Source organism: Thermobia domestica, chromosome 13, assembly GCF_964235325.1.
Source record: "Thermobia domestica chromosome 13, izTheDome1.hap1.1, whole genome shotgun sequence".
In the NCBI taxonomy this organism is placed as follows: Eukaryota; Metazoa; Arthropoda; class Insecta; order Zygentoma; family Lepismatidae; genus Thermobia; species Thermobia domestica.
The window spans coordinates 30,211,064-30,736,703 of record NC_137466.1 but is presented as its reverse complement, the minus strand read 5'-3'; the positions used below and the strand labels follow the sequence as shown (position 1 = coordinate 30,736,703).

At 35.4% G+C, this 525,640-nt stretch overlaps 4 protein-coding genes across 4 annotated transcripts; 2 read left to right on the top strand and 2 right to left on the bottom strand.

Annotated features, from left to right (window-relative positions):
- Nucleotides 1-16,583: 16,583 nt before the first annotated feature.
- LOC145668072 (uncharacterized) lies at nt 16,584-31,597 on the bottom strand. The gene is made up of 3 exons (XM_081735580.1): nt 31,443-31,597; nt 28,291-28,444; nt 16,584-20,495 (listed from the first exon to the last, which is right to left on the bottom strand). Exons 1-3 carry the CDS (start codon nt 31,512-31,514, stop codon nt 20,122-20,124), a joined length of 600 nt encoding a protein of 199 aa, XP_081591706.1. The 5' UTR covers nt 31,515-31,597; the 3' UTR covers nt 16,584-20,121.
- An 84,199-nt stretch (nt 31,598-115,796) lies between these two features.
- On the top strand, nt 115,797-121,488 carry LOC145667539 (zinc finger MYM-type protein 1-like). Its single transcript, XM_081735013.1, has 4 exons — nt 115,797-116,003; nt 117,237-117,350; nt 119,242-120,071; nt 120,405-121,488. Exons 1-4 carry the CDS (start codon nt 115,797-115,799, stop codon nt 121,486-121,488), a joined length of 2,235 nt encoding a protein of 744 aa, XP_081591139.1.
- A 76,216-nt stretch (nt 121,489-197,704) lies between these two features.
- On the bottom strand, nt 197,705-207,382 carry LOC145669150 (uncharacterized). The gene is made up of 2 exons (XM_081737492.1): nt 206,812-207,382; nt 197,705-197,953 (listed from the first exon to the last, which is right to left on the bottom strand). Exons 1-2 carry the CDS (start codon nt 207,318-207,320, stop codon nt 197,773-197,775), a joined length of 690 nt encoding a protein of 229 aa, XP_081593618.1. The 5' UTR covers nt 207,321-207,382; the 3' UTR covers nt 197,705-197,772.
- A 60,766-nt stretch (nt 207,383-268,148) lies between these two features.
- LOC145669149 (putative ammonium transporter 2) lies at nt 268,149-524,862 on the top strand. Its single transcript, XM_081737491.1, has 12 exons — nt 268,149-268,276; nt 335,735-336,014; nt 426,464-426,737; nt 464,860-465,017; nt 468,537-468,678; nt 473,389-473,567; nt 491,792-491,923; nt 499,239-499,334; nt 501,592-501,680; nt 507,274-507,448; nt 515,521-515,608; nt 522,253-524,862. Exons 2-12 carry the CDS (start codon nt 335,849-335,851, stop codon nt 522,947-522,949), a joined length of 2,196 nt encoding a protein of 731 aa, XP_081593617.1. The 5' UTR covers nt 268,149-268,276; nt 335,735-335,848; the 3' UTR covers nt 522,950-524,862.
- The last annotated feature ends 778 nt before the right edge of the window (nt 524,863-525,640 follow it).

Sequence of the window (525,640 nt, the reverse complement as noted above, 5' to 3'; positions counted from 1 at the left end):
AACATTAAAACCTTACGTACTATGATAATGTCACTAATAATTCCACAACGCACATTACTGTCCGTAAAGTAGTTCATGTGCTTTAAACAAACACGGGAATCTATAAGTTTAGGAATGTAGAATATCTTTATTTACAGCTACAGAAAATATTAAAAATGTCACTGAATTACAAACGAGGAAAAGAGTAATCACAAAATTTATTCAATTAAAAGAAATATATGAAACAAAAATTTATTTTAAAAATACGTAATATGCTAAATTTAAACTCGTGCAGATAACACAAATATTTCTATACTTCATGAAAAATTATTTCTTAATTTATGTTAATCATATGTTTTCAAAAGTACGGTTATAATTAAAATATTAGTGTTAGCTTCATATACAGAAAAGAGTAAACATTATAGTATACTCATATTTGTGTGAGATTTTCCACTGTTGACACACAAAGAAGGGATCGTCTAAATGAAGAACACAGTCCTCGTTAAACCGCTGAAAATATTTTGTACATTTTACCAAATCAACGGAATTGTTTTGGCATAAAACAAACTTCGGCAGATAGCACAATAATTTTATATTTGAGTTTTCTGTGTTTTGCAACATTTTTATGTATCTGAACCTTATTTTATGTGCCACTACCTTTTAATTTTTCTATGTCACTATTGGGGGCCGCGGTGGCTTAGTGGTAGAGCTTTCACCTCTGGTGCTTGGGGTCCCGGGTTCGATCCCAGCTCCCGCCACGTGAACTTTGTTGTGGACAAACACCAGGTGCGTGGGTTTTCTCGGGATTCTCCCACTTTCTTCATTTTACTCATCATCATCGTCTCCTTTAGCCTAACCGGCATAACCGCGGGAATTAAAACTAAAAGATTTCATTTCATTTTCATTTATCTTATACATTTGGGTGAACCCATAAGCGTCTAACATAATTAACTTTTCTTCTAGTGCCTGCTCGTCTTCTTCAGCAAATGTCGTATGTTCACCAAAATGTTTCTTGCAGTTAACATTGAATAACATGTCACGTAACGAATCTGAGGAATTTCAAAACTCTTGCAGCAGTAGCAAGTAGCATTGCATTCTTTACGGAATCTATGGCTACTAACATTTTGTTCAAATTCCAGGAGCATCTCATCCAATGGAACAAGGATGCAGACTTTCTATTATCTATATGTTAATACTAATGTATTGACTTTGATATATCGTTATTAAAAATCACAATGAAAGGGAAAGAATGCACCAGTAGAAAGTGACCCAAATGTGAGTGTCGGAAGTACCCCTAATGCATGTGTTGAACTATATTTTATGCAAGTTAGAAACACTGCACTGATGATTTAGATTTAGATTTAGATTTTTTTTTTAAATTTAGATTTAGATTTTTTTTTAAATTTAGATTTAGATTTATTGACATATAACACAACAGGCACAGGCCTAATTACAGTGTTACATAGTATATCGTTATACAGATTATATAGGTTAATAAAGCTATTGGTAATAATTACATTTGTCTTACAAAATTAATAGACTTCTTAAAACTACTTACATCCATTGCCAGTACATCCAGGTTGAAATTTTCTTTAACTAACCTGTTGTAGGTTGCACTAACTCTCCATATAGGAGATCTGCTTAAAACGTTTGTTTTCGCTGTCATACAAAAAAATGTATTTTTCGAAGCAGTGCGCAATTTAATGGATGGTACTTGGATACATATTTTTTCGTTAAGATCAGGACAGTCTATTTTGCCATGAAAGAGTTTGTGTAAAAACAATAAATCAATATTTCTTCTCCTGAGTTCTAATGTTTCAAAATTAAAATTTTTCAACAAGGTTAATGTAGCTTTCAAATTTTGGATAGAATTTTGTTTTCTTAAGGGTAAGAAGTCTTAAAAACGTATTTTGAGTACGCTCAATCAAGGATGAGTATTTCTGTATATTAGGGTTCCATATATTACTACAATATTCTAATTTTGACTTGACGTATGCATAATACAGCACAATTAAAGTTTAATCATTTTGAAAATCTTTACTGACTCGATAAATATATCCAAGATTTTTGTAGGCTTCTTTGCAAATAGTTTCAATATGTTGAATAAAGGTTAATTTTGAGTCAAAAATAACTCCCAAATCCCTTATAAAATCAAGCTTTTTTAGTTTTTCCCCTAATATTGAATTATATTGAATATATTTTTCTTTTCTAGTGAATGTTAAATAACTGCATTTACGAACATTTAACTTAAATTTATTGTTTTTACACCAAATTTCAAGATTTTGTAAGTCACTCTGAAGTTCTAAACAGTCCTGAATTGTTTCAATTCTGTTGAATATTTTAAGGTCATCAGCAAAGAGTGGATTTTTAGAAAATTGAAAGCACTCAGGAAGATCATTTACCGCCAAAATGAAAAGTAGAGGTCCCAGATTCGAGCCTTGAGGGACTCCAGATGTTGCATGAAAGATTTGAGATTTATGATTACGATACAATACAGTTTGTTTACGATTTTGAAGGTAGGAAGCAAAATATTGCAGAGTTGATTTCGAGAAGTTAAAGGATGCCAGTTTGTTTAAGAGAATGTCATGGTCAATGACGTCAAATGCTTTAGAAAAATCAGTATATATGACATCTACTTGTCCTTGCTTGTCAAGTTCCTTCGAAATGTAGTCTGCTATTAGTGCTAGATTTGATACAGTAGATCTGCCCTTCAGAAATCCATGTTGACTGACAGATAATGCAGGTTTAACATGATCCATTATTCGCTTATGCAGTATATATTCATACACCTTGGCAAACGCAGATAAGATAGAAATTGGTCGGAACTGTTCGATGTTACTAGCTGAGTTTGTTTTGGGTATTGGACACACAACTGACTCCTTCCATTTTTCAGGAAAGGTACATGTTTTTATAGATAAATTAAATATAATATTCAGAGGTTGTAAGAATATATCTGAACAGCCTTTCACAATGTACGTTGGGATCATATCTGGGCCACTTGCTGTTTTCGATTTCAACTTCCATACTGCTTCTTTTATTTCTTTTTCAGATATGAGAGGTAGTGAAAATATATCAAGAAGAGCACTGGAACGATCATTTAGGGACATGCTCGATACGTCATAGTCCGCTCTTAAGGAGCCATAGACTGAACTAAAATGTTGCCCGAATGCTTTAGCTATGTCCCTATCATCAGTAGGGTCGTGACCATTGTACTGTATGCGATCAGAAGACAAGTGGCGCGATTTATTTTTAATGAAGGACCATAATAATTTCGGATCATTCTTCAATTTATCTTCTGTGCTGCTTAAAAACTCTTTATAAGCAGCAGTTATTTCTGCTTTAATTTCCCTACGCAGTTGACGAAATTGCTCTTCATGGTACCTAGTGTTGCCTACACTGAGACGACTTTTTTTTACGATGATAAGTTTTACATTTAATTTTATTAATAATATTCGGGGTAAACCATGTAGGGTAGATTTTATTAGTTGCTCTTTTACGGGGAATGCAATCATCAAATATTTGATACAATACTTCATAAAATAGATCGACAGCGTGATTGACATCCTTAATATTCTGCAGCATCCCCCAATCCACAGCTAATAGGTTTCGGTAAAGTTTTTCAAAATCTGCTTTCCTAAAATTATAACCTCTGTGTTAGGCACTTTTTAGTTTGGTTGAATACAATGCTGTAAACTGAATAAGGAGGGGAGGATGATGCTTATCTTCTATTACCAGTGGATCGCATTCTCTTTAAACTGTTACTTTTGAGAGATTTGTAAGAACAAGATCTAAGGTTCGGCCATTGCTATTAGGAATATTATTAATTGAAATCAAATTAAAGAGGGACATAAAATTGTCAAGACTTTTACATTTAGCTGATGACGTCATTAAATCGAAATTTGAACTAGTTATTTGTCGTAGATTCAGATCCCCTATACAAAGAATTGTGCAACCCACAGGACAATTTGATTCTACAAATTCAAAAAAACTGTTCATATATATGAAGTGGTGAATCAGGCTCTATGTAAACAGTACAAATATACACGGCAATTGAGTTCAAAACCAGTTTGACAATTACACTTTCAAAGTTAGTTTCCCAGCTATTTACTTTTTGAATATTATATTTTTTAAGCGCAGCAAACAATACTCCCCCACCCTTAGTCTTTTTTTGTAGTTCAATATTTCTGTCTTGTCTCCAGACCACATACCTATCATCAAAGAATTCTGAGTCAGAATAATTTGTCGTTAAAGAAGTTTCTACCAAGCTAATAAAGTCATAAGAGTTAGAGAAAACAGCATTATGAAAACAACTGGCTTTAGTACGCAGGCCATTGACATTTTGAAAGCACAAAGAAAATGTTTGGTTTTGATGTTTTGAATTTGATGGGTCACTGATTCTACCAAAAGAATAGTTACTTACTGGAAATGTTGGCTTCTGTTGTCTCTGATGGCAATTTTCCCGGACATTTATTTTGGCACTTGAACTGCACCCCTAGTGCGAGGGTCCTGTTGTTTCCCTGCCCCGCCTAACACTGCCTTCCTTTTGTACCCGAGGGGTCATCCACCTTCCGTGTTTTCCGCCTTTGGATTTCTCTTGAAAGCTGTTTTCAGTATTGCTAACCACACGCACTTTTTCTCTATCCACACTCTCGCCTTTATCTTCGTTACTGGTACACACCCCAGAATTATTAGAAACACTAGCACTAGCACTAAATTCACTTCTCTTGTTATTTTCATCACTGCTACGACTTTCGCGGAAAATTTTAAACACTGTGTTACTTGTTGTGTCAGCACGATAGATATCCCCTTCAATCTTCAGTTTATTAAACACTAACACTGCGTACCTTCCTTCCTTCCTTGCCTCTTGTAGTTTTTCAGACAATAATCGTCTTTCAGCAAGCACTTTTTCTGAAAACTGCTCATGAATATACACACGGGATCCCTGCAACTTGGATTTCGCTTCCAAAATTTCTGCTTTCTTTTTGTACCGCAGAAATTTCACAACTATATCCGACTGGTTACGCCCCCTAGCTAAGAGATGTGCACGTTCTATGTCGTCATGTTCTATGTTAATCCCCAACTTTTTTTCTATAATATCTTTCACAGCCGCCTCACAGTCTTTCCATGATGGTCGCAAGCCTTCACTTTTGACCTGCACATTTCGGAAGATAAGATTGTTTCTCTTGCTCTGATTTTCGTTATAGTCACACTTCATTTCAAGTTCATCAATTTTCTGTCGCAAATCACTGTTCTCGTCCTGCAAGTGAGCCACTTTTGCTTCTAGATCTTTCACTTCCTTTGAAAGGTCATCAAACTTCGACTGTAATTTGTCAATTTTTGCATCAATTAATCCAATCTTGTTCACGTTCGGTTCCATGCTGTTTAACTTTTGAAGGATGTCTTCTACTTTTTGTTCAAGAGCTTTGCTCACTGGCCCTGGATTTGTTTCAATGTTACCTATCAATAGCGCTATCAGCACAATTGCTAGGCAGATCGCCTTCCCACTTCTATATTTCTCCGTTGTTACAATTTCTTCCTTCGAAACTTTCATTTCGAATGCTGCACTGAACCTGCCTATAGCAGCGCGCCACTGCTGAATTGTAATGCCCATTGGGATGGAAACACTGATCACTCAGAGCTAATTTAAGACACGTCTGTTCTCTTCGACGGTTTAGCCACAATGATGCCTACTACCTCTGATTGCACAACTTTCAACTGTATGTTGTCGACCATAAGTACTGAAAAATACAACTTTTACTTTCAAACAAGAGCTTAACAAAACATACTCTTATTTTACAATGACCCTTAACTTGGCAGATATCTGTCACACCTTACCTTATAAAATTCGACTTTTCTGGTCAAATTATTCTACTTATTTTTAAACTTTTATAAATATACATTTCATATACCCCTCAGTTTCACTTAGTACTGATTTCGCTAACATATTCACTTCCATGTAGAAATAACAGTGTTGTAAGGTTAAGAAGTGTCGGTATTCCCCAACTGTCGATCTTCTCCTGAATGATTATGCATTTGTCATGAATGATGCAAACACTCAGTTCGTGTTTTATATCTACTTTAGAAATTAACTTTCGTTACGATTTATATGAACTTCCTTCGAATTATTGATATTAAATGGAAACATATGATCTACTTCTTGGCAAGATGTCAGAATAGAATGTAGTGATTTTCTAATAATTCATCCAATTTTATTTCTGTAACCTTTTTTTTTTATATGTATAATTTAAGAGGTTGATTTATTAAATTATTAGTAAAGACGTCAGTACTGAGGATATTTAACACTTCACGATACAAAGTTTAAAGCAAAGAAGGACTTGCAAGCTACAAACTACCAGAGAAAGATAAATGGAGAAACAAGTATTAAAAGGAATATGGTTAACCAAATCTCAGGAGTAGTTAATAATAATTCGGGGGGGGGGAATGAATAGCAACAGATAAAATAATCAGTAACAGCAGATATGATAATTAAGATAAGAATAAGTAAGAAAAGAGTAATTCGAAACCTTGAGCGATGAAGCACTAACAAATATGAATTTAATCAATAGAAGACTAAGTACTTTCCTAAATTGACCATTACCAACAAAAGCTTCAAAGCCATAAGGAAACGTTTATTACCAATTCACTACTAACATATTGCCATATATTATCTGGCGTCTTGTGTCCTTGAAATTCTCAAACTGAAATAACATGATGAATATTTATTGGGAAACTACATTTCTCAAACTACTAAAAGCCAATATAGTGATCTGAATAAAAGTTGGTCGCATAAGCGTACTTGATGCTAAAGAGCGCATTATACCTCCAGCTATTAAGCAAAGATGTTTGCTAGCTACTCAAAATTGTGTTCATCATTTGTACTTTATTTTCTTCCCACTGGTTTAGAACTCGCTCTCGCCTGAGATCACATTTCCTGTAGGAAATAACTATCCAGACTGGTGCAAAGGATAGGGTACTCGAACAAAATCCGTCACCAGGTAGCGTACTTAGATTTTACATCTGCCCTCGGCCTGGTATTCACACACACACTACATCCTAGCTGCATCACAGGAACTGACAATTATGATCACATGCTATGAAAAATCACAACAGTAAGCTGCAGAATACACGCCGAGAGAGATTTAAACGAACTTATGAAAGTCAGGTTATCAATAGTTTTTAAGTAAAGATTTACGTAATAAATGCAGTAGTGTCTGGTAGTCTACGTAACACGAATCTACAAATAGTGTCGTCTATTACTTTAATATTTTCGATAGAAACTTCCGTGGGAGCTCAGAAACCATGTTACTCGACGCTTGGACAATAAAGGAAGAAATTATTGTAAATATATTTGCTTATGTTTATATATCAGGTGTAGTAAAAAGTAATCCATTATTTTGGCATGACATTGAAGGCTTGACTTACCATAGAATGATCCGATTTAGGTCACATATGCGCCGTTTTGTTTGATAACGTGTTGCCATTTGGAATGTAGTATGATAATGCCTCTCTCATAGAAGCCCTTGTCCCTATGGCAAAAAAATTGAGACAGTCGATTTTCACAAGCCTCTCTTGAAGCGAATTTTTCACCAGCAAACGAGTTCACCATGGACAGGAACAGATGGTAATCACTCGTTGCCAGGTCCGAACTATAAGGTGGATCCATAGGAACCTGCCAACCAAGCTCCCGGAACTTCTGGCGAGTCACTATCGGTGTGTGTGGCCTGGCGTTGTCCTGGTGGAACGCAATGCCTTTCCTATTGGCCAAAGCTGGTCGCTTCTGGGCGATTGCTGCCTTCAGATGATCCAATTGTTGACAGTACAGTTCCGAGTTAAGCGTTTGGCCGTAGGGGAGCAGCTCATAGTAGATAATTCCCTATCGATCTCACCAAACACACAGCAAAACCTTCCTGGACGTCAATCCTGGCTTGGGCACCGTTTGCGTAGGCTCACCGCTTTTCGACCAGGACCGTTTTCGTGTGACGTTGTCGTAAGTGATCCACTTTTCATCGCCAGTCACCAACCGCTTCATAAATGGGTCGATTTTGTTGCGATTCAGCAGCGATTGGCAGATGGAAATTCGGTCCATTAGTTTTTTTTTTTTCTGCGTGTGTCCAGCCCTATGCAAATGGTTCCACACGGTTTTTTGTGCAATGTTTAGCTCTTGGGCAATCGTCACAGTGCTTACATGACGGTCGGACTCGACAATGTCCATGATTTTATCGACATTTTCGACAGTTGGCCTTCCAGTGCGTGGTGCATCTTTGACGTCAAAATTACCGGAATGGAATCGTAGAAACCAAAATTGCGCGTGATTGGCTGTTACAGTATCAGGACCATAAACACTATTCAAATTTGCAGCCGCCTGGCTTGCGTTTTGGTCTTTATCGAAGAAAAACTGTAAAATATAGCGTATTTCTCTTATCTAGTGTCAATTTTGACTCGCGCTCACACAACACTGAGTCAACTAATCACAACTATCTGAACAGTACTTGTAGTACGCAATCTCATCGTTTGAACACCATCTCGTTGAACCCGATCGGACTTATGCAACGCGAGATACGGATCACTGAAGCCATCTATTGGCAAAATAATGGATTACTTTTTACTACACCAGAATATTTAAAGTATTGTTCTGCAGAAGCGCCAAGAAATGTTTTCAATACCAAAATGTTAGTAACTAAGATGTTTTAAACGCAGAAGTGTACGAAATACTGAAATAACTATTAATTCTGATATCTAAGCACATACGTTGCAATAAAATTTCTCATGACGGAACCAAGGTTGCCAACTCTAAAAAATAAAATTACCGACATCCGCTCTTAATTGTGAAAAAAGATTAAGAGTAATTGTATTTTAAACCTTGACCCTGAAAAAAACAACGGTCTGCCGTTTTAATGACAGCAAGTTGTCAGGCGCAATTTATTGCTTGGCGTTAATTTACACCTGCTCTCTTTCATAAAAGAACTGAACAATTTTCATAAACAATGGAGGTTTCACAAGAATTCTCCCGAGTAATAAAAATGTATTATCATCTTGTAACAAAGATGGAGTGAAAGAGTAGAGTTCTGGTACATCTAAGTTGCAGAAGACACAGTATATTCACAAAGAAAATTTTTCTTCCTACTATATTTCGAACATCCACCAAATATTACAAGTAAATATATGACCGAGGCAAAATTTAAAAGATTTACTAAAAGTACTGTATCTCTACACTTCTTCCAAGATGACAATGAGATGCCACAAATAATTATATGGGGTACCCGAGAAGTTGCTGTACTACTAGGTTTGAATATCACAGAAGGCAGTGTCAGGGTAATTTAAATTTATTTATACGTACAGTACACTTGAATACTTACATATGAGAAGTGTGTGTCTTCTGATTCTACGTGCTCCATCGAGCTGTTACTCCTCCATGTTTTTCTTGGCAAATGACCTAATAACGAGCATCTGAGGACTTATCATTCAAAAGGCTTCGAATTTTCGCGCAATTCTTTATCTTTCTGTACCGACGATGAGAGACATGTGAATTGATTAATCCCTTCAATTCGAAATGCCGACGAAGGAAACGCCGATCGACGGTTTTCTGAAGAAATTTATTTATGCAATTGTGCCAAATTATTTGAAATACGTGTTTGGCACATCACATTTAAATAGGGTCATTTTGGTAGATGTTAACAACAACTATGCTTTATGCTTTAACTACGAATATGAAATTTAAAATGCACATGTTCCAATGCTATGTTTCCGCATGATTAAAGCCGACGATTTGAAAAAATGAAATGAAATCTTTGAGTTTTACGTCCCACGGTTATGCCGGTTAGGCTATAGGAGACGGTGATAATGAGAGACGAGTGAAATGTTGGAATGAAGAAAGTGGGAGGAAACGGGAGTACCCCGAGAAAACCCACGAGCACGGTGTTTGTCCACCACAAAGTTCACTTGGCGGGGGCTGGGATCGAACCCGGGACCCCAAGCACCAGAGGTGAACGCTCTACCACTGAGCCACCGCGCCCCCCCAGCCGACGATTTGGTGGCATACTGTTACGATGGTTTGAAGTTGGACGCAGACGAGAGCACAATACCGCTGTGCAATTCTCACTCTTCGTTTGTTGTCTTACACCACTTTTTCTTATGTGTGCACACACAACTTCTTTAATGTTTCAAGTTTTCTATCTCAACTTGGCAGTAAGTAATAAGCAAATCAATTAATATGGAAAACAATATGATAAAAGCCGGAAATTTCCATATTATAGAATGGTTTTATAGCCGCATAACTTATTTGCTACTGCCCTAAACAATAATCTATGGCAATGGACTTATAACAAATTTGACATTCTACTTTTACTCAATACTTGTTTCGCTACAACATACTATTATGAAGATACAATCGAAAAACTAAACTTTTTTTTTTTTTTTTTTTACAAATCTTTGTAACTTTTAATGCTGCGTAAATCTGTACATAATACATCAACAAAAATAATTTGCATAGAAAAGTTGTAACAAATGTAATGCTCTAAAACTTTAGATCATAATTTTCTCTCCAAGATGCATTGGTGAAAAGATATGACCGACAAACTTAAAAATGTAAGGAATTACAAAGGTAAATATTTTATGTGTGTGACGGTAAACGCACATGGATTGAGGTAAAAAAAAAAAAAAACTTGAATTCTGAATCATAAGACGAACCTATATGACCTATCAGAAAATTAGAGTATTTTGCCGTGCATGAATCTCTATTTCCTGCAATATTTGTCTTATGCCGTGTACCATCTTCTATGTGGCTCGGTTCTCTCCTCTAATTGATGAGGCTACGTACTTGGATTTCTTACAGCGTCGTAACTTTGGAAACACTTTGATTCTAGAGTTGAACAGTTCCTAAACCGCATTTTGGTAATAAGTGTACAAAATTAGATTCTCTAGAAGAATACTCTTTTCTTCTTATGTTTATCAGTTGTATTGATTCTTTTAATCCTGTTGTATTATTTTGATCACACATTTTGTTTAAACTTTGCATATTTCAAAAGTATTGAACACTAACTATCTTGCTATCTATCATTTGCTTTAAAAATGCTTAGTTCTTGGTTTTACTTTATATTTCTTAATAGTAGTGTTATTATTATAATTAATGTAACGATTTGATGTGTTCTAGTAAACACTCACTTTAAAGGTAGAGTGTTGGATTCAGAATCAAAAGGAAAAGTGTCCTGTGTTCGAATCCTGATGGAGAGGAACAAATGTTTTTTTCTGATATTTCCTCACTGAACCTGACTCGACCTGAACTGGAACCAATGTGTGGCTTGCGTTCGTTCCTTGTTTCCTTCTCTAATACCTTACATATTTGACGACTTACTTCACGTTCAGCTTACACGCATACAAAAAACGAGCTGTTTCGATATCTACAATTCTCTGTAGCATCAAACGGGCTATGGTTACTCTGTGTGCACAATGTGGCTGTGTTGGACCAGATTAATAGTCACACTAACTCCTACTGCTGCTTTTTCGGCGCGAAATTCATTTCCTTTCTCTATTTGAGCACCTTATCAATTGAGATTTGAAATAATGGGAAGAACTTTTCGGTTACCGTATATACTCCACAACAAGAATAAGACTAGGCAACTCTTTTAAGAAAATTTTCAAGTAAGTCACAGAAGCCACTCTACTTATATTCACGATGACTCAATAATAAGTTATCTTTCACAATTTGCCTCAACGATATCTTCGATTTAGTATTCTCATCCATTTTTTTCCAATTTGCAACATTGCACAACGTAGGATCATTGATAAGATCAGTCTATTTCTTAATGGGGAAGTAAATTCAATGATAATGCAGGTGAGCTGCCAGTTTTATAATGATAAGAAAGATGCCTCCAAGACAAGAATAAAAAAGAAAGATAAACAAATTGAGTATAATTTACCAGAAATCTGCCATGCGTAATCGGAAAATATAGACCCTTTCTTTCATTCATCTAGCTAACGAAGCAACGCGCACAGCACAAGAAAATGGTATATCCACTCTCATAAAGAAAAACCCTATACCACACACACAGAACAAGTAACTCTACAAGAGAAAACACATAACATTAAAAAAAAAACGACCAGCATGATAACATAAGTAACCGAACAAGTATAAACTAAAGACATCTGGAAGAATTTTCAACCATAAAATGTAACACTTCATAATGTTTCACGTAGCGTTTGCTCTGAGGTTCACAGCGACCATAAAAACTTTTTACAAGGGATCTCCAACAATCAACCTATCTTACGGGTGACCGAGCCACAGCATTATACCAAACAGAACTCTTGTCGTTCACCAAGTACGCGATCTTGGTGTAATAGCTGGAAGTACCGAGAAATGTACAAACAAAACAGTTTACTAATGCTGTAGAAAACGTGTCGTATTCTTTGCTAAAGTCTGGTTAACAAGTTTTTCTGCACAACCTGCATGATCACGGTCATAGCACGGAAGCACCTAACATCTCCAGTTGCCATCCCAAAAGCAGCACTGGATTCCTAACATAATCATGATGTAACTAAATACCAAAACTCGTAACGGCCCTTCAAATAGTGCTCTCAAACGGGTCAAGTTGACCCGACCCGACCCGTGACCAGGTCAGCTCGGGTCGGGTTTTTCGGGTCGGGTCATTCGGGTTCGTTCGGATCGGGTCAGCTCGGGCCGGGTTGTCAGGTCGGGTCACTCGGGTCAGTTCACTTTGGTCAACTGAGTTTAGGTTGAGCTTAAACTTGGCTGGAGTCGAAAGCTGCTGTTTTTCACTAGCTGCCTAATTAAAAATAGCAATTTTCAATTGATTTTATAGAAACCATAAATCGATTTTGAACACTTGCAGCTAGTGTTTTTATGGTAAATGCTTAATTTTGTGTACTTTAATTTTTAAATGTGGAAGATTGATTTTACCAATCGACTGTAATATTAATTAATATCTACGCCAATATGGAGTCTGGATTTAGAACAAAACTAGAAGTTGTTTAAGCAAGGTTAAAAGAAAGATTGGATATGGAAGATCAAGCTCAAGCGGGGCCGCGGTTGCTCAGTGGTAGAGAATTCACCTCTGGTGCGTAGTGTCCATGATTCGATCCCAGCTTGTGCTAAGTGGGCTTTGTGGTGGAGAAACGCCGTGTAATGGGTTTTCTCGGGGTTCTCCTGTTTCCTCCCACTTTCTTCATTCCACCATTTCATTCGTTTCTCATGGTCACCATATCCCTTAGTTTCGGTGCAGAATCGAGGAACTTTAAACTGAATATTTCATTTCATTTCACCAAGCCCAAGAACATCGATACAAAAACAAGAAAAAGATTGGATATGCAAGACTAAGTGCTTGGTCTTATTTTGGTAATCACCAAGTAGCGATAAGTATATTTTCTTGCTTTCCGTATAGCATGAAAGACCATAATCAAAATCACACTTGGTCTTCATTTGTACCGATGAGGCTATCATTCTTGGCTCGTGTAAAGCATGAAAGACCACCAAGACTACGAAATGCAGGACCAAGACTTGACTGTGCAAGACAAAGAATAAGACGCAGTATTGATGACCAAGACCCAGGGTGGGAATTGTTTGAATTTCATTTGTTGGGCTGAAAGTGATGAAATAAAATTAGTACTTTATAATTAATTATCATATTGTATTTTAAAATTTTAAATTTGAAAATTCATATTATGTATCTTCTTACTTGCAACTATATGTAAAGTACGTTTTAATTACTGAGAAAGAAAAATCAAAGTGGCGCGGGTCCCGGAATCATAAGAACCTATTTTGGAATGAAAGTTGAAGGGTTGGAAAAAATCACAGATGTTCTCCCGTTCCCTCAACCCTTATCATTGTAGTTAAATGATTTCCTTTTGTCGCCGCCAAGAAAAATGAAATGAAATCTTTGAGTTTTACGTCCCACGGTTAGACTAAAGGAGACGGTAATGATGAGTAATGAATGAAATGGTGGAATGAAGAAAGTGGGAGGAAACGGGAGAACCCCGAGAAAACCCAGGCACACGGTGTTTGTCCACCACAAAGTTCAATTGACGAGGGCTGGGATCGAACCCGGGACCCCAAGCACCAGAGGTGAACGCTCTATCACTGAGCCACCGCGGCCCCCACACGATCATATAGTATGTTGTGCTACTAGTGATACATCGTATTATACAGGGTGGTACGAAAGTAGGTATAGTAGCATCAATCAAGTATGACATTTTAATTTATTAAGATAATGAATTTATTTGCTTCGTTCTGTTCCGGGGTTAAGGCATAAGTGAAAAGAAATTAAGAATAAGTAATGAAAAAATAAGTTAATACTTGTATGGATAGTAATAAGTAAATGATATAAAATGCCATGAGGCGATCAGTGCAGGACTGTATACCTACTATATGGAGACCATAACATTGAGCTAATATGTCCTTGTAATTAATTACGCTTTTGGAATGATGTAACTTAGAATTTCGTAATATGAACACATTGTATTAAATCAACGTGTAGTTCCTTAACATGTCACATGGTAGGCAACATATATATGCTCTTCTTAATACTATGTACTATGTATGTATAGTTCATTATTATGTAAATGTGTTTAGAACAAATGAAATGAACTCTCTGGTTGTAATTTTAGTATTTTATTCATTCGAGCTAGGCAAAAGAATATTTAATCATAAATATTATAATTCAAAATTAGACAATAGTTTTTGTACTACCTGTAAATACTTAATATTAATCTTGTGTACCTCAGAAAAGAATAAAACATTTTAAACATTATTATAGTGATGGAGAGAGGCAATATTATACTCGGTAATAAGTGCAATCTTGGTTGAAGTTATCTGTCATTATCTTGGTTGAAATTATCTGCTCATTATCTGAGTTTAAGTTATCTGAGAATGTTTATCTTATACATCCTCCTTTCTTCGAATTTAATAAAAAAATGCAATTAGCTACGCAAAAGGATGATAAAAGCATATAGAGTTCACAAAGTCCAAATTTTCTTTCTGTAGCTAACACAAACCTGATTTAATTTATGCCTAATGGATTTATGCTCAACCTCATAGATTAGGAAACACATTTGAAACCGAATTTCCTATAGATTCAACTAGTTCCACGTTAGTGAAAAGAAGTCTTAAAACGAAGTACATAGTTAAAGTAGCTAAGTGGAACTAAACTTTTCTGCAATTATAAATTATTTTCACAGATTAAAGTACGTTTTAAGTCATTACGAGTTCTAGACAAAACTTCAAGTATTAATCATTTTAACAATCATATAGTGAACGATAGTCTTTACAATTTACATTTGCAGAAACAAGTGTAATTGACAGTAAAAATATTATTATGAAAAATCACTTCACATAATCTATCTCGTTACACAATTTATCATTCTCATAGGAGAAATACAGAATTACGTGTCAGACTTAGATTTGGGCCTAAATATATATATACAAGTTGTATGTTAAGTATATTAAGTTTATTAAGTTTTCACATGTATTATTTACTTACATCTACTCTCAACACAGAAAAATCACTCAATTTAAGGAAAGTGGTATCCAAACAGAAATTATCTGCAGAACTGCATGAATCCGAAGCTTCCATGTGCTGCGATTTACATAAAGTTATATCGAGTTTAATACGACATACCTTATAAAGTAAAAAATCAACCATAGGTTATTCTTCGCAAAGGAGAAAGTACGGAAATACATTTTACTAATGCGAAAACATGATTAATTCTCGGTTTAATGTGTCCACATTGAAAGCTTTGTATTAGTAAAAGAACGTGTTTCTTCATAAGTATAGCAACTCTCAGTTGCCTTACTAAATCAACACCATTACTTCTACAGGGAATTAAATAAAAAATATCTCTCCCGAAGTCATTATTTCCTTTGTTCTCATAAGTCCCTCTAGCTTTAGCACACTCTTTAATATCTTCTTATACAAGCACATTTAAAATTCGCAATTTATCTTATAAATTTTGTCATCTTGCTTGTACACTTTGAGCAGGAGGCTGCAGTTTAGAAGTTTAGGGATACTTATTAAAAAGACTACTGAATTTCCTCATTAAGAAATGGATTAAAGTGACAATAATTTCGAAATATAAGTACTCGTCTTCTTTCTGTTTCGCTATAAACTGATAAGTTCGAACATTTACAGTTCTCGGAAAAGAGTGGTCATCTATATTTCCATTGACAGTGTCTATCTCTGAAACCTGTTTATCATTTTTGATTAAAATATCATTAGAATTAAAACTTAGAAGAGGTACTTAATCAAAGCTCTCTTTTGGTGTCAATGAACCTTTACATAATAACACATAGCTAAATATTATTTAGTGTTCTATAAGTGGATATATTTAGTTTCAATATTTTACTAAATAGATACTTACATTTACTCGTATTTATTTATCTATTGATTATAAACTTTAAATACCATATTGTTATTTCACTGTCGCTACTGGCTTCTTCAATTTATTCAGCAAGTAAGCTAAATGATGCAAAAGGTCCTCGCTGTCATCTATCTATCTATCTATCTATCTATCTATCTATCTATCTATCTATCTATCTATCTATATATATATATATATATATATATATATATATATATATATATATATATATATGTGTGTGTGTGTGTGTGTGTGTGTGTGTGCGTGTTTTTTTGTGTGTATGTGTAATTGTGTTATTGTTTACACACACTTAGATATCAACATGTATTCAGGAGCTTGGTTCCAAACAACACTTACGTAATTTTTTGTGATTTTATCGAGAAGCGAAAAACTGATATTAGTATGGCTCCTACGTTAATGTAATATGCTGCATATGTTAGGTATGGTTATTATTGTTATACAGGGGCGTCATTAAGGGGGTAAAAGAGGGAAGCTCCCCAAATTTACCAATTTCTTGACAAGTTGGCAAATTAAAATACATAGTTGGCAATTTGATGAATGCCGTTTTGTTCAATTGACTTATTCGGTTTAACATTTTCTTAGGTACCCAGTTGCTGCAAATTATTATCAGTTCTCCTATAGACTTGGCATAAGTTTTGTGTAGTTTCCAATCATGAAATAAATTGATATATTCGTTTAAAGTTTCTTTACTTGTTGCAAGTGACTACACTTCACTTTTGTTCATTTGATATTCGTAAAAGTTTTGAAGAATCTTTAATGAAAATTAGGGAATTGTACCACTGACAAAAGCGGAATAGAGTTGGCATGCAAAGAGAGACAGAAGAGGCGTTTCGGTGGAAAGTAGAACATTGGACGCAAAAGCATTTGATACAAGAGCGTATACAAGGCAACAGGTAGTGACTGGAAGAATTGATATTAATAAAACAAGAACAAGGCAGTGACTGGTTAGTATTAAGCCTGCCATACGTCCCGTAAAAAACGGGACAGTCCCGATTTTGGGCCCGAGAATCCCGCGTCCCAATAAATTTAGTCGGGACATGCAAATGTTCCATATTTTAATACCATCCCATTTCTGCTATCAATAGAAGCTTATTCGAAAAGTAGTGAAGTGGCTGGGATAATGTGAATGAACAATAAAGTGTAGTATGTAACAGTTTTGAGCAAGTTATCACTATATCCTGTCCGACTTGATAGCGAGCGAAATTTGCAACACTGCTTTTTCCATTGTACCTGGTGGAAACTCGGACACTCTCCAACATTAAAAAAAGGCTTTAAGTGTTTCTACATGTACAAGCACAGGAAAGATGAGTGACTTTTTCTTCAGAGAGACATTAAATAAAATAAAAATTATATATATTTTTTTTGAGAGGTTATGGGCACAGAATTGTGCTTGGTCCAGGGCTTAGAAATATTTAAATCTGGTCCTGACAATTATACACGACCAGAGAGGGAGGGAGAAAAATCAACTTTTCATCAGATTAAACTGACAAACGTTGGCAAATTCTACCATATAAATAAATATTGCTAAACGCGCCAAGAATATTGAATGTAGATTGTATCACTGATTTAAACCGTTTGCATATTGTTTTTTCTGTAAAGCATTTTTATAAGACATTATCTTAAGTTTTTAAAGTGATTCTTTTGCAGATGGATTGTAAACATCTTCAGTCCGTAAAGTTAATTGCAGTGAAAGACAAGAGAAAAATAGAAGCAAATTATGGAATTTCCGCCTATTATATTGTTGAAAAAATAAATGTCGGCTAGGCTAAAGGAGACGCTGATGATGAGAAACGAATGAAATGGTGGAATGAAGAAAGTGGGAGGAAATGAGAGAACTCCGAGAAAACCCACGCACACGGTGTTTTTCCACTACAAAGCTCACTTGAAGCGAGCTGAGATCGAACCAAGGATCCCATGCAACCAGAAGTGAACGGTATACCACTGAGTCTCTGCGGCCTATTATACTGTTGTTCATAACCAGAGGTACAGTTTATTTTTTGAATTGTGTTGGAAAGTTTGCGGGGAAAGGGGATCTAAGGTTTCCCGTATTCTCATGAAGAAAATATGGCATGTTTATTAGTATAAACTTTTTACTATGTATAGTATGTAAATTTGACAACTTTAAGTTTTTTTTTCTAATAGTAAAATGTCAAAGGGAAGTAGATGTTGATACCAGAGTGAATATACTTTGTATTGTGTAACCGTGTATGCTTTGTGTGTGAATAAACTTTTCGCTTTGAAACAAAAGGCGATCATATTAATATAGAGGACAAGAATAGCTTATTTCAGGTCTGTTTTGCAGTAAGACTTTCTATTTACAAGGCTTTCCGAATAGGGAGAACTGAACAAAAGTGTGTTTGGGGAATGGTATCATCAGTGCCTTGCATAACGGGGGGGGGGGGCGATAGCCCCGGGCACCTTAGAAAGGGGGCACAAAATTGGAGAGAAAAATTTAAAAAAAAAGAATGAAAGATAAATAGAAAAAGAAAAAAATACTTGGAATATTACTAGTATGTACTTAAAGCCTATTTCTGCTTTAGGAAGTGGTCCTATAATGTTCTCATGTTAGGAAAATATATGTGCACATATATAAAATGGCAGGAAAAAAGTAATAAAAGTTGCTCAAAATCAAGGAAAAGCAGGGTTTATTTTTGAAAATTTTCTTACGCTTCACGCCAACCATGGTGGCGCTTCGCGGATGATCTGTCGCCCGACCTCATAGGTACGAGGCCGCCGTTGTATACTCTCTCTCTGGGTGCTGATTTTCCATGGCACGGCACAGGGGGAACAGTAGGTTCCTGGAAATGTTGTTCGATGGACGAAAGCTACAATGGATGAGTCAAGTCATTCTGTCGCTTCCGCTATGAGCCTAAGTTCATGATTCCAAAAGTCACACTTTGGGGCTCCAAACAATACGTCTGCTGGGTGAAAGCATAGACCGGTGTGTGTTTTACTTCATTTTCATACAAATGTGTTGCCTTTCCTACTTTATTTTTAATCACGTAGTTGCTTCTTTCGGAAAATAAAACAAAAATCGCAACTCTTCCTTTCTTTATAGTATTTATAAGTCAAAACATTACGTAACCATTGTGTTACTTATGTAGCTCATGGGGTGCAAGCGAGGCACGTGCCCTGGGCTTGTGGTTGGAGGAACGCCTAAAAGGGAGGTTATATATTAGTATATTTTATTAGTATTAGTTATTTTTTCTTGCCGGTATTTAATACTTTTCATCAGAATGCGAAATTATGAAATCGAAGTGGGAGGAGACTGGAGGACAGAAGAAAAAAATGCGCATTTCTGGTGATTGACTGGCGCAGATTATCTAAACTAACCATAAGTTGTCAAATTAACAGTTGTACATCGTGGGAGATGATAATTATTCTCAGTTGAGGTGTGAAATTTTACTCGAAACCGGGGGCTGTTCGTATTCGTATCTCAGATGGGGCACGGAATGGGACGAATATGAAAATGAGGTTGCCGTAAAGTTTTCCGCAGGGTTGGTAAAAGTGAGACTAAGTGAGACTAACACTTGCATTTCTTTTTACCAAGACTTGGCATTTTTTAAATCAAGACTTCGGTACGCCGCTGTCGTTATATAGATAATATAATGATGAAAAGGTGTTTAAAAAGTATCTAATGTTGGCCACAAAATACGTAGCACAAAAAGCGAAGTAATGGTTGGAGAAAAGCTACTAATTTACAATTACAAACTACATTATTTTAATCATAATGGAGCATGTAGCAGTCATACCATGTTAGTCAGAACTCTTACTAGTTTCCATGTTAGTTAATAGTACGGCAGATGCTAAAATTGTCTTTTGCATCTTTCTATCTTCAAGATATGTCAAAAAATATAGATTTGGTTGAGCTTCCAAAAGAATAAGATATCTCTGCTTCAATAGTCTCTCAAGGTCTTCAGAAACCAACTCAGCAAATTTTCTCAACCAATTCTGGCAGTTGTTGGTGAGTATATTATAAAGAGAATAGTTTAACGAATTATTCATCACACATTTCCAAATATGTTTAGGGGATAATTTTAAGTTCATTAATTCATATCCTGAAGCTTCCTCGCTGGGAACACCGTGAAAATATGTTGGAACAAGCTGCCCTGTTGTCACGTTGTATGTACCTGAAAAAAAAAGAATGAAATTGTTAAATGTCAGCAAAAAGTTAAAATTAATGTTCTTTTTTTTTCAGTTTACAAATATTGTATATTCTTTCAGCTCTGATGGTACCGGTATCTAATATGCTAATTAGCACTTCTATTTATGGTGAGACATCTGAGTATGTAAACATCCCTGTACGTATCTATATTATTATTATTATTATTATTATTATTATTATTATTATTATTATTATTATTATTATTATTATTATTATTATTATTATTATTATTATTATTCAGACTCACTCTGAGGCATATGTAAACCTAATGCTCAATCCAAATTCACAAGACTCCACTAACTTCTGTAATTAGACAAGTGGTTGAATTTCTACTTTGTATTCATATTGCTGTCAGATCCACCTCAATATTGTTTTCGCATTTGCGCTTAAGTCTTCGTAACGGTCATTCTACCGATTGGGTTTTTAGTTGATACTTTGAAAGAATTCCTACTTTCTTTCATTCTGGGCTACATGATCTGGACACCTGACTCACTGAATTTAACAATGTTACGGGACAGTATAAATTATGCAGTTCTTCGATATATAGTATCCGACATTTTCCATTCCTCTTCGGTCTGAATGTTTATGCAGGATTTCATTTTGAAGTACTTTCAGTATGGATTTTTATCGCAGAGTAAGCGGACACACTTCGCAATCATACAGTACAACATGCACTACTATCATCTTTTTATATTTTAAGATTTAAATTCTTCGATAGAATTCGCGAAAATAATAAAGTTTACACTGAATAATAACACGAATTCCTTGCTTTCAGTAGATTTAATTCCTTCGTAGATATGCTTTTTGCTCTTCTAATGCGATCCTAGATATTTGAAAGTATTCACTTTGATGAAAGTATTACTTGATATTTTAACGTATCTGTAATTTGATAACGTGTTACAGCCACAGCGAATTTTAATCTATTTAATTTTGTTGGCATTTGCTTCTAAAATATGTCCTTGTAGGCGTTTAATAACACCTGCATTTCTTGTGAACAAGTATTTTCCCACTCTGAGTTTACTTTCGATTTCATTTAAAGAACATCGTGACTAATCTAACTTGCAGTTTTAGAGAATTACCTTTGGTAAGAATGTAGTACAACGTTTGTCTCCTAATCGAGTCATGTCTTTCTGAAATCAATAAATAACTGATGTACCAAAGTTTTGTATTCACATTTCTTCTAAAGTATTTTAGAATGATAAATTTAAGATCGATCCATAGGTTATAGACTTTGTCAGAATCCGCATTGATGATCTCCAATAATTAATCTGCATGTGATGTGAATCTTCGTAACAAAATGTTCCAGAGGATTATAAAGGATCTTGACAAGGGATATACCTAGGTAATAATTACAATCAGTGTTGACACATTACTTATGAATTGAGACGATGGTTGATTATTTCCACTCTTGTGGCAGTTTCACTTTGTTCTCGGATAGAACAATGAATGCATGTATCTCGTTCTATATCTTTCCCCTCAAGCTGAAATTAATTCAGTGAAAATTTTGTCTTCACCCGGAGACTTGTGTTTCTTTAATTTCTTTAAGCAATTTCTATGTATGTTCAGAAAAGTCCTGAGATATACGATTCTGTTATAGCTATGCACTTCACTTTCTCCATGAATATTGGTTTTTGATGTATGTTGTGAAAATTGTCCAATAACCTACTTATTCAAAATACTATTAGCATCTGTGAAAATGTTCCATCGTTTAGTTTAATATATACGCGGAAGAATGATAAAGTTTCTTAAATTCGTTGATGCATTTATAAAAGTCGCGAATATTTTTGTTTTAAGCTTTCAAGAAAATCTTGTCCCTTTGTGCTAAAAGGTTTGGAGGTTCGCCTGACTTCAACAAAATTTAATGTAGTTCTATCGGATGGTGTAGTCAGCGCAGTTTTGCCTGGTTTCCGCTGGTTTAGTGTATTTTTGGTCAAACAACGGTTTGTTCTTATATATTACCCTGTGCTCCAGTTTTTGTTCTTAAATCTCAATGTTATCCCGAAGTTTAACCCAATAATCATCATATCTACTGCATACAGAACCTTCTATAACTGAGAATCTTTTCTACACTTATATATAATATTTCCCCCATATCTAACTCTCCCCATTTCTTTAAATAAAACTTTCCGTTATCATATGCTGATTATGCAGCATATTTTCAACGCGTTAATCTTTCTATTATAATCGCTGTTGCCAAGTAATGGTTAGTATTAAAGTGAACTCCTGAAAACGACCGAATATCAAACATGTTAAATTGTCTTCTTCTATCTACTAAAACATGGTCAATTTGATTAAGTGTTTTCAATCTGTTTAGGTTGAGGCATAGTTAACCCTTATCCGGGCAACCGGGACCTCCCAGGCCCAGTAGCTTCATTTTTCTAAAATTTCTCAATAACCATACATATTTCGAAGACATAAAATACTGAATTTTTCTATCTTTCGTCGAAGTTAAAATCATGAACATATCGAGTTGGTGAAGTTTTTTTTTTTTAATTTGAAAATCTTTTCCTGACGTAACCGGGGCCTAGGAGGCCCCGTAAAACTTTAGTGAAATTCCTGTCAAATATTAGATCAAATTGTCATATAATTATATATTGAACACGTGACTATTGTAACCTTTAGTCGGAACAGTATGCGGCAACAGACATTGAATTTTGAGTGTTCTGCACTTAAAATAAATACTGGGCCTGACAGGCCCCGGTTGCCCGTTTACGTTACAAAAATGTCTTGCCCGGATAAGGATTATGAATGTCACGATGCAGAATTCGTACCCTTCACAATAAGGTTTCTCATGTTGCAAAAAATCACAAATCTAACTCCGTTGTAGTTGCTTTCCTTATGAAGACTTGTGTTCCTAAAATCAGTCAGAAAATATTCTCTCGACCTACTTTCCTATTGGAAACAAGTGATGAAATTTTCATATGAAATTGCGGGGATTGTTCAACTACATGTTCTGCTTCTTCGCAGAACTGTCCTTCATAAGTTATATCATCATCCTTACCTTCTGTTGGGATATGCACATTTAAAATAATGATGTCGCACAACTTCCTGAACTGCTTCCAGATTATTAAAAAATTAATTAAGAAATTGTTAAATATACCATTTATGAATGCATTCTAAATATATAATAACAGTGAAAACAATATTTATATTGAAAATGGGAAATCAATACTTTTGATATTATTTAATACCTTATAATATATTTGCTATAATGTCCACACAGAATAAGTTAGAAAGTAGCAGCATTTGCACAATAAAAAAGTTAATTTTAAGATTTGTGACATATGCATTCTATTTAAACATCATTAATCATAATATATTGCTATACAATATTTAATCTACAGCGTCAACATAAGGATTGTGTTCTTGTATGTGTTATTCTACTAGCAGATAGAAAAGATGGCATACTATTCTCTAAGCTATAACATTCTCTATAAGACTATACGCCCACACACATTATACATTAAACATATATGTCTATCTCATTCGTTCTATTTGTAATTATAATCTGTAGCAATTGTGAACGTATACTCACAAGCCATTCTTCTATTCATTAACGATTTTATATTCTAAAAATTCTAGTAAATGTTCTGATTTTTTCCTGGTCTCTTTATCACATTAAAACTCTATACAAATGTAAATACTCATATTTTTTATATTTATTAATAACATTAGCATATGCTTATGACGCTTTGGTTAATCAATTTTAATTTCTTACTAGATTTCCCTGGTTGTTTAATGCTTAGCGTGCATATTTCTAGCGGCGATTCGATCCTAAATTGGCGTATTACAATTGTTATTAGGAATTAAGTCTCCGTCGCACGGTTTAACAAATTTCGAACGAGGATGTGTCAGTTCTTTAATTCTACTTTTCTTATATTCATCTGACAATGGTATGATAGGATTGGTTAATGAAAGTATATACTTAGTTCTAATCATGCAAATTTGCCATTGTACAATACTATACTTAGCTCTAGTTTTTGTTTAAAAATCATGTACAAAATTATCATTATAATTTTCAATGTAATTAGAATGGGTAAGGTTTGAAAACATTGAACTAAAATCTTTTCATATATATTTTTGTTTAAGTCCTTAAAACTTTATTCAGTGTAGGCAGAAGTTCAGATCCCTTGTACATGATAGACTCCTGTTGAGTCCCTTTTGAGCGTTTTCGCTTACCTTGTCTTTTCTAAGTTATATTTGGAGCATTCCTAGCAATGGTCCAACAGTAGTCTGCCAAGATTTTAGGACTTCAGTTTTCTTCATATCTTTTTTATATATCTATAATATATTGATGAAAACGCTCTCTATGTTTATTACTTTCTGGTCCACAATCCTCAGAATAAAGATCTAGATGTAAACAAAGAAAGTGGAGCTTTTGGGACATATTGAAACCACATTTTTCGTACCATGATAACTACTTAATCACACTTTCCTTGTAACTATAAACGAAAATTCTTAATTTTTTCCCACGCAGATTTCTCATTACCTTTTAGAAAACATATATTTCCCGAACTGTTGACTTCTGAATAACTGTCAAACTGTGTGCCTTAAAAATGTCTTCCCTAGCTTTGGAATTACTTAATCGCGTAAATTTTCCTCTTGAATTAACGAAATATTTCATTAGATCTAATTTAACATGAAGCGCCGGAAGCAAAATTCGATTAGGATCTACAAGTGGTTTATGCTGCTCGTTTTTCACGCCTGGCTAAAGAACTTTTCTTATGCCAGTCAATATTTTGTAGTAGTGACAGCCACGATCTTTACTCTCCTATTTACAAATAAAGCAATAATACTCTATATAACCTATCTGCATACGTAGCAACAGAGCTAATAATACTTCAAAGTCAGTGAAATGAACCACTGAAAGTCATAATATTTAACACATCGCAGTGAACTTTCAAGTTTTCATAAAATTCCTTCATATGAACCATGTGGCCAATCGGAAAGGAAGGAAGCTGCCAAATGTGAACAAACGCTCTATCAACTGATTTACAGTTGTTCGGCAGCCACGATCACAACTTCTACAGTGCATCAGTTTCATTCATTTTTATATAAATTCAAAATATCGTTATATCCGGCCGTTTTTTTTAAATGGCTCTGTAGTGGCCAAACGGTCAGTTATTGGTGGTTGTACCCATTCAGACTTTGTCTCATCACAATACTTACAACATATGACGGTTTCAAGGAACTCCACCGAAGCCCAATTTCCATAAAGGTGGTGTGGGGACCTTTGAACTTTTCACGGTGATTCGAATTTCGCTTTTAAGAGTAGGTCTACGTTTCATTATAGCCTTGGTAGAGAAAACAGGTGCTAAACCTGAATAAACCAATAACAACAAAAAACCAATAGCAGTACGTGCTGAAGTACCGTAATTATGTAAAGTAATAATTTTTAGTCGCCTCCTGAATAATTATATCATTACGCAGCAAGCTTATATATATATATATATATATATATTTGAGATAATGTGCCACGATTTTTAGTCTTATTCAGACTGTACTTTACTGAAGACTTATTCCCTGCTGTGGTCAATTGTTGTAAAGAGCAGACTCAACCGTCTTTTGTCTCTTTACTCTCTCTCTCTCCTCTTTACCCCTTTTTCTTAGTTATTTATCTTCATTAGACTTTTATCCTCTTTGCAGGAGAGGGGAGGCAATCTTTCCTGAGATGGTTCTTTAGTAATTAAATCATGCGCTTTTATTCCCATTTTGAAATTTATTAATTTACTTGTATATTTGTTTTTACAAAATACACGGCTATATAAAATACAAAAAAGAAAAAAACTAATCTACTAATTCTAATTTTATATTTGTTTACATGCATGTTTTTTTTATCCTATTGAGTTGATTTTTCTTCATTTTTCTTGATCTTCATGTGTCTTTATCTACTACCACCACACAACACCCAATTAAAATAAACATGTAGACAATATGATTCAGTTCTGTCTATTTCCTTTAGAATTTTTCTGTTTGTTAGTCTCGAATGTTTATTATTTTTTCTTATTTCATTATACTTTAATTTTGTCTTTGTTCTCTGTTCAATATGTTTCTTCTTTCCTTTCATCCCATCAGTATTTATAGTGAATGCTCTGTAATTGAATGAAATTTACGGTGGTTTTGTGCAGTACGGTTCAACATGCTATTCCATTCAAGAAACGATTACAACAATGATTTTTAAGAGTAGATGCATTTGATGACAGTAATAAAGGAAATATTCCCTTATAATCTTCCCAATCGTCACATTCCTGCGAACTTGATAATTCAAAATTTGCTTGAGAAATGCAGAACAACAAAACCGTTTGCTAATAGAACCAGAAACAGTTTTGCACCTGTACAGAGACTTTCATTGACTAAGTACATGAAACGATTACTAGAAATGCAAGAAAGTCAACTAAACGATTGGCCCAGTAAGTTGCTGTCTTCGACAGAAGGTCTCGATGTGAGCTGTGAGCTCCGCCAGTTGAACATTCGGGGTGTCGTGTGATCGGTACTTGAACGAAAGCGACCTTCCAAAGTAAAGCGTTTCTAATATAACAATTGGCTTAGTCAAATTATGGTGGACAGTCATCCGTATCTCCTTTTCTTCTTTATGAGTGATAAAACATGGTTTTACCTCTCCGGATACGTCAGGACCAGAATAAGTGATACAGGATTCAAGACAATCCAAATCTTCTTTGTCATGAACAGGGACGTAGGAGCTTACGCAGGGGGTGGGTCCTGGGGGCCCGGACCCCCAAATTGGGACTTTTTTTTGTAAATTTAGTCCAATTTTACGAGCAATTTTACAATTTTTAATATAATTTAGACTGGAATGCTGTTTGGATCTCCCGAAAAGCTTTGTACCCCTCCCGAAATAAATTCCTGCGTACATCCCTGGACATGAAATACTTTGGCACAAGGTGTGGTGTGGTGTGAAGTTTGTCCAACGAATTACGTATATCATTAGGTCTATATGCGTTATAAACATACAAAATTGTATTAAATAGAAAATTGTAATAATAATAAGAATGGTGAAATTAATATAGATTAAAATTACAACCAGGACAAATTGGGAAGAGAAAAGTTGACAATAATGGGATACATTAAACTAGGAAAAAAATATTCAAAATCAGGTGAAAGTTTTTGAAGTCAAAGAAAAATGAAATGAAACGAAATCTTTGAGTTTTACGTCCCACGGTTATGCCGGTTAGGCTAAAGGAGACGGTGATGATGAGTAATGAATGAAATGGTGGAATGAAGAAAGTGGGAGGAAACGGGAGAAACCCGAGAAAACCCACGCACACGGTGTTTGTCCACCACAAAGTTCACTTGGCGGGGGCTGGGATCGAACCAGGGGCACCAAGAAGTCAAAGAAAAGTATGCAGTTATATAACAAATTATAAAACAAGCAAAAACGTAACTTTTCAATTTATTTAGTTTTTAAACTTCAGAATAAACAAAACGGATAGTAAGTAATATCCAATTAAGATACAAAAATAGTGTATATAGAGTGTTCAGAGCACAAGAAAGTCAAGTCCAATTAACAGTCATAAAAAAAGAGTAGGGTACCTTTAATTACATGGAAAAGTTCACACTGGTTTTCAGATTACAAGAGTTATTTACAGGGCTATTAAGCTCTGAGAGAAGCTTTAGATAAAGATCTTAAAAATTAAATATGTCCAAAATGAACAGAAGATGGACATGATTCCCTTATGCACTAAATGCGACGTATGTTGGAATTTATATTAGGGAAACAATTGGTCAATTATTGTACCTACCTCCTACGGTTATCATACGTCCACCTTCAAATTCAAAGGTTAATCCATGATGTGAGTATTCAGTTTTGTCAGAGTAAACTCCTGGAACAGGAGATTTGAAGAAGATGACTTTAGTCATTCGTTCTACTTTATCATACTCCTTGATCACTGATTCCTACGGAATAAGAAACGCATTAACTGTAATTATTGGTTAGGTCTCAAGCTCTAATTTCTTTTTAAAAAAATGCTAAGCAATATATATATATATATATAAAAGCATAAGTACTTATTTATTAATTATCTTTTCAAATTTCGATGTTGTGTTCCTCTGTTTAACACACCCTCATGAAAATTCATATGAATAATAATATTGCTTCCAATTGCACTTACCAGTTAGATGTAAAATATGTTCTTGCAAAAAAAGCAACACATGATTGTTAAAGGGAAAAGTATATTAACTTTGACAGAAGATAGGATCAATTCAATTTTCTTCCTGAAACGTTCTCAGAGGAAGTATATTTTGAATTTGCTTTATTTAATTTGTCTTGATACTTCAATTTTATAGTGGATTGAATTCCTAGTATCTTAATAAATTTATCAAACATTCGTTGTTTTACCATTCCTTTGTGTTGTGAGAGTAGAAGGCTCATAAGTCGCATATAATTAGTCACAAATATTCTACAGTTAAAACAAATTACGATAATACATTGAATTAAGAATATTCTAAAATTGGGCAATTTTTTGTCTTAGGATACATCGTTTGTGTAAGTGATAATAATTGTATTTGAAAGCTGATTAATCTTTTTTATATTTTCTGAAGATATTCTCTAACCTATCTGCGTAAATAATATCTGGCTATTTTGCCATATCTAGATATACTAGACTGACATAATAAAAATATCCAAATGTAAGAGTTAACCCAGTTTGCCTTTCACTTCTTCAAGAAGCAATCTTTTAGAATTCAAGATTTAAAACGTTTCACTATATATTTTTATATTTTCTTCTTGAAATGATATAATCAGTTGAGTTACTTAATAAGTGCTTTTCCATTCTACTCAATATCTAAATAATTATATTATATGTTTTTGCTATAATGAAATTATTTTTACATTTTAAGAATTTCTTTAATGAATCATCTAATCATGTATGTAAACGGACGTAAATCCACCTCTATACATCACACCGCTTATAAAAAAAAAAATAAATGAAGAAAACCATAAACTTTCTTATAGTGATTTCTTATATTAAATTTCATTCACAAAATTCCTGAAAATATTGCTTAACATATTCTTTACGTTTGATGCAATGTGCTTTTAAAGAGAAATATACTTAATTACAATAAATGCGGAATAGTGAAAGGAAAATCAGGTTTATTACTCTGATTTCAGAATTTACATGAGATAACAGATAACCGTATATGAATGGCTTACGGAGAACTTCGTCAACGGGGTAGACTCAAGCTTCTAGACTCAAATAATTTCAGGTGTTTCTATACTTATCTCAATATGCTAAATGTTCATTTCTGCATTTCTTGCTCAAGGGCGGGGTTGAAATCTCGAAACTCCAGCTTACGTATGCCAGTAATTAGATCACCGCTGGCATAGCCTTAATACAAAAAATAATAATATGTTTGATTTGGTAAAATAAAAACAGGTATTTTCATTACTACATTTCATAAATATAAAGACAATATAGAATTAAATTGAAACAAACCTGACGATTCGACCTAGGTTTTTCCTCCTGTTAAAAGATCATGAAAGATATTTCGTAAGCCACCATAGCAGAGCTTCGTATTTCGAAGAATAAATCTTTAGGATCATACACATCTTTTCTAGTGTTTATCATATTTCTGGAATGGTTTCAAACAACAAAATGAGGTAAATGATCTAACGAATGTGTTATTTACTGGAAACTTTTGAGCATGGAACATGATGGAAGGGCATTGAGCGGGAAATATATATATTTTTTAATGTAGACAAATTGTATACTTGAACTCATGCGCCATATGAAGAAATTATATAGTCAACTATAACCTTGCAACATCGATAATCAAATAAGAAACTTCATACATATTAATGCTGTTACCAAATTCATATAAAAAATTTAATTTTAATTAGAAACATTAATGATTTAGTTAGTTTTTCAGATTTTCTGTTAAAGAAGGGATGAGAGAAACTAAACATTTGCAACAGAAACAGGGAACTTAAGATACATCTCCGCAACAAAAAATGAGAGAAAACATGAAAACATAATAAGAACAAACAAAAGGCCTCCTCATATATGATTAATGTTTAAATGACTTCATAACACTACACGTTTTCTAGTTAACTATGAGTAGGTTTGTGTATATTTGATGTATATTAGTTATTGTTTCCTGTTAATATGGAAATTACAGCACTATAATAATAAAATATAAAGTTGACTACCATGGTTGAGAGTTTTAAAACATTAGATTCTGCATCACAAGATATGTCTGCCGCGATTTGTATTATGAATATCAAAAGTGAATACTTAGGTATCATTATTCACTTTTCATTTTAATTTTATTATTAATTTCTCATCGTCACTCATAACTAAAGGACACAGCCACATTTCGGAAAGCTCTAGTAGAAATAAATAAATAAGATTGCCAAGACACAAGAATTTTCTAAAAAATTTGGTGCTAGATTAAAAAGAAAAAAAAAACGCTCCAGAAATAACATCGAACAACAACAGAGCAATAGTGTCCCTCGTTACTAATACGAGTGTCGTTAAATTAAGGTATTGGAAGTGGCCCCGTGTAACATAGTAGCTAAAAGTCTTTCCTTTGATGCGAGCTGTCTCGGGTCTAATTGCCATGGATACACTTGGTAGCAGAATGTAAAATTACTTTTCCATGTGAGCCATCCCAAGTGAGATTTCCCCACGCTTTCCTCATTCACACCAGCAAATATCGGGATGGTATCACATAATCGTTCCAGGCCACTTCATTCATTTCACATTCGTTTTATCCTCCTCAATTAAACGGGTAGTGTGACCGCCGAAAGACATCTCACTTCAAACATCAAGGACTAACATGGTCACAAATACTGAAAACCCAGAAATCTAATTCCTATTCGTAATCTCAAGTTATCGGAACCACATATTGATGATAACTGCGCCATTTGCAAATCTAAACAAATTATAAAACTTACCTGAAAAGTGCCCAAGAACAATGAACAAAACAATATATAAAATGTTAAATTTCGTCCTTTTGGGGCAGACATGATCCTAGTTAAAAAGGAAAATTTGAGTAAGACGAAGGCACTTGGAAAAAGACAGAGTTGATAATATGGCTACATCAGACGTATCCCGCGTTCTTAATGCTTTGACGTCAAGTGGTTTGTGACAATCTGGGAGAGATTATTTCTGAAAACAATATAATTTTACTTTAGTTTTAATTCCACTTATCAATTGCAAATCGAGATAAAGTGCATTGGTGACGTGTTTATTTCAGAAATCGTAAACACTCCAATTATGCATATAGATAAATGATACGCTGTTTTCAATCTAATATTCTTGAATAGATTTTAAAAAATCTTTCCTTACAGCGGGTACTTACACATCAACGCTAAAATTCCAATAGATTTTAAGATAGATTGAATATATACATTAACTGATAATAAGTTGGTAAAATGGTACGTAATTCTTTTGCAAATCTTCTTTCTATTTAATCCTAGAACAGATATTTCTTTAAATCTTTCTAAAGAAATGTACCTGTCTGAAACGTGGGCCTAGAATTTAAAATGTAGTCCGCATTATTATAATGTATTCAATGATTTTCCAACGAAAATCGAATTAGGGAACCCGTATTCCACAACCACGTATGCTAGCCATTAGCCAGCACGGCGCCTTCATAATAAATTAAAAGAAAAAAAAATATTAATCGACTTCAACAAAAGTGCTAGGAAGTAGAAAATATTAAAAGCGTTAGAAAGCAGAAAATAATAATAAGAGCTTAAAAGCAGAAAATAATTCATTACCATTATCAATAAACAATTTTAAAGTCTGTATCAAGCCAAACAAGTCAATGTCTCGTAAAATTACTACGCAAACTAATTTTATATTAGACATTAATTTGTTTGACTTGGTACAGTCTTTAAAATTCATTATTGATAATGGTAATGAACTATTTTCTGCTTTTAAAATGTCCTATGTCCTATAAAACGGATCGGCCTAAGAAATACGCATAACCGTGTGTATATAAATCGGTCTACGAGAGTCACCCTTATACAACAACTGCACGACATCCGATTGTACACTAATGGAATCTACGACAAAAATAATAGGCATTCCCTTCATTCACTTTTAACCAATTTCGACCCTTTATCGGATTTTGTTCTTGAACATAGCTGCTTTTCCATTGTTTCAAGAAATTTCGGGTGGTCATAACCCCGAGGCATTCCTACACCCAAGTCTCCCGACGTTCACTACATTAAGATATATATATATATAATAGAAAAATAAGGATTCTGCGCCACTGAGCTCGTACCCATTTCGTCAGTCCCGTCTGAAGCAGAGAACGACTTTCCAAGTATCGTCTGATACACGATGTCAGACAGCCAAGGTACGAGTCGAGAAATTCAGTCCTATGTTATAGGGGTGTATTCGTTCTGTTTTACGACCCTTTTTAGGGGGTGTATTCGTTCCCTTTTACTACCGATTTTTAGGGGTGTATTCGTTCCCTTTTATGAGCACTTTTCTCAACCCCTATTTTAGCATAGCAGAAATTACACAGAGACTACGAAAATCTATTTTCGCAACTCCTATATAACATAGCAGAGCTAATAAAAGAGTGACTTATCCTTCCACCCCTATTTCAATATAGCAACAATTACATAAGACTATGAGCACAAAACTATGTAACATAGCAGAAAGGCTACTAACATAATGGGGGTGTATTCGTTCCCTTTTACGACCACTTTTTAGGGGTGTACTCGTTCCCTTTTATGAACACTTTTCTCAACCCCTATTTTAACATAGCAGAAATTACACAGAGGCTACAAACATAGCAGATCACAACAATATATTTAACATAGCACATAGGTAACATAACAGAGCTAATAAAAGTGTATGGCTTATTTTGCAACCCTATTTTAACATAGCAGAAATTACACAGACAGTAAAAACGGAGCACTCCTATGTAACATAGCAAAGACTACCAACATAATAAGGGGTGTACTCCTTCCCTTTTATGAGCACTTTTTCAACCCCTATTTTAACATAGCACAAATTACACAGAGACTACGAACACCTATCTTCGCAACTCCTATACAACAGAGCAGAGCTAATAAAAGAGTATGACGTTTTTCCACCCCTATTTTAATATAGCAACAATTACATAAGACTATGAAAAAATGAAATGAAATCTTTGAGTTTTACGTCCCACGAGTATGTCGATTAGGCTAAAGGAAACGGTGATGATTAGTAATGAATGAAATGGTGGAATGAAGAAAGTGGGAGGAAACGGGAGAACCCCGAGAAAACCCACGCACACGGTGTTTGTCCACCACGAAGTTCACTTGGCGGGGGCTGGGATTGAACCCGGGACCCCAAGCACCAGAGATGAACGCTCTACCACTGAGCCACCGTGGCCCTACATAAGACTATGAGCACACAATTATGTAACATAGCAGAAAGGCTACTAACATAATGGGGGTATACTCGTTCCCTCTTACGACCCCTATTTTAATAGCAGAAATTACTTAAGATTATGAACACATTTTGCAACCCCTATTTTAACATAGCATAGAATACATAACACTATGAACACAGAGACTACGAACGCTTATTTTAACAGCACTCTTATATAACATAGCAAAGACTACGAACACATCTATGTCATACCGCAACCCTTATAAAACAGTAGATATTACACAAGAGAGGCTACATAACATTAGACTATGATCATATTTTCCAACCCTATTTAACATAGCAGAGATTTGACCAGGTATAGGAAACTGTTTTTATGACCCATTTTTAGGGGAGTAATCTTTTTTTTATGACCACTTTTTCAAACCCCTATCTTAACGTAGAAGAAATTACATAAGACAATGAACACATAATCCAATCCAAAATTACATAAGACTATGTAACATAGCAGAGCTAACAAAAGAGTATGGCCTATTTTTTTTACCCTGTATTTAACATAGCACAGATTAAAACCCCTGTTTAATAACGTAGAGAATATGAATCAATAGCCGGAGTGTACTCGTTCCCTTTTATCAACACCTATGTAACATAGCAGAAATTACACAAGCATTCATCTACTACTATATGTCCCAAAAGTACCGAACATCGAGGCCAAAGGTAAAATATTTAAACACGAATAACTCGTAAACGGAGCGAAGTATTGAGGTGGTGTTTCCACATTTTATAATACGTCATCGACTACTACATGCCCAAAAGTACTGACCATCGAGGTAAAAGGCCAAATATTTAAACCCGAATAACTCGTAAAGGGAGCCACATACTGAGGTGCTATTTCCACATTTAGTTATAGGTTATCAACTATTACATGTCCACAAAAGTGCTGACAATGGAGGTCAAAGGTGAAATATTTAAACTCGAATACCTCGTAAAGAGCAATGTATTGAGGTGCCGTTTCTACATTTAGTAATAAGTCACCAACTGCTACATGTCCCAAAAGTGCTGACCATGGAGGTCAAACGTCAAATATTTTAGTCTTATTAACTTGTAAACAGAGCGACGGATAAATTTGTGTGACCTATTCAGTTTTGTATGAAACATAAAAAAGTGAAGAAGGTCCATTTTAACTAGCTCAGAATTTCTACAGCTTTGGTATTCAAATAAACGAAGGAATAAATTTAGGTGGCGTATTTACTTTTGTACCAACAAGAAAAGAAACCGAAGATGGACTACTTTAACTAGCTGAGTGTTTTATATCACTTTATAACATTTAAATAAACAGAGGAATAAATTTGTACTAACCAAAAAAAGCGAAAAAGGACCATTTTAACAAACTCAGAATTTTGTACAGTTCGCGGCATAGAAATTGTTACAAAAATTCAAAGTCCAAAGTAATAACAAACTCTTGCCCCGTTTTCTTATGCATCCAGAAATACATGCATCAATCGATGAGTTGCTTCTAGTATTCAAGCAACTTCTCCCCTCTCCTCCACCTCTCCTTGGCTAAAGCAGTGAGTATGACGTAGTACACTCTTTCCATTCAGCTGAAAAAGAAATAGGAATCAAGTTTACAAGGTTATAGCTTTAAAACAGTCTTTTCCATTCGTTTGTTCTGAAATATTTTTAAGATCCTAAGTTAAAGAAAAATCACACAATGTTCCCAGAGCTTCATAAAGACCTTTAGTTTCATTCTTTCCCTTCTTTAAAGACTGCAAGCTACTAAGATGCTCCCTAAGAAATCTATGAAAATTGGCAATAACGGCAGTAGGTTTTGTGCCTCCTAATGTCTGTAATGCACGCGCAGGGCTCTAAAATATCTACTGACAGAAATGAGTGTTATTCAATGAATCATTTAATTTCTTTTCAGTAATTAGAAGCAAATGTTCCAGAGGGCTTATTTGGGCAGGACAGGAGGGTGTAATTCCCCCTCCCTTGAGCATTATAAACACGTATTGTTTGATCAAGTGTATAATAATAGACTAATGAAAAAGTGAAAGTCTTATGTTGGCGGAGAATCCCCCCCGAATAAAATATAAAACAATGCTTTTAGCAAAAAAAAAACTTATAGAGTTACGATAGCACATTGCTAGAGAGCTTACATTTGGTTTCAAAAGTCGAAGGTTTGATCTCAAGCCATATGAGTTCTGGGCGACATTGAGAGGGGAGAGAGAGAGAGAGAGAGAGATTCAAATACGGAGACAGAGGGGGATAATTTATATACACAGTTGAGGGAAAATGATCGCAATTGGTGAAAAATGATCGGACAACATTCGTATTATGACGAAAATTGTGATTTTGTGGAACAGAAGAAGTGGTTTCGAACTGCGAGGATCACATTAAGCAGTTGTCGAATTAAGGTGGAGAACTCTTTTTAGAGCATCAGATGATTACGAAGGCAGAGAAGGATCTTGAGAACTGACGAATTAAGAATTTAAAAAATATGGAACGTCCGAGACGGGTTTCGAACCGTGGATCTGGTAGTTATTGAAACCTGGCTGTATCCATTCTGCTACGGAGAACTCTTTGTACTCGTTACATACGTTTCCTTTAGCTACGTTGAAACCTAACTTAATGGGATATTCCAAAATTTGGCTCGGTGGATGCGTCGTTCAGATAGGACGTAAACCTCTTGTAACTTAGTTACAATGTATCGTGGCGGATATAAATCATTGATCAGGTAATGGCGAGTGCTTTGAAAAAAATGCAGAGTATGAGAATCAAATCAATCATAACTGTGGTTTTGTGTGGAGAAGAAACAAATTTGTCAACCAAAGATTTAAGAACAACTCAAGTTATTAATATAAACTTTGCCGAAGATTATTCACTTATATCATCATGAAAGGAATACGAGAGACGTTCTGAAACGAAGAAATACAACTTTGCAAGCGGAGGAAAAGAAACCTAAAGTAACGAGAATAAAGACGAATCATTTACCACGTAGTGATCGTGGTTCAGTGGTCGTCTCAAATACCGTCTCCCTTTGGAGATGAGAATCGAGACGAGAAGAAAAGTATCGTAAACATTTTTCGTCTTGTCTCGATTCTGGAAATAGTGCGTGACCATTCTTTAAGTAACAATTGCTCTGTAAACTGAAGCTTTTTGTTACTTTGTATTTCAGAGCTCATTGAATTATGGTCTTTCTAGATATTTTTGTAGCAAAGCTTTTATAATTACCTCTGCATATCCTAAAAATTAGTTTATTATATGCCTTAGTGTTGAGTGATATTCAGTTATTTTTATTACCGTTATTTTCCTTAAAGCATACAGTAGAACACTTTCTACACTAAACTTTAGTGGAAAGCTTTTGTTTAAAATGTGGGTAGTTGCAGAGGTGTGCCTTGAAGGTACGAAACCTCCTCTCCAAAATCCCTACGTTTAAGTAAGTTTTGTCAAATTTTAGGGCTACTTTAAAACTTTTAATACCATTATTTACTGTTATTATTATTATTATTATTATTATTATTATTATTATTATTACTGAAATGTTGTTAATTTAACGGTTCACCTTCTTCCACCCAGCTCGCGCCTAGTGGGCATTGTGCTGAACAAACACACTGAGTGTAGGTTTTCTCCGGGTTCCGCTTCCTCCCACTTTCTTTATTCCAATATTTCTTTCATTCTCATCATAGACGTCTTCTGTAGCTTAGCCGCCATAACCATTGCTTAAAAACAAATTTTCTTATGGCTCTTGTGAGTTCTGTATCCCTTCTTTCTACATGAAATTTACCTCGAAACTTTCCTTTATAACATTTAGCTAGTTGTAGGGACGTATGCAGAGGGTATGTCCTAATGGTCCTGACATTTCTCTCCAATCCCGGCTATTTTGTAGCTTTTACCTAACGCTACGGGTGATTTTACACATTTTAATACAATGTGTCCTCATACAGAATTTGTCTTCTATATTATTATTATTATTATTATTATTATTATTATTATTAGTAGTAGTAGTAGTAGTAGTAGTAGTAGTAGTAGTAGTAGTAGTATTGTGAGAAAAATAGACAAAATTTGTAATATAAATTTCTGTACGTTGGTTTACTGACCTTAAATTGGGACTTAAACATTTCATCCGTTTTCTCACTTAAAGTATCGATAATTCAACAAGGAAATAATTAGACCATGATAATTTAATTGCAATTCTTAGTAATTTTACCCATGATAAACACTTTACCATTTTATATCGTAAAGTTCAGATCCATCGTTATTGTAAGACCAGTGCTTGAGCGATTGAAGGTAGAAATTCAAACTCCGATTACTTAGAACTTCACAACCTGATTGCATTATAAGTGTAAACTCTTTAGTCGGTAAAGAGGCCGTGGATGATATCAGAGTTGACGACGATGCGTTTAAGTGAGTCAGTGGCTCATGGTAAATGGTGGGTCGGAGCCGGTCATAGTGGGTGGTGGGTGACGGTTGGTCATGGGTCAGGGTGGGGTGTCGGTCGTGGGTCAGAGGGTTGTGGGTCAAGGTTTCATTCACCCATGCCTTCTCTGGGTTTGGGTTCGGTTTAAACTTGAAACAGAATATGTCCGTTTATTTCAGGAAACGAACCCTAATTTGGTTCAGTTTTGTTTGAAAAAATAGACACTATATTGAAACTTTTCAGAATATCAGTATATATTTTGGAAAATTTCCAACCGAAATGTTCATTTTAGGTTAAAGTGTTATGAGTCTGCTGTTTCACTTTTGAATTGAATTAAAATTCCCCATGTTTTATTCTACATATTTTTTGTGAAAAACGTTAATGAGCAATAGAAAATACAACTGTTTTTCGATTCGGATTGGTTTGAGTTAACAGCTTTAAAATGAAATCTTTACGTTTAATGTACAACGATTATGCCTGTTAAGTTGAGGAGGACTATGAGTGAAGCAAGTGAATTATGATGGACGAAATTGTGGAATAAGAAAGTGGGAGTGTCCCGAGAAAACCCACGAACGCGATGTTGTCCGTCTCAAGCTTACTTGCCTTGGGAACGAACCAGGCACCCCACCCATCAGATAGTTCAGTAGGTGGGGTCTCAGTTTCGATTCACGGTGGGAGAGCCTTTGAAATATTAAATGTCCTCGATGTATCTGTGTTCGTGTTCCTGTCGTTCAAGGTTACTGGAAATACCTGCAAAACGAGAATAGCCGAATGTAATAGAGATAAGTTACGGGGATACTTTCGGTCTTTTTTTAAATTTAAACTTGAATTCTCTGGAGTATAGTATTTTATCATGACCGAAATCAGTGTTTCATCGTTAACAAAATATTGGAATCGTAAACGTTTACAACTTGCTACATAGACGAGTGTTTCTTGATTCTTACTTAAAAGGGAGATCTTAGGATAGTGGCTTGAGCATTCGTTTCGTGAGTTAGGGATCCGCGGTTTGCGTTCCTCCGAGGATATTCAGAAAATTTTTATAATTTAGAATGTTGATATTTCTGAAGTATAATAACATGTAAAATAATAAATTTCTATCGTTCTTACAAGTTAGAGTTGAAAAGACTTTCTCTACAGGGGAAAAACTAACATAACATCACAGTCTACAATCTCGATTCCTACTGTCTGAAAACTTCGCGTGTTTCGCAAACAATTCATGAATACAAACGGGTCATACTTCAGGCCTAGTATGAGTCATAAATTTGTCTAAAACGTGATTGTGGAATTCTTATTAAATTCTTCCACTCTAACTAGAAATAATAATAATAGTTTCGTTCGCCATTTTCAACACGTTCCATATATTCGTTCAACAAGAATTGGTAAATAGGTACTATTCTTTTTTATATTTGTTTCTATATTATGTTAAAATATCAACATAATGCATACATAATCCAATGTCTTTTACCAAAAGAAAGGGTGTTACTATGTATCGTGATGAAAACAAATCCTACTTAGTTTTTGTTAAAGCATCCGGACATAGATTTTCATATTGTCCAGTAGCTGACACCTTCTTTTTCCCCATCTTTTCTTTCCAAAGTATCTCTTATAAGGCAATTCATCTTTATAGTGGATACAAAACATTTATTTTTATTTTTCTTAACTTGAGTATGGTAATTTGCCTTGGAATAGGACGTAATATTGAGATCTCAAATATGCAATAATAATAATAATAATAATAATAATAATAATAATAATAATAATAATAATAATAATAATAATAATAATATAAAAGACAAATTCTGTATGAGGACACATTGTATTAAAATCTGTAAAATCGCCCGTAGCGTTAGGCAGAAGTTACAAAATAGCCGGGATTAGAGAGAAGGTCAGAACCATCAGGACATACCCTCTGCATTTGCCCGTACAACTATAGTGCGTCCAGTAAGAGAACGTCTCTGAGAGCTCGCAGTGACATTGCCACTACTCGCGTGTCAAGGTTTTTTTCGGTGCAACTGTAGTGGCAATTTAATTAATGGTATAAGACAGAGTGATCGTGGTTGGTAACACTGGTATCAAAGTAGGGGCTGCAATGTCCCACCGCATGTGGTAAGAAACGCCAGAGACCATCTGTTGTTGGCCGTGCTATAGCTAAATGACATAACGAAAGTTTCGAGGTAAATTTAATGTACAAAGTAGGGATACAGAACTCACAAGAGCCGTAAGTAAATTTGTTTTAAGTAATGGTTACGCCCGCTAAGCTACAGAAGACGTCGATGATGAGAATGAAAGAAATATTGGAATAAGGAAAGTGTGAGGAAGCGGAACCGAAAAAAACCTACACACAGGGTGTTTGTTCAGCACAATGCCCACTAGGCAGGAGCTGGGTGGAAGAGGGTGAACCATTAAATTAACAACTCTTCAGTAATAATAATAATAATAATAATAATAATAATAATAATAATAATAATAATAATAATAATAATAATAATAATAATAATAATAATAATAATAATAATAATAATAATAATAATAAATAATGGTATTAAAAGTTTTACAGTGCCCTAAAATTTGGCAAAACATATTGAAATACTTAAACGTAGGGATTTCGGAGAGGGGGTTCCGTACCTTCAAGACACACCTCTGCAACTACCCACACTTTAAACAAAAGCTTGCCACTAAAGTTTCATGTAGAAAGTATTCTACTGTATGTTTTAAGGAAAATAACGGTAATAAAAATAACTGAATATCACTCAACACTAAGGCATATAATAAACTGATATTTAGGATATGCAGAGGTAATTATAAAAGCTTTGCTACAAAAATATCTACACAGACAATAATTCAATGAGCTCTGAAATACAAAGTAACAAAAAGCATATAAGATTCAGTCTACAGAGCAATTGTTACTTAAAGAATGGACATAAATTATTTCGAGAATCGAGACAAGACGAGAAATGTTTACGATACTTTTCTTCTCGTCTCGATTCTCATCTCCAAAGCGAGACGGTAGTTTGAGTTAGCCTTGTCCCGTCTCGAATGTAAAACGTTAATTCTCATTTATATTGTTTGTTTTAGAAACGACATAGAAAATTCCTCCTCTCGTGGGCAACATTAAAAAAACACCAAAATATTTTTACCAAATGTCACGTTTCTGCTTGTAATGGTATGAACTGAGCGATAATTATCTCCTAGCTTTTAATCTTCTACGAGATAATAATAATTATTATTACTTTATTATTAATACTATTATTATTCATGAAGATTTGATAGTTCAAGTATTGAAACATTCAAGTAATCAAATATTTGAATACAATAAAACGCGTGTCATCGTCGATCAATCGCCATCAAAAATCCTAAAGTAAAAAAATGCCCGACTTGGATTCGAACCACGAATATCCAGATTACTGATCCAGCGCCTTGATCACTCAACCCGATCACTATGCCGTAAATGATTCGTCTTTAGTCTCGTTACTTTAGGTTTCTTTTCCTCCGCTAGCAAAGTTGTATTTCTTCGTTTCAGAACGTCTCTCGTATTCCTTTCATGATGATATAAGTGAATAATCTTCGGCAAAGTTTATATTAATAACTTGAGTTGTTCTTAAATCTTTGGTTGACAAATTTGTTTCTTCTCCACACAAAACCACAGTTATGATTGATTTGATTCTCATACTCTGCATTTTTTTCAAAGCACTCGCCATTACCTGATCAATGATTTATATCCGCCACGATACATTGTAACTAAGTTACAAGAGGTTTACGTCCTATCTGAACGGCGCATCCACCGAATCCACTTTTGGATTATCCCATTAAGTTAGGTTTCAACGTAGCTAAAGGAAACGTATGTAACGAGTACAAAGAGTTCTCCGTAGCAGAATGGGTACAGTCAGGTTTCGATAACTATCAGATTCACGGTTCGAAACCCGTCTCGGACGTTTCAGATTTTTAAATTCTTAATTCGTCAGTTCTCAAGATCCTTCTCTGCCTTCGTAATCATCTGGTGCTCTAAAAAGAGTTCTCCACCTTAATTCGACAACTGCCTAATATAATCCTCGCAGTTCGAAACCACTTCTTCTGTTTCACAAAATCACAATTTTCGTCACAATACAAATGTTGTCCGATCATTTTTCCCCAATTCTAAATCTGTGAATATAAATCATTCCCCCATGTCTCCGTATTTGAATCTCTCTCTCTCTCCCTCCCTCTCTCTCAATGTCGCCTAGGAACTCATATGGCTTGATATCAAACCTTCGACTCTTGAAACAAAATGTAAGCTCTCTAGCAATGTGCTATCTAACTCTATAGGTTTTTTTTGCTAAAAGCATTGTGTTTTATATTTTATTGGGGGGGATACTCCGCCAACATAAGATTTTCACTTTTTTATTAGTGTATTATTCCGGAAATTTTACGTTCTTTTACGGGGAAGGAAATAAAAATCACCAGTTAGGAACAGGGTTTTTCGTTCACAAACGAATATTACCAGCAATTAAACGGGTTGAATTTGTTACTGACAGACTTTCTTTTATTACGCTTAAGGGACGGTGGTGTGATATTATTGTTTTAAATGTACATGCTCCAACTGAAGATAAGGGTAACGATATAAAAGATAGTTTTTACGAAAAAGTGGAACGGATATTTCACCAACACCCGCGATACCATATGAAGATTCTATTAGGGGATTTCAATGCGAAGGTAGGACGAGAGGATATTTTCAAACCGATTATAGGGAACGAAAGTTTGCATAAGGAAAGTAATGACAACGGTGTTAGACTCGTGAACTTTGCAACATCCAAAAACCTAATCGTGAAGAGTACAAAATTCCCACATCGCGACGTTCATAAATACACTTGGACATCACCAGACGGAAAAACACATAATCAAATTGATCACGTTTTAGTAGATAGAAGAAGACAATCTAGCATAATTGACGTCCGGTCGTTTAGAGGGGCTGATTGTGACACTGATCACTACCTGGTAGTACAGATAATACGGGAGAGATTATCGTTGAATAAAGGTAATATTCAATGTCCGAAAACGGAGAGATTTAATTTAAAGAAATTAGAAGAGAGCCAGGTAAGAGAGGAATACCAGATTAAAGTTTCGAATAGATTCTCGGTCTTAGAAGACACGGAGTGCACTAGTGTTGAGGATACTTGGATTGAAATTAGAGATAGCATTAAAAGTTCAGCAATAGAAAAATTGGGACACGCGGAAATACGTAGGAACAAACCATGGTTCGACCAAGAATGCATTAAACTAGCAGAGAAGAGAAAACAGGCAAAATTACGGTGGCTACAAAATCCGAATGAAACAACTACACAAAATTTCGCAGATATCAGGCGGGAAACTTCCAAAACTTTTAGAACAAAGAAACGCGATTTTTTTAAAGCTAAAATTAAGAAACTTGAAGATAATAGTAAAAATAAAAATATTCGGGACTTGTATAAGGGGATCAACGAATTTAAGAAAGGCTATCAACCTCGTGCTTATATATTAAAGAAATCTGACGGAACAGTTCTCACCGATACGGATAGCCTCTTAAATAGATGGAAAGATTTCTTTGACGATTTGCTGAACACGCAGCCAAAAACTAATGTGCGTGGAGAAAAGGAGATACACACCGCAGAACCGTATATTCCAGAACCCAATCGAATAGAAGTGGAAGCCGCTATAAAGAAATTGAAGAAACACAAATCTCCGGGTGTATATGAAATTCCGGCTGAGTTAATTTTAGCGGGAGGCGAAAAATTGTGGAACAAGATACACAAACTCATTCTCCTTATCTAGAACAAGGAAGAATTGCCACAAGAGTGGAAAGAATCAATCATTGTTCCAATTCACAAGAAAGGCGACGAAACTGACTGTAATAATTATCGAGACATTTCTCTTCTGTCAACATCCTATTAAATCCTTTCAAATATTCTGTTAGCAAGATTGACCCCATACGCAGATGAAATTATTGGAGATTATCAGTGCGGATTTAGACAAAATCGATCAACTATCGACCAAATATTTACCATTCGCCAAATACTCGAAAAGAAGTGGGAATACAATACCCCGGTACATCGACTATTTATTGATTTTAGAAAGGCTTACGACTCGGTTAGGAAAGAAACATTATACAACGTTCTTACAGAACTTGGAATACCGAGAAAGCTAATTAGATTAATTAAGATATGTTTAAGTGAATTCCAAAGTAAAGTCCGGGTAGGAAAATTTTTGTCCACGAGCTTCCACGTCGAAAATGGCCTGAAACAAGGAGATGTGTTGTCGCCATTATTATTTAACTTTGTGCTGGAATACGCCATAAGGAAAATCAAAGATAGCAACCAGGGCCTAGAATTGAACGGCATTCACCAGGTTATGGCATATGCTGATGATGTAAATTTAATAGGGGATGATAGGAGAACAGTAGAAATAAATGCAGAGATCGTATTAAACGCTTGCAGGGACATGGGTTTAGAAGTAAATGCAGAGAAAACTAAATACATGGAAGTGCGTCGGGACCGTAATACGGCAAATTGTGGAGGCGTTAAAATATTAAATAATGCTTTTGATAAAGTGGATACTTTCAAATATTTAGGATGAATATTAACAGACGAAAATCATATTCACGAAGAAATTAAATGTCGACTAAAAGCAGGGAATTCGTGTTACTATTCGCTTCAAAATCTCTTGTCGTCGCGAATCCTGTCGAGGAATTTGAAGCTTAAAATATATAAAACGATAATCATGCCTGTTGTTCTGTATGGTTGTGAAACATGGTCGCTTACTCTGAGGGAAGAACATAGACTGAAAGTATTTGAGAACAGGATCCTGAGAAGACTATTCGGACCCAACAGGAACGAGAATGGGGAATGGCGGAAGCTTCATAACGAGGAACTACATAGATTATACGGTTTACCCAACATTGTTAGGGTCGTCAAGTCTAGGAAGCTTAGGTGGGCGGGTCATGTAGCTAGAATGGAAGAAGGTAGAAACGCTTTCAAAGTCTTGACTGGTAGACCCATAGGAAAACGACCATTAGGAAGACCTAGGCGCAGATGGGAGGACAATATTAAAATGGATCTCGCAGAGATAGGAATACAAAGTAGAAACTGGATGCAATTAGCTAAGGATAGAAGTCAGTGGAGAGCTTTTGTGAACGCGGCACTGAATCTTCGGGTTCCATAGGCCATAGAGTTAGTTAGTTAGTTAGTTAGTTAGTTATTAGTGTATTATTATACACTTGATCAAACAATACGTATTTATAAAGCTCAAGGGAGGGGGAATTACACCCTCCTGTCCTGCCCAAATGAGCCCTCTGGAACATTTGCTTGCAATTACTGAAAAGAAATTAAATGAACCATTGAGTAACACTCATTTCTGTCAGTAGATATTTTAGAGCTCTGTGAGTGCATTACAGACATTAGGAGGCACAAAACCTACTGCCATTATTGCCAATTTTCATAGATTTCTTAGGGAGCATCTTACTAGCTTGCAGTCTTTAAAGAAGGGAAAGAATGAAACTAAAGGTCTTTATGAAGCTCTGGGAACATTGTGTGATTTTTCTTTAATTTAGGATCTTAAAAATATTTCAGAACAAACGAATGGAAAAGACTGTTTTAAAGCTATAACGTTGTAAACTTGATTCCTATTTCTTTTTCAGCTGAATGGAAAGAGTGTACTACGTCATAGTCACTGCTTTAGCCAAGGAGAGGTGGAGGAGGGGAGGAGTTGTCTTGAATACTAGAAGCAACTAACCGATTGAGACATGTATTTCTGGATGCATAAGAAAACGGGGCAAGAGTTTGTTATTACTTTTGAGTTTGAATTTTTGTAACAATTTCTATGCCGCGAACATTACCATTTTGTGCTATTCAAATAAACGAAGGGTTAAATTTGAGAGACCTATTCAGTTTTGTACCAAGCAGAAAAAAGCGAAGAAAGAACATTTTAAATGGCTCAGTATTTATCTACATTTTGTACTACTCAAATAAACGAAGGAATAAATTTGTGTGACCTATTCAGTTTTGTAGCAAGCAGAAAAGGGAAGGAAGTACCATTTTGTATTAATCAAGTAAACGAAGGAATAAATTTGGGTAGGTCATTTACTTTTGTATCAACCACAAAAAGCGAAGAATGTATATTTTAACTAGCTCAATATTTCTGTACCATATTGTGCCACTCAAATAAACGAAGGAATAAATTTGGGTGGTCTATTTTAGTTTTGTACCAATCAGAAGATCCATTTTAACTAGCTCAACATTCTATACCTTTCTGGGCGATTCAAATTAACGAAAGAATATATTTGATTGGTATATTTAGCTGTGGTGCTAGACTTTGTATATTTTTATGTCACCCAGAGAAGGAGCCACTTTAAAGTAGCATTGCTAATTACATTTTAATTGCCTCTCCCGTCACTAAGTAAGAATCATAGTTATATGGTTAATGGACGTATTGTACTAAGTAAGACTCATACATTGAATTTTAACTTATTTCTGTAGAGCATACTACATAGCAATTAGCGTTATTACGAGATGAAGACGTACTAAAGAAGAAAGAAGAAACATCATGCTTGGCCATTTTGAATCACCGTGCTGATAGAGGAAAAAGTAGAAGGAAAACCAAAATAGAATAATTAGATGCAGTTACGACGAACAGATCATATCAAATTAAAAATCAGCTCACCTTGTTGCCACTCATCTATAAAAAGTGCTGAATTATTCAACTCTCATAACTATTATTCTTTCTGCTGCTGCAGATATTTAAGCTTCTCATTATTAATGCATTTTCAATAAAATACAACAAACGAACGGTACGAATGCGTTACCTAACATTTGCATTGTTGGTATAGTGAGGGTTGCGAATTTGTTTTTTATATAACATAGGGCGCCTTAAGTATGGAAGGCAAACGGCTATTAACATTACTTTTAGTGTAATTTCAATAGACAAAAGGTGCTTATGTAGTGCATGTTTTTACATGACGGGAGAGGCAATTAAAATTTATTTAGCAATGCTACTTTAAAGTGGACCTTTATCTGGGTGACACAAAAAAACAAAATCTAGCACCACAACTAAATAGACAACTCAAATTTATTCTTTCGTTTATTTGAATCGACCAGAAAAGTATAAAATGCTGAGCTAGTTAAAACGGGCCTTCTTTCCTTTTCTTCTGATTGGTACAAAAATAAAATAGACCAAATAAAGGACCAAATAATGTTTTATATTGTGACACGGACAGCATTATGTTTGTCCAAAGACGCGATGCTAAGACCAAGCTTACAACAGGATCCTACCTGGGGGAGCTAACTAATGAAGTTGCAAAAGGGTGGGAAATTTACATGTTTCTTGGATTAGGGGCTAAAAATTACGCGTATAGGATGAAAGAAATTGGGACGGGAAATTTTATTATGTATATAAAATTAGGGGGTCACTTTGAACAGTAGAACACGGGAAGAAATTAATTTTGAACATTTTTACGATTTACTTCGCGATAAAATTGAGAAAATAGAGTTAAAGTTCCCAGGGAGGATTGCGCGTAAAACCGGGTTTAGTATTATATCACGACCTGAAACAAAAACTCACCGTTAGGTAAATAACAAGAGACTGCGCTTAAACCCTAACAGTATTACCAACTACCGTAGTATACCATATAGTTATCGAAGCCAAAGTCCTGTCCTGTAATGCGTTGTGTGAGTGTATGTGCGTATGTATATAATTTATTATTTTCACATGTAAATATTAGTGTGAATGGTATGAAAACATCTAGGGTAATCATACATTTTCGTTATCCCTACCTGGATATAGCATATAAATATTCTAAACTATAAGATTCCTTTTACGCTCGCTAGTACTGATCATCCCTATATCACCCACACTGTACCGCACCCTCTTTTGTAAACAATATAGTATTTTGTAAATAAGAATTTGAGCTAGTTGTTATATATTGCAAATAGATTTTCACGTATTATTCTGATATTAAATTGTATATTGTAAATAGTATTTTGTTAATATTATAAATATGTAAATTGTAAATATGTAAATTATAAATATGTAAATATTCAAATATATAAATGGGGGGCGCGGTGGCTCAGTGGTAGAGCGTTCACCTCTGGTGTTTGGGGTCCCGGGTTCGATCCCAGCCTCTGCCAAGTGAACTTTGTGGTGGACGAACACCGTGCTCGTGGGTTTTCTCGGGGTTCTCCCGTTTCCTCCCACTTTCTTCATTCCACCATTTCACTCATCTCTCATAGTCACCGTCTCCTTTAGCCTAACCGGCATAATCGTGGGACGTAAAACTTAAAGATTTCATTTCATTTTTCATTTCAAATATATAAATGAAAACATCAATATTGAAAATATACAATTGAAAATATCAATATTGTAAATACGCAAGTAAAACAACAATTACAGGAAATATACAATTGAAAATATCGCAATTGTAAATACATAAATAAAAACTACAATCATTGAAAAGAAAATCATGTAAACCGAGCAAGGAGTATGGAGAGACAGCTCACAGTCCATAAGTTTATATGAAAAATTACGGCGTGAGTGCTGTATCCTACGTCAAGACAGTGACATAACGTGATAGGTTGGAGCCTTTGAAAGCAGAAGATTTAGTACTACCTTCAGAACATTATGGGAACAAAGTACCGAAGAATAGATATTTACTGTTTCATTTTAAATTTTCATTATAACAGTTTTTTAATAATCATTGTTATTTTAAAAATTTAAAAATGTATAACAATATATCAATATATATATATATTTGTTAAATATTATGCAATTGTATATTCCAACATAAATACAACAAACGTTGTTTTTTTCTGTTACAGTTTTATTGTATGTCTTATTTTTACAGTTGAAACAATTTATTTATTTTTTTAACAGTTGTTTAAAAAATATAATGAACCATATTGTCATTTAATTATATACCTGATAATAAATTTTATCATGTAAATATGTTTGAAAATATAAATAATGTAAAAAATATACCAATGAAGAAAACTAGAATTATTATTTTTTTAAAAAAAATTCAATATTTTATTTAAACAATGAACAACACAATAAATAATATCAATTTTAATATTGTATTTTATTTTTTTTGCACATACGTAAATTTTATTGTATGTCTTTTTTTTACAGTTGAAACAATTTATTTATTTTTTTAACAGTTGTTTAAAAAATATAATGAACCATTCATAATTGATTTACAAAATGGCAAAGCTTACGAAATAACATGAAAATTAATTCTATCACAGAAAGAGTTTTAGAGTACAGGCGAAAGACTTTTAGTACATTTATATGGGAAATATAAAACCCCAATGCCACAATGATATTATGAAGATACAGAGCAAGAAATTACAGATATGATAAAATATAAGCTATTTATGCATTATGATCTTATGAATCCGTTAAATAATGGATATTCTATACATGAAACAGTTTTCAAGAATGAGCCGCTAAAATGAATTATTTTTGAAAATTTATAAGGGAAAATTTATGTTTAATGAAGATAAAAGATTTCTTCTAACTTGTGTGAAGGGAAGGAGCTTAAGATACTAATCGCATTGCCTCTTTGTATAGCTAGGCTAATGCGTTGTACTAAAAATTGTTGGCTTCTGGCGTCGCCTGATTTAGTAATCAAATTGGAACCCAGTTCTTTCAAAAATTTGTGAGCTTCTTTGCTGAAAATCCCCATAGTTTCAGTTGCAAAAGCAACGAAAAGATGCTCTTCTTTCAGTTTAGAATATTTGGAGTGTTTTCTCTTGCAGGCCACTTCAGCTGCACTGCCTGCTTCGTTTTGTGTTCATGGCAAATAAGATGGTGCAAAGATATCCACGCATGTGACATCCCATATCAACCGATGACCCATTTTCCATGGAGTTAGGGTAATTCCATCTGGCCGCTTTCCATCTTCTCGAAACATTCCTGGTGGTTCCAAAATGCTTGGAAAATCAATGCTCGCCAGTGTTCGTTTTATTATGTTCTTCAATTCACCATGGCGTACTAATCTTCCTCCACTTTTAGTACAACTTAGTGCGTGTAACCCTTTTTCATCCATTCTGCTTTGGCATGTACAAGTAAATGTATGGCAGATATTTATTTTATTTTTATACATCTAATAATTGGCATCATATCAATAAGTATGAGTATTCTATATAAGATAACGGCAGATTACTTATACTGCGACATATCAAGTATTTATCGATCATACATATACTTTTTACGTGCTTTAATAATACTTTAAGAGACGCTCTTTCATTTTAATTAAGTATTATGCACATATGTTCATTAAACATCCAATAAGTATGTGTATTCAATGTAAGATAAAGGAAGATCATATTGGATAAAGGAAGAGCATTATCATATCAAATATTTGGCAATAATACATATACTTTTACCTCTTTTAATAATACGTAATGTAGCAGTCTTATAAAATTCTCTACAATAAATATTTCGGAATCCTGAAACCGGTTCCGGTATCACCGTTCTTCGTAAAGAATCGGAGCAATTCGTGTGTCATTATTCAATGTGATTCTCCAAAGAATGTAATGACGTCATCGGTAAGTAAATATTGTATTTATTTATTTATACATGTATTATAGTATCACAAAATATAATTAATACCCCGGTCAATGAAAATACTTAAATGATTATCAAAAATTAATATTAATCGCGATTCAGGTAATTTTGCATACATTAGCATGCTATAAATAATTAAAAATTTATGCTCCAATTGAAATGATATCAAAATGCCACGTCCACTTAAAATGCTCTAGTTTTCATGCATATATTAAAAATGATCTAGTTTTACCTAATTAATATGTAAAAACATTAAAAAGACCTAGTTTTCCATTATCATATTTTAAATATAGAATTTTTTTTATCAAACTATGATCATACGGGGCATCAAATATGGCTTAATTAATCCTTAATTTAAAAAAGTTCATTAAAATCCTCATCTATTCCCTCCACTCCTACTAGCCATCACGTCCCTTACTGATGCGAATGAATTAGAAGTAGTTCGTTTGAGCTAATGTGTTTGTCTGACGTCGGGGTGACCCTATTTCACTTTTGATTATTCAATTTGAACCCCATGGACCATAGCGTTAATGTGAATGAGTTAGAGATGCTTTGGTCTGGGATTGCATTACCTATTGAAATTTTGCTTATGTTTACTCAGGGGCCAGGGAATGCATAGGATCACTCAGGACACATATAATCACCTTGATCCACGTGACGAAAGGGGCCTCGTTTCCTTTGATGAGTATAAAAATATTAAAATATGAAAGTTTTTTAAAACTTATCCTACTATTTTGAAGAGACATTTTCGTTATATAATAGAGCACAATGGTTTACTTTTTAAATTTGGGAGTCATCGTTCCCTTTTACGAGTATTGATTTTGGAGCCTTATTACGTTATATGATTATATGGGGGCGTATTTAAAATTATTCCCTTAAATTTGATAAGTATTTTGTGATCCATTTTGTTCCGCTTCAGGGGTGAACATGGATACCTTAATGTGTTGATTACTACGTTATAGACATTGCAATCGTCCCGAGCTCGATTCTTGGTGCTAGTTTCAGAAAACTTTAAGTTTAACGTCCCCGCAAAAACGATGGTGATGAGAAATGGTAGGACGAAACAGGAGAAAACATCATAACCTTACTTGGTTGTGGATTGAAGCAGATACCATACACATCAGAGACAAGCGTTGAGCCACCGTACTCCATTGAAAAGTTTTAGTTTGTTGATTATTGGTCTAGAAATTAATTCGTGCGGTTGGTACGCACACATTGAAGCTGTAGTACAAACACAAAATACATAAATACCTTAAGAAAAATATTGTCCATCTCTAGCCACCACTTTCGCCCATCTGTCAGGCAATGTACGGATTCCGCGGCGAAAGAAGTCCTCATCCTTGGAAGCGATCCAGTCAGAGACCCATGTTTCGATATCTTCTGAAGAAGTAAACCGCTGTCCAATCAAATCGTTGTTCATGCAATCGAACAAGTAGTAGTCCGAAGGAGCAACGTCTGGTGAATACGGCGGGTGGGGTAAAACTTCCCATCCGACATTTTCTAAATAGGTTTTGACCGGTTTTGCGACATGTGGGCGAGCGTTATCATGTTGAACAATAAGTTTATCATGTCTGTTCTCCCATTCTGGTCGTGTTCTGACCAGAGCTTGCTTCAAACGCATTAATTGTCGTCGATAACGTTCTCCATTCATAGTTTCACCCGGTTGCAGCAGCTCATAGTACACCACACTTTTCATATCCCACCATATGCACAGCATAACCTTTGCACAGTGAATATCTCGTTTTGGTTGTGATGGACCTCGTTCACCTGGTTTCACCCAGGCCTTTTTTCGTTTAGGGTTCTCGTAATGGATCCACTTCTCATCACCCGTAATAATTCGATGCAGAAACCCCTTTCTGCTCTGTCGTTGAAGCAGCAATTCGCAAATGGTTTTTCGTCTTTCAACGTCTCTGTCTTTCAATTCATGTGGAACCCAATGTGACATCTTTTGAATCATTCCCATGGCTTTCAAGCGTTTGGAGACTGTTGTTTGATCAACGCCTAATGCTGCTGCAAGTTGTTCCTGCGTTTGACACGAATCCTGCTCGAGCAATGCTGTCAATTCTTCGTCTTGAAATTTTTTTGGCTGTCCAGCTCGCTCTTGGTCTGCCAAGCCGAAATCACCACTTCTAAACCGTGCAAACCACTTCTGATACGTTCGCTCAGCTAGAGCATGGTCACAATACACATCCACCAAAATACGATGACTTTCAGTCGCACTTTTCTGCATGTTAAAGTAATACAGCAGGACACCCCGCAAAAACACTTTATCAGGCACAAATTGCGCCATGTTCACTTAACTACAAACTGGTGTTGTTGACGCTTTAATCCACTGAACTATACTACGAACAATACGCGATGACAGGGGTTTGCAACACATGTGTGGATACACGGAACTGAGGGACGCTCCGTTCGTTGCGCCATCTCTTGTCCACCCGCACGACTTAATTCCTAGACCAATACGTTATAGACATTTCAATCGTCCGAGTTCGATTCTTGGTGCTAGTTTCAGGAAATGTTGAGTTGAACGCCCCCTCGAGGCTAAGGGAGACGACGATGATGAGAAATGATAGGACGAAACAGGCGAAAACATGAACTTGCTTGCGGATTGAAGCAGGGACCTCACACATTAGAGACAAGCGCTGAGCCACCGTGACCCATTCGGTGTGAGCAATTTAACGTATGAAAAGAACATGGATATGTTATGTTACATTACACATTTCTGCTCTTTGTTACACATACGAGTTTGTTGTGAAATTGCAGAATCTGCTTTTACGAAAAATATAATGTCAGTTCGTTTATTGAATATCTCTAAGAGATGTAAAGGAGGAACGATTCCGGACCTGGTTAATAACAACAATTTCTATCGTTTTTTGTTCGCAGATTAAATAAAAATGCTGCAAAAATTTTTAATAAGAAAAGCTTCTTCGTGCATTGGCTTATAATCGTATGTTTAGAAGTAAACGTCAGTTATATTGTGCTTTCGTATTCGTTGTCAGTATCATTGCATATTGAACATATACAGTAGTTAATTGTTAATGGTTTACTTTGAAAGGATATATTTATTCTTTGAGAAGGATAAAAGGGATGGGATTATGTGATTTTGCACCTAGTTAGTACCTCTCGTTTCCGTTCGTGGATTAAATAAAAAGATGACTCTTTGCTTAAATCTGATTAGTTCATTGTTCGAGTGATTTTTTTAAACGCTCAGCGTTTGTTGATCAGTAAGCACTTCATTGATGGAACCGATTTTGCCAGATTTTGAAAATCTGAACTGCTCCGATTCTTTTTCGAAACGATTCCACTGAGTTTAAGAATTTTCAAAACTAAAAAATTTTCGAATCAAAAAATTAAACTTTTCTAAACGGAAAAATTTTTGAACTAAAATTTACAAAACAAAAAAAATTCAAAGAAGATTTGAAACGAAAAAGTTTTAAACGAAATATTTCAAACAAGATTTGAAACGAGAAATTTTTTCAAACTAAATATTTCAAACAAAAAATTTTCAAACAAAAGTTTTAAACTTTCAAAGTAGAAAGAAAATTTAATCAAAAAATTTAAATCAAATTTTGTAAAGTTTAATTAATCTTTTTCGAATTAAACTTAAAACTTAAAAATTTTCAAACAAGATTTCAAACCGAATTTTGGAAACAAACTTTTCAAGTTGAAAAAATTTTCGAATCAAATTTCAAACAAATTTTAAAATCAAAAAATTGGAAAATTAAATTTCTTAAATTAAACTTTTTTCGAATTAAACTTATAAACTTATTTTCAAACTTTTCAAATCGAAAAAAATTCGAATCAAATTTTTCAAAAAATTTTCGAACTCAGAAAGTTTTAGCTTTTGATTTTACTTCTTGTGCAACAGCAAGAATCGGACCTATTGATTAACATAAATCCGAAACACATGAGCTCCGCCGGAATCGAACTCAGGTTTCCCACACCAAAGACACCGCAAGTTTACTTTTTTTATGTTTGATTAATTGTAACCATTTGGTTGGACATAAACTGCAAGTTCTCCAGGAATGAAAAAACTATCTTGTTAGCGAACATTAAGACGTGATTTAATAAATAAATATTAGCCACTTTATCACTTGAACTTGTATGAAACGGATAACAACTTACTGATAAAAGCACAGAACGAACAAAATGCTAAGGTGGACAGAATTTCATTCATGTGAGGTCAAGCACGAAATTATTTCCTTACCTCTCACTCCTCTCACTTGAAGGACAAGGTGGTAATCAGAATTTTCCAGGTTGAATGCATTACGATAAAAAATCTTTCCTTAAGCCCATTTGAGATTTCAGTGGCTAAGTCCAGGTTCGATTTTCGGCGTTATTATTATGGGTTTAAGTACACAACCCACAGAAGTACGTTCAAGTCTCATACAGCCTAAGGTCATAAACGTTTTCAATCTTATACGTAAAATAGAAACAAATATTTGGTGTTTATTGCTACATTTATGATTATTCGAATTTCACTTTGAACTGTAGGTCCGTGTCCTATACAGCCACGGTATTTTTGAGACAACATGAAACATTTATGGTGGTTCAGATTTTATCATTCATGTCTCTTGCAGTCTGGGAACACAAGATTTACGTCCTCGGTACTGTTAAGAGAACAGAAAACACTCGTGGTGGTTCAGATTCTATCGTTCAAGTCTTACACAGCTTAATGATACAAAACTTCAATTAATCATTTTCACACGTAAAAGAGAAGTGAAATTAAATCTTTCGTTGAAATTAATTAATTGAGTTTTACGTCTCACGCTTATGCTAACTAGGCTAAAGGAGACGATGATGAGAAATAAATGTAATGATGAATTAAATATAGTGGGGAGAACCCTGAGAAAATCCACGCACACGACGTTTTGTTCACTACAAAACAACTTGGTGTTAGCTAAGATCGAACCAGGGACCTTACACACCTCTGTCATTGAGTCATGACGACGTAAAACAGAAAATATTTGGTGGAGATAATTATATACTTAACATGAAACAAGGAAGGTCACTGAGTTGAGGAAGATCCTTTTGCAGGTCTCAGCTTTTCTCGGAGAGCAGATACCACAACAATTTAAAAACCATTCATGAAAAAGACTGTCGTTTAGACTAACATCACGCACACACGACACAAACACACACACACATATATACATACATACATACATACATACACGTACAGAATCAAGCAAAGTCGATCAGCTGACAGGATTAGTTTGCAAGTTTCAGCATATTCTTTAAGTTATTTCTGATTAGTCTTAAACATTAGGTCATTGTTGTGTAGCAGATTACTAGATTTAGAGAATCAAGTTCATAACTTCGTAATAGAAATAAACATTAGCATTTATAGTAAATCGTGATTTATTTATAAATAAACTGTATATTTTATAAATGAAACAAATAAAGATACCCACTTAAAATTCATTAAAAAACAGATTTAGAAAGCACTAACACACTACACTGTATTATAATACATTACACTATGTTTTAAGACACTTAATTTTCATTCAATTGTACATTATGAGTTTTTACTTCACAGTTTTGTACTAAAATCCTGAAGCAAATGGACGTTATTTAAAGTTTAGTCTATGAATGCCATTAACGAGGCCTTCGTAATATAGTGACACGTCACTGGCGTTAAAAAACTTTAATAACTCTTCCTGCTTTGACGTATCTTCCGGAAAGAATCGTTTAGGTAAAATCATGTTTACATTTCTTTCCATTGTAATAAGAAACGTTCTCCAAACTTCGTTTTAATCTTTTTACCTTACAAAATCATATATGGTATGTTTGTCTCCAGATTACCAATTTTCGTAAATTTTAATGTATTCTTGCTATTTAAAAGCTGTAAACATGAAGCCATTTTGATACTTATCTGTATGGTTATTGTGGAAGCAGTTGATGCTGCTGCTTTTGTAATGCTTCGAAATTGTTTGAAGTAAGTATTTATAATTAATCATAGGCATATTCATTTACTTAATTAATTGGATAAACTTAATTTCACAATGTATGACATCATTCTTGACCAATAAATCGTAAATTGACAAATATATTACTGACGCATTAATTTTATTTCCTCACAATGATGTAATATAAATTCTGAACTTTGATATGGATAATGTGACTGTTATTTATAACATCACTATAACTGATAAAAAATATTAAAATTTGTTTGTCAATACAATAAAAAATTACTTTTATATGATTAAATCAATAAATATGCAAACTTCCTAAGAAAATAACTCTTGTTTTATAGGTAATTATTAATGAAAATTTCGTTTTTCGTTTATTAAGAATTTTTAAGCATAGCATTCACATATTTTAATATGTCATAATTACAGTAATGTTAATTTACACATAAAGTAGTTGTAAGCACATATTTTGTTAGGACAGATAATGAGTTCTTTAATTATGAGCTATTTACTAAAATATGCAAATTTGTACGAAATGTATGCAATAAAGTGAAATATTGACAAATATTTCTTAATCTAATATTTGAGTGTTACTGTTAAACGAAACTTTAATTTCGTAAAGGTATAAATCAGTATTAACATATAAGAAACTTATACGATAATCATTATTCAACACATAGCTTAAAACTTCAAAAGGATGTTTTATATAAAATTTCAACGTTAATCAGCATTTAGATCTGCTCAATACACAGTTTATTAAATTAATACAAAGGAAATACAGGATCCAATTACATGATTATAGAAAGCAAATTAATCATAAGCAGTGAACATGTCATCTTATTTTCTGATTCCTAATTTCAAGAATGTCTGAATTTAGCATGATAGTGGAATAATCAGCTATTTGTTGTTTCATCTAAATTTCACATACGACACCGGATATTAGGTAAAATTAATTTTTAATTTAACTTTTAGTGTAATTTCATTCACAATACGTCGTGCAGTGTGTATTATACATGTTTTTCAATTCTAAAATCAAATTACTACGTGAGGGTAAAAAATTTAAGAAACATCAATTTTTCAACTTCGAAAATTTGTTACCTAAGTTTGAAAACAGAAACAAAATTGTGAATTAGTTACGACAGTGTATTAAAAAAACGAGGCCCTCTAAGAATCTTAATAGGAAATAACAATTGTTATTTTTTCACAAGTGATCATTACAGATCATTTAAAAAAACTGTACCCATTGAAACATTGCGCATTTTGCAACAGGAAACGTTATATGTTTCAGAAGTTCGAAAACGAAATTAGAAAATAAGTAAGTATTCTAATTAAAAGTTTTATTTTGTTTACTTCTAACACAACATTAGAAATCAAAAAAGTTATTTTGTTATGTTCTATGAGAATATGATCTACTTTTAAGATTTATTTTTTCATACAATGAATTGATTTAGATTAGTGCCTTAAGAATCAATCATTGGTTGCTAAACATATGTTAAACTCCTAAGTAGCTCAACCTTTTCCTCAAACTTATCTAAGAATCTACACATCTGTGAATTAATCCGTACACGATCCTGGTTTGGTTCGCAATAGGTAAATCATATGTTATGCTTGGTCTAATGATCAAGTTTCACGTCTTAATGTTCGCTAACCAGATAGTTTTTTTATTCCTGGAGAACTTGCAGTTTGTCCAACCAAATGGTTACGATTAATCAAACATAAAAAAGTAAACTTGCCATGTTTTCGGCGTGAAAAACCTGAGTTCGATTACGACGGAGCTCATGTGTTTCCGATTCTATGTTAATCAATAGGTCCTATTCTTGCTGTTGAACGAGAAGTTAAATCAAAATCTGAAACTTTCTGAGTTCGAAAAATTTGAAAAATTTGATTCGATTTTTTTATTTGAAAAGTTTGAAAATAAGTTTGTTTAATTCGAAAAAAGTTTAATTTAATAATTTTAATTTTCCAAAATTTTGATTTTAAAATTTGTTTGAAATTTGATTCGAAAATTTTTTCAACTTGAAAATTTGTTCCCAAAATTCGGTTTCAAATCTTGAGTTTGAAAATTTTTAATTTTATAAGTTTCATTCAAAAAGGTTAATTTAACTTTCCAAAATTTGATTTAAATTTTTTGGTTAAATTTTCTTTCTACTTTGAAAGTTTAAAACTTTTGTTTGAAAATATTTTGTTTGAAATTTTTAGTTTGGAATTTTTTTCGTTTCAAATCTTCTTTGAAATATTTAGTTTGAAACATTTTTTCGTTTCAAATCTTGTATGAAATTTTTTTTTGGTTTGAAAATTTTAGTTCAATTTTTTTTTTCGTTTAGAAAAGTAATTTTTTTGATTCGAAAAATTTTTAGTTTTTAAAATTCTTGCACTCAGCGGAACCGTTTCGAAAAAGAATCGGAGCAGTTTAGATTTTCAAAATCTGGCAAAATCGGTTCCATCAATGAAGCGCTTACTGATCAACAAACGCTAAGCGTTTAAAAAAATCACTCGAACAATGAACTAATCAGATTTAAGCAAAGAGTCATCTTGTTATTTAATCCACGAACGGAAACGAGAGGTGCTAACTAGGTGCAAAATCACATAATCCCATCCCTTTTATCCTTCTCAAAGAATAAATATATCCTTTCAAAGTAAACCATTAACAATTAACTACTGTATATGTTCAATATGCAATGATACTGACAACGAATACGAAAGCACAATATAACTGACGTTTACTTCTAAACATACGATTATAAGCCAATGCACGAAGAAGCTTTTCTTATTAAAAATTTTTGCAGCATTTTTATTTAATCTGCGAACAAAAAACGATAGAAATTGTTGTTATTAACCAGGTCCGGAATCGTTCCTCCTTTACATCTCTTAGAGATATTCAATAAACGAACTGACATTATATTTTTCGTAAAAGCAGATTCTGCAATTTCACAACAAACTCGTATGTGTAACAAAGAGCAGAAATGTGTAATGTAACATAACATATCCATGTTCTTTTCATACGTTAAATTGCTCACACCGAATGGGTCACGGTGGCTCAGCGCTTGTCTCTAATGTGTGAGATCCCTGCTTCAATCCGCAAGCAAGTTCATGTTTTCTCCTGTTTCGTTCTATCATTTCTCATCATCGTCGTCTCCCTTAGCTTCGAGGGGGCGTTCAACTCAACATTTCCTGAAACTAGCACCAAGAATCGAGCTCGGGACGATTGCAATGTCTATAACGTATTAATCAACACATGTAAGAGTAGAGAGGGAATGGGGATTCTGCAGACAAATTTATTATTAGCCCATTTTAAATATATGTCACCCTATCATCTCTAATAAGTTCTAATCTACCCCTAATAATTTCTAGCGCACTTCCTATCCCAAATAACTTCTATCACATCTCAAATAACTTCTAATGCATTCTATCACTAAATTTAGTTCAAAAAATCACTAAATCTGGTTACAAAAAATCACTAAATCTAGTTACAAAAACAAAAAATCACTAAATCTAGTTACAAAATCTGGTTATAACCGGTTTTGACTTCAAAAATCATTAAATTTGGTTACAAAAATCATTAAATCTAGTTACAAAAACCAAAAATCACTAAATCTAGTTACAAAATCACTAAATCTGGTTACAAAATTACAAATAAATCACTAAATCTAGTTACAAAAATCACTAAATTTAGTAAAATAAAATTACAAAAACACTTTTATGATTTTGCCATAAAAGTTAACTAAATTCTACATAATTACATAAAAGTTAATTAAATATGACCTAAAACTAAACTACACCACACATAAAAGTTAACTAAATTTTACCTAAAACTAAACTATACATAAAAGTTAATTAAATATGTCCTAAAAGTAAATTACACCGCACATAAAAGTTAATTAAATTATACCTAAAACTAAACTAATTAATAAAAGTTAATTAAATATGACTTAAAACTAAACTACACATAAATACATGTTAACTATATCTTATAATGCCCCCAAGCTAATGTACTTACACCACCCTCTAGTATATATCTTTTATCATCATTTGAATCTAATGCTAACTTATTTACAGCTATGGTATACACATCAAGCTTCAACTTCGAATTAGATTTATATTTTTATATGTTCTCACATCATTGAATAGGATTTGCTTATAATCATCAAATTGTAACTCTTTTGCTACTACACATTTTGTTATTCCTTTTGCTTTTTTCTCCTCTTTATTTTCAACTTTAAAGGTATACATCTTTGATCTTAACCCAATAAACTCCGTCATTATTTTACCTTTGTTTTCATCCTTCATCTTTCCTAATACTTTTTTGTTTACTAGTGGTATTCCATATTGATTATTCTTTCCATAATCACTTGTGTCAAATAGATCAACCATTTCCTTTAAGTCTTTGTAGAAGTCATCTGTATCAATTTCATATATAAAACTATCAGTATCCGTGTAACATAAGTCTATATCGATATCGTATTTAGGTTTCATAATATTGCAATGGAAGTCATACATTAATAGTTTTGACAAATCTAGCACACTCATACCAACATATATAGGTTTGTTGAAGGTCAATTTTTCTTTTTTCATATGTATCGCACACAAATCTTCAGTAAATATTGTTCTATAATCGAAGTTCGGTTTCGCTATTAACTTCTCCACCCTGGCTGGATCACATTCTAAGGTAATAGATGGTCTCTTTCTAATGTTTTCCATTGTTTTACCAAATACACTATTGTTCATTAACTTGTAAAAATCTTTCTCGAAATCATTCTTAGCTTTTGTTCTCATATTTGTATTTAGATCAATATATTCCTTTAACCAGTTTGATTGCTTGAACTCCAATATTCTATGAATTTTCTTTAATATCATCCCAAGTGACATATACAATTTTAAGTTTCTGTAGTGAATAACATATCTTTCTTTATTGTAAAGCGTTGTTAATAATTTTGAATGTTTCGATCCTGGTGGACACATATTTTCTGGAGTTAATGGCAGATCTGTATGTTTATCATGTAAGTATTCTGGATATTCTAAATCAACTAATATGTAGCCAGTTTCTGAATCATCTGGAATATTCATTATGTTTATGTAAGGTTGAACCCATTTAAAGTCTTTGTAAGGCATGTATTGACTCATAGCCCATCCATATAAATTATTTGCATCTAGATAAGCTAAATACTTTGAAGGTTCGTCTTTGTTATAATTTTTCATATATTTATTATTTGCTTTTACATATCTCTTACTACATTGTGAAATTCCACCTCTTATACCTTTTTCTATCATTAATATTTTGTCATAGTCAGTTAACATTTCTAGTTTGATCTTAGTCATCTTTAACATTGAATCCCACGATAAACCAGGAGCAGTGAAATACCAAGCAGGATCTAAACCATATGCTTTTAAACACACATCTCTAAAACTTTCAAATACATCAGCTAATATTAATACATCTGTCTTGTTATAAAGTTCTGTATATTCACCTAGATTTTTAATATTGAATGACTTCCAAACATTTTTCGCATGCTCATAATCTTCATCACTGATGTGGGTTTTAGTAAGTTTATTAAAGAACATTTCTTTTGAAGGTAGTTTTGTTTCTTCTAATCTTTCAATTGAGTCAATATAATAATATGGGTACACACCTTTTTTAATTACTAAATCTAATAAATCATTAGGGAAATACTTTGACGTTTCTCTATATTGTTCTTTTGTAAGGTTATTTGCTAGTTCTGCTAAACTCTTTGACATAAACCTAAATGAATCTAGAAATCGTAAATTAATCCCATTCTTTTTATCAACCTTCACATATTTTGAGTATGTTATATATTTTTCCTCATTATTTGCAATTAGTTTTATTTCATTCTTATCATAAGCAAGTTCTTTAACAAACAGGTGAGTATCATAACCATTTAAGTTGTGAATAAATACTGGAATAAAATTAGGATTTCGATAGCTTAAGTTACAATAACTGTGAGCTGCACCTCTAAACTTCCCAGTTAAATGATCATGATCTCTTACTTTTGCTTTATTTTTATTTATATCCTTTAAACATTTTCCTAATTCATGTTTCCATTCTTCTAACTTTTCAATCATGCTATCATTATCTTTAGCGAATTGTATTTTCTTATTTACATATTTATTTGTTTTTCAATTGCTGGTGGTAAATCATTCAAGTTTCTCTCACATATATGACAACTATTGGAATTATTATATATCTCGTTCTCATCTTTAGTTAGGTTATTCATTTCAACTTTTTTGTTATATATTTTCTTTATTTCTATTGCTTCTTGTTTTAACTTCTTCACAAACACCTTCGCAGCATCTAAACCAATATAACAAACAGGACTTTTATACGTACCATTTGAGTATTTGATGTAATAACAGAAACTCATTGGTAAATGCTTTTGATACTTCACAGTTTTAGAACAATTATGGTCTACTTCCATTTTACATAACAAACATTCAAAATCAGCATATATCGTAAATGGTACTCTTAATGATCTATTATAATTTTGGAATTGTATTTGATTGTTTTATGGTTTTGGAAGTTCTATTCTAACAGATTCATGCTCCTTACAATATAGCTCCTGTTGTTGTAATTGCTTCTCATTTCTAAAATGTCTTACCAAACATCTATTACAAAAGTACAATTTCTCCTTATGTTTCGTTATTTGAATTCTTATTAATCTCGATAAATCCTTTATCCAACAAAAATGACTATTATTTTCATCTTTTACATATAATAAATTGACGTGTTTGTCCTGCTTACTTTTTGTGATTTGAAGTGGGTATATATTATATTCATCATCATAACTATACACGTTAATGGATATGTTACTTCTCTTTTCAAACTTTACTATATCTTTTAATTGTACAGGAAATTCAATACCATTACAATATTTATCTTATAACTCATTCACAAGTTTTGTATAGTGTGAAGGTCGTTGATATTGAGAACATATATCAATAGGTTTTAAATAACTTGCAATTGAATATAAGAAACATTTATTATCTTGATTTTTAATATTGATTACTGCTTTCTTATCTTTAATTGGTTTAGGAAGGTCAATGTAGGAAGAAGCTCGTAATGGTACATATTTATTTAGTCTGATTTCTAAATGTTTAATTTGATGTAATGTCCATCCTGATCCTCTACCTTGAAATTCCTCCATCTCTCTGCATAGTTTTTGTTTAGCATAGGTTATATATTCATCTAAGTCAGTTGATTGTAATATTCTTTCATTCATAGTTTTAAAATTGCGTTCTTGTACTTCTTTATCTTTAATATAATCACAAATGAATACAAGGTTGACTTTTAATGGGTGGTGTTTTAATTCTTCCTTGATTTTGTTAATAACTACTTTCCCACTTATATTTAAAAACTTCACTGGATCTTTATATCCTCCTATGTTTTCAATTGTGATAGTTTGTAATCGTTTCTGTATTGCTGTTTCCTTTGTTTCTACTTTAATTGGTATTCGTTGTGGTTTCGATTCTTCTAAAACATCTTGTTTAAATGGAAATATGTTTCTAATTTGTGATCTGTTTTGTTCATCTTCATATTTTTTAATACGGTCAATAAGTTCAGCCTTTCTTAATTTAGAATAACCTTTTATTCCTTTCCTTTTACAATGTTTTTTTAATTCATCAACTTTCATTGTGATTATAACTTTCAATTCATCTGGTTCATTTTGATATTGTTCGATTTTTTTGATTAATTCACTCTTATTTAAAGAACTATAGTTACGAATTTTTTTGACTTTACATATTAGTTTTAGTTTTGTAATCGACATCTCCCTCATCTCCTCACCAGTAAAATTAACATTATTTATATTCATCTTATTGGAAAAAGTACTGTATCGTTTTTTAATATTTACCAAATTTTTTAGTTCATTTTCATAATATTTTTTCATGTTATATATACCAACATTAGCATACTTATTTTTCCTAACACAACTGCTAATACTTGTACACTCCTGCCATTGTCTACATATATTAGTGTGTTGTGTTAGTATAGGGCTTTTATGGGATCACCCCATCAAAGTCATTACTAATATGATAAAAACTGAATCATTTTCATAAACTCACTCATCATAATTATCATTCACCTTCTTATCCTATTTACCTTTAATGAAATAACTATAAAAGATAACATTTATAATATTATATTACTTTTATTTATTTAATTATTATGCAAATTATTAAACCCTAACCATTTAATAAACCCTAGTTATTTAACAAACACTTTATTATATTTATTTAATTATTATGCAAATTATTAAACCCTAACCATTTAATAAACCCTAATTATTTAACAAACACTTTATTACTTATATTTATTTAATTATTATGCAAATTATTAAACCCTAACCATTTAATAAACCCTAATTATTTAACAAACACTTTATTACCTTTTATGAAATAACCAAAAAATAACATTTATAATATTATATTACTTTTATTTATTAATTTATTATGCAATTATTAAACCGTAACCATTTAATAAATATTTATTACCTTTTATGAAAATATTCATAAAAAGTTAAACACATTAAATTTACACTACAACATTTCCCTTATCTTATCAAACTATTATGTGAATTATTAAACCATAAAATATAACATTTATAATATTACATTACTTTTATCTATCCAACTATTATGTGAATCATCAAACCCTAACCATTTAACAAACACTTTATTACCTTTCTTTCTCAATATTTTTTCAACCAAATACTCATCCTTATATTTAGTTTTCAATAATTCTGGTTCATAAAATCTTCCTCTAACTTCTTCATTGTTTAAATCTTTAATTTTATATGTTGGTGGATTAGATGGTATAACCTCATTAATAACAAACACTTCTGCTGACCAATTTGGTGTATAACCTTTTTCAAACAAACCTTTAATTTTACTTATACGAACATAATCACCAATCTTATACTTTAACTTAACAGGTTCATATTCCTTCTTATACACTTTTTTTCAATATCACATGCTCATTATTCTTATTCACTTCTACAGGTTTCACACCAATTATTCTATGTACTTTGTTATTATATTCATCAACCAAACCTTGCAATATTTTTAACCACTTTTAATTACCTTGAACAGTAAATTTCTTCCACATATTTTGTTTAAGTGTTTTGTTAAATCTTTCAACAACAGAAGCTCTTTTACCACTATAGGTTGAATAATGATTAATCCTATTTTCCTCCACCAACTTCTTAAATTCTTTATTGTAAAACTCTTTACCTTGATCAGTTTGTAAGTTACTAGGTTTTCTTACTTTTAACACTGATTCAAATGCTTCTGTAACATTCTTACCACTCTTATCTTTAACAGGAACAGCAAACGCATATTTTGAGAACACATCTATAATCGTTAGCAGATACTTATAGCCTTTATTTAATTTTGAAACACCTTTTAACATACCACTATCCATTTCAACAAGATCTGCTTGCCATAAATCATCTATACCTTTAACAATAACACTTAACCTAGGATAATTCTTTCTAGATGGTTTATGAATTTCTTCTATAATGTCTTCTCTAATACCTTCACCTTCATATAGTCAATCGGACTTTTTAATGAATTGGGATTTATTAGTACCACATACAACACATATACCTTTCTTAATATATCTTCCATTCTTTGTTTGTTCTATTCTAATGTTATCTATTTTTGTATCTGTTGATTTCTTACACTTAACACAATACATCATACTATTTATTATATGGAAAATTATTAACCTCAATCTATAATTCAAACACTATATCAACTAACAACATCATTTTAAAGATCGGCCTAATTCAAACTATAATTCAAGCATATGTTTGTTTGATGCTGTTGCCGATATTTGATGACTAATACTATAATTAACGGTGTCGGTATTTGATGATTAATACTATAATTAATGCTGTTGTTGATTAATACTATAATTAATGCTGTTGTTGGTATTTGTTGATTAATACTATAATTGATCATGAACTTCAATCTATAATTCAATCTATAATCAATCTATATAATAACATCTACAATTCAAACACTGTTCATCTATATAATTTAATCAATATAACATTCTATAACTTAGTCTATAATTCGAACAATAATTCAATCTATATAACAATTTATAATTCATCTGTATAATTCAATTTAGAATGTTGTTATATAGATTGAATTAAAATGTTGTTATATAGATTGAATTAGAATGTTGTTATATAGATTGAATATAGCAAATGGTTTTAGGAAAGCTCTCTTTCTATGTACATTACAACAAACAATAATTGACCTTCTTCCATAGGTGAATTTTTATTTGGTTTAATTGTAATTATATCGTTCTTGTTAAAGTTAAAAGGTAAATTTTCAATCAAAGTATCACCCAAATATATCTCTAGAAAGTATTTATCCAAACTTAATTCCATGTGCATTATTTTCCCATTATAGAGAAATTTGTAACCATTAGAGAGATTAAATATTCTAAAGATTGGTTCCTTAACATTTTTAGCTCTTAATCGATATAGTAGAGGTATGGTTTCCTTCTGCATAATCAATTTAGTAGTATCCATCCTAACCTTTTGAAAATCTTCTTTCTTTATATATGTGTCTTGTAATGTTTTTAATACATCTTCAAATTTGTTTCTATCACCTGCCAATTGACTATTAACATTACTATTTATTAAATCTAGCTGTTGTAAAGTTACTACATCATGTTGGTCAATTGCATCACCTACATTAACAAGTCTTTTGTTTTTGAAATCAACCCATGTTATATTATTTGATGTAAAAACTTCACTTACATGATTGAGGTTTGTAGTCCCCCTTTTAGTATTACCAAAAATATCCATATTTAATATATAATAATTTGAATTATTTAACAGCAAGTAAAACAATTATACGAGCTCCACCAAAATCAATCAAATCACCATTCTCATCTTTAATTGAAACTTTGAAATTATTAAATTTATTGTGATGTATTGGGAAAAATAACTTTTCATTAGGTTCATATATAATTGGTTCTCTAAACTCTGCATTTGTTCTAAATGTTGCAATTAAGTCTGTTTCGTTGTGTGTTGTATCATTGTGTTTTAAAATCATACCTTCTGCTAAATCACAGTGAATATTTATAGTATCAAACGGATGAAACTTTGGTGGCTTATCTCCAACATGTTCTATATTATTAGTTAACTTTTTCTCACTAAAACCTAATACAGTATTAATGGTATCTAAGGTTATATCACAAACCTCACTAAATATTTTAACTCTATTTCTCTTCCTGTCTTCTGTAATTTCAAAAGTATCTTTGAATTCATCAGTGTAGAATGGAAGGTTTGATTTAATATATTCTTCTAATTCTTTTAAACTATATTGACCAGGTTGAACTATGGCTTGTCTTGTAACTTCAGGTTCTTCACTGCAAAACGTTAATTTATTATTTTTTTCTGTAATATTTGGAGTTAAGTATGTTGTGTAAAATCCTGCAACAGCTACTTCTAAATCGTTTTCAAATGGGTAGTGCAAAGACATGTTTAATACAGATGAATAACCATTTAAATTAAATACTTTCATTTACTATATAATAAATAATTAAAACGGATAATTGGGATATTAAAGTAAGGTTAACAGAAGAAACAGCGAAGAGAAAGAGGAATGGTGAGTTGTTACCTGATGATATAAGATGTTTAATAGTTGGGTCTAGTGGATGTGGTAAAACAACGTTAATGATTGATAATTTTTTGTTGGCACCTAAATGGTTAAAATATGCAAATGTTTATATCTATTCTAAAAGTCTAAATCAACCTAAATACCAACACTTAATACAACTTTTTCGAGATATAGAACGTAATATTAAAGATACAGTAGCAATAATAAAAGGAAACAATGAAGAGATTATTCCATTAGATGAATGTGAGGACCATTCTGTGGTAGTATTTGATGATTTCATATTAGAACAAAATCACGTTAGAGAATATTTTACTCGAGGTCGTCATAAGGGTTTGAACTGTTTCTATCTTGGACAAACATATTCTAAGTGTGAAGGCTCTTAATATCACTCTTGTGAATCTTGTGAATTGATTTATTGTAATATAGAGAAAGATAGGATTACATTAAGTAAGCATAATAATCTTTACTATTTCAAAGTAGTTAAGAATCTATACGAGAAATATGAGAAATCTATTAAAATGCATATTTGAAAGGAAGTAAAACAAAAAATGCAGACCACCACCCTTGATTTTCTCACTCGGATTTATTAAATTAAATCAAATCATGCTGCAGTTTTTACTAATATATATATATATATATATATATATATATATATATATATATATATATATATAAATTGAAAATCACTATATTTGTGATTCTAAATCTCCTAAACCGCCCGACCAATCTCGATCAAATTTGTAACATGGATGAGGTTCGAGGTTGGACTGGTTTTAGGATATTCACTATGATGATTGAACTGAGAGGTGGGGGAGGGGGAAGGGGTGTAAAAAATAAATAAAACTTAATAACTGCTGAACCACTAGACCGAGCTTGATAAAATTTTCAACATAGATGAGGTCGAGGCCTGGGGTCGTTTTCATTATTTAAATTTCATGCAGCAACGTAGGGGAGGAGAAGGAGGGGGAGATATATAAAAATCAATTTGTATAAGACTGGAAGTGACTATTTTTGTAACTTAATAACTCTTGAGCTATCCGACCGATCTCAATCAAATTTTCAATATATATGAGTTTAGGGGCAGGGATTGCTTTAGGCTATTCAGTTTGACGATGCAACGTAGGGAAGGGGCAGAGAAATTTCAAAATGATCAAATATGACCGATATTAGTGTTGAATCCATAGTTTTCGGGGTCGATGAGAGAAACAGTGACACTTCTGATGCTGTTTCAATCTAAGTTCAGCCCTGATCGTTGGGGTGGGAGGGGGTACAACGTAGGGGAGGGGCATAAAATGATCGAAAATGCCTAATATTAGTGTAAATCCATAGTTTTAGGAGTAGCTGAAATTAACAGTGACAATTCTGATGGCGTGTGCCGCAGTACGCAGGAGAAGGAGGGGGAGCTGTATATAATAATAATAGAAAATGACCAATATTAATGTCTAATCCATAGTTTTCGAGATCATTCAGATGAACAGTGACATTTCCGATCCGGTTTAAATCTAAAATCAGGCCCACCACTTGGGGTGGAGGAGAAAGAGATATATAAAAATGATCTAAAATGGCCACTATCATTGTCGAATTTATAGTTTTCTGGGTCCCTTAGATGAACAGTGATACTTTCGTTTAAATCCAAATTCAAACTTACAACTTGTAAGAGGGGGAGGAAGAGATATTTAAAAATCATCGAAAATAACCGATGTTAGTGCTGAATCCACATTTTTGAGGTCGCTGAGATGAACGGTGACACTTCCGGTGCCATGGCCCGCAACATAGGGGTGGGGGAAATATATATATATGTATATATATAAATGGTCGGAAATGACAGATATTAGTGTTGAATCTATAGTTATTGCGGTCGCCGAGATGAACAGTGACACTTCTGATGCTATTTAAGTCCATTTTCAGCCCTGACACTTGGGGGATGAGGAGGGGTGACATACACTAAATGATCGAAAATGATCAATATCAATGTGCATTTAACTTATTTATTTCAACCCAGCGGAGCGGGTAATATATGCTAGTTTATTTATAAAATATTAATACAATTATAATAGATTTCGGAGAAAATGAAAGAAAATTTACTCAAAAAACTAAACTATATTACTTCTTGGTGTTTTACTTAAAGATTTCTTTAATTCCTGAATATTATTTGTAATTCCGAGCTTTCGACTCTTGACTGGAGTCTTGGTCACAGAGAATAAAAAACAGAAGAAGAAGAACATACGGAAATAAAATGGAACGGACTTAATCAAGAGAAGAGCAGTGCTGGAACATACGTTGTCAAGTTCAGCGAGCAAACATCACATGGTGGTGATGCAAGTTGCAATATGGCGGAGTCGAATTGTGCACTCTTTTGTTCTTTAGTAAAAGATTGCTTGCTTGTGCTGTTATTTTCGTTGATATGTCAATGCTGTACGCATTTTGTTATTACTGCTTTCCATTCATTACTTAAACATCTCTTGTCTGAGTTTAACTTTGGACTTGTTTTAAATCAATAAATACATTTTCAAGTATGAGTCTCTCTACTTCATTTCTGCCCTCCAATAAAATTTTTAAATTTGCTATCTTCTATTATGTTTCTTTTCCATGTTTCATTAGATGTCTGACAAGAGATGGTTAAGTAATGAACGGGAAGCAATAAGTATACAATTCGGACAAAATTGTTAGAAAAAAAATAACAGCACGTGCTTGAAACCTTCTACTAATGAAGAAAAAAAATCGACTCCGCCATGTTGCAGGTTGCATCACCAACGTTTGATGTGTCATCATTGAAGTTGACAAAGTGTGTTTCAGCATCGCTTTTCCCTTGGAAAGTTATTTCATTTTATTGCGTGTTGTTTTAATTTTTCTTCTTCCTGTTTTTTGTTCTCCGTGACCAAGACTCCAGAGGAGTCTAAAGCTCTAAAGTACAAATAACATTCAGGAATTACAGAAATCTATAAGTAGAATGATAGAATATCTGAGTGTGGTTTTACATTGTTTACTTCTGCTTGATTTTTCACTTGAAATAACGTGACACTTGAAATGGTGTTCATATTTTTCACTTATTTATAAAATATGGACTAAACCACTGTAGTAATTTTTAAGAAAATCATGAGAAAAAAACTAATTCCAAGAATAAATTCCTCCTTAGATATATTCAAAAGAAACTATTAAGTCCCATTATAAGGTTGTTTATGAAGACTGATTAAAATTTTCTGAGCAGTTGTTGAGAAAATAATTTTAAAAAGAAATTACTGCAAGAACAGACTATTAATTTTTATAACTTTAGAAGAAGTGACTGATGTCACTCTATAGGATTGTTAATGAAATATTTATTATGGAATATGTACAAAATGGCCTCCGCAGTATTTGATGAAATCATATGAAAGATTCACTTCAAGACTAAACTACTTTTTTTTTCTCTTTCTTTCTTTCTTTTTTTTCTTTTTAAAGAAAAAGTTCCACGGGAATATTATAAGCTTGTTAATATTTGTTTGTGAACTGAGCAGTTTTATGTAATAGGGGCCTATACCGGCATAGGCCTTTTTATTTTTTCTAAAGGGAGATTTCACTTTTAAATTCTTTGGTATTAATTCTATACACCTACAAAATTTCATTCTGATATCATAAGTCTTGATCTTGCTACAGTGTTGCTAAAGATCTCGTGAGACGAAGCGAGTGTGTGCTGCAGTTATGTTTGTAGGGTAGTTGTTTGAACAGCTTTAAACTTGTTCTAGCACGAGTTCGAGAATAATCCGATAAAGCAGAAGAGACAGTCATAAAGCAATTGTAATGCACAGAAAAGGAAAAGGAAGGAGGGTGAGAGCTATATAACAAATAGTGGCAAGGATATTCCCGAAAAGCAATTAGCATTAGTGGACAGGTGCTGTAAAAGAACTTAAATGCTGAGGAACAAGAAGAGTTGATTGCTCAATTTTACTGAAGTGGTTCAAAGGAACAACAAAATGCCCTGCTATCAGGCCTACTACAGAGTAGAAGTATGGAGCCAAAGAACGAGAAGTATGGAGTTTGTTTAGTTTTCTGGACCCAGATGCTGTTGCTTGGTACGAGGAAGTGTTCATTCAAGCCCAAACTGGACAAACACCGTGTGCGTTGGCTTTCTCGGGGTTTTCCCGTTTATTCCTACTTTCTTCATTCCACCATTTCATTCATTTATTATCATCACCGTCTCCTTTGGCCTAGCCGGCATAATAGTGGGACGTAAAAGTTAAAGATTTCATTTTAAACAGTCACAGGATAAAAACCCAATTCATGGTAGTTAGGTGCACATATCGGATAGAAATTTCATTTCAATTAAAAGCACTGAAAACGTAGGGAATTTAGATCCTGGATATCCTTTAGGTCGTTTTGATCTCTTTAAAGCAGATAATGATATTCTTAATGTTATATTCTTAATGATATTCTTAATGTAATATATATATATGGCTGAAGTAGGTCAATCAAGTAAGTTTTACTAAAAATCAGGAAATGTTTCTTTATTTTTACCACACATGTGTCAATGACATTATAGTAAATTTTCTGTACATTTTTTTCTTATTTTCATACACATTTTTAATTAATATTTTTGTGCTGCAGTGGGAAGGTTAATGACAATGTCTTTATTCATAGAATTTTTAGTATGTAACCAAGTTGTATCAAAGTCATTTCTTATTTTATTTTTTTAATTTTGACCTTCTCTTACCCTATGTCTGATGTTTTCTTTTGTAATTCTTCTAAAACCAATATGTCCCTTACTATTTTATGTGCAAAGCAATAAATAAATACCGCTGCACTTTTATGTTGAATTTTGACTCTAACTTGTAATTATAAGTCTGCGCCTTCTACTTTTCCTCACATTGGCAAACATTGAAGATTTTGAAAGCGTGTTACATTAATGCATTTACTCTGTAGTCCTGGTCACTACAGTTATCGTTGGTTAGTTGATTAAGCTTTTGCGTGCTGTTCACCGCCGAAGTTATATGAGACGTGGACCTACAGCTTAACGTGGGATCGGCACCACATGAGTTCCCACTGGTAATAGAACCTGTGTCTCCAGCCGTGATTTAGTATTATAACGGCTAAAATTATTTGTTGAATTTTAGGCAATAACCTCTATGAAACACAAGTAATTTAATGTCACTAGATAGTCCAGAAAACTGGAATATCCAAATTAAGATTCCAATATGGTATTCGCGATTACTGAGGTCTCGAAATTCATCGTGTCCATGGAGTGCAAGTTTATACCTAGCTTAAATAAAAATTTTAGATAAATAAATAAAAAAGACAACACTATCTAGTGTTTTCTGTCAAGTTTATTGTGTTTATTAATTTTACATTGATCGCTTAATAAAAACTGTTTCCAGGACGCTTACTAAGTTTTTAGTGCTACTTCAGAAGCAGTGAGATTTGCCAATACTTTATGTACTCTCTCAACATCATCATAAATTCCTCAAATTGCTAAATTATGTTTTACTTCATACAGGAGAAAACTGTCAACAGTAACTTATTCCTTTTATTTTATTGGATCGAAAGATCCAATATATTTCAGGGAAAAATTTTCTTGTAGGCCTTATATCTTGAGAACTACATATAGTGTAGCCAAACCAAAACTAACAATTTACTCAGTATGATGTGCTTCTTGTGCAAAAAACATGAAAATTCGATTTAGTAACCAATCAAAAATTTTGTGGCCCCGATTCAAAACATTCAATATATTTCATTCAATCAAACATTTTCTTGTACGCCCTATATTTTGAGAACTACATATAATGTAGCGAAACCAAATATGTACACCCCATATTTACTCAGTATAATGTGCTTATTCCGTATAAAAAAAATAAAAAAATAAAATAAAATAAAATAAAATAAAAAAAGTGCCGTTCAAAAATTTTGTGGCCCCTGATCCAAAAAATCCAATATATTTCATTCAATCAAACATTTTCTTGTACGCCCCTTATATTGAGAACTACAAGAGATAAGCGGACAAACCCAAACTATAACTTAACTCAGTATGATGTTCTTATTCCGTAAAAAATATGAAAACTCGATTTAGGAGTCGTTGCAAACTTTTGTGGCCTCTGATTCAAAAATTAATTATTGGTCAAGATCGCAATTTTTTATCCATTTTTTGGATCATTCCTAAAATTCTTGTTTTATTTCCGACATCTGAACAATCACTTAGATGAATTATAGTTTTGTTATGTCAAGTGACGACTAAAATTATTCCTTCTACTTAACGATTTCTGTAATTCCTGAATATTCTTTATACTTCCAAACTTTCGACTCTCCTCTGTAGTCTTGGTCACGGAGGTTAAAAGCAGGAAGAAGAAGAAGAATAAAAACATCAAGGTATAAAATGGAACAGACTTACCAACTGAAAAGCTGTGCTGGAAGACAAGTTGTCAAGTACGCTGGTGGTCTTCAAATGGTGATGACACAACCTGTAATATAGCAGAGTCTATTTGTGTAATCGTTTGTTTTTTGTTGGAAAGTTGCCAGCTTGTGTTACTATTTTTGTTGTTATGCCAATAGTGTGAGGGTTTTGTAATCACTGTTCCCATTTACTGTTTAACCTTCCCTTGTCCAAATTTATTTATTTATTTATTTTGAGACCCTGCAAAACCCTGTCAGTAGAGATGCTGGGCAAGAGAGAGTGGGTGAATCAAAATCTGTCATGGGGTAGGGCATTGGTTGGGAGTGGTGTTAACTTCATGTTACCTTTCTATGGAAACACTTTAGTCCTTTCTGCGCATGCGTACAATTTCATATGATACAGTTATTGAGAGAGAAATTTATATTACACTTGTTCGATCGTCACTGACAGATATTTCCGTACCAAGAGGGCCGCTATGTTCATAATGAGTTAGCGAGAATAGATTGGCAATACCTAAACGAATATACGGATCCAAATAAAGCAGTAGAAGAATTCTATAAAGTAATTTATGACATATTTGAGAAGTGCATTCCCATGAAAAGGCCGACTAAAAAAAGCTACCTTGCTGGTTTAGCAAGAGTATAATGGAAAAAATAAAACTTAAATGGCAACATCGCAGAAAATGGCTTAAGGGAAGGGGAACAACTAATCACCAATATCATTATAACGAGTACTGCAGGATACGTAGAGAAGTGAAGCGTGAAATAGCAATAGCACATAATGATTTTATCTTTAATGCTGAAAATAATATAACCGAAGACCCACAACACTTCTGGACCTACATTCAAAGTAAATTCCGACATCTTTCTTCTGAGTCTATGACCTATGACGTACGGAGTCTGACTAAAAGTGATGAAATTGCGGAAGGTTTTGCTCTACACTTCCAGTCCATTTACAATAAATCCTCCTCCTCAACTCAAAATAGTATTGACTCACATGAGAAAAATACCTACATGGGGAATATCAGAACATATTTCATATCATGGAGATTAGTACAAGAGATATTGAAAATGCAATAAAGAAACTGAAACCGAATAAGGCAATTGGGTCTGATAATATACCACCTTATATTGTGAAAGATTGTAGTAATATTTTGAAATATCTGCCATATACCTTATTTAACCTCTCAATAAGGACTAATGTTTTTCCGGACATATGGAAGGAGTAAATAATATGCCCGGTCCCAAAACCCGGCAATAAAAATAGCATAAAAAACTATCGTTCAGTAGCTATATTACCAACTATTGCAAAGGTATTTGAAAGTGTCATTTATGATCAGGTCATGCATCATGTTAAATCTTCAATCTCAATATATCAACATGGCTTCCTACAGAAGAGATCCACGATAACTAATCTCACCATAATTTCAGATTTTATAACTTCATCCTTCGATAATAATGGACAGGTAGATGTAATATATACGGATTTTCATAAAGCATTTGATACTGTGGATCATGACATACTAATTCAGAAACTTTCCATTTTCAATTTTAGTCACCCTATGATAACTTTTCTTCAATTCGTACTTGAGTGAACGTATACAATCCGTTCTGTATAAAGAATTTAAAACTAAAAGCTTTCGTGTAAATTCCGGAGTACCCCAAGGATCTCTTTTGTTTCTATTATTTATTAATGATCTTCCATTTTATATCCATAACTCTCATAATTACACTTTGCAGATGATTTAAAAATATTTGCAAATGTGAAATCTATGGATGACTGTCTACTTCTGCAACAGGACCTGACTAATGTACTAAACTGGTGTACTACCAATAGACTTAAAGTAAATATTAATAAGTGCAAAACCATGACATACAGTAGACGTGAAAAACGTATGACTTTGCTTATTTGATAAATGGAATAAATTTAGAAAAATTACATACAATTAAAGATTTAGGTGTGATATTTGACAAAAAATTAACCTTTGCGCATCATGTGGCAAATATTACCAAAGATGCATATAGAAATCTTGGATTTCTTATCAGAACGACCAAAGAATTTATAAATGGTATCAAAATTTAAAATTGCTTTATTTTTCTTCGTAAAATCCAAAATTGAATACGCCTCAGTTATTTGGAACACTTCTGTGAAAACACGTAGCCAAAAAGTAGAGCAGATATTAACCAAATTCATACGTTTTCTCACGTACAAGAGGACAGGACTTTACCCAAAATACGAACCGTATGATAATTTACTTGATAACTTTACACTTCAAACATTTGAACAAAGACGGACGTTGAATGATCTCCTTTTGAACGAACTACAAAAATAATGATATAGGTTCCATACATCAAAACAAGCAAGGGAAATAGTGGCCTATTCTACTGCAGAAAGGCACGTACAAATGCACTGAATATGTCACCTACATGGAGAATTTGTGCTTCATACAATAAAATCATTAAAGATTACGAAGATATAGATATATTTCATTGTTCAGAAAAGTCATTCAAAAAACTAGTATTGAGTGTTCTGTTAAAAAAAAAAAAAAAAGTAAAATGTATTATTTTAATTTAGTATTCTGTGTTTAAGCATCAGGTTCATTATATATATACTGTATTGGTAGTCAAGTTTTACGTTATATTGTAACATTATGTATTTAAGTTCATATGTAGACACTGTAGTTGGGCAGTAATGCCTGTTGTGTTCATAAATAAATAAATTTACATTGCAACTCAGTCTGAAAGTGAGATATCTACGATTGATATAAAATAAACCAACTAAATTTTGATTTATTGAAATGTAAGCATCGAGCTCTACTTTGTAACATTTGTGATCGCTCAGGGTGTTCACAACATCCCCAAATAAACTTCATGTTAATCACTCTTACGGACTGTTATTGAACATACTGGAATTAAAGATATGATTCACGAAGTTCTCGACATTCACGAAATTCACGAGATTCACGATTCATAACTGCCTTGAACTACACCACCATTACGTAGAATGCCAATTTGTATTTGAATAAAAGTAAGTGGGTCACGAAATACTTTTTAATATTTAATGTGGGTCGCAGTAACAACAAGTTTGAGAACCACTGGCCTAGACGGTTCCACAGATTGTCATAGATCGACATATGATCCACAGATGCTTTATGACGATCTGTGGAATGATCTGTCTATGACGTCTATGACGATCTATGGAAACGTTTACAGCGGCGGATTTCAGGTCGATTCATGATTTGAAGCCTACGGTAATGATAAGTCTTGTTCTGGAATTTACGACACAAAAATTCAAACAGAAACGCCATTCTCCGTAAGGAAATCTGAGTTCAATTTTTCAGTTACTGAAGCGCCTCGTGAGTCTATTGTTCTTTAGTTAAATGGTTTATGTGTTTGTTTTATGTGTTTGGATCATTGTTTTATGTGTTTATGTGTTTGGATCATTGTTTTGTGTTTATGTGTTAAGCATGAGTGTACAGTCACGAAAGAAAGTATTCTTCAGTTGAAAAATTTCTTTTTCTAATAACTTAACAATAACTTAACATATTAGAGTACCGACTTTGGCAAATTGTCAAGTTATAACTATTCTAAGGGTAACAACAAAAAGATCCAAATTAATTAATTTGTTCCCGAGTTATTGGCAAAAGAAAATTTGTTAACTGTCAAATACATTCTTTTTCGTGTGTACATTAAACATTTAAAAGTTCCGTGAGTAATGTGAACTGCAAGGGGTCAATTTAAGAAATGCATATCTCAATTAATGTGTTGATCGAGCTTTATCTTGCACTCATCTGGGGGGCATAGCAGAAGAGCTAAGTTTCAGTAGGGAAGAGCGGTACTAGTTGAATGCTAATGATATTCGATACTTTCCTGCAAAAATATTTCTTCTTTTGTTGGTCAGTAAAAAAAAAAAAGTATAGGTCACTTTACTAAATTTGTTGCACCCATTTCTTAATTTATACACATCTCCAATTATTATTTAAATATTTATTGATGAAAATGTGAATGAAATTATAATAGGCGTTTCCAAATAGCTTCGTCCAAAAAAAAAAAAAAAAAAAAAAAAACTCATCCCCAAAAGTAAACTACAACTTAGACTTTTTTCTATCTTTCCTATTACTTCTTGTGAAAAATATTTTATGCGGTATTGTAAAGCTATTAATGAAATATTCGTTTAGGAAATGTGAACAAAATCGCCTGTCATTTATTGGTGTACAAAAAAAAAAAAAAAAAAACCTTCCAAGAATAAACTACTAGCTGCAGTATCCTTTTAATGACAAATAATTTATGCTATACGTCATATTAAGAAAATGTTTGTTTATGAACTACGAACAAAATTGCCTCAGTTGTCTTTGACAAAATCGCCAGGAAAAAAAATACTTCCTCCAAAAATAGACTAATCTATTTGAATCATTTCCTAAGAAATGATTTATGCCATGTTACAGAATTATACAGAATTATAGGTAAATGAGACATTTTTTTGGAATATAAAAAAATTTGCGAAACTCGTTTTTTTTTTTTTAAATAAAATTGTTCAGAAAGAAGATCTCTCTAAGAGTAAACTACCTCTTCCGAATATCTTCTATTAGAATGGCATACAAAGTTATAGGGTTTTTAATTTCATATAATGAATATTATATGAAATATAAACAAAATTATTACAGCCATATTCACGAGCATCACAATTATTAACTTTCAACCTCCACCGTTATATTTTGGTAGGAAGAAAATTCACAAAGAAGGAGGAAAAAAGAAAGAAATCTGGAGAATACTATTAAAATAAACATAAGAGTTTAAAATTTGGTTCGTATACGTTAAACAGTACCACCTCTAGGCGAGCGTACATACATCTAAACAAAGAGATGAACATACATCCGAATATAGCTTTTTTAAGCACGTAGGAGTCATGAAACGTGTAAATCCGTTGAAGTATTGAATTCAATTTTCTTATACAATCACCATTTTTTTCTTCTATCGTCGCACGAACGTAATTAAAGTCAACCTAAAATATTTTTGTTTAGCTCGTAAATATAATATGCAAATAAACCTGAACTAAATTAGTCACTCCGTTCATTTTGTTATGAATTGATCGATGAATTGCACTACTTCTTGATAATCCTTGCTCATTATTGAATGTCACTATAAAATCATATGAAAATAACAACAGTAATAATAATGAAATAACACATATTCAACAAAAAAAAAACAAAAAAAAAACAAAAAAATGCATTTGGTAAGCGTTACAAAGTAGTAATTTTCCTAAACCAATGAGCACGAACAATGCCTTTTGTAAAATTTTAACCATACACATTTTCGTCTTTTTGGCAATTTCAAAGTAAAACTTAGTTGCAAATAATACATAAGTTATGTTGCAAATAATCAATTAAACCCAACTGCACCAAAAGCTTAGGATCCAGTTTTCCCGTTGCAGAACTTAAAAGTTTGCTCCCACGGCCTTAATGAACGACAAATATAGAGAAATTTAGTACAATTAATTAAATCGAAACCAACCAAAAACTCAAGGTCGGTCTTCTCATCGCACAACAAAGTTTAATTGAATCATATGTTACGAAGATATTTGCTTGTCTTAATTAATTAATTTATTTATGTGTAATTTTTGAAGTAACAATAAATATAGCAGCCTAGTCTTTAGTTTTTATGAATGCTATTATTAACAATGGTTATAATTCTGTTGAAAAGTACGTTGTATAAGCGAATTGGTATAGGTTATGTAGGTTATATATTATAGGTTTCTCTAGTATTCTTAAAGGTGTAAATATGATTCTTAAAATAATAATAATAATAAAATAAATGTGACCATAGCGTATAGACCAACTTGATACAATTTCTTAATTAATATTTATGTAACATGACCTACTATGAATAATTTCATAACGAGAGAAAGTTATAGAAATTAAGATCAATGTGTAATGTGCCATTACAGTTGGTGTAATAAAAATTTTTGTCGGGAGGATCCCAGTAATTTTTTTTTTTTTTTTAGTACTGTACCTAGTGAAGTTTCCAAATTTTATTTTCGGTTTAACTAAATTACGTATTTATCTTTTTCTATTCAAAATTAAAACAACGAATTGAAATATTTCATTAGAAACTATATTTTTAGGAAATAATATCTTTATTTACATTTTAATAAATCGTAAATCCCACCTCTGAATATGTAAATTGAATAGTTACAAGTTTTGCCGCTCTGACGTTATACGGAAACATAGTCCCACCATTGGACAGAAATTTTCGGAATTCCGACCAATGTAAAATTTGGCAAGGTAATTTAAACCCTCCTCACCCCCTCTTAAGATTCCATGTTCACCTACAGATCCGGTTATATCCAGATTGTACTATTTTTTATTCGTTTTGTATTTCCGCTGCTGAAATGCTTTGTTCTGATTGGAGGAACCTACCCACGTTATCCTTCAGGGCGCAATTACTCTCGTCCCAGAAGCTGAACTATTGAGGGGAACAGGATATAGTTGCTGGTCCGAAAGATTTGGGAAAAATCACCGGAATATAGAAGAAATATAAGGTAACATTAGTTTTATTTAAAATATACACTCAGTGGCAGTAAATAGGAGCCTGGAGGAACTACATTACATCCGGAAATAAGCCAAATCAGTGAAATATATATGTGAGTTCTATTGGACGCCATGCCTTGCTAATAGTGTTACGAAATATCTGCAAGGCCAGTTTTTTTTTTTCAAAATCATTACTTTTCAACCAGTGTGAGTGATAGTGACAGCAAAGAATTTTCTGTGGTATTAGGGTTATTGCTCACACCTAGTATTAGCGTGGCTTTTTTAGTAGTTTTGGATACTGTGATGTGTGACTCTAACATGCACGCTTAGATTGAAAACAAGGGCTCCTATTTCCTCCCAAATTGATTTATTTCCAGCGGGGATGGGGTAAATAGCGTGTTAGCTAGGGCCCTTCTCCCCTTCATGGAAGGGGCCCCTTAATAATAGTTGTTGACGTGCCCCCGGGCATTGAACATTTATAAATATGATTTGATTTTCGGCAGGGTCAGTTAGACCCGTTTTCCCTTCCATTTTTTCCCCTCGAAGTGTAATAGAGCCGATATAAAATAGTGAAACCTGAATATATAGGGCAGTGTTCGTAACCAGCATGTTCATTTACTAGTGTTTGTTTAGTTTTTTTAATATTTTAGTATATGTATTGTGTGATTTAGTGATTGCATAGCAAGTAGTGTCTGTTTGAATGAGTGTTTTACTGGTGTCAGGACAGTGTATCATTTGTCTGTGAATCTATTACAACCATATTACTATACTCAAAGTCTTTATAATCAACTAAAATTCATAATATCGTATCGTCAACCGTAGTGTAAAGGTTATATTTATAGTACGCGAGTAAACTGTTTCGCTAGCAGCGCCGTTGTGTTCACTTTTGGTATTAGCAATTGGTTACGTTACGTCATCATATGGATTAGTGATTTAGTTTGTTTAAATTTGACCTTTTATTCCTAATTTACACCAAGTAGACATAGTTTTCAGTCCAAATAAATAGACATTTATATAAAATGGAATGAAATTGAACCATTCTGAAAGCTACAACATTCTGCTCCATTTGGAAACCGAAATATCCAGATAAATAAAGAATACCCTTACCGTTAACTAAAGTCAGCCTGCATGATGCTACTTTCCGTTCTGAAATTACAATATTAAATTCTCTTTTCCTGTGGCTGTAGTATAAACTCCATTGTTGCTTTCATTTTCAGATCATGAAGCGCAAATTGTAAAAGTAAACATTTTAAAACAAACACTTGCAACTATAGAGAAACCCAATGAAACACCTATAATAACGAGATGTTTTAGTTCAAATAATATTAGTTATTTTGTTTATTTGCTTAGCTTGGAGACGTGGGATGATATTTATGAACTAACCGACGTGAATGACGTATATGAGAAAATATACGATATTGTAAAACATAGTTTTGAAGTAGCATTTCCAATAAAAAATAATTTTAGTAAAATAAAGAAGAAAAAAATAAAATGGATTACACCTGAAATCTTAAAAGCAAACATGGTAAACATACAACTAAATAAAACTAGGAAGCGTTACCCTACCGGGATGAATGAATTAATTTACAGACAACACAAAACTAGTTATAAAAAATTGTTGAAGATAGCGAAACAAAATTATAACAGTGGGAAAATTCTTCAGTCACACAATAAAACAAAGGCAATGTGGAAAATAATTAAAGAAGAGCTCAACATGCAAATACGTAGTACCCATATAAATAGCATAATTTATGAGGGCGTGAACATGACAAATCCAAAGGACATAGCAACGTCTTTTAATAAATATTTCACAAAGGTAGGGCAAACTCTTATTAATAACAAAGGAACTAGTAAAACTAACTTATCGGAACTTAAAATTAAAAAAATGTGATAAATCTATATTATTGAAACCAGTAACAGAGAGTGAAATAATAATCATAATAAAAGAAATGAAAAATTCGAATTCGGCTGGGTCGGACGAATTATCTAACAATTTAGTAAAAAGTTGTTACAAATATTTAGTTAAAACATTATGTTATCTCTCAAATATTTCAATCGCCACAGGAACCTTTCCTGATAAACTAAAGATTGCTAAAGTTAAACCTTTGCACAAAAAAGGTAAACTCAATGAAATAGAAAACTATAGACCGATATCATTGCTACCCATCATAGGTAAAATTCTGGAAAAAATAATGTTCAATCGGGTTATGGATTTCATTAATAAATATTCTATTATATCCAACACACAACATGGTTTCTTGAAAGGTAAATCTACTGAGACAGCAATTTTTCGTTTTCTAGAAAACTGCATAAAGTTACTGGATGAGAAAAAAATATCTATAGGAATATTTTTAGATCTAACAAAAGCCTTCGATTTAGTAAATCATCATATATTGCTAGAAAAACTTAGTTGCTATGGTATTAGAGGCTTAGCAAATAAATGGTTTGAATCATACCTTAAAGGTCGGAAACAAGTAACTGAAATCACAGGAATAGTTAAAAATAAAATTCAAAAATGTGTGTCAAGTGAAGAAACTATTAATCGTGGAGTACCACAAGGATCAATTCTAGGACCACTTCTCTTTCTTCTTTATATAAATGATCTTTCTGAAAATATTAATAGTTCATGTGTGACTTTATACGCAGATGATACAAACATAATAGTTAGTGGGAAAGATGAATGCGAATTAGCTTCAAACTGCCAAACGGCAATGAACCAACTTTCAAGTTGGATGAATAAAAATGACGTAATCATTAAAGTAAATAAAACATATGCCTTAAATTTTAACAATGGTAAAAGTAATGAAGCCAATGCAATAATAAAAATAAATAATACAACAGTTAAATATGTAGAAACTGCTACCTTTCTCGGAGTTAAAATATCTAATAATTTCAACTGGGAACCACATATAGAACAGGTAAGAAGTAAGCTAAGCAAACTATGCTATGCAATTAGATGTGTAAGAGATAAGATTAATGTAAAAACAGCTAAGTGTATATATTACTCAAGTTTTCATTCTACAATAAAATATGACTTGATGTTCTGGGAAATGCACCTAAAAGTATTGCTGTCTTTAGGATACAGAAGAAAGTACTAAGAATACTTGCAGGAGTAAAACGGAACTCTTCTTGCAGAAATATTTTTAAGGAACTTGGAATAATGACTCTTCCCTCGATGTATTTGTTCGAAATATTAATGTATTTGAAAAAACATGGTTGTGAATTTATTGTTAACAAAGACATTCACAGTTATAACACAAGAAGTAAAGACGACTTTCACTTGCATGCACATAGGACAAATATATACAATAAATCAGTTACGCACAAAGGTACTCTATTATACAATCTACTTCCATCATGTATAAAAAGTCAGGTCTCGGTCAATAGCTTTAGATCCAAACTTAAAATGTACTTGATAGAACATTGCTTTTACTCGGTTGAAGAATATGTAGAAAATAATTCGTATACGTAAAATTAAATGTATAGTAAGTAAATTAGTGAAACCATAAGTATCTATATGTAATAATAGTATGTATGTTTATGTATACTGGTATATATATATATATATAAATGACATGTCCAATTTCGTTGTATGACGATGAACGGATGCAATAAATTATGATTATGATTATGATTATCAAATTTAAATAGTATTATCGTGGATAATTTTACTTTCAGTGAACGTGTATATGATTTTTTTTAACTGCGAAGTAAATATAATATGGTGTGCGTGATGAGAGAGTCTTAGGTTCGAGGGTGGTTTGTGTGGTGTTTCGATGGAATAATTTCGAAAAACTAATTACTCATTCCTAATAACAATCTCAAAAGACGTTTAAATCCAAAACAGACACACACACAGCTGTGCGGTTTTGGGGGTACCATGGGGTTTCAAACCATCCATTTCTAAACACTGACAAAACACGTCTTAACATACTTTTAAAGAACATTACAAAGATGTGTTTACCGAAAATCCCAAGTAGGTACACCTGTTACCGAAATATGGGGAAATAAAAAACCGGCACCATAGACTAGTGGAGTTCACGTGCTTAAAGTTACAGTTTTGAAAAACTAATTATTGAAGCCTACCAATAATACCATGAATATTCATAATCAATAAAAAACCACATACTAATGGTGTTTAGGGGTACCGGTACCATGGGGTTTGTGAAACCCCCACATCTACTTCAGTTTTCAATTTCTTTCAGCTAGCTTAACCACTACCCTCAACTGGGTCAAATACCGAAAACTGCATGTTAATATCTAAGAAAGTAACCGAGATTTTAAGATTTGTATTTTTGATGACGTCATACATATAGAGATTTCTATGCATATGGACTTTTGGGTTTCTACTATAAGGAGGAGAAATTTCACAAAACGAATATATGTGTATTAATATACAATCTAATAGACATTCTGTAATAAAATATCATGGAATCCGAATGGGTAAAGTGAGAACCCCACTATATTTTCAACAAATTCATTATTTCATTTACTAATTTTTTTTCGGGTACCTTAAACAATGCACTCAGCAGTGTCGAATACTGAAAACTGCATGTCAATATCTAAAAAGGTAACCGAGATTTTCAGAATTGTATTTTTGATGATGTCATAAATATAGAGATTCTTATGCATATAAACTTTTGGGTCTCAACAATAAGGAGAAGAAATTTCACAAAACGAATAGATGTGCATTAATATACAACCTAATAGACATTCTGTAGTAAAATATGATGGTATCCGAATGGGTTAAGTGAGAACCCCACTATATTTTCAACAAATTCATTACTTCATTTACTAATTTCTTTTGGGCACCTTAAACAATGCACTCAGCAGTGTCCAATACTGAAAACTGCATGTCAATATCTAAAAAAGTAACCGAGATTTTAAGAATTGTATTTTTGATGACAGGGGTTTCTAGTATAAAAAGGAGAAATTTCAAAAAACGAATATATGTGTATTAATATACAACCTAATAGACATTCTGTAGTAAAATATGATGGTACCGGAATGGGTTAAGTGAGAACCCCACTATATTTTCAACAAATTCATTATTTCATTTACTAATTTCTTTCGGGTACCTTAAACAATGCACACAGCAGTGTCGAATACTGAAAACTGCATGTCAATATCTAAAAAAGTAACCGAGATTTTAAGAATTGTATTTTTTGATGACGTCATAAATATAGAGATTCTTATGGATATGGACTTTTCGGTTTCTACTATGAGGAGGAGAAATTTCACAAAACTAATATATATACATTAATATACTATCTAATAGACGTTCTGTAGTAAAATATAATGGTACCCCTATGGGTTAAGTGAGAAACCCACTATAGTTTTATAAAAAGATTACTTCATTTATTAATTTCTTTCGGGTACCTTAAACAGCGCACTGAGAGTGTCGAGTAGTGAAAACTGCGTATCAATATCTAAGAAAGTAACTTAAATTCAGGGCCGGCGGAAGGGGGAAATATCACCTGGGCAAAGAATCCATATGGCGCCCCCTACAACCCATTGGTATTATTGAGTTTAAATTTGCTATGCTACCTTACAGATAGCTGCTTTTAAAGGATAACTCCTTGAACTCTGTAACTATAACTATAAGAATCAATTATCAAACTGAGTAAGATCTTAACTTTTGTCAGTTAAATACCCAGAGTAAGTTTTGGTTAACGATATACGAAACAATTGTTTACACATGAGCATGCAAATGCGATACAGCATTTATTTACACATATATACATAAACAACCTTGTTAACTGCGAAAGAGAACACATATATGAACAAAAGAACATAGAAATATATTTTGTAACAGCATTGTACAAAGATTTCGTAATACAAATAATACAACCAGTAATATAGTTTTATATCTTTATGCAGTTTTAATGCAAATTGTCCTTTGACTTGCTTACAATGCTAAGTAAAGTTAACTTTTCGTGCCTTTTTCTCTGCAAAGTCTTTAATTAAAGTATCAGTGTCAAGCTCACACAGAACATCACATTCAATAGACATCATAGAAAGGCCTACAAGACGCTCTTGCGTCATCGTTGATCGTAGGTAGTTCTTTATAAGTTTCAACTTGGATAAACTTCTTTCTGCTGAAGCTACACTTACAGGAATAGTTAGTAAGATTCTTAGAGCAATAGTTGCATTTGGAAATAACCCAATAAGGGAGTTCTTCCAAATATATGTAAGTACTTGCAACGGTTTGCTCCCACTTTCAGAACCGAGAAATGAAGGTAAAAGTAAGAGCTCTTGATATAACTGAAATCCGTCAATATCACAGTGATCTTTGTCTGTTAAAGATAGTTGTAAGTCCTTGCAACACTTTAGTAAATACTCCTTGTCCGTTATTGGATGGATGTCATACAAAAACCCAAATATTTCGCTGTGCTGCTTCAGTTGTTGAAATCTTTCATTCAGGGAACAGATAATTGTGTCTAATGTGCAAAAATAGAAGTTACATTTAAACGCACTGTATGGATCATTAATCGGTTCGTCTTCAGATTCATACAAAAATTGTCGTTTGACTTTTCTAGGTCTGAGTTTTGGTTCATTCTCAAATTGTGGTTGAATGTCGAGCTCTTCAGCAATTACTTTGGCATCAACCAAAATATTCTGGAAACCTTCATCACTTCGCATGTTCTCAAGGCGACACTTGGTTTTCTTAAGCAGATCAACTGCTTGCTGAATGTCCACTGATTCTTGTTGGAAAACATGGCTAACCACATTAACACAAGAAAGAACTTCATACCAAAACACCACAACACAAACGAACTTAAAATTCAGGATCTTCCTAGCCAGGGAACAAGCCTTATTTTTGCCCATAACGTCTATCTTTGAGTCCTTTGATGCTTCGAAAAGAGCATCGTAAATTTCTTCTAACTGGTAGCGAAACGATTTGACAGCATCAATACAACTCTCCCATCTAGTATCACTAAGAGGTTTCAAAGTGAAATTGGATATATGTTTTTGCAGAACAGACCAACGATATGTGGAACTAGAAAAATAATTGTATACTTCTTGCAATTAAGCAAAAAAATTTACAGCCTCACTACAGCACATTGCAGCATCATTCACAACCAAATTCAATGAATGGGAGCTACAAGGGACAAAAAATGCTCGACTATTTAGATCTAATATTCTTTTTTGAAAGCCTGAGTGCTTTCTTTTCTTTCATATTGGCACCGTTATCATACCCTTGGCCACGCATGTTTGAGAGGAATTTTCAGTTTTTCTAATTCTTCCAAAATAGTGGTAGTTAGTCCTTCTCCTGAAGAATCATTTATGCACAAAAATCTCAAAAAATGTTCTTCAATGGATGGTTCCTTACCCAGTTCTACCTTCACGAAACGAACAATTAGTCATTTGCTCTGTATGACTTACGTATGGTGTACAATCTAATATTACGGAATAATATGTCGCTTTCATTAGACCAGTCAAAATTTTATCCTTTATTTTTGACCCAAGGAGTTCAATTATTTCATTTTGAATGTCCTTGCTCAAATAATGTGCATGTGTCTCTTTACATGTTATTCGTCGCAAATGCTCAGCCATAGTAACATCAAACTGTGCAATACACTCAACTAGTTTGAGAAAATTGCCGTTGTTTCTTGAGTAAATAATGTCATTTTGACCACGAAATGCCAAGTTCTGGGAAGCAAGAAACTGAATTATACACAGCAGTCGTTTGAGAACCTCTTTCCAACGCTCAGTTTCATTGCGAATAATTGCTTGGTTTTCAGCGTTAACTGTTTTACCTGACTGTAATCGGCTTGCAAGTTCAAACCACGATTGGATAGCCTTCATGTGAGTCAAAGATCTATCATGGTCTGATAACAGTCCGGACATATGCTTCCAATCCGAAAAACCTTCACGAGAAGAGAGTGACATTGTAGTACCACCGAAAAGACGGCAAGAGAAACAAAATATTGCATCCTTAGTCACTGAATAAATAAGCCAACTACGAGCAACTTCTTCTCCATTGTGCAGACGTCTTTTGTAGTTACTTGTAGTAAATCGCCGACCCTCGCTGTTTACTGGGAACTCTCGTTTGGAGACTTGAACTGGACCTCGTCTAACAAGTATCTGACGCATTCTGTCCGTAATATGTTCTGGCCAATTTCCTGGATCATCAAGATCGATTGGCTGTGATTCCAACACCTGCAAAAAAAAAAAAAAAAAAGTCAGTAGAAAATAATGTTAAATTTATTTTAGACATTGTCTTCTAACAAAGAATAAGTGACTAAAACTTGAATGTAATTTTTAAAATTGTGTTCATAATTTTTAAGGATGGTAGGCTTGCACCGAAGATGGGTAGGGTGGGGGTGGGGGATATTCAAGCAGCTAGATCATCCGGGGATAAACACAAAACTTAGAATGGCGCATGACCAATAAGCCTCCGATAGATGTGAGATATAAATAAATAAATAAATAAATAAATAAATAAATAAATAAATACAGGTTTCGTGCGAATATAAGACGTCCACGTCATGTTCTTTTGTATACATAGGAGAATCTGCCCAGAATTTCTGAAGCCCTACCCAGGATTCTCGGTTTTAGCATTGAAGTGCTGTAATGTGGTTAAATGCCTTGACCCTGATTGGCTCCACAAATGCCTCTTACGAAGTTGAATTAGTAATGAACGACCAGATCAACCGGGATACAAATATGTTCGTGGCTGACTTAACCTAACAAATATGCAACTTTGAAAACAACATTTCTTTGAACATTGTTCTTAGCAAGTTTGTATTTCTTACTATCTGTATTTTCTTTAAATAATGCACATTATTATACACTAATTAAAACTAAACTCTGTTTTTTAAGCTCCGAAACACCACTGACTGTGTCCTTTTTTTCTTTCTCTTTAAATGTGGTGGGTTGGTATGTGATAAGTTAGTTGACTTGCATCGTAATGTTTTGGCGCTTTCTGGATTAGAGTTTGGTACTTTATTACTTGAAAAGCTTTCCGATTTCCTTGTGATGCTCAATATAAAAAGCCTTGGGGGATAGAATCCGCTAACTCTTGCATCAAATGTGAGTCTGCTAGTCATTCAACCACTAAGGCAATAAATATTACATATTATTATTTTTTTAAAAAAATGTTATCCCATATGTCTTCCGTCAAAGCAACTTGAACGGAATACAGTGATATTATGCACCTAGACACAAGAAATGAATTCCAAAAATTGAGTAAGTGTGACCCTAAAGATGTTTTTGATTGATTGTTTATATATTTGGCATGTTATAATTTAATTGGTGTCTCCACAGAACGACTGGTTAAGCTCATCGCCTTATAACTAAGGGAGCTCGGGTTCGATTCTCGGTGAGGACACAAGTGGTTCGGATCCCGCCCTTAGAACGTCATCATCATCCCATGGAAAGCAATGCAAAACCACCATGGTTTCACCTTGCTGAGAGACCTTCGGGGTCAAACACATGCCTCCGGGAAGAACACCAATCATCATCATAAATTAATTACTAATAGCAGGCAAATTATGAGCTTTCTTATATTACAGTACAAAAGCATATACAGTTTGAACCTCAGTATTTTCATTTTTCTAATAGATTAAGAAAAATAATTACAGTAAAATTTACGTGGCCAAACTATAGTCTGTTAAAAGATTTTTTTAAAAATGTCAGTTAGTTAAAAGTCTCTAATCAGTTCTACTGCTTGCTTATTTGTTACAAAAATAATAATTCGATTTATATCCCGAGTTTAGGTCGAAATGACCCATTCATCTACAACACCCGTCAATCTAAACCAAAGAAAATCAATAATATTGTATATGCTTCATGGAAAGTAAGTGAGACATAGTTAATTATTCCCACTAGCTAACTATATATATATATATATATATACCGTGGCGGATCCAAAGGGAGGGCTATAGGGGCTATAGCCCCCCCCCCTTGACGCTCAGGTATACACTGGATAAAATAGGCTTCAATCTTGCTTTACACTGGATAAAACGGCAAAATATGGTTTAGCCCCTCCCTTGATCATATTCTGGATCCGCCCCTGTATATATATATATATATATATATACAGAAGCTAGGCCGTCATGAACATATTGGTACAAGATATTTAGAAACAATTGTCGGTCTGTCGAATTTATAATTTATGCCTGTCGAATTGCAATGTACTCTAATAATAAAAGTAATTATGTTTCACTGCATTTCCTCTTATGTTTTACACAATGCTGTAATTGCGTGATATTCAACCAACATGCAATTGTATGTTTATTCAAATAGCAAAATGTTTAACTTACGTCTATTACAATTCCCTGTGGAAATGCTGATCCATCTTCGTTTCGTATGTCAATTGTTCCCGATTTCAATTGTTCTTCTTCCTCCTGCGAAATGCTCGTAATCGATCGATCTACCTGTGGAAAGGAAAAGAACTAATACGTTACAAATAAAGTTTATTTTCTTAAAAGAGAAAAATATATTTAATTTGTATTCTAAAGGTGAAGAAAATGCATAAATGATAAAATAACTGTGTATAAATATTGAATCTACATATTCCGTGTTCATTGTGAAAATGTACAGTTAAGAAAACAAAAAAATGGGGCGATTCTTACAGAATCTAAGTAAGAATGACCTCATTTTTTCTTTTGCTAACTGTACATAAAAATTAAATTCTCTCCGTATTCATTAACAACTTTGTGTTGTGAACATCATCAAGAATCAGCGCATTCATAAAATAGATGCGAATGCATTCAAATTAGCTGCCGAGGCCCGAACACTTTTTTTAAAGTCACGTTAATCGTATTGGATAGAAACAATCTATATAGTCTTACACTGGTACATGTTACTTATTTGCGATATGTTTATGAAATAATGGGTCTATTGCAAAATTTGTGATAGCGAAACTCCACGAGGATCTGTTAACGGTAACAATCATTCATTTTAACTCTTCAGAATTCTAGTTAGTAGACGATACTGCTACTACCACTACTACTACTACTATTACTGCTACTACTACTACTACTACTACTAATAATAATAATAATAATAATAATAATAGTAATAGTAATAATAATAATCACTGGCACGGCAGACCAATAGATTCTGGGCCTGCTCTAACGCCATCTGATAGCGAGTGGTAAAAATTCATCCACCTGGGTAACAGAACGCGGGTCAGCCGGTCGTGTCACTACCCGCCAACAGGCGTATTAGGAGCTTTGCAGGCCAAGTGACCGTCATATCTTTATTTATGTGACTCCCCAGTTTTCCTGCCGTTGAAAAGCGAAAAGTCCGGGGATTGAACCCAGGAGCACGTAGACATGAGTCCAACGCTTTAACCTCTCGACTATGGAGCATGGAGGCCCTCTACTTAATTAATAGATGAATGCTTGAAATACAGCTAAAGTTGGTTAATACACATCTAACGAGTAAAAGTCTTATCTCTTTGGTACATGTATCAAGCATCAGTGTTGGTATAGAATGTAATTATTGCTACTTGTATCAATTGGGAAAGAACTTTCTTTGAGCCTGAAGTTCGCCGCCTATGTGAGAGGCCGCCACTCTACCCACCCCAGCCTGCTAAGACGCAACGTGTGTAAACACCTTCTCTCTATTAAACGTAATAAAACGAAAATACGTTACGTAATGTAGGCCTACTTACCTGTACTGTGTTGTTATCACTGCCTTCTACATCCGTCCGCTCCCTCTACCTGCCTGCTCAATCAGCCAAAAAAGGCGTGTACATTTCATCACGAATTCACCACTAGATGGCAGGTCCTACCATGGCATCCTACCGTTTGACAGTCAATCCTGTAGCGTTGCAGTTTGACATTTGTATTCTACGTATACAATACATGTTAATAGAAATAATGTAAAGAAATCTAAATGGTTTGCGTAAAGGATATAATATGCGGTAGTCATTGAAGAAGTACCAAAAAAAAAAAAAAAAAAAAATGTTCAAATAGAAACACATTTGTTGATGTTACGACTTACGCCCAAAAATGAAAGAATACGCACAATCATATATTGGCCTAAATAGAATATATGTAATTTTATGTTCTCGTGTGAAGGAACCAGGCCCGTAGCCAGCCCAAACACTTAGGGGGGGCTGAAGTTAGGGGGGACCCGATCCAACCATATGATAGTTCATCACCATATTATAGTTCTTTTACAAGCCTACTGTAAAACTTTAAGGGGGCCAGCAAAAATTTAGGGGGGCCCGGCCCCCCCTAGACCCCCTGGATACGGGCCTGGAAGGAACTGTGATGCTATAAGCAAGGGTGCCGATCCTGGGGGGCGGGGGCCCCGACCCCCCGCATTGTACTTATGAATATGTGATATTTGGTATAATTTGAATGCCATTTGTCTTAAAATCCTCATATGTCTTCTGCATCTGAATGCCCCCCCTCCCAAATTTACTGAGAAATCGGCACCATTAACTATAATTGTAATTATACAGGGTGGCACAAAAGTAGGTATACGCCTACATCCCTGCATCGATCAGATATATCATTCTAGCTTATGGGTTCATTTGTTTCGGCTGTTCCGAGCTTAAGATATAAGTACAAAGACATTAACAATAAATAATAAAGAAACTAAGTCTACCTTATGGATAGCAATAAGAAATGATATAAAAAGCAATGGGCTGGTCAGTAAGTTAATGTATACCTACTTTTGGGCCACCATATATATATAATAAGGAAGTTTAAACCCCAATACTAGTCATTTCTAATACAAATGTGAAACACAAAGAATTGTACCTTTTCTAATACACTTTCCAGACTTTGGGCTATCGCAAACCACACCACAACATGTTATATAATTTTTTCTTACTCTAAGCCAAATTGTACATTGTTTTAATATTAAAATTAGTGTTGCCCACGATACGAAACCGCAACTGTCTATGAGAAACGAGATGACAAAGCTGTCTCACAATATAGCAACAGCTTCTTGAGATGAAATAGCTTAAATCTTGTCTCGAGAGCAACAATATCCAAAATATACAAGTGAGTATAGTTTCAGACAGTGAAACTACAGTAGACTTCCAAGCTATGCAAATTGAATACTATATTGAAGACATGGAGTACATTCTTGGAACTGAATCGATTTCTGAGAAACCTTTCGCAAAATCTCTTACCGTTTTTGCTATATGAAAATCAACATTGAAACTGGACGTAGTACTGAATTTCTTCAACTTCCAGTTTTACTAAAATATAGGGGTGCAAATGGGTTATTTCCCTGAGACCATAAATTAATTTCCGAAAACAGTTTGTGGCTATCTATCACTGTTTTGAGTTATAAGCTTTACTGTTGAAACCGGAAGTGGTCGATTTCAACCATTCCGGCTTAAGTAAAAGGTAGTCCAAGGAGATGGAAAATATTCCTGGGACACTGAATCGATTCCCGAAAACTGCATGACGATAGCTCTTGCCGTTTTTGCTCTGATACCTGTCAACCGAAGGACATAGCCGTTCTGTAAGACTGACAACACTTATGCATAGTATAGTTTGGAAGTCTAATACGGGAGATCTTTTTTATTTTATAATTCCTCGTCAATATACCCCATTGTTGAACTCATCAAATGTGGAGTATACAGTTAGTTTATTGAGTTAGAGAGTTTCGTACATGCAACTGCCAAAGGCTTGAGGAAAAAACGGAAAATCTAGTATCCCTCATGTATACCCCTATTAATGTTCTTACGTAGTTCATTATCGGATGGTATTTCATGAAATAACACTCCATTGTATTCCAACTTGCCTTTTCTTGCTTTGCAGAATGATACCCAACAATATAAGACCATTTTCTTTTCTAAACTATTGGAAAAGCGTGGTCATTCCTATGCAAACCATAAAGATTTACTCACAAAAAATGGGCAGTACGTGCTGCACTCTAGCGTCGAAATTAGAAAACAAGCGTTCACGCGGGAGACAATGGTTTTTGAAAAGAATGAACAGGCAGGTAAGTGAATCGAGGAGGCGGTGGTTGTTATCTTCTGGAATATTTGTTGATTTCTTGCTGGTTTCCTCATTCTCTGGTTCTACGTTTTCATTTCCATTATTGTCTGTTTCAGGAGTACGAAAGAATTTCTTTAATGCTGCTGCCTGTTTCTCATTTTCAGCCGCTAATTGTGCTCTTCTTTTTCTGTATACATTTCCAGAGGGCTTCTTTTTTTCCGACATGTTGATAAAGAACACATTAACGCAACGATTCTTCTACTAAGAGTCGAAATTCAGGAGACAAAAGAAGAACACGCACACCATGAAGCCTGCACTACATGTACATGACTTCTGATTTATAATTTTCTTTCACGAGACATTTGACAGTACAAACAGGACTAATTTCTTTTTGGTTGCCGATAACTCAATATTGTTTGTGTGTATTGTTAGAGCGGCCGACATAACTTTGTCGCAAGGAGTGCAATTGTCGGCACCGCGGCGGTTGTAAGTGTCAGAGCGTGTTATTGTTGCTCAAAACTCCCAACTCTCAACAATAGCCTTTAGCTTTGTCAGTGGAGATTTTTTTTATAGACAAATAAGGTGAAGGGATGAAGGTATTTCCTTTATAGGAGATTCAAGAAAAAAAAAACGGGGTTGTTATAAAGAGTAAGGCCTATGGCATGAGGTAGTAACCAATGTTGCTACACAATTTATGAAAAAGTTAATTTTTAGTTCACCGTTTACAATAATATAAATTTAGCAAGAATTTTGGCGCCCCCCAAACTCCCCTAAAATTTGGCGCCCCGGGCGGTCGCCCGGCTCGCCCGGCCCTTCCGCCGGTACTGCTTAAATTGTATGAATTGTATATTTCAGTTAGGAGGATCATTGCCATTACTGTAAAAGGTGAACAACTGTTAAGGGACAAGTTTCTGTGTAAAGAACCTGCCCGCCGGATTGGTCTAATGCTCCGCCAGTGGATTGGACACTATGGAAAATAAGAGGCTCAAAGGCGTTAAATATCGTCCATTTTGAAAGTTTGCACATGTATGTGTTATCTTTCACAATTTAAAATGTATGTTTTCGAAGGGTAGTATCTTTCCACTTACTATGAGAATGAAATCAGTACGCGTATCTTTTTATTACTTCGCGATTTAATCAAATCTTTTAACCCTAGATTATAAAGCTTTCGTAATTTTTACGATGCGATTTATATATATATATACTTAATGGTTGTATATTTTTAAAATTTAAAAATTATGTAGAATTCAGTTATATGCCTATATTACAAACATATGTAATTTGTTTATCTTCAGAGCGGGGAAAATAAAACAATATTTTTGTGTGGTGTGTATTTCTAGTTCTAGCGTTTTTGCAAATGGCGCGTCGTAAAATTTACGAAGGCTTTGTAATCCAGGATTTTAAAGGCCCAGTCCCTAACAAAATCGATTAATGCATTATTTTTTTCTTTGCAATTTACCCAAGATACCAGGGATGTAAATGAGCGCGCTCATCTGAGCTAGCTCATATGAGCGTGCTCGTTTATCGTAAGTTTTATCATGAACTAACTCCTTTTGAAAGATGTGAGCGTGAGTTCAGTTTAACTCGAAATGTAGGTGAGTTTGATCGTAAAATCCCGCTCAACGCCACATAGTTTGATTTTCACAAAATAATGTAATTGTCCATTTGTAGATTTGCTGTTATCCGATCTTTGAGAAGATACTTTAAATACTAATTTGTAATTATATAAATTATAAAGGTTACGGACTTTAGGACTAGAAATAGCTCGAGGCGACTGTAGTCTGGAAGTGCATCTATTTCAAGTGACAATATTAGTTTAGTTGGCGGAATTTATCATATGTTTTTAATGTTTGTCCAAAATTATAACCCGATAGTTATGTATGAACCAAAGACAGAGAAAATATCTTGCCTTGTTTATAGTTGATCAGTTATTTTATTTTTAATCAAATCAACGGAAATAGATATTGTTGTAATCTACAAATTTTAAAGAGAGAATCATCTTATTAAAAAGATCATCTCGGTATTTTTAAAAATCAGTTACTTCTTGAATTTCTCAATGCAATAACAAAATGTAGTAGTCCCAGATTTATGGCATTTTAGGTTACGTTTGAGGCTTCCGGGCTTAAGCCTCGGAAATTTTATTTACTATGTTAAAGTAAATGAAATATCTTGCAGAATTTTCACATTTCCAGGGCTAAAGTTAGCAAAGACCCCCGAAACATAATCGTAAATACGCCACTGCATATCATTGTAAATATTTTTAGTTCTTAAATCATCAGAGTGTATTTTCATTATGTTGAGCATGAACTTGAGCGAAACTTTAAAAAAAAAAAAAAAACCTGACCGTGAGTTGAGCTCGCTTCTAAAAAGCTTGAGTGTAAATGTGAATTAACTCACTTTTTACACTCTGAGTTTGAGCTGAGCTAAGCTCGTTTCAAAAGTGAGAGTTTACAACCCTGCAAGATACTATAGATATATCATGAAACTTAGTGAAAAGAAGAAAATAAAACTAGCAATACTACCTGCCTCATTAAATCCGCACACGACTCACGGCCCGTGTTCTATTCTGTGTTGTGTCTAGCTTTTGATTTTTCATTGATCAGGTAGGACAACAGCAAAAAGAAAAATATGATTAAAATTTTAGTTGGGATTCAATGTTCTGTAGTCTTTTCTTTTCTTTTCTTTTTTTCTTTCTTTTTTTTAAGTAATGAGGATGAAATAGGATTCTCGATATTCTCCACCTTTATTCCTGTGAAGATTGCCCACATCATTTAGAGCTCCCTTGTACAACCTGATGACATGGCCATTGTTTTACATTTGTTTTTCGTACTAAAAGTAGTGTAGAAAATACTCGGAGCTTTAACCCGTTTTTTACTGTTTTTACTGTTGTTTTTTTATTATTTAGGATGTCTCAGTGGCACATAACACATTTGTTTTTATATCCATTGTACCGTAATGCGCACAGTGTGTGGTAGGAGTTTAGCAGTGTTTGTTTCCTATTTTTTAACTGTGACGGAATCCAAGCTGTAGTAGGGCATGGAAACTTCTACTTTTCGTACCGTGATGTAACCCATGTGGAATAGTAGATCTTGCAGTGTTACTTTCACATTTTTCGAGTGTCTCGCGGTGTCTCAGCAGTATTGTAACATGGATACAGTTGTGTTACTTTTACTTCTCTTACCACAATGTGAACCATATGCCAAAACAGATTTTGCAGTACTATTGTCTTATTTTCCGTGTGTTAAGGTATTCCAGCTATAGTGAGATATGTGAGCATTCATCATCAGTCTTTTACTGCCTACATTCTGATTTCATTATAATGTGGAACAGTCTTCAGTTTCCTGTATTTTCCGTAAGAGGACTCCCCAGTTTCTGTGAAAATCCCATTGCGCACTTCAAATTGGGCCTCAATTGCAGCATCATTGTATTTGTCAGGTACGACTTCCTTTATCTTCTCTTAACCTGACATTGCTATCTCAATTTCTTCTTGCGTTACTGTGTTTTAAACATGGTATGTGGCGATTTTCGGACACCTTTCACTCGCAAACTATACCACTTCACCTTTTTTCATATAATATTTTGTCCTTGTTTTACTTGAAAATCACCTTCCAAGCGTTGTAACGTGTCTTTTAAAATGTCCTGTATATATAGGGTGTATCAAAACTACACCAACAGGGGCGCATGCACACGGGGGTCCACAGGATCCGACCCCCCCAAAAGTTCCTAACTCAACATACACTTTCATATTTTCTTAATAAAACTATACTTGTCTAACATTGAAATGATTGATGTAGCATGAATATTTGATCTTACTCTTCATCCGTACTCTCTCATAAAACAATCTAGTTCTATCATTTTTTTTTTTTTTTTTGCTGAAAATATAAAACAATCTAGTTCTATCATCTTTTACAACTACTTATCATTTTTTCTGGTGCAGAGTAATATCGGTTCAATACTACGTAAATGTAATGGCTTGTAACATTGGACCCCTCCCTACAAATTCTGGGGGCGCGCCTGAACACCAACAACGTTTGAGAGTTAATTCATGATACGAGATAAAGACAGAAAACACAGACTTACCTGCATATAGAAATGCCTCGATTCGGCACTATAACTAGCCGAAAATTTGTCGTAAAAATACAAAAGCAGCCTTAAGGCAAGAACAAAATGTCGGATCGAAATTGGGTAAAAGGGAATGTCCATTATGTTTAATCGTAGATTCCACTTATACACAATTGGAAGTGGTGCAGGGGCGGCACAATGGTGACCCCAAAGAAACTGGAGAATTCCTTAAGTATTTTATCAAAAGTTGGACGACGAAAATAAACGCAATAAACAAAACGAAGTTGAGTGACCACATACAATATCTCAACGAATGAAAATCATAGTACAACTAGTAAAAATTAAGCTAGAAGACGGCAAATTTGAAAGAAAAAAGAAGAGATACACGTGTTTGATTGTTCTACTTTGTCTCAGTGCAGGACAAACTCTCGGAAGATCTGCCTTCTCCTTGGACATATCCTTTGAATGTATTATATACTTTAAAAACTATTAAGATATGTATTTTGCTGAAGTTAGCAGGTTGTACTGCACGAACAATCCAGCACTTGAAATTCCCTCTAGTCCGTTTTTTGTAGAATCTGTCCTTGGTGTATTTATATTCTTGAGTTGATGCACTGTCGAGCTGCCGACTATAGGATATTTTTATCTTTCCTATTACATGTTGTCTGACAATCCTTTTAACTCTTACTCTTGAAGTACTCTTACTTGAAGTTTCATAGTCGTATTTCCTTCACAACGTCTTTCTACTTTTTTACGTTTGCGATGCATTGAATTATGTGAAAGTGAAGTATCAGTGACTTCGTCAGAGGGAGCAAGGGGGACGAGCCCCCTCACTGATGACGACGCCTGCTCCCTGGACACGTTGTATTGTAATGTAGGTCAAAAACTACCTTTTCGTGTATATAAAAATTTGTTGTCTCCCAATTTTTTCTCCACTGCACTTACTTCCCCCCGACCCACAAGAAATTAATGATTGCATTGTATCAATTTCCTCAAAATTAAGAAATAAAAACTTCTTGTGCATGATTTACAGGTTATGAAATGGTTATTCTGATGCGATGAGGCAGTCTGTAGAAATTAGTTTGCTATTGTTGACTACGTAGGTATTGTAGAATCGATGTTCAAAAGTCTACTAAATGACGTACATCGTAATATCGAATACTCTTATATGAAGGACGCCCAATAAATATCCTCAATTATTAAACATTGACCTTATCCTATATGATTTGAAGTTATTTGCACTATTTCTTGGCGTATTTCCATTCGCTTACAAAATGATTTTCCCATTTGGCTATGAGTTTCTTTGTACTATAGTATCCTAGAACAATATTTTCCAGTCCATCCAGCAATAGAAAACTGTCTGAATTATTTAAGTAACCATGATAGGACTAATAATGCTTAAGACTCATGAACAAAATCTGCTTGATGTCTCTCTCTATGCTATTCAGGCAATTTGCATTTTCTTCTAACTAATCTAGAGCTGTAGTTCTCAGCCTTTTGAACATGGTCCTCTTTTTCGGTAGCCCTTCTTCCTTACAAATAATAACAACCGTAATGAAACTATTAGAAACCACCTTAACCAGCAACCATTAACAATTCGTGAGTCCTGGAGGACCAGTTGAGAATACGTTACCTACAAAAACGTATTTCCCTTTTAGGACAAAGAAAACTCTACGAATTCCATATTTGTGAGCATCGGTACTTTCTGTACATTGTTTTATCACATGTGGGATATACTTGACAAATACATCTCTCATAGTTACAGTTTTTCCTCCAAAGTGGGAAAACAGTGGTAGGGATGCGCACGAGTCGAGTCGAGTCGAGATTTAAGCCTGTCTCGACTCGTCTCGAGAAAATGTTGTCTCGACTCGTGTCTCGACTCGGAAATATGTTTCTGTCTCGACTCGAGTCGAGACAAAATATACGAGTTAAAATATACGCACACATAAGCAAGAATATTATGACTACCTACCTAATTGTCAGTGTGTCCATCTTTGGCACGGATAACAATGGCGAACGCGTCTTGGCATAGACGCAATGATCCTTGAAAGGTCACTGGAGAGAGTTGGCACCACATGCGTACACACAGGTCACCTAATTTCCGTAAATTCTGGGGAGGGGGCGATGCGCTGTGACGTCACGTTCAATCACGTCCCATCTGTGTTCGATTGGGTTCAGATCCGGCGAGTTGGGCGGCCAGCACATCACTTGGAACTTGCCCCTGTGTTCCTCGAACCACTCCATCACAATCCTGGCCTTGTGATATGGTGCATTATCTTTTCGAAAAATGCCACTACCGTTGGGAAACATGGTCGTCATGAAGGGGTGTACGTAGTCTGCAAGCAGTGTGCGATACGCCTCGACCGTCATGGTGCCTTGCTCGAGCTCCACTAGACACATGGGTGTTCACGTGAATGTTCCCCGGAGCTTAATTAAGCCACCGCCAGCTTGTCTCCGTCCCGCAGTACAGGTGTCAAGGAGCTGTTCCCTTGGAATACGACGGATTCGCACCTTCCCATCGTCATGATGAAGAAGGTATCGGGATTCATCAGACAATGCAACGCTCTGCCACTGTGCCAAGGTTTAGTGACGATGGTCATGTGTTCATTTCAGTCGTAGTTGCCGATGTCGTGGTGTTAACATTCGCACATGGATGGGACATGGGCTTCGGAGGCCCATCGTTGGGGGTGTTCGGTGCACTGTGTGTTCACACACACTTGTACTTTGCCCGGTAATAAAGTATGATGTTAGTTCTGCCACAGTTCGTTGCCTGTCCTATTTTATCAGTCTGCCCAGCCTATGACGTCCGACATCTGTAATGAGGTGGGGGCGCCGAACCCCTCAACGTTTGGACGTCGTTTCCCCTTGGTTTCTCCACTTGTTGAAGACACTCACTACAGCACTCCTCGAACACCCGACAAGTCCTGCAGTTTCCGAAATTCTCCTGCCGAGTCTCCGGGACATTATAACCTGCCCTCGGTCAAACTCAGATAGATCGCGCGCCTTCCCCATTCTACACACGGCCAACACTCTCACTGATACTACATGCACCGTACGTGTGACTGACTAGCAGGCATTCGTCGGCAGGTGACGCAGATATCGCCTGGACGGGTTTATATCGATAGTAAGTAGGTAGTCACAATGTTCTGACTGATCAGTACATAATAAATAAATTTAAAATGTACAAAATTTTCAACATTCTGATTAATTTGCAGGAAATTTCAGAAGTTATGACAAAAAGGAACTGACTTGGATAAGACAACGTTTAGTTGATGAGACAACATTTTTTTCTTTCTTTTTTTTTTTAGTTTTTGAGGTGTGAGCTTTGACCATGCCTTCTGAAATTTTGATGTTTGGTGCTCATCAGTCGCGCTTCCATTTATTTTTTTCTAATTGTTCCAGTTCATGATAATTAACAACACATTGCACAGTTCGAATATATGTTCACGTTTTCATTCAATCCAACTCAAGCCGCTTCAGATATTATATAGTTGTATTTGTTTACGAAGAATTAATTGCGTATTAGAAATACACCCCAACAAAAAATTCTACGTGCTCATCTGCTTAGTATTCAAGGTTTTAATTACAACCTGAATTGTTAAAATGTGAACATAAGCTGCATTATATATCTAAGTAGTTCCTATGGATAATTGAAGTGCATTCTAATTAAGGTTTTCTAGCAAGCATTTCTGCTGTTCATAAACCTTACGCATTCGAGTAGGAAAAAAATAGAAAGAAAGAAGTAAAAATGGTAATTTTGCTACCGTGACCCACTTGGGCTCATGCTCTCTATCCTCAATGGAGCTCGTGTTTGTTTACCAAAAATTAATTGTGTTTTAGAAATACACCCCAAGAAAACAATTCTACGTGCTCATCTGCTCAGTATTCAAGCTTTTAATTACAACCTGAATTGTTAAGGGGGTGTCTACCCATCATCAGAGGCTTCAGAATCTCCATAAGGTAACATGTAAAATTTAATTCATAAATATCTTACAAAAAACTGCACTTAGAAACTTGCAATTTTTCTATACGAATGCCAAAGAGCAATACAAAGGAGGTGGTTATCTCAATTTTACACTTAATGACTTAGATTAATTGTAATAATTACTTCCGTAATGACGGAATCACTATTTTAGGTAAAGAATCAAAAGACCACTTTCATACTTCATAAATTACTGTGGGTGACATTCTTTGAAGAACATATGCTGGGGAGGAATGCATTGTGGCAATTTGAGAAGCGAAACTCGTGTCTACCACCTCCATTTTCATAATCATTTACGCCTTGAGCAGCCTTCGTTCCCACCCCTTCCCCCACTTCCTTACTGAGTTCCTACAACTTTATGACGACAACTATAGAACAAACATAATGATCTTTGAAACCTTAGTATCGGTCATATCTTTCCAATTGCTTTTCTACATTTTTTGTTGCTTCAAACGGACGGTGTTGGGAATAGGAGCTGGCAACTTTGTGCCTTGTTTACAGTTCAGCTGCTAGAAGAAGAAGAAGGACTAGAAAGTTGTGACCGCATGGTGCTTGTAGAAGCTATTTTTTCTTGTGTTACGTTCTTTTGTGGAAATAAAAGTGAATAGCCAGAAATAAAAAGGTTTCATTCCTCTAAAGTGTAGATATTTTGATTTCTAACATCTGGCGACCGTGACAGGACACAATAGACCATGGAGGAAATGAAAAAACAGCGTAAAATCTTGAGAGCAGCATTCACTAGGTTGCATACGAACTGTTCGGAACTGTGTAGCGCAGAACTTAAAAACGAAAGTGATATTAGTGGTACATTTCAAGTGTTAGAAGAGAAATACATGAAAATGAAGGAGATAGATGAGAAGATAATGACATCAGCAACAGAAGATAATTGGAGCGAGAAAGAACTACTAGAAGAAACGGAGCAAGCAGATAAGTATTCTTTAAAATTCTACCAAATTAAAAACAAGGTTGAGGCTGCGTTGCATGCGTGTAAAACGAACGAGAGTAGTGGTAGCACGAGTAGTGAAAGAAACTTTAAACTCCCAGAAGTGGAAATTAAGAAATTTGATGGTAATTTGAAAAACTGGCTTCCGTTTTGGTCACAGTTTGTGCGCATAGACGAAGATAAACGGATTCCTAATGTAGACAAATTCCAATATCTCATTCAAGCTATTGTACCGAACACACGTGCACGTCAGTTCGTAGAAAGTTTTCCCCTGTGTGAAGATAACTACCCGAAGGTTATTCAGGGTTTGAAAGCGCGTTTTGGACGTGACGATATGTTAGTAGAGGTATATGTTCGTGAACTTTTAAAGCTAGTGTTTCATAATCTAAGTAACAATGGTAATCTAGAATTGATAGACCTGTATGACAAGTTGGAATCTCAACTTCGCGCTTTAAGTACTTTAGGTGTCACAACAGATAAATGTGCTGCCATGCTGTATCCCCTTGTGGAGTCATGCTTACCTGCTGAACTATGCCTGCGAAACATTTTTACAAACATTGGTAGTAAAAGTGAGAGGGCGGAATTCAGAAAAGAATGTCAGGGCGATTATAGACACTGGTTCACAGCGATCTTATATCTGTACTAGCTTAGCGCGGGAAATGAACTATGAAGTATTACGAAAAGAAACTGTAGCGCACGCTCTTTTTGGAGGTGTATTTTCAGAACCATGTGAACATGACTGTTTTCGAGTTAGGCTAACCAACCTCAATGGTGATTATGCATGTAATTTTGAAGCACTGAATCAGGATGTTATTTGTAATAGTGTTACATCAATCATAGATGGTCCTTGGTTATCAGAGTTATGGGAAATGGGTATAGAAATATCCGATAATCAACCTGGCCCAATCGCAATTTTAATAGGTGCGGACATTGCCGGTAAACTTTTCACAGGTAAGAGAATTGCATTGAAAGTTGGCCTGATTGCTATGGAGACATTGCTCGGCTGGATTTTAATGGGAAAAATAAACAGGAAGGATTCTGTTAGATTTTCTACAATGCAAGTCACAACGATGTTTTGCAAATCAACACCTGTTTCAGACTTGTGGAAATTGGATGTTTTAGGCATAACCGATCCAGCGGAAAAGAAAACGAAAATGGAGGCGCAACAGGAAGTAATGGAATATTTTAACCAGACAACGACCATTAACGCTGACGGGAGGTATGAAGTAAAAATGCCTTGGCTAATGGAACATCCACCTCTCCCCAACAACATAGATACCTGTAAAAGAAGGCTGAAGAATGTAGTTGTTAGATTGAAGGCTGAAAACTACTACGAAATGTACGAGAAGGTTCTGAAAGAGTGGGAAGATGAAGACATCGTAGAGGAAGTTCCTGCGGAAGAGATAGAGAAGAAAGGCTACTACTTACCTCATCGTCATGTTGTTAAGATGACTAGTAGTACGACGAAGATCCGTCCAGTATTTGATGCCTCAGCGAGAGAGAAAAATCATCCATCTTTAAATCAGTGTTTAGAGAAAGGAATCAATTTGATAGAAATTATTCCAGCGATTCTGACACGTTTTAGATTGAACAAGTTGGGAGTTGTGTCTGACATTAAGAAGGCGTTTCTACAAATTTTCCTGTGTAAGAGAGACCGAGACTATTTACGATTTCTTTGGATAAATGGAGAAGGTGGTATAAAAATATATCGTCACAAAAGAGTAGTGTTTGGCGTGAGTTGCAGTCCTTTCCTGTTGGGAGCCGTAATAGAGCATCATCTTAGGCGAGCACTACAAAAGTGTAATGAGGGTCAGAGTAGTTATGCTAAGGAAGTCATTTTGAAGTTATTGAATAGTTTTTATGTAGATAATTGTGTCACTAGTGTCAAAAATGAAGATGAGCTTCGTCAGTTTAGAGAAGAAGCCACGAACTTAATGGCGGAAGCAAAACTCGAACTTCGAGGGTGGGAGCATACCTCTTTAGAAAACACACTAGAAGAGAATAGAGTTCCTGTACTTGGCCTACAATGGGAAACTGTTTCAGATGTGTTGGAATTACGACCAGAATGTTTTGAGGATACAAAACCTGCGGTTGTCACGAAGAGAATAATTTTGTCATTTGCTAACAGAATATTTGATCCTATTGGTGTCACGTGTCCAGTAACGCTAAGCCCGAAAATTCTTTTACAACAAGTATGGTCATCGAAGATAAATTGGGACGAAGCGGTAAGCTAAAGTTGCGTCTGCACTGTTTGTACTGTCCCTCTGCCACGTACGCAATAGTTCAGCAGGTAAGCATGACTCCACAAGGGGATACAGCATGGCAGCACATTTATCTGTTGTGACACCTAAAGTACTTAAAGCGCGAAGTTGAGATTCCAACTTGTCATACAGGTCTATCAATTCTAGATTACCATTGTTACTTAGATTATGAAACACTAGCTTTAAAAGTTCACGAACATATACCTCTACTAACATATCGTCACGTCCAAAACGCGCTTTCAAACCCTGAATAACCTTCGGGTAGTTATCTTCACACAGGGGAAAACTTTCTACGAACTGACGTGCACGTGTGTTCGGTACAATAGCTTGAATGAGATATTGGAATTTGTCTACATTAGGAATCCGTTTATCTTCGTCTATGCGCACAAACTGTGACCAAAACGGAAGCCAGTTTTTCAAATTACCATCAAATTTCTTAATTTCCACTTCTGGGAGTTTAAAGTTTCTTTCACTACTCGTGCTACCACTACTCTCGTTCGTTTTACACGCATGCAACGCAGCCTCAACCTTGTTTTTAATTTGGTAGAATTTTAAAGAATACTTATCTGCTTGCTCCGTTTCTTCTAGTAGTTCTTTCTCGCTCCAATTATCTTCTGTTGCTGATGTCATTATCTTCTCATCTATCTCCTTCATTTTCATGTATTTCTCTTCTAACACTTGAAATGTACCACTAATATCACTTTCGTTTTTAAGTTCTGCGCTACACAGTTCCGAACAGTTCGTATGCAACCTAGTGAATGCTGCTCTCAAGATTTTACGCTGTTTTTTCATTTCCTCCATGGTCTATTGTGTCCTGTCACGGTCGCCAGATGTTAGAAATCAAAATATCTACACTTTAGAGGAATGAAACCTTTTTATTTCTGGCTATTCACTTTTATTTCCACAAAAGAACGTAACACAAGAAAAAATAGCTTCTACAAGCACCATGCGGTCACAACTTTCTAGTCCTTCTTCTTCTTCTAGCAGCTGAACTGTAAACAAGGCACAAAGTTGCCAGCTCCTATTCCCAACACCGTCCGTTTGAAGCAACAAAAAATGTAGAAAAGCAATTGGAAAGATATGACCGATACTAAGGTTTCAAAGATCATTATGTTTGTTCTATAGTTGTCGTCATAAAGTTGTAGGAACTCAGTAAGGAAGTGGGGGAAGGGGTGGGAACGAAGGCTGCTCAAGGCGTAAATGATTATGAAAATGGAGGTGGTAGACACGAGTTTCGCTTCTCAAATTGCCACAATGCATTCCTCCCCAGCATATGTTCTTCAAAGAATGTCACCCACAGTAATTTATGAAGTATGAAAGTGGTCTTTTGATTCTTTACCTAAAATAGTGATTCCGTCATTACGGAAGTAATTATTACAATTAATCTAAGTCATTAAGTGTAAAATTGAGATAACCACCTCCTTTGTATTGCTCTTTGGCATTCGTATAGAAAAATTGCAAGTTTCTAAGTGCAGTTTTTTGTAAGATATTTATGAATTAAATTTTACATGTTACCTTATGGAGATTCTGAAGCCTCTGATGATGGGTAGACATCCCCTTAACAATTCAGGTTGTAATTAAAAGCTTGAATACTGAGCAGATGAGCACGTAGAATTGTTTTCTTGGGGTGTATTTCTAAAACACAATTAATTTTTGGTAAACAAACACGAGCTCCATTGAGGATAGAGAGCATGAGCCCAAGTGGGTCACGGTAGCAAAATTACCATTTTTACTTCTTTCTTTCTATTTTTTTCCTACTCGAATGCGTAAGGTTTATGAACAGCAGAAATGCTTGCTAGAAAACCTTAATTAGAATGCACTTCAATTATCCATAGGAACTACTTAGATATATAATGCAGCTTATGTTCACATTTTAACAATTCAGGTTGTAATTAAAACCTTGAATACTAAGCAGATGAGCACGTAGAATTTTTTGTTGGGGTGTATTTCTAATACGCAATTAATTCTTCGTAAACAAATACAACTATATAATATCTGAAGCGGCTTGAGTTGGATTGAATGAAAACGTGAACATATATTCGAACTGTGCAATGTGTTGTTAATTATCATGAACTGGAACAATTAGAAAAAAATAAATGGAAGCGCGACTGATGAGCACCAAACATCAAAATTTCAGAAGGCATGGTCAAAGCTCACACCTCAAAAACTAGAAAAAAAAGAAAGAAAAAAATGTTGTCTCATCAACTAACCGTTGTCTTATCCAAGTCAGTTCCTTTTTGTCATAACTTCTGAAATTTCCTGCAAATTAATCAGAATGTTGAAAATTTTGTACATTTTAAATTTATTTATTATGTACTGATCAGTCAGAACATTGTGACTACCTACTTACTATCGATATAAACCCGTCCAGGCGATATCTGCGTCACCTGCCGACGAATGCCTGCTAGTCAGTCACACGTACGGTGCATGTAGTATCAGTGAGAGTGTTGGCCGTGTGTAGAATGGGGAAGGCGCGCGATCTATCTGAGTTTGACCGAGGGCAGGTTATAATGTCCCGGAGACTCGGCAGGAGAATTTCGGAAACTGCAGGACTTGTCGGGTGTTCGAGGAGTGCTGTAGTGAGTGTCTTCAACAAGTGGAGAAACCAAGGGGAAACGACGTCCAAACGTTGAGGGGTTCGGCGCCCCCACCTCATTACAGATGTCGGACGTCATAGGCTGGGCAGACTGATAAAATAGGACAGGCAACGAACTGTGGTAGAACTAACATCATACTTTATTACCGGGCAAAGTACAAGTGTGTGTGAACACACAGTGCACCGAACACCCCCAACGATGGGCCTCCGAAGCCCATGTCCCATCCATGTGCGAATGTTAACACCACGACATCGGCAACTACGACTGAAATGAACACATGACCATCGTCACTAAACCTTGGCACAGTGGCAGAGCGTTGCATTGTCTGATGAATCCCGATACCTTCTTCATCATGACGATGGGAAGGTGCGAATCCGTCGTATTCCAGGGGAACAGCTCCTTGACACCTGTACTGCGGGACGGAGACAAGCTGGCGGTGGCTTAATTAAGCTCCGGGGAACATTCACGTGAACACCCATGTGTCTAGTGGAGCTCGAGCAAGGCACCATGACGGTCGAGGCGTATCGCACACTGCTTGCAGACTACGTACACCCCTTCATGACGACCATGTTTCCCAACGGTAGTGGCATTTTTCGAAAAGATAATGCACCATATCACAAGGCCAGGATTGTGATGGAGTGGTTCGAGGAACACAGGGGCAAGTTCCAAGTGATGTGCTGGCCGCCCAACTCGCCGGATCTGAACCCAATCGAACACAGATGGGACGTGATTGAACGTGACGTCACAGCGCATCGCCCCCTCCCCAGAATTTACGGAAATTAGGTGACCTGTGTGTACGCATGTGGTGCCAACTCTCTCCAGTGACCTTTCAAGGATCATTGCGTCTATGCCAAGACGCGTTCGCCATTGTTATCCGTGCCAAAGATGGACACACTGAAAATTAGGTAGGTAGTCATAATATTCTTGCTTATGTGTGCGTATATTTTAACTCGTATATTTTGTCTCGACTCGAGTCGAGACAGAAACATATTTCCGAGTCGAGACACGAGTCGAGACAACATTTTCTCGAGACGAGTCGAGACAGGCTTAAATCTCGACTCGACTCGACTCGTGCGCATCCCTACCACTGTTTTCCCACTTTGGAGGAAAAAAACTGTAACTATGAGAGATGTATTTGTCAAGTATATCCCACATGTGATAAAACAATGTACAGAAAGTACCGATGCTCACAAATATGGAATTCGTAGAGTTTTCTTTGTCCTAAAAGGGAAATACGTTTTTGTAGGTAACGTATTCTCAACTGGTCCTCCAGGACTCACGAATTGTTAATGGTTGCTGGTTAAGGTGGTTTCTAATAGTTTCATTACGGTTGTTATTATTTGTAAGGAAGAAGGGCTACCGAAAAAGAGGACCATGTTCAAAAGGCTGAGAACTACAGCTCTAGATTAGTTAGAAGAAAATGCAAATTGCCTGAATAGCATAGAGAGAGACATCAAGCAGATTTTGTTCATGAGTCTTAAGCATTATTAGTCCTATCATGGTTACTTAAATAATTCAGACAGTTTTCTATTGCTGGATGGACTGGAAAATATTGTTCTAGGATACTATAGTACAAAGAAACTCATAGCCAAATGGGAAAATCATTTTGTAAGCGAATGGAAATACGCCAAGAAATAGTGCAAATAACTTCAAATCATATAGGATAAGGTCAATGTTTAATAATTGAGGATATTTATTGGGCGTCCTTCATATAAGAGTATTCGATATTACGATGTACGTCATTTAGTAGACTTTTGAACATCGATTCTACAATACCTACGTAGTCAACAATAGCAAACTAATTTCTACAGACTGCCTCATCGCATCAGAATAACCATTTCATAACCTGTAAATCATGCACAAGAAGTTTTTATTTCTTAATTTTGAGGAAATTGATACAATGCAATCATTAATTTCTTGTGGGTCGGGGGGAAGTAAGTGCAGTGGAGAAAAAATTGGGAGACAACAAATTTTTATATACACGAAAAGGTAGTTTTTGACCTACATTACAATACAACGTGTCCAGGGAGCAGGCGTCGTCATCAGTGAGGGGGCTCGTCCCCCTTGCTCCCTCTGACGAAGTCACTGATACTTCACTTTCACATAATTCAATGCATCGCAAACGTAAAAAAGTAGAAAGACGTTGTGAAGGAAATACGACTATGAAACTTCAAGTAAGAGTACTTCAAGAGTAAGAGTTAAAAGGATTGTCAGACAACATGTAATAGGAAAGATAAAAATATCCTATAGTCGGCAGCTCGACAGTGCATCAACTCAAGAATATAAATACACCAAGGACAGATTCTACAAAAAACGGACTAGAGGGAATTTCAAGTGCTGGATTGTTCGTGCAGTACAACCTGCTAACTTCAGCAAAATACATATCTTAATAGTTTTTAAAGTATATAATACATTCAAAGGATATGTCCAAGGAGAAGGCAGATCTTCCGAGAGTTTGTCCTGCACTGAGACAAAGTAGAACAATCAAACACGTGTATCTCTTCTTTTTTCTTTCAAATTTGCCGTCTTCTAGCTTAATTTTTACTAGTTGTACTATGATTTTCATTCGTTGAGATATTGTATGTGGTCACTCAACTTCGTTTTGTTTATTGCGTTTATTTTCGTCGTCCAACTTTTGATAAAATACTTAAGGAATTCTCCAGTTTCTTTGGGGTCACCATTGTGCCGCCCCTGCACCACTTCCAATTGTGTATAAGTGGAATCTACGATTAAACATAATGGACATTCCCTTTTACCCAATTTCGATCCGACATTTTGTTCTTGCCTTAAGGCTGCTTTTGTATTTTTACGACAAATTTTCGGCTAGTTATAGTGCCGAATCGAGGCATTTCTATATGCAGGTAAGTCTGTGTTTTCTGTCTTTATCTCGTATCATGAATTAACTCTCAAACGTTGTTGGTGTTCAGGCGCGCCCCCAGAATTTGTAGGGAGGGGTCCAATGTTACAAGCCATTACATTTACGTAGTATTGAACCGATATTACTCTGCACCAGAAAAAATGATAAGTAGTTGTAAAAGATGATAGAACTAGATTGTTTTATATTTTCAGCAAAAAAAAAAAAAAAAAAATGATAGAACTAGATTGTTTTATGAGAGAGTACGGATGAAGAGTAAGATCAAATATTCATGCTACATCAATCATTTCAATGTTAGACAAGTATAGTTTTATTAAGAAAATATGAAAGTGTATGTTGAGTTAGGAACTTTTGGGGGGGTCGGATCCTGTGGACCCCCGTGTGCATGCGCCCCTGTTGGTGTAGTTTTGATACACCCTATATATACAGGACATTTTAAAAGACACGTTACAACGCTTGGAAGGTGATTTTCAAGTAAAACAAGGACAAAATATTATATGAAAAAAGGTGAAGTGGTATAGTTTGCGAGTGAAAGGTGTCCGAAAATCGCCACATACCATGTTTAAAACACAGTAACGCAAGAAGAAATTGAGATAGCAATGTCAGGTTAAGAGAAGATAAAGGAAGTCGTACCTGACAAATACAATGATGCTGCAATTGAGGCCCAATTTGAAGTGCGCAATGGGATTTTCACAGAAACTGGGGAGTCCTCTTACGGAAAATACAGGAAACTGAAGACTGTTCCACATTATAATGAAATCAGAATGTAGGCAGTAAAAGACTGATGATGAATGCTCACATATCTCACTATAGCTGGAATACCTTAACACACGGAAAATAAGACAATAGTACTGCAAAATCTGTTTTGGCATATGGTTCACATTGTGGTAAGAGAAGTAAAAGTAACACAACTGTATCCATGTTACAATACTGCTGAGACACCGCGAGACACTCGAAAAATGTGAAAGTAACACTGCAAGATCTACTATTCCACATGGGTTACATCACGGTACGAAAAGTAGAAGTTTCCATGCCCTACTACAGCTTGGATTCCGTCACAGTTAAAAAATAGGAAACAAACACTGCTAAACTCCTACCACACACTGTGCGCATTACGGTACAATGAATATAAAAACAAATGTGTTATGTGCCACTGAGACATCCTAAATAATAAAAAAAACAACAGTAAAAACAGTAAAAAACGGGTTAAAGCTCCGAGTATTTTCTACACTACTTTTAGTACGAAAAACAAATGTAAAACAATGGCCATGTCATCAGGTTGTACAAGGGAGCTCTAAATGATGTGGGCAATCTTCACAGGAATAAAGGTGGAGAATATCGAGAATCCTATTTCATCCTCATTACTTAAAAAAAAGAAAGAAAAAAAAGAAAAGAAAAGAAAAGACTACAGAACATTGAATCCCAACTAAAATTTTAATCATATTTTTCTTTTTGCTGTTGTCCTACCTGATCAATGAAAAATCAAAAGCTAGACACAACACAGAATAGAACACGGGCCGTGAGTCGTGTGCGGATTTAATGAGGCAGGTAGTATTGCTAGTTTTATTTTCTTCTTTTCACTAAGTTTCATGATATATCTATAGTATCTTGCAGGGTTGTAAACTCTCACTTTTGAAACGAGCTTAGCTCAGCTCAAACTCAGAGTGTAAAAAGTGAGTTAATTCACATTTACACTCAAGCTTTTTAGAAGCGAGCTCAACTCACGGTCAGGTTTTTTTTTTTTTTTTTTTTTTAAGTTTCGCTCAAGTTCATGCTCAACATAATGAAAACACACTCTGACGATTTAAGAACTAAAAATATTTACAATGATATGCAGTGGCGTATTTACGATTATGTTTCGGGGGTCTTTGCTAACTTTAGCCCTGGAAATGTGAAAATTCTGCAAGATATTTCATTTACTTTAACATAGTAAATAAAATTTCCGAGGCTTAAGCCCGGAAGCCTCAAACGTAACCTAAAATGCCATAAATCTGGGACTACTACATTTTGTTATTGCATTGAGAAATTCAAGAAGTAACTGATTTTTAAAAATACCGAGATGATCTTTTTAATAAGATGATTCTCTCTTTAAAATTTGTAGATTACAACAATATCTATTTCCGTTGATTTGATTAAAAATAAAATAACTGATCAACTATAAACAAGGCAAGATATTTTCTCTGTCTTTGGTTCATACATAACTATCGGGTTATAATTTTGGACAAACATTAAAAACATATGATAAATTCCGCCAACTAAACTAATATTGTCACTTGAAATAGATGCACTTCCAGACTACAGTCGCCTCGAGCTATTTCTAGTCCTAAAGTCCGTAACCTTTATAATTTATATAATTACAAATTAGTATTTAAAGTATCTTCTCAAAGATCGGATAACAGCAAATCTACAAATGGACAATTACATTATTTTGTGAAAATCAAACTATGTGGCGTTGAGCGGGATTTTACGATCAAACTCACCTACATTTCGAGTTAAACTGAACTCACGCTCACATCTTTCAAAAGGAGTTAGTTCATGATAAAACTTACGATAAACGAGCACGCTCATATGAGCTAGCTCAGATGAGCGCGCTCATTTACATCCCTGGTATCTTGGGTAAATTGCAAAGAAAAAAATAATGCATTAATCGATTTTGTTAGGGACTGGGCCTTTAAAATCCTGGATTACAAAGCCTTCGTAAATTTTACGACGCGCCATTTGCAAAAACGCTAGAACTAGAAATACACACCACACAAAAATATTGTTTTATTTTCCCCGCTCTGAAGATAAACAAATTACATATGTTTGTAATATAGGCATATAACTGAATTCTACATAATTTTTAAATTTTAAAAATATACAACCATTAAGTATATATATATATAAATCGCATCGTAAAAATTACGAAAGCTTTATAATCTAGGGTTAAAAGATTTGATTAAATCGCGAAGTAATAAAAAGATACGCGTACTGATTTCATTCTCATAGTAAGTGGAAAGATACTACCCTTCGAAAACATACATTTTAAATTGTGAAAGATAACACATACATGTGCAAACTTTCAAAATGGACGATATTTAACGCCTTTGAGCCTCTTATTTTCCATAGTGTCCAATCCACTGGCGGAGCATTAGACCAATCCGGCGGGCAGGTTCTTTACACAGAAACTTGTCCCTTAACAGTTGTTCACCTTTTACAGTAATGGCAATGATCCTCCTAACTGAAATATACAATTCATACAATTTAAGCAGTACCGGCGGAAGGGCCGGGCGAGCCGGGCGACCGCCCGGGGCGCCAAATTTTAGGGGAGTTTGGGGGGCGCCAAAATTCTTGCTAAATTTATATTATTGTAAACGGTGAACTAAAAATTAACTTTTTCATAAATTGTGTAGCAACATTGGTTACTACCTCATGCCATAGGCCTTACTCTTTATAACAACCCCGTTTTTTTTTCTTGAATCTCCTATAAAGGAAATACCTTCATCCCTTCACCTTATTTGTCTATAAAAAAAATCTCCACTGACAAAGCTAAAGGCTATTGTTGAGAGTTGGGAGTTTTGAGCAACAATAACACGCTCTGACACTTACAACCGCCGCGGTGCCGACAATTGCACTCCTTGCGACAAAGTTATGTCGGCCGCTCTAACAATACACACAAACAATATTGAGTTATCGGCAACCAAAAAGAAATTAGTCCTGTTTGTACTGTCAAATGTCTCGTGAAAGAAAATTATAAATCAGAAGTCATGTACATGTAGTGCAGGCTTCATGGTGTGCGTGTTCTTCTTTTGTCTCCTGAATTTCGACTCTTAGTAGAAGAATCGTTGCGTTAATGTGTTCTTTATCAACATGTCGGAAAAAAAGAAGCCCTCTGGAAATGTATACAGAAAAAGAAGAGCACAATTAGCGGCTGAAAATGAGAAACAGGCAGCAGCATTAAAGAAATTCTTTCGTACTCCTGAAACAGACAATAATGGAAATGAAAACGTAGAACCAGAGAATGAGGAAACCAGCAAGAAATCAACAAATATTCCAGAAGATAACAACACAGTACAGGTAAGTAGGCCTACATTACGTAACGTATTTTCGTTTTATTACGTTTAATAGAGAGAAGGTGTTTACACACGTTGCGTCTTAGCAGGCTGGGGTGGGTAGAGTGGCGGCCTCTCACATAGGCGGCGAACTTCAGGCTCAAAGAAAGTTCTTTCCCAATTGATACAAGTAGCAATAATTACATTCTATACCAACACTGATGCTTGATACAAGTACCAAAGCGATAAGACTTTTACTCGTTAGATGTGCATTAACCAACTTTAGCTGTATTTCAAGCATTCATCTATTAATTAAGTAGAGGGCCTCCATGCTCCATAGTCTAGAGGTTAAAGCGTTGGACTCATGTCTACGTGCTCCTGGGTTCAATCCCCGGACTTTTCGCTTTTCAACGGCAGGAAAACTGGGGAGTCACATAAATAAAGATATGACGGTCACTTGGCCTGCAAAGCTCCTAATACGCCAGTTGGCGGGTAGTGACACGACCGGCTGACCCGCGTTCTGTTACCCAGGTGGATGAATTTTTACCACTCGCTATCAGATGGCGTTAGAGCAGGCCCAGAATCTATTGGTCTGCCGTGCCAGTGATTATTATTATTACTATTATTATTATTATTATTATTATTATTATTATTATTATTATTATTAGTAATAGTAGTAGTAGTAGTGGTAGTAGGAGTATCGTCTACCAACTAGAATTCTGAAGAGTTAAAATGAATGATTGTTACCGTTAACAGATCCTCGTGGAGTTTCGCTATCACAAATTTTGCAATAGACCCATTATTTCATAAACATATCGTAAATAAGTAACATGTACCAGTGTAAGACTATATAGATTGTTTCTATCCAATACGATTAACGTGACTTTAAAAAAAGTGTTCGGGCCTCGGCAGCTAATTTGAATGCATTCGCATCTATTTTATGAATGCGCTGATTCTTGATGATGTTCACAACACAAAGTTGTTAATGAATACGGAGAGAATTTAATTTTTATGTACAGTTAGCAAAAGAAAAAATGAGGTCATTCTTACTTAGATTCTGTAAGAATCGCCCCATTTTTTTTGTTTTCTTAACTGTACATTTTCACAATGAACACGGAATATGTAGATTCAATATTTATACACAGTTATTTTATCATTTATGCATTTTCTTCACCTTTAGAATACAAATTAAATATATTTTTCTCTTTTAAGAAAATAAACTTTATTTGTAACGTATTAGTTCTTTTCCTTTCCACAGGTAGATCGATCGATTACGAGCATTTCGCAGGAGGAAGAAGAACAATTGAAATCGGGAACAATTGACATACGAAACGAAGATGGATCAGCATTTCCACAGGGAATTGTAATAGACGTAAGTTAAACATTTTGCTATTTGAATAAACATACAATTGCATGTTGGTTGAATATCACGCAATTACAGCATTGTGTAAAACATAAGAGGAAATGCAGTGAAACATAATTACTTTTATTATTAGAGTACATTGCAATTCGACAGGCATAAATTATAAATTCGACAGACCGACAATTGTTTCTAAATATCTTGTACCAATATGTTCATGACGGCCTAGCTTCTGTATATATATATATATATATACAGGGGCGGATCCAGAATATGATCAAGGGAGGGGCTAAACCATATTTTGCCGTTTTATCCAGTGTAAAGCAAGATTGAAGCCTATTTTATCCAGTGTATACCTGAGCGTCAAGGGGGGGGGGGCTATAGCCCCTATAGCCCTCCCCTTGGATCCGCCACTGTATATATATATATATAGTTAGCTAGTGGGAATAATTAACTATGTCTCACTTACTTTTTGGCCACATAAATTTTACTGTAATTATTTTTCTTAATCTATTAGAAAAATGAAAATACTGAGGTTCAAACTGTATATGCTTTTGTACTGTAATATAAGAAAGCTCATAATTTGCCTGCTATTAGTAATTAATTTATGATGATGATTGGTGTTCTTCCCGGAGGCATGTGTTTGACCGCGAAGGTCTCTCAGCAAGGTGAAACCATGGTGGTTTTGCATTGCTTTCCATGGGATGATGATGACGTTCTAAGGGCGGGATCCGAACCACTTGTGTCCTCACCGAGAATCGAACCCGAGCTCCCTTAGTTATAAGGCGATGAGCTTAACCAGTCGTTCTGTGGAGACACCAATTAAATTATAACATGCCAAATATATAAACAATCAATCAAAAACATCTTTAGGGTCACACTTACTCAATTTTTGGAATTCATTTCTTGTGTCTAGGTGCATAATATCACTGTATTCCGTTCAAGTTGCTTTGACGGAAGACATATGGGATAACATTTTTTTAAAAAAATAATAATATGTAATATTTATTGCCTTAGTGGTTGAATGACTAGCAGACTCACATTTGATGCAAGAGTTAGCGGATTCTATCCCCCAAGGCTTTTTATATTGAGCATCACAAGGAAATCGGAAAGCTTTTCAAGTAATAAAGTACCAAACTCTAATCCAGAAAGCGCCAAAACATTACGATGCAAGTCAACTAACTTATCACATACCAACCCACCACATTTAAAGAGAAAGAAAAAAAGGACACAGTCAGTGGTGTTTCGGAGCTTAAAAAACAGAGTTTAGTTTTAATTAGTGTATAATAATGTGCATTATTTAAAGAAAATACAGATAGTAAGAAATACAAACTTGCTAAGAACAATGTTCAAAGAAATGTTGTTTTCAAAGTTGCATATTTGTTAGGTTAAGTCAGCCACGAACATATTTGTATCCCGGTTGATCTGGTCGTTCATTACTAATTCAACTTCGTAAGAGGCATTTGTGGAGCCAATCAGGGTCAAGGCATTTAACCACATTACAGCACTTCAATGCTAAAACCGAGAATCCTGGGTAGGGCTTCAGAAATTCTGGGCAGATTCTCCTATGTATACAAAAGAACATGACGTGGACGTCTTATATTCGCACGAAACCTGTATTTATTTATTTATTTATTTATATCTCACATCTATCGGAGGCTTATTGGTCATGCGCCATTCTAAGTTTTGTGTTTATCCCCGGATGATCTAGCTGCTTGAATATCCCCCACCCCCACCCTACCCATCTTCGGTGCAAGCCTACCATCCTTAAAAATTATGAACACAATTTTAAAAATTACATTCAAGTTTTAGTCACTTATTCTTTGTTAGAAGACAATGTTTAAAATAAATTTAACATTATTTTCTACTGACTTTTTTTTTTTTTTTTTTTTTTTTTTTGCAGGTGTTGGAATCACAGCCAATCGATCTTGATGATCCAGGAAATTGGCCAGAACATATTACGGACAGAATGCGTCAGATACTTGTTAGACGAGGTCCAGTTCAAGTCTCCAAACGAGAGTTCCCAGTAAACAGCGAGGGTCGGCGATTTACTACAAGTAACTACAAAAGACGTCTGCACAATGGAGAAGAAGTTGCTCGTAGTTGGCTTATTTATTCAGTGACTAAGGATGCAATATTTTGTTTCTCTTGCCGTCTTTTCGGTGGTACTACAATGTCACTCTCTTCTCGTGAAGGTTTTTCGGATTGGAAGCATATGTCCGGACTGTTATCAGACCATGATAGATCTTTGACTCACATGAAGGCTATCCAATCGTGGTTTGAACTTGCAAGCCGATTACAGTCAGGTAAAACAGTTAACGCTGAAAACCAAGCAATTATTCGCAATGAAACTGAGCGTTGGAAAGAGGTTCTCAAACGACTGCTGTGTATAATTCAGTTTCTTGCTTCCCAGAACTTGGCATTTCGTGGTCAAAATGACATTATTTACTCAAGAAACAACGGCAATTTTCTCAAACTAGTTGAGTGTATTGCACAGTTTGATGTTACTATGGCTGAGCATTTGCGACGAATAACATGTAAAGAGACACATGCACATTATTTGAGCAAGGACATTCAAAATGAAATAATTGAACTCCTTGGGTCAAAAATAAAGGATAAAATTTTGACTGGTCTAATGAAAGCGACATATTATTCCGTAATATTAGATTGTACACCATACGTAAGTCATACAGAGCAAATGACTAATTGTTCGTTTCGTGAAGGTAGAACTGGGTAAGGAACCATCCATTGAAGAACATTTTTTGAGATTTTTGTGCATAAATGATTCTTCAGGAGAAGGACTAACTACCACTATTTTGGAAGAATTAGAAAAACTGAAAATTCCTCTCAAACATGCGTGGCCAAGGGTATGATAACGGTGCCAATATGAAAGAAAAGAAAGCACTCAGGCTTTCAAAAAAGAATATTAGATCTAAATAGTCGAGCATTTTTTGTCCCTTGTAGCTCCCATTCATTGAATTTGGTTGTGAATGATGCTGCAATGTGCTGTAGTGAGGCTGTAAATTTTTTTGCTTAATTGCAAGAAGTATACAATTATTTTTCTAGTTCCACATATCGTTGGTCTGTTCTGCAAAAACATATATCCAATTTCACTTTGAAACCTCTTAGTGATACTAGATGGGAGAGTTGTATTGATGCTGTCAAATCGTTTCGCTACCAGTTAGAAGAAATTTACGATGCTCTTTTCGAAGCATCAAAGGACTCAAAGATAGACGTTATGGGCAAAAATAAGGCTTGTTCCCTGGCTAGGAAGATCCTGAATTTTAAGTTCGTTTGTGTTGTGGTGTTTTGGTATGAAGTTCTTTCTTGTGTTAATGTGGTTAGCCATGTTTTCCAACAAGAATCAGTGGACATTCAGCAAGCAGTTGATCTGCTTAAGAAAACCAAGTGTCGCCTTGAGAACATGCGAAGTGATGAAGGTTTCCAGAATATTTTGGTTGATGCCAAAGTAATTGCTGAAGAGCTCGACATTCAACCACAATTTGAGAATGAACCAAAACTCAGACCTAGAAAAGTCAAACGACAATTTTTGTATGAATCTGAAGACGAACCGATTAATGATCCATACAGTGCGTTTAAATGTAACTTCTATTTTTGCACATTAGACACAATTATCTGTTCCCTGAATGAAAGATTTCAACAACTGAAGCAGCACAGCGAAATATTTGGGTTTTTGTATGACATCCATCCAATAACGGACAAGGAGTATTTACTAAAGTGTTGCAAGGACTTACAACTATCTTTAACAGACAAAGATCACTGTGATATTGACGGATTTCAGTTATATCAAGAGCTCTTACTTTTACCTTCATTTCTCGGTTCTGAAAGTGGGAGCAAACCGTTGCAAGTACTTACATATATTTGGAAGAACTCCCTTATTGGGTTATTTCCAAATGCAACTATTGCTCTAAGAATCTTACTAACTATTCCTGTAAGTGTAGCTTCAGCAGAAAGAAGTTTATCCAAGTTGAAACTTATAAAGAACTACCTACGATCAACGATGACGCAAGAGCGTCTTGTAGGCCTTTCTATGATGTCTATTGAATGTGATGTTCTGTGTGAGCTTGACACTGATACTTTAATTAAAGACTTTGCAGAGAAAAAGGCACGAAAAGTTAACTTTACTTAGCATTGTAAGCAAGTCAAAGGACAATTTGCATTAAAACTGCATAAAGATATAAAACTATATTACTGGTTGTATTATTTGTATTACGAAATCTTTGTACAATGCTGTTACAAAATATATTTCTATGTTCTTTTGTTCATATATGTGTTCTCTTTCGCAGTTAACAAGGTTGTTTATGTATATATATGTAAATAAATGCTGTATCGCATTTGCATGCTCATGTGTAAACAATTGTTTCGTATATCGTTAACCAAAACTTACTCTGGGTATTTAACTGACAAAAGTTAAGATCTTACTCAGTTTGATAATTGATTCTTATAGTTATAGTTACAGAGTTCAAGGAGTTATCCTTTAAAAGCAGCTATCTGTAAGGTAGCTTAGCAAATTTAAACTCAATAATACCAATGGGTTGTAGGGGGCGCCATATGGATTCTTTGCCCGGGTGATATTTCCCCCTTCCGCCGGCCCTGAATTTAAGTTACTTTCTTAGATATTGATACGCAGTTTTCACTACTCGACACTCTCAGTGCGCTGTTTAAGGTACCCGAAAGAAATTAATAAATGAAGTAATCTTTTTATAAAACTATAGTGGGTTTCTCACTTAACCCATAGGGTACCATTATATTTTACTACAGAACGTCTATTAGATAATATATTAATGTATATATATTAGTTTTGTGAAATTTCTCCTCCTCATAGTAGAAACCAAAAAGTCCATATCCATAAGAATCTCTATATTTATGACGTCATCAAAAAATACAATTCTTAAAATCTCGGTTACTTTTTTAGATATTGGCATGCAGTTTTCAGTATTGGACACTGCTGAGTGCATTGTTTAAGGTACCCGAAAGAAATTAGTAAATGAAATAATGAATCTGTTGAAAATATAGTGGGGTTCTCACTTAACCCATTCCGGTACCATCATATTTTACTACAGAATGTCTATTAGGTTGTATATTAATACACATATATTCGTTTTTTGAAATTTATCCTTTTTATACTAGAAACCCCTGTCATCAAAAATACAATTCTAAAAATCTCGGTCACTTTTTTAGATATTGACATGCAGTTTTCAGTATTGGACACTGCTGAGTGCATTGTTTAAGGTGCCCAAAAGAAATTAGTATATGAAGTAATGAATTTGTTGAAAATATAGTGGGGTTCTCACTTAACCCATTCGGATACCATCATATTTTACTACAGAATGTCTATTAGGTTGTATATTAATGCACATCTATTCGTTTTGTGAAATTTCTCCTCCTTATTGTTGAGACCCAAAAGTTTATATGCATAAGAATCTCTATATTTATGACATCATCAAAAATACAATTCTGAAAATCTCGGTTACCTTTTTAGATATTGACATGCAGTTTTCAGTATTCGACACTGCTGAGTGCATTGTTTAAGGTACCCGAAAAAAATTAGTAAATGAAATAATGAATTTGTTGAAAATATAGTGGGGTTCTCACTTTACCCATTCGGATTCCATGATATTTTATTACAGAATGTCTATTAGATTGTATATTAATACACATATATTCGTTTTGTGAAATTTCTCCTCCTTATAGTAGAAACCCAAAAGTCCATATGCATAGAAATCTCTATATGTATGACGTCATCAAAAATACAAATCTTAAAATCTCGGTTACTTTCTTAGATATTAACATGCAGTTTTCGGTATTTGACCCAGTTGAGGGTAGTGGTTAAGCTAGCTGAAAGAAATTGAAAACTGAAGTAGATGTGGGGGTTTCACAAACCCCATGGTACCGGTACCCCTAAACACCATTAGTATGTGGTTTTTTATTGATTATGAATATTCATGGTATTATTGGTAGGCTTCAATAATTAGTTTTTCAAAACTGTAACTTTAAGCACGTGAACTCCACTAGTCTATGGTGCCGGTTTTTTATTTCCCCATATTTCGGTAACAGGTGTACCTACTAGGGATTTTCGGTAAACACATCTTTGTAATGTTCTTTAAAAATATGTTAAGACGTGTTTTGTCAGTGTTTAGAAATGGATGGTTTGAAACCCCATGGTACCCCCAAAACCGCACAGCTGTGTGTGTGTCTGTTTTGGATTTAAACGTCTCTTGAGATTGTTATTAGGAATGAGTAATTAGTTTTTCGAAATTATTCCATCGAAACACCACACAAACCACCCTCGAACCTAAGACTCTCTCATCACGCACACCATATTATATTTACTTCGCAGTTAAAAAAAATCATATACACGTTCACTGAAAGTAAAATTATCCACGATAATACTATTTAAATTTGATAATCATAATCATAATCATAATTTATTGCATCCGTTCATCGTCATACAACGAAATTGGACATGTCATTTATATATATATATATACCAGTATACATAAACATACATACTATTATTACATATAGATACTTATGGTTTCACTAATTTACTTACTATACATTTAATTTTACGTATACGAATTATTTTCTACATATTCTTCAACCGAGTAAAAGCAATGTTCTATCAAGTACATTTTAAGTTTGGATCTAAAGCTATTGACCGAGACCTGACTTTTTATACATGATGGAAGTAGATTGTATAATAGAGTACCTTTGTGCGTAACTGATTTATTGTATATATTTGTCCTATGTGCATGCAAGTGAAAGTCGTCTTTACTTCTTGTGTTATAACTGTGAATGTCTTTGTTAACAATAAATTCACAACCATGTTTTTTCAAATACATTAATATTTCGAACAAATACATCGAGGGAAGAGTCATTATTCCAAGTTCCTTAAAAATATTTCTGCAAGAAGAGTTCCATTTTACTCCTGCAAGTATTCTTAGTACTTTCTTCTGTATCCTAAAGACAGCAATACTTTTAGGTGCATTTCCCCAGAACATCAAGTCATATTTTATTGTAGAATGAAAACTTGAGTAATATATACACTTAGCTGTTTTTACATTAATCTTATCTCTTACACATCTAATTGCATAGCATAGTTTGCTTAGCTTACTTCTTACCTGTTCTATATGTGGTTCCCAGTTGAAATTATTAGATATTTTAACTCCGAGAAAGGTAGCAGTTTCTACATATTTAACTGTTGTATTATTTATTTTTATTATTGCATTGGCTTCATTACTTTTACCATTGTTAAAATTTAAGGCATATGTTTTATTTACTTTAATGATTACGTCATTTTTATTCATCCAACTTGAAAGTTGGTTCATTGCCGTTTGGCAGTTTGAAGCTAATTCGCATTCATCTTTCCCACTAACTATTATGTTTGTATCATCTGCGTATAAAGTCACACATGAACTATTAATATTTTCAGAAAGATCATTTATATAAAGAAGAAAGAGAAGTGGTCCTAGAATTGATCCTTGTGGTACTCCACGATTAATAGTTTCTTCACTTGACACACATTTTTGAATTTTATTTTTAACTATTCCTGTGATTTCAGTTACTTGTTTCCGACCTTTAAAGTATGATTCAAACCATTTATTTGCTAAGCCTCTAATACCATAGCAACTAAGTTTTTCTAGCAATATATGATGATTTACTAAATCGAAGGCTTTTGTTAGATCTAAAAATATTCCTATAGATATTTTTTTCTCATCCAGTAACTTTCTGCAGTTTTCTAGAAAATGAAAAATTGCTGTCTCAGTAGATTTACCTTTCAAGAAACCATGTTGTGTGTTGGATATAATAGAATATTTATTAATGAAATCCATAACCCGATTGAACATTATTTTTTCCAGAATTTTACCTATGATGGGTAGCAATGATATCGGTCTATAGTTTTCTATTTCATTGAGTTTACCTTTTTTGTGCAAAGGTTTAACTTTAGCAATCTTTAGTTTATCAGGAAAGGTTCCTGTGGCGATTGAAATATTTGAGAGATAACATAATGGTTTAACTAAATATTTGTAACAACTTTTTACTAAATTGTTAGATAATTCGTCCGACCCAGCCGAATTCGAATTTTTCATTTCTTTTATTATGATTATTATTTCACTCTCTGTTACTGGTTTCAATAATATAGATTTATCACATTTTTTAATTTTAAGTTCCGATAAGTTAGTTTTACTAGTTCCTTTGTTATTAATAAGAGTTTGCCCTACCTTTGTGAAATATTTATTAAAAGACGTTGCTATGTCCTTTGGATTTGTCATGTTCACGCCCTCATAAATTATGCTATTTATATGGGTACTACGTATTTGCATGTTGAGCTCTTCTTTAATTATTTTCCACATTGCCTTTGTTTTATTGTGTGACTGAAGAATTTTCCCACTGTTATAATTTTGTTTCGCTATCTTCAACAATTTTTTATAACTAGTTTTGTGTTGTCTGTAAATTAATTCATTCATCCCGGTAGGGTAACGCTTCCTAGTTTTATTTAGTTGTATGTTTACCATGTTTGCTTTTAAGATTTCAGGTGTAATCCATTTTATTTTTTTCTTCTTTATTTTACTAAAATTATTTTTTATTGGAAATGCTACTTCAAAACTATGTTTTACAATATCGTATATTTTCTCATATACGTCATTCACGTCGGTTAGTTCATAAATATCATCCCACGTCTCCAAGCTAAGCAAATAAACAAAATAACTAATATTATTTGAACTAAAACATCTCGTTATTATAGGTGTTTCATTGGGTTTCTCTATAGTTGCAAGTGTTTGTTTTAAAATGTTTACTTTTACAATTTGCGCTTCATGATCTGAAAATGAAAGCAACAATGGAGTTTATACTACAGCCACAGGAAAAGAGAATTTAATATTGTAATTTCAGAACGGAAAGTAGCATTATGCAGGCTGACTTTAGTTAACGGTAAGGGTATTCTTTATTTATCTGGATATTTCGGTTTCCAAATGGAGCAGAATGTTGTAGCTTTCAGAATGGTTCAATTTCATTCCATTTTATATAAATGTCTATTTATTTGGACTGAAAACTATGTCTACTTGGTGTAAATTAGGAATAAAAGGTCAAATTTAAACAAACTAAATCACTAATCCATATGATGACGTAACGTAACCAATTGCTAATACCAAAAGTGAACACAACGGCGCTGCTAGCGAAACAGTTTACTCGCGTACTATAAATATAACCTTTACACTACGGTTGACGATACGATATTATGAATTTTAGTTGATTATAAAGACTTTGAGTATAATAATATGGTTGTAATAGATTCACAGACAAATGATACACTGTCCTGACACCAGTAAAACACTCATTCAAACAGACACTACTTGCTATGCAATCACTAAATCACACAATACATATACTAAAATATTAAAAAAACTAAACAAACACTAGTAAATGAACATGCTGGTTACGAACACTGCCCTATATATTCAGGTTTCACTATTTTATATCGGCTCTATTACACTTCGAGGGGAAAAAATGGAAGGGAAAACGGGTCTAACTGACCATGCCGAAAATCAAATCATATTTATAAATGTTCAATGCCCGGGGGCACGTCAACAACTATTATTAAGGGGCCCCTTCCATGAAGGGGAGAAGGGCCCTAGCTAAAACGCTATTTACCCCATCCCCGCTGGAAATAAATCAATTTGGGAGGAAATAGGAGCCCTTGTTTTCAATCTAAGCGTGCATGTTAGAGTCACACATCACAGTATCCAAAACTACTAAAAAAGCCACGCTAATACTAGGTGTGAGCAATAACCCTAATACCACAGAAAATTCTTTGCTGTCACTATCACTCACACTGGTTGAAAAGTAATGATTTTGAAAAAAAAAAAACTGGCCTTGCAGATATTTCGTAACACTATTAGCAAGGCATGGCGTCCAATAGAACTCACATATATATTTCACTGATTTGGCTTATTTCCGGATGTAATGTAGTTCCTCCAGGCTCCTATTTACTGCCACTGAGCAGTCTTGGGAAGTAACGTAACGCAAGTAACGCGTTACTTGTAACGCGTTACTTTTTAAGTAACGTTTCCTAGTAACGCGTTACAGTTTTTCCAAAGTAACTGTAACGGTAACGCGTTACAAATTTTTAAGTAACGTACCTAGTTTGCGTTACTTTTTCGCGTTACATTTCGGATGAGTAACTACAATATATGTATATTTTTTTTCGGAAACAAATGTTTCTTTCCTGTAAGTGAATTTCTCAGAATGGAACAATGGAGCATGAACGATGTCGGTGACCGACAATTCCCGCACTGTTCGCCTTTTCCCGTTTCGCCTTATGATCTCTAGCAATGAAACTAGCATGTAAAACCTGTTATCACCTTTCATCTTAATGCAAGGAGGAACGGGAAATCTCGATGTGCATTTTTCCCATTTCGCCTTACGAACTTTACGTTGGTAGCCTTGCAAATACATTCATAGATACAATTTGATTTATTTATTTACATAACAAAATATAGTGCCACTTGCTGCTCTTGGAAGATGAAAACACCTTCAGGGAAATCACGTGTACTGATTGCAAGCACCTGGAAGATTTTGTCTTAGATTTTGACAGCTCCAAATCAATACATTCAATAAGTGAACTGCCAGTTCAATGGTACTGGTAGTCTATTTTACTTTGAATGGTGTTGTTTTTATAAAGATGGAGAACGAAAATATTTTATCGTTCGAACATTTGAAAGAATACTTTTTCTTAAAAGCTGAAGATGATGGTGAACAGCAGTGGCGTATTTAGGGGTGGGGCTTCCGGGCTTAAGCCCCCCCCCCTTCCCGAAATCTTACTTACTATAGTCAATATATAAAATATATTGCAGAATTTTCACATTTTCAGGCAAAGCCCCACCGAAACAAAATCGTAAGTACGCCACTGCTGAACAGAATTTAAAAGTAAAGTGGTGCCCCGGCGGCAAATATTTATCAACAATTAGGGTGCCATAATGAACGACATTCAGTAAGGGTTTAATACAAATAAACTGTGTTCTGATGACCAGGCCTACTTTATTGATGTAATGTTGATGGTATGTAATATTAGGGTTCTTTTAGATCAGTTTGCATATCCTAAAGTCCCGTTGATTATAGAGTTTGGAACAACTAGCTTTAAAAAGCATGTATTGATTTTAGAGTTATTGGCAATTTTGATTCACCCCCAGTTCATGTGTTCTCATTTCGTCAGTTGTAGTGTAATGTTTCTCTATATTCTGTATTTTTAATTTTACATAGCTACATTATTATTATATAATTAGTTTAGCAGAATAATAATAAGCAACCATTTTTTCTAACGCATAGGGATGGGCACGAGTCAAGCTAAAACTCGACTCGAATCCAAGTCGAGTTTCGAGTCGAGTCAAAACTAATATTCTCGAGTCGAGTTCCGAACCGATTCACTGCTTTTGGCGTCGAGTTTCGAGTCAAGTCGAGTTTGATAAGTGGCTCGCTCGTTTTAACTCGTTTTGAAATCATGGACTGATTACACTGGAAAGCGAAAGCCATGAGAAATGTAAGCTAAGCAGTAATATGGAATACTTTTAGTGTTGCTCACGAGAGGGGACACTGCTCGCATCTCGTCTCGTCTCGATAGCGAGACTACAATAGATTTTTTACAATAAGCTTAGCTCGGCTCGGCTTAACTAAGCCGATGGCTCAAGCCGGCTCGCTTGGGGTGAACCATCGGCTCAAGCTGGCTTGGTTGGGATAATCCATCTGCTCGGTTCGACTCAACTGACCGAAGGGCTCTAGCCGACTCGGTTGGGTGAGTTGTTGGCTCAGCTCACTTCTCGGTTTGAGTCAATAGTGAATGAGCTGTGAACCGATCTGCTCGAGTCATTGACAATTCTAAACGCGGGCCGAGCAGTTTTGAAGATATTTGGCCAGTGCCCTATAACTTTTAACAACGTTTGGCTCGAGCCCAAATACTCAACCTAGACTCTCAACCCAAATTCAGAAGCTCGTGAACAATGTCCTTTACTCCTAGACTTCAAGACTACCGAGGTTGGCAATCAACTACTTTTTTAGTATTCATATATAAACCGCCTATCTTTCATGTTTATACACAGTGTTATAATAATAATAATAATAATAATAATAATAATAATAATAATAATAATAATAATAATAATAATAATAATAATAATAATAATAGAAGAAGAAGAAGAAGAGAAAGAAGTTGTAGTAGTAGTAATACCATTGATAATAATTATATTGTCTATGTAAGATACTTGAAGAGAGTACTCGAAACTATACACCAGATTTGACTCGACTCGACTCGAAACTCGACCCGAATTCGAGTCGAGTTGGAGGAAATTTTTCAAGCCAAGTTCTCGGGTCGAGCTCAAAGATGTCTGTTTCTAGTTGCATCGAGTTTCAAAGAAAACTTGCTCGAATTCACTCGTGCCCATCCCTATGAGTAACGCAGTATGGCATTTTAGTCAATGTTACATTGCATTAAAATGTTCATATAGTTTTCAAGTAAAAAATAGTCCTTGCATTTACATAAATCGATTCAGAACGTGCAATAATAACATTAATAATAATAATAATAATAATAATAATAATAATAATAATAATAATAATAATAATAATAATAATAATAATAATAATAATAATAATAATAATAGCGGTAGTAATAGCAGTACGGAAAACAGAAGTAATAAGATTTTTTCCACATATTCAAAGTTTCGGACCTAAAAGTAACGCGTTAGTAACGCGTTACTTTCGAAGTAAAGTAACAGTTACTTCTTTGAGCCAAGTAACGCGTTACTAACGCGTTACATTTTAAGAGAAAGTAAAGTAACTTGTAACGCGTTACATTTTTACAAGTAACTTACCCAACACTGCCACTGAGTGTATATTTTAAATAAAACTAATGTTACCTTATATTTCTTCTATATTCCGGTGATTTTTCCCAAATCTTTCGGACCAGCAACTATATCCTGTTCCCCTCAATAGTTCAGCTTCTGGGACGAGAGTAATTGCGCCCTGAAGGATAACGTGGGTAGGTTCCTCCAATCAGAACAAAGCATTTCAGCAGCGGAAATACAAAACGAATAAAAAATAGTACAATCTGGATATAACCGGATCTGTAGGTGAACATGGAATCTTAAGAAGGGGTGAGGAGGGTTTAAATTACCTTGCCAAATTTTACATTGGTCGGAATTCCGAAAATTTCTGTCCAATGGTGGGACTATGTTTCCGTATAACGTCAGAGCGGCAAAACTTGTAACTATTCAATTTACATATTCAGAGGTGGGATTTACGATTTATTAAAATGTAAATAAAGATATTATTTCCTAAAAATATAGTTTCTAATGGAATATTTCAATTCGTTGTTTTAATTTTGAATAGAAAAAGATAAATACGTAATTTAGTTAAACCGAAAATAAAATTTGGAAACTTCACTAGGTACAGTACCAAAAAAAAATTACTGGGGTCCTCCCGACAAAAATTTTCATTACACCAACTGTAATGGCACATTACACATTGATCTTAATTTCTATAACTTTCTCTCGTTATGAAATTATTCATAGTAGGTCACGTTACATAAATATTAATTAAGAAATTGTATCAAGTTGGTCTATACGCTATGGTCACATTTATTTTATTATTATTATTATTTTAAGAATCATATTTACACCTTTAAGAATACTAGAGAAACCTATAATATATAACCTACATAACCTATACCAATTCGCTTATACAACGTACTTTTCAACAGAATTATAACCATTGTTAATAATAGCATTCATAAAAACTAAAGACTAGGCTGCTATATTTATTGTTACTTCAAAAATTACACATAAATAAATTAATTAATTAAGACAAGCAAATATCTTCGTAACATATGATTCAATTAAACTTTGTTGTGCGATGAGAAGACCGACCTTGAGTTTTTGGTTGGTTTCGATTTAATTAATTGTACTAAATTTCTCTATATTTGTCGTTCATTAAGGCCGTGGGAGCAAACTTTTAAGTTCTGCAACGGAAAAACTGGATCCCAAGCTTTTGGTGCAGTTGGGTTTAATTGATTATTTGCAACATAACTTATGTATTATTTGCAACTAAGTTTTACTTTGAAATTGCCAAAAAGACGAAAATGTGTATGGTTAAAATTTTACAAAAGGCATTGTTCGTGCTCATTGGTTTAGGAAAATTACTACTTTGTAACGCTTACCAAATGCATTTTTTTTTTTTTTTTTTTTTTTTTGTTGAATATGTGTTATTTCATTATTATTACTGTTGTTATTTTCATATGATTTTATAGTGACATTCAATAATGAGCAAGGATTATCAAGAAGTAGTGCAATTCATCGATCAATTCATAACAAAATGAACGGAGTGACTAATTTAGTTCAGGTTTATTTGCATATTATATTTACAAGCTAAACAAAAAATATTTTAGGTTGACTTTAATTACGTTCGTGCGACGATAGAAGAAAAAAATGGTGATTGTATAAGAAAATTGAATTCAATACTTCAACGGATTTACACGTTTCATGACTCCTACGTGCTTAAAAAAGCTATATTCGGATGTATGTTCATCTCCTTGTTTAGATGTATGTACGCTCGCCTAGAGGTGGTACTGTTTAACGTATACGAACCAAATTTTAAACTCTTATGTTTATTTTAATAGTATTCTCCAGATTTCTTTCTTTTTTCTCCTTCTTTGTGAATTTTCTTCCTACCAAAATATAACGGTGGAGGTTGAAAGTTAATAATTGTGATGCTCGTGAATATGGCTGTAATAATTTTGTTTATATTTCATATAATATTCATTATATGAAATTAAAAACCCTATAACTTTGTATGCCATTCTAATAGAAGATATTCGGAAGAGGTAGTTTACTCTTGGAGAGATCTTCTTTCTGAACAATTTTATTTAAAAAAAAAAAAAAAAAAAAAACGAGTTTCGCAAATTTTTTTATATTCCAAAAAAAGTCTCATTTACCTATAATTCTGTATAATTCTGTAACATGGCATAAATCATTTCTTAGGAAATGATTCAAATAGATTAGTCTATTTTTGGAGGAAGTATTTTTTTCCTGGCGATTTTGTCAAAGACAACTGAGGCAATTTTGTTCGTAGTTCATAAACAAACATTTTCTTAATATGACATATAGCATAAATTATTTGTCATTAAAAGGATACTGCAGCTGGTAGTTTATTCTTGGATTTTTTTTTTTTTTTTTTTTTGTACACCAATAAATGACAGGCGATTTTGTTCACATTTCCTAAACGAATATTTCATTAATAGCTTTACAATACCGCATAAAATATATTCCACAAGAAGTAATAGGAAAGATAGAAAAAAGTCTAAGTTGTAGTTTACTTTTGGGGATGTGTTTTATTTTTTAATTTTTTTAATTTTATTTTATTTTTTATTTTTATTTTATTTTATTTTTTTTTATTTTTTTTTATTTTTTTTTTTTGACGAAGCTATTTGGAAACGCCTATTATAATTTCATTCACATTTTCATCAATAAATATTTAAATAATAATTGGAGATGTGATATAAATTAAGAAATTGGTGCAACAAATTTAGTAAAGTGACCTATACTTTTTTTTTTTTACTGACCAACAAAAGAAGAAATATTTTTGCAGGAAAGTATCGAATATCATTAGCATTCAACTAGTGCCGCTCTTCCCTACTGAAACTTAGCTCTTCTGCTATGCCCCCCCAGATGAGTGCAAGATAAAGCTCGATCAACACATTAATTGAGATATGCATTTCTTAAATTGACCCCTCGCAGTTCACATTACTCACGGAACTTTTAAATGTTTAATGTACACACGAAAAAGAATGTATTTGACAGTTAACAAATTTTCTTTTGCCAATAACTCGGGAACAAATGAATTAATTTGGATCTTTTTGTTGTTACCCTTAGAATAGTTATAACTTGACAATTTGCCAAAGTCGGTACTCTAATATGTTAAGTTATTGTTAAGTTATTAGAAAAAGAAATTTTTCAACTGAAGAATACTTTCTTTCGTGACTGTACACTCATGCTTAACACATAAACACAAAACAATGATCCAAACACACAAACACATAAAACAATGATCCAAACACATAAAACAAACACATAAACCATTTAACTAAAGAACAATAGACTCACGAGGCGCTTCAGTAACTGAAAAATTGAACTCAGATTTCCTTACGGAGAATGGCGTTTCTGTTTGAATTTTTGTGTCGTAAATTCCAGAACAAGACTTATCATTACCGTAGGCTTCAAATCATGACTCGGCCTGAAATCCGCCGCTGTAAACGTTTCCATAGATCGTCATAGACAGATCATTCCACAGATCGTCATAAAGCATCTGTGGATCATATGTCGATCTATGACAATCTGTGGAACCGTCTAGGCCAGTGGTTCTCAAACTTGTTGTTACTGCGACCCACATTAAATATTAAAAAGTATTTCGTGACCCACTTACTTTTATTCAAATACAAATTGGCATTCTACGTAATGGTGGTGTAGTTCAAAGCAGTTATGAATCGTGAATCTCGTGAATTTCGTGAATTTCGAGAATTTCGTGAATCATATCTTTAATTCCAGTATGTTCAATAACAGTCCGTAAGAGTGATTAACATGAAGTTTATTTGGGGATGTTGTGAACACCCTGAGCGATCACAAATGTTACAAAGTAGAGCTCGATGCTTACATTTCAATAAATCAAAATTTAGTTGGTTTATTTTATATCTATCGTAGATATCTCACTTTCAAACTGAGTTGCAATGTAAATTTATTTATTTATTTATTTATTTATTTATGAACACAACAGGCATTACTGCCCAACTACAGTGTCTACATATGAACTTCAATACATAATGTTACAATATAACGTAAAACTTGACTACCAATACAGTATATATATAATGAACCTGATGCTTAAACACAGAATACTAAATTAAAATAATACATTTTACTTCTTTTTTTTTTTTTTTTTTGTTTTTGACAGAACACTCAATACTAGTTTTTTTGAATGGCTTTTCTGAACAATGAAATATATCTATATCTTCGTAATCTTTAATGATTTTATTGTATGAAGCACAAATTCTCCATGTAGGTGACATATTCAGTGCATTTGTACGTGCCTTTCTGCAGTAGAATAGGCCACTATTTCCCTTGCTTGTTTTGATGTATGGAACCTATATCATTATTTTTGTAGTTCGTTCAAAAGGAGATCATTCAACGTCCGTCTTTGTTCAAATGTCTGAAGTGTAAAGTTATCAAGTAAATTATCATACGGTTCGTATTTTGGGTAAAGTCCTGTCCTCTTGTACGTGAGAAAACGTATGAATTTGGTTAATATCTGCTCTACTTTTTGGCTACGTGTTTTCACAGAAGTGTTCCAAATAACTGAGGCGTATTCAATTTTGGATCTTACGAAGAAAAATAAAGCAATTTTAAATTGATACCATTTATAAATTCTTTGGTCGTTCTGATAAGAAATCCAAGATTTCTATATGCATCTTTGGTAATATTTGCCACATGATGCGCAAAGGTTAATTTTTTGTCAAATATCACACCTAAATCTTTAATTGTATGTAATTTTTCTAAATTTATTCCATTTATCAAATAAGCAAAGTCATACGTTTTTCACGTCTACTGTATGTCATGGTTTTGCACTTATTAATATTTACTTTAAGTCTATTGGTAGTACACCAGTTTAGTACATTAGTCAGGTCCTGTTGCAGAAGTAGACAGTCATCCATAGATTTCACATTTGCAAATATTTTTAAATCATCTGCAAAGTGTAATTGTGAGAGTTATGGATATAAAATGGAAGATCATTAATAAATAATAGAAACAAAAGAGATCCTTGGGGTACTCCGGAATTTACACGAAAGCTTTTAGTTTTAAATTCTTTATACAGAACGGATTGTATACGTTCACTCAAGTACGAATTGAAGAAAAGTTATCATAGGGTAACTAAAATTGAAAATGGAAAGTTTCTGAATTAGTATGTCATGATCCACAGTATCAAATGCTTTATGAAAATCCGTATATATTACATCTACCTGTCCATTATTATCGAAGGATGAAGTTATAAAATCTGAAATTATGGTGAGATTAGTTATCGTGGATCTCTTCTGTAGGAAGCCATGTTGATATATTGAGATGGAAGATTTAACATGATGCATGACCTGATCATAAATGACACTTTCAAATACCTTTGCAATAGTTGGTAATATAGCTACTGAACGATAGTTTTTTATGCTATTTTTATTGCCGGGTTTTGGGACCGGGCATATTATTGACTCCTTCCATATGTCTGGAAAAACATTAGTCCTTATTGAGAGGTTAAATAAGGTATATGGCAGATATTTCAAAATATTACTACAATCTTTCACAATATAAGGTGGTATATTATCAGACCCAATTGCCTTATTCGGTTTCAGTTTCTTTATTGCATTCTCAATATCTCTTGTACTAATCTCCATGATATGAAATAAGTTCTGATATTCCCCATGTAGGTATTTTTCTCATGTGAGTCAATACTATTTTGAGTTGAGGAGGAGGATTTATTGTAAATGGACTGGAAGTGTAGAGCAAAACCTTCCGCAATTTCATCACTTTTAGTCAGACTCCGTCCGTCATAGGTCATAGACTCAGAAGAAAGATGTCGGAATTTACTTTGAATGTAGGTCCAGAAGTGTTGTGGGTCTTCGGTTATATTATTTTCAGCATTAAAGATAAAATCATTATGTGCTATTGCTATTTCACGCTTCACTTCTCTACGTATCCTGCAGTACTCGTTATAATGATATTGGTGATTAGTTGTTCCCCTTCCCTTAAGCCATTTTCTGCGATGATGCCATTTAAGTTTTATTTTTTCCATTATACTCTTGCTAAACCAGCAAGGTAGCTTTTTTTAGTCGGCCTTTTCATGGGAATGCACTTCTCAAATATGTCATAAATTACTTTATAGAATTCTTCTACTGCTTTATTTGGATCCGTATATTCGTTTAGGTATTGCCAATCTATTCTCGCTAACTCATTATGAACATAGCGGTCCTCTTGGTACGGAAATATCTGTCAGTGACGATCGAACAAGTGTAATATAAATTTCTCTCTCAATAACTGTATCATATGAAATTGTACGCATGCGCAGAAAGGACTAAAGTGTTTCCATAGAAAGGTAAAATGAAGTTAACACCACTCCCAACCAATGCCCTACCCCATGACAGATTTTGATTCACCCACTCTCTCTTGCCCAGCATCTCTACTGACAGGGTTTTGCAGGGTCTCAAAATAAATAAATAAATAAATTTGAACAAGGGAAGGTTAAACTGAAAATGGGAACAGTGATTACAAAACCCTCACACTATTGGCATAACAACAAAAATAGTAACACAAGCTGGCAACCTTCCAACAAAAAACAAACGATTACACAAATAGACTCTGCTATATTACAGGTTGTGTCATCACCATTTGAAGACCACCAGCGTACTTGACAACTTGTCTTCCAGCACAGCTCTTAAGTTGGTAAGTCTGTTCCATTTTATACCTTGATGTTTTTATTCTTCTTCTTCTTCCTGCTTTTAACCTCCGTGACCAAGACTACAGAGGAGAGTCGAAAGTTTGGAAGTATAAAGAATATTCAGGAATTACAGAAATCGTTAAGTAGAAGGAATAATTTTAGTCGTCACTTGACATAACAAAACTATAATTCATCTAAGTGGTTGTTCAGATGTCGGAAATAAAACAAGAATTTTAGGAATGATCCAAAAAATGGATAAAAAATTGCGATCTTGACCAACAATTAATTTTTGAATCAGAGGCCACAAAAGTTTGCAACGACTCCTAAATCGAGTTTTCATGTTTTTTACGGAATAAGAACATCATACTGAGTTAAGTGATAGTTTGGGTTTGTCCGCTTATCTCTTGTAGTTCTCAATATAAGGGGCGTACAAGAAAATGTTTGATTGAATGAAATATATTGGAATTTTTGGATCAGGGGCCACAAAATTTTTGAACGGCACTTTTTTTATTTTATTTTATTTTTTTTATACGGAATAAGCACATTATACTGAGTAAATATGGGGAGTACATATTTGGTTTCGCTACATTATATGTAGTTCTCAAAATATGGGGCGTACAAGAAAATGTTTGATTGAATGAAATATATTGAATGTTTTGAATCGGGGCCACAAAATTTTTGATTGGTTACTAAATCGAATTTTCATGTTTTTTGCACAAGAAGCACATCATACTGAGTAAATTGTTAGTTTTGGTTTGGCTACACTATATGTAGTTCTCAAGATATAAGGCCTACAAGAAAATTTTTCCCTGAAATATATTGGATCTTTCGATCCAATAAAATAAAAGGAATAAGTTACTGTTGACAGTTTTCTCCTGTATGAAGTAAAACATAATTTAGCAATTTGAGGAATTTATGATGATGTTGAGAGAGTACATAAAGTATTGGCAAATCTCACTGCTTCTGAAGTAGCACTAAAAACTTAGTAAGCGTCCTGGAAACAGTTTTTATTAAGCGATCAATGTAAAATTAATAAACACAATAAACTTGACAGAAAACACTAGATAGTGTTGTCTTTTTTATTTATTTATCTAAAATTTTTATTTAAGCTAGGTATAAACTTGCACTCCATGGACACGATGAATTTCGAGACCTCAGTAATCGCGAATACCATATTGGAATCTTAATTTGGATATTCCAGTTTTCTGGACTATCTAGTGACATTAAATTACTTGTGTTTCATAGAGGTTATTGCCTAAAATTCAACAAATAATTTTAGCCGTTATAATACTAAATCACGGCTGGAGACACAGGTTCTATTACCAGTGGGAACTCATGTGGTGCCGATCCCACGTTAAGCTGTAGGTCCACGTCTCATATAACTTCGGCGGTGAACAGCACGCAAAAGCTTAATTAACTAAACAACGATAACTGTAGTGACCAGGACTACAGAGTAAATGCATTAATGTAACACGCTTTCAAAATCTTCAATGTTTGCCAATGTGAGGAAAAGTAGAAGGCGCAGACTTATAATTACAAGTTAGAGTCAAAATTCAACATAAAAGTGCAGCGGTATTTATTTATTGCTTTGCACATAAAATAGTAAGGGACATATTGGTTTTAGAAGAATTACAAAAGAAAACATCAGACATAGGGTAAGAGAAGGTCAAAATTAAAAATAAATAAAAAAAGAAATGACTTTGATACAACTTGGTTTCATACTGAAAATTCTATGAATGAAGACATTGTCATTAATCTTCCCACTGCAGCAGAAAAATATTAATTAAAAATGTGTATGAAAATAAGAAAAAAATGTACAGAATATTTACTATAATGTCATTGACACATGTGTGGTAAAAATAAAGAAACATTTCCTGATTTTTAGTAAAACTTACTTGATTGACCTACTTCAGCCATATATATATATATTACATTAAGAATATCATTAAGAATATAACATTAAGAATATAATTATCTGCTTTAAAGAGATCAAAACGACCTAAGGGATATCCAGGATCTAAACCCTACGTTTTCAGTGCTTCTAATTGAAATGAAATTTCTATCCGATATGTGCACCTAACTACCATGAATTGGGTTTTTATCCTGTGACTGTTTAAAATGAAATCTTTAACTTTTACGTCCCACCATTATGCCGGCTAGGCCAAAGGAGACGGTGATGATGATAAATGAATGAAATGGTGGAATGAAGAAAGTGGGAATAAACGGGAAAACCCCGAGAAAGCCAACGCACACGGTGTTTGTCCAGTTTGGGCTTGAATGAACACTTCCTCGTACCAAGCAACAGCATCTGGGTTCAGAAAACAAAACAATATCCATACTTCTCGTTCTTTGGCTCCATGCTTCTACTCTGTAGTAGGCCTGATAGCAGGGCATTTTGTTGTTCCTTTGAACCACTTCAGTAAAATTGAGCAATCAACTCTTCTTGTTCCTCAGCATTTAAGTTCTTTTACAGCACCTGTCCACTAATGCTAATTGCTTTTCGGGAATATCCTTGCCACTATTTGTTATATAGCTCTCACCCGCCTTCCTTTTCCTTTTCTGTGCATTACAATTGCTTTATGACTGTCTCTTCTGCTTTATCGGATTATTCTCGAACTCGTGCTAGAACAAGTTTAAAGCTGTTCAAACAACTACCCTACAAACATAACTGCAGCAGACACTCGCTTCGTCTCACGAGATCTTTAGCAACACTGTAGCAAGATCAAGACTTATGATATCAGAATGAAATTTTGTAGGTGTATAGAATTAATACCAAAGAATTTAAAAGTGAAATCTCCCTTTAGAAAAAATAAAAAGGCCTATGCCGGTATAGGCCCCTATTACATAAAACTGCTCAGTTCACAAACAAATATTAACAAGCTTATAATATTCCCGTGGAACTTTTTCTTTAAAAAGAAAAAAAAGAAAGAAAGAAAGAGAAAAAAAAGTAGTTTAGTCTTGAAGTGAATCATTCATATGATTTCATCAAATACTGCGGAGGCCATTTTGTACATATTCCATAATAAATATTTCATTAACAATCCTATAGAGTGACATTAGTCACTTCTTCTAAAGTTATAAAAATTAATAGTCTGTTCTTGCAGTAATTTCTTTTTAAAATTATTTTCTCAACAACTGCTCAGAAATAGTTTCTTTTGAATATATCTAAGGAGAAATTTATTCTTGGAATTAGTTTTTTTCTCATGATTTTCTTAAAAATTACTACAGTGGTTTAGTCCATATTTTATAAATAAGTGAAAAATATGAACACCATTTCAAGTGTCACGTTATTTCAAGTGAAAAATCAAGCAGAAGTAAACAATGTAAAACCACACTCAGATATTCTATCATTCTACTTATAGATTTCTGTAATTCCTGAATGTTATTTGTACTTTAGAGCTTTAGACTCCTCTGGAGTCTTGGTCACGGAGAACAAAAAACAGGAAGAAGAAAAATTAAAACAACACGCAATAAAATGAAATAACTTTCCAAGGGAAAAGCGATGCTGAAACACACTTTGTCAACTTCAATGATGACACATCAAACGTTGGTGATGCAACCTGCAACATGGCGGAGTCGATTTTTTTTCTTCATTAGTAGAAGGTTTCAAGCACGTGCTGTTATTTTTTTTCTAACAATTTTGTCCGAATTGTATACTTATTGCTTCCCGTTCATTACTTAACCATCTCTTGTCAGACATCTAATGAAACATGGAAAAGAAACATAATAGAAGATAGGAAATTTAAAAATTTTATTGGAGGGCAGAAATGAAGTTGAGAGACTCATACTTGAAAATTTATTTATTGATTTAAAACAAGTCCAAAGTTAAACTCAGACAAGGGATGTTTAAGTAATGAATGGAAAGCAGTAATAACAAAATGCGTACAGCATTGACATATCAACGAAAATAACAGCACAAGCAAGCAATCTTTTACTAAAGAACAAAAGAGTGCACAATTCGACTCCGCCATATTGCAACTTGCATCACCACCATGTGATGTTTGCTCGCTGAACTTGACAACGTATGTTCCAGCACTGCTCTTCTCTTGATTAAGTCCGTTCCATTTTATTTCCGTATGTTCTTCTTCTTCTGTTTTTTATTCTCTGTGACCAAGACTCCAGTCAAGAGTCGAAAGCTCGGAATTACAAATAATATTCAGGAATTAAAGAAATCTTTAAGTAAAACACCAAGAAGTAATATAGTTTAGTTTTTTGAGTAAATTTTCTTTCATTTTCTCCGAAATCTATTATAATTGTATTCGTATTTTATAAATAAACTAGCATATATTACCCGCTCCGCTGGGTTGAAATAAATAAGTTAAATGCACAGTGATATTGATCATTTTCGATCATTTTAATGTATGTCACCCCTCCTCATCCCCCAAGTGTCAGGGCTGAAAATGGACTTAAATAGCATCAGAAGTGTCACTGTTCATCTCGGCGACCGCAATAACTATAGATTCAACACTAATATCTGTCATTTCCGACCATTTATATATATACATATATATATATTTCCCCCACCCCTATGTTGCGGGCCATGGCACCGGAAGTGTCACCGTTCATCTCAGCGACCTCAAAAATGTGGATTCAGCACTAACATCGGTTATATTCGATGATTTTTAAATATCTCTTCCTCCCCCTCTTACAAGTTGTAAGTTTGAATTTGGATTTAAACGAAAGTATCACTGTTCATCTAAGGGACCCAGAAAACTATAAATTCGACAATGATAGTGGCCATTTTCGATCATTTTTATATATCTCTTTCTCCTCCACCCCAAGTGGTGGGCCTGATTTTAGATTTAAACCGGATCGGAAATGTCACTGTTCATCTGAATGATCTCGAAAACTATGGATTAGACATTAATATTGGTCATTTTCTATTATTATTATATACAGCTCCCCCTCCTTCTCCTGCGTACTGCGGCACACGCCATCAGAATTGTCACTGTTAATTTCAGCTACTCCTAAAACTATGGATTTACACTAATATTAGGCATTTTCGATCATTTTATGCCCCTCCCCTACGTTGTACCCCCTCCCACCCCAACGATCAGGGCTGAACTTAGATTGAAACAGCATCAGAAGTGTCACTGTTTCTCTCATCGACCCCGAAAACTATGGATTCAACACTAATATCGGTCATATTTGATCATTTTGAAATTTCTCTGCCCCTCCCCTACGTTGCATCGTCAAACTGAATAGCCTAAAGCAATCCCTGCCCCTAAACTCATATATATTGAAAATTTGATTGAGATCGGTCGGGTGGTTCAAGAGTGATGATGTCACAAAGGCAGTCATTTTTATTTTATTTGTTTAAATATATATATATATATATATATATATATATATATATATATCCCCCTCCCCCTCCGCTACGTTGACTCGTCAAAGTGAAATATAAAAAACACTTAAGGCCCGACCCTCATATATGTTGGAAATTTGATCGAGATTGGTTGGGTAGTTCAAAAGTTATTAGGTTTTATTAGTTTTTATTTATGCGTCCCCCTCCCCTCCCCTAGGTTCTACCGTTAAAGTGAAATTGCAAATGTTTTCAGATCCGAACCTCATGTATCTTGAAAATTTGATTGAGATCGGTCGGATAGCTCAAGAGTTATTAAGTTACAAAAATAGTCACTTCCAGTCTTATACAAATTGATTTTTATATATCTCCCCCTCCTTCTCCTCCCCTACGTTGCTCCATGAAATTTAAATAATGAAAACGACCCCAGGCCTCAACCTCATCGATGTTGAAAATTTTATCAAGCTCGGTCTAGTGGTTCAGCAGTTATTAAGTTTTATTTATTTTTTACACCCCTTCCCCCTCCCCCACCTCTCAGTTCAATCATCATAGTGAATATCCTAAAACCAGTCCAACCTCGAACCTCATCCATGTTACAAATTTGATCGAGATTGGTCGGGCGGTTTAGGAGATTTAGAGTCACAAATATAGTGATTTTCAATTTTATATATATATATATATATATATATATATATATATATATATATATATATATATATATATAGATATATTAGTAAAAACTGCAGCATGATTTGATTTAATTTAATAAATCTGAGTGAGAAAATCAAGGGTGGTAGTCTGCATTTTTTGTTTTACTTCCTTTCAAATATGTATTTTAATAGATTTCTCATATTTCTCGTATAGATTTCTTAACTACTTTGAAATAGTAAAGATTATTATGCTTACTTAATGTAATCCTATCTTTCTCTATATTACAATAAATCAATTCACAAGATTCACAAGAGTGATATTAAGAGCCTTCACACTTACTTTGTCCTGATTAAAGAGAAAAACAGTTCAGTGATTTTTGGTGCGAAAGAAATTAAAGCAAAAGAAAATTTTATAAGGTTAAGAGCCTGAGGTACTGAAGATGATACAAAATTTACAATTTTTCTTTTACTTGTTTATCATAAGTGAAAGGAAATAATGAAATGCAACTTACCACAAATCATAGATAATGTTATTCTACAACAGAAAATATGGACCTGAAGAATCTTCAGTGTTGCCATTCATAGAAATTACAGTGTTGCCAGAATACCCCAAAATCTAAATTAAGGCAGCGACTAGAGAAATGAACTCAACTGCATTTGATTATATATCATGTTGTCTTGGAATCCTGTGAACTACTTTTGAAATAGTAGTTGTATTTAGTTTGTAATAAACAAAATGGTCTTAATATACAGTTATTAAAATTAAATAATAATGTGGATTGCAACACTGAAAATTCTTCAGGTTCATATTTTCTGTTGTAGAATAACATTATCTATGAATGTGGTAAGTTGCATTTCGTAATCTTCTTTCACTTATGAAAAACAAACAAAAGTAAAAAGATAAATTTTGTATTATTTTTTGTATGTCAGGCTCTTAATTTGGAAATATATAGTTCCATTAAGCTTCTAAAATGCTGAAGTAATTACATGATATTTAAAAAATGAAGGTCATAGAGAAGAAGAGCGAAATGTCACATTTTGGTCGAATTTAAGTTGTGGATATCAGAGTATAATCTATCCTAACACATTACACAAATAGTGCATACGTTATTGTTTGTTTGGTTTTTATTTATTTCTGGAATGTACTAAATTGGCTGTGGTTTCAAAGTCTAAAATTCAATTTTCTCATACCTTAACCTTTCGCTTTTCTTTCCTATGGTCTTCAAATATAATTTCATTATAAGAATCCTCTCAAGCATCAAATATAAGTATTAGCCTTATATATTTTATCTGTGTAATGAGTTAATAAAATTTTGACATATCATTAGTTACCACCCATACAACATCTGAGTAGCTATGAATGTAGAGCAGTTTAGAATTTTTGAGAACTTGTGTCCCTTATTTGTAGCCCGCCAAACTTCTGTGGCTTGCTACGGAGCAGGCGTCATTTCAGATTTTGCCGTGGGGAGGGTGAGCAAAAATTGCCCACCGACATAAGAGTTTCACGTTTCTTATTAGTACACTTGACTTCCGATAATCCGCCAGGTTCAGGACCTGGTCAATGCTGGGTTATCAGACAATACTTTCCACATCGCTGAACGCTGAGTTATAGACAATACAGCTGTAACATGGTGCTTGGCCGCAAATATTTTTTATCAGGAATAACGAAATAATCATTTCAACTCAAAATACAACTGAAACTTAATTTTAACTCTACAGGTACATTTGAAAGAATACAGAACTACTATTGACCTACAATAAATTAGATTTAAAAAAAAAAGAAAGAAAGAAAAAAGAAAACTCCACATGCTATTCTAGGACAATCGGCCATTCCGGACTGTTAGATACCGGACGAACGGAAGTCTAATGTATATTAGTATACAAATTATTAAAAAACATTTTTTCTCAGCGCAAGGAGGAGGCAATTGCTCCATGCCTACTCAAAATGGCGCATCTAGCTGAACGTCTCTTATTCACAAACACACACTAATAGTTGCTCAGTATGCAATAAGTTACCCGCTTCCTTCACAATTAGCACTATCCTAAAGTTTCTAGTCTCATTAATTATGAAATTAGCAAACTACTTGAATGCTGCCTATACAACAGTTATTTTTTATTTGAAAAGCCGATCTTCAGACAAAAAGATGGTGTAGTAATGGGTAATTGCCTTTCAGTCCTATTATTAGTATAGTCATCAATAATTTTAAGATAGAATTCAGTGAGGAAAGTTCAAATACTTCGGGTATAATCCGTTACGTCGATGAATATTTGATTATTTATAAGAATGAAAATACTAAAATCCATTTAAGCGGAATTCAACAACATTCTGCAGAATATAAAATTCATTTTTCAAGAGGAATTCAAAAACGAATTTGACCTTCTAGATCTATGTGTTTATCGACTAACAACAAATTCTGCACTGTGATATATGAGAAGAAATTTATTTGTGACTTCCGTATGCAATGAGTGAACATTCGCTCACACCTAATTGAAGCAAATGTGTGGAAGAAGAGCTTTCCGCATTTCTACAGAAGAAATTAATCTATGCAAACATCTAAACATGCCATTAGATCTAGGGAAGAAAAATGAGCTTAACTCCTTTACCCTAGAGAAATAGAAGATGTGTACATGGGAAGTATTCAATAATCCTCGAAGAGATAGCCACCAAAAGGAGAAAAAATTGCTTTCCTTAACTTTTTGGCCGGGCATTTCATAGAGATTAAGAAAAGTAGGTAAGTATGGAATCAATTTCACTCTGAGATCAGGCACTAATTTTGACAGCTCTTTAACTGGCTACAAAAAGTATCACAAGGAATCGGTAGCCACCTCAAGAGCATATTAAATTTCTTGTACATGTGCAAAGTCATACATAGGAATGATCACGAGGAACATTTCCGCCAGAATAAAACATGTTAGGGACGCAAAAGGTGATTAACTCTCCACATTTGGCCTATCTAGGCACTTGCAAGAAACTGGACGCCGAATAGATAACGATTCTTGTTCCGTTGGCACGGACAGAAATGTATTGGAATCCTTTTTTATGAGAACTGAAGATTTTGCACTCAACTTTGGTTAAGATAATTTAGATCATAGATGAGATGACATCATAGCTAACTTCAGAAAAGAAAAAGCCTAATATTTGTACGCTTTATTTAGTCTTCCAAACTGAATACAAAAATTTTACACATTGATTTTTTTACATAATAATTATTCGATAATAATAATAAATATCATCATAGTTTTCGGATATGTTATAATCTCTTTAAACGGCATTATACAGTCATGTTTTCTGCGTAGTTTAGGTAACTAGGATAGAAATAAATAGATGACGTTACATAAAGTTTACACATGCAATACCAACACTTAACATATGTGTAGAAGCAAATAACTTAATTTCAAATGCTATATCTGCAAAAGGTTATTTTCGCCTCATAAAACAATTGTTTTTAAATGTTATACAGTTTTTAAAAAGGAGAACTGATTTCCAGTACAATAAAGGATATTCTCAAAAATCTGGTTAAGAGGTTCATACGTGCTTACTTATGTGCCACATTTCTTCAACAGTCAAATGTGGAAAATGTACAAAATATTTTAATGACAAATTCTTATAGTGAAGACCATAGACCATCCCATGAAACATTCTTGGATTACTCTTTGTCTTATAGTCAAAACGTCTCTTTCTTGAACGAGAGCGTAATTCACTAAGAGGGTGCTAGTCTTTGTTCCATTGAAGGATTGGGAGTCTTACAGGCAATACACAAGTTGTACTTTTCAGGTGGTTTTACGTTTTCCATAATTTTATAGGGCAACAACTCTATAATGTAAGTAAATCATAATCTTAACAGGTTTTGAGAAATTACGTAGCGCATTCCAATATTATGCACACGGATTAACGGGAAATTCGTAACAAGATAAAAAAAAGTAAGCACAGATTGGTTTGTGTTTAATGCACTGTAGTTTTTATGCCATATATATCAGCACGCTGTATTTATCCACAAATAAACATTTCAATTCCAAATTGTAAAAGTTTACACGCCTCTGTTTTGAATGTAACATATTATTATATGTAATAATCTTCTTATATTTCAATCAACATGATCGTCATTTATTTCTTTTCATGTGTCTTTTCCTGAATTAACATTCATAAAGTACTGCAAACAGTAAATAAAAATCAGCATCAATTGATAGTCGTCAGAAAACTTGAAAATTAGAAAATAACCATTAAGTATTCCTGCAGTTGATACGTAATACAGCTTAAGACACGAATAATGTCAATTCCATTCATATTCATGACTACGATTAAAATTGAATATCTACTTAAAGTTCTGCACCTAAAGACTACATGTTACAATTATTGAAGTTTGTTTGACTTATTCACAGGAATAGACACTGACTTGAGATCGTCCTCTCAACAATAGGTTTAATGTTTTTTGTATTTATTTACTTTTGATTTCATTTCAAATGTTCATATTTGGAGCAGAGGCAATTAACGCACGAAATGACATTTTTTGTTGTAGGGAGCACTGTGGTTCAGTAGTAAAATACTCATCTCTGGTTCGATCCCTAGACATGTGAGCATCATATCCGTAGAATTTCACCGGGCTTTCCAATTTTCGCCTACGCTCTCATTCCACAAATTATTTTACTTTTGATTTAATTTCACCAATCACTTTTGATTTCACTTTTGATTTGATTTCACTTTACTTTCGTTTCACTTTACTTTCATTTTACTTTTGATTTCATTTCACCAATTATTTTACTTTTGATTTCATTTCACTAATCACTTTTGATTTCATTTCACTTTACTTTTGATTTCACGTTTGATTTACTTTTACTTTACTTTCGTTTCACTTTACTTTCATTTTACTTTTGCTTTCATTTTACCAATTATTTTACTTTTGATTTCATTTCACTAATCACTTTTGATTTCATTTCACTTTACTTTTGATTTCACTTTTGATTTAATTTTACTTTACTCTCGTTTCACTTTACTTTCATTTTACTTTTGATTTCATTTCACCAATTATTTAACTTTTGATTTCATTTCACTAATCACTTTTGATTTCATTTCACTTTACTTTTGATTTCACTTTTGATTTAATTTCACTTTACTTTCATTTGACTTTACTTTCAGTTTACTTTTGATTTCATTTCACCAATAATTTTTCTTTTGATTTCATTTCGCCTACGCTGTCATTCCACCAATTCTTTTACGACCAATCACTTTCAGCCTACTGGGCATAAACATTGAACGGAAAAAAGAAATTTCATTTCACTTCAACGTTTGTTGCAGATTTGAAGAACGCTCAAAAGCACAAATAAACAATTGCAATCTTATCTTACTTTTATGAAGTAACCAAATAAAATTATTATCCATCGTAAAATACAATGATGAATAATGACTAATAAGTATTTGAGAAGTTAATATTTCTGTTATAAAAATATAGATCTTTGTTATGATTTTTTATTTATGTTTACTTGAATTGGTTAAACTGAAGAGCTTTATATTGGTGATAGAATAACAATCCTCGCAGCCGTGGCGAGAAAAGTGTTAGTAAGGAGTCTGTTATAAGATGCTCTAAAAGCTAAACATTATGTTTCCTTAAAAATATAAAATCAAGTAAATAAAGAACCATCATGAATATAATTCTTTTGTAAAGTAAACTTAAATATTGGAATGAAATTAGGGGAATGGTGTTTAACTCTGCAGAAGGTAAATCGAAACCTTGGAATATTATTTCGTAGTGTTTGTAGCATTTCATGGATAACCTATCGAGGTAAATTTGTTAAGCTCTTCTTTCTTCTTAAATATATATCTTGTTTCTTTTTAAATATATACTTTGCCTAAAACTTTAAAGGTTTTAATTATATGCAAAATTTCGTAAAATATACAGTATTTTTTTTAATAGAACCGTCAGCAAATTAGATCGAAATGCTATTTCGTCATTAGGTTTAACAATAAGAAGCAAAATCATAAAAATCTAAGTGAAATTTGATTATCTCTTGTGAGAAATAAATTTAATGTTAAAGCAACTGTAAATGAAGACGAAATACAAAAAAGTATTTTAAGGCTTTACATACATACATTGTTTCGGTATGAGTTGACACATTAAATAACACAATGGTTTTGAAATGACCTTATTATTTTCAAATTAATAATAATAATAATAATAATAATAATAATAATAATAATAATAATAATAATAATAATAATAATAATAATAATAATAATAATAATAATAATACAATATATTCTAATGATACGATCAGGAATCCTAATTATCATTCTATTTGCAAGTTTAATAGTGGGAATGAGCTCCCTCGTGACTAAGCGCTTTTGGCGTGGGAGATCCGGATTCTTTTTTTTTCACGGCGAAAGCTAATGTGGTTCGGATCCCACGTTAAGCTGTAGGTTCACGTCCTATATAGCCTCGCTGCTGAACAGGACACTAAATTAAAATCAACTACAACAAGAACTAATAAGATATTCTAGAAGGAGGTCTGAAGACCATTTCTTTCATAATAAAATTTTATTCGTATGAAACAGAAAATATTTATAGACAACAAAGATCATGTAAAATCTTCAGACATATTGAAAAACCGGTTGAAAGAGTTTGATGTAGGGGCTTTATCAAAAATAGGTTCAAACAAGCAAGGTGAGCTATTTTAGGCATTATTAAATTTGATCAGTTGCTACATTTGTTAATGAAATATTGAAGTTAGTGTCTTTTCTGAAATACATGCAAAGGAAAAATATATTTTGACCTACAATCTGACACGTAGTAATAATGTAGTCAGTTATTGATTAATAAACAAATCGAGAAATAGGAGATGGTTCAGTGAGCCACTCCCTGGATTTATGGCTACTTTAGTCAGTTTATAACAACAATATTATACCCACGAGACATCAGAGTGTGTTGAATTCCTAAAGGCTTCTTAACATAGTTTAGATTCTGTCGAGAATCGAATTCAAGATGTATATCTCAAGTTGATGTGTCCCATATCTATTCAAGAATCTTATGTTTCGACATATAAAAGAACATATTTTTGCTAACTTTCAATACCTTTCACTTCATTGCAGTTTATTTTAGTACAAATCGTTGCTTAATTTATTATAGACTTATTTATAATGTTTACCACATTATTTTCGACATTTTCAAGTATAAATGTATTATTTTTTTCATTTATTTATGTAACGAAATATAATTGTATAGTAATATTATGAACTATGCTCTCCGTTTTGTTCAGAACTAAAGATGAGTATTTTATTTCCAAAGAAAAAAAAATAGTTATATTGGTACCAGAAATAAAGATGATGGAAGCCAATATGTTGACCACAGACAAAATAACTGAAATCCATATTGTTGATCATATTTATTTATGGAATGTCATGGAACAGAATTTAATTTAGTTTTCAGCTATAAATCTATTCCTAATTTCGATTAAAAGTCTAAAGTAGTCTTACTTGTAAAATCTCATTTCATCTTCTTCACTTGACAATAACAACAACAGCAAAAGGTCTGCAGAATGTCGAATCACACATAAAATTTGAACCATATTTTTATTTTTACTGTTGTCCTAAATGATCAATGGAAAAACAAAAGCAATGCGTGACGAAGAATCGAACGCCGGTCAGGTGAGTGGAAGTCCTGTACGGATCCAATGAGATACAGAAAAACAACTCATCTAGTGTGTAGAATAGCCGTAAGTTTTAAGTTGTGATAGTATGGGATTTTTTTTTTTGTTTTTATTAAGTTTTATAATATTTCTTTAGTGTCTAGTATGAATTACACAGAGAAAGATAACGCATTGTTCGATTTTGTTAGAGATTGGACTTTTTAAACTTTCGAAACATTTAAATAAATTGCGATGTGGTAGAAAGGTACGCGTATCGATTTCATTCTCATAATAAGAGGCAAAAATGATTTTTTTTTATTATGGCAGATAAAGATTATATTTATTTTTGAGCGATAACAGATTATATTGTAAACTTAAGGCTTTCTATAAGATTATACAAGGGGGAGGAGTTCGAAATTTCTTACTACTCCGAAAAGTAGCGTTAGTTTACTGATGGGTGAAAATTAAAATTAAAAAAAATAAAACTATGATTTCAAAAACGGCTCCGTCGATTTTATTTTTATTTTACATCAGTATTTAATTAATAATCCCATACTATCATATAAGTCATTTCTCTGGAAAAAATTCAGAAGGGTAGCTTACTCTTGTAGTGGACTATTTTCTCCAATATGACTCAGTCGAATTTGTTCATATTTCATAAACAAATGGTTTATCAATAATCCAACGATAAAGTATAATTAATTTCTTTCCAAATGCTTGACAATGTGTAGTTGTTCTTGGGAGTGAGATAATTTTGGATGATGCTGTCTAAAAGGAGGCGGGTTATTTTGTTCAAATAAATATTATATTAGTAGATCTAATGTATCACATTAGTCATTTTTCATGAAAAGGAGACTCACAAGGAATAATTTCTGGGGATGATTTTCTTTGGACGAAGTTTCCTCGAAACACCTTATAGGTTTGTTCGTTTCAATAATATCTGCAGAATAACGGGCTTTAGTTCAAGAAATTGAAGCGAGGAAGTATAGTGTGTTGCCCGTAATTTTCTATTTTATTTCCCCGAAATGATGTGTGGCAACAACATTTGCACGTAGGCAAATTGCATAGAGTTCTCCCCCCCCCCCCTTCGCCAATATAAAACTAAGATTTCAAGAAGAATCAACGAAAGTTTCGAATGTTTGCTCCAACTCCAACGGGTAAGAAGTGACTGTAGTCAGATACATTTCTCTAAAAATAGGGTTCAGTTTTCGTCGGAGCTCAAGTGCAGGTAGTAAGAAAGATCTCCTCACAACTTATCCATATGCTGTGGTTAGAACCACTTCTTAAAAAAAAAAATAAAAAAAAAAAATAAAAAATAATTCAGCTAGCTTAGGAAAATTCAAAAACCCGGTCTTAGGAAATCTTGCGAAAACTGTACGCTTAAATCTTATCTTCTATTTTTGTTCGAAAGTTAAAAAAATGATCCAATGATGTACTACTCGGAGCTTTATATAACCTATTTATTTTTATCAGTAACCAAAGTATTTAAAATTTAAGTTTGATTATAAAATACTCCCTTTTCCTTGAGATTTTAGGCACTATATTCTTGCGTTTTCATTGCCATTAAATTGAAATTGAAAGAAAAGACTTTAAAGGAATAATAAAGTTATAAAAGATAAGTAGAATCAACAGAATAACATGGAAATGATTTGATTTTGATTTCCTCTTATAGTTTAGCGCCTCTTTCAGCAGCAAAGTTATATGAGACGTATACCTACAGCTTAATGTGGAATTTGAACCACATGAACTCCCTCCGGGAATCGAACCCTGATCTCTTACGCCAAAGGGACGTACGCTAACCGCTTAGTCATGAGAGAGCTCTAACATGGAAATGAAATATATTGGAAAGAACAATACGCTGGATGAAATTAAATGCAAAGAAGGTAATTAATAAAATGAGTTGAAATCGAACAGGGCCGTGGTGGTTTAGTAGTAGAGCGTTTATCTTGGTGCATAAGGTCCCAGATCGTACCAAGTGAGGCTTTGTGGTGGACAAACATTGTGTGGTTGTCTCGGGTTTCTCCGGCTCTCTCCAACTTTCTTCATCTCACCATTTCATTCATTATCATCATCGTTATCTTCCTTAACCTCGGTGCATAATCGTCACACTCTAAACTGAAAAAAGAAAAAAAAACTACAGATAAATGGAGGAGATTACATGTGTTTGCAGCTAATCCAGTTCGGAGCACAACGGAGCTGGAATACCCACGTGGTAACACAATTGAGTGTTAATAAAAGCAGAGTGTGTTATGTGCAGGAAACAAGTCGTGTATCCTGTAAATGACGTTTTATCATAATATCCCCTTTTCTTTATACTTCGAAATGTTTGAAATAGGAGGAAACAGTGCTGATACATTTATTTCAAGATGGCCGCCACTGTGTAGAAGTGCGTCAAGGTTGCTTGAAATGACAGGTTGCCTCACACAGGATAAACAACGCGGCGTGACGTCACTGAAGGCCCGCTTTCTCCCTGCGAAGGCAGAAGTACTGACAAAAATCAACTACTTTTGCCTACGAATGTTGCATTTTACTGAAGTTATAAGAATTGTTATTCTTTATTGTAAAATATTTCACTACTGTAAAATATTGTAAAATATGAGTACACATTGCTGTGTCTGGTAAAGAAATTGAAAAAAAAAATGAAATGTCAGGTAAAGAAATTGAAAAGAAAAAATGAAGTACGCGACGAATTTCCTTCATTTTCTTCCTCCTTCGACGCGTAAATACCCCTACAACGGAGGAAAGAAATGCAAACGTTCGTAAATAATAATAATATGCAATTAAATCAAGTATCATCCTAACATATTTATGAAGTCAATGAAGTGCTGAGAAATGCAGGCTACGAATTCAAACATACCACTCAGCACTTCAGCATATACTGTATATAAACGCTTTTTAGTACACGATAGCGGTCGCGTTTGTCAACTGAATCAAATCAAACTTTCTACATAATTAGTATGGAGTAAAATATTGACCAAAGTCGAAGATAGGTCAAATCGTTGTAGGGGCTGGGAGTCTAGCCTCGCTCGACCCCCCCCCCCCCACACACACACGCACACACACAAAAGCTGGTATGTTAACTTAAGCTAGCAGCTGAGTTTTTATCCGATTTAGGATTTAGATTTCTGGGCTCTCGGCATCTTATGGCCATTTAGCCCGTCACGTTTGAGGGATGACGTCCCTCGGTGAGCACACTATCCGGGGAAAGAGAAGGAAGGAAGCGGCCTAGGAGTTATAAGTTATGGTGGTGAATGAGGAAAATCCAGGAAAACCTCATTCAAGGTCGCTAGCCTGAAAAAGCTGTTACACTTTTTCGACCGAGTGCCCCCTCTGGGAATCGAACCCGGGACCGCTCGCACCGAAGGCGAGAGCGTTAGCGGTTACGCACGTTTTTATCCGAATCAAACTTTGTACATTGGAAATTAATAAGTTTCTTCAAAATCTACAATACTTCGATATCTACCTACCGTATACAGGCCCATGCCAGAATGGATTTCTTGTTTTTATAATTATTAGTTAATTAATATAATTTATTAAGACCTTCAGGCATCTGTTGCTCATTTTGCGATTGAAGGACGTGGCAGGCGCCTATTTTTAAAGAGTACCATTCCCGTATATCTCGGTGAGATTGAGGAGAAATGTTGAATTTTTTTCAGAATTTCCAGCAGTGGTGTTCGAACTTATGACTTCAATAATAATAATAATAATAATAGGGGTATATTATTATTATTATTATTATTAAACACACGATTTCCACACCACCTTGAAGTACTGTGTATGGTGCGTTAGCTTTTTTTTTAAATGGAAGATTCCCCTGGAGGCCTATGAACCATTTTGAAAAGTATGCGAATCACACTTTACCTAACTTTTTATGTGTCTTCGTTTTCAAAGATTTTTTTTTGTCATTCATTTTTCATTAATATGTCTTCTACGAATGATTATACGCTGCTTTACAGAAGTTTTCATGACACTTGAATCAATGCCCTCTACAGCCTACGTGCCATTCTGTTAGATATATTAATTACTATACCTTTGATTTTGGGAAAGCCCCCTCCAATAATTCCAAAAATACTACTTCTATTTTCTTAATTTGCTTGAAGAAAGTATCAGTTGGAACAGTCAAATATCCGTATGATAAATGTGAGACCCAGTCTGGTATAATGTAATCATGGCACGATGGTATTTGGTCTCGTGTTCTTAGTCCCAAATTTTGATATGTTTCCTTATGCTTCGTAGCTATCCATGCAGCAAGATATTTCAAGCTGTCTTCAGAAGTATCACCTATCTGAAGCTGTTTTGTTGGTGATTCAATCTTGCTAGCTGTGTCAGTATCACTACTTACAGTTAGATGAGAATCCATTGGTAGTTCTTCGTCTTCCATTTCATCTACGTTGTCTATGTCTACCGCAAGAGATTTCAGAGCGGATGAAACAACAAATTCTTCATCTGTAACATCAGTACTACACGTATTTGTCTTAAACACCTTTGGGCTTTTCCGTAAAACTACCACCCGGAGCCTGTATAGAGCATTCAAAAGGTGACGGAAGGTCATCAAAACCTCCTCCATATCTTATTTGAGAAAATAAGCTTTCAAGCACGTCCTGTTTAACTTTGGCTATGAGAATATACTTTAGGTCATAATCTCTCAAGTCTTGGAGGAGCATTTGAATTGCGTTAATAGACATTAATATGCCTTTCTAAAATAGCACTTGTTTTGTTTTTCATAGAGCTCACAAAATCAAAAAAATCTTGTAGTTTCTGTTTCTGTACGTCTTCGTGTCTACCAAAAGGGAATTTATATGGATTTATCGCTACTTTATTGGACGAAACATTCAGTATATCGAACCAGTCGTTCACTAGTTCGATAAAATGTGTGGTCTTCAGTGTTGCTTCATTGTTACTTCCTGGTTTATAATGTATTAGAGCTGTATCAACCGTGTGGGACAGCAACTGTGAAGCCAATTTCACATTTTGCCTTTGAGTACCCTTATATTCCATATGGAGATTGTTAATCTTAGAGCAAACATTTATTTCACTCGATGTCTATTCTATCAGAGCTTTTAGAGCCTCTTGATTAACAACTGACCTGTCTTCTCAATTCATTTTATACTAACCCACTCAATTGATTTTAAAAAAACATCCAAAATCACGGGAAAAAGTACGCCTCAAGCAAGCAACAGAATATTCGCGCGGGTCAACCGGCCTTCAGTGACGTCACGTGTGACGTTTGTTTACCTCGTGTGAGGCAACCTGTCATTTCAAGCAACCTTGGAAGTGCGTATGAATTCTCCAACTTTTGTGCTGTTTATGAAGCGGTTTAGATAAAGATAGGCTGAGTATATGTATTTGATGTTCATAAACCACTAAACTTCCTTTCGAAGTAATATATATATATATATATATATATATATATATATATATATATATATATATATATATATATATATAGGGTGTTTAATAAGTAATGGTCATAAATTAAACCGTAGATAGTACATGCCAAAACTAACAAAAAAGTCTTAGTAAGCATGTGTCCGCAAACGCTTCGTAACGAAGATAAGGGCTGTCGAAAGTGTGGGAAAATGAAGTTTAGAGACGAATATCTCAAAAAGTATGAATCGGACAGAGGGCGGTCCAATGAATGACTATCGAAGTCAGACATGCGCTATGCAGAAATGCATGGTTGATAACTCTGCAATGCGCGCGCAAGGGATTCCCCAAAGAAACGGAGGGATTCCCGGAAAATTGTCCAAGGAGAGGGGGTTCGAGATGAACATCGAGGGCGAGTCTATCCACCAGTAATTCATACGTCGTAGTATCAGTTCGAAAGCTCGAAAAGATACAAAATGGCGGACAATGTTTACGTGCCGTGTGTGGTTGCATAACCAACAGGAAATGAGAGAGGCAATCGAAGAAAGATGGTGGTGCATGTTCTAAACTACTTCAGAGCACATTCCTAAGACGAATGCATATGTACAGAGTAGTCCTTTACTGTACCAATACCAAGGTAAAACAAACGATGCGCGAAAATGAATGGAAAGGCCGATAGGAACACTGGTAGAACATGCAAGCCAGCTGGAAATACAGAATCGGGGTTGCAACAGACGTTGAGCTCACCTTGGGTGCATGATGTTACGGGTTCAAATCCGCTGAAGTGCCCACTGAATGCAGTGGTTCTGATCTCAGATTTTCGAGAAAGGGTGGAACAATGGTGCGGACATATTCAACTGGATGCCGACATGTTATCACGAGGACGTGGATCTTTGCGAAAACGAGTACGAGCATGCATTCGCATGAATGGACGACACTTCCAACATTTACTTTAATGATAGAGGTACGTTAATTTCTCATGCATCTCTTCTGTGGTTACACATCTGGGTATTTACTGTTTACCTTATGATTAATGCTGTACACATTACCAACATGACGATTTCTGTTTTTTGTTGATATGGAGAAACATTACATGTCCATCATTTTTTGCTTGTTGTAATACATTTACGCGTTCAACATGCGGAATGTTTCAGATTCGCCTCCCACATACTCGAATGTTGTCATGCTTTTCCCATTGCAATCCAGTTTGCGGATATTCGTTACGTTAACTGCTTAGCACATAATGCTTCATCAGTGCCTTGCATACCGTTTGATTTACCTAAGTGCTGCCACACATGTACGTATGCATTAGTTGTCGGAATTCTTCCTGGAGCAATTTTGAACGTACATCACCACACTTCGATTACCTCTGTCATTTCCTGCTGGTTATGCAACCACACACGGCACGTAAACATTGTCCGCCATTTTGTATCTTTTCAAGCTTTCGACCTGGTACCACGACGTATGAATTACTGGTGGATAGACTCGCCCTCGATGTTCATCTCGAGCCCCCTTTCCTTAGACAATTTTCCGGGATTCTTTCCGTTTCTTTGGCGAATCCCTTGCGCGCGCATTCCAGAGTTATCAACCATGCATTTCTGCATAGCGCATGTCTGACTTCGATAGTCATTCATTGGACCGCCCTCTGTCCGATTCATACTTTTTGAGATATTCGTCTCTAAACTTCATTTTCCCAAACTTTTGACAGCCTCTATCTCCGTTACGAAGCGTTTGCGGACACATGTTTACTAAGACTTTTTGTTAGTTTTGGCATGTACTATCTATGGTTTAATTTATGACCATTACTTATTAAACACCCTGTATATATATATATATATATATATATATATATATATATATATATATATATATATATATATATATATATATATATATATATATATATATATATATTGTTTTTTCTGTGTGTTAGTAGTGAAATATGTCGTAGAATACACTAAGCGAGAACACTGGCACTCCAAATACACGGTCATCTCAAAATGTAAAAGATGAACTTGTGAAACATACATGTAGTGAAGTAAAATCGGCCCTTCAGTCTCCAGAAATAACGAAGATCATAGTGGATTCTATTATTGAAACTGTTATAAAGGTGATGGAATGTTGGAGAAAACCTTGAAATTTAATTGTAATGAGGTTAACGACCTGAAAACGGATATTCACGACATGAAGAATGAATTTAAGAAAAGGCAACAAAACAATTGCCGATCTAAGTGACAAGATTGTAGAACTAGAGCAGTACCAGCGCAGGAATAGCATTAGAATTTTCGGTTTACCGGAACGTAAAGAAGAAGATAGGGTGCAATTGCTTCGTACCTGTTTGAAGATCGCCTTGGAATAAGAACTCTGACCTGTGCCGAACACACAGAATTGGCGAGTGGTTTTCGATAAGAACAGACCTATCATAGTGAAATTTACTAATTATTTTATTAGATCATTGGAATTTAGAAGCAAAAGAAAGTTACAGAATTCAGGTATTACGATCAGAGAAAATATTTGTAAGGCTCGACTTCAACTACTCAAAACCGCGACACAGAAGTTTGGTAGAAGGGACGTTTTTACTCAAGATGGTAAAATAGTTGTTATGAAAGGGAAGCAAAAGGACTTCATAACCACTGTAAATGAGCTAGAAGCCATTTAAACTCAGCGTAGTGTACTCTTAACTTGAAATGTTGGTTGAGTTTCGTCTGTTGTAAAAGTGAAGATAGATACTTTAAAAAACGTATATATATATATATATATATATATTTGTGTTTATGTTGATCAGTGTACTGAACACTTCTTTTAGTGACAGCTTTATTATGCTTTGTACAATTCAGTCTTACGATATTTTTGTTAATGTTCATTGCGTTTTTGTATATGTCAATATTCAGGGGTAGTCAATATTCAGGGAGATAATGAATCAGATTTATGTTTCTGTTTCTCAAAGCATGAGACAAAGTTCGGTACCACTCTAGCTGTAAAGAGTTTACTAGTTGGCATATTAACGTTATATTGTAGTTGTATTGTAGGGAATTAGTCTAACAAAAGTTATGAGTAACGTAGACATAGTACAAGGGAGCATTCATGAGCACTGGCATGGTACAAAGGAGCATTTGAATACCGAAATTAACAAAAATTTTCATGAAAGGTTTGAGTCTATGGCAGGACAACAGTCTCAGTTTTTAATTATGCATGCTAATATTCTTTCCATTCTACCTAAAATACACGAAATACGTTTACTAATGTTAGAATCACAGTGTGCCTCTTTATATAGTTAGAGAAATGTGGCTTGACAATTCAACTGATACAAGGCTCATTAACATACCTGATTACTCTGTTCTTCGATAAGACATAGAACATCATGTTGGGGGTATTTTAATGTATTATCTTGAAAATTTGGATGTAAAACTGTTGAAATACCTAACTCAGATCAAGTAGAATGCCTCACGGTAATGGTCAAAATAAATTCGCTACGCATAGGTATCTTATCAATGTATAGACCACCAATTATCCCCTGCACCAAACTGTCTATTCTTGAGGATCTGATTACACATGTACATCCACAAGTTGATTGTTTTTATGTACTGGGTGACCTTGATTCAGATCAGCTCTATCCTGACAAAAGCGAAACAAAACATTTCGATCGTATGTGGATATTTGGTCTTGTCCAATTCATTAAAGAACTAACCAGAATAACAGAGTTCAGTGAATCATTACTCGATCTCATTATTACCAATAAAACTGACATGGTAGCATCAAGTAGCGTTAGTCTAATCATTGGATCATCCGATCTCTGGGTGACACATGCTATCCTGAACATTAAAAACCACCAAGAAAGCCATTTGATATTATTCCTTATCGCAACTTTAATACATTTAATCACGACGCATTTCTACAAAATGCAGAAGCCTTGAACTGGAAACAATTGAATTTCAGGAATGCTAGAGTTGATTTTCTTCAGACTTCTTTAAGACATCTGTTTCGATCAGTACACGCCAATGAAAACGGTTAAAGTTTCAAATAACAAATTACCTTATATGTCTAGCAATACGTAACTGCTAATGAAAATACGCGATCGTTTCAAATCCAAAGACCCTTATCCGCGTAAAGTGGAAGTTATCAAAACACTTCAGGTGGAAGGAAGATATACATAACGACAAATTGTCAGTAGAGTTGGAGTAGGGCAACACTCTGTGAGTAGAATCTCTGTTGCAATGAGTAAGAAGCAAATGTATCAGCAAAATAGGGCTGAGAAGTGTGCGGGAAAATCAAAGCTATCGCTAAGAGGTATCAGAAAATTAAAAAGATTGGCTCTGGGAAACAGAAACGTAACTTCTAGAGATTTAAACATAAAAATGGCTGAGTATGGTGCAGACCTTTTGTCTGAAAGTGTTGAAAGATTCTTTGTGCTGAAGGAATAAAAGCACGCAGGCTAAGGAGGAAAGCAAAAATTACTCCAATCATTGCAAAGAAGCGCTTGAATGGGCATGAGCCTAAAACGTTGAACTGCTGATGATTGGAGGATAGTGTGTTTCAATGATGAATCATGTGTCTTCGTGTCTGATGAATGTTTACAATATGCGGGACGTCGACCTGGAGAGGACTTCAAGTCGGAATGTCTCTAACAAACTGTGAAGCATCCTACCTCAGTCTAATCTCGGGTATGATGTCTGTCTTCGGAAACTGTATATAGTAGAGGGAACAATGAAGCAAGACCAATACCTACAAGTTCCTAAAAAGAACTCTTTCCCCAGACTCCAGTCTGGTTTGATAATGTACACTTCATCTTTATGCATGATGGAGCCCCATGCCACCGGGCCAAAACTGTGACAAAATTCCTTGAGGACAACGAAATTAGTGTTCTTCCGTGGCAGGACAATAGTTCTGGTATGACCCGATTAGAAACCTTTGGAGCTTCATGAAGAAATACGGTATCTAAAGAAGAAGCACATTACAACCAAACATCAATTTATCGAGAAGATCCACAATTTGTGGTATCACGATGCTGAATTGAAGGCAAAATATGCTCAACTTGTACATAGCATGCCACAAAGGATAAAAAGACTTCATAAAGAATAAGGGATTTCATACGAAATATTAATCTTTGTGTGAGAGATCATTTTCTTGTAAGTATTCCATTTCATTATCTGTTTCCAATTTGGATATACATACTTTATAGTAATTACGTTTGAGTGTTACATACGCATTTATTTTATTGATATTGAAAAGCATATGCCACACCCACTATAAATTAGGACAGAGTTACAAAGTAGTAATTTGGACTAAGTTCGAACGTATTTTCTCACGTAATATTGTAAGAACAGTAAAATATTCAGAAACTGAATGTTGAGTCTAATAATTTGAACACATCTGTAGATTAATATTTGAATAAAATATGAAACATGTAATGAAAGTTGGTCAAACAATATCCATACTTCATGATGAGTTCCGTTATTTTAAAATACTTTACCCATATAAATAAGTATTTTCCAAACTGAGCATAGCTCTAACAAAACCAAACAGCAAGCGCCATCATGCGTGCTCATCACAAAACGAATCAAGTTCTCCTTGATTTTTTGATTTTTTTCTTTTTTTTTTTTTTTTTTTTTTTTTTGATCAGAAGATCCATTTTAAATCAGGCAAAAATTTTCTTGTAGGCCTCATATCTGGAGAACTATATATGCTGTAGCGAAACTCAGACTATCAGTTAACTCAGTATGATGTGCTTATTCCGTAAAAATTACGAAAACTTGATTTAGGGGCTCCTGATCCAAACACTAATTATTAGGCAAGATCGCAAGCAAGGAGTGATCCATTTTGGATCATTCCATAAATTCTTGTTTGGATATCAGAATACATAAATAAGTAAATCAGTATATTGTGTTGTTTCCGGCTGAGTTAATTTTAGCTGGAGGCAAAAAAAAAATGTGGAACAAGATACACAAACTCATTCTCCTTATCTGGAACAAGAAAGAATTGCCACAAAAGTGGAAAGAATCAACCATTGTTCCAATTCACAAGAAGGGCGACAAAACTGACTGTAATAAATATCGAGACATTTCTCTTCCGTCAACATCCTATAAAATCCTTTCAAATATTCAATTAGCAAAATTGACCCCATACGCAGATGAAATTATTGGAGATTATCAGTGCGGATTTAGACGAAACTGATCAATTATCGACCAAATATTTACCATTCGCCAAATACTCGAAACAAGTGGGAATACAATACCCCGGTACATCAACTATTTATTGATTTTAGAAAGGCGCACGACTCGGTTTGGAGAGAAACATTATACAGGGTGTGGCAGCGTTCATAGCGTAATTTGACTTGCATAGTACAATGACGTACTGCATGATTGCGCGCCAGTTCGTGTCGCATTCGTGTACTAATTTAGCTGCCATTTCGAGTGGTGTGACAGTGATATGGAGCGGTGGAGTGCACAGCATAGTGCCTTTGCTGTTGAAAGACGACCCGCTCGGGAGAGTAATACTCCCGGAAGTACGTTTTTTCGCGCGCTACTCTAGCCAGCTGTTTTACGCACTATTCTGGTTAGTTGTTTTAAGTTGGTCACAAAATCTATATCATTTAGTAGAAGGGGAACAAAACGAGCCTTATATCATGCAGTACAAGGGCAACAAAACGAGCCCTGCGGGGCTTCTAACCCATTCCCACTACTACTACTACTTATCTGCACAAAAGTAAGTAAATCACATTTTTTTTAGTATTATTTTAATTTAAAAAGTGTTATAAAAATGTAAAAAAAAATGTAAAAAAAACTTTCCTCGGGCCGGGTTTGAACTCACGCCAAAAGAGGTTTTCGTTACTAGCATATAGCGCTAGCCCACTCGGCCACGAGGACCGACAACAAAAATCGTCTGAATTATGCTATTTGAATGTAACGTGGCAAGACATAGATAACGCCAACCAATCAGAACTGTGTTTTTCGTTCCTACTTCCGGGAGCATTACTCTCCTGAGCTAGTCCTGTTGAAAGTTATTTCAAGAATAACGATTCTGTTATTGCTACCCAGCGTCTATTTCGGCAACATTTCACCTTGGGACGTCATGGGAAAGTTCCAGATGGACGGACCATTGTGAGGTGGGTACATACATTTCGAACAACAAGTTCTGTTTGCAATGTCAAACCCGGAAGAAGTGAAAGAACTGTGTAGACACCAGAAGCCGTGGAAAATGTTCGTTCCGCAATATTGCGTAGCCCAAAAAGATCTCCTCGTCCTCATTCGCAAACTGTGCATATGTCCGATCGTTCATTCAGGAGAATATTGCACAAAGATCTCCATTTTCACCATATAAGCTGCAGATTGTTCAGGAAATTATGCCTCGCGATTGGGTTTCACGAGAAACATTCTGCTTAACCATGCGTGCTATTCGCCAAAATCCACAAATGTTGCACACCATCCTGATGTCAGATGAAGCTCATTTCGAGTTATGTGGTTCAGTGAATAAACAGAATATGCACTATTGGAGTGATGTAAACCCGCATGAACTGCACATCAAGCCCTTGCACAGTTCTCGTGTCACAGTGTGGTGTGGAGTTGCTTCCTTTGGGATTATTGGCCCTTACTTCTTTGAGGATGACAGCGTGTGGCTGTAACTGGCACCAGTGAACGCTACTTAAAGATGCTGCAAGACTTCGTTCTTCCCCAATTAGGTATGGTCGATGTGGATGTGGAACAATTATGGTTTCAACAAGACGGAGCGACCTCGCATAGAGACAGAATTTGCATGGATTTCTTGCGACAGACATTTCCAGGTAGAGTAATTTCCTGTTTTGGTGACATTTCCTGGCGGCCTCGCTCACCTGATATTTCATGTGCAGACTTTTTCCTTTGGAGCTATCTGAAGCAAGAAGTGTTCCGAACACGTTGTGCCACCATTCCTGAGTTGAAGGATCGCAGTTACTGCCTGATGGTGTGTTTTTCATATCCTACTATGAACGCTGCCGCACCCTGTACAACGTTCTTACGGAACTTGGAATACCGAGAAAGCTAATTAGATTAATTAATATATGTTTAAATGAATCCCAAAGTAAAGTCCGGATAGGAAAACTTTTGTCCACGACCTTTCACGTCGAAAATGGCATGAAACAAGGATATGCGTTGTCGCCATTATTATTTAACTTTGTGCTGGAATACGCTATAATGAAAATCAAAGATAGCAACCAGGGCCTAGAGATGAACGGTATTCAACAGGTTATTGTATATGCTGATGATGTAAATTTAATAGGGAAAGATAGGAGAACAATACAAAGAAATACGGAGATCTTATTAAACGCTTGCAGGGACATGGGTTTAGAAGTAAATGCAGAAAAAAACTAAATACATGGAAGTGCGTCGAGACCGTAATACGGCAAATTATGGATGCGTTAAAATATTAAAGAATACATTGTTAAAGTGGATACTTTCAAATATTTAGGATCAATATTAACAGACGAAAATCATATTCACGAAGAAATTAACTGTCGAATAAAAGGAGAGAATTCGTGTTACTCTTCGGTCAAAATCTCTTGTCGTCGCGAATTCTGTCGAGGAATTTGAAGCTTAAAATATATATAAAACGATAATCATGCCTGTTGTTCTGCATGGTTGCGAAACGTGGTCGTTTACTCTGAGGGAAGAACATAGACTGAAAGTATTTGAGAGCAAGATCCTGAGACGAATACTCGGACCCAAGAGGAACGAGAATGGGGAATGGCGGAAGCTTCATAACGAGAAACTACATAAGTTACATGGTTTACCCAACATTGTTAGGGTCGTCAAGTCTAGGAGGCTTAGGTGGGTGGGTCATGTAGCTAGAATGGAAGAAAGTAGAAAGTCTTGACTGGAAGACCAATCGGAAAATGACCATTAGGGAGACCTAGGCGCAGATGGGAGGACAATATTAAGATGGATCTCGCAGAGATAGGAATACAAAGTAGAAACTGGATCCAATTAGCTAAGGATAGAAGTCAGTGGAGAGCTTTCGTGAACGCGGCATTGAACCTCCGGGTTCCATAGGCCATAGAGTTAGTTAGTTAGTTAGTATATTGTGTTGTAGCTGAAACATAACTTCATTTCATAGTGCAATATTTATAACTTGCAGTGTTTTGTTAGTAGTTAAGGTAATGTTCTGTACCGAATTCCGGGTGATGTTTCACCTTAAAAGTCCTAATTTTAAACTGAAGACAGACACTAAGCCAAGGGGGGTCCGGAACCCCCCCTTCCTTCGAGACCAGAAATGAAAGTATAAGGAAGAATGAAACAAAAAGAAACGAGAAAAAGAACAATGGGCGTCAAAAATAAAAGGCTTCAGCAAGGTTTTGGTTACTCTTTCCTATGAGGAGATTTGCAATACATGGTGGCGAATAAGCGGGATATTCTGGAAAGGTCGGCGAATTTGAAATTTCTAGAAGAGTAATGGAAATTTCAGAATTTTTGCTACTAGTCGGGGAAATTTTAAGGTTTCGAAGACATAGTGCCATTCTGTCATAATGTGGACATTTTTTATAATAATTTTTCGTCATCGCTTCTCTGTAGTATGAAACATGTTATTTCAGAAAGTTTTCTACTGCTCACGGAATAATGATAACAGAAAAGTTATGTGGAAAGAAAGTTCTGTTAACAATTCAACAGAGAAAGGAACGCAGATATTGCAAAATATTTTACAAGACAATATTGCATATGCACTTTTTTATAATAGTGGATATGTACTTTTCGTAATAGTTGAGGTATTAATGAAAGGAAAATTGTTATATTTAAATGAACAGAAGAAGTAACGTAGATATTGGAAAATCTTTTTCAATACTTTTTATAATGTTTTTCTCGAGATTTCTGCATAATTTATTAAAATACTTAGTAGCGTATCCTCATTTTATTATTCTAACTAATATATGTTGCTAGTAAAATATTTTAGATTTTTTCGAGCTCCTGGGCCTTCAGTATTTCATGTCAAGCCCTCCCTTCTCCATTACGAAATCCTGGCCAAACAAACCAATATATGTTGCCAGTAAAATAGTTTAGAATGATCGAGCCCCTGGTGTGACGATCACAGTATTTCATTTCACGGACATCCCCACCCCTTTACGAAATCCTGGCTACATGCCAGACTGAAGATGTTAAATTTATTGTATTATAATGGTTATTTGCAGTGTCAGATACTTTACATTTTACTATCAGATTATAGAATGTTTGTGTCCACTACAGACTATGTCAGAACTTACGGACAACTACTAACATTGGACAACTATTCTTTTTTTTTTTTTTTTTCATTAAAGAAAGGGATGAGTGTAGCCCGTGTAGGCTATGCCATTTTGTATCCATCCTATATTGTATTTCTTATTATTTCAGGCCTTTTTTCCATATTGTGTCCACACTAGCTGTGTCTTCATCAGACTTCCACTCTTGGCTACTTGGAAGTTGGTCACCTCTTATATACTTTCCGGAGATGAACTTTTAATTAGGCTCCGCCATTCATTAAAAATTAACAATTGTCTTTTTTTTTTTTTTTTACTTTAACTTGTAGAATTAAAAATATACCTCTTTCCTGGATACAATCTTCTCTTTTAGTTATCCTTGATTATGTTATATTTATTGTCTTTGTTCTTCCTTTCCCTTTCTTCTTCTTTAAGTAAAATCCTCTGCCGTTCTTTATTTACAGCAAATCCTCCATTCCAATTCATCACTTTGTCTCCTGTCTTCAAGACTTCCCAGGGCTTCTTTCCATTGATGAAGTCTGATGACGACACAGCTAGTGTGTTGAAATTGTTACGTGATTGTTTTTACATATTTTTATCACATAGCCTTGCTCAGTGTGTTCTGTTTGGTTTCTTGAAACGAGTTTTAAGTTTCAAAATTCCTTCATGTGAGAGATCTTGTATCAACAATGTAAGGATTTCCGATTTTTTTATTATTATTATTATCTAAAGATCCAATATGTTTGTCAAAAATTTTCTTGTAGGCCTTATATCTCGAGAACTACATATAGTGTAGCCACACCAAAACTAACAATTTGCTCAGTATCATGAGCATATTCCGTAAAAAAAAATATGAAAAGTCGATTTAGGGGCCCCTGATCCGAAAAATTCAATATATTTCATTCAATCAAACATTTGCTTATATACCCCATATTTTGAGAGCTACATATAGTGTAGCCAAATGAAAATTAATAATTTACTCAGTATGATGTGTTTATTTTGTAAAAAATATGAAAACTCGATTTAGGGGCAATTCAAAAATTCTGTGATCCCTGATGCACAAAATTCAATATATTTCATTCAATCAAACATTTTCTTGTAGGCCTCATATTTTGAGAACTACATGTAGTGTAGCCAAACCCAAACTATCGCTTAACTCAGTATGATGTGCTTATTCCGTAAAGATATGAAAACTCGATTTAGGTGCAGTTCAAAAAATTTGTGAACTCTAATAAAAAAAATTGAAAATTTCATTTAATCAAAAATTTTCTTGTACCCTCAAATCTCTAGGACTACAAATAGTGTAAACAAATCCAAAGTATAACTTAACTCAGTATGATGCACTTATTCCGTAAACAAAAATATGAAAACTTTATTTAGGTGCCGTTCAAATATGTTGTGGCCCCAGATTAAAAAAAAATCAATATATTTTATTCAATCAAACATTTTCTTGTACGCCCTATATTTTGAAAACTACATATAGTGTAGCGAAACGAAAACTAATAATTTACTAAGTATGATGTGCTTATTCCGTAAAAAAAAATATGAAAACTCGATTTAGGGGCAATTCAAAAATTCTGTGATCCCTGATGCACAAAATTCAATATAATTCATTCAATCAAACATTTTCTTTTATGCCCCATATTTTGAGAACTACATACGGTGTAGCCAAACCCAAACTATCACTTAACTCAGTATGATGTGCTTATTCCATAAAGGTATGAAAACTCGATTTAGGTGCAGTTCAAAAATGTTGTGACCTCTGATCCAAAATATTGAATATTTCATTTAATCAAAAATTTTCTTCTACGCCCCATATAGTGTAGCGAAACGAGAACTAATAATTTACTCAGTATGATGTGCTTATTCCGTATATATATATATATATATATATATATATATATATATATGAAAACTCGATTTAGGGCCAGTTGAAAAATTGTGTAGACCCTGATGCGCAAAATTCAATATATTTCATTCAATCAAACATTTTCTTGTATGCCCCCTATTTTGAGAACTACATATGGTGTAGCCAAACAAAAACTAATAAATTACTCAGTATGATGTGCTTATTCTGGAAAAAAAATATTAAAACTCGAATTAGGGGCAGTTCAAAAATTGAGCTGATTTTGAGTTTAACGTCCCGTTCAGCAGCAAGGCTATATGAGACGTGGACCTACTGATTAACGTGGAATCTGAACCACATGAGCTCCCGCCGGGTATCGAACCCGGGTCTCCCACCCCAAAGGCGCGTACGCTAACAGCTTAGCCACGGAGGAGGTTAGTTCAAAAATTGTGTGACCCCTGATGCACAAAATTCAATATATTTCATTCAACCAAACATTTGTACACCCGATATTTTGAGAACTACATATAGTGTAGCCAAACCAAAACTAATAATTTACTCAGTATGGTGTGCTTATTCCGCAAAAAGTATGAAAACTCAATTTGGGGTCCATTCAAAAATGTTGTGGCCCCTTATCCAAACAATTCAATATTCATTCAATCAAACATTTTCTTGTGCGCCTTATATCTGAAGAACTATATATAGTGAAGACAAACCCAAACTATCACTTAACTCAGTATGATGTGCTTATTTCGTAAAAAATACGAAAATTCGATTTAAAGAAATTTCCAAACTTTTATAGCCCCTGATCCAAAAACTAATTATTGGCCAAGTTCACAATCTTTTGGTGCATTTTTTGGATCAGTCCTAAAATTCTTGGCCAAGATCGCAATCTATTTATCTATTTACCCATTTTTTTGGATCATTCCTAATATTCTTGTTACTATCTATAATAATATACATTGTTGTGCTGTTGCCGGGGAATACAGCTTTTAAAAAAAGTACACGTATTGAAGATAATCTCATAAAATATAACCAAAAGAAAAAGGGAAATAAGTAACATTAAATATGGAGAATCTTATCTATGGCGATGGAAACTCATGGACCAGAGGATTGGATGTTGAAGAAGTTGCACCAAGTAGATATTACCCTTCAGCACCGCCACCATCTCGTACCAATTTACATAATGCAATCAACTCTCACAGAATTTGTCATCCACTTAAAGGATTTAAGCATGTAGTAAATGTATTAAAAGTAATATCTAAATGCATAATGGCAGTTGATCCATGCATGTCTTTAGATGATGATACTGACGAAGATAGCCAAAATGATTGGATTGTGAGTCGAAGTGTTACTGACACAATTAATGAAAATCAAGTGTTGATTTTTCAATCAGCAGATGGTTATGAGAATGCAGTTGATCATTTAACATGTGGAAGTATGATTCACTATCTCTCAGTTGGCTGTAGTACTACTTCGATAATAAGTAATTTATTAAAGAACCAGAGACTGTCTTTATACTCGCTATTAGCGTCTGTGGCATTTGATTTCCTTTATGATTCGTTTTGGTTTGAAAAAGATTTAAGTTTTGTATATTACTCTTTCACCACACTGTTTATTTTGTAAGTTTTTCATAATTATTGTTAATTATTTAGTAAATTGTTTCCATTCACAGACTTAATTAAATTTTGCTTCATTTTTAAGTAATTATGTATCCCTTTGCCCAAATTGAAAAATTCAAATATTTTAAAGGTCTTATTTTAAATACATCAAAACGCTATTTCGTTGATGTATATGTCGATCTTTTCCTAATTAAAAAGAGAGCATTGTCATGTTTATGTAGTTCCCGTTGCTATACAAGAACATTCCTTGTAGAAACAAGGTGATATTATCTAATACTATATATTTCTTTTATATTGTATGCTCGTTTGCTTAAGAACCAAATATCATATGTTTTTGAAGAAAACAGGATTATTCATGATGATTAATATGTTGTGTGTTTGTGCAGAATTTTTCATCAAATTGATAATAAGACTGAATTTAAAGAGTTTCATAATTTTAGAATCCTAGACTACAAACTTCCTGAAACCCGCGGATATTGAAGTTGTCACCAATAAGATCAATTAAACTAACTTCTGATATGATAATTTTTAACGAATGTCCAATAGAAACAAAAATCTCGAAAATTGCTTGAAATTCAATTCATTTGGGTCAGGGAAGGGGTCATATGAAGCTAGTACAGTAGATAGATCACATTAACATGCGCAAATCTGCATTAGAATCATTGTATAAGAAATAGAAAGAGCTTCGGAAACTTGTTTCCTCATTTTTGTAACAGATAGGTCAAAATGCAACCATATTCAACACACGTAAATAATTATCTATAAGTAAATAACACTTAAAAACAAGATAGAACAAAATGAGAAAGCAATAAGTTCCAATAAAGAACTTTAAAAATCGATACGGCTCGTATTAATTTTAATGATGTGAAAGTAATAACACAACCATTTTCGTCTTATTTTAGCCCTGAACAATGCAGTGAGGTGTATAGTACTCCGTCCATATTTTAAATTTTTAAGGTGAAATTATTTTATCAGTCTGGTCGATGGGAGATAATGTAAATTCATTTTCAAGTCTCGTCTTCTGAAAACATTACACAAAACTTATGTATGTGATAGACTTTTTTCCACACAAATTTATGCTGTACTGTTTGGTTCTATATTTTCTGCAGTAGAGTTGGATTTATCTAGAATCAAGTACCAATAAAATGATTGTCTACGCGATTCTCTACGCTAAAAATTTGTATGACTGTTCTGGAGAAAGCAGCATACTTATCATCTTCCTACACAGCGATTCCCAACCGACGTGCCGCAGAGTACCATAGGGTATGTCTCGAAGTTTTAGGATTTAAAACCTTTGAAGCATTTAATAATGAGTTCGAATCAATTTTCAGTCAAAGTGTAGTAATCAACCCCTCCAGCGGCAGCAACAATCCTAAGTATTACATAAAAGTCACTTCTTTATATAAATTTATAAACTACTATAATTTATATTATTATAATGAAAGAATCAAACAAATGTGCCAAGTGTCGGTCAAAAAGGATTAAGAGCCACTGCATTAAGATATGTTACAGTCACTAAGTTTTGTTAATTATTTTCAAAGTCTTATGTAAAATCATCCAAGTTCTCTACGGTCTCCTAGGTTCCAGTGTGCATTTACCTTATGTATCGAATAATAAGCGAGTATTTGCAGGGTTAACTCTCCATTACATGTTCCGATATTCAAAAAAATAAATAAATAAATAAAAACTTAGACAAAAACTCTCAAACCACATCGGCGTCTCAAATTTTCCTTAGTATGGTGAATCACTTGTTGCGTTTCTGAGGTTATAACAAATACTCAAATAAAAGCCGAGGTAACGAATTCCTCTGCTGTTACAATATGATCTTTGCTAATTAATGTACGCCATTTCATCCACAGAAGAAATTCAGCGTGCTGAGGCACAAGTCTACTTTTGCAATCCAATCATTACATGCAAACATTTTGTTAGGTACGTTTACTCCATCCATCTCCATCCAAGTTTACTTATTTATGTGCCAGTAGTGCACAAGGCTGATATCAGTCAACAAACGGTACTAAGGAAGAATCTGATATAGCAACAGTTTGTTGAAAAAATCATTGAAAATTCTAATGTCGGAGAAAGTCTTTGGGCTATAAAACATGCATCTTCCTTAATTGAATGGGTGCATTTCTTTCTAATTGAGAACGCTTTACGTATTGATATGGCGAGTGCGTAGTGGCCAGCGTATTGTCCGTATGATGGTTTCGCAACGGTATCATATTGATGCAAACACATCGTTCTCGAATTCAGGTTTCTATAATACAAGAACTTCCAAGTTTTAGTTGCATTGACAAGAAGTATCCCTTTTTTTTCGACGGCGAATAGAAAGTTGTTGAAAGAAAACATTGTATATATTATAGTTACCGCGCTTTCCTCTATTGTATCCTCTTTTCTTACAAATGAAGTGCATATCTCCCAGCATGAATTTAGGTATTCGTGATTACTGTAACTACGTCTAGTGTACAGTAAGTCATTAATAGATGAACGCAACTGTATCCTAGTATTCAAATCCATCAGAACTCAAATTGAGCACCATTCTTTTAATTTTCATCACTAACAGGCTAAACAGTTACCAATTAGAATTGTAGTGTTCTGGATCTTGACGATATGCCATGTATGTCTGTTGTCAGGTAATGTAATTATACCCATGCCTTTTTAGTGTCGCAAATGTTGCCATTAAATTTCGATCATTCCTGGAGTTATAGATATGAGTTTATATACAAATATGTACAGATATTGGATAAAATAATGCAAAAATCAAAGAAAGTCGGAACATCTTGTTTTAATACAGTACTGGTAGAGCTTTAGCATGCAATAAAGCTTGAGGTTTGGACGAGTAGACCGATAGAAGTCCTAAATAGTGGTGAATGGAATTTGAAGTTATTGTTCTTTCAGCATAGCCTCCAGCTCAGGGAGTGTCGAAGGAGATGGAAATCAACGCCGAACCTTCCTTTCCAAACCAGTCCACGGAGGTTTGATGATAAGTGTGCTTGTGGTCTGGGCGGGGCAGGGACGATGTTAAACTTTATCATCACGTGTTTGAAATCACTCTTAAACAAAGTCAGCGTCTTGAATCAGAGCATTATCATTCCGGAATGTAGATTTCTTGTCTGAGAATAAAACGTGCACCATGGGTGGATCTAGTTACCCAAGAGTTTCCTCTATACTGCTCCTGTTACCCAATCGTGCAATGTGGGCGAAAGGGCTCTCAAATACCATAATAGAGCGTTAATATATTGACAGGAGACAGTAAATATCGTATGCTTCACAGGATGTTCGCCAGACTAATAAACGTCCATTGATGGCAAAGAGGGAAGGTGACTCACCGAAGAAAAATCTCATGTTGCTTGTCCTCCAACGTCCAGTTTTTGTGATCATTGCACCATGCGCGTCGCTTTGTGCATTTGTATAGTTTATTAAGGGTTTTTCAATAGGAACATGCCCATTGATACCCATTTCGTGCAATTATCGTATCACTGTTTTGGATGATACTGGGATGTTTAGTAGATGTATAAGTTTTGCAGTCATTTTCTTTGTCGGTGTTTTGAATCTGCCTCGTCACAATATGGTTCAAGGCCTGGTGGTCCCTTTCCTACAGATTCGTCTTTCATCACTATTGCAAGTCGCTGACTATTTTATTTGATTTGAGTTTACTGATTCCTTTGAGCAATATGAGATATGGACTTACAGCTTAACGTGGGGTCCGAACCATATGAACTCCTACCGTAAATCGAACCCGCGTCTCCCGTGCGAAAGGCTGGTATGTTATCCATATAGCTACAAGGGAGATCGTCATGCCTTTTGAAACTATGTCTTGTGTTATACCACATAAAGGGACTGTTTTGCTCATCGATGCTCCAGCTAGGCAGGTACATCTCTATGAAATTCCGTCAGGTCCGACATACCGGTCACCCACACACCTGCAGAACGTTCATAACCATATTGCCGAACTCAACTAATAATACCCTTTCCACAGCACCAGCAATAAAGAAAAGACAGTTAATTTACGCAGACTTTAGTGTTATCAGGCATAGTGAAAATATGCCCCGCTTTTGACATGAGTTTTCGTTATTTTGTCCAACTAACTAACTAACTAACTAACTCTATGGCCCCGGAGATTCAATGCCGCGTTCACAAAAGCTCCCCACTGACTTCTATCCTTAGCTAATTGGATCCAGTTTCTACTTTGTATTCTTATCTCTGCGAGATCCATCTTAATATTGTCGTCCCATCTACGCCTAGGTCTTCCTAATGGTCGTTTTGCGATTGGTCTTCCAGCCAAGACTTTGAAAGCGTTTCTACTTTCTTCCATTCTAGCTACATGACCCGCCTACCTAAGCCTCCTAGACTTGACGACCCTAATAATGTTGGGTAAACCGTATAAATTATGTAGTTCCTCGTTAAGAAGTTTCTGCCATTCCCCATTCCCGTTCCTCTTGGGTCCGAATATTCTTCTCAAGAGCTTACTCTCAAATACTGTCAGTCTATGTTCTTCCCTCAGAGTAAGCGACTATGTTTCGCAACCATACAGAACAACAGGAATGATTATCGTTTTATTTATTTTAAGCTTCAAATTCTTCGACAGAATTCGCGACGACAAGAGATTTTGAACCGAATAGTAACACGAATTCCCTGCCTTTAGTCGACATCGATTCTAAATAATTGATAGTATTCAGTTTATCAAAAGTATTATTTAATATTTTAACACATCCATAATTTGCCGTATTACGGTCCCGACGCACTTCCATGTATTTAGTTTTCTCAGCATTTACTTCTAAACCCATGTCCCTGCAAGCGTTTAATAAGATCTCTGCATTTCTTTCTATTGTTCTCCTATCATCCCCTATTAAATTTACATCATCAGCATATCCCATAACCTGGTGAATACCGTTCAACTGTAGGCCCTGGTTGCTCTCTTTGATTTTTCTTATAGTGTATTCCAGCACAAAGTTAATAATAATGGCGACATCATTTAAAATTAAACTTGGAACTTTCCATTACGCCCACGATAAACTATTGCCAATAACATTTAATTAATTACAGTACCGGTATATTAGGAATTAAAGGATACTGCAGTGTATTGAGAGAATACTAAATAATCTCTCCTATTGTAATAAACTAAGTTCTGGTTCGTTAACTTTAGTTTTCTTGTGTTGTAGGTATTACCGGAGACTGCCTGATGATCGTATCGAGCTAGATGAAGACGAACATGAAGTCAGAATGCTTGTAAAGGACGAAGCTGCAGAAGAAAGAAGGTCTTCTCTTAGAAGGAAACTACTATATTGCGCATTTTCATTTCACATAATTCATAGTTTTAAACATATCATGAAACCATGATCTAGATGCATTTTGAGGATGTGCGTGTGTATATATATGTATATATTCGTTTCGTAGATTAATAGTCTTTAAGTAATTATTAACATATATATTACCCATGTAGTACTAGATAAACATTAAAAGAGTTGAACATATAGCTATGGAAGTATTTTATTTCAAATAAAAATAATAAATCCTTTAAATTTTTAAAATATTGTGCAAAGTTGTTTAATATATAAGCTGGGTTGAAAAGAGCAGTAATTTTTCCGAACTAGATGGAACTTTTGATACTTAGTTGTTTTTATGTTGCCAGGTCATATAATTGTACCTGTATACTTTCAGCAAAGCAAAGGTTTTAGAAATGTACATAATCCATCTTGCGTAATAAATTTAGTTTAGCATTGGTGTGTATATACACGTGATTAATATATACATAATATTACAATGTGTACTAAAGTCTGCAAAACCGCTCTACGTTTTTCACTGCCGGAATAAAATTGCAACACCCTATAATACACTAGGGATATTGATATGCTTCCAGTATTGGGCTCTATGGTGATGGTGGAATAGATGGTTAACTTTATAACTGTTTCGACCAACAGATGGCAGCGCCACAGAGTGACATTGACACCACCTGTGTCGATTCTGTGTTGTGAATGAGCAGATGAAAAGATAATCAGGCAGTTAAAGTGACTCAAATAGTAAACACCAGCAAAACAACACCCCATGACGACGACGCAATCGTGTTTCATTCAGTTAAATGAGCTAGTTCGAACGAGGTCGTATTGTGGGCCTTCGACAGGCTAGTTAATCCTTTCGTCGAATTGGTCACCACGTTGGCTGTGGTGCATCTGTTGTGCAGCTTTGTTAGCAGCGATTGATATCAATCCATTCCCATGCCCGCACAGAAGATTCTGAACGTCCACATAGCACAAACATGCGTGAAGATCGATGTATTGTGAGGACAGCATTAGCAGACCGCAAAGCTACCACTTCCAACATCCGAACAAATGTGGCCCCTGGAGCGTCCACACGTCTATTGAAAAGCTATTAATAGCGGGAACTTTAAGCATACACACCAATTGCCCGTCTGCCACTGATGCCAAATCAGCGCCGTACACGACTGCCCTGGTGCCAGCAAAAGAGCACCTAGAGGAGAAAATGGCGTCCCGTTGTGTTCAGTGATGAAACACGATTCTGTCAGAATGTAAGTGATGGTAGACTGCGAGTGCGACGTCGACCTGGATAGCGTCTGCTCCCAAGTGCGTTCGTGAAAGACACAGTGGTCCAACTACAGATGCTCTGGTGTGGATGCAATCAGCTACTACTTTCGTTTGCCTTTAGTGCTTGTGCATGAGACATTGATGAGCGCTTTTTACGTGCAGCATGTGGTGAGACCTGTTCTACTGTATTCCTTGGGACAGAAGGGTCTTGTACTGTTTCAGCAAGATAATGCCCGTCCATATACTGTTCGTAGAACAGAACATGCTCTGCAAGATGTGTTACGACATCCCTGGCCAACACACTCCCCAGACTTGTCTTCTATCGAGCATGTATGGGAAACATGAATCGACAACTGACAACTGCTTCACGTCTACCTGCAACTGTTGCTAATTTGCGCAACCAGGTCAAGCAGGCATGGCAGAATGTACCGCAAGATCGTCTTAGTCATGTTTGTGATTGAATGCATGCAAGAATTCGTAAATGCATTGCAGTCCATGGAGAAAATATACGATACTAATGTGCAGATGGCAGTATAATGGTATACGTGTCGTTTCCACACCACTGTACACATGGAGCTCATGTAATCATTTCATACTCTTACTATGTTTTGTCTGTGGAATAAAAGTGGTTCCAATTGAACAAGAATTTCATGGTGTTGCAATTTTATTTTCCTGCAGAATACTTAAATTTGTGGATCATTTTATTGTGTAAATATAGTTGTTACGGAATAAAATGTGTGTGCTATTTGTCAAAAGTACATTTATCAAAACCATTTGTGCACTATTCATGAACAAGAATGTATAATTCATTTTCGTATATTGAAACAATTTTTAATCAGAATTGAAATAATTTTAAATACCCAAATTTGTCGCTATAGACACAGAGTACACCAAATGTTAAAACAATGAAAAGCAGATTAAATAGATTTCCGAATAATAGAGTGATGTATGTGTAAATAGCAATCGACAGTGAAAACCAATTGAACTATCAAGTGGCAATAGGAACTGAGTTTTAAAAAATCTTTTCTTAATTGCATCCTTGATTTCCACGATGAAGGCTCATTATTAGAATGCAAAGAATGGTAAATGGGATTGCATTTTCTTTGCATTCGGTAGAATGACGCACTTAGTTTCATTCTCCGCTTGCCTCTTCTGTACTTTATGCTTTTTAGGCTTACCTTTATATGCAATATATCACTTATCAAGCTATGATTTAGGTGAATACATAAATGAAGTTGGCGTTACAGATAATTTCAGATATCAGTTGCTTACTGATGCACATGTTTAATTCTCCACTCATAACTTCAAGCAATATACTATTGACTCCGGGAAGGGACGTGAAAACAAACGTACTTTTCAACACAGCTGGTTTCATGCCTACTCTTGGCTTGTGTATTTCTCTAAACTAAAAGGCTGACTGCGCAAATATTGTTTTGTTAGGCCAATTCTAAAGAGAGGTTCGTTCGGAGCATTTGTTATTAAGACACATCAAGATTATAAACATTTTCATGAAGATACACATTCATGAAAACAGCGAATGGCATACCGGAACCATTAGTAAAGAAAAAAGTTTTCCTGATTCAGTAATTAGAAAAACAGAGTGTTATAGAGAAATTAAATAAATTGGTTACAGATAAAATAGATGAAAATCTAAAAAGCTAAATTCCATTATTGACAGTTTAATTTTTTGCGGTACGCACGACATCTCTATTCGCGGGGAAGCAGCTAACCAGGGAAATGTGAAGATCGAATCACTTCCAGGGTTCAGTTGGGTGATAAAATACTAGAACACTTACTGCCCATGCCGTAAGCGTCGGTGGACCACCGATGGGAAACTAGCAACAATTCGCCAAAAATTGGCGGCCCCTCAGCAACAATCAGCAGTGGCTCCACTTCCGTTTTGAAAATTATACCACCAGCGGTAGAGACGCGACGGAATGACAATGAACCACACAATTACTCCCCCAAAATACGTTAAAACGCCTATATGCGTGATTTGTTTACATTAAGTTGAGTCTAAAAACACTTTAAGAAAGTAAAAAACAAGTACCTGGTGTGTACGTGAACCACCAACCTTATGATTGCTAGTCCCATGTTCTTCCGATTTCGCCACTTTTTAAAAAAAATTTTCTTTATTGAGAAACAACAAACAAAAAGTACATGAACATATTGAGAATTAAAAAATGAAGGAAAACATTTAAAAATTAGGAAAAAAATGAACTTGAAATAATGAACAAAGACAATGCAGATATACAAATATTGTGCACGGAGCAGTCAAGTTATATTATCATTAGTAGTTTTAGCATGAGTTATACCTACATCATTATTAACTGAGGTGACAAAGGTTATTACATGATAAATTTATCTCTCTTTTTTTATATTACATGTGTGGACAAAATCTCTGTAATAACAATTAAATAGCTTGCAAAAAGTTTTCTTTTTCGTGCAGGAGAGAGAAAGTTGTCCTGATATTTTGAATATTGTTTGTATAATTCTATGTGATAAGACCTATTAGTATGCACAAGAAACATGATTGTTTGCATAGTGATCCAGATAACAGCATTATTTTTAAATGTCGGAAAGTAATTAAAATCAGGCCACAAAGTGTTCTGTTACAGTAAAACTATGAGGTGAAAGACGACAAATTTTACTAATCAAAATACAAAAGTATGTCCAGATGATTCGAACGTTGGAACAGACATGGAATTTATGTGTTAGAGTATCGATATTATTCCTGTATGTGCATATATTACTGTTTACAATACCTATATTGTAAAGTTTTTCCAATGTTTCGTAAACATTATTGACTATAAAATAGCTGGTAGTATGTTGTTTGTGGTTGAGAAAGGAAGCGTTAATGTTTTTCCATATAGTATTCCAATTTTTGTGTGGGTGCTTTAAGACGACATTAGGTGTACTAGTAACCCACAAGCGAACATAGCACCAGTTAAGGTTGTTGACCGAGCCAGTTTCGATTGGATCTTTTGCGAGCAGGGTGTATATCATATCAAGTGACATTACGTAAATCAGGATATTTGTAGCTCCAAGGAAACACGTGTACTGGCGCCTGAATGTCTAAACAGTGGAAATAGACATTGATAACAGCAGCAGCTGTAATCGAAGTCTCGTATTCACAGACAAGCTTACAACTTCAGTGTGTGAGAAGGGCACATGTTTGTGCTTCTGTATGTAAAAAGCCTAAACCACTTTCACGTGCGGGCAGATAAGTTGATTCTTGGCCACGCGTAAGATCTTGGAATCCCCTCATTTGTCCTATTCCTAAATCTGGAAACAGGAATGAGATAGAGAACTTCAGACCCGTAGCCATCCTATCTCCCTTTGCAAAAGTTCTTGAAACCATATTATACAACAGAATTTTAAACCATGTAAAGCCTGTCGTATCTGAACATCAACACGGATTTTTAAGGAATAAATCCACAACAACCAATCTAGCAATAATAACGGATTACATAGCAAGAGAGTTAGACAAAGGCGGTCAAGTGGACGTCATTTATACGGATTTCAGTAAGGCTTTCGACAGAGTTGACCATGACGTGCTACTACACAAATTGGTATCTTTCAATTTTTCTAAACGAGCATTAGAGTACTTCGCTTCCTACTTGTGCAATCGAGAGCAAGCTGTCTCTTACAAGGGATATATTACCACGAAATTTACCACATTATCAGGTGTTCCTCAAGGATCCCATTTAGGTCCGCTATTATTTCTTCTTGTAATTAATGATATTTCAACCTATGTTAAAAACTCTCACTTTCTGTTGTTTGCCGATGATCTCAAATTATATTCTAAAATAAGCACAATAGATGACTGCACACAACTCGAGCAGGATTTACAGAGTGTTGGGCAATGGTATGCCAAAAACAAACTTTCATTGAATATCTCTAAATGCAAGTCTTTATCGTTCTCAAGGAAAGAAAATCCCATCAATCATCTGTATATAATTAATGGCATATCTTTGTGTAAACCAAATTCAGTTAAAGATTTAGGAGTAATTTTTGATTCAAAATTGACCTTCTCTCATCACATTGATGCAATCTCTAACGCTGCATTCAGAAACCTCGGTTTTATCTATAGAATGGGTAAAGAGTTTAGAAACGAGTCAACATTCATTAAACTTTATAATTTGTACGTAAGGTCCCGATTAGAATATGCGTGCGTTATTTGGACACCGAATGTAAATAAATACTTACAAGCGATAGAAAACATACAATTTAAGTTTCTAAAAATGCTTACGTACAAGAAAACAGCTTTCTATCCCAAACAGATTCCCTACGTGGACTTAGTAAGGAGTTTGAATTTCCTAACGTTGACGAATCGACGAAAGATGTTTGATTTACTATTTTTATATAAAGTATTAAATAATAAAATTGACTGTCCAGAGCTACTCACGAAAATATATCTGAGCGTTCCAACAGGCAGAACAAGACCGGGGAATACTGGTATATTTTTCTGTGAAAGGACACGAACAAATATTCTCAGTAAATCTCCGCTGTGGATAATGTGTGACTCCTACAATGAATTAAGTCATAAAACTGATGTATTAGATATACTCAGTATGTCAGAATATGTATTTAGAAACAAGATTACCGAGTACCTGACACTCGAAGTGCATTGATTAATTGTACGGGTAAAAGTATATATGTATATGTATGTATTATACGACACTATAATTAGGCATTAAGCCTGTTGTGTTGTTTTCTAAATAAATAAATAAATAAATGTGGCTTAAAACACTAAAACGGACGTTTTGAGAAATAAATTTCTACTAAAAATGTTCATGTTTCGCTGTCTATGAGTGATAAGAAGACTTCGGATTTTATTTGCTGTAAGATGATAAGAATGTTCTACGATTTGGTTGATATTATTGAACCACCATATCCTCCTCAGACCTGAGGGTATGATAGCAGGTAAAAATTTACACGACTGTAATTAAATTGGTCATTCATCACCAAAAAGTAAGAAAATGTGGTCATTTGGTGAATCAACGTTCTTTGTGTGTCTCACATAAGGTTCATATTTGATACCTTAGGTCTCATCCAAACAATTACATTAGTTCCTTGCCTCCAATTTAGATTAGCAGGTATGTACGTATATAGTGAAAATGGTAAGAAACAATGTTATGGTTACATATCTATACAATATTTTGATTTCGATTACATTCTAAATAAATAAAATACACAAGTTAAATATTACACAAACTAAATACAACTTTCTTACAAGGCTGTCTATAATCTTTATTTAAATTAACTAGCTTATGATTTCAGTTGGAGTAGTTTCCTGAAGAAGAAAGTGATATACTTCCGAAACTGTAACATTTCTAGTTAATTTATAATAAAGATATAAATAGCCTTGTAAGAAAGTTGTATTTAGTTTGTGTTTAAGATGGACTCAAGGCCTTTTTATCATAATAAATATTACAATATACATTTATTGTAATAGTATTCCAATAATAACTCCAAAATAACAATTTTCTTATTTCAAACAGGTTACAATGAATAAGTTTAATTATTGTCTTAGTTATATTTCCAAGTTATCTTCGTGAAATGCTCTTTTACATTTGATGAAATACAACAAAGCAATTTCTTCAACTGGTGAAACAGAGGTATAGGGGACAAGATGAGTATCGTACAAATATTAACCCCTTGAAATTTTCCATTCTGAAATTTGACCTACCAGCCTGTATTTTGGGATTATATTCTGGCGTACTTTCTGAATGACGAGTTCTTGTTTTCTTAGGAAGTATAGGAACAATTTGCCTCTGTTTTCTTTTCCTTCTAACGTCTTTTTCAGCGCTGTCACTCCTCTGTAATCCTCTGCTGAACTTGCACTTGCTTCGTCGGCAGAAACCCTATCAAATATGATTTTGTGCAATTGATACCTTGAACTCATAGTAATCAAGAATGTATTTTCCTGGCATTTGGTGACGTTTAGCCTCTTGACAGTATTCAATCCAAGCTGCTGTTGCCACAAACTCGACAAAGTGAAAAATACATCTTTTAGTCCATTTTTTGTCCTTGATTTGATGCGATACTTGGATATTAAACCGCCAATATGAAGGTTGAACTTTTTTGACAATTGTTGGTCTTGGAATCTGCACATACTCTTTCTTGTTTTTGCGCCAGCGGCGACATTCGTCACAGGATGCACCCCAATATTCAGAGAAGCAAAAAATTCTGATCAATTGTCAAACCATTTTACTCTTACTAATTTATCATCGTTTCGAACCACCTGGTCGTAGCTGCCTCTATCCCCGGATTTTAGTTGCGAGTCCGTCTTCAAATGTACACATTTTGGAATGCGAGATTTCATTATTGTTGCTTTTGCCAGAATATTTTTGTCAGATAACATATCCAATGACGGAATGGATGCAAAGTATCGGTAGGTGGATAATTCTGTTATATGGTAAACTGTCACACAATTTAAAAACGACACACCCTCCAACATCTAGTGTTTCTAGATTTTGTGAACATCCTACTCTTCAAATTCGTTATCGTCATCACTGCTTCCAAACTTGGAGTCGGAAGGGTTCAAGCACAATGCTACAGTGCTAATTTTATATCTTCTTCTGTGAGTGCTGTGAAAGAGAAAGTACTCATGTAAGTACATTAGAATTCCTATAATTCACTTCCTCAGTAAGTATATTTTTATAGATTACATAAAGTAAAATATATTGCTTAGGTACGACACGTGTTACATGAAAGAACATGTGTACAGAACTACACATGCACACATTCAAATTCAATCATGTATTCGTGTTGGGTTCAAGCACAGTGCTACACATCCTCCTATAACTACATTTGTATCGGTTGTGACCTAAGGTATCATAATCTATACCTTCGCTATTTGTTACAATCATGATGTAATAACTTACATGAAATCTCATAAAAACACATTGCATTTCTTGTATGGCTATAGAACGTAAATATTATTGAATAATATGTATTACAAGTAATAAAATAAATGAAGCTTACCACATGAACTCCTCACATGTGTTTTTTCAACGTTTCCTGTCATTCTTATGCCTCTTGCAGAGCTCACAACAGCACAAAACCAACAGAACAATTTTCGATCACAGAGAACATGCCTTATAGTTGGTGGTACCATAGGTACAACTTTCATCGTTTACAACGTTTTATAATACGACGCAAAATCTAAGGTACAACATTGATACTCCAGGTCTGAGGAGGATATACCAAGGATTTTGACACATTGAACTGTGTCATAGTAATTACTATATGAAGCATTGTATTCTGGGTGAACACATAATATATTTGTTTTTCTGTGATTGAGTTGCGCTCCAGAAGCCTGTTGATACAGGGTTAAAATACATTGTAAACAATTCATGTCATCCGGATTTTGTAAACAATATTGCGAGTCATCCAGGTAACTTTGTAGAGCTAGATTTGTATTGTCGACAGAGACATAAGGGAGTAAGCTTTGAGTGGCATACATAAGTGGGGAAAGTGACAAACTGAATAGTGTACTTGACATTGGATCACCTTGCAAAATACTATTATTGGTGTTTATTGGGTTACTTAAACCATCATTAACTTTAATTTTTGTCAATCTATGCGTATAAATTCCTCGTACTAGGGAAATAAAGGGGGACTCAAAACCATATTTCTCAAGGACTTTGAATAAGTATTCATGGTTAATCCTATCAACAGCTTGAGAGTAATCCGTGGCTAAAAGAGCAACAGGTGAAGGAGCAGTGGATTCGTGATAAGAAATGAAATCTCTAAGATTTTATAAAGCCTTATTGATCGGATTGTTTTGACAAATTCCATATTGATGTGAACTTAGCAGTTTGGCACTAAATAATTTTATTTGTGCAGTACGACAGGGCGTTAAAATTTTTAAATCCGTATATAGAAGCGAAATAGGTCTTAAATCATTAACACTGGAAATTCGAGAATGTTAGTTTACTAGAACTGTAACACCTGTGCGAAGTGATTCACCTACAAGGGTATGACTATATTCATTGAAAAGGTTTGTAAGAAAGGATGCTAAAAATCGATAAAGGTTATGTAGAATTCTAGAGGTAGAGGATCAATCTTTGTAGATTCTAAACGAAGATCGGAAGCAATGACTGATTTAACCTCTTCTACTGTAAATGGACTAGATGGATATTCTTGATCCTGTACATGTAATACTGTAGGAAGATAGTTGAGAATTTCAGGACTGTCGCAAAAAGAAGTAGGCTTAGCAACAGATGTTTATAATAATTTGTGACACAATGTATTACTTGCTCACCTATATACACGTGGCCTGTGGAATCTTTAAGTTAAATTTCTGCTTTCCCCGTATGAGTTCTTCTTTTATTTGTACAATTCCAGTAGTTTCTAAGTTGTCATATTTGATGTATTTTACTGAGGGTTGTGAAATATTGGATGCGGCGTCTTTGCATGGCTAATAAGTAGGCTCTGATTTCTTGAATTTGAGGTCGAAATTCGCTACCTTGAAGTTGTTCTTTCATGTAGTTTCTTAAGAGTCTTCATCCCGGCGAAATTAAAATACCGCTAATTTTACAGTAATTATGTGATATCTTCAAATAGATAAAAGATAATCAAAATATGGAACAAGAGCGCCCTAGACAATATTATTTTACATGAGAAACCGTTATCACGACTCACTTATCTGCTTTCGATTTCAAGCCATTTTGAAAATCGGCATTTATTTTCGCGTTTCTAAACAGCTGAAAACGGAAAGCCAATAGGTGACTTGTGATAACGGTACCTCACGCAAAATAATATTATCTAGGGCGCTCTTGTTTCACGTTTCAATTATCTTTTATCTATTTGAAGATATCACATAATTACTGTAAAATTAGCGGTATTTTAATTTCGCCGGGATGAAGACTCTTAAGAGATTGGTGTAATATTGATACTGAGTACAATATGAAGCATTCCTGTCTCGACAACATTGTTGAGTAACCAATAGAAACTTCGTTTTGACTTGCTTTTCTCAGAAATTAATAAGGGATCATTTGTAATACTGATGTCGGTGCAAAAGAGCGGCCCATTCTTCGTGAATAAGATGGATGTAGTCAGGTTGCTGTAGGATGGAAGTATTAAAATACCACAATGGACCTCGTTTTAAAAATTTTGAGCAGATGGGTATATAGCAGATTAGTATAATTTGTACATCTCGAACCCGATGAAGAAGAGATCTACTTATATAGAACCTGTCCAAGCGAGATGAATACGATCCAGACATAAAGAAAGTATGTCCTGGTTCATTACGATGAAAATGGCGCCACACATCTACTAGGTCATAAGTAGCTATTAGTTGACGTAGACCAGACGAATCGTTGAAATGAGGAAAGCATCACTGGGGAAAGTGTACAATTATAATCCCCGGCAAGAATACATGGGGAACGACCATTCTACAAAGTCGGAGGAAGTTCAGTGGCATAGAAATTATTTCGTTCCCGTTTATACGAAAAACCAGATTTATCATAGACGCTGCACAAACGAATACGAGGTGTGGCAATTAAATAGCGAGACTGGTGTCATAAATGGGATGTATTGCAAAGAAAGTTATAATTGACTGTTATCCCCTTCAATATACTCCCCTCTCGTATCTATACACCGTTGTATACGTGCCTTCCATTGTTCAAAGCAATGCTGTAGGTCATCAGATGTTACACTGTTCAACAACTCTGCCGTTTTTAGTTTCACCTCTTCCACTGACTAAAAATGTCTTCCCTTCAATGCACTTTTTACTTTTGGGAATAGATAAAAGTCACAGGAAGCCAGGTCTGGGAAATACGAAGGATGGTCGAACACAGGAATGCGCTTGGCCGTCAAAAACTGCTTCACAGAAAGGGCATTATTGGCAGGCGCATTGTCTTTGTGGAGGATCCATGCATCGTTGTTCCACAAATCCGGTCTCTTCTTCCTTATTCTTTCCCTCAGGTCTGATTCACCGTTTGACCCTGAGGCACCCATTCAGTCACGATGATACCCCTGATATCAAAAAAAAAAAAAAAAACTATGAGCATTGCCTTTACTTCCGAATTGCTCGTTCGTGTTTTTTCATTCTTGGCTATGTGGGAGTCTTTCAGTGCATGGATTGACGCTTAGTCTCGGGGTCATACTGGAAAATCCATGTTTTATCACGTGATGACACATGTTAGCAAGTCTGGTTCTGCTTTGAGTCGTTCCATGACGTCACAGCAAATGGTCTTTCGAGTGTCGTTTTGTTCCTGAGAGAGCTTTTCGGGACATTTTTTGCACAAACTTTTGTCCTGTTTAAATTGTCATGCAAACTTTGTCTTACTGTCTCTTTGTTAATATTCGTCATGTCTGTGATCATCTGAATGCTTAGACGTCATTCGATCCGCACAAGTTCATTAATTTTTTCAACATTTTCGCCCGTTCTTGAACTCAAAGGGCGGCCGGGTCGTTCATAATCTTCAATCTCCTCCCTACCTTCTGAAAATCGTTTATGCCATTCGAAAACCCGAGTACGTGACATAGCATTATCACCATACACCTCTTCTAACATTGCACAACATTCCGTCGGAGTTTTGTTTAATTTCACCAGAAATTTAATTTGATGTTAATGCGCTGCTCAACTTTACTGTTCACCATGATTCCAGCAATACTACAGAACACTGTCCTCTTCATGCAAGCCTGCAAAGACAAGAAAAGCTTTCAGAATCATGAAATAAACAATGGCTGCTCATGAAGGTTCAAGATCAACAATACATCATTAGCTACCTTCCCCCCCCCCACGATCCTGCGTGACAAAGGGTGGGCAGTCTCGTTATTTAATTGCCACACCTCGTATGTTGTAAATCTCCGGTGGTAATATGCTCACTGGGGTGTTGTAGAAGAGCCACAAAATTGAGATCGCTGCGTTAGATAATGGCTGTTCCTGAAGCTGTATCACTCACACTGGTAATACGAGAATGATTGGGTAGGTAATGGAATTCTGTGACTGCAACTTCCTGAGAAAACCAAATATCGATTTCTTCTTGATGTATAAAGTAACTCAGGGCATGGAGCTTAACTAGAGAAGTGTACTTATTGAGATTAATAGTCGCTATAGGAAAAGAAAACATAAAAACAAGAAGAGACAAAAAATATATGCGAGCGTAACAACACATGATAAATAGGATATAAAAAGAAGAGAACACAATACAGTATTATGATGCCACTATAGTTTTATTTACATCCTCCTTCGTAATTAACCACTGGTTTCAACGTTTCTGTGAAAGCTCGTGTTTGGCGTCAGTATTACCAGAAGGGTCATGTATAGGACGCAAGTCCTTACTAAACACGCTACTGAGTACTTTCTGTTTACTGAGTTTGCGTTTATCATTACAAATAATTTCTGTATCTGAGTCACTTGTGGAGTCAGTACCGTGAGAACGTGATGTTAAGTTGAGAGGTAATCCTGGTGGAACAGCTAAGGGTACGGTCTGAGAGACAGAACAAGTTTATTCAAATAAACCAGTATCACTTACCGTAGAAACCGATGAGACGACTGTTGAAAGAGCTGGTGCGGTGTTGCGTGTTATGGTTGCTGGAACAAGTTTAGTATCCTGGTTTTCTTCCATTTCCATGGTATTAGAATGCACAGGTTCTGCCGGACGCTGGTCGGATTGAATGTCGGTGTCTGCTGGCTGGTTTTCTGTTTCATTGGTGAGTTTAAAGAAATTGATTAATGAACAGCCTTATGAAGCACTGGAAAAATACTGTAACATCCGATGTCAGGAGCTGATGAATCTACTGGTAAATTATAGGGTACTCGTACAATGGGAAAAATAGAATTGTTTGCTGTATATGGCACAGTAAGTCGAGAATTCCTTTTCTTGGTACAGCCCTGAACAAAAAGCTGTAGTGAGTTGCAAATGGTGCAAGTTTGAATCTGACGAGCAAAGTTGATAAACAAACGTAAACCACAGACAGTGATAAACGAATGAATGTTTCGTTTAGTAGTCATTTCAACAAACTTACGACCGTTTCGGTAACATAAACATGTTTTTTTAATATTGTTCGTCGAAAATACTAGTGACATCGCCATATTAAAAGAGCATACGTGTTAATTGCATGTCACTAAATTTCATTGTCCATAAGAACACTTTGACTATCACCACAGAATTGTCCGCCAAATCAATGGGCAACACATGCTCCCCATTATTATCTGAGTAAGTCACTAAACCCATTCGTAATAGCTAATATTTGTTCACATCACACTTTGTTAATCAATTTCAAATATATGTTCTTACGTATGAAGTCCATTTCGATGGACAGTACCTGGTCAACCGTTAACTTAAATACCTTACGGATCCATTCATGAACGGCAACCGACGTGGTCTTTTGACTCACCGTGTAAAGTTGATACGCAAAGTATTAGGTCTCTTGCAACTCATGGCAGAAATTCGACGATAAATATTCACTGACAATCCTTATAAAGTTATAACGTGTGAACTGAAAATAGTTCACACACACGTAATAATTCACACACTTTTCTGTTCAGCCCATCTTTTCTGTTTTCATTCTACTTTATTTAACTTCTTCTGCACTGGTAGCAACAGCGACTAAAACCTACGACCTATCAATATCTGATTGACAGGATATATACTTCTCCTGAACTGTAGGGCCCATTATTTCTGATTCCGAACGCCTGCGAAACGAATGTTTCCACAGATTCTATTCTATTCCCATTACCTACTCCTACACTAAGTTTGGTTCAATTATCTATGAGTAATATCACACCCTTCCCTCTTAAATTCACAATTTGCCTCCATATAATTGCCAGATACTCTTCCTACTTAGAACCAGTTGTAAATAAACTTCAAGATGTTGAGGGTGATCTTCATATCGTCTACAACTATATAAATATCGAGTTATATGCCACAGACACAGATAAAATGATGAATAACTTCTAAATATTTATGAAGAAATAAGACAAACTTCTACAGAACTTGACGTTGACTTAAAAGTACTAAAGGTGGTTAAAGGGCAAACTTTACGAACAAATATCCAGTACGAGACACCGATGGATTATTTTAGAATAATATGTATAGACTCATTATTAACATCCCTGGCAACACGATTCGATAAAAGGAACGAAGTGCCTTTTACTCGGGGAGTTCTATATCCGCATTTGATGAAGAAAATTAAGAAAAAAATCATTAAGCGCGTTAAGAAAGTAGACGAATTTTACAAAATATGAAACTTGATAATCGAAGAAAGATTGTGGTTTGACTTGTGGAATAAGAAAGAGTGCCCAGAAAAAACGAGAATCCAGGAACTGTTACTTGAAACTTTGTTCTATCCAGCAGTTCGGACCATGTTGATTTACTACGAGACGATCCCGCCAACGACGTACACGGCTGAACGTTCATTCAGCACACTTCATCGTGTTAAAACGTGGTTGAGAAGAACGACTCTAGAGTTTGTGCCTTCTTAGTGTTCATAGGGTACGGGTACAAGCAAAGGGATCCGATTTTCGAAATAAGGTTCTGGATATTTTTGCGACAAAAAGAGGAAAATCCAATTCGTTTCTTCAGATACCTATTAGGATAACCCTTGCTCAGGCACTTGAAGGAAAGTGGTTGTACGTCATTTTTCAATAAGGGTATATTTATGTCCAGAAAATCGATTATCTGCACTAAAATATCCCAAATGGATGACCCATCATGTCACAGTTTACTCTATTGTATATCCATGGATGAATTACGACATTCTTCACAATCTAGTTTATATAATCTGCTGTGGAGAACTTATTTACTGAACATAACTATATTGAAAAATAACTTACATCAGTTTTCCTTCAAGGATCCTGTTTGTTTTTCATCATATATATAAGGTCTTGGTAAAATAAAAGTTTTATGTGAAACAAAACGCAAATAAGGCGTCAAGGATTTTTATAAGGGCCATTTTCGCCAAGGGTAATAAAAAATGAAAGTTTTAGCAAGTAAATCGTATAAACTTTACATTTGTGTACAATATGTGTGGAAAATTGTGGAGGAAGTCACCAAAAAAAGAAAAAAAAACGGAAATAAGGTATTTTGGTTGTTTTGCTTTTTAAGGCGTTTTTGGAATTTTTTAAGGTATTTTTTATGAAGGGCTTGATGAATCATTATATACACGTAAAAACTATAATAACTATACTTGTAAACAAGTGTGTGTGTGTAATGTGGTTCATCAATCGTTTCATACAAAAATACCCAAAATAGTACCAAAAATTGCTGTGATTTCCTCCCCAATTTTCCACATATATCGTACACAAATGTAAAACAATGCTTGAGCTCATATTTATATAATTTATTTGCTTCCAGTAATTGTTATTTTTTATGTCTCTTGTGGTCGAAAAATGACCATTACAAAGTTCCCACAAGAAAGTGAAGATCAATTTCCCCGACTTTTCTTGACATTCCCTGACACACATTCTTGGGATGAAGAACGTGGGAGGAAACGGGAGAACCCAAGTAAACCCACGCACATGGTGCTTGTCCTCCAAAAAGTTCATCTGGTGCGAGCTGGAATCGAACGAAGGACCTCATGCACCCGAGATGAACGCTCTACCACTAAGACACCGTGGCCCACTATCAGTCCTAATATTGCCAACATATTAATTCTCACATTTACACTTTTAAACAGAATTTTGTTTTGCTTTCAGTCAGTGGCGTAACTACTTTTTATGGGCCCACCCGCAAGAGAATATGGCCCCAGACCTTAACTCTTTTTCTGTGGAATGATAGATAACATAATTAGCGTTTCAAATCCAATTATAATGGATTTAATGCATTAAGCACTTCACTAGTTATACCTTCGGCGCTTTGATAAGTTATTCGTACTAACTTCTTGAAATGTTGATTAACATTTAAGTCATTTCTTTTATCATGTTCATCTAGGATTATTTCAACGTGGCGAATAACATCGCTTAATTGATCCTGCTTTGAAATATCTTGTGTAGTGTCCATGATAATAGAAAAAAATGGGGACGAATTTACTTTTTGTGCAAAGATTAGTTGAAGTCAGGGACCAAGACTGAGAATTATTTCATTCTGTATACCAGGACTTAAATATTTAATGTGACCTTTTGGTGTGTTTATAATTTGTTTCATGATAGGCTTGTATTTAGCAAGTAGCTGAACCTGAGATAAAAAAAAAACACAATAACTTTCATTATTATATTAGAGTAATATTAATCAGCCTCTCTAGAAGTTACACCACAAATTGGCTTCGTACCTTACTTGTTTCTCGGCTTCTTCATCAAGACACTTATTACGTTTCCACCGATCATAAATAGTGCATGACGTAATGTGATCCTGGGGATTTACTGAGACCTTTGATTTTTTTTTTTTTTTTTTTGAAAGATCCTGCCAATCATTTATACCATCGGTCCATCCTTGATTTTGTCTTCACGAGAACAACTAACGGTGTTGGCGGTGCTTGACCTACATGCCAAGCCTCCCAAAGATAGCCGAAGAAAGGGTAAGTTGGAAGAACATTGCTAACTAATACAAAACTGAAAAGCATGTTGATTTGATCTATTAGGAGCCTAGAGTGAAGGGCCCCGTTGGAAGTATCCCCCCCCCCCCCCGCATTGCGGAGTTTCGCCTTGAATTTGTTCTAAGAGAGCGTCCTGTTCTTGTTTGTAACATTATTCCATTTGTTTCTTCTTAGCTTTCAGTTTCATAACTTGAATTTCTTGAATTTTAAATTTTCTTTTTCTTTTTTTTTCATTTTTTTTTTTTAATCTTCGATTCTTTTCTGTTTAAGATATTCATCATAGCGTCTCCGAGCTGAACGAACTGGCAGAAGCATTGTTCGATCAACATGAACAGATTCTACACCTCCATAGTACATAATTGCATCATGCACCCTGCTTATGCGCTACCACAGAATCGTCGATTTGGTTTTCTACAATATGTGTCTTATTGACTGAGAACCCACCTTCCACTGAAGCACTTACGTGCTATAAAAATAAATAAAACTTAATAACTCCTGAACCACTCGACCGATCTTGATCAAATTTTCAACATAGATGAGGTTCAGGCCTGGGATCGTTTTCATGATTTCATTTTGACGATCCAACGTCGGGGAGGGGGAGATATATGTAAAAAATATAAAAAAAAGACTGCATTTGTGATATCATCACTTTTGAACCACCGAACCGATCTCAATCAAATTTTCAACATATATGAGATTAGGAGCAGGTATTACTTTAGGCTATTCACTTTGACGATGCAACTTAGGAAAGGGGAGGGGGAGAGCAATTTAAAAATGATCAAAAATGAGCGATATTAGTGTTGAATCCATAGTTTTCGGGGTTGATGAGAGAAACAGTGACACTTCTGATGCTGTTTCAATACAAGTTCAGCCCTGATTGTTGGGGAGGGGGAGGGGGATAAACATTTGAAAATGATCGAAAATGAATAATATTAGTGTCTAATCCATAGTTTTCGAAATCATTCAGGTGAACAGTGACATTTCCGTTCCGGTTTAAATCCAAAATCAGCCCCCCACTTGGGAGAGAGTTAGAAATATACATATATATATATATATATATATATATATATATATATAGTTTTCTGGGTCACTTATATGAACACTGATACTTTTGATCCCGTTTGAATCCAAATTCAAACCCGCAATTTGAGGGAGTTGGAGGAAGAAATATTTAAAAATCATCGAAAATAGCCGATATTAGTGCTGAATCCAAATTTTTGGGGATCGCTGAGATGAACGGTGACACTTCCGATGCCATGGCCCGCAACACGGAGGAAGGGGATATATATATAAATGGTCAAAAATGACCGATATTAGTGTTGAATCTATAGTTCTTGCGGCCGAGATGAACAGTGAGACTTCTGATGCTGTTTAAATCCATTTTCAGCCCCGACACTTAGGGGATGAGAAGGGGTGCCACATTAAAATGACCGAAAATTAGCAATATCAGTGTGTAATTAAATTATTTATTTCATCCCAGAGAAGCGGGTAATATATGCTTATATATATATATATATATATATATAGTTCGTTCAATAATGATTGGCACTCCCCCTTATAACTGGTGCCAAGTAGCAGTTTGAAATGTTTGTTGATGTATGCATTAAGATACCGTATCCACAATAGATTATTAGCCGTATGTGGGGACACAGCACCAAGTCGCAGATCCGTGTTTCGTTCGGTATCCGAATCCAAAGAAGGCGAAGACAGCGGTGCAAAAAAGAAAAACAAAAGCACTGGGCTTCCTGCAACTGCACGCAGACCAAGCAATGCAGCGCGAGTGAATGATTTGATAATGGAGCACAAGAGAATCACGTTTGATGAACTACAGAAAGAAACAGGTCTATCACGGGATTCCCTGTACACTGTCATTCATGAGGATTTGAAGCTTCACAAGGTGTGTGCACAATGAGTGCCTCATGACCTCACCGTTGCACAGAAACAAAAGCGTGTCTAGATTTGCCAGCAATTGAAAATCCGACCGAGTTCTTTGAGCGTCTGGTTACCGTCGACGAAACTTGGTTCCTCTACGAAACTCCAGAAAAGAAACCCCAGGCCATGGAATGGAGGCATAATGGAAGCTCTCGTCCCAAGAAGGCACGGATGGGACTATTGGTGCGGAAACAAATGGCGACCGTTTTCTGGGATCAGAAAGGGATACTGCTGATGGAATGGCTCCCTCCCAATACGTCCATCGACAGTGAGAGCTACTGCAGTTCACTGCATAGACTTCGCCAACGGATCCAAGAACGTTGACAAAGAAAATGGGGCCGTGGCGTTTTTCTCCAACACGACAATGTACGGCCACATGACAATCGCCAGACAATTGCCACAGTGCATGAACTAGGATTCAGTGTACTGCCGCATCCTCCATATTCGCCAGATCTGTCTCCTAGCGACTATGCTTTATTCGACACAATGAAAGAGGGCATGAGAGGTAAAAAGTTCAACACAAATGATGAACTCCACGCATTTGTCCGCCAGTAGCAGAGAGATGCCCCCTAAGAATGGTTTGAACACAAATAAGGTAGCTTGCAGAACGGTAGCAAAGGTGCATAGACGTTTCCGGGGAACATCTCTAAAATAAACTGTAATCGTTTTTTCAATAAATGGTTACTGTGAACAGAAATTAGTTGTAGTGCCAATCATTTCTGAACGCCCCAAGTATATATATAAACAAAACTTTACTGTATATGAAATACGCCATTTCATTCACTTTTAACAAATACGTATATTCTTCAATATTTTGACTATAATTTTTCTTTGTATTTTAAATAGTATTTGTCTATGTCGTAATAATTCTCGCTTTGCTGTCTATTCTAAGTATTTCCAAAACATGCTAAATCCATTTGGTAGAATTCTTCAGAAAGGGCAAAAAAAAAAAAAAAAAAACTATATCTTTTTACATTGAAACACTATGGGAAGTGATATTTCAAACAGAATTTACCAAAGAAAATAACGTGTTTTGACAAAAAATAATCACAAAATTTAACGTAAGAGGTTCCATAATATACTTTTCCATATTAAATTCAAAATCGGAAGTTTCTGGATTTAGCATGTTTTGGAAATACACTCCTCAGTTTTGTCATGAAGAATTAACCGGCTAACCCTGGTTTAGACAACTTATACAGAGGTTTAATGCTGTTCCTGAATATTATTGTAGACATCCTTTTAATACAATTATTTGGTGATGGACATACAGTATATTTTTAATAATGAAAATCACGTCAATATAAAAGATCATTTCGAGTTATGTGTCCTTCCGAAGAAATTCCATTTTAAAGAAGGATATCAAATTGACGCAAGTCCCATTGAAGATAGCGAACCCGAACTCAAAGAGTGCGAGTTTGAGTTATCTTCAGTGTCATTAAGTTTAATGAAGTTGAACCCATTTCGAGGGTAGTTGGAGTGAGCGCGAGTGAGCCCCGACCATTAAAAACATTACCATCTCTGCTAAGTACTAACACCTAACTTATAGGTCCCAGGCCGCTTCCTTCCTTCCCAAATCCTTTCTTTCTTCTCTTTCCCAGGATTGTGTGCTCACTAATAGACGTCATCCCTCAAATCGTGACGGGTTAAATGGCCTTAGATGCCGAAAGCCCAGAAATCAAAATCTAAATCCTAAATCCCTAGAAATAACACTGCAATACATCGTAATACTTTGATAGAATCGTAGTTCCTGAAAAGTTACAAGTTAGATCAGCACACTCATTTGGTAAGCATAATTAATTTGATTTGCAGAAATTTAATTTGTCTTTGAAGATTTTCTTTCTATATTTTCTGAATTTATTCTATTTCATTTATAAGTATTCTGTACATATTGATAATTTTATTTCACACACTTTTAAAGTTGAATTATTTGTAAAGAAAACATTCCAGCACGATTTGTCTTTCCTAATTCGGAAGGTAGCTTACACCTATATCATCTGGGTATAAATTTGCATGTAGTCATCCTTTAGAATTAGGGCATAGTTGCGATTGCAGGAGACAAATTTCAGAATATTGATATTTCATAATTTTCGTTGTCTTTTTACTTCATTTTCCCATACTTTAGTTAAGCAGGGGTGCCCACAAGGGGGGGCTATGACGCAAACTGCGTCATTGAAATATTTGGGGGGGTTAAAAATCTATATAAATATGTTTGAGAGAGTGTAAAAATTAATCGAAAAGATTTTTTTTCATGGAAGAACACCTACGGATAGGCAATTGAGGGGGCTGCGTCATGGACATGAGGGGGGGTGGGCACCATTGAGTTAAGGAAACATGCCCACTTCCAAAATAAGGAAAAAGTGTTTTAAAATTCGAAATGGAACAACCAGCTTCTTCCTATTATAGCTTTAGTGAAATTCAGCTACATTAGCATGAATTAATGAAAACATACGAAATAAAATTTTAGAAAAACAATGAAACTCTCACAGAGATTACTCCACTACTTCTGAAACTCATTACAGTGAAAATCTACCTGAAGAAGAATATCATTGACACACAAATTTCTCATAGAAACTTGTTTCGGTCCATAATTACACTTGAGTCAAGAGAAGAGGAAAGCTTATTTTCTTGTATTATATTGCTGTAAATGAATTCGGTTGGGGATAGCACGATAAGACATTTGGTTGTAAATCGAACGATAGTGGTCGGTACTTATGATAATTTGCTACAACAATTGACACCATGAGGAGTACTAACTAACTAACTAACTCTATGGCCTATGGAACCCGGAAGTTCAACGCCGCGTTCACAAAAGCTCTCCACTGACTTCTATCCTTAGCCAACTGGATCCAGTTTCTACTTTGTATTCCTATTTCTATATATATAGATATAACCGTATATATAAACTAACTAACTCTATGGTCTATGAAACCCGGAAGTTCAATGCCGCGTTCACAAAAGCTCTCCACTGACTTCTATCCTTAGCTAACTGCATCCAGTTTCTACTTTGTATTCCAATCTCTGCGAGATCGATCTTAATATTATCCTCCCATTTGCGCCTAGGTCTTCCTAATGGTCGTTTTCCAATTGGTCTTCCAGTTAAGACTTTGAAAGCGTTTCTACTTTCTTCCATTCTAGCTACATGACCCACCCACCTAAGCCTCCTAGACTTGACGACCCTAACAATGTTGGGTAAACCGTGTAAATTATGTAGTTCCTCGTTATGAAGTTTCCACCATTCCCCATTCCCGTTCCTTTTGGGTCCGAATATTCGTCTCAGGATCTTGTTCTCAAATACTTTCAGTCTACGTTCTTCCTTCAGAGTAAGCGACCATGTTTCATAACCATACAAAACAACAGGCATGATTATCGTTTTATACATTTTAAGCTTCAAATTCCTCGACAGAATTCGCGACGACAAGAGATTTTGAACCGAATACTAACACGAATTCCCTGCTTTTAGTCGACATTTAAGTTCTTCGTGAATATGATTTTCGTACGTTAATATTGATCCTAGATATTTGAAACTATCCACTAAACTATCTATTTTGTGTAAATATCTAGGTATTTACACGCCGAAATAAATACCCAGGATTTCACATCACTAGGACAGTACGAGATACTAACGACGTTTTGTTGCAAGTCAATCAGATGTGTTCACATTTTTTGTACTTCTATTTGTTAAAATGCAACAGCTTAAAAGAAATCCTTGTTTCTGTGAGGAATAATCGATTTTTTTATATTTTTTTTAACAATTTATGTTTGTGGTATTGGTTTTTCAGAATTATTTTAGTGAGAGATGTATTTTGTCACTTCGGAAAAAAGCATGGACATTCATGTGGTACTGAATTTAAAAATTTTGTTACAAAATCCATAGTGTCATCTGTATTTTGTTAAGTTAGTCAATATATGATTTAAAACAGCGGCACCAAAATAACAGATATTGCAACGTTCTGTTTCTCTATAGCTATGACAGGCTACCGGCCATCTGCTCAATAGTACTTTGTAAAACGAAATTTAGTTCACAGAAATTTAAACCAACCCAAGATACTTATGATATTGAAGCACATATACCTAATAACATCATGAAGACGATACGCATAAATCTATACACTAAAATGTCATTTTGTAGACTATAACATTATATTTATTGAAATAATAGAAGGATTTGTTGTTAGTTTTTTATTATTAACCACTATTAACAAAGCATATTAGCTACTTAATATTCTGATCAAATTACTAACTTCAACAAGTACACACACACATATATATATATATGCACAGGCCCTACATACACAGAGAAAACCAATAATATAGGCTATACCAATTTTAACTAAAACACTTTTTTTAGGATCTGTAACACACATAGAGAAACTGCAGAATATATTAAACCATTTCTTGCTGTACACATTCGTTGTTCATTTGTGTCTGAAAACACAAGAATCTTTCTGCTTTGACTGGTATTCTGCTGTTCTTGCACTTCTTCCATGCTGTCTCTCAAAGGCCGATAAAATCTGTAATAATAATAATTTACATATTTGTAATATCGGTTCTATCATACTTATTCGGAGTAACAAAATGGGTAGAGCGAACTGACGCAACGTAAAACAAAGAACAGAACAATATTGACAGACAACAAGAATACTGACGACCCGCTCGGGAGAGTAATACTCCCGGAAGTATGTTTTTCCGCGCGCTACTCTAGCCAGCTGTTTTACGCGCTATCCTAGCCAGTTGTTTTGTTGATCACAAAATTTATATCATGGAGTACAAGGGGAACAAAACGAGCCCTATATCATGGAGTACAAGGGCATAAATACTACTACTACTTATGTGCACAAAAGTAAATAAATTACTTTTTTGAGTATTATTTTCATATTATTTAAATTTAATAAGTGTTATAAAAATGTAAAAAAAAAAAAAACTTTCCTCGGGACTCACGCCAAAAGAGACTTTTATTACTAGCATATAGCGCTAGTCCACTCGGCCACGAAGGCCGACAGCAGCAAGTGTTTGATTTCTGCTATTTTAATGCAATGTGGCAAGAAGTGGATAACGCCAACCAATCAGAACCGTGTTTCTCGTTTCTACTTCCGGGAGCATTACTCTCCCGAGCTAGTCCTGAATACTGCACTCACTGGCAGCTAAAGCAAAACATCTCATTACCAAGCAAAGAAGGAGGATGAAGACTATTCAATCTCCGAAATATGCATTAGAGGCAGAATCAATCAGGTTTTCTTGAGAAGTATGAAGCCTTTAGAGGTCAAAATTGAGAAACCTCTTATTGTGATTTGCAAGTAATTTCAATAAATGTGTTCTGCTATGATCCCTCCTAGCGTAGTCGCTAACCCTCTCGCCTTTGGTCCTGGGTTCTATTCTCGGTGGGGAAACTTGGTCAAAAAAGATGTAATAGCTTTCTCATTCCAGTCATGTTGAGTGTTGTTTTCTCGACTTTCATCGTTCATAACAGTCGAATTCCAGGAGAGTATCTAACATAGGTCGCTTTCTTTCTTTCCCATTTCTTTCTCCCACCTCTGGCTAATGTGCTTGCCGATTGACGTCATTCCTAATATATGAGAAGCTTAAAATCACAGATTTCTCCTTTCAAACCGGAACTGTGCCCGATAAAAAATAAGAAATACTAAATTGAGCGTCCTTCGTAAGACAAGCCGTATGACAAACGATTTTATTATCACTGAACGTAATGGAACCAATCGTACGGTACATTGCAAAATTTTGTTATGTTAAAATGATGGTAAGTTAGTGTTTTTTTGGGGTTTTGGTCAGATTTCTCTCGTCAATCTTCAATATGTAAATATGGATTTGAGTCACATTAGCACAGTCTCTTAGGTAGCGATTCGCAACAAGTGTGCAGCCTCATGAGACACGTCAGGAAATATTAGAATTTAGAAACAAATGTTATGGCCTATAAGTTTAGATTGTATACGAGAAATTTTACTTGTACCACACATGTTAACGAATAGTACAGTATCTTACCTTTATGTGTCGTGATGTGGTAGGCGTTCAGTAAAGTGCCTCATTATTTAGCATAGCTCAGAAGCTATTCCCGAATTTTGAACAATAAATGGAAATTTAGGGAGAATATGTGTGCATTTGTGGCCTATTTAGGAGTATCCCAAATAGGAGGCATCCTTTGTTTTTCACTTATAAATTATCTGTTGTACATGTATCTATGTAGTTTTTATTAGGTGATCACTAGATTTTTACTACAGTATTATTCATTTACATTTTTCATTGGTATGTATTTTCTGGATAAACTAAATGAACCATATTGTATGATGTTAAATGAATAGATTTTTAAAGCGTTTCTCCCGGCATTCAATTTAACTGCAAACTGAAATAATTGGCTGTACCCAGAGTAATTCAAAGACTCTCGTAAGTTTGTTACTAACCAATACAAATCATCAAAACTTTGTAGTGTGATAGTGTAAGGCATTTCCAGTAAATGTATTTCAACCAGATAAATAATGTATATGGATCATACACAACGTACTATCACAGAGAGTTTGATGAACAAGGGGTACGACCTCACTAAAATCAATAGGAGATTAGAAAAGATGTTCGTAGAGGAAACAGTAGACAACAGCAATGTGCATAAATAGATGAGTAAGTTCTAAGCAGGAGAAATCAGTGTCGAAGACAAATCACATGGTGAAGACCATCAATAGTAAACACTGTAGGAAGTCTTCCGACATTTGACAAATTGATTACTCGAGTGAACAGACGAACTAGAACTCAACCGTAGACATGATTTTACAGAAACAAATGGCTAATAATATCACAACGTGTTCACGAAATGGGTCTCCAGGCAGTTGACATTTCATTAAAAGGGGAAACAGGTGATTGACTGCTTTTAACTTCTCGAAGCATTTGAAGGCAATAAAATCTCATTTTGGGCCAATATGGAAAATTATATGTATGATCAAGAAACTGAAGCTAAATCAGTGGAGTGATGTTATACAAGTTATCGAAGATATAGGAAAGTCAACAGCCAATTATCTGAACGAAACATCGGAATAACTGTTGAAAAGATTAAAAAATAATTCCTACTTATTTTGTTTTAATGAAGAATACATTTTAAGAGTGAGTGATATGTTGTGACCCTCATTATACGTAAATAAGCCATTAAGAAGAAGATACAAGACAGAAATATTCAAGACATTCATATTCAACTTGAAAATGCAGAGCCACGTATGAGTTTAGGGAAAACTCAGGCAATCTGCAAATTGAATTTTGTTAGTGTTTCCTCATTGATCATACAGCATACTTATGATCACTTCCCTTTGTTTCGCCTGTGAAAAACAGTGTGAAATGTGGACCTCTCTCATTTCCAGAGGACAATTCGTTGGTGGTTATTTACATTGTGTGAGCGTTATGAAACTAGCAAGTGTAATGGGTGTGCCGCGAGTGATAGTGTCCAGGTGATGAGGGCCTACAAAACTCACAGCAAGACCACAATAGTGAAGATAAACAGGGATTGAAAGAAATCCCTAAGTGGGAGGTTCCCCGCGAACAATAAACCGGATTCTCAGTCAGATTCGTCATGTAACTGCAGTACAAATGGCGGAGGAACTCAAACATCATCTCCCACAACATGTGTCTACAATCACAGACCACCACGAGTTACATAACATGATCATATGAGGTTGAGTTTAACGATTGACTGCTAAGATGACATAATGCTTTAGCGTGCCAATGGTGCCGTGAACATGCAACCGGGGATGACTAGAAACGTATGATATTGTCGAATGAGTCATCTTTCACCTTATTTTAAACCACCGCCCATATTATGTGTTTCTGATACCAAAGAAGCTTATGATCCGCAGTTTCTCCTTCCAACCGTGAAACATGGTGGCATTAGCTCTCTGATACCGGCGGCCATAATATCCTGGTTTTAGTACGTCCTGTGCTGAAGCATACCGTTGCGGTACTGCCCATGATTATGTCGCCATTTTAGGGGTTCATGTGCATCCTATGTTCCAGATACTGTCTCCATGTAATGAAGTTAAATTTCAGGATGCTAATGCGCCCATTCACTCAGCTTGAGGTATTGCAATGTGGTTTGAGGAGCATGTGGATGAAGTTACACAAATCCTGTCATACCCAATTCCCTGATTAGAACACAATAGAGCATCTGTGATATGTTCAGGAGACATTTCCATGTGCAGGACGTAGTCGGACCGACCGCGAACCGCGGAGGACTGCCGTCGAAAATTTTTCGGACCGATGACGGCTTAATATGGCGGTACTGTTACGAAATTACCTGAATAATGCAATTTTACCGTCATGGCGGTAATAAGGCGGCTTCCGCCATTTCTCCTCGTTTGAACCGTTAGTGCCGGCTTGAAACCACCAGTACCGCCATCAATCGCCACATGGGCTCTTCTCTGCCACCTTTAATCCTCTACTCTCAATTTTGCCTACAATGTGTTACATTGGTATTTATGCCCTGAAAGGTCTATACCAATACATGGTTAAAACACAAAATAATTACCGCTTTAGCGTACTTGTGTGTTAATTTAACACCAAAGGTATGGCTTTCCGAACATATCAGAAGTAACTAATAATTGTCAGTAAGAAATTTTAATTGGCTTTTATAGTTTGCAACGAGCAGAGCTTTACGCAATATATTTGACATTTTTGCTAAGTAACGAATAACGTAATATGTTCTGCTGTAGTCGGTCACGAAACCACCATTAAACCGACACATGGCCGCTTCATAACCGCCAGAACCGATTTGAAATCATCATTACCGCCATTAACTCGCTACATGGGATTTCTGCCGTCTTTAATTCTCTACTCTCAATTTTGCGAACAATGGGTTGCATTGGTATTTATGCCCTGAAAGGTCTATACCAATACATGGTTGAAACACAAAATAACTACCGCTTTAGCGTACTTGTATGTTAATTTGACACAAAAGGCATGTCCTTCCGAGGATATCAGAAGTAACTAATAATTGTCAGTAAGAATTTTTAATTGGATTTTATTGTTTGCAATGAGCAAAGCTTTACACAAGGTATTTGACATTTCTGCTAAGTAACGAATAACGTAACATATTTTGCTGTAATAGGTCACAAAATAGTTCTGTAAGCCAATGAACCGTCTGACAACAGTTACATGAATAGCAGTGCTGTCACATGTTGTTCTTATGTCCTAGCACATGGAAAAACATATGAGAACAACAGATGGCACAACAGTTCTCAGCGGACGTTACCGAGTTTTCATCATCATTCAACGGTTATTCGTCGAAAAGTCTCTATAACACCGCCTGGCGGAAAAAGGACAACTGCCATCTAACGTTACGACGACGGCTTTCCGCCGCTTGGAACCGAAACAGGACCGATGCCAGCAGTCATTTTTCCTTCACTTAAACGGCTATCCGCCAAAAGGCGATGGCGCACTGATAATAGTTGGTGGCACTTTGCACACGGAGACGAATGCGGCGCAGACTCCCACCTCTACCCTCTCTTATGGGCTGAGTAATGCATTACACACGGAATGACACAATATTCTACTTGCTACCATTCACGACCTCCGTGATTATTCCAGGTCACTTCAGAGATGTTTTGAGGGGGGGAAGCTGGTGCAACGCCATATTAATCTGGTAAGTAGCACTTTTTAAGTGTTTTCATGATTTTGATAACTATCTGTATTTTTATGTTTATAAGGACTACATTGCGTGGTACCAGTTTATTTAACAAACCTTACTCTATCACTTGTAAAGTTTCAATGTTTTATGCTTTTTATCTACAACTTATGAGGATCATTCCATTAGTTTCGGTAAAATCCTAGCATGTGTTTAAATAAACAAATTTTCAAATAATTTCATTTTACTCTGACAATCAAAATAAACGTAATTATCAATGATAAGAAATGTTATTTATATTATTTGAGACAGGATATTAACTACTTCTGTGGAAGGAATATGGAGATGACCTTTAACATATTCATGGCACTGTTCATACAAACCATAGTATGTCATATGGAACTGATCTATATACAGTAGTTCAATTTCTGAAACTAAGGTTTAGAAGTTTTACATTTCTTATGTTTCCTATACTAACTAATATTCTGTAGATAACCCCTCGAATATATTGTATAATCAATTTCGGTATAATTTTTACATAAATCAAAAAAACATATTTCTTCATAATTTCCCTAAACGTATTAAATCTATGTGAAAAGAAAACAAAATATTCCGTTCTTTAAAATAAATCTTTTTATACCAATGAATTCTACCAATCTGGGAATTCTAATGTGCTTTCCAGTTCTATAATATTTTCACACTAGCTCCATCACATGGATTAGGAAAACAGTCTTTCGAATGTCAATGAAGTTGACCATATAAAATCAAACGTTACTTGTATTACTGACATTCAGAACATTTATATAAATTTCAATGAACTTCAGTAGTAATTACGTCAGTATGCAATACGTGAATAATCTCGGTACAATAATATCAAATTTTCCTTCCGTTTCGTTACTTCTTTGTTTTGTTTTGTTTTGTTTTACGAAAATCAGTCATTTTCTACCATTAAATAACAGTAGAGAACTGAAGATATCTTATTATTATTTTTTTTTTTTAAAAAAAAAGAATAATGTAATTAAGGACAACTTAATGAAAGAGAAGACAAAGCTCCTAAATGGACTGGATTGGATTAGTAACCAGAATGAAATAACTAGGTCTATGCCAGTAAACTCGAAGCAACGACGGGACCAAGGATGTTATAAAATAGAGGATCTACCCATACAACAAAACCGTGAAGCCATCACACCTACTCCGCCCGCTCTTCACCACTAAAATCGCAATGTTTCGAGCCAACAATCATTGCGAAAACAAGAGTAGCCAATCAGACGTTCCGGCTCAGACGATATTCGGTTGTTTTTTGGTTTAATTGACTTCGTAGGATGAAGATACGTATGGACAGATCTTCTATTTTATAATATCCTTGGAAGAGACAATGTGCATATTAGAGAAATTCTCCTAATTTCTTTTCTGTTTCTGCCTTTTTTTTAAATTCTGGGTATAACACAGTTTCATGTGCAGTGTCATATCAAATCTCTTCAGGGCTCCGGTTCAGGGAGATATTGTGATCTCCCCAATCAGACTTATTTTGAAGGTGTAACTTGTTAAAGCCAGTTGTCATTGCCGGAAGACATAATAACGGCACTCTGGAATTGATTTATACATATGGTTCCTCTGTTTAAAAAAATGAAATGAAATCTTTAGTTTTATCTCCCACGGTTATGCCGGTTAGGCTGAAGGAGACGGTGATGATGAGAGATGAGTGAAATGGTGGAATGAAGAAAGTGGGAGGAAACGGGAGAACCCCGAGAAAACACCCACCCACGAGCATGGTGTTTGTCCATCACAAAGTCCACACGGCGCTAGCTGGGATCGAACCAGGAACCCCAAGCACCGGAGGAGAACGCTCTACCACTGAGCCACCGCGCCCCCCAGTTCCTCTGTTAATTCTGCGGGTCCTTATTATATAGGAGTTCTTACTGTGACAATGGTTGACCCGCTCCTTCTGAGAGTCATGAACGAGTAACATCACAACAAGTCAATTTACTATAGTGATCTCAAAGAGACGTAAAACGACCTAAATCTACCAATTTCAGCAATAGAACCCAATAGTGAGCTTCACGGCCCTCAACTCAATCTATGAAATTTTGCCGGTGTCGTGTTTCGTGCTATATGGAGAATATCCCCTGGAGGTACAACGTTGTCGGGTTGCCGCTAAGTTTCGTTTTGTTCATTTTTGTTGTCGTTATTTTTACATTTATCTATTAGTATTGTTACTGCTTAATTCCAATTATTGTTTCTGTCCATGTTATAGTTCTTTAAGTGCTGTTTTTTGTCGCTCGTTCGCCAAATCTTCTAAGTTTAGAAACACTGCTGGTACATTTGTCTTGTTTCATTTTTTTTTTTTTCAATTGTGTGTTCGGAAAGCAACTCCACGAAATCGTATCGAATTCTTTCCATACGTCATACGTGAGGCAAAGCAGTTCTATGATTGGCATTGAGCTCAGGCTTCACAAGTCGTTAAGGTTATTATAGATATTTCAATTTGTTTCGATGATTATTGGTTTGGTTGTCGTTTCAGTGACTATTCTGCATTCTGCATTTAAGGTCTGTCAGGTTTCATGCACTTTAAGAAGTTATCCCGTACTGCTGTAACCACCAAATCCTCACACTACTCTTTCATGTTGACTTATTACTGTTCTGTCAAAAATGCGAGGCAGTTTGCGAAACAAGGACACACTTCCTTCATTTTTATATCCTTCGTTAAATTTTTTTTTTTTTTTTTTTTTTTTTTTTTTTTTACCTGAAGCATATTTGTCAGTTGCTGCGTGGCTACATGTCTGATCAGCTCTAACCGCTTCTTAAAATTTATCCATATATATAAATATTTTTGTTTCCATATTTAGAATAGTTGTACCATTGATACACCAGGGCTTTTGATAATGTTGACTCACCATACAATGTCCTTATTATCTGCAACGTTTCTGTAAAAGATATACGGTACCGTATCCATTTTGTAACAAACGTTCACCTTAGAATGTTGTTCTAGTTGGATACGCGTTTTACGAATGATGACTTATCACTACAGGCATTTCTCGCAGGCTTACCCAGATACAAATTGCATCAAACCGCTCTAAACAGAGGGGAAGCTTAGAAAAAGATCGTTCGAGTTTTGTCATACTGTGGTAACAATGTTAAAGGAGTTGGCAGCTTTTTTAAAAAAATAAAAATCGGTTATTTTATGGCCACACCTAGTATTATGAAGAAGCAAAATAGTATTGAAGGAATGCCATAAGCCATTCTTTTATTCAAACTCAAAGCTCTCTTGCAATCAAGAACCAACAAAGTAAACCACTGTGGTAATTGGAAAATGGCGATCATTTACGAGCCAGGGTATATTTAAGTAGAAAAAGAAAAAGAAAAGAAAAGAAAGTTTACTGTCGGTGGTGGGAAATTTCTGTCAGAAAAGTTTCAAATACCGCGAAGGGAATGGAGTAGTTAACATTTCAGCTAACATAATGTAACGTCTACAATAAGCCTACTTGTTTTAAAATATAAAAAAAGACGTTGATTACCTAGCGAAAATAGTAAATAGAAGGAAGTATCTGAATCTCGCCTGTTTGGTAACAGAAATAAAACAGTATTCAAAATTGTATTTGACATTACTATCTGCTACAACAGATGATGGTAGAAAACATACTGTATCCATGATTTTGTCATTCTACAAAGAAAATTTAAACTAATAAAGCATAGTACAGCTGGCTGTAAATAAGATTAAAAGTGAAGGAAACTCTCGAGTTTCATGAAAGAAAAAGAACAAACCTTAAATCTTTGTCCCGCCAGAAATCCTCGTTAATCCATGCAAATGCCACAGATGCTACGACTGAGGTCACAGCGCTTCTTGAATTTCCAGCGTAGCTTGAATATAATGACATACTGCTACAACCAAATGATAAGTATTGCAATATGTTCCCATATTTAATACGCTGAATTGCTGAGTTATAGGCACAGTCACAATTAAAGACAAGGTGCTGTCTTCCATTTAACTCCTGCCTCATTGATTTATTCATCACCGATTCGTAATCATCATCATCATCGTCATTATCATAAATATCAACACTTGTACATGGGTCAATAAGCATGAAATACGAAGATAAGACTTTAAATAAATTAGTGATTGCATGAAATTTCTTTACGTGATGGCATGTGTTTCCATTGTCAATGAACGTAAGAGATGATGGAGGTGCTGGAGGTAATTCTAGACTTGGCGAATCTTCAAGTTCCATGCCACGTGTCCGCGTATTGCCGTCACCACAATTAATATTCGCCATTATTAACGTCTGTTAATGACTTGCCCCCTTTATTACTTTGATTGTGATTTCAGATTCTATTTTTCGCGTCTGCAGCCTTGAACGCTATAATTCCCCCGTAACAGCCCAACAATACAGTTTCTAACAGAATGAAAAGAAAAGCATAATAATTCCATTGTTGACACAAAGTCCTTCCTTCACATATAAAAGATATTTTAAAATTAACAATGTTTACAAGAAACAAATGCATCCCGAGTTGAATGTAAAATGACGTGCACGGAATTCCAGGGCAGTGACGCCGATTTCTGGCTAACTTTGAGACGGAAAGGGTAGTGGGCACTTAGGCATGTGTGTTTCGCAATCAGATATCTAGATAAATATTCTAGCAAAGATATGTAGATTATTGGAAATCCATCAGCCCATTTGCCCCCAGAGGATTAGCGACCATAATCTTGAGCTGTGTCTCTCCGGCAAAATTAACAGTTGAGTCCAGCATGTTCAGCGAACATCTGTGACGTAAGTTTGTGAATGTACTTGAATCTGACACATTGTTATGGAAAAATGGTGAATAGCACCCTTTTGAGAGAAGTTGAAAAAATCTCTAAACTGTAAGAAGTGATAAAAAAGAAAAAAGTGCAATAGAAATAGTAATGTTTCTTGTATATCTTCATGCATGACTTTACTGTAATTGTTAATTACTCCTATAAACGGGAATGGAAACAATGTTACGTTTGAGCGAACTTGCCCAAGTGGTAGGGTAATGCGCTCAGAGACATTCGTTATAGTCAATCAATAGTAGATGAGATACAACTTCTAGTGCATCCCCATTTTTAAGCATATTATACAGAGTGTCTGAGAAGAATGTACAGTTTTCTTTATTTTTTCTAAGTGCCCAGTATGTGGAAAAAGGTGTCAGTGACAAGGATTGTCATTAGGTACTGCAAGTTTTGATGGAAATATCCGCAATTTTCGAGAAAACAATTGTTACAAGATGGCTCCCACATAACAACAGAAAGCATTTTGTACTGTAGAATACACAAAGGCAAGTCCACTATCACATTTCAACACAACTTTCCGCAAGAGTTTGTGGTCGATCCACCTCATAACAACGCTATTAGGCATTGTCATACACAACTCATGGAGACAGGTTGCCTATGCAAAGGCAAAAATACCGGCCATCCTTTGCATTCATAGGAGACAGTGGAAAGAGTTTTGACAATTCTTCCAATGCAGCACTACAAAGTCAGTTTGGATAGTAGACCGTGAGTTAGCATTGCCCCGCTCAACAGTCTGGGATGTTCTTGGGAAGCGTTTGGAATTAAAGGCTTACATGTTACAATTTGTGTAGGCACTCACTGAAAATGACAGAAAACTTCACACCGTCTTCAGTGTAGATATATTGGAATTCCTATGAAATTATGATTTTAGGAACCTGGTAGTCTTCAGTGATGAAGCAACCTCCCATATCAACGTCTAATCAACAGGCGTAGTATTCGAATCTTTGGTTCAGAATATCCTCGACGAATCATTGAGCATATCAGAGATTCTCCGAAGTTGAACGTCTTTTCTGTCACTTGAAGAACGAATCTTTGTGGGTCATTCTTCTTTGTAGAAAGAACTATAACGAAAGAACTGGCATGCTCCAGTTGTAGTTGATTTTTTCCGCGTCTTTGTTCTACCATTGCCTCGAGATGTGACAGAGCTGTAAGATCGGATTACAGAAGCCTTTGCTGTCATTAGAAATGACATACATGTTGATACGAGTGTGGGAAAAATAAACTGTCAACTAGATATCAGCCGTTTCACGAAGGGCAGTCACATTGAATCTTTGTAAGTTAGTTTAAAAAACCTTTCATATATTAACTTCCTTTTGGTACATAAAAAATTATAATATCACATCAGGGGGCCGAGAATATTTTTAAAAATGTATATTATTTTTCGGACATCCTGTATATAAAAATACATAAACAGATTCTATGAAAAATACTGCGTCAAATTTTCTATCATTAAACTTATGCATTAGGGTGAAGTGAAATATTGGTCAAAATTTGGGGGGGGGGTATTAATTTTCCTAATAGGGCGGAAAAGTTGCCTTACCATTAGAGTACTGTGTCACAAAAAATATTAGTCTCGTTAATTAATTCCTTTGGGTGCCACACGGGACTTGAAATTTGACTGAAATCCAATATATTTAACCGTAAATGGGACAAAATTATTTTTTCTCTATTAATTTTTCTGATAGAGCGGAAAAGTTGCCTTACCATTAGAGTACTGTGCCACAGAAATATTAGTCTTCTGAGTCATTTCCTTTGGGTGCTATACGAACTTGAAATTTGGCTGAAATATGTATTCTTAACAGTATTGTAAAATGAGTTTTTTTTTCTGTACGGAAAAGTTGTTATACAACAGTGTTGTATCACAGAACCTCCCCCGCTGAGTCAGTTTCTTTTAGTGCTATAGATATAGAGGGCTCGAAAAGTTAGTTGTAACGTACTTACATTTTTACATTATACTTGAATGGAAAAATGAAACTAAAGTATCTTACATATATGCTATATTCGAATACAGCATCTTTATAATTATTACAAATACTATAGAAGTTTCATAACATAAACCTTTTTGTTTCTTATCTTAGTTTGAAAATCAGTTGGAAAATCTTTATAAACATATGTGAACAAACATAAAAATGAACACTACCTTGTACGTAAAATTGGACTAGATTTATGTGTAGTCTATATTACCCTACGTATATATTCGACTACAGGCATCATTGTTAAATATATTAATATTAGAGAAGTTAGTGAGGCGATTTTTCATTCTTGTCTGTTTGAATATAAGCTAAGAAAGCTTTATAATATGATATGTGGAAAAAAGATGACAAAATACATCACTCAGTACAAACATATGACTTAGGTTTGTGTGTAGTGTATGTTACAATAGACATCTACACACAATTTATAGATTAATTACAAATATAAGAAAAGTCCTGTAATGACATGAACATTTCTGATCTTAGTTTGAAAATAACCTAGGAAATCTTAATATACAAATAATATGTGAAAACATGACAAAACACATTACTTTCTATTCTTGAAAATGAGCTAGGAAAACTTCATATCAAAATAATATGTGGAGATATATGTCAACATACATTACACTGTAGGAAACTCTGACTTTGTGTTGAAGACATACGGCTTCTGGACCCGAGTCTTGCCCTTATGTATCCATCTCGTGCACTTACATCACAAACAGAAGACGTTGCTTCTGTCATCAATTTTACACATCGTTCTACAACTTAGCTATGGCATGGAAGATTCTGAATTTCAATATTTGTGGTATCACCTTGAATGACTCTATAAATATCCGCAGCAGTGAGATCCATAATAAGTGGGAGGAAAGTTATAGCTAAATCTGTCCAGTTTATCAGTTCTGTGTAGTCTTCAGCTTCCAAATTGAGTAATGGAATGTCGTAATTTCTGATTCCAGACATTTGCGAGGTTTTTGCCTTAAGGACTCGTCGTAAGTCCAGTTCTCTGATATGTTTCTTCTCATCTGTCATCATAGAGAGGAGAATGTTTTCAGGATGTGCAAAGTATCCACTTCTTTGAAGTACAGGATCAATGACAGCCTTGTACTTTTCAAGAAGGAAGCGCGATAACTGAATCATTTCGAAGAAATGTCTTGATCCATCTGTGCAAAAAGGCTTCTGTTTTATGCTGAACCAGACTGGCGCATACACTTCTACAACATACTGAGAGATCACTTTTAATTCTTCTGAAGGGTTTAGTGTAGCTACATACAATCGAAGAATTCTGTTTTCTGTAGCAAACCACCTGGCGTGCGAAATGTTTCCTAGATAGCGTTTTGCCAAAGAATCAGGAAAATGTCCATTTGAAACAGCCCTGCAAATCTTACACAAATACTTCTGATCTTCACTGAGATCATTATAATTCTCGAAATCTAAAAGATGGCTCTCAATTACATCATATTCCACAGTTGGTTGGTTTTCACAATTTGATAATGATCTTCCAATCTGTCCAGAAAATGCATGAGGACCTGTTGTCTTACCATCAATTGATTCTAACAAATGTCTTAAAGGGAGCTCATTTACGTGCAGCAAACCATTGCAAAGGTCTCTGAACAGACTCTCTGAAACGTCGTATTATTCCACCCTTTCTGCCAGTATTTGTAGCAGTCCCATCACATCCTACAGCTCGAAGCCTTTCCAGATTAACATCTTTTTTATAAATATTGTAAAATTCTCTCAATTTATGTAAGGTAGAGCAATTATTGTACACGGCAATTAGGACTTTCTCATCACCCTTTATTATAAAATATCTTCTTAATACAGAAATATATTACAATAAGTAGTTCCTCTAATAATTTTAGTAAAAAAGTGGAAGGAACCCAATGACCAAGTGTCGTAGGGCTTTGTAGGTTAAGTTCCTTTCTTTGACCGGGCGTCGTGACAGGGGATAAGTTTTGTATGATTAGATGTCTCTATCGGTACCCGGGCGTCGTGAGAGAGAAAGGGAACCCAATGGCCGGGCACCTTAGGTGGTTAGGGCTTTAGGTGGTTTGATCAACCTGGATAGATTGATGCTTGTTGTCTTTTATCCTAAAATGTCGGCTAACTTCGGTGATCTCCGTCCTGCCGACTGCTGGCGATTGTGGGCGACTCCTCTTCGGTTCTGTTGTCTGCGTTGTATTTGTTTACTGTCAACACGTGTAGTATACACATGGTTATCACATGATATGAAGACATGCGGAACCTTACAATATTCAGTCATAGCAGATGTAATATTCTTTGCAGAACTAGATGTAGGAGTTATGTGACCAATATACTTAGATTCTGGTTCTTCAATTAATGAAAAATGTTCCTCTGTAATTGTTCTGTTTCTGCCGTCCATTCTGGATACAAGAGTTTTGTCTTTGCGTCCATCAGAATACAATGGTAATATTCCCTTATCGCTGGCTGAAGATTCTGCTTTGTCCTTAAAAGATAATCTTGTTTTCACTCTTTCTCTTCTTAACTTACTTCTGTCAATGACGTTTGAAGTATCGTCTGATTTAATAATTCCAAGATCCTTCAGAGAAGCTGAAGATATGGCAGCTGCTGCTCTGTCGGAGACCCCATAACGATCTGCAGTGAGAGACAGAGTAGGTAGTGAAGCTCTCCTTTTGGCTTGTTGTTTCTCTTACCCTCTGTGAAGTTTGACTTGAAGTACTGGGCTGATAGACATCCAAGTCTGAACTAGAATAGAAGTTACTAGCGTTGGTAGAATGGTCCTCGTCAAACTCCAGTGTTTCTTGATTCGAGGATGTTCTTCGAAGATGAGATTCATAAAACGACAGTTTCTTTTCTTTCAAACATTTTTTCCAGTTATACTGTCTCTTTACTGTCTACTCCTCCAATAACCATTTTTCTTGCTGTCCGTTGATCTTCAAGGAATTTTGTTTCTTTATCACGTATTTTCCTGTCCCTGCAACAATGATATTCATTGGCTTTGCACTTACAAGATGCGATGTCAGAAAGTTTTTTTTTTCAGCTTCTTTGCGGAAAGAAGTAATCTTCTGTTAATACAAAGGACTTTTCTTCTTTTTTGGCACGGTTTTAATAAAGTCTGGTATTTATCATGATACACCCTTAATAACTGAAGCACTCTTGTGTGAGATACAGTAAGAATAGATGCCTTATACCACGCACTTTCCACTTTAGATGCTACAATATCTGATATATCAGCCACAGAAGGATCTTGCCGCGATTGTTATTTCAGTGTGCACCTCACAAAAAGATAATATTTCATAACACCACTATAAGTTGGTAACACAATTTCCGGTAACTTATCTGGATACCCAAATACAGGACAGTAAGTGTATTTCCTAGTTTTAAGTTTTTGCATGATGATTCACTTCAAATTATTAGATTTCATTAAAATTCAAACACATCTGAAAAGAAAAAATGACAACTGAAATCAGTTTAACGTAATTACACAGTAATACACATTACACTATACATATCAGACTTTAATGCTGTAACACATGCAAATTGCAACCTATAGCGTAACCAAATCAATTTTTAGCATTGTTCTCTACTCAAGCCATTAGGAGTCAGTACTAGAGTGAAGTGAAAAGAATGTTAACAGTATTCATGTGTTTCTGCATAATATTTTATATATAACAGCGCTGTTTGTAATATCATGGGTCTCTTTACTTTCAGATACCTAAATGTTACCTACATATTCTCGAATAACTTCCATTCAAATTAAGAAATCAGAGTTTACTTTGGAATTTCAAATGCATATTATAGGCTTTCATTATGTCAGAGTAAACTGATTATATGCACTATAACTAGTTTTTGGCTTTGTTGAAATTCCAGTTTAGAAAATGTAGTGAAAGTTTTCGCTTTCAACGAAAATTTGAAATATTTTCACCCTACGTATTGTAAAATGCTTTGGCAGAATAGAAACACATACTCTCCATTTCAATTCTTTTTAGTTCAAGTTTATAAGACAATTATTTGGCAGGATATCAACCATTCCTCTAGCCTCCTTGCTCGCCAACCTGAAATTCGGAAAATTTTGCGGAAGCAAAGGGTTAATCATGCTAGTGGCACCCAAAGATAATAGATTTCAACAAAACTAAGTATTGATTTTTAAAATACTTACTAAGGAGCAATAATCCCGCACTATTCGAATACCGGTGTGCAAACTTCAATTTTTCACTCCACCCTATTATGCATTTATCACAAAATGTATACTTTGCTCAACTATTAGAGCAAGAGCCCAGACACATTTATTTAACCCAACGAGGCCAAAAGATTTGAAAGTCGATTCTAATGTGAAAAAGTCTCAGGAATTCGAAAATGTAACTCTTAGAACTGTAAACCAGTCATGATACGAGCTACAGGGTGTTTAAGAAGTAAAAGTGTTACAATTGTAAGATTTCACCTCATATAATTTAAAAATTAATAACTTCATTATCGTTCAAGATAGAAACTTCTTTCTTACTTTATTTCCGAGAATATACTCCAGATCTCAATCTCAATAGTAAAAACTTTTTATATGGCCGCCATTTTAAAATATGGCGCCTGAAAACGGAAAAAAGACATTTCTAAACTACAATTCTTGTGTTTCAGGACTAATAACTAGGAAACAACTACGTTTTCGAAAACAACTTGAAGTAAATGTAATTAAGCATTTTAAGAGCTTGCAAATGACACCTATATCATTGCTATATCTTTAAAAATAATTGAGTTAATTAATTTTATGTAGTGTTATGTGTATTTGTTTTTAACTTAAATGTGAAAAGTTTTAGGAGATTTGTAGCAAGAGTCCATACACATTTATTTAACCTAAGGAGGCCAAAAGGTTTGAAAATCGAATATAATGTGAAAACGTCTTAGGAATTCAAAAATGTTACTCTTACAACTGTAAAACAGCCATAATTCGCGCTACAAAGTGTTTGAAAAGTTAAAATATATATTTTTTTTTTTTAATGACGCTCTAAGAACATTTATTTAGCGCAAACTGTTACTTGAAACTGTAAAAGTAATTCCTCATAGAGTCATGTTTCAAAATGCGAATAATATTATTTAAACACAATATTTAACTTTCTGTGTTATACAGGGTGGTTCGAAAGATGCCTCGTAAAAAAGTAGTACTGTACTTTAGTTAACTAAGAAATCTAATATATACTCCCACAATGCGAAAAATATTTTTAAGATACATCAAATTTCAAACCTTTTTGCTCATGTGGATAAAACTAATATGTTTAGGTGTACAGTTTACTGAGCGCAATCATTTGCACAACGAGGTATTAAGAAGAATTTTCATTTTTTTTCATTTCAGGTCCTGACATCAAGTCTGTACAATGAATGAAAATCCTTCACAAACTCTCTCCTATGTGATTCATATTCATGGACAGGTTACAACTGAACCTATTACTCGATTTAACGAGAGGATGTGGATTAAGGTTAAAGAAGCAGTAGATCGTCGACATAAGTGTTTCAGAACAACGAAATATGCAGATGTGATAAAATCGTTATTGGTCGCTAGTGAGGCAAGTGATGTTTGTGGTTACCATCTTTAATGCTACAAAAACTTCACTGCAGTCGGAAAAGAAAAAATGTTACTAAGGAAGAGCAACCTTCAACATCAAATAATTTACGTTCTCAAGGTCATGTCATCCAAACTTCAAGTACGGGAGTTTTTAAACAGGTTTGTGTGTTTTGCAAAACAGTACAGAAAAGAAGCAAAGGCAAACTCGAGCTACTGGGAATCTGTGAGGATTTTAATTCCGAAAAACGCATTAAAGCAGCCATTAAAGTGTTGCAAGATAACGTTCTAGACACACAACTAACACATGTTGATTTTGTAGCCAAAGAAGTACGGTATCATCATAGTTGCAGAAAACAGTATTTAAACAAAGCAGAGAGAGTAGTAACAAAGCAATCTCCAAGTGTACCAACCAAAGAAACATTTTCAAGACGAGTTCATGAAAGAGCCTTTCTTCAGTTGTCTGAATACGTACAAAGTGAACTTATAGATGGAAAACGAGCAGAATTTCTCACATCCCTTCATACTCGTTATATGTTATTGGTTGGTGCAGAAGATGCATCTGACATCGAAAGCTATATAACTCAAAAGCTTGAATGTAAATTACTCAATCGATTCAAAGATATATTATCATCAACAAAACTATCAAACAAATTGGAAAAATCTTATATCCAATCGCTTTAGAGAAAGAAGAAGCCATAAAGCAAGCTCTTGGTGATGCAGATTCGTCAAAGTGGAAAGTAATGGAAGCAGCAGGAATACTTCGTACTGAAATCCTTAAATTAAGGTAATCAGGATGCGATCTAACATCACCAGTAACTGCAGAGTCTATAGCAGAAGGTACAGCTAAACCTCCAGAAATTCTACTCCAATTCTTCAGAGCATTGTATACTGGAAGAGCGACTGGAACTGAGGAGTATGAACATGTAGAGAGATTTGTATAATCATCTTCTGCAGATGCCCTATTTACAACTACCAGAGGTCATACAGGTATTAAGCCATCTAAGCATCTGTGTCTAGGATTGGTCTTAAAAGTATGACTGGAAGCAGAAAGATAATTGATATGTTAAACAGATTTGGTCATTGTGTTAGCTATCATATCGTCGAGTCCTTGGAAACTGAAATGGGGTTCGCCATATCTGAAAAAAAAAATCTCTACTGCCAGATGGCCTTCAAGCAGAAAACAATCTATCCACCTGTTTAGCATGGGATAATTTTGATGAGAATTCTGAGACACTCTCTGGAAAAGGAACATTACATGATACAACAAGGATTTGCTATCAAAATACTTCAGTCAAACCTGAAGAATCGCAATATACTAGTAGAGAGCACCGACAAAAGATAACCCGACTCAGGAGAACATATACAGCAGAAGAAAAAGATCTCGAGCCTTACAGGAAGAAGCCTAAAATAACTGCATTCAATTATACAGCAAAAAGCATGATTGATTCAATTACGTTTTAACTTGGGTATAAGAAGGACGCTTTTTGGATGATGTTATTTGATTGTGTTTCAACAACACCTGTGTGGATAGGTTGGAATTCCAGTTACTCTAGAGACAATCTTCCTAGACAGGCAATTGGATATATGGAAAATATAACGGAACCTCCAACCAAATTAGATGTGGCTGCAGAAACTTTGAAGATAGCCCAGAAAGTTGCCAATGAATGTGGTCAAGAATATGCTGTTGTCACATACGACCTGGCTATTGCTAAACCAGCAATGCAAATTCAGGCTCAACAAAAACCTTTGTACGACAACATATTCATATGCTTCGGTGCATTCCATATTTCAATGACTTTCTTTGCATGCCTTGGACATATAATTGATGAATCTGGATTACCGGCTTTGATGACTTCCGTTGACATTCTTGCCCAAGGTTCCCTGAAAGGTTTCATGAACGGAAAGCACTTTAACCGTTGTAAACGTTTGCATGCCATCATAATGCTTACGATGTGGAAATTGCACTTCAAACAGTTTGTACAAAGCAATGAGGCTGCTGCCAGCTCAGTTAGACACCAACTGATTCAGCTACCCTCAGATCTAAGTGAGGAATCCATTACCAATATTTTTGAGTCTGAGACAATGAGTAGTTTCCTTGACAAATACGAGGAATACACTGCTAAAACAAGATCTGGTGAACATGGTGAAACAGCACAGTTCTGGTTTATGTATATTGATCTAGTTCAGCTATACTTCAGTTTCAGTAGAGCATATCGAACTTGTGATGTGAACTTGTTCACTTGTTGTTTGGGCAAGATGTGCTATGTATTCTTTGCAGTTAACCGTCCAAACTATGCACGATGGATTACAAGATACTTTCTAAATCTGCTTAATATGGACACAACACACCCTAGTGTCCGTAAAATGCTAGAAGATGGTAGCTTGTCAGTTAAGAGAACAGCAAAGGGGTTTTCCCGTGTCCCAGTTGATATGGCATTAGAACAAACAGTGAATACAGATGCCCCTTCTCGCTTCACAGGAATCTCAGCCTTTTCACAGTCCATATCTGCACGTAAAATATGGATGGTTACAAGAGCAATGAGAACTTCTATTGTTTCAGTGTTGATGGAAATGGTTGGACTACAATGCAAGGAAGATGTTTCTCAAGAGTGCAAAAACAATAAAATACAGAGAGACCACCAAGATGTTGATAAGCTATCTGATGTTATAAACAATAGTATGAATCCTTTTTCAGAGGATAATGTAAAAACTTTATGCAATATATCAACTGGAAAATTTGTATCTTCTGATGTCTCAAGAGACCTTCTTGGATGTATGGAAACAGGACAAAACTGGTTAGTGTTGCCACGAGACGAGACATTTCTCGTGTCTCGTCTCGTCTCGTCTCGTAAACGAGACGAGACACGAGACGGGACAGAACCCTTTTAGACGAGACACGAGACGAGACAGTCTACTTGTCCCGTCTCGAAAACGAGACGAGACACGAGACGAGACGGGACGTCTCGTGAATTGTCTCGTCTTGTCTCGTGTCTCGAAAATAAAAACGTGGCGGGAATGGCCAAGATTGAAATTGCCAGTGGTCATATAGATTGCAAAAGAAAAATCCTATTTGTGAGAAAAGATGTTGAAAAGCCTTCATAGAAAAGTGTCCTCTGTCTATTGAATGAAACAATCGTGATACATGAACTTCCAGGAATATCATCCTTAATGTCTTGTCCCCAATTCCCCTTGCTGTAAACTGAGGAATTCTCATTTTTTCATTTCTGGCTGAAATGTTGACAAACAAAATCAAAGACAGGGAAGATTTTTATAAGGTCAATAAACCGAACTACCACCACCATCTATTCAATTTGAAAACTGGGTAAGGTCTACACTCATTACAGGCTGTAGTTGAAAGTTCTGGTTGAGATGGCGAAAGAGAACAGAACAGACTTGTCTTTATTCTCTGGTGGCGGTATTCTTTTTGCTATATGAACCGAAAACGGCAATTGAAGTATGTCATCTTGCAACTAAAATTTTGTCTTCTCTCTCTCTCTCTCTCTCACACACACACACACACAAAAACACACTTTTACCATTTTACCAATCGCTCGCTTATTATACAGCAGTCATGTTGTAAAATTCACCTCTTCGTTTGGAAGGCGGGCGAAAGACAAAGAAAGCAAAAATATTATCGACGAACCCTTCAAATTGTTTGCTTTCAGCAAATTTATGATAATAATAATAACACTTTAGGTGAAGAGATTTTACAGGGGAGCCTTCGTTTTGTTACGCGGAAATGTTTGATCTGACCAGAGTGCGAAATTGCCCTCTGCTTCCACGTTGAGAGGAAGGGAATACTTCCTTTTCCTAGTGAATAATATTCATTTGGACCTGAATTATATTTAGAAATGGTTTCTTGCAGAGTGTAAAGAACATTTGGTATAATATTCATGGAACTCCGTTGAAAGCAGAAAATATCATGAGAATGATCATAATTCGAACATTGAAGAACATAATTAACAGAAAAGAAATAGGATACCCAAACCATATTTTTAAACCTGCTATAAAATGTATATCCTATATTTTTACTAATTCCTTACTCCCATGAAAGTATCCTGGGGAGAATATTCTCTCCAATTTTTTCAGACTAAAATTCTTTTATCCCGTACGATTTCCCCTTGACACAATACGAAAAAACAAATGCTGTTAAAATCCATTCACATGACCCTTCCGGGACTCAACTCGGGGCCTTCAAGCGGATGGTCTATCGCCGCAGACCGCTCGGCTTGGTATGAAGATGTACGTTGTATGATTGCGAATAGATCACGACAATATAAGAAACTTTAATCCAAAATGGCCACCCAAAAATCAACTTTTTTTAGACCACTAGCTAATCTGGGTGTACTGTCATGAGTTTGTTACACAAACGGGGCAACCACCACATAATATCACCCACCTCGCGGTTATGGGAACAGATTTGAACCATGGAGGTGAAGACTGGCCCCAAGCATTCTTTCGTCCGATGTGTCGTTCAGCTGCCATTACTATGACACTTTAAGTAGAGCTTACTGTGCAGTAACACATAAAATTTCAATGAAATGCTTTAAATTACTCAATAAAATTATTTGATCCCAAGCTTTTTTTTAAAAAAAATAATTGCAACAAATCTAAACATGCTAAAATGGAAAGTAGTTTTTTGATTGGTATGGGTTAACACTGTGAAACCTAAATCAAAGTGTACACACATATCTATCTCTCTATTTATCTATATATCTTTCCATCTCTCTCTCTCTCTCTCTCTCTCTCTCTATATATATATATATATATATATATATATATATATATATATATATATATATATATATATATATATATATATACAAACATTATAAAGCAAGTGGGCTGATTGTATACGATAGTGTCGGGGATGGTGACACCTTTACATCGAACTTTGCTTGTCGTGTAAACATTATTTGACATTAGTGTCTTCATCTTCGACGTACCTATGAGTAATTTCTGTATATTCGTGTATTGAAACTGGTGAAACAAATTTCAATGTTTCAGAATGTTAAAAAAAAAAAGCCAGGTTCGAGAAGCCTCAGACAACTAACAGCAGAGATATATTATCTTCTAAACTATTTGTCCTTGCCTTGTGAGCTTATTTGAATTTATTTTTAAGACCTTTAGGCAACTTTGGCCGAATGGATGATGATGGGAAAATTAGTGGAATGAAGAAAGTGGTAGGATACTAGACAACTTCGAGAAAACACAAACATTCGAAAAATGAAATGAAATCAAATGAAATCTTTGAGTTTTACGTCCCACGGTTATGCCGGTTAGGCTAAAGGAGACAGTGATGATGAGTAATGAACGAAATGGTGGAATGAAGAAAGTGAGAGGAAACGGGAAAACCCCGAGAAAACCCACGCACACGGTGTTTGTCCACCACAAAGTTCACTTAGCGGGGCTGGGATCGAACCCGAAACCCCAAGCACCAGAGGTGAACGCTCTACCACTGAATCACCGCAGTCCCCACACACATTCAATGTTTGTCCACCACAAAGCTCACATGGCACTAACCGAGATCGAACCGACTACCACATACACCAGAGGTGAAGGCTTCACGGTGTAGCTACCGTGACATTTCTTGTCTTGTGTGTTCTGGATAATACTTGTAACTTAATTGTATCTTGATTAGCATGGTGCAGCCTGCTACATTTTACTTTCGTTCCCATGGTATGATGCTATATTTTTTACGAGACAAAACGAGACAAACGAGACGAGACGAGACGAGACGGGACAGAACCTCTCGAGACGAGACACCAGACGGGGCGAGCACATTTTTTCGAGACGAGACATGCTTTGTACGAGACGAGACGGGACAGCTTGAAGTCTCGTCTTGTCTCGTCTCGTGGCAACACTAAAACTGGTTCGATGGCTTTACAAGGGAATGTTTTGAAGATCCTTCCAGATTTGAAAAACCCCTGAAAAGAAGGTAAATTAAGAATTTCACAACTGATTCAGTGAAATGTAGATTATCAGTGAAAGATAAAAAAAAATCTTAGAACTCAAATACACTCGTGACCTTCTTGGAAGATTACTTTTCCTTGCCTCAACTGCAAATATTGATCTGGAATATATGTTTACATATCCTCTGACACCAGTGCCTCTTACATTAGCCCAATGTAATGGATCATTGAACAAAGCACACAAATCAAAGTTGGTTCATTATCTTGAGAAGAAGTACGAAAGCCAGCCTCCCATCCATATTGATGTGTGTCTTGTAGATGCAATGTTTTTTATTCATTCTCAGACTAATTTACCATAAACGTATTCTGAGATTGCCAAGGTATTGTTGATTCGTCTGTGTCAATTAGTACCTTGTGTACACTTCATTTGTGACACATATTAAAGTCCTTCCCTTAAGGATGTAGAAAGAATAAATAGAGGATCGTGCTCTTCATTATTTTCTGTAACTGGTGGACAGCAAACACGACCAAAAGATTTTCAGCGAGCTTTAAGATCACCACATTTTAAGGAATCACTGTTTACATTTCTATGTATGGAGTGGGGGAAAAATCAGTATGCTACAATCCTTGAAAACCATATTCTCTATCTAGCAATACAAGACACATGTTACTAGTTTTCTTCCAACAATGGAGTAGTAACTAACATCATTAAGCCAACACTGTTGTGGCAACATGAAGAGACTGATACAAGGCTTATTTGGCATGCAGATATGTATGCAAAGAACTACAGAAACCCAATATAATTGTGCGCTCGTCAGACGCAGATGTATGTATCCTGCTGTTGTTTCATCAAAAACGTCTTGAAGGTTACATTTGGTTAAATGCGGGAAGCAGCAGTAACAACACAAGAAGGTACATAGATATCAGTGCCATTGCCAACATACTTGGACTTGATCTTTGTAATGCTCTTCCATCTTCCAAGCTTTTACAGGATGCGACTATACTGCATCTTTTATGAGAAAAGGTAAAATTCTGCCCATGCGCATAGTGGAAGCTTCAAATTGTTTTAAGCAAACTTTCGTCACTCTAGGAAATTCGCAGGACATCAGTGATGACGTTATCAGAAATTTAGAACATTTTGTATGCTCCATGTATTCATTACCTAAGGGTACTTCTGTTAACTGAGCACGATTCGATTTATTTGTAAGAAAGTATGGTCCTGACAAAGATAAAAACCCTCTTGGTAACATAAAAGGAGTTGATCAGAGTTCTATTCCACCATCACTACCAGTCTTAATGCAAAAAATAAAAAGAGCAAATTATGTTGCAAGTTTATGGAAAAATGCCAACATCCAGAACCCTGTTCTCTTTAGGCCTGAAAACAATGGTTGGTGTATAATTGAAGAAAATTATGAATTTGTGTGGTTTGAGGGCGAACAAATTCCTCAAAACATACTACACCAGTTTTCAGCAGAAATGATGATTGTGACTATGATACAGACGAAGAAGTTTAGAGTGGATCTTCCAGTGCGGAAGATATTAAAAGTGAAAGTGATAAAAATTAAGAAAAAATTACAAGTCTGTCAATTGCTTTAACACACGTCTGTCAACAGTTTCAATATGTATATTCTTGTATGATCCTACAGTTAATTTCGGTATTTATCAGAATTTGTATTAAAATGGCCAGTTTCGAAACACCCTGTATAACACAAAAAGTTAAATATTGTATAAAAATAATATTATTAGCATTTTGAAACATGGCTCTATTAGGAATTACTTTTACAGTTTCAAGTAACAGTTTGCGCTAAATAAACGTTCTTAGAGCGTCATTTTTTAAAAATATTTTAACTTTTTAAACACCTTGTAGCGCGAATTATGGCTGTTTTACAATTGTAAGAGTAACATTTTTGAATTCCTAAGACGTTTTCACATTATATTCGATTTTCAAACCTTTTGGCCTCCTTAGGTTAAATAAATGTGTATGGACTCTTGCTACAAATCTCCTAAAACTTTTCACATTTAAGTTAAAAACAAATACACATAACACTACATAAAATTAATTAACTCAATTATTTTTAAAGATATAGCAATGATATAGGTGTCATTTGCAAGCTCTTAAAATGCTTAATTACATTTACTTCAAGTTGTTTTCGAAAACGTAGTTGTTTCCTAGTTATTAGTCCTGAAACACAAGAATTGTAGTTTAGAAATGTCTTTTTTCCTTTTTCAGGCGCCATATTTTAAAATGGCGGCCATATAAAAAGTTTTTACTATTGAGATTGAGATCTGGAGTATATTCTCGGAAATAAAGTAAGAAAGAAGTTTCTATCTTGAACGATAATGAAGTTATTAATTTTTAAATTATATGAGGTGAAATCTTACAATTGTAACACTTTTACTTCTTAAACACCCTGTAGCTCGTATCATGACTGGTTTACAGTTCTAAGAGTTACATTTTCGAATTCCTGAGACTTTTTCACATTAGAATCGACTTTCAAACCTTTTGGCCTCGTTGGGTTAAATAAATGTGTCTGGGCTCTTGGACTATACGCTTTTGTAACGACATAGTGTAAAAAATTTTTTCCCAGAGGAATTTTCAGCCTCTCAAATGTCTACAGGTTACGATTAGTACAAGAGATGTGTTTTAAGAGAAATCACCACCAGATTAGTGCTACAGTCGACTTATCCAAGTGCGAGAAAATAATTGGATTAAATGAGTATAACTTTCTCGTCAATCTCTCTCATTTTTCTTAAAACACACAGATTTGTAACAAATTCAGATACTCTGTTCTCTCTATATGATGTGTTTTTCCTCTCGCTATGTGGATTGGGAACAAAATGAAAGGATGCGAACAGTTAACTGGAGCACTCACGGAACATTTTTATCCGAGCTGGACGAAGCTCTTACATCGGTAAACCAATTCAGTGCAGAAGATTCCTTAACGTATTTATTAATGTATCCCAAAAATTTAAATTGATTTCAAAATGAGATTAAACACGGATTTTTTCGTGTATAGATGATTGCCTATTTTTAATAATAAAAATTAAAAAGCTTACATATACGAGGGCTATCCAGAAAGTAGATTACGTTTTCGTCTGTGTCCGCTAGGGGCGGGGCTAGCGCGGCCATCTTGGGGTCAGAGCGTTGCGCAGCTCAGTCGGCATCTAGCCGTGCTAGTGAGAGGTTCGTGCTGTGCTCCGTTAAGATACTGTGACGGTTTGAAATGTTTGCGTTAATTGAAAATCCCGCGAGCTGCGAGGTGCGTGCAGTAATAAGGTTTCTGACAGCAAAAAACTGTAAACCGATAGAAATCTATCGGCAGCTGTGTGAAGTGTATGGGGACAACATTATCACTGAAGGTGGAGTGCGACAGTGGGTCATAAGATTTAAAAATGGCCGAACCAATGTTCACGACGAAGATCGAAGTGGGAGACCCAGCAAAGTGACTGCCGAACTTGTCGAAAAAGTCGATGTTAAAGTCCGTGAAAATCGAAAGTTCACAATAACGGAACTTTCTTTGAGTTTTCCACAAATTTCGCGAAGTTTGTTGCACGAAATCATCAGCGAAAAGCTTGGTTACCACAAGTTTTGTGCAAGATGGATTCCAAAAATCTTGACAGAGGACCACAAAAATCAGCGAATGGCTGCAGCGTTGCACTTTTTGGACGCCTACAATAAGGATGGTGACTCTTTACTCGATCGCATCGTTACTGGTGACGAAACATGGGTGAAACACGTGAACTGTGAAACGAAATTGCAATCAATGCAGTGGGGGCACACAGGTTCTCCCCAAAAACCCAAGAAATGCATGCAAACAATGTCGGCAAGGAAGATGATGGCGACTGTTTTTTGGGACAGAAAAGGTGTGATTTTGGTGGACTTCCTGGAAAGTGGCACTACAATAAACGCTCAAAGGTATTGCCAAACTCTGCAAAACCTCAGAAGAGCAATTCAAAACAAGCGCAGAGGAATGTTGAGCTCTAAGATCTTGTTGATTCACGACAACGCCCGGCCCCACACGGCAAATGTCACGCGTGAAGTTCTTGAATCTTTTCAGTGGGAGTTGTTTCCTCATCCGCCGTACAGTCCCGACCTGGCACCGAACGACTTCCACCTATTCCCAGCAATGAAGAAGTGGCTGGCTATGCAGCGTTTTGATGACGACGAACAGCTGCAAGAAGAGGTAACGAAATGGTTGAAATCGCAGGCGGCCGAATTTTTCGACGAAGGAATTTCCAAGCTCGTACATCGCTACGATAAATGCCTTAATTTGAATGGTGACTATGTCGAAAAGTAGTATTTGTGTGTGGCTTTCATCTGTATATAATAAAATTTGTTTCCTATACTTTGTTGATTTTTTATTCCAAAACGTAATCTACTTTCTGGATTGCCCTCGTATCATCTATCGATTAAACTGTTCTCTATTAGACACAATTATTATTTAATCACTTGTGGTAAATTAATGACGAACGTTAATTGATTTCAAATATCAATTGAGCATTATTCACAATAATATTGAAACTATTAGTAAGAACAAACTTCTTTCAGGTTCATGTTAACAATTGGCTTTTTTCTTGCAGAGTTTAAAAATTATATTTTATACTTTTATTTTGAAAATATGTAGTGCTAAATACAGTAATGAAAAAAATAACAAACTCTATATACTTTTATACGTTTACATAGTCTAATAAGAAGTTTCTACACAAGTAAGCATAAACATACAAAGAAATATACATAAATTGAAAGTAAATTTTTCTTCTTCCTTTGCCTAAAAGCATAACGGCTGCACGTTAAGCTGAAAGATTTCAAAGGAAATTTTATTCAAAATGCAAATTAGGTTACAGAATTTACCTATACCTGCAACTATGGGTGAACTTTACAAAATGTGACAACTATTGCTAACGAAAGGTAACTTCTATATTTTCATTACATCTTTGTGATAATAAGGTTTTAAACTTTGCATCTAAATGTACTAATACTCACTCACCAGGATATTTTTGAATGAATTTCTTAAAAATTTTCTTATCTAAAGATCTTGTATTCTTAAGACTAAAATATTTTCTCTTATTCAATTGGGATGCCATTTGTTATTTATATAAAGTATTTCAAAATTTATTAATTTTTATTAATACAAAATTCTAAAGTTACAGTATTATATTTGAATGAAGTAGACAATCTATCCTTCATGATCTCATCTAGCATTTTATCTCTCATATTTTTAATACCGTAAATCGAGGAAATGAAAGATTATATTGATCATAATCTTATAAAGATTATATTTTATATTGATCATATTCGAATAAAATGCTTTTCCAGACACTTTTGATCTTTTCCATGTTGTCAATCTTATTTTTTAAAATTCTTTAAAACTAGTAACAGGTTTAGTTCAATACTTCCAATCTTATTTTAAAATTCAGTGTGGTTTGCCATTTATCTATAGAAATCTTTATTAACGGCTTTCATGAAAATAATTTACGTAAGTCAATATATAATACATTACAAGTAACACAATTAAAATTATTCGAACACTTTCTTATTCTTCGAATCGTATGTAAAGTTCTTGTCACCGATTAAAATCGCACAACAAATTGTATTATGAGCTACAGCTTCTCCGAAATCTATAATTCTTAATTAATCTGGATCATAATGTATTTCCTTGTTTCTACATGTTATTCTATTAAATAGACTTTAATCTTCATACATTCTAAAAGGATCATTACTAGCGACATCAAGAGCCTTTCTATTTAAAAGTGTGAATTCGGAAAATATGGGAAACATACAGATGGTCATCAGAAAAATGGAAACACCTGAACGAAATTGCAACTTACCAGATTAATATGGTGTCGGGCTACCTTTCGCCTTCAGAACAGCCTTGATGCGACGTGGGATGGAGGCATACAGGTCGTGAATGGTAGCAAGTGGAATTTTACACCATTCCTCGTGCAGGGTATCGGCCAGTTCTGTGAGAGAGGATGGAGATGGAAATCGTCGCCGGAGTCGTGTTTCCAAGACGGACCACAGATGTTCAATTATGTTGAAATCTGGGGATTGAGCGGGCCAAGGGAGGTGTTGAACTTCATCCCGATGTTCCTCAAACCACGCTGCAACAACGCCAGCTGTGTGAATGGGTGCATTATCATCCTGGAAGCTGGCGTCATTGTCCGGGAACAACATCCGGACTATAGGATGCAAGTGGTCTCCTAAAATCGCGACATAATCGTTGGCAGTGATTCGTTCGCTAAGTGTGACGACAGAACCCAATGAAAACAATGATATGGCGGCCCACAGCATCACCGAGCCGCCGCCATGTTTCACAGTTGGGCGGAGACACTGCAGATCATAAGCTTCTTTGGGCGTTCTCCACATATAAACACGACCCGTGGTTGGGAATAGGGTGAAGGATGATCCTTCCGACCATATCACACGTTTCCAGTCCTCAACGGTCCAAGTTGCATGGTTAAGGCACCATTTGCGGCGTGCGAAAGCGATATGGTCCCTGATCAGCAGTTTGGCCCGTGCAACACGATCCCGTAAGCTCATGTCATGTAATTCGCGGCGGACTGTGATTGTCGAAACAGGGTGGAGGAGGTGCTGATTGAGTTCCTCCGTCACTTGCTCCGCAGCGGCACGACGGTTGTGAGTGACAATGCGCTTTAATACCCGGCGTGACCTGTCACTCATGATTTTCTTCCGCCCACTGTTCCACTTCCCTGATGTAGTTTTCCCGTGTGTTGTGTAGGCCGTCATAACCTTCGACACTGTCCCATGCGACACACTTAACACAGTAGCCACTGCCGTCACACTCACTGCACATAACCGCACACCAACAATTTGCCCTCTTTGAAAATCTGAGAGGTCTCCCATTTTACACTACCTCCGTCTACTGCAGCCACTGGACACTGCTGTTCCACTGTATGGAGACCGACCTAACACACCACCACCAGCGGTCCGGCGCTGCGGGAGCCACGACACCACTGCCAACCCATACATCTGACGTGTTGCCAACTACAGGTGTTTCCATTTTTCTGATCACCATCTGTACTTCTGTCCCACCCCGCCACCCTCTGATGGAGGAAACTCTCTCTTCGCTTTTGAGTAAATAAGTGGCTATGTTGGCAATTTGCCATTTAAGCGTTAGATGTTCACAAGTGAAGATAGTCGGCTACTTAGAATGGCTAACACGAAAGTGCACAGCGAAGTGCGTGAAATAATTCATTATGGCAACGCTGTAAAAATCAAACTGTTGACAGATCTCGGCCGCAGCAACTTGTTTCTACACTTTTGAGGGAGGTACTTGAAAACACACAGGGACAGCAGCGCCAGCAGGAGCACATTTGAAATAGAAAGCCTTTAATATTCTACTTTCTTTGAGTAATACTTCAATTCGACCCTTTTTCAAAGAATATTTTTTTCACTTTAAGTGGTCTCAAAAATTAATGGACATGGAGACGCTCAACTGAAACAACAAACGAAATTAACTAAATCATGTTAAACATCAGATACGTAATTGAAGACGTAAGTGTTCCAAAGTAGTTCAACAAAGGAGTGACTATCGAATAGCAACGTGTAAACTGCAGCTGAAAAACAGAAATATTGTAATGTTACATGATGAGAGATATGGTTCCGGAAATCCGTCGTTCGATTCTTGTGGATGTCACTTACAATATTTTTTTTTCAAGAAGATTTGAACTCATATATCCTCAATCTTCTTTCAAGCATTCTGTAAAACTTGTTTGGTTCATTAAACTAGGTACAATAGCAGAAGTCCTTTTTCCTGCACATTACTACATCTTACTCCTTGTCTTGACATTTTCCCCCTACTTGTTACTTTTACATAATAAGGTGGAGCGTTTTGCACTTTTGTTGAAAATTCGATGACGGCTAGTGCGGAAAAGGTGCCATTAGTGGTACCGACCATACTGATTTTTTTTAATTTTTTGGACAACTCCTTACCCTGCCCCAACGGACTTAAAGTTCTTTTAAGTGTTCGTTAGGCAACATGCACAACACCAATGACAGAAAAGCTACTTGTGGTCATTATCAGAGTTACCTGATGGCTATAATACAATTATTTTATTAAAAGAAACTTGTAGCAATGTCAATAAATAATTTTAATATGTTTATGAGTCAAAGTACAGCCACATTAGCTCACTTGTTGATTAATGCCCAGATTTTGTTTGGAATGCCACGTTAATGATGATTATAGGATAGCTCTTGATATAACACGATTTGTTTTTGGCAACTCTTCGCTTGTTATGTACACCGACAGCAAGTGCCAGGCGGCCAATGCTAGCGGCAGGCTACACAACTTCGTGGTTGCTTCCTTTGGCCACGCTCTTCGAGCGTCGTCGCAACGTTCGGCTCCATCCAGAAAATTAGCGCACCTCCCGCTCGCCTCATTGGTTCCAGAACCGACGTTTCTAGAATATTCACGCTCGAAGTTCAGCGGTGGTATAAATATTGCGTACTTCGGCCAATAAATCCAACAGGCCAGTTTATTGCAGCTTAATCTTTAACGGTTTTAGTTCGCTACTGTTTCTGTTAAGAAGAGAGTTTATGCATTGTATCTAAAGTTACAGTCTTCTTAGTGCGATACGATTCAGAGACATTTTGTACACTTTGGTTTCCAAGTTCGGAAACAATGGAAAGCAAGATGAAGAAAAAGTTTCATAGCAAACCAACGCGGGAAAGTGTGAAACGAGGCTTATTTGGCACTCCAAGTGAAATGAGTGAAGTGCAGTTACCCACGTACGCTGACGTTATGCGATATCATCATTGGTTTCGAAGTGGTTTAAGTGGTGACGAAAGTGTAACTAAATAACCAGTGACTGACATTTGTAAACTAGTTGGACAAAGAGTTGTACATATTTGGCGTAAAGCAAGCATTCCTGTGGTTTCAGAAAAGAGAGTTTTTGACATGCTGACAACATTTTATAATAAGTGACGCACCAAGGAAAAACATTTTAGTCGACAAGGACAAGAAGGAACATTTCATGCAGATTTTGTTGCACACGCGGAAAAGTCTCTTTTTGTTATTGCGTACTGTAAATGTAAAACCGCCAAAGATTGCTACTGCGAGAGGACACGCAAGATTCCAAAACGAGAATTCAAGTTTCTTTTGGACCAGAGACCATCACGGAAAATGAGCATTGGTAACATAGACGTCCGAACAAGCAAATCTCTGTCAAAAATGCTTTCCCGTAAAGTGAGCAGATTTAAACCAAGAAAGACGTTGGAAGTGTTGAAGCAAGTCCATCAACTAGTGGGATAAGACATAGGCAGAAGTCAAAGATACTGGCGTTATCAGGGGAATCCAGCGAATCTGTTGAATCGGGAAGCACGTCGGGATCTGACTTCGAGGCGCGACTAAGAAGTAACATAGTCTAAAGCGCATCTGTCTTCAAAATACAGCGGAGACAGAGTTTAGAACTGGAGCTTCAGACAGACAGGTTGCTATGATCGCTTCTGCTGTACTTCAGGACGCGAGACTCATAACGCCAGAGGATAAAAATCTTGTTGTTGACAGATCTAAGGTACGAAGAGGAAAAGATAAACTGGGTGAGAAAATTCAGAAAGAAAAGGCTCACCAAGGCCGGGCGATTACAAGTATCTATTACGACGGAAAAAATGATGCAATTCTTGTGCAAGAAAAAATTAACGGCAAACTACGAAGATGAGAGGTTACAGAAAAGCATATCACAGTTCTATCGAGCCTGGTTTAGAATATGCTAACTCTTGAGGCAGTCGGCAGCGATGGTGAAGCCACGAACACAGGATAGGATAACGGCGTGATAAGTCAGATACAAAGATCCCTATGAAAGGAACTGCAGCATCTCATTTGTCTTCTACATACCAACGAGTTGTCCTTTCGACACCTGGTTACCGAATTGGATGATGGGACGACTGGACCCAACGCTTTTTCCGGCCCCATCGGAAAGAAATTAAAGGATTGTGAACGTTCACCGATCGCCTCCTTTACACCCATTCCCGTTGAATGGGTGTCTGAAATGGAAAAAACAGATGATTTAAGCAGCGACCAGAATTATTTCTTTGAGATTTGTAAGGCTGTTGCTACAGGAATGTGTACTACCGATCTAGCAAACAGAAAACCAGGACCATTATCACATTCACGATGGCTTACATTGGCCTGTAGGATGCTTCGCCACTACATCAGTACTGATAAACCTAGTTCAAGTTTATGTCTACTTTGCCAGTACATTGCTAAAGTATATGGTTCCGTTTGGTTTTCAATATGGCGAAATCCATCGTGCGAAATGGGCGCCATGCATCTGTTCAGCATAGTTAAGCTATCACGTTTTCTGCCAGAAAATCTACAACACATAGTTCAGTCTGTTCTACAAACAAAAGGATACTACGCTCATCATGAAAACCTGCTGATAGCGATGACAGCAGATGAAAATCCGCATGTTCGAACGTTAGGCTGGAGAAGAATAAAAAAGTGCCGCAGCCAGAAAACTCTGAGATCAAGCCGCCCACGTGACTTCATTGTTCCGAAATTAAACTTTATAGCTGAAAATTACTACACGATTAATTGGCCTAAATGTCTAACAGAGCCGCCAATCAGACGAAACATAACGGATCAGCAGCTTGAAGAAAACATCCGAACTCCAGCTATTCTAACAATAACATTCCCTTGCCATAGTCAAGATGTGGAACGCACAGTAAAGCTGGTGTCCGAGGCAACGTCGAAAAGTGCGGCTAGAACGCAAGAGATATCTACGTTAGAGCCAAACTGAAGTCTAGGACAAGAATGCCCCGCTTCGAGACCAAGAAGAACTACGTGACCTAAGGTCAAATGTCAACGTATGCCTACTGGGTGGGTGGGTGGGCGGAACTCGATGTGCAACCACCTCCCCGTGGTGAGCTGTGAGTTATTTTGCGTAAAGAGCAAAATAAGCGAAGAGTTGCACAAAGAAAATCGTGTTATATCAAGGGCTATGCCTATAACACTAGTCAACAAAATTTCACTCTTTTTCTGTAACTGACATGAAAACAGCTAATCTTTATGTTTTCGGGTGTGGAGATAACGAAAATGTTAATTAAAATGCAAGACTAGCTCTCGTTTTGAAGCTACGATAATTTTACGTTATTGTCTATACAAGCTTATGCATGTATTTACCTTGTTGTTATCCCTCGGAAAAGGTCACTGAAGGCACAACCGCCTTGCCTGGCGTTTGTAGTTTTCTGCTGGTGATTCCCTGATTAGTGTCCTGCAGTAATCGACTAACATTAATACACTTAACTTTTCCTGGTATCTCTTTTCCATGTCCGAAATTTGCTGTTGGAAGTGTTCCTCGTGCTCGTCGCTTACAGCACCATAGTTGTCAGGAAAGAAATCTAAGTGGGAATCTAAGAAATGTAACTTTGAAGAGATGTTGCACCCCAATCTATCGTAGCAGTGCAGAAGATTTGCCACAAGTTTCTTACAGTTTTCTACCCTCTTATTTCATAGAAATTTTGTTGACACTTGAACAAAGGCAGTGGGACAGAAACAGGCAGTCCGTCTGCGTGAGGCACTGATCACATGGCCGATGGTACGTTAGGATATGTCAAGGAAGACTTTTCTTCTTGGAAATACCATGTGTTAATGGAGTTATCATACAAAAGTAACAATCATCCACATGGTTTGAAGGTTCTCGTCAGATCGTGGGTATAGCAAAGCCCATGGATGATCTTTTACGATGCAACCACTAATGAATACTCGAGACACAAAACTTCAACATATGTGAGGAGCCCAGAGCTTTTCGTGGTCCCCGATTTCACAGCAGGGTTGCCACACTCCAGACTCGCGATGATGCCAAACACAGGTCTTAATTATGCTAGATTTTTTGTAAATTATGCCAGATTTTCAAATTATCCTTCCTAACTAATTTTAAAGACCCGCCCCTACTTATCTTCATTATTTTAATGAAGTGTTTCAGCTGTATTCATGCACAAAGCTAATATGACGCTGTCAGGAATGATAATGAAATAAATTAGTAAATGGTACATTATAGGCGATGAATGCCGAATTTATATTTTATGAATGGATAACATTTTAAGAAACATATGCACAACATGCCGCTTCCGACACTGCCCTGAAGCATTTCTTTTAGTGTATTACTAGCTGTCCCCCTGATGCTTATATCCCTCCCCTCTCAAGTTGTAAATTGAAAGGGACAGAAACATCCCAGATAACCACACATTCAGATCTCAGTTGGCAGTAATAAAAATATGGGTAAGTAAATATGTTTTGTAGAGTCACGTTTTGCTATTTTTGAACATTTCTCTGAATTCAACAACAAGTTACAATCACGGAAATACTGACTAGTTTCATTGCTCCAACCATCGCTTCAACTAAGAAGAATAATTCCAGACAGTTCTTGAACCATCTAAATGTTCGTTCTTTTTCTGTTCACCAGAGGGAAGAATGAAATTATGCTAGATTTGGCCAAGATGCTAAAGTCAAGATGCTAGATGCTAAATGCATGTGAATTATGCTAGCTCTAGCACCAAGATGCTAGATATGGCTTCACTGTTTCACAGCCAAAGTACGTTCTGTACGCCTTCCTAATATGGCGTTATTGATATCCTTTGAAATTTCAATGTAGCCTATCCGCAACTGTAGCAAAATTTGTCAGCACTGTTTACGCATTTGTAAGGCGTAATGAATCACGGGAATTAGTGGCCATACGCACTAACTACACTTCAGTAAAACCTTTTTCCAGAACACAATTTGTAACAGACTGAAACTACGCTTAAATGAAACCTGCACCCCATCCTACCTTCTTCCCGTTCCTCTCCCCCTACTTGCTATAAGCCCGGGCTAAAAATAGCGACAAAATACACACAACTATTGTTGCGTGTAGGAAACTTAATCACTCTGTCTAAAATCAGCGAGATTTCGAAGCCTAATGGAAAAGGATTGGCAATGAATATTAATAAAATATACTTATAATTAAATGCACCGCCCTTTAACTTGGAAATGAGGGCTAATTCGAGTTTTTCATTGTTGTTTTCGTTATCAGAGTGGTCGATATAGTTAACAAACATTTATTTCATTCCAGTTACATTTTCACTGTTGGCTGGTGTTAACGTGGCATTGCAAACAAAATCTGGACATTAATTCCAACAACTGGGCTAATATTACTGTACTTTGACTCATAAACATTTTAAAATTATTTACTGGCATTGCTACAAGTTTCTTTTAATAAAATAATTGTATTGTAGCCATCAGGTAACTCTAAAAACGACCATAAGTAGCTTCTCTGTCATTGGTGTTGTGCGTGTTGCCTAACCAAACACTCAAAAAACTTTAAGTCCGTTGAGGCAGGGTAAGGGATTGTCCAAAAAAAAATTAAAAATCAGTAATGTCGGTGCCACTACTGGCGCCTTTTCCGCACTAGCAGTTATCGAATTTCCAACAAAAGTGCAAAACGCTCCACCCTATTACACAATACACATCTTGTCACATGTCAGCTATACTTTGTTGAGTCAGTATTTTGACATTGACTAACATGCCGGACAATGCTTTCTACAGAATGAAGTGATTTATATTCGCAAACTTAAACTTTTTTATTGTGGGAATCCTACTTTATCAGCTGTATTGGTAAGTTCAGTTGGATGATGTCACCTCCTGTGAGGTCGATTGAGGGTAACGCTTGTGGTATTGAACTTTGGAGGTTTATGTCCTAACCATCTAGAACTTTCGATTTATGTCATAACAACGTTATTGTGGGTGTTCCCTAAAATTTGAAGTTTGCAACGTTTTATGGAGAAGAGAAGAAAGGGGGTTGGGCTTTGTAAAACCAGCCTTTGAAATAAAACCACGAACACCGAGTTTGTCGGAGAGTGTGAATAAGATTTTGACGGAGAAACTACGTTGGACGACAGGTCATGGAACTACCTCAACACTTGAAAGTATTGTAATCAGCTGACATATTGAAGGGACTTTACATTACAAACCGTTACATTTTACAGACCTAAGATTCTATTTTACCTACCCAAATTCTGCTGCATCTTTTTAAAATATATATTTTGTGTATTTCATTTATAATTTCAATATTAGCTATGTTAAAGCTTCATCCCGAATTTAGTATTCATGTATTTTCATGAAAGAACTATACAGTTTAGTTATTCATGTTTCCAGCTTTTCATAAAGTTGGTGGTGCAGACAAGATCCCAAATCTGTTGGGCAACAATTTTCTTAAATTTTCTAAGTTACCTTCAGTGCTTTGCCGACACCATTTATAGGGACGGAACAGTAGGGTGACACGTCCGTGGAAAGAAACATTCTTCAAGAGCAGCGAAACATAATTCAATTCGGACTGAAACTGCTTTGTCGACTCGAAGAGAATATCGACATATAAGAAGGTAAGAGGAATTGTAATGGATAGACGCACGAAGGTAGGAAACTTTACAATGAAGAAGAATGAGAAGATCAAATTCGAAGAAACACAAAATCTGCTGAAAAAATGAACGGAAACTTCTAATTTAACGTCCCACGATTATGAACCGAGGCTAAGGGAAACGGTGATGAAAAGAATGAATGGAATAATGGAGCAAAAAATGTGGGAGGAAATAGGATAACCTGAAGAAAACAAACAGTGTTTATTCACTTCAAAGCCCACTTGCCTCTCTAATTAAGAAAATACAATTCTATATCTAAAGCAGAATATGAAAAGGATTATAGAAGATACAAGAAAGTTTCGCATGATCCTCATGGAAAAAATGAAAGATATCGCCTTTAAGAAAGCAACAGAGATCCCAAGGAATGAACGGAAGCAGATAATAGCGATGGAGAAAGGAGACGGCTCAACCATTGAAATCCTTGAAGAAATACTGAAGGACATTATAGTGTTCAACAGCAAACTATATACATGTGATGAACTGGAAATAAGAAAGCAAAAACGAAGTAACAGAGATAACCAGTGCATCCAGAATAAGTTTAATTCATTGTATGAAGCACGAAACTAGGAAAGATAACATGAGATGATGGTACATTGGACAAAGTAAATTGTACACAAAGAAAAAAAAAAACTGGTAAAAATTCTAGCTTAACTTTATAAAAGTGACCACGGAGTGGTTGATTCTCCAAAAGTAGAGTAGTGTCATGGTCGTATTGTTGCTTAAAAAGGGCTATTTTCCCGTAATACATACGCACTTTCAGATCTACAAATCTCCCTCTTGATATATTTCTAAAGTGTTTACAAAAGTATTGACTGTTCTATTACATAAATTGAACCTCAGATAACTAAGAGAATTTATCGTGTTCAATTGATGAGGGAAGTAATAAAATGGTCAAACGAGTATAACTACTAATATGTTACATTTATTGTATGCGAAAAGACGCTTTTGATTTGACTAAGACCTCGATGGTTATTCACATTCTTTAATAAAGTTATATCGTAGAAGCTTGTATAAAACTTACAGATCATATCTAGAAAACAGCCAGACCCATATCCAACTGTTTTGAGTATGAAAGATTATAAGAATAGAGGTGGACGTAAAATTAAATTATTTTTCCCAAGTTTTTTTTTTTTAATATCAAACTTACTATGTACTTCGTTGACTCAACTGAAAGAATAAAGAGATAAATGTAATTGGAAAACAACTCATACACCTCTGTTTTGCAGATGATATTTGATTTTTTTGGGAAAGCAAGAGAGGTCTGCATGATGTAGTAGAGAGTAATTTGAAGAACAAAGAAGATGAATTAAAAATAAGTATGGAATACACGAAAGTGATATCCAATAGAAGAATTTCGCAAGCAAGTCAAATATTGAAGTTGAAAATACAGACTAAGTGGAAATGAACACTTAAGCCTATCTGAGACGATATGGTATGCCTATTCAACATTAGGGTATATTTTCGTACACAAAAGCACCCAAACACATCATGTTCGAAATTGTTTCTGGGGCCATTTGAACGATGTATACATTACAACAGCCATAATTATCATTTTTAACACCTAAAGTTTCAAGTTATTCGAGAGAATAAGCAAAAACAAAAAAATTTGGATTTAATATTAACACAAACTCTGTTTTCAGTTCATATTTAATTTATTTGTGGATATGGTTTCGGTCTGTTAATATCGACCCTAGATATTGATTCTAGATAATGTTCACTTTGGCAAAAGTATTATTTTATATTTTAAACTATCTGTATTTTACAATATTATGGTCACGGCAAACTTCCATCCATTTAGTATTCTTCGTATTTCTTTCCAATCCCATATCCCTATAGAAATGAAATACAATATATGCATTTCTTTCAGTTGTTCTCATATCACCTCCTATCAGATGTACACTATCAACATAAACCAAACGTAATGAATGCCATTTATTTCTAGGCTCTAGTTGCTACTTGCTACCTATGATTTTCCTTATACAGTAGTATAGAACAAACTTGAAAAAAATAATGGCGACAGCGCACCTCCTTGTTGAAATAAATTCTTGACGTAACAGTTCGTGGACAGGGAATTTTCCTACTTGGACTTTACTTTCGGTTCGTCAGAGAGTGTAAAGATATGGTTCTTTCATGAAGCCGTGAAGTATACTGAGAATACCCTTTTGGCATGTGAGTTGCTGGTACTAGTAAGCAAACCAGGGTAGATGTGAGTTCTCTACAATTTTCATACAGGATAGCAAAATATATTGTAAAATACAGGACAATTCTGTTTATACAGAACGCCTGACAACCCTACCCAGGCACGTAGCCAAGGGGGGTCCGGACTCCCCCCCTTCGAGACCAGAAATGAAAAAATTAAGGAAGGATAAAAAAAATGAAATGACATAATAAAGGATCAGCGTTAAAACTTAAAAAGAAAACTACAGGAAGCTTTTCCTTACTCTTTCTTATGAGGAGATTTGTATTACTTGCAATATGGTGGCGAGGTAAGCGATGTATTCTGGAAGAATCAGGGAATTTGAAATTTCAAGAAAAGTTATGGAATTCTCAGAATTCCTGCTACTAGTCAGGGAGATTTCAAGCTTTCGAAAGCATAAGTGTCGTTGGGTAACACCGTGGACATTTTTAATCATAACTTTTCGTCATCGCATCCTTGCAGTATCAAACATGTTATTTCAAGGACAACTTTCTGTTGCTCCTTTAACCTGTCAGTTGGAACCGACAGTAGTTGACGGAATATAAAACCAAAAATTATGTTGAAATAAAGTTCTGTTAACATTTAATTCAAGAGAGAAATGAACGCATATATTGTAAAACTAATTGAATATACACATGCTTCGCACAGGGACTGTATTTGGAAGTCAACGCCTGTGGGAGTATCACCATTTATCTCAGCGACCGCGAAAACTATGGATTTGATACTAATATCGGTCATTTTGGGCTATTTTTTACATTTCTCGGTATCCACCCCCCGCTGATTCCCGGCCCACATACTTGCAAGTCATCGCTAATGGAAGTGTCACCATTGATTTCAGCGACCGCGAAAACTATGGATTTGACACTAATATCGGTCATTTTGGATTACTTTTATATGTCTTGGTATCTCACCTCCCTCCGGTGACCCCCGGCCCGGAGCCGAATAGCGTAAATTTGGAAGTTAATGCGACTGAAGTTTCACCATTGCTTTCAGCGTCCGCGAAAATATGAATTCGACACTAATATTAGAGCGCTGGCTTCGCATTCGGGAGGTGGTGGCTTCGAATCCCGCTGCCTACCATCCTGACTGAGGTTTCCAAGGGTTTCCCTCAGTCCTACCAGGCAAATGCCGGGATGGCACCTACTAAACAGGCCCTGGGCGATACCTTCCCAAATCCTTTCCATTGTTAATGTTGTTGATTATCCAATGTAAAATGGCCTCTGAGCTGTATCTGGTGATTGTTAAATAAATAAATAAATATCGGTTATTTTCTACTACTTTTACATGTCCCGGTAAACGCCCCTGAGACCCCCCTGGTTCCAGTGTTCGGAAGTAACGTAACGCAAGTAACGCGTTACTTTTTAAGTAACGTTTCCTAGTAACGCGTTATATCTTTTCCAAAGTAACTGTAACGGTAACGCGTTACAAATTTTTAAGTAACGTACCTAGTTTGCGTTACTTTTTCCGCGTTACATTTCGGATGAATAACTACAATATATGTGTATTTTTTTCGGAAACAAATGTTTCTTTCCTGTAAGTGAATTTCTCACAATGAAACAATCCAACATGAACTACGTATGTCAGTGCCTACGATATACGACAGTCGTATGACAGTCACAGACACACAGAGAAACAGATAAGTTCGTAGTGCCACTTGCTGAGTTTTGAAGATGAGGACAGCCTTAGGAAAATCACGTGTACTGATTGCAAGCACCTGGAAGATTTTGTCGTAGATTTTGACAGCTCCAAATCAATACATTCAGTGAGTGAACTAGCAGTGCAATGATACTGGTAGTCTATTTTACTTTGATTGGTGTTGTTTAAATAAAGATGGAGAACGAAAATATTTTATTGTTCGAATATTTGAAAGCTCACTTGTGGTGAACCATCGGCTCGAGCTGGCTTGGTAGGGATAAGCCATTTGCTCGGTTCGGCTCAACTGAGCTCTAGCCGAATCGGTTGGGTGAGCTGTTGGCTTGGCTCACTTCTTGGTTCGGGTCGATAGTGAATGAGCTGTGAGTCGAGTTGCTCAAGTCATTGACAATTCTAAACTCGGGCCAAGCAGTTTTGAAGATATTTGGCCAGTGCCCTATAACGTTTAACAGTGTTTGGCTCGAGCCCGAATACTCAACCTAGACCCTCAACCCAAATTCAGAAGCTCGTGAACAATGTCCTTGACTCCTAGACTTCACGACTACCGAGGTTGGTAATAAACTAGTTTTCAACTTCAACTAGTATTCAAATACAAATCGCCCATCTTTCATTTTTATATACAGTGTTGTTATAATTAATTAATTAATTAATTAATTAATTAATTAATTAATTAATTAATTAATTAATAATAATAATAATAATAATATAAGTTGTAGTAGTAGTAGGTCAATGATTATACTGTCTATGTAATATACTTGAAGAAGTACTCGAAACTACACACCGGATTTGGCTCGAGTCGACTCGAAACTCGACCCCAATTCGAGTCGAGTGGAGGAAATTTTTCGAGCCTAGTTCTCGGTTCGAGCTCAGAGATGTCTGTTTCTAGTCGAATCGAGCTTCAAAGAAAACTCGCACGTGTCATCCCTACAAGTAACGCAGTATGGCATTTTATCAATGTTACATTATATTGAAATGTTAATATACCTATCAAGTAAAGATTTGCCCTTGCATTTACATAAAGCGATTCAGAACGTATAATAATAATAATAATAATAATAATAATAATAATAATAATAATAATAATAATAATAATAATAATAATAATAATAATAATAATAATAATAATAATAGCGATAGTAATAGTAGTACGGAAAATTGAAGTAATATTTTTTTCACATTTTTAAAGTTACGGAACTAAAAGTAACGCGTTACTTTCGAAGTAAAGTAACAGTTACTTTTTGGGGGCAAGTAACGCGTTACTAACGCGTTACATTTTAAGAGAAAGTAAAGTAACTTGTAACGTGTTACATTTTTACAAGTAACTTACCCAACACTGCCTGGTTCGAATTTCGACAAAAACGTTTAACTCTGGTCTGGAGCCTGGACCAAGGTATTCGTGACTAAAATTTGGTAACTCTCGGTCAATTTGTCTGGTTCCCAAGCCGGTTCCGGTAAACGCCCCCTGAGACCCCACTGTTTCGAAATTTAAAAAAAAAAACGCTTCGTCTTGGTCTGGGGCCTGAGCCAAGGTACCCCTGACCAAAATTTGGTAACTCTCGGTCCACTCGTCTGGTTCCCAGGCCGCACACAGACAGACAGACAGACAAACACACAAACAAACTCTTTATTTTATTTATATTAGGAGACAGTTTACAAGACAGTATTCAGTATGTGTTTTTTTATAATAATTGACGTCATAACGAAAGGAAAATTGTTATATTTGAATAAACAGGAGAAGGACGTAAATATTGCAAAATGTTTTTCAATACTTTTTTTTTATTATTTTCCTCGAAATTTCTTCATAGTTTGTTATTAAAATACTTGCCAACATATCTTCATTTTATTGTTCTAACAAACCAATATATGTTGATAGTAAAGTAGTTTAGATTGATCGAGCTCCTAGGCCTTCAGAATTTCATGTCACTCCCCCCCCCTTTCCCGTTACGAAATCCTGGCTAAACGAACCAATATATGTTCCAGTAAAATAGTTTAGAGTGATCGAGCCCCTTTTGTGATGACCACAGTATTTCATGTCACGGACCCCCCCTTCACGAAATCCTGGCTACGTGCCTACCCTACCTCTAGGACAAAGACATTAGACATTATCAGAATAACTATTAATACACTAATATTCTCCACGTCAGTGGAAAGGTTAGAAACCCTGCTGTGGGTGATTGCTAAAGGTGGTCTATAATATGGTATCGTACGAGTAAGTGTGGATGTGTCTTACCGTAACTGCAATGCAGAGTTTAAATTCAATACAACTCTACGATCGTACACGAAAATAAAAAATGGATCAAAAGATTGTGATTTTGGCCAAGAATTTTAGAAATGATCGAAAATGCATCGAAAGATTGCGATCTTGGCCAATAATTAGTTTCCGGATCAGCGGCCACAAAATTTTTGAATGGTCTCTCTAAATCGAGTTTTCACACACACACACACACATATATATATATATATATATATATATATATATATATATATATATATATATATATATATATATATATATATTACGGAATAAGCACATCGTACTGACTTAAGTGATAGTTTGGCTTTGGCTACACTACATGTGATTCTCTAGATATAAGGCGTACAAAAACATTTTGATTGAATAAAATATAATGTTTTTTTGGATCAGGGGTCACAAAATTTTTGAAGGCCCCCTAAATCGAGTTCTCGTATTTTTTTACGGAATAAACGTATTAAACTGAGTTAATTGATAGTTTGGGTTTGGCTACACTATATGTAGCTCTCCAGATATAAGGCCTATAAAAAAATGTTTGCCTGAAATATATTGAATCTTTTGATCCAAAAATAAGAAGTGTAATAGAAACTTTCTTTTTTACGAAGGAAGAAAAAAGGCGGATAAAACAAAAGTAGAAGAAGAACAAAGTAGTAGTAGAACAAAGAGAACTTGGAAGACTTGAAGAGGTCGATAATTTCAAGTATCTGGGAAGTATTCGACGAGAGACGCTTACTGCACCAAAGAGATCAGGTCAAGAAATGCCATAGCTAAAGAAGCATTCAAGAAGAAAAGATCACTCTTAACCAGCAGGCTCAATATTGGACTTAAGAAGAAGTTGGTCAAGTGCTATATATGGAGCATTGGACTGTATGGTTCAGGGACTTGGACATTAGGAAGTTAGAGGAGAAATATTTAGAGAGCTTCGAAATGTGGTGTTGGAGGAAGATGGAGAAGATAAAATGGACAGAGAGAGCAACAAAGGAAGATTTTTAAAACGGATAGGAGAGAAGAGGACACTTCTAGCCACCATCCTTCGTAGAAAGGCCAATTGGATTGGACACACCGCCATAGAAGGAAAGATGGAAGGGAAGTGTGGAATAGGAAGACGAAGAACACAGCTGATCGATGATTTGAAAGATGAAGTTAAAAGAGGAATCTGAAGATCGACAAAAGTAGAAGAAACATTTCCAGGCCCAAATCTAAAATTTAAAAAAATCCTCATTAGTCCCAGGACCTGCCGAAAGTAAGATAATAATAAAACAAAAGTAAGAATGCACTTCTTAAAATAAGATGGTCGAAGTTCCTTAAGGTTAAAGACATGTTAAAAACGTGTTTAAGCGCTTTTAGAAATTTCCCTTAGAAGGGAAGAAAATAGGGGAAGATTAAATGGGGGTTGCAATTGTTACAATAAGATAGCCATATCTGGAAATCCCTTAAGATTAGAGACAGGGATATCAGAGGTGAGATGGTCTGGGATGAAGTTCCCAGCTAGCTGAAGGTTAGTTCAATCTAAAGAGGCATGGAAATATGGAAGGATATTGTGTCGGCACAGTGGATGAAGGTGACTTTAATACTCTTCCACGTAAACAAACAGAGGTCAAAATTTAATAAAAGTGTGTAGAAAGTTCATTTTTTCCACCATGCCATAAGCAAAAACTATGATCCACTGACAAAGGATTTATATATTTGTATTTTAATACGATAAGAGGATAATAATCTAAATGTAAACTTTCATGGATAAATTTAAAGTAAAAATTCTTTTCTTTTCCGGAAGCCTTCTTTCTCACCCAAACATTCTTGTAAATTGTCTCAAGTGATTTGAGTTTCCTTGACCTAAACCGTCGGCTCTTGGACAAACAAGATAGTTAAAGGCGCAGTATCCATGGTGACAGAGCCATCTGGGGAGAAGAAAAAGAAGAAGCCATGATGTACTATGTCGTAACAGGAACTCCAGCTATAAATTATATCCTTATTGGATTAACTCACACGCACTTAAGAGTAATTCCATCCTCAAAACGCACTTCTTGCCACAAGCTTACCGTGGAAAAAGAAATGTTCAATTCTATTCTCTCGGCTTTCCTACATTTTGATGAGACGAAATAAACTGTCTGAGAGAAAAAAGTATTTATTACCTTTCAGCAAACAATTATATGCTATTATATATAAAAAATTGAATACTTGTAGAGGATTTTCGGTGTGAGGGAAAATTTGGAATATGAAAATTTTGAGCACAGAGTTATTATCGTATGGAAAGTATGATGTAATGGTAATTTGTATATACATTAACGAATGTATTTACTAGTAATCTAATACCAGATGCAAGTGAGAAAAACTAAAGGAAGAGTGAGGAAGGGAGAGGAGACAGAAGAAATTGCCCGTGATGGTAAGAGAAAATAAATCCAAAACTTCTGATGCAGTATGGATTCCCGTATTTTCAGACATCTTTGAGTGATGAAATTTGGTGCAGATTACCTTGAAAACTAGCTAAATTCAAGATTCTTTCGAACATCTTCAAATCAATGTTTGCCAATTTTCGAGATTTCGGGTCTTGCGCATATATTTCTAAACACAATAGAGTGATGAAATTATCACAAATAATCTCAGACACCAACAAAATACTGACAGAATTTTAACAGTTTTTGCAAATGAAACCAATTTGGCCAATTTTGGACATGGAAGTTTGTGAACAACTCGGATTCTTTAGCGTTGTACAACGATTACAAAATTATATTCGAGAACGACAAAATATATGAGGGAATGATAGGAAAACACTAGAAGGAAATGTCTTATTATACGCTTGAGGAACAGGTTTAGAAGTAAATGCACAGAAAGCTAAATACATGGAAGTTCGTCGGGGCTGTAATACTACGAATTATAAATACTTTAAAATATCAAATGATACTTTCGACAAAGTGGATACTTTCAAATATCTACCATCAGTATTAACAAACCAAAACCATATTTACAAACAAAATAATGTCGGCTGAAGCAGGGAATTCGAGTTATTGTCCAGTTCAAAATCTTTTGTACTCACTAATTCTGTCGAGGAATTTGAAACTTAAAATATATAAAACGATAATCACGTCTGTTGTCCTGTATTATAGCGAAACACGGTCACTTACTCTCAGGGAAGAACATAGACTGAAAGTATTTGAGAACAAGATTCTGAGGCGAATATTGTGACCAAAGGGGAATGGGAATGCAGAATTGCGTAAACTTCATAACAAGGAAGTGCATAATTTTTACCATTTCCAAACATTGTTAGGGTCACCAAGTCTGGGAGGCTCAGGTAGGTAGATCTTGTAACTAGAATGGAACAAAGCAGGACGCTTTCAAAGTTTTAACTGGAAATCCAATCGGCGCAGATGGGAGGATAATATTAAGATGGATCTCGCAGAAATAGGAATACAAAGTAGAAACTGGATCCAATTGACTAAGGATAGAAGTCAGTGGAGAGCTTTTGTGAACCCGGCATTGAACCTCCGGGTTCCATAGGCCATACAGTTAGTTAGTTAGAACGACACAATATACTTGACAATATTTCAGATATTTGGAATTCACCTGTATCTTATTTTTAACGTTCGCTTCGATGTTTCGTGAGGACAAATATTTGTAAATGATCTTTTGCTATCTCTCAGAACTAATCGATCTCTTCCTCTGGTATCAACACATTTCGAATTTTACACGTTTCTATTTCTCTAACATTTTCGATTCACTAAAAATATTCTTGTTTTGAACTTACAAAAAAAAAACTTATAAAACTACAAGAAAATTAACGTAAAGAAATTTATAAAATAGAACTATATATTAGATATGTCCGACTAGCTAGCTTATAAACGAACACAAATTATTATTTGTAAGTGCACATCAATATATAACAGCTCTCCGTACAATAGAAACAAGCTACACAGTACAAAACTGTTGATTAAACTACGTAATTTGTAGCCTGGTTGATATACTGTATGTCCATACATTTAAAATTGTAAAGAACGAAAATACAGTGACCATTGTGTTTGAAAGTTTGTAAACGAATTCTTTCTAAGAATCTTTAAAATTCCAATCACAACGTTGAAGATATTCAGCAGCGTAATCCGCCGCTAACAGAAAGAAGTGTGTTCAACTTTAAGATGAGGACGAAAAAGGAACTTAATACAGAGAAAAGCAGCTTGTACGTTGGATGATATTCTATAATCCGCAGTTAAATTTTAAAAAGTTTGAAATATATTTTACATTTATTTCTGGTTATAATAAGAAAAGAAAAAATCACCAAAGACGAAGGATCTGTGTATAAACAGGCAACTGTGATGAATAAATAAATAAGCTGAGAAAATAACAATGGCGCGATCTGAATATACTGCACGACTTCCTTCTTTATAATCTTAAATCTGGCCAGTTTTATCGATTGTTTTTGCAGAAAGCTGTTATTTATTGAAGTATACTTAAGGTTAATAATTTGTGTTTATAAACCAGAAAAGTCAACCATATCAAACTTGTAAATTGCTCCCAGAAGCAGGTTTATTAGTCTTCGAAATGTAGACAGTAATTAGTTAGAAATAGCTATCCTCAGAGAATATAGAGTTAACTGCTAAAAATAATAGTGCTCATTATTCATTTTCACGATGTACTAAAAGTGGAAAGCATCAGAGCTACTTTAAATTCACACACTTCTGTAAAGATGGATAGCTCGAAGTTTGATTTCTATTCAGGACACCCTACAGAAGACCAACGGCCAATTTACATTCTTAAAAAAAAAAAAAGTAAAATACAACAGAGTAAAAACAGAAAGCGAAAGATAACATTACCACAACCTAGCAAATCAAAACGAACTAATAAAATTTTATGTAAGTTTCAATGTAACCTTTATATTCATTATAATAACAAACGAAGTGACTTCTTAAAATCGTATTTCATTAAAATTACACTTTTATAGAAGTTGTTTTATATACGCAAAACTTTCCATAGACCAAACTTTCCTACACCAGAATTCCCTGCATCAAATTTTCCAATGCCAATTTTTCCTTACTCCGAAATTTTCTACACCCATGTGCAAGCTTTTTATAATTCCCTGAAACCAAACAGTTCACACCGTAAAAGTGAAAGGAGAAGAAACTAGGGAATGTTTTTGTTCGGTTTTTGATAGAAGTATATCTGTACAAAAAGAAATAAGATATAATATGCTTTCGAGTCCCAAGTATGTACTCGTACAGTAGACAGAACTCTATGAATATGTTGAATAGTGTTGTATAGTCGTTTTAATGTTGGGAATAGGAACTGGGCACAAAATATAATAGAACTGGTGGTACGCGAGTTACTGTTGTTGTTACGTACAACTTATCATGAAATTAATGATTAATATGCTTTGGTGGTACTTTAGTGGAGAAAATTGAGAACCCATGCAATGGGCGTCTCTGGCGGGGAAGACGAGGGGGACGCGTCCCCCCAATATTTTGAAGTACAAAATATTCAATATTTTATTCTAATTTAATTTATTTACTAACGACAGAATATCATATAAATAATAACTATTATTTGGAATATAATATTCAGGCTGTGAAACGATTATAACAGATTTATACCTTAGGGGGTCCGTGAAGGTAAGCAGAAGGATCACAAAGGAAATCCAAGATAATAAGTAGGTTGGGCTAGGTAGTACGATTTAAATAACTTTCTTTGATGTCCCCCCCCCAAAAAAAATTCTACATGCCAGAGACGCCAGTGACCCATGCCATAAATTGATAGCACAGATTCACAGCTACCAAAAACTGAGTAAGAATATGTGCATACATTCTGTGGCGCTTTGTGTCGTTTCTGTTTCCAACAGAACGATGTTATCTGTTGGGTGTTTGTGGCCAGTGACTTATTAATAATGGTAGAATACTTATGATGATGATACTGATTTCATCTTGATATGACGACCACATGTCAAATAATTAAATATAAAAATCAAGGCATATTATCGGAAATACATATTTACTGAATGCTCAGCGCCGCAGTCGACACGTTTAGATTAACAATATGAAATGTTAGAAGAAGAAAAAGAGGAAGAAGATTTGTGAAAATGTAAGTAAATAAACCCCCAAAGTTGATGACCCATAACTCGGGAATGAAAAGCTTGGACAACGTATTTCACAAACTGTGAAGTTCTACCATTATGCTGTGCTTAATTCACATCAGAAAAGTTTGATTTAACTCTCTCTCTCTCTCTCTCTCTCTCTCTCTCTCTCTTTCTTTCTTTCTTTCTTTCTTTCTTTTTCGAAATTGTGACTATGCTTAAAAAATCAAAAATGAAATGAAATCTTTAAGTTTACGTCCCACGTTATGCCGGTTAGGCTAAAGGAGACGGTGATAATGCGAAATGAGTGAAATGAAGAAAGTGAGAGGAAACGGGAGAACCCTGGGAAAATCCACGAGCACGTGTTTGTCCACCACAAAGTCCACACGGCGCGAGCTGGGATAGAACCAGGGACCCCAAGCACAGGAGGTGAACGCTTTACCACTGAGCCCCCGCGCCTCCATGACTATGCTTAAATTTCAAATGTGATGATCTATAACTTCTAAACCAAAAACCTTTACACCATAATTCAATATTTCAAAGGATGTATGGCAGATCAAGATCTACTGCCGTAGCAAGTTTGATCCATATCAGATGATTCAATTGGAATTTTCATTATTTCATTATTCATAAAATTTGTATTGAAATTTTTATTACCTCCTATTATTATTATTATTATTATTATTATTATTATTATTATTATTATTATTATTATTATTATTATTATTATTATTATTATTATTATTATTATTATTAATTCCATACAGTCTAATGTAGGGATGCAAATACGCAACAAAATTTTACTAGCCTAAGAAAAAAGCTATTCGCCCATATCCCACAATAGAAATAGTTTATTTACTTTCGGTATGATATTAAATACTCTCCCGCACCGATGAACTACTCGCCCCGGGCGAGTGGTTACTTGCATCCCTGGTCTAATGAGTGCGCGCATGTTTAGTACACAATGGTCTGGATTCGGTTGCCAGTGTTGAAGTAAAATGTTTAGAGGAGATCCTTCAGAAGAAGTTGAAGCAGGGGTGTAGCCAAGGGGGGGCCATCGGGGCCAGGCCCCCCAAATGACCAACTTTTAAAACATCATCGTAAGATTATCTCGTTTCAGTCACTTAAAAATAACAAAGTTTACATATAAATAATAATTTACTGTAAAATAGTACCATACCAATCGAAAAATAGTATGGTATCTCTTCCTTACACCGATCGGAAAATAGTATGGTATACATTTTCTTTTCACAGCAGATTACACAATTTACTGCGATTTATATTTGACAGTTTGAAAACAAGTGTTTTAACAAGGTACTATAAATACTACCATACAACAATGGTACTAAACTGATTTGAAAGTAGGCCTGCATTACCTTTTTTGTATGGTGTAACTAATGTTTAAAAAAACATATTTATATCAGAAAACAACGTTAATTCGGTGAAAACAACGTTATTCAGTTTTTCAGTTTGGATTCCAATTAATCGGTAATTTTCAATTATTTTTACCTCACCATCTCGCTTAGGAGTACTAATGGGGACTAAAATTTGGATTTAAATGACATCGGAAGTATCATTGTTCATATCAGCCACCCCGAAAACTATGGATTCGACATTAATATTGGTCATTTTCGATCATTTTTATATCTTTCCCTTCTCTTCAAAGTGCATCTTCAAAGTGAAGCGATAAAATCCATCCCAGGCCTGAAACTCATCTATGTTGAAAATTTGATCGTGACCGGTCGGGTGGTTCAAGAGTTAACTTACAAATGTAGTCACTCTCATCTATATATATATATATATATATATATATATATATATATATATATATATATATATATATATATATATATATATATATATAGATAGATAGATAGATAGATAGATAGATAGATTTTTCCATTATTTTGGAAAGTTGTGAATTATAGCCTATATAAATTGAATCATACAGTAGGGATTCCAAGATACACTAGACACCAGCATTACTGGTGAGGAACTCTGTGAGTATTGCAATACCATAAAACTCTGTTTTGTGGCTATCGCAGCATTGCTTTTTCGACACACGCTTTTCTGGAGTTAGTTGTTAGTGATAGTAACCACCGCTTTAAAATTCCTTCGCCTTCCCACTCGTATTGCTATTTTTGAGAATATTATTTAAAACTTTTGATTCGAATCGTTACCCACTCTTTTCTTCTTAGAGGTTTCGCATGTGAAACAGAAGAAACTCTTTTTCGTGAAATAATATTTTCCGCGAAGGAACGATTCACGATTTGCAGACCAAAAGATATTAAAAACCGAAAGATATTATAATTTGTCAGATATTAATATCGTACAATTTTTTTCAATTTTTGGATTTGAATATTTCTGAAGAAATCGAATTTATTCGCATTCTCGCACTGTTTTAGGACAAGAAGAATTTGTAAAGTAGTAAACTGAAGTCCAAAGTCCAAAGAAGATGCTCGAAAAATTGTTCACAAATGTAATGTCCCTGCTTCTTCACGTGTGCAGCCACTTCTAATCTGTGATCGACGAGGAACAGAACTTTGCGTCGTTGACACTGGCGAACTTCAAATGCACAAAGCATCCTGGATCTCGGAAGAATAGGTCGATGTTATTTCTTTAGAACCTGTTTTAACTGCATCTTCCGCAATACTTTCTCCTTGCCAATCACCACTGACCTAAAATGATGGGTACGATTCCCTTAGGGAAACTAGTAGTTTTGAAGAATTAGGATTTGTTAATTAAACAACCTTATGGGGTTAAAATATTATTACGGATCTACCATTTTTAATACTTTGGTTTGTTTGCGAAAAACGCTACAAATGTATTCACAATAATATAAGCATTTTGTAATAAAAAGTTCTACCATTAAAAATAGTTGTTTTTATTGTAATAACCTTCAAAATAATCAATATTGGTGAAAAAACAAAAATCAAAAAGTGTTACGTAACAAAGTTGAAGAGGTTCGGCCTTGCGTTAACGAAGTGTGACAAAGAGGAGAAGGGGTAAAAATCGGACAAAAATAGCGTTACGAAATATGTGGAGTGCCCCTAAATCAGTAAATGAGATATAGCTTTTAATATTTTTTTTTTTTTTTTTTTTAGTGATGAATAATAATAAATATTTTTGTCAGAAAATTTTAAAGAAATTAAGTGAAATTTCAAAGAAAATCAGTCCTATAAATACAAGGGCTTAAACTAAAATAGTTATGCATAAAGGTATAACGTTTGGCGGGGACAGTAGTTATTGGTTAAACATAATAAAAACTACATGGAATATAATTTATGGAGAAAAAAGAATAATAATAATAATAATAATAATAATAATAAGAAGAAGAAGAAGAAGAAGAAGAAGAAGCTAAAAACCAGCTTTTTAGTTTTCCGGAAGGAAACTAAAATTTTCCATTTTTTCCAGGCCTCAAGAGCACTAGCTGCAACACAATTTCTTTGGCTTTGTACATTGTAGCTGGCCCCCCCTAAAAAATGACGGGTCCCTCCTACATAAAACTGCTGGCTACACCCCTGAGTTGAAGATACTTAACTTAAGGACTGGCGATGTAATCGATTGTTTATTAAACATCACTCTACTAATAGTGATTTAGAAGGCTATAGTTCTTCTATTTTGCAATATCAGGGAATTTAGATAATGTGAATAATTTTATAAGAAACGTGTGTCGGTCACTGGCCTTTTCGTTATCCTCATTAAACGCCTCAATGAATCAATCGGTGTTTCAGTGGAAGAGTTTATCCAAAGTGTAGGTCCCTGGTTCGACCCAAAACCCAACACTTTTGTTGTAGAGATTTTCTCATTCTCTTCTATTCATTCTACCTGTAATCGGAACTCAGTAAACAACTCTTTTGATCTACAAAGCATAAACAAAGCCGTTAAAGATTTTATTTCATTACTTTGTAGTTTTGTATCTTACGAGATAGTTTCTACGGTGAAAATACATATTACATTGATAAATGCAAAATTGATCCTTAATGATGCTACAGGTTAAAATTCTAGAAGTACGTAAAATATATTACACAAGAAAAGTTGTCTAAGACGAGGTAAATTCTTACAAGCAGTTAAAGTATTACAGAAGAGCATACTTAAGTTATTGTGTTTACTTATCCACACATTCTACACTCGGCAAAAGCAAAACTTTCATAGTGAGTATAAAAATACTGGAAACATAATCTCCTGAGTTAAATTTTGCATGCTTTCAGATAGCATACGCAACTAAAAATATAAGATGTACATATTCAACTCCAACAATGAAATCTGGTGCTTTGGGTCTGGGGTTCAATCCCAGCCCTCGCCAAGTGAACTTTGTTGTGGACAAACACCGTGTGCGTGGGTTTTCTCGGGGTTCTCCCGTTTCCTCCCACTTTCTTCATTCCACCATTTCATTCATTACTCATCATCACCGTCTCCTTTAGTCTAACCGGCATAACCATGGGACGTAAAACTCAAAGATTTCATTTCATTTTTTCCAACAATGAAAACTGGAAGTCCTTTAAAACTTTGATATATTATCTGCCTAAGGAGAGTTTATGTGAATGATTGCCTGGAACGAAAAATTGAAATAGCAGTAAGTGACACCAGTACAATAGTAAGTCCTTTTTATGTGAAACCGAAAGTATCGGGTTAAAACTCAGGTGCTCGTAGAAAATTATAAATCTCGTTACAAATAATGGAATTGACTTTTCTTTTAAGCTTGTGAAAATAAATTTATCCGAAAACCGTACAAAACAAAACTAGTGATAGGTAAATTCCCGGGAAGATTCCCAAAATGGGAATTTATCCGGGAATTTATGTTCAATCAGAAAGAAAATTGCATTCTATTACTATATTATGATTGCAAAGTTGAATTAATTTTTATATCACAGCATATTATTATATTATTATATTATTACTGTTGACCACAGAGGATTCTTTAAAATGTATATTCTGAACGGTATTATGTTACGGTACTTTATTAACACTTTATTATATTTAGAAAGTACGCATAAATGTATATTTATTTACAATATGTTCTATCAATTAAATAGGCCTATGTGTGAAAAAATGTATAATAAATTATATAGTAACAGTTTAAATTTATATGTAAGTGGATTTGCTCAACTTGACTCTATTACTGATATTATAAACACATTAAATTTATAAATGTTATAAACCAATTATATTGGGTAAATGCTAGAAGATACATGTCTCACCAATTTATCAACATTTGGACATACATATTTATGTCCACAAAATTTGCAAGATACTGAATTATCTTTATAGTTTAGTACGTAACATTGCCATACACGACCTTTCATTCTACATATTTCTCGAAATTCCATACGTTAATTCACATGTAAAACAAATCCGAGTACTTCTTCAGAAATTCGAGTCAGAGAGAGAAGACAGACGTCTATTACTAATGATGGTTCAGGGTTTATTAATAGTACTTCATCTCTATTTCTACATAATTCTAAATTACTCTACAAAATGGTTCCTTTTCATCATTTGTAAATTAGTTCTTTGTTAATTTTGGCTGTTCTTTAGCATTGGGGCCAGCTTTTGCACCTACTTTTTTGCGATATTCTATTCCGATGCGTTTGTTTTATGGTTTCATACGTTAAATTACGTTACCAACATTAAATTCAGACAGCGTTGCAGAGCGAGCGTTAGCAAATGAAGGCGGGTTAGAGCCCCGCATGACACGTTGTTTTCTATCTTCGTTACCAACAATTCACTTTCTTTTCTTACATAAATCACTTCCACTTACCTTTCCGTTTTGTATAAATCCCCTACTGCCCTAAAAAAATGTGTTCGACAATTTCTTGACTACTTGAACATCACTATCAACTAATTTCTTTCGTAAATCATCCTACTTTTTGCTAGTTTTGGCCTCCCAATTCTAAACAATTACCTTACTTTTTACTGCAAATGGAAATTGAACTTAAGAAATCATATTATTAGTTATATAAAGTACCGTCAAATAATTTTAAATTTTTTAACCTCCAAATTCTTTAAAACCCAGAAGTAAATCATAATATATTAAAATAAAGTAATTAGCCATATGGTTCTCATAATTTGGAAGATAAAGTAAAGGAATGGAAATAAATTCCTTCCGGGGAAAAAATTCGGGAATATTCCCATTTTTAAATTCCTTCCCACCCGGAATATTCCCACTGCCCATCACTAAACAAAACATATAAAGCCTCTTCTATGATATGAATGTGTTTCTTTTAATACATTCGCAATCTGTAAATGATCAACGTCCCTAGAAATTAAAATAATCCATATCTATTGGCCTAGAGCAGGGTTTCTCAACCTGGGCATCGTGACCCCTATGGGGGCCTCAAAGATAAGCGGAAGAGATAAATATAATTAAAATGAAATACAAACTCGAATATATTTTGAATTTTCTTCTGATAGGCATATTCTTTAGTTTTATACATACTGTTATGGACAACAAAAGATAGGTTTATTAAATATTTTCAACAGATGCAGAGTTGTTTAAAAATCAATTTAAATGAAAGAGGTATGATATGAAACTAATGAGAACTGCATATTGAAATACAAGAAATATACAAATACAACAAAACGTGCATATTGAAATCAGTGGCGGCGTGTTGCAGCGTTGCGCAACAACCAAAGTATTTCAATTAAAAAATGTTGTTAGCAGTAGTAGTAAAAAACAGGAAAAAGATACTTTTTAATACTCCCATATACTTTAAATAACACATTTTTTTTTACTTCTGTAACTGTAAAATCCATTAATCCGTTTCGAAAAGCGAAAAGCAATCTCTCAGAGAGTCTCTAATTTATATTGTGTTGCAGCAAGCATACAACGACCAGATTTCTTCAGCGCGGCAATTGGAGCGAATGTTAAGTCTCCTTTCCCCTATCTCAGAAGTTAAAGGCACTGGTCGTTGCAGTGCTTCTGCAACAACGCGGCACGGTTTCCAGTGAACGAGAAGGTTTTCCGCGCTCAGTACAAATTACAAGTAGAATTTATTTTTATGCATTCATAGTTTTAAATTACGGGACTATACTGAAGCAAACCAATATAATGACAATTAAAAAAATGATTGCAGAATTACAAAATAAGAAAGAAAAGTTATAACAGAGTAGAAAGCAAATGAAAGTAAATACGCATTTACAAGTTAATTCTTAGCTTATATAGATAATGAAAGCTTCTTGTACAGCAATTTATGAGCCAAATATCAGTAAGTCAAAACATAAAGTCACCAATCTGTGGATAGTATTTTAGTATAATATATAAGCCTATTTGTTTTATAAAATAAATATATGTTATACTCTTGATAACTTTCCATATAAAATTATATGATGGCAAACGCTACACTGAATTTTGGACTAATTAACAATGCTCAGGGGCGGCAGCCAAGAGGAAGGGTTCGACCGGGTCCAGACCTCCCAAAAATTTCCAAACTCGACTAATGTTTGTAGACTTTCTTAACGAACTATACTTGTTTAACAGAGAAATGATTGATGTAGGCTAAATATTTTATTTTACGCCTCATCATGTATTCTTTCTTTTCTTACAAAAGTAATCGTTCTATCATTTAAAAAATATATAGGAGACAGTAATTAACTACTTGTCGTCTTTTAGCGTGCAGAATAAGACAGGTTCGATATTACGTAGACGTATTGGCCTCCTCAAATACTTTGGGCTCCTCCCAGGAAACATTTCTGGGTGTAGAACTGGCAATGCTTTTTCTTTTGACGTTCTTTGACTTTTGATTTCTGTTACATACTGCTCCTACATTTGGCGGGTTTCAAAGTTTGCTTTCCAGAATGTATTACATTGTTAAGCATTGCTTTTCCTCGTGTAGAAGTATATTATGTTCATCGTGCAATGCTTACAACCAAGACATACGATTTGGAATGCAGTTTTTTCTTTTACTCGCGTGTGTGGGTTGGTGTATATGTGACATTCGCGATGCATACTCCTCTTTGTATCAGCTGTCTTTTCTGAATCAGCTGTTTTGTGTTTTAGTTATTAGATTTATTTGAGTTGTGTGTGCTGTACTTCTATAAATAACCTACAAATTCTGAATAAATTCTACACCATTTCTTCTGTAAATAACTTACAAGAAAAAAGCAATTTTCCCAGCTCTCCACTGAGGAAAAACTTGCGATTAAGACAGACAAAACAAGCAAAGAGCAATTCAGAAGTGTGCGAAAAAAATCAGGTTTGAATTCACAGGACATCTTATGGCAGCAATGTTGTTTGCCTTAAATATACTTCTACAACTTGTGTTAAATTTTCTTAGATAAACTGTGAATAAAGTATGTTCAATTTACACTTTTTTTAATAACACAAATCTCTGCCACTAACTGTCTTCAGTCTACGCTGCAAAGTAATATGGATCACTGTCAGGGACTGCGTTTGCTGAAATGAATTGTTCGCAACAATCTAGAAAAAATATTTAGTGAGTTTACAATGCTTCTCAAATTAATATTGTAGAGATATTGGATTTCCCTCATATTATTAATATTCAATATAAAAACAAATCAAGATTTTTAACGATTTTATTTATTTATTTATTTTTTAATTTTTTCTCTTTATTTTGTGTGGATGATAAGACAGTCAGCAAACATTTCAAAATTCTCTTCAGCAGACGATTCCTCATTCTTCATTCTTGGTAAATTTATGTAACTTATGTAACCTGATGTAACCGAATTGTTCTGTAACTGTTGACAAATTATTAAACAAGTCGAGAATTCCATTTACTTTGAACTTTCCTGAATCCTTACACGTCCGTACTTTGGATGTTTTCCGTAATTTCGACGGCCATCTTACTTCTTTGGTTGGTATAAAAACGTCCCAGGACCCGGAAGATGGGAGAAGCACACGAGAAGCGGAGAAGTACACGAGGAGCGAGTGTGAGCAACAGCAGGAGAATTTTATTCAACTCCCACGCCAAATAGGTACAGAGGCCAAGACATGGAGACGACCAGTCGACGTCCAGGAACTGAGGTACGGAACATGCGTCCAAAGTCCTAAACGCCCTAGCAATCTTCCTTTTCTTTCTTCCTAAACCAAGACCCTCGACTCTCTTTTTATAAATATTTGTTCTAATTTATTTCTACCCTCATGCCCTACAAACTAAAAACGCTCGTCGTCTTCTCAAATACCTCTCAGTTCTACCAGTGAGCAATATTACCCAAATTAACGATTATAGTTTCTTTTCTTTCTTCAAAACGACGACGAAAGTAATCCAACCGAATGCAAAAGCGTAAGATGATGGAGATTCTGATGTTTTTTTTTTCTCATTTCAAATTTCTAAACCATTTTCTCTTTCTTTTTTAAGCTTTTTAGGATCAGAATATTAACTATACCTGTGACGTCAGCAAAAGGAGACAGGCGTTTTTCCACATCGAAAGGAATTGAATGTTCCAAGAAAGGTTATCACCATTGGTTATGCTTTCCATCGAAAGTACCTCATAATGGGAATACCAGAGTTCAACCAGCACGTATTACACAAATTTACTCCAAGAGAGGAGAATGGACTTACTAATTAAATAAAGTGAATAATCGTATAAAATTTTCAAAATTTTTTAAATTTTCAAAGTCAGAATTTTATTTAATTTTACATGTCACATAACATTTGCATCTAAAGTTATACTGATTATTCAATGAGTGCAGTTTATATTTTCTGTCTCCGATCGTTCGTAATGCAACACCCGAAACCACAATCCAGAGGCCGCCACTGATTGAAATACAATTATAATTGAAAGCTAATGAGATACCTGAGCATGGTGTGATTTCACTAGTGCGGCGATGTCCGGTTTAATCTTTATGATGCAAATTATCAAATCATTTGCAACTGATAAACGATTTCGTGTCTTTTTTTTTTAATATTTACCACGGAAGGAAAACTACTCCAGCCAATGGAATTCATTTTGAAACAGTATGACGTATCGGATTCGATATTCGCAATATGAATGAACTGATCAAATTTGCTTTTAATCCATTCGCTGTTAGGGAAGTGACTGTATTCACTACATACAAAAATGGATTCTACTATTATAGAAAGAGAAGGATATCGTGAGATCTCTGCAATCGGTAGAAAATAAATCAAAATCCCAACATAAACTTATTACAAACCACAAATTATAAGAGGGTCCCTGGCAAGAAGGTGTGTTAAAATGTGGGTCGTGATAGGAATTAGGTTGAGAACCATTGGCCTAGAGCAATTGCAAGTTCGATTTTACTTCTGATGAGAAACAACCCTCTGTAATTCCGCCAATGAATGGACAGAGGTCACAAGGTAAGTCTACTATATCACAACCTCTATATATGTTCAGAAAGCAGGTTAGGGGAAACAGTCAAACAGGAGGCACTACATTGTTGACTAGTCATGTGAAATTTCACCATGAAAAACACACAATTTCGAGTGATTTCATTTATGTGTTCAAACTGAGTCATTCTACACATCTTGCCGCGACAGAACTGAATAGTGTATTTGAGCAAGGATTAGTGAATGGACGTATAATACGCCGTTGGGCTATAAAAATTACGTGCAGGTGAAATATCGTTGAAAATTGAGATTGACGGCCAACGACAAACGCTATGTTCTCATTACTTCTTCAAGAAAACTCTGGGAGCGGACCTTCGGAACTGTATTCATGCCATTACAGAAAAATTAGGCATAAACTATATGACCATCGTTCAGCAGTTCTCTGCAACCGGCAATGTGAAGAAGTTGGATTCATAATTACCACGTGAGTTGACACCAAACAATGGAGGACCACTGTCGTCCGGTGTCCGACTTTCTAAAAACGAAAAAAAATGTTATGAAATGTTTGAGTTTTACGTACCACACTTATGCCGGTTAGGCTAAAGGATACGGTGATGATGAGTAATGATTGAAATGGTGGAATGAAGAAAGTGGGAGGAAACGGGAGAACCTCGAAAAAACCCACGCACGCGGTGTTTGTTCACCACAAAGTTCACTTGGCTTAAGCGGGGATTGAGCCAAGGACCCCACGCACCAGAGGTGAACGCTCTATCTGAGCCACCCCGGCCCCTACGACTTTCTAATTATCTGGAATAACTGGGAATATTTCCTGTATAGCCCTGGATAACTGTATCGCATTTATACTTCTGATTAAAAATGGAACTGGCATGACAATCGTAAACAGTTTCTGGATCATGATCTTTCCAAAATAACTCCTCCATCTGCAGAAGATTTTTTTTCTTTGTTACTGTCCTGTTCTATGGTAATATAATGTCTTTCTCTATTTATGTGAAACCATCGTTGCGGATTGAACTCCGTCAGACGCACTGCAAATCTGTGCGCAAGAATCCAGCAATAGTGTTCGATACACATGGTCCACTAATATTTTCTTCGATGCATGCGCATTGTAATATGTCATTAAATATTCAAGGTTTTGAATTTCCTAAAATAATACGTTTTCCACCAAATTGTAATAATAATATCCTAATTTGAGATTTACATCATTTAAAAAAAAGTAATGGGTCTGAATGACCTCTGGTGGTACTTTTTTGTTTGTTTGTTTGTAGAAGCGTCACAAAAGTGGCGCAAATCAACGTTGCCACTGTCTTTGAAAAGACTTATCGGCAATTTACAGAGGTAATTTAACGTGTAAAATCTAATGATTTGATTAGTAGAAAAATGATAAAAAGTAATAAGATGAGTACAAAGGAATAGGACATATACAAAGTAATAAGTATGATAAAGTAAAAAAAGACGTGAAAAAAGTAATGTCACAATCAGGAAAAAGTCAAATCGGGAGAGAAGTACGACACAATAGGGTAAAGGTCAAAATCGGGAGAGAAGTTCGAACAGTTAAAGAGGGCTGAAGGCCAAGATGGACAGGGCAAAAGGTAGAGAAAAGTGGGAGTGTAAAATGAAGGGGAAAAAGTGTTGAAGAAAGAAGGGAATGTATGAACGTGTAAATGGAAAAAAGAATGTAAGTGTAGTGTATATGTATAGAAAGGCCCACTCAACTCTCGTCCTCACAGAGCACACAAAACACTATGCACTCGCCGTAACGGCCACTGACGAACTCCGTGGTACTTTTTGGAATGATAAGTTTGTTCAAGTGCAGCGCTACTTGGGATCGTCAGCAGTGTTGCCAGATCAGTCAGTTAAAAAAGCAGGAGATTTGAAGATAAAAAACAGGAGAAAGCAGTAGACACATACAGTGGTGGCGTTTGAATGTAAATCCGGGGGCAATAAAATTTGCCATTATTAAGGGGGAAGTAGTCAAAACAAGCAGTCCGGGATGCATTTCCGATGAACTACGTTGAGCAAATGAAAGGGAAAAGTCCCGATTTATATTAATATTATTTGATACACACGTGTGTGAAGTCAAACGTAGTGAAAGAGCAACGTAGCGATAACATAGCTATATGGTACAGTCACACGTGATCGTGGCGTAAGGCGATTTCTTGCTGACGATCGTAGAGAAATGATCTAAACCACTCTTCCAACCCAAGTCCCAATCTAAACAACACACTTGTAAATCTTACAGAAAGTCATAAAAACGCTAACCATAATGCGTTAGAAGATGACGTACACTTGTATTCTTTGGATTCATATTATATACAGTAAATCTCTATAACTATATGCTTTGTTGAGTTGAGTTGATTTTAGTTTAGCGTCTCTTTCAGCAGCGAGGCTATATGAGACGTGGACCTACTGATTAACGTGGAATCCGAACCACATGAGCTCCCGCCGGGAATCGAACCCGGGTCTCCCACGCCAAGGACGCGTACGCTAACCGCTTAGCCACAAGGGAGCTCAACTATATGCTTTACAAAGCTTTGTGTATTATAACAGACACATTTCGTCTTTTTATGTGGGGAAACATTGAAAATTCAATATTAATAATAATATCTTTCTTTAACTTCTCGAAGTAAGGAAAAAGCAGGAGATAGTTCACTTTTCATTTTCTTTCGCAGTAGATCAGTAGAACGTAGAAAAAGCAGGAGATCTCCTGCAAAATCAGTAGATCTGGCAACATTGATCGTCAGATCACAGGCTGCTATCAAATAGGAAGGAAAACGATTATCTTTGGTGTCAAAATTTAATATGTTTAAACCTAATCGGCTTCTAAATTAAATTAAGTGTTGGTAGTGTATTCGATAAATTGTGAATATGTGAGTTTACTGCTGTGAAAGCTTTGGTTTATAATTGGGATACCTACTGTAAGTAAATTATTTTCTAGAATTTATCTTGGCAAGTTAGTACGCCATTTAACATTGTGGTTGTTCCTATACTGTTATCGCTGGTCGATATTTGAATGATAATGAGTTTTATAGTTGAGTTCTTAGTACAATTTTGTGATCTAAATTAAATTCGTTTTTTTTTTGTTTTTTTTTTGTATTCTCAAAATTTGGTACTTAATTATATTGTTCGAGTTTACAGATATAAAGTTGATAATATCCGATTTAACTCTATTATTTGACTAATGTAGAGCTTAGATTACCTGGTGTGCTATAAGATTTTTTTTTTTACTGGTAGATATTGGATAAAATAAATTCCCACTTTTGTTCAGTTACTTGAACTATACCAACATAACCATAATTTATTTATTAGTGGAGGAAATTCAATTCTCCTTCCTTCCAGTGTGCACGTTTAAGTTGTCTTTGCGGAGGCAGGTGCGCGTGTAACGTGTTAATATCCTTCCAAAATAATTGTAGCATTATTGTATATATATATATATATATATATATATATATATATATATATATATATATATATATATATATATATATATATATATATATATATATATATATATATATATATATATAGAAATAAGATATACGTTACACCATATAGGTATATTAATGCCTGTCCTAAAAGTACGGTACAAACTGTCCATGATCTGCCGTATTCTTCTGACATCTCTCTTACGATTATTATCTTTCTCCTGGCCCGGACTACTCAGGTTCAGTTTTCGGCGAATTTCGTGTTAAGCTGTAAGTCTTCTCTTATATAGTTTTGTTGCTGAAAGGGATTCTTGCAATAGAAAAAAAAAGTTGTTTATCATATTTTGTTGTAGGCTTTTAATATAAGTATTTCACACTACTAGTTATTTTAGAATAGCATAGTTCTAGTTCATACTTATGCTATCATCTTCGAAGTGCTCGTGTTTCATGCACTAAAACTTATAAAATGTATGTATTTTTTTTAAAAAAATCATGATTTTCTTCCTAGCTGAACTTGTATTTGTGACCGCACTCCTTGCTTATTGTTCTTTTGATTTTAAACCGACAATATTTTCTATTTCATAAATTATATAATACCTTTGGTAGTAAGATTGCAAACGATTCTGTCTAGTGAGTCGTGCCTCTGTTTGTGACTCACTCTTGCTCCTTCTCTGGTTATCCAAGTTCGTAGTTGCAAGAGGCTGCGGGAAATATGAGGGCTGTGCTACCTACAGTATTGTGCTTCTTACTAGATACGTAGATTAACCTCCTCAGTGGATTTGCACAGTATACCGAACATCAAACTTACGTATGCTTTAGCGACACTTATTGATTTAGTTGAGATAAAATTATAATTATTCGTCTTAACATTTATTTTAGATCCTTAAGTTACTTTATAATGAAAATTTTAAAAATATATACATCTACATTTTTCAAAATGTGGGGCAATTTAATCATCATAGCTTACTGGAACGCAGTAGTCGGCGATGGCAAAGAAGAGAATGTAACTGGGAATTTCGGCCTACTGGAAAGAAATGCGAAAGGTGCACGATTAGTTTAGTTCTGCAAAAGCCATAATCTAACTGTAACAGACACGTCGATGAAAATGAATTAGGACCATCAATTTTACAGTACGAATTTCACAATGCTTGGAGTAAATGCAACATGGTAAAGCCCCTGTAATAGATCAAATACCAACGGAAGTGATTAAGAATCTCGGAATAGCAACAAAATAGAAAGTATTTAATCTTATTAATGAAATGTACATCTCGGGAAAAATACCAAGAGACTTATAGAGAAAAGCATATTGGTACCTATCCCGAAGAGAAAAGGCGCGCGGAAATGCGAAGAATACAGAACGTTAAGTTTGCTTTCCCATGCATCAAAAATATCGCACAACGAATGGAAGGGAAAATCAAAGAACGGCTATCGGAGAACCAGTTTGGATTCAGGAGGAAAAGGGGAACAAGGGAAGCAATACTGAGTCTACGGTTGATCATGGAATAAAACATCAGAATAAACAGACCGATTGTGATAGCATTTGTAGATATAGAGAAAGTTTTTGACAATATAAATTGGACTATCATGTTCAGAGCGTTGAAGAATCTGAAAGTGGATTAAGAGACAGAAGAATAATATACCAACTTTATGGCAACCAGGCAGCTGTTACAGGAAGAGATCAAAAGGAAGCAAGGATAAGTAAAAAAGTGAGGCAAGGATGTGGACTTTCACCTCTCCTGTTCAACGTCTATATAGAAGAAGCTGTGAAAGAATTCTTGATAAAAACGACAAAGGCGTAAAAGTAAATGGTCATTTTCAGCACAATAAGGTTTGCTGATGACATAGCATTGATAGCGGAGAAGGAAGAGGACTTGCAGAAGCACTTTCAAACCTGAACAACCAACTGAAAAAAAAAAAAAAAACATGTAAAATGAAGATAAATAAGAAAACCAAAGTGATAAATTGCACAAGAGCAGGACAGGAAGGGGCAAATGTATGGTTAGATGGAGAAAAAGTCGAAGACGTTAAGACGTTCCCCTATTTAGGAAGTCTAATATCCTTGGACGGAAGAAGTGAAAAAGACCTAAGTTCCAGAATAGCGCAGGCTAAACAAGCATTCAATAGGGAAAGAGGACTACTAACATCAAAAAATGTGTCGCTAAACGTTCGTAAACGATTTATTAAGACATGGTATGGAGCGTAGCGCTTTACGGATCAGAGACATGGACATTGAGAAAAGCTGAAACATCCAAGCTAGAAGCATTTGAAATGTGGTGTTGGCGAAGAATCCTGCGCATATCATGGACCGAAAGGAAAAGGAATGAAGACGTACTAAAGGAAGCTAATGAAGGACGACAGATCATGAACATAATAGGAAAAAGAAGAAACAGCATGCTTGGCCACCTTATTCGGCACTCCGATTGGATCATCGTGCTGATAGAGAGAACGACAGAAGGAAAACCAGGAAGAGGAAGACCAAGGGTAGAATATCTGGACACAGGAGGAAAAGGCCTTACCAAAGTATAAAACAGTTGTCCCAAGCGAAAGAAAAATTTTAAAATTTCCATGTTGCGCACCAACCTATGGTTGAGGTGAAGAAGAAGACACTATAATGTACACTTTCCTTGTAGCATTTGTATATAGTACACATAAAATGACCAATTTCAGAACACTGTACTTGATTTTCGAGTATGAAAAAGTGTACTATAGAAAGGCCTCTTTTGTGATTACGCACCTTAACAAATCACTTTTGGTGGAATTCACAGAAACAATTTCTTTTTTGGTTTAGATTCAAATGTACTTGGCATTTTTGACAAAGAAAATTAGACCTGAATTTTCCGTATGTCTGATATTTGCAATGGGTTGGTTCATCCCGACCATCATGAGTAGGAAGACGGTCTACTTTGTCCACTTTTACATTTCGTCACTAACACACACACGCCATTTTCAGTTTTGAACTAATTTGTGTTTATGTTTGCTATGTTATCCTTGTTTTCACTTGAGCTTTCAATATCTGATATGCTTCCACTTTCAAGGAAAGAAAGAATATTCATTGTATAGTCATTTTTACCTGCAGGGTAGCCTGCCTCAGTGGTAGACCCCTGGTTCGTGGTGTTCTTGGTTCGGTACCTGCTCAAGCCAAGTTAACTTTGTGGTGAACAAACAGCGTGTGCGTGGCTTTTTTCACGGAATTCTCCCGTTTTCTTCATTTCACTATTTCTTCAATTTCTCATCATCATCGTCGCCTTTAGCCTAGCCAGCATAATCGTGGGATGTAAAACAAAGATTTCATTTTTACCTGCCTTGCAACCAGAATCCAACAAAAAATACACTGCACGGAGTAGAACTTCTCCACGGGACTAAGATAAAATGTACAGTATACTTTACATAGTTTTTCTCAAATACATTTTAACGCAAATAAAAACGATATGAGTGTTGTTCGACATATAACATTCAAAATTAGTCTTTTGCAATACACAAACAAGTAGGTGTTTTTTGATCACCCCTGTTTACTTAATAAAAACATAGTTTTAAAACACGAGGAAAGCACAATTTTCACCAAGCCCAGACAGTGCAAAGCAAACAGACAATGTTTGACCAACACGTAGCAACACTGTGTACGCACAATCTTCAATGAAGACTGAACACTCCACTTCAATGAGCACATATTAATTTGAGTGACTGTCGGGCGGTTTTCATTGTTAAAACAAAGAATTGAAAAATATGTACACTATACTGTACATTTTCCTTCAATGAGTCTAAAAGGAAAACATGAATTTGGCAGGGAGGAGGCTAAAGAAAGAAGCTAACAAAGATTCTTATTATATTGTTTCAGTTATCATTATTATAAAACCCTACCCTACTAGTCTAAGATTTACAAAGAAAGAAAGAAAGAGAAGAATATAAGAATAGTTTTGATCTACTGTCAAAATGGAATTCTAGTATGTAGTTCTTCACGTTGTTTATTCACCTACGAGGATTTCGTTCTATGAGCTTCTTCTTCTTCTTCTTCTTCTTTTTTAACCATACATTCGGATTTTCTAGCCATAGTGCGCCGCTACTGGCCTCAAAAGAGGTTTTCTGGGCTTGTGTATAGCCCGCTCCCCCCAGTTCTTTGTCACTGGAACTGGAGAAGTCACTACTACTACTACTGCCACTACTACTACTACTTTACTACTACTTCTACTACTACTACTACTACTACTACTACTACTATTACTACTACTACTACTTATTTCGAGAACAGAACCCAACCAACCCCTGCGGGGCTTCTAACCCGTTCCTACTACTAGTACTACTACTACTATTACTACTAACTACTACTACTACTACTACTACTACTACTACTACTATCGCTGCTACTACTACTACTACTACTTATACTAAAGCTTCGTTACCACATGATTTACATCTTAAATCTTTATAACATGCGATTCCGATTCATTATGAACTAATATGAATCGTTAGAATCACTATGATTCGTTAAAAATCACTGGGGGGGAGCGGGCTATACTCAATCCGTTTTCTGTTTGTCCCTATATTTGCGTACGGAATGTGGATCACAGAAGATGTTTGGCAAACATTCTAGACACTAGGTTTAAACCAATACACTCAACATTTTACTCTCTTCCCTTTCTCGCTTCCGTCCCTTATCCAACCCGTTTAATGGAAATTTGGGGATTTTGTTTCACTACGATAATCTCTATGGTTCACTTAATCGAACTTAGATTTGTTTTCTACTTATAATTTCATTACTTTTAAATACTTTTGGGAACATTTTCGTACAAAGAATGCTTTGTATCATCTTCACTTACTAGTCACTCAATTTTAGTCAAAGGCGGAATAGAAATTGTAATACAATGCGAAAAATTGTGAACTAAGAGATATGCGCAAGAATTAATTAGCATAGGTGTACATATCTTCCAATGAACGAACAGATCCATATAAATATAAAGGCTATCCTATAAATATATTCAAATATAAGTGATACCAACCATAAGAACATACATAAAACTTAATTTGAATACATCTGAGAAAATGACTACAGATACAGTACATACAGACTCTACAGACTACATATTGTCAGCCTACTATTTTTCCACAGCATTCTTGATCACACCTATTACAACTTGTAACAGAAATGATAAGTGATGAAGTGTTACGTGCTAACTTTATATGATATTCATTATAAGCTACTAGCAGCGTTCACCCCGCTTCGCTGCGGTCACCCCGGAACGCAATAAACTTTGTTACTTAGATAATTTTTACTTTTTCGCTTTCAAGTGATATGATAAAAACCATAGTAGATTGCAGTAAATGTTAACATTATATCGCCTGTCATTTATGTTAACCCGCCGAGTTACACGGTCATGCGGGTTGCATATAAATACGTTTATTTTTACCTATGATGAACTAACAAAGGATTTGTACGTTATGGACACTTGAATGGTCAATTATCTCAAGACACTGGTAATTAAAAATTAAAGTGATATGATAAAAACCATCTAGGGTCCAAATCCTAATAACCCCCCAAAAATAAAAGAAATTGGTTCAGCCGTATTAGCGTGATGAGGTAACAAAGGATTTGTGCGTTCTCTTTTATATATATAGATTCATAACGATACACGTTAACCATAATTTTCACTTGTCAGGGGAACTCGAATACACGATGGATTGCGCCTAGTAATTTACAGCCGAACGTCTCAGACTTCATTTTATCCCCTTTTTTTTAAAGTTATTTTTATTTATCGAATTATCTCAGTAAGTTTGCTTCCTACTTGTGTCCTCAATAGTCCTGAATTTAATCATTTTTCAATGTCGACTGACACACTAACAGGGGAATGTCGAAGAACGTATTGGAACTATGATTCTCACTGGGCCCTCTAAGTCACGATTCATTGGGCCTCGGAATCTGCAAACGAGTATCCCAGACATTTTATTTTATTTTTCTTTTACTTATTTATGATTCTGAGGGATATATATATATATATATATATATATATATATATATATATATATATATATATATATATATATATATATATATATATGTGTGTGTGTGTGTGTGTGTGTGTGTGTGTTTATATATACATTTATAGCACCCTTGATGTTAGAAATTCCAGATATTTCCACTCAGTTTTGAAAACTAAATAATCTCCTGGCCACATCTGAAACGATAGGATAACAGCGTGTACTTATAGAATAATTATAGAATAATAATAATAATGAAAAGAATGCTGTTTAAATTATTTTCGCGGTACACAGTCTCCCATTGGTAATCAAAAAGCAATTGGATGACATTGAAGAATCAACAGGTTATAAACTTGGGCGAAATTTCGTTTCTCTTTTTTTTTCTTTCTTTCTTTTTTGGGTATTACATGCGTGCACAGGCAGAAGCACAATTTAGTGTTATTTCTTATTATCTGATGACGCTTCAACCTTCCAACTTCTAATAAACTAACGCCTACATAGAAGAGACACCTCCTTCCCCTCTGACGCATCGATCACAGAGAGTTAAGGTGCAGAATCGCGCACTGAAGAAGAGCGACTAACATAACGGGATGAGTTAGCAGCGACGCCACTTAGTTATTGTGTGTGAGTTAGTAGGCAACACAATCTGTGGAGGCGGCAGTGGCGAAGAAGCCATGGTTGCGATTGGTGTTCCGCGCAAGGCGTTCCCTTCTTTCCCTCAGCGATTGCTGGATTCTCTTTTGACAGCCATCGATGTTCTCACACAAACTTCGTAGTTCATCCAGGTATTTTGTTTTCAAAAATTCTTATGAATAGAACATGTTTGTATTACAGTCTTGAGAGACTTGACGATGATTGATGTGAATATCACATAGGACAGAATCACATAAGCTGAAATATTACAAGTTCAGATTTTTTTTTTTTTTTTTGTTTTTTACGAAATGAAATAAATTTTTGTTTATTATTGTTTTAACGTCTTATGGTTACTGTAAACTCTTTAGACTACAGTACACGGATGATTATTGAAACTGAATGATTAAAAAATTAACTTTTTGTGGTGTCCCCGGGAATCGAACCTGAAACTACATTCACACGCACGCTGTAGCCATTACATCAAAGGGGGGAGCTAAACTTGTGTACGAGAAAAGGAAAACATAAAATTTCAGTTCACATTTTATGAATTAGATTATTATTATTATTATTATTATTATTATTATTATTATTATTATTATTATTATTATTATTATTATTATTATTATTGAAATTTTTCTTCTCCATTTAAAAGTGAAAAGGAAAACAATATTCATATTTTTAATGTAAATACGCAATTTTTAGAAAATGAAGAGCACGCCGACTTGTTTCATACTCTGTTAAAAATAGCTTGCAATTTTTTACTCTGCATATTCAAGAACAATATTTACTCAGAAGAATTGAACACGAAAACATACGTTTCATTAACCTAATGTTCTGGGGATAAACAATGACAGTCTCCGCGAAAATGAAGTTACTCACTAGTCATATCATTTTAATTATTTTTTCGTATGTTTTGAGATTCTGAGAAAATGAATCGAAATTTCTAGTTTTCGTCTCACTGTAATGCTCTTCAGTCTAAAGCAGACAAATGATTCATAAGAAGCGAATGATTGAGAAAGAAATAGTGAAATATGAATGTGGGTGCAAACGTGAGAATCCCGAGAAAACCCACAAACTCACCTGGCCCTGGATCGAACTCGGAACAACTAGCATCAAAAAATGTCAGTCTACTACTGTGCCTCTAGGGATGCGCACGAGACAAGATTTGAGGCTGTCTCGTCTCGAAAATGTACTGTAAAAATGATGTCTCGACTCGAAAAACATATTTTTCTATGGGAAGTGCTGTGTCTCGACTCCAGTTTTCTCAGGAAAATTCTGTCTCGACTCGACTCGTGCGCATCCCTATGTGCCACAGTGCCCCTACTCTATCTATAAATCTTACTATTATTGATATTCCGTGTTTATAAAAACAAATATTTTTTTCAAATAAATAAGAAAAGTGGAGTTGTTTACAATCAGCATGCAAAATTAGTTTCACGAGCTACCCTCTTAATCAAACTTAGTATCTACTATTGCAGTGCATGGTGGTTCAGTGGCTGAGCGCTCACCTCTGCTGCGAGTGGTCTCTTGTTGGATTCCATGCCATCAGAGCCAAAGCTATACGGGGTCGTTGCCCTGGACGCTGATAGCAAGCGGTCGCCGAACGAGCAAGCAGGAAATGTTCGAAAAGAGTAAACGTTCGGCGCCCTATTAAATCAGTATTGTTGTCGGTTTGCAAAGAAATAGATTTGGTATAAATATTTTTGCTCGCTCCGTTCGCAACCTGAACGTTTCAATAAGAATCACAATAAGTTTTTACTTATTACTTTAAAAAAGTTATTATATATAATTTCTTAATAACGATGTGATATATAAGGTGCCGAGTAATGACATAGTGTACGCAGGAGCGCTTTTAAAATACAGAACCTCGTTGGTGACGTCCCCATTAAATCACAATAATTACAGGTATTCTGCCATCATTGGCAGGTCACTTACGGCAACTAAAAATCTTTCATGCTCCACGGTCTTCCGCTAATCTCTTCGTCTTCACGTACGAATTTTCTGTTTTGATGTTTATTAATTGTAGTCTCCTTCGCCCCCTCCCTCTGTTTTCTGTCACCATATCCTCTAGCGCGTCCCTCATGATATAGTTTCTTCATAGCTAATGTCCCAACCCCTTTCTCTTCCTCTTCTTAATCTAATATAAATAAAATAAAGAGTTTGTCTCGCATCTCTGTGTGTCTGCCTGTGTGCGGTCTGGGGATCAGTGTGCGGCCAGTGGACCGAGAGTTACCAAATTTGGGTCACTGGTACCTTGATCCAAGCCCCAGATCAAGACGAAGCGATTTTTTTCAAATTTCGAACCCAGGGGGGGTCTCAGGGATAGCGTTTACCGGGACATGTAAAAGTAGTAGAAAATGACCGATATTAGTGTGGAATTCATAGTTTACGTGGTCGTTGAGATCAATGATGAAACTCCGATCGCATTAACTTCCAAATTTACCTCATTCGGCTGCGAGCTGGGGGTCACCAGGGAGGGGGGATACCGAGACATGTAAACATAATCCAAAATGACCGATATTAGAGTCAAATCCATAGTTTTCGCGGTCGCAGTGATCAATGGTGATACATCCATTAGGAATGAATTTCAAATTCAGCTACCATTGTATGCAGGATGGGATCACCTTCGGGGAAGGGGTTACCGAGACATGTAAAAATAATCCAAAATGACAGATATTAATGTGAAATCCATAGTTTTCGCTGAAATCAATGATCATACTCCCACATGCGTTGACTTCCAAATACAGTCCCCATGCGAAGAATGGGTATTTCAGCTACTAATATCTAAAATTATTATTTCCCCCCCCCCACCATTTCTAACACCCTCTTATTCGTTTTCTGCTTGACCCAGCTAATTCTCTCCATTCTTTTCCACCCACATTTCGAAAGCCTCTAGTCGTTTTCCTCATTTTTACGTAATGTCTATGTTTCTGACCCATACAATATAATACTCCACGCGAAACATTTTATGAGTCTTTTTTTTTTTCTCAACTCTCTATTCAATGTTCCACAACATAGCATTTTGTGCCCCCTAAAGGGTTCTTTCGCCACGCCTATCCTTGCTTTTATTTCACAATCACATTTCATATCATCAGTAATAATAGAACAGGAATCGAAAACTAGTCACCTATTCGTTTTTTTACCCTCCTACTTCTATATTTGGCATTCATCCTTTTGTTCATGCTTTTGTCTTTCTCACATTTATTTTCATCCCATATTTTTCACAGGCCTTCATCAAGATTTCTAACATCTTGTTGATTTTCTCTTCAGATTCTGACTCATTCTTACTTTCTACTGCCATCGTGATATCTCCATGTTTCCTCCGAAGTTCCATAGATTTCATAATCTTTTACATTTCCTCATATTTCCGAACTTTTCCTAATTCTTCTAATCCTCAGATTTTCTTTTGTTAAACTCTTCCCTTTCTCTGTTTCCCTTTGCAACTCGTTGTTTAACTTCCTGTACATCTTTTTACCCTCTTCCGTATCGATTTGTTTCCACGACTTCCTTTCCTTCAACTTTTGCAACTTCTGTTCTGTAACGTATGGTTTTAAACACATATTATACAGAAGTATTTATTATTATTATTTGCAGTTGAATCATGGACTTTGACATTGTACAAATTAGGATCGCAGTTTGTAGGAAAAGTTCCAATAAACTTTTCATAGAGAAAGATAAACATAATTTAGGAAGCCCATTTGTTTGACTTTTTGTGTGTGTAAATAAAAGATTTCCACACTGAGCTTTCTCGTTCTAATTTCGTAAACTAAATCTTGTTATATTGCAATTGTTAGTGAAACATTTATTTACGAAACACGAACAAAATTATGTTTTTGATAAACTTTGTTCGAAGAAAACTCACCCACAATAGTAAACCATTGTTTGTGGACATTTTAATGACAAATGACTATCATGTATTAGGGTTATTATAAAAGATTTGTTTATGAGATATCAACAACCTCGCATCAGTCATATTTAAGGAAATAGATAATAATAATAATAATATTAATAATAATAATAATAATAATAAAAATAATAATAATAATACGATCTTCGTAAATATTTTCGTGATAAGTGTTTTCCGTAACATTATAGAGTTATGAACAAAATGGTCTTAAGTGTTTTTTTAAAGAAAAACTCGCTTCCGAGAAAAAACTACTCCTTTAAATTTTTCATGGCAAATGAGATCCCATACTGTTAGATTATTAATAAAACAAATATGAAATACGAACAAAATTGCCTGAACTGTTTTTTGAGAAAATCTTCTTCCGGGAAAGCTCACTTCCAAGAATAAATACTCGTTGTAGATTTTTTCGAGACAAAGAGTTATGCTATATTATCATGTTATTAATAAAATATTTATTTACAACAGATGAACAAAATGGGATATGTAGTTTTCAAGAAAAGGGTTCGGAAAACTCACTTCAAGAAATAACTGACCCATCCGGATATTTTCTAGAGATATTAAGTATGAAATACTATAGGGTAGTTAGTAGAATATTGGTTCATGAAAAGGAAATTGTTAGAACCATTTTTGAAATATCGAAAATTTTAATTTTTATCCCTCAGGAAACTATCCTTACTTTTGGGAGTAGGAAGAAAGTTCAAAAAACACCCCTAGGGGAAACTTATAAGAACTCTAGGTCTTAAATTTGCTTTCATTACGTTGAAAGGTATGGCTTTTGAGCAAGTGAACATCTTTACATCGTGGCAAACGGATAGATATCCATTAATTCGTTTTCTGGCATAATATAGGAGCCATAAAATGTATACACCGCTGAAATCTGGAATCCGATTTTCTTCATAATCAACATATTTTCTTCTTCACTCCTTTCGTCGCTGGAAAGTAATACAAAAGGCACGATCCACCGCATTAAACTTTCTCTCTCCAATTCCTTAAACTAAATCATTTTGTGCTGGAGTTGTTAATGAAATATTTTCTTGTGATATTTGAAGAAAATTATAAGGCGTTTTAGGAAAACCTCACTCAAAGAAAATTCATCCCCGAAATCAAATCACTCCTTGTAGACTTTATCATAGCAAATGACTTATGCCATATGTCAGGGTTATTAGTGATTTTTTGTATATAAAATAACAACAAAATCACATGAGTGCACTGAGAAAAAAATGTAGGTGGCGTACTTAAAAAGATAGCTTACATGCGTAATTCCTGTAGTTTTTGGACTTAACGTACAGCAGACGTATAACTGAAAACGCGTGTTTTATAATAATTTCTGTATAAGTGTTCCGTCTAACGTGCTTTCCGCATGAAACAATGTAGGCGGTCAGGATCTCACATACAAATGGACGTACCGGTATATAACATATAGCTGAGGTAACATAAGTATATGCATGTGATATACGGAAAACTGTTAGATGTCAGACATCCTGCAACGGCATGATGTAACATCTAAGGGCAGTGCATATGTAGCTATGGATACGTATTCTCCAGACTGGTTTTTGTAGTAAGCAAGAGGATACCGTATATTTGTACAATATACCGCCGTCCGGAGAACGGATTTTTCTCTGTGTGGTATTTTACAAAATTGTGAAAAAGAACCTGAAGAGTAAACTATTTCTTGTAGATATTCTCATGAAACTGATTTATGCAATATTATATGAATAATAATGAAATATTCATTTATGAACTATGAACAAAATTGCGTGACTCGTTTTTTGAGAAAATTGTCCCTAAATCTCACCCCAAGAGTAAACTATCCCTTGTAATGTTTTCAGGATAAATTAGTTATGCCATATTATCAGGTTATTAATAAATTTATTTATGGAAAATGAACGAAATCGTCTGAGTCATTTTTGAGAAAATCATCTGAAAAAACTCACCCCCAAGAGTAAACTACCCTTTCCCGATTTTTGTTTTCAGAGAAATGACTTATACCACAGTACATATGGGGTTGTTATTGAATAATTGAATTATGAAACAGAAAAAAATCGATAGAGCCGTTATGAAAAAATGACATTTTTTATTTTCACTCTTTAGTAAATTAATTACTTTTAGCGGAGGAAGGCAATTCGAAAACAATCCCTGGAGAATCAGAAACAAGTTGAACGGTATGGCATCTAAGCAAGTGTACATCAAGACAAATGGACGAACAGACATACTGTATGTGGGAAACCACTTTTCCAGTATTATGGGCCATGAATAGTATAAATTCGCTGAAATCTCGAATTCGATTTTTTTCCACGATTACCATTCCTTAGTCTCTCCTTTCGACGCTTGAGAATAAAAGAAAATTGGTAATAATAAAGGATAATTGAAGAAGAAAAAATAAGATACTCTCAGACAGATATGCAATAATATATCAGACTAATAAAATAGCTGCTGTGTATATCCAGTTAGACAAATGAGAGTAACAAAGTTGATTAATCACTACCAATGGCGTAGGCAGGAGGACCTCCCACTTTAGTACAATTACACCGAAACGGATTCTGCTTTCGAATAGTATTGTGACTTCTTTATATAGACACGTTACAATTATCTTATATAGATGGTTTGTCAAGAATAGCAAACTTTACACAGATATGTTTTAAAAAAATCTTACTTCTCGTAAGGACTATTTTAAACTCTACACAAGATTTCAGCATATTATTTATATATGATATTTCTTAATAATCCTTTTCAACTCTTTTTCGCTTCCATAGGCATCAAAATTTACCTTCTGCGAATGCGAATGGGAAACATTAAAAGAGAAAGATGATGTTTAAATATTATTATTATTATTATTATTATTATTATTATTATTATTATTATTATTATTATTATTATTATTATTATTATTATTATTATTATTATTATTATTATTATTTTGCTCCAATTTAGCCGCATTCCTTGAGTGCGCAATCTCGGCCTGCATGGTCTCTGATTCTATTCTCTCCGGAAGAATTAACAATTTCTGGTATTGGCCCAGCATCGTGAGGCAATTGAGGAGTTAACAAATTGAGAAAAAAAAGAAATAATAGCACTTGGGAATCCATCCGCTAGCCACTCATCCCACAGTTGATCGTGAGCCTTTGCCTGGTCATAGTTTTTCATACCTGTAGAGTCAGGAAATTTAATTTATTATATCTTAGCAAATTTCGTCAATATTTCAATACTGTATAACTAAAAAAGACTGAAAAAAAGGGAACTCCTTTCTAATTTGTCTTACCTCCAATTCACCTCACCTCTGTCTACTGAAATAAAAAAAAAAAACTCTACGTCGTATCACAAGAACCAGTGAAGTACTCCGGCAGACCATGCAGCCCACATTTCAGCCGGTGGTGCGATATAATGCTAGGTATACGTGTATAGGTGTGTATGGGGATGTATGAGAGGTGGAAGCGTATTTCTTTGTTATGGCAATTATTAATGCTCTCCATGATATATTTCTGACTCTGCCACTGATCAGTATTGCACTAATTATTGTATTTGGAAAGTTCGTAACAATTATGATGTTGACGTGGTTTTGATTCTTTTTTATTATTGTGAAACTGCTAAATGTCAGGATTCATTTAGGTTAGTGAAGTGAAATTCAGCATTTAAACCTTAATTAAAAATAAGAGAATACAAGTTTCAACAATTCAGCTTCTAATGAGGAAAGAAAACAATTTCTGTAATACTCAAATCCCGATTTTTTTTTTCACAGAAAAATTTATATGAGTTTTTGCTTAAGTTAAAGGTAAGAAATGTGATGCATATACTCTTGAAATTAATGGAAAACGTATTTCAGCCTTTTCAAAACTTCGACTCCTTAAGGAGACAATTGCCAGTATTAAAAGTTTCCATTCTTTATCCTGAAAATGTAAGTCGTCCCCATAAGTTGGAGGCGCAAAATTCGATATATAAACAAATCGTTCCCTGAAAGCAGAAAGGTGCTAAGTGCCACTTTCCTTGATTTCCTACTGAATACCCATTTTATGTTTAATGTTGTTGCAGTGACAAGTGACAGGAGATAATATGAAAGGTTTGCAGTGAAAACTGAATTATAGAATAAAGAAAGAATCGGTATTAATTAGTGTTTCATTCGTTTTTATGCTTTCCGGAGCAGGGCCGGATCTAAGGGGGGGAATTCAGGGCATTTTCCCCGGGACGCAGCTGGATTAGAGTATGTAAGGGGCGCCATTTCGATGCTAGATTAATACTGACAAATTTGGTTCAGGTTGTATGGACGATGATGGGATTATTGGTGGAATGAAGAAAGTGGGAGAAAACGGGAAAACCTAGAGAAGATCGACACATGCGTCAAATAAGAGGAATACAGGCACGTTTCCAACATTTATTAATTTTTTCACTTGACTTAGTTCGATAAATTTACACTTTGCCAGACTAAAAATAAATCAATTTGTCTTATGAAAAGTGCTGAAAAGGTGTTTTTCCTTTCTTGGTTGGTATTACTTTCTTACGCGTAACCACTAGATTTTGTCAACTGCGATCGATTCTATTACTATTTAATGAAGATAATAAAGGTAGCTGAATGTGCTAAAAGTATTAAGTAATCCTAATCTTACGTGGATTCACTCACTCACTGACATAAAATAACGGGTACTTCCGGTTCAAGTGGAAAGTTGAAATTTGGCATGATTGTAGCGTTTCGGGGCTTACCCACAAGAAAACTGTTATTTAAATGGGTCTTTTTTTTAACTTTATAACGTCATGTTTTAAGTACTTAGAATTGGAATAAAAATTCTTTATGATTGAACGTTTTCGTTAGCTTTGCTTAAGCAAATCACCAAAAATAAAAATGTCCAACTTTAGGGCAGTTTTATGGGGAAACGAAAAATCTGTCCCATGTTACTTACATGAGACATCTTCTACACCCCAAAATATTCAGGCACTTCCGGCAGGATTAGGATGACGAAATTTGGCATGATTGTAGCCTTCCGGGACTAACACGTTTTCCTAGTTCTTTTTAGGGGGTCTAAAGGGGAAATGAAAAATCCCGATATTATTTAAATGAGAATTTTTTTCGGATACAACATCTTGTCTTTTAGGTAGTTGAAATAGGAAAATAAACTTGAAATTCGGTAGAATTGTAGGTTTTAGAGGTGTAAGGTAGTAGGCCGAGCTAAAACGGGCATAACGGAACTTGCCAGCTGTTACTCGTATATTCAACTGTAATGTCCTTATTTGTATAACCTTTTGTGTTTATATCAAAAGAGTTATTCTTTATAGACATGTCGTTCTTGATAACATGTGATACAAGGTCGTAGGCCGAGCAAACGAGGGGTCTGGGAGCGAGCCCCCAACTGGCCAAATTTAGAAAGTATAAGAACAAATGCACCAAAATCACTCTAAAATCAAAGGCTGATACATATGAGATACGAGGCGTAGACCGAGCAAACGTGGGGATCTGGGGGCGAGGTCTCCAGCTGGTCAAAGGATAGTTAAATATATAGTAAATGTTTTAAACGGTACTATTTCAGAATTAAGAAAGGAATATGAAAATAATTTTTAAAATCATTCGAAACATAGCATTTATCTCCAGGTGTTATCTGAAAACTGGAGACTACTGAGGTAAGTTTGCAATTACTTTGGGTAAAAGTGTTTATAGTTCTTTGTCAGTAATTTGAGAATATTGTAATTGATATCGAAGACGGGAAAGAAATTTGAAACAAAGTTACTCCACGGTCAGATTACAATTTTTCTATGTTTCATATGTTTCTATGTTTAACCGAAGTTGTTCGTTACAAAACTAAGGTATCTCTTCGAGTGGCGGATTCAAGGGGGCGATCGGGACAATCGTTCCCCCCCCCCCCAGTAGACGAAACTTTCTTCTTTTATATATAAATAAAACCCATCCCAGAGTTTGGAGCTCTTGAAAGTAATTCTAAGTAGCAGTATTACAACCCACTGACCCCCCCAGAAGTTCGTCCTGTATCCGCCCCTGATCTCTTGGATGTGAAGAGCACGCACTACCAATTTTTGTTTAGTTAACTTAGGACCTGAATTTTAGAACATGTCGTGAAGTTCTCAAGTGTGATTGTGAGTTGATAGTTTGAATATTTTGTTTTCTCGTGGCGAAGAAAGAAATGATTGAAGTCATAATCGCTGCATGACAATACGCTGCATGAACTGGGAATTTTTTTTCTTTTTTTTATCATTGTGCGTCAAGTCTTAATAGTTGACAGTGCATTTCATTGTGCTGTACTTGAATTTTATTTCAGGCTTCATTTAACTCATTCTGTTAATTAATTTCTTACTTGCCGTTTGAGATAGGCTAATTGATGTTAAAATTTACTCCTACCGATTAAAATTTAACTTACCTTGGTATTCGGAGGTTGTTCGAAGAATTTTTTTTTTTTTTTTTTTTTTTTTTGTACAAGGCGTTCGTGAGATTAGTGAATGATGATCTGGTGAGGGCGCGAGCAAATTTGGAAGTGTAACGTCACATAACCTCGAGCTCTCGGCTACTCAATTCCGAATGGCCATTATTCCCAAACATTTCGACGTACTGCACCAAAAAATGACTGCGTTAGTCCAATACTTTCTGGTGTCCCAGAATGACTACCACTTTTCAAACTGTTGCTTTTGATAATTCAACACAATGTAGGGTATCATACTAGCACTGTTATAGTATTTAGTCAACATTGATAACACGTCCATTGTGTTAAATCACCGAAATCAACATCGTTCACTGTGTTAAATCAACACCAAAAAATGGTAGTCATCCTTGGACCGGAAAGTATTGAGTTGACAACCATTTCTTGCAGTGTAGAACGATTTGAGAAAGTATTATTTTCTTCTTAAATTTATTTTTGTCCTTTACGTATTTCAGGTAAGGATGGGATAGGAAATGGAAACAGTTTCACAAGTTCTGGGTTTATTCGATTGCAGTATTTGCCTGTTGTGATCAAGAAAATCAGACAGAGCCGCAGTTAGGATGGCTGGCCTCGTATATTAAACCCGTGGCCTAACGTTTGCCACATTAGTTTTAGTTAAGAGGCAATAGTAATAATAGGATGATGACGTCAACAAATAATGAAAATTATAAATTCAATTATTTGTGAAGCAGATGGAGACAAAAAGTAATGCCGACAGCAATAAACATTGAGCAGTTGAACATTAGCCAAAAATAATTTATCTAATTTAGCACAAAATTTATTTGTATAAAGCAGTAGATATTTTTCCTTCAGTAAACAGTCCATTATTGAAACAGTGAGTTATGGTCACTTCTTTCCTACAATAATTAAGTAGACGACTAACAAGACCTGAATTTACACTATGATACCTCTTTCACTCTTTTATGCCATTCTGTTGTGATTATGATGATGCGCGTCTATGAGATATTAAATTTCAGACACAAATTTCAGTAAAAGTTATAAAAAGGGAAAAGATGACAAATGATTTCAATTTTTTAAAATATATATTTTAACCTAAGATTTGTTCCAGTCCCTAATATAAGGTATTTAGACTTGAGAGGAAGAGGCGCCAAAAACGTCTTTACCACGGGCGCACTATTTCGTGGATCCGGCCCTGCTCCTGAGAAAAATGCACTTTGTCGCTTAGCACCTTTCTGCTTTCTGGGGGCGAAATAATAAAAACTGTTTTGCAGCATTTTCGACAATTCCTCTTCTGAAAACGAAAAGAGAGTAATTTTTACAATATTCAAATTTTCTGTTTGATATTCATTAAACTTATTTTGTGTGTGTGTGTTTGTGTATGTATGTGTGTGTGAAGAGAAGATATTTCTATTTGTATCATAAGCATTCGTCATTTGCTCTAGTAAACATATTTAAATAAATACCTAACAGTCAGACTTTATTTGGAGGGAGCAGGAAAACGTTTGGGGGACGGAGCCCCCATTTCCCCCGTATATGTTGTTATTCCAAAGTCTAATATCGAGAGAGAGAGAGCTCACAAAACATTTTATTTTTCTGATTTTATGTTTAGTTGCTGATTAAATTAGGTGCCCTCATTTGCTCTGTTCACAAGATGGAGAAGTTTCAGCAATATGTTTGGTGTTGCACGAGCTTCTGCGTGGGTCTACGTCAATTTGAAATATGTTCGTTTCCAAAAATAACGTGTAATTGCTCACTTGAAAAATCATGCCTCAATTAAAAAGAATACCTTAAGTTTTAAAGAATAGCATGGAAAGGAGTCCTTGCGTTTGAAAGAGATTGGTAAACACTGAAACATTTATTAGCAATTTGGGATGACGGAAAAGAGATGTAGGCGAAGAAAGAAATTGTACTAAAAGTTTTATGTCATTTCTCCTGATTTTTCTCCAAGGATTGAGGGTTGGAGTTTTGTAAAAGATATAGCGTTCTTTGTGTCGTCACTGCATTAGTTTAAGGTCATTAGCTACTTAAATATAATTATCTTCTATGTAGGCTTACAGTCGAAGGTAAAATTATATGCTGAAAGTAGGTTATTTCATTTATATATTTACCCTATTGAAGTATTTGGCTTCTAATCCTCAGCAGTTTGGGAGCACTGTCTTGTAAGTATTAGGAGATTTTATTCTAATGTCTAAAATATTACTTTATCTTACGTGGTTGATAATAGGCCTTCAGCAGTATGTAGAGATGTCAAAAAAGGTGTAAAAACAATACAAACCACACGAAAAGGTTGAAACCAACCTGAAAGAAGCAACAGGTAAATTAAAAATATTTGGCACAAATATTATAATATTGTTGTCTGTTGTGCATTCTTTGTGTCTTGTGTGTATTATGTGTCTTTTACCGTCAATCAAGGCATTATAGTGAGATACCGTCAGCTACAGTAATATACTGTGTACCTGTTGCTACCTCAGCTCCAAAACACGTTCACATTCGGAGAAAACTAGTATAACAGAACAGCAAACTAAGTCGCGTTGGCAGGTGTTGAACTGGCGCACTTACCCTTGTTCGGACCACTGTACCTATCTCGTCCAATCAGCGTACGCCCCTGCTGAAACCAAATTGGAACCAGGCAAAGCAAATATGAGCACAATTCTATAAAGCTTATTTTGGGCAATTGGCAGATGTCGCGTACTAGTGGCCAAGATGAAATTATCATTGGGAGATTTTGTATCAAACATCACCATCTCACATATTCTTGTTATATGCGTGACCTCAACCGTCCGTATTGTAAAGACTACATTCTTCCGCTGAGTATTAGGCACAATATTGTAGAATCTCCGAATAATCGAAGCCCCAAGTTCATTTAGATATAATAATGAGAGTAATAGCCTTGTTTCAGGTTATTATGCTGTTTATGATGATTAATTTATTGATATTTTTCTTTTGTGGCACGATTGAAGTAGTTAACATTCTCTGACACTTTCTTTCCCTTAGCTTCAAGCATAAGCATACGAGTGCTTATACTTTTATTCCAGGAGTATATATATATATATATATATATATATATATATATATATATATATATATATATATATATATATATATATATATATATATATATATATATATATATATATATATGTATATATATGTATGTATGTGTGTGTGTGTGTGTGTGTGTTGTGTGTATGAAAGTGGTGCTTTATTTCTCGATAACTACTGGCCGGATCTGAATAACTTTGTTCGGGAAGTAGCGCATTGTCTGTGGAATGTTTGGTGGCCGAGCTCGGCCACGGATAGACTGCTATTTATCGGTAACTACTGCCTGAATCCTTACGAAATTTGGTAGTCCATCGTCAAAGGAATAAAGATCACTTGGTGGCCAGGCGAGAGGCAGAATCGTCTGTTTTTATTTGGTACTTAATTTGTCGGTAACTACTGGCCGGATTTGCACGAAATTTTGTGGAGAAGTAGTCCATTGTCTAAGAAATAAAGATCGTTATATTTGGTGGCCTAGTTCGGCTATGGGCAGGCTAGGCTTGTATGTGATACTTTATTTATCGATAACTACTGCTTGAATCACTACGAAACTTGGTGGGAAGAATGGACGCAGCTGAGTCGATTGAACCAGCTAAATGATACCATTGATTTGGTCTCTATCCAATTCCACATCTCTGGCTTGGCATACTTCTATGTAACTACGAGGAAGAGAGCGTAGGTAACTTAACATTAACTCTATATATCATTTTTATAGATGTACATTTGGGGTGCTGCACTCGAAGGTAGCTGTGGAAAATGTTGTTTAAAAGATAAACACAAAAGGAAATAAAATATTTACACGACATACGTGTATGTATAAGAAATGAAACTAAATTGTCACAGAAGGTACTGAAAATGTCCTACCTGAGCGTTCAAACACATCTAGATTAGTGATGGGCAGTGGGAATATTCCCGGTGGGAAGGAATTTAAAAATGGGAATATTCCCGGGTTTTTTCCCTGGCCTATAAATTCCCGGGAAGGAATTTATTTCCATTTCTTTACTTTATCTTCCAAATTATAAGAACCGTATGACTAATTGCATTATTTTAATATATTATGATTTACTTCTAGATTTTAAACAATTTGGAGGTTTAAAAATTTATTATTTTTTTTTTTTACTGTATTTGACATAACTAATAATATGAGATTTTAAGTACCATTTCCATTTGCACTAAAAGGTAGGGTAATTGTTTAGTATTGGGGGCCCAAAACTAGCAAAAAGTAGGATGATTTACAAAACAAATTAAATCTTTCAGTTTTACGCCCCATGGTTATGCCAGTTAGGCTAAAGGAGACGGAGATGATGAGAGATGAGTGAAATGGTGGAATGAAGAAAGTGGGAGGAAACGGGAGAACCCCGAGAAAACCCACGAGCACGGTGTTTGTCCACCACAAAGTTCACTTGGCGGGGGCTGGGATCGAATCCGGGACCCCAAGCACCAGAGGTGAACGCTCTATCACTGAGCCACCGCGCCCCCCGGAACAAATGAGTTGATAGTGGTGTTCAAGTAGTCAAGAAAGTATTGAACACAATTTTGTTTAGGGCAGTAGGGGATTTGTACAAACCGTAAAGGTAAGTGGAAGTGATTTATGTGAGAAAAGAAAGTGAATTGTTGGTAACGAAGACAGAAAACAACGTGCCCTGCGGGGCTCTACCCCGCCTTCACTCGCTAACTCTCGCTCGGCAATGCTGTCTGAATTTAATGTTGGTAACGTAATTTAACGTATGAAACCATAAAACAACCGCATCGAAATATAATATCTCAAAAAAGTAGGTGCAAAATCTGGACCCACCAAACTAAACAATAGCCAAAAGTAGCAAAGTACTAATTTACAAATGATGAAAAGAATCCATTTTGTAAAGTAATGTAGAATTATGTAGAAATAGAGATGAAGTACTATTAATAAACCCTGAACCACCGTTTGTAATAGACGTCGGTCTGTCTCCTGTCTCTGACTCGAATTTCTGAAGAGGTACTCGGACTTCTCTTACATGCGAATTAAAGCATGACATTTCGAGAAATGGGCAGGAAAAAAGGTCGTGTATGGGAATATTACATGCAAAATTATAAAGATAAGAAAGTATCTTGCAAGCGCAAATGTTGACAAAATGGTGGGACATGTGTCTTCTCGCAGTTACCCAACCTAATTTGTTTATAATACTTAAAACTTTAATATGTTTATATCAGTAGTAGAGTCAAGTTCAGATAATCCACTTACATGTAAATTTAAACTTTTTAACGGTTTAAAAGTATGTGGACTTACTATACCATTTTTGAAACATTTACTTTCGTAGAACATATTGTAAATAAATATAGATTTATGCGTACTCTCTAAATATAATAAAATATTAATAAAATAACATAACATCGTTCAGAATATACATTTTAAAGACTCCTCTTGGGACAAGAGTAATAATATACTGTGATATAAAAACGAATTTAACTTTGAAATCATATAGTAATACAATGCAATTTTATTTGTGATTGTAGATTAATTCCCGGAAAATTCCCATTTTTGGGAATCTTCCCCGGAATATTCCCAGGGAATATTCCGGAAAAATATCTTCCCGGGAATTTACCCATCACTAATCTAGATATGACGTTTCGTTTCGTGAAAGCGGGCAGAACCTTTGCTGTTATCCTGTGGCCCCATATTGTTGATAATAGCGTAGTGTGCGTTCCTGATCATTTAACTGCTGCACGAATACCTGGAAATGTAAACGAAACCCTTATAAATATATACAACAGTAAATTAATATTATTAGGGCTACTTTCGAAAGAATCATACATTATACATCGCACTAAATATGAATTGTTATTTGTAAGATAGACAACCCAAATAGCCTTTCTGTTTTCCAGGTTGCCTGCCATTCAGCAAGTGCTAACAACGGGCACTTCTGTTATATAAGGCTTAATGGTAGTTATTGATATACCTTCTATAGAAATCCACACCATTCGTTTGCAGACTTACGGTTAATTCACACATAGTGTGTCGTGCCATGCCATTCCCCTCCCATGCTTCATCCGAGCCACGGTCGCAACCATTCTCACATACTAAGCAGTGCCGCTAATGCTTTCTACACTATTTCCCTTGGTTCTAGTCAGTGATATGAATTTTGCGCAAAATTTTTGAAACGGAAAGTTTCTTTGGAAAATTTTCCGATTCATAACAACATACTCCACTTATTCCTACATAGTTGTTTAGCCGCAAAATTTATGTGTAATAAATATTATCTGAAAGAAGTTTCATGAAGTGAACATCTTATGATTCTTTATTTCTGCTAAAATGTTTCAAGAACGTTAATGTATTTTTCTCTCAAAATTCACCGTTGATCTCACAAAATCATATTTAGTTAATTTAATAAGCGTAAGACGATGTCTTCTCATAGCTTTAACCACAATAAAAATCAAAACATTTCTTATTTTCTATTACAAAATAATCTTCGTAAGGGAGTGGAATTTTTATGTAATTAATTCATTACATAGGCAGGCGTATATATGAAGAAATAGTGGAATTTTCTAGTTTTGAAAGAACTAATAAATTCACAAAGATTTCTTTTCGCTTTCTTGTTATTTTTTAAACAATGGGATGGGATATTTGTACTCTACGAACTCAAATTATGTTCCTTGCACTTAACACACACACACACACACACACAGACACAGAGAGAGAGAGAGAGAGAGAGAGAGAAAGAGAGAGAGAAACACTATACAAGTTTTTACTTGCCAACTCGAAATAATAGAAAATTTACTGGTTCTCGAAAGTTAACTGGAAAATTATTAATTATTGCTGTCTAACTTTCCTCTGCGGGAATTCAATTTTATAGCTCAATATGCAATTAAATATAGTGGAAATTTTTCCATCTAAAATATTACCATACATGACATTCAAAATTGTCCGGGTTATTAAAAGGTTTTCCACTTGTTTCTACATCATAATGAAAATTTTCCGATCTATAAAAATTCCTTTAACTTATTTCTACAAAGAATAAAGCTTTCCGATTCATAAAAAAAAGTTGTTGTACTTCTTGCTTCAGAACGATGAAAATTTTCCTACTTATAAAAATTTTTTCAATATTTCCATGCACGACAGAAAATTTTCGATTCATGAAAAAATGGTCACTGATATTTGTTTAGAACGGAAACTTTTCGGGAAAATTTTCTGAAATGGAAAATTTTCCTCGTAAGATTTCCCACCTCACATCGCTAGTTCTGGTCAACTTTGTGACGTTTCGTGTGCTCCGAAGAAAGCCAGAAGATTACAGCCGATGCATGATCCTCATGATGCATGTATGATGCATGCGCCTCAGTCTCACATGCTCCTCAACCGTATAGAAACATTTTTTTAAAATATTTATTACTTGAGTTGATCTGGAATTTGCCGTAATTATTACATTCGATTAAAATGTGTATCCAAAACGAGAAGGGTATTTACATTTTAAAAAAAGGAATAAAAGAGTACATCGCTTAAAGGAATTTTCGGACTACGTAGTACTTTGGTCAATCTAGGCTTTTATCATTCCATTTTGGTTGAAATACACATGCAAAAGAAGACGAGAATTATATATTTTATTTATATTTTTTTTCCATAAAACTATTCCTCCGGTCAAGGCCATCCTTGATCCCCATCATTATCTTCCCTCCTACAGTCGAACAATTTGTCCAAACCGACCAAATGCCGCGGTCGGATACCCGGCGCTGGACACCAGCGTCTTTCCGCGCGATTTTCGACCGCGAGGAGCAAAAACAGAGTCGTTCACCAAAAGAAAACAAATAGAGTTAGAAGGTAATTTGTTGCTTTAAAATATGAATTGGGGATTATATTTCCCTCGTATAAAGCTTTCTCGAAACAGTCGGCAGGCAGTCGGACGACGACTGCAATAGGACACTGCCGGCAATTTCTTGAAAAACGACGTCGGCAAAAGTTTCAATATCGCGTACCAGCGGCAACGAGTCGAATTTTGAAAAACAAATAGAGCCTGTATCTTCTTTAATGATGAAGTAAAAATTGAAACTGTCCAAAGGTTTTTCTTGTGGGTGGACACTAATTACATTAAATATGTCTCGTGAAAACGGAGTCGGCATACAGCGAACGGAACGACATCGGCAAATGATGGTTGTAGAGACGTCGAAACGCTGACGGCGTGCCGACCATAAAAAAGGTAAATGTATAAAAAGAAATGTAGTAAAGGGACTGCACGTAAAGGATATATGAGAAGTAAATTTTTAAAATTAAATTACATTTACGAGAGGATCCTTGACAAACAGCGGACGGGCCGACCGCGGAAAATGTTGTCGGAAAGACGCCGAAACGTTAGCGGTATGCCGATAAGTAAAAGAGCCGAAAGAAGGTCGGCAAACAGCGGACGGACCGTCCGCGGCAAAGATGCTCGGACAGGCGCCGAAACGATGGTGCTTCGCCGACTAGTAAGATAACTCTTGTACTGTAGGACCTGCAAGCGGAACAGTATATGGAAGTTCCACAGCTAATATAGTAAGCTGATGATCCTTTTAAAACGAGTCGGAAAATGATCGGCATACAGTGAACGACTGCGGCAGATAATGCTCGTATATGCCTCCCCCATTGACAATTTACCGCCGTCCATGGCGGACCGCCTCCTACTTCAGCGTCCAGGCCGCCAACACAGGCGGTGTCAAGGCGGGATATGGGCATTTTCCGTTTATGCCGTTTTGCAGCTCTTTTTCAATGGCGGCTTGCCAGCGACGATAACACCTTTGCCGCTGAAGAGCCTACTTGAAGAAATCGTCGTCTGGTCGCTCTGCTTGTATGTTCGGTTTGCGTTCTTCATTTGTCACATGCTGATGCAGTGTGGGTGGACAACTTCAAACAAAGCGTGTTGTTGATTCTACGCCCGAATAAGACACGTAATAAAAATAAGTGGGTAAGACTACGACTCAAGGTATTAAATTTGAGTTAATTGCTGTATCGCGGGACCAATTTTAGGAATTTTACTGGGTCAATTGTAGAATGTGTTTAAGTTTGGAAGGAAGAATGAGTGAAAGTCAGGTAATGAAAATATTAAAAGTTAAAAAAGTGTTTGCTTTCGATGTAAGCTTGATTTATGTGGAGGTGGATAGACTACTTTGCGCAGAGGTACACTTGTTACGATATAGTGGCACGAAAGGCAATGTGGAAATGGTGCGTGTATGTCAAGGGAATGACATATCATGTGTGAGTTATATAGAACTATTAAAAAATAGGGGTCGCGGTGGCTCAGTGAAAGAGCGTTCACCTCCGGTGCTTGTGGTCCCTGGTTCGATCCCACCTCGGACCGTGTGGACTTTGTGGTAGACAAACACCGTGTTCGTGGCTTTTTTCGGGGTTCTCCTGTTTCCTCCCACTTTCTTCATTCCACCTTTTCATTCATTTCTCATTATCACTGTCTCCTTTAACCTAACCGGCATAAGCGTGGGACGTAAAACAAAGATTTCATTTCATTTTTTATTAAAAATAACGAGCAACAGTTAAAAAACTGTAGTACACGATTTTATCCATGAAATTGCAAAAGTTTACAAGCCTTAGTGTTGAAGATAAGTGATTTCTAACTCAACGACAATGTATTTCTGCACAGTGTACGAAAGCTTTATTTTATGTTTACAACTGAAGCGTTACTAGTATGAAACCGTATCAAGTGATATTGGAATATGTGATTACCAAAGCCCACATGTTTTCACAATCCTCGCTTACGCGTATACCCATCGTCGCTGACGCACCTACTCCCTTGGGACAAACCCCTGAACTACCGCGTGGGCCCACCTGCTTCGCCCTGCCCTGACTCAGTTATATAGCATTTGAGCTTTTTAGTGGCCAACTAGCACAGGTTGGTTTGTGTTTTTGCAGTGTAGTTTTTATGCCCCTAACCTAATGTAACGTAATCGAACGTAACTTAATCTAATCCAACCAAATATAAGCGATTGGAGTACGTTTTGGTACTTTTTTTTCGATTTTCAAATTGGTCCTGCGATATAGCAGTAATTCCGTAAATTTAGGTTAGGTTAGTTTGGATCATTTTTAGAATAGGAGCGCCGGCTTACTGCTAGAGGTGATAACTTGAATTTGTCTTTTTGTGAATATCTGTTGCATAAGAGAGTGAAAAAGTGACCCGCAACGTTTTATTATGGCGAAAATACTAAATAAAGCGAGACGGTATACAGGCTGTACTCCTATAATACAATCAAAAGAACGCTATTTCCAAGCAGAAATTCGTACTCCAGGGGAAAACGTCAGCGCGGTGATTGATAGGTCCGGTTTGAATCTCTCCGCCACCACATAACTTTTATTGCAATATTTTTATTTATAATTTTTGCTTCATTAAATCTCATTTTCCATGAGGGAGTGGGACCCTTGTACTTTAAAAAAATTAGAAAATCACTTTTCGCCATATTTCTCCTTCTTTCAATTTACACGCTAGAGCGCGCGAACAGTGGTGTGTGTTCTCTGGCGAGATTATAAAGTTAACAATTACGAAAATATCTTTAAAAAATAATGCTTTTCCCAACTTTTTTAGTACAATTTTGCAGCAACTCTTTACATTAAATAACAATAAATGCACAAGTTTGGTTATGTAAAGAATCAAACAGTTCTGTACTTTCTTATTTGGACTCTCCGCCCGCCAGCGGATTGTCAATGGGGAACACTGGTGGCGTGCCTACTACAAAGATTTTTTTGACAGCCAATTAGTGGAACAGTAAATCTGATAAATTAAACCATGACTATTCCTTTGTTTATAGTCGCCGATTTTTGGCTATGCTCGCCAATAGAAACTGAAATTGACGTTTAAAATCCTTTTTCAAATACTTGATGGGAAAACGACAGCCTGAAAAGTTTGTATTCCGACGGATTGCTGCGGCTTTTTTTCTTCGAAGAAAGCGTTTGCAACGAGCTAGTGGTCCTGATAGTGAAAAATGTTCTTTTAGGGGGAAAATGTACTGATTGTGATAAGTTTTTCACATTAGGCCCACAGACGTTTTAATTGAATTATTCTTAACGGGCATTATTAGCTGCTTACTTGTTACTTTTAGGTCTCTTTCAAGCATTTGTAAGTCATTCCCAGATACTTTCCTTCTATATGTCACTTAAATCGTACTGAGAATTGTAGAAATGTACTGCGTATGTACCGAGTGCAACATTACTGGTGGGAATCCTCCATAATTTCCATTGCATTGCTACGCACCTTTTCTGCTATTTGGACAGCTCGGAAAAGCTACTTTCCTGCGGCGGCACCGGCGCAATTTATGCGCCCTTCCGGCTGTTTGCCAACTGCTTGAAAGGACCTCTTTCGAGGTCGGCTTCCCGATTCTCCCACAGGCGGCATATTACCTCTTGCCGCCATCGAAAAGTGGCCCTTTGCCGACTGGAAATCAACCCTTCGGGAAGACAAAATTTTCACCATCTTTTACAGTAGCTTTGCCTAAGTCTGCCTCCGAGCTATGATTTTACTGGCAAGGGCACAATTGCTAGTTCTGAAAGTATATAATACTTGCATGTCCCATTTGATTTCTTCCTTTTTGGCTGAGAGTGTTGCAAAGACCGCGGCGCCTCCGTCGAATAGTTGCCTTGCCGAGCAGTCGGCAAACAGCCGTAAAGGCTTAGTAAATGCGCCGGGGACGCCGTCGAAAAGAGGCCGGCATAACGAGTCGGCAGAGGGTCGGAAAGATGGTTTTCCAATTGTTTTGCCGACTCTGACGGTCGGCAACCGTCGGCAAAGAGTCCGCAAAAGGGCTTTTTTTTTTTTTTTTACGATTTTCGACCGCTTGCCGCCTCGGCAAAAGGTCGGCAATTTTGAACAAGTAGATCGTCGTGCCGCCGCGGATGGGTGCCGGCTTCTTACCGGCGGCAATCTCTCTTGCCGACCGCGACTTTCTGATGGGGATACTTCAATTTAGTCTCTCTCTGTATATATATATATATATATATATATATATATATATATATATAAGCTACCGGCTATATTAGGGATGGCCAGAACCGGTTCCTGGTGGAACCGGTTTCGGGTCTGAACGGTTCCGGTTCTAGAAGATCCGGTTCAGGAAACGGGTTTTCGAATCCAGGTCTGGAACCGGATCCGCCGGAACCGGTACTTTGTGGCCATCCCTAGTCGATATATGTCGTCTTTACGCGATAAAATACCTGAAACGTTTGAAAGAATTTTTAAAATATTCAAATGTTAGCACTTGCTTTGAGGTGCGTTTTATCACTTGATTTTGATAGTCAGCTATTAACATTTTTAGATTACTCATAATCAAAATGTCCATTGTCTTGCAATAGAGGTAATTTCTCATTGTTATGGTTAGTCACTTTGAGCATGCATTGATTTTATGTCCTTAGAAGATGCATCAATGTTGTGAGAGGCAACCATAAGGCTACCCACTTTGGTCAAACTTTTGATTGTTGCGTTATCCTCGTTTTATTTATACATTTCTTTTTATTTAGTCCATTTGTTGCTACCCTTGATGAGACCTCACAGGGCCTAGAATTACCTCATAGGCTGTGGTGAAGCTGTGCCATTACATATATACCTGTTTACGCCAAGGGCTGAAGCGCGTTCTTCCGCAAGTGCGCAGAGAATTTTCCAAAAGAGTTCATGATTGTGGTCGGTTTCTTGTACACTAGCAAACTACGTCTCCGAAAGGTGGAGCAAAAGATCAAAATCATTGTTGTGTACTACCAGACAAGTCCTGACTGAAACGTACCAACATGAAATCCCAGCATTGTATAGACAAGACGTGAACCAGGGTCAATTGCACCAAGATAAGACATCCAGGCACACGGCAAAAACATCGCTGGAATTCTATCACCGTATGAAACAGGAGACTGGACTTAGGTCAATTCTTTTCTCTGACATTTCTGTCAAGAGTCCTGACGCCGTACTAATGGACTATTGTGCTTTCAGATTCCCCAAGGGTCGCCTATCGCATCGTCGAGACCGCACTGTCTCCGACCTGTGGAAAACCTGTAAAAAAGAGTGGGATCCAATTCCTGTGGACCCCAGCTACAACGCAATCTCCTGCAATGGAAATTTCGATCCCGAGCAACAGTCAGTAGAGGAAGCCTGCAGATTTAACACAACCCGTGATGGAAACATGGCATTTTCAAGAAAGTGGTGCGTTTAAATTCGGCTCAATATAAATGAATTAATCTCTATACATATTAGTACGAAAGTTTATTTACTATGTGGACTGCATCGCATACGCAAAACTGTTATATCGAATCACTAAGTTTTTCGGTAAAATTTTTCATCATTTCTGAAAGTTTATTATTAAAAAAAAATCAATGCTATGAAGAGAAGATGATAAATAAAAGTTCTCCCTCCCCCCCCCAAAAAAAAACACTTTTTAATGGTATTACTTTTGTACCTCTGAACTTAGTCACAATCTTTTACATAAAAGATTTCTTGAAGGAAAGGAAGGAAATATATCTGTGTTTGCTGCGTAAAATTGTTAAGTCCAAAATGTTCTAAATCTTTTTATAATACTTTGTGGGGAAAATTTTATGCAGAGCTTTAAAACATTCAACACTTCACTAGTACTTTAAAGCACTTTATAATTTTTTTTAAAGACTTTACGCAAGCTGAAAATTTTCAATACCAACTTTATCAAATGACTACGATTTATGATTTTTGGACTTAACATCTTTTACGCAGCAAACACAGATCATTTATTTGTGCAAAAATACAATTGTGTGATTAAGTGGACGTAACAACAAAATATTGACTGCTGGGGTAACACGCACAGATGTATCAGGTACCAAATCAAATTTGACCCTTTTTGAGATATCGTGTTGAAAATGATCTGAAAGAGTTTTATGTAAAAACATCGCAGATGAAGGTGTAAGTTAGCTCCCTTACGTCAGAAGCAGAAGCATTTGTGTTATTTTTCCTTCTGTGTGTCACTGTTGCACTCTCCTCAAATGTTAATCCTTTTGAATTCTGTCACTTTTACATTAAAGAAGGGATAGATAGTTACTTATTTTGAGTAATAATCATTATAATTTTCTCTTTATGAAATTCTTAATATTACGAAGTATTTTAAGTTGAAAATGCCATATCGTACACGCAAATGAAAAATTATGGAGAAGTGGCCAGAATAAGAATGTGAGGAATAAGGAAGGATCGTAAGAAAATTCATGAATACGATGTTGTACCCTACAACATTACATAACTTAGAATTTATGAGAGACCTTTCACACTAGGCGTAAGTGCTCTACCGCATAACGCATAACCGCTTCTCCTTTTTTGTCCTTAAATTCAGAAGTATCCTAATCTCTTCTCGCTGATACATATTATCAAAATGCAAACTACAGTGGTTATTAATTATATGTAATGATATGTAATTACATATTATGATATGTAATTATCTTGGTTAAAATATCTAATGTGTTTTTGACAAGGTGAAATTTAACAGAAAAAGAATTAAGATCTTTATCTATATATATAAAAGAGAACGTACAAAATCCTTTGTCCGCTCATCACGCTAATACGGCTGAACCAATTTCTTTCATTTTTGGGGGGGTTATTAGGATTTGGACCCTAGATGGTTTTTATCATATCACTTTAATTTTTAATTACCAGTGTCTTGAGATAATTGACCATTCAAGTGTCCATAACGTACAAATCCTTTGTTATTAGTTCATCATAGGTAAAAATAAACGTATTTATATGCAACCCGCATGACCGTGTCACTCGGCGGGTTAACATAAATGACAGGCGATATACAGCGGAAAATAGCTTGAATCTTCTGTTTAAAATTTTTTAATTGATTTGCTTATTTTTACAGACACTTTTACAATATGCCAGCACCGGGATGACCGCAGCGAAGCGGGGCGGGTTAACATAAATGACAGGCGATATAATGTTAAGATTTACTGCAATCTTCTATGGTTTTTATCATATCACTTGAAAGCGAAAAAGTAAAAATTATCTAAGTAACAAAGTTTATTGCGTTCCGGGGTGACCGCAGCGAAGCGGGGTGAACGCTGCTAGTTGATGATAAACGATTGATTGCTTAGTATTTTGTTAATGTTACGTGGACAATACAGAACTAATACTTGCTCTTTGATGTGTGCTATTTTTATTAATCAATACGTATACTCTTGTGTATGTCTAAAAGTTAATAAAGCTGGTCAAAAGCTTAGAGACATGCGATTTGTTCGACTATGAAGAAACATTAGAGAGAATAGTATTGATTAATCTTTGCATGCAGCAGTCACTAATGGCGACGTCGGCAACCTTTGATTTCTAAAAGATAGCATTCAATACTAGCAATTGCTGAAAATAAAGTAAATTAGTTTTGAGGTCAGAAACGATGAAACGTTATTTTGTAACACAGGGTGCGTTTATGTCGGAAGTAAATAATAACTGTAACACGTGACCAAATGGCTAACAAACATGGTACTGGGTTAGATCCCGGTAGGGTTACTCAGCCTCGGATACAAATCTGACTAGACATTCAATTCTACTTTAAGCAGTAAAATCAATTTACCCTATTTGTATTTAGCTTTGGTACCTATTAAAAATAAACATAAATTGCAATCAATCAAGATGAGATGTGCTGTAGCTTCATCAGGTACCAGAAATTTCATATATATATATATATATACTAGTATTCACAATGAAGTACATGATGATTCGTTTTTCCATATTATAAATATATACTTTCAGAGATTGACACCCTCACTCATTTTTGTCTCCATAAAGGCCACATTCATTTTCTTTTAATAGATGGAGGTGAGGGCGAGTGAGTGAGTGTGAGCGACTGGGTTGAATGTGAGGGCGAGTGGGTGTGAATGAGTCAGTTGGTTGAGAGTGAATGTGAGTGAGGGTGAGGGCATTAACAATATTTGAGTGCGAGGGCAAGTGGTGTGAGCGAGTCGATTGATGATGAGTATGAGTGAGAGTGAGGGCGTAGTGAGGGTTAGGTAAAATGCCCATCTCTGTAACACTTTTAGTAAGGAACACCTGTAGTTTTAACTTAGACTGTTGAGAGTTAGGCGTCCCTTTTCAGCACCGTGGCTATGTAAGACGCGGATGTATAATTCAAGGTAGTATGCATTGAAATTCCAATGCCCTCCCATTGGGAATCGAAACCAGGACTTCATTCAATAAAGTCCCTTGCGCTGGCAACCTAGGATTTTGTTACTTATGTTACTGTATCTAAGAATTGAGGAATGGCGACCACTCAGGGGAAATTAAGCATGTCACACACACACACACACAAAGGGAGAAAATTAAAATTATGTTTAGACATCACAAATGAAAAATTCCATGTTTCGAAATACTAAAAATATGTTCTTTCTAAAATAATGCGTTCACCGTAATCAGCGATTGTTTTCCGGCGGTGCGTAACAGTACCTACAACTCTTTTAAATTAGAAAACTTATTTTAAAACACATTAAATCGATTTAAAGACTGAAACAACGGTGTATTATATGCATTTGAAAGGTAATACGATTAACAGTTAGCAGCATCTTTTAATCCTCCCCCCTTCTTTGTTTAGCGTTTCACGCGTGTACTCCGAGCCGATAAAATCCTGCATCAATGACAGAGAAGCAGCTCGTTATTTACGTGAGTATATTCAGGTGAATAAAGTCCTGGATATAGTGTTTCCTATAAAGCACATTTTAAGCACATATTGCAAATTCGTTCTCCTTATGCTACAAATATGAACATACTCTGCTGTTTTGTTCCTGGCGGCGCACAGTGCGAGATTTCATCGATCTAGGGGAACTTTATTCAATGTGTGATGCACATTTGCCTGTAGCAGGTTTTAATGTTCTATTCGATTGAAATATGCGATTTCTTTGATAAAGAATGTTATTTGTGTATTATTTACCAAAGAAGGAACACATGTATGAGAAAGGTAAACAAGATTACACATAATTAGTAAAATTACAACAATAGGATTGATGTGATCAGCTTATATCTAAATAAATGTTTAGTGATAATGAGTATATTACATTAGATAAAACAATAAACAAGAGTCAGCGAGCACGCAAAACTGACGTGAAAAACAAGTTCATTAGTCTTAGTCACTGAATGATCAGAGAAATTATTCACATAAGGCGCTTTTAGCAATTGTAGTACCTCGGACATTATGTCTGAACGTTTGATTTTGGCAGGAGCACGTTTACTAGCAATAAATGATCAGGAATCTATGAATTAAATCCGTGTTGGTATTCACTCTGGATAATTTTCTTGTGAAGAGTTTCCTATATTTCTTATTGTCTTTATTTCGAGCCTCCTGTGCTTCTTCGGAAAGCTGGCCTATCGGTAGAAATTGGACTTCGAGTATGCTTACGGGCATATGATACCAAGAATACTTTTGCAAATACAGTTCCAAAGTGCAACAAGCGCACTCACTAAATTTGTTTGTATCACTTAAATTGAAAAACACAATTTAAGCATTCTAAAATAATGTGTCATCGCTTAATTAAGAGTACATTTTACCCAAGTTATTTCGGACGATTTTTCAGCATTTCGAAAAAACTTGCGGGCTGTTTTGCCACCATTGGTGTTTCCTGCTTATTGTTTCGGCATATCTACCAATAGTCGAAGCTCACTACAAAAATTTTGCTTGAACCGTTTCTTTTTTTTTATTCCTTTTCATCCGGTATTTTTTCCTCGTATATGCCATACTTTAATATCTAGGCGGTAGGCGAAGTGAAGAGTACATTCCATAAGACGTATCCAGGAATAAACCGGAGAGAGTCCAAAAGTCAAAAAGTTCAGATATACAGTTTCATGAGAAAGAATACCAAGATTATTCATCTCTCTTGGTTTTGCTCCACATAAATAACACGTCTGCGTAGACGCACATGAAGATACTAAATTACACACTTTTCCATCAATCATACAAAAAATCATCTTAAGCAGAACGATAAATTCCTTGTCACCTATAGTTATTATGATCGGAGTGAGTTTCTCGATTTGGTCTTCTATTTTCTGGACTTCGTTTTGTACAACCTCAACTGTTTCTTCTGCAAACATAAAACTTATGGGATGACAATATCTGGTAGAGGATGGAGTGGAATTTTGCCAAATAACACAGTTACGATTGTTAGTGACACTGTACAGTTGAATACGGACCATAGATACATCAAACAAACTCTCGTTAGTTGAATGCTTATCTACAAAAAAAAGGGTGGGCGATACATAATTTGTTGCGCACCACCACAGTCCCCCTTAATTGGTGATACATACTTTGTTGCGCACTCCCACAATCCCTAAACACCAATATTAATGTTGCGAACATCAGACAAAGTTCGAAACACATCTTCTTGTGTTTTACTGAGTCTTCTTATGGTATCATGAAGAAGGGATTGCACCAGTGTGTCAACCGATGTCTCTGTGATTTTTATTTCATCTGGATAACAACTATGCTTAGCATCTTTAACCTTATCATAGGATGGATACATTTTATGGCCTGTTTATTTTGCCTCATTACTCATGACATTTTACTGTTTTTTCCAAAACTTCGCATCAACTAGTAACGCCAAAGCTTCATCTTCTGATAATTTCGCCGGAACGGGAAGTGCAGCGCTACCAGATTTCTTGATTTTTCGTACCCCGTGTGGGGAAAGAACAACCAAACTCCTTGACGATCGCTGCCGAATCGCGTTTTCCTGCCCTTCGTAGTTTTAATTCAGTCGCCATCGTCAGTTCCTCGTTGCTGGTTGATTCTATAAGTTCTTTAACTTTCCTACATTGCACTTTTGAGGTACATTTTCGGTCTACCGCTTTATTTTCAACAGAAGTATCCGTTGGCAGAACAGGCGCTAAGTTGAAGTCCACTTCATTTTCCAACCATGTTACATTGTTTTCTCTCAACCTCTCCTGGTGCCGATTGGCTTTTGTCCCGTTTAACCAGTACGTATATCATTAATACATTTTCTTATTCTTGCTCGCGAACTAGTGGTCAATTCTACTACCCCGGTTTGTTCCATTATGTAATTTGTTAAAATTTCAACCGCTTTGCTGACGCATGTTGTTCCCACACATCTAATATAACATGCCATGTAAACACGGGAGCCATTTTTACACCACGTTCTCACGTTTTTGCGCAAACTTGCGCAAGGTTTCTCGATTGTTTTCACTTCTAACCTCAATAAGCTTTCAGGTGAACTTAATCCGCAGGCTGAACACCACAGAACATCTACTTGAAATCTTATTTGTAATTCACACATAACATTTTTCCCACACGTTCTCACACGTTCTTTTCCCACGCTATTCCCTAGGAACCCTAAAATGTAATGCAAAGTTCAAGTGTTCGATCTTTCCTTCGGAGACCCTCAATACTATTGCAGCACTGCACTGACCACTCTGTATAAGCACAGCAGGACACAAATCAAATGAACTGCTAGTACAAAGCGTACCTGTCGCAGGCTCTACGCGGGTGCACTTGGTTGCCTCCTTTCAGGCCACATTTGCAACCGTTGCACGCGACCATCGTCCGAATTCATGTCAATTTCATACCAACGGCATATTTAGCTACCTACATCGCAGATATTCTTTGCTATATGGCATGGTCGCAAAATTGAATAAAGTTCCCTTAGATCGATGAAATCTCCCACTGTGCGGCGTTTTGAGTTTACACAAAATGTGTTCCTTATATAAGATCCTACTCCTGTAGGGTATACTATTGGACTCGTATAAGGTTTCAAGAATATAAGCTTTCATCTGTTCTGACAAGGTACACTCATGTCCAAAATGATTGTCGCATATCCAGGCCCGTGCTGGCCCACCGGGACACCGAGAGGTGTCCCGGTGCGCCCTCCGAAATATCACACTATAAATAATGGTATAAGTTTTAGTAATAAATTCTTACAGTTTTATTGGTAAATAATCCGTGAAAGGTGCAGTGCGCCCTTTACATTATGCACCCTTCCGAGACCACATCAAAGATGAACGACTTTATTTACTCTTCTGTATAGCAAAGTTCTGTACAATAAATAGACACAGTTACTGTTGGTGAAGAACCCGTGAAAGGTACAGTACGCCCTTTACATAAGGCGCCCTACGAAACATCACATTATAGATAATGGTTTTAGTTAACCTGTATACCAGCTTTGTTTAATAAATTCAAATACTGACTGGTAGTACAGAACCTGTGAAGAATACAAGGCGCCCTTTACATAAGATGCCCTGCGAAATATCACACTATTCTTTTTTTTTTAAATTTTATTCTTCTGTATTTCAGTTTTATATTATAAATTCATGCAGTTGCTATTGGCAGAGAACTGGTAAATACTATAATCACTTACAAAAATATTATAAAGTTATATAACTATAAAACGAAACAATGTGATACATCAAGAATAGTTCGGATAGTCAAACGTACGATGCATTTATGTAATACTACACTGACACTAGTCTCTAATTTACGATATTTACGGCATCGAAGCTTTCACAGTCTTAATATGCATCCATATATACGAGCATATTGATTGTTCCTGTGTGTTTTAAAGCAGTGTTCGGATAACCAGTACCTGTTGTATTTCTGAAATATAGCTGTATTAATTTCCGTAAAACGTGGTCTTCCTGTCACCACGGCACGGCGCGTCCTCAGGTTGTGGATCGAGGAGAAGGCCTCTGGGATATAGAGGTTAGCTACGAATATACTGTGTAAGCAGTCGCGGACAGACAAGGGGTGATAATCCAGCTTGAGAATTTGGTGTGAGGTTAACAACCCCATCTGTAAAAAAAGGATTGTTTAGATAAGTTCGCAGAATCCTCGGATCAGAACTGGTAACTTGGCACGAATTCCGCAAAGTAAAATCGACATAAAATTTGGAACATGAAATGTAAGAAGAAATAAGGATGGCGATTAAAAAAATACAGTTTTTACGAAAGAATAGAACAGGTATTTGATCATCTCCCTCAATACCATATGAAAATTTTGTTAGGCGGTTTCAATGCGAAGGTACGACCAGAGGGTATTTTCAAACTGATTATAGGAAATAAATGTTTGCATAAGGAAGGTTGTGACAACGGCGTTAGACTCGTGAACTGTGCAATATCCAGAAACCTTATCGTGAAGATTACAAAATTCCAACATCGCGAAATTCATAAATATACTTGGTCTTCATCAGATGAAAAAACACATATTCAAACTGATCATGTTTTAGTAGACAGAAAAGAACAGTCTAGCACATCTGATGTTCCTTCGTTCAGAGGAGTTGATTATGATAGTAAGAGAGAGACTATCGTTGAATAAAGGAAATATTCAATATCTGAAAACGAAGCGGTTTGATTTTTTTTTTTAATAGAGGAGAGTCAGGTGAGAGGGGAGCCAGATTGAAGTGTCGAATAGATTCTCGGTTTTAGAAAGTTAGGAGTGCACTAGTGTTCACGATACTTAGTTGAAATTAGAGATAACATTAAAATTTCAGCAAAAGAAATATTGGAGCACGCAGAAATAGGAACAAAGAATGGTTCAACCAGGAATGTACTAAAGTAGCAGAGAAGAGATAACAGAAGAAACAACGTTGGCTACAAAATCCGAACGAAATAACTACATAAAATTTCATTGTCATCTGGCAGTGACTTCTAAAACTTCTAAAACTTGTAGAACAAAGAAACGCGACTTTTGAAAGTTAAAATTAATTAACTTGAAGATAATAGTGAAAACAAAAACATTCAGGACATGTATAAATGCATCAACGAACTTAAGAAAGGCTATTAACTTCGCGCTTATACATTAAAGAAACATAAAGGAACAGTTCTCACTGATACAGATAGCATCTTAAATAGATGAAAGATTTCTTTGACGATTTGCTTAACACATAGCCAAAAACTAATGCGCGTGGAGAAAGTGAAATGCGTATAGCATAACCGTATATTCCAGAACTTAACCAGACAGAAATAGAAATCGCTATTTAAAAACAAATAAACACACCTCTCCGGGTGTAGACGAAATTCTGGTTGACTTAATTTTAGCTGGAGGGGAAAAATTGTAGAGCAAGATACACAAACTCATTCTCATTATCTGGAACAAGGAGGAATTACCACAAGATTGAAGAGAATCAATCATTGTTCCAGTTCAGAAGAAAAGCAACAAAACAGATTTAATAGTTATCGAGGCATTTCTCTTCTGTCAACATCCAATAAATTCTCTTAAACATTGTATTAGCAAGATTGACTCCATACACAGATGAAATTATTGGAGATTATCAGAACGGATTTAAGTAAAATCGATCAACTATCGACCAGATATTTACCATTCGACTAATACTTGAAAAGAAATGAGAGAATACAACATCCTGGCACATCAATTATTGACTTTAGACTGGTAGGAGGGAAACATTGTACAACATGCTTACAGAATTTGCACTACCGAAAAAGGTAGATTAATTAAGATATGTTTAAATGAATCCCAAAGTAAGGTTCGAGTAGAGAAATTCTTATTCACGAGCTTTCACGTTGAGAATGACCTAAAACAAGGAGATGCGTTTGTCGTCATTATTAGTTAACTTTGTTCTGGAGAACACGATAAGGAAAATCAAAGACAGCAATCAGGTCCTAGAGCTGAATTGTATTTGCCAGATTATGGCGTATGCTGATGATGTAAATTTAATAGGGAATGATAGAATAATAGAAAGGAGTGCAGAAATCTTAATTAACGCTTGCAGGGATATAGGCTTAAAAGTAAATGCAAAGAAAACTGAATAAATGGAAGTTTGTCGGGATCGTAATACTGCATTTTATTGATGCGTTAAAATACCAAATAATATTTAATTTCGACAAAGTGGATACTTTCAAACATCTAGGATCATTATTAACAGACCAAAACCCTAATCACTAAAAAGTTTGATGACAACTGAAAGCAGGAATTTCGTGCTATTATTCAGTTAAAATCTTTTGTTGTCGCTTATTCTGTTGAGGAATTTGTAGCTCAAAATATAAAATGATAATCATACCTGTTGTGCTGTATGATTGCGAAACATTGTAGCTGACTGAGGGAAAATCGCAGACTGAAAGTATTTGAAACAAGAATCATAAACCAATATTCGAACTCCAAAAGGAACGGGAATGGGGAAAGGTGGAAACTTCATAAGGAGGAACTGCATAATTTTATACCGTTTACCAAACATTGTTAGGGTCATCAAGTCTAGAAGACTCAAATGGTCATTTTATGTAGCCAGAATGGAAGAAATTAGAAACGCTTTGGAAGTTGTAACTGGAAATCGAAATAGGAAAATGACCGTTAGGAAGACCGAGACGCAGATGGGAGGACAATATTAAAATGGTTCTCGCAGAGATTGAAATATAAAGTAGAAACTGGGTTCATTTTCTAAGGACAGAAATCAATGGAGAGCTTTTGTAAACGCGGCAATGAATCTCTTGCGTCCATAGGCGTGCTATATTAAGTTGTTGATACATTTAGCTTCTTTTTATTTGACAGAAATGTTATTACAGGAACTAAAAAGTTTTTCTGTAGTAAAGAGGATCTCGATTCGAGGTTAGCTATTTACGTTAATAATAAAACAAATTTGGTGGTGATTTTGATATAAAATGGCACCCATACTTTCTTTCAAAGTCTCTCTCTCTCTCTCTCTCGCTATATATATATATATATATTCCCGTTTGTATAGGCGCCCTTTTAGTAGACATGTCCACCGCCCTCATTGGTATCCCAGCACGGCCCTGCGCATATCTATAACAGTTTGCTTGTAAGAATATAATTTGATAATGGTTTTGCAGGGTACTTTTAATACTGTTACTATGTGTATAAGCGAGAAACGTATATTTGTGGTAAATTTCATAGGAAAAGAATTATAAATACAAAAATTAGAACGAGCAAAATAAAATGTTGCTAAATAGACAAGAAAGTTTTATTTTCGTTTTATTGTTTCTATTTGCTGCTCTTTTGACATGGAATTTGCCACATACATGTCTTTGCCGATTATATTCATACTAACATTATAAGAAATACCGCGCGAATTCGTTATCAAATTATATTCCTACAACAACATATCTATAGACATGCGACAATCATTTTGGACATGAGTGTACATTCGCAAAGTGTCCCCTCGGGATTCGTGTAAAATTGATTTAAATCCAAAGTTCTCAGCGGTCCAATATGTATTGTAATAATTTTAGCGGCTTATACGGGTAATTTGCATATTTATGGGTCTTCATATATCCGGTATTCATACATTACTATAACGCTCGGACACAAATTGTTTTTACTTTCGTTAGATGTAAATGGACATGAATGTGGGTATATGCAAAACAAATTGCATCAAGTACGGCTTCTCTGACACGTAATACTCGCCCCGGCAGCCATCTTGGATCCGCCATATTGGATTTAATTTTCAGTTTTTCAAATGAGAATAGGTGCAAATGGTATATCAAATTCATGGAGAATTCTCTCGGAAATCCACCCGTGTAGTTAATTTTACTGTAGCTTGTACCGTTTATAAGATATTGCATATTAAATTCCTCCAGGCACTTCGCGAATAGATATTTGAGAGTAATATCAGTTAAGGTAACGATGTTGACAAATCAAAACAATTTCTAACTGCAAGAAAACTGTAGGCAGTGGCGTATTTAAGAGGGGACTACCGAGTTTAAGCCGCCCCCAAAATTTTATTTACTATCTTAAAGGAAATGAAATATCTTACAGAATGTTCAGATTTCCAGAAATAAAGTTGCTAAGTCCCCGGAACAAAATCGTAAATACGCCACTGACTGTAGGTATAAACAAACTCTTTACAACATTGGTGTTATAATCTTATTACCTTTCTGTGAGTGATTGTTTTTATTTTCATGTTATACCATAACAAGGAAGTATTCTATTACAGTCAAAATGTCTAATGTAAATTAAGATACGACCAGATTTGGGTGAAGACCTATCATTTCCGTATTTATGTCTATGTGTATGTATGTATTTCCGTTCAGGGAATATTTCGTCAATAATAGATCGTTTGAAATATTACATATACACATGGGGAACTGCACAATTTTCTATTTTTTTCAACATCCGTGAAGTGCCTGGCATTTAACATGCAATACTTTGCAAACTATACAAGCTACGTTAAAACTAACTACACCAATGAATTTTTTAGAAACTTTTATATTAATTTGATGTATCACATGCACCTATTCCCATTTGAAAAACCGAAAGTTGAATCCAATATGGCGGATCCAAGATGGCGTCAAGGATGGGTAACACGTGTCAGAGAAATAGTACTTGATTCTGTTTGTTTTGCATATACCCACATTCATGTCAAATTACATCTAAAGAAACTAAAAGCAATTTTGTGACCGAGCTTTATAGTAGTGGTTGACTAAATTCCGGATATATGAAGGCTCATAAATATGCAAATTACCCGTATGGGTCGCTAAAATTAGTACAATACGCATTGGGCTGCGGAGAACTTTGCATTTGAATCAATTTTACACGAATCCCGAGGGGACACTTCGCGAATGTACCGTGTGAGTAGAAGGGAACACGATGGTTCAGTGGTAGAGTGCTTACCTCTGGTCCACGGGGTCCTAGTTCGATTCCCGGCTAAGTAAATTTGTGGTGGACAACATCGTGTGAGTGAATTGTCTCCAGATACTCCTGTTCCCTCCAATGTTCTCATTACACCGACTGTTCCATCGTCATTCACCTGTCTGAATCATCCGTCTCTCTTAGCCTTAAAGGCATAAACGTGGGACGTTAAAATGAAAGATTTCATTTCTTCTAAGCATAAAACAAAACAATGCCATAGAGTGAAAGATTCAGCTTTTGAACCACGTTTTCACAATCAGAACTATTCAATAGCAAAGCTAGAAAAATTAAACATTTACCTTAAGATTCCAGGTCGCTTCTAATGCAGCAGATAACAAAAATTATACACTCGCTTTGCACATAAAATATGTCCTACTTCTTTCAACTGATCGATAGTGGAGATGGCCACACACTCGGAGGGACGGACACACACACACATAAAAATGGACACACTTGGAGGGATGGATTGGGAAGGATGATTTCATCAATATTGGCAACAAGATGGGGCACTGCGTTATGATCGTAATGTAACCGATGGCTGAATGAACACTTTCTCGGTTGCTGGATAGGTCGGCATGGACCAGTTGAGTGCCCAGCAAAGTCCCCGACCTAACTCTGTTGGATTTCTATCTTTGGGGGCACATTAAAGCTATTGTCTACCAGTGTAAAATTATTGACATTGGCTACCTGAAAAGGAGAATCATTATTGTCTGTGAACAAATATCACCAACAAAATATTATCTTTCAATTATTTCGGACATTTGTACATTTTCCAATATGGCGAACGAAGAAGTTGCGGGATTTTAGTATGTCATTTAAATAATCTTTATCAATATCTGTGTCAAATTTTAACTTGTTAATAATTACATCTTAAGTTCAATAAAATTTTAAATCAGTTTGATGGTCGTTTTCGGAATTTTAGAATTTAGAGCTAAATATTTCTAAAGGTATGCGTTTTATAAAAACATTTCTCTCCTTAAAAAATATTGTGTTATCTATGTTCTATAAAACGATACTAGGTTTATCTCTTTATGTTCAACCATAACGAAGATATTGCTATTTTTATCTGGGTATTGTTAATTTGATACTTCCGGCGGCCATTTTCCAATGTCGCGGCTAAGGTCACCTGGGATTTCATTCCCAACATCTGTACCAATTTTCAGCTTGTTACTAATTTGTTCCTTTATTCATTAAAATTTGAGCTTTATTTACTGCACTATTGTACGGAACTTGCGAAATACGCATATAATATACACTGTAAATATTTCAGGTGGTTTTGCATGAAAATCACCTACAATTCACTAGAACATTTTACAGGCCAGTACATTAAAAATGTTGCCAGTGTCTGTTATCTGTTTGAACTGTTACACGCAAACATATACTGTTTATTTGGGAAGGTCTAGAACGCACTAGCTACAAACGTTCTAGAATACGCGTCTTAAAATTTGCAAACCATATCATATATAACAAAAATCGCGCTTGCCAACGTGGCTATTCGGTAGGGTGAGCCGAAAAAGTCGAAAGTTGATGAATCGACTTCCGATAGTGCGGTAAACTTGCCTCATGACCTCAAAACAACGTCTGCGAGATTTCAACGAAATCAATTAATATCTTGATGTTCCTCAGAGCTGCCAAAAATTTGAAAATTAATCAAAACACGGTTTTTAATTTTTTTTTATTTCATAAAAGTTTTACATTAAACAACTTCCGACAGCAATTAAAATTCACTTTTAATAGTCTTTAGCAACAGTAAAAAAAATCAGCTACGTCAATGAATATCTTTAGGTTTCTCAGAACTGCCCAAAAACAAAAACAAAAAAAAATCACCAAAACTCACTTATTTGACAATTCTGTTCTTAACGTTCATTGTTCATTAGTTTTTACTTTGCACTGTAATCAGATTTGTGATTAAACTTCGGAATTGCCGCCTGACTAGCCACTTTTGCACAAATGAATCCGTCCTTTCTCTGGGAACCACATACCATTTGGTACGCTTCTGTGACCACCTTCACACAACGCTCAACGGCCTGGGTGTGGCACGGAAAGGCTGAAAACTGTTTCCTTATTTTGGATCAATGACTTAATAAAGTCTATCTCCACATTCTGCATGACTGGAGGCGAGGTAAATTTGCAGTTCATCCAGTCAATAATATCCACATAATCTGTTCCATCAAAATTGATTTTAGGAACTTCAAACACTCTGATGACACTCTCCTCTTGTTCCCTTGCTTTCAGAATTCTTCTGAGACCCAACTCTCGAATGTGCGCCCTATTGTCAGTTACCATGGAGAGGATAATGTTTTCCGGATAAGCAAAGAACGCGTTTCGGGAGATGACCTTATCCACTACGTTCTTCAGGTTCATTGGCAAATATCTACTGGTCTGAATGATGTTCCAGAGATTATGGGATCCGTCTTTGATTGAATGATTGCACTTTGATTGTGGACCACCCGGGTACGTAGCACTTCATGACGAACTCTGCCAGTGTCTTCAACTGAGGTGTTGGATTCTCTGTTGCTATGTATAAACGGAGAATGCGGTTGGCTGTCGTAAGCCATCGGGAGTGTGACAGGTGCCCTGGAAAACGCCTGGACAAATCGTCACTGCAAACGCCGGATTTCACTGCTTGAGAAATTTCTAGCAGGTACTTTTGGTCAGAGCTAAGGTCATTCGCATTGACGTTAGGTAGCTCGTAATCTATGGCTTCGAAGGTCGTTACTCCCAGGCTCTGACATCCCTCCAGTTGCTGACCGATCTCACCCCCATACGATCGTGGACCTCTGGTTGCACCATCCAAGTGCTCAAACAAATGCCTCAACGGAAGCTCGTTTAGGTGCAGAAGGCATATCAGCCACTGAAGGGGTCTGTTAAGCTTCTCTTCCAGGCGGCGAATGATCCCACCTTTCAAACCTGTGTTGATAGCCGCACTATCACAACCTACAACGATAAGGTGTTCCAGATCGTCCCCAATATCCGCCATGTAAGTAGTTATGCTTCTGAAAATGCTATCAGCTGAGCCAGATGAGGGTGTAACGTGGCCGACATACCTCGATCTGGCTCCTCGATGAGAGAAATGTGCTCTTCAGTCTTGCTCCTCCGATATGACTTAGACTCTTCTTTCTCAATGTATATAGTTTTGTCTTTCCTTCCGTCAAAGTAAAGATCTTTCACCTTGGTGTCGTTTCCAGCTTGAAGCGAACCTCTCACTTTCATCTTCTCTCTTCTAATCTTATTCTTATCCATTACAAGTACTGTTTCACGAGCTTTAGATCTTGCAGAACACTTATGGCAATAGCTGCCGTGGCACGGTCCGAAACGCCGAACCTGTCGCTAGCCAAAGCTGTTTTCGCCAGATGGAAGCGCATTTGTGATGTCGATGACGATATGTTTTGTATTGTGGGACTGTTCGTGCGGGTGATTGTAGCGGTGCTGGCAGAAGAGCAGGGCTGGTCGTCAGTTTGCTCGCTTACTGTTAGTGCCTCAGACAAATCCATTGCCTGCATCTCCTCTAAATCTGAATCTGAATCGGCTTCCTGCATGTGCATAGTTTCGCATTCGAAGTCCGGCTGATCGGTAGCCTCCATTCGGAGAGTCCTCTCTTTCCTTATGGAATCACGGTTCCTTCTGTCTTCTCTACGCTGAATCCTTTTAGTTTCATTCCTGTCCACGGAGCCAATCTTCCCTTTCCTCGCAGTCCTCTGGTCCAAAAGGAAGGGTTGCTCAAGTGGAGGAACCTTTTTCATTTCTTCACAAGTGCAGGTTTTGAAATCCTTGCACTTGCAAGCAGCTATGTCAAAAAGTTTTCTCCCAGCTTCCCTGATGAATTCATCCAGTTTAGCGACATATTGCGGTTTCTCATTATCACGTTTGTAGTTCTGCTTTAGTGCCTGATACTTCACGTGAAAGCCTTTAATCCTCTTGATAACTCTGTCGTGACTAACAAATGGGATGGAACACTTTTGGTGCAATTCCTCCACTTTTACTGCAACTGTTTCGGCAATAGCAGAAAAACTTGTGTCCTTCTTATTGCCTGCAGCATTTATAATGTTGAACCTCTCTTCTAAGCAACATCGCAGTACATCGCGAATAGTTGGAAGTTGGCAAGGATTCAAGTCCTTTGGCGGTCCGATTATCGGACACTCCATTTCGCTCCGCAATACTTTGCTTGACTTTGGCCTACAGGTTACGGACTCGTTCTTGTCTACTGGGCTTGCAGGAAGCCATTTCAACGTTAATTTCTTATTGTACTAAAATAACAAATCTTTTTATCTCAATTCCTTGGCTTGCGTTCAAAGAAAATGGAACAGATCAACACGTTTTATTTTAATGTTGATTTAATAATTAATATCTAACTACACTAAAATAAAAACAAAACTTTTAACCTCAGATTGAACGCCACGTATTGATTGTTTCTGATTTATACTTACAACATTCTTCTCAACCGCTCGCTAACAATTACCAGTTCCAACTAGTTTACTGTTTACTATGTACAGTGTTGCCAACTGAACAATGGGAATTTATCTTAAAAAATCAGAATTTGTTTTACGGGCATAATTAAAATATTATAAAGATTTTTTAAAAAGTAGGATTTTGGTAAAATTTTGTCATTTTTTGGCAGTTCTGAGGAACCTAAAGATATTCATTGATATAGCTGAAATTTTTTACTGTTGCTAAAGACTATTAAAAGTGAATTTTAATTGCTGTCGGAAGTTGTTTAATGTAAAACTTTTATGAAATAAAAAAAATTAAAAAAACGTGTTTTGATTAATTTTCAAATTTTTGGCAGCTCTGATTAACCTCAAGATATTAACCGATTTCGTTGAAATCTCGCAGACGTTGTTTTGAGGTCATGAGGCAAGTTTACCGCACTATCTGAAGTCGATTCATCAACTCTCGATTTTTTCGGCTCACCCTACTATTCAGGGTACATCGTGGTTTACGATCCAAGGGTCCTATGTTCGAACCCGGCATAAATCAAAAACATATTTTTCGTTACTCACATAATTATTAATTATTCTATACATTGTTACAGTAAACTAAATGTGTATTGGTCAATTTATCATTCATGGAATGTTTTTGTTGAAAGTCATGCAATTATGCTGATGAAATTACGGCATATGTTTTGGTGGTGTCAGGGTGTCATATATTTAACCAAAATTTGACGGTATAACTTGTAGAGTGTATAAAAATAAGTGTTAAGTCAAATGGTGTAGATACAGGAAACTAAGTAGAAACTGTTTGTAGTCTATGATGCGCTACAGAAGTACGTATTAGTTGTTACATGTACTCTCGCAAGAAATCTAAAAGGTGCATATATATCAAAGGTTATAACAATTGTAAGAATTATAAAGGTTAATATTTTAGTAGATGAAAAATCTTATTCGCACGTTATACCAGAGCGAATAATCGCATTGGCGTTACTGTACTTCCATAGTACAGTTCGTTTTCCAGACACGAATCGTTGACACATTGACATTTTGATCGGACATATTGGGTTCAATACGTCAACGTCCGCGAAATTTCAAGCCAATAGATGTGTAGTGTTCATACATATATCAATCTGCAAAACATTAAATCAGTCTGCCCATGGGAAGTGGATGAGAGGTTGCTTGCAAAAGTCGATTGGCATTACCTTCTGGCGGTCATATTGGATTTATCCTTTGCTGTCGGCCCGGCATATTTCACCAGTATTCCTTCGTGGCCCTTGGGAGAGAACCTATACTTGTCAGACGAACCTTCTAGTGGCTTCATCTAGACCTTCTCTCTTCGTAAGGACAAATTATCCACTAATGTTTATCAGGATAGTAGGACCGCCTCTCACACAGTGTAACTTGCTATTATGTCGTCATTCTGCGGTCGATATGAAAAAAAGAAACAAAAACAGATCTAGAGACAATGATATGTCGGTCGACATGTTAAAAGTGTAGAAGTTGCTATAACAACATATTCATTGTGAATGCAAGCATCTTCTCATCTACAAAAAGAATACCTCTCGTAGCTACGTGGATAAGGTACGCGTCTTTGGCGGGGAGACCCGGGCTCGATTCTCGGCGGGAGCTTATGTGGTTTCGGATCCCACGTTAGACTGTAGGTTAATGTTTTGTACAGCCTCGCTGCTGAGCTGAACGCTAAACTAACTAACTAATCCAGAAAAGACACTAGTGTTAATGGTTTGTAATATAAATGCATGTGTTTGAATGCTATTTTTTAATTAACTTTTAAACATGCTAATAAAATCCATTAAAGTTGGTGACATGAATTCAGTTAGTAATTTTCGTGACGAAGCAACATTTCATATAGTAAATAAAGTTCTATGATATCATTTCAGACAGATAGTGCCCACACTTCTACTTCCAAAATCCATGACGAAACCTCTCAAATTCTTTTAACATGTATCCACACACAGTGACATCAATTCTTAAACTTTCTCAGTATTCTGATTTTTAAAATCCTCTCAGTTTCTCAAACTGTCTTTGTGTATTCAAATAACATATTTCCATATCTTTATTTATTAACTTGTTTATGTGGTATGTTTTGATCCCATTAAAATTTCAATGATGTATTTTTTGTCATGATCCCACCTTGCTTGTGGGCTAACAGAAAAAAAAAAACTTCAAAAATATTAGAGCAAATCCATGACCTAGACACTTATTGAAAACTTCATGCTACCTACAGACATTTACATGGAATATTCCTTATATCTCAATTGTTTCCACAACCTTCGAATTAAGCTACAGTATAGCTACTTATAAATATCGAAGTCAGTATAAAGAAACCCTTTAGTAGACCTTATGTATATTCATGATCGTTATGGTTAAGAATGAGGAGTTACAAAAACAAAGTCGAAAGTACACTGAACCAACGTACTTGATGACGCAGCCAACACAATTAAGAATTTGTCGTCATTAACGCAATAGCTCGTACCTCTCTCTCTCCCAATCGTAATTTCACTTTCGTAAAGCCTGTATTGTTATTAAGTTCACTGACAAATGCTCGGCAAAGTGGCAAAATTACAACGTAGGCCAGCGTTGGTAGTTGGTTAGCTTATCCTTTCCCAGTGTTCGTTTTATTGTCTATATTCCAAGAGATGTTTCCAATTAACGCTTTTTTTTCACGGTATTCTTGCAAATGAACTATAATATGGTTGGATCGCCCCCCCTGCATTTTTGGGCTGGCTACCGGTATGCTTTTTGTCTTATCTTAGTGTCTGGAAACCTCCCAAAAGTTGTCGGTGTTGTTTTGAAACACCCTGTATTTCAGACAGCAAATCAATATATCTCCTCGTGAGATCCACCATTATTAATCTTAGGTACGGCTATTAATCATAGACGAAGAAAATAAAAACTCGTAAACAAACGAATTTTTCATATATTTTTATAAAATTCAACTGACTTTTTAATATATTTCTTTTTATTTTGACAAATTAAACGCAGTTGAGTTTCATAAAGCATATCCGCACTTTCCGTATAGATCAGCGTTTCTTAACCTTTTATCCTTTGGGACACACCAAATTACATTTCAAAGTTTCGCGACACACCTGCATGTAGTTTTTTTCTAGATTTAAAAAAAGCAAACACATAAAAATACATACATTTTTAAAAATTAATGAACAACTATGAGAGACAAATCTCACAAGCAAATTACGTAAGACTCTTGAATAGAAACATATTAACATAAAAGAAACTTATATCTATGACTGTTAAACAGGAATATGAGAAAGGAATATTACCATCGGAAATATAAGAAGACATCAAACTTAAAACTAGTGAGATGTTTGTCTCTGGCGATTTTTGCACAGACACACTCTCATGTCTAGTGTTTCTTTCCAAAGAAAAACGATCAACTTTAAAAGTAACCTTTTCAGTTTAAAACTTGGAAGACAAGTGCGAAATCAAGTCGATTGGCCATAATTTTTTATATTCTCCTGAGGATAATTTCTTTGCGGAAGATCACACTAAAAATCTCGCGACACAGCTGACATGTATTCGCGACTCACCAATATGTCGCGACACAGCAGTTGAGAAACGCTGGTCTAGATGATGTGTTTATATAGATACCCATCCTCAATGGAACGCTCAGCTGTGCGTTTATATGGCGCACCTATCTATAAATGCTAAGAACTCTACTTCAAAATTTCAGTTTACAAAGCATCAAGTGTTACAACTGGAGAGTTAATTATTAAAATTTATTGAATTTTCGTCTTTTTTTAACAAAAAAATTAGGAGTGTCACAAAAAGTCAATTAGTAGACCTAACATTTCTTCGATTACTTTTCCTTTAGGTACACTCATATCTATAACTGTCTTGTCGCATATCTATAACTATCTTATTGTGGGAATATAATTTGATAATGATTTTGCAGGGTACTTTTAATACTGATACTATATGTATAATCGGGAAATATCTATTTGTGATAAATTTCATAGGAAAAGAATTATAAATACGAAAATTATAGTGAGTAGAAATAAAATGTTGCTAAATGGACAATAACAATTTTATTTTCTTTCTTTTTTTTTTTTTTTTTTTGTTCTTATTTACCGTTCTTTTGATATGAAATTTGCCATATACATGTCCTTGCCGATTGTACACATACTAACCTTATAAGAAATACCGGGCGAATTCGTTATCACATTTTATTCCTACAACATATTTATAGACATGCGACAATAATTTTGGACATGAGTGTACATCAACAACTCATTATAAATACGCATACTGATTGGTTATCTTACCTAACTTGTAATTAACCTGTCCTTACTATTTGGTTTCATTTGATTTGTGTTTAGCGCCCCTTTCAGCAGCAAAGCTATATGAGACGGACTTACAGTAAGAAACGTGCTGTTAAAAGACAACTTAATTTTAACAAGGCCAGCAGTACCAGCATGACTACCATTTTAGCGCGTTATTTCAACACATGTGTTACGGTCAACACAGGCCAGATGTTACCGATTTTTGACACAGAAACGGTATTCAAAAATTTGAAAATAACACCACGGTGGTGTTAAGGAATTAAGTGAATGATCGCGGAAATAAAAAAATGAAATGAAATCTTTGAGTTTTACGTCCCACGGTTATGCCGGTTAGGCTAAAGGAGACGGTGATTATGAGAAATGAGTGAAATGGTGGAATGAATAAAGTGGGAGGAAACGGAAGAACCCCGAGAAAACCCACGCACATGATGTTTGTCCACCACAAAGTTCACTTGGCGGGAGCAGGGTTTGAACCCGTATCGCGGAAATAGAAACAGCATCAGGGCGACCTTTCAATATATACCACGTGATGCTAGTAACGAAAACGAGTCAGTGAGACATTAATATTAATTCATGAGTGGTCAGCGAAATCTTTAGTTTCCCAAGAATGTGGACTCAGCGAAATCACATTCCTCTTAACATTCTAAGCATCAGATAGATACACAAATGCTGTAATTATAATCGCGCACTAGGCGTTCCAAGTGTATGATAAATAAATATTTTGAACTGACATTGAGAATTTGTATTATTATTATTATTATTATTATTATTATTATTATTATTATTATTATTATTATTATTATTATTATTATTATTATTATTATTATTATTATTATTATTAGCGGGGCCTTATGTGGTATATTTGACGTTTATACCAAGTCATAAACAACGTATTATATTTCTAAGAACCTTTTCGAAAAATAATTTTGAGAATTTAAATGGATTTTCTAACAATATTCAATGTTAGAAGCCCTGGTATCAGTTGTTCTTGTGCTCAATATGTTCACTATTTTTTCTTCGTCGTCGACTTTATTTTGTTCCTCGTAACTCCTTATAAATGACTCAACGTTACACTTTATTATGCCTCAAAAGAATCATGTCCATTTCTCAACAAAGAAAATGTTTATATAAAAGTTTTGCAACTGTATATGAGAGAACAGTAATGGCGTGTAGTAAAAAGACTTCTCATCATGTCAGGTAGTTGATTTAATGGCTCACATTTTAACATTTTACTTTAAAGTTCGATACAGTTGAAGTAGCAGAAGGTTTGTGCCCATCGCCGCGCATCTGTCTTCAACATTGAGAGGGACGGGTAACGACTTTTTTTTTTTTTTTTTTTGCGATGTTCAAAATATTTATGAAGTTGGAAAACAATGTTATGCAGGATCAGGGGAGCAGAGTTGTCTTCAATATTGGGAGGCGGGCAGATTTGAGGCTTATTCCTGGGGAAGGGGGAGATTAGATTTATTTTACGGTAGACGAGGTAATTCTGATTTCTGAGGTGAATCTGTTGTATATTATATATCAGGCAATGTAGATTAAGTAGTGGTACATATCAATATTACAAATCAGAGCCATGTACACGTTCTGAAATCTTAATAGATGCATATTTATAATTGGTATGTTCCTCAGTAGTAGAAAATGCTATATGTATAGCCATCGTCAGTCACCTTTCCTTCTGGAGGTGTTAACGAGTTGCCTCCAATAACGAACTTCGGTGTGATAATCGCTCTAGCTATCTATGAGAAAAACAATACAAAAATTCACTGTTGATCAAGAATTATCTTGTGAAGTAACGGACGGACGTAAAGATGTCAGTGGATTGAATCCGTCAAGATAAACGCTCTAGACATCTCTCGCGAGAAAAGAATTCAAAATGTTGGTTCTATTCAAGAGTTATTTCTGAAGTAGCATACGTACAGATTTTAATTGACTTGATACGTACAGAATTTTACGATAGTAAAACTTCCACTTGCGTCATCCAAATAAATAGATATAGCATATTATCATGCCTGTATTTAGGCACGGGCTACTGAGATCCTGAAGCTAGAGCGATAAATTTCCAGTGGCGGCATGTTAGAAATATCGAGATTGAGGCGGGAGGAGGAGAGAGAAATTGCACAAGAGAGAAATTTAAGGATCTTTACTGAAATGAAATGAAATCTTTCAGTTTTACATCCCACGTTTATGCGGTGTGGACTAAAAGAGACAATGATGATAAGAAATGAATGGAATGGTGGAATGAAAAAATGAGGAGAAATGGGAGAACCTGAAGAAAACCCTCGCAGATAGTGTTTGTCCATCACAAAGTACTCTTGGCACGTACTGGGATCGAACCAGGACTCTATGCACCACAGCTGAACGTTCTACCACTGAACCTCCTCGGCCCTCAGTGGTATCACAGCGCGACCTAGTTTTCTCGTTATGGCTCTATTGGCGCTGGAAAGAGCTGGGGCTATTGCTAATTGACTGCCAGTGTAATCCGTGCATTTGATTCTGCACGCTGCGCCCCGTTGCTGTTGCCTCAATATAACAGAACGCGAGGCCCACCATGTTAATCTACACCGAATAAAAAGGAAGACAATAGAGCAAAATTATCTTGGCCCAGAGGCGTAAGATATGTAAATAAGGATCTCGATATTGCTGTTATAAAAGTGCCATTTGCATGTATCTTAAAAGTCGAAATTGCAGGATGTTTCTATAAAATTATGGTACTTGGATGAAGAGACCTGATATCTAAGTATGGACTTTAAATCTTTTGAGAAATAATTTATTTACTTCCTTACTGAAGGGGATTTTAATATTTTTAAAAGTTTCTTCTGGTTGTAAGCTTGATGTTGGTACTTTCTTTTATTCTTAACGAGTGTTTAAGTAGTAGAACACTCTTTTTTAAGCTATAAGTTAACTAGAGAATATAAACTTAAAAACAAATTTTAATCTCGGAAAGACGCAGAAGTGAGAAGAAAGTGGAAGGTAGTAATAGAATTAAGACCTCCTTAAGTAATTTAATAGCCTTCCGGTAACTCGAGAGTTCTTCAACCAGCATACATTGTAGAAACATTATTGCATTTCAGGTTAACCTAATTTATGTTCTCAAATGTGAAGTAATGCCCATTAGTCTTCATAATAGAGGTTCAAGTGATGTTCCTTGTGGTGTCCCCTTTAAGAAAAGTTTGTTTCAAAGACAATTTATTACGACATGCGTCATTTGTTTATTTTTTTCCCTAGTGAATGCATAATTCTCTTTGTCCTTTCTTCTTCTGTGTCGTCGTCTTAACTTCCGTGTGATGGATGCGTGACACGTAAGGCCAAACGTATTAGCTTCTCAACCACGTTGTTACGTTAAATTGAACTGACACAGTGGAGACCTCTTCCATACACATAAGGAATTAATGAGGTGTTTGGTTACTCACATGAGGAAAAAAGAATGATCTAGGAAGCGAAAAATATCTCACAAGGTTGATTGGGATTAAAGAAAAATGGTGAAAAAGTGCACTTTAAAGTAAAAGAGAGAATGCAAAAGAAATTACAGAATATGTCATTATTGAAACTCGGAATAAATGTTTATATATATATATATATATATATATAAGTGAGCACGGAGAGTTAGTTTGTTACAGCAAATCTTGATATTATTGGTGACAAGGAAGTTTCTTTTCTTTCTTTATCCTCTAGACCAGTGTTTCTCAAAGTGTGGGTCGCGACCCATTGGTGGGTCGTGGGTCGTTTCTTTGGCGGGTCGCGAGAAGTTTTTCCTTTGAATTGTGAAAATTGTATTTTGAGGCAGAAACATATGTTATAAAGTAAGTATTATCAGTAGAGTTGCTGGGTTAGGATGGAAAGAGAATGGGTGAGTCAAAATCTATTATAGGGTAGGGCATTGCATTGAGAATAGTGAGCTCTGTGTTACCTTCATATGGCAAAATTAGAAATATTATTTTCAAAATTTAATTAATTTGAAATACCACTATTTCGTAGAATGACAATGTGTATTTGAATAAAAGTAGGTGGGCCACAAAGTACATTTTAATATTTAATGTGGGTCGCGGTAACAACAAGTTTGAGAACCACTGCCCTAGACTACGGGTTTAAATATGTCCTAATACGAGGAATAATCAGAAAGTAAGGTTACAATGCCTGTAGTGAAACATGTATACAGGATGTCTTAAAAGTCCTCTGACACACGGTAACTCTGTTATTACCAGAGTTACAACAAAAGGTAAGAAGAGAAATCGTCTCCAAATATGATGTTTTCAATCTAAAGTGAAGCATTTTTTAAAAAAAAAAAATCGGAGGAGCTGTTTGGGCTGTACACTCTTTATGCGTCCAATGTTGAATGAAAATGCAACGTTGCCATTTACCTGGACCTACAACATAAATGAATGAAGTTATTGTCTTATACGCTAATATGCGATGGCTAGTCCTCATTTCAAACAGTAACCTCATTCACCTATATTGTGGGTTCAGGTAAATGGCAACGTTTTCATTTAACATTGAGCGCATAAAGAGTGTACAGTCCAAACGGCTCGTCCGATTTTAAAAAAAATCTTCACTTTAGGTTAAAAACATCATTTTTATGAGACAGTTTCTCCTCCTACATTTAGCTTTAAATCTGATAATAACAGTTATCCTATGTCAGGGCACTTTTGAGACACCCTATATATTATTTCATACAACCAATTCAGCCAACAGATAGTACATACATTAGGTTATTTTTTGGCATAGTCTGCATATCGGTTCAGACATTTATCGCATCATAGTTTGAATATTTCCTCCTGGTAAAAATCCTGTGCTTGCGTTATTCAGCCACGTTGTCACGAAGTGGTTCATTTCCTCGTCTGAATTGAAGCTACGGCTTCTGAGGTGCTCCTTCAAGTGCGGAGAGAGATGCGAGCTGTATAGAGGGTAGTCGATGTCCCAGCTGTGTTCAAGTCTTTTGATGCCTTGCTGGGTCGACCACTGCGCTCCTAGTCAGTGACATCTTCCCTACCAGCCGCAAACTTTCGACACTATTCTGCGACATGCTGACGAGATATTACAGTCTCTCCGAAAATCTCTACCAGCTGCCGGTGAATTTCAACCGCGGTTACATGTTCAAATAATTGTTAATATATGTTCAAACGACGACTTTTTCGCTAGACCAGTTTTCCAAATGAGGCGCCGTTTGCTTTTATCTACAACTAGCGCTGTGGGTGGTGGATGGCTTAAATTCTGCACAGGTGCCAACTCCATGTATTAAAATTACCACGTACTCCTCATTCCTCTATAACAGACAAAACTCCAGAAATATCTGCCTTCTAACCTCAGTTTCTGATCCTCCCTCGTAATAAGCAGCAAATGTCTCAGTCTGTGCATCAACTAATCTTAATAATAAACAATCCTCGCCATACATGTCGCCACTATATATTGGTTGCTTGCCTAACGCTAATATAAAGAAAGGCAAAAAATTCGCTATACCTCTCATTAGATTGTGCGCACTGCCTTATACCCTTACATGTTGTACCATGTCGGTCACGGCGTCTCCCACAGGGGATATAAAATATGACGAAATTCTTATTTCTTTACAACCTTAAAATCAGATTGGCAACATTGAAAACTGTTTACAGGAAATGATCATGGATGGATCATCTCCTGTAAACAGTTTTCAATGTTGCCAGTTATATTTTAAAGTTATAAAGAAATAATAATTTCGTCATATTTATGTCCTCTGTGGGGAATGTCGTGACCAACATGGTTGAACTGTTGCGGTATTGCTATGAGGGCTTTGTTCTTAAATGATCTATTTTTTATTTTGCTGTAGATAGAACAGGATTGCTTGTGCACCAAGCAACAATGGACCAGGGGCGGATACAGGGAGCGATCGGGACAATCAGCCCTACCCCCAGAAGAGGAAACTTTCTTATTTTATATATAAATAAAACTTATTCCAGAGTTTGGAGCTCTTAAAAGTAGCTCTATACAGTAAAAAACCGTTGTATTATTTCAACGACATGCCTATGTGTTAACACAATTGTGTTAAAATATAACACAAACAGGTGGTTTGAACAACTCATTCTCCATTTGGAGTCGTGTGTCAAATGCCGGTAGTTGAAATGACACACAGCCTGTGTTAAATTAACACAAGTGTAGAAACTTCGGTATTGCTTTATGCATGATTGCCAAATATGTTGGGAATCTAATTATAAAGGCTTATGAATCGGAGCTACAGACAAACACAGTAGAAAGAAATACTTAAACAAATCCAGGTATACGCAAAATTTCAACATGCAAACTGCGCGATGTGTTTTCAATTGTTTTACATAGCGTTTGTGAAGAAATATGTCAACAGCGAGAAACAACACCGTATTACTGTGTCACTTCTACACTGCAGCTCACTAGTCAACACCGGGGACTGTACTTCAAACATGGCGGAAAACAAGTAGAATCACGATCGAGATGTAAACATATTACAAGGATATAGGTAAGAGTTTCTATCATTCTTGAACAAGATATTAGTTAAGGTTGTGTTTCCCACCATCAAGAAATACTTCACAATAAATGTTGGGAAGGACAATAAAAATTTTAATGAAGATTTTCTATATGAATTGTTCTGTAGTTTACTATTCTTATTTTAAAAGTAGAATCTTCGGTAAGCGTATGTATACACACCACATGGTTTTCCAACACAGAAAAATTGTTTACATAAACACCACACACGGAGTTATTTCAACACCGAAATAGGTGTCGCAGTAACACAGAAGTGGGGTCGAACTCGCATCAATAATGGTGTTAATCTGATGGTCTGGCCTTGCATTTTAACACAGGAAGTGTTGAATTAACACCAAAACGGTGTTACGTACACGGCTTTGCCCTTGAATTATGACACAGATTGTGTGTTTAAATAATAAGAAAATGATGTTAAAGTAACACAGACTGTGTTATATTGATACTTGACATGGTGTAATATTAACAGAAAATAATTAACACATTACACACTGTGTTCCTTTTTTCGTGTTAGTACAACACCGCCACAAGTAACACTCAACACTTTTCTCCACACTACCAACCCTGACATGGTGTCGAATCAACACCAAAAATACTAACACAGTTCCGAATTTAACACCGATTGTGTATTAAAGAAGTAGCACACCCTCTGTGTTAAAAGCCAAAACCGCGGGGTCTGTGTTGAACTAACACCGCATAGTGGTAGTCACGCTGGAAGCACTGCCCTGTGTTAAAATTGAGTTGAATTAACACAACTATTTTTTACTGTGTTAGTAGCAGTATTGCAACCCTCCTCCACCTCAGACGTCTGTCCTGGATCCGCCCCTGCAATGAACAGAATAAGCATGACGTATTTCCTCAGTACTCGTTATTCATTTGTGATACATGTATTAATTTCATGGATTACTGCTCCTAAATATTAGTTATGCAGTATCATCCACTTATAACGTTACGTTTAGTTTTTTTAGACCTGACGATATCTAAATTTTGGGGGGTGCGGTGGCTCAGTGGTAGAGCGTTCACCTCTGGTGCTTGGGGTCCCGGGTTCGATCCCATCCCCCGCCAAGTGAACTTTGTGATGGACAAACACCATGTTCGTGGGTTTTCTCGGGGTTCTCCCGTTTCCTCCCATTTTCTTCATTCCACCATTTCACTCATCTCTCATCATCACCGTCTCCTTTAGCCTAACCGGCATAACCGTGGGACGTAAAACTCAAAGATTTCATTTCACTTTTTCATATCTATTAAATTTTATCTTATATAAATTATGTGTACCAAACAAATCAATACCAATTAGCAAACACTAGATGTGCACTTCAATATAATTCAGTATTTTCACACAAACTGATATACATTTTAACGTATATATGATAATTAGATATCAGAACCAATATACATGTATTTTATAACGCCGCAAAAGTGACCAAAAACACAATCTATTCAAGAGCATCATATACAATTCTCTTTCTTATTTTAACAATCATTTTACATTGTCATGAGCTGACACCTATTACTGCAATATCTTCCAATAATTTGTTTCCGGTGAGATTTAAAAGACGTGCGCTACATATGGACAAGAGCGTTATTTCAGACTTCGCTTGAGGGGAGCAAAAGCACCACTGACATAAGATTTTCACGTTTTGTACTAGTACATTAGTAGACAATCTATTAAAATATGTGTATTCCTCAAACTTTTGGGGGGGCAATTGCCCTCCCCCTAAATGACGCCCCTGCATATGGAACTTCAATACTTATGCTTTACATTGACTTGTGAACATTATAATGAAATAGAGAATCGGAAGTTTGGAAGGGAAACATTTACATGAAAATAAACTGAAACATACACCAGCCTATGCTTTTTTTTTTTTATCTAGCAGACGCATTGTTTGGAACTGGAAATACAACTTTTAGATCCTTGCACTTAAATTAAGAGCGCAAGTGACGAAATCACGTGATTCACCCATACAAGACAATGACCCAACTTGTCTGATCTGAAGGTGCACATAATCAGAAACGTTCAACATAATACGGGGACAATGCTCTTCCGCGTAGATGTGTGTAGGAGTGGGTAGAAAAGTTTTAAAGTGGCCGAGCAAGCATCACGCTCGACGGATCTGAACGTGCGTTAACTTTCACTACTTACGTCTACGCAACCGCTGCAACAATCAAAGCGACGAAGTTCATTGCAGATCGGTCACAGAGTTGAATCACGTGTTTCATATTATGAGACTTAATACAGAGAGAAAGTACGGAGGATAATCCACGATAACTAATAAAAAAGAAATTCAAGACTCCAACTTCCGCGCAAAAGCGATGCTAAACATATCTTGGGACTGAATAGACACTGGAAGATTACAAGCAAAAGGGACGCGAAGTTAACACTGGAAGGTATAGTGATCTGCTAAGCAACAATCTGAAGCAAGTAATTCGCATCTAACTGCGATATCTATTGTTGAAAACAGCATTTTGTCGCTAGGCCACTGCTCTATTGTTGTTTGGTGAACTCTAAAACCCCAGCAGCCATGACATTTTTGCAATTAAAAAAGCAGCAATGGATCAAACTTTTGTTGCACTAGCACAAGAGTATAACCTTATAATATGCTAGGGCAGAAGGCGTTCTTCACAATGTAAAGAAATCTGCACATTAATATTTTTGTAACCTCGTGTTTAGTCATTAATAACCTGACGGTATGTATTTGGTACAGTGTTTAATAAAATGACTGTAGCTGTTTTTAGAAGATTGAGAACACGTAATTTTTCAGTGTCCACAATACACCCACAACAGACGTACTCTAATGCAAATGTTATATCACCATCTAGACGTAGGTCATTTTTCAACAACTCTATTACTATGCTATCGGACAGTGTTTATGGTATTACTTACTATTACATTAACATTTAATAAAGTCAGTAGCTAGTTCTCACTTCTCAACAAGATTGAAAGTTGCTGATATCTGTCCAATTCCTAAAGCCAGTAGAAATAATACTGATGAAAAAGGTAATAGATCAATAGCTATAATCTATGTACCTGCTAAAATATTTGAAATTATTATTCTGACCAAAATATATTTCCATGTTCCTCCTATTATTTCGCAGAGTTGTAAAATTTGAAAATGAGTAGAGAGATCCCTTTTGGGCCGCCAAATTTGTAAAATTTGAAATGAATAGGGGGGAAAAAAAGTAGTTTCTGTTCGGGTCGCTAAGTTCGTAAAACTTGAAAATAATAGAGAGATGTCTTGGTGGTGATCGTTTGTAGCGCCAAATTTTGTATGAGTTAAAAAAATATTGAGATGGCGGGTTTCGGGTTCACATTCCGTCTGTCGCAATTTATCCCCTGTGCACCACCGTTAAAGTCTCTGTTCCCCGAACTAAAATGGTTTGTGACTCGATAAGGACTGTTTTCACGATTTGGAAATCCTATCTCCCCGCGGTGTCCCAGGGCTTTAGAGAAACAAGATCCCTCTAAAACCGTGTAAGCAAATGAAAATTGATTTTATTAGCATACGTATCCTGTATTCATGTGCTGCAACGCTGAAAGAGAGTTTTGTTCTAATCTTTGGTTTGTGCGGATGAACTAGACTGACTTTCACTTTCCATGTGTACTAAATGATAATAATAATAATAATACCAGAAAATAATCAAAGATCTAGAATTTAAAAATTTTAATTGATAGTCCTGAAAATCAGTCTAATCCCCACTAGATCGAGAAATTGCTTATATTGTCTCATTAGCCTAATAGATCCTTTGGAAACTAATGTTATGCTCAAGGTTAGGGATACAACTTGTTTGTGAAAGAAAAAGCTTACGAATTTGGGGTTAACAATGTAATAAAAGTTTTAGTGAGTAAACGAGAACAACAAAAAGAAATGTCTTTTTTTAAAAAAAAAAAGTTAAGTAGGGCTAAAATTAACATTGAATTTGGAATTTTATGACAACAAATATTACGAATAAGGCATAAGGCCTCTAACACAAAAAAAAAATCATTTCAAGTAACTTACGTCTTGGTTTTCTTTCTTGACCTATGTAGTGAATGAATTGTTATCATTAACCTGACACAAACAAAATATGGAACTGATATTTATAACCAGTGTTAGATGCAATTTTGCATTGTTTATCTTTCATATAGAGCTTTCATAATTACATATGTATATATAACATACCAAACTTTTTAAATTACAATCTTGCATTTGAAAATACCTATTCATTTTACATCGTATGCTAAGCATATAGTTTGCGTTGATCAGCTGATATGTTCTGACTATGACCTTTCCAAAATTATGAATTTAAGATATTATATTGCTTGACGGAATTTGAATATAACTACCTACATCTTAGTTAGGTAAAAACTAAATATTGGGATATTTTAAAATAAGTTGAAAAGAGTCGAAGTCGAAATAAGTTGAAGTAAATCGAAACAAATCGAAAAAAAGTCATGACTTTGATTTGAGATTAGTGAGAAGTATGAAAGAAACATAGAATAATCTAAAAAACTTAAGTAAACCTATACCTGGCTGCTAACCATTCCTAATTATTGACTGAGAATAGGATATAAGTACACTATATATGCAATTTGACATTGACATAACTAACAAGAATACACCATTATATATAAAATCAATGAGAGTAGCATTACTATTTGATTATGCATAAAAGCTACACACATATACATATTGGCACATATAGAAAATCACCAGACACAAATATACATATAAATCATAAATAAAGACATGCATACATACATAGAAACCAAATAATATTTGAATATGCATCTCTCGAGATTTTAACACAAATGTATCGAGTTTTCGTGATTTTTCTTACTGTACCATCAATAAGATCGGTATATGGCCGTATACTTTCGTTTATTTGCATAGTCTATGCGCATAGACTTCTGATGGCTCTATTGTTTAGAGAATCAGAATGATGTAATAATTGCGCTTTTACTTAGCCTATTTCGTGTTTTTCCATATGTATTCTACATGACTGAAAATAATGCTCGGTTCCGTTTTATTTACGGACTCCGTATTTCTAACCAAGAAAATGATTAATTGCGAGACTAGTCGTATTCATTATATTCACTAATTAATATTTTAGCTTTCTTACATAACATACTTTTGTTGAGACTTTACGGTATTATTTATTAGACTTTTACTAGCATATAGCTCGAAATAGATTCATTTAAAATCCGTTAACTTCTATGCAAAATGACCTTATAAACACAATAATGTTTGGACAATTGGAGCAATACACTGAATATATTTCTAGGAATGCACATCACGCCTTGTTCTAAATTATCTTACATATCGAATATTAAGTAATTTCTGTATTCAGGTAAATTCTGTACCTTACTTGTATTCAGGTAAAGTAACTTCAATATGGTAAGGTAAATACTTCTTTCATTACAAATTTCACAGTTCGAGTCGTTAAAGGTCTACAACATGTTATTTGGTCTACATTTAATTCAACTTTCTTTATAGATTATTTATAAATCCTAAGTGACAAATAGAAAAATTACATAAACTACTATCTCTTTAATAAAAACAACGACATGGTCACTGATGTCACAGAATATATAAGTAACATTGTCAAAGTGTCTCTCTATTTAAATAAGCCTAGCTCAAAAAAATTCTAATATTTGGTAACTATAGTTTGAATTGGAAAATCTATTCTCCATGCGATGAAAATGCGTTTAAAGGTTTCAAATAGTTCCGTCTTTAACTTTTATACTGCGAACGTCTTGCATTTTATTCAATGCCGAAAATTTCCTTTTTAACATCAACAAAAAATAATTTGGATGGGTCCTACCTTTTGCCGTCCACACTGCTCTCACCACTTTCGTCGTCGCCACTGAGCTGACCACACACACACAAAGGTTCCTGCGTTTCCTGACTTCCTTCTTCCGCGAGGAGTGTCCTGGGTCCTGAATTCCTTTCTTAGACTCCTGCTGCGTCGTCCTCTTAAACTGCAAGGGGTGTCACTCTTGGGTGTCTCCTGGTCCATCAAAGTGGGGCTTCTGTCGGTCCATTTCTGATATGATGCACTTTTAACCAAGTAGCACTTCTAAATGTCACACTGCACCAACATCACTCTTTGTGTCAGAAGTGTAGTGTTACACGGACTAATTGTATTGATTGTTTTTAAATAGTATTTATAGTACTTCAAGCTGATTACGTATTATTAAAGCTAGTCTAAGTGCTTTCGGTGAGTGTGCATTCCACTTTTAAGTCCATTATCGCTGGTTGTCTGTAATTGCTCGTAAATATGTTTATATGCGCGAAAATCTGTCACTCAAAAAATATCTGTAAGCGTTTTGCTATATTTTGGAGTGTTAAAAGTTTTTCGTAGTTGAAGAAGATCTATGTGTAAGTTCCTATGCTTTAGCAAAGTTACAACATCGTACACTGGGCGTCGGTGAGTTTAGCCGCACATATTCTCTGTTAATTAACGTGTGATTACTAACAAAGTGTGTGTGTAAGTTCCGGGTATGTTTTTGTGTTTTGTGATTTAATGGTTCCCGGTGATGGACTTGATTATGACTGACTCGGATTTTTTGAATTTTCAACCCGTTGGTCTTTTTGGATACACCTCCAACTGCGTTTCTGCTCCCCCTAATTTTCTCTCATTGGTCAAATTATTTTGGTGTCCTTAGTTTTGATATTGTCTGTCTCCGCCCATATACGGTGTTCAAGCGTCGTCTCTCCAAAGTACGTGATTTCTTCAAATTTCACATGTTATATCAAGAATTTTTATGGGGCTTGATATGGAGACGTTATGTCGCATTCGTGCTTTTGGACCAACTTACAGACCTGTGTCAAAATCTTATCTAGGTTCTACGTGGAACCATTCTGTCTAGGTTGTGATTTTGACAAATTCACAGAGATTATTTTCCATTTATATTCTATTCAGTTTGTGCAGACTTTACTATTTTTCTCCTGTTTCACTAAAAGATGCTAAAAGCTCTTCTGTTTTCTTTGCTTGGGCTCACGATGGGTCTTCTGTATGTGTGGTCTGCTGCGTGTGGCCTAGGCAGCGGGGTATTAAGAGACAAAAGAAAGGTCGTTTAAATGTCCTCGCCGCAACGACAGGTATACAGAATAAAAAGAAAACATTTTACTCTTAGATAGGGAAGGAAAATAAAGAATGTGATTTGAGTTAACTTTGCTTTTTAACACAAAAATTTAAAATGACATTCGCTAACGTTGTTTTCATTATATGCATAATTGAATTAAAAGAATTTATTTAAAATTAAATTAAAATGAACATGAGGCAACTGTCACAAAGTCAGCGTCGTTTTCTATCCAGAAAAACAACAGTAGCTAATCTTGCTGAGTTCACTCACTTATCTCGCTGAGTTCACTCAAGTTGACACAGTTTATATAGACTTCAGTAAGGCATTTGATGTTACTAATCACAATATTCTTCTTAGCAACATTTTCTTTTCCCCATACCCTACGTAAATTTTTATCGTCATATTTCCGTGAACACAGACATCGTATTCGTTACGAAAATGTTCTCACCACTGAATTTTTAGTTCATTCAGATGTTCCATAGACCTCGAACTTAGGACCTTTGCTGTTTCTCTTATATAATAATGATTTACCTTAAGTAATAAAGTCACAAAAATAGTTACGTGCAGACGAGTTAAAAATTTTCCATGTCATATACTCGGAAAGAGACTGCATTAATTTGCAAAATGATATCAAAGCAATTCATGCATGGTGTGAAATTATTAAGTTACCACTAAACATTGAGAAGTGCATTGTAATTTCTTTTACAAGAAAAATAAATTACTTGGAATTTGAGTATCATATTAATAACATACCACTTTAAAGAGTTGACCAAATAACTTATCTTGGCATATCAATAGATCAAATCTCTTGTTTGACGCTCACCTAAATCGAATTGTAAATAAGGGTTATAGAAATCTCGGTTTTGTAATGAGACTTTTAGGTGAATTCAAGAACACTAATATTTTTAAAATTCTGTATGCTACATATGTACATTCATGTCCAAAATGATTGTCGCATATCTGTAACTGTCTTCTTGTAAGAATATTATTTGATAGTGGTTTTGCAGGGTACTTTTAATACTGCTAGTATGTATATAATCGGGAAATGTATATTTGTGATAAATTTCATAAGAAAAGAATTATAAATATGAAAATTAGAATGAGTAACTCAAAATGCTGCTAAATGGACAAGAAAGTTTTATTTTTGTTTTATTGTTCTTATTTACTGCTCTTTTGACATGAAATTTGGCACATACATGTCTTTGTCGATTACGCACATACTAACATTATAAGAAATATTCGTTATCAAATTATATTCCTACAACAACATATTTAGACATGTGACAATAATTTTGGACATGAGCATACGTACTAAACTGGAATACGCGTCCATAGTATGAAATCGTAGTGCGCAAAAATATTCACGCTAATTAGAAGCAATTCAATCAAGATTTGTACGCGATTTAATATATATAAAGACACGGAGATCTATCCTCGATATGAACATATCTTGAACTCTTACCAAGCTATTCAATGCATTCTCTTAAAGCAAAAAGAGATAATTTCCTTCTGTGTTTTTTAATAAACTTATACATAATGAGACAGATTCGCCAATATAGACCTAATTGTCCGAAGTGTACCTTCATGTTCCGAACAAGAAAATGCACTCGCGGCTACAAACATTACATGAACCACCACAGCGTACTAATATATAAAGTATATCGCCTGTTAGGGGAAGTGCACAATGTATAATAGTGTCCAAATAGAATGCCCTACAATAGATATACTTGATGAGTATATAAGAAATAATTTGACTATACAGTTCAGCATGTAGCACAAATGTAATCATTTATGTATAGTGCTGAACACTCAATGAGTATACACCTGTTGTGTTCAATATAGCTGTACAATAAATAAATAAATAAATAAACAGCTAACGTGTAATCTTAATTTATAATACGATTTAATTTTGTTAGAACGCACCACGTCATAAGATATAGTTTATTTATGATCTTTGGATGTACGATGCTTGTCACTTTCCTAATTGTTATTTCTAATACACCTAACAGGAACAAAATAGAATTGGCTTCTTTATTGGTTATATGTTTTACACGGATGGAAGAAATAAAAGTAAAATCCACCAAAGCATCCCAGTTTCTAAGATTTAAATCCTACCAGCGTCCCGGTTTGAAACAGTAGAAATATAATAATTGTAAATTTGTTGTGGTAAAGAACATTTCTGATGTTTTATTGACTTTTATTTCGTTATTACATTGAAACTAATCTAGCAAATTCCTAAACCGGGCGATGAATACGGAAGGCATAAAACACCGACTGCTTTCTGTTTCGTCCGGTAAAATGAAATGATCGGTCTACGTTCGATATCAAGGAGGTAGCCAATACATCTATAGTGTTAACTATGGTAAGTTTGCACTATATGTGCATTTATTTATTTTTTAAAAAAAATGTTTTAAGGAACTTTCTGGATAATATTTAATGAAGCAATATTAGGGTTAATCGGTTCTATGCTTTAGCATCCTATACCTGAAATGAATTAATTATAAAGAGTGGTTATTCTACCTGAAACTTGACTAATACCTTCATGTTACTGAGTTATTTGGTCTAATGATTGCATTAGAAAAATAATAATGACCCAAGTACCGTTTGATATACAAGCTTTGAAACTCGGGAAACACTAATAATAATACGAGAAAGTTTCTGTTGTATGTTTGATCATCGCTCTTGTATACTCTTCAATATGTGTAGTAGAATCAAACAATATATTGAAAAAAGTCTCAAAGTTAGACATTTGTCAGTTCAATGGACAAATACCTAAATGTAACATGCAAATTTATCATCAATAATATTGTATGAAGAAACTTCAAGTTCGAAATTATAAACGAGATCAATTTACGTAAGAAAGTTATATATAAAATGTTCTTTTCTTGTGTGTTTTGTGCGTGTTTGTTTTTGTATTTTAAGTTTCGTTTTTCTTCTCTTTCCAGTTTATTTGGTTTAATACTTTCGAAGGATTTTATTGATTTGTATGAGATTATTCTATTTAATAACAATATGTAAATATCTCTCAGATTTGTGGACTCCCATTTAATGGATATCGGAACCAACAGAATAAATCTAGGGCAGCCGATTCAGTTTAAAAGTCATAATTTTAAAGTAAAAATGTTATATCTATGTAATAAAAGCGATTGTGAGTTTCCATATGATCGCATCACGCAATAAGCACGGAAGCAATTAAAATTATATTTAGCATGATTATCAACCTCAGGTCTTCGAGGATCATATACTGCTAAATTTATGAAAATATTATTCTAAGGGGAAGCGGTGATTTATAATTTATGCAACAATCGAAAATTTGACGAATCCATCAGGTTAAGAAAGATAAAGCCCGGTATGTAATTCATTAAAAGCAAACGAAACTGTGTTTCAGCAATTTTAGTCCTCCGTGGTCACATTTATGTTTTGTGACACGGTGGTACAATGGAGCCCAGAAACTTTTTTGTCCTATTTTATGTTTTAAATATCTTTTTTTGCATTATTATTATTATTACTAGCAGCGTTCACCCCGCTTCGCTGCGGTCACCCCGGAACGCAATAAACTTTGTTACTTAGATAATTTTTACTTTTTCGCTTTCAAATTGCAGTAAATGTTAAAATTATAGCGCCTGTCATTTATGTTAACCCGCCGAGTCACATGGTCATGCGGGTTGCATATAAATACGTTTATTTTTACCTATGATGAACTAATAACAAAGGATTTGTACGTATGGACACTTGAATGGTCAATTATCTCAAGACACTGGTAATTAAAAATTAAAGTGATATGATAAAAACCATCTAGGGTCCAAATCATAATAACCCCCCAAAAATGAAAGAAATTGGTTCAGCCGTATTAGCGTGATGAGTTCACAAAGGATTTGTGCGTTCTCTTTTATATATATAGATTATTATTATTATTATTATTATTATTATTATTATTATTATTATTATTATTATTATTATTATTATTTACTATTCTGTGATAGACGCAGCGATCAGCCATAACAACAAGCAGTGTTGCCAATTGAATGAGATGATGCCATGGATGAGAAAGGTTTCAAAAACAACAGGAAGAAAATCAGAACTAAAAGTAATTTATCTGGGGTCTGTTAGACTCCAGTGTGACGACGCATCATATATAATTTGTTCGAAAAACTGAATGGTGTTCTTTCGTCCAATCCATAATTTACGGAGTCGCTGAGATTAATAGTGACACTTCCAAATCTGTTTAAGTACAAATGCATCGCTCATTGACATGAAGGGTGAGTAGGTAGCAACAAAGATGTAATACTAGAATTTTTTATACGTATATTGAAGTATCTCGTCATATTAAACAAAACCATGTGCTTCAGCACAAGCACTAGCACGTAGACGACGGATGCCATCACCACCGATGGAACACGAAGAGGATACGAATAGATACGAAGAATACCCTTCTACCCTTCCAAGGGCTCCGTCTCCGAAGACGAGCTATAAAAACGTACACCTCGAGGCAGAAGGCATCAGTTGTTAACTAGTCATCTCTTACCTACCTCTCCAACCTGCAACGGGCAAGAGTTTCTTTTAGACCCAGCTGCAACGGACAGGGTCTTCTTAAACAGCAAACCCAGAATGTCCCAGCTACAACGCTTAATGTACACGTTTCTGGCCCATACAGTGCAATACTCCACATGAAGCATTTTATGAGTATTTTTCTCAACTCTATTCAAGATCTCTTTTATTCAAGGTCCCACAAAATATTATTTTCTTCCTCCTAAAGGCTTCTTTCGCCATTCTTATCCTTGCTTATATTTCACGTTCACATTTCATATCATCACTAATAAAATTAATACTACCTAGATATCGAAAAATATATATACACTCTCTGACTCGGACTGATTCACTCCTCAACAGATCTCCGATAACAAATAAGACGGAGTTTTGCGAAATACAATCTGTAAGAAGGTGGAGAGGAGCTTGAATGATTTTTGAAGTTCGTCAGATCTCCAAAAGTATAATACATAGAACCTTGGTCTTTTGTATAAATATTCTCCTCGCATCAAAGGAAGGAGGTTTTGAATATTATTATTATTATTATTATTATTATTATTATTATTATTATTATTATTATTATTATTATTATTATTATTATTATTATTATTATTATTATTATTTGTTAAATCCTCTAAATTGTAAGGTACAGAACCTTGATAATTTATACAAATATTCTTCTTGCATGCTATGCTTCAGATAGGGCGGGGTTTTGCACACCTTAAGAAAGATTTTTTTTTTTTTTTTTTAAGAAATCTTCGAAGATGATCGCAGAACTATGAAGCTGCGTTTGTATTACTTACCTGCATTCAATATTGAAGATGAGGGGAAATCGAACACAGGGAGTGGGATCATAGCGTGGTCATAACACTAGTGTTTAATAAAAGTATGTATATAACGTGTACAGGTATTTTTTTAACAGACTGGAAAGAAGAAAAAAGAGGAGGAGGTTCTCAATTCGATTCGTTTATATATATGTTTTTCTTTTTCCTTTTTGTGACCTAAGAAATATTGTAAAATTATATTTTCTTGTTATCGAGAACTAATATCTTTGTATATTAGGCGTTTACTTTGTTTGAAGACGGCACTTCGAATTTATTTCAAATGCTGTTAGCAAATGAGAGAGCCACTTCATTGTATACATTGATGTCAGTTTGTGCAGTCAATAAAGCTACGCACCATTTACTGCATTTACTTAGCCATACTTCTTTACTACACATCAACATCGCATCACAATGTTCATTAGCCTAACCATTGATCGTGTTCTATACTTTAACTTCATTATAGTAGTTAATATGAGATACTTCCAGAAAATAAGTAAACTAGATTCTTTTAGGTTTCAAAAAATATTTAAAACAAAACTTTTGCATGCTTACGTCAGTAAATATGTGAAATATTTTTCTATGTAGTCACCATCCCTCTCGATGCACTTAGTGAGACGAGGGATTAATTTTTTTTATGCCTTAATCAAAGAAGTCTCCCGCCACTTATTTTGTCCAATTCATCATCTCGACCTTCGCTTCCTCATCAGTTGACCACTTTTTCCCACCCACGTGCATCTTCAGGGAGGTGAACAGATGATAGTCCGAAGGCGCTAGGTTTCGAGAATGTGCGTATCAGTCAAAATTGACTATATTCCACTCCTTTGTTCATCGTGCACATCACTACGACCGTTTGTAAATTCACGACACCACTTAAACACACTCGTACGATTCATAATTCCTTTGCCATAAACTGAATTGATGTCGCTAGAAACTTCAGACGAAGATTTTCTCTTCACAACGAGATGACGAATTACGCTGCGAATCTCGCACTTGGCGTCAGATTTTATCGACATCTTTCACGGGAGACGTTACTGTGGCCACAGTTTTGGACGTACTGACGCGTGAGTGGGCTCGCTGGAAACGGTAGGACCTAATAAGCTACACTTCCATTATAGCAATAACAAATTCCCTCTGCCTGCGAGGGCGCTAGTACAGCTCACAGATGATGAGAAGAACCTTAGCAGAAGTAGTGTGACGTAGGTATGGGCTCGCCCACTTTTCGAACGGGGGTTTCAAATGACACCACGGAATAGCACACATATAACTTTACCCGGAGTAGCAGACGACATCTAAGTATAGACCACACCTCAAAAACCGAAAATGGACTTGTCCGTGTCGTTGACCTTTCCCCGCTTCCCCTGTTTTAGGGTTCTTCTCGTCATCTGTGAGCTGTACACTTATTTTGTGCACGTGCCTCGTAGTTTAACATTGGAAACGATATCGAAAGAAATTAACATTTGATGAAAGTATAATACTTTAATCATATTGTATAAAAGTGGATATTTATTGTTGGCTAATAAAGAACTTGAAATGAAATGAAATCTTTGAGTTTAACGTCCACGGTTATGCTCTTTAGGCTAAAAGAGACGATGATTAAAGAAAGTGAATTATGATGGAAGAATTGATGGAACCAGATAGTGAGAGGGAACGGGAGTACTCCGAGAAAAATCACGGACACGATGTTGTAAAGTACAAACTTACTTGGCTGGGATCGAACCAGAGACGCCACGCACCAGAGATAAGCACTCTACCACTGAGCCATCATACTCCCCGAATGAAGAACTGTAGGAATCAAGATTTATTCAGAAACAAAGTTTTGAGGAAATTTCAAATCAAAAAGCTACTTGCAAACGGGTGAATTTTCGTTAGAACAAGTTAAACAGTTAAACAACGCGGAGCTTCACAGCATTTCACATTCGTTTATTGGATACTCCCTCTCCCTTGGGGAAATCTAAAATCATCAGTGATTATTATCTTTACTTAGAGGAATACTTCAGAACTAGTATTTTTTTTAATTGACTTAAAACTCTATCATCTATTGATTTGAGAATATCATCCACGTGTATCCATCGTTTCTCGTTCGTTAAGTTTGTTCCGTGTGGGTAGAAACCTGACACCGAGCTCATTGAAAAGATAAATGTCCATCGAGATTGTGTAAACGATCTTTAAAGATGAGCTAACGATGATAAAGTCTAACGAAACAGTTTTATTGTCTCTGGACCTTTGTGAAACGTTATAAATTTTCTTTTCTTCTTCAACAATCTTATTTATGAGATGAGATTACCAATAGCGTCGTAGACTTTAGTTTCGTGACGAGTAGTAACGCTGAAAGCCTTCGTTTCAATCCTAACGAACAATAAATAGTGTCGCAACAAAATCAACGAATTTAATATCTTTAATGAAATACTTCTTGTGGAAAAAAGGCATAATTTTATTCGTTTCAATAAGTGTGTTCCTATTCAACAATGCAAAGTTTGATTTATACATGCAATATGTCTTGTGATTGCGTTGATAACAAGGTTCTTATAAATTTCCTTATCAACGTTTGTTGTAACTTACAAGAGAGCTAAACAAAGAAATAGTGAGTTTCGAAATACTGTTAAAATAATGGAGAATGATAGAGCAATATGGCATTACTCGTATGTTCGCATTTGGGGGGAAATTGAACAGATGCACTTTCAACAAGAGGGCGATACTTCCAATATCTCCTACAAGACAATTTTCTTTCTGCGTGGGATCTTCCCAGATTGGGTTATCTCGCGAAATGGTGACAAAAATTGTTCAACTACGTCATATGGCCTTACTCCGTGCTCCTACTTCCTCTGAGGTTTTTGAAATCTAAGATCTACGCAAACAAATCCCAACTATTGCAGGAGGAATTTAACATATTATCATTTAACATCATATCTAACATTTTAATTTAACATTTAACATTTAACTACGTGCATCGATGAGAAAGCATGTGAAAATTTGATTATAAATTCTATCCGGAGAGGGAAGTCCTGCCAAGCAAGCATTGGAGATACGACGAATGTATTTCATTCATAAATCGGCATATTCATCTGTTGAAATCGTGTAAAAAATATTTGACGTTTTCCAAATACGCAATATTTTCTTAAGCATATTGAATATATTGCTTCCAATGGGATATTCTTATAGCGTTATTACACGTCGTTTTTTTTTTTTTTTTTTAATTATCTACTTTTATTCATACTTGGTTATGATGATGTATCATCTGAAGTAAGAAAATTATACACAAAAAGATTTACCTACTAACGAAGTACTTCTAGTTTCGAAATTACATCCTCGTTTCCGTTTCATCCGATTGCTTTGTGTCAAGATTTGTCTGTTAGTGAATCGAAAGAAATCGATTTTGGAAGTGTTCCGACTGTATCTCGGAAACGAAAGGACTTATCAACAAATGGACTTCAGTTTACGAATTAACACCTCTACGTTATTAAAATCATGTCTTTGTCAAATGTAGTCGTTAGTAACTAATTTTCTTTGAGATAGAGGTGTCAACCGTATTCTAGAAGGAAAAGATCTATTATTAGTGGCGTATTTAGGGTTTTGTTTAGGGGGGACTATGCACATTTTCCTGAGTGAGTGTATATATACTGGGTCTATGTAGGTATACAGTTATTATATGTACTATATATAAATGTATCTATTGTGGGGGGGTTAAGCCCGATAGTCACCCCTAAGTACGTCACTGTCTACTATAGAAATACTTTATAAAAGAATTATGAGGAAAACGAAATTAACTACTATAAGGTACTTTGGTTCTGAGTCTACCTCTTCGAATTAGCCTGCTTTCCTTGAATATCATGGTCTCTCAGTGTATATCACTGATCTAGCGTTAGAGAGTTTTTCCTAACCGGTATTCTACGCCAAATCAGTAGCGGAGAAATAACACTCTTCCAGAAATAACGCGAATATGGAGTTTTATTTTCAAATTGCGCGTCACTGAAACAGTGTTTTCTACAGGCGATACATGCTCGGAAATACTCAATTTTAGCTCTAACTTTACATTGTTTCAAATAAATTTGTACTTTTTCTGTAATAAATATATACGTAGGATGGGCAATTTTGTTTACTCAAACTTGTTTTTACATATCTATTTCAGGATAAATACATCCTCCGTCTTCTAGACTTACGAACTCATTAACATCCTCCAACCCTGATCACTTTCTTTTCTTCCTTCTGACCCCTAAAACCGCTTCCACTGAAACGATCCACAATGTCTACCACTGTAGAAGAAACCACGGCAACAGCCACTGCCGTCGCGAAAAATTCGTCAGAAGAACCAACAGAATTCCGGCCTGTGCCATGGATATACGATTTATCGGTGGACGATACTACTTTCGTCATGACGTCCTCATTCATTATTTTCACAATGCAGACAGGTAAGGAGTTTTGTTATTATTTTATAGAGCACACTATTCAGTACGAGCTGTTTAAAAGATACAGTATCTTGTTTTCACAGTTGTTATTGTGTATTGTTTTGGTGAGATTGAAACATCCAACTTTACGTCTAGTGGAAAACCACCCTCTGTGTGACAATCAACAAATCAACCGAGGTCATGCATACAACGTCACTATTGTCGTACATATTTAGAAAACAAGCTGGAGTGCCCACTTACTGAGAAAGCAATTGTTGTTGAGCAGAATCGTGTGGAAATGCATTACTGAAAACATACCAATTAATCTTGCTTTATGGTTTTGAATTCGGGCATTCTGCATGTCTAGCCGCGAAGAACATTAACAGTACATTTGAGCTAACAGTGGGGAAGGAACACATCAGACGCCGTGGGATTTCAAACTTCCGTACCAGTAGTACAACTTGTAAATGATCCAAGCAGCTACTTAGTAACATGTTCTGATGCGCTTCTAAGGAATACTCTGAAACTAGAACCTCCAAAATATGCGTGCAATTGCAGGTAAGTTTGACATATACCACACCACCATCGTTTGGAGGCTTCACATAATAGGTAAAGTGGAAAGGTTAGAATCATGGGTTTTACAGAATTGTCATCAGTAGCGAAACGTACTGTGAGGCTCTGAGGCCGGGCCTACCCTGTTTTCTACCATATATTTTCTTTACCTCTGGTGTCTTACAAAATAAAGTCAATCCTTAAACATTTCTACTTTTTCAGTAACAAAATTGTAGATTGGAAACACTTGGGAGACCCTTCCGTCTGAGCCTCACTAGCTCGCTAGACAGTCTTACAGGCTATGCTGCTCAGGGAGCAAAGCTATTACGCATTGTTGAGAGGTGTGAAGGCTCGCCCTTGGGAGTTTAGTTTTAGCGTTGAAGGCATCTTTCAATGCTAATATGTTATAAAATGATTTCCTTAACACAGAGTAAGAAGTTTCTCTGTACAAGTATGTGTTTCTATTAGTGATAATTTGTTTAATTTAGGTATATACTCTTAGGAGTGATTCAGAGAAGCTTATTTTTTCCTACATGGGGCCTGGTTTATAATAGCTTGTAGAATATACTGTAAGTCTGATATATTAAACATAGGGTCTATATATAAATTTAGGAAACGCTACCGTACACCATAAAATAATAATATTTGTGTGTAATTTTAGTTCAGTTTTCCATTTCATGGAATCAGTGGGGTATTTACTATTTTGTTTCAAGGGGTTTTGCTTGTTTTGGGAGGGACTTTGCTAACTTTAATCATGGAAATGTGAAAATTCTGCAATATATATAAAATAATAAAAAGTTGGGATAAAATTTCGATGAGTATTTCAATCCGGAAGCCACCCCTTTAAATATGGCACTGCATAAAATACAATATTAAATATCTTGTGTTGGTTCAAATGAAGTTCCTTCTGAGCATGCATTAATTAGATGCAGTATTGAACTCACTTTAAAGTGGGGGATGCAAGTAACAAACGCTTATTCAAGAAATTTGACAGCTAACTGTAAGAATGTACTTTCTTTTTCTCTCCCTCCATTTTCAAATATACAGGAAATGAAAACAGCAAGTGAGGAGGAAATTCTCCTCATCCCTCCTGCAAATCTCAGACAGAAGAAAATATGAACTGCACTTCTTCAAAATATTTGGAGTGGTGTTAAATAGGAATATTCAATTAATTTATATTGCATGTTTACCTCATGTGGATATTTGTTGAATAATAATAATAGACTACTTTCCGTCTACCTTTACTTGTATAAACATTCATTATTTCTTGTTAAATTAAATAATAACAACAAAAAATTACTATGTATACATACACATAAATTTAATTAAACAGTTTTAGAAACATAGCTAAGAAAGTTCTTCAAAATAAATAGATTTAATAGGCTTTTTGTTTAGCTCAATAAGAAAAATAGAATTCTGATTATGATTTAAAAGATTTTATGATACATTAAATGTTATTTATGTTATTAATTTATCGAGCCTACTCTGTTTATGGGTCTCCTTTAGCCTAGCAGGCATAACCGTGGGACGTTAAACTCAATGCAACCAAATCTATTTGTGGGATTACGCTTCGCCACTGACTGTCATCAGTCAACAAAAATCGCCGTGTGAATGTATGCGTTCTTTTCTTTTTTCTTTCTTTTCTTTTTAGTTTGGGTTAATGAAATTTGTATCGGATTGTCAATTTTGAAGAAAAACGTATTTCCCACGACAATTGTAAACAATCAAAACAGTTGTTGGGAAATGATTAATTTCCAGAACTATTATTCCACCCGCATAATGTGTTATTGTTGATATGACTATCTATGGTGATCGTCATGGATCATATCTTTCTCTATCAAAGCGAGACCAGTACTGGGATCGTTACAATGCTGAACTCCATAAAATGCACAGAAAACTTATTCGTATGCATCCAGTTTGGTCAATAGATATGATGCTCTCATGTTGCACACAACGCACGGCCACATGTTCTCAAAATACTATGTAAGACTACCTATCCCCATGCCGTAGGCATCAGGGGACCACCGATGGGTAACTAGAAATATCTCGCCAAACATTGGCGGCCCCGCAGCGACGATCCGCGGTGGCCCCACTTTCATTTTGAAAATTATACCACCAGCGGCAGAGACGCGACGAAATGCCAATGAACAACAAACTTACTCCCCCAAAATATGTGAAATTACCTATGTGCGTAATTTGTTACATTAAGAAGAGTCTAAAAAACAATTTTAAAAAGTAATATATATATATATATATATATATATATATATATATATATATATATATATATATATATATATATATAGATAGATAGATAGATAGATAGATAGATAGATAGAAGGATAGATATAGATATAGATATAGATATATGTGCCTGAGGGGAGGCGCAAATCACCAACCTTTGGATTACTAAGCGCGTGCTCTTAAGACTTGGCCACGCAGGCTATATAGAAAACATCGCTTGTAGAGGCATAACTCTTAGCCCACCGATTATAACTTTTAATTCCTTAATTTCCATTCCATCCCTTTCCTTAAAGAGGGTGTAGCCCTCTACAGGGTAGCTAGCCCAAGGGCTAGCAAAAGAGAGAAAAAAATAGAGGCATAAATCGTTGAGGTATTTTTAATTTAGCTAATCAGAGTGGTCCTGTAACTGTGTATATTCGACGATAACCGTTTGCGATTAGATAAAACCCGTTCGCCATGTAATTTTATAATAAAACGACGCGCGCCTATTTACTTTATTTTATGGTTCTCTCATATTCACTTTCAAGTGATTGGCTACAGTTGTCATCTAAAATCATACAATTATACGCACTCATCTCAAGATTTTTCACTTCATGATGTAGAGGCAGGGGTTATTCTTGACCCCCGTAGCTCACTTTAGGAAGAATTCGTCAGGAAAAATAATATATAACAATAACCGCATGCACATGTCTAGCGATAGTTCGTGTTGGTCCCTTCGCAATTCTCCGCGACGAATCGAAGAAGCGCGGACCAAAATGACTTCGTCCTGCTATGCGGTGGTAACTTCAATGCTCCGACTTTAGATATCTCTTTCGACTCGACGAAACTCTGCCGCCAGTGGCACACTAGCGGCAGTCCTTCGACACGTCGCTATAGCGACGATCGACATTTATCGGCAAGTGGGCTACTAGGTGTTGGCAACGTTTACGGCATGGGGAATAATTTAGTATCCGGGGGTGGGGTATAATCAGGAACGAAACATATACAATCTATATATCAATCGATTCAGCTTGACAAAACAAATCGATCGATATCAAATTTAACTACTTCCGGTTTACTGAGTCTAAGTTAGTTTTCGGGGGTGGGGTATAATCAGCAACGAAACATATACAATCTATATATCAATCGATTCAGCTTGACAAAACAAATCAATACCAAATTTAACTACTTCCGGTTAACCACTTCCGGTTTACTGAGTCTAAGTTAGTTTTCGGGGGTGGGTATAATCAGCAACGAAACATATACAATCTATATATCAATCGATTCAGCTTGACAAAACAAATCGATCGATACCAAATTTAACTACTTCCGGTTAACCACTTCCGGTTTACTGAGTCTAATTTAGTTTTCGGGGGTGGGGTATAATCAGCAACGAAACATATACAATCTATATATCAATCAATTCAGCTTGACAAAGCAAATCGATCGATACCAATTTTTACTACTTCCGGACAACCACCTCTGGTTTACTGAGTCTAATTTAGTTCCCGGGGGTGGGGTATAATCAGCAACGAACAATCTGTATATCAATTGACTCAGCTGATTATACCTCACCCCTGGAAAATAAATTAGGCTCAGTAAACCGGAAGTGGTTAACCGGAAGTAGTTAAATTTGGTGTAATGTACCATTACAGTTGAAAGTAATGGCAATTTTTTTTTTACGCATCCTATACCTAGTAATTTTTTTTTTAATTCAATTTCGGTTTAGTTACACAATTTATTTACTCTCTTTACTTCGAATTAAATATAATGAACCCAAAGGTTTCATTAGTAACCATATTCCCACTGTATAATATATTTATTTATATTTTGATTAAGTGTAAATCCCATTTACGGATATATAACTTGAATAGTTACAAGGTTTACCATTCTGACGTCATACCGAAACATAGTTCCGTTATTGGATATAAATTTCCTTAATTTCAGACCAATGTAGATTTTGGCCAGGTACCTAATCTTTCCCTCACCCCCTCTAACTAGTCCATAGTCACTTTCAGATCCGGTCATATCTGGATTTGCCAAATTTCTATTTGCTTTGTAATTTCCGCGGCTAAAGTTTTCGTTCTGATTGGAGGAATTCTCCTACCTCTGGCTTTTTCGGCGCAATGTTATCAGAACAAACGAAGACACCTGGCAAGGAGCAGCTTGTAAATTTTTGTGCTACATATTTTTCGGGAAGAATTCCAATTTCCAAGGACAACTAAGGTAACATATAATGTAATTCAATAGTTAAAGATTTACAACGAAATAGGAGCCCGAAAAATCCGCAAATTTTGGTAAAGAAGCTGCAATTCAGTGAAATAACAAATTCCAGTTCTGTTTACTAGGAAGCCATGTTTGCTGCCTATCGAGAATAGACAACAGTGAAAGAGTGACTTTATTTTTTTTATTTCAAACTCAAGTAGGGATTAGGGAAATTACGACCTGTTTGGTGCATGTTGTTCGTGTATTAAGTAAATGTGACTTTCTATTATTTATTCAGTAATCGCATGTACGTAGGCTTGATGGTTGTAAAGTGAATAATAATAATGGCAGCTTAAGTTAGCTTAAAAGGGCTCCTATCCCCTTTTCCAAATTGAACCAGTTCTAGCGGGGGAATGGGTTAGTTATTGTTCGTTTTAGGGCCTTTTCCCCTTTCAGGGGAAGGGTCCCTCCATAAACCTCGTTAAGGTGCCCCCAGGGCATCAATTTTTGGCAATCATTATGTAAACAATTGGTCAGGTCAATTAGACCTAGTGTTTACCTTTCTCATTTTACCCCCTTTAAATTAAATAGAGCCGACTATGTATATATCGACGAGGGAGTAATGTATTTTAAATTTAATGTGTTAGGTTATTTTCGTCAACATGCATGTAACTAAATGGTGCATGTTTAGTTTAGTTAGTTGTCTTTATGTATAGTACTAACAGTGGTGTATGTAGTTAGTAGTTTTGTGTGAGTGTGTGAATTTTCGATTTGGACAGTGTATAAATATGCTTTAATTTAGTACCATTTTTCTAACATAAATAAACCAGAGTAAATATTAAATTTCTGATTAATGAGTACAAGTATACATTTCAGTACACGGTAAATTATGCCTCCACTACAGCGCCATAGCGTCAGTTTTCGGTAGTCAATTGTTTGTTGACAGTACGACATCGCATGACTTAGTGATTTAGATTGTTTGATTTTGGACAGTTATTCTCAAATTACTTCCCGTGGACATGGTTTTCGGTTCGGATGAGTATACCTTCGTATAAAATAGCATGAGATCTTACTGTACTGAAAATTTCAGCTTGCTAGGTCCAGTAGTTAATGAATAATCCGCTGAAATAAAGAACACCTATTTTCTTAATAGAAGTAAAGCCCATATGCTGTTACTGTTTGTTTAAAAATGTAGTATTAAATTCTTTTTTCCCGTGGCTGTCGAAAATTCCATTGTTGCTTCAGTTTTATCAACAAATCAGAAATAGATTAATCATTGACAATTTAACTTTTCGTAAATACATGTATGATTTTTTTTTTTAAACCTGCAAGGTAAATACAATTTGGGTGCTTCGAAATAAAGAGTACGTGGTTCGATGAATGTGATCGTGTGGTGGTTTGAGCGTGATAGATTGTGATAGTTATATATATATATATATTTATTACTACGTAATGTAGATATGTGTATGGCCTGCGTGTAAAATGTACGAAATAGGGTGTTTATAAAATATTACTTCGTGCGAAAATTAGTAGATAATGAATGAATGTAATGATATGTTAATAATATGATATATAATATGAACGAGATGACGACCCCTATATTTAAATGGATAGGCCTAGTGAATTTTATATAGTGAAAATATGAATATGTTTACGAAAAAAAAAAATCTCTCGCGTTTTGACTTCCACACCAGTGCATTCATCCAACCGAGTTTGCTACTTGAATGTAAATTATAGTTGGGAATTGTGTGTTACTTTGCATTTATGTACCTCATAATAACAGCCCCAAATCTTAAGCCTTTCAATAGATAGAGTAGTATCATGTGGGAATTACTTCTAAAGGATGACAGAAATGATAATTAAGAAAATCAACTGCTATATCCTGTGATCATCGAAAAGTACAGGTTTCGGTCATTTGTACCTTTAGCATTCATAGCCTCTCCGAGATTTTTTTTTTGTTGCTTACCTTATTTATTTATTGTGCAGTGTTCATATAACTCAGTTCGGACTATCCGATTAAATTAACTGCTACTAAATATAGCGTACCCGGATGTCGACCCCTAGTCCCCTTAAGTATTTTCGTTTCTTTTCTTAGTTTAATTAGATGAGGGAAATTAACGACATCCCAGACTGTGGCGTGTCTGCGCAGGGTAGCCATCGGTGATGTTTGGGTTATTGAAATCACCGATCCAAAATTCAGTTTATTTAATTTTTTTTTAATTTTGGCAAATCACTAATTAGGGATATCTTAGCTATTACTCTAATTTCATTACTATTCTGGAATCTTCTAGTTTCCAAGTGGTCGGATGATTTTTTTTTTCTTTTCAAATCCTAAATTAACGCCTTCTCTAACCTTCCGGACGATTTTCGGGACCCTGTTGGTTTGGGCCGGATACGGTTACTAGATAATAATTTTACAAGCAATAACTTGTGAAGTTATTATTTACAAGACACAGACTTGCTCCTTGGCAGCAGGGCGCTCCTTGAGTCTACGTATTTGAGTAGACCACCCTTTTGGCATTTTAATAATATTTTGGCTAAGGATTTGTTGAGAGTGAAATTCGACTTCTGTCTTTGTAGCGTTAGTTATTTCTCACTTAAGTCTTTGGCGCCCCTATTCTTCGTCTTCTTTCTTTTCTATCTCTCTCTCTGTCTTCATTACTTAGAGATTTTTTCTTTTTTTTTCAAATTTTTCAACCTTGCCCCCCCCCCCCGGTTTCTGAAACTCATAAAACATACAATATTCATTTCACTTATTTCGATCGTATGTACTAACTGAGACATCGAAGGATGCAATTCGTGGAGGTATTGCAGCACAACTCAGGACCATTTTCGCGATATTCAATCCACCACGGGAGAAATTGACGGGAAGGTACACTATGCTTTCAGATTCCTAGAAACCTTCGTTATTCATTGATCATACAACTTATATCAATTGATTACTGATTTCTGGTTTTTATTTCTATTGATTGGTCATATAGTGTGTATGTATTAATAGTTTGGGCCCACTAGTTTCGAATAACATTGATTTTTTTTATATACATATATATATGTACTTACATAGTTTTAAGAGTTACGTGCCTGCTCTATTTGTTGCATTTTCCACCTCTTATATCAACTCATTAAATAACACCATCTATTTTTTTTTGTATATATACGCGGATCTTTAGTAAATTGAAAATGATTATTGATTATCGGGTTTATTCATATGAAATACAATGTTGCAACCTTATGAAGAAAAAAAAGGTGAATTTTGATAGTCAGGGTTTTTGTTTTGTCTTTGAGCCAAATAAATATAAATATTTATAAAATATGAATACTTGTCGAATATGAACGGTTATGTAGAATTTAAACGTCGACGAAATATTAAAGTGAAATTTATTGTATGGATTAATATGAATATATATATATATATGCGAGTATGTATGTAATGGGCTCGATATTTACCCTGGTCTTGTTAGGTTGCCATAGATTTTTGACACCCGGTATTAACCAACTATTTGTGATATATAGTATTACCGCGTAAATTGTCATAAATTACTTTTTGTTGAGTTGTTATTAATTTCTGTAACTATTAAAGTGGAATATAATGTTAAATACTGCATGTGAATAAAACAAGTAGCGGGTCGTAAGATAAATAAGAATAACCCTAATCCTTACCCAAATTTACTTTGCGAGTGAAATTAGCAACCTACGAAACAGTGCGCCCCTCCAACGACTTTTTCCATCAGTAAACATGAAACAAATCCATCCCCTACGATCGGAAACCAAACTATTCAATATTTAGAATCTTTTGACTACAAGATCTATACTAGGAAAAAATTAGTGATCTTAAATTCAACGAACTGAAAGCTGTTTAATAAGTTAATGTGAATACCGGAACATGGAAATATGTTCCCAATATCTGTGACTGGATTTGATAATATTTCTTTAATATTAACAAACTTTGAAATTTTAGATAAAGTGCGTCGAGTGACGAAATGAGAAATATAGATATACATATATGTGATATGAAGCAATTAGTTGTCTATAGTTAAAACAAAAACAATTGAATACTCTCATGGACACAAACCACAGTGCGTAAAGAGAGTTGGAAAAAGAAGCTATTATCGACGTAAAAACAAAGACTCATAAAACTGTCGATATGTCTCCTATTGAGACAAAGACTCAATAAAATATTACTAAAGTGTTTTTTTTTTGAATGATTAACCAATTATTTTTTCTCTTTTGCCTGCAACGATATGTATTCATTGCATTGAATTTTAAATATATCTTGACCCTTGAAGTTTTTTTTTTCTTCTTTTTTCTTGTTTCGTCTTTGGTTTAATTCTCTTTCATGTAATTCAACTTTTAATATATATATATAAAAGGGAAATGTGTTATTTGATCTTGTTGCAAGTAGCGAATTTCTGTGAATGTTTATGAAACATTCTTTTCATGTATTAAATTTTTTCTGTTATGTCAAACTAAATCTTCTTCTATTGAAATGTAATAAATGTCTATAGCAATGTAGTTAGGTTAGTTTAATTTAACTAAATACAATCCGAAATATACATTGTCCTGTATGAATGTGTGTGTGAGTGAAATGTAGGTTTAGTATTAAGTGCATCCATTATCTTGTCATACATGTGTAATTTATTATAATTATTGGTAGTTATCAATTGAACTCATTGAATGTTAATACTAACTTAAGTTGGCTCTATGAAGGAAGTAAAAAGGACTGAAGTAGCCTGAACGAATGATCATCATGAGAGAACTGTGAAAGTCAAAATCTTCGACACATATGTGATACTCTGATTTTTTTTTTCCTGTGGTCGTTTCTAACATGCCATCAACTTCGTCGTTCATTTTTCAAATATTGGATATTAGTCTAGAACTTCTGGAAATATTGAATAAACGGTAAAATTAAACTTTCTCGTTTATCTCCGAGCTAGATTGGGATAATTCGGTAGTTGGGGTCAAATGGATCTAGATCGGGGATGTATGGGTTAACATGTGTCTATCTTTGATCACCCTAATACCAAACATTCACCCAATAGCTATTGGAAATGATCACAATTAGATAATTATTCACTTTCCTTTACCATATTCCTCAAAATATTTAGTAACAGCTTCCCCTTTATCACCTTCTTACTTTACATCTTTCCTCTTCTATCTTCTTTTTCTTTTCTTCATCTTCTTCTCCTCCTTCTAATTTCTTTTTAATAAAACTGAAAGGGGGGTAGTGACTGGGAATTCTATATGTAATAAACACGGTCATGTATTTATTTATTTGATTTTATTTTCCTTAGAAGTCCGATAAAAGGTTTTCTCTTTTCGATCGAACCTAGTATGTTCGAAATTAAGAAATTAAGAAATGGAAATTATATTCCAATATAATTAGGCATAAGCTGATAGCTTCATGAACATCCCTACCAGGGGTGAAGGGTTCCCACTCACGACTTATTCTGTGCATCACTTTTGTTGCAGATTTTTTTTTTTCAATCAGTTTTAGATTGACGAGCGGTGACAGGATTCGTTGTTATGGCAACAGTGGTTTCTATGACAACGACCCCTTTTTCCAGTTTTAGAATGGCGACACGTGACAAGATTGTTGCCATGGTAACCATGTTTACTGTGGTAACGGATCTGAAAATGCTTATTGAATAATACCAGTTATCATGCCAATCAGTTTGAATTGGTGAACCGCGACAAGAATGGTTGTCATGGCAACGCTTGTTCCCATGGCAACGGATCTCCGTTTAAATGGCGACCGATAGATTTGAAATTTTTTTTAAGAATGTCAAAGAGTGAGGTTGAAGGCATGTTGAATTGATTACAACATTGAAATTAATACGAGAAATTTTATAGTCAAGTGAAACAAGTAGAGTCGTTGGCTACTTTGTCATTTTTGTTTCCTTTTCTAAGGGGGAAAAAGAGAAGGAGTGTCAAAATTTTTCTAAAATAGAACTAAACGCTAGAAGGGTTTCAAGGAAGGAAAGAGAATGGGAGTCCTTTAATTCATGAATAATACTTGTCTGGATAGCGAATAAGTATTTTATAGTATATGTGTATTTCTGATATATATCTTGTCTTTTGTAAAGTGTAAAGTGTCTCAAAACTATGGCAACAAAAAAGGTTGTTGTGTCACAGGACGAGTGTGATGTCACGTGCACTCAATGCACATTAAACGAAAAAGAGAAAAGATCTCGCGCCCCGCGGAGACTTATAAGATGTACCGGTTGTGGACTAAAATGGATCCACTTTGCTTGCTCCAATTTGGACGATACTGCTGAAAATGCAGAAAAAGTTCAAACCGGCGAAATAATGAAATATTGTGAGGAGTGTGAAAAGGACCGAGGCCAAATATCTCCAGCGGAGATATCTGACCTCGACGATGAGGAAAAGAGTGAAAATCAAAGTGATTCTCGGGATCAGACGGCAAACCCGAAGGAAGGAATGTCATCTGGAGGGTCTGACACGTCTGCATTAATTCGCCAGATGATGGAAATGATGCATGAAAAATTTTCTAATATGAACGAAAGATTCACTAACATGGAACAAAATAATACAGAAATGAGGCGTGAGAATGCAGAAATGAGACGTGAAATAAATGAGAAGTTTGATACCTCGAAACGAGAGACCGACGCTCGATTCGAGATATTAAACAATAAATTTGACCAGATTTGTTTAGACTTTGCTTCTTCGATGAGCAAATTGAAAGAGCAAACGTCTACGGAACTAGAGCAGGTTAGATACCGGGCCCAACAGTCTACCGAGCAGCTCAGAGACGAAACAAATAAGAAATTCAACGAAATAGATATAAGGTTTGAGAGTACAAACAAAAGATTTGGTGACATCGAACAAAAAGTTGAACAGCAGCAGGCTGAAATAAGTAGATTGAATGTTGTAATATCCGACCTATCAATAGAAACTAAACTAGAGTCGGTTGACCAAAGAATTAGTCGAATTCAAACCGAAGTAGACAGTATTAAGGGGAATATTACTAAATTGCAAATCGCCAAGTCTGATATCTCCTATCCTTTTCCTGATGGCGATTCTCCAGGGAAAATTCTCCCAGAAACAAGTAACGTCCTCCCGGGTAAGAGTCAAGTGTTGCCTGATGCACGGGACACAGCAATGTATTGCCCCCCGCATCAGCCAACCTCGAAATCATGGTTGAGTAATTTTGATGTACCGATGCAGTCGAGTGTTGTGACTACAACAGTCACTAGCGTAAATGCTCACTCTACCTTTGGAATGGTACAATCGTACAGCGTGCTGCCAGGAGGGGAAAGGAGATGTGCCGGACCGTCGGTTACTACCGTGGTGGGTCCTAAGTTTGAACCTTACATGGTCAACACAAATTACAAAACCTCTCTTGGTCATATGGGAGCGTTCAGTTCAGTGACCACTCCGTCGGTGGCAAATCCGGTGACAACCCCAACTGTTCAGGATAACGCGTTGATTCCACTGGATTCTTTTCCTGCCCCGTATAGTATGAGCTCTAAAGTTTCCCTCCGGGATATTGAACGTTTTCCCACTTTCGATGGGAACATTACTAACGGGTTACCTCGAGTTTTCCTGCGGAGACTGCAGCAATATTTAGACATGTATAAACTTACTGATGGGGAACGCCTGCAGATAGTTGAAAAATGTTTGATCGCCGCTTCGGGCGCATGGTTTGCTTCGGTTAAATACCAAATCCGGACGTTTAGTGATTTTTTGATTCTTTTCAAAGAAGAATATTGTAATGAGCACATCGAGCGGCTCCAAAAGAGAAACTTACAATCACTCCGGTATGATCGCTCCAAGTATGGGTCCCTCTTGGACTATGCTTGGAAAATTATCGAACTATATTATCAGATAGCTGAACATCCCTCTCAGGCTGAACTTGTAGATATTATAGTTAACGCTCTTCCACCCGATGAGTCCCGGGCCATAGCGTCCCACTTGTGCCAAACGGTGCGAGAAGTCACCTCACGTTTAGCTGCCTTGTGCGGCAAGGAAGTTGGTGGTCCACCAAAACGATACTTCGCCCGACAGGCAAAAATTCTAAAACCGACGAAGACGAAGGTAACGGCAAGTTGCCAGACAGATTTCCTGAGTTATACCCAAGCTGGATCTCGTTATCCTAGTGGGTATGGCTCAGAAAACAACAATAATGGCCGGCGACTATTTAGGAATCGGCTCATGTTCAACAATCGCCGGAGTTATCGTCCCTATGACCGTACCAACATGGAATCGAACCCGGGTAGGGGCGATAACACCAGGAGGAATTTTAACAGGGCGTACGGAAGAAGGGAGAACGGTAATAGTCAGAATAATAGTAACAATAATGTAAATCGACCCCAGAATTCAGTCCCTTCGCAAGTGCGTGGTAACGGTGAGCCTAGAACAATATTAAATAAAAGTGATAGTCGGGAAACTGCGGCCTAATGTCATCTGATATGCTAGTCGACGGCTGAAGCCTTACGAATTGTATCTGTCGATTTCTCAGTTATAACTTCTGTCCGTTCTATTGCTATATGAACACTACTGAAAAAAAAAAGTATCGGAACTCACAATTTTCGAAATTTAAAGATTTTCAATTGTACAGAAGATAAACGTAGTGAATTACTCGCGCAATACCCCAAGTAGATATAATATACTGTCCTAGAGTGACTGGTAACGTTTGAATGGGATGAATGAGTGTATTAACTTAACAAGCATCATTAGTTAGTATTCCCAATTAGCAAAATTTTGTTATTCTAACAAAATTTTGTTAATGGGCCGGGGAAAACTGTAATGTACCATTACAGTTGAAAGTAATGGCAATTTTTTTTTTACGCATCCTATACCTAGTAATTTTTTTTTAAATTCAATTTCGGTTTAGTTACACAATTTATTTACTCTCTTTACTTCGAATTAAATATAATGAACCCAAAGGTTTCATTAGTAACCATATTCCCACTGTATAATATATTTATTTATATTTTGATTAAGTGTAAATCCCATTTACGGATATATAACTTGAATAGTTACAAGGTTTACCATTCTGACGTCATACCGAAACATAGTTCCGTTATTGGATATAAATTTCCTTAATTTCAGACCAATGTAGATTTTGGCCAGGTACCTAATCTTTCCCTCACCCCCTCTCACTAGTCCATAGTCACTTTCAGATCCGGTCATATCTGGATTTGCCAAATTTCTATTTGCTTTGTAATTTCCGCGGCTAAAGTTTTCGTTCTGATTGGAGGAATTCTCCTACCTCTGGCTTTTTCGGCGCAATGTTATCAGAACAAACGAAGACACCTGGCAAGGAGCAGCTTGTAAATTTTTGTGCTACATATTTTTCGGGAAGAATTCCAATTTCCAAGGACAACTAAGGTAACATATAATGTAATTCAATAGTTAAAGATTTACAACGAAATAGGAGCCCGAAAAATCCGCAAATTTTGGTAAAGAAGCTGCAATTCAGTGAAATAACAAATTCCAGTTCTGTTTACTAGGAAGCCATGTTTGCTGCCTATCGAGAATAGACAACAGTGAAAGAGTGACTTTATTTTTTTTTATTTCAAACTCAAGTAGGGATTAGGGAAATTACGACCTGTTTGGTGCATGTTGTTCGTGTATTAAGTAAATGTGACTTTCTATTATTTATTCAGTAATCGCATGTACGTAGGCTTGATGGTTGTAAAGTGAATAATAATAATGGCAGCTTAAGTTAGCTTAAAAGGGCTCCTATCCCCTTTTCCAAATTGAACCAGTTCTAGCGGGGGAATGGGTTAGTTATTGTTCGTTTTAGGGCCTTTTCCCCTTTCAGGGGAAGGGTCCCTCCATAAACCTCGTTAAGGTGCCCCCAGGGCATCAATTTTTGGCAATCATTATGTAAACAATTGGTCAGGTCAATTAGACCTAGTGTTTACCTTTCTCATTTTACCCCCTTTAAATTAAATAGAGCCGACTATGTATATATCGACGAGGGAGTAATGTATTTTAAATTTAATGTGTTAGGTTATTTTCGTCAACATGCATGTAACTAAATGGTGCATGTTTAGTTTAGTTAGTTGTCTTTATGTATAGTACTAACAGTGGTGTATGTAGTTAGTAGTTTTGTGTGAGTGTGTGAATTTTCGATTTGGACAGTGTATAAATATGCTTTAATTTAGTACCATTTTTCTAACATAAATAAACCAGAGTAAATATTAAATTTCTGATTAATGAGTACAAGTATACATTTCAGTACACGGTAAATTATGCCTCCACTACAGCGCCATAGCGTCAGTTTTCGGTAGTCAATTGTTTGTTGACAGTACGACATCGCATGACTTAGTGATTTAGATTGTTTGATTTTGGACAGTTATTCTCAAATTACTTCCCGTGGACATGGTTTTCGGTTCGGATGAGTATACCTTCGTATAAAATAGCATGAGATCTTACTGTACTGAAAATTTCAGCTTGCTAGGTCCAGTAGTTAATGAATAATCCGCTGAAATAAAGAACACCTATTTTCTTAATAGAAGTAAAGCCCATATGCTGTTACTGTTTGTTTAAAAATGTAGTATTAAATTCTTTTTTCCCGTGGCTGTCGAAAATTCCATTGTTGCTTCAGTTTTATCAACAAATCAGAAATAGATTAATCATTGACAATTTAACTTTTCGTAAATACATGTATGATTTTTTTTTTTAAACCTGCAAGGTAAATACAATTTGGGTGCTTCGAAATAAAGAGTACGTGGTTCGATGAATGTGATCGTGTGGTGGTTTGAGCGTGATAGATTGTGATAGTTATATATATATATATATTTATTACTACGTAATGTAGATATGTGTATGGCCTGCGTGTAAAATGTACGAAATAGGGTGTTTATAAAATATTACTTCGTGCGAAAATTAGTAGATAATGAATGAATGTAATGATATGTTAATAATATGATATATAATATGAACGAGATGACGACCCCTATATTTAAATGGATAGGCCTAGTGAATTTTATATAGTGAAAATATGAATATGTTTACGAAAAAAAAAATCTCTCGCGTTTTGACTTCCACACCAGTGCATTCATCCAACCGAGTTTGCTACTTGAATGTAAATTATAGTTGGGAATTGTGTGTTACTTTGCATTTATGTACCTCATAATAACAGCCCCAAATCTTAAGCCTTTCAATAGATAGAGTAGTATCATGTGGGAATTACTTCTAAAGGATGACAGAAATGATAATTAAGAAAATCAACTGCTATATCCTGTGATCATCGAAAAGTACAGGTTTCGGTCATTTGTACCTTTAGCATTCATAGCCTCTCCGAGATTTTTTTTTTGTTGCTTACCTTATTTATTTATTGTGCAGTGTTCATATAACTCAGTTCGGACTATCCGATTAAATTAACTGCTACTAAATATAGCGTACCCGGATGTCGACCCCTAGTCCCCTTAAGTATTTTCGTTTCTTTTCTTAGTTTAATTAGATGAGGGAAATTAACGACATCCCAGACTGTGGCGTGTCTGCGCAGGGTAGCCATCGGTGATGTTTGGGTTATTGAAATCACCGATCCAAAATTCAGTTTATTTAATTTTTTTTAATTTTGGCAAATCACTAATTAGGGATATCTTAGCTATTACTCTAATTTCATTACTATTCTGGAATCTTCTAGTTTCCAAGTGGTCGGATGATTTTTTTTTTCTTTTCAAATCCTAAATTAACGCCTTCTCTAACCTTCCGGACGATTTTCGGGACCCTGTTGGTTTGGGCCGGATACGGTTACTAGATAATAATTTTACAAGCAATAACTTGTGAAGTTATTATTTACAAGACACAGACTTGCTCCTTGGCAGCAGGGCGCTCCTTGAGTCTACGTATTTGAGTAGACCACCCTTTTGGCATTTTAATAATATTTTGGCTAAGGATTTGTTGAGAGTGAAATTCGACTTCTGTCTTTGTAGCGTTAGTTATTTCTCACTTAAGTCTTTGGCGCCCCTATTCTTCGTCTTCTTTCTTTTCTATCTCTCTCTGTCTTCATTACTTAGAGATTTTTTCTTTTTTTTTCAAATTTTTCAACCTTGGCCCCCCCCCCGGTTTCTGAAACTCATAAAACATACAATATTCATTTCACTTATTTCGATCGTATGTACTAACTGAGACATCGAAGGATGCAATTCGTGGAGGTATTGCAGCACAACTCAGGACCATTTTCGCGATATTCAATCCACCACGGGAGAAATTGACGGGAAGGTACACTATGCTTTCAGATTCCTAGAAACCTTCGTTATTCATTGATCATACAACTTATATCAATTGATTACTGATTTCTGGTTTTTATTTCTATTGATTGGTCATATAGTGTGTATGTATTAATAGTTTGGGCCCACTAGTTTCGAATAACATTGATTTTTTTTATATACATATATATATATGTACTTACATAGTTTTAAGAGTTACGTGCCTGCTCTATTTGTTGCATTTTCCACCTCTTATATCAACTCATTAAATAACACCATCTATTTTTTTTGTATATATACGCGGATCTTTAGTAAATTGAAAATGATTATTGATTATCGGGTTTATTCATATGAAATACAATGTTGCAACCTTATGAAGAAAAAAAAGGTGAATTTTGATAGTCAGGGTTTTTGTTTTGTCTTTGAGCCAAATAAATATAAATATTTATAAAATATGAATACTTGTCGAATATGAACGGTTATGTAGAATTTAAACGTCGACGAAATATTAAAGTGAAATTTATTGTATGGATTAATATGAATATATATATATATATGCGAGTATGTATGTAATGGGCTCGATATTTACCCTGGTCTTGTTAGGTTGCCATAGATTTTTGACACCCGGTATTAACCAACTATTTGTGATATATAGTATTACCGCGTAAATTGTCATAAATTACTTTTTGTTGAGTTGTTATTAATTTCTGTAACTATTAAAGTGGAATATAATGTTAAATACTGCATGTGAATAAAACAAGTAGCGGGTCGTAAGATAAATAAGAATAACCCTAATCCTTACCCAAATTTACTTTGCGAGTGAAATTAGCAACCTACGAAACAGTGCGCCCCTCCAACGACTTTTTCCATCAGTAAACATGAAACAAATCCATCCCCTACGATCGGAAACCAAACTATTCAATATTTAGAATCTTTTGACTACAAGATCTATACTAGGAAAAAATTAGTGATCTTAAATTCAACGAACTGAAAGCTGTTTAATAAGTTAATGTGAATACCGGAACATGGAAATATGTTCCCAATATCTGTGACTGGATTTGATAATTTTTCTTTAATATTAACAAACTTTGAAATTTTAGATAAAGTGCGTCGAGTGACGAAATGAGAAATATAGATATACATATATGTGATATGAAGCAATTAGTTGTCTATAGTTAAAACAAAAACAATTGAATACTCTCATGGACACAAACCACAGTGCGTAAAGAGAGTTGGAAAAAGAAGCTATTATCGACGTAAAAACAAAGACTCATAAAACTGTCGATATGTCTCCTATTGAGACAAAGACTCAATAAAATATTACTAAAGTGTTTTTTTTTTGAATGATTAACCAATTATTTTTTCTCTTTTGCCTGCAACGATATGTATTCATTGCATTGAATTTTAAATATATCTTGACCCTTGAAGTTTTTTTTCTTCTTTTTTCTTGTTTCGTCTTTGGTTTAATTCTCTTTCATGTAATTCAACTTTTAATATATATATATAAAAGGGAAATGTGTTATTTGATCTTGTTGCAAGTAGCGAATTTCTGTGAATGTTTATGAAACATTCTTTTCATGTATTAATTTTTTTCTGTTATGTCAAACTAAATCTTCTTCTATTGAAATGTAATAAATGTCTATAGCAATGTAGTTAGGTTAGTTTAATTTAACTAAATACAATCCGAAATATACATTGTCCTGTATGAATGTGTGTGTGAGTGAAATGTAGGTTTAGTATTAAGTGCATCCATTATCTTGTCATACATGTGTAATTTATTATAATTATTGGTAGTTATCAATTGAACTCATTGAATGTTAATACTAACTTAAGTTGGCTCTATGAAGGAAGTAAAAAGGACTGAAGTAGCCTGAACGAATGATCATCATGAGAGAACTGTGAAAGTCAAAATCTTCGACACATATGTGATACTCTGATTTTTTTTTCCTGTGGTCGTTTCTAACATGCCATCAACTTCGTCGTTCATTTTTCAAATATTGGATATTAGTCTAGAACTTCTGGAAATATTGAATAAACGGTAAAATTAAACTTTCTCGTTTATCTCCGAGCTAGATTGGGATAATTCGGTAGTTGGGGTCAAATGGATCTAGATCGGGGATGTATGGGTTAACATGTGTCTATCTTTGATCACCCTAATACCAAACATTCACCCAATAGCTATTGGAAATGATCACAATTAGATAATTATTCACTTTCCTTTACCATATTCCTCAAAATATTTAGTAACAGCTTCCCCTTTATCACCTTCTTACTTTACATCTTTCCTCTTCTATCTTCTTTTTCTTTTCTTCATCTTCTTCTCCTCCTTCTAATTTATTTTTAATAAAACTGAAAGGGGGGTCGTGACTGGGAATTCTATATGTAATAAACACGGTCATGTATTTATTTATTTGATTTTATTTTCCTTAGAAGTCCGATAAAAGGTTTTCTCTTTTCGATCGAACCTAGTATGTTCGAAATTAAGAAATTAAGAAATGGAAATTATATTCCAATATAATTAGGCATAAGCTGATAGCTTCATGAACATCCCTACCAGGGGTGAAGGGTTCCCACTCACGACTTATTCTGTGCATCACTTTTGTTGCAGATTTTTTTTTTCAATCAGTTTTAGATTGACGAGCGGTGACAGGATTCGTTGTTATGGCAACAGTGGTTTCTATGACAACGACCCCTTTTTCCAGTTTTATACAGAAACAGTTGAAAGTAATGGCAATTTTTTTTACGCATCCTGTACCTAGTAATTTTTTTTTAATTCAATTTCGGTTTAGTTACACAATTTATTTACTCTCTTTACTTCGAATTAAATATAATGAACCCAAAGGTTTCATTAGTAACCATATTCCCACTGTATAATATATTTATTTATATTTTGATTAAGTGTAAATCCCATTTACGGATATATAACTTGAATAGTTACAAGGTTTACCATTCTGACGTCATACCGAAACATAGTTCCGTTATTGGATATAAATTTCCTTAATTTCAGACCAATGTAGATTTTGGCCAGGTACCTAATCTTTCCCTCACCCCCTCTCACTAGTCCATAGTCACTTTCAGATCCGGTCATATCTGGATTTGCCAAATTTCTATTTGCTTTGTAATTTCCGTGGCTAAAGTTTTCGTTCTGATTGGAGGAATTCTCCTACCTCTGGCTTTTTCGGCGCAATGTTATCAGAACAATAGAAGACACCTTGCAAGGAGCAGCTTGTAAATTTTGTGCTACATATTTTTCGGGAAGAATTCCAATTTCCAAGGACAACTAAGGTAACATATAATGTAATTCAATAGTTAAAGATTTACAACGAAATAGGAGCCCGAAAAATCCGCAAATTTTGGTAAAGAAGCTGCAATTCAGTGAAATAACAAATTCCAGTTCTGTTTACTAGGAAGCCATGTTTGCTGCCTATCGAGAATAGACAACAGTGAAAGAGTGACTTTATTTTTTTTTATTTTTATTTCAAACTCAAGTAGGGATTAGGGAAATTACGACCTGTTTGGTGCATGTTGTTCGTGTATTAAGTAAATGTGACTTTCTATTATTTATTCAGTAATCGCATGTACGTAGGTTTGATGGTTGTAAAGTGAATAATAATAATGGCAGCTTAAGTTAGCTTAAAAGGGCTCCTATCCCCTTTTCCAAATTGAACCAGTTCTAGCGGGGGAATGGGTTAGTTATTGTTCGTTTTAGGGCCTTTTCCCCTTTCAGGGGAAGGGTCCCTCCATAAACCTCGTTAAGGTGCCCCCAGGGCATCAATTTTTGGCAATCATTATGTAAACAATTGGTCAGGTCAATTAGACCTAGTGTTTACCTTTCTCATTTTACCCCCTTTAAATTAAATAGAGCCGACTATGTATATATCGACGAGGGAGTAATGTATTTTAAATTTAATGTGTTAGGTTATTTTCGTCAACATGCATGTAACTAAATGGTGCATGTTTAGTTTAGTTAGTTGTCTTTATGTATAGTACTAACAGTGGTGTATGTAGTTAGTAGTTTTGTGTGAGTGTGTGAATTTTCGATTTGGACAGTGTATAAATATGCTTTAATTTAGTACCATTTTTCTAACATAAATAAACCAGAGTAAATATTAAATTTCTGATTAATGAGTACAAGTATACATTTCAGTACACGGTAAATTATGCCTCCACTACAGCGCCATAGCGTCAGTTTTCGGTAGTCAATTGTTTGTTGACAGTACGACATCGCATGACTTAGTGATTTAGATTGTTTGATTTTGGACAGTTATTCTCAAATTACTTCCCGTGGACATGGTTTTCGGTTCGGATGAGTATACCTTCGTATAAAATAGCATGAGATCTTACTGTACTGAAAATTTCAGCTTGCTAGGTCCAGTAGTTAATGAATAATCCGCTGAAATAAAGAACACCTATTTTCTTAATAGAAGTAAAGCCCATATGCTGTTACTGTTTGTTTAAAAATGTAGTATTATATTCTTTTTTCCCGTGGCTGTCGAAAATTCCATTGTTGCTTCAGTTTTATCAACAAATTAGAAATAGATTAATCATTGACAATTTAACTTTCCGTAAATACATGTATGATTTATTTTTTTTAAACCTGCAAGGTAAATACAATTTGGGTGCTTCGAAATAAAGAGTACGTGGTTCGATGAATGTGATCGTGTGGTGGTTTGAGCGTGATAGATTGTGATAGTTATATATATATATTTATTACTGCGTAATGTAGATATGTGTATGGCCTGCGTGTAAAATGTACGAAATAGGGTGTTTATAAAATATTACTTCGTGCGAAAATTAGTAGATAATGAATGAATGTAATGATATGTTAATAATATGATATATAATATGAACGAGATGACGACCCCTATATTTAAATGGATAGGCCTAGTGAATTTTATATAGTGAAAATATTAACATGTTTACGAAGAAAGAAAGAAAAAAAATCTCTCGCGTTTTGACTTCCACACCAGTGCATTCATCCAACCGAGTTTGCTACTTGAAGGTAAATTATAGTTGGGAATTGTGTGTTACTTTGCATTTACGTACCTCATAATAACAGCCCCAGATCTTAAGCCTTTCAATAGATAGAGTAGTATCATGTGGGAATTACTTCTAAAGGATGACAGAAATGATAATTAAGAAAACCAACTGCTATATCCTGTGATCATCGAAAAGTACAGGTTTCGGTCATTTGTACCTTTAGCATTCATAGCCTCTCCGAGATTTTTTTTTTGTTGCTTACCTTATTTATTTATTGTGCAGTGTTCATATAACTCAGTTCGGACTATCCGATTAAATTAACTGCTACTAAATATCGCGTACCCGGATGTCGACCCCTAGTCCCCTTAAGTATTTTCGTTTCTTTTCTTAGTTTAATTAGATGAGGGAAATTAACGACATCCCAGACTGTGGCGTGTCTGCGCAGGGTAGCTATCGGTGAGGTTTGGCATAGGAATCACCGATCCAAAATTCAGTTTATTTAATTTTTTTTAATTTTGGCAAATCACTAATTAGGGATATCTTAGCTATTACTCTAATTTCATTACTATTCTGGAATCTTCTAGTTTCCAAGTGGTCGGATGATTTTTTTTTCTTTTCAAATCCTAAATTAACGCCTTCTCTAACCTTCCGGACGATTTTCGGGACCCTGTTGGTTTGGGCCGGATACGGTTCCTAGATAATAATTTTACAAGCAATAACTTGTGAAGTTATTATTTACAAGACACAGACTTGCTCCTTGGCAGCAGGGCGCTCCTTGAGTCTACGTATTTGAGTAGACCACCCTTTTGGCATTTTAATAATATTTTGGCTAAGGATTTGTTGAGAGTGAAATTCGACTTCTGTCTTTGTAGCGTTAGTTATTTCTCACTTAAGTCTTTGGCGCCCCTATTCTTCGTCTTCTTTCTTTTCTATCTCTCTCTCTGTCTTCATTACTTAGAGATTTTTTCTTTTTTTTTCAAATTTTTCAACCTTGCCCCCCCCCCGGTTTCTGAAACTCATAAAACATACAATATTCATTTCACTTATTTCGATCGTATGTACTAACTGAGACATCGAAGGATGCAATTCGTGGAGGTATTGCAGCACAACTCAGGACCATTTTCGCGATATTCAATCCACCACGGGAGAAATTGACGGGAAGGTACACTATGCTTTCAGATTCCTAGAAACCTTCGTTATTCATTGATCATACAACTTATATCAATTGATTACTGATTTCTGGTTTTTATTTCTATTGATTGGTCATATAGTGTGTATGTATTAATAGTTTGGGCCCACTAGTTTCGAATAACATTGATTTTTTTATATACATATATATATGTACTTACATAGTTTTAAGAGTTACGTGCCTGCTCTATTTGTTGCATTTTCCACCTCTTACATCAACTCATTAAATAACACCAGCTATTTTTTTTTGTATATATACGCGGATCTTTAGTAAATTGAAAATGATTATTGATTATCGGGTTTATTCATATGAAATACAATGTTGCAACCTTATGAAGGAAAAAAGGTGAATTTTGATAGTCAGGGTTTTTGTTTTGTCTTTGAGCCAAATAAATATAAATATTTATAAAATATGAATACTTGTCGAATATGAACGGTTATGTAGAATTTAAACGTCGACGAAATATTAAAGTGTAATTTATTGTATGGATTAATATGAATATATATATATATATATATGCGAGTATGTATGTAATGGGCTCGATATTTACCCTGGTCTTGTTAGGTTGCCATAGATTTTTGACACCCGGTATTAACCAACTATTTGTGATATATAGTATTACCGCGTAAATTGTCATAAATTACTTTTTGTTGAGTTGTTATTAATTTCTGTAACTATTAAAGTGGAATATAATGTTAAATACTGCATGTGAATAAAACAAGTAGCGGGTCGTAAGATAAATAAGAATAACCCTAATCCTTACCCAAATTTACTTTGCGAGTGAAATTAGCAACCTACGAAACAGTGCGCCCCTCCAACGACTTTTTCCATCAGTAAACATGAAACAAATCCTTCCCCTACGATCGGAAACCAAACTATTCAGTATCTAGAATTTTTGACTACAAGATCTATACTAGGAAAAAATTAGTGACCTTAAATTCAACGAACTGAAATCTGTTTAATAAGTTAATGTGAATACCGGAACATGGAAATATGTTCCCAATATCTGTGACTGGATTTGATAAGTTTTCCTTAATATTGACTAACTTTGAAATTTTAGATAAAGTGCGTCGAGTGACGAAATGAGAAATATAGATATACATCTATGTGATATGAAGCAATTAGTTGTCTATAGTTAAAACAAAAACAATTGAATACTCTCATGGACACAAACCACAGTGCGTAAAGAGAGTTGGAAAAAGAAGCTATTATCGACGTGAGAACAAAGACTCATAAAACTGTCGATATGTCTCCTATTGAGACAAAGACTCAATAAAATATTACTAAAGTGTTTTTTTTTTGAATGATTAACCAATTATTTTTTCTCTTTTGCCTGCAACGATATGTATTCATTGCATTGAATTTTAAATATATCTTGACCCTTGAAGTTTTTTTTTCTTCTTTTTTCTTGTTTCGTCTTTGGTTTAATTCTTTTTCATGTAATTCAACTTTTAATATATATATATATAAGGGAAATGTGTTATTTGATCTTGTTGCAAGTAGCGAATTTCTGTGAATGTTTATGAAACATTCTTTTCATGTATTAAATTTTTTCTGTTATGTCAAACTAAATCTTCTTCTATTGAAATGTAATAAATGTCTATAGCAATGTAGTTAGGCTAGTTTAATTTAACTAAATACAATCCGAAATATACATTGTCCTGTATGAATGTGTGTGTGAGTGAAATGTAGGTTTAGTATTAAGTGCATCCATTATCTTGTCATACATGTGTAATTTATTATAATTATTGGTAGTTATCAATTGAACTCATTGAATGTTAATACTAACTTAAGTTGGCTCTATGAAGGAAGTAAAAAGGACTGAAGTAGCCTGAACGAATGATCATCATGAGAGAACTGTGAAAGTCAAAATCTTCGACACATATGTGATACTCTGATTTTTTTTTCCTGTGGTCGTTTCTAACATGCCATCAACTTCGTCGTTCATTTTTCAAATATTGGATATTAGTCTAAACTTTCTGGAAATATTGAATAAACGGTAAAATTGAGCTTTCTCATCTATCTCCGAGCTAGATTGGGATAATTCGGTAGTTGGGGTCAAATGGATCTAGATCGGGGATGTATGGGTTAACATGTGTCTATCTTTGATCACCCTAATACCAAACATTCACCCAATAGCTATTGGAAATGATCCCAATTCGATAATTATTCACTTTCCCTTTACCATATTCCTCAAAATATTTAGTAACAGCTTCCCCTTTATCACCTTCTTACTTTACATCTTTCCTCTTCTATCTTCTTTTTCTTTTCTTCATCTTCTTCTCCTCCTTCTAATTTCTTTTTAATAAAACTGAAAGGGGGGTAGTGACTGGGAATTCTATATGTAATAAACACGGTCATGTATTTATTTGATTTTATTTTCTTTAGAAGTCCGATAAAAAGTTTTCTCGTTTCGATCGAACCAAGTATGTTTCGAAATTAAGAAATGGAAATTATATTCCAATATAATTAGGCATAAGCTGATAGCTTCATGAACATCCCTACCAGGGGTGAAGGGTTCCCACTCACGACTTATTCTGTGCATCACTTTTGTTGTAGATTTTTTTTTCTCAATCAGTTTTAGATTGACGAGCGGTGACAGGATTCGTTGTTATGGCAACGGTGGTTTCTATGACAACGGCCCCTTTTTCCAGTTTTAGAATGGCGACACGTGACAAGACTGTTGCCATGGTAACGCATGTTTACTGTGGTAACGGATCTGAAAATGCTTATTGAATAATACCAGTTATCATGCCAATCAGTTTGAATTGGTGAACCGCGACAAGAATGGTTGTCATGGCAACGCTTGTTCCCATGGCAACGGATCTCCGTTTAAATGGCGACCGATAGATTTGAAATTTTTTTTAAGAATGTCAAAGAGTGAGGTTGAAGGCATGTTGAATTGATTACAACATTGAAATTAATACGAGAAATTTTATAGTCAAGTGAAACAAGTAGAGTCGTTGGCTACTTTGTCATTTTTGTTTCCTTTTCTAAGGGGGAAAAAGAGAAGGAGTGTCAAAATTTTTCTAAAATAGAACTAAACGCTAGAAGGGTTTCAAGGAAGGAAAGAGAATGGGAGTCCTTTAATTCATGAATAATACTTGTCTGGATAGCGAATAAGTATTTTATAGTATATGTGTATTTCTGATATATATCTTGTCTTTTGTAAAGTGTAAAGTGTCTCAAAACTATGGCAACAAAAAAGGTTGTTGTGTCACAGGACGAGTGTGATGTCACGTGCACTCAATGCACATTAAACGAAAAAGAGAAAAGATCTCGCGCCCCGCGGAGACTTATAAGATGTACCGGTTGTGGACTAAAATGGATCCACTTTGCTTGCTCCAATTTGGACGATACTGCTGAAAATGCAGAAAAAGTTCAAACCGGCGAAATAATGAAATATTGTGAGGAGTGTGAAAAGGACCGAGGCCAAATATCTCCAGCGGAGATATCTGACCTCGACGATGAGGAAAAGAGTGAAAATCAAAGTGATTCTCGGGATCAGACGGCAAACCCGAAGGAAGGAATGTCATCTGGAGGGTCTGACACGTCTGCATTAATTCGCCAGATGATGGAAATGATGCATGAAAAATTTTCTAATATGAACGAAAGATTCACTAACATGGAACAAAATAATACAGAAATGAGGCGTGAGAATGCAGAAATGAGACGTGAAATAAATGAGAAGTTTGATACCTCGAAACGAGAGACCGACGCTCGATTCGAGATATTAAACAATAAATTTGACCAGATTTGTTTAGACTTTGCTTCTTCGATGAGCAAATTGAAAGAGCAAACGTCTACGGAACTAGAGCAGGTTAGATACCGGGCCCAACAGTCTACTGAGCAGCTCAGAGACGAAACAAATAAAAAATTCAACGAAATAGATATAAGGTTTGAGAGTACAAACAAAAGATTTGGTGACATCGAACAAAAAGTTGAACAGCAGCAGGCTGAAATAAGTAGATTGAATGTTGTAATATCCGACCTATCAATAGAAACTAAACTAGAGTCGGTTGACCAAAGAATTAGTCGAATTCAAACCGAAGTAGACAGTATTAAGGGGAATATTACTAAATTGCAAATCGCCAAGTCTGATATCTCCTATCCTTTTCCTGATGGCGATTCTCCAGGGAAAATTCTCCCAGAAACAAGTAATGTCCTCCCGGGTAAGAGTCAAGTGTTGCCTGATGCACGGGACACAGCAATGTATTGCCCCCCGCATCAGCCAACCTCGAAATCATGGTTGAGTAATTTTGATGTACCGATGCAGTCGAGTGTTGTGACTACAACAGTCACTAGCGTAAATGCTCACTCTACCTTTGGAATGGTACAATCGTACAGCGTGCTGCCAGGAGGGGAAAGGAGATGTGCCGGACCGTCGGTTACTACCGTGGTGGGTCCTAAGTTTGAACCTTACATGGTCAACACAAATTACAAAACCTCTCTTGGTCGTATGGGAGCGTTCAGTTCAGTGACCACTCCGTCGGTGGCAAATCCGGTGACAACCCCAACTGCTCAGGATAACGCGTTGATTCCACTGGATTCTTTTCCTGCCCCGTATAGTATGAGCTCTAAAGTTTCCCTCCGGGATATTGAACGTTTTCCCACTTTCGATGGGAACATTACTAACGGGTTACCTCGAGTTTTCCTGCGGAGACTGCAGCAATATTTAGACATGTATAAACTTACTGATGGGGAACGCCTGCAGATAGTTGAAAAATGTTTGATCGCCGCTTCGGGCGCATGGTTTGCTTCGGTTAAATACCAAATCCGGACGTTTAGTGATTTTTTGATTCTTTTCAAAGAAGAATATTGTAATGAGCACATCGAACGGCTCCAAAAGAGAAACTTACAATCACTCCGGTATGATCGCTCCAAGTATGGGTCCCTCTTGGACTATGCTTGGAAAATTATCGAACTATATTATCAGATAGCTGAACATCCCTCTCAGGCTGAACTTGTAGATATTATAGTTAACGCTCTTCCACCCGATGAGTCCCGGGCCATAGCGTCCCACTTGTGCCAAACGGTGCGAGAAGTCACCTCACGTTTAGCTGCCTTGTGCGGCAAGGAAGTTGGTGGTCCACCAAAACGATACTTCGCCCGACAGGCAAAAATTCTAAAACCGACGAAGACGAAGGTAACGGCAAGTTGCCAGACAGATTTCCTGAGTTATACCCAAGCTGGATCTCGTTATCCTAGTGGGTATGGCTCAGAAAACAACAATAATGGCCGGCGACTATTTAGGAATCGGCCCATGTTCAACAATCGCCGGAGTTATCGTCCCTATGACCGTACCAACATGGAATCGAACCCGGGTAGGGGCGATAACACCAGGAGGAATTTTAACAGGGCGTACGGAAGAAGGGAGAACGGTAATAGTCAGAATAATAGTAACAATAATGTAAATCGACCCCAGAATTCAGTCCCTTCGCAAGTGCGTGGTAACGGTGAGCCTAGAACAATATTAAATGGGAGTGATCGTCGGGAAACTGCATCCTAATGTCATCAGATATACTAGTCGACGGCTGAAGCCTTACGAATTGTCTCTGTCGATTTCTCAGTTATAACTTCTGTCCGTTCTATTGCTATATGAACACTACTGAAAAAAAAAAGTATCGGAACTCACAATTTTCGAAATTTAAAGATTTTCAATTGTACAGAAGATAAACGTAGTGAATTACTCGCGCAATACCCCAAGTAGATATAATATACTGTCCTAGTGTGACTGGTAACGTTTGAATGAGATGAATGAGTGTGTTAACTTAACAAGCATCATTAGTTAGTATTCCCAATTAGCAAAATTTTGTTATTCTAACAAAATTTTGTTAATGGGCCGGGGAAAACTGTAATGTACCATTACAGTTGAAAGTAATGGCAATTTTTTTTTACGCATCCTGTACCTAGTAATTTTTTTTTAATTCAATTTCGGTTTAGTTACACAATTTATTTACTCTCTTTACTTCGAATTAAATATAATGAACCCAAAGGTTTCATTAGTAACCATATTCCCACTGTATAATATATTTATTTATATTTTGATTAAGTGTAAATCCCATTTACGGATATATAACTTGAATAGTTACAAGGTTTACCATTCTGACGTCATACCGAAACATAGTTCCGTTATTGGATATAAATTTCCTTAATTTCAGACCAATGTAGATTTTGGCCAGGTACCTAATCTTTCCCTCACCCCCTCTCACTAGTCCATAGTCACTTTCAGATCCGGTCATATCTGGATTTGCCAAATTTCTATTTGCTTTGTAATTTCCGCGGCTAAAGTTTTCGTTCTGATTGGAGGAATTCTCCTACCTCTGGCTTTTTCGGCGCAATGTTATCAGAACAATAGAAGACACCTTGCAAGGAGCAGCTTGTAAATTTTGTGCTACATATTTTTCGGGAAGAATTCCAATTTCCAAGGACAACTAAGGTAACATATAATGTAATTCAATAGTTAAAGATTTACAACGAAATAGGAGCCCGAAAAATCCGCAAATTTTGGTAAAGAAGCTGCAATTCAGTGAAATAACAAATTCCAGTTCTGTTTACTAGGAAGCCATGTTTGCTGCCTATCGAGAATAGACAACAGTGAAAGAGTGACTTTATTTTTTTTTATTTTTATTTCAAACTCAAGTAGGGATTAGGGAAATTACGACCTGTTTGGTGCATGTTGTTCGTGTATTAAGTAAATGTGACTTTCTATTATTTATTCAGTAATCGCATGTACGTAGGTTTGATGGTTGTAAAGTGAATAATAATAATGGCAGCTTAAGTTAGCTTAAAAGGGCTCCTATCCCCTTTTCCAAATTGAACCAGTTCTAGCGGGGGAATGGGTTAGTTATTGTTCGTTTTAGGGCCTTTTCCCCTTTCAGGGGAAGGGTCCCTCCATAAACCTCGTTAAGGTGCCCCCAGGGCATCAATTTTTGGCAATCATTATGTAAACAATTGGTCAGGTCAATTAGACCTAGTGTTTACCTTTCTCATTTTACCCCCTTTAAATTAAATAGAGCCGACTATGTATATATCGACGAGGGAGTAATGTATTTTAAATTTAATGTGTTAGGTTATTTTCGTCAACATGCATGTAACTAAATGGTGCATGTTTAGTTTAGTTAGTTGTCTTTATGTATAGTACTAACAGTGGTGTATGTAGTTAGTAGTTTTGTGTGAGTGTGTGAATTTTCGATTTGGACAGTGTATAAATATGCTTTAATTTAGTACCATTTTTCTAACATAAATAAACCAGAGTAAATATTAAATTTCTGATTAATGAGTACAAGTATACATTTCAGTACACGGTAAATTATGCCTCCACTACAGCGCCATAGCGTCAGTTTTCGGTAGTCAATTGTTTGTTGACAGTACGACATCGCATGACTTAGTGATTTAGATTGTTTGATTTTGGACAGTTATTCTCAAATTACTTCCCGTGGACATGGTTTTCGGTTCGGATGAGTATACCTTCGTATAAAATAGCATGAGATCTTACTGTACTGAAAATTTCAGCTTGCTAGGTCCAGTAGTTAATGAATAATCCGCTGAAATAAAGAACACCTATTTTCTTAATAGAAGTAAAGCCCATATGCTGTTACTGTTTGTTTAAAAATGTAGTATTAAATTCTTTTTTCCCGTGGCTGTCGAAAATTCCATTGTTGCTTCAGTTTTATCAACAAATTAGAAATAGATTAATCATTGACAATTTAACTTTCCGTAAATACATGTATGATTTATTTTTTTTAAACCTGCAAGGTAAATACAATTTGGGTGCTTCGAAATAAAGAGTACGTGGTTCGATGAATGTGATCGTGTGGTGGTTTGAGCGTGATAGATTGTGATAGTTATATATATATATTTATTACTGCGTAATGTAGATATGTGTATGGCCTGCGTGTAAAATGTACGAAATAGGGTGTTTATAAAATATTACTTCGTGCGAAAATTAGTAGATAATGAATGAATGTAATGATATGTTAATAATATGATATATAATATGAACGAGATGACGACCCCTATATTTAAATGGATAGGCCTAGTGAATTTTATATAGTGAAAATATGAACATGTTTACGAAGAAAGAAAGAAAAAAAAATCTCTCGCGTTTTGACTTCCACACCAGTGCATTCATCCAACCGAGTTTGCTACTTGAAGGTAAATTATAGTTGGGAATTGTGTGTTACTTTGCATTTACGTACCTCATAATAACAGCCCCAGATCTTAAGCCTTTCAATAGATAGAGTAGTATCATGTGGGAATTACTTCTAAAGGATGACAGAAATGATAATTAAGAAAACCAACTGCTATATCCTGTGATCATCGAAAAGTACAGGTTTCGGTCATTTGTACCTTTAGCATTCATAGCCTCTCCGAGATTTTTTTTTTTGTTGCTTACCTTATTTATTTATTGTGCAGTGTTCATATAACTCAGTTCGGACTATCCGATTAAATTAACTGCTACTAAATATCGCGTACCCGGATGTCGACCCCTAGTCCCCTTAAGTATTTTCGTTTCTTTTCTTAGTTTAATTAGATGAGGGAAATTAACGACATCCCAGACTGTGGCGTGTCTGCGCAGGGTAGCTATCGGTGAGGTTTGGCATAGGAATCACCGATCCAAAATTCAGTTTATTTAATTTTTTTTTAATTTTGGCAAATCACTAATTAGGGATATCTTAGCTATTACTCTAATTTCATTACTATTCTGGAATCTTCTAGTTTCCAAGTGGTCGGATGATTTTTTTTTTCTTTTGAAATCCTAAATTAACGCCTTCTCTAACCTTCCGGACGATTTTCGGGACCCTGTTGGTTTGGGCCGGATACGGTTACTAGATAATAATTTTACAAGCAATAACTTGTGAAGTTATTATTTACAAGACACAGACTTGCTCCTTGGCAGCAGGGCGCTCCTTGAGTCTACGTATTTGAGTAGACCACCCTTTTGGCATTTTAATAATATTTTGGCTAAGGATTTGTTGAGAGTGAAATTCGACTTCTGTCTTTGTAGCGTTAGTTATTTCTCACTTAAGTCTTTGGCGCCCCTATTCTTCGTCTTCTTTCTTTTCTATCTCTCTCTCTGTCTTCATTACTTAGAGATTTTTTCTTTTTTTTCAAATTTTTCAACCTTGCCCCCCCCCGGTTTCTGAAACTCATAAAACATACAATATTCATTTCACTTATTTCGATCGTATGTACTAACTGAGACATCGAAGGATGCAATTCGTGGAGGTATTGCAGCACAACTCAGGACCATTTTCGCGATATTCAATCCACCACGGGAGAAATTGACGGGAAGGTACACTATGCTTTCAGATTCCTAGAAACCTTCGTTATTCATTGATCATACAACTTATATCAATTGATTACTGATTTCTGGTTTTTATTTCTATTGATTGGTCATATAGTGTGTATGTATTAATAGTTTGGGCCCACTAGTTTCGAATAACATTGATTTTTTTTTATATACATATATATATGTACTTACATAGTTTTAAGAGTTACGTGCCTGCTCTATTTGTTGCATTTTCCACCTCTTACATCAACTCATTAAATAACACCAGCTATTTTTTTTTGTATATATACGCGGATCTTTAGTAAATTGAAAATGATTATTGATTATCGGGTTTATTCATATGAAATACAATGTTGCAACCTTATGAAGGAAAAAAGGTGAATTTTGATAGTCAGGGTTTTTGTTTTGTCTTTGAGCCAAATAAATATAAATATTTATAAAATATGAATACTTGTCGAATATGAACGGTTATGTAGAATTTAAACGTCGACGAAATATTAAAGTGAAATTTATTGTATGGATTAATATGAATATATATATATATATATATATATATGCGAGTATGTATGTAATGGGCTCGATATTTACCCTGGTCTTGTTAGGTTGCCATAGATTTTTGACACCCGGTATTAACCAACTATTTGTGATATATAGTATTACCGCGTAAATTGTCATAAATTACTTTTTGTTGAGTTGTTATTAATTTCTGTAACTATTAAAGTGGAATATAATGTTAAATACTGCATGTGAATAAAACAAGTAGCGGGTCGTAAGATAAATAAGAATAACCCTAATCCTTACCCAAATTTACTTTGCGAGTGAAATTAGCAACCTACGAAACAGTGCGCCCCTCCAACGACTTTTTCCATCAGTAAACATGAAACAAATCCTTCCCCTACGATCGGAAACCAAACTATTCAGTATCTAGAATTTTTGACTACAAGATCTATACTAGGAAAAAATTAGTGACCTTAAATTCAACGAACTGAAATCTGTTTAATAAGTTAATGTGAATACCGGAACATGGAAATATGTTCCCAATATCTGTGACTGGATTTGATAAGTTTTCCTTAATATTGACTAACTTTGAAATTTTAGATAAAGTGCGTCGAGTGACGAAATGAGAAATATAGATATACATCTATGTGATATGAAGCAATTAGTTGTCTATAGTTAAAACAAAAACAATTGAATACTCTCATGGACACAAACCACAGTGCGTAAAGAGAGTTGGAAAAAGAAGCTATTATCGACGTGAGAACAAAGACTCATAAAACTGTCGATATGTCTCCTATTGAGACAAAGACTCAATAAAATATTACTAAAGTGTTTTTTTTTTGAATGATTAACCAATTATTTTCTCTCTTTTGCCTGCAACGATATGTATTCATTGCATTGAATTTTAAATATATCTTGACCCTTGAAGTTTTGTTTCTTCTTTTTTCTTGTTTCGTCTTTGGTTTAATTCTTTTTCATGTAATTCAACTTTTAATATATATATATATATAAGGGAAATGTGTTATTTGATCTTGTTGCAAGTAGCGAATTTCTGTGAATGTTTATGAAACATTCTTTTCATGTATTAAATTTTTTCTGTTATGTCAAACTAAATCTTCTTCTATTGAAATGTAATAAATGTCTATAGCAATGTAGTTAGGCTAGTTTAATTTAACTAAATACAATCCGAAATATACATTGTCCTGTATGAATGTGTGTGTGAGTGAAATGTAGGTTTAGTATTAAGTGCATCCATTATCTTGTCATACATGTGTAATTTATTATAATTATTGGTAGTTATCAATTGAACTCATTGAATGTTAATACTAACTTAAGTTGGCTCTATGAAGGAAGTAAAAAGGACTGAAGTAGCCTGAACGAATGATCATCATGAGAGAACTGTGAAAGTCAAAATCTTCGACACATATGTGATACTCTGATTTTTTTTTTTTCCTGTGGTCGTTTCTAACATGCCATCAACTTCGTCGTTCATTTTTCAAATATTGGATATTAGTCTAAACTTTCTGGAAATATTGAATAAACGGTAAAATTGAACTTTCTCATCTATCTCCGAGCTAGATTGGGATAATTCGGTAGTTGGGGTCAAATGGATCTAGATCGGGGATGTATGGGTTAACATGTGTCTATCTTTGATCACCCTAATACCAAACATTCACCCAATAGCTATTGGAAATGATCCCAATTCGATAATTATTCACTTTCCCTTTACCATATTCCTCAAAATATTTAGTAACAGCTTCCCCTTTATCACCTTCTTACTTTACATCTTTCCTCTTCTATCTTCTTTTTCTTTTCTTCATCTTCTTCTCCTCCTTCTAATTTCTTTTTAATAAAACTGAAAGGGGGGTAGTGACTGGGAATTCTATATGTAATAAACACGGTCATGTATTTATTTGATTTTATTTTCTTTAGAAGTCCGATAAAAAGTTTTCTCGTTTCGATCGAACCTAGTATGTTTCGAAATTAAGAAATGGAAATTATATTCCAATATAATTAGGCATAAGCTGATAGCTTCATGAACATCCCTACCAGGGGTGAAGGGTTCCCACTCACGACTTATTCTGTGCATCACTTTTGTTGTAGATTTTTTTTTTCTCAATCAGTTTTAGATTGACGAGCGGTGACAGGATTCGTTGTTATGGCAACGGTGGTTTCTATGACAACGGCCCCTTTTTCCAGTTTTATATTATACCCAAAAGAAGAAAAATCAGATCTGCAAAAAAATTCCCGATTGCGAAAGTTGACAGATGGAATAATTTAATTTCTTCCGGGGGTGGGGTATCGATCGATTTGTTTTGCAAAGTTGAATCAATTGATATATAGATTGTATATGTTTCGTTGCTGATTATACCCCACCCCCGGAAGAAATTAAATTATTCCACGGCTGGGGATGAGTTGAATTATGAAACTCTTCCTCACGAGCTCCTCCGTGGCTAAGCGGTTAGCGTACGCGCCTTTGGCGTGGGAGACCCGGGTTCGATTCCCGGCGGGAGCTCATGTGGTTCGGATTCCACGTTAATCAGTAGGTCCACGTCTCATATAGCCTCGCTGCTGAAAGGGACGCTAAACTAATATCAACTCAAAATCAACTCTTCCTCACCTTCCTTATTCTCCTGATAAATTTCCTATCAAATATTACTCCTTCTGGATGTAAGTAACTTCTTAAAACACAAGGGGGAGGTACACAATTTATAAATATTTATTTCCGATATCCAAATCTGGATAGCGCGCAGCCCTAACTGTACTACTGGTAATGTTTAAAATCGTAAATTGCAGATAATACTGGTTATTATCTTTATTTTATTAAATTCTTAATACTTCTAGAACATTTACTCTCTTTTAAAATTTCTATATAGTGTGTCCTTTCATATAGCTCAACTTGGGTTTGATATGATACGAAATTTTAGATCGATCTTTGTACTAACAGTTAATCGAAATTTCATTATCACCAACAATATCAACTAGTACGATTAAATTGCATTAATCAATATAACTCATTTTTAGAAAATCTTTAAATATACAAGGTGCACAAGCAGTGGCGTATTTATGATTTTGTTTCGGGGGCTTTGCTAACTTTATTCCTGGAAATGTGAAAATTATGTAAGATATTTCATTTACTTTAAAATAGTAAATAAAATTTCGGGGGGCTTAAGCCCGGAATCCCCCTTAAATACGCCACTGTGCACACCAAAACTACGTATTTTGTTCTAAAAACTACTCTCTTTTTTTGTCATTTCAGGGAAACGTCTTAGATCTCAATCTTTCATATCTAAGTAGTACAGGTTTTGTTTACTAGGTAGAAGCAGTTGAGTCACAGTACCTGAACGCAGGCACGTAGCCAGGATTTCGTTAAGGGAGGGGTCCGTGACATGAAATGCTGTGGTCATAACACCAGGGGCTCGATCATTGTGAACTATTTTACTGGAATATATATTGGTTCGTTTCGAAAGGATTTCCTAACGGTGGGGGGAGGGGAGTGACATGAAATTCTCAAGGCCCAGGAGCTCGATTAATCTAAAGTACTTATTCAACATATATTGGTTTGTTAGCACAATAAAATGAGGATATGTTGGTAAGTATTTCAATAACAAACTGTGAAGAAATCTCGAGCAAAATAATAATAAAAAACATATTGAAAAAGATTATACAAATTTACGTCCTTCCTCTGTTTATTCAAATATAACACTTTTCCTTTCATTATGACCTCAACTATTGTAAAAAGTAGGCCTACATATTCAATATTATAAAAAGTACATATTCAATAATGTCTTGTAAAATATTTTACAATACCTGCGTTCCTTTCTTTGTTAAATCAAATGTTAACAGAACTTAGAACTTTCTTTCCACATAATTTTTGTGTTTATTATTCCGTCAACTACAGTCTGTTCCAAATGACAGATTAAAGGAGCAGTAGAAAATTGTTTCTGAAATAACATATTTGATACTGCAAGGATGCGATGACGAAAAATTATGATAAAAAATGTCCACACTGTTACAGAACGGCACTGTGCTTTCCGAAGCTTGAAATCTTCCTGACTAGAAATTCTGAAAAATCGGTAACTTTTCTAGAAATTTCAAATTCCCTGACTCTTCCAGGATATCTCGCTCACTTCGCCACCATGTATTTCAAGTAATACAAATCTCCTCATAAAAAGAGTAACCAAAAGCTTCCTGTAGTTTATTTTTAACTCTGATCCTTCTTTTTCTCATTTCATTTTGTTTTATCCTTACTTATTTTTTTCATTTCTGCTCTCGAAGGGGGAGTCCGGACCCCACGGACTCCCCCTTGGCTACGTGCTTGCTGAACGACTAACAAGGAGAAGGCACACTTTGGTAAGTGAACTTCGGGGCAATTTTTTGCGAGGTGGTAGTGCATATTTAAAGAGTTAATATTACAAACTGGGAGGGTGCAATGGCCAAAAATAACGGAGAAAAACCGTCTTAAAGTTTTCTACTCGCCGCATAGGCTATATCGAAATCAACAATCTACGCGCAAACTTATCAGTGACGGCGTAGCACCTGGGACTCAAATGCAAAGGTCCAGGGTTCGATTCCCATTCGATTAAAACTTTTATTTTCGTTTTTAGCTTCAACCAATAAAGTAGCCATTTGCAACTATAAGTAAAATATTAATTCACCATATGTTTATAATGTATTAAAACAATAGAAATTTCCAATCAGTTGTAAAATCTTTCAATGTTCCATGTTAACTAGGTACAAAATTTAATCTCTTCCGTAAATATTATTGTTACCGCAGTCGTTGTGTAAAAATGTTCTTGAAGCTTCGTGTCTACATCTGTTGACAGTGTGCAAATTACAAGGGAAATGAGGGGGAAATCTCCTTTGGTTATAGCAACATCCAGTATTAGAAAAGGGGATTTCCGCCTCAACTCCTTTGTAATTCGCACACTGTCAACAGATGTAGACACGAAGCGTCAAGAACATTTATTACACAACGAGTGTCGTAACCATAATACAACTCGTGATATCAGCATGTTTACGGAATAGATTAAATTTTGTTGCTAGTTAACATGGAGCATTGAAAGATTTTAGAAGTGATTGAAAATTTCTATTGTTTTAATACATTATAAATATATGGTGAATTAATATTTTACTTACAGTTACAAATCTCTACTTTATTGCTTGAAGCAAAAAACGAAAATAAAGGTTTGACTCGAATGGGAATCGAACCCGAAACCCTTTGCACTTCAGGCGCAGGTTCTTCTAACTCTACCACGCCGTCACTTGACAAGTTCGCGCGTCTTGTGATATATGCGGCGAAGAGAAAATTTTAAGACGTTTTTTCTCGGTTATTTTTGGCCATTGCGCTCTTCCAGTTTGTAATATTAACTCTGTAAATGTGCACTACCACATCGCAAAAATTGGTCCCGAAGTTCACTTACCAAAGTCTGCCTTCTCCTTGTAAGATATGTTTCTCATACTGCTTGGGGACATGGAATTTTCGGTTGAAGAGCAACGGGTAATTGTGAAGTTCTTCACGGTAGCTGAATGTTGTACAGCTGATATCAGTATTGTGTAATGGTTTCGACGCGATGTACAGTCTCACGCCCACTCACAAGTTTTATATTCTGTCTCTTTAAAATTAATCTGATGTACATTGTCCACAAAACAGGCAGGCTTCTTGAAAATTAAATCTTAGTACTTCTGACCTAAGGGTTATTGGCATAGGTGATGAAGTACGTTTTGACAGCAACGTTTTGCTACTTTTTGTTTTTGTGAAAACTTTTTTTTACATGGTTCATGAAGTGTATCACTTCTCAGTCCCTTAAGTTGACATTCGTTTCCATCTTTCACTTTAATACTTCAGTCTAGTAATGTTTTCAGTCTCTTTTCTTTTACTATACATGTAACACCATCACCAAGAAGTTTCTCACAGATAAAACATTTTTCAGCTGACATCTTGAACACAGATGATCTAATAGACTTGATTACCTATCCTTAGTCACACCTACAATGAATGACAAATATATTAATTTATATTTTATATTTAAAAAATCACTAAAACAAAATAGTATCAGAAAATTTCGCTAAGGTTCTGCTACAAGCGATGCTGAAAGAAAATGCGGAATTTGCCACGCATATAACATCTAAACGGTGCCTCCTAGAGAAAAAATGAAGAGAACATTTTTTGTAGAGAATTTAATGTAGATCACTTTTTGTAATAACATGTTTTGGTCTAAAATGCTTTATATGCAAGATATTTACAAAAAAACTAAATTTTGTGGCCATTTTTCGAAAATGGCGACCAAATCCGGGGTGGTAGAGTTGTGCAAAATTAGTATCTTGTTACGGACACTTTTATAAAGAAAGTAAAATTTGTTCCAGTTTTTCACCATTTTTTTCCTTATTCGACCCTTCAATGACTGGCCTATAGCAGCACTGTCAGCTTTAATTAGGAAATGGAACAAGACTATTGATTAGAAATATATCTTTCAAACTTCGGAGTAGTTGTTTCTTTACCTTCCTGACTGGTGGGTTTTCTGTAGCATTCCTTTTTTGTTCCAACATTCTAATTCCACTAATTCTTCCATCATTAGATTACAAAGGATACATTTTTGACGATACACTGAACATTTCTTTTAAAAAGCGCATATTTTTCAGTATGAAATTTCAGTATGAAATTTCTGTCTTTTAATTCTAACTTCTACGTTCCTCACTTATTTTCTCTTCTACTTTTAATATTTTCGTATTTTTCGTCCGAAAATGACTCTTTTTAGTTGATCAAGCAAACGATTTCGATCGGATCCGAAGTTATGCCCACGAAGCATACAAATGTATTGTGTGTTCCAAATAAAAAGGTTTATTTTATTATTGTATTGTCTACTCTGAATTTTGTTGAAAGAAGAAATCGACAATTCGATCGGACCCAAAATTATGCCCAACAAATATAGCAATCTATTGTGTATTTCAAATAAAAGGTTTCGTTTATTATTATATTGCCTTCTCTGTGGTTTGCTGAAATACGACGCGATTACACCCGAAAGTATGTCCATCAAATATAGAAAGGCATTGTGTATTCCAAATAAAAGATTTTTTTCTATTATTGTATTGCCTTCCCCCTGTCTATTCTATAGAAACAATTTCCTATTGTGTCAGGTTGTTCTTTTATGTGTAAGAAAGAATGGATGTGGTATATTCGTCAGCAGATCTACAGACATCTTTTGTCTACATAAAAAGCAGGCAATAAATTGATCATGTCTGCAGTCTAAGGTTCAAATTTATAAGTAACATTAAGTAACATTAAATTTAAATTTTAAATTTAAACCAAAGTACTAACACTAACAGTACAATGTGTATCTTATCAGATCGTCTGAAATGTATCAAATTCTTTGCACAGTAAATGGTGTTAATGTCCCACACCTCAAACTACTATATGAGTCGTAGCGGATTAGGGTTATCGTACTAGATCTAGTATCTTTTATAATATTTCAGTGTTCTAGTACGTTCACCAACAAATCTAGTACTGTTTTCCTGCTCTTCGTTTCTCATAAATACATTTGGGAGAGAAGAAGGAATCTCATAAAAATATGGCAATGTACCAAAATGTCACTATTCCTGGTAACTTTTTCTGTCTGTTTTTTCTTCAACAGAGGTATTTACAAGAGCGAAAGTGGGGCATAGGTGCCGTCCGGTCGCTTCCTCGAACGAGAAGGAATTCTGGCAACTTATAGGCCTAGTTCATTCTATTGGGGAAAATAGGAAATACAAAAGTGTCAAAGAACGAAGGATTAAAACTAGTAAATGACCACAGTAAACAATATTACATATTTGATGATCCGTAAAAACAGTAAGCTATTAAGGAATTAAAACTCGATTTTCTCATTTTATGATATTTCTTGTTCTCTTCCGACATCCTTATATTTGTCATACTTGTGTTACTTTAGTGATTTCACAGTGAGTTCTAATACGACAATTAAGCAGGGCTTCCGCCAGGATATTTAGTTTGGGGGTATAAAGTCACAATTGATAGGATGTAAGTGATTTGCACGATTTGTATCGAATTTTGACTGTAAACAATTTAAAGTTGGTTGTTCTTTCAACAATGTTGGAGTAGCCCTCCACCCACATGAGAAAAAATCGTGATCGAAGCGAAGATAAATTCCACTGTCTATGGCAAAGCCCACAGTGATAAACAGGAAGATTATGCTCTGACTTTGATGGCATTAGGACATCGTGCATCACGAGCTACTGCTCCCTGAGAGAACGATAGACTCGCACCTGTACTGTTGTCAATTAGAGCGAGTTCACCTAAGAATTGATTGATTGATTTGTTGAGATTTAATGGGGACGTCAGCATCGAGGCTATTTGTTCCCGTCTCGATCAACACGACTGTCTTAAATAAAATATATATTTTGGACTGTCCTGACTTAGTTTCTTGATTTAATTTTCATGTTCCTTCATTAAAAACACGTGGCCTCTGCTACTGTAAAAAAATCAAAACCTGTATTAATGAAATCACCAATTTGGAGAACATCAGCTTTGTATAATAGAATGTGTGTAAATAACAATGAATTGGATATATGCGATATGTCACATAAGAAATTTAGAAATGCCATTATGAATATGTGATTATGTAATTTTCAACACTGTAATTGGACTGTATCTTGTTGTGTTGACAATAAATAAATAAATTAAATTTAAAAACCAATATATCAAAATATAACAAACAACGATGCTATAAAAGAGAAGTAAAAATCTAAAACAACAGATAAAATAATAGATATATGAGAATAACAAATATATAACAATAAACATAAATACTGATAATACTAACAATAAAAATGTATAACAATAACAACAGCACTATTTTTAAAAAATCATCACAAGTCAGCGTTCGAGGTGAACCTTTACACGCGGACCAAGTAGAATCCACTCAGTGTCCATTCGTTCGTCTTCCACCATGTTAGGTTTCAAAGAAATTGCAAATGGCCTTTTCTGCATTTTAGTTACATTTTTCAGTGCATTGTTTCTCTCTGTCTCTCGACTGAATAAGAAAGAGACAGTTCCAACCCAGTTCCAAGAAAATTTTCCCTCGACTGACAAAACTTTCCCCCTTTCTCATCAAATTTTCCCTACTTTGTTGGATGTCCAATCCCTTTGACAGAAGTTATGTGATAAGGAAGTTGTGTTGTTCTTCTTTGCTTCTTCTTTTTAACTTTTTCCTTCGCTTTTTGTTATATAAAAGCACAAAAATAAATCCAGTCAACAATGGGTGCAAATTATGCCACTTTGAACACACACACATACACACATACACACACAGAATTGCTATTGAGTTGGTTTATTTCTGAAGAACAAGGAAAAATTGAAGCTTTTACGTTGGTGAATGCCTTAGCGAGAGAATTTCCCTGGATTTTAACGTTTTATCGTGAAAAATTCATTTTTCCCGTTTTACTAAATTTACCTACGAAATTTCGTAGATGAGGGAAATTTCCCTTAAACTTCGAGCACTATTCCAACCGTAAATGTAGGCTACTTGTCTCTATATGATAAACAATTAAAACTATTTGAGAAACGTACAGAGCTCCGTAAACACATTATTAACTTAACTGAAACAAGTTCACTCTCTCTGTTTTCAAACAAAGAAACGATTATAAATAACAATCAATTAATTATAAAAATGTTCAAATATGTTATACTTAAGAATCTTCATTGGAAATAGTTTATTCGATTACTGAAATTCCACATCGAAATATGGTTCTCGATATAGTCGTGACATACAAATGAAATTGATAACTTTCTTTTTATTTCGGGGCCACCGTGGCTCAGTGGTAGAGAGCTTACCTCGTGTGCGTGGGTCCCTGGTTCGGACCCGGCCAAGCAAATTTGTAGTGGACAGCATTGTGTCTGTTGGTTTTCTCGGGGTACTCCCATTTCCTCCCACTTTCTTATTACATCATCATTTACTTGCTTTAATCATCATCTCCTTTAGCCTAATGGGCATAGTCGTTGGATGTTAAACTCAAAGGTTTCAATACACTGAAACTTCAATTTTAAAAAACTAACACAGTTAAAAACTAAATAAAAGTCAAATGCATTGATTGAACCTTGAACTATTAATTAGACAGTGTGGCGTTACTTCTAAATACTTTTCATTAAATTCTGCATTTCTTTCTAGTTGTACTGCATATCATAACTCAATTTCAGTGAAGGGGAAATAGAGTCCCAGTGGTAAAGCGCCTTTCTGGTACCTCTGGTACGTAGAGTCCTGGTTCAATCCTCACTCAAGTAAGTTTTGTTGTGAGCAACATAATGTCCACGGGTTTCCTGGGGATACTTCCAATTCTTTCCACATTCTCATTCCACCAATTGAAGACTTCGAGGCAAAAACCCGTCAAGTCCAAAAAGTAAAGGTGTAAAGAAGATAGCTTCACAAGGGTTTCTCGTCGTCCGATTTTCTTCAAACTTAGCGCATATATACTAGACCGGAAATAAATGGACACGTATTTTTTTCTCTTTTGGAAAATAGGTTAAAGGAGGGCAAAGGGACCCTTTTCAAGAAAGGGTCCTGTTGACTGTAAAGGCTACATTAAAGAAACGAAACTCTCCCGATCCAAAGATGACTTCAAAGTAAGAAATACGGGTTTCAAGGGGCAATGGCTCCCTTCGAAATGACAAAGGACCCCGCACAATCCTTTCGGAAATTAGATTTCGATGGTATTGCTTGAAATTGTGATATGTTGTAGGTACTGTATACCTGAGAAAAAGCCTCAATTAGCACAAGCAAAAATCACTGACCGTTTGAATACTACAGGGTCACTTTTTTGGAAACAGCAGAAGTTGACAGTATTCTGGATTTCGGTAAAAATGAATGAAACCGTGATGTGTTGTAGATATTGTGATCCTGAGAAAAAGTCTCAAGTTTTACAACCATCCATCACTGACTGTTTGGCTACTAGAGAGACACTTCTTTAAATGAGCAGAAGGCAACGGTATTCTGGATTTCGGTGGAAGTGCTTGAAGCCACAATATGTTGTTAATATTTGATCCCAATAAAAAGTCTCAGTGGGTACAACCACCCATCACTGACCATGTGACCACTTAAGGACCATGTTTTTTGACAACAGCAGAAGGTAGGTATTCTGGATTTCGGTGGAATTGGTTGAAACCGTGATATATTGTAGATATTATGATCCTTTGAAAAAGTATCAATGAACACAAACACCAATCACTGACCATTTGGCAACTATAGGACCACATTTTTTAAAAAAAGCAGAAGGTAAGGATATTCTGGAATTTTGGTGGAACTGGATGAAGCCATGAAAAGTCCTATCTCACAACCCGGAAAAGGCATGGGGAGAGTAGCGGCTTTGAGTACGCTTGCAGGCATATGGTACCAAGAATACTCTTACAAATACAGTTCCAAGGTACATCGAGGGTACTCACCAAATTTGTTTGTATCAGTCGGAAAAACACAACTTAAAGCATTCTAAAATAATGTAAAATCGCTTAATTAAATCGACATTTACCCCAGTTATTACAGACGATTTTGCAGCATTCCGAAAAAACTTGCGGGCTGTATTGCCATCATTGGTGTTTCCTGCTTGTTGTTTCGGCATATTTACCAAAGCCTGAGCTCACTATGAAATTTTGTTTGGACACATTTATTTTTTTATTCCATTTTCACCGATTTTCTTTGCCTCGTACGTGCCATACTTTAATATCTAGGTGGTAGACAATGTGGAGAATACATTCAATAAAACGTATTCTACAATAAAGATGAGAGAGTCCAAAAGTCAAAATGTTCGGATCTACAGTTTCATGAGAAAGAATACTAAGATTATTCATCTCTCTGGGTTTTGCCCCATATAAATAACACGTCTGTGTAGACGCTCACGAGGATACATAGTTACACACCTTTCCATTAATCATACAAATAGATTCGCATTTCGAAAGATTTGCATCAACTAGTAATGCCAAATCTTCATCTTCTGATAATTTCGCCGGAACTGGAAGTGCAGCTCTTCGAGATTTCTTGATTTTCGTATCCCCTGTGGGGAAAGAACAACAGAGCACCTGAGGATTGCTCTCCAGTCGCGTTTTCCTGCGCTCCGCAGTTTTAATTCAGTTGCCTTCGACAGTTCATCGTTACTGTTTGATTCTATAAGTTCTTTAACTTTTCTACTTTGCATTTTTGAGGTACATTTTCGGTCTTCAGCGTTTATTTTGAGCAGAAGTATTGGTTGGCAGAACAGGCGCTACATTGAAGTAAACTTCATTTTCCAAGCACGCTGTATTGTCTTCCAGAAACCTCTTCGATGCCGATAAACTTTGTCCCGTTTAACCTGTATATCATAAGTATATTTTCTTATTCTTGCTCGTAAACTAGTAGTCAGTTCTTATACCTTCCCGGTTTCTTATACCTTCCTACCGCTTTGTTGAAGCATGTTGTTTCCACACATCGAATATAGCACGCCATGTAAATACGGGAGCCATTTTCACACCACATCTTCACGTTTTTGCGCAAACCTGCGCAAGCTTTCTCGATTATTTCCACATCTAACCTCAATAAGCTTTCAGGTGAACTTAATCTGCAGGCTGAACACCACAGAACACCTACTTGAAACCTTGTTTGTAATTCACATACACAACATTTTTTTAACATGTTCACATACACTTTTTTCCCACGCTGTTTTCCAGGAACACTAAAATGCAATGAAAAGTTCAAATGCTCGATCTTCCCTTCAGTCACCCTCAATACTATTCCAGCACTGCACTGATCACTATGTGTAAGCACAGTAGAATACAAGTCTAATGAACTGCTAGCACAAAGCGTACCTGTCGTAGGCTCTGAGCGCATGCACTTCGTTGCCTCCTTTCAGGCCATATTTACAACCGTTGCACACGACCATCGCCCGAATTCATGGCAATTTCATACCAACGGCATATTTAGTTACCCGCATCACAGGTATTCTTTGCTATATCGCGTGGTCGCAAAATTGAATAAAGTTCCCTTAGATCGATGAAATCTGCCACTGTGCGCTGATGTCACTTTCGTTGTATTGTAGGAACGATTTGAATTTCAATGGGGTATATACAATGGCGTATTTACGATTTTGTTTCGGGGGACTTTACTAACTTTATTCCTGGAAATGTGAAAATTCTGCTCTCCTAAATGCGCCACTGGGTATATATATATATAGATATAGACCCTATATATATGGGTATAAACGTGAATCAGGACAGAGTGCTGAACCTTTGCGGGAGGTTTTCATGGTTAAATCCAAAGCCACGTAACTTTTTGATGGGCAATATTGTGTGGGTGGATCTCCTCAGTTTTCCCGTTTTTCACACACTAGCATTCCACTAATTATATACTTCATAACCATTCACTTTCATTAAACATCTGCCTTCTTTAGCCTAAGAGACATAAGCGTGTGACATACTACAAATTTCACTTCATTTTATTTTTCATGTTGCTGATGATTTAGACCCTACTATTATGCATTTTGTTCTACTTACGACTTCTTCGACTTTGGAAAATGTATTTCATTTAGTAATTTCCTAATTTTCTTCATTGCTTGTTTCTTTGTTTGTTAGTGTTTTTCAGCACTGAGATCGTATGAGACAAGAGCTTACAATTTAAAGTGCAATCCACATCACCATAATGCGTTCAGTGTTATTTCGCTGGAAATAGAGTCTGGGAATACATGCACCAAGGAACAAAACGAATTAAAGCAGCAATCTGCATTGATAATAATTTGTGTTCTCAGCATTCGAGCTTAACGGAGAGGTAGAATATCTTTTATATTATATAATTATCCAACAGAAAGTGCGATTTTTCTTACGAACAAACAGGTCAATTTATTCGTGTCAGTGGATGTTCTTATAGTATGTACTGTTTTCACTTACATCAGTAACATTTATCTTACAACTAATATTGGAGAGCCGACAATATCAAGGTTACAATCCACTGCATGCGATCCTGGTCCCCTACTGAATTTGTTGCTGGAATAGTAATCGATTGACGTTATAACCAGAATACCATCATAAAGCTAGAAATTAATGCTTGTGCTATATGTTCTGTGATATTTAACAATGATTCATTCAATCTTATTACAATAGGCAGCTACCTAAGACTTCTAGAACAATATTGCAATCCGGCACTTTATCCAATTACTGCATTAGTTAACAATAGATGATACAATACAAAGTATGTTCTTATTACAGGTTTAGCTAAAAAAGAATCAAGATTATGTGAGAACCAACATAGACGATTTTATCAGGAATAAAACTCAATTTCTGTATATGTAATTGATCACATATAGCTTCAATATTGTGCTTAGCCCTTTAGCTGGTCTCATAAAGCAGAATCGGAGATAATTCGGGGAATTAGACTAACAATGTCATTCCAGGATGTTATTTTAGAAACTGGGATCTGGGACTTTCGTTGCGTTAAATACAACTTTAGACTTTTAGAATACAAAGCAGATTATGTGAAGAGAGTTGAAAGGAGAAAAGAAGGAATTGAGTAAAGGAAAGGAAATTCTAGCACAATATCTCACAAGTAAAGAGCCCAAATGGATGAATCGAGTTGCGGGATGAGACATAAGGCACCTAATAAAGGATGCGAAAATACGTGTATGTGCAAAGTTATAGCGGCTGAACAGCATAGGAAACAGGGGGGGGGGTTAAATTTGGTGGGAGAAGGGCTATGCTATGTTACAGAAATACATCAAATAAACTGTCGAGTCGTACAAATAGTGAAAGATAGACAATGCAAACGATAGTAGTTTCACATATTGCCAAAAGAAAAATGGGAAAAGTTACCTCCGCCGCCATCTTGAAATCCGCCATTTTGAAATCTGATATTTTTTGAAATGGAAAAGTAGTCATGTGATACATTACTTAGGGCCAACATGCTCTCAAAAAGTCAATTATGAACTTCAGTTATCGTTATCTGTAATTATTTGGAAGATTTAGGATTATCTTCATAGTTATTTACGAAAATCTAGGAGACTGCTACTCGTATGTTGAAAGTTTGGATTATTACGAAAATATATGTAAGTTAAACATATCTACATGCGAAGAAAACTAACAGTGAAATTTGATATCCAAGTTGTATATTATTACATTATTATTTATGACATTACTTCCAATTTGCTTCATATAGTTCCGAAGGAAACTGTTTGGCTCTGGAAGAACCGCTTCCGCGTTTTTTTTTTTTTTGTTTTTTTTGGTCGAAAACAATGTAAAGTTATATAGCGACCTTTTGTTAAATGACATATTTACTAATATAGACCATAACATAATAACATCTGATAGAATGGAATGCAATTATTACGTACATAAACCATAATTTCTTTTCACCACTTACTATATTTTTCATTTAACTTTCTTTGTCCATCCTAGGAAGCAATACCAACTTGGGACGAGCGTAGCATGAGATATCTGGATGAAAAGTGGACTACTACAGTCGAATACATCAATGAAGTTGTGGCGAAAAATAAGTTATTGGGTGAGATGGCTTTCTCGAGTGTCTATCGTATGTCATTTAAGAAAAGGTACCTATATAAACTCCACATTGTTTTCAACCAAAAGCGGAAAAAAAAAAAAACAGCGTTGCGGTTCTTCCAGACCGCAACAGTTCTCTTCGGCACTATATGAAGAAATTGGAAGTAATGTCATAAATAATAATGTAATAATATACAACTTAGATATCAAATTTCACTGTTAGTTTTCTTCGCATGTAGATATGTTTAACTTACATGTGTTTTCGTGATAGTCCAAACTTTCAACATATGAGTGTCAGTCTCCTAGATTTTCGTAAATAACTATGAAGATTATCCTATATCTTCCAAATAAGTACAGATAATGATCACTAAAGTTCATAATTGACTTTTTGAGAACATGTTGGCCCTAAGTGATATATCATATGGACACCTTTTCATTTCAAAAAATATCACAGATTTCAAAATGGCGGATTTCAAGATGGCGGCGGAGGTTCGTGATCTACTTTTCCCATTCTTCTTTGCTCAATATATGAAACTACCACCGTTTGTATGGTCTATCTTTCACTATTTTCGTTATTTTCACGATTCAACAGCTTATTTGATGTATTTCTATAACATAGCATAGCCTTTCTCCCACCAACTTTGACCCCCCTCCGTTTCTTATTGCGCTCAGCCGCTATAACTTTGCACATACACATATTTTCACATCCTCTATCAGACGCACTACGTCTCTTCCTGCAACACGATTCGTCCATTTGGACCCTTTACTTGCTAGCTGGCTTCCAAACATGCTTCCCTCGATTTGCTTATTAGTTGGTCTACTTTTAGAACTACAGTCGGACAAAAGGCCTTCTGTTGTTCTCTCTAAACAAGTCGACGATGAACGGAAACAACTGCCAGTGACATCGAAATACAAACTTAAAATTCGCTAAGCTTGTACGTTTTCGTTAGCGTTACCTAACTAAATCAGTAGAAGTAAAAATTTATGACTTTAGAGTGCTTTTATGGGGAACTGAAAAATCTTTCCCATGTTATTTATATGGAATACCTTGTACACTCTGAATTATTGGGCACTTCCTGTAGGGCTACAATCATTAAATTTGACGTGATTGTAGCTTTTCGGGACCAACCGAAAGAAAAATTGCCAAAATTGAATATTTTTAATTCTTAGGGGTCTAAAGGGGAGATGAAGAAATTCCTCATGTTATTTAAATGGGCCTTTTTTAAAGAATTATAATCTCATATTTTATTTACTTGGAATTAAAATACAAACCTGACATTCGGTATGCTTGTACGTTTTAGTTAGCGTTACTTAAGTAAATCAGTAAAAATAAAAATTTCCAACTTTAGAGTGGTTTCATGGGGAACTGAAAAAATAAGCCTACCAGGTGGCAGGTTTATAATTGAAAAACTCGCGACAGGCAGCATGCACCTCATCATATGAATTGAATTGCCGACCACACAAGAAATGTTTGAGCGTGCGAAACAAACCATAATTTAAGGGTGTTTCTGGATTATTGGCAAGACGTGGTAACAACTCAAACTCGTCAAGTTCAGCTAGGGTGTTAGTCACACTTTGAAACCGATGACTCGGAGCATTGTCAATTTTCAGCAATATCCTCTTTCCCCTCGTTAATGCCGGACATTTCTCATTCAGAATGGTATACACTCGGCGTAATTATTTAAGAGAACAGTTCAGTTGTTATGGCACGACCCTCTGGAACAAAATCAAACTGAATTATCCCGTCAATATTCCACCAAACACACAGCATGAGCTTTTTCCCAAATCTGTCCTGTTTCACATTGACTAGGACTTCCTGTCCTTCTTCCACCCACTATTTATGTGTGTTAAAGATTTTCCAAAATACCCAATTCTCATCTCTTATCACAATTCTGCTCCACAAACGAAGATCATGCGTTTGATAAAACAAAGTCTGGTAAATTGCCACTTTGGGCTGGGTCTGCTCCTCTGTCACCTCATGGGGACATTGATGTTATTAATTCTTAACATTTAACACTCTTCTTTCTTTAATTACATAAATACGATTAGTGATTTTATATTACAAAGCACTTTCCATGACAAAATTACAATTTTAGTATTTTTACTAATTTCTTGAAATTTGTTGCTCTGCTCATGGGCAACCATCCGGCACATTTAACACTAAGCAATGCTTAAGAAAATTTTAAAGTTTTCAAACTCGCACCTGTTACACGATCACTTTAAACTTATTTTCCCACATTTAATGTTCTATTCAGAATTCTGATTACGACGGGTTTAATAAAGAGATATATTCGCATGCAAATCCTTATAGCAATTAATTTGTTCCCTTCTATGCAATTGAAACTCAACCTTACGTTCGTATGTTAAAGATTTAAGAGAAAACACTTGACATTGATTTAAAGTCTGTTGTAGCTGTGCAGTCATAAATGAAACGGTAATATGTGTTTGACATACGTATCTACAGCGCATTCTTTCTTTTCTAAGTCAGAAAATTCTCATTTACGGTTCTTCTCTTTCAGCAAACTTTAATGACGTTGAATACACAATTTTAAGTAAAACATTCATAGCAATTCCAGACTCTTCATGCAGTTTCTTGCTTCTCAAAGAATGCGCAAACCGGCACACTTCAACAAGCAAGCTCTAAAGGGGGCAGAGAAAACAGCTTACTCAGACGACTTTTATCCCCTATCTCTTGAATGAAATAATAACTTTTCAATTACCTTAGTGTTAATAACAAATTCTTTTTCTGATGAATTTTTGTCCTAGCAGTAATTATCACATTATATCTTGGCCCTAATTAGGTTACTTCCACTAATATAAAAATTAAAAATTTCATCATTTAATATAGCACTCATGATTTAATTATTATGCTATTTAATATAATTTAGAAAGTTCACGTTCCTTAATTTGAAAGGATATCTTTCAGTTTAACGTCTCATTATGGCCTTCAGGTTAAAGGAAACGGATGACTAATGCTAATGAATGATGATGGAATAATTGGTGGAACGAGACGTTGGGAGGAAACTGATGTCTCCCGATAAAGCCCATGGGCATGATCTTGTCCACTACAAACTTACTTGGGCGGCAACCGAGCCAGAGGCCCTATACACAAGACAAAAACGCACTACCACCTAGCCACCGTGCCCAATTTCCTCAATTTGAGAAATGTTAGAGAGTGGTATTCAATTACTAAGTTTATCTTTGCATTTCATTGTCAATATTATTTTTATGATACGTGTTTTTGGGAAAAAAAAAAAAACGAAAGGAAGTACCTTATGATCTTGTAGTCATTCGAAATTTGGACCAATTTTCCATTTTCCGGTTCCATTTGCACTTGAACGCATTTAATAAGGCCTGCTATACAGTATAGATAAATCTTTGGGTTTATCTCAGAAAAGTGTTACGAGATATCTAGTAGGAAATCGTACCCTTTTGTGCCATACAAGTGAAGATATTTCCTGTCTGACCGAATGACGTTGCGAGATGTTGATCCATAGTGCATTGCATTTTAAAAAATGGCGCCTACAGTTGAACACTCAATTGGTAGTATGGGAATAATGTTAATGACAGTATTGATTATGACAGTATTGATTATGATTGGACAACATCCCTCATCAGTTCATGGACCACTTTTCATTTTGTCGAGTATTTATGCTCTTTCACCCATATGATTTGTTTTCACTTTCTCTCAACTGATGTAGCTTACATCGAAATCTTACGAATTTTCTTTCCGAAATAGAGCGTGCTCTGAACAAGAGAAACCTCATAGGATCGTTCAGTGCATGTAAAATGACATGAGATCTGAAGCCATACACGTTGAGATTTTGATTCAAAGAAAACTCGTATGAGATTTCCTAGGATCTATCTTATAGCGTATGGTAGGCATAAGATACTTTAATATGTTACGTTCTTATCTCGAGACAGCGTGTACTGCTAGCCAAGGTAAATAGTATATTCATTTTATAATTTTAAAGCAAAAAGTTAAGAACATTAGAATACTTTTTCTCAGAAAAATGCTTATATATTGGTATTTTATGAAGTATTAAAAGTCCTGATAAATCCAAGTTGTGCGTTGGCCACTGTCTTGAAAAATTGCGGCACAATGTGTTCTATGCACGGGTTTTGCACACTCACCAACAAAAATCTCTTTTGGCGTGAGTTCAAACTCGGCTCGACGGAAGTTTTTTTTACGCTTGTTTTTTACATTTTTATAACACTTATTAAATTAATATGAAAATAATACTCGAAAAAGTGATTTACTTACTTTTGTGCAGATAAGTAGTAGTAGTAGTAGTAGTAGGAACAGGTTAGAAACCCCGCAGGCCTCATTTTGTTCCCCTTGTACTCCATGATATAAATTTTCTGACCAACTTAAAACAACTGGATAGGATAGCGCGTAAAATAGCTGGCCAGAGTAGAGCGTGGAAAAACGTACTTCCGGGAGCATTACTCTCCCGAGCGGGTCGTAAGTGGAGGAGTAGGCTAATTCGTACAATCAATCACAATATAAAACCGTTGAAAATTTATGTTGCTTGAAAGCAATGCTGCTAATTAAAGGGTAGATTAAGCTTAACACAATAATCACTCTAGTCAAACTATCTGAAGTTAAATGTACTCTCTCTCCACTATGTTACTGTAAAGCAGATGAAGTTACTTTAAATCATAATTTTTCAACGTCGCCTTTATCCCATCTTCAGAGAACTTATGCTTAGGATACCATATTCTTACTTTCATCATGGCCCGTTTAATTCAAAATTTCTTCTGCCAAGCAACAATTTGTACATGTATAAACTCATAAACTCTTGCTAAAAAAAAATAGTTCGTTATTAAAATAATAATAATAATAGCGACAAAACAATAATGGCAATAGTTAGTATGAAGTGAGGTTGCTATAACTTATAAATAGACTCATTTATAATTTTACCTGTTATATCTTTATGATAAGCAATGCTTTTTAATAACAATAACCAAACATTAACATTAAACCTCAGAAATTAAGTGTGTACAAGAAATGTCTGCCCTATTTGTTATGTACAGCTCACTAAAGCAGGTGTATTGAGTTCTTTGCTCATTATCAAGAACTCAATACTCATTTATTCACAATGAGAGTAAATGAAGTAAACTGAACTTAGAAATCACTGCTCCTTATTACGTGCTCTTGAGCGAAAGATTATATAGGAAATTGCTCAATTGCTGTGGTGTTAGTTGTTCCACTTCGAGAGGCCCATTGCCAGATAATGATTATGATGACGATTTTGTAGATTAATAAAATTTTCTTTTCCTTGGAATAGGCTTATTTAAGAATGTTTAAAAAGCGTGACAAAAGCCCTACTTCCCGAATTTCAAGTTTTCGGTGAAGAAAGGCTGTGTGAAAACATAAACTCAGTTCCAATAACAGTCAAATTTGTCCACGTTTAAACGAAAAGGAATGAGTCGAAGCAATGTTTCTTTGCAACAGAAACTCTTATTTTAAAATCACTTTAAAAAAAAAAAAAAATTTACTGAACGATTTGTCGTACTGAAAATCGGAATACTTAGTTTCTTAGATAATCTTATGCACTTTAATTTTTGCATTTTCCTTTTTCATCTGTGGTCATTATTTACGGAGATTAAAGTAAAACGTATGCGGAACCTATTTTGACTCCAATGTTCCGAGATATGGGCTAGCAAACAACTCGCATTTATCAGAGCTTTTAATATTTAGTACAATATTATAGAAACGCTTTGAAAGAAATTGTGTTCTATTTTTGTACGTACATCTCCTACAATGAGCATACTAAAAGACTGATCTCCGTAGAAATTAACACATCTCCGTATATAACGGATCACTGACTTGATCCCAGAGCAGAGGCTTCTTTTCAAGAGTAATAATTCTAAAATACCCCATTATATAATTGACGGCTACAACAACTTATTATTCCTCTAGGATATTCACTGTTAAGGGAAACAAAGTCTCATATCCGTGTTCAGATGTTATTACATTGATACTCCTTTTATAGAACGTGCAACAGCAGGAATAAGAAAGATACTCGGAAGAAAACGTAAATCACCATTCACTAGACAAGGAATTATTTGTAACCTCATGAGACGTAGAAACACAACGAATTGGAGAAAGAAATAATCTCGCGGCTGTAACTAGGGTCAGGTTTAGATGGTAGAAAATTAAACGCTTAATTCTCGTTTCACGCACATCAATCAATCAATCAATCACATACATTCGTCTTTGTGTCTTATCACACAACTTGAAAAACTCCGTTTAACATCAAGCACAAGAGAAGATAAGTAAAACTCTAACATCTAACCAAAATGCAGTCTTTCCTTAAAAAACAGATTTTAGAAGGAAAATTAAAACTTTAAACATTTTGGTTTAAAGAGATTAAGACGTTATATCCAACGAAGGAATTTAAGTGTAGTTTACACACAATTTTTCTGATTAAACTTTAAGCTGGATGTAAACATTATAAACCTTCTTTTGAAGCGGCATAGTGATATTTCTTTAAAGTGATATTTCAGTTCCACTTTCTACTGCTACAAAACATTTTATTAGTCTTTCTGCTGGTCTACTGGTTACCGCATGCAAACTTTTGTGCACATAATCCTGTGTTCAATTCCCAGTGCAAGAACACAACACTTTAATTTTACAATCATTCGCTTCCATTGGTAATGCGCCTTTTTTAGCCTAAAAGGCATAAACGTGTGACGTTAAGCGAAAGTTTCATTTTATTTTCACATTTCTATTAAGGTTCTACTGTATAAAGATCTAATATAGAGTAATTCTCACTATTTAGAACCTAGTGTGCACGCCTTTGTTCACGGTTCGATTCCCGGTGAAAATAGATTACTGTAATTGAGATTATGTTTAAAGTTCTAGGTCCACATCTGACAAGTAAACCTTACGTTTGGGTGAATCGAGTTGCTTACTGAGACACATATGAGAAAGTAGTACTAAATGTGGTCACTATTTCAGTGAAGTTGTAGGTGCGAAGCTCCAGGGGTTTATGAGATACAGCTACCAGAACATCACATGGAAGTATAGAATAGTCTTCATACAGTTGAAGGTAAAAGCTCTGTAAGACCTCTTGTAACGACGAAAGGTGAATAACAAATATATGGGTACATATTAGGACTAGGGGGAAGTCATATAGTAACGGTATACCTGACGGAGGCCATCTTGAAATCCGCCATTTTGAATTAAGGTTAAGTTTTTAAAATAGGAATAGGGTCATGTGATACATGATTTAAGGCGCAAATTTAATCAGAAGAACAATGGTGACGTTAATTTTTTATTTACGCACAATTGGCAAAAAGTTACAGGGAAATTTAATATTGTTGCAGCATATGTATTAGTCCTTTATACCACCTTGTAAATTTTGTCTTAATGATAATAATTAAATAAAAAGCAGGTGAATAAATATTAGATCTATGGTAAGAGTTGCCTTGATGGCGGCCATGTTCAAATCCGCCATTTTGAATCGGACAAAAGTTTTAAACAAAACGCATAACAGTGACAACTTATTAATAGCAAAATTTTACCATAAATCCAAAGGTATAACCATTTTTTCTTTAACATTAACCAGCATTTGTTACGCCACCGTTGTATTTCTGAATAACTTCTAGCCCAAGTCATCTATTGCATTACTCTATTCCCATTTAATTTTGTGCTGGTTAATGATAAAGCAAAAATGGTTATACCGTTGTATTTATGGTAAACTTTGCTATTAATAAGTTGTCACTGTCATGCGTTTTGTTTAAAACTTTTGTCCGATTCAAAATGGCGGATTTGAACATGGCCGCCATCAAGGCAACTCTTATCATAGACCTAATATTTATCCACCTGCTTTTTATTTAATTATTATCATAAACACAAAATTTACAAGGTGGGGTAAAGGACTAATACATATGCTGCAACAATATTTAATTTCTCTGTAACTCTTTACCAATTGCGCGTAAATAAAAATTAACGTCACCATTGTTCTTCTGATTAAATTTGCGCCTTAAATCATGTATCACATGACCCTATTCCTATTTTAAAAGCTTAACCTCAATTCAAAATGGCGGATTTCAAGATGGTCGCCGTCAGGTATACCATTACTATATGACTTCCCCCTAGTCCTAATACGTACCCATATATTTGTTATTCACCTTTCGTCGTTACAAGAGGTCTTACAGAGCTTTTACCTCCAACTGTATGAAGACTGTTCTGTACTTCCATGTGATGTTCTGGTAGCTGTATCTCCTAAACCCCTGGAGCTTCGCACCTACAACTTCACTGAAATAGTGACCACATTTAGTACTACTTTCTCATATGTGTCTCAGTCAGCAACTCGATTCACCCAAACGTAAGGTTTACTTGTGAGATAGCTATGCTCCTAAAACGAGACGCTAAACTTCAATAAACAAATAAGCAAACAAGCTTGTTTACAACGCCATTAAAGAAACTTACATAAATAATAATTGTTATGAACATGGATCGTTATAATCGAGTTGTACGAGGTATAATATCCATGTACTATATATTAGAAAATGTTAAATAGAATTATTTGAGTACTCGATCAAGTCTATGTTGCAGATATCACGTTTTCTTTACCGTCGTTTAAATTATTGCATTTTATTTTCAAATCGATTTTATTGTATGGTCAAAAGCAGAACTTTCTTTCTTCCTGAGGTTGTTATTATTATTAAGTACTAGCAGATTCCCTTTCTTCGCACGGGGAGAATATGTTTCATTTGGGAAAAAGACAACGGGGGCTGAATTTGGATTTAAACAGGATCGGAAGTGTCACTGTTCATTTCAGCGATCCCGGAAACTGTGAATTAGGCATTAATATCGTTCATTTTCGATCATCTAAACATACATATATACAGACCTTGAAAAATCCACTCGCCTGCTCGCCAGAGGCGTGTACTTCTTTACATTTGGCGAGTAAACTCTAATCAATCAAAAACGTGTTTCATTCCACGTCACTCTTTTTTTTGTAAGAGAAATGCCAATAAATAAAATAAAAAATGTATTGACATGTTTACTGTGTCACAAATGGATTTTTTTGTATAAACACTGTGACTGCAAAATGTTTTGGCTACTAAATTTTTTGGCTGGCTAGTACTTGCAAGCAAGATATTTCAAGCTCTGTATATATATTCTCCACCCACATTTCGAAGGCTTCCAGTCGTTTTTCATCACTTTTATGTAATGTCCACGTTTCCGCCCCATACAGTACAACACTCTACACGAAGCATGTTATTAGTCTTTTTCTCAACTCTTTATTCAAGGTCCCACAAAATAGACTTTTCTTATTCCTGAAAGCTTCTTCCACCATTCCCATCCTTGCTTTTATTTCACATTCGCACTTCATGTCATTACTAAGAATACTACCCAGATATCGAAAAAGGGGACACGGTGGCTCAGTGGTAGAACATTCACCTCCGGTGCTTGGGGTCCCTGGTTCGATCCCAGCTCGCGCTGCATGGACTGTGGTGGACAAACACCCTGCTCGCGGGTTTTCTCGGGGTTCTCTCGTTTCCTCCCACTTTCTTCATTTCACTCATCTTTCATCATTACCGTCTCCTTTAGCCTAACTGCCATAACCGTAGGACGTAAAACTCAAAGATTTCATTTTTTCTAACAATTATTTTCATCCCATATTCTTCAAAGCTCATCGTCAGGTTTTCTAACATTTTATTGATTTCCTTTTCAAATTCTGCAACAAGCGCCATATAGTCTGCAAATCTTATGCATCTAATAATTCTACCTCCTGCCGAAATGCCGTCATCATCATGTAAACTCTTTTTCACTATCTCTTCTAGATAGATATTAAATAGTGTTGGCGAGAGGCAGCATCCTCGTCGAACTCCCCTTCTAATTGCACTCTCTTCCGTCAGTTCTTCCCCTATTCTAACACTTATTAGTTGGTTCATGTATAAGTTTCTTATGAGTCTTCGATCTTTCCAATCCAACCCTATCTTCTTTAGAACTCCCAACAACAATTCTCAATTCACGCGGTCAAAAGCCTGTGTAAGATCAATAAATAGAACATACACCTCTTCCCTTTTTCTATAAATCTTTCACTAATCGCCCTTAATAATCCAATAACATCTCTTGTGCCCTTACCTCTTCTGAACCCAAACTGCTCCTCCTCAACTTCTTCATTTGTTCTTCCACATAATCTTCTGTTCAATATTCGGAGCAAAATTTTAGCTGCATGAGATATGAGACTAATGGTTCTATAATCCTCACATCTCTTTGGGTTCGATTTCTTAGCCATCGGTATCATAACCGTCTTCAGGAAGTCTTGTGGCCACTCTCTTGTTTCATGTATTTCATTGCATAGTCGGAACAATTTCTTTCTTTCACTTGTCTCCTATATTTTTAATGAATTCGATTGGTATATTATCTATTCCCATTGCTTTTCCATTCCTAATCTCGGATATAGCCTTTTCAAACTCATCCCGAAGAATACTAAATCCTTTATCATCTTCGCCTACTTCATTTTCTACTTCAACGTGTAGGCTATACGATCTATCTCTACTCTCATATAAGTCCTTAACGTATTCTTTCCATCTTCGAATGACCTCATTTGTCTCCCTGACTACCTTCCCATTCTTATTTTCTACTGCCATAGTAATACCCCCTTGTTTCCTCCGAAATTCCATAGATTTCACCTCCTTGTACATTTGCTCATATTTCTCAACTATTTGTAACTCTTCTATGTCCTCTCTTTTTTTTTTTTTTTTTTTTTTTTTTTTTGTAAAACTTCTCCCTCGCTCTGTCTATTTCTCTTCGTAATTCATTATTTAACTTTATGTATATCTTTCTGCCCTCTTCCGTATCAACCTGTTTCCACGCCTTCATTTTCTTCAACATCTGCTCTGTAACCCATGGTTTCTTAGCCGTTTTGTGTTCGCCTTAACCTAGTGTTTCTTTTGCAGACTGCTGTAAGCAAAGTTTAATGTGTTTCCACCGTACGTTACTACCTGCGCCTATTCTTTCCTCGTTTGAATATTTTTCTTCGAATTTTTCAACGAAAAGATTTCTTATTTCCTCGTCTTTTAGTATTCAGCACTTTATTGCCTATTTTACTCCTGTCTACATTTTTCACTTGAATATCTACTTCGGCCAGCACAAGATTATGATCAGAGAAAATATCAGCCCCGGGAAGAGTCTTCTCGTTTTTTAAGCTATTCCGGTACCTGTCCTGAATCATAACATAGTCTATCTGATATCTTCCGGCATTTATTGGTGATTTCCATGTATATCTTCTCTTATGATGATTGAACCAAGTGTTCCCAATTACTGGTGAATTTTGTCTACAGAAATTCACTAGTCCCTCTCCCTTTTCATTTCTTTCGCCTAAACCATATATGCCTACGATACTACCTTCCTATTTTTCTCCCACAACTGCATTGAAATCTCCAATTACGATTACGCATGCACCCCTCTTTTTCTATCTATAATTTATTTTATTTTCTCATACTTTTCCTCTACTTCTTCAGTTGCATGCAAAGTCGTCGGTGCATATGTCTGTATCACCACTAGATCCTTCGTTTTCCCTTTAAGTCTTAACATCATAACTCAATAAATTGTAAATTCACTACCTTCTTCTTTAAGCGCTTTCCAAAAATTATTCCTACGCCATTATGACCGCCCTTTCCATTACCTGAGTTTAACATTCTATATCCTTCGCTGTTCAACATCCTTCAATGTAAACAATTATAACTTAACTACCGGTAATCACTATTTTAACCTATAGCATAAACTATAGTCGAAGGCTTGTTTTGTTTTGACCTTCCAAATTGATACATGTCACGTCACATATGTTTCAATCATACAAGTACAAAGACAATGTAATATGTATTAGTTTGTTTGTTTATCATTATGATTTAGCCTCAAATAGAAGTTCATTAATGTCATTTCAGCTGAAATTAATTCGTGAAAGCTGAAACATTATGCGGCTATTTATATATCGCAAATTTAGTTAACTTGTGGTCTTTTCATCCTTAATTTGATTTTATCCTTTTATAAAAATCAAGGACACTATACTTTGGTATAGTACAAGCTCAAACGAATTCATTCGATTACAATAAAACTTCTTATGGCGATAGATCTTGACTTGCTCTATAATATTTGAAATATTATATTGTCCAGCTTTCAGATCCCTAGCTATGGATGATTAAACTTTCAGTTTTATATGTATAAAACACTGCTCTACAAGACTGTACTACTTATAAAAGTAAATATTTACATGTTACGTTTCGATCTTCTAACCAAGATCTTCATCAGACATACACTTTGTCTGATGTATGTGTGTCTGTCTGATGAGGGTCTTGGTTAGAAGATCGAAACGTAACATGTAAAGTATTTATTTTTATGAGTAGTACAGTCTTGTTCAGCAGTTCAGTGTTTATATCTGTTCTTATTTGCCAGATGTGCAATAATGTTGTGTTGTCAGATATTTTTGATATAACATAAAATCATACATCGAACTCACACTCCGCTCGAGATCAAACTTATTATGGCGGTAGATCTTGACTTGCTATATAAGCATGTGAAACATTATGTTGTCCATGCTTTTGGATCCCTATTATTGGCAGTTAAATTTTGAGTGATATTTTTCATAACATAAAATCCCCATCTCGATCGGAATCAAACTTGGCATGATGATAGACTTTGACTCCTAGATAAGTGTGTAAAATATTATGTTGTACAGGCTTTTGCTTCCCGAGTTATATGGGCAGTCAAATTTTGATCACATTTTCAAGAGAGAAAAAGAAAGAAATAAAGAAAAGGAAAGAAAAAAGACGAACTTATTCTGTCTTAATCAAACTTGTCATGATGCTAGGCTTTAAGCTGCTTAAATGTTACGTATTTTGTCCAGGATTTTTATTTGTATTCCTATATACAAAATTCTGAATCAACATATTGGGAGAAAGAAAAATATATAAAAAATGTTTAATTAATAATTATAGGTCAGTTTTAGACAAAAAAAAAAAAAAAAAAGAGAGTACTATTTCCCTTACAGCTCTGTATAATTCTCTTTTCGATGTATTGTAGAAGTTGGTTACTTTTTTTTATGCCGTATACCACAAGATACTATGAATATAGTCTACCCCGACCTAGATACGTGAAAGAAAATGTTAGACTATCATTAGAATAGGAGCCCATGCAAAATGCAACGTTTAATGGAAATCGATCTCTTGATCGAGATTAAAACCAGAATTGGCGTCATTCTACGATTACTGAGACTGACCTAGGACAGACGTAATAAAGCATGCCAAGTTGATCTTTTTATTCTCTTTTGCTTTGTTAGGTAATATTCTGAGAATGATACTGTAAAGTAGTGTGCAGTACTGTGTAATAATGTAAAATTACTCTTTAGTTATTACAACTACTTATTCATTGGACCATTTGAATTATGGTTAAAATTGATTATTTCAGAAGCCTTTTCTAAATATCATTCAATTCATTTATTTAACGTTAAAAAACACCTTATTCAGACTGTAGATTGCAAGACAAATGTTTGTAAAATCATTACATTCATTTCATCATTCTGTAAGAAAAGCCAATATACAATAGACTAGTGTTCCTTCAACCATCATGCCACATTCCTTTGCATTGCACGAGCCTTAAGGTTGAATGTTCTAAAACGTGATCGTTCTACCCTGTAAAAACTGATCAAGCTTACTTCTCGAAGTGGATTCTGTTGTAGAATTTAAGTGAGGAAGCAATCATTATTGGAGGCTAGAACCGTTTCCAGGTCGTTCGGGACTTTGAACCTAAGAGGTCGTCATCGCAGAAGCAGCACATGGAGGAAATCTAACCCATCACTCAAATATCATCATTGAGCTGTGATACAACAATTCATTCTTTGCCCCTAGCAAATCTGACGGGATATGAAATCCAGTTGTCAAATTTAACATTGGTTCCATTGCATACAAGTCAGAAAGTTACACAGTTGTTTGAAAAGAAAACAGTTCGCGCTATCTATTAACTTTTTTATTCTAAAGCGATCAACATGAAAACCGGAAGTGGTTAATTTCTTCCACTTCCGGTTTGAATATTGTTCTAAAAGAGAACATTGTACATATTATTAAAACGCTAAATAGATTCCACAAAACCGCTTCTCTGTATCTCATCATTTTTGCTCTATGTAGATTAATATTGAAACCGAAAGTTGTAGAAGACTTTATCAACTCCAGTTTTAATAGATAGTTAAGAATGTATTCTTGGAACGCATAAATCGACTGCGGAAAACCGCTTCTCTCTATCTATTACCATTTCTATTCTATAGTGATCAACGTTAGAACTGGAAATAGTCGACTTCTACCACTTCTATTAAAATAGCATATCTATCTACGGACTTGAATCATCACGTTTTACTCTCTACATCCTGTCCAAAGTTAGTGGTGATCCATCATGTAGTTCTTGATATTTTTGGTCTCCCAGACGAACAGGGTGAAGTTAGAGGGGGTTAGGAAACTAATTTCCTTTAACAGTAAACGATATCGAAAATTTTCACCCTTATCCCTCTATTGCAAACGGAGTAACAAGAAATCCATACTCTTCGTATCCAAATTAATCGCATTTGTGCAGAAACATTAGGAGATAACGGGAGAAACGTACTTGGATATGTATTTTAGCGTCTCAAAAAGACATTTCATCTCTTATACATCTCTCATGGAGCAAACCGGTAATAAGTGGTGAAAAATGGATTTTACGTTTGGATTTAGTGTTTTTAACAATATACTGTGTTAACACTCTAGTTCCTCTTTTGAAGACAAAACAACTAAAACGTCTAGCATTGTCGATTTTGAAGTTAATCGCTATGCATCAGAAACGGTAATAAAGAGCAAAGTTTCTTTAAAATGTTGCTTCAGCGTCTGTAGGGTAGATTCCACCTCCACCCTTCCCCTTCTATTGAAATGGAAATTAATACAAACGTAATACTATTTCCGATTATAATATTGATGCATATATAAAAATTAGAACTGGAATACGGAGACACAGTGGCTTACTGGTAGAGGTTTTACCTTTGGTAAGTGAGGTCTCTAGTTCGATCTCCACCGAAGGAAGTTTGTGGTGGACAACATCATGCCTCTGAGTTTTCTCGAAATACCTCCGTTTGTTTCTACTTTCTCATTCCACCAATTCTTCATTTCCTTTAATCATTCTGAAGGGCACAATCGTAAGACGTTAAGCTGAAAGATTTCACTTTATTTCATAGGACGGTAATAGTAAGAAAACTACTTTTATGTGAATTAGTGATCCAAGATTACACTATGTTGCCAAAAGTTACCGGACACCGGTATATTCGTTCACCGGTGCGGTAACAGCACCACACGTATAACTAATAATCAGGCGGCCCTCCTTTTGCTTGTATTACAGCGTTTACCCATCAGGGTGGTACACTGTTGGCGCAATTGTGCTCCATTCCTCCTGTATAACGGTCAACAGTGCATGTTTGGTTGTTGGCCGAGTGGGTCTGACCCGCAACCGACGCTTCAATTCATCCCAAAGATGGTCTATGGGGTTCAATTCGTTGCCTTGTTTCGGCCAGGCAAGAACTTCCAACTGATTATTGTCAAACCACGAATCAATGGCGCGTGTTGTACGAAGAGAAGCATAGTGTTAATACAGAAAGGGGCCTGTCTTAAAATGTTTTCTTGGCGTCGGCAACTGCTATTGTCTAAAATGTCTTCGTACACACCAGAAGTAATCGACACGTCAATTAAAATTAATGGGCCTACCCCAAACCAGGAGAAACAGCCCCAAACAGTGACACTACCACCACCATATATCACGATTTGCATAACACATACATTCCACTCCACATTCATCACTTAACATTACATTCTTCCACTACTTCAAAGTTCAATTACGGCGTACTTTGCATCATTACAAACGCCTCCGCGCATTGATGCATGTGATTAAGGGTTTCGTGACGGCAGCACGCTCATGAAAATCAAGTGCTATCACCTCTCGGCGGACAGTCCTGTCACTGGCCTGTGTACCTGAACTGAGACGGAAGTTCTTTGCAATCTATTACAAAGATGTTTGCCGACTGTTTCACACATCACGCCTCGGGGTTCTCCGGTCTCGATTACTTGGTTTCTTCGGTCTGCCAGAGAGAGACTCCAGTTCAGTAGCTCCATGGCATTTCCATGACTATGACATCGCTAACTGTGGACTGGGGCACATTTAGCTGCTGAGAAATCTCTCTGATCGTATGTCCAAATTTATGGGCACCTACAATCATGTCCCTTAAGAATGCATTCAATTCGTAACGTTGACTCACCGCGACAGACAACACGTATTTGACGCTACAGCATTTCTAACTTCACTTGTACTGACGTCATTCTGAGATCGTTTACTTGATAGTAATACACAGCAAGGTTTAACACTCAAATGTCCAGGATTTTGAACAACTTCAAACACTTACGGGTGGACAATTAATTCCCAAGTACCTTTTTTTATGTCGTTATCAATAGGTAAATGTTGAGGTTGTGTCATAATTAGTTTCTGTGATTTCTATTGTATATCTTTCATATCATGTTGACGAAGCAGAGTCATAACTAGGGAATAAGAGTGTTCTGAGCCTCATACTGGATATTTTTGTACAGTTTACACTTATGTAACTAAATTTCGGTAAATGTTACACAGGGTTTCCCTTTTATACGAAGACTTTAAACCAAATGTCCATACACTTTGTAACAATTTCTCTTTCAGTCTTTCCATATCGTTTTGCCACCTAATATAGTTCGCATTTCGAGATTTGCTGTCTTATGGTCAGTGCCGGATTTACGTATAAGCTAAACAAGCTATAGCTTAGGGCCCCACTGGCTTGGGGCCCCCCCCAAAAATTAAAGAAACAAACTGACTGTAATGTGATTTCCAAATAACGAGGAAAAACAAATAAGATAAAACGCACATACAACAATGATGTTTTGTATTGTCATGTACTAGACTTTTATAAAGTAAATAACAGGGCACTATTTCTCAGTCTCACTTATAAGGAGGTCCCTGTTATCCAGCTCCGATTATAATGGAGATCCCGTTTCTTAGCCCTGCTTATAATGGGTCCTTGTTTCTATTTCGATATCCATTAGGTCCATAAATTAGCATATAGCATATATTCATACCTAAAAAACGGCGACATTTTGTCGCTGGAAAAGAAGACTTGACATATAAAGGACCCCTAAAGCTTGACGTATAAAGGGCCCCTTTCAATAGTGTAGGGCCCCATCAAACCTAAATCAATAATTATGCATTTTGAATAATTTTGATAATCAATTATTATGCATTTGTTCACGCATCTTTCCTACCTTTAGGTTAGCTATCTAACAAACCTACTCGCAGGATTTTTTTTTAATCTTTAAAGAAAAATAACTGATTTAAAAACTGTACTAAAACCAGAAAATAGAATCTTTTTAAACGATAATCGACTTCAAAAACACACTAGAAGTAGAAAATAAAAAAGTTAAAATATATATTGTTGAGAGCTTTATCATTATTATTTTCTGCTTATATATATACATAAACCAATTTTTTAAAAGCACTAAAAGAAAGTAAATAATAAAAGTGTTAAAAAGCAGAAAATAATAATGATAAAGTGCTTAAAACATAACAATAATTTATTGCTAATACCTATAAAAGTTTTAAAGTCGTGAAAAGCCAAACATATTAATTACTCTTAGAATTACCATCCACACAATTTTATTTATTAAGCATTAATTTTCCTAGGTTGGCAAGACTTCAAAAAATTATAGATAATAATAATAAATTGTTTTATACGTTCTTATAAAATAAAAAAAATTCCATGTTTTATTATTATTGGACCGCGGTGGCTCAGTTCTAAAGTGCTCACCTCTGATACATGGCGTCTTTGGTTCGATCCCAGCTCACGCCAAGTGAGATTTGCGGTGGGCAAAGACCGTGTGCCTGGGGTTTTCGGGGATTTTCCATTTTCTCTCACTTTCTTCATTCCATCATTTACTCCATTTCTCATCATCACTGTCTCCTTTAGCCTAGCCGGTTTAGGTGCAAAACCTCGCGGCCAGAATCTCGCGGCGACAACCTCGCGGGACAAAATCTCGCCGGGCCGAAACCTACCCTATCCAAAACCTCGCGGTATAAAATCTCGCCAGGCCAAAACCTCGCCTGTCCAAAACCTCGCAAGCCAAAATATTGCCTGGTCCAAACATCGCGGTCCTGATCGCGGAATACAGAATCTCGCCTGGTCTAAACTACGCGAGACGTGATCTCACCTGGGAAGAAATGTCGTCACAATTTCTTCGATGCAAAATGCACTATATATTGTTATATGTATATATATTTTGTAATAACACATAATTGCATTAAAATAATGTCAAGAAAATATTCTAACGCGTGCTTTGAAAATCTATATATATAAAAATGAAAATGACTATGCTTGTGACACCATACCTTTTGAGCCATCCGACCGATCTCGATCAAATTTTTAACATAGGCCTACATGGGATTTGAGCCTGGGATGGTTTTTATTTCACTTTGACGGTGACCTTAGGAAATTCTAACAAAGTCGAATAATATTTATGAAAGTATGAAATAATATCTCAGTTTTTACGTCCCTCGATTATGTCCTGTAGGTTAAAGGAGACGTAGGTTATCAGAATGAATGAAATGATGGAATAAAAAACAGGGAAGAAAACGGGAATACCCCGAGAACCCCCCCACACGATGTTTTCTATCTTCTTCTTCTTCTTCTTCTTCTTATTATTATTATTATTATTATTATTATTATTATTATTATTATTTGTAATATGGAATTGTGTATTAAGAAACACATTGGGTAAATTTTAGGGAAAGATTTCATTCCGTAAGTTCTTGGCCAAGCGAGATTTTTGGTCCGCGAGGTTTTGGACGGCGAGGTTTTAGCCATGCGATATTTTGTGCGGCAAGGTTTTGGCCACGCAATATTTTGGGTGGCGAGATTTTGGCCCACGAGGTTTTGGGCGGCGAGATTTTGGCCACGCGAGATTCCAGCCTAGCCAGCATAACTGTGGAACATATCTCTTAAAGATTTTATTATTATTATTATTATTATTATTATTATTATTATTATTATTATTATTATTATTATTATTATTATTATTATTATTATTATTATTATTATTATTATTAGTAATATGGAATTGTGTATTAAGAAACACATTGGGTAAATTTTAGGGAAAGATTTCATTCCGTAAGTTCTTGGCCAAGCGAGATTTTGGCCACGCGAGATTCCAGCCTAGCCAGCATAACTGTGGAACATATCTCTTAAAGATTTTATTATTATTATTATTATTATTATTATTATTATTATTATTATTATTATTATTATTATTATTATTATTATTATTATTATTATTATTATCTGTATTTTCGTGTTCTATTTGAAGCCGGTTCATATGTTTTTTAAAGTTTTTATTAACAGCTTTAATCCACTGCTATTATTCGCATGGGAGCTGATATTGCATGAACAGTGCAAGAAACGATCGCCAAGCTACTACGCACGACTTGCGTGACGGCGAGTGAACCATGCTTGCCATAGAACACAAACAGTTAGAGAGAGATATAAATATTTTCTCAAAGGGGCTCAATGTCTCAAGAATAGACTCCATATATTTTCAGACTTTGAGAATATGTTCAATTTTTGTCCTTATCCCTCTGTTACAGCCAAAAGTAATAAATCTAGGACTTCGGAGTCCTTATAATTTTCTAATATATGATAGTTTCTCAAAGATAGTACAGTACACTCCTATTAACTTAACCACTCCGGGCCTGGGTCTGGGCCATGGTCGGGTTAAAAAAAAAAAGTCGATTAAAACGAAAATCACAATTTCATAGCCCCTAAATTGTGTTTTAAAAAATCGTTGTGAGATTTAAGAAAGTGATTAGATTTTTGAACCCGGGAACTCATTTAGAGAAGATATTGAAAGGAACACGTACAATTTCAGTGAATTTGAACTTACTGTACTTCAAAAGCTGACGCAGTGACCAACTTAGTTCATATCAGAGTCCGTTCAAACAATGCATACATATTAAAAAAAAAAAAAAGGGAACTTAATCTTATGTGTTAGTGATTAATTGAATACTGTATCACAAGTTTAAAACGCATTACAGCAAATAACATTTCAAGTCTCCAGCACCTGTACAGGCCGGTAGCCAGCCCAAAAATGTAGAGGGAGGCGGTAGAAGTTACGGGGTGCCCGATCCAATCATATTATAGTTAATCTTCAAGCCTACCGTAAACCTTTTAGGGAGGCTAGCAAAAATTTATATGGGCCTGCACCTGTACAGTCTCTGAAGGTGCTCGAAGTGGTTACCATCAGCGGCCAGACACATATCACAATGAAATGCTATGTCCATCAATGTGTTCGCAGAAGTGCTGTCAGGCGGATATGTTTTAAAGGAAGATTTTCCAGTGTGGCCAGTGTTTTCTTCGACGTAAGAGACAATACAAAGTCTCCAAAGGTAGTATATTCCAAAAGTGAACATTTACAAACTAAGATACGAGTACCGTTCTGAAATGGACTCGTTCCTGAAATGTCGAACGCACACTGAACATTTTGTTTCACTCTCATACAGTATCACGTAATATCAGTGTTTGTAGATTTTCTTAAGATAATTTCCCTCGATTGACACAAAAAGTTTCCTTTTCTTTTCAAATTTTCCCTAGTTTGTTAAGTGTCCAATTCCTATTACAGGCGTTATGTGATGAGAAATGAAATGAAATGAAATCTTTGAGTTCTACGTCCCATGTTCTGCCGGCTAGGCTAAAGGAGGCGGTGATGATGAGAAATGAATGAAATTATGTAATGAATAAAGTGAGTGGAACGGGAGAACCACGAGAAAACCCACGCATACGGTATTTGTACACTACAAAGTTCGCTTTCAGTGTTTTAAGGGAAAAAACCAATACACCCAGCTAACAACGGGTGCAAATTAGTCTACTTTAAACACACACAAACTATTGTTATTGTAGTGATTTATTTCTGAAGAACAAATAAAAATTTAAGCATTTATATTAGTCAATCAGTCTACGCGAGAATTTCCCTGGATTTTGACGTCTTATCAAAAAAATCCCTTTTTTCCAAATTTATCTATGAAATTTCCGTAGATTAGGGAAATTTCCCTCAAACTATGAACACTGCGTCACATGTTACAGTCATGAAAGTACCGACACCTGTCGACAGAACAGTATACTACATATTACAATGATAATTCCATTCAACTTTGAGAACTATGTGCCGGTACCATTTATAATTTAAAAAATGTATGTATACATATTTTTTGACAGTCTCTGATTTTGTATTAAGCTTATCTTCTGTAGTACGAAGACCTAGCACTTCTGCATGTGATATTATATACGTATATAAAAGGAATTTATGATTTAGTCCATTAAAAGTTGTAACTCTATAAATGCTTAAATAGAAGATAACTTTATGTTCCCCATAGTGTTAACTAGAGCAACAGGTCAAGAAGGGCTATTTGTTTGCTCTTTCCTTTTTGGTTTATATCCCGTAGTTAAAAGCTCCCTCATTTATAACCCTTCGTATCTGTTGCTGTTGTTAATGTCCTTTCAGGAATTAGAATCCATAAAATTGGAAAGATGGGGAGAGGAAGGAATTTACATGGAGCTATCAAAATAGGACATTAATTTCTATAAAGCACGACATGTCTTAATACCTGCAAAGCTAACAAATTACGTATTTGTAAATATTCATCAATTTACAAGTATTTTTGTAGTTTATTCCTGAAAAAGACTTATGCGAATAGTGATTTCTTATCTCCAGCCTAAGAAAGTCTATTTCCAGCCTATATCTATTGCGTTAAGTTCGCAAGTTGCCATAATGGTATCACTAAGTAAGTGTTCATTGATTCATTAAATGGAGATTAACGTTTCTTTCCAGGCATATAGGCTATACAGGGTGGCTCATCTAAAACTTGCACCAGGAAAATATCGGTAACCCATTAAAAAAGACGAGTGAGGTTTTGTTTAAAAAAATGTATTTCTAAAAGAGTTTAGTTTACCAAAACACCTTTATATATTTACACTGTCCGTCCGTCTCTCCACGAGACAACCGGAAGCTATTTGTTTACAGAAAGAGCCTTTCAATGCTCCGTGAAGCTGCATACGTCTCTGTCTCCAATTCCAGAAAAAAAAAGTTTACACGATCCAAAGAATTTAGTGACAATTGAACAATAAATTGGTGGCTCAGTGGTAGTGCTTTCACCACCGGTGCTTGGGATCCCTGGTTCGATCCCAGCTCGAGCCGTGTGGACTTTGTGGTGGACAAACACCGTCTTCGTGAGTTTTCTCGAGGTTCTCCCGTTTCCTTCCACTTTCTTTATTTCACAGTTTCATTCATTTCTCATCATCACCGTCTCCTTTAGCCTAACCGACATAACCGTGGGACGTAAAACTTAAAGATTTTTTCAATTTTTTTGCGTGTTTTTCATTGTATACGTCAAAGGGTACATGAACACCTACTTTCAGATGAGTGGTAAAGTAGTCTAATGATGACTATTGGGTTTCTTGCCCTGCAAAACCAGTTTCAAAATAAAGGTGACTCAATTCGGTGAGTTTCATCGGAACTTTTAAATTTGGCTCCGTTTTTTAAAACAAATAGCATCCTAATTACGTCATAAAGTCTTTTCTGGTAAATGATACACTTACGTGTTTCCCAACAGATATTTTCTTCTCTGCTAATTACCTTCTTGCAGTGTATCAAGTGGCTATTCCTCCCTGACAGGGGAAGAGTTCACCTACTGGCCCACAGTCTCAGTTGTTTAACATAGAATATCGTGATGATAAGTATTCGTTTCTTGTGTAGCTAATATTCAAAACAATTTTATGTAATAGTGGATCATTTGTAAGAGCAAAGCATTATGAAGTATTGTTTAGTGGTGAGCATGGTGCCTCAGTGTAGAGCGTTTACCTCTGATGCTTCGGATCCCTGGTTCGATCCCCGGCTATGTAAGTTTATGGTGGACAACATCGTGTCCGTGTTTTCTCAGGATACTCCCGTTTTCCTCCCACATGCTCATTCCAAAAATTCTTCCATCATCATTCATTTGCCTTAGCAATCTGACTCCCTTAGCCTAAAGGACATAAACTTGCGACGTTAAACCGAAATATTTCATTATTTTGATTTGTTTAGCAATAATTACGAATGTTTTAGAATAAATTGGTATGTCAATTAATCTGTTTAAATTCGGATATTATTGAACATTGTATTACGCTTTAGTACTATGTGTTAATAAATGTTAGTGCCTAGACTAGGAACAAAAATGAAAGGGGACAATGACATGTGAATTTCTGTAGACAGCTTTCACTAGTAATTCGGAATACTTGCTAAAGCATGTGACAAACATCTTGGCATTTCAGATAAACGAATAAAACGCAAGCTCTGATGCGACGTTGCCAAGTGGTAAAGGGATGCGACTATGACTTGGCTAAGCAGACGAACTACAGCGCGATCAGGTGGCAGGGAATAGACTGAAGTGAATGTGTACGGGCGCCGCCTTCAAATGCCAAGATCTTTGTCACGCCGTTTAGTACTATCAGCACAAGAGAAGAAGAATATACACATGGAAATCCTAGATAGGCAGCCGAAGATATCAAAGAGACTACGTTACAATTCAGGACAACTATTGGAATAGCTTGAAGAACACAAAGACCCTTCAGGCCCCAACATTTTCTCTGATCATAATCTTATGCTGTAAGAAATTTATATTCAGCTGAAAATGTAGCCAGAAGAAAAAGTAAACAAGAAGAAGTTGAATAGTTACAATTGTTTCCACATTTGCTTTTGTTGAAAACTTCGAAGAAAAGTACTCAAGCGACGAAAGAATAGCTGTAGGTAGCAGCAGTCAATGGGAGCAGGAACGTAGCCCAAGTGGGCCAACATCATTAAAAGGAAAGTGTCTATTTCTAGAAAAATATATTTTATTTAAAATGTTTACCTTTAATGTTACCAACAATGTTAGATAGATGCTTTTGTAATTTTCTAGAGGTAGGTTGCATAAACGTTTTCCATGGGCTTCATAAAAAGAACAATGGAAACAATAAGTGGTGTTGCTCGATTTGCATGGCGTTTTTAAATGAAAACAAGGTCCATTTGTAATTGAGCTCGAGATTAATATAAAACATCTGTATAAAGATTTGGAAGTCTACAAAAGTTCAAAAGGGCATAGATTCTGGTATAATTTACGTGATGGTCGCTAAGAATGTTGGTCTGAAGACTTTGAGAAACAATGATGTTTCAGAGGGCTATAAGAGCAAAATTTATTTCTGGAAAGATGTTTTAATGTACATAGTCGATATTAATGTTCCTCTTTAGACAAGAAACCTCTTTTAGTATCGGTTTAAGTCAATCCTGTCTCAAAATTTGTTGTTTTAGAAGGCAATACAACAATGTTGCGATACGATGCAAATTTTACTATTTGGAACCACCCTACCTTCAGAATTTTCCCACAAAATCAGCACTAAGTTCAAATTCATTTCTGATTCACATGAAAAAATGCAAGTGTGGGCGAAAATTGAACAGAAGAAGTAGAAATGGAACACAATTGCTTTGGCAATTACAGAAGACTAACACAACTAGATAGTAAAATAAGGAGATCAAACCTCTCAATACCGTGTTTGACGACTTTTATTCACATATGCAAGAGCATAAGAATAGGGATGCGCACGAGACGAGTCGAGACAGAATTTTCCTGACAAAATTCGAGTCGAGTCAGAGCTCTTCCAATAGAGAAATATACATTTTTCGAGTCGAGACATGACTTTTATAGCACATTTCGAGACGAGACAGCCTCAAATCTTGTCTCATGCGCATCCCTACATAAGAAGTTCTTAATGCCTGCGATGTAGGTGATACCATGGTTTATAAAGTAGAAGTCATTTGCTAGGTAAAGTGTATTAGTGGAAATTTCAGAATAAATGTTTTAGAATAGCATAAATTTTAGAATACAGTAAAAAAAAAAAAGTTTGTTTCATGCACCGAAGAATTCTGAAAGAATTATCTCCATCATGAATGCTGTCAAGAATCAATCCCTTGGATAAGACTTGTTAGAGGATTTTGTTCTATTTTACTAGGATGATTCCATTCCGGGACCAAGTACCTGGGGAAAACCTATATATCGTCTGAAAACTCCTGTCACGAGAAGAACGAAACCGTTTTCAAATCACGGGCAAACCCGCAATCTGACCCTATAATGGGTCAGTTTGTTGGTGTTTGTGACTCTATGTATGGCACATTCAACAAAAGTAAAAATGAATGTTGCGATGCATCATGCGTAAGCATCTGAGCCCATCATGTTCCTTTTCGGCTCATTGCTAGAAAATAATTCGGGCAAGAGTTTCATAATATCACTTTGCACCCAGATGTACCCATTTGGTCAGTGCTGCCAACGAATTGTAAATACAATGTGGTAGATGGCTTTTGTACCACTGGAAGTATATCCATGAAATGTGGCATAAACATCATTCGTCACTAGAGAAAATATATTGTGGACGTATTCCTCTCCCAAGAAACCAGATTATCAGTGTTGCCAACCAAGTGTAGAAATGAGAAATTGTAAAACAGGTTCCGTAAGATGAAAAGTTTCGAAGCTTGACAGAAACATCGCATGACACTATAGTGAAAAGACGTTGACTGTGACCATCTCTCAACCATTCTAGATTGTCAGTGTTGCCAACAAATGTTAAAATCCCAATGTTGAAAATGGCGTGCGTGCATTGAACGAATATATAGGGTATAACGAATGTGACAGAGCAGCATTGGACAATGGAAAGCAGTGTGAGTATCCCCGTCTCCCAAGCAACCCAGTGTGGAAGCGTTGCCAACCAATCCGAACATTCAGGATTTTCGCATGAGGTCTACAACATAGATGGACATAACTAGACTGTGGCTCATACTAGGTTTGTAGTATGTTAGTGTGAACCCAAAAGCACCGATGTTGTCAGTTATGTTCGCCAATACGGTAGACTTCATGCGAAAATCTTGAATGTTCGCATTGGTTGGCAACACTGTGACTTTGGGTTGCTTGAGAGACCGGGGAAACTCACACTATGTTTTCCATTGTCCAATGTTGCTCTGTCATATTCGTTATATATTCGTTCAATTTCACGTCATTTTCAACATTGTGACATAACACTTGTTGGCAACACTGACAATCTAGAATGGTTGGGAGATTGTCACACTCAACGTCTTTTCACTATAGTGTCGTGTGATGTTTCTGCCAAGCTTGGTGTACAAACGTTTCATCGTATGGAAAGTGTTTTACAATTTCTCATTTCTACACTTGGTTGGCAACACTGATAAAGTGGGGTCCTTGGGAGAGGAATACTTCCACAATATATATTTTCTCTAGTGGCGAATGATGTTTATGCCACGTTTCATTGATATACATTTGGTAGTACAGAAACCATCTGCCACATTGTATTTACAATTCGTTGGGAACACTGACCAAATGGGTACATCTGGGTGCAAAGTGATATTATGAAACTCTTGCCCGAATTTGCTCTAGCAATGAGCCAGAAAGGAACGTGATGGGTTCAGATGCTTACGCATGATGCATCGTTACAGTCATTTTTACTTTTGCCGAATATGCCATACATAGAGTCACAATCACCAACAAACTGACCCCTTAAAGGGTCAGGTTGCGGGTTTGTCCGTGATTTAAAAACGGTTTCGTTCTTCTCATGGCAAGAGCTTTCAGACGGTATATAGGTTTCCCCCAGGTACTTGGTCCCGGTATGGAATCATCCGTAGTTAGTGTAAAAATCATTTAACTTTGACTCGAATAAAATTATAGATGAATTGCATCTACTTCAAAGGAATTAGACCGTTACACAAATTACTAATTACGAACAAAGATAGATTAAAAACTGATAGTAACGGAAGTAAACTACTAGTGGAGTTATCTTGTTATGACTTTCTTTATGTCTTCCTTTCCTGTCTAGTATTTTAAGTCACAGGCACTTGTTGATGCTCCTATAATTTTGAAATTGTAGCTATAGTAAATTTTATTTAGCAAATATACGAGATGTGTTCAAAAGCTAGTGAATCTTATTTATTCCCGTCTAAACCAATGAAGCGTGGAAGATTTTCTTCAGTGTAGATGTAGAGGGGACACTCGTAAAGTTTTTCTCTCGCGCAGAAAGTGTCAGGCGCTGGCAGTCGGCCAACAAGTGAAGACGTGTAGTGAGCGGTCGTCGGATTTTAGTTTTTTGTGAAAACACAGAAAAACTTGAGCAGCAATATTGCATCAAAGTTTGCCAAAAGCTTGGCGATACCCAAGTGGAATCCATTCAATCGGATCAATACATTCACTTTTGAACTAGAATTTCGGTATGAAGAGAGTTTCCGCGAAATTTGATTTAGGCTTTTATCGACAAACACAACATTCCTATGTGTTGTCAGGCTCCCTACTCACCGCACATGGCTCCATGTGACTTTTGGGTATTTCCCAAACTGAAAATGCCACTAAAAGTTACTCGATTTAAGTGAAGAGAAGACATCATGCGAAATGCGATAAAGATTTGTTAATCATTCCAAAAACTGCGTTTCAGAAGTTTCTAACAATGGCGGGAGCGCAGAAGAAGCGTGTGCATTACCAGGGAGACTATTTTGAAGGGGATTAGTGTTTCGGGACTCACCTCATATATTATGGAAATGTTATTCTTTGTAAATTATGGTTATATTAAAAGAAAAATGAAATGAAATCTTTGAGTTTTACGTCCCACAGTTATGCCGGTTAGGCTAAAGGAGACGGTGATGATGAGTAATGAATGAAATGGTCGAATAAAGAAAGTGGGACGAAACGGGAGAACCTCGAGAAAATCCACGCACACGGTGTTTGTCCACCACAAAGTTCACTTGGCGGGGGCTGGGATCGAACCCGGGACCCCAAGCACCAGAGGTGAACGCTCTACCACTGAGTCACCGCGGCCCCTATATTAAAGGAGTAAGGAGATATACGAGAAGAATATATTTTTTGTAATATATGCTGTCATTTCACAATAAATCACAATTTTGTCTCACATTTATAGATTTTATCGCTTGCAGTTAATGCTAGTAAATTTACCTATGTTTTAGGGGTATAATTGGTTTATTTTATTAACAAATTGTAGTAGCGGATTGTACTAGAAATGTGTAACTGTGCAAGAGCGTAGCAATATTCTTAAAGAGTGAATATTGATTCATTCATCTTGCAAAACATGAGTAGATGTTTAACTTTATTTTTTAACTTTTGAATTCTAAACTTGATTTAGCTATGAAGAAAATAGTATTACATATATATATATATATATATGCAAAAAAGCCGGCTTTTTTTGAAAAAAAACGAGAATTTTGGAAATTTTGGCTTTTTTCAACTTCATGATTTTTCTATCTAAATAGCTTTCTTATAGTATATTCTATAGCTAGATAAAAATTCCATGACCTGAATGTGATATTTCGCTCTGAAATTCACCATCAAGATGGATGGAGCACATGTTTTACGAATTAAAGCTAACATGAAGAATGTAGTATTTGAGGGTAATTTTAGAGGCTATTTAACTTTATTTTAACTTTTGAGTTATCGACATCTTTTTTCTTTCTAGTTTGTCATCCGTGTTTCATTTCTAAGAGCTTTTAGTACTCTAGCTTCTAGCGCAAAAGTTAAACTTGCCCGTTTTTCTGTTTATCCGTCAAAGCTTACGTTTTTCAATATATCCGTCAAACCGTACTTCCACATTTCTGTTATACTGTAGCTGTGAAGTGATTTAGCAATAATTTTCCGGTCACAACCTTGAATACCAATTTATACAAATAATCAGTAGCGGATTTAGAAAAGTACTTTAGGAGGGTTTTTTCTGATTGTTTCGTTTCCTAAAAAGTCCTAATTTTATTTGGGAAGTGCTTGAAGTTTATGAGTACAGGCATAACTAATATTTCGTTTCGTTCATATGTTTAGCAATAATCTTCCGGATACAACTTTAAAAATCATTTTATACTGAGAATCAGTGGCGGATTTAGAAAAGTATTTTGGGAAGGGTTTCTTACTAATGTTTAGTTTTTTTAAACATTCGTAATTTTTATTTGACGGGAGCTTAAAGTTTATGAGTAAAGGCATAAATAATAGATATTTCGTTTGTTGCAGACATTCCGTAACTTTGGGGAACGGGCTTCAGTCCGAAAGACCGCCCCCCTAACCTTCGCAAAACCGTCACTGCTGGTAATTAGTAATAATAACGATTTAAAAACAATAAAAAAGGAAGTCGCCCAAATCACAGTACACGCACTATTTCTACATTCACAGATGGAATGAAGAAAAGCTTTGTCAGAATGGTCGAATGCTGGTTGAATCCCGGACTTCCCGATAGAAGCGCAAAAGCTAATCACTCAGTCATGTTTGTTGTGCAGTTGTATTTAGCTTAACTTAAATATATTCCGTAGTCTTTTTTTTTTGGGGGGGGGGGGGAGTTCCGTAATGATATGTTGAATCCCTCTTGTTAAAAATTCAGAAAACTTGAGGATTGGGTAAACTGTGATGGTGGTTCTATAAAACTTAACTGTAGAATTTCAAGAATATACAGAACCAAAAACTCTAGATGTGGAGCGTTTAAGTGTATCATATAAATCTAAGTATTTCTCTTATGTTTTATTTTAATTTTATTTTGTTTCAAAAAGAGAGTATGGAATATTTTGAAGTAAAAATACTACATACTATTTTGCTAGTTATTTGTGTATTCTTTAAAAAGAAGTGTTTACTTTTAGGGTTGGCTGATTTACACCAACTTTTTTTTTTTTAATAACTGGTTTAAACCACAAAAATAAAAAGAATGAAAAATGCGAATCGTGTGAACTTCATGGTAACGTTTCCAGATATCAAACCAGCTGCAATAGTTTTATTTCCCTTTCACCTTTTAATCAAGGTGTCCCATGTTCAATTATCGGTCGAACCACAATCCTTCTTTCATGCGTAACCCAAGTAGCGGTTCGGATGTCAGTTTAAGCGAAAGTCTTCTTGATAACCTCGGTATTTCGTAAGGATGTTAAGCCTAAATATACGAAACAAACCAAATTGTATATATCTACATGCCTAAATGCGTGTTGTTTTATAAAGAAGCCAATATTGCTTAAATATATTGATAGAAATTGGCAAAATTTATCGATTGCCTACGTAGCTTCCAACATTAGGTTGGATTGGACTTTCAATGATATCTACGTACCGGTACTAAATTTGTAATTTAATACCTCAGCTTTAGCATACTGATTATGGTACGTTGACCTTTAAATTTTACATGCAAAGCAATAACAGGATTTTCCCGTTATTGTCTTACATTTCAAGTAATGACGGGATTTTCCCAATGGCTAGGGCGGGAGATTCTCAACTTAAGAAATTTACTGACCGCACTTCTTTAAGCTTATGGGAGTTCTTCCGGCATAACCCCGCTGTTGCATAATAACATCAAGGCGAAACAAACTTAGGCTATTTCTGTGAATATGTAATATAAATACATAAAGCAAAAAATCTAAGTCAAAAAAGCCTGGTTTAAACCAAAAAAGCCTGGTTTAAACATCCCCCAAAAAACGGGTTTTTGGCATATTCAAAAGCAGCCACGGTTCTTGCCAACTCTGCTTACTTTTGTATATAGGAGGTTAAAAAATTCTTATTATATAAAATACATTGGTTAATCCTGTGGAATTCATAATGTAAATATGTTGAAGAAAAATTGTTTGAAATATTTTTTCGAAATTCATAGTTTATTTTCGATGTTTTATATTATTATCAGCATCAACCACTAATTAAATGATTTTTTGTGTTATAGAGAAGCGATACAAAGTCTGTTTTATCAATTTAAAGCAGTATTTTGAAAAAAGCCCAAAATTTCCGAAGCAAAAAAGCAAAGCAGAAAAAACCGAGTTTTTTCCAAAAAAGCCGGTTTTTTCCGAGCCCTTGCATCTATATATATATATATATATATATATATATATATATATATATATATATAGATAGATAGATAGATAGATAGATAGATATGGATAGATAGATAGATAGATACCGGTATATTGTCGCAGAAAACACTACAAATAAACTTAGGGTTATATAGAAAGCAAGGTTTAAGTTTTGCAGAAAAGGCAACTTCTGAATCAAGATTAGAAAACAATCGATAACCTCAATAGTAAATTTAATAGGAGGCGATTTAAACAACTTTATTTTTAACATACTTACTTCCATGCTACAAGAGACTCTACTACCATAAATTTTGAAGGTGGACGAACACTGTACCTAAACCAAGTGGGTCCAAATTTGCCGGGTGGTCTGAATGGGAGTATATTAAACTTCGCATACAGCATGCTCCAGAAGAAGTAGTAGCAATCCAACGAGCTAAGAAACCCTGGGTTACAGAACAGATGTCAGAAAATGAGAAAAAGAAGAGCATGGAAACAGGTTAACAGGGAAGAGGACAGACATGTGTACAGGAAGCTAACAATAAGTTACGAAGGGAAACAGAATTACAAAAAGTTGGAAAATGTACGGAAGTTTTTACAAGGGAATCTATGAACCTGCGGAGGAAACAAGGGTCATTAGAATTGCAGTAGAAAATAAAAATGGAAAGGTAGTTTACGAGGCTAAGAAATCTTAGGTAGATGGCAAGCATATAGAGAGTACTCCTATGACAGTAGGGACACACTGCTTGGTCTAGATGTTGAAGTAGTACATCAAGTACGCGACTATAATAAAGAGTCTCTATAATATATTCTTTGAGATGAGTTTCAAAGAGCTATATCCGAGATTAAGAATGGAAAGGCACCCAGAATTGATAATATTCAATCAAATTCAATAAGAATATGAGAGACATTGTGTTCCGACTCTACAATAAAATATCTCAAACAGGAGAGTAGCCATAACATTTCCTGAAGATGACCATGATAAGTTAGCTAAGAAATCGAATCCAGTGACTGTGACTACTATAAAACTATTAGTCTCATATTTCACGCGGCAAAAACTTTGCTTTGAATACCGAGAAGGTTATATGGAAGAACAAATGAAGAAGTTAAGGAGAAACGGTTCGAGTTTAGCCCCGACAAGGGCACAAGAGGCGCTATTAGCTTATTAAGGGTAATCGGTGAAAGGTTTATACAAAAAGGAAAAGAGTTCTAACTGAAATTGTTCTTGGGAAATCTAAAGAAGATTGAATCGGAATGGAAAGATCAAAAACTCATAAAAGACTTATTTGCGAATCAACAAGTAAGTGTTAGAATAGGAGAAGAAATGACAGAGAAGAATGCAATTGGAAGGTTAGCACGACAGTGATGTTATTTAATATCTAGCGTGAAAAAAAAAGCCTACACGATAAAAACGGTATTTCGGTTGGGAGTAGAATTTTTAGGTGTATATGGGATGCAGATGATATGATGCTTATTGGGGAATCTGAAAAGAAAATAAGTAAGATGTTAGAAAACTTGAAGAATGGCTGTGAAAAATATAGCATGATAATAAATGTTAAAAACACAGAAACCGTAATAATGATTGGAATGAAACGGTCGGTGTCAAATATAGAAGTAGGACGGGAGGAAAAAGTACAAGTGATGAATTTTTATACTGGATATGGCATGCATGAATTTGAATGTAAAATAAAAGCAAGCATAGGAATGGCAGAAGATGCATTTAGAAGGAAAAAAGTGTATTTTGTGTGTCCTTGATTAAAGAGTTGAGAAAAAGACATAAAATCCTTTGTGTGAGTATTGTGTAAGCTTTCTACTGCATACAAGTTTTCCGTTTCACAAATATATATCCAAGAACTTTGTCATTTTTACTAGTAGTCCGTGATGTAAAATAGCTTGAAACCAAAGACCCCTTTTATTGATAGCACACTCATTCCACTATTTATTCACGTAACTCAATGTGTCAGTGCTTGCAACATTCTACCCAAAAGAAAAGAGTTCATTTACCAACACATACGATTTCCTATTTCCCATTTTTCTTTCCTCCCTGTATTCTTGTACAAGGCAAATATTTTCCTATAAATCAGCATAGTAGCATTTTTATTCTGCTCCATTACTCCATGTAAATTTGTTAGTAAAACAAAAGGATCAAACATAACTCATCTCTTGTCGTTTTTTTAATTTCCTTTTTTTTTAAAGTTTGTTTCCTGACACAATTAGTGAAACGATTTTCTGCGTGACGAAACCATTACTGCATGGCAAACGATAGAGTGTATAAACATGTCTCTTCGACGTTGATGCATTCGCCTTTGAAAAGTGGTTTAATATAAAAACAGCACGTTTAAATAGTGTACTCATTTCTGCTCATACAGTAACCAATCCTGTGCCTGTGAAATGACCTATCATGACGAAGGCTCGAAGCGAAGTGCAAAGGTGTGCTGTTAGCTTGTCATCAATCATTTGTGAAGGCCTCTGAGCAATGACCTAAGGGTCTGCTAGGGTCAATGACTTACGGGTACATAGGGGCAATCCACTAAATTTTAGTAATGGGTACTTGATTCATTTCCTAAAATTTTGGAAGGATGCATAGGATCACTTACTAAATTTCAAAACTTGTAAAATTTTAAGAAGTACCTAGGGAAGTATAAGACACTGCATGTACCTCTGTGAGTTTGGGTGGTCCATCTTGTTCCTTTTTATTGGTAAACAATTGCCAAAAATATAAATTTGCAAGATTTTGACCTAATGTATTCTCTTTACTGAGAGTATATAACGTCATATTGTAATATAATTGAGGACAGTGCTCATTGTCCATCACACATGGATACACTAACGCACCTCTCTAAATTTCAGGAGGGTACATTGGCCCACCCCTTAAACATAGGAATTGTCAAATATAACTTTTGTAAATGTTTTCTAGGACTCGATTGTTTATTTTTTTGTGAATTTTTTGAGCCTGTCTATTGCTTTTTTGAGTAGAAGATATTTAAAAAAATTAAATTTTGTAGTTTTTGACCTATTTATATCCTCTTTTGATGAGGCTTTATATAGTACTATATGCTTTCAGGCTTATTCTGGGAGGACATCAATTTAATCTCACTTTCCTCGAATGCTGCTCAATATGGAGATATATTTGAAAAGACTGTTATGCCACTTTTGTTGAATGAGGACGGGAGATTTCATCAATATTGGCAACAAGATAGGGCACTGCCACATTATGGTCGTAATGTAATCGATGGCTCAATAAACACTTTCCCGGTTGCTGGATAGGTAGGCATGGATCAGTTGAGTGGCCAGCAAGGTCCTTCAACCTAACTACGTTGGATTTCTATCGTTTCTATCGCTTTAAAACTATTGTCTACCAGTGTAAAATTAATGACATCGGCTACCTGAAAAGGAGAATCCTTACGACCTGTGAACAAATATCACCAACTATGCTTCGCAGAGTGCACAAGCACTGGGTCACACGGTTAAGAATATGCATAGAACAGAATGGTGAGCATGCTGAACATGTCATGTGATTGTATTTGTCTTTTGTGTGTTAGATCTCTCTTTTCCTGGTTATTAAAGAATACGTAATGTGAGATGTTACAAAGCTTGCTTTTTTATTTTATCCTTCAATTCGAAACTTCGCAGAGCATATTTCACAGCATTTCACATATAACATATCCTAAATCTATTCACAACTTCAAAATCGTTGCAAGGTTTGGAAAAATAACCTTACCGTTGGGTTTCTCTTTGAACGAGGATGTTGTTCACTATGTCACATGACCATATTGCCATTTAAAAGAAACAAGCTCATTCCGATATTGCGGCCACCAAGATGACAACCTCAAACACGTCATAATGCTTTCCCCTCGCACCAGCATTGAGCCCAATTGATTACGGATCGACTGCATTTACAGTTTCTCAAATATTTAGCCCAGTCCAGATTTTGTATTTCACTTAACAAAATATCATCTTTCAATTACTTCCGCCATTTAGGCATTTTCAAATATGGCGAACGAAGAAGTTATGGGATTTTAGTATGTCATTTAAATGATCTTTACCAACATCTATGTCAAATTTTAACTTGTTAATAATTACTTCCTAAGTTTAATAAAATTTTTAATCAGTAGGACGGTAGTTTTCGGAATTCTAGAATTTAGAGATAAATATTTCTAAAAGTATGCGTTTTATGAAAAATTGTTTCGATATAAAATTATCGTGTTATCTATGTTCTATAATAGCGAAGATATTGCTATTTTTACTGCCACGATATCGCAATATTAGCGAAGATATTGCGAAGGTCACGTGGGATTTTAGGGGGCTTTTAGTATGTTGTTTAGAACATCATTCCCAACATCTATACCAAATTTCCACTTGTTACTAATTTGTTCCTTTCATTAAAATTTAAGCTTCATTTACTGCACTAGTAACTAATTTAAAATGAAAGTTGCTGTACATATGCTACGAATTGCTTTGAACGCTTGGATATTGATTTTCTGTTAGAACATTTTTATTTAGTTCCTCTTACTGATAAAAATATAGGAACTTCTAATAAAAGCTGTGGCATTTTTTTTAAAAAATAAGATTGTACCATAAGGATTCTAATAACTTAAAGTTACGGTTCACATTTTCGCTAGCTCATCTGTATACGTCTTATAGTGGTAATAATTAGTAAGAGGGAGAACTAATATGACAATGAAACTGTTTTTGAAAACTTTAAACAATGCTTTTTCTTTCTTTCTTATGAAACAGTTCTTAATGTCTTTTTCGAGATGCTTTAAAAGAGATCATAATAAGGTCATTTAACAGAAAGAAAGCATGTGAAAACTATAATGAAATCATGTTTTTGAAACACTAATTCAGATTGGTACGGGTAATGAAGTTTTAAAGATTTCCACAAGTAGTAATTCTTTTTGAATCCTCTCTATATCGAAAAATAATATACGATACCAAAAATGAATAAATAAATAACGGGTGCAATTCCAGAAAATTTGTTTAAAATTGTTGTAGAAAAATGTTTCATTGCTTCATATTATATTTTTTAACATTTTTCTTCGTAACGTTTTCTCCACTTGATAACTCTGATAGGTTAGTTCAGCGATATTTTGAGATTAGATGGGTGTTTAATGTTAATAACAGAACTATTTAAAACATATAAAATGTATTACATTAGACTCTCGCTAATCAGGCCTTCAGTAGTCTTGCCTTACATCTCTCCTCTGATGCACAACGTCGCAACAATTTGTCAATGATATTTGTTTATACTGTAACTGTGGATATATACTTACAGTACTATTGTGGCTTATATTTATTGTTGCTTGTAAAGCGGTTTCATGACAAAGCATCCGCTGTCGAGCATCTTCATTGTGGAAGGCATTTTTCATACTCTATGCACAAACTCAAGGCCTAAGTTTTTCTGTTTTTTCTATGATAATATATGTATTTTTAGATTTAATAAAGTATAATATTGTATGTATTAAACTATATCTCAGACTCTCCCAATTATCCTCGCTCCGTTTTGCAAGGAAAGGCCAGAATAGAGAGCCTAGTGCACACTGTTTCAGGGCCGTCGTGTGGGTTGTCAGCGCCCTAGATGAGAATTCTCAGGCACCCCCTAACCCCACAGTGTGTTATGAAAAAGAACCAGAGTTTATTCTGTACTCCTAGATTTAAATATGGAATGTAAGGCCATAATGTAAGACAAAAGAAGATGGTATTATGTCTGTTTTTTTAAAAAAAGTGAACGGCTTTTGTATTAAAACATAAAAGTTTATGAAAACATGGTTTTTGAATTATTGAAATCGAATGCTATTCTTGCTTATTTTGAACTTGATACATACCAACATCGTAATAGCATAGAATATACAAATGACGATATAAATATTAAATTCCAAGGTTAAAAACAAACTCTTCTCACAGAGAGCTGGAGAGAGTTTCAGTTGAATAATCCTAGACGATGTTTTACTTTACTTGTAATTTTAAAGTTCAATACTATATCGGGAGTCCCTCAAAGATCTAATTTAGGTCCTCTGTTGTTTCTTCTTGTTATTAATGATATTCGTCTGTGTATTAAAACTGCTCAAGTTCTTCTTTTTGCCGACGATCTCAAATTATACTCCAAAGTAAGTTCAATTGATGACTACGTGAAACTTCAACAGGATCTACAGAGTTCAAATATGATGTGATACGAATAAATTAATCCTGAATGTATCCAAACGTAAATTTGTATCTTCCATGAGGAAAGAAAGATACCTATACAATAAGTGGCACTTCCTTGTCTACCCCAAGTACTATTAAAGATCTAAAAGTTATATTTTATAGCAAATTAACCTTTGCTCAACACGTTGGCACAATAACTAGTAGTACATATAGAAACTTAGGTTTAATTTATAGGATAGGACAGGATTTCTACAAAGAATCAACATTTATGAGGTTAATTTTTCGTATGTGAAATCAAAATTATAATACTGTTTTACTGTTTGGACACCAAATGTCACTAAATACTCTTATCCAATAGAAAATGAACAGTTTAGATTTTAAAAATTGCTGCATACAGGAAAACCGGTTTCTACCCAAAGTATGTAACCTATGAAGACTTAGTAACGAATTTTAGTTTTCAAACATTGGAAAAAAGGAGATGGGTATTTGGTATGTTGTTCTTACATAAATTATTAAACGGTAAAATTGACTGTCCAGAATTAGTTTCAGAAGTGAGGTAAAACTAGAACAGCAAACACTTGGACATTCTATTGTAGAAAAGCAAGAACTAACATATTACATAAATTTCCTCTTGGAGAATGTGTGCTTCATATAGCGTAATGATTAGATTTCATGAAGTATATGATTTTAGTATGTCTGAAAACAAGTTCGAAACAATTGTCAGGCAATAACTTCTACATAATTAAACGACGTATATTTGTGTATGTACGTATAGTAGTGTATGTTAGATAAGTATGTACAAGGCACTATAACTGGGCATTAAGCCTGTTGTGTTGTCCTTAAGAAATAAATAAATTTTACTTAGTCGTGGCCTGATCATTACTAAAATATCTGAATTAACATTAATTTAAAAAATCATTTACAATATAATCTAAATACCTTGAATTTGGTTGATTTGTCGTCTCAGCGCCCCCTTGGTCGCAGCGACCGGGGCCTTCGACCCGGTCGCCCCGCCCACGCGACGGCCCTGCACTGTTCATTTGAAAGTTTATTTACAATACAAAATTGAGTTGAACATTCGTTTGTGATGTTATGCCAATACTGAAATCATGAAGAGTAACTCTAGTTAATTCTTTGCAGAGAGCATTCTATCAAAATCCAGGAGTTAAATAAACACAAGGAGGAAGCCAAACGAAAAATGATTTAGAAACAAATGTTCCGAAAATTAGACAATTAACATTGGAAGGTGTATGCGAGAAAATTTTGAAAGTGAATGAAAAGGTTGACAGCACTGTTATGGACTGGATAATTAATTCTTTAGAACCGCGAAAGATATCACGTCACAATCGCGAGGCAGACTGCTTGATAAACACTTTGAAATGCAAATGTTACTCAAAATGAATTCAAAATTTTAATTTAATCACGTTGGAATAAGCGTGTCTGGTCTCTAACTTGCACTGTAAGGGCCCCGAATGTGAAGGGGTTGTCAATATTAAAAGCCAGAGACAATACTTTACACAAATCCATATATAGTGTCGGCATAAAGACTACATGAGGTGAGGGGTGCTTCCTTTATTGAGTCATATATGGTGATCAGGTTTATATAAGCTATTTATTTCTACCTTATTGCTATTTGTCGCTCGTATAAGTTAGTTTCTTAAACATTCTTTCTTACTTATTATACTTTCTTTGTAAAGTAGTATATTTTACTGTAAAATATCCATTTGTATGCTCAGTGGCGTATTTACGATTTTGCTTCGGGAGGGGCTTCGCTAACTTCATTTCTGGAAATGTGAAAATTCTGCAAGATCTCTCATTTATTTTAAAATAGTATATAAAATTTCAGAGTGGATTAAGCCCGGAAGCCCCCTTAAATACGCCATTGTAATGCTGGATCGTTCTCAATATGCGTCATTATAAATATTTTTGTTATTAAATCATTGGATAGATTTATTTGCAATTTTACTTAATGTTGAGCGTCAAGGGGATCTAGCTCTAATAAAAATTTAACGTGATCTGAGCGCGCCCTGAGTTTGAGTTTGAGTTAACTCAGTTTTTGCCCTACGAGTTTGAGCTGAGCTAACCTTGTTTCAAAAGTGAGCGTTTACAACTCTGCTCTAATATTAAGAGATTTGGAAATTTGGCCGTCTTCTTGCAACAATTGCGATTGTCTTTTCTCTTCCCTATTTTCTGTCCCTTCTAGGGGAAGGGGTATTTAAAAAAATAACCGAATATTTAATTATTTTGAATGAAAAGTGTAAATAAAAAATTCATGTTTTTAACATTAAAAATTTCGAAATGTACTCATCTTATTATCGTAATAACTGTATCCTCACCCTTTTTCCTTCCCTTCTAGTGGAAATGGAAAACAAACGGAAATATAAAAGTCCATATATCAAATTTCATGTGTCTACCCTTCTGAAATTCGGAGATATGAAGGTTTTATTACTACTATTTCCGCCCTTTCTCGTCCAATTTCTAAAAGCCCTTCCTTAGTTGTTCATTTCGTCACAAGCCGATGCAGTGTCAAACTTTTGGCTTAAGTGGTTTGGTCTTGCCGTTGATCACTCAGTCAGCACTTATTCTTTTATACTGCATTGAGATGGTCTTGTTGTTGTATTTCCGATCGATTTGTACTTTCAGTGTTTTGTTAATGACTTTTCCTCTTGAAAGAAGCACGTGGTGTTGGTATTGATTTCTATTTGAAAGAAATCTACGTGATAGTATCGCTAATGTATTGCTGAGCTTCTGTTTTGTATGAATTGTCTTTCATTGGTAAATCACTAGATTTTTTTTTTCGAGTGTATTAGGTACAAATCCGACTTGCAGTTCGTTGAATTCAAGTGTAAGTATGAGTCAAGTCTCCTATGGGTTTATGCAATCCGTTATGCAGCCTTCAGCTGAGTTTCGTTGTTTTACCAATTACTAGGATGTTGACGGCTAATGATTTTCCCAGTCTGTTAGGGTTTTCCCTCTTCTACCAGTTATTTCTAACTGAATGCTCTGTGACGTAACAGTTTGTTGCTCACTTTTCTTTAAATCACACGGAGAGAAGAATAAGAGGGGAAAACCTTGCGTTAAGAAAAGGTGGTGGTAACATGGAAACAACAACGTTAATAGCACGGTCGATAGTTTTGCAAGCATCATGGCTACACGTCTACGTAGATTCATGATTCTTTACAAGTAGATTCATGACTACCCATCTGCGTAGGTTCATGTTTTTTAACGTAGAATTATGATTCTTTCCACGTAGATTCGTGACTCGTTCCAAGTAGAATAATAACTGCGCGTCTACGTAGATTCATGATCCCTTCCACGTAGATTCATGATTACGCATCTACTGGCAACACTTACTTATTCCATCCTTTTACTTCACATCCTTTCTCTCCTTTGCTTTGTTCTTCTTTTCGTTATTTGTCTCATTCGGAAAGCGCGATCCTATCTCAAAGATGAGTCAGTTGGAAATTATCCATTCACTTCCATCCACTGATCCATACTCTTCTTAGTAACCGTATCAGTCTTGTCAAAATTTTTACACAAAAAGCCGCCAAACAAGAGATGACATTCTGTGAAAAGTCACTAAAATTGCAGCTATAACGCTTCCGACACAAGTGTCCGTAAAAAGTACTTCCTGTGTACAATTCTTTTTTTTTAAATGCACAAATATCAAAAGCTCACAAAGTAAAATCTAACATTCACTTTAACTCATACTTCAAAAACTAATTGGCTTCCTATTAATAGGCTACTGTACACTTAACTATTGTCTCTAAACAGCAGTTATACAAATTAATAGGCAGTTAGGGTTGGAATCGTTCGCCATTAGAGGGTAACACGTAACACAAAACAAAGAGGTATTGTGAAGTGTGATCACGTACTATATTATGCAACTCGTCGCTTGCACTGATTAACACAAACAATGACAATAACCACTGGCGCAAATCCCGGGAGGATGTGGGGGTCATGTCCTCTCCAATATAGGAACTGGGGGGACTGTCCTCCAATAGTCCGATTTGAAATGTGTTTTTTGGGGGAGAAATGTGATTATTTGAGTCCGATTGCCACAAAGGAAAGTGAGATTAAATTGATGTCCTCCCAGAATAAGCCTCAAATTTACCCGCCTCCCAATGTTGAAGACAACTCTGCTCCCCTGATCCTCCAGACCATTGTTTTTCAACTTCATAAATACTTTGAACCTAGTTTTAAAAAAAATTGGGAACGGTCTTACCCGTCCCGCAAATGTTGAATACAGATTTGTGCCGCTGACAATAACAATAAGAAAGACAAAAAGGAAACAAAGTAAAATATGCTTCGAACTATTAGTGCTTGGTTATACAGAAGGACGAATTTTCTCAGCCCAAAATTCGGTATATTTGTAAGTTGGGAACATAAACATCCAAAAAGTCGCCACAAGGAAAAAAAAAACGATACTTTGTCGTTATCTTTGAAGTTGAACCCTTAGATTTAGCTATTTTTAACTGAAATTGGAAACATTATTACAGTTTTCTCATCTTTGCATCTACTCCCAGATAGATAGCCTTTCCTATGTCTTCGGAAATGGAACCTAAATTTTTTATGAATTCCTTAGTAAAATAACTGTATAGAAACGTAAGAGTTAAATTGAGATCTGTGCCCAATACCGGGTACTGCGAGGTTTTCGTGTTAGTGCTCAAACACATCTTTCTGTTTCTGTTGTTAGATCGTCGTTGCTAACCCTAATCTATCAATATATTTGTTTCTCTCTTCTAGGTTTTGGTCTCCTGGAATCTGGCTGTGTGTCCTTGAAGAATGAGGTGAATATCATGATGAAAAACGTGGTGGATGTTGTATTTGGAGGCCTCACCTACTGGATGTATGGCTTTGGTCTGAGCTTTGGGAGGGACATCACCAGCCCTTTCGTTGCATTTGGCAACTTCTTTGTGGATGAAGAAGAGAATATGGGTCCTGTGTTCGCTTCCTTCCTCTTCCAACTTTCCTTTGCCACTACGGCAACAACTATTGTGTCTGGAGCGATGGCTGAAAGGTAAGGAAATCTTTCTTTATGAAGAAAAGTTACGTTAATTGTTTAGCACTTCGGTTAGAGCCTTTATTCTTTATTCTTTACTTGTTCAAAGTTCAATGTCCCTTTTCAGAACCAAGGATATATGAATTGTTAATCCACCACTTAACAGAGATTTCAATCGAATGTGTATAGTGACACAAAACTATTCGGATGATGGAAATGCCATGCATTTATGTAGATTCTAAGAAAGATATAAATGCAATTAGTGATTTGATGTGTGGAATATAAAGAATTACATCCTAAAAGCACAAAACTTTCCATTTTAGTACAAGAATAATAGACACTTATGACACTAAACGTCAAGAAAGGAAACCATGACACTACAAAATTATTCGGACAGCTATTGGTGTCAGAACAGTAAGAATACTTTGCAATGCATTAAGAAGGCGCACACAGTTGCCGGAAGTGTAGAAAAAACTATCCAGAACTTAGTCCATGTGTTTGTAACGGAGACAACAATTCCTTCATCCACCTACTTAATCACTAGAAATTACCATAGAAACTGTATGGAATAATTTGGGGAAGGAAGTACAAAATACTAATAAAATTCAACCACTTCCGTACCGTACCGCAGAATCTGGATGCTGATTGTATGTTCTTTTGAGGCGCTAAATGGATTGCAATAAATAAATAAATAAATAAATAAATAAAAATCATTTGTTCTATGTCGATCAACGTTGACACCAGAAATGATTAATTTTTACCACTTCCGTTAAACCAGAAGATGGAGCCTATTCTTGGGACGCTGAATCCACCGCGAAAGAAAAGTTTCTCGATACCATTTTTGCTCTGTAAAAATCAGTATTGAAACCGGAAATCCTAGTAAACTTCAAACACTTATGTTTGCAATAGAGTATTGGAGATTGTGACGATAAGTTCTCTTATCATGCTGAATCGATTACAGAAAAAGTTTATCGCTATCAGTTACCATTTTTGTTCGATTGCGAAAAACGTTAAAACTGAAAATGGTTAATTTTAATCACTTCCGGTTTTAATAGAAGGTTAATGAAGGATATGGAATATAGGTTTTTTTATCATATCTTTTGCACATATTATTTACTGTTTATTGGTTTGGTTGGTTGGATTAGGGCTTATGTCCCTTGCAGCATCTAGGTCACATGTGAACTTACAGCTTAACCTAGAACCTGAACGACATGAGTTCCCACCGGGAACCGAACTCGAGTCTTCCGCACCCAAAACTCAAAAGCTAACCATACAAACACGGGGAGTAAAGGGTTCATTTGTCGTCTGTATTTTAACAACAAAACGTTCTTTTTTAATTTAAGCCTCCTAGATACAGAGAATCAAATTTACATTTATTGTTTAACAATGAGAAAAGAAGTGAAAGCTGTTGATGAAGGTTCATATTCATCCCGTGGATAGTTGTCATTTCGTCAAGGAATTCGTTTTATGCAGCTGAGTGAAAAACCTTCCTCAGCCTTGATTATTAACCTTGATTATTAATATCAGCTGAGTAAATAATAACTTCTGAAATATCCGCCACGGATTCGAACCGAGGATATTTCGATTAGAAAAAAATCGTCACTTTATTTTTGTGATCAATGAAGAATAACGGTTTGTATATTAAAATAAAGGACTAATAAACAATATACAAGAAGAAAAAGTTGAAACGTCTTGTTTGTTCAACAACCGTGACATTTCTTATTGACAAACGCGGATATATTACTAAGCCAAATGAAGGACGAAAATGATAGGCCTATTAATTAGCTTATTCGTGATTCTAAGAAGTTATTATTCTTTTCTTAGTGTTTTGACGTGAAGAGTTTGTGGTTTGCGAACATGGTGAGTGTCGTTGTCTCGTTATGAACCTGTGTTTGCCCAAGCAGAAGTGTAAACAAAAAAGAACTTGTCAATACGTAAAATGGGTCGTTTCAATTGACAGAGAGGGTGGATTCCTCGTACAGTATTGTTGGTTATATACAGTTGGTTTTAGAACATACATTTTCCCGGAAAATTAGTTACATATAACTCATTAACTAGAAATTGCAATGTTATTGAGAAAGTTTGTGACAATAAGCACCTCTCAAATTTTAGTCAGGCATGCGTCGCTATGGACTTGACTATTCGTAATTTCTGATTGTATTTCTTTAAACACGAAACGAAAAGCACACACTACGAGTATCTTCAGTTAAGGAGTTCATCCCTGTTAAATAGTAATTTGATTTGGAACAAATAAAATGAAACGGAGTAAATTAATTTTTAATATAATACCCGGCATGTTTCAAATGGCCGTAACACATAAAAACGATATTAACTGAAATCATCTGAATTATGTACCGTAAACTGGATATAATTTGGCCCGTTTTTTAATTTTTAAAATTCCCATTCGAACACCTCCTAAGATTAGGGAGGTAATTCAATGACATTTCTCTTTGTTAAAATGGAATCCTTTGGCTTTCTTTTGAAAGCAGTGAACACTAAGTATGACCAAGAATGATGATTCAAGTTCCAATTGTTTGATGCCATGCAAGATTTTTCATGATTGGAGTAACTTTAGCCCATTTGTCAAAATGACTAATTAATACACGAAAGTATAATTGTAGTACTGTATTTAAGAAGCAGAAGAGAAGAACAGGGTATTATAAACAGATTGGTGAAATTGTGTTTTTACTCAATTTCAGTCGAGCGAGAAATGTCGTTTCATGGAAATATTTGTATTCTACTTGAGTGAATACGAAACATCTATAAAAGAACGCTACAAATTTCTGAATACTTAACTTAAAGTACCGACATTAGAAACATACGGGTGAAATCACTTTGTTCAATTTAGAGGGAAACAAAATTGTGGAGTTGAGTTGATTTTGCGTTTAACGTCCCTTTTCAGCAGCGAGGCTATGTGAGACGTGGACCTACTGATTAACGTGGAATCCGAACCACATGAGCTCCCGCCGGGAATCGAACCCGGGTCTCCCGCGCCAAAGGCGCGTACGCTAACCGCTTAGCCACAGAGGAGCTCTGAAACAAAATCGTCGTTCAATGAAAATCTCTCTAAGTGGATGAATACTTAACATCCGAAAATAAGAGTACCATATTCTTCATTGCGGTAGAGTACTTTACCGGTACCATACTGCTCAGTTTTAGTAAGAAAATTCTTGCAATTCAGGCACTATATAATATCCTCTTTTAGAGCTAGTAAGGGGTTAATCTTCCTTATTACATCGCACCATTTGTATACCATTTTATCTTTAATATTGGGACATTACCAGCACAGAAAATATTGGCCAATGTTGCCCCAAAAATTGGGCCAATATTACCTCAAGCAATTAAACGGTTAATAGTTTGTGTGTAATTGAACAAACATTTAAGACGTTAGCTTATTAATATTCGCTAATGAACATGTTTTTGTATTCTACTTACTTGTGCAGTCAGTATATGCCACTTTAATGCAATGAACAAAAGTTGTGGAACTTGAAATATGATAAATGTGTACTTGCTAACAATTGCTAGCATTTTGCTTCCCACGTCCTGGAAACAAATCCCTAGTGCCAATATTCATGTGTTCTCAATGTTGTAATACTTCTATCCACAACTTTTCTTACTGATAGAAACCTTAATAACCATTTAGAAAGAAATCAAATCTTTTTCTTCCTTTTTAGGACGTAAAACTCAAAAACTTTTTCTTCCTTTGGGCCAAAGTTGCCTTTAAAGGGACAAAGTATACCCAGTTTACGGTACCTTTAACTTGGCACCAGAACGACTTTCTTACCTCAGTTCTTTGACGAGATATCGTGTAAGCATAAATGAATGTATTTGCATGGCCGCCATATTCATGACATCATTCCAGATGGTTGCTCATGTGCTATTTTTGATAATTTTCTCAGGAGTCTCAGCGGTTTAAAAAAATGTGTTAAAAGTTTGTTTCCCAAACGTTTTTCCGCCTTTAGTTGTAAAAATATTCTCACATGTTTAACGTAATCTAAGTGCTGAAAATTCAACACCTTGCGCTACATATAATGGACTAGTTCGCTTAATTGTTAAGATACAGAAATAATATTGATATCTTTAGAAAGGCGAGCCTCTACTCTATAACGTTTACTTCGATGTGTTTTTCCGTATATCTGATAATTTCATAGTAATCTACTATAAAACAAATAAAATGAAACGGAGGAAATTAATTTTTAAGATAATAACCACCATATTTAAAAATAACGGCTACGCTTAAGAACGATATTGGCTGAAATCACTTAAACAATGCTTTACCTTTAATTTGGCACCAGAATGAAGTTTGTATCTCAGTTCTGTGATGAGATACTACAGCATAAGCATAAGTAGTCGTAGTTGTGTTTCCACCATATTGATGACATCATTTCAGGTGATTGCCAACGTGGGATTTTGGGGAGTCCATAGAACGTGTTAAAATGAAAATTTGTTTTCTAATAATTTTTCCCGTTCAGAACCATTTTTAGGCTCAATTTTCCTATTCTATAGGTCCACAGCTGCTAACTACTTTTTCATGAGTCAAATTAAAACACAAACTTGTTAAATTGATTCTATGCATAAAACTGTGCGTGTAAAAGAATAAGTGGTTCCTTTGTAAAAATGGTCCAGTAAAATATTACTTATCTTTGAAAGTCGATAAATCGGGACAATATGCATCCCGACGAGTATCCGGTCGGGATGCGGGACAAATCATCGCTTATATGACGTAGAAACGTAAGCACCAATTTTTTTTAAATAAATGAGATATTTCAACTGGGGACTCTTCAAACCAGTGACGACGCCAGCTTTAAATTCTTAGGGGGGCAAAGGAGGGGCAGATACATTTTCGGGGGGGCGGCTTTTTTCCACACCAAAAATGACATTTATTATGTTTCACGTACTTTACATTACATTGTGTATTTCGTTGTTGTTTTTATATTAGACCTACATGATTTCATGTAAAATTTGTAACTAACAAATAAGTAACGTCTGCACAACTAGTGCAACTTTTGAAGCCTGAACAAATGGAATTACTTTCGCGTATGCTACAAGTAACATATTCGTCTAGTACTATATGCTACGTATATATATAGGGTGCGGCAGAACCGACTAAGCAGTTTCTATCGATTACCGCGAGAGATTAAATTAAACAAAAATAATTTAAACTATTGTTTATATACTTTTTAAAGTATATAGTAAACTCACGATATACTTATTATAGTCTGAGGTCTGGCTGCAACCCCCTTCCTTAGTTTTTACCGTCTCAGCAAAACTTCTGTCAGAGATTGTTGTCATTTCTTTGGAACGCGTCGGTATCATAGTTCAGAATGGCTTGGGTATGTGCAAGTTCTCGACATAATGGGTTCCCAAGAAATCTGTCAGGAGAATAAAAGAGTGACGGCATTAAGAGAAGTATTCTTCCAATTTGACTGTAATGCTGATCATTTCGCTCACGAATAGTAACCATGGACGAAATATGGTTGTACCACTATGATCCTGAAACCAAACAACAGTGATGGAGTAGTAGCACTCATTTCTCCCTCGCCCCACGAAGTTTAAGACACAGACGTAGCGGAAAATGAAAAGAAAGAAATTATGTTCCTTCAGGAGAATACACCTGTCCGTCAAGTCCCTGCGAACACAATTGGCATTGCATAATGTAGGATTTGAATGTCTAGATCATCATCCTTATTCCCCAGATTTAGCTCCGTCTAAATATTGCCTGTACTTATTTCCCAACTTAAATAACACTTGAAAGGACGCCATTTTAGATCTGATAAGGGTAGTGCTACGAACAGTAGTGCGAGGAAGTCTCCAGGTTTTTTTTTAAACTTTTCTGCAAAAAACTGGAACACTGTATAAGGCAGTATATTGACTCTCGGGGGAAGTGTAGAAGACCACGTGCACTCCTTCAGGGTTGGGCTACGAATTTTTCAGCAGCTCCTCGTACATTTCTGGTCAATATGGTAAACGTTGTCAGTACTTTGAAACTAATTAAGTAAGGGAGCACTAGTGCATACCAATTACTAACTAAAGATCAGCACTCTGACAATACCCTTTTTTGGGAGCTAAATAAATAATCAATTTAATTCCTACATTTATTATTATTATCATTTGCAGGAAGGGAAAATACAACTCTTTTTATCCTCTTCAAAAAATAAGCCCTGGTAGTCGCAAATGAAGCTGTTATAAGCCCATCCTCTGAATATTGAAAGCCGAGAATAATGTTTCAGAAAATAGAAGTATAGGACCTTTAAATAAAACAAAATATGAAACTGAAAACTTCAAATCTCGATAAATACAAACAAGTTATGTAATTGGTTTTACCTTTCTTTTGTTTCTAACCGAAGTTGATCCAATGAGAAGAAAACAAGCCGACCAAATCTACTATTGTTCGCTAGGCACAATAATTAAAATTCATAAGAAAGAGCTATAACTAAAATTTACCGGAAAAGGCGCTAAATTAGAAAACAGAAATATGCGTGCATACTCAGACGCTCAAAGAAGGAAGCTTGAGGACTAATCTGCTACATAGTAAATACGTAGATAGTACGATCTGACAATGAGATTGGTTATGAAACTGATATAAAATACTATATGTAGAATGTTTTATGATTGTAGGAGCCGGGGGGGGGGCAGTCTGGATGGCAGTCAGGGGGCAGGAATAGCCACTAGGGAGGCGCTCGCCCCCCTTGCCCCCCCTCTGGCGTCGTCACTGCTTCAAACCTACTCTATCATCTGACGAAGTGGCATAACTCTATCTCTAATAGTTATTCTTCAGTAACAAATGTTCAACTGACGTAAACGACAATCTTGTATTCCTTGCTATTTCACGTAAAGCCATTTGTGTCGCTTACGCCTCTCCGTCATGGAAAATGTATATAATTGGTCGTTACGTTCCCTGACAACATCCAATAAATGCTACTAAGACTGAATTTTATTCAATGACAATGCTGCTTTTTATGCGGTATCATTTGATGGTTGTTACTAAAGTCTTTGTAAAGCCGGCTATTACAGACAAAATAATAATAATAATAATAATAATAATAATAATAATAATAATAATAATAATAATAATAATAATAATAATAATAATAATATAATCTGGGAACACTTGCAGTCAGATAAAGCATAAACACAGTCGAGCAGAGACAGTCAATAATTAACAATGCGTTGTTTTTCTCTACTGGTTACTGGACAATGAAATATGTTAGTGAAGTAAGAAGATGCCTCCTTGAATGTAGTATCATCCAGATATATTGAAATTGTTGATAACAATGAATTATGCAAGAAGTTAAAGTTAAAATATATTGCCTGCTAGAAAAGAATATATTAATATGAAACTGTGATTGAAACTGAATATTTAGCTTAAGATTCAACAATCCGAGTCAGAATATATATATATATATATATATATATATATATATATATATATATATATATATATATATATATATATATATATATATATATATATATATATATGTCCCTCTCAGTGTTTTGAAGAAAACCGCAATAGCGAACGTACTGAAAGAAGATAAGAAGAACGTAAGTGACAGTCAGTGTGAAGATGGAAATAAAAAAACGAACGTGGTGTGAAGATGAAGAAAAAAGTGATGATTCTGATACAGACCTACCGTACATACAGGAGTGTGAATAAACTGCAAAACGTAAATATCAAAATATTCTCTATGTTAATGTTTCTTGTGTTTCAAGCATATTGCCAACATTGACAACTGCAGAAAGGACCCATCAGCTTTTTCTAAAGAACTAGAAACTAGACGTTATCCACGTAAGAAGCTTGCACATGATACTAATTGTGGTGAATTGGTGGTTTCAAGTACATTTACAGTTCAATCAATTTCTAGCACATGACTCGTCGTGGGCCACCACACCATGTGTACTCAATGAAAGTTAAAGATTTTAAGAGTATTTCAGAAAATGTGTGCATTAAATCTCTGCGAGAATTTGATTCTGCCATTAAACTGGGTTGGACGATGGTCCGGGAGGTCATGGTGATCAAAGAGGACTTATCGGGGATTTTCATAAAAACAAGCCATCTCAGTCAACATTATGAGAAGCTATCACTGAGAAAGAACACATTTGGTGCACTGAAACACACACTGCCATAACTTAATGTATCCACAAATATCGGTCGAGAAATACAATGATTTAATGCACCTGTGCTCAGGACTAACACCTGTCAACCATGACAAAAATTGTCAAATATTTTATCAAGACCTTCCGCACTTATAAAGAAAGGCATCTGATCAATATTTCAGCATTATTATTTTCATTTACAATTTTTCAAAACTACCGGGTATTAATAAAATTTGTAATACAGTTATTTCAAAACTGTCAACTGAATTTGTACTTTGATTACATAATCAAAACATACTATATGTAGTTGTGTTAGTAATGTCAACTTTATTTTACATCAATTCTTAAATTCCTTTGTATCGTCAATTTGTACGAATATCTAATAAATAAATAAATAAATAAACTCAAAACATTTATGAAAATCAACGTTTAAAAATAAGAAACTTTAGTTATGTATTAATAGATCTTGGGGAGACCAATGGGTTAGTGCGCTCAGTTTTTGAGAGCGTGGATACAGGTTCAGTTCCCGCCGGAACCTATTAAACAGAATAGTTCAAAATCTACTTCACCAAAATACATATGTCCCGTTGTTACATGCTCCCGGTTTATTAAGAATGAAAACAACAATTCAGTCATTCAGTCATGTATTAATAAAGTTATACACATTTGGTGCACTGAATTCAAATCAATCGTAAGCGACAAATGCATTGGATTTCATATATGACGAACAGCCGTATATCCATGTAAGGCGAATTTCTAGCGTGGTGACATCATATTAAATGAGCACGCTACAGATCTTCGAAAGAGCCATCATATATCATTTACAGAGGGCTATTATTTTCAAGCTATAGTTTTCAGCTGTATGTGTAGAACGGTTCAATTGCACTGAAATTTCTTTAAATGCCTCTCCTGTAAAATTACACTTTTGGCGCTTACGTCTGTACGTCATATAAGCGACGAAATAAGTCAGAAATTGGTACAGTCCCGACAGAATCGAGATGGTTGGCAACCCTGGCGACCACTGTTACTTTTAAGCTTCATACTTTGTTTCCTTAACTAGAATGAACAACGAAAAGAGAGGCCATAAAATAGTTTATGGGTACGATCAGTCTAACTTTACAGCTAATTTAACATTTGTGCTTGTACAAAGCCGCATAACAAAGTGCAAAACGGTTACTATACAGCGCTAGAAATAAGTCAGTTCTAGAAAGCACAGCGTTGCGAGATCCGATAATTGAGATTATGCTAAAATACTTGAAGATTACACGTAACGAATCTCCATTTATAAACTCCCGAGCTGTAGTTGTGTTTAGCTTTCATTTTGGCATATGTATTTTTTCTAAATGTTCAAGTTCCACAATCCGAATTATATGGAGTGGGTCTATTCCGAAGTTTAAGGATACGCATATCCCCATGTACTCTCACAGAATAAATGCTGCTTATATCCGTTTAAGTTCGTAGTTAACATACGCTTTCTGTGGAACTCTACAGCAATTGAATTAATCTCCTCTGACATGACGTGGAGAATATGTATCAAGCTAATGTAGTGTTTGCATACTTGATATTTGAAATTTATTATACTCATAAGTAAATGACTGGAAGACTAGGAGGACCGAGAAAGATGTAATTTGCCTCTGACACCCAACCCACTTCCTCTTAGGCAATTAGTCTTGGTTTTGGCGTTTATCTCAACCACTATACAAGAGCACAGTTAATGACACTACGATAATTAATACATTATCAACCTCGTACAAAAATCTCGTGCATGTGCGAAACAAAGGTGTATGTTTCAACTCCTTGTTTCAGCACTTTTACACCTATTGAACAATTACACCTTATCTTTCTGACACACTGTATAGTATATTACACAAGAGGCAATCATATATTACCGAGTTTTATGCAGATGCAGATAATGCGAAGTATTCTTGCATTACTTTTCTGGAACAAAATTAAAGGAAAGAACATTATTTTTATTAACTGGTATCTTCCTTTAAAAATCTGTAGTGGAAAATCATAATTTTTAGTAAAATATGCATATCTGAAATTTCAATTCAAACCAATTCAAATATGGTATAATGCTAACTAGGACTAACATGAAGTTAACTGTAATTAACTCATATATGGAACACTCCATGTGAAATCAACCAATGAAATGACAAAATCTGATCTGACGATCTTAGATTTTTGTAAAAATTGCTGCACAGCTTTATTCCAGTGAGAGATGAAAAAATCCCAAATATTACCTCTCTCCTTCTGAAAGTGTCCTTATACAGGATGTTTAAAAATGTCAAAAAACGGCATTTTTACAGTTACAGCGATTATTAAAAATTGTCATAAAATGGTTAATATGTGCACTAGACACGTGAAACAAACACCATTGGAAAACTTAACGATTGCTTTACAAGTTGTACTTTATTGAAAAAGCCTGTAAAATAAGAAATAACACTCGGATGTAAAATAAGGAACAACATAAGAAATAACACTTCAAAATTCAAATTCAAATTTCAATTTTGAATTTCGCATAGAAATGTCTCTGTGAATTTGTTCAAAATTGTCCAGATTATAATATTATATGTGTACTAAAACACCACAAAGTTGCATTTTGGGCACTCAATGGGATCCGATTCAAAATTCAACATAAACCAAGCATTGCAAGATATTGACCATGTGAATATCTGGATTCAGAGCTATAACCATTTGCCTGTATCTATTTACCTGCAGCATCAAAGGAATTTATATTCAACTTCATTTGTTTCTTGATGTACTCATTTGAATTTACACAACTATTTACCTTTTGACTTATTTAGAAATGTATTACGTTCCCGAACAGTACTCAATATAGGTCACTATTCTTGTTAGCCAGTATCTATGGATGTTTCTAAATTTATATTGGCTACATAGAAACAAGTTATTTTCATTGCTCTGTTTCAGGATTGCTGTCACAGACATATGGAAGTGCATAATTGAAATAGTAAAAAGAATTTACTGAGTAATTGTTTGTGCTGAAAGTGTGTGAAGTGATTGTGAACAGTGTCACTGTATTTCATAACATTTGATATAAATATTGTGAAAGGAAGGGAAATATATACCTCCCTTTCATATTAAGTGAGTACTCTTTGGGAACGTAATACATTTCTAAATAAGTCAAAAGGTAAATAGTTGTGTAAATTCAAATGAATACATCAAGAAACAAATGAAGTTGAATATAAATTCCTTTGATGCTGCAGGTAAATAGATACAGGCAAATGGTTATAGCTCTGAATCCAGATATTCACATGGTCAATATCTTGATGCTTGGTTTATGTTGAATTTTGAATCGGATCCCATTGAGTGCCCAAAATGCAACTTTGTGGTGTTTTAGTACACATATAATACTATAATCTGGACAATTTTGAACAAATTCACAGAGACATTTCTATGCGAAATTCAAAATTGAAATTTGAATTTGAATTTTGAAGTGTTATTTCTTATGTTGTTCCTTATTTTACATCCGAGTGTTATTTCTTATTTTACAGGCTTTTCCAATAAAGTACAACTTGTAAAGCAATCGTTAAGTTTTCCAATGGTGTTTGTTTCACGTGTCTAGTGCACATATTAACAATTTTATGACAATTTTTAATAATCGCTGTAACTGTAAAAAATGCCGTTTTTTGACATTTTTGAACATCCTGTATAAGGACACTTTCAGAAGGAGAGAGGTAATATTTGGGATTTTTTCATCTCTCACTGTAATAAAGCTGTGCACCAATTTTTACAAAAGTCTAAGATGGCCAAGTCTGATGACTTGTTGATTTGACATGGAATGTCCCATGTAGATATAGAAAAAAATTCGTAGAGGGACTTTTAAAGGAATAACTTTTGTCTATGATATTGTTTCGAGAAGTCTTATGTTGCTTTATTACCTTTTTACAAATTCTTATTATCTGTTTAAGGAGATATATTGTTCCATAAAGTGTAAAAAGGTTTTGAAAGTAGATGTATTCAGATATACGGTAATGAAAATGCTTTCTAGAGTAGATCAAGCACCTAAATTGTTAAAACGTACAGAACATTTCGTCTTTCTTACTTGACTTTATGGTTTTTATAATGGTTATGAGAAAGTTAACATGCATACACAACATTGATTTTGTTACCGAAAAATTTCAATTTGCATGGGAAGTCCAATTTTAATCAGGCTCCGTAGTGTATACTGATTGATTGGAACTGGAGATTTTTTTAGACGTCCGCGCTTCTTCTGCTTTAGTTTAACATCCTATGGTTATACTCCAGGGATAAGGGAGATGCTAAAGGTAATGAAAACTGGAAAATATTAAGAGGAAAGATTTCATATGGCCTAACACGAAATCCACTTGGCAAGAGGTGGAATCGCATCACGGGCCCCATCCAGAAGAGCGGAGCGCTCTCCACTGAGCCATCGCAACCTCTTCCGTTGGTAATCTAGTGGCTAGCGTTCCAGACGGAGGAGCATTGAAATTTGTATACATTATGGTTAGGGCCGGATCCAGGATTTCTTGAAGGGGGTGCACCAATAACTACCACTACATTTGATTTAAATTTTTAAGTTTTTAAATGCCTTCAGGCATCTGTAGTGTGAATCAGGAATATTACTTTGTTCAGTGAATCCTTTTCCTTCAACCTTCAGAAAATCGACTTAAACTATTGCTTTTGCAAATCTAAGCTTCCTTTTAAGCCTCAAAACGGACACATGACAGTAGAAAGTTTCGGAAAATGTTGCTTTTTCACTGCTAGGTTCTCATTTTAGATAGGGTACATTTACAGTGAAGGGGGGTGCATATGCTCCGGTTCACCCCTCCTAAATCCGGCCCTGATTATGGTTATAGAATTTCACTTTTAATTATTAGGTCCACATCTTGTATGGCCTTAGTACTAAAGAAGGTCGCTAAACGAACGTTATAAGACAGATATAATACATGAAGTGGAACCAAAATCATAACTTGGGTTTGTAATCGAGCCACAGCCTTACTGGAAATTGAATTTACGATGCTCTGAGAAAAAAAAATATGTGACGTGCGTAAAAACATAGATTCCTTGCGTAAATCCTGTAGTTTTTGGACTTAACATAAAACATCCTGCTGGAAACGTAAAACTGGGAATGATCTTTCATACAAACTTTCCGCACGAAAAAAATGTATGTAGGCGGTCAGGATCTTACATACATATGGATATCCATATGTATGTATCCATATTTGAGACATTATTTTTCAGCGCATAATTTGACCAACTACAACAAGATGTTGAAACATGACTAACCAAATGAATGAGGAAGAGTACTTTTAGCTGTGGAGGTGTTAGTTATCATCTCAGAAGTTGAGAATTACAAAGATAGCTATTTCATTAGTATCAAATCAACTGGACATATGTATTACAAATTATTCAGGAAAGGAATAGCAAGTTCTTTCGGAAAGAAGATCGTCCTACAACGATTGATCTTTTTCATTCAAAAGCAACAAAGAAGGTCAAAGGAGAATATTTTATTTTTCTTCTGTCCTATGAATAATAATTAAAAATTAATAATCACAAATGGTTCAAAATGTTTTCTGTTTTAGTGAATAGGCCTTAGCAAATTGATATGCTAAAAGAAAAACAATATGCGAATTTCGGTTCGTTGAATGTAATCTAATAACCTTGCCAAGAGATTGTAGAAAGCGCTACGAAAATAAACAATTATATGCTCGTTTAAACAAATTTCCGAGCTGTACAAGTGTTTTTTCTCATTAGTAATATTACTAATATATTACCGCCTAAAACATTTTGACTCTACATAGTAGCGCAGGCAAGGGGATATATATATTCCCGGCAAGTGAACTTTCTGGTCGACAAATACCGTCTGCGTGGGTTTCCTCGGGGTTCTCCCACTTTCTTCATTCCAACATTTCATTCATTTCTTATCATTACCGTCTCCTTTAGCCTAGCCAGCAAAATCGTGGGACGTAAAACTCAAAAAATTTCATTTCGTTTTCAATAATCTTTTTTATGATGCGTTTTCAGATTGAGTGTTTGAATTTCCCAATCTCCCATGATGAAATTCTGCGTTCAGCATTGACCATACAAATAGAATGATGATAACGTGAAGTAAGACGTACCTGTGACACATAAATTTCAACCAACAATGACGGAAGCATGGTGAACGACTCAGTCATCATCGCATGTCAGAATTCGATCCTTCTCCTGGTGATACAGCAAAGAAACATACGCACTTTTATGTGGTTTCTAAAGGCGCAATTAACTCATCTCGAACTCGTTGACCCAAAGTAGTGAAGGTGTTGGCGAGCTATTTGAGCATTGCAATTAAATGTTTTTCTCAATTGTTCATACATCTCGAACTACTTGGCCTTAATATTCGCAATCCATTACCGTTGTTGCCAAATGCTAATTCAACAGAGTTTGTTATCAATTTAAACTCTTGAAATATAAGATCACTGTAATGCAGTTTGACCTACCCACGTTTTACCTGGTTTCGTTGACATCTCTAAGTGTAGATACCTGATGTGCGTGTTAGTCTGACCAGTGAGTACATTCAAATATAATTGTTTGATTTTCATTTTCTTCAATTGCATTTTGAAATGTGTCATCACTCCATGATGTTTCAATCCGTTGAAAAAGCATGTTATCTGGTTTTGAATAGAATACACTTTTAAAAAAATGAAATGAGCACGAAGGGATAAACAGGTATATAACGAGAAGATAAGTACAAGTAAGTTACCCTTGTGCACACTCATATGAGAAATTAATTTCATTACCTTTGTGTACACCTATATGAGAAGTTCTAATTTGATTAGCGCTGTGCACATCCGAGGTTTTTGGAAGGCCCTTCAGGAGATTCTCCGTTTTTGCCTGAACCTCTTTAACTGAGGTAAAATGGGTTCCCTTTGAGCAAGATTTAACTTTGGGAAATAAAAAAAGTCGCATGAAGCCAAATCAGGTGAATAAGGAGGATGCCCTATCACAGTATTTTTGCTGGTCAGAAACTGCTTGACAGAGCCGCCTGAGTGGCTGCATTGTCTTGGTGCAACAGCCATATATCACTTCCCAACTGTGGCCTTTTTTCCCTAATTTTTCACGAAGTCTTTTTAGTACTCCAATGTAGCAGTGTTGATTAACAGTCTGACCGCTGGGAACCAACTCAATCATTACAATTCCATACAATTAATATTGCCTTGAATTTTGATTTTGATATGCGTGCACTGTCCCTGCTTCCTGAAAACTGCTTATGCCATTCAAACATACGTGCACGAGACAAAGTTTTATCTCCATAAGCCTCGGTTAACATTGAAATGGCCCTGTGGCTGATTTCTTAACTTTCACAAGTTGACTTGCTGTTCGGTTTTTACATTAGACATTTTTCCGGCCGAATGCAGATGCACGTGTTCACTCAATGACGCAGTTCTCCCAACTGGCGTGATCGGTTAAGTCGAAACTGGCCGCATGGTTAGAGGAAGTATGTGGGATGACGTCACCAAAACAGTTGATGCCATCTCCACTCTGTTTTCAAGCTACAACATTTAGTCTCGTGTTTTTTGTGTCACACCTCGTAAGTGTACTTTGATATATGTACTAGGTAATGTGAAAGCTGGGAACAAGTGAACAATGTATGTAATTCACCTTTGTTGAAAATGAAGTACGGTGATCGCACAGTCGTATATTGTCAAGGTTGACCTTCGCTTATGGTCTTTTCACCCGCTAACCGCGCCGGTAACGGTTTGTAATTTATAGCCACGGTGCTGCATGATAAAATAGAAAAATGAATTCTTTCAGTTTAATGTCCCATGATTATGCCCTTTAAGTTAAGGGAGACGCATGATTAATGCAGATGGAAGAATTGGTGGAATGTGAATGTAAGGGGAAACAGGAGTAAACAAGAAAACCCACGAACATGATGTTGTCCACCACAAGTTTACTTGGCCAGGGATTGAACCTGGGATCACTTACACCAGAGGTAAGCGCTCTACCACTGAGCCACCGTGCCCCCTGATAAAATTTTAAAAATCTCCATCCAATACGAATGATATGAAAGCAAATATACAGCATGTGATTGCTCTATTCTCGGAAGAAGATTGTTTTATCGTAACTGAAGGTTTAGAGAAAATCTGTAATAGATTATAACAAATAAGCTAAAATTGTAAAAGTGAACGCCATTGTATAGATATATTTTAAGAGTTTGAGCCGCATTACAATCATTGTTTTAAGAAAATTGACCGAAGCATGACGACTCCACGAGAGAAACCTAATCAGAGAAAGAGCTTACCACCAGCATGTTGCTGAGTTAATGAACAAACCCTATCTCTCTGTTTCTTCTCTCCGAAGTAAGTGCCTTTTGCGCAACATGTTAGTATATGCTTTCTAATCCCCGCTTGCAGCGTAGATGCACGGAATGTATGTTATCAAAAGCATCCCTATCCAGTCACTAATCTAAATTATCTTGAGAGCGAGAGCATCTAAAATAACAACAGAAGAGAACTTAGTTTCATCGCGAATGTCAACCAAAGCAGTTTTGATCTTATCAGCAAAGGTATTGGTTACTAAGCCAAAAACAAAATATAGCATTATATCTATGTACTCTAGTTCAATATTTGGACAGCTTAAGCAACAAGAGGAAGGGGAGAGATATATAAGAATGATCGAAAGTGATTAATATTAGTGTCGAATCTATAGTTCTATGGGTCACTGAGACAAACAGTGACACTTCCTATGTCGTTTCAATCAAAATTCAGCCTCACAACTTGTGAGAGCGGGAGGGATATATATATATATGATCAAAAATGACCGATATTAGTGTCGAATCCACCATAGTTTTTGGGCTTGTTGAGATGAACAGTTACACTTCCGATGCTGTTTAAATACAAGTTCAGCCCACAATAGTAATATTTAATTTTTAAGACAGAAAACATCGGCTATTAGAGAGGGTATCAGTATGACTGACTAACGGAAGCGGCTAATTGACTTTAGTATTGTATAATATTAATATTAACATAGATTAATAATATGTTTAACTGTGGAAACCCCTATTTCCAGAAGAAATACCCTATTTCCCAACTGAAATTGAAAATAAGAACTTAAATGAAATCTTGAAAACAAAGATTTTCAATATATCCCATATTAGGTGGTGTAGTTACGTGTGCTGTGAGTACGTTACTACTAGCTCTTCTGTGACGTAATGACTAGGTTTATGCTGATATGTATTTGGTATTGTGGGGGTGCTGTGCCATCAGTTGTAGCTCAGAATAATCTCTATAATACTCATTAAATGAATGCAACAAATTGGGGATGAAACTGATGCACAACATGGTACTTAACTGCAAAGATCCAAGAAGTGCACAATTTTTATTTCAACGCATTAGTCTAGCAATTCAGCGAGGTAATGCAGTTAGCATTTTAAGTTCCTTCCCTTCTTCTAAAATGGAAGAAATTTTTTATTTGAAATGAACCAGAAATTATGAACATTTTGGACTGAAAATTTTGTAAACTATTTAAGTTTTGTTAGGTGCATGATATTTCTCATGCTACTTCCAAAGATGAGGAAGATGTACTTATTTGCTCTTCTCAATTATGAATAGCCTAGTTTCTAGATTTTACATATCTAACTAAACCAAACACTTAATATTATCCGAAACTGCAAAAATATGATTGAATTTAGATAAAATTCAAATGTTTTAATTTTGAAAATGACTAGGCCTAGTTGGGGAAATAGGTGAGAGAGAGAGATAGGTTATGATCAAGAGTTAAGGGAAGAGCACTACCTGACATTCCGATGAGACTGGTGTCGTCCTGGTCGTATGGTTGATGAAAGGTTTTCACTGAGAGAGCCTGGATATACTGGAGTCAGCCAACAACTGGATGTTAATCCTGCTTGACTGCCAGGGGCGTCTAGTTCCCTCGTCTTGATGCGTTTCCAATGATGTTCTCTTACACCTTCATTCCACAAATCAGATATTGGACTCTATTGAATCTGCGGCGATGAACCGACAGAATGGTACTCCCAAGACATGGTTTTGTCTAATCAAAATACGATGAGTTTGATGTTCAGTAAACAAGAAAGTGTGAAGCTAGGCGGAAAAGAACGCGGAAAGGAAAGAAGGAAACTAGTCGTGTTTATTGACAATTTCAAAAGTGACAATTAACAAATACATGCTTATTCAAATTGTCTGGCAATGTACAACATTAAGAAAAAGTTTGGTTCCGTTAGATTTTAAATGTTCATAGTTCCGTCGATAAATGTAATTTAATAAAGAAATTGAATTTAGCGAATTAAGTTAAGAGTTTACACAATTATCACATGCTAACTTCACATCTAATACACAGCTACTTCACAGTACACGAGGAGTGTCGTATGCAGTGTCATATTTAGGGGGCTATCGGGCTCAAGAACCCTCCCAAAATAAATTTGTTATATGTACAACTTCGTTAAAATTTGTTGGCAGCAAAAGGAAACATACAAGTGCTTATTCATGTGTTGTTCATACCCCAGCCCGGAACAAACTCCTAAACACGCCACTGTGTACGAGGTTTGGGATTCGATTCTCGATTAGAAAACATAGAACGCATTGGATCGTTCAATCTTGTTTTTAAAATACAGGCCTTGCTCTATGTAGCTTCATTACTTTCAAAGTAGATAATTACTAATTTTCAATCATTAACGAGATACTGAAAATACCTTAGCTATATTTATAGGAATTAGATATTGAATATGTATACGGAAATCAATTAACTGAATTATAATTTTATAATCGCCACCAGAAGCCAATATCTTAAAAAAATATCTCTCAAATAACTTCAGAACTGCCATGTTGATTTGATGCAACTTAAATAAAAGAATGCCCCTGGTGAAGGATATGTTGAAATCCCACGAAAAACATTTTGGAATTGCTTATTTTGCGTGATTCCGAGAGCTGTATTACATTATGCAGAACTTTAAATTAAATTTCAAGCAGTATGGGATACTATCCAGCAAATTGGAAGATCAATTGTGGACTGAGTACATTAGTAGGCTAAGGAATTTAGGTTTACAACATAAATAAAGCCAAATTTCAACGTAAATTACAACTTACAGTACAATTCTACAGTGCAGAATACAAGTTAAGTGTTTCGTTATACTAACTGCCAAACTTAAACTCTTTAAAGCAATTTTCGGAAGAAAATTCCTAACTTTAAACCTATATGTTTCATTTTTAAATTATTGTTAGCTAGACCATTCTATTGCATCCAGGTCGAAACATTATAACATTGTATGAAATAAACAGAGGCTATACCAGATACTCATAATCATGTACAGAAGTCTTTGGCCCCTTACATACTCGGAAAGATTTGATTTGATTTGACTTTCAGTTTAGCATCCATTCAGCAGCGAGGCTATATGAGATGTGACCCTACAGATTAATGTGGGATCCGAACAACGTGAGCTCCTGCCGGAATCGAACCCGGGCCTCCCAAGCAAAAGGCGCGTGCGCTAACCGTTTAGTCACGATAGAGCTCTCGGAAAGAAGAGATAGTGCTAATAGAGGAGCAAATCTTATTCTGTTTATCCTACACAGCTAAATAATCTTCGTCACAACTATTTGTGTAATGTGTAGCAACCTATCAACTATTTATATCTCTAATGTCTGGCGCTTTCGCCTTTAGTGCACGGGCTCCCGGATCTGATTCCAGTAGAAGAGCTCATGAAATTTAATTTCACAATCATTGTCTTCCATTAATCATTCGCCTCGTTTAATTTAGAACTTTAAGGATGTGAAAAGGGACTTTAAAAGGAAATCCATTTCATTTTATTTATTTCTGTATAGTGGCAGTAATTCCTATGGTAAATATAATTCATTATTCTGATTGACTGTTCTGAAGATTACATGTGAATTGAATTTCTCAACCGTCAAGTAAAGAAATTATAGTAATGGAAAAAGTGGGTTGGAATAACGTAAATTAATATAGGGGTGCACTATTGTGTGTGTGATATTTATAATCAGACTTCCCTCTAATATACATTTTTCTACTTGTGTAGCTTTATGAATACCACGTATGAAAATAGATCTATCAGTAAGAAATCCAATAAGCTTGGAATAAATAAATGAGCAAACTAAATATAAGTTGTTTCGCTTCATTTATTATGTAAATAGAACCCACAATGGAAGATAAACTAGCATTCATTACTCAAACATTTTAATCGTGTGGAAAACGTTTACATCACTAGTACTATTATGTTATCTAAAAATATTGAGCATATGGAGGTTAAAATTGAAAATGCATTATTGTGATCCGAAGATGGCATTATGAGATCACTTATTCATCATTTTTCTCGATGACCTCTTGCCATTTCTCCGGCAGCACGACAATTCCGCCGCTATGAAAATTATGTAGTTTCTGGTAAAATAAAAAAGTTATCCTCACAGGTTCTCATATTGTTCTCACAAAGTCTTTAAAAACTAACTTAACACCACTCAGGAAGTTCTACAGAGACATAAAAAGTTTTCTGACTGTTCCAGGTCCGCGCTACGGCGGATGCATTTAAACGTCCCAACCAAGTTTCCTCACAATTTCTGTCAGGTCGGTATTAGTGCTGTCGAATTTTTGTGACATTTACGGTTTTCGGTTTTTGAGAAAACCGAAACCGCAAAAGCAGTTTTCAAAACCGAAACCTCAAAAGTGGTTTTCAAAACCGAAACCGCAAAAGCGGATTTCCAAACGGAAACCGCAAAAGCTCTTTTCGAAAGCGAAAGCCACCTGAAACCGTGTTTGCAGTTTTATAAGCGAAACCATGTTTGCCCTTTTCAAAGTAGAAACAATGTTTGCTGTTTTTAATTACACCTTTTAACAATTGTGAAAGCATCTATCAATCGAGACAAATGTATTGATCCATATGTATGTTTTAAATTTTTTTATTTGATCCAAGACTATTATGGTAATATCTGCAGCACTGTGCGAAAGTGATAGTTCGATGGTTGTACAAGTCACAGCTAAATTAGGGTTGCGATATTTTAAAATCAGAAAAGAGGGGAGCTGTAAACCGTAGGTGCTGATGTGAACGTGTGTGTTACAAATACTGACCTGGGATCCTTCGAACTTTTTTTTGTATATTTCTTTGATGACACTTCCAATGTACTTTTCCGCTGCAGGGAAGTAAACTGGACCCCACCTGATTTTCACACATTTTGTAAATTAGACTACGAGGAACACGAATCTGAAGGAATTTTGACATTTCGAATGTCGGAACTCGAGATATCCGAACATAAAGGGACCATGGAAGCAATCTGGACCCCACCTGATTTTTATATATTTTGTAAACTAGACTACGAAGAACACGAATCTGAAGGGATTTTGATATTCGAACATAAAGGAACCATGGAAGCAAACTGGACCCCACCTGATTTTTATATATTTTGTAAACTAGACTACGAGGAACACGAATCTGAAGGAATTTTGACATTTTGAATGTCGGAACTCGAGATATTCGAACATAAAGGGACCATGGAAGCAAACTGGACCCCACCTGATTTTTATATATTTTGTAAACTAGACCACGAAGAACAGGAATCTGAAGGGATTTTGATATTCCGAATTTCGAAACTCCAGATATAGAACATAAAGTGACCACGGAAGCAAAAAGGACCCAATTTGATTTTTATATATTTTGTAAACTAGACCAAAATGAGCAATAATCTGAAGAAATTTTGACATTCCGACTTCCCGAACTCGAGATACTAGAACTTATACAGAAGTTTTATGTAGTATGTATAAAAGTAACGAAGAAAGTTCTGACGATTTTGACCTATCATCTTAGAACATCGATATGTCACCTAAGACGTACCTGGAAGATCAAAAATAGTACCCATTAGTATCAACGATCTTCTGTCAACGTTCGGGATGGGCATGGATTCCTTCACGTTAGAACTTGGTTTGCCGTGAAGCGAAGAAGGTATCAAGTGCATTTTGCACCTCTACTACTGAGTAGAATTTGAGTCCTCTAAGGTGAGTGTCCAAGGAAGGGTGATAATTGGACGATGCAATGTCCGGGGAGTATGGCAGATGCAATAGTGTTTCCCATCCAAGGCATAGGATGGTGTCCCGGGTCATTCTAGCCATGTGGGGCTTAGCGTTGTCCCGTAATGGTTCAACTCCTTAGTGATTGAGAGGTGCTGGCTACAGGGTTTTGAGGTTTTCCTGAACACGGCTCAACTGCTGACAGTAGACAGTTGCATTGATGTTCTGCTCTGACCAGCCGGTAGCAGTTCCCGATGAACGATGTCGCGAGCAGTCCACCAAACACACAGAAGGACCTTCTGCTGCATTGCTGGTTTCAGTTGTTTTGGAACCGGTTCATGAGATTTTAACCAATGATGACGACGCCGTGGAGCTTCGTACAGGACCCACTTCTCATCACATATCAACATCCTGTCCAGAAATGGCTCCTTCCTCAGACGAGACAGCAAAGAAAGACAGGTGTCTGCTCGCGTAGCCTTCTGGCCCGGAGTTAAATCATGTGGGACCCATAGACCCAACTTGTAGCGCTTCCCAAGTTGATGGAGCTGCTGCCGAATGGTTTCTCAACTCACATTGAATGTTAGCCTTAGTTCCTCACACGTCTGTCCACTGTTCGCCTCAATTGCTACCTGAAGATCTTCCTTTTGTACATGTGTTGGTCTTCCGGCACGTGGTGCGTCTTTCCTTAGTGTTTCATCACCGTCCTTAAACTTGCTAAACTACCCTTGCACTGTCTGCGTAATCGCGACACCCTCATGAAAGGCCTGAGATATCTTCCGCCCCGCTGCACTGGCGTTTGACAAAAGTTTGAACTCGTACAGCATACACGCCCTTATGACGCTCTGTGGAGGTTCCATATTCACTCTGTCCTTATACAAGTTTACATTGTAACTGAACTGCCACAACCAGGTAGAATGTTGGATATACCCACACCAACAACTGACCTTCGCCTTATCTCCATTCGCATCCAACTCACGGTGTGAGGGCAATTGAACACACATCTCCACAAAAAGCAACAGAACTTTCTTGGTTACCTTTATATATCTCACAGGACATAATATGTTTCGTATACAGAATATTGTTTATACATACATACATACATATATATATACATAGGGTCTATATTAAACTTTAAGTTTCAATATCTCGAGTTCCGAAATTCGAAATGTCAAAATTCCTTCAGATTCGTGTTCCTCGTGGTCTAATTTACAAAATATATAAAAATAAGGTGGGATCCAGTTTGCTTCCTTGCAGCTGCAAATTCGCTTCTATAAGAGTCTTTAAAGTTACACTTGAAATTGTCGTTCGGCTTTCTTGTAGCTTATGAAGGCATGAATAATTCAAGTATGTTTGTCACAACATCTACAAACGAATATTCATTCGTATAGAACCTCCAATAGATTACATTAAAAAACACATGAACTACACAAAAAAAAACCATTGTACATTAGAGCAGATCTCTAATTAGCAAATGGTCCTGCACTCGCGCACTGCTCAGATAGCCCACAGCCTGAGCCTGAGTGCGAGCCCAAATTTAACTCAATCGCGATTGAGATTGTCAGAGGTGTAGCGGTTTACGTTGAATATACCAACACTTTATCAGCTAAGTCGTCTTAGATTTTTCTCCAATCTCAAAAAACGGGGTTTTTCGTGATTAAGATATGTTTAAACGGGGAACGAATATAGAACCTGAAAATCAGATGGTACCCGCTAAAATCGGGTAATATGGCAACACTAAGCTAAATAGAAAATAAGGTATATCCCTATTTAAGATCACAACACATGCAACTCAATTTGAAATCTCATCCACTTAGACTGAGATCTTTTATATTATTATTACTCTTTCCCCTTGTTTTTAAAAATAGTACTGCCACTCTTTCTTTTGTTAGCAAAATAGTTTATATGTGAAGGAAACACCGATCATGTTTTATTCTGTATCAGTTTACTTCCCAATAACGATAGCCGTGCCTCTTTGTGTGAAATCGCAACTTATTTTTTTTTTATTCTGCCAATTGTAAAAGTATACTCAACAAGAATTTCACTACACTTTAAGACATTTTAAGAAAAAAAAATACTTCTTTCCCCTCCATCTGGCAACTGTGGGCCGAAGTAGGGAAAGATTCTTTGTTATTTTCTCGTCGTTACTTGATATTAATGCTGTCGAATTTTTGTGACATTTGCGGTTTTGGGTTTTTTGAGAAAACCGATTTTCTAGAAACCGAAAACCGCAATTGCGTTTTTCGAACCCGAAACAGCAAATGCGGTTTTCAAAACCGACATTTCGGCTTTATGAAATATTACTTTTTTCAAAAACTGATTTCGACAGCACTAGTCGGTGTGGAGTTGTTAGCATCGTATGCGACACCTTTTCTGCTGACTAGTCCGGCCGTCTGTTTAGAATTGCTAGGTGCATTTGTGTTAATTATTGACAGTGAATACCCGAGTCTGTCGTTCTGCTTGGCGGTGACAGCTTATGACGTATGATTTTCTTCCAATTCCACCAAACGCACAGCTTAACTTTCTTGGGCATAGGACGGGCTTCATCACAGAGTATTGAGCTTCTCGCTTTGAGCAAAATATTTTTTTCCACGTTAATGTCGCTGTGGAAGAGTTTTACAAAAGAAAATGCGAGAACATAGAACAAATAGAACGAGTTGGAAAATATGAGGAAATGTACAAGAAGGTGAAATTTATGGAACTTCGAATGAAGCAAGAGGGTATTTCGATGGTAGTAGAAAATAAGAATTAGAAGGTAATCAGCGAGAAAAGCGAAGTCTTATAGAAGATGGAAACAATATGTTGAGGACCTATATGAGAGTAGGAATAGCCCATGTGGCCTAGATATTGAAGTAGAAAATCAAGTACACGAGGGTGATAAAGGTTTAGTATTCTTCGGGATGAGTTTGAAACTGCTATATCTGACCGGGTAGATAATATAGCAATCGAATTCATTAAGAATATGGGAGAAGGGGTAAAAAGAATTGTTGCGACTCTACGATGACTCTATATATGGAACAGGAGAGTGGCCAAAAGACTTCCTGAAGACGATCATGGTACCGATAGCTAAGAAATCGAACCCAAAGAAATGTGATATCTTGTGTCAAATAATAACTCTCAGCGTTCATCAATGGTTCAAACGGTAGTTCTACGTAAAGAATCTAGACTCTTGAATACATTTGTTCTTCCATGAAAAACGTCGTTTCTTCATTGGTGTGCATTATGCTGTGGATTGAAGTGAAACGTATTTTTATATAAGTCAATAAAATCTCAAACTAATAAATAAGCCTTTGTGTACAAATAGATATCTATTATTTTGCAAATATAATGTAAATATTTGCAATTAACCATATGATTTAAATCTTGAGGGACGTCTTAGAAAGTATGAGAGCAAGAAAAAGAGGGAGGTGACGAATGAGGCTGTAATTGAGGAACCGTACTAAAACAAAAATCATACGAGTACACGAAGAAGTTAGATTGAATGTAAGCAGTGGCCAGTGATCTATCAATAACGGCAGAATACATATGATGATGACGACGATGATATGATTTAAGAATTTCTAAGGATTATCGCCCCAGAAAAAACTCCTCAGTCAATTTTGTTCTTCATAAAACCAGCATATTTGTAATGATTATAATCTTTTCTATGTATACGTGATTCTCTGCCTCTTTCTCAGTAAAGAAAAGTTTTTTCTCGAAGATTTCTTAAATAAACTCCACAAGGAAGTACCACATGAAATAATGTTAAATTAATTAATTATAAATAATCATATCGAAAAAGATCTGTCTACATGGAATAATACCAAAAATATATTTGGATCCACATGAACAAGGCCTCAAGTTTCCAAATGTACTATATAAGGAGAACAAAAGAGACAAGAATTCGGTTGATTCTATTTTCGCGAAATCTCGAACGTCTCACCAATAGAGTACTGTAGGATTGGACTTCTGAAACAGTCACTTTCTCGACACCGTCCCTATATCTTGCAGGGTCTTCAGAAAGATACCAAAGTGATACGGCGGGTTATTCCCACCCCCACTCTACGCTACAGTGGAAATACTCTGCCTGGCCACATTTTGGGCACGAGGGTCACATCAAAGAAAACTTAATAACCTGAAAAAGTAATTCAAAGTTGACTATTTTTAACGTGGGTAACCTTTAAAAAAATACGAGATGAAGACATGTAGAAAACAGCTAGAAATGAATTATAAATAGCAATAATACAGATATTTCGACGAAATTTTTCTACAAATTTTCTAGTAATTCCTCGATTGCATTATAGATAAAATATAACCAGTTAAATTAATTGACGGTAATCATGCTAAGCTAAATGACGCGAAAAAACATATGTATTTACAAGAGGCTGAAATCATTCAGCATACAAAACATGTGCAAAAACCAGTAAATTCCAATTGAATGTGCACCGTTTTGAGTATGCCTCGGTAGACGTCTAGGAGCCGGCATATGAAAGTAAGATTGACAAATTTAATGAGAAGGAACAGAGAAGATATATCATTTTTAAGACAGCGTTGGCGTATCCTAATTCTTTACTTTTTCATTGCTAGAGAAAACGAACACAGGCTACAAATTTGTAACTGTTTAGAAGAAATTTGTTACTTTACCAAGAAATAGTGCTATTGCACTATAGTGATATGACTAAGGATGCATTGTAGTATACCAAATCTGAAAAGCACGAAATTATTGTAATTAATTTTTTAAAATTTTATGTAATCAATTCAAGGCTTGCTTGAGTAATAAATACCAGCTGTCTGATTTGAATGAATTAAACCACGGTTGTTTACAATTCTTATCTGGTTCACTGAAATAAGTTTGTCAAGACCATCTCAAGAACATTGGTTAGTTTAGTTAGTAGTATGTTGTGTTCTCTAGAAAATTAAACAAAGAAATCTTATATTAATCTTTTATTAATATTAATTTTAATTAATCTTTATATTAATATTAATCTATATTAATATTAATATTTTATTTCTGAACAATTAAAAAAAAAGGGGATAATGAAGCTAACAAGCATCTATGTCTCGAATACACAAGCCAGAAGTTTTAACAATGCGATTGTGTCAGATTGTTTGATATACACAAGAACGGTGTAGGAATGTTTGTTATGTCGCAAATAGGCGACGCGTTGGTGTGTTCTGTATACTCACTATATATCGATACGCCATGATGTCACGATTAGTAGGCCAGATAATAGCTCATTCCCGATAATACCTCATGTGAGTCGGATTCCATATTTAGTTATAGGCCCACGTCTTATATAGCGTTTGTTTTGAGAAACTCATTAATCATCAAACCAACGAACTAATCGATTACAATACCCGGATATCCCATACAAAAGAAATATGAAGCAAATATATAATATAGTTTATACTAGTGGCGTACACAGAACTTCACCCAAACTCACATCGATATTTTAAATAGTAATGGCACTTAAACGCCTGTTACTTTATTATGTATAGGTACGTATATTTTAAATAATGTACTCGCAAACCACTCTTTCTTACGTAATAGTTAATAAAGCTCGATTTCGATAGGTTAACTATTAAGTTGAGACATTCTCTATTCTTAAAATAATAAATGCTGGTATTGGTTTGAAAATAGAGGGCTCCTTCTCACTGAATACTTCTTTAGAAATAATTTTTAAAAATAGACTAACAAGTAAACGTCACGTTTGGGTGAATCCAGTTGCGGCTCCTAGATATATAATGACAGAGTAGTACTAAGTATGCTTAATATGTCAAGCTTTGCAACTAAAACTTTACTGACATCTTGAGCACACTTAGTACTAGTCTATCACATATATCTCGGGCAGCAACTCGATTCACCCAAAACGTGATGTTTACTTGTAAGTTTCTTGAGACGCTCAGGACAAGATAAGACATTTCACAACCCGTCTCGTATTCAGATATTTGTCTCGTCTTGTTTTTGATGCAATGACGGCGTGTCATCTAGAATTTTCTCTCATTTTTGACACATGCCTCGTCTCTACGTATCAGTAGGCAACTGGAATTGGATTTCGAAAGATTATTTCAATGGTGATTATAAGTTATCATAATTGACTTCAATATAAATTACAGCTTTTCAGTGATATTAAGTTTATATCATTACAGCTACAAACAATAGCAGCAACAACTACTACTATTACCACTATTACTGTTGTTTCTATTATTATTATTATTATTATTATTATTATTATTATTATTATTATTATTATTATTATTATTATTATTATTATTATTATTTGAATTTCGTAATATGAAAGCTACCTTCCCATAGGCTGACCATGGTATTCCTTTTTGATGCAATCGTCTTCTTATATTACGCTCGTTACCAACGACTAAGGATAACGGCATCTTACTATAACATCCTGTTCTCCTACACAGCAAAAAATGTGGTGTTGAAAGAACACAAAATGACTATCATTTTAGCGTGTTACTTGTGTGTTAATTCAGCACGAAGTGCATCGCCTTTCGAGCATATCAGAAATAATGGTTAATACCTGAGAGAATTTTTGTTGGTACTTATCGTTATATACGAGCAAAGTTTTGCGAAATATAGGCCTATTTGGCACTTATGGCAAGTAACGAATAATGTTCTGTTTCCTGTAATCGGTCACAATAATATTATTGTAAACCTCTGAATCGTCTGTCAACAGTCCTGCCATCTTCTGTTCATACGTGCTAAGACACAAGAATAACAGATAAAGAAAACAGATGGAAGGACTCCTATCTGTTTAGCTGTTGTTAGATAATTCACAGGTTTTCAACAATATTATTGTGACCGATTACAGAAAACATAGAATGTCATTGGTTATTGCCAGAAATGCGAAATATATTTCGTAAAGCTTTGCTTGTACCAAACAATAAAAAGCAATGTAAATACTTACAGTCAGTAACGAAGTATTTCTGATATGCTCTAAAGATGATGTGCTTGGTGTTGAATTGACACCCAAATAACACGCTAAAATGGTAGTGATTTTGACTTGCTTCAACACCTCATTCTTTGCTGTGTTTGTATTTTTTACTCTCTCAGTGTTTCATAAATTTCCCACCCTTGTGAACCTGGCCCCCCCACCTCTCGGTACAAACGATTTCCGCATATCAATAAAAAGTACTTCGTTTGTACCGGTTTGTACCGCAAATATTTTTGTTTGTACTGTACTGCAGTATGAGAAATTAAGAAAACAAAGTGGGGGGGGCCAAGTTCACGCAGCCCCCCCACATTGTCCTAGGATCGATTTATTTGTCTCATTTGAAAGATTTTCGTTTGTACCGGATTGTACCGTAGTTTGTTTCGTTTGTACCGTTCTGGATTATGAAAAATTAATGAAACAAAATGGGGGCCCAGATCAAACAGGCCCCCAAATCACGACTTAATACACCGGATACCCATGATTTTTGTATGTCATACGAAAGTACTTGGTTAGTACAGGATTGTACCACAAAGAGTTTTATTTTAGCCGTAATAGATTATGAAAAATTAAGAAAACAAAATTGGGGGGGCTGTGTGAACCTGGCCCCCCCACCACGTAGTACAAACGATTTAGTTGGCTCATTTGAAAGATTTCGTTTGTACCGGATTGTACCGTAGTTTGTTTCGTTTGTACCGTTCTGGATTATGAAAAATTAACGAAACAAAATGGGGGCCCAGATCAAACAGGCCCCCAAATCACGACTTAATATACCAGGTACCCATGATTTTTGTATGTCATACGAAAGTACTTGGTTAGTACAGGATTGTACCACAAAGAGTTTTATTTTAGCCGTAATAGATTATGAAAAATTAAGAAAACAAAATTGGGGGGGCTGTGTGAACCTGGCCCCCCCACCACGTAGTACAAACGACTTAGTTGGCTCATTTGAAAGATTTTCGTTTGTACCGGATTGTACCGTAGTTTGATTCGTTTGTACCGTCCTTTATTATGAAAAATTAACCAAACAAAATGGGGCCCAGATCAAACAGGCCCCCAAATCACGACTTAATACACCGGGTACCCATGAGTTTTGTATGTCATATGAAAGTACTTGATTAGTACAGGATTGTACCACAAAGAGTTTTATTTTAGCCGTAATAGATTATGAAAAATTAAGAAAACAAAATTGGGGGGGCTGTGTGAACCTGGCCCCCCCACCACGTAGTACAAACGATTTAGTTGGCTCATTTGAAAGATTTTCGTTTGTACCGGATTGTACCGTAGTTTGTTTCGTTTGTACCGTCCTGGATTATGAAAAATTAACGAAACAAAATGGGGGCCCAAAACAAACAGGCCCCAAATCACGACCTAATACACCGGGTACCCATGAGTTTTGTATGTCATATGAAAGTACTTGATTAGTACAGGATTGTACCACAAAGAGTTTTATTTTAGCCGTAATAGATTATGAAAAATTAAGAAAACAAAATTGGGGGGGCTGTGTGAACCTGGCCCCCCCACCACGTAGTACAAACGATTTAGTTGGCTCATTTGAAAGATTTCGTTTGTACCGGATTGTACCGTAGTTTGTTTCGTTTGTACCGTCCTGGATTATGAAAAATTAACGAAACAAAATGGGGGCCCAGAACAAACAGGCCCCAAATCACGACTTAATACACCGGGTACCCATGAGTTTTGTATGTCATATGAAAGTACTTGATTAGTACAGGATTGTACCACAAAGAGTTTTATTTTAGCCGTAATAGATTATGAAAAATTAAGAAAACAAAATTGGGGGGGCTGTGTGAACCTGGCCCCCCCACCACGTAGTACAAACGATTTAGTTGGCTCATTTGAAAGATTTTCGTTTGTACCGGATTGTACCGTAGTTTGTTTCGTTTGTACCGTCCTGGATTATGAAAAATTAACGAAACAAAATGGGGGCCCAGAACAAACAGGCCCCAAATCACGACTTAATACACCTGGTACACATGATTTTTGTATGTCATATGAAAGTACTTGGTTAGTACCGAATTGTACCACAAAGAGTTTTATTTTAGCCGTAATAGATTATGAAAAATTAAGAAAACAAAATTGGGGGGCTGTGTGAACCTGGCCCCCCCCACCACGTAGTACAAACGATTTAGTTGAATCATTTGAAAGATTTTCGTTTGTACCGGGTTGTACCGTAGTTTGTTTCGTTTTTCCCGCCGTAGATTATGTTAAATTAACGAAACAAACTGGGGTCCCAATTCAAGCAAACATTCTAATCAAGTTTTAAAACACAGGATACATATGACTTTCGAGAAATTTGAATTTGTCATGGCAGGTCAACCTGGCCCGCACATGTTTGTTTTCTTTCCAATTCGAATCAAAACGTCACCAAAAATTTGTACCCAATATGTATCAATTTATTGCATCAAAGTTAGAATTTGTACCGCCATCAATTTCGAGGAATTTGAATTTTTAATGGCGCGTCAGGCTGGGCTGGAGAACTTATTTTCCTTTTCAATTCGAAGCAAAAAACTACCAAAACTTGTACCCAATATGCACCAATCTGTACCACAAAAATTGAAAATTGTACCCCGAATATTTTTTGAGAAAATTGAACTTTTGTTGGGAAGTCAATCTGGACAGCACAAGTCATTTTTCTTCTCAATTCCAACTAAACCGTTACCAAAATTTGTACCCAATATATACCAATTTGTAGCACCAAAATTATAATCTGTACTACCACCAATTTCGACAAACATGAATTTTTATTGGCGGATCAAACTGGCCCGCACAACTTTTTTTCCTTCGAATTTGAATCGAAACGGCACCAAAAATTTGTAACCAATATGTACAATTTTTTTATTACGAAAATTACAATTTGATCCCCCATGAGTTTCGAGAAATATTAATTTTTGATGGTGAGTCAAACAGGCCTACTCAACAAATTTTTCTGTTCAATTCGAATGAAAATATCAAAAAAATTGTAAGAATTTTTACTCCCACCAATTTCTACAAATTTAAATTTTTGATGTGTCACGCTGGCCTGCACAACTTGTTTTTCTTTCCGATTCCAAGCAAGGCGTTACCAAAAATTTGTACGCAATTTGTACCACAAAATTTAGATTTGTACTCCCACCAATTTCGAGAATTGTGAATTTTAGACGGCGGATCGAAGTTACCCTCATAACTTACTTTTCTTTACAATTCGAATCAAAACGGGACCAAAAATTTGTACCAGATCTGTACCAATTCATACCACTAAAATTAGAATTAGCACCCGCATCAATATCTAGAAGTTTGAATTTTTGATGGAGGATCATGCTGGCTTGGGCAGCTTATTTTTCTTTCAAATTCGAATCAACACGGTATCAAAAAATTGTAGCCAATATTTACGAATTTGCAGTATCAAAATTAGAATTTATATCCCCACCAATTTCGAGAAATACGAATTTAGATATGCGGGTTAGACTGATCCGCACAACTTATTTTTCTTTAAAATTTGAATCAAAACTGTACCAAACACCTGTACCCTATATGTAACGATTTGTACCGTCAAAATTATAATCTGTACCCTCACTAATTTCGACAAAAATGAAATTTTCATATATAACGGGTGAAGCAGAGCCGAACAACTCTTTTCCCTTCCAATTCGAATCAAAATGGCACTAAATGTTGGTACCTAATATGTACCAATTTGTACGACGACAATTAGAGTTATACTCCAACTAATTTCGAGAAATTTGAATTTTTGTGGAGGAAAATTTTCTCCTCCACTGCTTTTTTTCATTCTAGTTCGAATCGAAACGGTACCAAAAATTTGTACCCTATATGTAGAAATTTGTATCAACAAAATTAGAATTTCTACCCCCACTAATTTCGAGAAATTAGAATTCTTGATGGTGGACCAAATATTTGTACCCAATATGTACCAATTTATACCACCAAAATTAGAATTTGTACCTCCACCAATATCGAGAAATTTGAATTTATGTTGGCGGTTCAAGCTGCCTGCATAACTTGCTTATCTTTCCAATTCGAATCAGTACAGTATCAAAAATTTGTACTCAATATGTACCAATTTGTACCACCAAAATTAAATTTGTATCCCCAGTTATTTCGAGAAATTTGAATTTTTGGTGGCAACGTCAAGCTGGTCCCCACAACTTATTTTCTTTTCAATTCGGATCGAAATGGTATCGAAAATATGTACCTAATATGTACCAATTTGTACCACAAAAATTAGAATTTGTGCAACTACCAATTTTGAGAAATTTGAATTCTCAATGCTCGATCCAACTTGACGTCGAAACCTGGCTCTGCCAACACATTTCTTTTATTAATTCGAATCAAAATGTTACCAAAAATTTGTGCCAAATAGATATTAGTTTGCGCCATTTATAAACACCGAAGACAAAATTATTTTAATATTTTTCTACGGTGTACCAAATGTTAGAAAGAATAAAGGAAAGCATTATCACAAAACAACTTGGTTGGGGGAGAGAGAGTCAAACATCTACATATGTTGGGGACTCCAAAATATTTATGAGTGGGTGATTTTTTTCTCCAACCATTTGTGATCATGGATAATATTAATTTTTATTATAGAACTCATTCAGAGGATCAGTTCTGTGAAATCGTCTCTATCCACTCATATCTCCGTTTCGAAAACAGAGTCTAAGTTCTAATTTTGCTTATACAAATTTTTACAAATTCAGTTACCATCAATAATACACTCCAGAGTTAAAATGTTTAATGGAAATAGTAACAAATTCATTTACGAAGTAGTGATGTCGAATTTTAAAAAAATCGTTTCTCTGGTTTACCTTGAGATCAAATAGATACACACATTTGAGTAAGCATTTCAGATTTATTGAATTGGTGCAGGTACAATGTAATATTTTTTTTGTTACAAATTGTCTAAAAAATTTGGACAAATTCATATGAATTCTGAATAAGCCTTTGGCCTGGAAGAGTTGACTTGGTGATAAATTGGCCCTTCGTTGAATAACAATTTCTAATCTTTATTCGTACATGATTTTGCTCATGCAAATCATAAGCAAATTTCCGTTCCGTTTTTATGAATTGCGGGGAAATTTGTTTGCACGTTCTCGTTCGAATCGAATACTATTTTGATTGAATACAAAAAAAAAAAAAAAAAAAAGGATTGCCATGCCCAGGAAGATTGCAATGAAAATTTAAATTTCTAGAAATTGGTAAGGTTGGAAATTCTAAATTTGAGAGTACAAACTGGTACATACTTGCCACAAACTTTTGGTAACATTTTAATCCGAATTCATAAACCAAATGTGTTGCGCGAGCCAAGTTTCGACGTTAAGTTGGCTCCAGCATTGAAAATTCAAATTTCTCCAAATCGGTGAGGGTACAAATTCTAATTTTATAGGTAGAAATTGATACATATCGAGTACACATTATTGGTACCGTTTTCATTCGAATTGCAAAGAAAAATAAGTTATACGGGCCAGTTTCACCCGCCACCAGATATTATAATTTCTCGAAATTAGTAGGGGTACAAATTCTAATTGCGGCGGTACAAATTGGTACATATTTTGTTCAAATTTTTGGTGATATTTTGATTCGAATTTGAAACAAAAATAAGTTGGCCGGCCAGTTTGACCTGCAATTTAATTCATATTTCTTGAAATTGGTTGCTGTACAAACTCTAGTTTTGGTGATACAAGTTGTTACAAATTGGCTACAAGTTTTTGGTACAGTTTTGATTCGAATTAGGAAGCAAAAAGTTTTGTGCTCGCCAGTTCAAGTCCCTCGAAAGTTCCTCGAAATTGATGGGGCTAGAAATTCTAAGTTTTGTTGAAAAAGTTGAACATATAGGGTACAAATTTTTGAAAAATTTTGATTAAAATTGGAAAGAAAAATAAGTTGTGTGAGCAAGTTTGACCTGCCAACAAAATTCTGTCTGACGTGACTTGCCACGCTCCACGAAATTTCTTGGGATATAAATTCTAATTTTGGTGTTACAAATTGGTACACATTGGGTACAGAATTCTGGTACCGTTTTGATTTGAATTGGGAAGAAAAAGTATGCAAGCCTACTTGACTCGCCATTAAAAATTCAATTCTCGCGAAATTGGTGAGGGTGCAAATCATAGTTTTGGAGGTACAAATTGGTATATATTGTTTACAAAGTTTTAATACAGTTTTCATTCAAATTTAAAAAAAAAAATGTGTTGTGTAGGCCAGTTGTGGTCATGCTGATCAACTGATCCTCCATTACATCCCAATTTTGTCGAAATAAGTAGTGTGTACAAATTCTAATTTTCATGGTACAAGTGGGCGCATAATGGGTACCGTTATGATTCAAATTTTTCGATACCGTTATGATTCGAATTTGAAAGAAAAATAAGTTGTGCAATCCAGTTTGACCCGCCATCAAAACTAAAATTTCTCGAAATTGGTGGAAGTACAAGTTCTAATTTGGTGGTACAAATTGGTAAGTATGGGGTACCAATTTATGGTGTCATTTTGATTCGAATTGGAAAGAAAAATAGTTGTGAGGCTCTGCTCCACCCGTTATCAAAAATCCAACCTTTTTCGAAATTGATGAGGGTACAAACTTTAATTTTGGCGTTACAAATTTGAACATATCGGGTAAAAATATTTGATACCGTTTTGATTTGAATTTTAATGAAAAATAAGTTGTGCGGGCCAGTTTAACCCACAAACCTAAATCTAAATCAAACTAAAACTCATTGTGTTACAATCCGCTACTAAAAAAGTACCTTCATATGACATACAAAACTCATGTGTACCCGGTGTATTAAGTCGTGATTTGAGGGCCTGTTTCATCTGAGCCTCCATTTTGTATCGTTAATTTTTCATAATCCAGGACGGTACAAACGAAACAAACTACGGTACAAACGAAAATCTTTGAAATGAGCCAACTAAATCGTTTGTACTACGTGGTGGGGGGGGCCAGGTTCATACAGCCCCCCAATATTCTTTTCTTAATTTTTCATAATCTATTATGGCTAAAATAAAACTCTTTGTGGTACAATCCTGTACTAACCAAGTACTTTCGTATGACATACAAAAATCATGGGTACCCGGTGTATTAAGTCGTGATTTCGGGGCCTGTTTGATCTGGACCCCATTTTGTTTCGTTAATTTTTCATAATCCAGAACGGTACAAACGAAACAAACTACGGTACAATCCGGTACAAACGAAAATCTTTCAAATGAGCCAACTAAATCGTTTGTACTACGTGGTGGGGGGGCCAGGTTCACACAGCCCCCCCAATTTTGTTTTCTTAATTTTTCATAATCTATTACGGCTAAAATAAAACTCTTTGTGGTACAATCCTGTACTAACCAAGTACTTTCATATGACATACAAAAATCATGGATACCTGGTATATTAAGTCGTGATTTGGGGGCCTGTTTGATCTGGGCCCCCATTTTGTTTCGTTAATTTTTCATAATCCAGAACGGTACAAACGAAACAAACTACGGTACAATCCGGTACAAACGAAAATCTTTCAAATGAGCCAACTAAATCGTTTGTACTACGTGGTGGGGGGGCCAGGTTCACACAGCCCCCCAATTTTGTTTTCTTAATTTTTCATAATCTATTACGGCTAAAATAAAACTCTTTGTGGTACAATTCGGTACTAACCAAGTACTTTCATATGACATACAAAAATCACGTGTACCAGGTGTATTAAGTCGTGATTTGGGGCCTGTTTGTTCTGGGCCCCCATTTTGTTTCGTTAATTTTTCATAATTCAGAACGGTACAAACGAAACAAACTACGGTACAATCCGGTACAAACGAAAATCTTTCAAATGAGCCTATTAAATCGATCCTAGGACAATGTGGGGGGGCTGCGTGAAGTTGGCCCCCCCACTTTGTTTTCTTAATTTCTCATACTGCAGTACAGTACAAACAAAAATATTTGCGGTACAAACCGGTACAAACGAAGTACTTTTTATTGATATGCGGAAATCGTTTGTACCGAGAGGTGGGGGGGCCAGGTTCACAAGGGTAAATTTCCCTTTTGCGATATTACTCAAGAACTGAACTAAAAATGTCGTTCTGGCAATGCGTTCACCCTCCTACTGTAATTGTAATGCTTCACAATTCATACCCTGCAGTAGAAATCATATGAGTTTGTATGTACTTTCGTGATCCCTTCTTATCGTTGGAATTTTCACTAACAGAAGTGTAATAATAAAAAAGTCAACCTCGATAACTCGAATTTTTCCCACTTTCCCTTGAACTCTCCATAACACTCAATGTTAAAATCCTCTCTGCATGTCGAATATTTGAAAATCACAATCTCCATAAATCGAATTTTAACGGTTTCATCATCATATTTAGAAACCTGGGTAACTCGAATATTGTATCTGCGGACCTCTTTAAGTCGAAGTTTACCTCTATAACTCGAATTGCTTTTGATGTGGCCTCAATAACTCGAAGCTTTAGCTCTATGCTTTTACGTAATTATCATTGTTACTAATGTGTGCTATAATTGTATTTTACTCATGTCTAAATATGAAAGTTTCCTCCACCTGTTTCTAGGTCAATAACTCTTCTTCCTCCTTCCGCAAATCAGCCCAAGCTTGTCTATTGTGCGGTCATCTTATTTAATTTAACATAAGGGACTTTCACGACTTGAGTTATATAAGTTAAACGAATATAGGTTCGAGTTACAGAGAACATATAGTCACTTTAATGAGGAACATGGAACCTAGGTGTCCCTAATATTTGTTATAGCCACCTTGAACCTTGATTACTCGGGAAACAAGATAACTCGATTTTTTAACTATTCCATTCAGCTTCAAGTTATCGGCGAACCATTGTATAAAATAGAAGCAATCCCTTGACTTCGACATCATTTAAATTAAGTGTCCAATGAGAATTGAAAAGTGATTTTTACTAAAATAATGTAAACTAGGAGGAACAATTCAATATCGTAATATTTTAAGAATAATTGATATACCGTAATCCTTTAGGGAGGCGTTTATGTATTTATATATCACACACATTGTGATAGGGTTAATATGCTTAATTAATTAAAGTAATTAAAGCCATCTGCAAAGGGATTGAGAGTAAGATTTTAAATATTTTAAAAATAGTTATTATTTTATTAATTTCAGATGCAACTTTAAGGCGTATTGTTTGTTCTCTCTCGTGAACACTGTAGTCTACTGTGTGCCTGCTGGTTGGGTATGGGGAGAACATGGATTCCTGTATAAATTGGGTGCTGTTGACATCGCGGGATCTGGACCAGTGCATCTCGTCGGGGGAAGCTCAGGTAATATTGTAAAGATATTTACCTCTTTTAACTTTCTGTGCCAAAGACATAAGAGTGGAACGTAAAACTTAAATATTTGATTTCGAGAACACATGTACAAATTATGTCGTTCGTTATTAGTTTCTTTTTTAAATTTTGATTCAACTGATCAAACGTATTGTCTATTTCTTTATACACTGTGAGTGTAAAAAAGTACGCTAAGTACGCTGATAAGTAGCAGCTCTTTATCTACTGTTGCATATTCCCTTTAAGGTGACACACATGCTTCTAGTAATAACGCTTAAACTCTTTCACTGACACGTGTACTCCCAACAGTTACGCAAATATTACTTAAAATAATTCCACCACCACAAGAGTACATCAATATGTGTATTTTGCCATTACTAGCAGTGCATTTGGTGCAAAATTGAAAACTTCTGTCCTGGAAGTAATATCACCAAGTCTACAAGTATAAAAAAGATTTAAAAATATTCATTTATATAATAATAAGAATGATAATATCTGTACATCAACATTCTTCAAAATCCTGTCCTCCTGCCTTGATACATCTTTGCCAGTGGGATTTCCAATCTGCGAAGGTATCATGGAAAGCCTGTTCAGGAAGTGCGTTTAAACCCTTTCACAAGTTTCTTGCACGTCCTCAATTGTTCTCTAAGGATGTTCTTTCAGGGGGGATTTAAAACGGAGAAACGAAAAGGAAGTCTTTGGAAGCCAAGTTAGATCTGTAGCGTAGCTGGGGCAGCATTACCACGTTAGTTTTGGCCAGAAGTTACGTCTGATCCAGTAAGCGCAGCATCGCGATTTGTACAAGAGATGAAACAGAGGTTCACGAAATCGCCTGTCGTTCACCTCCGAGAACTCAAAGACAATTGAGCAAGCAATCCTGGCGAATAGAATAGAACTTATATCACCATCGATCCTGGCGAATAGAGCATCCTGCAACGTACAGTCGCTTCACAAAATGTTTCACAATCATAATATGACATTACTTTTCGGACAGACCTTGCATATCTATTACGCTCTCAACTAATCTTTTCCATTGTACGAAGCATTATTTTCATTAATATGATCCTTCAATTGAAAAGTTCTTTGTTATTCTTTTTCATCTTACATCGTTTCTTCTTTCTCATCGCTAATGAAGTACTTTTTTTCTCAAATAGCTTTCCAATCATTTTTCGTTTTCTCATTCTGCATATTTCTAGAATTCTTCTTCCTGAATACTTCGTAATTGCACTAAGAAAATTCCGTTTTCCCGACAGCAGTATATTGTGCGGAATTCTCTTGCTTACTACAAAAATCAGTATGAAGCACACGCTATCAGTATGAAGCACACGCTACATACGCACTACGCTTAGATGTTACATCATGCCGTTACAGGATGCCTGACATCTAACTTTTCGTTTATTTATCTTTCAATTTCGCAAATCTTTATTGGTAATACAAACTATACGTATTAGTTTATTGGTAATACGTATTAGAAACTATCTACTGTTCTATTTTTCTTTCTTCCTCTATAGATTACACAACTACATTCGCTTTACGCAACATTGTTTCTCGCATTTCTAAATTTATTTTCATCCCAGACGGTTAAATTAAAAATCGTTTCACTCGGATCACAGGAAGCATCATATAGAATAGTAAATTAAATATCCTAAATAACGAAAACATCTCAACTCTATATTTATTTATTCCCGATGAAATTGACAAAGTCTACTAGTTTCGAAACGAGTGAACACAACGTTTAGAATAGACAAATCTAATAGCTATCACACAAAGTCTGTACAAAGTTCAATATAGTTCTAGATTAAGTTAGTATGCTAAAAGTCGTGGCATACTTAAATGATTTATTTGAATCCATATATACTGCAGTGTAAATATTATCTTTTTAACTGTTTCCATTTCTATACATTAAATGTTATTACAGGTTCATTTTCGTCAGAAATGCATTAAACAAATTTTATTATGCATTTATAAATAGATAAACATAAAACTCAGGGTAATGATGAGAGAAGTTATTGAGGTGGAAATACATAATTATACTTAATTGTCTGTGCAACAATTGCCTATTCGTAATTATTATTGGTATTTTGTTATTGTTGGCAGCAGGCCTGTTGTCAGCCAAAAAATCTAGAGGGGGCGATCCAACCATATTATAGTTCACTTCCAAACCCACCGTGAAAATTTTAGGGGACCAGTAAAAAAAATTATTGGGGTCCGGCCCCGAAGGCCCCGTGAATACGGTCCTGCTTGGCAGGTCACTTGCCCCACCTGAGTCCTCTTCCTTTAATACACCATAGTCCTCTTCCTTTTCACGACGATTTTTGGGTTTTACTACTGTCTATCAACTGTAGCCTTTTTCACCCCTTCCTCTTTTTCCTTACACATATTCACAAGTATCTCCTTCATGATACAGTTCCTTCTCAGCCATTGTTCCAATCAGATTCTCGTCCTCTCTCCAATTACGGTACAATCAAAATTTTCCTCTTCTTCCCTGTCATTTCTAATACCCTCTCATTCATTTTTCGTTAGACACAGTGAACTCTCTCTATTCTTCTCCATACCTATATTTCGAAATCTACTTGTCTTTTTTTCATCGTTTTTGCTTAATGTTCACGTTTTTGTTCCATACAGTACAATATTCTATACAATTCTGAAATACTCGAAACATCTAATGAGTCTTTTTTCTTAAGTCTTTAATCACGGACCCACAAAATAGAATTTACTTCCTCAAAAGTGTTTCTTTTGTCATTCCTTTCCTTGCTTTTATTTCACCTCCACACTTCATGTCATCACTAATAATACTACGCAAGTGTCGAAAACTATTTCTATCTTGTATTTCCTCTCGTTCTACTTCTATATTTAACAGCAGCCGCTTCATTTCAATCACCATGTTTTTTGACTTTCTAACGTTTATTTTCATCCCACATTCAACACCGCCCTTCCTCAAATTTTCTAATATCTTATTAATTCCCTATTGAAATGTGAATAATATCAAGATCTCTACTTGGAGTACCAAAACATTCCATAATGATTAACACTTTCCTCGCCCTCACACGACAAAATTAATGTATAAAAATTAATTTACTGTTATAAAAATGTTATAAAAATTAATGTACTGTATATGTCTTGGCCAACTTCTCACAATTATTTTATTTAATCTTCCATCCGGTATTATCATGTCTATTGCTAGCTTTTGATAATTGGAACATTGGTAGTGATAAATAAATAATGAAAGTAATCACGTCTATATTTCCGAATGATTTTCGAAGGAACTAGGAAGTCATGGTTTGAAAACATGAGAAATGTGTAAATATGTTGGGGTCAAAAGGAGTGAATCCAAATGAAGGAAAAAATAAACAAGTTTCTATATGAAAGAAAGACGAGGCAATAATGAATTATTTTATGTGACTGATTACTATGTCATTAATTGGTATTAGCGATGTGTTCATATTATTTTTACTTAGATTGTTTGCTGAATAAAAATAGTGATTACACTGAGTTTGTGTTTCCTCCTTCCAGCTTTAGTTGCATCAATGATGTTGGGTCCTCGTCTTGGCCGCTATGACAACGGCACCGATCCTCTGCCTCTGGGAAGTCCTACAAATGCTCTGATGGGGCTCTTCATGCTGTGGTGGGGGTGGCTCGCCTTCAATTCTGGCAGGTCAGTTGCAGCCATTGCTGGTGATTGATGACTCTGCAACTTTATCGGTAGCCATAAACAAGAGTCACAGTCTTTCCTCATTATAATGTGAAGAGACAACGTAACCGAAGCAGTGGCTTCATAGATTTCTTCCTGATAATAAGAATTGAAAAATTACGAACTCCTCCAGTTGATTTAGATTAATGAAAGTATGAACTGTCGTAAACAGAAGTGAACATTTATATTATAATGCTCGTTTTAGTCTATATTCATACAGTTACTAGGTTTCAACTAACTTTTCTTTACAGTTAAAATAGTAAATATTTCCGGATAAATACTTTCGGCTTGGTGATAGAATACTCCACTCTGATGCAATATTCTCTGATTCGATCCAAGCCCATACAAACTTCTCACGCAGAACATCGTATCTGTGGGTTTCTTGGCGGGTCTATCGTTTCTACATTATAATTCCACCGATTGCTTTTAAGCATTCACTTTCATTATTTGTCTGTCACACTTAGGTTAATCGTTGGACGTTAAATTTCAAGATCAGATTTGATTTGACTTTCAGCGATTATATTTTCTATTTTTTGTTTCTTAAATCATGTTCTCATACTATTCTTTTAATGATTTTTCCTTTTAAAGAAATTTTAAGGTATTATGTAACGAAAGAGATTGTGACGTTCTGGAATATCGTAGGAGCGTAACTCTCAACAAGACTTTTATCCACTTACTTTACTTTTTACTTTATGCAATAATTTGGATATTATAGAAGAACTTGAAACTAAAGTTATCAGATGCCAAAATTTTGAAAAACATCAAAAGAATATAAAACGGCAATAAATGTTTAAAATATTAAAGCAATGGCGACTTTAACCAAGGAAACTCTGTAAAATGTGGAAATTGACAAGGAAAAATTAGAATGCGTGACTAGTTGTAGGTACTTAGGTAGAATCATCAGTGAAAATATAAATTGGAGCTAATAATACAGTTTCCGGGGAGAGGTATTTCCAGCGATTGCACACATGCAACGTGTATATTAATGAACTCGACTTCATGAAAAAACCTGATCGGTACCACCGGATGTAGTTTAACAAAAGTAACAAAATGTGATATCGATCGTTTTTTCCTCAAGACGAGTTTATATATATTAACTTCGTCTTATCTCAACTTGGACTTAAATGTGATCAGTATTTTCACGAATCAGTAGGGACCCAGAAAACTATGTATTCGACACTTACAACATAAGTCGTAGTTGATTACTTTTACATAACATTCCTTTCGCAGCCACTAGCAGTAACAAAGATGATTAAATTACCCATCCATTAAATTTGAGTGTAAATGCCACGGAAGTGTCGATAAAAGCAGTAGAAGGACCCCGAAAACTACGAATTCAACACTAATATCGGTCATTTTCGATGATTTTTGCATGCTAAAGCTTCCAACCCCGTAGGGCACTAATGTGGACTGAACTTGAACAGGATCGGCAGTGTCACTATTTATCTCAGCGACCCAGAAAATTGTAAATTCGACACTAATCTCTGCCATCTTTAAAAACTATTGTTTCATTTCGTTTTCTCTTCACATCTCTAGGCCTAGTAGGGCAGTCTTACCCTCTGCAGTACTTTTATAGATTACAAATCATACGTGTACTAAGTATGGTTTGAATAGCTTCGGATGTTCTAGAGTTAGGTTGGAACGTACTTGTATATACCTAGGTACATACATCTATTGAAAGATCTTCCTTTGCATGAGGAGAATAACTTTATGGAAACTATTTAAATTTTCTTTCCCATTAGGATATACATTTCAATAAAAGAGCCATGGTAAAAAATCTATAAGATACATTACTTTTTGAATAAATTTTGAAACATTCCACCTCCCTAGAAAAATATGCCCTTTGATCAAATATGTATGATTAAAAAGCCCAGTTCGACGTGGATAGATGGGTCACCCGCTTTCCCGATTCCGAAAACTATGAAGTCGATACTAACCTCACGAGGAAGGTCCACAAACCGTGAGAGTTGAATTTTGACGAAAATTAGTGACAAGATTCAGTTCGAGTTGCTAAGTAACGTAGTACTGTGAGCTGATACACCGATGCTATCTTGAAATCCAGTAGGCAATGTCCAAGATTTTTTTTTTATTTTTTTAACTTACTATGCAAAATCTGTTTATTCTGATAAAACTAATCTTTACAATGTCAGTTGTTTAAACGTGTATCAATAAACTTTCAAAATATGTAACAATTTACTATAATAGAAAGATAAACAGTAAATTCTGAACAGTTAGTTATAAAAGGAAAACTTCTTCTAATAATTTTCCAGGAGATAATGTACCTAAAATGGAAGCCACATTTCGTTGCTGAAATGCTATGCTGATACGTTGTATCAGAAAAGTAGTAGCCCGCTTGTTACCAGTAAGGTGTGCAATACGTTGGCCTACTTCTTTGATGAAATTGAGTCCTTCGAGGCCCCAAATGCCGCTCGATTCAATGGCTACGGGCACGAACATGTATCTATCGAGCAGATCTTTATATTTTCTTCTTTTCTCGCATTCTCTGCGGGCTGCAATAGCTCGAGCTCTTAACTCTTAAGTAAAAACAGATAGGTAAACTTCGATTACGGAAATGGATTCAGGACTAAATTCCAGTGTTATTTGATACCGCACATAACCCCCTTGCATTTACCATTTTTACCGCAATTCAATATGGCGCCTTTCAAGATGGCGATTATGCACTGGAAGTACTTGCACATATAGATTCTCTATCTCGGGTTACAATAGTAAAATCAGATCTACCAAAAGGTTTTTCATTTTTGTGCCAAAAGGATATTCTTAGACATCTACTGGATTGAAGATGGCGTTGGTGTAGCAGCTCAACGAAGGAATTGCGCATCGAGTGACTATTACTACATTACTTAGCAACTCCAACTGTGTCTTATCACTAATTTTCATGTCAGTCATTTTTGATCCGATTCTTTACTTTCCGCGCATCCTAGGGACGCTAGGGGGTCTTAACTCCACTAGAGGCTGAATATGGAATTGTTCTGTAACTGTCACCAATCAGCTGAGGGACCCCGCCAACTATGGATTCGGCACTAATACCGAACGTTTTCTATTATTTTTTACGTGCCCCCATACGTATGGTAGCGATGGCTAAACTTGGACTTAGACGGCATCAGATTTGTTATTATTTTACTCAGCGAAGTCGAAAATTGTAGATTCGACATTAATATTGATCGTTTTCGATCATTTCAGCCCTCAATGTGTGTTACCCCCACAGTATTCTTGTCCAGATTGTATGTAACATGTGTACCAAGATTGGTTAAAATTGCTATAGGCGTTCCCTAGCAATGCTGGAACACTCACACATTTATACATACACACATACATATGATATTGGGAGTTTAGTAACACTAGTGTATAGGCAACTCTGTTCTCATACCATTGTGATTTTTAAGTATTTGATATTTTTACTGTATTCTCTTAAATTAGATCCTCAGCCCCTATACATGGTGTTACCCTTTTAGGTTAAGAGTTTTGTGTTTTCCAACTTTGTTTTGTTGACATTTTCTTCATCTACATTGAATATACCTAGGTACTAATTTTAAGTATTTTTTTAAAAAAAATCTTAATTCGAATGTGCTACAAGTATGCTGTTAATTTTTGACAACTGTGTCAAAACTAGATTTCTTTTAGATGTGTAGTAAAGCATAATTATTTTACCCAGTTTCGATTAACATTTGCAAATTTCTAAAATAATTAAGAGTTTTGTCAAACTTGAAATCAGTATCGCACTCAAAAATGCAGAACTATATAATTAACATAGTTTTTGAGTAGGATTTGTATGAATTTCCAGAAGCTTTCTCTGCAAATTTATTAAATGTTTCTTTTTTCCGCTTAGTTCCTAACTCACATTCTCTTGATAACTGAATATATATAAGGCCCGTAGAAGAAAAGTATTCTCCGGATATTTTGAATTTCCTCTTGACTGAGATTTGTCTACGCTATATATTAGATAAACGTGTTTCTAAAACCGAGAATTGTAAATTTATGTAACATTATAAGAAACTCGACAATGAAAATCATTAGCCTTGCAAACATGAATGTTCCAGAAAAATCGTAATAAATAGCAGTGTTTCCTTCTGAAGTCATATACAAACTAAGAAATAATTTAGCCAGATAATCATACATAATCGAACAACATGATGTCCTGTAAGGAAACAACACTTCATATGGAAGATTTAAACAATTATTTCACTTTCTTTGCTCTTCATCAAAATCAATAGATTTTACCTTTGTTACAGATCTCAGAAAAAGTCTGTAGTTGATTTAATCTAATATAATGTAATTTCTATGCTAGTACAAACACAACATTAATAAACAAAAGTACTATTCTATTCATTTATTCCTTATTTAACTTTCTTATGATATTACGTAAAAACATAAATAAATATTTTGAATATATAGTGTAACTGTGTTAGTTAATGATCTCACTACTGCATAATAATAGGTGATATAGTGGACCTCATCACAGAGACATCCACCTTTTTAAAATGTTAGTCAAATCAGAGGTACCGCTGGGAATCTAGATAATGAAATTATGGCGAAATAAAAAAGTTTAGTACTTGATTATACTTGAAACAAATGAAAAAGTTTTAGTGTGTTAAGATCTATATATTTAAATATGTTAAAAGATTTTGATTAAAACGTAATTGTCGTATACTGCAGCACTCTTGGTGTTAGTGGGGAGAAATGGAAGTTCTCTGCGAGGGCAGCAGTGATCACCATGAACGCTTCTTTTGGTGGGGGCATCATTGGCCTTGCACATTCCTTCTTTTTGCGAGATGGTCGCTTTGATATTATCGACCTCATCAACGGAGTGCTTGGATCACTTGTTTCCGTCACAGGTTAGTTATTCTTACTTCTTCAATCGATGTTCTTATACAAAGAGGTTGTTTTTGATACATGAAATCAAGTTCAAAGAATAATAATAGGCATTTATGCACAAAATAAAGAAACATGTAATTGAAAGTTCATGGAGTACATTTCCAATAATTGGATTGATAAATGGTAATGACTTGAGTCGCTAATCTAAGCTAATATATTACTGAACTTCTGTAGGCACGATTGATAAATAGATTTGCTTATCAAATAGCATACTAGTATATGTTGTTTATTGTATTGTTTTGGTAAATTGTGTTAGTTGGCTATATTAACGTTTTCTTTGCTGGTGCACTTATTGATTAATGTACAGTGGGCCACACAAATTCTTGAGATACAAAATCTGTTAGTTCGACAACCCAACAAACGCCTACTCCAAGATTAATTACACCTGGTGGAGTAGCTAGAACAGCAGCATGAAGTTGTCCACACATGTTAACAGAACAAATCGTAAAGAGTGTTTTTGTGTAGAAGTGAGTCGAAACGCTGGCTGCCGAAATGATAAAAGGGGGTCTTTGGGTACTTGTACTCACAGTACACAGCACAGTACCAGAAAAACTATACGGATACCAGAGTCGCCGATGAGAAGATAAAATTCGGGGGACATAAGTAATCTGATAATTAACTCAAATGAGATACTATATAAACCAGTTAACTTACTTCAAATGACTATACCTATATGCGTATCAAATAATATATGGATAGATTATGCGGTATATATAGTAAGTCATTTTTTTAAGTAAACACAAAGCCTTACGCTGATTTTTGAAACTATTAACCGTAGTCTTATCAGCAAATCAATTAAAGTATGGATGGAATATTCGGGTGAAGAACCCAACCCCCAATGAAAATTTTGGGAGTCTAACAGGGCCTGAGCTCCTAGGTTCCGGCGCCACTGATTGATACGTAATACTACTTCCAAAGATTGTATGAAACTTGTCCGATTTCTCTATTCATTAAATGACTTTTGAAAATGCTAAATATTGGTATGCAGTAATTTATTTGTAAGCATTAAAAATGCAAAATGCAATATTAAAACACTCAAACGACTTGGAGAACTTAGCCGTACTAAGCGTATTTCCCCTTAGGTTTGAAATACAACTGTGGGTTCCTGATGTCTATAATATTTGTGAGGATTTACACATTGGGACACAAGGACAAAGGGAAGAATATAATGCCAATAAACAATTTAAAAATGCAAGAAACTAACGGATAATATCAAATATAGAATCATTAATAGGGGTAATTCCGTAACTCGTTTTCTCCATTCATTTTTCTTCCTTTATTCAGCGATTACCTTATCGCTGAATTTCTCCACTGGAGATTATCTTTCATTTAGGAGCATCCAATTGGTGCTCAGTCTTGTAAATGAAACATTTAAAAAATGTAAAGGGCGTAATCGAACTCCGACCGTGGAATTAGTAAACCACAATTCTAACCCCTCATCTAAAGCGCTATTTATTCTGGGTCGCCTAAATAAAGAGGCTTTTCTGTTCGCTCGAAACAGTAGTTTGTTAATACTCAAGTTGATTGGCAAAATACAGGACTATGTAATTGATGACTCGGAGGGCATTATATTATTGTATTCGCTAAATTAAAGACATTACAGATTTTTGAAAAACAAAAATCAAAACTCCCTTATTTTGAATATACTCGTAAGCAAACTGAAGATTACTCAATTACTGCGTTGTAAGCGTGGTGCAGTGGTCAATGCACTCGGCCAGTAATCATAAGGTACTCAGATCGGATCTACAAATGGCCAGTACATTTTTTTACTTTAGAATTTTTGGTGGTGATTGATCGACTATGATACACGTTTTATTATCTTCAGATATTTGAATATTCGGATGTTTCAATACCTGAACTATTACGTCTTCAGGAATAATAGTAGTAATAATAATGAACTAATAATAATAATTATTATCTCGTATAAGAATAAAAAGTTATTACCTTATTATTGCCCAGGTCTCATACCATCATAAGCAGAAACGTGACATGTGGCAACAATATTTCGGTTTCGATTAGTGTTGCCCACGAGAAGAGGAATTTCTCATCTTGTTCCTGAAACAAAATAAAGAAAATCGAAACGAGGATAAACACTTTACATTCGAGACGAGACAAGGCTAATTTAAATTATTGTCTCGCTTTGGAGATGAGAATCGAGACGAGACGAAAACTATCGTAAATATTTCTCGTCTTATCTCGATTCTCGAAATAGTGTACGAGTATGTCCATTCTTTAAATGAGAATTGCTTCGTAGACTGAATCTTATACGCAATTTTTTACTTTGTATTTCGGAGTAGTTTATTACGGTCTATGTAGGTATTAGTGAAGCAAGGCTTTTATAATTACTGCTGCATATCCTAAAACTTCGTTTATTATATGCCTCACTGTTCAGTGATATTCACTTATTTTTATCACAGTTATTGTCCTTAAAATGTACAGTAGAATACTTTCTACATGAAATTTTAGTAGAACGCTTTCGTTTAAAATTTTGGTAGTTGCAGAGGTGTGTCCTGGAGGTCCGAACACCCTCCTGAAATCCCGACTTATCTGTAAGTTTTGCCTAATTTTAGGGTTACTTGAAAAATGTTAATACCATATTATTATTATTATTATTATTATTATTATTATTATTATTATTATTATTATTATTATTATTATTATTATTATTATTATTATTTAATGGCTCAACCTGTTCCAAAAAGGTTAAGCATTTTCTTTATGATAATTATAGTCCTAGCCCGCTCAGCTTGTGTTCTGTATATATCCCAATTCCAGCCAAATTGGTATTGTGGTGAACAAACGCCGTGTATGTAGGTTTTCTCGCGATTGTTTCCTCTCACATTCTTTATTCCACTATTTCTTTCATTCTCATCATAGACGTATCCTTTAGCTTAGCCAGCATACCCATGGAACGTGAAACTTAAAAACATAATTTTTCTTAGGTCTCTTGTGAGTTCAGTAGCCCTAACTTCTATATGAAATTTAACTGGAAACCTTTATGTGGTTGCTAGGTGGTGATATCGTTTCAGACACATTTATGACTCATATTACGCGCTAAGTATGACTCATGTTTTCATAAATTGTTTGCTAAACTCGTTACGTTATGAGACAGTACGAATCAAAGTTGTAGAATGTGACGTCATGTTGGTAGTGTTTCCCCCGTGAAGTAAGCCGTTTCGACTCTAAGTTGTAAGACCGAAACAAATTGAGTATTTTTCACTTTATCACACATCAGAAGTATGAATATTGTAGTTGATAAAAATTTCCTTAATTACCTCACTGAGAATCGAATCTAGGACCACCAAATTACAAAACAAATGCTCACGCCACTATACTAAGACCTAAGACTGCTCTGTTAAGTAAAAGTCAAAAGACACTCTTGTATGTAGCAAATTGAATACGTTTACGATAACGACGAAACACACTGTTTTCGATCATAATAAAATACTGTAGTCGAGAGAATTCAAAGTTAAATTAGAAAACAAAAATAGACATACAAACACGCAAGGACATGAAGGAGAAATTGGTTTTAAGAGTAATTCGAACTCTTAAGTGGAACCTAGTGCCTCAAACCACTTTTCTGATTCACCGAAAGTATCTCCGTAAATTATCTCCATTATAATTGGTAATACTCGTTTTACAATTATTTCCAGTAACCTTGAACGACAGGGACACGAACACAGATACATCGAGGATATATACAATTTCAAAGGATTTCCCACCGGGAATCGAACCCGGGATCGCGAGCACTGAACCATCTGAGGGTGTGGTTCTTGTTTCGCTCCCAAGGCAAGTAAGCTTGAGATGGACAATATCGTGCTCGTGGGTTTTCTCGGGACACTCGAGTTTCCTCTTACTTTCTCACTCCACCAATTCGTCCATCATTATTCACTTGCTTTAATCATCGTCTTTCTTAACCAAATAGGTATAATCATGGGATATTACAAGCAAATATTTCATTTTCAATCGGTTAACCGAAACTAAAGCGAACCTAAAAACAGTTGTATTTTGTATTGCTCATTAACGTGTTCTCACAAAAATATACAGGGTAGGATCCAGAAGTAATGAGACTCACTTTATTCTGACGCGTGCGCATCCTGCAGTGCGCTCCGCTTGATAGTGACGGTGGTGGTGGATGTTGGCATCACAGTGCAACGTGGGTCAGTTGGCCCCCAGCTTTCGGAACGGTAGCATCAGCCTTAGCATTAGGCCCTATACGGTGGTGCGTGACACAGCGATATGGGAAGTTGGATGGAGCTACGCTACGCGATCAAATTTTGCTTCCTGTTTTTACAATTCTCCTTCCGAAACGTTCACTATGCTTAAACAGGCGTTTGGGGCTAAGTGTCTGTCCTATTCTCAAGTCAAAAAGTGGCACAAGACTTTTCGTGAGGGCCTGGAAGAGGTGACTGATGAACCCCAGTCTGGACGCCCGTCTTCGGCCCGTACTGACTTGAAGTGCAATGAGTGCGTGAGTTTTTGGACACGGACCGGCGTTTGAGTCTCTACCAAATAGCAGAATCCCTGAACTTATCGGAGACGACGGTGCAACGCATTGTTACCGAGGAGTTACACATGCGGAAAGTCTGCGCGAAACTTGTGCCGAAAGTTTTGACTGAAGAACAGAAACGGAAGCGAGTGCTCGGATGCAAAGAACTGCGGCAATTGTGCGAAGGTGATCCTGCCTCTCTCGAAAAAGTGATAACAGGCGACCAAACTTGGACTTTTCAGTAGGATCCAGAAACAAAACGACAAAGCGCTGAGTGGCACACCTCAAACTCACCCCGTTCTAAGAAAGCGCGGATGAGCAAATCGAAAAAGAAGACCATGCGCATCGCTTTTTTCGGAATGACGGGGATCGTCCACTACTAGTTTGTCCCTCCCGGACAGACTATGAAAGCTGCTTACTACTAGGAAGTCCTGAAAATGCTGAAAAGAAGCGTCGGTCGCAAGCGCAGGGACATCAAGGACAGCTGGAAGCTTCACCCGATAACGCCCCCAGCCACACCGTCTTCATCGTCACCGACTACCTGGTCCGAGTGAACGTTCCTGTGGTACCCTTGCCTCTCTACAGTCCGGACTTATCGCCTCATGACTTCTTCTTGTTTCCGCACTTAAAATCAGCGCTGAAAGGAAAACGTTTTGACTCCATCAAGGACATCAAAGCAAATGTCAAGGCAGCCCTTGCAGCCATCCCGAAACAGGCCTTCAGGGAAGCCTTTGAGTCATAGAAAAGCCTCCTACAGAAGTACACTGATGCAGGAGGTGCATATTTTGAAGACTATTAGTCAGTTGTACCGATCAGCTCAATAAATCTGTCTTTTTGAACGAAGGGTCATTACTTTGAATCCCACCCTGTATAGAGAGAAAAACATGCGGAGTCGTAATTCCATTTAAAAGTAAAGTAGCAGATTCATAATTCCTAAACCTAAAACGAAGCCATTACATATCTATCGGAACTTTTCAAAAAAATAAATTGATATTCTGAAAAGTGGCAGTATAGTGTCCGTTTTGAAAACAACAACTAAATTACGGTTCGGTTTCTGAAATAAACATTCTGTTTCAACCTTAAACCAAACACAAACCAGTTAACCAGGTTGCTGCAAAATAAAATAAAACTCATCCATAATGTTAGTATAGTCGTCTGGAACATTATTTTGGATAAAGCGTTTCTGGGAAGAGGGAGCAAAAAGCGTAAAAAGGGCCTTTGAGTGTTACCAAAATCCCAAATTATAGTTTGGAAACGCCAGTAAGCGTCTGCTTAGTCACAAATGATACAGAATTAATTAGCTGATAGTTCTTGCATGTGTCAGTTACTAATATGGGCAGTTTCCTCCTCCACATTTTCCATGATATCTGCTAGATGATTTGAAAGAGAGAATTATCCAGAGTACAGAGATTATCAGTCAAGTTACGTTGGAGGTCTTCGCAATAGCTATAGCTGTAGTAAATCAAATTACTTTATCTCTTGCTCGTTTAGGAGAGCATGCTGAATAAAAGTAAGTTGATTTAATCTGTCTTATACTTACGTGTAACACTTCCCAAGTATGAAATTCTAATTTTGATAAAATTCCGAAAATAGATACTACACACGGAATAAAGGAATACGTGTTTTTTAATTTTCTGTGGAAATACTGTTTTACGGGGTAAAAGTCCGCAACCGAAATTTTGAAAGTTGACTCCCGAAAGGCAAGAAGAATTAGATCGAAGTGAACGAAATTGTGCACAGATATTGTAAATACGGAATGAGGGAATATGTGTTTCGTATTATCCTGTAAAAACGGTTGGGTGGTGCACGGACCCAACATTTGATGACGAAACATCAAAAGTGCTAATAACAGCATGTCTGAAGTGCGTAAAGAACATGATGAGTTGCAACAAAGCTTTATATAGGGACAATATCCAAAAAACAATCGAATACGTGTTTTTTTTTATTTTCTGCGAGAAAACAGTTTTAGAGGACAATACCCCACCCGAAATTTTAAAATTTGACTTTCGGAAGGCAAGAAGAGGACCGAAGTGAACGAAAATGTACACAGATATTCTAGACACGAAATGAGGGAATAGTTGTTCATTTCTTCCTGGAAAAACGGTTGGGTGGTGGACGGACTCCTCTAAACCTTTGATCATGAAATATCAAAAATGCTAATAACAGTATGTCAGAAATGCCTAAAGGACATGAAGAGTTGTAACGAAACTTTGTGTAGGGCCAATGCGCAAAAAGAGCCCTTTAGAGTGCAAAAACCTCCACCTAAAATTGTGAAAGTTGACGCCATATAAGCAAAAAGAAGTATACTGAAGTGACTGTAATTGTGCTCAGATAATGTGTACGTAAAATGAGGTAATAATGTTTCGTATTTTCTTAAAAAGACATTTGAGTGGGGCACAGAACCATTCAAACCTTTTATTACGAAAAGTGCTAATATGTATACGTCAGAAGTGTCGAAAGGATATGGAGAACTGCAACGAAACTTTGTGTACGAACAATACGCAAAAAATAAGCGAAGATGTGTTTTCAGTTTGTGAGGAGAAACAGTGTTGAGGCCAATGCCTCCTCCGAAAACAGTACATATTATCGTAGAAGTGCAGGAAGAAGTAGACCGAAGCGAATGAAATTTAGTATAGATATTGTATGTGTAAATTAAGGCAATTCGTGTTTCCCAATTGTCCCAACCCGATTTGCTTCAAATTTGGCACATTAACAGTAAACAGGAAATAAGTCGACACGTGTTTTCGTTTATGTAGCAATTGCTCCTTCATCTGTTTGTTTGTACCATGCCAGAGAGCGCAATGTTCATTTCTTGAACTTTTGAGAGTAGAAGCAGGATATATTATATTGATTCTAACTTGACGTCATCTATCTATTCGCAAAAGTTCACTATTTTAACAGTAGCCGTTTCATACCTATAGCGTATTTTATAGTATTTCGGGGGATGCCTTTAACCCTTAAAATATTTTTCGACATAAACAAAAGCACCTGTCGATTTATTTTCTGATTACTGCTGGTTTGCTAAATTTGAAACAAATTGGATGGGGACGATTGGGAAACGCGAATTGCTTTATTTTACATATATAATATTTACACACAATTTCATTCTCTTCGATTCAATAATTCTTGCAGTCCTACGATATTTACATTTTTCGGAAGAGGCCTTAACACTTTGTCTGGACAAACTAAAAACACATGTTCGCTTATTTTTTGCGTAACACTCCACACACTACCTTTTACGCTTCTTGCCCCCCAAAAGAGAAGCCTTACTGAAAATAATGTTTCAGATGACTATACTAACATTATGGATGAATGTTATTGTATTTTGAAGCAACCTGGTTAACTGTTTTGGGTTCGGTTTAAGGATGAAACAGAATGTTAATATCAGAAATCGAACCGTAATTTGGTTCAGTTTTGTTTGAAAACATACACTATACTGCCGCTTTTCAGAATATCAATATATATTTTGGAAAAGTTCCGAAAGATATGTAATGATTTCGTTGTAGGTTTAGGTATTATGAATCTGCTATTTCACGTTTGAATGGAATTATGACTCCGCATGTTTCACTCTATATATTTTTGTGAGAACACGTTAATAAGCACGTTAATCGGGTTCGGTTAACCGATTGAAAATGAAATATTTGCTTGTAATATCCCATGATTATACCTATTTGGTTAAGAAAGACGATGATTAAAGCAAGTGAATAATGATGGACGAATTGGTGGAGTGAGAAAGTAAGAGGAAACTCGAGTGTCCCGAGAAAACCCACGAGCACGATATTGTCCATCTCAAGCTTACTTGCCTTGGGAGCGAAACAAGAACCACACCCTCAGATGGTTCAGTGCTCGCGATCCCGGGTTCGATTCCCGGTGGGAAATCCTTTGAAATTGTATATATCCTCGATGTATCTGTGTTCGTGTCCCTGTCGTTCAAGGTTACTGGAAATAATTGTAAAACGAGTATTACCAATTATAATGGAGATAATTTACGGAGATACTTTCGGTGAATCAGAAAAGTGGTTTGAGGCACTAGGTTCCACTTAAGAGTTCGAATTACTCTTAAAACCAATTTCTCCTTCATGTCCTTGCGTGTTTGTATGTCTATTTTTGTTTTCTAATTTAACTTTGAATTCTCTCGACAACAGTATTTTATTATGATCGAAAACAGTGTGTTTCGTAGTTATCGTAAACGTATTCAATTTGCTACATACAAGAGTGTTTTTGACTTTCGAAAATTATAAGGTAAAGAATCGCTGGCCTTTCGGGGATACGATCCGAGACTCTTCATATTACTGATCGTGAGCCTTGAACACTGAACCACGATTACTACGGGGTTATTGATTCGTCCTAATTTGTTTACGAGTATATTATACGCTCCGTATTTGATTCAATGATATATTTCCCTCAATTATTTAGTAAATACAATGATATAATGCCCTCCGAGTCATCAATTACATAGTCCTGTATTTTGCCAATCAATTTGAGTAATAACAAGCTACTGTTTCTAGCGAACAGAAAAGCCTCTTTATTTGGGCGAGCCAGAATAAATAACGCTTTAGATAAGGAGTTAGAATGATGGTTTACTATTTCTGTGATCGGAGTTCGATTATTCCCTTTACAATTTTTAAATATTTCATTTACAAGGCTGAGCACCAGTTGGATGCTCCTAAATAAAAGAATCTCCAGTGGAGAAATTCAGCGATAATGTAATCGTGAAAATAAAGGAAGAAAAATGAATGGAGAAAACGAGTTACGGAGTTACCTCTGTTAATGATTCTATATTTGATATTATCCGTTAGTTTCTTGCATTTTTAAATTGTTTATTGGTATTATATCCTTCCCTTTCTCCTTGTGTCTCAATGTGTAATTCTTCACAAATATTATAGAAATCAGGAACCCACAGTTGTATTTCAAACCTAAGGGGAAATACGCTTAGTACGGCTAAGTTCTCCAAGTCGTTTGAGTGTTTTAATATTGCATTTTGCATTTTTAATGCTTACAAATAAATTACTGCATACTAATATTTAGCATTTTCAAAAGTCATTTAATGAATAAAGAAATCGGACAAGTTTCATACAATCTTTGGAAGTAGTATTACGTATCAATCAGTGGCGCCGGAACCTTGGAGCCCAGGCCCTGCTAGACTCCCAAAATTTTCATTGGGGGCTGGGTTCTTCCCCTGAATGATCCATCCATATTTTAATTGTTTTGTTGGTAGGGCTAGAGTTAATAGTTTCAAAAATCAGCGCAAGGCTTTGTGTTTACTTAAAAATAACCTACTACATATGCCGCATATCCGTATACTATCTATCCGTATACTATTTGATACGCATATATGTCATTTGAAGTAAGTTAACTTGTTTATATAGTCCCTCATTTGTGTTAATTATAAGATTATTTATGTCCCCCGACTTTTATCTTCTCATCGGCGCCTCTGGTGTCCGTATAGTTTTTCTGGTACTGTGCTGTGTACTGTGAGTACAAGTATCCAAATGCTCCCTTTTATCATTTCGTTAGGCAGTGTTTCGCCTCACTTCTGCACAAAAATACTTTAAGATTTGTTCTTTTAACAGGTGGATGTAACTACATGCTGCTGTTTTAGCTACTCTACCCGGGGTAATTACTCTTGCAGTGGGCGTTAGTTGGGTAGCCTATCTCACGAATTTTGTAAATCCAGAATGTGGTTGACTGGACACTGCATCTTTCTTTCTATATGGTGTCTCATAAAGTTATGAAGTTTTGGAATATCTTCCATTCCTGTTCTAGTAAGTTGGCAGCACTGAACGTTATACGATTTTCATCGGTTGTCTTTGTGGTTGGTAGTGACGGAGCACCGAGTAGTGCATGATCGTCATCTGTTTTCTGTACGAGTAGGAATGGAACGCTTCACGACGAAGCAGGTTGTTTTTATAATAAAAGCTTATCATAAATGTGGTGAATGTTTTGCAGACACCGTTTGCAAACTACGTGGAATGTACTGCAGCGTATAACGCGACGAAACTTTCCACAAACAGTCTCTGCGAAACATTCATAACTTTTGTAATAGATTTTCACTGTGACAACACGCTCATCGGTCATTTTTGCAAGTAATTTTTTCCAACTTCCATCCTTTCGGGTGTCTTATTACCATAATATTTTTCTCCAGATTAAAAGTCATATGTCTACCAAGTCTGGTTAAAATTACCTAAACGTTCCGGAGCTACACTGGAATATATATATATATATATATATATATATATATATATATATATATATATATATATATATATATATATATAGAGAGAGAGAGAGAGAGAGAGAGAGAGAGAGAGATACATTCAATATATATAGGTAGTTGTACGAGCAATGCCTTCGACATTGCCCCTATAAATTCACAATTCAGCTGACATACGCATGCATGCCTAAACTTGAGATAAAATGTCATCGGGATAGTAACTTAAGAGTTTAACGAACCCAAACTATGGATTCCTCATCAATTCCAGTCATTTCACACATTTCTTTTTTAACCCCTTCTCACTCCTATGCCGATGGGGCCTCGGCTTCGGGAGTGTAATAATTAATAAGAGCGGAATCGAGAACTATGAATTCGACACTAACATCGGTCTTTTTCGATTATTTTTAAATGTTAACTCTGTCCCATAACCCTAGAATATCTAAACATAGACTTAAATGGTATAAAAGGTATCGCCAATCAAATTAGGGACCCCGAAAACTATGGATATCGGTCTTTTCTTATATTATTTTTTCATTTCGTCATCCCTCTCAGGCTACTAATGGGGACTGAACTTGGATTTAAATAGCATTGAAAGTGTCGCTCTTCATTTCTGCGATCTTGAAAACTATGGACTCTATATTAATATCGGTCGCTTGTGATAATTTTATCACCCCTTTCTCTTCCCTGTAATGTGCTAGTTGATCTTTTTCCTTACTTTACGTGAATATAAAGGTAGTCGAAACTGCCACCAATCAACTTAAAGAACTCGAAAAATATAGATTTGAGAGTAACATTGACCATTTTCGATTATTTTTACATGTCACCATTCCCCCCTTCAGGAGAACTAATGAGGGTTGAATTTGGATTTAAATAGCATTGGAAGTGCCACTGTTCATATCAGTGACCCTGATAATTACGGATTGAACATTAATATCGGTCGTTTTCGATATTAATTTGTATCTAATAGTATGTCATCTCTCCTACTACTCCGAAGTGTGCTAGGGGTCATACCCTCACTGGGTGCTGAATTTGGGCTTATAGAACATCGAAACTGTCACCAATCAGCTCATGAACTCCGAAAAATATGGACTCGGCACTAATAACAGCCCTTTTTGATCATTTTTATGTGTATCCCCGTACCACTCCTTTCTAGGTGTTCTAGTGAAGTCTTAACCCGACAATACTCTTTCCCGTACTGTATGTAATACGTGTACCAAGTTTGGTTAAGATTGCTCCAGGTGGCACATACATAGGCATACAAACATACATATATTCGTGCATTTTAATATATAAAAATAATCGAATAAGGCAATCCCCAATTATACCCTACTTCATTAGAAGCAGAAGTGGCGGCTAAAGACCTTCAACTTTGGAAATCCTGTTCCGAAATTATATTGGCATAGTTTTGCTTCTAACACAGTAGGTTTTCATATTTGGTGATCGTATTGTGTTATATGAGAAAAATATATGGAAGAGATTTTCTAATTTAGGACAACGTAGAGTACCATAAAACGTGCGAGGAAATTTCTAGAGTAATAATTAAAAAATGATTTCGAATATTAAGTAGTTTCGATTGCAGTTCAGTGACTGCCAACATTTACAATACTAATAACAGCTTCTGACAAAACCATGCATACTTGTAAATATCATTTAAGACTTATTTTGCTTGTATTCCACTGAAATATTAATTTCTAGCATTATTTTTATTGAATATTCTGTCTTACTTTGATTTCTGGTGTTTGGACAACCTTGCGGGAAAGTCTTGGCTGGCCTTTACTGATATAAGTCAAACATAATGTAGTCATTGTGTTTCTAAACACACAAATTAGCATCACGTGTTAGTTAAAATCTTAGTACTGCGCTAATCGCACGTGGAAATGTCGCTTTATATGGTTGTACTGTATATTTATGTTACTAGAAACACTATTTATACTTCTTTCGAATTCCATATACGTATCTTCAGCCCCTTTTACATAGGCAACCCTTTTTACAGTGCATAAAGATAGGTTGCATAACGTCAAGTGAATAAAGCTTTTCTATAAAGCGGAAATAAAGCGGCGACACAATCAACGGCATGTAAGCAAGACAAATTGTATAAAAGATGTGACTTGACGCTGTCATGTGTTAAAGAAGTATAGCTAAATAGATTAACTACAGATAGAGCGGATGAGCAAGTGACAGATACTTCTTATTCTCTTTCAATATCCTCTCATTTAACAGCGTTTAAGGGAAACTGAGAGTGCCGCCTTCATACTTCACAAACGCTGTTTCTTAGCAAAGTAGCAAGTGTTTTCATTATATTGTTCAGTCAGTTTAGGGTCAGAGGCTACCACAAGGAAATCCTGAAATAGAAGAATGTTATTGAACTGAACGTTTTATAATTTAAAACTTTAAAGCAGTTACCAACTAAAAATTGAATAAAAACTGTTAATTTTATACGAAAATACAAAAGAAGGAAAAGTAAAGAAATAATAGAAACAAGAAAAGAAGAAATAAAGAAAAGGAAAAGGAAGAAATAAAGAAAAGAAACGTACAAGTTTAATGAAGACTGTACGCAGAATGAGGGGTAGCATTGATGGCAAAAAGTATGAGTAAGTTAAAACTAGAACTGCTTTTATGGATATTCTCGGTATGAAAATTTTAGGAGCGTGTCATATATAATAAAGGATGATCATTTCTGCACATAAATATATTGAAAGTTTTAAATTATTTACTTGAAAAAGTATCTCCCATATTCAGACCGAAAATGCTTAAATTACATGTAATCGGATCAAAATTAAAATCATTTTTCGTTTTTCTCTATATGTGCCAGTTTCTTCAATTTATTGTTACAGTTGTCGAAGCAATGCTACCGAACTTCCATCAACATAAATACAGTGGAAATGACCATATGACATCTTATTAAGTGTTAATACAGAAAACAAAGTAGAGAAACTTCATTGAAACCGCTTGAATCTTCCAAGATTATAAAAACACCATTCACAAATGGGACGTGGATTAATACTTTTTCTGTGTACCTTGTTAAACAGAGCCTACAAAAATTGAAAGTGAAATGAAATCTTCCCACGATATGCCGGCTAGGCTAAAGCACATGGTGATGATGAGAAATGAATGAATGAAATGGTGAAATGAAAAAAATGAGACGTAACGGGAGATCCTGGAGAAAAGAGACGCACACGGTGTTTGTCAACCACAAAGCTCACTTGGCACTAACTGGGATCGAACCAAGAACCCATGCACCAGAGGAGAACGTTCTACCACTGAGTCATCCCGGTCTCCACTACATAAATTTTATTTTAGTAGTTATCCAATAACATGGTTAGTCAAATCAAACAACACTTCTACAAAAGCAATAGCAGCCACACAAACACACATAAATAAATGTTCTGTACACCGGACCTCAGGGTAGGGATTTGATGTAATTTGTGGTTTCAAACTTTGGATTCTGTGTATCAAAATACATCGAATCCATACCCTGGGGTTCGGTGAACGGAACTGTTATTTATGTGTGTCCGTGTGGCTGCTATTGCTTTTGTAGAAGTGTTATTTGATTTGACTAACCATGTTATTGGATAACTACTAAAATAAAATTTATGTAGTGGAGGCCTGGATGACTCAGTGGTAGAATGTTCTCCTCTGGTGCATGGGTTCTTGGTTCGATCTCAGTTAGTGCCAAGTGAGCTTTGTGGTTGACAAACACCGTGTGCGTCTCTCTCTCTCTCTCTCTCTCTCTCTCTCTCTCTGTGTGTGTGTGTGTGTGTGTGTGTCTGGCTGTACAATTAATACGTACAAACGACTTTCTCTTACATCATAAGAGGCGGTTAGAAATTAGCATAGGTGTAGTGTGTATAGTATTCAGATATTATGGTGGTAGCTACTCGTTAATTTATTAATCTGTTTTCTTAAACGGCTTAGAGCATATCATTTACAAATATTTAATTTACATATCTTTCTGTAGATTTTTTTTTCTTTTTAAAAAGGGAAGTTTGAATCTTGATTAATAAGTGAAAGCACTAACCTTGGGAGAGGAAATATATTGATTTAATGCAATTTACGAGAAGTATAGAAACAAAAAGTGATGTTCAGAAGAAAGTGATCCTTATCAACTTCGCATGCTGTCAATTTGCTCAAATATAAATGAATGTAATAGCTTTGAAGTAAAGAGGCGGAAAAAAGTGAAAAGACAGATTGAATGTGTGATGTCAAGTAGAAAAACAAATTAAGTTCTATGACAGCGTTGGCTACTATGGTAACCAGGGAACTCTTGTGCTATTGACAAAGAATTCGATGGAGTGATTGATGCAACTTACATTAAGAGGGATTCTTTCAAAGAACCTACACGAAGAAGGAAAAGAAAAGAAATTCTCTTCAAGTAGGTTACACACACACACTTACATGTAATATATATTCAAGGAAAAAGTATTTTTTCAGATAGCTATTTTATTGTGCTGATATATATATATATATATATATAATGCTGTGTAGTTTTTAGAAGAAAGGAGAACTTGAACATAATACTTCTATATACAGAAAAATGGTTCACTCGAGTGTAAAGAGAAAGCTTTGCATACATGCATATATTGTAAAACATGTATGCATATTTAAATAAAAATTCATAAGGCCGTTAGAACCACGTTGTCTCCTATTCTTACTAGAATCAGTCAGAAAGAAGAACGTATGAATTAAGGATCTTAAATTACACACACACACACACAAAAAAAAAATACTTAGCTACCAAGACCATAAGCTGCTTGGGTATAGTATTGGTTTATGGAAATGTTCACTCACACCATAAAGAGGTAACAGTTTTTCTATCCACTTTGTCTGTTATCATAGTGTCTTGGAGTACCATTATTAATATTGGAATATGCTTTTCAGTTTCACTTTTATGCCCATGATTAAATTAGAGATGCATTTCTGACGCCTTCAATGTAACTGGATAGTTCTCTTGTTTTGCTACTAAGTTATATTAATAACACAAAGCTTCCTTAGTACTTTAGAACATTTCTTTTTCAGCACATACGGCAGAACTTAGATCTTACCACATGTTCTTTCAGGTCTTCCTACTTGTCACTTGATATTCTTTTTAAATTAAGTATAGTTTCATTCAAAGACTTCAAAGACTTAAAGACTTCATTCAAAGATTTTTGCAAGTTTACGAGGTCTGTTCCGAAAGTTTTGAACTGAGGTCGCTATTTGGAGTCCGAGTCAGTAGGAGGGTTGGTGTGCTGTTTTTCTCTTCAAAATAGCCCTATTCATTTTCACTATACATCGGTTTCCATGCACTATACACCTTCTCAAATGCATGTTGCAAATCATTTTTCTAAGAGTCGCTCTAAGGCAGTAGACGTGACAACTTTCAATTCTTACTAAAGTTAGTCTTTGCTAAATTTTCATCCGTGCAAATCCATAAATATTGGAAAAGCTCCGAAATCACAGGGTATGAGGTTTGGGTTGTATGGAGAATGGTATAATGACTGTCCAGCATATTTTTCCAAAGCTTCTATAGCCTCTCGTGCCATATGTGGCCTAGCGTTATCCTGCAGGAGGAGCTATTCTTTGTCAAATATATCATATTTTCTTTGCGAATTGCTTCCTTCAAATGCATTTGCAAAGCATTAGCGTAATAATCCCGATTTACAATTTGATACCTGGAACGCAATGCTACAGTACAACTCAACACATATTTACAATTCTGAACTTGTTTTTTGAGGCAATGAGTCAGCGTTTTTCCATACCCTCGACTACTTTTCTTCAATTCTGAACATAATGTCTGATCCAAAACTTGCCAGTGGTGAAATTAGGTTTAAAAATTGAGGATATCGTCCACTCTGTCAAGAAATGCCTGACATCATTGAGCGTGGCAGCATCACTCAGCGAACGACGCACCAATCTTGCACAAACATGAAACTTTTCCAGCAACAATTTCATGACATAATGCTAGAAATATTTTGTGTTTAGCTATCAATTCACGAATCTATATAATAAACTTCTATCTTTTTTCAACATTTTTTTTCTGGTTTTCCAATGTTCTCATCGTTCACTGATGTTGATGAACATTCACTTCTCACCTTATCCTTCACTTAATATCTGCCTCCCTTGAAATGCTTCTACCATTTCAGTATGGCAAATATTATTGTTTCTTCACTGTGCGCATGTTCGATAATTTCAAACGTTTCCTGGTTACTTTTGAGTAACTTTACACAAAATTCATCAGCCATCTTTTGTCTAATAACTAACGGTATATAATTCTTATTCGTCATTATAATACTCACTGTAGTTCGACTTATATAACGAGCAAACAAATGACAACTGCTTTTACCTACAATAATAAAGCATGCCACAAGGTACCTTCAGGTGTGACAGGCATAGACTCGCTTACACAAATTTGGTGCAGTGCTGCCAGTGCAGAAACTTTCGGAATGTTTCTTGCACAATCAGTTTTCATTCGACTATTGTGATTGAAAATACAGTGTTAATCCACGTGTTATTTTCTTCCTCATTTTTAACTCTTTTCTTCCCAAAAACTATACACGAGAGCTTGTTTTATTGCTGGACCTTTTTCTTTGTGTGTAACTCCTAAAATGGTTTATAATAGATTATATGTTTGCTTTAACTTTATAAATGACATATGTCCTTACATTTTTTAAAATTTACATGGGGTGCAGTGACTCAGTGCATGAGGTCCCTGGTTCGATTTCTGGCAAAATAAGCTTGAAGTGAAGAACCTCGTGTCCGTAGGTTTTCTTGGCGTACTCCCGTTTCCTCCCACAGTTTTATTATACTAATTCTTCCATCATCATTCGTTTGCCTTAATCATCGTCTCCCTTAACCTAAGAGGCATAATCATGGGACGTTAAACTGAGAGACTTCATTTCATTTTTTAACTTTATCTTTTCTTAATTTTCTGAGCATCACAAGATATTATTCCGTTTATTACTTTTCTGCTTCTTGGAGAATCATTCCACTTGTAGTAAATCAAAGACAATTGTGAAAAGTAGTACATATAATTTTCAGATATTTTTCTTTTGGGGGCATTGAGTTGAAAAATAGGATTTACAACAATATAACAAATATCGATCAGCTGATTGCCCTTTTAAGTTCTCTTAAAATTTAGGTCAATCAGTACCTCTGAAACTCTCATAAATTGCTTTCTAAAACTTTTACCATGCCATTTCAATTTTAATTCATTTTATTACTTTTTCTCAAGTATAGGTGCACTTATGTTTACTTAATATGACTCAATTTTTGTTAAAGAATATTCTTCTGGATTTATGTGCTTACGCACGATATGTTTGTTGGAATTAAATATAACATTTCTTAAATACTATTTCTTATTTGTCAAGCATTAGAACATGAAACTTTACAAAAACGTAATGATTTTACATGGTATAAGCCCATATAATTTCCTAGTATTAAACTTGTTAATATAATACGATTTTATAATTCTATTTAACTGAATTATAATATCTTCTTGGCAGCTGGCTGTTACCTCTACCGTCCATGGGAAGCTATTTTGATTGGTTTCATAGGTGGAGCCACTGCGTGTCTCATGATGCCTGTAATGGATAAACTTCACATCGATGACCCTGTAGGAGCTTGTTCCGTGCACGGTAAGGAGGCTTTGAGCCTTATATTTATATGCACGAAACTTCACGTGAACATTAGACCTATGTAATAATTACATGGTACACAAAACGATTAATTGAAATACAGTTCATGACATACGGGTCTTTATATTTGTGATAAATTTGGTAAGTGGTAGGTGAATTTACAAAAACTAACTTTATGGCCTATTGAATCCGGAGGTTCAATGCTGCGTACACAAGAGTTCTTCATTGACTTAGCCAGCTGGATCCAGTTTCTACTTTGTATTCCTATTTCTGCAAGATTCATTTCAATATTATCCTTCCATCTGCGCCTATGTCTTCCTAATGGTCATTTTCAGATAGGATTTCCAGGGAAATCTTTGGAAGCGTTCCTACTTTCTTCCATTCTGGCAACAGGACCTATCCATCTAAGCCTTCTAGACTTGACGACCCTAAGGGTAGGGACATATCGAAGATACCTCGCGATCGAGGTCGAGATTTAAGTCGCGGTCACTACCTCGATGCCTAAGTCGCGATGGATGAAGGGAGCACATAGCGAGGAGGTCGCACCCTCGCATTTAAGTTCTCAGTTTGAGGAGAAACATTGGTGTGACGCGTGTGAAATTATTCCGTGCGTGCTTTGTTGTTCATTTGATTTTGTAAATTCAAACGTTGCTAAACCATGTACTCCAGTGATAGTGAAGATTACGATTCTATCTCTACAATTACAAAATGGTGGTTACTATCAAATATTCAGAACAGACGTTATAGTGCTCATCCTATTAATAATAGGAGACAGGATTTGGGCGAATATCATCATTTGTTTCCGGAACTGAAACAGCATGCAGATAAGTTTCATGAATATATGAGAATGTCTATTGAAACTTTCGACTACATTTTAAATAAAATTAAGCAAAACATAGAGAAACTGTTCTTCATGCATTAAAACACCTCCACTACAAAATAACTGTCATATTTGTATTTCCATCTGCAGAAAATCAACGAAACTGTGTTATTGTTAAAAAAAGTTTTCAAATAAAAGGGTAAATTGTTTTGCATGTAATCTTATCACACGAAGCTTGAGTTATTGTTTTTTCTTTCATTTCCTTTCAGGATCTAAACAACAGACACACACAATACACAACCACTTACCCTCCTTCTCCTCTCATTCTCACAAACACATATAAATAAAAATGAGAAAGACCAAATGCGTGTTCAATGTTTCCTATTTTTACACGCAGAAACCACATGACTTTGTTTTGTCCTATACATATGTGCCTGTACAGCTATTTATTTACCTTATACCAGTAATGAATTTGGAAGAAATTCTTTTTTATTAATTTCGGAATTTAATGGGGGAGGGTCTTGACGTTTCTAAGCATAGATATGATTAACACTACCTTCTTTTTTCTTTACAAATTCCGGAATGTGGGGTATTCAGCCCGAAAGCGCCCCTCCCCCGTTCCCGTCACTGCCTTATATAATAATAAGCTACAGTATAATTATCACATAATTATGAATAGCTTACCTGACATTCCCATTTGAGTTGCTATTTTCTTCCATTCTCTATTTAAAACCTGACTATTATGATGTTTATGTTTTTTTTAATCCCATATTGCTGGAACATTTCTTATTAGTTCTATTAAAATATCTTTCATAATGAAATTTAATAGTGCACCAAAACCTCTCAGGCACAGACACGCACAATCCTCTGCAGACGAAATTCTAAACAAATGAAGACTTTATTCCGTGCAGCGCTTCAGGGAGAGCCAATGAGAACAGGAGCCACAGCGATGCTTCCGCTGAAATCGATGTAAAAACACTCAGTTGTTCATCATTGCGACCACTAATTCACCCTCGCGATCGATCTCTAGGTCGCGATGTAGCGTGCATCTTTGGCATGTGCTTACTCATTTGAATCCACGGGTTTGTGCCAGTATCGAGGATGCGACCGCGTCATCAACCTCGACCTCGATCGCGATGTATCTTCGGCATGTCCCTACCCTAACAATATTTGGTAAACAGAATAAATTGCACAGTTCCTTGTCATAAAGTTTCCGCCATTTCTCATTCCCGTTCCTCTTGGATCCGAATATTAGTCTCAGGATCTTGTTCTCAAATACTTACAATTTACAGTCTTCGCTCAGAGTAAGCGACTAATTTTCGCAAGGGGTACGAGGAAATGTAGGAACAAACCATGGTTCGACCAAGAATGCACTAAACTAACAGAGAAGGAAAAAAAGGCAAAATTACGTTGGCTACAAAATCCGAACGAAATAACTACGCAAAATTTCGTTGACATCAGGCGAGAAACTTCGAAAAGTTTTAAAACAGAAAAACGCGATTTTTGGAAATCTAAATTAATGAACTTGAAGATGAATCTAAAATACCAAAAGTTTGGATTAACATTTGGATCATTTCTTAAATACACAGAAATAAAAGTATTTACGGAAATTGAAGTTGCACTTGTGAACTTTGGCCGTTTTAGAGTCCAAAAATAATCAAATAAGATACAAAAAGCTCAATACCTGAAATGAGAGTAAGGTTGTATTTCAGTTAGGTTTGCAGCTGGTTCTCACCTAATGGTGAGTTGTGCTCAGACCCAGGGTCATATAAGTAGCTTATTTTCCGAAGATAATGTCTGTAATCATTCAAGTTTGTGAGCTACATGAAAATCTGAAAGAAAAAACAGAGAACAAACCTTTTGTCTTGATTAGCAGATAACGTGCAGATTAATAATAAGATTATTTGAATGCAACCAAATAAAACTTCCTGTTTCAGGAAAATCAAATTTACAATGATTCTCACAAACTTCGAATAAATTAAAACATTCATTTTTGGAAATAGGCGCTTCATATAATATTGACTCTTATTGGGCATACAGTAGCTATCTTTGCAATTAAATGAAAATATTTTTAATGCAAACTTCAATGTTACGTTGCTGCTCTTAGGAATGCATGCTTATAGTGAAGTAGTTCGTAAAGTGTGGTTGAGTTTTAAATGTTAGCACTATTTCTAACACTAACAAATCCAACCAATGTTTACGTATTTAGCATATGTCGACAAACTGTTTATTAATCATGAAAGATTAATTTACTGATTAATAGTCCTGAGAAGAGATTAACATAACATAAACTACTGAAATCGTACCGCATTATCTTAGTCTAAAACCGTCCTCCACAATTTTCAACAAACTGTACGTACTTTCTGTATCGATTCAGCACAGTCGATTCAGTATCCTAAGAATATGTTCCATCGGCTCTGTTAATCTACTATTCAAAGCGGAAGTGGATAAGATTAGCTATTTTCAGTTTCAACGCTTATCACTATACGACAAAAACGGTTACAAATACTAAGAAGCTGTTTTTGGTAAATGTTTCAATGTCTTAAGACAAAACGTCATTAGTATTCATAACACACTGCCGAAACCGAACTTGGCTCGAAGTTACTATTACTTCCTGCTTCAATGCTAATTTCAGTAGAATGAAAACGGTTAATGCTATCAAAATGTGATTTCTTTGCAATTGATTTAGAGGCCCAAGGATAGGGTTCACCTTCTCCCTCACCATTCGATTGAAACCAAAAGTGGTTCAAATAAACGATTTTGGTTTCATCTTTTATTGCCATAGAACAAAACCAGTAAGGGACAGGGAGTATTTTTTATGGATTCAACATCCGAAGATCAGGTTCTATCTTTTGCTACCAGTACCTATAGATCCATTACTTGAAGTTTGAGTATTGAGTTCGCATAATTTGGAAGTCTTAGTTAAACACTGTGAAACGATACTCACTTCTTTAAATTCCCTCTCTCTTGGTTTTTCTTGTTTTGTTACAGTGGATAACTAGAGCGATGATCTCCTAGTTTGTTAATGGAGTAACGTTTTTATGGATATCAAGTACTTTAACAGTGGCTATCTCTAGGCCATATCGTGTGCACGTACGCGAATTTTTGAAAATTCTCTTTCTCCTTTTTTCGCAATAGAAACCTGGACGAATAATATCGGCATAGTTTGTTAGTGAAGTAAATTCATTAAAGAATAAGTGGATAATTGAAAGTATTACACTTGCTAAATTCGGTCCACTCCCATATATGTAAGCAAATTTATGAATTGTTAGGTACAATAAACAATTAGATTAATTACCTCAGATGAGTTCGCTAACGAAGTCAATCTGTTAAGATCTTAACAGTTAACGACGGCTTTATATTTCATATCTCACACATATAAGTAAATTTTTGAATTCAGTTTCTTCAAAACTGTTTAGCAATAAGAACAATTATGTCGATCGAGTTCGTTAGTTGTCATTCTGTTAACATCTTAACGGGTAACGGTGACTAACGCTTTCAACCATGTCTCATAATGGAAATAGTTCACGAGATCCTTTTTACTGTCTTTACCAGAGATTATTGACAGTGATCTACACCTCAATGACAGTGCGTTCCTAAGATTTTACCACAAACAAACGTAGCAGTTAACTGTTTTAACTGAGGAACACTTTTTTCCAAAGTATTGTTTAATATTTGAGTCGTTATTTGAAACGGTTTTCATTAGCTTTATTTATCCGGAACGTTTTTAACTTAGAAACTCGTGTCATTTCGTTTCAAAACATTATTGAAGAAAGCTCCGATGCTAGTCCAATGGATTTCGGTGTCTTAGAACTATTAAAAATTCATCTCCATCTTCAGAGTCCGTGTACCCTTGCTAGTCTCTTGAAAGTTCGCAAGAGACATGATTAGTGGTTCCGCAAGATAAGTGGTTCCGAATTTCCTTCCCCGTGCTTCGCCTGAGTTTGCTCCAGTGAAAACTTTGCTGTCAGGCAATAGTTCACAGTCTGTGGATTAAATAGAACACTATCGATAGTAACGATCAGATTTCTTGTAAGGTAAGCACTTTTAAAATTAATGTGATATAAACCAAACAACTTTATGTAGAAACACATATTTAGTTTTTTACCTTGTGTGAACTGAGAGTTAGTCTCTAATCTAGAAAATGTTGGAAGAATGTTTTCGAAACTAAAGTTTTGGGGGAAAAATATATTATCTGTAGTGAAACAAGTATATAGTGATAAGGAGATAATGCAAAGTTTCACAACAGCTGCAAATCATTGAATACTATTAGCGCAGTAAGATCTGGATATCTAAGAGAAGTGAAACATACCATTGATAATGCATACGAGTAGTAGAAAGTACTCAACAGGAACAAAATCTTTAGGTTCGCGAAGACGCACGTGCTAAGATAATATGAAGGAGTATATTAGTGAGTGGATAACAAGAAACATTCGTCAGTTGGCTTAACAAACGATAGAATCTAACAGAGAGGGTTTGCTTCTGCTGCGATAATCTTCTAGATAGGTACGTAGCCAAGGGGGAGTTTGCCCCCCCCCTCTTCAAGACCAGAAATGAAGAAAATTAGGGAAGGATGAAACAAAATGAAATGAGAAAAAGAAGGATCAGCGTTAAAAATAAACTACAGGAAGCTTTTCGTTACTCTTTCTTATGAGGAGATTTGTATTACTTGGAATACATGGGTGCGAGGTGAGCGATATATCCTGGAAGAGTCAGGGAATTTGAAATTTCTGTTGCGGAATTCTCAGAATTTCTGCTACTAGTCAGGGAGGTTTCGAGCTTCCGAAAGCATAGTGCAGTTGTGTAACAGCGTGGACACTTTTTATCATAATTTTTCGTCATCGCACCCTTGCAATATCAAACATGTTATTTCAAAAAACAATTTTCCTGCTCCTTTAACCTGTCATTAGAAACAGACAGCAGCTGACAGAATAATAAAAACAAAAATATATGTGGGAAGAAAGTTCTGTTAACATTTGATTCAACAGAAAAAGGAACGCAGATATTGCAAAATATTTTACAAGACATTATTGAGTATGTACTTTTTATAATAGTTGAGGTCATAATGAAAGGAAAATTGTTATATTTGAATAAACAGAGGAAGGATGTAAATTTCTATAATCTTTTTCAATAGTTTTTTTTTTAATTATTTTATTCGAGATTTCTTCATAGTTTATTAAAATACTTACCAACATATCCTCACAAACCAATATATGTTGATAGTAAAGTAGTTTAGATTGATCGAGCTCCTGGGCCTTCATAATTTCATGTCACTCCCTTCCTCCCCTCCCCCCGTTACGAAATCCTGGCTAAATGAACCAATATATGTTCCAGTAAAATTCTTTAGAATGATCGAAATGAAAAATGAAATGAAATCTTTGAGTTTTACGTACCACGGTTATGCCGGTTAGGCTAAAGGGTGAAATGGTGGAATGAAGAAAGTGGGAGGAAACGGGAGAACCCCGACAAAACCCACGCACACGGTGTTTGTCCACCACAAAACTTTCACTTGGCGGGAGCTGGGATCGAACCCGGGACCCCTAGCACCAGAGGTGAAGGCTCTACCACTGAGCCACAGCGGCCCCACTTAGAGTGATCGAGCCCCTAGTGTGATGACCACAGTATTTCATGTAAATGGACCTCCCCCCTTCACGAAATCCTGGCTAGGTACCTGTTCTAGAGTTCTCAATTCTATGAGTTACTTAACTAAAAGTTATGAAGGACAATAAATAAATAAAAGTCCTCTATGCCGACAAGTTGCTCTGTATTTGCCATTCATAATAAAACGCTTAATACAGGGTTTTTTAAAATAACACCGACAATGTTTGGGAGGTGATTCTTGACACCAAAATAAAACAAAAGTGTATAGGCGAACCTGGATGCACAAACGCTTCCTTTTGGAGTTATAGCCTGCAGAAAACATGAAAAAATTATCTTTGAAGGTCCATAGTTCCAAAACTATGGGATCTCCGGTAGTCGGGTCAAGATTTAACTTAGGAACTAATGTGTGCGCTATCCAAAAATACATGTTTCAGAATCCTAAGGTAATCACTCAACAATTTTTATAATGGGAGTTTGGGTACGAGCATGCACTTTGAAGTACTCACCAACTACCTCTATAAAAATTGTGGAAGTACCGCAGGATTCTGAAACTTGGATATCTGAATAGGACACATACTAATTCTTAAGTTGTCTTGACCCGACTTCGGTAGGTCTCATAATTTTGGAGCTATGAACCTTTAAAGTTCATTTTTTCATGGTTTTGACAGCCTATTACTTCGAAAGGAAGCATTTCCACCCAGGTTTCTCTATACGTTTTGTCTTATTTTGGTGTCAGGAATCACCTCCCAAACATTGTGGGTGTTGTTTGGAACACCCTTATAATAAAGTTTTCCTGTACTTTGACAAAAAAAACCCTCTTATGGTTTATAACTTTTTGTAAGAAGTACATTTAGGATTATATTTATCTTTATCTGAAATCCTTTTCTGTTCCAGCTTGTGCAGGACTTTGGGGAGTAATAGCAGTTGGTTTATTTGGAAAAGATCCTGTATTATTAAAGACTACAAAAGGAAGATCTGGACTCTTTCATGGTAAGTGGCCCCGCAAAGTGTAGTCGATAACATTCTTGCCTTTGGTGTGGGTCGTCCTCGATTTGATCCCAGTGGGTACACTCGGTCAGAAATGTGCAAAAGACTTTTTAGGAGAGCCATTCTGAATGAAGTTTTTCCTTTAAACTAACTAACTAATTCTAGCAGCTATGGGACCCGGAGGTTCAATACCACGTTTACAAAAGCTTTCCATTGGCTTCTATCCTTAGGCAACCGGATCGAGTTTCTACTTTGTATTCCTATTTCTGCGAGATCCATCCTAAGATTGCCCTTCCGTTTGCACCTAGGTCCTCTTTTTTCCATTCTAGCTACATGACCTGCCCACCTGAGCATCCTAGATTTGATGACCCTAATACTGTTTGGTAAATGGAATAAATTATGTAATTCATCTTTATGAAGATTCCGCATTCCCCATTCTCATTCATCTTGGGTACGAATATTCGTCTCAGGATCTTATTTTCAAATACTTTCAGTCTACGTTCTTCCCCCAGAACAAGCGAATGTGTTTCACAACCATAAAGAACAATAGGTATGATTATCGTTTTATATATTTTAAACTTCAAATCTCTCGACAGAATTCGCGACGACGAAAGATTTTAAACTGAATAATAACACGAATTTCCTGCTTTCAGTCGACATTTAATTTCACCGTGAATATGGATTTGGTCTCTTAATATTGATCATAGATATTTCGAAGTATCCATTTTATCGAAAATATTATTTGATACTTTGACGCATCCGTAATTTACGGTATTGCGATCCCGACGAACTTCCATGTATTTAGTTTTCTCTGCATTTATTTCTAAGTTTATTTCTAAAAGTAAACCCATGTTACTGCAAGCGTTCAATAAACCTCTGCATTTGTTTCTATTGTTCTTCTATCATCCCCAATTAAATTTAGATAATCATTTACCAAGGAAGTTTTTCCATAGTTTCCCTAATTCAAACCAGGCAAGTGCCGTGATGGTACCTAACATAAACGTCCCGGCACCATTTTCTTCCTTCCACATTCCTTTCGTCATCCTCACTTCTCTGGCTAGTGTGGCCGTCGAGCGACATCATACCTCATAGGTGATGGGATAAAGTGATCATAGATGCCAGAAATATAATTCCTGATTAATAATTCTTTTAAGGTAAGTTTATTTATAGGTTAGTAATTTAATATTAGTCATTCTTAAAGAGAAGCAAATATGATATATCATGATCTACGAATAAAAAGTCCTAATTTTACCTTCGACATTTTCTCTTAATTTGAAGATACATACAAAAATACGGGTTTCTTCTATATTGTTGGTGGATTGATAGATTGCTTTCAAGTTTAAGTTCTTTTTAACACCGAGGTTATGTGAAATGTGAATGTACATAGCAATGCATTATTGGAAACTAATAAGCTTCTATTCTCATTCAACCCTAGGACCTTCACATCGAAACCCTATTATCATTACAGATTTTCTTTCCTGGTTATCTTTTAGAGTTGTGGTAATTTAATGTAGAAGCAAGTGAAGATACTTTTTAATTTGAACATAAACTATACACACTTTCTTACAAGGCTGTCTATAATCTTTATTATAAATTAACTAGAAATGTTACAGTTTCGGAAGTATATCACTTCTTTCTTCAGACTAATTCTCTAACTGAAATCACAAATAATATTACATCATTTTTTTTCTCTCTGTAATGATGTAATATTATTTATGATTTCAGTTGGAGAATTAGTCTGAAGAAAGAAGTTATATACTTCCGAAACTATAACATTTCTAGTTTAGCTCATGTTGTAAAAAATATTTATATGATACAGGAAAACGGAATATGCAGATTTGAATTCAAAACATCAAAGTTAGGATTTAACACTTCTTAAATCTACTTCAATGGTGTAACTTGATTCAAAGTTGAAAGGGTAACATTATGTTGTCTTGCCATACGAAAAGCATATTATATGACTCTCGTCCATAATTCGAAATCTTTGTTTCCGGATCATGTTTTGTTTTGAGTCTGTGTAATAAAATCTGCAAGTACAATGTACTACTATCACATAAAACTTGAATAATGGATACATATAAAAAATTACTCTTCTTCTATGGTCTACATGGAAATTAAATTTGAGATACTGGGGATGATTTGCTATAAACGTGATCTTACTGTGCCCCTGCATTTTTGGACTTTACTCTACAAATAGGTGTTATTAGATTTAATGTGAGTAATAAACTAATGACATGCATTTTTTATTTTTATAATGCAGGTGGAGGATGGTATCTGCTTGGGATACAAACTCTAGCAGCAGTTTGTTATATCACGTGGGCATCACTTATAACATTTATTCAACTTTGGGTGAGTGGTATATCATTAGAGCTATCATTACACATTGTTTGATTCATTGAAATTAAAAGGAATATACAGTAAGAGATATAAATGTTAACACAACTATTTTATTAACTGATTTGCTTAATTAGAATCCCTGTATATAAAAGAAGACTACCTAACTGGCTGACTGATAAACACTTAGGCCCATCCGCTTAAGCCAGAAACTGGAAATTCGGACAGTACATGGAATTTGGGACATGAGCTTTCATTAAGGAAGGATTTTTTGGAAATTTGACGAGGAAATAGTAGTTACAGTTATTATAATAATTGCCCATATCTAGGAATACCTTAAGGATAGAGACATGAAATTTGGAATTTACAGTTTTCATTGAAAATAATTAAACGTGTTTTCCAGCGTTTTTTTAAATGTTTGTTCTTGAAGGGATAAAAGAAAATGGAATCAGTTCAATGTCTCGCTATTATGATCTTTAGGCTAAATGAAAAAAAGAAGGAATGGAAGTTGCACTTCTTATAATAAAATGCCTATATTTCTGAATCCCTTAAGGTTAGTAATAAAATTTAGTATTTAGACTCTTCATTTAAATTAAATAAATGCGTTTTCAGCATTCTCTTATATCCATCCCAGAAGGTAAGACAAGAGATGGAAAGAAAAAGGGCAATGTTGCAATTATTACAATAAAATGCCCACGGAATTCCTTGAGGTCGGAGACATAATATGTAATATTTTGATCTTTCCAGCGTTTCTTAATGTATTTAACCTAGAAGGGAAGGAAAAGAGTTGGAGTGATTCCCCAAGATGCCGATACGAAGTATTCGAATTCCGCACGAGACTTTGAGTTCAAACAAGTTCTATATGAGAAGCACAGAAAGAGAACTGCAAAATGAAATTAAATCTTTCACTTTAACGTCTCAGACTAAGGGAGATGATTAAGAGAAGTGAATGATGAGATGAAAGAGTTGGTAGAATGAGCATGTGGGAGGAAAGGAGAGTACTCCGAAAGAAAACACGGATACTATCTTGTGCACCACAGACTTACTTTGCCAGAAGTCGAACCAGGGACTCCATACACCAGAGATAAGCGATCTACCAATGAGCCACTGTGCCACTGAGGACCGCAAAATATTTCCCTCAGTAACACATAATGGCATTTCATAGTTGTATCTTCTGCTTCATTGCAGGTAAACGGGGTTGAAAAAATTGAAGGGTGGGGATTTACATTGGAGTGATGAAAGCATTTGAAGGGAAAGTGCATATTGTTTCATACCTTTTCCATGTGGTAACAGGACGTGAAACGAGATTTGTTCTTTCGTGATCCAGAACTGAGAAAGATTCCATGGAATAGTATAACATTTCTGTTCCAAGGCCTACAGAATCAAAGAGCGATTGATTTCTTTAAACTTCTAGAGCGAGTAATTCCTCATTAATTTTAAGAAACATGTTTCATCGTAAATAGCGAATATAAATTACAACACTTCAGAAGGTTAGAGATATAAATAGAAGAAATGAATCAAAAAGTAATCTGTTGAAAATCTATGCTCAACATAACAGTGCGAGACCACAAACCTTTGGCAACGAATCAGACAATTAAATTGTACTGTCAAGGATTTCTCAATTAGCCATAGAGTCTACATTCTTCATTTGATCTTCTAACTGTTAAATATTAGAGGAGAATTCTCACATCAAAATAAGGAAAAGTCTTCATATGTACCATCTCGATTTTCTTCAAAACTAGTTCCGTTTTTCGTTGAAACCGTTTCTTTTAAATTTAAACCGAAATCGGTCTTCATAGAGAACCAAACCGGTGCTAAAATTAAAAGCTGTTTGTGATAGTGAAACGAACCGATTTTTAAAAATAGAAAACCGAACCGGTTTTCAATGATTTTTTTCTGATATAAAACTAAACCAGATTTGAAAGAAAAAACAGTTTTTTGAAAGTTTTTAGAAACCTGGTCCGGTTTTAATAAAAACCGAAAATATAGTTTTGTACCCACTACTAACGCAGTTATTTTCTGTAGGTATATATTATACAGTTATAAGTCTCTAATCCTACAGTTCCCATATTTCTAGACTAGAAGAGCAGGACATTCTATCACAATGTACAGTGTGTTCATAGTTTTGTACTTGCTTCTTGCTGAATCATCAGAATTGACTAAAACTAGGTCAACACATCACCAAAAGTGAGTGACAGAACGGAGATCATTTCTATTATCGAAAGGCTACTAAAAGCGGTATTTTTCAAACAACGCAACTTCTGAAATACCCGCCATTCCAGTTCTAGTAAGTTGGCAGCACTGAATGTTATCTGATTTTCATTTGTTGTCTCTGTGGTTAGTAGTCACAGAGCTCCGAATAACGCATAATCGTGATTTATTTTGTATATAGGTAGGAATGGACTGCTTCAAACGGAAATTTGTTGTTATAGTGAAAACTTATTACAAATGTTCTGAATGTCGTAAATTCCTACCCGTGCAGAAAACAAATGACGATCATGCGTTATTCGCGCTCCGTGACTACTAACCACAGAGACAACAAATGAAAATCTTGTAATGTTCAGTGCTGCCAACTTACTAGAACAGGAATGGCGGGCATTTCAGAGGTACCGATCTTTATGGAACACCCTTTAAAAGCGTTTAAAAAAAATAACGCACCAATGATATTAACTTTAGAGACAAATCAAGAAATTTGAAGTTGCAAAAAATTCTTGGAAAGAGAGATGAAGTAAATTCGGAACTGTCTCGTCTAAAGCGGAATGTCGGGGAGCTGTATGCATATTTCATCTTCATGATTTCTTCAAAGAAATTAAATTAAATACACACAAGAAACTCATTATTGCATACAAAATGTTCTAAAAATAAAATATAAAATGGTGTAAAAATAAAACAGTTTCAAAGATTAGAAATAAAAATGCATATATTAAAATCACGAAAAATATTTAATCACCCCACTATTCAGGAAATAGTATGTTTCGCAATTCCGTTATTGAGGTTAAAGTTTATAATTACCTACAATATTCTTCCGTTTCATATTTGCCTTCGTTTCCCTATTGATTTTAATTCGTTTATTTATTTTTACTTCGTAAATTTTATACTTAATTTTTGAATTAGAGTACAATATTGAATGTCATGAGAGTGATCGAAATAAAGAATAAATACAAAATAACAAATCGTTACCTAGGACACGGTATAACTGTCTGGGGAATACTAAAGGAAAACTGTGAGCAAGGCAGTGACGTCTAACATACCTCAATACTGATCTAAGGATAAGAAATCGCCAGAAAGATCTGGTTTTTGGACACTTTGTCTGACGTAATGCAGTGCGTTGTAAAATTATTTAGAACACTGTAACACTTTCTTTATTTTCTTAATTTTTCCCATTAATACTAAACTTTATTACGCACGTATAACTTTATTTTAATCATTTCAATTATGATAAAAATTATAAGTACTAAAACCAAATTATGTCAAATTTTAATTGTTTTTAGTCAATGACCTGGTGTAAAGTGTTCTTCGGAATAAAAGCTTCGGAATTAAATAAGTGAATATAAAGTAAAAGGTACGGACTGACGCACTAAACTTTTTTTCTCCAATTCCTTAAACTAAACCATATTATGCGCAAAGTACTAATGAAACATTTTCTTATGAAAAACGAACAAAATTATTGGACATTTTCGGATAAACACGTTCGAAGAATACTCAGTCCAAAAGTAAGGTTTCTCTTGTAAAATTTTCATAAGAAACAACTTTTGCCATAAATTAGGATTATTAATGAAATATTTGTTCTAAAATACCAAACAAAATCGCATGAGCCATATTTGAGAAAACTATTCTTTAAAAACTCACCCTGAACAGTAACTACTGCTTGTGGATAGTTTCATGGAAGTAATTTCCGCAGCATTATAGAATTATTAATAAAGTGTTTATTTATGAAATATGAATAAAATCCCCTGAGTCATTTCTGTAAACATCATCCTAGAATAAACTCACTCTCAAGAGTAAGTTAGCCCTTGTGGATTTCATAAAAAATGTCTTATCTTGTATTCTAATGTTATTAATACAAAATTTATTAATGAAATGTTAGCAAATTTCCGTGAGACACTTCTGAGAAAATTGTTAAAAAATATTCATCCCTCAACAATACACTGTCTATTCAGGATTTTTGCAGGACAAATGAGTTTCGGCACATTATCAACTTATAAATGAAATATTTCCTTATAAAACATTCACAAAATCGCCTGAATCGTTTTTGAAACAAAATGTTCGAAAAATCTCAATCTCAAGAACAAATTACGTTAGTAGAATTTTCAGTACAAATAAATTATTTCATGTTCTTAGGTTATTAATGATGTACTTATTTTTGAAATATCAACAACGTCACTTGAGTCGTTTTTGAAGATATCGTCTGAAAAGTCTAACCCCAAGAATAAACTATCCCATCGTGGATTTTCCGAGAAAAATGTCTTATCCACAATATACACATATTAATGAAATATGATATATTATATATGATAGAGACGTTTTCGAAAAAAAAAAACACTTTTACTTTCACTTTCCAATAATCTACTCGTATTTTGTGAATAGGAAGAATTCTAAAATTTCTCGCTAGAGAATCCTGTAAAAACCTCAGGTTTAACGTTTGATCCGTAGACATTGAAGGATATGGCCTCTAGTCGACTGAACAAAAATGTCCTGAACTCATGTTTTCATTATGTATGGACCATCAAATGTGTAGATCAGTTGAAAACACGAATTCAGTTTTTTGTTTAGGATCACCACACTTTTTTCCCTCCAGAAGTCATTCGAAAGTAAAAATGTTATGGTTGACACAGTACATATGTGTGTCAATCCAAGTAAGAAAAAAAGTCAATATGATTTTTCTTGCTTTTATATATATTTTCCGAATATTCACTTCTCATTCGATAGCGCTTTACTCTTATCGTAATTAGGATTACAGGGAAGAAACTTACGTTTATACATATATTACCTTTCTTCTTACCCTATCTATGTGTGAAAGTATTGTTTGCTGCTGGATGTTTAGTGTCATGTTTAGCACGAAGGCTATATGAGACGTAAACCTACAAGAGACGTAAATGCTAATCACCGTAATGCATTCAAAACCCTCCCACCGAGAATCGAACATGGCATGATCTGAAGACGCACCATAACTATAGCACGGCCAACAAGAGATGGTCTCTGACGTTTCTTACCACATGCGGTGGGACATTGCAGCCCCTACTTTGATACCAGTGTTACCAACCACGATCACTCTGTCTTATACCATTAATTAAATTGCCACTACAGCTGCACCGAAAAAAAACCTTGACACGCGAGTAGTGGCAATGTCACTGCGAACTGTCAGAGACGTTCTCTTACTGGACGCACTATAGTGGGGAGCGTCGCGTGCAAGCAGAAGACTTGGAAGTAAAATAGTATTCTTATTTGTTTTGACATCGTCTAACGTTCATTCGTAGAGTAGACGTTCTCCTATGCTTCCTACTGTTTATAGCAAAATACTGTATATTGTTTGTTTTTGTATATGATCATTTTTTGTGATAACTTCATAAGGAGTATGTGTTCACCAGTTATATCATTTTATTTGTAGGTAATAAACAAAATAGTTCCTCTGCGATTGGAACCCCACGAAGAATTGTTGGGTGCTGATTTCGGTGAACATATGATTCGTCACAGCGGGGTTGGAGTTAGTCGAGCCATTTCTGTTCTTGGTCAACATCGTTTAGTAAGTACTACAGGAGTTACGCAAGTAGGACATAACACAGGTAAGACACACCTACATCACTGTAGGTTATTTTCAGCTTGATTAGTTTTTTTTTAATAAAAGTTTATGTACGAGGGTATTCCCAAAAGTAAAGTCTCATAAAAAAAAACAAAACCAAGGCAGGTTTATTTCCAATCTGCGATGTCTTTCAGGGAACGTTCAACCTCATCTTCCACCTCGTTGTCGTTGCGGAAGCGCGTTCCAGCCAAATGTTTTTTCAAGTTTGGAAATACAAGGTATGATCAAAAAGTACGGTGAACGTAGTTGCACAGTGCCATCTATGCAGTAAGTCCAGTAGCCTAAACCTTTGATATAGTCAGTGTCGAATTTGAACGAGTTGTCGTGTTAGTTGGCTTACAGAGGCAGAAGAGTGGACACATGTAAAGAGTATCTGTCGCTCGTCAGTATTAAGTTTTTTTCAAAGCTGCAAAAAAAAAGTGCCAAAGAAGGTCACGAAATATCAAACTCAGTATATGGCGATGAGACGGTGGCACTGGGGACTGTTTATAAGTGGTATAAGCGATTCAAAAGTGGGAAGGAGCTGGTTGAAAACGAGCAACGACCAGACCGTCCTTCGACATCAAAAATAGATGAAAACATGCAAAAAGTGGCACAATTGATTTGTTCACAAACTCGAATGACTATTCGAGAGCTTTCCGAAGAACTAAAGGTCTCATATGGGTCCTTGAAAAGCATTTTAACTGCCGATTAAACGGGCAAATGACTCATTTCTTCACCACGAAAACGTTGCTTGCCGCACCTTGCTTTTGGTCCACGAGTTTTTTCCCGTAAAAAATATTTCTGTTCACATTCGCTGCCCTCTCCAGTTATAGCACCATGCGACTTCTGGCTCCTTCGAAACATTAAAACCGTGCTTTAAAAAACAGTTTTGACACAATTCCTGACATTGAGAGGGCCACGACAAAGCAGCTGAACGCCCTTCCGAAAGAAGCCTTCCTGAAATGCTTCCAGTCATGGATTCAACGTTGGGATAAGTGCATTGCTAGCCAAGGATAGTACTTTGAAGGAGATTAAATCAAATATCATCCAAGCTTATTACCTTGTTTCTAAAATATATTCACCGTATTTTTTGTCATACCTCCTAGGTGCTAGTCATTGGTTTGCTCTACCTTGCTATCTGGTCGGAAATCGACGGACTCTTGCTCCTTTCTTTCTTCGTCATGAATTTTAGTACGATCACCTGCAAACACACTACGCTACTTGCGGACGTTTATGACATCCATGCACAATTTGTCATACACTTCTGTAAACTGGCGATGAATTTCAATTGGCTTTATGTTTTTTTTTGCGTTCAAAACTACGAATAACTGTGCGGACTTGCACTTGGCGGTAGCGCTAAACTGGAGCTCCAATACAAACGCTGCCAAGCCAAGACGTGCGACCCAGCGAGGCGCGCAGACTTCTTTGAGAGTGAGGAAAATAGCAATGTTGCTAACAGCCACACGGACACTTCCCAAGCGAACCCAGAGATTTGGAGACCTTACTTTTCGGACTACAGTCGTCTTCATTCTCTCGTATTATCGATGAAACCTTTTGAAATATCAGTAAAAATGGCTGTTGTACAGTCCGCAGCAAAAACATGCAACATGAGCATGTAAATTTATTGTGAAACGACAAAGTCTTTTATTCCAAAATAAATGTGCAGCAGAGGACGCCGAGCTTTCTCCTGGCGTGATTCGTGCCTTAGACGTTATGCTGATTCCCTGCGCTGTTAGGCGTAGTTTCACAATAAACTTACTTGCTCATATTGCAGGTTTTTTGCTGCGGGCTGTACCAGACTGGATTCATTGGTATTTAATGTCTTTCTCGAGCACAAAATCTACATACGTAGATGCTACTTACTGCTTACACTGATACCCATATCTTTCTCCGATTTTTAATGTAGCTTATGTAATGCCTATATCAGAGATGAACAATAAAACCCGTTCCTCACGGAAAGCAGCATGTATTTGCTCATGTTCACCAAGGGATACAATGTGGTTATCCTGTTCAGTATTGTCAATTACAATAATTTACTTTGCGTTTAGCCAATTAGTTGGACATTTTCAAGTGGGATATAGGAAGTATTGATAATAGAATAATTTTTGGTTCATGTCATGATAATTTTGTTTATGTTACACTTCAAGATAAATTCTTCAAAGGTAGCTATTAAGTATGATCTCACTCTTGTAATATCGTATTAGGTTCACTAGCTGCATGCTTACCAGTAAAATAATGATATATTAACTGAGATGTGTTTTCTTCTTCCGGTTGGAAAAATTTTGGGTTTGGTCTCGATAGGTACTTGGCGACAGTGATTTTAAACCTGGTGATATGATAAAGATGTGTAACTTATTCGCCAAATGTCGTTGCTATCCTTGTTACGGCTTAGCTGCGTTTTGAAGAAGTCACCTGAAGAACCTATTCAAAGTATTATGCACTTCAACACTTTTGAGGGACCCACATTAACTAACGATGAAACTAATTATTATCATATGGTAGGTTTGTAACTTACAAATAGTTTGAGAGTGATTAGTACATACACTACATTTTTGTTTTGCACTTAATATGAACGTAAGATATGCTTATGCAGGCCATGTACAGTGTGTAAAATCCACTTTGATTTACTATTGAGAAAATGGTATTTAAAGTCATCGACAAGTTGGTAAAGGTTTTGCTAATTTTAAAGGAAAGTCATTTTAACTGTTTTTAGTTGCATCTATTATTATTCCTAACATTGAAATAAAAATGAACATTGTTTATGTATTACTTGGAGCAAGTGAATGGGATGGTTGTCTCGGCATTCCTTTTCTTGATGCCATAACACTTATAGACAAAATTACGTGGATCGTCACTGTGTTTAGTTTACAATGATACTTATAACCTTGTTAGGTTTAACTCAGGGATGCAAATAAGCAACAAAATTTTACTAGCCCAAGAAAAAAGCTACTAGCCCACATTCTAGGTTTTACTGTTTGAAATAAATAATAGTGATATCAAAAACTCGTCCGCACCGATGAACCACTCGCCCAGGGCGAGTGGGCGAATGGTTATTTCCGTCCCTGGTTTAACTGTTTACATGTTTTGTGGTAAACCTTGTAGGAGTATTTCACTTTCCATCAACAAGTGGATTACAGGTATCCATTTCATTTGCAATTTGCGTTCAACAGATTGCAAACCCACTTCAGAATATACATAAGGTATAGTGAAAGATTTATACTGGAGAAAAAATACCTATCTGTAAGATACAATCAGGTTTGTTCCTCATCTTCGATTCTTTGTGATCCTCTCCGTATCAGTCAGCGGAGTCTTTCTTTCAGAAAAAATGTTCCGGAGGGCACTGCTGGTACTATTCTATTTATTATTATATTATACACGTATTATTTTGGTGTCCTCCGGGGGACACTCTCAGAGCTCTGGGGGGCAGTGTCCCCCAAAATCATGTCTAGAAGAAACACTGACTCAGTGCCCTTCTTAATTTTGAGCATACATATATATTCAGTATTATTGACATAATACCCAAAGCAAGCTATCAGTTTAAAGGATTGTAAATGTTTCACAGCGAAATCCAAACTGCACTCTTCTGTATTGGACTACGTAACGTTTGTGTTGTTCCCTGTCATCTGTTCCCAATTCACTTTGCTACTTTTGTTCTCCTTATGTTACATTAAAAACTAGCCAAGAGTAGTATTACATTGTCTAGGAATAAATGCAATAAGGTTTCAGTGTTATTTCTTTCTCATTGAATATTTTGTTTTCCTTTTACCTACCACATGATCAGGAAATCTATAATCATACTATGCGTTCCGACATTGATACCGCCAATGAGATTATAAATTTTATTGATATATAACGCGCTGTAACTTTGTTACACTAATGTTACTGTCTTATGTTCGGGTTGAAGTTCGACTTGTTTATTAGATCTCCGAAAGTGTTGGGTATGGGAAATTGGAATTTTTACGTATATCTTTTTCATGAACACTAGGTTCCGAAAATACGGTTGCTTGATAAATAAGACAACTGAGGCTAAGAATGATATTGAACTATTTCTCGTGTTCTTTCTACTACAAATGAAAAAACGGATAAATGTTTTCCATAATTCTGTTTCTGTACACAAGATGGGATTTTGCAAAATAACGTACCTAAACCGGTGGAAAGAAAGTTTTCCCGACTTTCACCAAAGTCTCGAAACCATTATGTTTATGTAGGTTAAAGTTAGTAGAAGTGTTTCACTTGAATCCTTAATCATAATTTAGACAGAGCTTGAGAAGAGCTCCTGTATAAGGTGGTAAAGAGGGTTTATATTATTATCATTTTCTTTTAAAACGCTGAGAATTCCAACTAAATTTGCACTTGGAACTTTTTTGGTATACAGAAAAGTTAATAATTTCACCATTATTTTCGAATTTCACCGCAAAAAGTGAGCGAAGAATAGAAATATTACAATTCTTATACATAGTATCTTGTTTTAATAAAGGCACGGAATTTGGTATACTTGGTTTTACGTTTCACTGTATACGATTCAGCTATTTATTTGCAGAAGATGATTGACGTGGCGGAATGGGTAACGTGAAGACTGAGTTCTAAAATACTGGCTCTAGGATGCCACTTTGACATAAGCATGATTAAATGATTTTTCTCTCTTTCTTGGAGCATATGGATAAAATAAGATTCTCTAGAGATGGATTTTGACCTACGACCACAACTTTAGGTCGTTGAACATAATACGAGGCGTCCAAAGAGATCTGCACCATACAAGGACGAAATGAAACACGAATATCAGAAACAAAGACAAACCTTTATTCAGTAAACTACTGGCCATCATGTTCGATTACCTTCACACATCTTTGGCCAACAGTTCAATCTGATGGCAATGTCACGTTTAGAATTAAAAAAACTTGCGACAGACAACATACACCTCATCATATCAATTGAATTGCTGACCACACAAGAAATGTGAAAGAGAGAGCGAAACAACCATAATCTGAGGGCACAAAGTCTGGACTATAGGCAGGATGAAGTAACAACTGAAGCCGTCAAGTTCAGCCAGGGTGTTGGTCACACTTCGAAACTGATGACTCAGAGGATTGCCAATTTTCAGCAATAACCTCTCTCTCCTCGTTAATATTTCTCGTTCAGAGTGGCATACACTCGGCGTAATTGTTCAGAATACCGTTTACTTGTTACAACACGACCTTATGGAACAAAATCAAAATTAATTAATTATCCCGTTAATATTTCACCAAACACACAGCAAAATCTTTATCCAAAATCTGTCCTGTTTCACATTGACTAGGGCTTCCTGTTCTTTATTCACCCACTGTTTACGTGTATTAGGGTTTTTCAAAATTATCCACTTCTCATCTCCTGCAGAATTCTCCTCCAGACACGAAGATCACGCGTTTTTCTTAACAAAGACTGGCAAATTGCCACTCTGCGCTGGGCCTGCTCAACTGTCAGCTCATGGGGACTTTTTCGGGGCAGTTTGTGAGTAATTCATGTCATGCAATCGACGGTTTACTGTCGATTTGGATACCCCAACCACTCTTGCTAACATACATGTACTCGATTGTGGCTCAGCGCTCACAGCATCTTGCAGAGGGCCGTTAATGTCCATCGGAGGTCTATGCTTGATTTGCTTGTCTGCGAGGCGTAATTTTTTCGAACCAACGGGAAGCTGTCAATCGAACGAGTATTGCTTTGTTCTCTACACGACAAAATTTCCTCTGCTGCAGCTTTTGCAGTTAGTGTTTTCTGCATAAAATTCATAGCAGAGCATGAATTGCAATGTGGTCCTTACTCATGTTGCCCTTTTTGACTTTACGAGAGCACTCGCTACATGCGCAGTACTTACCTACACTTGATCCTACGAACCTGTCTACTATGAACGCCAACAGTTTTCACTGGTTGTACCATCTATCCTCCCAAAGTTTTACCCCATACAGGTCACTGTTCTGATGGTGCAGGACTTCTGGGACAGCTTGGTACTACGAAGTTATGTATCTAACGCATTTTTGTTTTAGGGGATATTGTTAAGACATTCTTTTTAATAAATTCAATATGTATGAAGTAGCAGTAGAATGCAGCAAATCAGACGAATTTCTTGTCTGAGTTGATTGAAAGTTTTAATACACAAGACGATATTTACTACTTAAAGTAGGACATGAGTTAGTATTTGGATTTTTATCCGAGGAAAGAAGTAATCTTTACTGAGTTCTAACTACGGTATACTAAATCCTTCGGTTAAAAGACCTATATAACTCATAGATTGGTACTATTGCAATGTGTGTCATTCTCTGTGAAAAATATGATTAAGCATTCTGATAGAAGGAAAAGAAACGAGGCAAAGGAAAATGAATGAAATGTTATAATACAACAGATCACAGAGGCTTGATAATTTTCCCGTCTGCACATCAGAAAAGCGGGGTAAATTAGGAAACAATTCCTGTGATTTTATTTGGATGAAATGTACAGACTATTATACTTTACCTTTTCTATCCTTGAAAGTGATAATGGGATCAATTGAAACGAGAGACACTATCACCCAAGCTATGATGATATCAGCAGTTTGCATACGATTGCCTGATTTTACATTTCTACTAGTTTTCTCTACAAATCAATACGTCAGGTGGGACTAGTATAAGCTTTGAACCACAGATTTCATATTTTCCTATTAATTAATGTCAATTGTTTGATCATAATATATTTTGTTTTTTATTCATGTAGCTTTCAGATTTGAAAATAGTAGTCTCTTCTCAATCTTTTGTTCAAAGTGTACTGTCCACAATATTTGACATGGATTGCCATTGACTAGATTAAATCCAGCTGCTACTTTCAGTGAGTACAGAATTTGCAGTTAGGGCATATCGCTTTTCGTAAGCATTTATGCTACGAATAGTTACTTCAATTGCAAAAATCCCAAGTGAGCTTTGAGAAAATGGTGATGGCTCACAATGGAGCCAAGTTATCACACAGACACTTGTTGTTACGCTCTATTACTTCTCAAGTGCTACATCACAATTCCACATCAATAGACACCTAGTGTCACTCTCCAACATATATTCTAATTACTCCAAATACTTCAATTTCACACATGATGCAAAGAATTCCTAAAACTTTAATTTCGAACTACTGTCCAGCTTTAAATTCAACGAAATCTATATTGTCTGTTTTCATAGACTAACATTGCTACATATAATTCATCTAAGTATGTGGTTCAACTTCCAATCACTTTCCGCTCAAATGTACTTGTAACATTCTCCCCTAACTGAAGTGGTTTATACTTCCATATTAGCACTATTTTTAGTAACATTGTTTCACTCAATGAGATTAGTTTCTATAGTATTTTCGTCTTTGATAACGTTGCCTAAGCATAAAGCTAGTTACAATAACTCTCCGTGCTTTGAGGACGCTCTTGTCAGAGATATACCTATTAGATGCCCACCAAGGATTAGTTTCTTTAGAAATCTCTAAAATCGGTGATAATGGTAGATCGATAGAACGTCGTGAAGCATACGTAATGTTAATTGAAACAATTGCTTAATTTTCTATTACACACTATAAACAGAAGATGACAGAAGTTTTTAAAAGCATTGGATGAAATATTAGAGGTGTTAAAATTATTTCATCTAATCTTAAATTTTAATATATAAATATATTACAAATTAATGTTAGTATTGAGTTGAATTAGACATGTAACATCATGAGTAACATGATGAGTCTGTAATTAAGGATTCTGGAGTTAACTTCTAAAATCCAGAGTATTAATTGAAGTTTCTTAGTCAATATGGCAAACTGATAAGTGTGCATTTTTACAAACCAAAACGTTTATTTTTCCACAATATATAATTTTAACATTATGGTAAATTTGTATGTTTAAAGAAGACAACACAATTCATAAAGTGTTAAGAGTTTCTTCAAATCTTTACTTAGGCCAAATGAAACTAAAATTCTTCACAATTGTAAAAATTTCACTAATAGAAGGGAAGTTGAAAATTTGATGGTTGGCTTATTCTTTGAGCGACGATAGGGCTATTTGTTGTGTCGACATTCTCCATGTTTTGTGACTTTCAGATCTTCCGCAGGCAGAGTCATCTTTCGGAGGAGCTCAAGAGTTACAATTGGAACTCAAGTTGAGAGTCAATGTATCCAATGCAGCCAGGTTAATATAAATGAAAGCATCTAACAAATTGATGTATTTCTGTGTTGAATCTTTGTCAACTTTCGATGTAGCTTTCGAACTGCATGTATAACGTTTGAACAATGTCGTATATCTTTTATCGTCATATTGTCCATGTTTTGTATTTATTTCTTCTAAATATTTAACATAAATCTAGGCTGCGTTAGCTTTCTTTGCTTGCATTTTTTCTTTAAAAAAATGTTTTGTATGTATACAATCAAAGTAATTGTAATTCACTAATAGTGGAAAACCGTGGAATCTGCATTTAAATTAGTTGTCTTATAGATATGTATAATAATATTAGAAGAGATCAAAAGCACTCGTACTGTGCTGTGAATCCAGGCCTTTGACTTAAGAATCCAAGGATCTAGAACTGTGACTTAAGAAAGAACTTATTGACTTTATCATTCACTCTATTGATCAATTAATGAACAAAATCTGTAAAAACACTGAAAAATAAAATGAGCAAAAAGGAAGTCTCTGTGTTGTCTTGAATACACATTTCACAATAGACTACCGTATCTAAGCTTACGTGGTCACAGTGAATAACCATTCAATAGAATGATAAACTTCCGACAATTCAAAAAAAAAAAAATATGTAAGATATTCAATAGGAAATCTTCTAACGTAGACTCTATAGATTATACTGAAGTTTTCTACCTTAGTGTCTTCTATACCTCTATTATTCTAACTGTATATCGTAAACTTAACTAGTCTCATACCGGAACTATGCTTGACGAAACTCATCATGTTTTACTTTAGCAACGTTTGTGGAAACTAAACTAAAATCATTGGTTATAGGTGTTTCTGATATATTTATTCGCGAAAAGCCTATTAAAGCCGTACAAATGCAATCTTTCTACTAAAATGAAAGTAATATACATTGTAGCTTACACAACAGACTTCCATTACCTAGCTGACAATCTTTAATTCTGTGAGCAGCTCTTCAACATAATATTTATTACACAAGTCTTCTTACAAATGATGGTGAACAATCAGCGTCAACTATATTATATGCCCAAAGCAAAAATTAAAAATTTGTATTATTGAGAAGTCCTTTGTGAATTTAATTAAAAAGGGTAACAAAATGCTAAATTTGATGTAACAATTATTAAATACATTAGAACTCTTTATTTTATATGTGATTACAGTTTAGTTTTACTGCAATCTTAAACTTTTAGTGTCACTTTCCACGAGTAGTTTATCCAAAATTTTGTAATTGAGATGGAAATTAAAATGGAAATTAGAGTGGTTTAAAGTTCATAAAATATGATGTATGGAATACGAGGGTCACTACCAAAGTTTTGAGATGTGAAACAACTTACATACTTAAAATAAACTTAACACTTACATTTTCTCAACGTATTCAGCATTACACTGTACACAATTTTGCATTCTCGAAAACTACTTTTGGAAGCAGTGTTGCCAGTCTTTTTCTTCAAGTGTTGAAAGTTCATTCTGGTAAGCCACTACAGCTTCTTCAGGGCTGCAAAATCTCTTCCCACGCATGCGATCTTTGATCCTGGGGAACAGAAAAAATCACACGGGGCCAGGTCAGGACTATACAACGGATGAGTCATGAGTTTGACCTCCGTAGATTCTAAAAACTGAATTGTGATGTTGGCCGTGTGTGCGGACGCGTTGTAATGATGAAGCTGGATCCCACGCAATCCAGTTCTTGGACGCCGTTTCCGAAGCCTCTGGAACACTTTTGTTAGGCTGGTGTACCACTGAGCAGTAACAATCCTTTGTTCTCTAAGTGGAACATGGCCAGATTTGGAGAAGAAAGTTGCGACCATCTTCTTCCCCCACACTTCGCGGTCGCTTCACTTTCGTGGGTGGATTTCCGTCTGGAAAGATCCAACTGTAGACTTGTTTATTTTCAGGGTCAAATTGATAGATCCAAGTCTCATCACCAGTAACAATGTCAGGGACGCGTCGAGAATTGCCTCCATCAAATCTTGTATTTCTTCACACCATTCAACACGCATGCGCTTCTGCTGTTCAGTCAAAGTGTGAGGCACCCAACGAGATTAAACCTTCTTGAGCCGAAGATGATTATGAAGAATTTTTGTTACTGCTGGCGATCCAATGTTCACTGTAGATTCAATGTCCTTGAAAGTTGTTCGAGGAATTTCTCGAATCATTTGTTCCACAGCGGCAATGTTTTCATCTGACACAGCTATTGCCGGACGTCCAGCTCTCTCTTCATCTTTAAGCGATGTCCGGTCTCTTCTGAATTCACCAAACCACCGAAAAATTGTAGCACGGGAAGGAGCAAGGTCCCCAAATGTCCTCTGCAAACGGTCAAGGCTTTTTGTCTTGTTCAAACCACTTTTGAAATCGTAAAGGATCATTGCCCTAAAATGTTTCCTTTCGAGCTCCATTCTAGACAGCCGAATACTGCTCACATTAACAAACAAGTGAAGGCGATACAGCCACGTCGATAAGCGAGGCGAGTTGAAACTTGCTTCGCTTCTTCGCTCTGGACACCACTATCGAACGCAATTGTTAAAATTCAAATACTGTGCCACAACAATGTGTATCTCAAAACTTTCGTAGTGACCCTTGTATACACTAACTACCCTGGATAAAAGAAAGTTTGTAGTGTTTGATTCGAATGGTTCAGACGATTTGAAAATGTTGAGATGTGGTTATATCATTGTAATTTATTGTGAAGAATTGTACAGCAAAAGGAATACGTTTATAAGCACAAGGTGTAGTCTATCAATTAAACTTGAACCTCCACACAACAGAGATTAATAAGCCTTCCTTCCTATTAACCTACATGATTCTCATTAGGTTAAAGTTCTGTTCTCTTTTATATAGGTTAAAATAGATATTGACATTCAGAATTCGGGTGTTGAAAGATGAAGGAGCTTATAATTGGGATATTTGAGGTTTACTTTAGATACTCTTAATGGTATTGTCTATAGAAGTGATCACTTATATGTTCTCATCAACTTCAGTAATGCATGATTTCAATGGTATCATGTACAATCCATAGATAAATGCAGAGAAGCGGATGAAGAAACGTCTTTTCTAGCATTTTCATATTCTTCAAAACATTGTTGAACAACATAATTCTATACAGTTAACATGTTTACTTCTATATTTAAGTGGCTCTTCATATTCAGCTTTCTGGCAGTTTAATCCATTTTATTGAAAGTGTATGTCAGTAGTGCGAGAAACGTATACAGTATATGCGAAATATATGACAAATCTTTAAACATTCTAAATGCTTTAGGACGAATACAGCATTATACAGGTATTTTTCCGTAGAATTGCCACCAAAGGACCTTAAAACAAATGATCTTTTACTTACACAGAAAAAATTAAAAGGGAAATATAATGTGAAAATATGCAAAACTTGTTAATTATTACCCATATTGGATAAAACTGCTTCAATTTTCGCTATTTGCTTTTCATCTATTTATATATGTATTTTTATGCATTGCTACAGAAAAGAAAAAATTCTTATACAAACCATTCATGGTCATCAGCGATGTACGAAAAAACAAGAAAACTGATAACAGTTTTTAATATAAAAGATCCTCATAACTCATATTAGAGTTGCAAGCAACTAATATTTTCTTTTGAATGAGAGTTTAAATAAATTTTTGCCACAAAACCGAGAACCAACCACCTCACACGGAGGGTTTCTGGGAAACGAATATTTTCACTTCGAGCTAGACTCGGGCTTCTTCCAGTTGCATGAAAAGGGTGCCTCTGATCTTGCTTGCGCTTAGAATTGAAAATGTTAAATGCCTTTTTATAAGTGTTTGATCTTTCTAATCTGAAGTATTGCACATACGCATGGTACTATCACTCGAAAATTAACGCTGTAATTAAAGCCAATTATTAATCACCAATTAATATTCAGTTTAATATGAAGTTCGCAATTCTTTCTGTGTGAGTGTTTAAAAGAGATTTAAGATAAAATGAGCCTAAATAATCGAAACAGTTGTTCCTTATTATTTTAGTAAATACAGTCGAATTAAAATTATGTTTTGATACCTTTTTAACTGCGTGCATACATACTTTTGTATCAAGCTACTGAATTCAAGGGGCATTTAAGTGCTTTCCATAGCAAAGCGAATTTCTTGCCTGAATATTTTCCTCCATAAAAGTTACAATGCTTGATGTTCGCACGAGAAACAAATTTTTGTTTCCTTTAGCATGATTGTACGAGTGAATAGATGTAAGTTTTAAGAAAATCGTGAAATGTATATATAAAACTGCATGTTCTCGTTGACTTGGAGCTTTGTTATTACATATGCCGCTACCCTAACGAAGTGAAAAAAATGAAGTTTTATATTCTTGTACTTGAAAGACAAATACGCTTAAAGTAAGCAACGGTGAATGTATGTGTTCTTTAACTATTTGTAAGAAGTTCCAATGTAGCTTGCATTATTCATTTCATATAATTGCGTTATTTATTTGGAATAGTAAAAGATTATGTTTAATTGTTAAAATGTTACCACTATGCTTTGAAACAATGAAGTTGAGTTTTAACTGTTTTTACAAATCTATATTTCAAAGTATATTTTGTCTCCGTAATACTGTTTGCTATTACTCGTTGTTTTTGAGTGTTTGTCATATCTTGTCAATACCAAGGCTATGTGAAACCTAAACACGCAACAAAACGCTAGATCCGTGAATATGAGTATCTACACTGACTACCCATGCCATTTTATAACATTAGGAAACTCATACAAGTACAGTAATTGTAATAATATAGTACCACAAAAACTACAGAGAATTTAATTTTTAAAGTGTGATATTCATCGTACACTAGACCAGTAGTTCTCTACCTTTCTGAGCCTAGTGCTCATTTGATTGAATGCCATTGTCTTGAGAGCCATTCATCATATTAACCCAATCTACCTATGCACAAGACTAAATGTTATGCCTAGGCGAAGCAGTCTAAGAACCACAACAATTCTTAAAATCAACCTTGAAGAATCTACCATAGAAGAATTACCTTGAAGAATTTATTTGTAAAAAATCTGAACTTTTGATAATTTTTAAAATGGGTAATGGCTTTCATCCAATAAGAAGTAAAAGTCTAATAGGTCAGGAAATCTCAAACGTCTCCTAAATATTTTATCATCCCTCAATTGCTCCTTTTCGTTCCAGCCTCCCTTTGTAAACAAAAACGCCCCTGGAGATGTTAACGCCAATGCTGAGAACTATTGCACTACATAATTGAAATGAATAGGGCTACATTCTTATTCAATCCCCTGAAAATCTTTGCTATTTATATATAAGTGCAGTTTTATAAAATGTAAGCCTAAGCGAGCTAATATCTTTCTCTGAGTTTTCATTTGCAGCCTACTCTGTAAACCTTTCTGAGTTATCAATATGAATCCTACTTCAAATGAGATATAGTTACAATACAGTGAGAATATTAGAACAATGCGTGTTGTAGTTGGAGTATTTCTTAATTGATAAATGCATATTGTGAAGTTGAAGTTTGATGTAAAATATGATAGTGTAGGAAAACTGACAGTAATGAAATTACTTTTATTCTTTTTACACTTGACAAATATTTTGATCTTTAATACTTAAGTTCTGATTTTGATCATCAAAACCGTTTACCCGTAAAATCCCATATTCAACGCGAAATTGTTCTCTCTCCTCCGTCCAGCTATCTTGATAAAATGTAAAAAAAAACAGGTAAAAATGTGAAAACTTTTAATTTTGCGAGAGACCCTTCTTGGGAAGCATTGGACAAAAGCATTAGGACCAACTGATGTTATTAAAATTAATCTTATGGAAAATGTTAATTACGTGGAATTGATTCAGGATAGGATCTATTGCCATGCTATTTCCTATGTTTAGAATATTTGGTATACTTAAGACATGTACTGTATTTCTATATGAACGAGGGAAGGCTAGAAAGTTCATGAAATCACCAAGAAGAAATTTAATTGGAAGAACCATTTTAATACACTATTCAACGTATTCCCTCCGAAGCTCAATACATTTTCCACAAAGATGTTGCAACATTTCTAACGCTTGCAAATAGGTCTTGTCCTGCTGTGCAAACGAGCCCTCCACCTCCGCAATGTGTGCCTCTTTGGATGGAAAATGTTTGCCTTTGAGAGTTTTTTGGAGATGTGGGAAGATGTGATAGTCGGAGGGGACCAGATCAGGTGTGTAGGGTAGGTGAGGTACACAGGTGAAGCCCAGATCCACCAGTAATTGCATGTTTTGATGAGCTTTGTGGGAGGGTGCATTGTCTTGGAGAAACTGAACACCACTGCTCACTTTTCTCTGACGATTTTTCTTCAGAGCCTCCTTCAGCTCAATCAAATAGTTAGAATAAACCCCAGCATTGATGATTTCACCCTTTTTCAGCTATTTGATAAGGATGACACAGACTGCGTAGAAAATTAACCTAATATATGTGCTATCTGTTGGCTGTATTGGTTATATGAAATAATATACACACGTTTTATTGCAAGAATTGTAATCTTACTTTCTGATCATCCTTAATAGTCCGAATTTTATAATACCAGATATTTAATATTTTTATCCCCAATATGTCCTAATAGTAAGACATTTGTTTTTAGTTTCACAAGAAATAATATTTATATTGTATTTTATCTGTCTACTTTCAGGACACGAGACCTATTTGGAGAAAATGTTGGAGAAGCAGGGGAGGACGTCTCAGCAGACGTTGCTAGAGAAGAAGAAGAAAAGTTTAGCCTCTGTTCAAAACGAAGACATCCTGTTGTTGGGGACTCTGAAACCTTTTCTCCGCCCGAATTCCTCAAGTGTTTCACCCTCAGACAACCACGAACCACCCCAACAACATCCGCCAACGGTAATACTTTCTCAAAGACAATACCAACAAGACAAACAATTCGACGACACTCGACACCCATCAACTTATATCGAATGACCTCTGCAGACTCTAGTGGCGAGTTCCTGGAAAGACACCACCCAACGACCTCGGTCAGAGATTCGCAAACGGGCGAATCGTTCATAGACGACCAGGGCGTTTATTTCAGACAGCAGCCACTAGGGTTGTTCCAAAGGCATTTGTCTAGCCAATCACCAAAAGATAAAACAAGTAATGTTAGTGGACAAGACACAGTACTACCTGTAGAATCATTTGTTGTATTTAGTGCTAAACAATCATCACAAAACAATCAGCGTGCGCCAAAGTGTACAATCAATAATCGTGTAACGGAAGTGTTAGAAGTGTCAGAAAGCTTCAAAGAGACTACTAAAGAACTTCAAAATGCCATTTCATTGGAAGACGAGAAATGTATGGAGAATATCATTGAACTAAATCAGTATTCTAATGTCTAAAAATAGTTCTTAAATATTAAATATTATTTAAATATGCATGTGAGTACATTTCGAGTACCTTTATTCCCACCTCATTAAGTAACTGTTTGTGTATTTTTATCTTTCTTTTTTCTTGTAAACTATTATTGGTTATAGTTATATTAGGTCAAATCTCCTATATCTCTGAATTTGTTATAAAGTAGAATATTGTCATTTTACTACCGTTTACTTCATCGCGGTCTGCTTCTGTCGTTGCTTCTTCCTTTTCTGTAAATCTCCAAAACGCAGTATTACCAAACGTTTTGTACGTACAGGACATATCGGCAATATACACAGGTAGTAAAAATGTGTAGTATAATAAGCTTAAGAAGTGCCGTAATAGAATATTTGAACCCAAGTGACGGGAATGGGGAATGACGGAAACTTCATAACGAGAAACTCCATAATTTGTGCCGTTTACCAAACATTCTTAGGGTTATCAAGTCTAGAAGGCTCAGGTGGGCAGATTATGTAGTCAGAATGGAAGAAAGTAGGAACGCTTTCAAAGTTTTAACTGGAAATTCAATCGTAAAACGTCCATTAGGAAGACCTAGGCATAGATGGAAGGATAATACTAAGATGGATATCGCAGAAATAGGAATACAAAGTAGAAAATGGATTCAGTTGGCTAAGGACATAAAATCAATAGAGAGCTTTTGTGAGCGCGGCATTGAACCTCCCACTTCCATAGGTCATACACAGTTAGTGCCAAACTAGAATGATAGAAGTAAGAGTATGATAAAATAATAGAAATCGTACAAAACAAGAAGTATGATAATCTTATAAAATGTTGAAAATAATAATTGCAATCGAGGAAGATGAAGCGTTAAAGCCAAGGAAAGGTCAAAATCGAGGAAGATCATATAATGGTATAGAGCTAAGAACCCAGGTGGATAAGAGCAAAAAGTGGATAAATGAGAGAAAATGTAGAAGAGAAAACAGTATGGTGTAAAAATTGTAAATATGGGATATGCATATCATGTGTAAGTGGAATGAATAAAGTGTATGTAAATGTAGTGTAAATATATGGGAGGAATTCAACATGATTATGTTGTTCCTCACAGCACATGAACGTTGTCACTGACAGGTAGATCCGCTACTACCTTGACAAATGTTCTTCTCTATATGTAAGCTGGTGGCAGTGAGGAAAACCTAGAAACTAAATTTCTCCCACATTCTTTCTAAAATTCCACTAAATTTCATTAACGTTCCTTAAATTTTAAAATGGTATCTAGGTCTTAAGTTTTATTTTAACGTATTGATTTCTATACTAGATATTTTTCCTTGGGCGCATTGTATTCTATATTGAAAATGGGATTTGAGTACTAAAACGCAGAAACAGGATTATGAACACGTAACATTTTACTTACCAATTGCGGAGTTTTGTTCAGGCTTCGATTCATCACGTAACATGTCTATTACATCATAATAGCTTGGGTACTCTGCTTTATATTCTTTCCTTCTTCCTAACAAAAAAGGTGGGTAAGTTAAATAAATTTCAATATGTAATTGGTTCAAAACTAGCATCAGTTAAATACTAGTCACGTAGCAGTTAATTTGTTAAAAGTGAGATGTGTAATAGTCGAGAAATGTAACGAAGTATATTTGGCTATTGATAATGAGGAAACTAGGCACGGATTAAACATATATCTATGATACTAGTCTCTTCGATAAAGTGAATCCAACAGCTGAAGGATGTGACAAGGACGAAAGCAATTGGACATAGTAAAACGAGATAGAAATTTTCCTCTTATGATTTCTTTTTCCCCCAAATGCCCCTAGAAAAGCATTTCTCTCAAATCTACAGTAAAATGAAATCCCAAACTGGTGTTACTGACAGGTGAGTCGTTGGTTTTTCGTTTGCACTGATGTTAATCTGTGTGATTAGTCTATTTCTGAATATGTTTATCTTTTTATTTCTTCTTCTTTTCTCTTTGAGTGAATAAATTATATTTTCTTTAAAATTGATAGCATTTTCATTACCCACAATAAACGCTCAAAATATTGTCGAGATTGATTCAGTAACAACTTGTATAGTCATGTAAGGAGGACACGGTGGCCCAGTGGTAGAGCGCTTACCTCTCGTGCGAGGGGTTCCTGGTTCTATCTCCGACCAACTAAGTTTGTGATCGACGACATGGTGCTCGTGGGTTTCCTCGGGTTACTTCCATTACCTCCCACTTTCTCATTCCACCAATTCTTCCATTATCGTTCACCGTCTCCCTTAGCCTAACGGACATAATCATGACACGCTAAACTCAAAGATTTCGTTTTTTATAATCATGTATTTCTGTAATGCATCACCAGAAGAACACGCTAAAAGGTTGCGTGCTTGACTGGGCGAAAAATCATCTGTAAATCTTCCACACTGTTATACAGAAGCGGAAGGTATTACGTAACAAGTAATCAATAAACACGAAATTAGTGCTAATTGTAAAATTTTCATAGGAAGTATTTTTCTCTCTAATAGCTAAAAGCATGTTAGTGCAGAATTGGTTTGTACGATGACACAATCACGCGGTGGCTCAGTGGTAGAGCGTTCACCTCTGGTGCTAGGGGTCTCGGGTTCAAACCCTGCTCCCGCCAAGTGAACTTTGTGGTGGACAAACACCATGTGCGTGGGTTTTCTCGGGGTTCTCCCGTTTCCTCCTACTTTCTTCATTCCACCATTTC

Excerpts from the sequence above, each read along its gene's own strand:
- LOC145668072 (XM_081735580.1), bottom strand. The coding sequence starts at position 31,514 with ATGTCTGCCCCAAAAGGACGAAATTTAACATTTTATATATTGTTTTGT. Across the intron at positions 28,445-31,442 it reads TGTTCTTGGGCACTTTTCAG|GAATCAGTGATCAAGGAGTA; the intron begins GTAAGTTTTATA and ends CTTATTCCGTAG. Across the intron at positions 20,496-28,290 it reads ACGTATGATAACCGTAGGAG|GTACATACAACGTGACAACA; the intron begins GTAGGTACAATA and ends TTTTTTTTTCAG.
- LOC145667539 (XM_081735013.1), top strand. The coding sequence starts at position 115,797 with ATGTCGGAAAAAAAGAAGCCCTCTGGAAATGTATACAGAAAAAGAAGA. Across the intron at positions 116,004-117,236 it reads AAGATAACAACACAGTACAG|GTAGATCGATCGATTACGAG; the intron begins GTAAGTAGGCCT and ends TCCTTTCCACAG. Across the intron at positions 120,072-120,404 it reads TTTCGTGAAGGTAGAACTGG|TTCCACATATCGTTGGTCTG; the intron begins GTAAGGAACCAT and ends TTATTTTTCTAG.
- LOC145669150 (XM_081737492.1), bottom strand. The coding sequence starts at position 207,320 with ATGGCGAATATTAATTGTGGTGACGGCAATACGCGGACACGTGGCATG. Across the intron at positions 197,954-206,811 it reads TGGCGGGACAAAGATTTAAG|ATTTTATCGGCCTTTGAGAG; the intron begins GTTTGTTCTTTT and ends TTATTATTACAG.
- LOC145669149 (XM_081737491.1), top strand. The coding sequence starts at position 335,849 with ATGTCTACCACTGTAGAAGAAACCACGGCAACAGCCACTGCCGTCGCG. Across the intron at positions 468,679-473,388 it reads CTCGCCTTCAATTCTGGCAG|CACTCTTGGTGTTAGTGGGG; the intron begins GTCAGTTGCAGC and ends CGTATACTGCAG. Across the intron at positions 491,924-499,238 it reads AGGAGCTTGTTCCGTGCACG|CTTGTGCAGGACTTTGGGGA; the intron begins GTAAGGAGGCTT and ends TTTCTGTTCCAG.